We start from the raw sequence: 576,716 nt of genomic DNA, 5'->3' as shown, positions 1-576,716 counted from the left end.
TCTCTGTTTTCACAAGGGCATTCAGAGAGATTTAAAAACTATGGTGCTACTGCAACACCTTCATCAACAGTTTTTAGGAAGGTGAACCTGATCTCTTTAGTTATAGCATAGAACTCCAGTGGTCCCTTTCAAATGTATGGTTCCTGCACAGAGATTCAGACGCATACATAAAACTGCCTGCTCAACATGCTATTTGGATATACCACAAGCCCCTCAAAATCACCATCAGTCTCTCACAGCATGCTTTATTCTGTTTTCCCTACTCAGGGAATTGGAAATGAAACATTCTTTGCCTCGATTATTCAAACCAGAAATTTCAAGATTATCTTCGCAACCTCTTCCTATCTTACTGTAACATTAACCCACTCACCAAGTCCTGTTGTTTCTATTAAATATATCCACTTCTCTCCATCCTCACTGCTGCTTTTCTAGTCCTTATCTCACTTGTACTATGAAAAAAGCTGTTCCTAGTACACAAACATTTGCTGAATGAAAGAATAAATGAACTGTAGAAAACCATTATCTGCAACTCATGACTCCCTTATTATCATTGTTACCAAATGACTACCCAGGCAGTCAACAACAGAAGCAAGTCAAGAGGTACTTGTTATGAAAACCGACTTTCTGAGGGTAAAGCTTTCACATATTTTCTCTTGCTTGGTGCTTTTTATTTTTTGTTATTATTATGATTTTCCTTTATTACACTCATGACATTTAGAGTTATTTGTTCAATATCTGTGTTTGGCCTAGACTTCAAGATACAAGAGATTTCTTTCAAGAGGAACTGTGTCTGTCTTTTTTGGGGGGGCAAGTGGTTTTTATAGTTAAAATAACAATGTATTTTTAACTATATGTATAATTACTGTAAATAAGAGAAATTATTAGTCCAGTCACCCCCCAAAATATTTTTTCTCTAGATTTGTTTCTCCAGCTATTATAGCTATGATCACATTATGTTGTTTTTCAAAATACTATTCATAAACAACATTTTAATGGATGCACCATATTCTATATTTGCCATGGAATCAAGAGTTAAAGTCATTCGACTTTTGATTCAACTACTTAAACTAACTCCAATAACATAAAATCTTAACTACAATTAATATGAGCTTGAATTTCCAAAGAAAGCTATTCTGCAATATATTGTTCTCAACTGAGACATATACCAAATGGATAGAGTATCCCAATATTGCTGATCAAAGAGTTTCTTGGCACTTCTTAAAAAATCAGTCTCAGGTCACACCTACCTCTCTCTATTGCTTACAGAGTCCCCAAGAGAGATGTAGAACCTGTAGTGGCTTTACTTATCTCATAAGATGCTAGCCCAGTAGAAAGAACACTAGACTAGGAGTCCCAGAGACACAAAGTCTAGCCCTCACTAAATCTTCCCTAATTCTGAGATCATAGGAAAATTGCTTAACATCCCTAGGCCTTAACTTTTTATGTCACAAAATGCTGGTTCTATTTCCTATACTATCTCCTTCATAGGAATGTTGACCAAATCCAATATAAAAATAAATACATACACTGTTTTCAAATTTACATAGCCATACACAGGCATGGTTAAAATCAACTGAAGGTCACAAATGTATCATTTTTATTTGTATGGTTTAATCAATATCATTGCACTGTTGGTCCCTTTTCCATTGCGAAGGTAAACCAGTTCTAAATGCTTTTGAGTGAAATTTTAAATCAAGCAGTGGCAACAACTCACAATCAGGGCAAGCTTCTATTTAGATGACATTTCAATTTTTCTCTCTCTTCTGAAAATAACATTCTGACTAATCACTGGAATCTGCAGAAGACTGATACCTACAAAGGCAGAGAGACTAGAAGTTGGTCAGAGCAGCTGGTCAGTACAGAGCTGGTCTGTACACAGTCAGAACATTCTGTACTTATCGGCTCTGATCTCCAAGTCCATGCAAACTTTTCCAGTTTTCTGAAAGGTGAACCATTTGAACTTGAAGACAACCTTTAAAAGTACTAAACATATTTAATGGTTTGAGTAGTGCTTACAATTTTTTTTGTACCTTTTATTTAATGCACCAACACAGACTAGTAAATAGAGCCAGTCTTCTATCTCTGTCTTACTCATTGCCGTTTCTCAAGTTCTTACACATACTTGCTATGGTATCGCAAAGCTTAACTGGTTCAATGTTTATTCATAGTTTTCCATAAGTAATACACAAAATCATAAATAGTCACATTATATTACATATACATTCAATATATAACATACATAATGCATGAAGACTCTGTTCTATGACCCCAAATGCAGTTCTCATGGAGGCAATGGTTCATAATGGCAAAAACCTAAGATTAAGATGTAGAGTTAGAGAGGGTATTGAAACTTGAATTCTGCCATTGCTAACTGCAGTGATTTCAGGCAAGTATTCTAGGTCCATAGCTATCAGTTTTCTCATCTGTAAAATAGGAATGCTAGTGCCATGTTGGCAGAGTTAGGAAAGAGGACGAAGGCACAAAATAGGTGTTCAGTTTGCTCCTCCTGTCACCAGAGTTGATGTTTCATATCTTTCATTTACCCTGTGACTTCTACCTGTCACTATATGGCAACTTCTATTCAATTTTGCTGATGTCCTGACAAGATAGATTTTTTTTTTCCTCTTTCACATTTCAAGTTTCTGTTTGGTATGCCAGCCTGTTGTTCAGCTGTGATACTTCCTTTCTGTTTATGGGAGAGGAAAGAAAAGGAATTATCAAGCAGATTAAAGGATCAAAAATAATAATAAAAGTGCCTTTGATGTGGGCAAAAAGCACATATTGATTAATGCTGCCCAGTAGAAGTGAAAGTGTGCGCTGGAGCTGAGAACTCCATTCACTCGCTTCACCTGCAACATTGCATTTGTGGGGAGTCTGCTATGTGTGTGATACCATTCCAGATGTTTTCGGCATTGGTCATTGTTTTTAATGCTACTTTTCCTCCATCCTCAACATAGCTGCCCTTCTACTTTTGCTTAGAACTCTTTGTATCTTGCGCTGTTTCCTTGGCCCAGACGCCCGCCTTCCCTCCCCTCGTCCTTCTCCACCTGTCTGAATCCCACTCATCCTAACAATTTCCCTCTGTGACGTCTCCCCACCTGCTCCAAACCCACGTAGCCAGGCCTTCCTTTGCATGTCACAGTTTCCAAATTTGTGAAATGGAGTTGATAATAGTGTTTGCCGCATGGTGAATATTCAATACTATGATGGAAACACTTAGCTAAGTGCTCTGTGTTTTAAAAATGTGGCATCATATTATTCATGTTTTATCGTTTTCCCTATCATCACTGTCTTTGGAATTACTTCTGGGTGTCTATAGTATTTCACTTGTGCCTTTATTTGGTATTCGTTTTAGTCTGTCTGTACTAGCAGAAACTACATGTGTGCTTCCCGTATGAAGATATGCACTGCTGGCAGTCTGAGAGCAAAGCTCTTTCCTTACAGTATAGCCACTGCCTTGCCCAGTGCCTGGTGAAGAGTGGACACTTATTAGATGTTTACTCAAATAAATGGATAAATCTTTTTGTTTCCATAAATAAAATTTTTAAGACATCCTTGTCTGTGGTTTAAATTTAGCAGTTCTCACCAAGAGAAGCATCTTAAGCATGCGATGTGCTTAAAAGGGGATTTTCTTTGTTGTCTTTTCTTTATTAAATGTTTTATGGAAAATTAGCTTTTCCTTTTACAAGGTAGTCCCTGGAGATCAAGAATTTGAGAAAAAAAGACGTGTGATTTTGCAGACTTGGACTAACTGAGCTGTCTTTCCCCGGGCCTGAGTCTCACTTTGGGAGTTGGCAAGGTACGTTGGGAGGCTCACTCAGGCGTTGAGATCCCTAGAGAATTGTGCAATTCAGGGCTGCTAAACTCAGAGAGTGTTGCTGGGCTGAATATTTTTTGAAAAAAACTACTTGCCTGGACTAATTTCAGTAAATTCTCTTAGTCTTTGGAGTTTAAGTTATTTCTAAGGAGCTGGTGTTACAGTTAGAAAACTATTTCATGCAGATAGTATTCCCCTATGCAAGCCTGATTTGTAGGATTAGCGATTACAGTTTTAGTACATTTAGCAGGGAGGGTCTGGGTCACTGTGTGCTGGCTCCTTCCCTTAAGTTTGAAGATTGAGGGAGCCAGAAGGATCTTACTGGAAGGAATATTACTTCTGTTAGGGCTCCAGTGGAAGGCTCTGTCCCCTGGAGTTGGCTGTGGATGGTGCAGACTAATCTACAGCCAGTGTCGTAGAGCTCAACATTCTTACACTTGGGAATCTTCTCCCTTACAGAAATCACTAAAATGAAGGGCATTTTGAAATTGTATCCTAAAAGCGAATTGGGGTTTTAAGACACTAATGGAAAAAATCATAATCTCAAATTTTCAAGCATTATGAGAAGTTGGGAACTTGGATCTGCTCTTTGGAACAAATAGTCCTTTATAAAAAGCCCATTTCTATAAATGTTTGGTGGTAAAAAGGAAAAGCAAAAAAAAGACAAAAAAATGCAAAGAGTCTAAGTAATTTTATTAAAATATCAAATTTATATTTTTTTGTGGTGAAGCTTAATCTCTAGATAGTACTTCCTTTAGGATTTTTTTCACAAATGTGGATTAAGATTACACTACACTTGAAATTGGTTTTGAAAGATGTGTGTGTTTCTCATTCAAGCAGTTACCCACAGATAATTGGGATTGGAAACCAAAAAAATGACAGGAATTATTCAGGGAAACAGTATCATCTTAACGCTGGTAGAAGCATAAAGACACAAGCTTTTGATTCCTGATACCCAACAAGAACCACATATTAAAGTTGCATGCCTCAGAAATGTTATTCCACGCCAAATTTTGTAGATATTGATGAAAGTACCGACACTGGATATTTGTGATGTGATACATAATCCTGAAGAGGGCTCTCTGGCAAGGCCCAGGATAGAATAAGACTAAGAAGAGTTAGGGTTTTGGGGGGGTTATTTTGTGTGTGTGTGTGTGTGTGTGTGTGTGTGTTAATGAAAACAGTAAGCATCCAAAAAGCCAATCGACTCAGAAGGGGAAGGATCTTGAATGCAAACTGAGAATTCAGAAGGCAGAGCTGAAGCAGGTGATTATGATCTGGAACACCAGAGGGATGGGAGCTGGTGCTCTCTCTCTCTCTCAATCTCTCTCTTTCTTTCACTCCCTCTTTCGTTCTTTCTTCCAGAGAGGAAGGCAGGATGGCCTAGGCAAAGAATTTATGAAGAAGACCCCCAAAGCAATCACAGCATCAACAAAAATAAATAAATGGGACATGGTCAAATTAAAAGCTTCTGCACAGCCAAGGAAACTATCGCTATAGCAAATAGACAACCTAGAGAATGGGGGAAATGTTTGCATGCTCTACATCTGATAAAGGGCTAATAACTAGAATCTATATAAACTTAGGAAAATCAGCAAGAAAAAGTCAAACAACCCCATTAAAAGTAGGCAAAGGACATGAATAGAAACTTTTCAAAAGAATATAAACTAATGGCCAAGAAACATATGAAAAGATGCTCAACATTTCTAACCATCAGGGAAATGGAAATCAAAAGCACAATGAGATATCACTTAACTCCAGTGAGAATGGCTTTCATCAAAAAGTCCCAAAACAACAAGTGTTGGCATGGATACAGAGAGATAGGAACACTAATACGCTGCTGGTGAGACTGCAAACTTCTATGGAAAGTTGTATGAAGACACCTCAAAGAACTAAAAGTAGAAAAGTCATTTGATCTAGCAATCCCACTACTGAGTATCTACCCAGGGGGAAAAAAGATATTCTATAAAAAAGACATCTACACCCAAATGTTTATAGCAGCACAATTCACAATTGCAAAGTTGTGGAAACAACCCAAGTGCCCATCAATACCTGAGTGGATTAACAAATGTAGTATATATATACCATGGAGTTCTACTCAGCCATAAAAAAGATGAACTACCTATGATATTATACCTATTATTGTATTATACCTATTGTTTTATCCTGTGAAGTTGAAGCCTATTTTCTAAGTGAAGTATCACAAGAATGGAAAAGCAAACACCACATGTGCTCATCATTAAACTGGTACTAGTCAATCAAGACTAATATACACATATGGGAAGTAACATTCATAGGATGTCATGCAGGTGGAAGCGGGGAGAAGGGGATGGGTAAATCCACACCTAACAGATGTGGTGCACACAGTCTGGGGGATGGGCATGCTTGTTGGGAGATGCAAAGATAATTTATGTAACCGAAGTATTTGCACCCTCCATAGTACTCAGAAATTTTAAAAAAAAAACCTCTCAAAAACCAAAAAATAAAAAGCAGAAGACCCCACTTTACTTTAAAAAAAAAAAAAGTAAGAAAAACTGCAGATCCGAAAGAAGTTAAATTTATGGAACCTCTAAAAATCATCTTGAAAAAATAAAAATTTGTATTCATGGCTTGATAAGATATTAGGAGACAATAAAGCTTTAAAGTGTTCTGGATAAAAATATAGAGAACTCTAACAACTCAATAATAAAAAGACATATAACCCAATTTAAAATATAAAAGAATTTGAACAGACATTTCTTTAAAGAATATAAACAAATGGGCAATAGCACATGAAAAGATGCTCAACACCATTAGTCAGTAAAATGTAAATCAAAACCACAATGAGATATCACTTCATACCTACTAGGATGTATATAATGAAAAAGACAAATAGTAACTATTAGCAAGGATGTAAAGAAATTGGAACTTTTATACACTGCTGGTGTGAATGTAAAATGGTACAGCCACTTTGGAAATTAAAAAAGAAAATTTATTTTTTTTAACTTCTTTTGGAGCTGCAGTTTTTCTTACTTGTTTTTTTTTTTTTTAAAGCAAAGGGGGGTCTTCTGCTTTTTATTTTTTGGCTTTTGAGAGTTTTTAAAAATTTCAGAGTATTACTGTGGGCACAAACGCTTTGGTTACATAAATTACCTTTGCACCACCCAACAATCATGCCCATCCCCCAGACGAATCATTCATCAAAATTTAAAGAGTGAGTAACCATAAGACCTAGCAATTCTACTCCTGGGTACATACCAAGATAACTGAGAATATATGTCCACAAGAAACCTTTACACAAATGTTAATGGCAGTGTATTCTTAACAGCCAAAAAGTGGAAACAACCCATATGTCCATCAATTGACAAACAGATAAATAAAATGTGATGTATTCATACAATGAAATATTACTTAATGATTAAAAAAAATCAATTACTGATACATATCAGAACATGGAGGAAGCTTGAATACATATGTTAAGTGAAAGAAGCCAGCTAAAAAAGACTACATATGGTATGATTCCATTTATACGAAATGTCCTGCGAGACATAAAGACATAAAGTAGATTACCAGTTGCCTAGGGCTGGGGGTTTGGGTGAAAATTGGGTGTAACTGCTTTCAGGCCCAGAGTTATCTTGGGGGTGACAATAAATTTTAGAACAACCAATGAATTTCACACTTTATGTGGGTGAATTGTATAACATTGAATTATGTCTGAATGAAGCTATTATTTTTTTTAAAAAAAAAGGCTATTAGCCTTTGGGGAGAACAGTTTCTCCAAGTGTTGATGACGTTGTCTCTTGAATTGAAAAGTCTAAAATAATTACTCCCCATCTCTTCACAGAAAAAGTTTTCCCACCCCACTGTAGATTTCCATCTCATGGGAAAGTAATATGGTTTATATAAATTAAGAATATGAGTTAAGATATTATTTTAGAGTTTAGCTGATTTGAAAGCAAGAAATTATGAAAAAAATTGATAGCTAAAATTATTAGAGCAGTTTTTGCAGACGGTGTTGGACTCGAGATGGACTTCTAAAGATAAATATATTAAAAGAAAAAATAAAATTACATTTTACTCTCCTGGGTAATTTCCTTATTCCTTAAAGCAACTCTAAATGAGTATGTTCATGTTTTTATGAGATTTTATATGAGTCTTAATTATTTTAGTCATTGAGATTTGCAGAAGAATATACAAGAAGAATAAAGGTCACTAATGAAGCATTTAGAAGAAAATCATTTAGGATATTTTTTGTTTCAAGGAAGACAGAGTGGGGGCCGGGCACAGTGGCTCAAGCCTGTAATTCTAGCACTCTGGGAGGCTGAGGAAGGAGGATTGCTCAAGGTCTTGAGTTTGAAACCAGCCTGAGCAAGAGCAAGACCCTGTCTCTACTAAAAAAAAAATAGAAAGAAATTTGCTGGACAACTAAAAATATATAGAAAAAATTAGCCGGGCATGGTGGCACATGCCTGTAGTCCCAGCTACTCGGGAGGCTGAGGCAGGAAGATCGCTTGAGCCCAGGAGTTTGAGGTTGCTGTGAGCTAGGCTGACGCCATAGCACTCTAGCATGGGCAAAAAGAGTGAGACACTATCTCAAAAAAAAAAAAAAAAACAAACCAAACCAATAATAATAATAATAAGGAAGACAGAGTGTGTTAGAGAGGTGCAATGGCTGGTCTTGAGTGAAAGGTGAAGTTAACCACCTATTGTCTTTTAGTACACAGAATATGTCCTATTAATTTGAATATAGTTATCCCTCTTTTTTAATGTCTCTTTGGATATCATCACATGAAAGTGCTGTTCATTTTTCAGTAAAGAGGATGAAGTAAGTGCTTTATTTTGCATTTCTCTAGCTTTCAGTTACACGTGACTCTGAGTAACAGGGCAGTTCCTGGGACCCACCTGAATCTGCCATCTACTAATAGTTTCATGACAGCTATACTTCTAGGTGTAGAGCTGGGGTGGGGACATAGGGACAAGCAAAGGGAGGAATTGAGACCATGTCACCAAGTCCAAAATTGGAAGGCCTCTATGGTCAACACCAAATGCTGGATCATAAGCAGGAGGTGGGCACTTGATTTGAAACTGAAATCTCAAATTTCTAAAAAGCATAATATCAGAGTAGCACCTAAGTGGACACATAGGTGCTACAGTAATAGGGTATTGGGCAGGGGGGAGGAGGGAGGGGGGCGGGTATATACATACATAATGAGTGAGATGTGCACCATCTGGGGGATGGTCATGATGGAGACTCAGACTTTTGGGGGTTGGGGGGGAAATGGGCATTTATTGAAACCTTAAAATCTGTACCCCCATAATATGCCAAAGTAAAAAAAAAATTAAAAAAAAAACATTGAAAAAAAAAAGCATAATATCAAAGAGAAGAGAAACATGAAGGCAATAGCAACAATTATATTTTCAAGGTCATGCTGGCAGCCAAATGAAGAATTGGAAATGGATTTCAGACATCTGCCCAACTAGACTGATTATAATATCCTTTTTATTTACCTTGAAAAAAAACCCTGCTGTGATGAATGGAGAGTGATAGAAACATGGAAAGAAGCCTCGGAGGTTAAAAAGAAAAGGAACATGCAATGTAAAAAAAAAAAAAAAAACCCTTTTGCAGCTGTGACAAAAGACATCACTACAAGTCAATCTATAAAGTGGCTGTGATAATTCACAGAAATTATTTAGCACTCAGGAAAGCATTGCCACCAAATGATGGAGGGGTCTGGCAGGCGAAATTGTCAAAAGATTGGCATCAATCACAGCTAAGTGTGGCGTCTCCATCGATTACGTGTACCCTGCAGTGAGCCTGCCAAAACAGAGCTCTGATACCGCAATGACATGCTGATGGGTGACTGTGAGAGTGATTGATGGGGTGGCCTGCCTACATCTGGGACGAGAAGGAACGAGCTGCCATTGCTGAGTGTTTGAATGCAGAGTAATGCTTTGTGATCCAGGCACTAGTTCCTTGAAGCGAAATGTACACAAGGAGAAAGAGGAGATGCCCCATGGCCTGGCTTTCTGTGTGTGTGTGAGCTTATCTTCATTATTTGCCAGGGAAACCAAAGATTTGGAATGACTCAAGATTTTTCTAAAGTATCTCAAGAATCTAAAAAAAAAAAAAAGTTTTTTTTCTGGTCAAAACTCAGAAAATGTTTATTGTGTTTTTCTTTATACTTTTTAATGAACTCAAGAATGAGAGCACTACAACTTTTGACAGTCATTTGTATGCTTTGTGTATTATTCCAAACCTAAAAGCCTACCAGGTAGACATTAATAAGCTCACTGCATAGCGTGGAAAATAAAGTCCAGAGGGATTATGTCATTGGGCTGAGGCCACCCAGCCTGTAAGTAACAGCCTCTCTACCGGAATTCAGGAATGTCTGACTCCAGTGACAGTTCTCTGCCCACTTTGTCACACCACCTTCTCCCAAAAAGCTGCTTATAATATTCTCTCCACTGGTTCTGTTACGAGATTACGTAACCACTAGATGAGCAATGATGGCTTAGTTTTGAACTCATCATTTTGAACAATTAGGCCTCCTGTGGATGTGAAAACTCAGAAATAATAGTTGTCTTGTTTGCTACCAACGCCAGTCTCTTCAGTCTTCCCTTTGTAGGGCTAATCCTAATCAGGCCCTGTCTAAATTCTATACCAGCCAGAAAAGCAAATAAACAATAGTTTGCATACCTATCAACTGTTTATCAGATTTACCATGGTCTAGATAAGTGTCATCTAATACAAATAGAATGCAAGTCACAAGTGTTACTCATGTTATTTTAATTGTTTTAGTATTTTTAAAAATAAAAAGGAACAAGTGGAAATTAGTTTAATTATATATTTAATTTAGCTCAGTATATCCAAAGGTTATCATTTCAACATGTAATCAATATAAAGCAGTGTTATTCATTTTTGTATTATGTCTTTGAAAGCTGATATACAGCACATCTCCATTTGTACTGGCCACATTTCATCTGAATAGCCTCATGTGGCTAACGGCTATCAAATTGGCCAGCATTGTTCGTGATAGCTTAACTGACCCAACTGCCTGTGTTCAAACCATACCTCTGTACTTTATCTAGTGATCCAACTGTCCGTCTTGCAACTGATTTATTTATTTATACATTTTCTCAAAGGATTTGAGAAAAGCTGATACTTCTCTAAATATCATCCATCTCATCTGTTTGTTCTTAGGCTCTGCAGCCTCAAACTCCTCAAACCCTGACTGCGACCTGAAGTCAGGACCCCTTCCTCTTCTTCTGGCTCTAGCTCTCTGTTACTCTGGTTACTACCCTGAAGATTCTGCCTGGCCCTGAGAAAACTGGTAGCTTTCTTTTTCACTTAATTATACATTTTGTGATTCACACACGTCATAAAAGTGGGAAGCTTAGTGAATTCTTACAAAGCAAGTTGACTTAAGTATTAATACCTAGCACCCAGATCAAGAAATCTCACCAGCACCCCAAAAACCCTCATACACTCTCTTCCCATCGTTGCCTCCTGCAAGGAAACCATTATCCTGACTTTTAAAACTACAGAGTCATTTGCCTGTTTTAATGTTAGGAAAGTGGACTCTTTTAGGGCTTGCTCTTTTGTAGCTGCTTGCTTTCAGTCACATTCTATGTGTGAGATTCATCCATGATGTTGCATCTAGTTTCAGGGCTTCCATTCTCACTGCTGCAAAATACTCCTTTGTGTGACCAGATCCCAGCTGGTTCAGCCACTGTACTGTTGATGGATATTTGGATTGTTCCAGTTTCTGACTATGACAAGTCATGCTGTTATGAACATTTTTAAACATGCATTTTGGTAGGAAAAAAAAATATGTGTGTGTGTACACAATTGCTGGATCATAGTAGATGGTGCCAGTGCTGAGCAGAATAATGGTCCTTCAAAGACATCTGGTCCTAATCCCTAGAACCTGTACATTTTATCTGTAAGGTGAAATGAACTTTGCTGATGTGATTACGTTAAGGATCTTGAGATGGAGAGATTACCCTGCAGGTGCTAAATGTAACTGCGTGTATCCTTACAAAAGAGAAGCAGAGGGAGACTTTACACACACAGAGGAGAAGGAAGAAGTGAAGACAGAGGCAGGGATTGGCGTGATGTGGCCACAAGACAAAGAATGCCAGCATTCCCCACATGCTGGGAGAGGCAAGAAACGGAATCTCCCCTAAAGCCTCGGGAGAGAGCATGGCCCTGCCAACACCTTGATTTCAGCCCAGTGGTACTCATTCCTGGCTTCTGGCCTTCAGAGCTGTGAGAGAATAAATTTCTGTTATTATAAACCACCTAGTTATGCTAATTTGTTACAGGACACTAATACAGTGCTAAGTAGTTTTCCCAATCGACAATTATCTGCTTAAAAGAAAAAAAATCTTAGTTCTCCAATTGCCAACTATATTAAAATGCAAAATACAAGCTCTAAAGAGCAGGGTTTAAAAGGAAACTGACTACAAAGCAAAATGATTTACCTTGATCACTATACTTGGCTCTTTTCAACTACTATTTGACCAAACTGTTTTTATCTCCAGGGTTCACAGTGATATTGCCCAGAAACACACCATCTCCTTAAAATTTGGGAGAATAGAAGCACTAGGTGGCTGGTAAATTGCCCCCAAACCTCCTATTCTATATTAGACTATCTTTTGTGGGGGGGAAGGGTTGGATTTTTCTATTATGGTAAAATATATATAATATCAATTTACCATTTTAACCATTTTAAGTGTATAATTTAGTGGTATTAAGTACATTTATAACTTTTTATACTCATTACCACTATTCATTTCCATAATTTTGTCAGCATTCCAAACAGAAACCCATACCTCTTAAACAATAAGTCCCCATTTCTGTCTTCCACCAACCCCTGGTAACCTCTATTATATTTTCTGTCTCTACAAATTTGCCTCTTCTGGGAATCTCATATAAGCAGAATCATGCAGTAACTGTCATTTATGTTGTAAGATACTGGGATATTAGGCTAACCACCGCCTTTCAGCTTCTGTTTACTGCTTGCTTGCTAACCGCAGGGCATTATGGGTGCATTATGGGATGCAGAGAAAAAAAATGCTGAAACCGGAGCCTCTTGGCTAGGACCCGGAGCAGGTTAGAGCCTATCAGGGGCAGGATGAAGTAAGAGGCTGGGCAGATGCGTGTTCAGTGCGGGCCCACCAATCACTGTAAAGTTGCAGACGCGTGATCAGCATGTAACCAGCTTAGGTATAAAGGCTCACTTGCACATGGGGGGGGGGCCCTGCCTGAACAAGAGGCCACAGCCCAGCTTGGACCCTAGCTCAAGCTAGACAATAAAACTCCTTTTGATAATTACAGCCTCAATGACTCAGTCTCTCTGTCCCATGGCCCTGCGAATTCCAGCTGTAACAATGTCTGGCTTATTTTACTTACCATAATGTTTTCAATCCATGTTGTAGCATATACCCAAATTCCCTTCCTTTTCAAGGCTAAATAACATTTCATTATATGTTTATAACACTTTTTTAAATCTACTCATATGTAGTGTACATTTGGATTCTTTCCACTTTTTGGCTATTGTGAATAAATGCTTCTATAACATTGATCTACAAATATCTGTTCAAGTCCTTGCTTTCAATTCTTTGGGGTAGATACCTAGAAGTGGAATTACTGGGTCATTTGGGAATTGTATGTTTAACATTTTGGGGAACCTCCATATTATTTCCCTCAGTGCCGGAACCATTTTATATCCCCAGGAGCAATGCATGAGTGTTGCAATTTCTCCACATCCTCACCAATACTTGTTATTTTCCAATTTTTTAATAATAACTGTCTTAATGGGTGTGCAGTAGCTTCTCCTTGTGTGATTTGCAGTTCCCTAATGATTAGTGGTGTGTAGAGCATTTTTTCATGTGCTTATTAGCCATTTGTATATATTCTTTGGAAAAAATATCTATTTCACTCCTTTGCCCATTCTTTAATTAGGTTGTTTGTTTTAATTCTTGTTTTTGAGCAGACTATTTTTTTAAGTAGAAAATAAATTAAACAGAATACAAAAATAACCATGTATGATACTGTCAATGATTATCATTCACCGCCTTTTTATTTTACATGTGAAAGAACCTCAAAGGGAGGCTAAAGGAGGTGAAAGACGAAAGGACAGCACCAAGAGACTCCAAATAGCATGGACACAGAATATTGACTAAACCTTTAAAACAGCATGGCCTTTATGTTCAAGAACCCAGGGAAGGAGAGCAGCAGTTCCTCATGCATCCTCTCCCAACTTCTTAGTAAATGTTTAAGTTATTATAAAAATACCACATGAAGAACAAAGACAAATATTCTCAACAACACTGTGTACCAGGACTGAAAGACCACCTAATGCCAGAACTAGAGACAAATATACACAAATGATAGAACTTCCATTCACAAAATACCCCAGCTTCATACCCCTCCCTCTGGTTCTGAATCAGTAAAAAAATTAAGCCAACATCTATTGCCATCATCCAAATTCTGCAAAGTACTCTTTCCCCAACCTTTTCCTATCCTTGTGGTCTAATAACAAGACAGAGCATGGAAATTTCAGAAAACAAATGATCAGAAACCAGATGGAAATGAGTCACAATACAGATGTTCTAAGAAATACTGTTTTAATAGTTTTTCTATAGCAGCTCAGAGTTAAAGAAAAAAAGAGAGAGAGAGAGAGAGAGAAACAACCTGGAATAGAATAAGATAGGAGATGCACTCGAGAAAACAACATGAAGCCCAGAAATTGGAAACTGTTGTAGAAATTAAGTAATAAAGCTGTCCTGACAGTGTGCTTTGGGAAATTTGCAAGACCAGGAGATAATCCATTCTGGAGACAAATGTCAAACCTGAATAGATCAAATCAGAGATGAGTAATGAAGAAAATAAATAAACAAACAAACAAACATGAGGTTTGTGACAGGCTGACTTATGTCCCCAAAAAGCATATGTTGAAGTACTAACTTCCAGTACCTGTGAATGTCAAAGAATAGGGTTATTGCAGATGTAATCAGTTAATTTGAAATGAGGTCATACTGGAGTAGGGTGGGCCCTTAATCTAATACGACTGGTGTCCATATAAGAAGAGGGAAATTTGGACACAAACACAGAGAGAAGAATATGCCATGTGAAGACAGACACAGAAAGAAGATGGAGGCAGAGACTGGAGTGATGCTGCCACAAGCCAAGGAACATCTGGGCTGTCAGAAGCTGGAAGAAACATGAAGGATCCTCTCCTAAAGGCTTCAGAGGAAGCATGTACATCCCCTATGACCACCTTGACTTTGGACTTCTAGCCTCCAGAACTGTAAGAGAATAAGTTTCTGCTGTTTTTAGCCACCTAGTTGGTTCTACTTTGTTACTGCAGCCCTAGAAAACTAATACAAGACCTATTAAAAAGTTCTGCCTGAATAAAGGGAAAAATCACCATCAAGAGGGCTCAAAAGAAAAACATACGTGGAAAAAAAACTGAAGGACACACATGAAAATTTCAGTAAACTGTCTAGCATTCTCTATAAAATGTGAGCAGATATGGACTCTATTGTAGGGGGAAAAAAAGACTAGATAAAAATGGAATGGATTAGATTCTGAAGAATTGAAAAATAATCCAAATTATAGTGTAAAATAACAAAGATAGCAAAGGCTGTATGGTAACTCTCAATACTATCTCTAAAACTCTTAATAAAATAAAAGGTTTATTTTTCCAAAAAACTCAGGGGAATATTAAACCTAAAGTTTAAGATCATAAAATTTCTGATAAAAAGTACAGAGCATAGGGTTGGTGATGAACACACCTTCAAAAGTGTTGGTAGTGTTCAGCTCTTCGGATGGACAGTAAGTTATGAATATTCATTTTATTATGCTCTATATATATACATATTAAATATATCATTTTATGTGTTAAATATTACATTTAAAAACTTTAAAAGAGTGTAAAAATAAAAACACACAACTGATTCAGTAAAGATGAGGTCTAACCCTGTAGAAGCAAAATTTTAATACTTTTCTGTGGAGGAATGGAAATAAGAGGAAAAGATATGAAAGACTCTACATACAGAAAATGAAGAGCTAGAACCTAGAATGAAAGCAATAGTGGAAAGATAAATTTTTCCTATGTTGAGAGAAGAGCTATGTATTGAACAAGCTCACCCCAGGCAAAACTAATTAAGAGGCTTATTTTTAGATATAGGCTGGAAAAAATTTTTGAACTATAAAGATAAAGACAAAATACTTTACTGGTATACAGGCGGAATTTAAAAGGCATTTCTAACAAAGAAGTAATATTCAATTTACCACAAATTCCTTTTCTGTAACATTAACAGAAAATAATGGAACAACATCTGGAGTTCTAGAAGAAATGCTATGACCCAATAATTTTATAATAAAAAATATCATTCTTATAAGAAGGCAACAAATAGACATTCCCAGATATGAAAGAGCCCAGAATATAGACTACTGCTCATCTCAGGAAAAAAAAATATTTAATTGATTTTCCAGTCAACTAAGATGAAGCTTGCAAGACCAAGTGTTTTAAACATTGGGAAGCCAGAATGCAAAAGGGTTGGCTGGGCAAGATTCATATTTTAAAATGTCTGAATAGTGTTACAAAGCTGTTTAGAAAGCCAAAGGCAAAAACAAAAGATAATTATTTCAAGAAAAGATACACAACGTATAAAAATAATTTTACAACTGTTTTCTGAATTTTAAAACCAAAATATAAGATCTGGATATTAAATATAGATATAGATACAGATAGAAAGATATATATTGATATTAATCTATTTAGATATTTTGATGTAGATATTTCTATATAATATCAGATATAATCTACGTAATTATTATCTATGTTGATTTTATCTGTTTGTTATCTATTAATGTATAGATATCTATATTGATCTACAGATAAATAAATCTATATCTATATTTATTTCTATTAAAAATACATAGTATTACTAAGATTTCCTTCTGATATCCCTGATAACCATTACTTATGAGAATCCAGCTCATGTCTCCCTACCAGCACTCACAACCTGACCTAAGAGACCATTGTAAATAACCTTACTATGTTCCATTCCTTATATAAGTCACTATAAGAAGCCCAAGACTTTGAGGTCATCTTTCTTCATTTGGAATCTTATCTTGTATATTTCTTACACTGATCTAATTTACTCTCCTCAACTCCACAGAAACTTCCATGGTACCCTATAGACCTCACCTCCTCTTATCTACAAATTCCTATATATTCAGTCTTTTTCTGAATGTTTTTTTCACAAATTTAATATAACTAAAATCTGATTCTTTCCTGATGGTACCCTGTTCCCTGTCAGCCTTCCCAAAGAGTGGCTGCTTTCTCTCCCACACTTGTCAGAGCCATTGGGCATGAAGTTAGGGGCAGATAACCTCTTTGGTACTCATTCTTTTAAGATTTTACCAGCTGGCTCATTGACCTTCTCCAAAGTTACTCTTGTCATAATTGTTGACAATGTCAATATTCATGAAGATCAATCCAATAGACTTTCTCCAATAATGGAAATGTTCTGTCTCTGCACTACCTAATATGGTAACCACTAGACACATGTGGCTATTAAGCACTTGAAATGTGACTAGTGCAGCTAAGGAACTACAGTTTTGTTTAATTTTAGTTCATTTAAATAACTAAATATATGCTAGCGCTTACCATTTTGGACAGCACAGATATTACTGATAATTTAAATAAAGTATGCTCTCAGTTTTTTGGCTTTCATTTTTGCAATGAACTTGTTCTCCATGCTACCTCAGGCATCTCCTTCCCAAATCCTGGAATGTATCATTACCAATAACTGTACTTTCTCCAAAAATTCAATTTCAAGCATCCCACTCAACAACCACCACATTTCTTTGAATGGTTCATTTCCTCTCATATACTTAACTCCAACAATTGCACAAACTTACCTGGATATATATCTCTAGTACCCTTGCCCCTCTTTCTCCATTTTACTAATCTGATGAAATACTAATCCTTATTACATCCAATTATCAGTCCATTCCCACCAGCACTTAGTGACTAAATGTGACTAATGAAAACACATAGCCATGCTGACCTGTCTCATTTTAAGTTCACGTCCACCAACCTCAAGAGGGCCTTTAGCACTCTTGCAATCTTACTACATTTCTCTAATCCATTCATTCACCCACTCTCTTAGACAATTATTTTACACTCTCTCTCAGTTCTTTTAAATTTCAACACCTCCTCTCACTGTCTGATTCTCACTGTTGATTTGATTCTTATTTCACTGAGAAAATAGAAGTAATGAAAACAGACTTCTTTATGCTTTTGCCATCTCCCAGCCCACCTGCAGCTGTCCCCAAATATTCTGTTTCTGTTTCTATGTTTGAATGTGTTTGAATATGCTATAGTGAATTTTGAAGCCCTCTAGCAACTATCTCTCATATCTCTTGCATCATCAATTTCTGTCTGTCTTCTGAATGCTCTCATCAGTATGCAAACATCCTATAATACCTCTCACATTTAAAAAATTTACAGCTTTCTTCGATTCATTTGACTCATATTCCCCTCAGCCACAATTCCATTTCTCTGCTCTTCTTTATAGCAAACTCCATGAAATCATCGGTTTCAATTGCTGTCTTTGTGTCCTCTTTCCAATTCTCTCTTGAACTCGTATTTGTCAGGTTTTTGTCCCCACTACATTCACTTACATAGCTCACGTATATAGTGGCTCCCATGTGGCAAAATTTGACTCACTGCTTCCTACTGCACAGTTTTCACTTGGCTACCAGGATTTCTCTCTTTCTTACTTCTTCTGCTAAAGCACGGACTTCTTCTTTGTCTCCTTGCTGGTCCCTTTGATCTCCCCAGTCTTTAAACATTGAATTGCTGCAAAGTTTACTCTTCTGACTTCTTACCTTCTCTTTTCTATTTGCACTCACTCCTGGTAGCACATGAATCTGAGCTCATGACTCTAAATATAACCTAGGTGTTGTCAAATATCTAAATTTATTTTTCCAATGCAGAACCCTCCCTTGAAGTCTAGACGACTCACATGTCCACAGTCTGCATATCCAACTGTCAGCTCAACATCCCTGGTAGGATATCTAATAGGCAATTCATGTGCAATACACCCAAAATTATCCCACAGTTTGTATCATCTCAGTTAAAGCAAACACTATCCTCTCAGTCATTCAGGTTAAAACCCTTGGTGCAAGTCTTGAATCCTCTCTTTCTCTCTCTTCCCCTTTCTCCATCCTATTTCAAAAGCATCAGCAAATCCTATTTGTTGCATTGCTTTCAAATGTATCTTGAATTCAAACACTTTTTACCACTTTCTCCATCATCCTCCTTCATCTAGGTCACTGCAGCAGTGCCTTGCTTTCAATCTTACGTTCTGAAGTCCACTAGTAGACATAATATAGTTTTAAACATATGTCAGATCCAATCACTCCTCAAATCCCTCAATAGCTCCCATATTGCTCAGACTGAAGGTCTTTGAAAAGATCTAAAAGGCCTTATATAATGTGGTCCCACCCCTGGCATCATCTCTGTGACCTCATATCCTACCAGTAACCCCCTGCCCCAGCTTAATCCTTTCTGGCTACCCTGCATCCTTGCTGTTCTTTAACAAAAAAAGTTCTAACCTCAGGATGTTGGCACTTAAGGTTTGTTCTGCCTAGAATGCTGTTCTTCAAGATACCCAAATGATCTTCTCCCTTCCATCAACTCTCTGCTTAAATAATGCTTTATCATAGAGCTTCTGACAACCTGTAAATAATTTCAGCAACTCCTGCCCCTTTTACGTCACATCCCTTTTGCCTTATCCTATCCCCCTCCACAAAACATATATCCAACTGAGCTAACTCTGTATCTACATCTTATGTGTGTCTACATCTATGTCTATGTCTATATCTATATCTATATCATCTATGCGAGAGAGAGGGAAAGAAAGACTTATTTCTGAAGGCAGTAACATCTTTTTTCATGCTCCATCTCTATTTCCTGGCATTTATTGGCAATCAACAAATATTGAATGTATGAAGAAAATGAAGCAATTAAGAGAAAAAGAAAAAAGGAAAGAGAGAGAGAGAGAGGAATGACTATATTCTAAATATTTTAAAGATATATAATATTTTAAAATTATATATATTTATAAAATATTTAGAGACAAAGGAAGAAATAGAAACTTCAGGGTAAATTTTTTTTTACAAATATAATTTCTAGAAATGAGAACCATACTCATTGAAAATGAAAAAAAAAACAGCACAATATATGGATTGAACAGTAGACATCTGAAGAGAATAGTGATGAAAGATTGACAATTAGAAATCAATAGTTCAAAAGACATAAAGAGATTAAAATTATGAAAGTGAATAGAGTAAATAATAAGAAACTTCAAAATATATCTAAGAAAACTTCCAAAAAGAAAAATAATTAAGAAGCACTACCAAAGAGATAACATATAATTTAAAGAAAACTAACTCAAAGAAACACATACTTTTTTAAATGGAAACCTACACCAGATTCGAGTATGTTAAAGGAAAAACCAAAGTTAAATCATAACAAAAACTATAAGAGATCAAAGATTAAGAGAAGAATCATAATAGCTATCAAAAATAAGGGGCCTGTTATCTGAGTAGGTGAGATAATCAGATGGACAGCAGACTTTTCATCAGCAACAATGGAAGCCACAAGAAAAAACAACATTTTCACAGCGATGAGTGGAAGATAACTCAACTATTACATTCCCCCTAGCAATGGAGGGTTCTAGTTTTTCCACATCCTTACACTTATCAACATCTATATTCTTTTTTTTAATTATAGCTATTCTACCAAGTGTGATGTGGTATCACATGTGGTTTAATTCACATTTTCCTAATGATTCATGATGCTCAGAATCTTTACATGTGCTTATTGGCCATTTATGTATCTTCTTTGAAGAAATGTCTATTCTAATTATTGCTCATTTTTAAACTGGATTATTTATCTTATTTGTCTTGAACTAAGAGAGTAGTTTTTAGATTTTGTATACAAGTCCCTTATCAAATAAATTTTCTACCATTCTGTGGAGTTTTCTTTTCATTTTCTTCATGAAAAGAAGCACAAAACTGTCGGGGGCAGTGGCTCATCCCTATAATCCCAGTACTTTTGTCTCAATATAAATAAATAAATACTAATAAAAAAGAAACATAAAATTTTAAAATTCTGATTAGGTACAATTTATCTATTTTTGTGTGTTTTTAGTGTTTTAGTTTTTGTGTTTTAGTTTTCTGTGCATTAGTGTTGTATCTACAAAACCATACCTAACTCAAAGTCACAAAGATTTACTTCTATCTTTTGTTCTAAGAGTTTTATAGTTTAAGCTTCCACATTTAGATCTTTGATACACTTTGAGTTAAATTTTGTGTATGGTATGAGGTAAGAGTTCAGCTTAATTCTTTTGCATGTGGATATCTAGTAGTCCCAGCATCATTTGTTGAAAAGAATATTCTTTCCCCATGGAATTGTCTTAGCACCCTTGTCAAAAATCAATTAACAGGCCGGGCGCGGTGGCTCACGCCTGTAATCCTAGCACTCTGGGAGGCCGAGGCGGGCGGATTGCTCAAGGTCAGGAGTTCAAAACCACCCTGAGCAAGAGCAAGACCCCGTCTCTACTATAAATAGAAACAAATTAATTGGCCAACTAATATATATACAAAAAAAAAAAATTAGCCGGGCATGGTGGCGCATGCCTGTAGTCCCAGCTACTCGGGAGGCGGAGGCAGGAGGATTGCTTGAGCCCAGGAGTTTGAGGTTGATGTGAGCTAGGCTGACGCCATGGCACTCACTCTAGCCTGGGCAACAAAGCGAGACTCTGTCGCAAAAAAAAAAAAAAAAAAATCAATTAACAATAAAGTGAGGGTTTATTTCTGGACTCTCAATTGTATTCCATTGATCTACATATCTGTCCTTATGCCAGTACCACATCACCTTGATTACTGTTGTAATAAGCGGAAAGTAAGTGAATACTAAACTTTGTAGTAAGTTTTTGAAATTGGGAAGTGTTAGCCTTCCAATTTTGTTCTTTAAGATTGTTTTGATTATTCTGATTCCCTAACATTTCCCTGTGAATTTTAGGATCAGATTTTCTTTTTTTTTTTTAATTTCAGGATATTGTAAGGGTACAAACATTTTGGTTACATTTTATATCATTGCCTCTCCCAAGTGGAGGTTAGAGGCCTGCCCTCTCCCCCCCAAACAATGCACACCATGTCCTACTGTTGGGAGTTTATTTCCCCAACCCCCTATCCCTGGAGAACTTTACTACCATGTGAGCAGCAATGTGCTAATCAGTCAGTACCAATTTGATAGCGAGTACATGTGGAGCCTATTCTTCTGATCTTGTGTTACCTCACTTCAGATAATGGGCTCAAGCTCAATCCAGGAAAGTATAAGAGGTGCTAGATCACTGTCACTTCTTAAAATTGAGTAATATTCCATTGTATACAATACCAAATTTTAATAATCCACTCATGAATTGATGGGCACTTAGGTTGTTTCCACATCTTTGCAATAATGAATTGTGCTGCCATAAACATTCAGGTGCAGATGTCTTTATTATAGAATGACTTTTGCTCTTTTGGGTTGATGTCTAATAGTGCTATTGCAGGATCAAATGGTGTTTCTATTTTTAGCTCTTTGAGATATCTCCAAATTCTTTTCCACAGAGGTTGCACTAATTAACTGTCCCACCAACAGTGCTAGAGTTTTCCTGTCTCTCTGCATCCTCGCCAGCATTTGTTGTTTTGAGATTTTTTGATAGAGGCCAATCTTACTGGGGTTGGGTGATGTCTCTTTGTGGTTTTGATTTGTATTTATGTAATGATTAGAGATGTTGAGCATTTTTTATATGTTTGCTGGCCATTATTCTGTCTTCTTTTGAGAAATTTCTGTTCATTTCCATTGCCCATTTATCTATGGGGTTGTTTGACTTTTTCTTGCTGATTTTTTTTTAAGTTCTAGATAGATTCTTGTTATCAGCCCTTTATCAGATGTGTAGAGAGCAAATATTTTCTCCCATTCTGTAGGCTATTTGCTCTAATGATAGTTTCCTTGGCTGTGCAAAAGCTTTTTAATTTGTTCAGATCCCATTTATTTATTTTTGTTGCTGCAGTGATTGCTTTGACGGTCTTCTTCAAAAATTCTTTGCCTAGGCCGATGTTTGAAAGAGTGTTCCCAACAACTTCTTCTAGAATTCTTAAAGTTTCATGCCTTACATTTAATTCTGTTATTTTTGCAAAAATCCAGCCAGGAGTTTAACATGGATTGAACTGAATCTGCAGGTCAGTTTAAGATTATTGTCATTATAAATATTAAATGTCTCAATTCATGAACATGAGGTATCTTTCCATTCATGGAGGCTTTCCTTAAGATTTCAATGTATAAGTCTTGCACTGTTTTGTTAAATTTATTTCTAAATATTTTTCATTCATTATAATGATATTTAAATAGAATTGCTTTGTTAATTTAATTTTCAGATTTTTTTTACTGCTTTTGTATAGAACTACAATTGATTTTTCTATATTACTTCTGTATCTTGGAATCTTGCTTAATTTGATTACTGATTCTAGTAGTTTCTAATAGATTCCTTCTAAATGAAAAGAAAGATTGTGTCACCTGAAAATAGAGATAGTTTTACTTCTTTCTTTCCAATCTGGAAGCTTTTTTACTTTACTTGTCTAATTGTTCTGGCTAGAACCTCCAATACAATATTGAATAAAAGTGACAAGGATGGATGCCCTTGTCTTGCTCCCGGTCTTAGAGGGAAATACACTGCATAATCTTCTGTCAGGAGTAGACGACCATAACTGAGTTTTAAGATTGTTTGATGCCTAAGATCACAGACTACATCTAAAGATTCTATTAAATATTTTGCAGTACTAAATTCGTATTGGTTAATTTTCAAAATGGCACACACAAAAGCCAGAAATGATGAACTCTTAGAACAAAGAGACAAAAGAGGCAAGCAAATGTAGTTTGTATACTTTTATGTATTGCCCTTGAGCCCCATGAAAAGACAGCTAACTTCTATAGATGGAAATAAAAACACAGGGTGAATCAGACCTTGGAAAAAATGATCACTCCATGAAGCTAAATGTAAGATATGGTTAAGCCAAGTGACAACATCATAAAGAGATTCTCCTCTGTTCATATTTTTTGAGCAATCTGGAAATAAAATTTCTGTGGGCTTATATCCTAAGAGTCAAATCATGTGCCCACTTTCTTGTGTTTTTTCTACAAATGAATAACTTGGAAGAAAAAATTCTGTAGTAAGAGAATTTGGTACATTGTAAATTATACATGTTATAAATCTTTTGCAAACTCTATTCTAAGACTTCACTATAGTCTTTCTTTTCTCCCTTTTTTCTTTCCTAACTGCAAGGGTACCCACCCAGATGTTTGATCCCCGAACAAGTGTGATGTACTCAAGAGGTACACTTCATTAAATGAGGATTTAAGAGGAGCACTGGTGTGTGACTTTTCCTTTTGAACTACATAGAAAAAAAGAAAGCAGAAACCCAAAATAATGTAACATTTAAGTTACACATTCATACTGAAAAAGAAATTAGGAAATGCAGAAGTTATGGCTGTCATAGTAATTCTAGGTAAACCGCAGTATGCATAGTGTACTCCTGAGTTCATTTACATTATACAGTCTTTTATATTATATATTATGTTGTATATTTTAATGTTACATGGTACATGATTCCTACTAACATATGCATTTATATGAATACATAATTAACTTTTTGTTTACGTGTTTTGCTATATTTCACATACTAAAAGCTGAATCTAAAGAATTTTCCTAAATTCATGCTAAAGTTGTAAATTCTGGGTACAGTTTATTCACTGTGTCTTCCTTTCCCTATGCCAGAGCATGGTGTTTGGAGTAATGCATTCAAAGAGACATGCGATGATCTCACTTGACTTCATCAGTATTCAAATCAAAGCCCACTGACTTGAAAATGGAATATAAAAAAATAAGTACATAATACTGAATTTTGAATTTTTTATCATTTCTATGTACCACATTACACATAGTACGTGTTTTAAGGCCCCTTCCAGCCTGGAAATTCTATGATTCTATGATTCTCCCAAGTTACAGACTTTTTTCTCAAAAAAACACCCATCACTTCTCCAATAGTTATTCCACTATCTCCCTGATGAACACTTTTGAAATCTCATTTATTTTTGTAAGACAAGACAAAATTGAAACATCCCTCAGGCAACAAATAATAGCATACACATGATATCTTTTTTTCCTCCACTAAAAGTTATGTGTTTCTTAGGGCAACACTTGATAGAAAAACCAAGATTTTTATGAATAACTTGAAGGCAAATTATTATAGCTCACACATTCATAGCTTCGAAGCATCTCAAAAAAGTATATAACCCTAAATATACTATTTTTGGTACATTCTATCAAACAAATTTAAGTGAGGGAAAGGAGCTTTCAACGTCCCTGTTACTTTTAAACATCATTCTAATTAAATGTTCCCCTCTTGTAAAGGGAGATAGCATTGCCAAGTTCTCTTAGCTTAAACCAAACCCAGCCAGCCTTTAGTTGACCTTGGCGTCTGTTCATTCATATCACTTATCTCTGTGTATTGTAGTCCTGTGTTTACTTATCTCTCTCCCATGGAGAACTCAGGGTTCAGACCTTATCCTGTTGCTTTATTTTGCGCACCATTGCATCCTAGTCACTTGACAAAGTGAACCACCACACAGGAAAGCCAGAGACGTATTGTGGAATGAGTTAATTAGTGAATTATGACTTACTAAACCTCTGTCTCCCCGGCATGCATGCTATTGTTGAGTTCACAGTAGGCACTTAATAAATTTTTGGTGAAGAAAGGGGGAAAGGATGATGGAAAGAAAGCCTGTAGCAACATTTTGATTTTAGTAGGCAAATTCTTTTAAGACATCCAAGAAGGAATACTGCTCCAAAGGAAATCACACATATCAGCGACCACCAGAGTTTTTGCTATTTCAAGAATGTAATATATTTGGCACTGGTGTCTGAGATGCTAGTGCCTTATACCAAAATATTCATGGAAAGGACTAAAATAAATTGTTTGCTTATGCAGTACTTTGTAAGTCCCAGCTCATATTTGGCAGTCAAACCTGCTCCCATGTTGGGAACTGCCATTTGTGGCATCCAGGTGTTTGGCTGCATCAGGGCCGTGTTCCTTGAATCTGTCCCGTATTTTCTCCTAGTGACACATTCCACAGGCTGAAAGAGCACGCCAGGCAGAAACAATAATGAGTTATCATTGTCCAAAAGAGCCTCGGGCCAAAAATCAGCATTTCATAAAATGAGAAGTCTTCAAATAATTGAAAATCAGGAGGCAGTTTCCACTTGGTGTAGAGCCAGGAAGTCAAGGTAGGACATGGAAATAAGTGGAGAATTTATTTTTCTTCCTTTCAAAGACATCCATATACAGTTGCTCCTTCTTTCTAAGCTTGTTGTAAACACTCACTAATAATCACTGGATACTTCTTAAATTCCAGCGTGGGGTTCTTAGCTCTTTACAAGGACTAACTCACTTGATCCCTGCAACATTATTACAAGTGTGGATACTGCTGTTTGCTTAGCCAATATCCACACACATAAGGCTGTGATTTTGTGTGGGTGGCAATTCAGCAACCTAAATTAGTGAAATCCCCAGTCTCCCTTTCAAGGTCATGTGAGGCAGTTCAGTTCAATGAGATAAAGGCAGAAATTTTGGGAAAAGGCTTGCATTACCAATAAGGCAGAACATTCCAAGGAGAAGACATTTTTATACTTCACCTCTTTCCCTTTCCACCTCATTTTGCCTGGAATATAAATATCTGTAGGTGCAGACGCCATCTTGAGACCATGAGAATAAAAGTTACATATTTGTTCTACACGTTAAGGATGGTAACACAAAACTATAGAAAAAGTCTGGAACACTGATGAACTCTTGGGGCCATTGCTGCACCCTTGGACTGCCTAATCCTGACTTTTTTTTTTTTTATATACTAGGAAAAGTAAACATTATTTGGACAAGCCACTGAACTTACATTTGTTACAAGCAGCTAAACCCAAATCCTCACTGATAGAGGTAGATCTATTTAAATCCCTGTTTCTAGTGAGAAAATAAGGTACAGTGATATTTAGTACATTGGCCAAGATCTCTCAGACACGATGTGGAGGAACTAGAATGTGAGTCCAAGCCAGTGGCTCTTGGACCCTTGCTTCCAGCATCCTGGCCCGAGCTCTCTCTCAGCTTGACTCTTACAGATCCTCAGGACTTTGAGTCATTCTTTCAAGCCCTGCTCCAGTCATCCCAGTTTCCTGGTTCTAACATTAAAAAAAAAAAAGACAAAAAAGGTCAACATCCACAACAGACTTCACAGTATTCAAAATCTTAAGATAGAGAAAACTATTCCAGAAAGAAATTATCCATGATATTTCTCTCTAGGAAACACGTGGAAGTTTTTATCAAAGTCTTAAACTAGTAGGCTTCAGCTCTACCTTGCAATGAACTTGGGAGGATTAAGCTGCAAACGAGTGAAAACATCTTTCATTTCCAAGGGCTAAATCCCTGTTTCTCATTAAGATAATGTAGTTCCAAGGCGATGCCTGGAGGGCTGTGGCTTCCTTGTCAATCTTCAATCACCATTGTGCTCTCAATCTTTCCTCTCCTAGCAAAGTTTTAAGTGGAGATGCATATATCCTACCCCTTGATAGAAATTATTTTAATTGCTTATTAAGGTTGAAAATGTATAACCGTGAAAAGCAAGAAGAATGCAGATTTTCTGTTACCATTTTTTCCTTCCGGGAAAGCCTCCAGCAAGTTAGTTTAGCACCCACAGACATTTAACTTTATTGATTATAATTTAGGAGGGAGGAGAACAGATAATATATGTAAGAACTGGAAATTGGCTAAATCCACCACTGATACTGAGAAGCATTTTCAGAGAATGGTCATTTGGCTATTTTAATGACAGCATTTACAATGCAAATGATTCTTCCATTAAAATAGAAAATTTCTGAGCACTAGGACTGAAAGCATGGAATTCATCACTATAAGATTTATCCATATAACAAAAAAAAACATTTGTAACCCCTATATCTATTGAACTAAATAAATTAATTTATAAAATTTTCAGGTGATCATATTAGAGTAGCATTTCTAAAGGGTCTAATGGTCAAATTTAGGAAATACTATATTTTGAAGGAATTCATAATGTAGTAATACATTAGCATATTAAAGGCTTAAGATTTCTGCAATTCAGAGACAAGTTTGGCATTGTGCAATACTTTTTTTTAAATTTCAAAGTATTGCAGGGGTACAAATGTTTTTGGTTATAAGGATCATTTTTGAAATGCTTGAGACTGGGTTATAAATGTACCCAGATAGTGTTCAAGTACCCATTAGGTTGGTTTTGTTTGTTTTTTGTTTGTTTGTTTGTTCGTTTGTTTTGAGACAGAGTCTCCAGCTCTCCAGCTCTGTTGCCTGTCTAAAGTGCAGTGGCATCATCACAGCTTCCTCAAACTCCTGGGCTCAAGTGATCCTCCTGCCTCAGCCTCCCAAGTAGCTGGGACTACAGACATGTGCCACTATGCCCAGATAATTTTCGTATTTTTTGTAGAGATGGGGGTCTCACTCTTGCTCAGGCTGGTCTTGAATTCCTGACCTCCAGCAGTCCTCCCACCTCAGCCTCCCAGAGTGCTAGGATTACAGGTGTGCACCACCATGCCTGGCCAAAATAAGGTGTCTTTAAACATAAATACATATAAAACAAGGCTATGTGTTTAATGGTTAACAAAAAAAGTGAGCAGAGGCTCACAGGAACCTAATCTTATATTTTGCCTAGGAGCAGAGTTCAGAATTGGCTATTTCAGTGTTGATGACAACTTTATAGAATATAACTACTATAAATAATGAGAATCAACCATTATACATTAATAGTTAAGTCAATTTTTAAAAATTTCTTAAACATATAAGACCAAGGACTTAATAGGACAACTTTACATGTGATATTCCTCTTCTGTAAAACATTGTAATGTAAGAATAGCAGTGATGGAAACAAAACTATGACAACATTTTATGAGTACTCACTGTGTGCCAGGCATGGCTTTACATGCTTCACATGTTACCTCATTGAATCATTTGAACAACTTTTAAAGTAGGAACACTTTATTATAACACATTTTACCTAAGAGAACTGAGATATAGAGAAGTTAAGCAATTTGATCATACTCACACATAGTCCTCTTTTTAAAAAAAAAATAATTTAGAAACATCTCATGAGTATTAGTGTCAGAGCATCTACTTTGAAGAAAACTGTAAACTATTTTCTACCAATTTTCTGATCTCCAGACAACTACTAAGGGTGCCTCCCACAGACCCTTCCACTTTGGCCTCCTTATTCCCCCACCCCCTTAACACCTGAGTTAATTAGTTAATTAGGTCATTAACTGATCAACTCTCCTAAGTTTCTAAGACCTGCAGGATGAAGACCTAGCTCTGGAAACTTACATTTAATCTGATCATATTAAACTCAACAACTCCTAGTGGCCATGAAGGATAGAGAGGTAGTCTTGGAGAGAACAACTTGGACATCCTGATAGGACCATATGAGCTAGCTTAGTGCGTGTCTATGCCATTTCTCGGTAGGTCTTGTCACAAGCAGTTTGAGTGTTGGGACTGTACCTCACCCTTTTGCATAGTACTGCTCCCTCCTCTCATCTCTCTAGTAAAGTCAAAGCACTATCTTACACACAGCAGGTGCCTAAGAAGTGACTGTGTATTAGTCGATACAATTTAATTACAGAAAGAAGTAAATAAATTAGTATCTGTACATTTGAAAACATTATGGTACATGTATATTTATAAGTGTATCTTATTCGATAAAATAGGTAAGTTCTGGGAGGGGGGAGGTGTATGTGGATTGAATTTTTATAAATTTTAAATCCCTGCAAATAGCTTAAAAGATAAAGGAATTGTCATTATTGAGCAATGTATAATATTTTTATGGTGGTAAAATTTGCCCCACACCCCAGATCTGCTTTCTGTATGTAATTTAACTTTTATGTACATCTGGAACTCCAAGCTTTAAGACTGAAAAGAAGTGAACAGCACCTCTGTGGCCTGTGGGACAGCATCAAGCAGCCTAATACACACTTATATTTTGAGTCCCAGAAGGAGAGGAGGCAGAAGAGTTTATTTCAGAAAATAATAGTTGGTAATTTCCCAAATTGGATGAAAACTAAACCCTCAAACTCAAGAATATCAATTAGTCCTAGGTGGAATAAGCACAAAGGAAAACACACTAGAACTTGTTACACTCAAATTCCTGAAAACCCATGATAAAGAGTCTTGAATATGTCACTTTTAATTGCCGATCTTCAGGGGTTTTTTCATCTGTAAAATGGGTAAATTATCCACCTCGTTGGGGGTTCTTTAATTAATTGGAGGCAAGGTATGTAAAGTAAGCAATGCGTACTTAGGAAAGCTGCCATAGCATAGTGGTTATTTTGTTTATTTTTAAGTTTTTTATTTTTAATTATTATGGGTACATAATAAGGTAATATTTTTAATTATTATGAGTACGTAATAAGGTGTATATTTATAAGGTACATGAGATGTTTTGATACAGGCATACACTGTGTATTAATCAAATCAGGGTAATTGAGGTATCCATCCTCTCAAGAATTTATCATTTCTTTGTGCTAGGAACATTCCAATTGCACTCTTTTAGTTATTGTAAAGTATACCCTAAATTACTGTTGACTATAGTCACTGTTATGTTATCAAATATTGTTCATTGTATCTAACTATATAACTATATATTTGCACCTATTAACCATCCTGACTTTATCTCCCACTGCCTGCTACCCTTCCCAGCCTCTGGTAACCATCATTCTACTTACTCTCTGTCATCGTGATATCAATTCTCTTATTTCTTAAATTTGTTTCTTTAGAATTATTTTATTAAATCATAAATGTACAACAGCTTCTTAACTCTACACACACATTTACATTTTTTAAAAGAAAAACGTTATGTCTTATTACACCACGATCCTGGCTAATAGCTTTTCAAAACTGAGAAAAATCTTTAAAAAATGTTTCACATGTCACCTGAAACTTAGCAACTTAACATCATCAAAGAAGGAATGGTTCTACACTCTTACAAAGACCACTAGAAAGAAACAACAATTTAAAAGCTAAGAAACTGTCTCAAAGGCATTTTTTTTTTTTTTTTTTTTTGCAATCCTTCCTCCACGGTAAGGTAATGTTATTAAATAATCCAATCCATTCACAAAATGGCTGTCTGCATCTGCTCTGGTGTCTTCTCTCATATCACTGCATATTTATGCATGACTGAGATAAGAGTTTCCTTAACATTGTTATTTCGATAACCTGAAGCTGTTCTGTTACCTCTGGTCTCTCATCTTCTCCTATTTGTACAGTGAAGCCCATGGCAAATTGGAAGAAGCTCGATATTGGCTTCTCCCACGGTAACCCCCACTTCTTCCACTGCCTCCAGGACCACAGTTTTCTCCACCATATGGTCCCCCCATGTTCCTGCTACCACCAAAGTTCTCACTCTTCATTGGACCATAGTTAGAAGGTTGCTGGTTATAATTTCCAAAATCATTGTAATTTCCACTTCCATAATTTCCTCCTCCATAGTTGTCATAACCACCTCTGTAGCCCCCACCTGGTTGCCATATCCAGGTCCTTCACCACCATATCCTTCTTTTCCTCCTCCATAACCAAGGCTACCTCCGAAATTGCCACCTCCAGGTCCTCCTCCATACCCATTATAGCCATCCCCAAATCCACATCCACTTTCATATCCATCAGATCCTCCTCTAAAGTTATTTTCTGGTCCTGGTCCAAAATTTCCATCACTGCCATGAGAATCTCCAAAAGCAAAGTTGCCTCCTCTTCCACTCCTAGAACTTTGAACTTCCTGCATTTCTTGTCTGAACAAAGCCTTTCTTACTTCTGCATTATGAACATTGATGATATAGTATTTCTGCAATACAATTTTATCCACAGGATCATGGTCCTCAAAAGTAACAAAGCCAAAGCCTCTTTTCTTTCCTGACTGCCTATCAATAATTATCTCAATAATATCGATTTTTCCGTACTCCTCAAAGTTTCCATACTTCTCACCTTTAAGGTGATGCTCCTCAGTATCTTCCTTAATTCCACCAACAAACAGCTTCTTCACAGTTACATGAGCCCCTGGTTTTCCAGACTCCTCTCTTGCTAGAGCACATTTGGGCTCAACCACTCTCCCATCAGTTGAATGAGGTCTTGCAGCCATGGCAGTATCAACCTCAGCCATGGATGGAAAGGTTACAAAACCAAATCCTCTTGATCTTTTGCTTGCAGGATCTCTAATTGCCATCCAGTCCATAAGTTTTCCCCATTGCTCATAGTAGTTTCTCAAACTTTCTTCTTCAAAGCTTCAAACCTTAAGCCACCAATAAAGAGTTTATGGAACTCTTCCTTTTCTCTCTTTTTCCTCTCCAAAGGAATAGTTTCTAAAGTTTTCTCCATCTCAGACTCAGTCGCTTCTGATATCAATTGTTTTAATACTTAGCTTCCATGTATGAGAGAAAACATGCAAGATTTTTCTTTCCATGCTTTACTTATTTCACTTAACATAATGTTCTCCAGTTCCATTCATATTGTTACAAATGACAGAATTTTATTCTCTTTTATGGCTGAGTAATATTCCATTTTTCTTTATCCATTCATCTGTCGATAGACACATAGGTTGATTTCAAATCTTGACTATTGTAAATAGTGTGGCAATAAACATAGTAGTGCAGATATCTTTTTGGTATACTAATTTCCTTTCTTTTATATATATACCTAGCAGTGAAATTGTTGGGTCATATCGTAGTTCTATCTTCAGTTTTATGAGGAAACTTCATACTGTTCTCTATAGTGGTTCCACTAATTTACATTCCCACCAACAGTGTACAAGGGTTCCCCTTTCTCCACATCCTCACCAGCATTCATTATTGCCTTTTTGATAAAAGCCATTTTTACCGAGTTAAGATATTTCATTGTAGTTTTGATTTGCATTTCTATGATGCTTAATGATAGTGAGCATTTTTTCACATACCTGGTGGCCATTTGTATGTCTGATTTTGAAAAATGTCTATTCAGATCTTTTGCCAATTTTTAAATTGCATTATTTGATTTTTTTCTTATTAAGTTGTTTGAGCTCCTTCTATATTTTAGTATTAATCCCTTGTCATATGGGTGGTTTGTAAATATTTTCTCCCATTATGTGGATTTTCTCTTTACTTTGTTGGTTGTTTCATTTTCTATGCAGAAGCTTTTTAGCTTGATGTGATCCCATTTGTCCAATTTTTTCTGGGTTGCCTATGTTTTGAGGGTATTACTCAAGAAATCATTGCCCAGGCTAATGTCCTAAAACATTTCCCTGATGTTTTCTTTTATCAGTTTCATAGTTTCAGGGCTTGCATTTAACACTTTAATCCATTTTGATTTGATTTTTGTATATGGGAAGAGATAAGAGTCTAGTTTCATTCTTCTTCATTCCATGAAGAGACTATCCTATACCTGATGTATATTTTTGGCAACTTTGTCAAAAATAAGTTCACTATAGATGTGTAGATTTATTTCTGGCCTCTTTATTCTGTTCCATTGGTCTATGTGTCTGTTTTTATGCCAGTACAATACTGTTTTGGTTACTATAGCTGTGCAATGTAACTTGAAGTCAGGTAATGAGTTTCCTCCAGTTTTGTTGTTTTTGCTCAGGATGGCTTTGGCTATTCTGGGTCTTAATCCTAAAATCTATATTTTAGAATTAGTTTTTCTATTTCTGTGAAAAATATCATTGGTATTTTGATAGAGATTGCATTAAATCTGAGCATAGATAGTGATTCTTAACAAAGACTTAGGAATCCAACAGCCTGCGTCTAAAGCTCAGCTCTACCACTGAGGGATCATTGGCAGATTACATAAACTCTCTGTGCCTCAGTTTTCTCACTTGTAAATGGGATTATAACAATCCTACCCATTGTGAGAGTTAAATGAGATGATGCCTCTAAGGTATAATAATACCTAAAAATAGCTATTATTCAATAAATGTCAGCCACTGTATCATTGAATAAGAAGCAAACAACCACATTCTAACATGAGTAAAGAAAGTGCTATTTCGGTGAAGAAGGGAATCAAGCATCTCCTTAGGAAGCAAACTTGCAAAACCAGGCAGAATTTGGTTTCCCTTAGGATCTCCTGAAAGACCATCTATTTCTGCAACCAGCAATTTCTTTAATAGACTAGTGTTTTAATAAAAACTTTCCCTCTCAAAGAGTGAAGAAGCAATCTAAAAACTATAAAGTTATATTAATACTGAAATAAAGGAGAAAACACTGCCCCCTCGAACTTATGACAATCAATTTTGTCCCTGCCAGCTCTTGTGAGCTTCAGAATTATAGGTCTGGTTTGAGTTCTCAGTCTGTTCATCCATTGGGATAAAATGCTCCCATGTGAACAAACATACAGATGAAAAAACATCTCTCTTTGCACAAGAAAAAAATGACTAACAATTCACATAAAGAGAGATCTGTCCATCATTCTGTCACCAAGTTCCATCTTGCTTTGTTGGACTTGGCACCTTAATAAAACACTTTTATCTTAAAAAGACTAAGGTCTAATTCAGTAATGCCCTGTTTGGGGTGTCATTTTGAATTGACATCATTTCATATCATCATAGGGCAAAGGGGTTTGAATCAACTTCCCACTTCCCGCTGACTTTACTGACAACATTGAGAATCTCTTCTCAGAGGAATGGATGTAAGGGCATTTATTGACAATATATAAATAAGAAAAGATTAGTGGTTTTGCTGGTGAAATAAAAACGACTTGACTTTCAAAAAGCCTGTTTGAAACTGACGGTTCATGACTGTGTACAATTGACACTTGGAGTTATTCCATCTTCCTCTGAAGTATAGACAAACTGTCTTAGTCAAGATTCTTTTGGTTACAAGTAATTGATAGCAACTCAAGTTTACTCAAGGGGAAAAATAAAATTGCCTTTAGTAGAAAGTTACTGAGTTTCTCTTGTAGAAGGTGGGAGAAACCAAACTTATCAAATAACTGCAGCCAGAGCTAGAAATTCAACAGGAATCAAGCCATCTCTCTGTTTCTCTCCTCTGCATCAGTGTGTCTCAGTGTGTCTTCTTTGTGCTTTCCTTACTGACCTTCTCCTTGCACATGGCAAGTTACCGACATTCACTGTTATGTCCACAAGTAGAAACTAAGGGGCTACCTCTGAATCCCAGCTTGAAGCTACTAGGGGTGAAACCTCACTGCTCAGCTCAGGTCAGATGTCCTATGGGGGTCTAATAAACATGATCAATGTGTGGACATAGTTTGGGGCAGAATCATGACTCTATATCTGACCTCCATTTCTGTGGAGAATTAGGGGGCCATTCTCAGAGAAGGTAGATATTTATTAATAACAGATATCCCCACAAACATTAAAAAATGTATATTTTGCATATTAACAACAGCTATAAAAGAAGATAACGTCTATTCTCTGCAAAGAATTCAACTCTTGTGCTCCCCCAAAATCACTATATGTGAGGAAGGTGTTCCCAAGGTCAACAATGGCCCAGCCTGGGAAAGCTCTTTGTACAGACAGGTGACCTGAAAGAGGCCAGAGTTGTGATCATTAGGAAAACAAAACTTGAGTCTCTGGGTCTCCTGAATCTCTTTTTCAATGGCCAAACAACAATGTTTTTATAAAATTATTTCTACATTTAGTGGGAATTTGAGCTCAACCCTAAATATCAGCAAAGATAAAATTTTATCTAGAACTTTGTACTGTTTATTTTTAAAGCATTAAAATTTATAGCTAAGCTGAAGTAGGTTTAAAGTGTAATAAAACATGGGTTATTCTTTTGAGATAATACCTTGGGAATATGCAAAGGAGTTGTAAAAGCCTGAAGGCATTTTCTCTCTTGATGTGTTGACCTGATGGTGAATATAAACCTTAACCACACTGTTGGTTAGAATGGTATATATTTCTCATAATTTTTTTTGTTTCATCTGCCCTCCCTCCTCAGATTTTTATCCTGAACTCATTCAGAATGGCCTGGCTTTTCACTTTCCTTGTAACTTCTCATATTCCATCGCACCTATAATAGACTCCCAGTCTCTCCAATAAAGTAGCATTTACAAATCATTTGTGTAAAAAAATACATTTAAGTAGTTTAATATTTTATTAATAAAAAATACAGTCATCTAGTACAGCCATTCTGATGTTGGAAACCATCCATCATGCCCCTGGTCTTGTGTTGTTGTGCTTCTGCTTGAAAATTGCCAGTTCAGGGAATTAATTCCTAATCTTCTTAAGTGGCCCATTCCATTTTTGGACAACTGTGACTGTTTTACACTGTGCTAAAATTTATTTATCTCAAGCATCTATAACATTTATCCCTTTTCTATCCAGCAGCCATTCAAATATTTATTGGAAGCAATGGTATAAAAATTATTGGTAGTTTTCTTAGATGAAATAATAAAATGATTGTCAAGTGTGTTTCTTTAATGTCTTCATTTTGAGAAACATTTTTAATGTTCTTCTTATTTAGAGTATTTAGATGTAAAAGGATATCTGGGCCTGGCATGGTGGCTTGTGCCGATAATCGCAGCACTTTGGGAGGCTGAGGCAGGAGGGTCATTTGAGCCCAAGAGTTCAAGGTTACAATGAGCTATGATGACACCACTGCATTCTAGCCCAGGCAACAGAGCGAGACCCTATCTCAAAAAAAGAAAAAAAAAGGGGGGGATATGATATCTGGGATTTGTTTATAATAATTCAGAGATAAAAAGTAGTTTGAGGGGAAGATAGAGGTTGATAATTGTTAAAATGGGATAAAGGTGTACTGGGATTTATTATAGTGGTCTCTTAACTTTTATGTATGTTTTAAAGTTTCTCTGATAAAATTTATTTTTAAAGACTATTATATATATTAATGTTTTACACATTTTTGCAAAGCTTACATGATCCATATTAGGTGTTTATAAAAATATGTTCTATTCATTCTTGTTTTATGTTTATTTTTTTAAATGAACATATGATAATATTTTACTTCATTTAGGTTAACACTTGCAGTAACCATGTGCTCCCTTATTATTTATTTCCCCATGGTTTCTGAAGTACCTCTGAGACTCTGACTCCTTTTGGGATATAGTGGTTCTATTCTGTCCTCAACCTAACCCCTCAGCTACCTCATTGTATGAGATCGTAATTGTGCTCCAATGTTCCAATCATCAGACAAAAGCTATTAAACAGAAAGTATTGAAGTGAAATCAGTAGGAATACTGATTTCACTCTGAAATACTCTGAAAAAGTATTTCAAAAAAATACTCTGAAAATCCTCTCCTCTGTAAAAACAAAGCAAATACTGGCAAAATATCATCAAAATCAATTTTTTCAGAACTCTATACATTAACCAATGAGTTGCAACAATCTGGAGAGAGTTTTGTAAAGAAAAACAACCAAATATCAGTAAAAACTATGAGCTTTGTGGCATTTTAACTTATGCTATTTCCATTCCCCCTTGCACATTTTTATAGGAGCCTTGAAAACCGACAGTCCCACAACCCTGGTGAAAACCAGCAGCCTAGAAGTTACTGGAGGCAATAGAAAAGGTTTGAAGCTCCTCCAAAACCGTATTTCCAAAGAATTGTCATTATTTAACCTGTCTGGCAGTTTCCTGGCAAACTTCACTTTCATGACTTGTCTGAATCAGAGCTCTGCCAGTTGGATAATAAAACAGACTTTTGCCCAGGGGTTTTTCTTAAAAACAATAGGTGGCCTAGTGCTTCTGCTTGAAGCAGTGATAGCAGTTGGGGAAAAAAGCAAGTTGACTAAAAAAGTAAAACCAAATGCTGGAGAATGAGATTTCTACAAAGAGCTGCAATAAGCCTATAATCCCAGCACTTTGGGAGGCTGAGGTGAGAAAATCTCTTGAGACCAAGAGTTCAAGACCAGCCTGGGAAACATAACAAGACCCTGTCTCTACAAAAAGAAAAAAAAGAGAGAGAGAGAAGAGACAGAGAAAAAGAGCATCCTTAGAAAACAAAACAAATAAGAACAGGAAAGAAATTCAGGACTGAGGTGATCAGAATAAATGGAGATTTAAAAAGGAAACTGGCAAAGATAAGGAAATAATTAGAAATGATAGAAAAAATCAATAAATGCATATTAAATTAGGAAAAAAATTGCATATATTAAATTTTAATTAAGAAAATAATATAACAGGTAATGACTTAAAATAAATGGAAGTTGAGGAAGAGATAAATTGTTTAAAATAGAAAATAAATTAAGAAATTAAAAATAAGGGCCAGGCACAGTGGCTCATGCCTGTAATCCTAGCACTCTGGGCGGCTCAGATGGGAGGATTGCTTGAGGTCAGGAATTCAAGACCAGCTGAACAAGAGCAAGATCCTGTCTCCACTAAAAATAGAAAAAAATTACCAGAGCATCATGGCACATGTCTATAGTTCTAGCTACTCAGGAGGCTGAGGCAGGAGGATTGTTGAGCCCAGAAGTTTGAGGTTGCAATGGGCTATGATGCCACCACTACACTCTAGCTGGGATGACAGAGCAAGGTTCTGTCTCAAAAAAAAATTTTTTTTTAAGTATTAACAAGAAAGCAATAGATAGAGAAGATAGGAAGAGAAGATCCAACTTAACTATAATAGCAACTTCAAAAGAAGATGCTTTGGAAATGAGATGGGAAATGGGACAGAATAAGTGCTTAAAATCATAAATCAAGAAAACTTTCTTGAAATAAAAGATGCCTTGAAACTGCTTGTTAAATGTCCACACTGCATGCCAGAGTACACCAACACAAAATGGCAAGCACGAGTACATATTCTAATAAAATTACGAGACTTTAAAGAAAACAAGCAAATCCTCTGGACACCAAGCAAAAGACAAAGTATCATTTATAATGGAAAGAAAATCATGTTGTCATCAGACTTCTTAGACCCTTTGCATCAGAAAATTAAAGAGTAATACATTTAAGATACTCAAGGAAAAATATTTAAGCCTTAGCTTCTTACGTAGTCAAACTGACTTTAAGATATAAAGACACAGACCAGCTGCTATGAAAATGCAGAAATTTGGGTAATATTGTCTCATGCGGTCCTTCTGAGGAATCTTCTAGAGAACAAGCTTCAGCCTAAACGACTGTCAACCACAACATTCCCTGCTTTCTGTGTAGGAAGTAAGCTGATCCATAAATCAGGACTACGCATTAGGAAGGGAAGGATACTACTACTTGGATTGAAGTTTTTCCAGTGTTTTCCAAACAATTAGAAACGTTCAGTGAACCTCTCTCTCATTTTCCCTCACCACTCTCTATTGTTGCAATGAGTTGGAAAGGAGCTGGGATTGGCTCCCTATCTTGGTCTGTTCAGGCTTCTATAACAAAATACCCTAACCTGGGTAGCTTATAAATAGTAAAAATGTATTTCTCACAGATCTGGCAGCTAGGGAGTACAAGATCAAGGTGCCAGCAGATTCAGTGTCCGCGTAGGGCCCACTTTCTCATAGAAGATACCATCTTTCCGTGTCCTTATATGGTAGAAGGGACTAAGGGTGCTAATCCCACCTATGAGAGCTCCAACCTCATGATCTCATCATCTCTCAAAGGCCCCATCTCCCAGTACTATTACACTGGTGATTAGGTTTTAACATATAAATTTGGGGAAAATATTTTTAAAAATACAAAAATTCAGATCATAGCTCTTACAAAGTCATATTCCCCCCTTATTCTTTGTTCATCTGAATAAATTTAATACTAAAATTTAAAAAGTAATATGGGGCTTTCAAAATAACCATGTGCAGGCACCTGTATGTTAAATTGTGTTCTTTTTTTTGTTTTTAGTTTTTTGTTTCTTTAGGCATATTATGGGGGTACAGATTTTAAGGTTTCAATAAATGCCCATTCCCCCCTCCCCCCACAAGTCTGAGTCTCCAGCATGACCATCCCGCAGATGGTGCACATCTCACTCATTATGTATGTATATACCTTCCGCCCTCCCCCTCCCACCTGTCCAATACCCTATTACTGTAGTACCTATGTGTCCACTTAGGTGCTGTTCAGTTAATACCAATTTGCTAGTGAGTATATGTGGTGCTTGTTTTTTCTATTCTTGGGAAACTTCACTTAATAGTATGGGTTCCAGCTCTACCAGGAAAATATAAGATGTGCTATATCACCGTTGTTTCTTAGAGCTGAATAGTACTCCATGGTATACATATACCACATTTTATTAATCCATTCTTGGATTGATGGGCACTTGGGCTGTTTCCACAGCCTTGCTATTATGAATTGTGCTGCTATAAACATTCGAGTGCAGGTGTCTTTTTTGTAGAGTGTCATTGGATCTTTTGGGTAGATGCCCAGCAATGGGATTGCTGGATCAAATGGAAGATTCACTTGTATCGCTTTAAGGTATCTCCATATTGCTTTCCACAGAGGTTGAACTAGTTTGCAGTCCCACCAGCAGTGTAGGAGTGTTCCTCTCTATCCACATCCACGCCAGCATTTATTGTTTGGAGACTTTTTGATAAAGGCCATTCTCACTGGAGTTAAGTGATATCTCATTGTGGTTTTGATTTGCATTTCCCTGATGATTAGAAATGTTGAGCATTTTTTCATGTTTGTTGGCCATTCTTCTGTCTTCCTTAGAAAAGTTTCTGTTCAAGTCCTTTGCCCACTTTTTAATAGGGTTATTTGATTTTTTCTTGCTGATTTTCGTGAGTTCTAAGTATATTCTAGTTATCAGCCCCTTATCAGATGTGTAGGATGCAAATATTTTCTCCCATTCTGTAGGTTGTCTGTTTACTTTCATGACTATTTCTTTGGCTGTGCAGAAGCTTTGTAGTTTGATCATGTCCCATTTATTTATTTTTGTTGCTGCTGTGATTGCCTTTGGGGACTTCTTCATAAACTCTTTGCCTAGGCCGATGTCTAGGAGAGTGTTTCCAACTTTTTCCTCTAGAATTCTAATAGTTTCATATCTTAGGTTTAAGTCTGTTATCCAGCATGAGTTGATTTTTGTGAGAGGTGAAAGGTATGGGTCCTGTTTTAGCCTTCTACAGGTGGCTATCCAGTTTTCCCAGCACCATTTATTGAAAAGGGATTCTTTTCCCCCGCGTATGTTTTTGTCTGCTTTGTCAAAGATTAGATGGCTATATGAGGATGGTTTTATATCAGGATTCTCAGATCTGTTCCACTGGTCAATATTTCTATTTTTGTGCCAATACCAGATTGATTTAATTACTACAGCTTTGTAGTATAGTTTGATATCTGGCATATTAATGCCTCCCATTTTGTTTTTGTTGCCTAGAATTGCTTTTGATATTCGGGGTCTTCTTTGGTTCCATACGAAGTGTAAAATTATTTTTTCTATATCTGTGAAGAATGCTGATGGGATTTTAATAGGTATTGCATTGAATCTGTAGATCAGTTTGGGTAGTATAGACATTATAATGATGTTGAGTCTGCCAATCCACGAGCATGGTATGGATTTCCATCTGTTTACGTCTTCTGCTATTTCCTTCCTCAGTGTTTCATAGTTCTCCCTGTAGAGGTCTTTTATGTCCTTGGTTAAGTATATTCCTAGGTACTTTAATTTCTTTGTTGCTATAGTGAAGGGAATTGAGTCTTTGATTTGGTTCTCAATTAGATTGTTGTTGGCATATATGAACGCCTCTGATTTCTGTGTATTGATTTTGTATCCTGAGACTTTACTAAATTCATTGATCAGTTCCAGGAGTTTCTTGGTTGAATCTTTGGGGTTTTCTAGATATAATATCATATCATCAGCAAAGAGTGAAAGTTTGATCTCTTCTGCCCCATTTGGATCCTGTCTGATTACTGTAGCCAGGACTTCCAGCACTATGTTGAATAGAAGTGGAGATAGTGGGCAGCCTTGTCTGGTTCCAGTTCTAAGTGGGAATGATTTCAATTTTTCCCCATTCAATATGATGTTGGCTATGGGTCTGTCATATATGGCTTGTATCATTTTTAGGTATGTCCCTTCTATGCCTATTTTTTAAGTGTTCATATCATCAAAGGGTGTTGGATTTTGTCAAAAGCTTTTTCTGCATCTATTGAAAGAATCATATGGTCTTTGTTTTTACTTCTGTTTATGTGGTGAATTGCATTTATAGATTTACGTATGTTGAACCACCCCTGCATCTCTGGCAGCCTACTTGGTCGTGATGGATTATTTTTTTGATAAGCGTCTGGATTCGGTTAGCTAAGATTTTGTTGAAAGTTTTTGCATCTACATTCATTAGGGATATGGGTCTGTAGTTTTCTCTTTTTGTTGCATCCTTTCCTGGTTTTGGTATCAGAGTAATACTCGCTTCATAAAAGGTGTCGGGGAGGTTTCTGTTCTTCTCGATGTTGTGGAATAGTTTCTGCAAGATAGATACTAGTTCTTCTTTGTAAGTGTGGTAAAATTCGGGTGTGAAGCCATCCGGACTGGGACTTTTCTTTTAGGGAGATTTTTAATTACTGTTTCTATTTCAGCTCTTGAGATTGGTCTGTTCAGGAAATCTATTTCTTCCTGGTTGAGCCTAGGGAGGCTGTGTGTTTCTAGAAATTTGTCCATTTCCTCCACATATTTCAGTTTGTGTGCATAAAAGTTTTTGTAGTATTCATAAATTATATCTTGTATCTCTTTGAGATCAGTTGTGATATCTCCTTTTTTGTTCCTGATGGAGCTTATTAGAGATTTCTCTTTTCTGCTTTTCGTTAGCTTAGCCAATGGCATGTCAATTTTGTTTATTTTGTCAAAGAACCAACTTTTTGTTTTGTTAATCTCCTGAATAGCTTCCCTGTTTTCAATTTCGTTTAGTTCTGATTTGATCTTGTTGATTTCACTTCTTCTGCTGGGTTTGGGGTTGGTCTGTTCTTCTTTTTCCAGCTCCTTGAGATTGTCATTAGGTTGTCTATTTGTGATCTTTTTGACTTTTGGTTATAGGCATTTATGGAGATAAACTTTCCTCTCAGAACTGCTTTAGCAGTGTCCCAGAGGATTTGAAAACTTGTCTCTCCATTGTGATTTTCTTCATAGAATTTTTTTATTTCCATCTTGATTTCTTCATTTATGAAGTAATCATTTAGTAGGAGGTTGTTTCATTTCCACGTTTTTGTGTAGAAATGTGAGTTTCTGTTAGGGTTGATTTCTAGTTTTATTCCACTATGATCTGAGAAGGTACATGGTATGATTTCTATTTTTTTAAATTTCTTCAGATTTCCTTTGTGTCCTAGGATATGGTCAATCTTAGAGAATGTCCCATGAGCTGATGAGAAGAATGTATATTCAATGGATTTTGGGTAGAATGTCCTAGAAATGTCAGTCAGACCCAATTGTTCTAGAATTTTGTTTAAGTCCATTATTTCTTTATTAATTTTCTGTTTGGAGGATCTGTCTTGTGCCGTCAGTGGGGTGTTGAAATCCCCGGTCATTATGGAGTTGCTATTTATCAATTTGCTTAGATCCAGTAAGGTTTGCTTTATGAAACTGGGTCCACCTAAGTTGGGTGCATATATATTTAAAATTGTTATCTCTTCTTGTTGAAGTGTGCCCTTCACCATTATATAATGACCCTCTTTGTCATTCACTACTTTTGTTGGTTTAAAAACTACATCGTCTGAAATTAGAACTGCCACGCCAGCCTTCTTTTGGCTTCCACTTGCCTGGATTACTGATCTCCACCCTTTTACTTTTAGTGTATATGCATCCTTGCAGATTAGATGTGTTTCCTGAAGACAACATATACTTGGCCTGTATTTCCTTATCCATTCAGCCAGCCTATGTCTCTTGAGTGGAGAGTTTAAGCCGTTCACATTTATTGAGAGAACTGATAGGTAAGGTAGATTATTGTTCATTCTGTTGGGTTGGATGTTGTTGCTTTGATTTCTCTTTTGAGCCATTGTATTATCTGGCCTTTAATCTTTGGGTTTTGGTTGTTTTTATATTCATGAGTTTTTATTATGGTGTTCCATGTGGGAACACTGTTTTGAGTACTTCTTGTAGGGCTGGTCTTGTCTTGGTGAATTCTCTGAGACTTTTCTTGTCTGAGAATGTCTTTATTTCTCCTTCATATATAAAGCTTAGTTTTGTAGGGAATAAGATTCTAGGCTGGGCATTGTTTTGTTTCAGAAGAGTGAGAATGGGGCCTCAGTCTCTCCTTGCTTGTAAAGTCTCATTAGAGAAGTCTGGTGTTATTCGAATTGGCTTTCCCTTGTATGTTACTTGCTTCTTTCGTCTTACAGCTCTTAGAAGGGCCTCTTTAGTTGATATTTTGGTCAGTCCGATGACTACATATCGTGACGTCTTCCTGTTTCCATTGATTCTCCCAGGGGTCCTCTGAGCTTCTTGAACTTGTATATCGAGATTTTGAGCAAGGCCTAGGAAATTTTCCTCTATTATATCTTCAAATAGCTTGTCCAACCCTTGAGTGCTGTCTTCTTCCCCTTCTGGTAACCCTATGACCCTCACATTAGGTTTCTTCACATAATCCCACATCTCTTGTAGGCTTTGCTCCTTTCTCTTGTTTCTCTGCTCTATCTCTGTGACTGTTTTATTTAGTTGGAGCATGTTATCTTCAATCTCTGAGAGTCTTTCTTCTGTTTGATCTACCCTGTTCTTGAGACTTTCCACTGTATTTTGTAGTTCCTTGAATTGATTCTTCATTTCCAGGAGTTCGGTTAAACTTTTCTTCATTGTGTCTATTTCTTTAGTGAACTTTTCTTCTAGGTCCTGGAGTCTTTTTGTGGTTTCTTTGTGTTGCTTATTCAGTTGTTCTTGCAGGTCGGTGAGTGTTCTTATGATCCACATGTGAAATTCCTCTTCTGTCATTTTAGTTGCCTGATTTTGGTTGGTGTCCATTTCTAGGGGGCTGGGGCTCCTCTTTGGGAGTGTGTTTTCCGTTTGGTGCTTTATATTTCCTGATTTCCTTCGCTGATTTCTTCCCATGTCGATCAGTTGTTTCTTTCCTTTAGGTTTTCGTTTGGGTATTCACACACCTTGTTTAGTTTCTGAGGCGTTAGGTGGTGTCTGTGGGTAAGATTCGACCACTCCCTGTATTATGAGTCAGTAGGTGCCATGAAAAGGCTGTACAGGATGTCCTCCCTGTCAATAGATGGCGCTTGCTTGGAGGAACAGGCTACGCTATTGTTTTTGTGTCCTGTTATCAGCTCTTATTTCTGTAGAGAGGCACTCTAGTGCCTCAGGTGCTCGGTGGGGCCCTGGGACTTCCAGGTGTGTCCTTTTCTCCCCCTCAGTGAGGGCTGGTCTAGGAGAGAGTCTGGGCAGAGCTGGGTTGGGTAAGCCTGCCCTCAGGCACCACCAATGCCATTAGCAGGGGTCAAAGTTCTGTTCTCTGCTTCCAGGGAAAGCTGTCAGGGAGGGGCTGGAATGGCCCCGCTCAATCAGAATATCCTTCCCGCTGTTCTCCGGGTTGCTCTGGCAGTCTCAGCTTCCAGTTCTCCTCTGCAACCTCCTCCCGTGGAGTCTCCCGGGGTCTCAGGTACCCCTCCTTCTGGCCCTCATCTGCTGTATGCTTGTCTTCTTGCTTGTTTTTTCTAATTTATGCTAGAATCTGTCTTTTCTGCAGAGACCCTCTGTCTGGCGGTGTTTCTCGTCCGCCATCTTGATCCCAGCCTTAAATTGTGTTCTGCCATAGTAAATGAAATAATTCTGAAATAAATTTAAGCTATAACATGTGAAAAGTTGCCAGATTTAAGAGGATAAATGTGAATTATTTACCATTCAATAAATTCTAAAAATTGTCTCTCTACTAGGCATATCATCCTTCTGCCCAAGAAGCAACTTTGCAGTTTAGACTTCCTATTTCAGTTTTGGAAAGTTTGAGAGTTTCAGGTCTGAATTTGCCCTTTAAGGAAAAAAAAAAAAATCCATGTCTGGTAGATGGGGAAAAAAAGACACTTGGAAAGTATATTTATACAAAGATTAAGAAATTTTCCCCATCTTGCAAAGTCTGTGGGAATTATTACTGAACTAACTTCTGAAGAAATATGTTAAGGCTCAGGGTGCCCTTTGTGCTGATACAGACAGGAGTCATTCATATTCCTGGAGAATTCTCATTTCCATATACAGCAAGCCAGGGAAATGAACACAGTGTTGGTTGATTGTTCCATGAAAAGAATGTGCAGTATGGCGTAAGCACATTGTGTGTGTGTGTATGTGTGTGCGTGTTTCTTTTCCTGAACAGAGTGATTCTGAGAAAGCCACAATGAGCTAGAGACAATTCTGAGATTTGCATTTTAGCTTCCTCTATGGGAGCCTCAGGAGGCTCCATTAGAATGGAAGATAGCCTTGCAGATTCCTACCTCTGTTCTTTGAGTTCTAAGCCATTTCTTTCAGTTTCTCCAATAATCACTTTTTCCACTAAAAATTTAACAGATAAGCCTTCTCCAGTGAGTTGCCATGTAGCTCACGGAGATCAAAATTGAAAACAGTATTGCATCTTGAACTTAATATGTCCAGAACAGAATTATTGATTTCTAACCCTCCCAAACCTGCTTGGAAATAGGTTTTCTCCATTTCAGTAAATGGCACCACAAACCATCTAATTGCTTAAGCTAAAACCCAGGAGACATTCTTATTCCTCCCTTCTTCTTACTCTCAACATCCAACCCATCAAGTCTTACCGGCTTTAACTGCAAAACATCTCCAGTTTAATGCATCCACTTCTCTCCGTAACCACTGTTGCCATCTGAGTCCAAGCCAAGTCCAAGTCTCACATGGACCACTGTACTAGCCTCCAAACTAGTCTCTGTGATTCTACTTTTGTCCCTCTGCAGTGCACTCTCTTGTGAGCACCTAGATTGGTCTCAGCAAGCAGTATCACTTCTCTACACAAACGCATCTCCCCAAAGTGTCCCTTTCCACATAAAATAAAAAATCCAAACTACTTACAAAACCCCATTCTATCATGCCCTGCCACCCCCTCTAACCTCCTGTCCTCCAGTCCCTTCACTCACTCTACAGAAGCCTTCTTATTTTTCCACTAGAGCAAGATCATTCCCATGTTAGATCTGTGTGTACCTTAAACATTCTGGTCATTTCAAGTCTCAGCCTAAAAATAACCCCTCACAGTACCTTTAGTGATGATTGCTCAATCTCATATCCCTCCCACCACCTTATTGTGTTTTAATCATAGTATTTATCATTATTTAAAATTATCTTGTTTAGATTTTAATCACTCATGAAAATTAAATCTCTACAGAAACAGCTTTGTTTTATTTCTCACTTGATCCCCGGATAGTGGGAGAGTGCCTGGCACCTAGTAGGAACTCAATAAATATGTATTGAATGATTGAATATATTTCAGGACTGCATTTACTGAGCAGTACATGAGTTCCTTTTTTTCCATGAGCATTTTTCAGTGCCTTAAAAAGTGATAAGCATGATGCCAGGGTTTAGAGGCATAAAGCCCAAAATCTTACATTTACATACCTTGTTCTCAACTGGGGACCTTCAGTACATTATGACTGATATTGAAATGATCAATTAATTATGCCCAGATAAGATTACTAAAGAGGATATCTAACATCTTGACAGTTACCATGGGAACAGAGGCTATTAATACATTTAAAGCATAGATTTGCAATGAATAGAAAATGTTGGGTCAGTAATAATAATATACAGGTATATTATTATAGTTGATATAATTATTTTAAAAATAGGCTTAGCAAGACGTCCTTAAACTGATGGTCACATGGCAGCCCACTGTGACAGGAAGGCCGCTGATGGCTGAGAGAAAGTCCAACTCACCAGGATGCCACTCCATAGTGGCACTGATGCACATGCAGAGCTTGAGCCCAGGATGAGCAACCTGCTGTCTACGACTCGGCATCTCAAAGAACCTGCCAAAATGGGCTACTTCAGGCAAGTGTCTGTACAGGTTGCAGGACATGATCTGGACTCAAGGCCATTCATCAGTATTTACTGAGCAGCTACAGTGTGCCAGGCACTCTGCTGGCTGGAGAGATACAGAGATAACTGAGACATAAGTGTGATAAAGATGAATTGTGGTTTATTTATTGAAGCTCAAGCCTCAGTCCTCTGAATTTTCCTTCTTCGAAGAACTAAGTACAAATCACATTAAAATAATGATAAGACCCTTACAAATACTAATTCATTGAATCTTTATAAAATCTCTGTGAAGTGGAATTATTATCATCAGCCCCATTTTAAGAGTTTAGGAAACTGTGATAGAGTGATGAAGTAACCAGCTCAAAGTGAAGCATCTGGTAAGTGAAGAGTCCTTGCTCAATGCCACCAGCATCTCCATCGAACTCAATCTCTCGTCTCTGCTCTGCAAACCCCAATCCTGCGTCTCACCCTGCATCTACTCTTCCTCAACTTGAAGTTGACCTCTTAGATCCGGTATCCTTCTTACTTCTTCCTTTGCTTATTGCTTTTGATAACATCTCAACCCTCCCTGGCCAAGAGCCTGAGCTCTCTGTCCTCTGTGTGCACAATACATTTGCCCTCCCAACTCCAAGTTTCATTGACAGCAACTGTCTATGGGCTGTGATGACTATCAAAAGAAGCTGGCCATTTTGCACTCATCCACTCAACAAAAAATTGAGACACTGTTACCCACACAGACATCTTGGAAAATGCATTCACATAGGAAATGAAAGCAGCTCAACAACCATAGACAAGTATTTCAAATCCCTACAAATAAGTTGCAATATAAATGCAAGACTATTATCTTTTACAATAACTTAATTTGCCAAAGGGACACTATTCCCAGAACAACGAAGATGAAAGTAGCACTGCAAACAGACCGCATACTCAAAAATATGGGCCACTTGGGGGAAAATTGTAATTGTCATTTTCAATTTTCTAACACTCTTCTCTTTCTACCCTGTTACCCTCCAGTCTTTTTAATGAGGCATTTCTGTGTATGTGTATGTGTTTTCTTTTCACGTTGGAAGGAAATGGCTATGTACAATTGAATTTGTTATAAATAGGAAAGTCAGTTGGCAAGTGATTAAGAGCTCCACAATGAGTCATAAATATTAAATTTCTCTTAAAGCATTTGGCACTCTGTAATGTTGTTTCCCAGATAACGTGCACATAACCCCGGGTCTTATCGGCATACGAAGCTTAGGTTAAGACTACAGCACTGGTTTATCCCTAGGTCCTCCTGGAATATAACCTAATTCCCAAGGGGCAAGCACGCAGGATGCCCCCCAACCCCTTTATTGTGTTTAGCTGAGAGTCCCACAGGAGGCGGGTGTGAGTTTCCATGTAATGTTCCTACTGCTTCTATTTGTGCTGTCCTTATGTTCAGCTCAGCTCTTGCCATCCTTCTGATTTGTTTTCTAATCATTTGGCTTGGAGAGCTTCCTGGGACTCTCCTTGGGCTATGTATTGGGAAACAGTGACCTTAGCTTTACTTCCAGCTCCCTTGAACTGTCTACCCGCACTGCTGTTGCCATCTGGGGCTCTGTAACTGCCTGGCTGTGAATCTCCATCACCAAATGTCACCTGCAATGGTCTGTGCTGCCAAAACTCTTGTCAGGCTGCCCATGTGTTGTCCCTGCTCTGCTTTTGACCTCTGTAGCTCACATCTCCAGCTGATGGGGAAAAATACTTCCTGCCTCACATCCCACGGTTGTAAAGTAAGAGGGAGATCTCTCAGCACAGTCCCTTGAGCAGCCTAGTGTTGAAGTTTTAGTGGTTTGGTGTTTCGGGGGATTTTTTTTTCAAACAACCTTCTCCTACTCCAGGCAATTAGGCAACCCCTCAACTGGGTGAGGGTTATTCAAATACATCATTCCATGCATTGAACCAGTGCCTCAGTTCGCACCCCATTGCTGAGTCTGGTGTAGTCTGTAGTCTGGCCCCCATCTACCTTATCCAAGGCATCTGACATACCCATCTATGTCTCAACTTCAACTGCAAGGAATATTCAAGCATTTACCGGTGCCCCCAGGAGGTGCCACAGCATTGAGCACTACATCACTCCCCTTTGCCAACTTTTGACTGGGTGAATTGAGAAACAGAGGACAAGAAATGGGTTTGGTCACAAGGGAGAGTAAGACTGGATGTGGAGTAGGGGTAGTCAGTGCCGAGAGTCAGACTGGACAAAAAAGGATCTCAGTGCTTATTCCAATGGACCAATAAAGATAGTAGAAGAAACACCTAAACTGGAAACTAAAGCAAACGTAAAACAGAAGGGCCAGTAGGTCAAAGTCTAGGAATGCCACAAGAAAATATGACTCACCTACAGAGCCATGTAGATGTCCAAAGCCAGTTCATGTGGTTGACATGGTGGATACATCATGAAAGGCAAGAAAATTCATAGATAACAAAAGCAACAACAGGATGAGCTGAATAGCACTGGCATGAGCAGCAAGAGAGGGGCCTAGAGGCCAAGGCAGCCAGCATCCTCAGACCAAACTGACTCTTACTGATTTGAGAGCTAATCCCAGGTAAGCTTGGCCCAAACACCTAAGGGGAAAGATACCAGAAAACAGCATAGCTGCAGACAGCAAAGAGCAGAAAAGAAGGCACAGAGTTATTTAAGAGGTGTTTCCTCTAGAATAACCATGTCTTCAAGGAAGATGGAGAATTCTGTGCACACACATTTTACAGAAACTCCACAGCTCAAGAACAGGTTAGGTTCTGGAAGTTCCTAAACCTGGGGACTTCCTAAGCTGTTCCTAACTCTGCTTGTCTGTAAGTTCAAAGGGATACCATACATGTGACCACTGTCACCAGCTACTGTCGGGAGACAAAGGAGACATGATTTTTTCTCTGGCTTCACTCCTCATTTGCCTCCATAAAATTCAAAAGTTGAAAAACCCTAAATAGACAAGCCTTCTTTATAAGCAAAATGTGGGATGGACAAAAAACACGTGTGGAAAGTGGGTGATTTGGGCATCTCCATCTCCTTTCAAAGCTCTCCTCTCCCTAAGCCATCACTGTCCAGATGTCTACCCACTAATTGCAGTCAACAGACACTTAATGTGAACTCACTTTGGGCCAACTCAGCACCTGGAGAAACAAAGAAAAACAAAGAACTCAATCCCTGCTTTCAAGGGCTTCCAATCTAGTAGGGGAGTCAGTCAAAGAATTCCAGGTGCTTATGTCTTCCATACTGCAGACTCCCCAATAAGATGCAGGAGTCTTGAAGGATGATTTGGTTTGCCAATTTGAGAGAAGGTTGGAGGACTCTTTCTTAAGCATTTGAGAAATGCCTGGAGCAGAGTCTTTGAGGTAAAGATTGAGTACATGCATTTAATTTCACTCCCTCCTCAAGCCTCCAAAAATTACACAAAGAAGATTTTTAAGATATACACCCACAAAAACAAAAGAGAATTGGAGAGGAGACAACAATCAGAAAATCTGGGAATCTGGAGCAGATTAAGCAAAGCTGAGAAAGCTGAATGCTAAGCTGGTGGTGGAGAAGCCAAAAAGGAAAATCGATCTATTCCATGGAAGGTACCAAAAGCTCGGGAAGTGACTGTCCCAGGTATTTCTGAAGTTAGGTGTGATGGTGATGCTAAAAGCCAGAGAAGAGCCTGTTTAAGAAGAAGGTCCAGCCCTGATCCCTTCTCTACTCTGATTAGTGATTAGTCAAGTATTGCCCTTCTCCTCTCTCTCCCTGAGGAGCATAAGCCAGAGAGTGTCTGAAATGCAGGATTCCAGGCACAGTTAAGGGAGAAGTATAATATGGACACAGGAGGAATAGATGAATATTGACATACTGAGTGTTGAAAAGCCTGGTCTTCTCTCAGGTGGTTTCCAGAACACTGTCAGACAGATTGGGTCCTGCATGCTACTAGAGAACTTTTCTATGAAACCTGTCCAGCCCAAAGGGAAAACCTGGGGATAATAACATAGTGCTTCTCTTGTCACCTCCCTACTCAGGGAGGCCCATGCTCCACAAGCCTCACACCCATGCTCAAAAAGTCTGGCCAGCTTATCAGTGCCTAAGAGAAGTGAAAACATGTTCTCACAGAAACTTGTATACGAATGTTGACAGCAGCATTATTCATAATAGCCAAAAAGTGGAAACAACTCAAGGGTCCACCAAGGAATGAATGGATAAATAAAATGTGGTATATCCATGCACTGGAATATTATTCAGCAATGAAAAGGAATGATGTGCTGATACATGCTACAGTGTGGGTGAACCTTGAAAACATTCTGCAAGGTGATAGAAGTTCATTACAAAAGGCCACATATTGCGTAATTCCAGTTATATGAAAAGGCTGAAATAAGTAAATCCATAGAAACAGAAAGTAGATTAGTGGTTGCCAGGACTGCAGGGAGGTGGGAATGGGGAATGACTGCTAATTAGTATAGAGTTTCTTTTTGGAATGATGAAAATGTTTGATAGTGACCATAATTGTACAACACTTTGAATACACTACAAGCTACTGAATTGTACCCTTTACAGGGTGTATTTTATGGTATATGAATTATGTTTCAATAAACCCATTATACACACTCATACATAAAATTAAAATTCACCAGACATCTAAGGTAAGGGTCTAACACAGAATCACCCATTTGAAATATAGCATGAGTCAAATATATAGTCTTAAATTTTTTAGTAGCCCAATTAAAATGAGTAAAGAGGTTAAATTCTAAATATATCCTTAATTTTATCATCTCAACATGTAAACAATATGAAAATATTAATGAGCTATTTTACACTTTTTTCATTCTAAGTTCTCAAAAATCTAGAGTATATTTTATACTTATAGTATATCTCAGTTCAGAGTAACCAAATTTCAATTATTTGATAGGCCATGTTTCTAGTGACTACTGTATCAAAAGGCATGGTCTAACAGGAATGATATAGGCCAAAGTAAACAAAAACAAAGCAAAACAAATACAAAACAAAAATCCTAGAGAAAGTACAAAAGAAAACTTTTAGAAATAAGTCATTATTTAATAAGCTCAGGAAAGTAAGAGAAGATTTGCACTCAGGAAAAAAAGAACAGACTATTATTTTAAAAGGAAAGAACAGAGAATCAAAAAAGAAATGATTGAAAATTAAAAATATTGATGGCAGAAATTAAAAAATAAATAGAGGCATTTAAAGATAAAATTAAGGAAATATCCCTTATAGTAGAACAAAAAGACAATGAGATGGAAAATTAGAGAGGAAAAAAAAGGAAATTTAAAAACTAGCAATGAAGAAGGGAGAAAATAATCACAGGAATGATAGAGGAATATTTCCCTAAACTGAACAACTAGGGGTTCTTGATTGAAATGGTCCAATGAATAGATAAAAAAAATTCAACAGTAAAAATACCAGTTTTGAAATATTTGAACACTTGAGACAAGGAGGAGTCTTCCAAAAAGGTAAACTATATGGCCTGGCATGGTGGCTCACACCTGTATTCAGGATTGCTCAAAGGTCAGGAATTTGAGACCAGCCTGAGCAAGAGTGAGACCTTGTCTCTACAAAACATAGGAAAATTAGCCAGCTGTCACAGCACACATCGTAGTCCCAGCTACTCAGGAGGCTGAGGCAGCAGAATCACTTGAGCCCAGGAGTTTGAGGTTGCAGTGAGCTATGATCATGACACGGCACTCTAGTCCAGGTAACAAAGCAAGAATCTGTCACAAAAAAAAAAAAAAAAAAAAAAAAAAAACAGGGTAAACTATAAGTCATGCTTCCAAAAAGGTAAACTATAGGTCAGACACAAAGGATCAGGAATCAAAATGCCTTTGAGACTTCTCAATAGCAACACTGAAGCTAGGAGACAGTAGACAAATACCTTAGAAATACAGAGGAATAACAACTTCCAGCCTGGAATTCTATGCATAACCACACTATTAATTGAGTGTGAGGATAAAATGAAGAATTTTCAGACCTGTGATGTCATCCCCCTCTCCCCTTTTTCTTTGCTTCTGGAAGGATCTCTGACAGTGGCTGCTGTCCTCCACGGCCCCAGCCTTCACATTATGGAGTCTAAATCAGTAATAATTCAATACCACAGTCATCCTTTTAAAAAAAATACATGAATAAGCTTTACTTTACCAGTCAGAGATTGTAATCATTCTTTTATATCTTGTTTGGGTTGTTCAAATTTTCATTCTACTTCCTTCACATAATTTCATGTAAATATAGTAATGAAAGTCTTTCATTAATCATCCTGTTAAACAACTATGTAACAAAATATGTACACAAAATTTTTAATTGGTTTAATTTCCTGTGACCATAAGTCTTAATGTGGTCAAATTTCTTCTGGAATGAGATGTCATTATAGTTATGAGTTGTAAACACTGATCTAAATTATATTACAAATTTGGATATGTAATTAAAAAATAAGGAGTAAAATTGTAATGTAAGTGCTCTCTGATGGGATAAATTGTTTTTTTTTTCTCAATTAGTGCATGTATCTATAGTGAAAATGGCTTGTTGCCAATTAAGACAAGGGTCAGCATTGATTCTGTTTCCATTTTTTGCCTCTATAAATGTAAGCACTGAGAAACTATGTTCACATAAATAAGTACATGCGATGGAAATTATTGTTTCTTTTAAAAGGCAATATCAGTTGATTCTTTGAACTTTTACTTGGTTATAAGCCAAAATTCAAACAATACTCTATCATCAAAGGGTTTTTATTTTTATATTAATATATCATCTGACAGTGTCACTGGATCCTTCTTTGATTTTATGGAATGTAAAAAAAAATGGAAACTATCAAAATATTTTTAAATTGCAAAAAATAAAAATTATGACTTATATATATGAGTCACTTTCTATATTTCAGAAAATATATTCTTTATGCAAACTTAGAAAATTGTTAATTATACTCATTATTCTGCAATTTAAAGCCATCTTTTTTAACTTCAGAAGGAATTGAGAAAAATCAAGATATTGTTAAATTTAATACACCTTTGTAATTGTAATTTTTTGATAAAATATTAATACTTTTATTTAACTACAAGCTTTACATATACATTCATAAAAACCCTGGAGCTACAGATTTAGCTTATTCAGGTTATGAGAATTCTCTGCCATATAATTTAGTTAGGAAGGCTGAGTCTCATTTTTACCCATCAGTCATATAAGATCTATTCTCTGTCAGAAAAAGGCTGATGCTATGTTTTGATTGCAATAAAAATACTTTTATGCATTTCAAGGAATATGTTTTGTAAAAGTCACAGAAAAGATAATAGGGCACAATAAAATACAGTACTAAAATTATTCAGGATTAAATTATAGATCTAATTAATTAATGTAATTTATACATCTATTCCATAATGTGTTTTTAAGATAATAAATCAACATCCTATTACTCATTTTCTACCTAATGAGAACATGACATACATGTTGTTAAAACTGTGTTATTTATGAATCAAGAAGTATGATAAAAAAGTCATGGAATTTAGTAACTATATTCTGATGCTTGACTTTTAGGAGTAATTAAATAAGAATCAAATTTTAAAGATCAGAAAAAGCTCCATTTATTCCTTAGGCATTACAATCAAACTTTACTTCCATACTTTATGAAAGGGCATATACTGCTAAAAATTAATTAGATGATTGGCTAGCATAGTTATAATTTTTGTTAATAGGAAATGGAAATGCTAAATATTTTATGGGATACAATAAAATAAAGATTTACTGTGTTTGAAATAAACATTTCAAAATACATTTTGATAAAATAGCTATTACTATTAAGTAACACATCTCAAGTCTTAAAAAAAAAAAAAATCACATTGAAGTTTTAACCATGGCTTTTACTCACTGTATCTTGAAAATTTTGGTAGTACTGAGAAATATTCAAGCTATATTTAAAAGAATGAATAACAGTGGTCTATACTGCTCTGGCTGTTGGAAAATGCTTTTTGTTCTCTGCTAATTATATGGCATAAGGATAAGAATGGAGAATAGCTGAAATGAACTTGTATTTTAATATTTTTTAAAGTTGTCTCAGTCTTCAATATTTTCTACCACTTTGCTTTGTTCTTATGGGAACTTCCCTCAGAGCTATGCAGTCTTAATAGGTATGGGATTGAAGAAATTTATCACCACTACTAACTACCACCCTATTCTATCATATGTATGAATTCTAAATATGCCAACAAGGATAAAAATACCAATTTTCCAAGAACAAGCTTCACCTTTCACAGCAATATATATGACAGATAGTCTTACCAGGTTATGGTAGCTTGATTGATTGTTAAGGAAGCCTCTTTTATTTGGCACTCTTGAAATTTATGTATACCGGAAAGATTTGGGGGTGAATGAGAAGAAATGACTTTGTTTTGTTAAGTGGGAGAAGAGCTATTGTGAACTCAGACTCGAATCTTAGCTACTGCAATTTTAGGAATATATACAGAAGTTGAAGACCTAACATTGAATATCTTTTTTGTAAAAAAGATGAAGTGTTGCTCTGTGGCCCAAGATAGAGTAGAGTTGTATGATCATAGCTCACCGTAACCTCGAACTCCTGGATTCAGAAGGACTCAGACATTCACCTGCCTCAGATTCCTAAGTAACTATGACTACAGATGTGCACTACCAAACCTAGCTAATTATTTCTTTTCTTTTTTTTTTTTTTTTGTAGAAATAAGGTCTCACAATGTTGACCAGGATGGTCTCTAACTCCTGGCCTCAATCGATCCTTCTACCTTAGCCTCCCAAAGTGCTGGGATTACAGGTGTGAGCCACCATGTCCAGCGTAAAATTGAACGTCTCAATATATGCCTACACAACCCTTAGAAAAATCTTGATGTGGCCCAAGTTGAGGGCCACTGGGCTAGTCCACTTTATGTTTACAGCGTTTGGGTTCAGCTAATGGTCTTCCATGCAGCTTTTGCTGTTTGTATAGCATGTGACATACAGGATACTCCTCACTTATAACTTGTCCAAGGCCTCCTCTAAGAAATCGCTGTAGCAGAGGAGTTCTTGAAGGTTCGACCACAGAATAACAGTGAACCACTGTGGCTTTCAGACTTGCTCTAATACCAGTCTTCAAAGACCTGTTCCAGTTGTGTCTACCGTGGCGTGGGGAAGGGAGGGGCCTTTTAAACTCTTTGGTCACAATCACTTCCTGATTTGGGTGAAAGCCAAAAAACTGCCCATTGTGAAGTGCCAGGGCACTTCCTGTGTAACACAATTAACAACCCCTCCAAGAGCTCCTTGCCATGTCTTGACACATCACGCTCACTATTCCGTGGGCTTCGTTTATACCCTCAGGAACATTATTTTTTAAATGTTAGTATAAGTGATTTTAATTATTTTACAACCTGATCACAATTTTCAACCAACCAATCAGAATTTTGGTAATGAATATAAGAGATTCCATTTTTTAAATGTTCCTTTAAAAAAAGAACGTTTAAAATCATTTCCATCCATTCATTCAGCAAATAGTTATTAAATACTTGTGTGCCAGGTTCTCATGGTAAATGATATGGACACAAAAATGAAAAAAAAAAAAAAAAACGGGTTGTAAACAATAGACACAAAGAATAGATTAGTGGTTGCCAAGGGACAGGGATGGGTGGGGGTGAGGAGTGCCTCTATAAAGGGGTAGCACAGGGGAATTCCTTTGTGGTAATAGAATAGTTCTGAGAAAAATCTAAAGTACTTTTACAGCTATAGACTGAACCTCTAGATCTGAATCTACCCTTCTAGGGTGGAACTGGGGCTCTAATTGAACAAAGGAGTGCAAAGTTTGTGGGGAACGTAGGAAGAAGGAAGAGGAGGAAACCAGAAAGAGGTGTGGTCTCCTGCATCTTGGGCTGACACAATAGGAAAAAAAAAACAATTTATATTAGAGTTTGCAACCTATGGCCCATGGAGCAAATCTGGCCCGCTCTTTGCTTTTATAAATAAAGTTTTATTGAAGGACAGCCACATCCATTCATTTATGTATTATCAATGCTTGTATTAGCACTACAATAGCAGAGTTAAGTAGTTGTAACTGAGACCATGTCCCACAAAGTCTACAATATTTCCTATCTGTCCCTTTATGAAAAAGTTTGCCGACTCCTATTTTACATTGACTTTGGACTCTGTGACTTTGTTTTTGTCATTGTGTTTATATGTACTCTCAGATGTCATAAACATAACATAGGAGTTACATTAATGCACCAGAGTTCTCTGTAGCTGTTAATAAAATTTTACATAAATTCTTTATGAAATAGGGAATGTAAAAACTAATCAATATGATAAAATTGGAAAAAGTAAGTTACAGAAGAGTAAATGTGGCCTAAAGCCATTATATAAAATATGTTAATACAAATGCTTTTGTATACTTACAAAATAAAATATACATTTTTATAAACTTACAGAATAGTAGCCATTGATACAGGGTGAAGTTATAAGTTGGCTGGGGATGGGGGTGGGCATACTCCCGGAAAGCTGTGTATTTTGGAGTGGGGCAGGGAGGGAGAAGGGAGAGAAGACTGTTAAAAATCAAAGCTGAGGAAAGAGGGGAATTACTAGGTATTAATAATTTCATAGACCCAGGGAAAAGTAATGAAAAATAAATTTCAAGACATCGGATATGAGATTTAAAAATATTTTGAAGCATCAGATAATTGGCCTACAATATTGAACATGAGTAAAACTTGAAAACATTATTTAATCTTTAATTTCTGAAATAAACAATGGCAGCTTTTTCATTTATGTTTTATTTTGTTTAATGAACTGAGTTGGCTTCCAAGACAGTGTGCAAAACATTTAAGTGGTGACTTATTCTCTTGACTAAATTGTTCTCCTCAAGCAGTTCGTTGGAATGCCCTTAACAGATTACAGCTAAAGTCAAGAGAATTGTTTCTTAAACCACTATTGACTTTTGTGTGTGTTGCATTCATTTTCATTACCAATCTTAGCATCTTTCTTTCTATGAGAACACCTTCTTCTACTTTTTTGTTGACCTGTAATGTTGGCATTAAGCTCAAAATTAGTTACTAAATTAGTGCCATATCAAAATTTCAGTTGGTTACATCAATTGCAGGTCTTATCAATGGGGAGCTCACTCTGCAACAGCTATAGATTTGGTTGTACAGCTTACAATCTTGCTTATGCTTCCATGGCAATAAATTAACAGAACAAAAGTACGGAACTGATTAGCAACATGTGTAGAAACCAGTGATTCTTTAAGAAAAAATTTTACATCTAAGTAAATTTCTTGATATTAGATAATAATGATTTGTCAAATGTATTGCCAGCCGTATTCCAGTACAACTTTAAGATTGGTAAGCTGTGAGCTTCAGAAATATATACAGTCAAGTTTATACATAGCAGTCATTTAGAATTTCTCATACTTCAAAGAGAGACTGCCTAAAATTTAATATTAGATCATATGAAGAAACATAGTAAAGAGAAAGAAAATGTAATGGCCAAGAAACCAGAATATCTCTTCTACTTACATAACCTTAAGCAAAACACTTAATTTCCTGAATTTCAAATTTCCTTATTTGAAAGATAAGTTCTTCATTCTTCTACATACATGTGAAGGCCAAGATAATAGTATTTGTGGAAGCATTATGCAAATGTCAAGCTTTACATAGAGCTATCTTCATTGATGGTCCTGAAGGAAATTCAAAATAGAACCATACAATAGAAAAATTCATACTATTTCTAAAATACAGAATCATAGAATTTCAGAGCCACAAGCTCTTTGATGTCTTTGACATCATATAGTCTTTTCTCTTAATTGTCTGAAAATATTTCTCCAGTCTTTGCTTCCAAGACACCATTCTGTTCTGATTTTCCTCCTCGCTCTGACAACTTCTTCTCAGGCTCCCTTGTGGCACATCCTCCAAGGGCAGGCTTTATAATTAATTAGAGTTTCTCCAGGCTCAGCCCTGGCCCCTCTGTTCTTACATTAATCCCTTTCCCCAAACCATCTCATCTGCTTCCATAACTTCCATGTCCATTTGCATGCAAATATCTTCTAAGATTTTATCTCACATCCACACCTCTCCCTAGCCCCAACCCAACTAGCCAATGGCTTATTTAACAGTTCTATCGGATGTTTCAAATGCAGTTCACGTAAAATCATTCCAAAGGTTTCATATTTTGCTGTCTCCTTTGTCCACCAAACCTAGTCCTCTTCCACTGTGCTTATTTCAGTACATTTTAAGCCCGTGTAACCTGTTGCACAAATCAGACCCTTGGGTGTCATCCTTGTCATTCCTCTCTCCATTACTTCCCAGATTCAGGAACACTCTTTAGTTTTATGTGTTTTGCATTTAAAAAATTATCTTCTTCCCATCTCTACTCAAGCCTACATTAGTCTCGTCTTTCAGCTGAACTATATTAAGAGTCCTCTAACTCTTCTGTTGCTCCACTCTTGCTCTGTCTTTCCACGGCATCCGAATTGATACTTGTAATCTGTAAGGATTCTCATGGCAACTTCCTCATTAAAATCCTCCAATGGCCCCTTAGGCCCCTTAATCTAACCCACTAGGTCCTACACAATCTACCCCTTCCATTTTTCTAAACCTATATTATTTCCTTTTCTCCCTAGCATTTTGCACTTCATCCAACTGGGCTTCTTTCTGTTCCTCTAAAATGCCACGTTCTTTCCTGCCTGTGGGCTTTTGAACAGACTCTCTTTTTGCCTGGTATCATCATCCCCCCACCAATTTATCCAGAAAACTCTCATTTGTCCAGCAGATTCAGACCCAATTTTGTCACAGATGTCTTCCTGAAGCTGCTCTTTTATGTGCTCTGTTTTTCCTGCGGAGTACTTATCGCAGGTTGTATTGTCTTTTTAGCATGTGTGTGTATGCATAATATTACAGTGTTGAAGATCTGCCTGTACTTACTAAACTGTAAACATTTTCCAGAACCATGTCTGTTTTGCGGGTCCAGTATAAGAGTCATGCTGGTCCTTTAAAAGCGTTTCTTAAATGAATGAAAGAACAGTTCGTTCATACTGGAGCTAAACTTCACAGACCATCCTCCTGGTAGAGGACTATTCCGCCTCTGCTTGAACTATATCAGCATGGCCGGACATTTCACTTTAGAGCAGCTCTAATAATTAGAGTGTTTTTAAAGTACTCAAACTTATCTTCCCAATTTTTATAGTTTTAATTTTTCCCAGCAGAATAGGAATAAACAAGCTTCTACTCTCTTCCTTACCACTCTCCCTGAGATATTTGAGAATCTTTACTGTGAATTATTTTTTAGATTAGAGACCCCCATTATTTTTCAGTCACTCATTATCTGACAGGATTCCCGGGCCTTCTGTTACTCTGACTGGCCTCATTCTCATAGTGGTTAAGAGAAGAGACTCTAAAACCAGAATTTGTAGTTGAATCCTGGGGCTGCATTCGCTGACTTGAGAAACTTTGGCAAATTTCACAACCTCTCTTTGTTTCCATTTCCTCATTTGTAAAATGAAAATAATAATAGCATTTACCTCATAAGACTGCTATGAGAAATAAATGAGTTATACGCAAATGTCTTAGAATGGTGCCTGGCACTACGTAAGCACTTTTCAGAAACAGAACGATGATAGCATCTAAGCACTTGTTATGATTATTGTTATAGAACTGATTCCGTCAGGGGTCAACTGGGGAAGCAGATATGGGTGACCGGAATGAGGATATTAACATTAGAATTACATAATTATAGGAGAAGCCTGCAGGTGAAGGTCTGAAAGGAGCAGTTGTGAAATTAGAGGAGTCACCAAGTCCATCTGAGAAGCCAAAATAATCCAACCGCCAAAAGGGGAGTTCCAAGTTAGGGGAGCTGGTGGATATACCTGTCTGAAAAGTGGTGGGTCAGTGCTCTAGCATCTGGTGAGGAGCCGGAGGCCACCACTTGTCCCCAGTCAGGAAGAAGAGCTGATGCGGAGTAGAGAACAAGGACACCTGCCATCACTAAATCTGTCCCTGCATCTACCCACCTCCACCTTCAGAGAGCAATGGTCGCTGCTTGACTTCTACCACCCAAATCTTAAGACCTCTTTTTGCCAACTAAAAAACTCAGATCCATACATTGAAGGGGATTCAAGAAAAGCGGTTCCATCTTAATCAATCTGACTGTAAACGATGCAGCACAGTATGTGGAATTGCTTCAGGTTTACAACTTCCCTCATAAAATCTGTCCCCAGTGATAGGATCTGACAGGACACAACAGCATAGCACAGTGGGACATTCCCACACTCCGCAGGTGGAACTTCTTCCAACTTATTGAGAAGCTGCTTCTTCAAAGTTTGCACGATTTTTTTGGTCATTCGTGGTACAGTTGTTTTATATTGAACTTTCTGGCTTTAAAAACCCCTGGCCGCCTTCACACGTACTGCTGTTGAAACAGATCTCTAAGACCCATTTGTATTAACATATCTTATTTGGGTTTGTTTTCTTTTCTTTTCTTTTTTTTTTTGTAATTCACTCTCATTCAAATTTCAGCATATAAATTGGCAGTTATGATTCTACCTGTTCCAGCTGAAGTCATTTCATATCTTGATTCCGAGATGCAAATATCAGCTAGCCCTCGTACATTTGTTTCATATGCATATGTATTGTGGGATGAGGGAGGAGAGGCCTTGAACAGGACAGATCTCTATAGCATTTCTCGAATGCTCTATAGAACATTAATTCACAAGGTGTTCAGAACAAATGTATACAATATTTCCCTCTTCGTATCTCACTAAATAACTTTGGGAAATACTGGGTTCAACAAAAGCTATAGATTGCTTTGCTGATGAATATCTCAGAGACTCTATTCAGTATATTATTCAGTGTAAACATGCATGTATATGTATATATACACAAACATATATATATATTATATTATGAAGCTCTGCACTCAGCTGTTTTTCCTTGTTCTGGGGAAGTGAGACTCTGGGCAAGGGTATTGTGACCTTGACATTTCTGTTAATAACTAGGCACAATGTTGAAACTTTTCTCCCTCACTTGAACCAAACACATAGACATTGATCTCTGGCCCAGCTCACCAGCCAGAGGGTCTTGGTTGGAGCCCCGCAGTCTGTCCCAATTAACCTCCATAATTCTAAATCTCAGAGAGAAGATACAGGAAGTGGGGATTGGGGACAGCACTAGTGTTTGCTCTTTTCCCCTCAGAAGAACCTTGAACTTCTTATGTAAATTGGGCCATCTCTCCCTAGAACCAGCTTTGCATACCAAGGACCTAGAGGAGTGGCATTATTAGTCAAGTCAAAAAAAAAAAAAAAAGGCTCTTAATACTGTCATTTATAAAACTGAAAGGCCACGTAAGTGGCTTTATTCTGAATAAGAAGGTCTGTTCCTGTGGCCTGCTATCTCCACACTTAGACAAAGGAAAGGCTGGGATTCTCATCATCTCCTTAAATCCTATTTAATCTCTGTTTTGACAGGTGCCCGGTTAGTTACTTCCAAGATTTTGAGGAGCCTTGAGTGAAATAACCTATATTAAGTGTTTAGCATAGTTTGTGGAATGGAATAGTGCTCCCTGAAAAGGAGCTATTGTTATGACTGATTGTTTTAATCTCCCTAATTACCTTTAACGACCATAAGGACAGCGACCACATCTTATGTTTCTTTCTATCCTCCTAGCAATTAGCACAATGTCTGGCTCATAGTTGGCTTGATAAATATTTATTGAAGAAATGAAGTTGCTTATTGCACATTTTTCTTTTTCCTATGCCTCATATGTTCCTGAACCCCATTTGACTAAAGCAATAATTTGGCTATGCCATTTGAAACAAACATTTTCTATCCTCAATCCAAATTCCTCTGAAAACCCAACCCAAAGAATGCAGGGGAAGCAGAGTTTGAAAATCTCTCCTAGTTGTGTCTACTGTCTTGGAAGACCAGTTCTAAGACTCAATCAGACAGCAGCTTAGAGAACATTCTTTTTTGTCTATATTATCACAAGGCAAGTTGGTGCCTTGACAATGTTCTAATGACTCCTAGAAATCTCAAGTTCAACTTTATCATCCTTCAAACAGGACTGGTTCTGCTCCAAGCTTCCTCTGCTTACTCGTGGTGACACTGACAACGAAAGATTCATCTGAAATGTTACTTGACAGCAGCAAATACATAGCAATCCAACCCTGAGTCAGCACGCTATGGCCATCCAGCTTCTTTCTCATGAAGAAAGTGTAGAAACGGGACTGTCAGGGAGAAGCTCAGGCATTCAAAGAGCAGAAGAGAAGTTCAATGTTTGTTGGAGGTCAGGAACAGGAAACACTTTCTTTTTTAACCTTCACAGCCAGTGCTATCCAATAGAGATTTTTACCATGATAGAAATTCTTTGTTTGTCTGCACTACCCAATATGTAGTCACACCATCCACATGTGACTATTGAGCACTTGAAATATGACTGTTATTACTGAGAAACTGAACTTTTTGTTTAGTAGTAATGAACTTTAATTTAAATTTGAATAACCACATGAGGCTAGTGGCCACCATATTGGATAATGCGGATGTAAGCCATGGTGTAGAATCCTTGAAGGAAAAACTAAACAAATATGGCCCATTGCTCCCACGCAATGATTTCAGTTTCTTAATCTGAAAAATGCAAATAATAAAACTAATCTGGGGGCAGGGTACAGTGGCTCACGCTTATAATCCTAGCACTCTGGGAGGCTGAGGCAGGAGGATTGCTTGAGCTCAAGAGTTCGAGACCAGCCTGAGCAAGAGCGAGACCCTGTCTCTACTAAAAACAGAAAAATTAGTCTTCCTTGTCTGGTCTCATCTCCTTTTCCTCGTCCAGTCTTGTCTCCTCTTCCTCCTCTGATATCATCTCCTCTTTCTTGTCTGGTCTGGTCTCCTCTTCCTCATCCTGTCTCGTCTTCAGCACCTAAAGAGTGTAGGATAATTTATATGTGAGCCAAGCCAAATAAGTGAGAGATCTGTCTATGAGCAGATAAGTAATAAATTTCTGAAAACATCAAGAAATAATTTGATGTTTAAAATACTGTTTTCTTTGCTTGAGGATTCAGATTAAAGCAATATTAAGTACAAAAAAAATAGAAAAATTAGTCAGGCATCATGGTGTGCACTGTAGTCCCAGCTACTCAGGAGGCTGAGGTAGGAGGATCGCTTGAGCCCAGGAGTTTGAGGTTGCTGTGAGCTAGGCTGATGCCACAGCACTCGACTCAGGACAACGGAGTGAGACTCTGTCTCTAAATAAATAAATAAAACGAATCTGTTATGTCACAAGATTTTGATGAGGATCAAATGAGATAACAAATGTGAACATACACAGTGTTGAAAAAAACAAAATCCTGGCCAGTGACTCACACCTGTAATCCTAGCATGTTAGGAGGCTGAGGCAGGACTATTGCTTGAGGCCAGGAGTTCGAGACCAGCCTGAGCAACATAGCAAGACCTCATCTCTAAAAAAATAGAAAAATTAGTCAGGCATGGTGGTACATGCCTATAGTCCCAGCTACTTGAGAAGTTGAGGGGGGAGAAATGCTTGAGCCCAGGAGTTTGAGGTTGCGGTAAGTTCTGGTCATGCCACTGCACTGTAGCCTGGACAACAGAGCAAGCTTCTGTCTCTTAAAAAAAAATCCTCTATCATTGCAAGGCATTATAAAACAAGCTATATTTCAAATATGTGTGTGTATGCACATGTTATATATTCAAACATATATAAGAAGAAAGGGCAAAAAAATGGCTACGATCCTACAAATGTGTCTATCCTCTTGGTTCCCCACAAACCTTCTTTTATATTGACCCTGGACTGGGGGAAGAGAGAGAGTTTTAAGCGCAGGTTCTTCTGAAGCAGTGCCTCCCAACACATCCTGAGGGAAGGGAGCTGGCCCCACATCTGGAAGTTCTCTGAAATTAGAATGAGAGGCAGTTAATGTCCTATCATCAGATGTAGGATCAGATTCCCAAATTCTGAGAAAAAAGGAATACCCCTTTCAAAACCTCATGCCACCATGTTACATAGGAAAGTGTTATGGACTGAATATTTTTATGCCCCCCCCCCCAATTTATATGTTGAAGCTGTAACATCCAGTGTGATGGTATTTGAGATGGGTCCTTTGGGAGGTAATTAGGGTTACATGAGGATGGGGCTCTCAGGATGGCATTAGTGCCCTTATAAGAAGAGACATCAGTGAGCGGTCTCACTCTTGCTCTCGCGCTCTCTCTCTCTTTCTCTTTCTCTCTCTCTCTTTGCACACAAAGAAGTCATGTGAGCACACAGCAAGATAAGATGGTGGCTGCCTGGAAGCCAGGAAGAGACTCCTCACAGGGACCCACATTGGCCAGAACCTTGATCTTGGACTTCCCAGCCTCCAGAACTGTGAAACAAATAATAAACAAACTTACACAATAAGTTTCTATTGTGTAAACCCCCCAGTCTATGGTATTTCTTTATGACAACCTGAATTGACTAAGGCACCTTCACGTCCCCAACCCCTACTATTCTTGTTTCCAGGAATTGGTAACCATCACCAGCATCTCCTGTACTGTGTCAGAAATAGGTTGCCATTACAAAGCTTATCAACCACAGGAGTTCCAAGAATGTTCAACCAAACAGCGGCTTATAGCCCTAAAGATGCTTGACACCCTTTCTCCTGAAATCAAACTATTAATTAAACACTAAGCCTTAAAAATCATATGATTAATTTACTATTTTGGCCATAATGAATTACCACAAATTTAGCACCTTAAAGCAACACAAATTTATTCTCTTACAGATCAGAAGTCTGAATTCAGTCTGATAGGACTAAAATCAGAGTTGGTTCTTTCTGGAGGCTCAAGGGGAGAATTCAATCCTTGACTCTTCCAGCTTTTACAGGCTGCTGGCATTTTCTAACTTTACTTGTCATTCCTGGACTTGTGGATCATCTAGGATAATCTCCACATCGCAAGATCCTTAACTTATTCACACCTGCAAAATCCCTTTTGCCATATAAGGCAATGTTCACAGATCCTAGGTATGAGGTCCTGAATATTTGGGGGGCTATTATTTAGCCTGCCAAAAATAAATGTGACCACAAATACATCACCTATTTTATTGGTGTTATGCATAATTTCTAACTTCCCATTTGGTGTTAGAATTGTGGATCCATTTCTCTATATGCATTTGAGATAGTCTTGATTTGATAGAATTTGAAACTAGTGAATAGTTTTCAGAGCAAATGATATTTTTCTGGGAGCAACTTAATTTCTTCATGTACTATAGGTTTAATTTTTCAACAGCAGGGCAAGATGGCAGAAGCTGTCTTTCTTTCCCTTGTGCAGTGCATCTAATTATCCTCATTTGTGGGTGAAATGACTTTCTGTTAATAAAAAGGTGCAAATTATTTTAATAAATTGGGTAATTTTGCAAGTTGAAAAATGTCATGCCATTTGAGATGCTTTAGATATTCATATGAGAAAAAAAAGTAACATTGATTCAAGGCAAACTTTAGCAGGTGATTAAAAAGAAGCCTGAGATTGAATACATATAATATATGCACATAGATTTGAACACAGCAGGTGAGCAATAAATATTTGTTTCATATAGAAACAGGGGGTGGGTGATTTAGAAGATTTCCAATGTGCCTGACCTTCTCTTTTTATAAATGAAGAAACTAGAGCCCAAAGGGTAATCTTAGATCATGAAAATGTAAAGACTCCTAAACTATTTTTGAACCTTTAGAGATATAAAAGACGGTATGTGGAACTTAAAGAAGTGAGCAGATTGTTTTGTTGTTTAGATTGGAGATTTGTGCCCCTCCTTGTGGTGATTGCTTATCTATGTGTGGTCACACACACACTGCTGAGTCACACCCTGGTCTCCCTGAGATGCTCCCTCAGTCCCTATGGAGGAAGAGTGGGGCAGGCTGCAGACATACCAAGGGTGGTGGAGGGAAGCTCAGCCTTGACAAGTCCCAGCCATCGCCCTCAATCAAAAGGAGATTTCATGCATCAGCCTCCTCCTTTTAAAGACAAGACCAGAGAAGCCTTTCTATGTGATGGGCCAGGTCATGAGCTAATCTTAGCAGTGCCAACAAGAGCAGAGCCACAGACTGCTTCCTAAGCCAATGCCTTGCAGAGGGTATGTCCATTTCTTGAGGCTCATGGCTTACTAACAAATGAAGATATCCAAAAGCGCATCATAAAAATTGTGGGATATTCTACAGGTTGGCATTCAAGTAATGGTTCAGGCCTGGCACAGTGGCTCATGCCTATAATCCTTGCACTTTGGGAGGCAGAGGCAGGAGGACCACTTGAGGCCAGGAGTTTGAGACCAGCCTGAGCAACACAGCAAGACCCCGTCTCTACCAAAATTTAAAAAATTAGTCAGGCTCGGGACGTGTACCTGTGGTCCTAGCTACTTGGGAGGCAGAAGCAGGAGGATACTGAGCCCAGCAATTCAAGGCTGAAGTGAGCTGTGGTCATGCCACTGCACTCCAACCTGGGCAGCAGAGCGAGAACCTGTCTCAAAAAATAAATAAAATTTAAAAATAACGGTTTAACATTTTTTAAATGAGTAATACAGTTCTTCTGGACTCAAGATAATTATAGGATTTATAAGATGTATATCATATATATAAACTAATAGTTTACTGATCAGGGAAAGAGATTGGAAATGGATGCAGTGAGCATAGTCTGGGGGATGGGCACACTTGTTGGGTGTTGCAAAGGCAATTTATGTAACCAAAGCATTTGTACCCCTGCAACACTCTGAAATAAAAAAAAAAATAAATAAATAAATAAATAAATAAAATTATTTGATGAGCATCTTCTAACAATATGGTCACTGTGTCTTTTTGACAATGTGCATATTCTTGGGTGTTAAAACCCCACTATGTGCTAAGAGAGACCACAGTTAAAACCATGGAGTCAAAAGATTTTTGAAAAAAATCTACTTACATAATACACAGAAAAGAGTCTTCAAGAGAAGTACATCGAGCTGGTACCAAGGGTGACCTCTAAAAAGAGAAATGGGATCAGGGAGGGAGGGGTGTACATGTTGGCTTCCCTTTTCAAATTTCTTGAATTTCTTTCTTACAATGAGTATGAGCCTAGATTGCTTGTATAAATTCTCGTTAATGTAAGTTTCCTCACCAGAAAGCATCTTATCCAATGTGTAGTCAAAAGTATGACAAAATTTAAGTCTCCCTAGGACAGAGATCATTCAGGAGATTGATGCATCTAACACATCAAGGAAGGAAATAGGAGGTCATCATTGGAACATACATAATAAAAAGCGATTCATGAAACATACTCCATTGTGGTACAAATTCAATACCAAAAAAAAAAAAAAAATTAAGAGGACCAAGTCCATTTCTACCTTCTTACTAAATCCTGCCTCTCAAATAAATAAGCGAAAAGATTCAAGAACATAACAATTTACTAAAAGCACAGCTTAGTAGGGGCTAGGAGAGGATTTGGAAGTCTTGAACTCCAGTGCTAGTGCTCCTGTTTACTAGCTACAAGGGCTAGAATGAGTTGCTCTGCTCAGCAGACTCATTAGTGAATGGCAGAATCATAGTCCAATGGTGAGCCATACTAATTTACCTTCTAAAAGTCACCGCAGTCAGATCGGCGTCAGATCGGACAGTTTCCAGATCATAAACATCCTAATGTACAATAGTAGGAAAAGCATTTGGCAAGGATGTCAGAAAGCCGGGGAAATAGACAGGCTCTCCTGAGCTCGATGAATTTAGGCAGAACCATGTCACCTCCCCTGCCTTCTTTGCAAGTCTGCTAAAGGAGAATGAATAGGATTGCATGAATAAGGCACACCACAAATTCTGAAGCATTCTGAAAATCTGTTAAAAATTAATGTTAACCTCGTTTCCTACTTGCTGTTGCTACGATTGTTTTAAATTGTGTTATTGTCTCTATAGAGCTTTGTAACTTATTGGAATGCTTTTTTGAGAAGAAGATATGGTAAAATTAAAAATTTTTTGAAGACATTATTTTTATCCCAAACCCTGTCACCGACTATTACAGGCTGTTATCTGGTGCAGTGGGAGAAGAGTATAACAAGATAAAAAGTATAATGTCAGAGCCAAAAGCCCTGGGTTCAAACCCTGGTTTTGTCAGGTTAGGTGTCTTTAGGCAACTTATCTTGGATGACAGCACCCAGGCTATTGTGATACTGTAAATATTAAGTGGGGCAAGAAGTGTAAAATGCAGTAAGTACCTGGATGTTTGTACACATGTACAGTGATGTTCATTTTCTTCCTGCTTAAGAATTTGATCTCACACATGCACACACACACCCAATAAACGACTTAGAAAGCTTCATGAACAGTCACTAAAAAACAAAGCGTGCGTCCTGGCAGTGACTCAGCTCCGTATTCCCAAGCAGCATGTGATGTGCTGAATCCAAGGGTCAAGCACGACAAATAACACAAGCTATTATGGAACACAGCATTTACAGCTTCCAAAAAGGCTTTTTTTTTTTTTTTTTTTTTTTTTTTTTGCTTTTGGACAAAGCACTCTTATCTTCTCGTGTTTAATTATGCACAATTGGGACTCTCCTCTAAAATACAATAAACAAATACTGGCTTTATTCTTTTAGAAGAACAAAGCTATACATCTCCAATGCAGGAACTAAGAAAGATTTTAAAAGAAGTAGAAATTAAAAAGTGTTTAAATAGGAGTTGGGAACTTGTCCCTCTTCCTACCCCAAACCACATTAGACAAAGTTTGGTAAATAAGGAGTGAATGAGCCCAGCAGGCATGGCCAGCCAGTACACTCCCTCCCAAATCTCTTAGCACCTTGCAGAAGGAACAGATGGTTCAACGTGGTCTAGACAGTGTGAAAAAGCCCAGAAAGTAGGGTCAGGAGACCTGGGCTCCGGGCATTGATATATTATGTGACCCTGGGCCACCATTTTCTTATTTAACCATGACAGTTAATGGGTCTCCAGTTTGTAGATTGAGAAATATGCAGGTCCTCTTTCTCGCTACCAACTTAAAAAATTCTCTCTTTGGCAGTTCTTTCTCATATCTTGCCTTGCTTACACCCAAAGCAGTCTTATGCTGGGTTTTAAGGTTTGACTTGGGAAGGATTTACCATCTGGAGACCTTGGAAAATTATATAATCCCTTCTAGCTTCAGTTTTATCACTTGTAAAATAGCCCAAATAATCTTACAGCATTCACAGAGGTAATGTAAGGTTTAATAAGAAGACTAACATGAAGCCCTATACAGTACATGGCAAATAGTAAATTAATATTACTTATTATTTACCATTAATATTATTTCTCCAAAACATTCCTTGCAATTTTTCTTGTCTTATGACTTTATTCCAACTTTTATAGCCTGACCTAAGTGTTTAGGAATACAAACAAACTTTTTCTTGTTTCTAAATGAAAAATGAAATATTGCTAAGTATATATTTATTAGGTTGGGTTTCAGGAAATGAGTCTGTACATAAGTCACCTTTGCCAGTTGGTTGAATTTTGACAAGGTAGAACAGTGTATTATGAGCTATAGATCATTCTATTACCAATTCTTTAGTATTTTAATTCTTTACTATTTCAAGATTCTAATTCTAACCTTGGTTTTTATCAACAGCATTATAAGTATTTTATGAAAGGATATTGTTTTTCTTCTACTAAGTACAGTGGCCTGGCATAACCTGTCAGTGATTTTGGATTTAAGCTGGAAGAAATCTGGCCATACTACTGCTATAATAGACCAGATGTGCAGGTTCTCCAGACCCTAAGCCATGGGAAGTGGGCTTTGTGCTGGGACTCAAATTGTTAAGAAAGGTCTTCTATTTCTGCAAAAGAAACAGCCAAACAAGAAAGTAGACAATGGTTTTTAAATTCCAAATTTTCAGGGTGAAAGGTAGTGTTTGTTATATCTTTTTTTGTGAGAATTGGTAGAAGATGAAAGAGGAGGTACATAATTTCCCTCTCCTTGTTTAACCAAAGACTCAGATCCCAAATAGAGAAGAGTGTGCTCGAAGATCCATTCTCCCCCTAAAACAGCCAACTTTTGTAAGAGAGTCTAACTGAGCCTTTTTCAGATCCTCCAGCTAGGTCTCTACCTCCTCCATGAAGCCTTCCCTATAGTAACAGCAATCAAGTCCCACATCAAGTCGGTCCTTATACATCGTCTTTAACATTTGGTCTGCGTTGCTTTATCAATTCCAGTAGAGAGCAAGCTCCTTGGGTGGGAATACTGTGTATCTTTCTATTGTGACCAGCACAGTTCAAAATATACAGTAAGTGCTCAAAACTGACCTACAATAATATGTTGCTTAATGACACGGAAGTGTTGAGAGAAATGCATCCTTGGGTGATTCCATCATTGTGAGCATATCGTAGAGTGTAGCTGCACATACCAAGATGGTATAGCCTACTACATACCTGGGCCATATGGTATAGCATTGCTCCTAGGCTTAAAAACCCACACAATACGTTATTGTATTGAATACTGTAGGCAGTTGTAATGCACAATCAGTATTTGTGTAGCTGAACATAGAAAAGGTTCAATAAAACTATGATTAAAGAGATAAAAACACAGTAAACATGTATAAGGCATTTACCATGAATGTAGCTTGCAAGACTAGAAGTTTCTCTTGGTGAGTCAGGGAGTGACAGGTGAGTGAATGTGAAGGTCTAGGACATTACTGTAGACTTCATACACACTGTACACTTAGGCTACACTAAATGTATTAAATAATTTCTCTCTTCAATAATAAATTAACCTTAGCTTACTGTAACTTTTTAACTTTATTGACTTTTTTTAGCTTTTTGACTCTTTTGTAGCAACAGTAGCTTAAAATACAAACACATTATACATCTTACAAATTTGTTTCCTCTATATTCTTATTCTATTAGTTTTTATCTATTTTTTTTTATCTTTTTTGGCTTTTAAAACTGTTTTTGTTGAAAACAAAGACACAAACACACATTAACCTAAGCCTACACAGGGTCAGGATTGTCAATATCACTGTCTTCCACCTCCACATCTTGTCCCACTGAAATGTCTTTAGAGGCAAGAACACACAAGGAGCTGTCATCTCCTGTGATAACAATGCCTTCTTCTAGAATCCCTCCTGAGGGACCTGCCTGAGGCTGTTCTACGGTTAACTTTTTTTTATAAGCAGAAGGATTACACTTTAAATAACAATAAAAAGTATAGTATAGTAAATATATAAATCGGTAACATAGTCACTTATTATCAAGATTATATACTGTACATAATTCTAGGTGCTAGGCCAGGCTCGGTGGCTCACGCCTGTAATCCTAGCACTCTGGGAGGCCGAGGCAGGCAGATTGCTCAAGGTCAGGAGTTCGAAACCAGCCTGAGCAAGAGCGAGACCCCATCTCTACTTTAAATAAAAACAAATTAATTGGCCAACTAATATATATAGAAAAAATTAGCCAAGCATGGTGGCACATGCCTGTAGTCCCAGCTACTTGGGAGGCTGAGGCAGGAGGATTGCTTGAGCCCAGGAGTTTGAGGTTGCTGTGACCTAGGCTGATGCCACGGCACTCACTCTAGCCTGGGCAACAAAACAAGACTCTGTCTCAAAGAAAAAAAAAATTCTAGGTGCTAGATTTTATATGACTGGCAGTGCAGTAGGTTTGTTTCCACTAGCATCACCACAAGCATGTGAGTAAAGCATATGCACTATGACGTTAAGAGAGCTATGACGTCACTGGGCCATAAGAATTTTTTCAGTTTCGTTATAATTTTGCGGGACCACTGTGGTATAACTGAAACATCATTATGCAAAGCATGGCTGTATTTTGTCGTCACAGCTTATTGTCCAAAACGATGCCCTTTCTCATCCCAATCCAAATATTTCCAGCAGTGGTGTCTCAACTGTCGTGTAGATTACAAAGACCATGAGGGTAGGGACTGCCTTATTCAATATTATACCCTCAGGGCTCCACGCAGTGCTTGACTCACAGTAGACAGGCAATAAGTTGCTTGCTTCAATAGAATTCTCAAGAATACCTATGCTAAAAGCTTTCCTTCCCTCTTGCCAAACACCACATTAAGAAATATCTCTACTTCGTCTCTCATTTATTTCTGGACTCCTAAGTACTGCAAGGCTTATCAGATGGTTAAGAACTAAACAATACTGTAGGTCAGGAGTGGACAAACTAAAGGGTCAAATTCCACCTGCTGCCAGTTTTTATATTCATAAATAAAGTTTTACAGAAACACAACCATGCCAATTTGTTTGTGTAGTGTTGATAGTTGCTTTCTGGCTTCAATAACAGAGTTGAGTGGTTGCGACCGCAAGACCCACAAAGCCAAAAAATGTTTACTATCTGGCATTTTACAGAAAGAGCTCGCTGACCTCTGCTCAAGTTTAAACTGCAAAACCACAGCACCCCTTAGTTGCTAAAAGGAAAAGAAGCCCTGAAAATTCCCAGGCACAGAAAGTAATAATATTTAATGCTAATTTTATAATAATAGTGACTTAATTGGTATATTTTACATATATGTGTATGTAACAATGTATTTACAAAGTTCTTTTAAACTTGATTCCATCCACATCTAGATGACGTAGGAGAGTGATTATATCCCTATTTCACAAAGGATAAAGAAATTAAGTGAGAGATAAAATACTATTTAAAAATTTGATGTCTGGTTGAATCTTTTCATAACACTCATTTATAGAACAACAACAAAAAAACAGAAACCAACTCTGCCTTACACCCTTTATTTCTTCTTTACCACTGAGCGGGTTAGTATGTGAAGGTCTCCAACGTTGAGCTTTGAAGAGTTCTGGTTTATCAAATTTCCATGCTGGAGGCACTGTCATCCTATCACATAGGTAGAGTTTATCTCATCTAAATCTTTGTGGGCCCCATTGTCTGGAACCGCTCTGCCCATGCTCCAAAAAATATTTACAAAACGAATAAAGTTGTGAAGGTCCTTGTTTCCCTTTGTAACCCCTCAGTCTCCATATTTTCCTACTGGAGAGTGGCTACTTGTATATTCTTTCACGTGCCTCTGTAAATGCACCCCAATTCCATATTTTATTGCAGAAGGTGTAAGACTTTTGGTCTCTTCATAGGCTCCTGACACATATAAAAAAAAGGTCCCACGTATTCATTTCTGTATATGAAAATGGGACCAGGGCCAGAACAAACTGATGACAAATCTCATCAAAATCTTCTTCTTGGTAAATTATGAAAGTTTGAATGATCCCATTTTAGGCACTGTTTTCTCCCTAACTAGCCAATGGCTCCTAGTGGTGCATTACCAAGAAATTGGTGGCTTATCAGGCATATATATATATATATATATATATATATATATATATATATATATATAAAATTTTTGTATATAATTAAGTTAGCAAATAGAAGCCAAGCCATATAAGTAGGTCTTCTGTAAACCATTCAGCCAGGCAGAAGGGAGGAAGGGAGAAGACAACATCTGAGATAGAAAATAATTCAGAGCAAGTTTGGCCGAAACAGTCACCAGAGACATAGAACTCAGGGCAACAAATCTGCAAATTTTATATAGCAAACTTGCATTAGGATCACTTGGAGGGCCTATAATAAACAGATTGCTGGACCCCCCTCAGAGTTTCTGATATGGTTGGTTGGTCCAGGTGGAGCCTGACAATTTTCATCTCTAACAAGATCTCAGGTGATGCTAAGGCTACTGGTCCAGTGGCCACACTTTGAGAACCAGGCTATAGCCTAAAATCTAGACTCTAGATCAGCGCTTCTATTATGCCAATGAATCTCCTTTTATCTTATAAAATGCAGACTCTGATTCAACAGTTCTGGAAAAATCAGGGCTGAAATGTTAACATTTCTGACAAGTTCCCAGGTGTTGCTGACTCAGTATACCTGGCCCCAACAGATTTAATATTGTCTATAGCATGAAATTCCAGACTGTTCCCTAGAACACGAGATCTACTTTGCAACTGGAGTTAGGTTTGTGAAGTTCCTGTGAAGTTATAGTATGCTCCCAGACTTTAAGTTTGCATCAAGTACTTTTTTCCCTAAAACCAATGTCTTTTTTTTTCTTTTCTTCCTTTCTTCCTTTCCTCTTGTCTTTACTCTCTCTTCTTCACCTCTCAGCTGTGAAGCTGTTACAAAGTTGAAGAGAGCTCAATACAGTGAACACAAGTCTAAGAATCAGGTAACTTGGATTCCAGTTAGGGCTGTGGTTCTAAAAAGGTGAAAAATACTGGGTTGATCACAGAATCTTTCCTGGCCTCAGATTAAGTTCTTTAAGATCTTTAAGTTCCCTCGAAGCTTTCAAAGAAAGCTATATTAAATATAGTCAAAAGTGCACCCAATACGTGTGCTGCCACCTTTGGGTGGAAAACATAACTTTAGCTGGACCAGACACAACTTGGAAACAAGACATTTTACTGCAACTCTCATAGCCTGCAGCTCAACACCAATTCAATATTTCTTCTATATGATTACAACTCATACTGGCCTCCCTTTAACATGAAATTTCAGACACAAACCAACATAAACTTGATTTTGATGTCATTTGCCTTTACATATGTTAAAATATCAGCATCCTGATTAATATTCTGTGGATGTTTTTCCCAGCTTAGAAAATTTCTATGGTTTCAGAAAGTTTGAAGCACACCGGTTTATAATGCATTCCAATTAAATTATTGGCTAGTGAGTAATTTGCTGACCTCAAGAATGCACTGCAGAGAAACAGAACAAAAATATTGGCATTGGAATAAGATTAACCTGGATTTGAATTTTTGACCATTCTACTTTCTAACAATGCTCTTTAGCAAGTTATTTAACTTCACTGTGTCACATTTTCTCACCTGTGGAATGAGTGTAAAATACTTCGTTTCATTGTTAAGGAGTTTTAAAAAAATAATGTTGTAAAGTTCTTGACAAAGCTGCTAAGACTTTGCAAGTGATTAATATGTAGGAGATATGGCCACTGCAAGGCCACCAGTGAAGTTGAAAACAAAATGGGCTTTGAAGCCAGGAATCAGTTTCAATCTCTGGCTGTTCCATTTTATGACCTTGCACGGCTCACTGAACATCTCTAAGCTAGTTGCTTCATCTGTATAATGGAGATCAAGATTTTCTGGAGTTGATTGAGAATTAAATTCTATTGCTATGAACTGAATTGTGTCTCCCCTCCACCATATCTAGGAAAAGAAGCAAACATATTTGGGTTTGCAATCCACTAAAATTCATTTCAATTTTTCACAATCACACTCTCATCCAATGGAAGGTGGTCATGACTGGAATATTGTGTCTTATCAAGAAGAGAACAGTCTCAAATCCTATGAAACTGTTTCCTGTCGCAAAGGAGGAAGCAAGTTTTTTTTCCTAAAGTGAGAGGTATCTTTGGAAGGATTTCCTGCTCAGTGAACTGCAGCCTGGGCCACCCAATAAAAGGGTGAACCCTTTGGCATTACTGGCAGAAGGATGGGAGCAAAAGAAAAAGTCTTCAAAATTTTTTTTCTCCCAAGTGCTTAAAGATCATCTTTGTCTGCCCTCAAATATTTTTTGATACCTTCTTTTCTTAAACCCTTTCCTCAACTTCCTGCTACTTGCCATATATGCCCCATACTTCCCTTCTTCTGCTCTTTGGTCATATTGGTCTTTCCCCCAGGAATTGTTATATCCCAATCTATTACTGGGAAATATTTCTCCATGGGTTTCTCATGCTTCTGCATGAGCAGCATCACTGAGTACTCTTTGTTCTGGATGGTGTTGTGTTTTGTTTTATTGAGATATGGTTTCACTCTGTCACTCAAGCTGGTATACAGTGGCATGATTATAGCTCACTGCAGCCTTAAACTCCTGGCCTCAAGCAATCCTCCCACCTTGGCCTTCCAAATTCCTGGAATTATAGGCATGAGCCAACACACCCGGCCTACTGAACTGTCTTTTAAAAGATATTTGTATAGCAAGCAGTCTTAGAAGATAGAGGTTATGTCTCCCTCAAGACCCAAGTTACCTCCTGCCCATTATAAAAGATGTGGTTTCCCTAAACTGAGGGTTTCTCCCCTCTAACATGACACATTGAGTGTGCAGGTATCATCTGGCCCTCTCTAAATTGCCCCATTGGAATTAGGACTTAGGGAATGAGCATTTTAAAATGCTGATACCCTAGCTACTGCTTTTATAGCGAATAATAAACTGTGCTCTGTTTTTAGGAGTCTTATGTCTTCTACGAGCGTTCAAGAAACAGGAAAAGGCTGACTTGTTAGCTGTCACACAGGTATAACCTCAGAGTCTTCACAGTTCTTGACACTTATTTCATTCCAAACGCCCAAATCCAACTTACATTTTAAAGTTTAGTTCAAATGGTTCATCTTCATAAAGATACCCTGGTTCCTTTTTGTTCCTGTCTGTAAAATAGGGATAATAATAGTATCCACCTATTTGGGCAGTTATGCAGGTTAAATGAGTTGATATATATAAACCATAAGTGCTATAAGCATGAGCTGATAATAGTGATAATAATATATTCTTTTATTCCAAAGAAGTTTATGAAAGGTAACATAGTATCTTTGGCAAATGACAGAGTCGATTCAAATCCTGTTTCTACCTCTGTAAAGCTCTATGAGAGGCCAAATACTTGGCCTATACAGGCCTCAGTATTCTCACTATGAAAATCAGGATGATTTAATTCATGTCAGTTTTGGAAGGTTCTAGTAATACATAAACTGTATATAAACTACATAACACATAATCGATGTTCAAATAAGCATGAGGCTAAGTTATTATGACACTTTATACTTTGCATGCTACTCATTTATTTATACAGGTATTTTATATTTTCTATCAACCTATAGCTTCATTTTGTAATAAGAACTCTAGTGGATTCATCCTTATGGCTCTCAAATGCCTAGCGCAAAGAAGGAGCCAATGTTTTAAGTAAGTCACTTTTATTCATTCAAACACATATATTGATCACTTACTACTTGCCAGGAATGGTTCTATGCATTGGGGATACATCAGGAACTATTAATTATACATAGGAGCAGAAAAAAAAATACTAACCCTTGAATTTATTTTTTTCCCTGGGGATATAAAAAGCAGGATTTGGAAATTAGAATTGTAGTGGAAAACTTGCTTGTATAATTTGAGCCAAAATGGGAAAGTGCTGTGTCAGGTAAAGCTTATGATTATTGCATTTAATCCTTAACCTCTTTAAAACAATCTTATTTTCCCCACTGTTGGGTATTGGTTCATAGAACTTTTTAAGTTTTTTTTTTTTTCTATTGGCACACAATTGGGTTGCTTTAGGTGACCCCTTAGATTCTCATTTCTTCAAAAATTCTATACATTTGCAATTTTTCTTCTCTGAGCCAGTACCCCACATGCTATCTTCAGCTTTGTGCACATGGAAAGCAACTTTCTCAAGACAAGCCTCCTGGTTCAAAGGTGGTTGGTGGACTCCGCCCTGGCCGGGTTTTGGCTGGTATGAAAGGTCTCAGCATTGTAAGCGTAGGAAGGGCGGAGGCTTCCCACTGACCTCACCCTTTCATCACATGAATAAGCCTCTCCCAGAAAACAACCACCCTGAAACCTGCCAGCCGGAAGGGAAGGGCCAATTTCAGAAAATCAGCAGCCCCACTACCCATTCATTCAGCCGTGGGCCTCCGTGCCCTGAGAAAGTCATTTTGCTAAACTGTGGCTTCAGCTACTCTAACATTATGTAAAATACATTGTCATCACCCCGGGAGGTGTCTGGAAGGACAGAAATGGAGCCATAATTATAATCATATTTGCAACAATGAAAAGGAGCCTAGATATGTGTCAGAAGAGATTTTTTTTCTTCTCGTTTGACACTGCTATTGTATTAAAGGGACAACAGCAAACCTCGGATATTGCCTTTACTTCTTCTTACTGGAATCCTATGGAAAATTTAATTTCTTCTCTGTGTTTATCTAGTTTATTGACTCAATCAGCACAAAAACACTAGGAACAGTAAACATAAACTTTATTTTATAAGTGCGAGGTAGTGATAACAGCTATCTAGGGAGCCGCCCTGCTAATATCGTGTCACCCAAAGAAAGGTAAAGGTGGTGGTTTCAGTGTCAGGACCTTCCATTGGGCAAATAGTCCTCAGAAAAATTTCCTCGATTATATCCCAAACAAAGCCAAATTTTCCAGCAAGCTTGGCGTGTATGAAAACCCAAAACTATCTGAATCAAATTGAAATGTATTTATATGTATTTAATAAATGTATTTATTAAGTTTGAAGGAAGTTTAGCATTCCAGTGTCATAGCACATCTGGTTCTGGACTTCAGACAGACCTTGCATGGTGGCTCATTTCTATAATCCCAGCACTTCGGGAGGCTAAGGAGGGAGGACCACTTGAGGTCGGGAGTTTGAGGCCAGCCTGGGCAACATAGCAAGATCCTGTCTCTAAAAAAAAAAAAATTTAAAAATTAGCTAGATATGGTGACATACACCTGTAGTCCCAGCTACTCTGCAGGCTGAGGCAGGAGGATCACTTGAGCCCAAGTGTTAGAGGCTGCAGTGAGCTATGATAGGGCCACTGCACTGGATGACTGAGTGAGACCCTGTCTCTTAAAAAAGAAGAAAAGGTTGTCAGCTTTAATTTCAATAGCCATTTGCTCTACCTTTAAACCAACTGAGTAAGATGGGCCCTCAAGGCTCCAAAGCCAGCATGTTATAGGAGTTGCATTATTTATCTCAATTAACAGTTGCATACATATGATTAATCAGTACCAGGAGGCTCCTGCAATCACCAAGCTCTATTTGTTTTCCAAAAATAAAGGAATACCTTTTTATTAACAAAGAGGATATGCTCTAGTGAAACACCATTTTATTAACAGAAATATTGCAAATAAATGCAGAAATAATATATGCAGCATAGGAATAATATAGGCAGTGTAGGGATGAATTCAATGTAAAATGATTATTATATTATTAAACTCATTCATTTGTCTAGCTGGTCAATGAATATTCATTTACCCTTTCAGGTACTAGCAATTAGGAGCTGAAGAAGCTGATGGTGACGGAATTCAGGCTTTTCCAAATCTAAAAGTTCCTGGAATCAAAACAGCAGCTCTCTTAGGGGGTCTTCCCAGACTAGTGAGGGAACTTGGGAATACAGAGTGAGAAGACCATCCCTTGGTCTTTTGGGCCCCTCCCCCCCACTCCAGAGGATTTGCTTAGAAATGTCCCTCCAAGCTCACAAGAGGAGACCAAGTTTGAGTTCAACACCTTTCCACCCCTAAGGGTCCTCCTTTTACCTATTCCTTATTCCTGCAATTCCTTTCCCTGTGAACTTTATCCTTTTTATTAATTTAAGTAAAATAACTACAAGTCATTGCTTGGATGTTGTCTGGGTTTTACTTGAAATGCAATCAACTTATCAATCCACAAGTGATCAATCCACAACTTCTTTATCTCTTTATGGGATCCTTCTTAGGGCACTAGTGTTTCTGTTGCCAAAACCTTGTGCTTAACCACCAGACCACTTGTCTGCATGATGTTGCAGCCTAAGCTTGATTTCTCTGAACTTCCATTTTCCTTTCTACAAAATATCTGTCCATCCTATGATGTGACAAACAAATGAAACAAGGAATAAGAAAGGGCCTTGGAAGTCGTGGGTGTGGTACGAACATGGGAATGACTACAATGATGGTGGTTACCTACATAGTGCTCAGCACTCCAACAAGGTGTATATGTCTCTTCAACTTCTTACATCCTCAGAACTTGAGCTCCAGGAAAGGAAGTTCTTTATTTTGCTGTTCTATCACCAGCCACTGTGTATGTTTAATAAACAAAAGAGTGAATTAATATCTCATGTATGTTGTCAAGGGGTTTTTTTCCTGCTTCTTTATTATTTAATAATAACAACATAAGTTTTATTTTCCAAAATCCTTAACCAAAATTCAGTTGAAAACTTGGTTAACTCTTAACTTCGAGAGTGTTCTTTTTAAAAAATGACTATTTATCATACTCTGTTATTATTGGGGCAGAGATATCACATAATATCTCAGTAACTTTATAAAGCTGGCAATGTTGAACAAAGATGAATATTGTATTCCCATTCTATGGGTGAGAAAACCGAGCCCAGAAATGTGAAGTTTCTGGTGTGATAATCTGTAGCATCTACGGGCTGGCAATTGCAGCTTTTCCTCAGGGTGACACTATCTCCCTCTTCTCTGTGGGGCATGTTGAGTGCCTGAGTATGCCCTGCTATTCTGACTTTTGTGAAATAAGAATCCATTGAGTCAATTAAGTGAACTGTCACATCACTTTAAATGGCTTCTGTCAAACCTCCAAAAACAAGGAAGAGGAGAAAATAAATGGGTATAGGGTTCATAAAGATGGAAAGGCCACCAGCAAGGGAGAAAAGATTAAGATAGGAAGAATTTTCAATGACACAGGAAGCTAACAGAGCAGTCACGTATTCATTTGGGAAATAATGAACTCCTCCACTACAGTCATACTCTGGGGGAAGAAAAGATGATTACCACCACTTTGTTGTTTTGTTGGAAAGATACTATTGTCAAAGGAACAGAATGAATCGAAAGATGAGGACTCACTTCTACTTGACTGTTTCTCAAACCACTTTGCAGTCCTCACCAGGTGCTTAAATGTGTAAACTATAACAAGTTTTAATATTGTATCACTAATATCAGTGCAAGATATGCAATTACCGACTGGGTACGATTACCAACGAAACTGAATGGATTGAAAGATGAGAACTTATATTAGCTTGATTACTGCACCTCAAACCAGTTTGCAGGTGTCCCCAGGTACTTAAAGGTACAAATGATGGTGAATTAGCAATCTTTTATCACTGATATTAGCCTTAGATATAATTGTCAACTGGATATCTTCACCTTAGTTTAAGATGTTCAAAAGTTAATTTCCCCTCCAATCTCTCTTTTATCTGACTCCATTAATGCCACCCGGTGGTCAGATCCAGGAACCTAAAAGCCAGCCCAGACTTTTGATCTTGCACAGCCCTCCCTCCTAGCCCCTATCACTGCACTGAATTCTGTGGCTGCTGCCTCCTCTCTTTCCCTCTGCCTCTGGCCTTATCCTTCTCCTCCCTTCCTACTCTGCCTAGGATGGAACGAGGACTCCTAACTTCCAATTCTCTGCTTTAGATTTCTTTCTCAATGCATCCCCCAGAATGCTGTCAGAGCAATCATTCTAAAATGCAAATGTAATAATATTACTTCTCTTCTCGAAGCCCACCAACAGCTATCCCTTTATTCTAGGTTAACGTTCCAAGGTAGTAGTTTAGCAAAGCAGGCCTTCTCTGATATGCACACTTCACCCCCTTGACTGCCTGGGATGGTTAATTTTAGTTGTCAACTTGGCTGGGCTAGTGGATGCCCAGATAGCTGGTAAAGCATTATTTCTGGGTATGTCTGTGAGGGTGTTGCAGAAGAGACTGGCATTTGAACCAGTGGAGTGAGTAAGGAAGATCTGCCTTCACCCAGTGTGGTTAGGCACCATCCAACGTGTTGAGGGCACAGATGGAACAAAAAGGCAGAGGAGAGGAGAATTTTCTCTCTCTTCTGGAGCTGGGACATCATTCTTCTTCTGCTCTGGGACATCAGAACTCCAGGTTCTCCAGCCTTTGGACTCCTAACTTACACCAATGGCCTCAGAATGAGAGTTACACCATATGCTCCCCTGGTTTCCAGGCTGATGTAATTGGATGTTTGTCCCCTCCACATCTCATGCTGAAATTTGATCTCCAGTGTTGGAACTGGGGCTGAGTACAAGGTACTTAGGTCATTGGAGCAGATCTTTTATGAATGGCTTGGTCCCCTCCCTGACGTAATGAGTGAGTTTTTGGTCTATTAGTTCACATGAGGGCTGGTTGTTTCAAGGAACACAGACGGGTAACCCCTCCTCTCTCTGTTGCTCCTTCTCTCTCCTTTTGAAATGCCTGCTCCCCTTTTGTCTTCCACCTTGATTGGAAACTCCATGAAGCCCTCACCAGAAGCAGATACTGGCACCATGCTGCTTGTACAGTCTGCAGAACCATGAACCAAACAAACCTCTTTTCTTTTAAATGACCCAGCCTCAGGTATTCCTTTATAGCAATGCAAACAGACTAACACATTGGCCTCGTGGTTCTCACTCACTCATTACCATGAAGTGGGCACCAAAATATTCATGAGGGATCTGCACCCATAACCCAAACACCTCTCCCTACTCAGCCCCACCTTCAACACTGGAGATCGAATTTCAACATGAAGTTCAGAGGAGGCAAACATTCAAACCATATCACCAAATAAACCTCTTTTCTTAATTCCCCAGCCTCGAGTATTCCTTTATAGCAAAGCAAATGGACTAACATACAGGCCTTTGGACTTGACCTGAGCTACACCACCCACCTCCCCAGTTCTCCTGGGTGCAGACAGCATATTGTGAGACTTCTAGACCCCATGATGGCATAAGCCAATTTCCATAAGGAATCTCCTCTCAGGTACCTTTCTACATATGACCTATGAGCTCTGTTTCTCTGGAGAACCCTGACTAATACACTACCTTTCTAGAGTTTTCTGCTGTCCCTTCCTTGCCTTCCCCACATCCACCCGCCCAAAGCACATACATGCTCTTTGATCCATCCGAATTGATTTCCTTTCTGTCTGTAAATGAATCCTGCTATTTTATATTGCTGGGGCTTAGCACAGGCAGTTCCTCTGCCTCAAACATTCTCTGATCCCTTGGGGGTAATTAAAGATTATTTATCCCTTACAATTTCAATCAGGCTTGTCTTTGAGGAGCCTTCCTGGGCAAACAATCTGATAGAGATGCCTCTCCTCTAATCTGTAAATAGTACATGTTTCTGTGTCCTAGGACTTTTCACACTGTCCTAGTTGATTTCCCTCACTGGATTATGAGTTCCTTAAGGGAATGAACCACTTTTTAATTAACTTACAATCACTAGGGCCTGGCACAGTGCTTAGAATAGAATGAATCCTCATTAAATATTTGTAGAGTTAATAAATTTTAAAAAAGAACAAATGTATAATAAATAAAATTTCTCTATTTTGGAAAGTGAACACATTAAAATCTAAGGAAAATTGGTTTTAGCAATGTACTGTGGTTATGTAAATGTTATCATTGAGGGAAGCTAAGTGAATGGTATACAAGGACACTTTGTACTACTTTCGCAATTTCTTGTGAATCTTCCTTTCAATATAAAGGTATTTTTGGGGGGCTGGGCATGGTGGCTAAGGCCTGTAATCCTGGAACTTTGGGAGGCTGAGCCAGGTGGATCGTTTGAGCTCAGGAGTTTGAGACAAGCCTGAGCAGGAGTGAGACCCCGTCTCTGCTGAAAAAATAGAAATAAATTAGCTGGACAACTAAAAAAAAAAATATATATATATATATATATGTATATGTATATTAAAAAAATTAGCTGGGCATGGTGGTGCATGCCTGTAGTCCCAGCTACTCAGGAGGCTGAGGCAGGAAGATCGCTTGAGCCCAGGAGTTTGAGGTTGCTGTGAGCTAGGCTGACTCCATGGCACTCCAGCCTGGGCAAGAGTGACACTCTGTGTCAAAACAAAACAAACAGTATTTTTTAAATAAACCTTATCATAGAGTCAAGCCCCATTTGGGCCACCAAATAAATAAATAAATAAATCTAAGGAAAATAACAACTCCATGTGGCATTTAATTTCCTTATAAATTATTCAATAATCAGCAAGCTTTTAAAAAATTAAAATCAGCTGTCCTGTTTTCTTCTAAAAGAGAATGGATAGCATCTTCTGAGAGTCTCTTAGGAAAACTCAGAAGTCCTTTTAGTCGCTGTCACTTGCCCTTCCCCTCTGCCTGCCTGCCAGCCAGAGACATGTGATTTTTTTTTTTTGTCCAAAGACAACCTATGATTTAAATAAAAAAAAAAAAAAGGCTTCTTTTTTTTTATCATCTGAGGACAAGAACCAGGTTTTAAAAATATGTGCACTCTAAAAACTGAACATCACTATGCAGGCCATAGACACACCATTTGCTTTTACACTGTCTAAAGAGGTGGGGCATTTGCAGGTTTTCCTCTTATCATCCAGACACCCAGCCCTAAGGCCACCCCAGGGTCCTGGCTAAACCTCACTTTTGGTTTACAAATGCTTTTATTGGAATAGCAGAGGAGGTACAATTACCCTCTTAGCCTGGAAGCAGCTTGTCAGATGACATTCTCAGGTGGTGGCGGGCTGGAGTCTGTGGCCACCTTCTCTTCCAAGTGTAAAGATATATGAAGATTGTACAGAGAGAAACAGACAGCATAGCAAATCAGAAGTCATCCCTGGGAATGGAAAAATGATGAGACCTGTGTAATAGAAGCATGTTCTTCCCTCTCGGTAGACATTTTGCTAATTTTTGCCTAAGTCCTACAAGGACTTAGTAACTTTAGGTTAGTAACCTCTTCTCAGAAGAGCTCTCTGGCCCTCCTACCTCCACCTCCCACAAAGACTAGGTTACTCTTGTCCCCCGTACCTGCGCCACTAGCAACATGCACCCCCTTCTCTTACAGGGCCCATGACACATATGAATTGTAGCTACTGGCTCACCCGTCTGTCTTCCCCATTTGCCTGCAATTACACTCGGAGCATAGGGAATACACATTGTATTCCCAGTGCTTCCTACCACATAAATACCTGCTAAAAAAATGAAGTGTTGTGGCTACAGGTGAAACTCAAGGGACCAGTCTCTTCTAAAGCAACAATTCTATCTGTAATCCTGAATGATCCTGTTGATTTTACATTTTCCACTGAAGTAAAGTGAAAACTGTTTTTGTGGGTGACATGATATCCAAAGTGTGCATTAAACCAATTGAATGCTTAGTTAAAACAAAACCAAAACTCACAATAACCTCAGGAGGCCTTGAAAACCCTGTGTTATTTCCCTAGGAGAAAAATTACCTGTTGGCCATGCACAATGAGTTGTCAAACCATCTACTTTCTTAAGCACCCTGAGCAATTATTAGGCATTTTTCCAGCTGGGATGGTTCCACTGCTCAACAGAGAGTAGATAACCTCTGGCACTCTTTAAAATCTGTGATTTCCCAAGCTGAGCATAACTTCCACCACTGGTATGCCCTTTATCTCCCTCTTTAAGATAAAAGCTGCTTCTGTGATGTGCACCTACACAGAACAGATGTTCCAGTTGGCTTTACATAAACAAGCGATTGCCCCAAATCAAGACGCGTTCCCACCAGTGCCGTTAATTAATCTGTCTGCTAATCAACAAACGTTTATTGAAGAGCAGGCACTATTGCAAGCTTGAAAATACAGCAGTGAAGAAAACAGATGAGACCCCTGCCTTCCTGGAGCTCACATAATTCAAGGAGTATGACTGTACTCATCAATGACAAACATACAAATAAAGTTATAAGGAATATCCGACGTAGTAGAAAAAGGATTTCCTGACTAAAGGAAATAACAGTTAGGCCTCTGCTTTATTGAGTAACTGGCTCAGGGCCAGAGAAAGCACTAGTTGTAAGGATTATTATTGGAAAGAATTTGTTGTAATTAGGTAAACCAAGTACTATTAACTCTAAGCTACAGGGATATGGAAATAGAGAACCTCTTTGAAATGGCATTGGCAGCTATGTCATTTTGCCTGTGGGCCACAATGGGATCTAACATAGAACTATATTGTTTGGCCCAAAAGGAATTTTCCCCCCTTTCCCTGTTTGTCTCTAAGGAGCAATATGAGTTATTTAATAAATGTAATGTAGCAAAAACTTGACTAGTTGAAAGGAAATTAGGCCATATCTGTTTTTCTATGTCACCCTGACTAAAGCAGCTCTTTAGTGATCAATCCCCATCATAGAACCAGATACACAACATGAGAAAAGAACTTATCATGGAGTCAGAAGATAGAGCTATGTGCTTATTGTCAATCACTTTACCTGCTGGTACCATCTGCACATTTTGTGACTTATCAGTGTACCATCTGTACTATTGCTTACACATTTTTCTTTGAGTCAATTCCCTTTTTCACTTAAAAAGCAAATTTGATGTTACTATGAATGGAAAACCAATATCATTGTTATAAATAGCACATAGCCATGAAAATCAATATAACAAATCAAATACTACCATTATACTCTAGCTAGATAGTGTTGCCTGGTGAAAGCTCTGATTTTTTGAATACTGCTCCTTTTTGTGTCAAAAAAGAGAAATTGACAACTGTTATAGGGATTTAGAGACATTTCAGGGTAAGAATGAGGCATCTTCCTTGAGGCCATTAGGAGAGATGAGAAGAAATTAGAAAGAGTATCTTTCTTTCTGTGATTCAGCGTTGCTCCTATATCCATGCATGAGCTGACATAATAACCTATTCTATGAAGAGAAGACTCTCCACTTTGGGAAATATTGGACAAGATGGACTTGAGAAGACCTTTTAGGTCTTCAATGGCACAATTCTCTGAGGCACACTCTGTAGTCAGGGGCAGGGAGGAGAGATGCCATTTGAAGCCGACTGCTACATTGCCAACCAAAAGTCTCCAGTACTTCCTCTTCTCCAAGACCTAGCTCATATTTCGCATCCTATTTTCTGTCCTCTACCTCTCTGAGGCAGGCCAGCCCCCTTTGAGCCTGGAAAACTCCTTTTAACAACATAGAAAGAGAGAGAAAGAATGAAGGTGAGATCAGTTACAGTAGGAGAGGTCTGGGTGATCCAGGACAAATGGAGAAAGACCTTAGCTCCTCAGCTCAGTGTTGCACTTACATGACACCTAGCAATTTTTGCAAAACATCTGGAAGAGACAATATGTTGAAACTTGATGGAATGTTTTGCTTTCCATGCAGATGTTTGGATCTATTAACAGTGCCTCCCACCACCTTATGTACCAGTTTATTCTCTGCCAGAATTATTTGCTGTCAGTTAGACACACCTTGAGTCCCATATTTATTCTCAGACATAGAAAACTCTACTACATGGCCGGGTCACCCCCAGGATTTGAAAAGAAGGAAAGAAGCACTGAACAGGTGTAGAATTCCTAATGAAGGTGAAGCAGAAAGTTAGGACTCTCCTTTGATATATTTACAGACTCTCTATGTTTTTGTTGTCTGCTCTATCTGTCTTTCTTAATAGTCTCCTTCCTTGCTTTGTTCAAGCAAAGCATTAGTCACAATTTAATCTAAGTTAAAAAATATTAATAAGCCTTTTGATCTGTTTTATTTATTTATGAAAGACTATATATTAATAGTTCTGGGTGCTCAAATGTTATTCTTTGCCTACATCCTTTCATGAAGACTATGTAGTGTTTCTATGATTTCAGAAAGAGAACTCCCTCTTGTGGCAAGAGCAGTTTTTGCAGCCAATTCTAGGGCATCTGAGTTCTTAGCTACTAAGAATTACTAGAGATCTCAGAAAACCTGTCACTTTACAGAAGAGGTAAACCCATAGAGGACAATTAACTTATCAGTATTTATATCTGGTTGGTGACTGAGAGATACCTAGTGTTCAGGTCTCCTGTCTCTCAGGCAATGTCTTTCCCCCATATTTTCAAAATTTAAGGAATGTCTTTACTGATGCAATTTTCTCTAAGGCTATTCTTTCTGCTGCCTCTGGACAGAGCTGGTGGAGATGCCATTCTGTGTCTGGGCAATATTCTCCTCCTTGTGAAAGCTGCTACTTGGTGAGCTTTCTCCGTGAGGTAATTAGCCATTTCCCAGAGCTGGGCTCTAAGCTACATCCCTTACATGTGACCATAGTTCCACCCCTAAGACAAGGACACTAATTCTTTGGGAACAGCCACCATCTATCATCCCTTGGATGCTGCTTTTGTCTTATTCTCTTTCGTTTGGCTTGTCGTGACAATGGATGGTGCCTTAAACTCGGCACTGAGGGACATAGTAGGACACACCCATGACTTGGCTTCCTGTAAGGGTAAAAACTGTAACTGAAGATATGGTAGGACTCTCCATAGCCTTGCTACCAAAAATGTGTTCTGTGGACCAGCGGCATCAATTTTACCCAGAGGGCCTTCTAGAAGTACAGAATTATCTCATTAAAAAGCACATTTCAGTTAGTTAACCCTTAACCTGGGTTAAGGCTGGGGGCCAAATTTGTACGTTTCTGACAAGCTCTCAGGAGATGTCCATGATCCTGTTTCATAAATCACACATTGACTAGCAAGGGTCTAGAGAAAATTAAGTTACCTACCCAAATTGTAAAACACAAGTCACAGCTCTGTTTCCTCTGTGACTGGGTACATATTGGAAGTCATTCACTGAAGTAAAGAAAATGACAAGCTTTTGGGTTTTATAAACTTGTGAAGAGAACCACCACCAAGCCAACCAAGCCAACTGTGCTTTGCTCCATGTAGATTTTAGTCACCAGAGAGCAGGGAGAAAGACATTAATTCTTGGATTCCTGAATACACTTCTCACCCTGCCCATGTACCTTACCTCCAAGCTTATTATATTAATATAACCTCTAACCCATAAGTCAGGAGTTTCTGACTTATACATTGATAGATATTATAAAGTCAAAGTCTAGCAGATTGACACATGTAGCCTCTACACACTTCTGTGGCTAACTCTTTAGGTTGCCATGAACCAAAAGACCTACTCCCAACAAGCCTTCTAGTAAACGTTTCTGTCAGTCTTTGCCCACATCAACCATGAGGCAAAGAGAATTCAGGAAGTGAGGCAGTCTGGAAAAAGAACAAAGCAACATCAGGGAGCCTTAAGGGGTACCCACTGGAGAAAAAGGAAGTCGAACAGTCCAAAGAATACCCAGGTATCACACAGTGACTCTGGTGACATCTGAGAAAAATAACATTCATGATTAATTAAAATTGCTTTAACTGATTTGGAATATGAGGATAAATTATTTCTCATACTTAAAATGTTTTTGATACATTAATTAATTATGGGTGAGAGCCTCCAGTATTCCATCTTTTACCACTAGTAGAAATGACGACATTTGGGGGAAAGCATCTCTAGTCTAGTTCTGAGTTGACTGTAAATAATCGCTCTTAGCAAAGCAAACACTGAGGCTTCTTGTCCCCACTTGAGAAATGCCGGTGGGCAAGCACTAAAGCTAAGCAGCATCCCTTCAAAGGCTCTGTGGTTATCTTAGGTGAGGTTCCCTAGGAAACAACCCCTGAGATAGAGATTTCCAGGCAGCTGGTTTACTGGGAACGCCATGGAGAATCACACCTGTGAGTAAGTTGGAAAGAGTTGGAAAGCAGAGCCCCTTCCAAGAAGCACTGGGCAGAGGGAGAACTGACTGTGATGCAGTGGCAAAAGATGTTTAGCTGATCCCATGGGAAACTCTGAAACAGGGGTGGCCCTTTACAGGTGTTCCAAGTTGAGGCAAGGAGGCTGGGCACTTTTACCTGTGCAGTCATTGGATGTGGACTGCACTTGGGTGAGTGGTGCACAACCCTGAGTGAGGCAGCTTTCTTGGGCTGTGGCAATTCCCAGAAGGGATTCGGGTGTGAAGTAGCCTACAGTGGCCAATGGTCTCGGAAAGGAAACTCAGGGAATGCTTGCCATGGTCCTGAAAGGGTGGAGGGGGACTATGTGGCCAGCACACCACAACACCCACCACAGTGACCCATTGCGAGATGTCCTCTTTTCATTTCTCAATGCTCACGACATCTTTCTGTAGTTGGAGCTGCTGTCTTACAACTTTTAAGGCATTTGTTTAGCAAAGTAGAATCATCTAAGGAAACATTTTTTTAAAAAAATGTCTACACCCAGTTCCTGCTTTCTGATTGAATTGATTTTAATGTGCAGTGAGGAATGAGAACTCTGGGCCTATTCAAGCAGTTATTCTGAAATCTGAAGGGCAATAGTGTCCCTTAACATGTAGGTGCGGTGTCTTAGGATTACACTTGGCTGGCATGGGACAAGACTGTAAGCTGTGAGTTCCAGCCACCACTGCTCCAAGGGGATTAATTAGAGATGTCTAAGGTGTGTTAAGAGAATGAAACAGCCAACATAAACATATACACTCCCACCTCAGTCCTGCTGCCACCTCCCAGGACTTGCAGATGAGTTTTATTGGCTAGATTTTAAACCTTTGAAGCTTATAGCTTGTTTCTTTTTCTTTCTGAGGCCCATAGTTTGTTTCTCTTTCTTCTTATTTTTGTTTCAATGTCTGCCTTTGGGTCCTTGTATAAAGGAGACTTTTATCCACCTAGCTCTTGTAATCCCACCAGTTTTGGCTGAAGTACACTAGTAGTTAGCCTTTCATAGCAGAACAAACTATACATGGAGCCTGTTTCAAATCGTATTCCCCCAAACATAACAGGCATGCTGTAAAAATAAAAAATCTATCAATGTACACCCTTCTCTAGGATACTAACATTATAAAGTCAGTGTTCTTAGGTTGTGCTTTTTTGTTTTATGTTTTGTGATTGTGAATGTACTTTGTATTATGAAAATTTTCAAATATACAGAAATGTGATGAGAATAGTATATTTAACTCCTCCTTATTCATTACCTATCTTCAACAAGTATCAATACGTGGTCAGGTTTTTTTTTCATTGATAACTACAATTTCTGCTATTCCTCAGCAAAGAAACTGGATTATATTGAGGCATATCTTAGATATATCATTTCATTCATAAATACTTCACAGGAGTACTGCTTTTTAATCCCTGTCAATATTACTAATTTATAAGCACATCTCCTGGAATTGAAGTGATACGAACTATCCCATCCGTCTATTCCAGAAATAGAAGGCTACAGAATTAGCCATTCAATAGGCAGATGTTAAGTACCTAAGGCATATTTGTTACTTATGATTATAAATCGATTGGACATGGTATTTGTCTTTGGAAGTTTTAAGTTTGGTGTCTGTGTGTGAGTGTGGGAGGGAGGGCAAGAGAGAGAGACAGAGAGAGAGAGAGAGACAGAGTATGTGTGTAGGTAAATAAAGGAGGAAGCAGACAAGAAAAGCATACAGTTGACTACAGTGCAGTTTGAGAGCACTGTGGGCAAGGGAGGTATAAGCTTTGGGAAATGCTTTTTGTCAGAGCAGAGATCTTGAGCTGAATTTTGAAGATCCATCACCAAATGATGATGTGGAGGTCAAAGTAAGTTTCAGGCAATGGGAAGAACCCTATGAAACTCCTAACTTCTGCAGTATGTTAAATGCCCAAATGCACAATTATTAAAATCGCTCTAACCAGTTAGCTTTCCTAAAGAAGCCATTTAGTATCACTCTGATGCTTGGCCACAGTCAGCCACCCAGATTCCGCAAAGAACTTCCAAAATTAATCAAGTCACAAAGACAGAGCAGGACTACTCATCTATATAACTTCTTTGAACAGCCTGAACAAACTCTTATGTCTTGGATCCATAGCCCACCTAGGAAAATTTTTAGTATATACCACAAGAAAAGGATATATGCATGTAAATATGGGCAAATCAAAAGGCATGATCTATAGAGGGTGACTCAGTACCATTGTCTCTGCATATATTGTGCAACAGATCTATTGAATTGAGTATTTGTGGTGCAACATTAAAAAGTAGATAAATGATAGAGATAGCACATTAGCACAATCATTAAATAGATTACTTGAATATTGAGTTGTTTTTTTTTTTTGACACATAATCCAATTTAAAAATCTTTAAAATATTTGCAGGAAGAAAGTAAAATAACACTTACCACTTAATGATATTCATAGGTATTTTGGTGTATAATATTTCATAGACTAAGATATTGATAAAACTAACATTCATTTACTGTTAATTTATTACAAAATTATTATATAAAGTAACATGCTAAATCCCATTCCATAATTTTTATCACAATAGATTTATGAAGTAGATTCTAGAATTATACTCATTTTACAAATAAAGACACAGATGAAAAAATTAAGGAATTTATCCAAGATCACATAATAAGCAGTAAATCTGGAATTGGAACCTAGGCAGTGTTATTTCAGGGTCCATGGTGTTAATACTATGCAATACACTTTCATTATCAATTTTTTAACATTAATATGATTTTCATATAGATTCGGATTATCTCAAAAGCCATACAAGGAAATTTTAGAAAACCTATTAGGTCGTTTTGGGACTTTGTGATGCTTGCTCTATGAAAACAATTTAATTCTGTTACCTTATGACTAAAAAGGTATGCCTCTATATAGATGTTGATCAGCATTATCTGTAGTATACCCCCCAAATTGGAAACTGCTTATATTGTTAATACCGGAATGATGGTTTTATAGTCATGCACTATATAACAATGTTTCGGTCAGCAACAGAACACATATACAACAGTGGTCCCAGAAGATTATAATGGAGGTGAAAAATTCCTATTGCCTAGATATTGTAGCCTGGGGAACATGGTAGTTCAATGCATTACCTTTTCAATGTTTAGATGTGTTTACGTACATAAATACTTACCATTGTGTTACAATTGCCTATAGTATTCAGTACAATACCATGCCATAAAGGTTTGTAGTTTAGGAGCAATAGGCTATGGTGTGTAGCAGGCTATATCATCTATGTTTGTGTAAGTACACTTGATATTCACACAATAAAACCACCAAAATGCATCCACATTTCTCAGAATATATCTGATGTTAAGTGATGTGTGTCTGTGTGTGTATATATGTGTGCATAAATATATATATAAAACATGTGCAAATGTGTATATAGTACATTCATATGATAGACTTTTTTTGCAGCCATGAAAAGACATATTTAAAAATAAATAGGGAAATAGAAATAATATATTTGAAATATGTAAGTGAACACAACTAAAATATTAAAATAGGATAAAAACTACATGAGTATAAATGTGTATGTATTTACATATGTACATTTGTAAATGCATATATTTGACATTTACATATGTACATTTGTAAATACATACGTACATTTACATATGTATATATGTATGTATGCATGTGGATGTATATATTTTATATTTTATATTTTTTATTTGTATATTTTTATTTTTATATATATATTTTTATAACATATATATATATAAAACATTTGTCTAATACAGACAGAGAGAGAAAAAGAATTTTAAAAATGTGCCAGGATGGTGATTAAAGGTTAGAAGTGTTTGGGGAGATTATAGAATACTTTTATTCACATTACTATTTTTTACAATAAACGTATACTGATCCAATCAGAAAAAAAGCTTTTTATTTTTAAGTACATTTATCTCTACCTTTGAGGTAATTAAAATTTTGGCTGCAGAATGTGTCACGAGTGTAAGAGAATTGTGCATTTTTATTGTAGCTGTGTTCCACTTCTACTGCTATTCCATTTTATTTTTATGCTAGTAGGAAGATCCAAAGAAAATTCTGTATTTAAATGCTGTGATAAGCATTTCTAGTCTTGTCTTTTCTTTGACCCATTTCTAAATGCTTTTAAGAAAAAATTATATTCCTTCACATATATTGCCTTTCTTCAAGCTCCTGAAGATCTTTTCTTCATTGATATTTATCAGACATAGTTAAACAAAATGGTCATTTAGTCCATATTTGCAGAGGCTATATTAAGATAAAAGAGGAATAGAGATTGCAAAACATCTTCCACTAAATTATCCGCTGCTGTGCAGTGTTACACAGTTTTCTTCAATTTTGCATGGAGTCATACTTACTTCATACATACTGCAGCCTCAAAGCTGTCTTTTTCTTTAAATAATGCAATGAAGAAATTAAATAATTAAAGTTGCAGGCAAGTATCAAAGGCTTTAAGCAGAAGAAACGGTGGAATAGTGAAAGAAAAGACATTAACATTTTTAGAGAAAATACTCTGAAACCTTGGAATGTATCTCCTATTTACTTTTAAAAAGTAAAACTCTATGAATGAGACCTGAAGGAGTGGGGGAAGTAGCCGTTCTTTGTTAGAAGGGAAATTGGTGATCTTTGTTGAATGTCTCACTTGAGTAAGGCCTTTGGCATTATTCATTAGATTACAGTGTTTCAAGTAATTTTAAATTACTTTATACAACCTTTGTTCTAATGCTTGAATTTATTGGAAACATGCTCCTGTTCTCTGGTTATTGTAGAAGCTTAAAGCTGCATTTTAGAGAACCTGTTAGTGGACTGAGTCTCAAAGATCTTTATAGGGAAAGTTCATAGTAATACCATTTTCCTGCCCAAGCCTGATTTTCTCCATATATTGAAGACCAGGAGATTATTTTGAATGGATTTTAAATGTCTCAAGGAACAGAGTACTTCTGTATTCCTTTCCGACTCTCCCCTAATCAAAAACCCAGATCCTTACACTTTGCTCAGAGTTGATTTTTAATCTGAAAGGAAGACACAAAAGCATAATGATTCTCATTGGTTGAAGAGACCTTGGTACATTTGAACCCAGATGGCCAGAGAATTACGGGGTTTGTTAAATTATGCTTAGCCTAAAGCTGCCTCCTGACATATTTAAGTTTCTTCGTAGCGAATTGTAACCTAACTGAATGTGTAAACAAACAGACTGTAATCTACTCTTGTAACAAGTAGCCAAGTCTCAGCCAATCACAACAGCCGAGTTTTGGCCAATCACAGGCTGCCAACTGTTTAAACCGTGTTCAATCAAACTCCACGCTGTACCCAATCCAGCTGGTTCTGTATCTCACTTCCGTTTCCTGTATGCCACTTTCCTTTTTCTGTCCATAAATGTTGTCTGACCATGTGGCAGCCCTGGAGTCGCCCTGAACCTATGCTGGCTTTGGGGACTGCCCAATTGTGAATCATTCTTTGCTCAAACTCTATTACATTTAATTTGTCAAAAGTGTTTCTTTTAACAGGTTAAAGGTATAAAAAAAATGTCTAAAATCTCAAGATCTGTAATAAAGGGCAGTGGGAAGTGTACCAAATATTAGTACCAGGTGATATTTTTGCTCTATTTAAACCCAATCCCCAGCCCATTCTTTAAAATTTATCATAATCTCTATTTTCTCCATGAAATTGCCTAGACCACTCCAGCAGCAACTTCATCCCTTCACTTCTCTCTCTTGATGTCAGCACTTGGCATTGACTGTTATACAAATTAAATACAATCATGTGCTGCTTAATAATGATGGGGATAAGTTTTAAGATGCCTGGCTGGACAATTTTGTCTTTGTACAAACATCATAGAGTGTACTTACACAAACCTAGGCAGTATAGACTGCTATATATCTAGACTATATGGTATAGCATATATTTATGCCTGTGTATACACAAATGCATACATATACACATACATATGTGTGTGTGTACAGTAATATGTTGCTTAATGACAGGCATACTTTCTGAGAAATGCATCATTAGGTGACTTTTTTTTTTGGTAGAACATTGTAGAGTGTACTTACACGAACCTAGATGGTGTAGCCCACTATACACCTAGGCTATATGGTGTAGCCTATTGCTTCTAGGCTACAAACCTCTACAGCATGCTACTGTACTGAATACTCTAGGCAATTGCAACACAATGGTAAGTCTTTATGTAGCCAAACATATCTAAACATAGAAAAGGTACAGTAAAAATATGGTAGTATAGCCTTATGGGACCACTGTTGTATACGTAGTCCATCATTGACATAAACGTCATTATGTGATGCATGACTATAATAACAATTCAAGGGTTTCACTAAATGGTATAACACTTTGTGAAAATGTGAATTCTTTATTAGTCATTGATCACAGTACCCAGCTAGGATTGGCTGACCAATAGACAGATGTATGGACAGATGGAGGCAGCAAGATTGGTAGCCAGGGCTGTAGATTTGAGGAATGTTGTCAGGGCTGAGATAAGAGCTGCTTCAATTCACCATATTTATTGGCCCACTTCACTTGTTTAAATTACCTGTCTCGTCCCTCTGGAGTTTGAGGCAGCAAACTGCTCTCTAATTTTTGGAACCTGAGAGATCCGAAGGTTGTGAATTCATCCTAACGAAAAAATCTAAAACACACAGAGCCTTTATTCATGAAGATATTCTCTGTAGTGTTATTTACAACAATAAAAAATTGGAAACAATTTAGATGCTTTACAATGGAGTTTAGTAAGTTATGATACATACAATGGAGTATGGTCATTAAAATGATAATTACAAAGACCAAGAAGACATGTTTATAGTACATATTATGAGAAAAATGCAGAATATAAAAGTGTATGTGTGGTAGGCTTATAACTTAACAAAGATATGGCTGTTTTTAGACCAATGCTAGGAAAAAGTCCATAAACATAAAAATAGTTATGTTTCAGCAGTGGAAGGAAATTTCACTATATTTCTTCTCTTTTCAACTTGTTCTAAATATTTTTTGCATTATTTATTCCAGTGAAGATCAAAGTGGTAAAAGACAGCATGTGAAGAATAGACAGATGGATAGAAACCTTGGGGCAAGGGTGATGTTGGAAGAAAAATGGGGATAATGTGGCGTCTAGAAATTAAATTTGCCATAAAGAGAAATAAGAGATTTAGTTAAAGCTGCCTCATCCATGATGAATTTTATTTGCAGCACCTGCCACCTGAACCCATCCGTTTGCTTCTGCATGAATCTTTTTCTCAAAGATCTACTCATAATCATGTGTGTTGGGGACGTGCAAGTGTGTGTGTGTGTTGTGGGGAGGATCTAATTTTAAAAATGCACCTCTGGCCATCACGAAAGAACATTTCTGATAATAGGAACCGCTTATAAAATAAACATGTTCTGGGGAATCTTAGGAGAATCCTTTATATGAGTGTCTATTGTAATGAATAACAACAGACCCTACAATTGTTTCTCATAAAGCTAGTGGAATTTCATCACAATGAACATATTGCAGTTAATCACATCCATAGTTTGTAGGACCTGGATAATTAGCAAGTGAAAAGAAAACCTCTGAATTCAGTCAGGTCAGGAGAAAAGCATTTTAGACACAAATGAATCTCACATTAGGGCGCTTGAGTCCTAGAAACTTCTGTCCAGTGTGGATTTGGATAATCATCTGGAGATAAAGCTGAGAAATGATTGGACTTTGAGGTGAAGGGGGTGGGGAGTGTGAGAAGTAATTGCTACTGAATAACAGGCCTAGGAAGCCCTGAAGGAAGGCCCTTAGCTTTGAATTCTCCAGTGCCTTCTCTTCTGCTGACAATGCAAGAACTTTCCACAGTGAATGACTGGTAAATGCATGGGGACAAGACAGAAGTATATATTTTTCAGGGGCTTATTTTTTTTTTTTTTTTTTTTTTTGAGACAGAGCCTCATCCTCTTGTCTAGGCTAGAGTGCCGGTGGCTTCAGCCTACCTCACAGCAACCTCAAACTCTTGTGCTCAAGCAATCCTGCCTCAGCTTCCTGAGTAGCCGGGACTACAGGCACACACCACGATGCCCAGCTAGTTTTTTTCTATTTTTTTTTTAGTTGTTTGGCTAATTTCTTTCTATTTATAGTAGAGACAGGGTCTCACTCTTGCTCAGGCTGGTCTCGAACTCCTGCACTCTAGCAGTCTTCCCACCTCGGCCTCCCAGAGTGCTAGGATTACAAGTGTGAGCCACTATACCAGGCCAGGGGCTTATCTTTGTAGAGACTTTGTTGTAACTCTGGGATAGTGGAATTAGTGCAAATATAAGATGCAGAAAACTTGAGTTCAGTTCAGGCCCCATCCCTCACTGCCTATGTGTACCTGGACAGATCATTTCACTATCCACTACCCATATCCATAAAGCAACATTGATAGCCAGGACAGTGTTAAAATAATGACAGTGCCTCCACTTATTTGGCATGTTACTATGAGAAATAAACATAATAATAACCTGAAAGTACTTTGTAAAGTCTACATAAATACTCTATCAGTGTTCTATCAATATTAGCCATCAAGATCACCGTGGGTCATTGTTTATCCAATCAAAGTGACAAGGTTTATTTTCACCCTTACTCTACAGATTCATCAATTTCCTCTTTTCCTTTGATCCAGATGTTATCAGGGATTTTTACTTTGAATTTGTAGAAAGGAAAAAGGTCTGTCCTGCCTGGACTCCACTTGGCAGAGAATTTATCATTAAATACAGAAGACATGACTAACGCAGGAGAAATTGTTACATTCTAGGCCCAATGTAAGTAAAAGGGCTATTGGATAATAGAATATTGATTAGATAATTTGCTTCAAAGTCATTAATTTCCATACATAACTGAACTACTTCTGGAACCTCACGTCTCTCAAATCAAGAGAATCAATCTGTTAAATCCAGAGCTGTCTCCATACACATGTGGGCAGAAAAAAAGTGTTTTCTAAAATGTCCAGGGCATTAAATATAAAATCAATTCCATTTAGATCCAATTCTTTCATTTAGCCAATGCTATGGCCTTGAGTGTTTCACTGACCTTTAGGTGGTCAGCTTTTTGCCTGCAAGTATAACTTTTATCTTCTGGCCAGTATCTAACATCCAACAACTCTGAGCCTAAAAGTCTCTACTTCCACCATTCTTTAAAATACTTTTTTTCTAATCATGCTTGGCCCAGTTTTATAGAATGTCACCAAGTTTTGCATTGCTGACATTTACTACAAAATTCTTTTCATTTTTCATTTTGCTGACAAAATGTCAACATGCAAATATCCTAAGAATTTGCCAACTTGTATCTGTATGGGCACACAAAAAATATATGACAAAGACTAGAATAAGAAATGATAAATGATACTGAATATATTGCCTGCTCTTTCTCCATAGGATTCAATCTATGCTCACCTTTCACAATTCAATATGCTGCCAGAGCTCAAAACAACTCTCTAATTATGTTTAAACAAATAAACACCAGTACTAGACAAAGATATTTTCCTCACCTAAACCCTAACTATGATATATAGTATATTCATGGAACTTGGTCTCATCTTCACACACAGAAGGCAATATTAAGCATTAATACAATCAATTTACATTATAGTCTTATTTAGCATGCCTGCAAAATAGGTTTTTACTGTTCATACGTGGGGAAAATTGAAGAGAATTCTGCCTTAGAGTCTCCAGTGATTTAGTAGACTGTTAGTCGTTGAATTTCTGGGGAAACTAACTAAGTCACAGGGCTTAAAAGGGCAGCATTTGCCAGAGTTCGAATTGGGGTCTGCTTTTTTCTTTATGCAGTATCTGTTTTTGAGTCATCACAGGGACCTTGTAAACACAGAGCCAGGGAAATGTTACACCTTTTAAAATTTGAAAGCCATGAGAAGCTTTCTGCTAAAGGGTATTCCACTAGTCTTTAGAAAAATGAAATTTTATCAATGAGTTATTTCTAAGTGTAGGGTAACCTATTTGAAAATAGAACTTTGCTGCTACTCTAGGTGCATAATGGGAAAGAACGGTTGCTGCTCATTGGCATAAGTTTAAAGTGAATGCCTTCACTTCCAGGCAAACTATTGCAGCCAGGTTTGGCTCTGAAATATCTGACCGATAAGCACCTTTACCAAGAATCTGAGGGTTAAGTGCAACAAAAAGTTCTGCTTTTCTTAGATACAGACCATCCCTGACTTACGATGGCTTGACTTACTATTGTTTGACTTTACAATGGTGTGAAACTATCACAATTTTCATGTAATGTACAATATTCAATAGATTACACCAGATATTCCACAATTTATTATAAAATAGGCTTTGCTCAACTATAGGCTAATCTAAGTATTCTGAGCATGTTTAAAGTAGGCTAGGCTAAGCTATGATATTTGGCAGGTTAGGAGTATTAAATGCATTTTTGATTTATGGTATTTTCAACTTATGGTGGGTTTATTGAGATGTAATCCCATCATAAATTGAAAAGCATCTATATTACTAAAATCTGAAGTGGGAGTAGGGAAAATTGGTAGAGAGATGATTAAACAATAGCTACAATGGCTGTGTAAGAGCTACATTCTGGAAATGATGGAATGTAATAAATGTAAAGGATGTATTCACACAAGGTATTTGTGGAAGAATTTTGTCATAATTTATCTTGCTTCAGATTAACAAGTAAAAGTCATACTGATATACTTCGAGTTAGAATGTCTCATATGGAATCAATGAATTAGAGCTACACTCTGGACTCAATGTTTTAATTACTATGTGTTAATTACTAGAGCCCTTTAAATGTCTTCCTAGGCAAGAGCAAGTTGTTGAGTCTGTAGTTATTAATCCCCTGATTCTTTGAGGGGCTCTTAAGAATACTAGAGCCAATAAAATATTTTAGAGAAAAGGGTCCAGAGGCACTAAAAAAAGAACAAGTCTTGACTCTTGGGGCAAGGCCACTGCCATTGACAATAGGACTCTTTATTTTTGGTGGATGAAGCTCCAAGACTCAAGCCTATTCCTTTGGTTTCTCCCACCCTTTCCCTACTTGCTTTCTTCCTGACTTAGAGTCCAAGGTAGGGTGGGTGGCATCACGTCCATTCATATCTATCCTGAAGAGGACAGTGCTCTGGGACCAAGGGTAGAAGCTAGATGTTGACAGACAGTTGTCATCACTTCCTTCATATATACCTAAAGGAAATTACCTACAACCTTCACACTTCAGTCCTAACTGGAAAACTTTCTAGGAACCGGTTTGTCATTGTAGGATTTAAATGTCCACAGAAGAAGGTCAACTATACCAATCTATGTTAACTTCAAACAGGTCAAAGAAGGAGCTAGAGCTTCTTGCAATTTGTAGAATGTCAGTCACTTGCTAGTGTTCCATTATATAAATATGATGCAATGCTATAAATGTAATATCAAACACTGAATTAACACTGTCCTAGGCTCCTATGTGTCATAGATCATATTTTTAAGTGGTGGAGGTTAAACACCTAAAGACCTTGAAATGCTAAGTTTTCATTTTCCTGACTGAATTTATTTTATTAACCCACATATGCAAATTAGATTAATGTTAATCATTGGTTCATAGCACACTATAATCTTTGCTCCATGCAGCCTTTCCTTTGTTTTATTTACATTATTCATCTATTTGTTAACTTATTTTTCCCTGATAGAATTACTATCCTGAAAATTGATTTTCTATTGGCCTTAGTATTTTTATCCATTAAATAAAGAAGTTAAATTATGTGATATCTTCAGTCTCTTTCAGCTCTGTTGTTCCATGAATGAGATTAAGACCTGAAATGTGTTCGGTCCACTGCCTAGCATATAATTAGTGCTTAATAAATGGTAGTCATTATTATACAGTTGATCCTTGAACAACATGGAAGTTAGGGGCCCTGACCCCCAATCCCTGTGCAGCCAAAAATCTGAATATAATTAATAACCTACTGTTGACTGGAAGCCTTACTGATAACATAAACAGTGACTAACACATATTTCTATGTTATATATATTATATACTGTAAAACATAAGCTGCTTCTCCAGTTATCTTGACATTTTTTAAGCCAAAACTCTTTCTAAAATTATCAAACCATCCTTTGCTGGCATTAAATTCTCAAGCTTTGGATTCTTCAGCTTCCTTTTGCTTTAAGTTGTCATATAATAACTTCACTTTTTCTCTAATCATATTAGACTCTATAGGTATGCCTTTCTTATAGCAATCCTGCACCCACATAAAAGCTCCATTTTCAATACGAAATAAAAAGATATTTCACAAAAAGGGCAAGATTTTTGTGACTGCTGGAGTAGCTGCAGTGATGGCCTCACAAGTTTTCTTTTCTTTTTTTTACAATGATCCTATGATGAATTCATTTATTTGGAAATGGTGGGCAACCGTAGCTGTGGATCTCAATCTATGGTATGTATCAAGCAATTCAACTTTTTCTTGTAATGTCAGGACTTTTCTCTACCTCTTTAGAGCACTTCCAGCATCATTAATGGCACTTCATATGGATCCCATGGTATTATTTAATGTTTACAGCATTGCACTAAACATGATGAAAAATATGGAAGAACCATGAGAGATCACTTTTTACTGCAATACATAATTTACTGGAGAGACTAATTCTTCACATGAAGATGATTAGCATCATGTGACATTTTAAGCAGATATTTGCAACACTTGAGCTCACCACAATGTATATTACACATTGTACAACGTGTATTATAAATTAATTTTATACAGTTAAGATTTAATACTACAACTTTGTTTACATTTCTCTGGACTATGAATGGTACCATGTATGATCTGCAAGCATTTCCATGCATTAAGTATTGATGAATTTTAACTTTTTATAACATATTTGTGTATATTTTATTGTAGAAAATAATAAAATAGACCAATATCTTCACATATTTTAGGCATTCAGACATATCTAACATTCTCTTAATTTTTTCAATATTTCTAAGCTACAAGGGTCATCTGAGAGTTACTTTAAATTGTCACAAATCTCCAAAAAACTTCCAATATATAAGACAGCATGACTTAACAAAAAAAAAACTTTATTGAAGAAAACCCATGTGTAAGCAGACCTGTACCATTTAGATCCATGGTGTTCAAGGTCAATTGGTAATTTATTATTATTATCATTTTTAAATTTGATGAACTTTCACTGCCAATTCTAAATTTGACATAGTGGAAAACTGTTTAGGATCCAGTAGACTTGGTAGTTCTTCTAATGGGCAGTGAAATGTTCAGTGATGTTTCCTCCCATTGGTCAGCTCTGAACTGCCCATTTCTAATTTACCACTGTTTAACAGAATCTCAGGTTAGAAGAGATCTTAAAGATTAATTTCTAGCAATTGATGTAGCAGAGGAAGAAATCGAATGTCTCATCAGGCAAACTCTTCCAAGAGTAATCTTCTCCAGTTTGTAGAGTTTCAAGATGGGTCTTTATAGAGTTCTTGCTCATTCTCCTTCTACTGTTCTTTCTCTTTATTGAATTTCAGTGAAATTTTCTTTTAGAGCTGTAAGTGACCTTGGCAGAGAGGCCAAACACTAGTGGGGCCTCATTATCAAATAATATGTTACTAAGTATAAAGCAGACTAAAACTTAAAACTGCTAGGTTTCCTGCCTTATGCCATATTACAGAGGAAGAATCGAGGGTCAAATTTTGTGGTGCTATTCTTTGCATACAAAAAGAGAACATTGGTGCAAGACTTGGATTTCAGCTTCTTTTCCAAAGTCAATGATGATTTTGCACTAACCACTACTATTCTATCAGTTTTTCCTTTCTTTGGCAACTGAAGCATTCGTAATAAGACTAATCATATCCAATAGAGCCTAAGGACAAGCTCTTTGCTGTAGCCACTGGTCTTTGTCTGGAAGCTTCATTCTTGGCAAACAGGGTTCTAACCAAGGAATCTAATAGCTCATGAGTTCATTAAGGTAAATCCCAAAGCAGAAAGCAGAGTGTGCTCGTTCATCAATGGAAGAGAGAGACTTTGATATACTTTAGGTTTAGGAATCATGCTTTTTGAGAATGTACTTATGATGGAACTGGAAGATAACTGTAAAAGTTAAGGACAATAAGAGGGATGAATCCACATTCATATGTTTGATTTAGCAAATGAATGAGGGTTTCAAGTCTTTTTTGAAAAACAACAGAGCTAGGGTTTTCCCTTTTAGATACATATACATCCAAATGAAAGAATATGCCCTTTGAGTAAGCTAAACGCTGGCCCAGGGATTGGCTTTCAAAGTAGAAAAGTGGTTTACCCACTTCCTACCTCATTTTCCAATTCTCTCTCATGTTCAATGCAGTGAATGTTATGTTTGTGTGTGCCAACCAGGGCATGCTTGCAGAAGGCAAGAGTGTTAGTGGAAAGAAAAAGAAAGACATAATGGAGAAAAAAATATTAATGACTAATTTTGTCACCCCCAAGAAAACAACCTGCAGGCCTCAGGAGACCAGATGGAGTGATACCTTCTCATTTCATTCATAATCTGAAGCCCAGAGGCAACATGGTGTTGAAAGAGAAGCTTTGTGCTGCCTTTGTAGTCCTAAACAATAGCAGTCCCAGAGTCTCAGAGAAACCCACAGGCATACCTTAAACTTGTCTCATGAAGTACGTTGTGCAGTGGCCACCCTCCTGTGGATCATGGTCAGACAGGCTCTCTCCCCAACCTGACAGCAAATGCTCACAATTCTGAAAGAATGGGAGACTGCTCTTCTCATCCCATCTGAAACACATCAGCTTCTGGAGGTATAATCCAATGTCCCTATGCAAAGATGCAGATTGTCAGAGAGGCAGTTAACAGTGATGTAACAGACTGGGAACTTTCTAGACTCCATGGTTGGGGAAGGAGGAAGAAGTGTGTCCAAAGGTCTTGGCCAATAGTGAGACTCTGAAGCCTGGCCATAGTGCTTAAGCTTTTCCACTTATAAATGATAATAAATAATAATAATAAACCACATTTACTCTAGCATATTCAGAGAGTCTGAATTTCACCAATCTTTTGTGCCTCCCCTGCTTCTCCCCCTCCCTTTTCTCCAGTGTTCAGGGCAATGCATGGCACATGCTGGGTGCTCATAACAGATGCATTGAGCCAGTCCAATAAATAAATGAACAAAATACATGCACTTCTGCAAACGATTTAGTTCTTCTGATCTACTTCTTCATCACTAATATGGGAATATGTTATTTTTGTGGGGTTGTTTTCAAGATTAAATAATATAGCATACCTTACACAATGCATGAAATGTCATAAAGTGTTCTGCTCCAAGATGCCAGTGGAATTTTAAGTTTGCAGGTATGTTTCTGCTAAAAGAATCATTACCCAGAGCTATAGGTGTGATGGGCTAATTAATCTCAAACACACTTAACGAACAGTTAAAAAGATAACAGTTGGAAGGTGGAGACAAAAGGGGGGGGCAGTTAGGGATACAGTGAATAGTTTTAAGGCTGGTTGAATTATTTCATAAGGGGTCATTTTGCTTTTCCCCTTAAGTCGCCCCCTTCTCCACCTCTGCTCCAAAAAGGCGGGGAGACTGTAAAGCAGAAGGCAGAAGAGGGTTAATCCTAGCTACCTCCTGCCTTTCGCAGTAGTGACAGTGTACGTACGATACAGTAAAGAAAGTGACACGGCCACATATTTCATCTGAACGTCCTCCGTGGTCCTTTTTATATTAAAGCCTTTCACTGCTACAGGGCTGTGCTGGGAAAAGTTGGACAACTTCCCCCTTGGTGGAGGAAAAGAAGCCCTCATCAGACGCAATCCAACAAATGCATGAAGTTATTCCGTTGGCCCAACGTCTCCATCCACTTGCATACCAAGTATTCATAGAAACATCTTTCCTCAGTCCCATGGCTGGAGTTTCACTCTCCCGTGGCGTCGCCTGGTATTGGATGCGCGGGTTTCGAAAGTCAGCAGGCAGCAGACTTGGCTCGGGAGCCGCGGTGGTTGGCTTTTGTAAGAGTGGATGCGATTTACCGTCCTGTGTGGTAGCTTCTCCCGGGAGCAGAATGTGTAAAATAAACAGTTGCTGAAAAGCATGAAGAATTAACGAAGTGAAAATCTCGGGTTATTTGCTCGGCATTTGACACGCAAGTGACCTCCTCGAATGCTTAGTTGTGTAAGGACGTTTAGAGCGAGGATGAATGAATCTTCAGGGCGATTAACTCGCGCCAGCGTACACGTCTCTGTAAATCTTTTTCGGGAAGTGGTGGCAAATTCATACACATCCAGCAGGGAGAGGAGAAGACGGGGTAACACCAAGACCTCCGAGCTCTCCTCTCAGCCTTTTGGAAGGGCTGGACTTTGCTGCCCGGGACCCTGGAGGCTACAGCTGGGGGAACCCGGAGGCGCTAGGACCTGGTTGGCGCCTGGCTGCGGCCGCTTTCGGGAGGGCGGAGGAGGGAGGGGAGGAGGGAGAGGAGGAGGGGGATGTGGGAAAGGAGGGGTGTTAAGGGGTGGGGGAGTCATTTATGCAGAGCAGGCGCTGCTGCCATTGCCACTCAGAGTCCCCGCGCGCTGCTCCGAGCCGGAGGGAGCGCAGGGAGCGAGCAGGCGAGCGCTCAGAGCCCGGGCCGGCAGAGGGGGCGCCCGGCCGCTGCCCGCACCGCCCCCGCCGGCCATCTCCGTCGCGCTCGGGGGCCCCGGGAGGAGCGAGAGCTAGTCGGAGAGTCCGGGAGCCGAGCCGGACGAGACCCAACTGCGGAGGGCGCCCGCCCCACTCAGCCTTCTCCCGCGCCCGAGCCAGGGAGCACCGCCGACCGCCCCGCGGCCCGGAGAGCAGGGAGCACAGGTCCCCGCAGCCCCAGGAATGGTCTAGGAGCCGGTGCGGGGCTCGCTGCTCTGCTCCCTGCCCGGGCTCGCCGCCTCCTGCGGATCGCCCGGGGCTGCGCGCCGCGACGGCCCGGGGCTGTGCGCCGGGGCGGCCCAGGCCGGAGAAGTTAGTTGTGCGCGCCGCTTAGTGCGCGGAGCCAGCCAGCGAGCGGGGGAGCAGCGAGGCGCCGGGACCATGGGCTGGGGCAGCCGCTGCTGCTGCCCGGGACGGCTGGACCTGCTGTGCGTGCTGGCGCTGCTCGGGGGCTGCCTGCTCCCCGTGTGCCGGACGCGCGTCTACACCAACCACTGGGCAGTCAAAATCACCGGCGGCTTCCCGGAGGCCGACCGCATAGCCAGCAAGTACGGATTCATCAACATAGGACAGGTAACGAACGACAGGCTGGCCGGGCCCTCAGCGCTGAAGCTGCTGGGGGCTTCTTGGCCCCTCCGCGTCCGCCCCCTCCCCCCTTCCAGATGTGCTCTAGCAGCTGTTGCCCCAACTCTTGGGCGATGCTCTGTCTCGCGCGCGCGCTCTCTCTCACACAGACACACACACCCCAAAGTTGCCGGGATTTGTGTTTTGTTTACTTGTCTTTTGCAAGCCACGCGGGACTGGTAGGGTCTCTGGAAAGATCCGGAGTGCCCCCTTGGTAATTTCAGACCCGGCTGGACCTTTTGACCTGGAAATTCTAAATAGCACTAGTAGCCTGAGGAAACGGCTCAGAGGGTGGGCGTGGGGAGAAGGGGAAATGAGGTCTTTGGGGGGTTAGGAGGTGAGCGCGCCCCTGGTGCCGGCGGGGAAGGGAAACCCTTTCCTGCTCGGACCTGAATTTAGCCCAGAAAGAAGTTTCCTCTTCTTGAGCGAGAGAACTGCTGGCGCTGGAGGCGCTGGGGTCTGGAGCTGGAGGGGAGGGAGAAGGAGAGGGAGGGAAGAGAGGGGCGGGACGCGGTGTGAGCGCAGATTTGGGGGACACCTTCCCGCTTCCTCGCCTTGAGCCGGATCCGCGTGGGGGCTCTCAGGAAGGGGGGAAACTTCTGAGACCCTCTGACCGGGTTCTGGTTCGGGAAGACGGGGAGTCTGAGCTGAGGGCTAGAGTTGGGCGGGCAGCGGGGGCGCGGGGTTTTCGTGGGGTGCTGCTCGCGGGCTTCTGGCCGAGCTGCCTGTGGGAGGGAAATGCCAATAAATTGAGGTGATGTTAAGGGGGTGATTGGAAGAGCCACAGATTTGCAGGTACTCTGGGCTAAATGGTCTTGGCTTCCTCGTTCTGTTCTCCCCACCCCGCTGAGAGAAATGGGGGTGCAGAGGGCTGCGTTAGTGGGTCCCCCAAAATGCTCCCCTACTGTAAGCTTCTCTGGGGCTGACCCGAGGAGGGGGCCTTGGCCGGGCTCAGGGGAGACTCCGCTGGGATGGGAGACCAGGGTGATGGGTGGCGCCCTTCCAGCGGGCGCGCTTTGGGGACTGCTTGGGGTGCGCGCGCCCTGCGTGCTGTGCCAGGGGGCAGGGAGAGAAGGTGCCGGCTGTGCCGGTGGAGCAAGAACACACAGATGGTTTCTCAGGCCATTGAGTTCCCAACGGAGGAACGCGGGGACCCCCCCGCCCCCGGCTGCATGGGGGACGTGATTTCAGCAGAGCTGGGAGCGCGGGAGGGTTCAGAGGAGCTGGAGCGCGAGGTCCTGCTCTTTGCCCGCCCAGGGGGAGGATATATTCCAGAGAAGCCAGCCCAGTGTAGGACTGTGACTAGGGCAAGGGGCACGGTTTGTATCTTCCCTCCCCCTAAGGAAGTAAGGAAAGCCAGCCAGATTTTGTTGCCTGAGTGCCTGTCATCTGCAGAAGCGTTCCATTCTAATGGCTTGTTAGGATTCTACTGTCTTCTTTTTCTCTGGAAGAAAACATAACGTCCGTTCAGGTCTTTTTATATGAACTTAAAGTTGGGCGCTGTGTATACCCCAGGAATGTAAGTGGGAAGACTAGCACTGAAAGTAGTCACGTTAATCTTTCCAGAAGACTTATCTATCAGGTTCGGCTAACACTGAGCATCTCCCATATGCCAGGCATATTTGGAAGAGTAAGTTCTTAAACATAGCCTTCTTTCTTACTCTCAAAACGACCTTGTTTGGTGAATATTACTTCTCATACAGCAGATGAGGAAACTAAGACTCTTGAGAGGTTGACACCCACAGGGTTGACACCCACCTAGACAATGGCAAAGCCACAATTCAGACCTAAGACTTTCTCAGATTCAGGCCCAGTCTCCCCACGGATCGGATCCAGCCTTTTAGGGAACAGCTCCATTCTATGAGGGGGAAGGAGGAAAAAAGTAAAATCCCCATTTCCCTGAATTCTGATTTAATGGCTCAGTAGACTGGAAGCAAATATCCATTCTTAATTCACAGATACTTAGTTCAAACAAACCTGAATTTATAAGAAACGTCATGACTTGAAAGGGCAGAAACACCTGTATCTTTCTGAACTAATTAAGTAGAACTTAGATATTGCAGAATCTGGCCTAGTGAGAGGGGAGAAATTGTCACCCAACCCACAAGCAAACATTACAATGGCCTGCAGCCTCTGCTTGACTGAGGGCCTTATAATGAAGATTCATGGCTTTTCATTTAAAAAGTAATACTAAGAAAGTTTATGTACAAGTAACACCAAGTACTATTTATTGTGGTCTTTACAACACTGGTGAGGAAATTTAGTGCTTATAGAGGTTACAGAGGACCCCTTGAACCAGTGTAAAAAGATCAGCTATTCTACAGTGTAAAGCATTTCCTCTGTAGATCAAAGGAACTTAAGCCTATGCTAAGTCTTTGGGGTAGTAAATTGAGTTCACACGTGCAATATCATTGCACTGTAAGGGCCAAATGTATTTCTTATTCATTCTTTACTGCTCTGACCTTTTAACACTTGAGACATCCTTTTGTTATTTCTTTCCTTCAATAAACCAGCTGTGGATCAGTTGAGGGCAGTAACTAATTAGCAAATGTCTCTGGAATGTTCTCCTGTTTGTACCCTTTTGGGCTTGGGGTCTGTCTCATTGTCTGTGTAGCAGGTTGGAACTGAAATCTGTCATTATTCCTAAAGTCATTTACTATACTAGTCGTGTTTTTGATATATTCAGTATGATATTCTAGGTGAGTCAGGTAGTGAATTTTTACCACTATAAAGGTACAGTTTTGACCATCTATTCAGAATATCAATGGAATGTCTTGTGTAGCATCTTAGCATTTAAAAGCCACTAGAGATAAAATTTCTGGCCTGGAGATTTCTATGGAAAATAATAGGCATGCCTCTTCAGTTTGTAAAAGATAGGATGTGCAGAGTAACACAAAAAGGAAGCAAACAAACAAGCAAAAAGGATGTGCTTGACTTCTGGAAGGGAACAAAAATGAGGGTTTCCTTGGCTTCAGTTATAGAGAGAACATTATGTTTTGGTAGATTTTCACAAAGTATTTATATTTTATGAATGGTTATGCCTTGAAATTCTGAACTGATACTTAATCACAATCATTGTTAGCAATTGTCATGTCACCATGTATCATATTTTGGTTGGTGTTGGAGTCAGCTATAGAATGACCTGCCTTTCTTCTCCTGCAAGCTCTAACTACAAGCCTTCCGAGTACCTAGGCTGATCAGCACCTGCTGGGCTGGCTAAGGGTAGCAGGTGTGCATATCTGTTGGCCCGCACAGGGGATGGAAGAAGAGGCCTTTGTCCTCTCTCTCTAATAGTGTGCTCTGACCTTTTGAGCTAACAATCTACTGGTTAGAGAATTGAAATAATGTAAAGGAATAAGACCTGACATATTGTTAATTGTGGGCTTCCTTTGGTGTAGATCTATGAAGAGGAATTAATGTCTGGTTATTTGAATCCAGGGAGAAAGGCCCCCTGTGAACAGATTGCTTGCAATGTGCAATAGCTGTATTTATCCTTCTGTGAGTTGCTTATAATCCTCGATTTTAGGCTTGAGAATACCAGTAGCAAAACCCTCTCTCCAAACTATATAACCTATCTTGAAGAAGACCTCAGAAGGATAAAACCAGATGCAAGCCATACTGGGGAAATATTTTACCTGGAACCCCCACTGACAGAATGTGGGCTTGGAAACTCTGGAGAGGCCACTTTCCAGGCTGTGAAAGCAGGAAAGTCACTGAACTTAATGGAGTCCCTGTTCCTTCATCTGTAAAATGATAAATCGCTAGATAATAGAGTGAGTTAACTATGCATTGCTCAGCACATAGTTAGGCTTGCAGTGAAAGGTTTGTTGAATCTGAATCTGAGGAGAAAGGTTGAAATGAATGAGATCCAAACTTTTCGGATACGGAGAAAGGAAGACATTTTTAAAATGGAAGATGCAAAATGTGAAGGTGACGAAAATAAATTTTTGATGGCTGAGTTAGAACAGCTAAATCATAGCTTGTAGACAGAGAAAATGATTTTCCATTTCAACTCACAATTTAAAATAGTTTAAAAATAGTTTTATGTTGGATTCTAGACAATTATGGCTGATTTCCCATAGCTGTGCTCTCTTCCCTCATTGATTCTTGTTATATCCCATTAAATATTATAGGATATATTATAAGAGATGGAAGAAAGGGAAGAAAAATATCTAAAGAATTATGTTAAATCATACTTGAATTTATATCTTACTTGATTCTGAATGGGTTTGTATGAGTAAAGTTGGAGGAAGTATTTTTTGAGAGGTTAGGAAGAGATACTTTAGAAAGAGGAACCCTGTTCAGAGATGTCCTGTAGGCCTCCTACCCTGCTGGTTTATTTTGACCTGTGAATAATATGGGTGCTTGAAATGTTGATTTGCAATAGAGAGTGAGTTCTGGGTGCTCATGGATGGCACTGGAAGTAGGGGATACAGCTAGTTGGATGGGTTGTAAGGGAGTGGACTGTGCCCCTCCAGTCTATTCTTAGGCATTTTGTAAACAGAAGAGTAAGTTGATGTTGTAGTCCCACATTGATCCGGGTGATGTATCTGGCTTTGCACAAGGCAGCTCTTCTCACCCAAAAACCTCAGCTCTGACCTTTGCTTGCCACTCTTCACATGCATATTTCTTACGATGAGATGAGGTAAATATAGGGTAGAAGAACCTTTCCTGGAAAAAGCAATTCAGAGTGCATGGGCCCGATGATGGTGGGTCTGTTGCATTAACTTTATAACAAAGAGTGGCTTATATATGCTCATTTGGGAATTTGGGGGGACTGTTTGAAATGAAAAACTGCATTTTTGTGAGCCCAGAGGCGGCTGAATTTGCCTTATCACTGTCTTTCATAAGTTTATAGCCAGAGGTCCTAACCTTAAAGGTCAGCCAGAGAAACAGGGTAGTATGCTGGGAAATTTTTCAGCAATGCCTGACTCTTTGGCTGAAAGAGGGAGTCCTGACCCAGAAATATCCCCTGGGCAGGGAGCGGTATTTGTGTTGTGGTCAGTTCAAGTTATGGAAGGCAGTGTCTGGGTTTTCCCCAAGGCTGAACTATCTCCAGGCATTGCTCTGTCTTGGAAGTTTTATTCTTCAGTTAATTCAGGTTGGATTCAATGACAAGAAAGCTGACTTTGGCTTCCTGGCTGGTAAAAATAAATGCTTTTAGACATTCATATATGCCAGAATATATACATATTTATCTATATATGTATAGATAGATAGATATCTCAGTTTTATATATATATATATATATCAGTTAATTTTTATTTTTTTCAAAATAAAATTTGCATATAGTTTCGAGCAAAATTACTCATGCACTGTTCTCACTAGTTTTAACAGATTATACATCTCTACATTTAAGGGTACCAAGGAAGAATAATCAATGCCAATAAACTCTTCAGTTTGAGTTAATCCTGGGAATAAAGTGAGATCGGAAAGAAAACATGACTAAGGGTCAAGTTTGCATGAAACTCCAGGGTCTTTCATTTTATTAACTGACCTGACCCTCACTTCCTCGTTTTTCAAATAAGGGACTATAATTACCTGCTCCATCCACCTCACAGGATTGCTGTGAAAATCAGTTTCCATATATAACTAAAATAAGGCATAGGGAGCATTACATGATCTATAAGGACACCAAGGAGATGCAAAGGCTGCTCAAAGGAAAACAGGAGAATATTATGGTTAATGGGGGTTTCTGTAGTGGAGCGATTTGTGATTTTCCAGAGTCTTGCGATTGCCCCTGAGGATATAAGGGGGTGCTGAAAGGGAGAGGAGTCCATGTTGTTCCTGATTTTCCCCTAAGAGGGTGCAGCAGCTACACCTTTTCCCTAAGAGCCGTGGAGATAGGTCTGGGGCTGGAGCAACTGGCAAGAATATCAAGCAAGCAGAGCTCCTCATCTCCTGGTTAGACAGCCCTGGTTTATAAGATATATACAATGTGAAGCTTGCAAGATTTTTTTATTCAAAGAATCAAAATATGTGTATAAGAATAGTGGGAAATAAAACTGACACAAAGATTGGCCCAGGAGAAATATAGGTGGGGACTCTTTCAGGTACAAATGTCGAAAATCCAACCTCATATTGCTTAAATAAAACTAACAAGCAGATGAGGAAAGAGGGAATTTCTTGGTTTAAACAGATCCACATGCCTTCATGTACAGTTCTGAAAAACAGAAGCTGAACCTTTTTTGTAACCAGACCTTACCTGATCTGCACCTTCTTTATAGCAAAACCCATCTGGACCTAAACTGACATTAATTAGGGCATTTATTTCTTTTGTTGCAGAAATATTAATGAGTTTGATTAATGAGGATGTTGTTCTTGATCCAGATAGAGGTGTATATAGTATACTATGGTATGTGCCCCATTGTACTTGCCTTACCTGAAGAATTCTAAATTCTGAAACACACTAAATCCAAGAGTTTCCAAAAAAAAAGTGATTGTGGGTTGTCTAGCTGAAAAGCCAGAGGCAGTGCTAATGTTGGCTGTTTGTCCATTTCCTTATATTAGCTTCATTCCCACAAAGCAGCCAAGTTCATGATTCTTGGTATCTCTTTTATCCAGAATTGACATTAACCCCTGAAAAAGACTCCAGTTGGTCCTGATCACTGAGTAGGGTCATATCCCCACATTTGGGCTGATCACGTTGTCCAGGGGATAGCAGTATTTGAACAGGTCAGCTTGGGTCACATATCCACTCTTGAAGTAAGGGATATGTTGACCTTTGATGGCAGTCTACCAGCTTGGGAGGGACATTTCCCCAAAGGAAAATGGGATGCTGTTACTAGAATAAGGGAAAACAGATATGGGACAAGGAAAAACCCCACTACAGATCAGATTACATAGGCCCTAAATGCCGAGGCTAGGGAGTTTTTCAACATTATCATGTAGGACAAGAAGCTATATCGAAGATCTTGTATGTGCCCTGTTGTATTTTCCTCACCTGAAGAATTCTGAGTCCCGAAACACATCTAAATCCAGAAGGGTGTGGATTAGGTAATAAGGATGTCTCCAGTGCTCTTAGCACCAATGCTTGGTTGAATAGTGCAGTGGAAGCTGAGTTGTGGGGCAGTAGAGAAAGTAACTACAAAAGTGTTTCATTGCACGTCTGCTTCTACCTCCCTACCTGCCTACATTCCCTCCCTTCATCTCTTTCTTGTCAATGCACTGGAGTAGTTAGGATCATAGGTGTAGAATTAAGAGTTTGAATCCTAATGCTGCCACTCCCCACCTGGGGGACCCTAGGCAAGCATCTCAAGCTCTCTGTATCTGTTTCTTCATGTGTGAAAAGGATATAATAAGAGTAATTCCCTCATAAGATTGTTGTGAAGATTATGTTAAAAGTAGCTAGAATAGTACCTGGCACATACTACATATTCAGTAAATGTCAGTTATTTCTTGTTTAAAAAAATTTTTTAACTTACAGTAAATCAGTTGACCCTATTAATTATTTTTCATATCCCCTTTCACTCTCAAACATATCTGAGTTTGGAAGAGAAATGATATAGTGACCCTAATTATATGAATATCTGTGTGTATGTGTGTGCATACATGTGCACAGATTACATACCTGTCCTTTTAGCTGGTGGGTGCCTAGAGAACTGGGTGGTGCTTCATTTGTGGTTGTATCCCTTGCACAGTGTGTGGCACAGGAGAAGCACAGTGGGCATGTGAGACAGGAGGTATGAAGGGCTTTGGAGAGAGGAATAAAGAATAGGTTTGGAAAGGAAGAGGAACACTGGTGCCTCTGAGACTAAAGAAGAATGAGAGATGAGCGGAGAGGCAAAGTTCATGCTGGGGAGGAAAGGAAGTGAGCATGTCTGTAGAGTGGCCTTGATCTCATTAGCCACTTAAAAGATGAAGTCCACCTGCAGAGAGGTGGGGGAAACTGGGTGAAATTGATGTTCGGATGCTCCAGTATTTCGGAGCATCTTTAGGAAATGCTGATAATAATCAATGATTGATGACTATAAACAGAATTGCCAAATACCAGTGAGGTTATTTGCTGCTTGTACTTAGTCATTGCTCAGTAAGTGGTGTTTAAATGAATGAGTAAAGCAATGAAACAGTCTGTATTGTTTTGTGCCTTTCTCTCTAATGCTCAGGAGCCTGACATTAGAAAAGGACAAAGCAGGGAGTTAGAATTCACCAGGATAGGAAAGAAAGTAAAAAGAGAGACTCTGAGGAACTAGGGAGTGAACAGTTCTAGAGTACAGAGGGGCCATCTCTGAGATGGTTGGCCACAGTGTACAGGCTGTGACCAGCGGGGTGAGGCCAAACTAGGACTGTCAGACCAAGGAATAAGGCTGGCGTAGGGGTTTTAAGATCCAAATAAAAATGGACAGCCAGTGTGATAAGAGTGGTAGAAGCATAAAGATGAGAGCCATCCCAGAGGATGTTTTTTGGCTTGTTTTGTAAGCTACTAGAGTTGTTCTGCTTGATGATAAGGTCCCAGGTGTGAAGATGTAGGTGGGCTGACCAGCTAGAGAACAGGTAAAGGCTAGTGGGTTGGAAAGAGTCAAGAAATTGAATCTGGGATGTTGGAAGTGTTATCAGTATAGACAAGATGAGGATGCCAAGTAATTTGTGCTGGCATATCCACTGGGTAGATAAACATGAAGTTAACCCACATTTCAATTCTCCTTGGATAAATGTAGGTATTATCTCTGCTTTGCACATTGGTGTGCTGTTATATATGCTGCAGGTCCTGTACCAACTTAAGGGCTAAAGACAGACACATGGGTGACTGCTTTCAACTCCCAAATGTGCCTTCCCATATTTGATTTAAAAACTGAAGATTTGGTTGAACACTGAATATAGAGGGAATGGTGGAAACAGAGAATGTAAAACCAGACATAATATTTAAGGATGATTTTAAAATGGTATATACTATGTGACATGATAGGTTGACTTCCAGCTTAGGTTGTCACATATCTCCTTTCTACCTCTGTATTATAATAGGTACAGCTAGAATTTATTTACATGTCGTGTATTTTGCCCTGTATATACATATATAGCACAACAAAGCTGTGTTTTTGAACATGTTGTTCTTAGCCTAACCTTCTTAGCCTAAACCTGACTGCCTTTATAAGAATGTAGATATATTTTAAAATATTAGTCTTTAAAATTATTTATAGATAACTCTTTCTTAGAATATATAACATTTTTAGATTGTTCTATATAATATTAGGTTAATATTTTTTACATTTTTATGTTAATGTGATTGTTAATTTAGGGTTAGCATCACAAAATAAGCATTTAAGTTTCTATTTTAATCTTCTGTACATTATTGAAGAGGTTAATTCTATCCTGGGAAAATTATATTTTGGCTACCATACCAGCATTGTACCTAGTTAAGATTTATTAAAAGCAAGTCTTTCCTTGATGTCTTTCCCATTATGACAAACTGTGTGTGTGTGTGTGTGTGTGTATATATATGTAAAGTACTTAAAGGGCTGATATTTTTGTAGTAAGTACTTACGATCTTGTATTTTTCTATACTGAGAAGCTCTTACAGCTGTAAAAATATACCAGATCTCTCCATATCGATGTTCCCAGGCTTGTACCTTGTTTTCTCTGGTGGAAGTTTCTCAACCAAAATAAAGCTGGGTAGTCTGAATACCATGCAGGGAGGGGAGATTATCCCAGGGCCTTTAATTTTGTAAGTAAATATCTGTAACTATACATTTAGAAGAATACTGCTTACTCATCTTGTGCCTATTCTAGTTGTGCTTAACTAATATGTTTGTGTATGTGTGTGGGGAACCCCATTCATCAATTTCAGAGTCTCTCAAGAGAAAACTAAATTGTAGGCCACTTAGGATTTATTACAGGCTAGCTTCCAGCAAAACCTTTTTTCTTTATATTTTTTTTTAACTCTGGGGTATGCTTCTATTTGGTTAGTCCTCACGAAGTCATTTGCCAAATGCTGCATTCTTTGACTCATCACAGGATGATGTCATTGCTTCAGGACTGGTTGGACAATGATGCTTGAGAGCCAGTGAAAGAAATGCAAAGCCTAAAACAGATGAATTGAGTCACCCTTCTGGGTCCTGCCTTGCCACTAATTTGTCACATATTCATGAGCTGGTAAAAGGTTTTCTTTGTTATAAAGGATTAGTTCTATTCATTGATTTATTTACAAAATAGTTATTGAAGGACACCATCAAGAAGTAAAAAAGGCAACACACAGAATGAGAGAAAGTATTTGCAAATCATATCTGATGGAGGACTTGTATCTAAAATATATAAAGAACTCTTGGTCCGGCACCGAGGCTCATGCCTGTAATCCCAGCACTGTGGGAGGCCAGGGTGGCAGGACAATAGCTTGAGGCCAGGAGTTTAAGATCAGCCTGGGCAACATAGTAAGACCCCATCTCTACAAAAAATTTAGAAAAAAAACCCCAAAACTTAACCAGACATGGTGGTGCTTGCCTGTAATCCTAATTACTCTGGAGGCAGGAGGATCACTTGAGCCCAGGAGTTCAAGGCTGCAGTGAACTATGATTGCATCACTGTACTCCAGCCTGGACAACAGAGTGAGTCTCTGTCTCAAAAAAGAAAAAAAAAAGATAATTATAAGCATTGATGAAGATGTGGAGAAATTGATTGGAACCCTCATACACTGCTGATGGGAATATAAACTTGTGTGACTACTTTGTAATACTGGCAGTTCCTCAAAATGTTAAACAAAGCTACCATATGACCCAGAAATTACACTCCTAAGTGTATACCCAAGAGAAATGACAACATTTGTCCACACAAAAACTTGTAGACAAATGTTCATGGCAGCATTGTTCATAATAGCCAAGAAGTAGAAAAAAACCAACAGTTTATCAACTGATGAATGCATAAATAAATATTGTATATCCCTGCAATGGAATATTATTCCACAATAAAAATGAATGAAGTTCTGATACATGCTGCAATGTAGATGAACCTTGAAAATACTATGCTAAGTAAAAGAAACCAGTCACAAAAGGCCACATATTATATCATTCTGTTTATATGAAATGTCCAGAATTGGCAATCATTGGTTGCCTTGGGCTGGAAGTGTTGGTGGGGAATGGGGAGTGACTGCTAATGGGCATGGAATTTCTTTTGGGGGTGGTGAAATACTCTAAAATTGATTGTGGTGGTTTTTTGCACAGCTCTATGAATACACTAAAAAACATTAAATAGTAGACTTTAACTGGGTAAATTGTACAGTGTGTGAATTATATCTCAATAAAGCTGTTAAAAATAGCTGTTGAGTACCTGTTGTTCATCAGCCATTCTAATAGGCACAATGCTACTGCGTTTGTCTGCTCACAGGGTGCCAGTATCATAGTGGGAGGAGACAAGCCATAAGCCACTAACTGCAATGAGTAAAATAATTTCAAATTATGATGAGTGCTGCTGGAAAGCAAATTGTTAGCAGACTAAATTGCAACCAAGGGTGAGAGAACTCCTTTAGTTGATCAGGGATACTCATTGAGGAGGAAACACTCGAGCAGATGCCTGAATGTGAAGAAATCACAAACACGTGGTGAGGCATGAGACCCATGCAGAGATCACTAATGCAAAGCCCACCCCCCCCCCCCAGGAAGAGAAGGCCAGCCCATGTAAATGGAGGCTGGTTAATAGGGAAGAGGTACTCAAGCTTGAGGTTGGAGAGCAAGAACCTAAAGCTTAATTTTGATGATGTTATTTCCTTGCTCAGGAGCCACCAGCAGCTCCCATTTGCTTAGTACATTAAAATGAACTCCTTCTCTGGGCTTTTAAATGCCTGTATCTATTAATGTTTGTCCTGCACATGTACTTGCCATCAAATTGGTACTAACTGATCAACACTAAGGTGCTCACATGGTAGTAATACTCACTGGGAGCCAGTCAGGTGGCGGGGTGGGGGTGGGTAAACTCACAACTAGTGGAGGCAGAGCACACTGTCTGGGAGAAGGGCATGCTTGTAGCCCTGGCTTGGGCGAGGCAAATGCATCATTACATGTAACCAACATGTTTGTAGCCGTATAATATTCTGAAATAATAAAAAAAAAAATTTTTTTCCTGAAGTCTTTCCATCATCTCTCCTGCTGTATCCCTTACTTAATAAAGCCAGACTGACCTTCCCATTGTTTTCCAGATATGCTCAATGCTTTTCTATTTCTGTGCCAGTCTTTCCACCTGGAATATTCACTGACCTGTTGCTCTTCTGGAAATTCTGTCTGTTCTTAAAGGCATATCTCAATGTCATCTCTATGCCCTGCTCTGTCGTTATAGGTAAGATTGCTCTGATTTTTCACTTCATTGACTGCCACCGTAGTTTGCCTAGAATTCTCTTAGGGAATTTAATATTGTTAAGTTTTTCTTCCCTCCCCTCCATGGGGGACTTAATTATTACTCTGTAGCATGTAGCGTGGTATCTTGCTCTGTATAAGTAATCATTAAATACTGGTTGAATCCTAAGGTATTTTACAAACATGCTATGTATATAACACGCGAAATAAATCTGAATACTGGAGAAAAATTATAAAAAACTCTGCTACCTGGTCACTAAGGAAGGCTGACAGTATTCTGTAAAAGGCTATGGTGAAAGCAGTAATCTAGGATTGATGAGTCATTTGGCTGTGGACTCCAAAGTCCAGGCTTCCTGGGAAATAGCCTAACCCTTATCTTTTAGTGTTTCAGACCTTGGCATCATCAGCAGGGTCATTCTTTCTGATTTTGACTTCCACGAGCATTCTTGGTGTGAGAGTCAGACTAGACAGTGTGACAGCATCCACCCCGAGAGCCAAGCCCCAGATCATCCTAGGACTAGGATTGCTTCTCTCTGGATCCCAGTGAACCCCAAGGCCCCCACTGGCTGTGATAATCTTCCTGGGGTTGGCAATGCAAGTCTTTTGTCTATTGGAGCAGTGGGAAGAATAGCACAGAGTCCCCCTCCCCATGGAGAGACAGGTCTGGAGTAAGAAACGGTTTCAGATCACAGGCAGATTTCACTGTGTAGAAGTAGTGGGAGTAACGAACATAAGCAGGTTTGGTGCATTTGAAGGGTCCTATAAAACAGGCAGTAGTAGATGCTTGCAACGGTCAGAGGCTCATGACAGGGTCTACTGGGATTGGCCATTGTGAAGGGCCAAAACATTGACGTTAAATCTGGAGTTGGGGAGGGATTGCAGACTCTCAAACAAACAGACATAAATTAAGCCCTGCAGCTTCAGACCTTAAGGAGTGGCTTCAGAAACATCCTTGGAGATAGGAAACAAACTCAGGACAAAGAGAACAAATATTTATTGGGAGTTAACGCTCTTTAATGATAGAATGTTCTCTTGGTTGGGCGACATGGCCAAAAGCCAGTCTCACAGTAGAGATAGTTCTCCCCATTTGACCTCTTTTACTTTTATCAGATCCAAGCCTCAAATGGCCAGGCCTGCAGGCTTGGGCAGATGGATGGAAAGGTGAGTTGTATCTTCTGGGTCAGATAAAAGAGACATGGGAAAGTTGAGTTTTCTCCTGGGATATATGGTTTGAGAGTAGAACCATTCCCTCCTCTCAATTGTGATGGACCCACTATAGCTAAGGCTTTTGCCACTCCTTGTTTGTACTACTGCACAAGTCTTACCCTCCTTGTTCCCTCTGTCTCTTCCTTTCCTCTAGTCAAGAAGACTTTTTAGTACTTCCTCTTCCTCTTCTTTTTCTTTCTCTTCTTCTTCTTTTCCTTCTCCTCCTCCTTTTTTACCCTCTAAACATCATTCAGCCTAACCGTTTTGCCATTCTCTGCACATGAACTGTCATATCCTGCTTTTCTGCCTCTACTTATGCCCTTCTCACTGCATGGACATCCATCCACATGTCCACATCTTACTTGCTCTGCAGAGCCCTCCTCAGATGTCAGTTCCTCAAAGGAAATGCGTTTGTTTAAACTCTCACTGAAACTCATGTGCTTCTTTTTATTGGCATTTGACATTTTCTTTTTTTCATGCAATTTCTATATGTATAGATAGCTAGTGATTATCTATCTCTCTACCCATCCATGTGTTATCTGTTTTATCTCCTCTGCTAGATAGTCATCCTCTTAAAGACAGGATTTCTGTCTGATTCATCTTTGTATCCCAGATGGCACCTAGAAAAGTGCTCTGCAGTTAAAATGCCCTCAGAAACATGTTCTGAAATGGATACATGGCTGTATGGAAAAGGAGGCAGGGAGTAAATAGAGGCTGCAGCAGTCCTTAGTACTTTCCACTGGATAGTTCTCGTTTTCCTCCCGGCCGTGTGATAAGATTTAATTTCCGTATCTTTGGTGTTAGGTGTGGCCAACTGACTTCTGTTGGCCAGTGAAATGCGAGCAGAAGTGACACATGTCCCATCATTAACAGAGAGTGATTTGTGGTGATCTGTGTCTGCCCGATGATTGGCAAAGCCCCAGGTGATAGACGCCTCATTCATCTGGATTCTTGAGGGTACAGTGAACATCACTCCTAGCCAATACGCAATGGACATCATAACATGAGCTAGAAATAAACTTTTGTTGTTTCAAGTCATTGAGATTCATGGGGTCATTTGTTACCACAGTGGACCCTTGCCCATACTGACTAATATTATACAAAAGTCCAATCTCAATAGTTTTCTCCTTCTCTTTGCACACAGTATAGACTAAAATATGTGATGAAAGGAGAAAAAAAAAAGTAATATGTGATACTCTGGATAAGAACCCTGTGATTTAATAGGAGGACCTCAGTGATTTCCATTATACATTTTGCTGATTATTTAATTGGTAATTATGTATGTTCAAAAAAAAAAAATCAGAAGCCAGATAGTAGGTATTTGCAAATGTGAGTATGTGATTGTGTTGTTTGGATTTCCTGAAAGAAACCCTGAAGATCTTAGAGCCTAATTGCTCTGAGCTGCTTCTTTGTCGTCACATGACGTATATTGGCCTTGCCAGTTCTTTCGATGAGACTTCTTCTGTGAGTTCAGACAATCCTATTAATGACTGGTAATCCTCTTTAGAAAATTCAGGGTTTTTTTCTCTTTCCAGGAAGACAGAAACATAGTGTGTTGCAGATTGTCTTTTATTTTTTCCCATCACATGAAAACAGCATATTAATTTTGTGTTTCAAAAAATTGTTTAATAGAGAACTCTCTTTTTGCTTGTCAGTGGAACTTGCCTGTGCCTTCTCTGAGGGCCAACTGTGCTTCTAGAATTATGAAACCCACTGCTGAAGAATCCACTTAAATTTGTCTCCCCATGCCAAAGGATGTCATGCTTTAGCTGTTAGAGAACTGGCTTCACAAACATGTGGGTATCTGTGCACTCACTGATTTATGTGATGTGGACACAGTGGGGAACATCTGAGATTTAAAATGTGATGGCCTGAATTTCCAACTGTTGAAATGAATCCAAAGCAACAGATTTTTCTTCTTTGGCAAGACAGAATTGAAGCAACATGCAGTGATTTGGTTCGCCGATTTTGCGATCTGTTAAAAATCGGAACAACTTAAAACGTGGAGAGTAAATGCTGCATAATGTGAAAAATATTCTGAAGGTCACATGGTTGTACAGAATTAGGCAAGTTAAGCATCATGAAACTAGAGCTATTTTGAATAAATTTGATACACTGTATGTGAACATGTAAAATTTTTTTTGCAAAAATATTCTATTACCAAAGTAATCAACATCTTATTTTGTTCAACCTAATTCTGAAAAAGCAATGGTTCTGGTGAACCCAGGAAGTCTTTCTCCCACTTTCTAGTCCCTCAGCTGTGGAGGCCCATCTCTGGCCTTTATTAATTTCTTTTACTTGTGAGTTTTCCTTTTGCTATCGTTCTGTCCTTCAACATTCATTGCAAATATTTTAGAATCCCCACCCTCTGCTGAACACTGTACTAAGCCCTGGAGTTTCAGCAGTGCACACAAATCCCTACCTTCTTGGGACTTCTATACTTTTAGGAGAAAGGTATCTGCTTGCTTCAAAATAAATCACCCAGAAATCTGGCATAACCACCAAGATCATTATCACTTGTGAGGCTGTAAGTTGGCTGGTAGGTTCTTCAGTCCACTGCTGGGTCATCAGGGCCCGACTGGTCTAGAATGGCTTTGCTCACATACCTGGTGGTTGGTGCTGGCTGCTGGCTTGGACTATGGGGGATGGGAGGATGCCTGGCCAGTGTCTCACCACCTAGCAGGTGAACTTAGGCTTCTTCCCATAGTGGCAGGAGGTATCCCAGCAGCTAGAGAGAGACACCTTCCATGTGTGTAGGTCTTCTTCAAATTTCTGCTTGTGTCTTAATATCCTCATAGGTCAAAACAAGTTACAGGGCCAAGCCCAGCTTCAAGAAGTGGAAATATATATTTTACCTCTCAATAGAAGTAAATACAAAGAATTTGTGGTCATATTTTGTAGTCTACCACAGGAAGACTGCTAATAATCAAATGAATAAGAAACAAAAAATATATCAGATGATGGTAAGTGCTATGGACAAAGAACAGCAAAGAGGGGAAAAAAAAAGAAAAAACAACAACAGAGCAGGGAAGAGGGAATATCTGGAAAAATTCTTTTCATTTGTAAACAGGATGATAAAGGAAGTTTTCACGGAGAAGGTGGTATAAGCAAAGATCTGAAGGAGGTGAGCGAAAGATATGAGCCTTATAGATATGTGGAGGAAGAACATTCTAGTAGAGGAAACAGCAAATGCAAAGGCCCTGGGCAGGAGAACCTGGTATGTTGGAGGAATAGCAGAAAGACTAGCAATGCTGAGTGAGCAAGAGTATGATAGAAGACAGACCAGAGAGGTGCTAGGAGTGGGTTGGAGAGGTGGGTTAGATCCCCAAGGTGGTACACCTGGGGATCTATGAAAGTGTAGATTCTGACTTAGTAGTTCCGAGGTGGGGCTGGAGATTCAGCGTTTCTAGCAAGTGCTCAGGTTGTACCACCGCCACTGCTGCTGGTCCTAGGGCAGCACTTTGAGGAGCAGGACTGTAGGTTTTGCAGACCATGTGCAGTAAGGACTTTGGATTTTTTCTGAGTGAAGTAGGAGGCCATTTGACAGCTTTGAGCAGAGCTGTGACCTCTTCTACTACATAAGAGGAGGTGATTGTTGAGAATGTTTAAATCTGTACATATAGTACCGTGTTTCCCTGAAAATAAGATAGAGTCTTGTATTTATTTTTCCTCAAGAAGACACCCTAGGGCTTATTTTCAGGGGATGTGTTATTTTTTTTAAGTATGGTACAACAATCTACATTTATTCAAATACAGTTAAGTCGTCTTCTTCTGGAACATCATCATAACTCTCCAAACCTGGAATTCCATCTTGAATTTCTTGTGACTCTATTTCCTTTAGAACCATTGGCCCCAATCTCTCATGTTGAGCAATAGAGCTGTCATGGGGCAGATGAGAAGGGCTGCTCGTCTTTTTTACCACTCTGAGACGAAATGCATGGGTTGTGCAGATACGCTGCATAGCCACGCCCATCACTAGGTCCTATTTTCGGGGTAGGGCTTATATTACTCAAATGCTTAGAAATCCTACTAGGGCTTATTTTATGGGTAGGTCCTGTTTTCAGGAAAACACTGTATAAGGGAAGGCTACATCAGTGCAGTCTAATGTGGAGAAGAATGTTGTCTGAGTTTAGCTTGCCATTGCTTCAATCATCTGAATGTCCTTTCCTCTGTAGAGAGCTATGTTCCTCTACTTATCAGGCAAAGAACAAAGGGATCTAGCTCTGAGTACCTCCCTACCCCATTCCCACACCAGATTCTAGAACCAACCTGCTCTGGCTCCTTGCAGTCCCCCAATTCCTGAGTGTTGGAGTTCATCTTACTTAACCTTTTCTTTCCCTGATCCTCAGCTCCCTTGACTCAAGTGGCTCTCAGCCCTGGCTGCACATTTCATACATCTGAGAGCCTTTACACACACCTTCAGAGAGCCTGGTTAATTCGGGCTTGGGTGGGGTCTTAAATGGGCACCTAGGGTTCAGAAGAGTAACTGAGCCCTGGGATGCTGGCTGTGCCCACAGAGCTCAGAGCTTCTCGTTCCTGGAAGAATCCACTCTCCTTCCGCTCTGGTCTCAGCCTTCTCCCTTTCCATTGCCATCAAAACATATGAATCATTAGCTCATTTCCAACCGTATTCCATTTTGATGCCTTGATGGTCAGATTTTGCCTAATTACAATCCATTTGCACTTGTGGTAGAAGATGATCTTTGCATAGCTACACATATGAGTATCTAAGTATTTGTTGATGTTTAGTGTCACATTATTTGTGCTTTTATGTATAATTGATACTGAGAGGCCCTGTCCACTTCACAAATCTCTAAATAAACTTCAGAGGACCCAGGGGATAAGGTACTGGGCATATGGGCTGGAGGATCGTTTGGCTCAAGGTATATTTATGAGATATCTTCCAGTAAGCTTATAGTCACAGTTTCGTGTCCTGACTGGAATGAAAAACAATGTCCATTTGAAAACTTTCATGTCATGTCTCATTACCACAGCTCACTAAGACACTAGGAGCTGGTATACATTGTGCATTCTGAAACGATCTGGTGAGTAGCACAGTTGTATTTCGAGGTTACACGTAAATATTTAAATAAATAAGCTACATATTTTGGCATTTCCTTATTTTGTAATACACCAGGAACCTCAAAATACAGAAGTGGCCTGGGTCTATCTCAATTCCTGAGAGGTCCCTCCGAAACCGTATGTGTTTCCTTGGGAGGATGCTTCTCCCCAGCCCCCCTTAATCCAGCTTGTATGTATATACATCTGAGGGTTCTGTTTGTTCTGAAATGACTTGTAGTTTTCTAATCAGCATAGGAAATCAGGAAAAATGAAGGGCAGTGCAAAATATTATCTACAAATTGTGTCACATTCTCTGTATCATCATGTGCCCAGAGTGACTTGGCCATGCATCATTAACCTGTAACAGATTTAAACTAATTATTAACTCAACCAAATGGATTGACTTGACTGTTATCATAAAGGGCTCTCCGATGTGAGAGTATGACGAAGTTCCATAAAATTTATTGCTCAAATCTTGCTGGTTCCAGCATTCCACTAAGGCACTGCCTTTTGCCCCCACATCGAATTTGGTTGCTACTTACTATTGGGAAGAAAGTGTGTGTATGTGTGTGTGTGTGTGTGTGTGTGTGTGTATGTGTGTGTGTTTTAATTAATGGGTAATTTATTTGTGTTGAATGAAATGGCCCTTCCAACAATCCATGGCTTTGGAGGAGCCTTAGTATTTATTTCCTAAAATATAAATGCTTCTTAGGTGGTTAGACCCATTGGGTTTTAGTGTTGGGAGCAACAATGTCACCTAGGCACCTCATTATAGAAATTAAGAAACTGAGGCCCCCAAAGAGGTATGGATAGAGCACTAAGCTGGTATTTAGGAGACCTGAGTTCCAGCATCTTCAAGCTCTGATTGTGAAAGTGACTTCTGAGAGTTATTTTATTAATAATGTAGAGAAGCTTTTCTATTCATCATGATCCTCTGTAGGATGTGTGTGTGTGTGTGTGTATATATATATATATATATATATCTTTAATAATTCCTGCCAATACTTTTTGTATTTATCAGGGCCTGTGTTTCTGTAGGAGATATGTGTGTGGGAAAAATTGGTTAAGGGAGTTTGCATGTATAGGTATGTGGCACATGAGCAAATAACTCAATTTTGGGCTCAGTATTTTTTCCCTAGTTTTATGAAAATCTGACATTTATACCCTTTTCATTATATTGCCTTGATAAGAAAAATGATAGTTTTTTTTTTTTCTGATTTTGATACGGTAAAAGGTTTGAGGAATAGTTCATGGTTCTACCATGATGACTGTTTAGTAATAAGGTAAATGATTGATCAAATGGCTAAAGCATGACCATCTTGTTCTGTCCTTTGGAACCAGAGAACTCTTTCAGAAGGCTCCTTCAGAAAGTCAGAGGGTTCATTTTGGGGGAGGTGGGTATAGTAATCACTTTGGCAAGTGGGAATCTGTCTGTGTTATAATGGGGCTGCCTTTATCCACAGCTTTGGTGCTCAGGGCTAGCAAGCTTAACTTGGCCTTCCTTGGCTGATCCTGACCGTATCAGGTGGTTTGGTTGGTGAAACTGTGTGATGAGGGGTAAGTTGCTGCCTCCATGACAATGAGCAACATAAGTTCTGTTTATAGGTCTGTGAAAGTTAGGCAGTAATGCAACAACAGAATAGAGACGTATCAGCATATCTAATGCAGTCACTGTAATAACTGAAATTAGCACGATACATATGAAATGGGAGTAAGTGCTTGTGGCTGCCAGAACCATTCCCTACCCTGGTTCTTTATCACTTTAGTCTCAGGGCTTTAAACCTATTTCGAAAGTCAGCTACAGAATGTTGGCATTTAGCTAGAACAAAGAGGGAGGAAAACTTGTGGAGTGCTGTTCTTCCACTAAATTACCTGCATCTATTTGAGCAATGCAAATGTAGCTATCTGACAATATGCAGTGTTTGGAATATTAAAATAATTCATGGATTAATTTTCAGTCTTGTGGAAGTTTCAACTAGAAGCTTAATATATATTAAATGCACTTACTTTTTCTTCATTTATCCAGATATGAGGTATTGTCCAGATAAATAAATGTGTTTAGTTACTGCAAAAATCTGTAAACATTGCAATGATTCTTTTGGTAAAACACTATATTGGGTTTATCTTTTACGTCAACAGTAAGTACTTAGGAATGATGGAAGAGAGATACTTAAAACTTAATCTAGCCTGTGAAGTACATTTTCTTAAACATCACTTCCAACTTTCTATTTTATGGACACAAACATTTACTTGGTAGGCATAATGGTTATTTAAACTATCTTTTTTGGGTTTATTTGACATGTATTTAAGACCAAGCCAGCTGCTGAGATAAAAAGGTCAGTGGACTTTTTATATTAAGAAAAAAATTAAAAGTTTGGCACTTCAGACAGGCTCAGCAATTATTGTGATAAAAATATTAATCTTAAAGTTAATCGGATTGGGGTTAAAACTTTAACAACAATTAAAAATATGACTCCAAGAATAAATTATGATATATTTTAGCCTATTTAGGTTTAATGAAGTATAGTGAAAATAGCATTGGGCTTAGTGTCAGAAAAATCTTGTTTCTCTCATTTGCTACTAGTATAAAGGTGGGTAAATCACTGAATTTAGCTGGGCCTCACTTTTGTTGCATGGAAAATGGAGATAACAATCCTTTACTTATTTCACAGTATTCTTTCACTCACTTATCCATTCTATACATGTTTATTGGGCAATAGCTGTATACCAGGCACTGTGATGGGTGGTGGCAATACAGCAGTATTTTAAAGTTAGTAAGGAAATAAACAGATCAGGGAGATAGAGGGTAACTGGGGAAGGCAACTTAGCAGGGAGGTCAACGAAGACTTTGACTTCCGAGGAAGTGATATTTGAGGTAAGGTCTAAAAAAAGAGAAGGAATTAGAGAATGGAAGTTTTTTTTGTTTTGTTTTGTTTTGTTTTGTTTTTAAGGACATTCCTGGCAGATGGAACAGCAAGTACAAAAGTCCAGAGGCTAGAGTGTAGTGAATGAGGGCTAGGGTGAGAGGGGTGGAAATGATACTGAAAAGGTAAATGGGAGGTAGATCTGGTAGCCCCTCCTGGGTCAGTTAAAGAAGTTTCTGATCTTATCATAAAAGTAACAGGAAGTAATTGACAAGTTTTATAAAGGGGTGCAATATTATTTTATATAAAACAATGTATGGGAAAACACTTTAAAGATGGGAAAAGCGTGTGAATATAAGCACTTAATATTGCTGTTACATAGGATAAGATAATAAAGCAAAAATATGTGTCCTGAGGCCTGATGAGTTATTTATCCTGTTTCCAAGGTTATGAAATTCTTAAAGTGGGCAGTCGCAAATGGTGCTGAAACACAGTGGTAATCCAAAACACTTGGCATTATTTTTATGTGTTTTGGGAGCAAGTGTCTGTGGAGGTGAGTGGCAACAGATCTATCTTGGTAATATTTTACTTAAGCTAATGAACAAATTTTGTTGCTTTGAGCGTACATCTATTGAAGAACCACATGCCAACTGGGAGCTAGCATCAGATACAATGTCTGCCTCTAGATAGATGATTCAAAAAGTAGATAGTCCATTTATGCAGAATCAGGAATTTATATTAATAGTTCGTGGATATCATGGATAGGTAGTATCAATGAAGCAGAACCTCATGGCCTGGTGTGGTGGCTCATGCCTGTAATCCTAGCACTTTGGGAGGCCGAAGCACATGGATACTTTGAGGCCAAGAGTTTGAGAGCAGTCTGAGCAAGAACAAGACCCCCATCTCTACAAAAATAGAAAAGTTAGCCATTTGTGGTGGTGCATGCCTGTAGTCCCAGCTACTTTAGAGATTGAAGCAGGAGAATCTCTGGAGCCCAAGAGTTTGGATTGCAGTGAACTGTGATGATGCCACTGAACTCTAGCCTGGGAAACAGAGCAAGACCCATTCTCAAGTATAAAACAAAACAAAAACAAAAACCAACAACAACAATAAAAAATGAAGCAGGACCTCAAGAGGAGATATCGATAATTTAATGCAAATAAAGCCTTGTTTTCTAAATTGACCATACCTACTGATAAATTATGATGATATTTGGGACTACTTTATTCATCTTTCCTGTACTTGATGAACTCTCATTAAGCCTGATAAAAAATAATATTTTTCTACTAAGATATCTGTTGAGATACCTAAACATTTTACTTGGAAAGAGGAAGTAGGTTCTGATCTTTATGATTTGAGATATTTATTAAAAATTTAGAAATCATTATTGGTTCTTCTATATGGAAAATAGAAGCTAAGAAGATATCATCCACACAAAAATAAAATATGGTAGGACCTAATGGTGATGAGAAGACAAACTTTTAATTTTTAGTAGTCACAATTTTAGTATGCATATCACCTGTGAATTTTTAGTTCTGAAACTTTACTGTCTTGGATGTGAAGTGAACTGAGCTTTCGTCAAGATAGTCTATTGTATATAATGACGCTTCTGTTAGTATCATGAACATTATTAATGTTTTTAATTATCTCCTAGAGTTGAGCTTGGATAAAACTCTTCTTCAAATCTAATTTTTATTTTAAACATAGATTGGGCTCATAGCATTATAAAAGGGTAAAACCTAGAAATTAATATCTATTGAGTGGATATATGCAGGGGTACATTTGTTCTTCATGTTGACTGCACAGGTCAGGGTAGACAACAATGTGCTTGCATCCTTTTTTGAATGTTGCTTCATGGGTTCCTCTTGTGTACCCACTTCGTCACCTGTTGACCTGGGTTGGCTGAGCAGAATTCTAATGTAGGTTGGGGTGGGGCTCATTAATGTGCATTTCTACCAACCTCATAGGCCACGCCAGTATTGCTGGCCCCTTGCTTCTGGTGTCAGGGCCATGCTTTTGAGAATCACTGATTTATCGATTTTTACTTATTTCAAGATAGTTATATTAGGTGTATGGCTAATGGCACTTAGGAGACTCTGAGCCATTTATAGCTTCTCATCTTTGCTTCAAAATTACCAGCCATTTTTTCAGCATTTACAATAGTTCCAAATGCACAAACATTTGTATTTTTTTGTGATTAAGATGGTCATGTTAGTGGAAAGCAGTACTGTACTAAGAAATGTGGAAATATTTCATATACGTCATAAAAGGAAAGCTTTACATGTTGTAAATGATTTTCAGGGTTGCTGTTTGCAATGTGGAATTCCAAATGTTGATGTGGTTGCTATGGCTTTAGGGAAGTTCTTCAATTGAATAATGCCAATTTGATAATATATTTTAATCTAAACAAATACATTCTTAACTTTATGCTTTCCATTTGCATTACCTTTCCAACTAGTTACCTTGGTGACTGGGCTTTTCCCTATGAGCTTTCTTTTTTTTAAAATCAGGTTTATTGAGGTATCATTTGCATACAGTAAAATTCACTGTATAGTTCTATACATTTTGACAAATGCATATAGCTGTATAATCACCACCCTAATAAAGGTATGCAAAAATTCCATTGACTCAAAAAATTCCCTAGTGCTGCTTTGTAAGCAGCCCCTGCCCCGTCCTCCACGCCCCCACTCTTGGCAACTGCCAATCTATTTTCTGTCTATCTTGCCTCTTCCAGAATGTTGTATGAAATGGAATAAGACAGTATGCAGCCCTTTGAGTCTGCCTTCTTTCCTTTGTTATAATGCATTTGAGATCACCCCTGATTAATCAATCAGTCATTTGTTCCTTTTTACTGATGAGTAGTCTTCCATTGTATGGATGTACCAGTTTGTTTCTCTATTCGCAATTGTAGGCTATTGAGTTGTCTCCAGTTTTTGGTGATCATGACTAACACCGCTGTAACATTCATGTACAAGTTTTTGAGTGAACATAAATCTTTATTATAGTTTGTGAAGGGAAAATACTTAGTGGGATTTCCGGGTCTTATAATAAGTGAATATTTATTGATAATGTTATAAGAAACTGCCAAACTGTTTTCCAGGTATTCCCAACAACGATGTGTGAGTGTTCCACTTACCCCACATCCTCACCATCATTTGATATCACCATCTGAAATTTTTTTTTATCTATTCTAATAGATGTGTGTCTGTGCTATCTTCAATATTGCAGGCCAGGAGCTGCCCATAGTGGCTGAGCCTCAGGAGCTATAAAAATAGGACCCAACCTCACACCTGCCTAGATGCAGAAGTTCACATCTGTCTCATCCACTTTCCCTCTGCCATTACCACAGCTGCTGCTGCCATTTTCCTGCTCTGGGCTCAGTTTTGTGGCCATTACCAGGCAAGAACAATTTGCTAGTACCCAGAAGGAGCAAGATGGGGACAGATGAACAAGGCATCTCTGAGTAGCCATTAGCAAAGACATGGAGGGAGCTTCTTCTCCTACTAGGGTTTTTAAACTGAGAGTGTCAAGGCCATCAGGTGCCCTGAGTCTTAAGCTGCTCCTTTGAGCACACGTGGTCTCTACAACATGTCTTTAATGCTCACAGCTTCTGTTCTCTGAATCTTCCTCTTTAAGAATCAAATGAATTTTTTAAAATGCTGTAGAGCTCAAAATTGCCTCTGTTGACTAGTATGATAAAATATTAGAAATTCTGAATCTGGTTATACTAAATACATTTTTTCTAAATTGTTTTGGGGTAAGAGGACTTTTAAAATCATTAAAGGAAGGAACAAAAGAACAAAAGATGCCAGTTACATTAATTTTAAAATCAAATTAATTAGAGCTTTTTCCCATTAAGTAGATGGGAATATTTGAATGGAGATGAGATCACAGAATTCAGGGAAAATGGTTCTACTTCTACAGAATGAGTTGGATAGATTAGAATAGTGGTTCTTCACCTAGGCTAGACGGTTTTTTTGTTTGTTTGTTTTTGAAACAGAGTCTCACTCTGTTGCCTGGGCTAGAGTGCCGTGGCATCAGCCTAGCTCACAGCAACCTCAAATTCCTGGGCTCAAGCAATCCTCCTGCCTAAGCCTCCTGAGTAGCTGGGACTGCAGGCATGTGCCACCATGCCCAGCTAATTGTCTCTATATATTTTTAGTTGGCCAATTAATTTATTTCTATTTTTAGTAGAGACAAGGTCTTGCTCAGGCTGGTTTCGAACACCTAACCTTAAGCAATCTGCCCACCTAGGCCTCCCAGAGTGCTAGGATTATAGGCCCAAGCCACCACTCCCGGTCTTTAAAAAGAAAATACCATGCCCTGGCCTTAACTCTGACCCTTACATCAGAGTCTCTGGGGAAGGTGTTGGGGGCATCCCAGGCATTAATATTTTTTTAAATCTCCCATATAATTATAATATATAGCAAGGTTGAGAATCACTGGGCCTAAATAGAAAATATACTGTTATAGGGTGTAATTCTAGCACTGTTTCCATAGATGAAAATGTTTAATATTTTCTGTTTGTTTTCATATATCTGGAAATGCTTCAAGTTGCTAAGATGATCAGTAAATGAAGAGTACAGATCTCCGTGTAGTCTATGTGGGTGCTCTCTCAGTCTCTCTTGGGTTCTGTTTTATTTGTTTGTGTGTATGTTTGTGTGATGTGTGTCTTATCAGCTGGTGGAACAGCTTAGAAATTAAACAATAATTTCTTTTAGTTTCTCCAAAAATTACTTACAGATGAGTTTCTAAAAACTGTTTAGAAGAATAGCTGACTATAAATAACAGTAATAAATGCTCTTATCTGAGGAATATAGTACAAGGATTATTTTGCATTAAGGACACAATTGTTCATTTTGGACAAAAATGAAGAAAACAGAAACCTAATGTCATTTCCAGGTCATTCTTAAATCACTGCTACAAACATATTGTAAGCTCAGTGTTGAATCCAATCCTTATCTGTAGTGTATCAATATGAAAATTTATTTGAGTACTCTTGGGAAAAGTATTCTGATTCAGTAGAGAAGAAATAAATTTGAGACTTGCAATTGGCACAGTGAGGTTGACGGAATCAAGTAAGAACATCATCTTCATGTCAGCAGGGACTTTGTCTTGTTCACTCTGTCTGCAGTGTGTTGGAATCATTGCTTGGGACATAGTACACAGTAAATAAATGAATGTCTAGACAGGCTGTAAATGCACTGAGTAGAAGATAGAAAATGAAATTCAATATTCAACAGAAATGTAAATTTCTATCATTTGCATTTGAGAAGTTAGAATACAGACTGGAGGAGAACCAAGTTAAAAAGGGTTTCTGAGGATTATTGAGTTCATTCCACTAAAAATATTCCAATTTTAAGCTACTTTATTAGAAGTACATTGCCAAGAGAGGCCGTGGTTATCATGGACTCTATCCTGGCTTTACCATACCTGGAGTTGAGATGTGTTATGTTCTGGCCTCCAGGTCTTCTGGAGAGATGTTACAGATGGCCTGTCTGGGGGAAGCAACCTGAGAGGGCTTGTTACATGAGGGAAAAAAAAAAAATGGAAAAACTTGGTTGTTCAGCCAGAAACAAGGAAGACCCAGTAGGGACATATTGGCTGTCTGGCATGTAGAAGAGGGATGACACTATTGAGTTGTTGCCACAGGCTTGAACCAGGAATAGTAAGTGGATTTAAGCTAATTATTGGGGAGAACTTTCTAACAAATGGGCTGCCCCAGAAAATTCCAGTTAGAAGAATGGATTTCTGCATCCAACGGGAATGGTAGACTAAAATCCTATTAAGGTCTTTTCCAACTCTGGTATTCTATGATTTGCTTTGGGGCAAATCTCATGTCCCTTGTGAATAGTGGGGCAGACTATAGGTTTTTCACTCAAACCTGGGAAAATCTATTTGCTATGTCTTAGGTTTCCTTAGTGAAATTGTTGTATCTGTTTTTGGTTGCTTGAGATGCATAACCAAGATGTTTTTCATTACCTGCTTTTTAAGATGAACATAGGATACAGATTCTCCTATAGTATGCTTGGGTGGCTTTCGAATAAAATAATAAGGCCTTATATTGGTGAGGGTAAGAAGGTGAGATGGGGTGGGGATAATATTTCAACGTGCCCATAGAATCACATTTGGCTCTGTAAAACCCTTTGAATAAATTTTAAATAAAATCCAAGTGCTGTGATAGAGTTTTGGAGTCAGACTGACCTGGTTTCAAATCCTAGCTGGGACACTTCCTCAGTTGGTCATGTTATTTAACCTCTCTAGGGTTTATACTCAGTTTCCTCGTCCATAAGATTAGAATAATTCTCCCTCCTTTGCAGGGTTATTGGGAAGATTAGGTGCAATGTAGGAAAGCATGCAGTAAGTGGGAGCTTTTATTAGTGTTAATTACTCAGTGGCTTTGTGTAGGCAAGACATTTACTAGTTCTGTTTTTCTGTGCAAATTGCTTCATTTTGGACTTCGGTTTGTTTTGAGGATTAACAAGATCATGCTAACAAAGTGCTTAGCACAGTACCTGACCAGTATTAAACACTAATTAGTATATTGGTACGGCTATTTGGAAATGGATAATAGAATGCCCAGAGAGTCCTGAAAATTATGAAGAATAAAAGGGCTCCAAATACAAGTAATCTATCTAGTTTAATTTCCTTTTCTTCTCATGGGTGTCCATTGAGGTATTAGCTCTACTTTGCATTAGTTTCCTATTGGTGCTGTAACAAATTGCCACCAACTTAGTGGCTTTCTTACCTTACAGTTCTGGAGGCCGGAAGTCTGAACCTAAAATCTAGGTGCCAGCAGGGCTGTATTCCTACTGGAGAGTCTGGAGGAGACTTCATTTCCTTGCCTTTTCCAGCTTCTAGAGGGTGTCTGGATTCTTTGGTTTTGGGCCCTTTCTACTGTTGTCAGAGCCAGCAGCATAGCATTTTCAAATCACTCTCTGATCGCTGCTTCTGCAGTCTCCTGCTCTGACTTTGCTGCCTACTCTTTCTTTTATAAGGACCCTTGTGATGATAGTAAGCCCCCAGATAGTCCAGGATAATCTCCCCATCTCAAGATGCTTAACTTAGTCACATCTGATTAAGTCCCTTTTGCTATATAAGGTAACATAGTCACAGGTTCTGGGGATTAGGACATAGACATATTTGGGGGGGCCATTTAATCGGCCTACCACATACCTGCATTTCTTAAGAGATTATGTACCTGAAATCATAGCGATTATTTATCTTTCCTTGAGCATCCTGATATTTAAAAAAAAAAAAAATTAGTGTAGTGATTTTGCTCTAAATTCATGCCCTCTACTGGCATTCTTGGAAGAGCTCAAATGCTGCGGCTGAACCTGAAGGAATTTAGGAAAAAATCACAAGGATTCTCTGAATGATGGACTTGGAACTTTTAGTGTCATTGTGTGGCATTCCATGGCCCCCTTGCAATAGCATCTATGAGTCTTAGCAACAGGGGATTGTGCTTGTTTAACTTTATCCCTTGAGCCTGGTAGTGCAAGTGTGTCTTAAACATAATTTCTCACCAACGTGAAAACACCAAAGGTTAAGTTTGGTGACCAGGAGACCAGGTTTCTTGTCCCCACAGAGTAGAGGAATGAGCTCTCTCCTACTCTTGAAGATACGTGGCAACACTTTCTTTTTGCATCTGCTCAAAGTAGATGGAAATATCCCTAGAAAACATCCTCTCTTTATACTGCTCTTTGGAAGATAGTTTTCTGGATAATAATTGAGATCTCTGGGTAGCTATCATTATAAGTTCATCCTTAGAAACTTTTTCATTTTAAACATCTTTTAGAGCAGTTAAGAGCACATGCTCTGGAGTTAGGCTGCCCAACATCAACCTTTGCTTCATCCTTTAACTATGACCATAGACAGGTTCTTAAACTTTGTGAGATTCTGCTCTCTTGTGTGTAAAATAGGAATAATGATACTATGTGAGGCTGCAGTGAAGTGATGCTTGCTGCTAGGTTTGTATTCCATCAGTATTACCAGTTCATCAGATCTCTGCATTTCCTTGCCTTCTGATTCAATATTTTAAATTAATTCAATAGCCTTGTTATAAATATCATTTTTGCTAAATGATTTGAAGAAGTCGTTACTCTGATGGGATGAGGGAAGGGACTAAGAAATAGAAAGACAGACTTTGGTGGTTATGTGGTTGTTGCTGATAAATTCTTAATTTCAGATATATTTACATGTGATGTTTCATGTGTTCATTCATCAATTATTAAGCATAAGGCATGAGTTACATTGTATGTTAATGTTCTACACAAAAAGGGCCACAAAAGGATGAGCAAGAAACCTTCCCTAAGGTTTAGGGAGACAGGCCCACTGTTGTTTGGGGTTCTGCAAGGGCAGGGGCGATTCATTCATTCCTTCATTCACACATTGATTGGTTGTGCCTGGCACTGTTAACAGGAGCTTAAGGCTAATCCAGCAGTGAATAAAACAAAAATCCTTGCGCTGGTGGAGTTATATTCTAGTGGGGGAAGACGAACAATAAATGGGACAAATAGGCAGAATACATACTATGTTAGGTGATGATAAGTGTTATGGAGAAAAATAAACCTGGGACCTGGGCATGGGGTATGCCAGAGAGGGTGACTGTAATTTTAAATAGAGTGGTCAGGAAAAGGCTCCCTGAGAAGGCAGCATTCGAGCAAAGACCCGGAAGCAGTGAGTCATGGTGATCTCTGGAGGAGAACTCCAGGCAGAGGAAAGTGGGTGCAGGTTGGGGTGCTCTTGGTGGCTGAGGAAGGCAATGATGGCCTCCTTCTCTGTGGTTCTCCTTTGAATGTTATGGAGTCTGGAACATAGGAGGCAAATAGTTACAATTATTTTAACATTCTCACATTTGGGGAAGTTCTAAGGAAGCATCACACTGTACATTTTAATAAAGGGAAAACGGTATATACAAGTGCTGCCTCCGTAACTTTCTGTTTAAATTGGAAATGAGTTTAGTGGAAGTTTCCTACTATTCAGTTCTGGGCATTGGAACGAGGTTGGTGACTTGGTTCTTCCCCATCCCACCTGAGCAGGTAGAAAGAGGTGTGAGCTGGAGGACAGATTCCAGCTCTAGGTAACTGGGTTCTTCCATTTCTCAATCTCCAAGTCATTCTATAGATTGCAGAAAGATAACCAGAAGTCAGAATAGAGGAATTTATAACTTTTTTTTTAAATCACTGGTTATCGAGGTATAATTTAAGTATCCCAAATGCAGCCATTTCTGTATAAAGTTGGATGAGTGTTGACAAAAGTATGTACCTTGTGGTATGCTGATAAATACTTAACCACAGACTCTTCAGGGAGAAAAGGAAGCCCTGATTTGCAGCCTTTGACAAGTTTTTTGTGATGTAAATACTTCCATCATTGTTGAAGTCAAGTTATCAAACTGATATTATTGAATGTGGTGCTAGGAAAAGATGCAGTTGGAGTTTGAAAGCCTAGGAAGAAGAGCGAGCTGGTTCTAGCACACACCCGTGCACTGATGGGATCGCCATTCTAATCAAGATACAAAACGTTCCCCACACAATTTTCCAGGCCTCTCCCAGCCACTTCCCACTCCGCACTCAGGGCTAGCACCGATCTGTTTGCTGCCGCTATAGATTAGGTTTATCTGTTCTGGAATTTCATACTAATGGAATCCTATAGTCTGCACTTTTTTGTGTCAGCATGATATTTTGAAATTCATTCACGTTGGTGCATACATCAATAGTCTGTTCCTTTTAATTGCTTTTTATTGCTGGATAGCATTCTATTATATAGATATACCATAATCTATTTGTTCATTCACCTATTGATGGACAATTGCATTGTTTTCAGCTTGGGGCTATTATTAAGAAAATTCTATGAACAATTTGAGTGTGAGTTTTTTTTTGGAAATAATGTTTTCATTTCTTTTGAGTAAACACCTGGAAGTGAAATGTGTAGATCATGAGGAGGGTGTATGTTTTAGCAGAAATTACCAAACGGTTTTCCAAAGACGTTGAACCATAGCAATGTATGAGAGTTCCAGTGCTTTTCAATCTCATTAAAACTTGATATTGTCAGTCTTGTTAATTTTAGCCATTCTAATGTGTGTGCATTGCTATTATGATTTTAATTTGCATTGCATTTGAGCATCTTTTTATGTGCTTATTGGCTATTTGTATATCTTCTTTTGTGAAATGTCCTTTCCTATTTTTCCCTTTGTCTTTGGGTTAACATTTTTGTAGAATAGAAGTAAATAACTTTTCAAAACAAGTGAGGAATTTGGAGAATCTATAAACTGGAGAGAGCAGTAGGGAAAACATGGCAGACAAACAGCCTGAGAGAACTGACAGGTTCATCAAGGTGACTGTAGTGCTTGTGACCTTGGCACTCCATAACTAGGTGGCTAACTGTCCTAATTTGCCTAGGACTATCCCAGGTTCAGCACTGAAAAATCTTATATCTCAGGAAATGCCTCAGTCCTGGCCAAACCCTCTGTAGGGTGTAGGTTGGTCAAAATAGAGAAGTGTATGTGTAAGGAAGCTACAGACTATATTCAGAGAGTCACCAGACTGGTGAGGGTTTTAGTGGTAAGCTCAGGTGAAACTGTTAGTGGTGAATAAATTCTGAAATAAATTCTGATGCTCCTCCTTAGGGGCAAAGCCAATGTAAAGTGTAGACCCCAGCCTTCTGCTCGAAAGTCAATAGCTCACTTGTGATGTGAGAATTTAGAGGCATTGGGAAGGTTCCCTCCTGACACTAGGAAAAAAATAAACTCCAAAGATTGTTTTCCAAAATTACAAGCACTATGGACACATTTATAGCTCAAATGTTAATTTTCTGATCAAATGCGGTTATCCCTGAAAGAACTGAAACATAGAGTCATACCAGTCATTTACACCTTAGTATAAAATACTTTACAAAAGCCTTTCTTAAGAATAAATTTTGGTTTGAGAAGGGGTAGTGATAGGAAAATTCTGGGTGCAAGGGTGAGGAGCTACCAGTAAGGAAGAAAAAGCACAAAAATCTTGACAGAATCATGAACACAAGATGACATTCATTGACGTAGTGTTGTACATAGAATTGTGTTGCTAGGCAGGGAAGAGTGCTTTTGTGTGATTGCATAGAAGAAGAGCTTATGAGGGCCAAGAGGGAGGAAATTATCCTCTTTCCTTTATGTAGTGTTAAGGAGAAGGCTGGGCTTTGAACTATTTGCTATCGATTTTATACTTCATATACTCCTATTGTTCCTGATTTATTTATAAGATGTCCCTATGTTAGTTGTATATTGTTCCTTGTTTCAGCCCTTGTTGCCATTGCATAACATAAACACAGTCATTTTTTGTTTTACATTACCCCAGAGAAGCTAGGTGGAATGTCTGCTTATAGATAATATTACTGCTCTGTTTTCTTACACTGTCTTTCTTTTGAATAACTCCCAACATGTTGTGACATTTTTCTTCTTAATGTTTATTAAATGCCCTCAGCATGCTTGGTGTTGTTGAAAGAATATAAAAGACACAATTCTTGCCAATAAGGGATATGCATATTAATACATAAGACACTTAAACATGCTTTTAAATATATATATATATATATATATATATATATATATATATATATACATTTTTTCCCTTAGAAGGTGATAGATTATTTTGTTTGGATGAAGCAGAACAATTGAGCTAATGCACACTACTTCTTAGCCGTTGTCTTGCAACCAAAACAAAAAAAAGTGTAGAGATGTCTTAACCCATACCCTTCAGAACCATAACCTTGGCAGAGTAGGTACTTAAGGTAGAATTAAACTATTTTTGCTGAAATTAGCCTTCATTTGATAGTTCTTTGATAGTTACAACTAGAAAATTTTAACCACATATAGCTCTACTGTATGTGACTTGAGTATTCAAGAATTCTGATTTTTAGATCACTCGTTCAGCAATCTTTTCTGAGACCTTATTCTGTGTCGTGCCATGCGCTAGGAGCTGGGAAATACAATGGTGAGCAGAATGGATGTCTTCCTGCTTCCGTGGAACAGCAGGCAGGTGGGGACACAGACATTAAACCAGTCATTGTACTAATCAAGGTGTAACTCCAGGTACATACTCTTATGATTCTATGAGATGATATAATTAATGAAGCTGACCTCATCCGGGTAGTTTCAGAAGACTTCCTCCATGCGACGAGAGAAAGAATGAGGAAGAGGAATCCAGGTGGAGGCGGAGGAGGGTGCTGTAGGTAGAAGGAGCAGTGAGTATGACACAGTCAAGGAACTGAAGGAGCCGGCATGGCCGGAGTCTAGAGAATGAGGGCGAGTGTGATTTGAGGCGGGGTCAGAGCAGGTGGCCGGGCCGGGTCATCCAGGCCGGTAGGTCAGAGCAGGATAATTAATGTCTTCAGTCCCTGAGGTAGGTCAGGCTTACAGAATAGTTCCTGGCATAGTGTAGATGTTTAATACATTATTCTGAGGTACTTTTCAAAACTATAGTATGAAATAGTATTATTAAATGTTTACTAATACTATTCATTTTAAGAGCAAAGAGAAAACCACTGAAGGGTTTTGGACAGGGGTGTGACACACAACAGCCAGAGTTACATTTTGGAAGCATCACTCAAGCCACTGTGTAGAAAACAGAGGGGGTAAGGGAGTGGGCAGTGCAGATGCCTGTGAGAAGCCCAGAAGTAACTGTGTTAGTCATTCCATGAGGTTCTTCCTCGGAGATTCTGCATTCCTCTCCATGAGAACTACTATATATTTACCAAGAAACACTCTTGACAAAAATTACATGAGAAGAAAACCCTAAGCTTCTTGGGATTTTAAGATTTTCTTTGTAAAGGATTACGCAGCCACTCCTGAATTCTACCCTTAGTCCTCTGGAATCTTAAAATCCTTCTGTAAATCTCTCCTTGAAACACTGATGGAAGCTGGGGCTGGCACCTGTATCCTCTTCCCCATTGTTTGCTGCTGCTTCAGAGACCCGGGTCACTGAGATGAGAGGCGGCTTCAGCAGGGATGTCCCCGCCCTCGTCCCTTCTTGTTTTCAGAGTCCAGGATCTTTTCAGTGTAGGTCAGGGCAGTTTACACTTGAATCAGAAATGCAAGACTTCAGAATTCTTCCAGATTCGTAATGATGAGACATTCAATGACAGCATAAAGCCCCCGTGAGGAGATGATTTCTAATGGGCACAGAAATTGAGTGGGTTGATGGTTAAGAATGTGATGAAAAGAAGAGAATGAAAATTAAACCTTTTATCTGGAAATATTAACCTGGGCCAATGACTTTTTTCTTTCTTTTTTATTTTTTTAATTAGGAAAGCCCAATGTTTGTATTGTCCCAATTGGAAAACACCTGGATGATGGTCATTCTTGTTTAGGGTAGAGCCATGGGTGTTTTGGAGAAATAGCCACTTCATGTGCTTGCCCAAAGCAAAGTGTCAATGTCAAAGAATGGAATTTGAGCCCCTAGGTGGTCTTAGAAATTAACTAGCCCCAAGTCCAATTTAACCACTTTGGTACCAGCGTAGTCCATAGCCACAGATGAACGCCCACAGCGACTTTAGCCAACAGCCATCATATGACTTTTCTAATTTTTCATTTATCAAAATAAAATTGCGAACATTTAAAAATAACGTAAATGAAAACATATATGTATATGTTACCGATTCTGATTTACATTACAAGTAAAGCTACCTGTAAAGTACAACAGTCTTTCAGTGCTTTAAAGCTTTCCTCATCACACAAGTGCAAAACGGATTTGTCGTCAATGCACAGCACGAACTATCGTGGGGACTGTGAGTGCCGGCTGTGGGCAAGGTTTTGTGGCCAGTGAGTGCCGAAGTGGTTAATAGAAAAGGAAAGGGAGCCTTAGGAAGTATATGCTATTTAGTTCTGTGAGTGTCCTTTGCAATTAGAACCAAGCTCTCCTGTGTTCATTGTATAGTTCAATTTCCATTCTGTGATCCACATTCTATAATTGGCTGAAAAAATATGGTTGTTTGGGATTTTGTTAGTTTTTTTTCTCAACGCGGACAGGGACTTATTTTCAAAGCCATACTTAAACTGACCTGTTTTTAACTAAGGTAAGGGATACATAAACAAGAAGAATAAAATGTTAAAGAAATGGCTAAGATAAAGTGCATTGAACTATTTTTACACAGGAAGCTTAGTTGATAGGTAGGATGTGTGATTTTTTTTTTTTTAGAAATTGCCATTTCATTTTCAGTTTTGTAATAAATGAATATGAGCTATGTATTTATACTGTCTATGGAAGTCAGGGCACAAACTAAGTGGTGTTATCTTTGTGAATGATCAACTGCTGAAGACGTTTCAAATTAACTATATAAATAATCTAACAAGGTCCTTCATTGTACATTTCTAGGAGCAAACAAAAATGCAATGTGTTTTTATAACTAGATAGCTGTTTGATTTTTCCCCCTCTTTCCCACATTTGGATATAGATTGATATAGAATTACTTAAAATGCTGCATATAAATTAAACATTAAAAGGGAGATATGGAGAGGCTAAGCTGCCCCATTATAATCTTTAGTTCCGCAGTCACTGCCTCAAGGACACTCTGTTTCATATCACATGTCCCTCTTTTGAAAAGTGATCACCAGGGTTCAGGTAACATTTAAGCCCAGCCAACAACTGCATAATTTATGGACCTTTTTTGTTTTGTGTTCTTATTTTAATGAAAAACAGGAAAACAGAAGACCATTTCCTACATTAATGCCTTTCTTTTGTTCTTTCCCTCCCACCCTGCCCTTGCAGATAGGGGCCCTGAAGGACTACTACCACTTCTACCATAGCAGGACAATTAAAAGGTCAGTTCTCTCCAGTAGAGGAACCCACAGTTTCATTTCAATGGAACCAAAGGTAAGAAGAACCAGTTGGGTGGGGACCAAGAGGCAAAGCTTTTGCATTTTTCATTGGTGATAATATACTGGCAGTTGATGACCGGCATGATGGCTTAAATTTCCAGAGCTGTAATAATATACTTTGGTCCAGTGTCTGTGCTTCCTCTTTAGATTTTTACTGATGTGCTAACATCATTCCAGTTGTGGAGCAATCCAGGGGTATCCCTAGGTATGCTTTCTCAGGGAGAAATGAGAAGGCATGGGGGTGGGCAAGCTAGACATAGAGAATGATTGAAGTGTTAAGAAATACCATGCTATCTACCTATTTGCATGTAGACTGATGGTCTGTGAGCCTCACAGAAGGAGGGGTTTCTTCTGAAACCCTTAGGTCAGGCCTCAGGTTACCATGAATTCTCCAGATTTTACCTGGTATTGAGAGAGCCACATCTCTAACAGCCCAAGGACTAGATTGGGTCTGGGATAGGAGGAACACTGAACACACAAGGGGTAAAACCTGGCTCCTGCCCTTGGGGCCTGGTCAGATATCATTCTTCCATCGAGTCCTTGGGTTGTACAGATAACATACCCCTGGGAAAGCCTATAAGGAAGTATGGTATGCCTAGGTTCTCCTGATATGGCTAGGTGGGGCAGCTTTGAAATGGGATATGGGAAGGAGAGGGGTGTTAGGGACAAACTCCTAGCAGACAACTAAGATTCTGAGGTCAAGGTAAATATCTGCCCTTATTAATTAAGTTGGAGGAAGGAACACAAGTCTGGCAGAGAACTAATTGGCCTCTCTTGTATGTGCCAAGTAAAGAGGAAGAGAGGGCAGCTGTATCAACTTGCCCAAGTTCCTCCGTAGGCTCACTGTGTATTACTGATTGATTAGGGCGTTTTGCTTTATTTCCCTATTATGATTTGGGTTTGCCATAAGAACTCATTTTTAAATAAATTGGTAAACAAGTCCCTACCAGTGAGCATAACAATCTCAGTTAGAGATACCTTGAAAATTGTATTCCTATTTATAAAGCAAAAAGGCTCCTATTTGAATTAATATGCAAATGAGGTTTGCAGTTTGGAGTCTTGACCTCTGTTATGTGCTGCGGTTTACCTTGTTTATTTTTTTTCTGGAATATTATGACATAGTGTTCATTAGAAGTTGTATCTCGGTGGTTAGAACAAGTACATTTCTTCTAGGTCCCAATTTTCTGTGGGTTATAGGAACAGCTAATACTTCAGTGGCCTGTGGATTGCATTTTTTTCCCTTTGTCTCTATTCTGAATTGAATTTTCTGGAAAAGCACTCTGTTGGGACATTCCTGAATTACCTGCATTTTTCAAAGAAAAGTCACATGTTTCATCTGTTAACACATTGACTGCCACACTAGGAAAAAAACATTTTTCCGTGGGCCCACAGTGTTTTATTATGAAAATAGAATAAAAACTTTGAAAACAAAACGATCCTTTCTAATTTAATGAAAAATGTGTTGTTTTTAATTGTTTTCTGGGCATGAGTTATATGCAACTTGAAAAACAGTTCATGCAGTTCCCAAGGTAAAGAGATGTGTGAGTTACATATGCTCCACAAGGCCCCAGGCTCAAAACTAGTGTGAGTTAAATACAACTCATGAGGCAGTTAATGTGTTAAATAATTTTTTGGAATTTTTTTTGAACTTTGGTAATTAAATCTAATTTTAGAGCTAATGTGCAAAGTCAATGTGAATTGGACAAGACAAGCATTAGTTGGTTTGGGAAGTAATAGCTGAATGTAACGAGGCATTGTTTTCATGATGAAGGATTTACTGACTATGGAGCTGTTTCTATCCTTACTGTTATCTTGGGGCATCTTGATCTTCATTCTTCTTATCTTAGTGAATCAAATGGCTTATGCTTGATCCAACAGAGACCTTGGATGCTGGGATACTCAGTACCTGGAATCACACCCAGTTCAGAAGAGCAGGGCCATGTCAGGCCATCCCAAGGCTACATGCCCCATCTCCTTCCTCCTCAGTAAACAGAATCCCTTGGAGTAGGGCCATACCTCACTCGCCATTCCAGTGCCTTCTGCCAGTTATTCCCATCCAGCATTTACACAAGAGGTCTACAATTCTACCAGCTTTGCAAGAAGGAGCACCACCAACTAGGTTTGCCCATGGTTTCTTTCAGATATTCCTTATAGTTCATTCATTCATGGCCATTTCTTGAGCCCCTGTCTTCTGCCAGGCCCTGTGTTAGGCTCTGGGCTTTGGAGATACAGTGGTGCCTGAGAGATCTGACTGGCGGGGTCTCTCGCAGTAACTTTCAGGGAAGCCGCAGACATTGCAATGCTTCTCACAGTCAGGAACAGGGGAGGCAAAAGACTTGGGAGTCTGCTCCAGTCTTCCTTCTTTTCCATCTTCCTCCTCAAAAAGCTTAGGCTTACCTAGGTTGTTTTTTCTTTTTAATTTCAAAAAACTACACACACACACACACACACACATACACTTATGTGTATGTATAAGTATGTTTGTATATAAGTTTTTTTCTGAACCTTTGGACCAAACAACAGACATGATGCTCCTTCAACTTTAAATTCTTCACTGCGTATTTATTAAAAATAAGTGCCTGACAAAGAAGATGGTAAAAGAAAGAATAGAAAAAAAAAGCCCCAAAATATTTATTAACAATAAGTTCATAACCATAGGTAAAATAATAAAAATTTAGATATTAACATTGATTCAATATTATTATCTAGTCTGCAGATTTAATCCAGATTTTTCAATCGTCTCTTTCTGGGGCCCCTGGATGACTTGTAGCTGTCATGTTTCCTAAGCCCTCGTTTCTCTGTCATATTCCTTCAGCTTTCTTTTCTCTTTCTTCTTTCATGAGCTAGAAATATTTTAAAGAGTACAGGCCAATTATTTTGTAGAATATTTCTCAAGTTTGGTTTATTTCTTTCCTCATGACTAGGTTCAGGTTTGGCAAGACCAGTTTTGGCAAAAATACCAGAGAAACGATGTGTTCTTCTCAGTGCATCAGATTGGGAGGTACATGGTATTGGTTTTTCATTACTCATGGTGTTAACTTTGATCACATAGTTAAGATGGTGTCTGCCAGGTTTATCTGCTTTAAAAATACTATGGGTATACTTCAGAGATCCTGTGGGTTCACTTCTAGAGCACTGCAATAACACATATAGCAATAAGTGAGTCACACAATTACTTTGGTTTCCCAATGCACATAAAAGTTATATTTACATTGTACTGTAGTTTATTAAGTGTGCAATAGCATTATGTCTTAAAAATAACATACTTACCATAGTTAAAAAATACTTTATTGCTAAAAAATGCTAATGATCACACGAACCTTCAGCGAGTCACAATCTTTTTGCAGGTAGAGGGTCGTGGTTCAATGTTGATGGTTGCTGACTTATCAGGGTAGTGGTTACTGAAGGTTAGTAGTACTGTGGCAGTTTCTTAAATATAACAATAAAGTTTTGCCACATCAGTTGACCCTTCTTTTCATGAAAGATTTCTCTGTAACTTGCGATGCTATTTGATAGCATTTTACCCACAGTAGAGTTTCTTTCAAAATTCTCTCAATTCTCTCACACCCTGCCGCTGCTTTATCAACTAAGTTAATGCAATATTCTAAAATCCATTGTCGTCATTGCAGCAGTGTTCACAGCATCTTCACCAGCAGTGGAGAAATTCCATCTCAAGAAACCACTTTCTTCAGACATAAGAAGCAACTCTTAATCTGTTCAAGTATTATCATGATATTGCAGTAATTTAGTCACATCTTTAGGCTTCACTTCTAATTCTATTTCTCTTGCTATTTCCAACACATCTTCAGTTGCCTCCTTCACTGAAATATTGAACCCCTTAAAGTCATCCAAGAGGGTTGAAATCAAGTTCTTCCAAACTCCTGTTAAAGTTGTGAGTTTGACCTCCTCCTATCAGTCACAAGTTTTCTTTTCTTTTCTTCTCTTCTCTTCTCTTTTCTTTCTTCCTTCCTTCCTTCCTTCCTTCCTTCCTTCCTTCCTTCCTTCCTTCCTTCCTTCCTTCCTTCCTTCCTTCCTTCCTTCCTTCCTTCCTTCCTTCCCTCTCTCTCTCTTTCTCTCCCTCTCTCTCTCTTTCTCTCCCTCTCTCTCTCTCTCTCTCTCTCTCTTTTTCTCTCTCTCTCTCTCCCTCTCTCTTTCTCTCTTTCTTTCTTTCCTTTCTTTCCTTTTTCTTGTCTCACTCTGTTACCCAGCTAGAGTGCCATGGCGTCAGCCTAGCTCACGGCAACCTCAAACTCCTAGGCTCAAGCAATCCTTCTGCCTCAGTCTCCTGAGTAGCTAGGACTACAGGCATGAACCACCATGCCCGGCAAATTTTTATGTATTTTTTTTAAGTTGTATGGCTAATTTCTTTCTATTTTTAGTAGAGACAGGAGTCTTGCTCTTGCTCCTGACCTCAAGCAGCAATCCTCCCGCCTCAGGCCTCCCAGAGTGCTAGGATTAGAGGCGTGAGCCACTGTGCCCTGCCAGTCACAAGTTTTCTTAATGGCATCTCGAAAGGTGATTCCTTTCCAGAAGGTTTTCTATTTACTTTGCTCAGATCCGTCAGAAGACTTACTATGGCAGCTGTAGCCTTACAAAATGTATTTCTTAAATAATATGACTTGAAAATCAAAATTACTCCTTGATCCATGGTCTGTAGAATGATGTTGTGTTAGGCATGAAAACAATCTCCTTATATATTTCCATCAGAGCTCTTGGGTGATGAGGTGTATTGTCAATGAGCAGTAATATTTTGAAAGGAATCTTTTCTTTTTTTTTTTTTTTTTTTTGAGGATTAGGTCTCTACAATGGGCTTAATCAGTAAACCATGCTGTAAACAGATGTGCTATCATTCAGGCTTTGGCTTTGTTGTTTTATTAATAGAGCACAGGCAGAGTAGACTCAGCATAATTCTTAAAGGTCCTAGACTTTCTGAATGGTAAATTACAATAGCATTGGCGTCAACTTGAAGGGCCTAGCTACATTAGTCCCCAACGGAGAGTCAGCTTGCCCTTTTACACTTTGAAGCCAGGCATTGACTTCTCCTCTCTAGCTTTGAAAGTCCTAGATGGCATCTTCTTCCAGCGGAAGTCGGTTTCGTGTACATTGAAAATATGTTGTTTGGTGTGGCCACCTCCATTAATGATCTTATCTTAGCTAGACCTTCTGGATAATTTGCTGCAGCTTCTGCATCAGCTCTTGCTGCTTCAACTTACATTTTTATGTTCTGGGGATGGCTTCTTCCCTTAAACTTCAGGGACCAACCTCTGCTAGCTTCGAAGTTTTCTTCTGCAGCTTCCTCACCTCACTCAGCTTTCATACCATGGAAGAGAGTGAGGGCCTTGCTCTGGATTAGACTTTGATTTAAGGCAGGCGTCCTCAAACTACGGCCTGCGGGCCACATGCAGGTGTTTTTGCCCATTTGTTTTTTTATTTCAAAACAAGATATGTGCAGTGTGCATAGGAATTTGTTCATGGTTTTCTCTAAACTATAGTCCAGCCTTCTAATGGTCTGAGAGACAGCGAACTGGTCCCCTGTTTAAAAGTTTGGGGACCCCTGATTTAAAGGCATGTTGTGGCTGGTTGGATCTTCTATCTAGACCACTAAAACTTTCTTCCTATCAGCAATAAGGCTGCTTCTCTTTCCTATCATTCGTGTGTTCATTGGAGTAGCACTTTTAATTTTCTCAAGAACTTTTCCTTTGCAGTCACAACTCGGCTAATTATTTGGCACAAGATGTCTAGCTTTTGGCTTATCTCGGCTTTCAACATGCCTTCCTCACAAGCTTAATCATTTCTAGCTTTTGATTTAAAGTGAGAGACGTGCGACTCTTCCTTTCATTTGAACACTTAGAGGTCATTGTAGGGTTACGAATTTGGCCTGATTTCAATATCGTTGTGTCTTAGGGAATAGGGAGGCCTGAGGGAGAGGGAGAAAGACAAGGAAACAGCCGGTTGGTGGAGCAGTCAGATCACACACATTTACTGATCAAGTTTGCTGTCTAATGGGGACGTGGTTTCTTGTACCCCCAAAACAATTACAATTATAACATCAGAGATCACTGATCACAGATCACCATAACAGATATAATAATAATGAAAAAGTTTGAAATATTGTGAGAATTAACAAAATGTGACACAGAGACACAAAGTGGGGCACCTGCTGTTGGAAAAATGGCACTGGCAGGAAAAATGGCACTGGCAGGCCTGTTTGATACCGGGTGGCCATAAACCTTCAATTTGTAAAAAGCACAAGATCTGCAAAGTACATAAATTGAAGCATGATAAAACAAGTTATGCCTGAATTTTCACCTTCATAATTAATAAGTGTTTTGTGGGGAGATACTTAGAGATTATTTAAATTTCTGTGAGCTCATTTTATATTTTTCACTCCTAGCTGACCCCATTGGGAGTATAAGGCAAGTGTTGGTGTTACTTGCTTTCTTAAGCAGGTCCCCTTTGCTTTGATCTTGGATGTGTGTAGGGTGGATGATTTGTGTGCCAGAGTGGAGGCACAGAGGTGGATTTGGACCATGTGAAATGGCTTTGTGAAAAACATTTGTGATGCAAATTTAAAATTATTTTTGGTCACTACCTTCTCAAGAAAGGGAAAATACATGAGTGGATTGCAGGGAAAACTCATATGAATGAGATCTTAGCTTTTACTTGCTATAGTAAATTGCAAGGCTCGTTTTCCCCCCTCCTCTTGTTTTTACTTAGAGGGTTCCAAAAAAGGAAATACAAAAGTAGCAACATTGTAAGAACGGCCTTCTTGGTGCTAAGAAAATGCTGAGGTCCGTTGGGACGCAAGAGCCTGGAGAACAAGAATAGCCTTGACTCCCATATGTTAACATTATGTTATGATTAACTTTTTAAATGACAGGGATTCACAGACTTCTAATATAGCCACACTGGTACAATAATAACACAGTTTTGCAGAAAATGCTAGTACATTTTATCGCAGTCTGGCCAATAAGTCTTCCATCCTTCTTGTTTATATATTTCTTTTTGACTGACTAACCTTCCTCCAAGAGACCTAGGCTCAATTTCAGGAACAGTAGTCTGAGTTCACTGTCTCAAGGTGTTTTATTAATTTGTTTAGAAATCTTTGCCAGGCACAGATGTTTTGGTCAAGGAGGGTGTTATCTGTAGAGAGCATTGGACGGAAGCTCTTATATGGTCTGTAGCTGCTCATGCAAACAGGGGGCTGGAGGTGTGTGTGGGGGGGTGTGCAAGAAAGATCATTTTCTTTCATTTTTGTTTTCCCTACCCAGAAACAGAAAACTAAAATGCCAAATTTCCTATTAGAGTAGAGCATATTTGACTTTTTAAAAACAAAAAATATAAATACATGCCATACCCATGCGTTACTTACGTCAGCATAGTGTCCTCTTTTTCCTATTGGATTTTATCTGGAGAGTCTGGCCTATCAGTTTTTTATCTTTTCCAATCCTTTTTCTATTTTCAAATCTATCAGAAGTCAGTTTTTATCCAAATCCAGGAAAGAGTCACCCCCTGGTGTGGGTCACGGATGGGCACCTCGCCCATCTTGTTTCTTCCTAAGTCATCCTCAGTTGGTCTGTCTCATTGCATGGGTGTGTTTGGATGTGTTTTTTGCTTATGGAAAGACCTTTCATTAATATTATCTATTGTGAAATCACAGATTCCTTAGAATTAGAGTTAATTTAGTCTTATCACCTTGCTTCCCAATGCTGCATACCCTCCGTAATACTCCTAGAAGGAATTTTGTCAGACCCGTTTGAATGTGTCTAGTGACGGGAATTCACTACTTGACAAGGCAAACATTTCTCTATTTAAAGGGACTTGTTAGTTACATAATCTGCTTGCCTGTAACTTCTACCCATTGAGTCTACTTTTGCCTTCCGGAATTACATACAACTTCTCCATAATATGTAAATCGACTTCTACATAACAGCTCTTTAAATATTAGAAGCCCTTTGCTCATTCTCCCTTTATAAACGTCCCTTTATAAACGTGGTGAAGCAATTGTCCCTTTATAAACGCGGCCCACAATTAAGTTCAAGGCTTCAGCTTCCAGAGATATTGCCCACTTGTTACATTTATCCATAAGCCTTTTGCTCTGAAGAGAACTGAAAACAGAGCATTCGAGCATTGTCCAGTGACAAAGGGGTGTAGGAAAAGGACGGGAAGGGAGAGATGAAGTGATTGGAGGTGGTTAGCAGAATCAGGTGAAATCAGACCTGTGAAAGAAAAGCAAGTTCAAGTTTCTTACTGATTCAGGCTGGGGCCTGTTGTGCCCAGAATTTGATTTTCAGGTGCTGGAGTTTTCTCTTTCTGCCGCAAGAGTGAAATAGGTGTGATGAGAAACTGGAGTACAAGAGCACTTCGACCACGTGATGGAAAAGTTATGCGTATCCACTTCTTGTCAGGCAAATCCCATTTCCCCATGGATTTGCTTTATAGTTTAAATATTATTTTATCTTCACTGCTAATTGATCTGTAATTGATCTATGAGGCAACCAGCATGTTAGCCATCTCTTCTAAACTTGGAGACTATATAAGCTGTTTATATACAGCTGATCTCCTAGGGGAACTTTGGAGGTAAAGAAACCTTATTTTATCAGAAATAAAGACTCAGAAGTGTCTGAGGTCAATCTTATCTGACTCTCATGCATATGTTACACAGCCATGCCTTTTCCCAAATAGTATTTCATTCCGTCTGGTGCAGCTTTAAAATTGGTTTCACCCAGAGTTCACATGCTTCCTGTGCAGGCCACTGCTGCGTTGCCCCCCTCCCAGGCTGCCCCCCTTCCAGCTGGAGCTCCTGTGTGTTTTCTTGGGCAGGTTAATGTTCTGCTCTTCAGTTTTAAGTGTGATAGTGACTTCATGGTTTGACTTTGTTTCGTGAAGTGCAGTTTTATAAGCGTAACATAACCCTCCTGGGTGTGTGCTCATCCAGGTGCATAGGATGATCCCAGGTGTGTTGTGGCTTTGGCCTTGTGCTTCTGCACAATGACAGCATCTGTGTCCTCTAGGACAGGTGCCTAAGGCTTCGTGTTGTTGCTTAGGATATGTCCCGACCGTGGCCATTTCACATTAGCCTCTCCTCATCTCACCAGTGAATGAGAGTGGTGAGCAGACACATCTTGAGAGTGCCGTGTATCTTTCTGGAAGCAGTGTGGGCTTGGATCCCATGGCAAGCAGAGACCATACGGACGTGGTGCTCAGGAGGGACTTTGGGAAGCTCTCTTGTTCCAGGCTACCTTCTTTACCGCGTTTTCACCAGCTATGAGATGCAGCCTCTATAGCAGATCCCTGTCTTTGGCATTTAATAGCATTTCTGAGTCTTTGAAAATCCCACTAGTGTTGCAGCAGTGTGTACAGCTAGTGTTACAGCCCTGGTTACAGCTCTTATTCGTTTGACCGGGGAAAGAACCGAGTAGCACACGAAGAGTCGGAGAACAGCCTTTATTCTTCTACAGCAGACTCAGCACGCCTAGTGTTACAGCTCCCTCCATGTCTTCCCATGTTTCCTTGATGTTCTCCCCCTTCCTGCCCTTCTGCCCCTGCTTTTATACCCTTGGTAGGGCTCAAGAAGCGTCCAATCAAATACAAGCTTTAACATCCAATCAGCAACAAGCTTTAACATCCAATCAACAACAAGCTTTAACATCCAATCAAAAACAGTGGGATTCAAGAATTACCCAATCAGGATCACGCAAGCAGCGTGGCTGGAAACAGGCTGCTGCACGAGGGCCTGGGACATTCCAGCACGCGGGTCCCGCAGGGGTCTGGGGCGGCTGGGTGCCACGGGGCCCAGCCCCAGCGGTGTGCCTCTAACCCGCCTGGCGCAGCACTGGCCCCTGGAGATGCGGAACTACGGGGAGGCGGGAATCAGCCACGTCCCGGCACCCGACATTTTCCGCATCACTAGAATACACCTACTCCCAGTAGAAGCATTTCAGCCATAGATTTGCAACATTTGGCACATTTATGATGAATGGATGATGAGAAGTGTGGGAGAGAGGAGGGATGTGGGTGCTGGGTCCAGTGTGTGCCCCACCTCCCTGTCCTTCTTTCTCGTTTCCAGGTCTCCTAGGTGTTTGGACAATCAGGAGCCAGAGCGGCAGATTGTGCACCACTAGGGTATCTGATGGGAAAGTTTAGGTCAAAGCCCAAATCCCTTGTAGACAGGAGTAAAGAAAAAAAAATGTTTCTCAGCTACTTTGGCAAGGCTGCCAAATCCTTATTAGAGAGCACTTGGCAGTACTTCACTGGGAAAGGTCATAAACTCACATGCCTATAGTGGAAGTGCAGGTACCAAGAATGAGTGAGATGGGCCAGATATAAAGTCACAAGGTGTAGCACCCTCGCTGGGTGTGAGCGGCAGCCACCACTCAGCTGCAGCTGGTGGCCCTCAGGTTGGCGAACTGGCTCACTATTGCTAATTCAAAAGAACCTACAAGTCTCAATTTTTACATACCATTTCTCGATCTTAAATGTTGGCAACTAATTCAAAAATTTAGAAATAGTTGTGTGATCTAAAGGAGACACATTCAGGAGGGCATCCCAGTTTGTACACCTCTCAGGTTGGCTGTGTTGGGAGAAGGTGAGGAAGGCATGAAAGGCGAATCTCAGCACTGTCATGATTTTGCTGTGGTCTGGCCCTCACGTGGATGCACATTTTGGCATATACATGGTCGGTTCTTTCACATTGTGAAGCAGAGGCTGCCGGAGGTGGAGGCAGAAAGTGGAGAGCCCATTCTAGGTCTTTAGTGCTAGCCTCAGTTTTCCACTGACACCTATGACTGTCCTGGAAGAAAGTCTTAACAGATGTGTTCGAGGAAGCAGGGTAAGTCAAAGAAAAGAACAAATGGGAGATAAAAGTGATGGCCATAAAAATTGGAAGTGAGTATGATGAGGGGAGGCAGGTTATGGATTTTGCATAATATCTTTAGCGCCTTGAAGGAAAGGTACTAACTGTAAAATCTTTGTTATTTTCTTAGTTGATGTATTTCTAAGGTGTCAGATTCTAAAAAAGTAGGTGTTGGATTTAGAAAACGCAGAGTAATGACAACATTCTGGATTTCTAGATTGTTGTTAAGAAGAGAATTTTGAACCCACAGTTTCTGTTGAAATCTTGAGCAAGTTAGGATAAAATAAGTAGGCAAACCTAAAGAATAAGTGGAAACAGCAAACAAACAAAAATCAGCATCAACAACAGCAACAAAAAACCCAAAGCCAATTTAATTGTCTGGTTTTGAAGAGAAATCATACTGACTCATGTATTTATTTTAATGAATGCGAGTCAATAAGAAATCCAATTAAAACATCACCATTGAAAAGATGTTATTTGTTAATTAAGTGCTTGCAAATTTTGTTTCTGTGCTGAGTTCTCCCAAATGTCAGTCACTTCTTACAGTACAAAAGAAGGCAATATGATGCAGTAGAAAAACACCTTTGGATTTTAGTTTCCACTTCCATCCTTGTAGGGTGAGCTCTATTTGTCATTTCTGCCCCAATTGAAGACTCGTTGTTCATGCATAGGCTTAGAGAAGTACATGGTATAATGCAGTATCGTGAATTGTGCATGTAAGAAGAGATCAAAAGTGTAAGTTAAATCCTTATAACAAAATAGTAAATGTTATAAATGTATAAATATAGGTAAGGAAAGATCTCCAAAATAATGCATAAAGTTTAAAAAAGCAATATGAAGAGAGTATATTATGGGAACAAAAAAGACCTATGTGTATGTGAGTGTAATTATACGCAGGATAGGTTTGGAGGATACACAAACACATAAAAATAACTCTTAACCTTTCCACACTGTATGTTTTTTTTTTATATATACTGTAGTAAAATTGCTTTTGTTGACACCAACCATATTGTGATATCTCAAAGCCAGTGGACACATTTCTGTTCTCATCCAACTCTTACCTTTCACTTAACATCATGGTCAATCATTTGTTCCTTCTTGAAAAACCCGACTTTCTTTCTTTCTTTCTTTCTTTCTTTCTTTCTTTCTTTCTTTCTTTCTTTCTTTCTTTCTTTCTTTCTTTCTTTCTTTCATTCATTCATTGAGACAGGGTCTTACTCTCTCACCCAGGCTAGAGTGTAGTTGCTTGATCATAGCTCACTGCAACCTCAAAATCCCGTGCATCAGCCTCCCTCGAGTAGCTGGGACTACAGGCACATGCCACCATGCCCTCTTGGCTGCTTTTTAAATTTTTCATAGAGATGGGGTCTTGCTGCATTGCCCAGGCTGGTCTCAAACTCCTGGCCTCAAGCAGTCTTCTGGTCTCAGTCTCCTGAGTAGCTTGGATTATAGCTGCGAGCCACCGCACCCAGATAAAATTTATCTTGAAGCTGTAAATCTGTGGACTTTCCTCTCCTGCACTGCCAGTATCCTGGTAAATGCCACCACCATCTAGGTGAACTACTTCATAGCAATTGTTTCTGCTTTTACAGTTGTTCTTTTATTAATACAATCATTCTCCATAAAAAGTAAGTTTCCAAAGTTATAAAAAGATCTTTGAATGACTTTCCATTGACCTTGGAATAAAATCTAACTTTCTCTTAGTGATCTTCAAGGGCCATCATGATCTGGCCTCTTTTTACCTCCCTGAGCTAGTCCTTTTTGGTCATCACACTCAGGCACATCTTTCTCACTATCTCTCAAACACACTCTTTGCCTTATTCCCTTTGCCTAGAATATGCTTTTTTTGGTCTTTGCATGATGGATGTCCTCTCATCCTTCATGTCTCAAAGTAAATGTCACTTCCTTTGAAAGACCTTCCCCAGTGACCCTTACTAAAGTAGATCCTTCATCTCATCTGCCTAGCTCCTGTCTGGCTTCAACATGTTAATTTCCTCTTTGCTACCTGTCTGAATTCGAAACCGTACTTCTTTATTTGGTTGTTGGTTTTCTCTTCCCCGGATGTAAACTCAATTGGAACAGGAGCTCTGTGCATCTTGTTAACTGTGAATGACCTGAAATAATGCGTAGCACAGGGGTGAGGAAACTTTTCATGCTGTAAGTCCACATTAATTTAGCTGTAATCAAATTTCAGCATTCAAGAAATTTCAGTTAGATATACTTAAAAATGTACATTATTTTGTAAAAAATCTAAGTACTATGTACTTAACAATTTCAAAAAATGAAAACTCTTTGTTAATTTTAAAGTTAACTAACCTTTTAATGACTTTATTGTGTCTGCTTTTTGTTGGAAAGCATTTAAATATTTGGTTGCAGCATGAAGGTCTGTAGTTTCAGTTGATCCTCTAGATGGGTATCAGTCATTTGTGACCTTAAGGGCATCTTGATTTGGCTTAGGTAGGAGAATGTACATTCACAGCAATAAGTGGTTGAAAAGCACTAAAGCATTTTTCGGGCATGTTGCTGAAGGCGTGGGTATTCTACTGCATTTTTCCATATTTCAATTAGATCTTTCTTAGCATCAAACAATGACTTTAAAATGTCATCTACTGAGAGCTCAATCAATTTATCTGTAGTTCTTTAGGTGCCTTGGTGATATCAACTAGATGAGGCTGAAATGCTAATTTGTCATGATTCTCAATGTCAGTGAATCTTTCATTGTATTCTCCAAGTAATAGGTCTATAACAGCTTCACATTCTTCAAATGATTTGCATATATCATCCTGCTTATCAATGACCTTTGCTAACTAGAGAAAATGTTCATCTGAAATTCCTTTTGAAAAAGTGTTTTGGAAAAAGGTAGCTTTTTTTTTTGAAATGCTTAGATTTTTTTTTTTTTTTGCCACATATCATATCATATATAGACTTAGTTTTACCCTGCAAAGAAATATTCAGGTTGTTTTGATTTGATGTGATATCACACAGAAATGCTACTTTCCTATAGAAATCTTCTTTCAGTTATTCACATTGCTGATTCTGTTCTTCATAAAATTTAACTATCTGTTCTCACAGAGATAAAATTTTGACTAACACCTGTCCCTGTGACAGGCAATGCACTTTAGAATGATAGAGCAAATCAACACTGAATACCTCATGGTTCAACTTTAGCATGTTACGAAACTGATGATGATGTGATGCATTTGCATGAATATAGTTAACAATACTTACAATTTGTTCCAAAGTGTCACTTAAAATAGTATCTTTAGCACAGAGATTTTGCTGATGCAAGATACAGTGAAAAGAAGTAAGAGCATCTGGGTCTTTAATACTTTTTTTTAAATCTATGCAATAAATGTTTCATGTTTTCCTGTCAGGGAAGGTGCATCATCTGTACATACACTTACTGAATTTACCAAATTCAGTCCAACTACACAACGTTTAACTTGAAAGTTGTTGAAGATATCTATTCCCCATGTTATGTTCTCAAGAGTATCCAAATCAAGTAACTCTTCATAGCAAAGAAATCTTCTGTTATGACCCAAATGAAGTATTAATATAAAATCTGTGCCAAATCAGTAGTATCAGCTGATTCATCCAAAGTGATTGAATAATGTGTATTTTCCTTTTGAAGTATTTAATAAAGTTGTTCTGTTAGGTTGAAGGCTAATTCACACTGTGGATCAGTTATGGTTCTCCTTGAAAGAGGCAGTTGTTTGTACTTTGAAACGTTATCAGAATCTAAGCATCCTACAACTTCGACAATGCATTCTTTCATGATTTCTACATCACTGAAAGGCTTCCCTTTTTCCCAAGTATATAAGCTACTTTATAAGTTGCTTCCGTGGCATTATTTCCAGGTCTTAGTGCTGCTTGAATGAATTGTCTTTACTTTTGCTTTTCATCTTTTAATTTCTGCAATACTACCTTCACACCTCTCCCTCTAATTTAAAATATTTGTGGTCCTTATCAGTGTTATAATGCTGATGAACATTGAATTTCTTTAATGTTAATATTGCAGTATCACAAAGCAAGCAAATCATCTTATCTTTAGCAGAAACAAGATAATATTGCCAGTTCCCAATCCTCATTAAAAAATCTGTTTTCCTCTTTCATCAGTTCTCTCATTCTTCTCTGACATGAGGGGCTGTTAAGCAGGCAGAATTAAAAAATACTCTTGAGCTGTGCAACTATTCACAAATTCCACTTCAAACAGAAAAACAGAAACATGGTGTACTGTTGTCAAAAGCTGATAATAGACTGGCATACTCGACCCCCATAAACTCTTGCCAGCCAGCCTCATGCAGTAGTGGTGCCAGTCAGGCAGGGAAAGTTAGAACTAAATCATGAGTGTAGCCGTTGTCAATTTAGTCCTTATGGTTTACTAATGTTCTAATTATTCCAGTCAATCTGGGAGGATTATTTTGTTGAAACTTATTTTTATTCTTTGGTATTTTAAATACATTCATTTAAAAAATAAAATAAAAAGATAAAAGATAAACAAGAATACATTAATAACAATGAAAGGATCTGTTCTGTAAAATTGGGATTCAGTCAAAAGGCCATACTTGAGGACCCAGAAGACCCCATGTGGCTTTAAGGCCTCAGGTTCCCCACCCCAAGGTCTAGCACATATAAAACCTTTAGTAGAAGAATAAATGATATTTTTAAATTAATTTTTTAAAGGAAGATAAGTGGTGGAGGCAACAATAAAGCTAGGGGCTGTAATTTTCTCTTAATTCCCCTAGAACTCACATCATTTTATGGTGACCTACACAGTACCATCTCATTTTAAGTGTAGACATCAGAGTAGCCAGTTGGAAAGACACTGTTATAAAATGAAAGAAGCATTGACTGGATTTAAGATATTTGGATTCTGATTTCAGCTTTACTACTAGCTCAGAGTGGCTATTAGCATGTCACCCTTCATTGGGCTTATTTCGCTTGTAAAATCATGGAACAGATGAGCTATTTTCTAATGTTCATTCTGATCCATTAATTACCATCTTGAATCAATGTCATTTGTGATTTTATTGTTGGCCCACATTGCCATCAGATAAGCATTTTTCATATTCTCTGTTCTAGTTTCTTTTCAAACGTTCTCTATCTACCTTTCTCCTCAATATTTAGAATATTTCTTAGCACATTCAGCTCTCCCTCTAGACACTGTTTTGCCTAAAAGAGCTGATTTTGCAATTAGACTTGTGATAAACTTGGTTAGTCTTGAGACAGATACAGACATTACCTATTCAGCTATGCATATAATAAATGAGGAACAAGTAACATTGTTTCTCTGTTGTTGCAGTACTTGTTTCTCCCTGATACCAGAGTATGATAATAAGAACAGTAATTAAGTGTGATTGCTGATGTTCATGAATTTCCAGAAGAAGGCAGTTCTTTAAATAGTGAAACATTGTACATAAAAAGGAGTTCTTCTAAGGAGTTAGATACTTTATGTGGTTTTGGAGGACCTTCTAAAATAACAGCAATAGAACAAATTTTAAGAAGCCTGGCTGTGGAAATTAGATATTAGAAATTTATTAGGAGGGAGGTAGTGGTAGAGTCAGGATAGAAAACAGAAAAGGCCAAAAATATAATCAGATAGAAACAAGGGTGGAACACAGTTAATGAAAATTGTTAGTGACTATGTAGATTCTTTTTTTAAATCCAATAACAAAGCTAAGCAAGCATTTTCATACACGAGTTGTCCAGCCCAGGCAGGCTGTTATTCAAAAACAAAGAAAAAACAAAGCAAAAACCACAGGAGTACAAAAACCCATCACAGTAAGCAGGTGACAAACAGGGCTATGTCCTTGTGTCCTTAGGACAAATTTGCCAGGCCCTGGCTCAAAGGCAGCTTTTGCTTTAGATGGAATGTTCCAGTACTGTCCCTTAGGATGTGGACGCGCTTTTCATACCTACTTCTTAGACCAGTGGGACGCCCTTCTTTAATTCATCGATGCACAGAAAGAAAAGATGATGGAAACTTCTTAGAGGATTGGGAACAATGAAGTCATTCCTTAACATCAGGAGAACTGAAGTCTCCCAGGAATGAGGTAGCCTGAGACAGATACCCATAGTTCCAGCAGTCATCATTCATTTGCTTTCTCCATGGATATTTTCTGAGAGCTTATTGTGTGCAAGACACTGAGCTAGACATTAGAGATAAAACTAAGAAAGCAAACCTAGTCACTACCCTTGCAGAGCTTCCTACCTTTTCAACCCCAAAGTTCAGGCTTGAGGCCAAGAAAGAAAAACGAGTTTTGAAAGCACCGATTAGTATATTTTTAAAAAGCTCTTTCACTAGCATATTTCAAGTTTATATTTATACCTAGGGTGACAGATAAAATAACAGTTTTTTAGTATGATTATGTCCCAAATATGGCATGGGACATCCTTATACTAAAATAGTTATTTGTTGTTTATCTGAACTTTAACTCACCATCCTATATTGTTATTTGATAAATCTGGCAACCCTAATTTATCCCTACATCATTTTGAGATTAGAATGAGGAATTCCAATACTGAGACATTGATACGAGTGTTGAGACACATCTAAAGGTGTAAGGACTGACCAGAATCCCAGTATCCCATGACATCAGTAAATCGGGAGGTTTCACATATTCTCCAAGTCAGGAAGAATTCCTTAAAAACATCATCATTCTAAAGGAACATGCATAGAGCAGCCATCATTTATTTTATCACATATTTATGTTGAGACACTTAGATTGGTTTCCCAGCTCATAATAGTGTTTGTTATCCAGCAAGTTAAGTCCCCCACCCCTGATGATTGTTTCCTTGTTCTTGAGTAAAAAGACAACTCATTTATCACTTTGTCAGATATTTCACAAACTGTCCTGTACACCTGACCCTGACCTTTAAACCTCTATAGTAGAGGTGTGTCTGTGTGTGTCCGGGGGTGAGGGACTGCTACAGCTAACCTGGGAGCCGCCACAACAAGGGCATTTTAAATGAAAGATCTGTTTGGCAACCTTCTGATCAGCTGTCATCTTCCAGATTGTGTAATTACAGTCCAAACAACCATTTGGAGATTCGTAGATTTTGGAAATTTTATAAGCAGTATAGTTGTAGCATAGTCCTTCTCGGGAGAAAGTTCCAGCTCCATAGGCATAAGTCCTAATGAATGATTAGTATTAACTGATAGAAACTGGGTTGAAAGTCCAGCCTGGCATTGAATCTGAGACTGCTGAATTACCCCTAGAGAGCAAAGGCTTCCTGTGTAGACCTAAATGAAGATAACAAGATGAATCACCAGTACATAAAGTTGGCCTTTTCAAATTTCATGACTGTACAGCTCAGACTTTGGGGAACATTGGGATTAAATCACTGGGAATAAAACTTAGAGACAGTTTTCCCCAGTGGACCAGTTTCAGCTCCTGCACTGTGAGTTAATACAGTGGCGGGGAATTATGAAGGCATTCTGAGCCAGTTTTCTCTTAAAATCAATGGATAAGTAGAGCCCGTGTTCAGCCTCATTTGTCTAATTCAAGTTTTTAGTTGAGTAAATCCTATACAGAGGCACTGTTCTGCATTTGTGGCATAACTTATAAGTTTTGAATCTGAATATGTTAGATAACTAGAAAAGAATAGCCAAAGAAAAATGACACCCTACATTTTTTAAGAGTTAATGGCTTATATTTTTATTAAATCCTTTTAAATCCTTTCCTTTACGTATATACACTTAGCTCTCTGTATCTGTAGATTCCTACAGAAGCAACCAAGTGTGGATGGAAAATATTCAGAAAAAAACAATGAAAAGTAATACAATTTTTAAAATGCAGTATAACAACTATTTATATAGCATTTACATTGTATTAGTATTATAAGTCACATAGAGATGTTTAAAGTGTGTAAGTTATATGCAAATGCCATACTATTTTACATAAGGGAATTGGGCACCTGTGAATTTTGGTATCTGCAGGGTGTTCTGGAACCAATATTTTAATTCTTTGGAACTGATTTTTCCCAATCTCCAACATTTTATTACAACAATTTTCAGATAAACAACAAAGTTTTGAAAGACTTTAATGTGAGTACCACTGTATTTACCACCTAGATTCTACCATTAGCACTCTGTATACTTCCATTATCACATATCTGTGTGATAATGCACCTGTCCATCTCTCTTCATCCATTAATCGATGTAATTTTTTGATGAATTTCAAAGTAAATTGCAAACATTAGTCCACCCCCCTCCAAGTACATCAGCAGGCATGTCATTAACTACAATTCAATGTTTGTTTATACTTTTTCTTTTCTTGATGTAAAATATACATACTTAAGTATATATAGTGTTTGAGTTTGGACAAAAGTCCTATCACGATACAGACAGTTTCCATCACCCCACAAGTTTCCCTCAAGCCCCTTTCCAGTCATTTGTGTCTACATGGAAGCAATTCCTGCTTTTATTTTTTTCACAATAAATCAGTGTGAAAAATAAATTAATTTTGAATGGCATATTTTTAAGAAATTTAAATTAGGTCAATTTATATACAGTAAAATTTATCCTGTTTAATGTACTCTTCTGTTGGATTTTAACAAATGTGTACACTTGCATAACCAACATCACGGTCAAGATAGAGAATGGTCCCCCCTCCCCACCCCCCACCAAAAATTCACCTGGGCTCCTTTATAGTCAGTTCCTTTCCTCACCCCTAGCCTCTTGCAACCATTGCTCTGTTTTCTGTCCCTATAGTTTTACTTTTTCTAGAATGGCATATGAATGGATAATACAGTATATAGTCTTTTGAGTCTAGATTCTTTCACTTAGCATAATGCATTTGAGATTTCATCCATGAGGTAGTGTGTGTCAAGGTTTTTTTCATTTTTTATTGCTGAGTAGTATTCTGTTATATGAATGCACCACAGCTTGTTTATCCCTTCTTCAGTTGAAGGACAATGGGGTTGTTTTCCCATCATTGGTGATTATGATTATGGCTGCTAAAAAGTGAATGGCATTTGTTTTTAAGTCTGCTATGAGGTGGTTTTGCACTATCCACCTTTTAGTGTTTATTTGTAAATTCTCAAATATATTACCAGATACAAGGCAAATGCACAATCCAGTGTTGCTAGGGGTATGAATTATATGATTTAGAGAAAATTTTCCAGCTATTTCACTCCTATGAAATATGCAGCTTGTAAAACCAGGTTGACAAATATGTATTACATTGCATTTTGCAATTTGACTTTAGGAACCTGAAAAAAAATCATTAATTACTAGAATTTTGTAGTCTAAAATGTCTGACTCATGGGTGATTTCTTTTCAAGTGAGCTTGGAGCATTTTTCTTTCCTGGGCAGGACAAATGTTTTAATTTTCCAGCCTCATCTCAGAAGCCAGTATGTATAATCCACCCCTGAACTCTGAGCACCAAAGGTAAAGAGTGTGAGGAACAAAAGAAGTAAGATTGGGGATAAAGAATAGAGGGGAAGGGAGGGCTCCAAGAAATAGTAGCAACCACCAATAAATATTTCATTGTGTTGCTATGGGGCAGTGGTTACCTCAGGTCAGGTTGCTTAACAGTAAATCAGGTTGATGCAGGGCTTAGTTCACCGAGAGACTGATGAGGGGATGAATTTCACCATGAGATTATGGTTTTGTTTTGGCCACAGATCCAGTGCCAATTGTGAGAAGCTGCTGCCAGGTGCCTACTGGAAAGAAACACACTTGTCTCTTCTTGCTTCTTGCCTTTTCTGTGAAAGCAGAAACAATTTGGTAGTTTCATTTACATGCATGCATGTGTGTGTGTGTGTATATGTGTGCACATTTATAATGGAGTTGAAGTCAGCAGAAAAAGTATTTGCTTTATTCATTTACTCAATTATTTAACATTTGATAGATGCTTAATACATTTGTGCACTTTTGAAACTCTAAGAATAATTAGACCTTAGTAAAAGAAATCAAGATGAGTGTGTTGTTCTGTCAGTATTTATAAGAGTTAACAGTAGAGATGGCATGTTTCTTAGGAACCTCAGTTGAGTCCTATGAGATAAGCTTCCCTTCCTCTTTATACCTTAAAGCAATAATTTGGACTTAGAGCTAGGAACCTAGATGAAAAGGTCTCATAGAAACCTTTGCCTTTAGCACGGGGGCTGGAAGGTGTTAAACTGATAAACTTTAAACAGGAATAAAAGGATACTGTAAGCTATCTGGATAGGTTAATAGTTGCTACTTGTGTAGCTAAACAGTACGTGGAGGCATGGAAAACCAAGTGATTTTGCAAACAAGCCAGGCATTTCATTTGTAGAAGCAGGCCTATTTTTTTTTCCTCTGAGTAGAGTTTGTACGTGGCTTCTGAGACTGCCATCAGGGAAGTGTTTGTCTTGATAGGTACCCTATTGTTCAGATTAGGCTCATCAGTAACTTTAATACTCAAATCACATCAGTCATCTGGCTTTGTGTTTGTGAACCTTCATGGTGCTAATGAATTTACAAGCACATAAATTGGTTGATGAAGACCCTCAGTGGGAAGGGAAATGCATCCTTGAGTATCTGCCTTTCCCCCTCCTAGAATTAGAGGAAATCGATGGAATGCCCTGGAAAACACTGTGGTCATTTATCCTTATTGTGAGGATAGCTTTGTTACGAAGTTACTGAGTTACAGCACCTTGGCTTCTTTCAAGATCAAATTTACTCATAATTGCAGCTGTTAAAAATGGTAATTTGTTAGACTTAACATGCTTGGCTCTCTGGAACCTCACTATTCATGAGAGTGAAGTGGGAGTTTGGCTGCATGGATCAAGTGGATTGAGACCTCAGGAAAATTGAAGAGAGATACACAAATCCCCACTGGACGCCTCCAGTAGCCAAACCAAGCCAGCACACTGGGAGTGTGGCCTGAATATCTGCCCTGCTCTTTTGCTCAGGGGCCTTCTCAACAGGACACCAGGCTTGTGCAGTGCTTGCCAGAAAGGAAGGAGAATTGTGAGAAAGCACACACTAAAATTTTATTTTCTATGGTTCCCTACATATATCTGAAATGCTATTTGCACATTGTATCTGAACCATGAAACATTATTTCTTTTTTTTTTAAATAGACATCTTCCTTTAAAAATGATTTAGAAATGTTTTAGGTTCCACACTAAATATTGACTGCATCCTGATGAAAAACTCTATGGTTCATAGTAATTCAAACTACAGAATTTGACGGGAAAACTGGTATTTATCAAGTACCTACTGTATGTTGGGCACAGTGATGCACATTCATAAACATTCTTTAATTTGATGCTTTTGACAAACTTTTGGGGAAGGTGCCCTTCATTCTAGGAAACTGAGACTCAAAGAGGCTAGATGTAGCTTAGCCAAAAAACTTGATGTTTTCAGTGCACTATGATTTCTCCTGCATTTGTGTTTCTTCTTTCTGACAAAGATATAAAGTAGGAGGGGGGAAAGTAGCAATTAAGAAAGATGAACATTATTGTTATTTTTTTTATTTTTTATTTTTTATTTTTTTTGAGACAGAATCTCACTTTGTTGCCCAGGCTAGAGTGAGTGCTGTGGCATCAGCCTAGCTCACAGCAACCTCAAACTCCTGGGCTCAAGTGATCCTACTGCCTCGGCCTCCTGAGTAGCTGTGACTACAGGCATGCGACACCATGCCCGGCTAATTTCTTTTCTATATATTTTTAGTTGGTCAATTAATTTCTTTCTATTTTTAGTAGAGACGGGGTCTCGCTCAGGCTGGTTTTGAACTCCTGACCTGGAGCAATCCGCCAGCCTCGGCCTCCTAGAGTGCTAGGATTATAGGCGTAAGCCACCATGCCTGGCCAAGATGAACATTATTTAAGCTGGAATTCTCCGGCATGGTTGAAAAATCAGCCTCCCTTCTCCTACTCTTTAAAATCCCATATATATATAGTCATGTTTAATGATTTAAGTAATTTTAAATGGTTTGAAACATTTAAACTTTAGTTTTAAACCCTAGCCTCAAATTAATTCAATTATAACATACTTAATTGGGGCTAGGATACTGCCACCATTACTAAAAATAGGAAGAAAAGTCATCATGATAAATACTTCTTGGATGTTTATTATGTGTCAGGCCCTATTATTGGGGCTTTATATACAATAACTCAGTGTTTCTCAGTCTTCTCCCACCCCCGTTATTGTCTCCTTAAGTAGAAAAATTAAATTAAAGTTTAATTTAAATTAACTGAGTTAATTTGAATTTGAATTAAATTTTATTTCTCTATAATGAGAGAAATTAAATACTAAGAAATAAGTTTTTGTCAGGCTGTGTTGAGCTTTAGAGGGCCATAAATGGCCATAAACCATTCTAATGTCTAAGATTTTTTTTTTACACTCCAAGGTAAGAAAGCACCCCTGTTGAGAATGCTTGTGCTAACTCAAATCACTTAATGCTCTTGACAACCGATAGAGATAGGTGCTATTGGTACTCATTGTGCAGATGACAAACAAACCTGAGAGGTTAAGTAACTTGCTCAAGGCATAATTAATAAATAGCTAAAGCTTCCAGGCTATAACCACTACACTATATTGCCTCTAACTCTTCAGTGGTTCATGATTGGATGCTGCCTGTTTGCAAACACATTTTATATCCAAAATAACAATCTTTAATAGCAATATGATCAAGTCTGTTAGAGTTGCACTATTTGTTACCTCCTGGTTAGCATATGTTTGAATTCTGGCCTTGGCATACTTTGTAATTCTCAGCATGAGCACATACCTGTCTCGGCTTTACCAAAAACTCATCACTGTATTATCTAGTTTAATCCTTTTAATAACCTGTAGAGTGAGTAGGTGTTATTACTCTCATTTTACAGATAAATTGAGAAGGTGCTGGGAGGTTAGGAAACCTGCCCAGGGCCACAGGCCAGGTAGACTACTGAACTAGGCAAGCAATCTTGACTAATCATTTTCCAAAGCCCATGCATGCCCTTGGTCACTTCCTAGAGAGTCACCCATGACAACCTTCGGGTAGATTTTCAACATTCCGTCACATATTTGAAAATATATTATTAGTATTCAAAATTTTCTTTGAAATAATCCTAGATTCATGGACGAAAACAGAGTGATTCAAAATTACCCTCTGTGAAATCTAAGTGATTTGTAGAAAGAGTTGCATATAATTTAAGATACAAACTGCAGAGAAATATTGGAACGCTAGCTAAAAGGCACTACTGCCTGCACATCAATTAGAAAGGAGGATAAAATATCTTGGAACTTGGGCAAAAATTACAAAGCTGATCCAGTTTTTTTCTTGGTGGTCTATCTCTCATTGAAGTCTTTTCTTGTTCTCATTATCTTCCTGTTCTCTTTCTTAGCACTTCTCAGACTGACTCCCAAAGGCTTAATTCACAAGTTATGAAAGACCAACACTAGATTAAAGTATTATTTCTCCCCAGAGGATTTGCAATTTGGCAGAAATCGAAGCTTAGGGGACAAAATATTAAGAATGACATTTTAGGCCTGGGGTGAGGCAATTCATAGGAGGACCTCACCGAGCCCCTGGCATTGCACACAGAGGGCTGGCTGCCTGTGAACTCACCCATAGGTTTGTTCCTCAAGTTATAAGTCCAATTTAAGAGTGGTGATGCCGTGGGATTTGCTGTATTCTCATGCTTATGGAGAAATGAGCTTCTGTGCTAAGGGAAGCCCACCTTCTTGTTATTGTGTCTTGTTATTAAACTGAATCTTGACTCAGTTCTGGCAGAAGGATTTGGGCCAAGTGATCAGTAAGATGGCTTCTGCTCTTGGCTCCTCAGGGTAACTATGTGGGTGGTCTCGCGTGCCTTAGTTTCTCCATCTGTTTTAGTGGAAAGGATTGTAACATTCTTGGAGATCACAGAACGGAATGTGCTGTATAAACACCAGGCACTGTTGTTACAATAAATAGCAAATTAGTGACTCTAGCTTAAATTTCCTACACTTGATGACTTGTGGGTGTACCGAAGAATCAGAAATTGTCACTAGGAAAAAAAAAAAAATCCCTCCTCCTATTTTCTGACAAAAACAGAATTTTAGGATTTTGGCTACCATCTGTTTAGAAACACAATCCTGCCTCTCTGTGGAAGGATGAAATGGTGACTACAGTATAATCTGGCTTTCTCCTAATTATATCTAATAGCTGGCTTGTTAATATCTGCCTCAAGGGTTCTAACCTCTGACTAGCTTTTTTGTTTTCTAATCCGATTTTTACAAATCTCATTTTTTAAATTTAAAATATTCTGTGGGAATACATTGCAGTGTTAACATTTCTCGTAAGGCAAGAAGAGAAGATGAGAATGCTTCAGTTTTAAAAGCCTGGCCACTTATTGATAATAGGAAAAATCCAGTAGGTACAGAGAGCAGTTGCTTTCTGGTGGTTAAATGGCATGCCCGTTTTCTTTTAGGTAATTCTGTGTTGGGAGGTTCTGTTCTCATAGAGTGTACCACCAAGGATCCAGGAGTGGGCAGACAGAGCCTCCTTTCTTACCTGAGAGTGGCAGCTTATGACACAGAGGAAAGATCAGTGATTTTGAGCCCTGAGTCTCAGATCTCAGATTGATCCCATGCTGTGTATGGTCATTCATTAGGAACAATATCTACCCTACGTATCTAGTGGGCTTGTGAAGCCCAAATGAGATTTAAAGTCACTTTGTCAATGCGGAAAGATTATGCAAAAAGTAACACCTTAACAATTACTAGATTTAATGTCTAAATTGAGGCAAGCCTACTTAGCTTTAAATGATGCCTAGGTGAGAACAACTCCCGGAAGCAGGCCTAGAACAAACTCAGCCTATAACCCAATCCAGGCTCCACAGTGTTTGGAACCTGACCTTCTTGTAGCTTCTGTCCCGGCTGAAATGGAGTGGAGTTCAGGGCAGGAGAATGAAGGAAGTTTAGTAGGACATTTTGCTCTGTATATTTAACAGTGATTTACCCAACCTGATTGTAAACAACAGATGGAAGAATTTCTGTTTTCTGAGTGCCCGTGAGCATGCATGGATTGTGCAGCTTGGAGGCCACTACCCGTGTGAGATTCGTGAGCTTGAGACTGTCTGGCCTCTGTTTCTTACGTCTTGCGGTGTTATTTGGGAGATTAGGCAAAGTAGTATATACGGATTTGTTTTTTCCCATAGAGGACTCTGGGGTCTTGATTTGGAGTCAGAAGAACTAACTCTGTCGCTGTCTTTCATTGATGGTGAACTCTGGGCAAATGATTTAGCTCTAGGAACAAAACGTTCCCTCTGTATAAAATGAAAATGAAGATAATAACAACTCAGAGTAGCATGAAGGTTGCAGAGGTTAATTTATGCCAAAGGCACATTGTAAACTTGAAAGCAGTATATTCATCCATTCAATCAACTCTACACGTCTACTCTGGATTCTAACAAGGAGTTGGTAATCAAGGGGGCAGGTAGATGTGGTGTTGCAGCAAGCGTGTACAGCTAGTGTTACAGCTCTTGACTGGGGAAAGAACCCAGTGGCACACGAAGAGTCGCAGAATAGTCTTTATTCTTCCACAGCAGGCTCAGCACACCTAGTGTTACAGCTCTGCTTCACATTTTCCCATCTTCTGACCCTTCTGCCCCCTTCCTTGTTCTTCTCCTGCTTTTATACCCTTGGTAGGGCTCAGAAAGCATCCAATCAACTACAAGCTTTAACATCCAATCAACATCAAGCTTTAACATCCAATCAACAACAAGCTTTAACACCCAGTCAACAACAAGCTTTAACATCCAATCAGCAACAAGCTTTAACATCCAATCAACAAAAGTGGGATTAGCATGGCCGGAAACAGGCAATGGCCCACGGGCCCGGGCAACTCTCTGCCATGGCCGGCCCCAGCAGCGCGCCCTCCAACTGGCCACGCACAGCGCTGGCTCATGGAGATGCGGAGCGACCGGGAGGTGGCAAGCGGCCGCATCCAGGCACCCGATATTTTCCGTATCAGTGGAACCTGACTATTCTGGCGTTCTGTGGTGAGACTGCTGAAGGAAGTGAGCCTGTGGCATGGAGAGAACATTGAGGAGAGAATATACGTAATTACTTGAAGGATTGGCAATGTCTTTCCAAAAAGGGCAAGACCTGTGAGCCTACCCTTAAGGAGTAGAAGTTTGCTGGTAGACAAGAAAATTAAAGTGGCACAAGGACATTCTAAGAAAGAAGACTGATAAAGCTTCAGACATATGACAGAGAATGACGTTGTTTAAGCCACATTTCATTTTTGCTGGAGCTCACGTGTGTGCATGTGGAGCAAGTGGGATGGAGAGGGACAGGCCAATAAGGTGGACACCTGTCAGAGCGGCGCTTACTCCATGCTAAGGGGTTTGGACTTCATCTGGCATGGGTGGGGCTGTCATGGATATGTGAAACTATAGAATATCACGCCACCAAACCCCATATTGGAGAAAGACTTGTACTCACACAGCTAACTCCTTGCTTAGTGCCCATGTCTAGCAGGGCAGTAAGTCAGTGTGGCTGGCTTCAGGCTGACTCTGTGGCTGTGGCACAAACTCAGATATTTGACAGGTGATGCTTAAGGATCCTTATGGGAGGGAACTCCCGTTGGTCTCATTTGCAGCAATAATTCAACTTAAGAGACCATTTCCTGGGCACTCACCTGTGTTGGGCTCAGGGCTCTGCTAAGCACAGGGCAAAAATAAGAACGAGTAAAGTCACAGTAAGGACCACAGCTGCCTGTTGAGTGCACTCTCTGCGTCAGTGGTGGATCTGTTTAACTGTTCCAAAGGTCTCTGAGGGACTCGTTGGCATCTCTATTCTGTATAGGACAGAATAAGCAATTTTGCACACACAGCTAGTTTGTGGAGGACCCAGGATTCAGACTCGTGTGCTCAACGCCGCAGGCCGTGCTCACAGACCTACCCTTGGTCTGTGATGGAGTCCGATGTGTGACTAACCCTGTGTAAGTTGAAGAACTGGAGAGGGAAGGAGATTGAGGAGATAACAGCAGACTTAGTGTCTTTTCCCCACTGTAAAATAAAAATAAAACAGACAAATCTTTCTTCTTCTACCTACATTTCTTAAATCAGAGGTCGGAAGAATCAATCAGAGCAATTGTCACATTCTTACAAGCTGGAGAATTGAAGGGGAAATGAAAGCCTGGGAAGGAATAGGATTAGTTTGAAACAACTGGAGGTCAGGGTAGCTCCACGGCGTGGACTTCTGAGGGAGTGAGACACCCAGAGCTCTGTGGGAGTTAATCTGCTAAAGGAAATTGGGGTGGGTGGGAGGGGGGAGCAAGAAAATAAAGGGAAACTATCAGAGAAAAAAAAACCTAATTTTAATATTCAAGGAAAACAGGGGAATGTGATCCTGGGAAAAAGGCATAAATAAGAATAAACAAAAGAGTTAAAAGGAAACTTAAAATGCCAAAGAGTGCTGGTCTAAAGGCTAGTTTGCACTTTTTCTGTATCACAAGGTTGTGTTTGTTTATTATTCCCTAAATTTATATTCACGGACGAGAAGGCTAGAGATGAGCCGGGCTCTGGGCCCCGCCATGCTCTGCTCATCAACATTCAACAGCTGTTTCCAGAGTGCCTGCCAGAGCTCAGTTCCTGAGGGGCTCTGCCGAAAATTGTAATCTTCCAGAATTTTTAAGAGTGTAAAGGGGTACAGATGATACCAGGACAACAAGCTTGAACTACAGTTGTCCTGGTCAAATGGGGACATCTGGTCGCTCTGTTCAGTGATGAAGACGGCACTCTCCAGGAACCTGGTTGTCGACTGTCCTATAAGAGAAACTGAAATAATGTACCAAATCAATTAGAATGAGGAGTGGAAAGTGCTAAATTGCCAAAGAACTGGCATCAGGCAACACCTGCCTGGAAGAACAAAGGCTTCTTGCTAATGAAAAAAAAGAGCTGTGTGGCTTAGTCTTGTCCCTGGTTCTACCAGTCACTGTTGCTACTGAACTGAGTCCCTGTGACCTAGCTGAGCCTGAAGGCCAGGCCTCACTGCAGTTGGTGCCTCTGTGTGGCCCTATCTCCCTTGGCACAGGTTGTGGAGCCAGGGTACCCTACCCCCCACAGAAATGACACAAGATTGCACTGACTTGCTACCATGTGATTTAAGCTCCACAAAATTTAAGTCCTTCAATTCATTGGTCTAAGCAACATTTTCCTTACACTTAAACTATTAAATAATTAATACTTTAAAATTTATTCTAAATTATTAAGTCTACTCTGTTATTTCCTCAATCTCCTTCACTCTCATTTAGTTATTCCAATCTAACCCTTGAATACGGCAGTTGCTAGCAACATGTGGCCATTCTGCACATGGCATGTGGCTAGCATATCTGAGGAACCAGATTTTTATTAATAATTTTACTTAGGCCGGGCGCAGTGGCTCATGCCTCTAATCCTAGCACTCTGGGAGGCTGAGGCGGGTGGATTGCTCGAGGTCATGAGGTCGAAACCAGCCTAAGGAAGAGCGAGACCCCCGTCTCTACTATAAATAGAAAGAAATTAATTGGCCAACTAGTATTTATAGAAAAAAAAAATTAGCCGGGCATGGTGGCACATGCCTGTAGTCCCAGCTACTTGGGAGGCTGAGGCAGAAGGATCACTTGAGCCCAGGAGTTTGAGGTTGCTGTGAGCTAGGCTGATGCCACAGCACTCACTCTAGCCTGGGCAACAAAGTGAGACTCTGTCTCAAAAAAATAAATAAATAAATAATTTTACTTAATTAGGCTTATTTACTTTAAATTCAAATTTTAAAACTGACATTTGACTCAGTGATTACAAAATGTTTAAGTATGTTTGATACAATTTGGGTATGTGAATCGGCTATTTCAACTGTCAAGTTTATGGAATCTAAATGTAGATCAAGCATTTCTAGTGAAAACTTGGCATCCAAACTGAGATGTGCTGTTAGTATAAAATACACACCTGGTTTTGAAGACTTAGTACCAAGAAAAGGAACTATGAGATATGAGATAAGTTAAAACTATGAGATATATGTTAAAACATCTCATTAGTAATTTTTATATTGCTTACACGATGAAATGATAATATTTTGGATGTCATGTCTTAAACAAAACATATTATTAATATTAAAAGTCATCTCACCTATTTCTTTTTGCTCCTTTAATGCAGCCACTAGCAAATTTAAAATGGCACATGTGTCTTGCATTCTCTTTCTGTTGCGCAGCACCGATTCAGGTATTGATTATCCGCAGTGCCCCGGCGCTGCTCGCCATGGGCAGTTGGCATGGAGGCTGTGAGGTCGCTGCCTGCTGGAGCACGTGGTTCCTTGTGGGGGGTTGGGAAATAAACAGATAACATAAATAGCCAGTGTGAGTTCAGATTGTGGTAAGTACCAGGAAGCCAAAGCACAGGGTGATGGGGGACAGAGGCCCCGTCTGTAGAGTGTGTGGAGTGGAGTTGAGCTGCCCCCCTTGAAGGATGAGGGGCAGCCAGGAGGGAGCATGGACGGTTTCTCAGAAGAGGAGGCCTTGAATCTGGGCCATGAAGGGTGAGTAGGCTGGGCTTTCTTTAGCTCATTCACAAAGACTTCAGCTCCTGGGTCACAAGGAGGATGTGGAGAAAGCGCTTGGCTTGAGACCAGGCCTGGCATCTCGAGAGGAGCCGATCCAGCTGGGCCGGGGGCCAGGCAATCAGCAGCACATGGGGCGAGAGTCCGTTGGCAGATCCATCCTGGAGCCAGCGGGACATTGAGGGCTAGGAATGTGACAGAGTGGCTCTTTCATCAGAATCAAAACACTCGAGAACTGGGTATTCACAGCAAAATGTATTTGTAGTCATGGCGCTGGTGCAGGAGCCTGCCTCCACCGTGCTGCCCGACCTTGAAAGACGATAGAGGGCTCTGGGATTGACCCTCTTTGTCGTCTGCTCGTGGAGGTCTCAGTGGAGATTTGGAAGTGGATCAAGAACGGCATTTGCGATGGGCTCACATAATTTGGCCCATCTGTAGAGAGTGGCTGCATCAGTGAGTGTCAGGGAGCTGGGAAGACGTCACACCTGAGTGGCTGTCATAAACAGAAGTGGGAACGACAAAAGTAATGAGTGGCAGTGAAGTCCTGAATGGGCCTCGTCACACGTGCAGAACTGGACCTTGCTGCTTCATAAGAAACTGCGTGGGTAACAGCTAATCGCATGGGTTTGGGAGTCAGATCTTGTCTGAATTCTGCTTTGCCAGTTACTAGCTGTGGGAACACGGGCAAAGAACTAAACCTTTCTGAATCCCAGTTTCCTCATCCATAATGATGTAATTTATGATGCCGACCAACCTTCTGGGACTGTTAAGAGGATTAAAGTGCTTGATAAATTACAGCTATTGTTATTATTGGCATTATTTTTGTGATTCCCTCTTTTCTTTCTCTCTTTTTATTACCATATAAAAGCAAAGCTACTACAAGATCAGATTGGGCCACGGCTCACAGGTTAGCATTTAGGGGTATTTTATCTGACACATGAGAGATGGCTCTACTAACATAGCACCCTGGGGAAAAATAACATAATCTTGGCCCTTATGGGCTGCAGACTTTGGCAAACCCATGAAAATCACAGCCTTCCTCTAAAATTATTCTCGCATTTCCAATTCTAACAATTTACAGTGAAAATTTTAGGAGGTTTTGTGTTTAAAATAAGAAACTTGGAAGAAAAAGAATTATAGAGGCATCTTCACCTGAATCATTTGTTGACAATGTCTACCACATAGAGCATCTTGACATTTAGTTCTGCTGTGGTTTGTAGCCAACTTAAAGAGGTGTAAACTTAATGCCAGGAGAGGGCTGAGGGTAGCGTAAGAGCATTTGTTTGAGTTCAATTTTATTTTTGGTTAAAGAATGATTTAATTATTGTGTATATAGCTGGGTGAGGTGGCTCACACCTGGAATCCCAGCACCTTGGGAGGCTGAGGCAGGAGGACTGCTTGAAGCCAGGAGTTTGCGACCAGCTCGAGCAAGAGCGAGGCCTCTTTCTCTATAAAAAATAGAAAAATTTGCCGGGCATGGTGGCCCGCACTGGCAATCCCAGCTATTTGGGAGGCTGAGGCAGAAGGATCACTTGAGCTCGTGAGTTTGAGGCTGCATTGAGTTATGACAATGCCACTGCACTCCAGCCTGAGTGACAGAGCAAGACCTTATCTCAAAACAACAACAAAAACAAAAAAAACTTGTATATAACGTAGTAGAAAAAGCACATGCTTAGGAATGAGTTTACATTCAAGCTCTGCACTTTCTTATAGGTAGCCTTGGGCATTTTGCTTATTAGCCTTTTTGTATCTTAGTTTCTTTATCAGAAGAATGGAAATAAAATCCAAACTGTTCTTTTGTTGAGAGGACTAGAGGCTATGTATGTGGAGTACTTAGGACCGATGTTATGGTTCTTGATGAGCACATTTCATGACACTGGCTGCTGCATTGCTCTCCTGTCTCAAGAGAGAATGTTTAGTTGTGTATATGGGGTTGGGATGGCACATGTTGAGATACCAGGAAAATCTAAATTCTATACTTGAGTAAGTCATACCATAACTGGGTAACAGTCCTTTCTTTTAAGTCAGGGTTCAAAAAATTCTTTGTATATATTACACTGCTTTTCTTTTTCCTGATTTTTTAAAACTTAAGATAGTAATTATTTACATTGGTTTAACTAATGTGTTTAAGAACTTTGAAAGTGTTCTAGAACCCTTTTCATGAAAATATCTAAATGTTCTCAAGTATTTAAACACACCCTGAGATAAAAGCAATGAAATAAAACTTGTGTTTAGGACACTGTTGAAAAAAACATGCCAACAATGCAATGAGTTATGGGACAGCTAGCACAACCCCACCAAAGACTGCCTGCCTTTAATAAGCCCTGTATCTGTGCTTTGCACCTGAAATGTTTGTCCTTGATACTTGATGGTTACTAGGTGTGTGCATGTTTATGTATGGCTGAGGGAATAAAGCCCACAAATGCCAATGCATGACTAATAGCAGTAGAATTTCAGTTTGATGAAATTACGTTATTAATTCATGGTTCATTTCAACGTCATGTATTAATCAAGTTCTCATTGCATATCTACTGTATATGTGTAACAAGGCTATTCTCTTGTATGCCCATATTCCAAATTGACAGTTTGCTGTTGCATTTTGGGAAGCCAAAAGTTTGTTATAAATAGTACCATCTGCCTTCTTGCCCATGTTGGGGGTCATTAATCCATACTGGCTCAATTGCCTCTAGAAGTCAAGCATCAAGTATTAGACTGAAAGGGTGGTGGAATAGTGGTCCAAAGGCAGGCCTGAGAGGCAATAGACCTTTCCTATCACGATAAATTGTAATCCCACTTGTTTTCAAGTTCCTTATTTATAAAAAGAAGGGTTTGAACTAGAGGATCTCTAATGTCAATAAGAGATGTCCTATTGGTATCTTATATATGTGTGTGTGTCTGTGTATATATATGTATATGTAGAGATATTGATTATGAGGAGTTGGCTCGCTTGACTGTGGAAGCTGAGAAGCTTCCACAGCCTGCCCCCTGGAAGTTGGAGACCGAGGAAAGCCACTGGTGTAAATTCCAGCCCAAGGGCAGAAGACCAGTGTGCCAGCTCTTACAGGCCAGCAGGAAGGGGCTGATTCTTCCTTTCCTCTGCCTTTTATTTGATCCAGGCCATCAATGGATTGAATGATGCCCACCCACATTGAGGAGGGCAGTCTACTGAGTCCACCAATTCAAATGCTAATCTCATCCGGAAACACCCTCACAGTTATACCCAAAGATAATATTTAATCTGGGCACCCTGTGACCTAGTCAAGTTGACACATAAAATTAGCCATCCTATAAGCTTATTGGTAACTTTTTTTAGTAAGGCTGGTTCCCTCATTCTTAGGTTTATGAAGCAAAGACTAATGAATACAGAAAGCTAACTATTTGCTTTTTCAGTCACATGCCAAAATAAGAGGGAATTCTTGGGAAGAACAATACCCTGAACTCCACAGCTGCCACCCGAGGGCTCCAGGTTACTAGCAGTGATGTGGTTTGTAACTAGGAATGTAGATCAAACTAACCACATGCGAGCTATCAAGGACACATTAGAGACAGATGGCAGAGGGCAGAGGAAAGGTATTGTAAGGCAGGCAATTATAGAAACAAGGATCAGGTCCCTGCCCTCAGAGCATGTTGCCCTGTGATGCTATGTTGGCCTCTCTTGGTCCTAAGCCATGTATCATTCAGCTGGGAGTCACTCCATGGTTAACACTTTGGGTACATCTCAGACTGTGTTGAAGCCAGGCTGGAAAGGGTAGTCATTTCTTCCCCCTGGAGGCATGTCAGAAAAAGGAACAATCTCTCCAGCAGTCCTTACAGAAGTCAGTCTCCACAGATTGTTCACTGGCAGGAACTGGCTGAAATGCCTATCAGAGATTTCCTACGGTGGTGAATGTGCACCAAAAACTCTGATAATTTAATCACATTCTGAAAAGTGTACAGTAGCTCAAAAGTGAAAAACGACATCATGGTTGTCAACTACAGTGTTTCCCCTCAATAATGATTTTTAAAGATCTACTTAAAAATGGATTATTTGTTGGGTATATTGCCCAGAAAGAGAGCAGCTCGGCATCCCAATCTCCTGGTAATGGGCTCTCTTCTTGCTGTAAAGGTAGACATCTTTTTAGTGGTTTTACAGATTTCAATACAATTTAATTAGTTGCAGTTGAACCTACCCATATTTTAACTCCAAGCATGTCTCCTTTACCTGTCATTAAACATATGTGACAATTTTGCAGCAAGAGTGGTGGTGGGATTGGAAAAGGAACTATTTTCTGCTACCTCTTATGTGTCCTGAGCTTTGGCTCACAACAAAATGAGGAAACAAATAATTAGATAAGTTCAATCACTTGGGCAGGGTCACATAGTATGTGTTGCTTCCTAGAATTAAATCTTGAACCATTTAGGTTTGTCTATCTGATTTCTACCATAACATATATTGTAAAAACAATTCATCACTGTACGTTTTATCTTTACTATAAAGGAAAACTATTTAATAGTTCTGCCTCTGTATAGCTTTTGTTTCTCTCCGTCTGGGCCACAGGTAGCCTTCATAAATAGAATCTCCGAGGGGAAGGAGGTAATCCATTTTTCTCTTGAGTATTACTGCGAATACAAGGTAACATGTTCTATGCAAAGCCCAGAAAGAGCTATGATGTGCTTCAAATGTACAGCTTTCACAAACAGCCCTTTGAGGATTAGGGTTAGGTTCCTATTTTCTGCATTGTTGACCCATTTTACACAATACAGCCTAGTGCTAGAAGCATGCTAAAGCTTAGGTTTCCTGATAGAACATTTTAGAATAACAAGTGGCCATGGGGAATCCTCTCCTACTAAGACATGTCCTTTGGTTTTATAATAAATCCCTTCCTGGGCAGTGGGCACCTCCAGGGCAGGGACCAGCCTTTTAATTAACTGCTAACAATTAACTAAATTGTCTTCCCTGATCCAGGAAGTCAGAGGCCTGTTGCTGGGTTCACTGGTACAACACCAGGGCCTGGTACCTGATTGGTGCTCAATAAATGAGTGTTGAATCAAGTTGATTTGAAAGCTTAGCAAGGAACAACTGTATCAAACAAGTGTTGAGAGCTCAGTCTCAGGAACTAGGCCAGCGGATGCAAGGCCTTGAATGCCAGTCTAAGTCTGTCACAGCTATGCCCACCAAGGAGTTTGCTTTTTTTTATTAGCCCAAGAGCTGCAAGCTTGATTTGAGTCTCAGTTGACGGGTATGACACTGGAGTTAGAAGTTTTATAAATAACTAGAAATCAGGAGACTTGTGCTCTTGTATTGCTGTACTGTTGTATTGTTCATGCATTAATAGGTAAATGAATTCATTCAGCGAACACTATCACATTTCTGTTATCAGCCAGGTAATCTGCCAAAGGCCAGGGACACAGATATGGAAAATGTAGCCTCTTTTTTTTTCAGGTGTATATGTTTCATAACCAGCCTGAGAAACAGTTGAAATGCTTTTAGTAGTTGTGGTAGAGATAAGCTCTGAAAGTACCCTAGAAGGAAAGGCACCCTCACCAAGAAGGTGCTACGATAAAAGAATTTACCTACTGAGCTCCTCTGGCAAAAGCTTGCAAGGTAAAATACATGAAGGCAAACTTTATAGAAATCCAGCCAGGAGATTGTTAGGGATTTCAGTGAGCAAGATATGAGAAAATAAGGGTCTAAGGGTTATGGCTGTAGGAGTGCTCAAAAATGGCCAGATCTGATCCATTGCATGGAGACTTATCAATCCTCCACAGTCAGTGGTAGGGACCATTGGATAAGGTTTGTAGAATGTTTTTGTAACTTTCCTTACTGTAAACCTAATTATTTATATTATCGTAGACATCATTATGTACATTACCTAGTTGCTTTTCTAAACATGACTTCGGTAAAGATATTTGTGTTCGCTGGGATTGCTCTACAAGAAGGTCTGGGAGTCCACTCCAAGAGGGAAATATGGCGGCCAGGCCCGCGGGGGATTCTGGCACCCACACAGCTTGGCGCTTGCTTCTACTTGTCATCTTAAGGCTACTGCTAATTACTCCAGAGGAAAAATTAGTCGGAAAATTTGTTAAAAACAATGAACAAACTTAACATAACTGTAACTATTTTTAATGATCTGGATGGCAATTATAGAGATTAATGCAAATTGTCCTAGTGCTAGACAAAAAAGTAGGTCTAAATGTTTCAGAGACTCAATAGAATTTTACTAACTACATGGGGCTCTCAGAACCTTTGCAATTGTTTTTTCTAGTTTGAAGCAGAACACATTCAAGAGATGGCCTACTTTGGAGAGTAGAAAAGCGCAGGCCCAGAACGTTCATTGGCCTTACTGCTTAACTTTGCCCCCTGGGTCTTGGAGGCACCTCTCTGGACCCCTGGGGTCAAATCGAAGACCTGGCTCGGCCCCTTAAGCTTGTACCCAGGGAAACTGAAATCAGAAAAGTAACAGGGCTACGTAGTACAAGTCTCCTGGTTTCTAGTTATTTATAAAACTTCTAACTCCAGTGTCCTACTGGTCAATTGAGACTCAAATCAAGCTTGCAGCTCTTGGGCTAATAAAAAAAGCAAACTCTTTGGTGGGCATAGCTTGGCACATCAGTACATCACCATGGTTGCATGGTGGCTATTCCTGTGCCAGGACTGTGCTAAGTGTTTAATGGGAATCAGCTCATTTACTCTTTAGATTCAGTTATCTTACCCATTTTACGTGCAGAAGTTAACTTGCCTGAGGTCACCCTGCCATCCACTGGGTGAGCAAGAACTTTCGAACACAGGTTCCTTGGACTTCAGAAACCCAACTCTTAATCTGTAACCATCATGTCTTCCTTTGCTTCATTTTGTTAATTCAATCTGATTCAGAGCAGCTGGGCACCTAAGGATTTCAGTTACAAGGTTTTTTTTTTTTTTCTTTTTCCTTTTTTTAAATTTGGGAAATTTTCAAGCTTTGAACTTTATATGCTCTTAAATTACAAGTCAGAAAGTGCCCTTGAGGGGAAAAAGGATTTCTGTCATCATTGCCAAGGCTGTGCCTAAGGTTTCTTTTGCCTGTTTCAGATTTTTATTCTCCACTCATCAGACAGTTCTCCTGTTATCTGCAGACTAAATAAGTCTCTTAACCCATTTAACAATGCTTTCAGTTGAGTAATTGGGGCCTCCCAAATTCCTTGCATGGACCGTAAGAGCTCCAATGTCATGCCATTCTCTGTCCTATTTTCTTTCCTCTTTTCCTCACCTTTCACCCATACAACTTTTAGTAAAGTGACCAGCTTTTACTAATCTCTAGGCATAGAAATGTCGTGAGGAAGACCCAAGGGAGAGAAAAGAGATGAGCTCCCTAAACCCCCTCCATCAGGTGAGAGGATGTTTCAGAAAGGAGCTACTGTGCACTATGGAAAGAAACATGGGCATGGATTTTTGTTATCCGAGTTCTTGTTTCAGGTGCCTTACTATCAGGTGACCAGAGCAAGTCACTTTACCCCACTGTGCCTCAGTCTCCCCACTGGTAAAAGGATGATCTGGTTATAGGACAGTTTGGTGGTGTTAAGGAAACAATAGGTGGAAAGATTTTATTTTGCACAAACATGAGAAAAAAAAATCAAATAATTATATTTCTAAAATCATAACAGCCAGTGATTACCCATTGGAAATCAAAGTACCCGAAAAACAACCACCACCACATGCATTCTTTATTTATACCTTGGCTCTGTGACAAAAACTTCATTGGTCTGATACGAACCTAAATCCAGAGGCTCCTGATTGCAAACAACAGACGATTGTTTTCTCCCACTTTCCAGAGGCTGAGAGCGCTGCTTTCCTGTTTTCCTGCTTTCCCAACATACGGGGGGTGCTTACCCTGGGCAAGGAGCAGACTCTCTCGAGCCAGTAATTTCAACTTTCATCTTGTGCTTCCTCCTCTGATTCCGAGCTGCTAAATATTGACTATACTGAAGGAAGTCTTTAAAGAGTAATGATTGGCAGGTGCTAGAATTTTTTTCCCCAAGAGATGGGGGGGGGTGTCTCATCATGTTGCCCAGGCTGTCCTCGAACTCATGGACTCAAGCGATCCTACTGCCTCAGCCTCTCGAGTAGGTGGGACTACAGGCATGCGCCACTGAGCCAGAATTTTGACCACCATTTCTCAGGCCTCCAAGGCCTGGTAAGGTTGTGGGTCAGGCCAGCGCTCACTCCAGTGCCAAGGGCCCAAATATGCCAGGGAGGAACTCTTTGGGGATGGGGCGAGGGGAGGGAGAGAGAGGACTGGGGGCAGCCCCTTCCCCCACGCAGAAAACTCATCACATTTCCATGAACATTGACACAAACAGACTCCAGGGTGAGCCGTCCAAAACACACAGCGTGAAAGAAGGAAGCGTGATGGGGAGGTATGCTGCTTCGGGGCCTTCAAACTGAGAAAGTGTCAGGTTCGATGACAGTGATGAAAATGTGTTTTCTCTCTGCTTCTCAGATCCTCGGCTCTGGGGCTCCTATAATTGACTGTGGTGGGTATGGATTACGTGTTCAGGGAGAGGGAGGCCCAGGGAAGTGACTTGGCACTCCTGTCTGCGACACACATGGAGACTGCCAGGAAGCTGGGAGCCAGGCGCTGCTCGCCTTCCCATAGGGCCGGCGGAGGGCTGGCTGGCGGCAGCTCCAGCCGGTGCACTCATTCATCGGGCCGGCTTCCAGATTTTTATGTGCTATGACCTGCAGGTTTTGTCAACTACCACCTTGCTGGAACCCCCCCCCCCCCCCACAGTGGTTTCTCAGCACTCAAATTGAGAAAACATTTGGTTTGCCTCAGGCAACTGGATTTAGGGGAGAAAATGCCAATCCCTTTCCTGGTAGCTCAGGGATTTTGGACAGTTTTTTTTCCCTGAGGCTTTTAAAGGCACGCTTTCCCCCCACCCTGACCAAAGTAGCTGTTTGCTAAATATTTCAGAGGGTGATGATGGTGTTTAAGAGCTGCCACAATTCCAGTGTTTTTGGTTGCAAAACACCCCTGCCCTCCCTGCCAAGTATAAGGGTAGAGTTCAGGAAAAAGAGAAATATAACGAAAGCCTAAGTCAGAGACCTTCCTCCAAGGCTGACCTTTCCCCGTTTCTCTCTGCTGCTTGGGGGTCCCTCCTGGGGGTCTTTGTCCAGACTGCTCCTCACCAATGACTTCATACTACTTATTTATGGGTTTTGAACTCATTTTAGAGTTTAAAAATGTAGATTAACCTCAAGGGAACAGAGAACACTTGTGCAAACTTCATCCATTTCCCTAAAAGTTGCATATTTATAACAGCAGGAAGAAAAGACTGATTTTTACCCAACCCAATTTGGTTCATAAAGCTAGAGCTTGCCAATGTAACCATTGGTACTTCCTTGATTTCCAAGATTTTAAATTCTGACAATGAAGAGAATTAAAGATGCCAGAAAGATTAAAAAACTGAAGTTCCCAGAGTATTGAGAATGCCTCTCATTGAGGAAGGAAAAAAATGGATGAAATTAAAATTTCTGTTACCCAATTGTGAATTTACATGCTCAAACCATTCTCCCCACCCCAACCCCAGTTTTCCCACTGTGATCAAAATCATAGCAGTAGGGTCCATGGAAATTTAGAAACAAAAAGCCATTGCCATTTATATTTAAATAGGAGAAGATAACAATATGTGCAATGGAGCTGAATTAGTCACAAGGGAAGAGTGTTTCTCTCTATGGGAATATAACTTTCATGATCATTGCTTATGAGCCATGGAATTAAGTGTTATGTTATATTGAAAAGCAAGATGCTGACATGCTTTTTGATATTTAGCAGATCACCCCTGTCCTCTGCTTGCAGAAATAAAGAGAATGACTGCCCTTTCCTTTGCCAGCATTTGCCTCTTTTTATAATAATCTCAGCTGAATTGAGCAATTTCTCTACTCTGTACAAAATAATGCTCCTCTTTCTCTATTCACTTGATACACAACTTGAGGGCATCCAATTTTTGCAAATACAGATCTGGGAATATCTTGAATGATTTATGCACAGACTTGCCGGATTGGTCAAAGAACAAAAAATCCATTAAGTGATTAACATTTTGTTTTAAGGTACAATCGTCATTCTTGCAGATATCTAAAACTTCAACTATACTAAGAGCAGCGTGAAATGTAACATATTTACTTTCAATGTTGAATGGATTTTATTAATTACATTGCCTTGGCTTTCAAATTGCTTAGAGGTTGATTATTCAAAAAAACAAATAAATGTAGAATGAAGTCATGTCTCTGTGTTTTTAATGTAGTGATAATCTTGATCCTAGAGTGAAGCTGGAGGGAATTATGTGTTGTCCCAATTCGACCCCTTTGTTAAGATTGCATTTAATCAAACGTGTGACTTTAACCCCAGGTAGCATTCAGACGGTAGAATTAGTTTTAGGTACTTTAGAATTTCATTTCCTTTTAACACTTGGGCAATCAAAACTCTTTTCCAATTTCCTCTCATTACTTAAATTAGTTGTCCTAAGATTTAAAATACTAGAACCCAAAACACCAATTAGAAAATAGAAGACTCTTTGGATGTAATCTTGCCATTCAATAGATATTTTTTTGGCTGGGCATGGTGGCTCACGCCTGTAATAGCACTCTGGGAGCCGAAGGAGGGGGATTACTCGAGGTCAGGAGTTCGAAACCAGCTTGAGCAAAATTGAGACCCCATCTCTACTATAAATAGAAAGAAATTAATTGGCCAACTAATATATATAGAAAAAATTAGCTGGGCATGATGATGCATGCCTGTAGTCCCAGCTACTCGGGAAGCTGAGGCAGCAGGATCGCTTGAGCCCAGGAGTTTGAGGTTGCTGTGAGCTAGGTTGATGCCATGGCACTCACTCTAGCCTGGGCAAGAAAGTGAGACTCTGTCTCAAAAAAAAAAAAAAAGATATTTTTTTAAATTTTTAATATTTAATTTTTTAAAATATCCCAAACCTATTCTGTGTTCTGGATGTGTCTTTTTTGGTCTTCCTTCCTTCCTTTCTTTTTTCTTTTGTTTTCTTTTCTTCCTCTTCCTCTTCCTCCCCCTCCCCCTCCCCTCCCCTCCCCTCTCCTCCCCTCCCCTCCCCTCTCCTCCCCTCCCCTCCCCCTCCCCCTCCCCCTCCCCCTCCCCTCCCCTCCCCTCCCCTCCCCTCCCCTCCCCTCCCCTCCCCTCCCCTCCCCTTCCCTTCCCTTCCCTTTCTAATTCTTTTTACCTGCTGGAAAGCATTTGACATGACTACAAATAGAGGAGCTATTCTTTTTTTTCCCCGGAGGAAAAATAAAACTTGTCTCAACAAATTTACTAGTTTTGAGAGTGACAACATCAATGGGAAAATGTGCCTAAGTCTTCTGAGATTTTCTTTCCTAGAAAGATAAAGTAAAGCAGAACAAAATATTGTCCTCACAAGTTGTGGAAAATCTATTGCTTTTAGGTTATTACTAGTAGCCAGATGGACAAAGTCTTAAATTTAAATGTTTAAAATATTTTGTTAAATATTTATGCCATATTATAATTAAATAATTATATATAATTATTACTATTTAATAGTAATATTATAAATATTTAATATTATAAATAATATTATAAGTAATATAATATGTTAAACATAAATATTTATTATAAATACTATTTAATATTAAATAGAAATAGTATCATTAAATATTACTATTTAATAATAAAATATTAAAATTCAAATGTTTAAAAAATTTAAAGGTTAAAGAAATATCTTCTATTTTTCTTTTTTTAAATTATCAGTTGGCACCTTTTCCAGTTAGCTGTAAGAGTTGGTTTTTAGTCATTTCCTTGCTTTTTATATTTCCACCTCCATGCTGTTTTTAAATTTGTATTTCTTTTGCTGTGTGTTTTGATTATGGACTAATCATTAACCATCAAAATGTTGGTGATCCCTTTTATTAGTCTGGGAGAATGCATCACTTAGCACTATAGAATTTACTGATTTTATTCAACTCTAAGCCTCTGCAGTTTATAAAACAACTGCTCGTATCCACAGTAATATTCCAGGTTCTAAACCTGTGTTATCAACCACTTTTGTGTTTATCCATTTTAATTGTAGACACTGTCCCTTTTTTGCATCTGAGACCAGATTGGTAAGGTAGAGGACATGGCTCTATATCAAGAGATAAAAATCTGTATAGGAGTGGGTGGATTTGAAGTAAGTGTCAAACAGAAGAGGCCAATGATACTTTAGAAACAGAATTATATATAGGAAGAACATATCCTTCATTAATATTGTTCAATGCTGTTCATTCCTAGTAACGTAATCATCTTTGTGCTACCCTTTATCTGTTACTGAAATACAAATATTTTATTATAATGTGGTAGGATTAAATAAAGGTTTCTGGCTCCTTTTTTCACCCCCTCATATTTAAAATTTCCTGCTATTTTTCCTTTAATAAGCAAAAAACTTAGACATGCCTACCAAAAAAATGTATTAATACAACATAAAAAGATCCATCCATCTACACCCTTTTATTGAGGGCCTATTGCTAAGCATTGCCTTTGGTTACTAGGGCTACGAAAATCTAATTCCCCCCCAAAGCCAGTGGAGGAAACATACAATTAAAACACAGGAGCCTGAATTTGTGCACGTTACAATTTGACCCCTTAACAATACAGGTAATGCCATTTTACAAATGAGAAGATAGAATACCAAGAATTTGTGTGATTTGCCCAAAGTGGCCAGACTGTGATCAGTAGCACTCTACCAAGAACTTGAGTAGAGTGATTTCACATTTTGTTCATCTGCACTGCCCATCTGTGGCATGGTCTAGCTCAGCCCCAACCCTCTGGGGACAGAGGGCATGGTGCTGCTATGGCATGTTTGAAGAGCACACACAAGATATTTTTAGCTCCAGCTCCAGAAATAACCACTTTGCTTTTATAAAACCTAATTTAATGTTAAATTGTTTTTGTAAGATTCATCTAACGACCGGTATTATTTCCTTTTTTCACAGAGTTGCAAGAGGTGGTTATGTCTCAGATCAAAGGATTAAGTAACTGTGTGTCTTCTGATTCCTAGTACCGTGTTCTACGTCTGCTGCTAAAACTAAGTTGCATTTTACGCCTTACGTTTGAATGTTTCATGCTTGGGACCCATTCTATCCTAGAGATCATTTTATAATTTCTTTGCTGTTTAGATGACAGCATTGATTGAATCTGTGATTTTTAGTGCACAGTTGAAAGGACAGAATGTGCATCAAAGCCCTCTTAATAAACCAGTTCATACTGGCTAGCATCACCAGGGTACAAACCCTAGATCTGGGCAAGAGGGGCCCTTGCGTAGGGACTCATGCTTCAGAGGGCCTTGCTTGGTTCCTCTTTTAGCCAAGTTTGTCCCCACCAACTGAAGAATCTGGAGGGGTTGTACCCCTTGTAGGTCATATTCTATGTACTCAGGAGCCCAGAATTGGTTGACCCCAGAATTGGCTGGGGATCAGCTTTCATGACGTGTGTGAGCCTCTTTCTTTGTCTCTCCACTGGAGGGCGAAATGCAGTGCTGGTAGGCCTGAGGGATGGATGGCCACAGGCATCTGTGGCCCATACATGAAAACACACAGATACACGTTCATTACAGGGTTTTTTACATTAGCTAGTCACATTGCCTGTAATATCTTCTTTGAGACTGTTATGCATCTAGTTCCGTATTCAAAATTCTATTAATATATCCCATCTTTCAGAGAGGCCTTGCTGGACCACCTTACCTAAAATAAAATACCCTCTTCCTCCATAATCATTCTCTACCTCGTTACGTGATTCACTTTTTGCATCATTTAACACTAGGAAAGTCTGTTATATAATCTTATGTTTATTTACGTGTTTGCTGTCTGACTCCTGCTAGCATGGAGGGTGCCTGAGGGCAGGAAGTTGGCAGTTTTGGTCGCTGCCGTTCTGTAACAGGCAGACCGTGCCTGCCACATAGGAGCCGCTCCGTAAATATTTTTTTTTTTTTTGAGACAGAGTCTCACTTTGTTGTCCAGGCTAGAGTGAGTGCCGTGGCGTCAGCCTAGCTCACAGCAACCTCAAACTCCTGGGCTCAAGCGATCCTCCTGCCTCAGCCTCCCGAGTAGCTGGGACTACAGGCATGCGCCACCATGCCCGGCTAATTTTTTATATATATATCAGTTGGCCAATTAATTTCTTTCTATTTATAGTAGAGACGGGGTCTCGCTCTTGCTCAGGCTGGTTTTGAACTCCTGACCTTGAGCAATCCGCCCGCCTCGGCCTCCCAAGAGCTAGGATTACAGGCGTGAGCCACAGCGCCCGGCCCGTAAATATTTTTAGAGTGAACAAAGATTAAATGAAAGGACCTAGAGAGTGGGGAACACATTTTATATTTTATCAGAAGTGGGGAGAAAAAAACAGGTGACAAATTAGGAAATTACATTTTTATAAGTGTATACATAATAATAGTGGAATAGTTTTTTTATTTTTTTGAGACAGAGTCTCACTCTGTTGCCCCGGCTAGAGTGCCGTGGCGTCAGCCTAGCTCACAGCAACCTCAAACTCCTGGGCTCAAGTAATCTTGCTGCCTCGGCCTCCCGAGTAGCTGGGACTACAGGCATGCGCCACCATGCCCGGCTAATTTCTTTTCTATATATTTTTAGTTGGCCAATTAATTTCTTTCTATTTTTTAGTAGAGACAGAGTCTCGCTCTTGCTCAGGCTGGTTTCGAACTGCTGACCTTGAGCCATCCTCCCGCCTCGGCCTCCCAGAGAGCTAGGATTACAGGCGTGAGCCACCGCACCCAGTTGATAGTGGAATAGTTTAAGGGGAGGATATATGCCATTAATTCTCTAAAAGTAAGTAATGTGGTTAGAATGGTAATGCTAACAGTTCTTCTATTAAACAAAATATGGCAAGATTAGATTGTTAACACGTTTCTAAAACTTTGGCTTTCTTAGAGAAAGCTAGCTAAATATAAAATTTTATGGCATGGTCCAGTTTTCCAGTTTGAGGCCTGTATTGCCTTCTATAACACTGTTCCAAATGTACAGGCTGTTTATTTCACAACTCCCTTCTAAATGACCCTTCAAAAATTATATGATTCCTCGTATTCCTGACCAGATGTATTCTCTGATATAAGCCTCTGATGTTTGCAGTCATTAAACAAGATTCAAAATGCCTGTTTCAAGCAAATAAGTAAAAATTCTCCATCAAATAAAAAGTAATGCTTTATTGTGTCCACAAGTAGCTATCTGACATAAACAGAATTTAAGCAATTATGGTCCATAATCTTTTTTCTTTAAAAAAGTGACAAAATAACAATGTCAATATTTAATTACTCATTAGTTACAAGTTACTAGATGGAACACATTTTAAAGAGTAGAATACCCTTCTCTAAATAAATGCTTTTACTAGATTCTCTGATTTTTTTTTTTTTTCCCAAGGGTTAATTCTGATTTTTTTAGCTAGCATTTTAGAAAATTTCTGGCATATGTTACCTTTGGATTTTAGGGCTTGGGAGCAGTGTGTCCGCACTACAATGTTTCATTCCTTCTCTTCCATAGCAAAAAAGTATATGTCCACTATGCACTTAACTCATATATTTTTTTTAAATCAAGGCCACTATATATTTTTTTCAAAGTCAGAGAAGAAAACAGAGAGGGAAAATATTTTCATGTTCTTTTCCTCAATTTTGTCAAAAAAAGATAGAAAATATGATACAAAATAAGTTACAAAAAATATAAAATATAGAATCCCACCCATTTTATTTCCTTAATGAGTAACCTGATTACTACACTCCTTTTCAAATAATAATCTTGCGTTTTCACAGAATCACTTAAAATCACTTACCTAAACATCTACCTCAGGTGTCTCTATTGCTTTTGACAAACTTTTTATTCCCAGTCATTTCAGAGAATTGGATTATGGGGGAAAAAATGCACAGCTAGAAGAAAGAGACTAGAGGACATACTTAGTCAACCTGCAGGTAAAAAGAGGCCCACAAAGATTTTTGCAAGATCACATTGGTGACTGGTAACAAAGCTAAGAAAATAACCAAGCTCCCCCAATTCCAGCCACTTCTTTTGGTTACCTTACCCAACTTTTCTCAATATAGAAGTCATGTTAGAACATAATATTAAAAAAATTTAATTGCATAGGTAGCATATTGCTATGGTTCAGAAGTAACAAGGCATAAAAGGACAAGCAAAGATTTTCCTCCTGTCCCTATATCCCAGTTGCCCTGTTTTCCCTCCAGAAATCAGTGTTATCAGGTTTGTTTGTGTGTAATCACTTCAGAGAAATGCAAAATTCTAGTCTTCTCCATAAACTGTTTGTACCTTACTTTTTTATTATTTTAAACTCTATCATGAAGATGATTCTTTGTCAGTACATAAAGTCCATTTCATTCTCTTTTATGGTTATATTGTACTGTATTCCATTGTACTGGTATGCCATTTTTAATTTAATTAGCCCCAATTAATATATATTTAGATTGTTTATAATTTTTAGTTCTTATTAGCAGTACTTTAATAAATAACCTTGTATATTCATGTGTGTAAATAAATAGGTAGGGTAAACTCCTAAAAGTAGAATTACATCTTTTGTCATTTTTTGAAGGTATTGTCCAATTATCATCCACAAAGTTGGACACATTTATATTCTCCTCACCATTATGTGAGGATCATTATTTTCTCATGCTCTTACTAACAGTATGTTACCAACCTTTAGATTGTTTATATCTGAAAGGCAAAAAATGGTATCTTAGTTTTAATTTGCTTTTGTCTTAATATGCATCAGGCTAGGTATATTTTTACATGTTTAAGAGACTTGATTTACCTTTCCAGAGGTTTTTGTGCACCTAATCTTTGCCCATTTTCATATTGTTCTTTTATTGATTGTAGAAACTCTTTATATATTAGTGAGATAGTCTTTTGTTCATGGTTGGAGCTGTAAACTTTTCCCAGTTTGTCTTTTACCTTGCTTTTGATATTCCTTTTGCTGTCTCAAAGTTACATCAGTTTATCAGTTTTCTAAATCATCTTTTCATTTGTATTATGCTTAGCTAGGCATCTTCTACTCTAAGATTATTTTCAAAAGTCTTTCTTATTTCTTATGGTACTTTTATGGTACCATATTTGTTGACTTTTACATTTAAGTATTTGATTCATTTGAAATTGATCTTGTTGTAAGATGTGAGAGTGGCTTCAGCTTTATTTTTTTCCCCATTTGGTTGTTGTTCCAGCACGATTTATGAAGTAATTTGTTTTTCCTTATGAATTTAGGATAACATCATTATCACACACTGTATTCTTACATGTTTCAGGTCAGTTTCTTGAATTTCTATTCTGTACCATTCATATATCTATAGATATGTGCTAACAGTATATGTGTTAACCATGAGTATTAATATTTCTTAATATCTAAAGGACTGATTCCCTCTCACTGCAAGGTACATTTTAAAAATAACACCATAATTTGTTTCCCATTTATATTTATGTAATAACTTATATATATTCATATGATAACATCCTTTTTTTTTTCCTCCTGTTGCCTTCCTGTTGCGTAGTATCAAAAGCTGGTAAATTTTAAAATAGTGAGATATATGTTCAGGTGAGATTATGAGGGCAAATTTCCCACAATTGTCAACTGATGTGTTTTGGATTCAGACATCTTTAGATGAAATTTCTTAAGAAGCAAATGCACATTGTTCACCTGGACCACAGTCCTAGGAATGAGAGTGCTGTGAGTAGATGAAGGGAGTGACCTTAAAACCATGTGGCATGTGTGTGTTGAAAATAATGGAAAATAGACTGATGGTTTCAAAGGTCTTGTAGTTCCTTAATGTATAGGAAACATTAATAGAACTTTCAGAAGTTAAATCAATGAGGGAATGCACATGATTATTCTTTTCTCCTGGACTGACCATAGCTTTATGAAAATTAATTTTTAAGTATCTTTTCTTTGCATTTGGCTTCTTGGTAAGAAATAAAAATCTGCACAATACATTACCTCTGACTTTTTCTCTGAAGAGCTCAAGGACAGACATATGGATAATAGTTTAAACATATAAATATGGTCTTTCCAGTCATAGAAACCTTCCGATCCAAGATGTGCTTTTCCCGCTTTCTAAAAAATAAAGGGCTATATACTTATCCCCATAAAGCACCAAGGCAAAATACATGATACATGACACTAAAAAAAAAATCCCCACTGACCTTTTCTTGAGTATTGCAGCCCTGTGATCGGAGTGACTTGCAGTCAAAGCTAGATGCCAAGTTGCTGTGCCACCTTCTAGCCACCAAGTCCTGTAATTAAGCATTTTTGTTTGGTAAAATTACAGAAGAGGTGCTGTTTGGTAGGATATTTTGTTCTATTTTAGTACCTATAGTTCATCTAGGAAAATGGCTGTCACTTGGTTTTCTCACATACTTATCCCATTTGTCTATTGGAACGTGTGCATAGGAGGAAGGGCATACTTACGGTATCATTGTAGGAATGATTATCCACTCCCACCCACCCCAGTATAGACTGTCCTGATCTCTAGAAGTCTCTTTATTGCATCCACACTGGGGGAGATTTGACACTTTGTGATTTGTGCACCCATATACGTTGGCAGTTTGGAATTTATGAAGGCTCTGTTAGGAAAAGCCACTGCCAATATAGGATTAGTTTTGAAAAGAGTTCTGTCTAAACAGATCTGCAGCCTTCTTTTACCAAGCGTGCAACCGTGAACTAGTTCAACCTTATTGGGATAAGACTTATAGACAGTCATATAAGATATAGATTGTAAATACAAGTTTTGTAGTGAAAATCATCATGGGTGGTCTAAGTAATTGTCAATTAAATGGGACAGAGCCTGTGTCAGATGTCATTCATGGAGATCATTGTTTTATGAGGCGCAGAATTGTAAAATACTTGCTAAATTTCCCTGGTAAAATATTAAGTCTTTTAAAGATAAAGACAAATCTTACTCATCTTTATATTCTCACCACAGTGCCTGGCGCTTAATGCTTGTTGAATGAATTAGTGAGTGAATGAAACTCATTCCTGAGTATTTGAAAGGAAGAGGTTAAAATGCTTCCTGGAAATAAAAACTGTACACGTGTGCCCATACTTGCTGCTCCTCTCTGATCGAGGAGGATACCTTAGGAGCCCTTCTCCGGTAATTGAGTAGGCAAGAGAAATTTTAACATCTTCACTGAATGGGCGGATATGGAATTATAGCAGTGAACTACGAAGTCTCCTTCCTCCTCAACTCATTTTTTAATTCCTCTGTGGAGAGTAGAGATAAATGGTAGAACAAAACATTTCAGAGCATTGTGACGAAATTAGCTGTCACCAGAAGAATCAAACAAAGAAGCATTTAGGAACAAATTTGAGGAATGCCACCAGGGTTGATACTGCATTTGAGATACTCCATTGAAGCTGTAGAACATGCTTATTTTTCTGTTGCCATAATGATACCCTTTTAAAAGAAAATGTTGCCATACATGCCCGTCCTATTAGGTTACTGATCCTGTATTAAACTCAGGGTTTCTGATTATTTTGTTTAAACAAAGGTTATGACTAAATATTGAGATTCGCATGTAGCGAGTGTGTTTGAATTACTGAGCTGGCGAGGAGCCTACGGCTGAGGAAATTGAGTGGCTTCTCCAGTTTTGTGCCATGAATAGGACTAGGGCTTTGGCTTTTCTGATTCTCCAAATAGTGCTTTTCCATCACACCGTGTTGTAGAAATTTTTTAAAATTTGTGATCCTAGAGCATTTGATCCCAGAATTTTTTTTTTTTTTTTTTTTTTTTGAGGCAGCGTCTCGCTTTGTTGCCCAGGCTAGAGTGAGTGCCGTGGCGTCAGCCTAGCTCACAGCAACCTCAAACTCCTGGGCTCAAGCAATCCTCCTGCCTCAGCCTCCCGAGTAGCTGGGACTACAGGCATGTGCCACCATGCCCAGCTAATTTTTTACATATATATATCAGTTGGCCAATTAATTTCTTTCTATTTATAGTAGAGACGGGGTCTCGCTCTTGCTCAGGCTGGTTTTGAACTCCTGACCTTGAGCAATCCGCCCGCCTCGGCCTCCCAAGAGCTAGGATTACAGGCATGAGCCACCGCGCCCGGCCATGATCCCAGAATATTTTTTAAAAATTGGTGCATTATGTAAGTCAGGGATTGTAAACTGTGGCCCATGGGTCAAATCCAGACTGTTTTTGTACATAAAGTTTCACTAGAGCACAGTCACGCCCATTCATTTATGTATTATCTATGGTGCTTGCACTGATAGAATGAGGAATTGCATTAGGACCAAGTGACCTGCAAAGCCTAAAATATTTATTATCTGGACCTTTATAGAAAAAGTTTATAAACTCTTAGCATAAAGTAAGGATGAAAAATTACCTTAAAAATTAACTATCCATTTGTAACAAATTGTGAGTAAAATATGCTTTCTGAAAAAGCCAAAAGGTTAGCTCGCTGTTGAGAGATATAAATGATCTATCTATAAAAAAACTAAAACACCTGCCTGCATTAAAAATTAAAAACAAAAAACTGGGTTTCTAGGGAATCTTTGAGCTCCTGGACTCAGACTTAAATAGCATTGACTCAAGATGGGAAATGCCTTGTTTATGTTGTGCTAACTCTAATGGTACTTGAACACTCACCAAATGTCTTCCTTCTTGGCAGGTGGAGTGGATCCAACAGCAAGTGGTGAAAAAACGGACAAAGAGGGATTATGACCTCAGTCGTACTCAGTCTACCTACTTCAATGATCCCAAGTGGCCAAGCATGTGGTATATGGTAAGTTCGCTAAGGAAGCCTGGCCCGGGGCCATGTCATCCAGTTTCTCATTGTATGGGGAAGATTTGCTGGACTGGGAGGACTCAGAAATAATGACCAGGGACTTTTTCCTGTTTCAGGACCCACCATTTGAAATTGGTTAATGGTCTGTGATGCTTTCTGGATCTTTTTGAACTTAGATCTTTGGTTCTAAAATAAGGGGAAAGAAAAGGGAGCTCTGATTCACAGAATTTCTGTTTGAGAGCTTACCTTGTGCAAGATGTAGACACCCTTAGACCTATCAATGATCATGTTTACCTCTGATACACATTTACTGCACCCTGAAACCAGTGTAGTTAATCGATATTGGTTCTTAGAAATCATTGCAATGACTGCTGGTAGGTAACAGACTTATGCCATCTAAGTGTGCCCTGTCACTTCAGGTAATAGTTTTAAAAAGTAGACCAGGGGAAAAATAGTTGGAAAGTGTGTGACTTGATAGTTCAGTGGTTCAATCAAAAGGTTTTTCAGTGAATAAAACTTACTTAACATGTTGGGAAGAGTAATCCACCAGTTCAGTTGACATTGCCTCTTTAGAAAATATACATCTCTAGCCTTAGGGTTTTTAGGTTCATGATCACTGAGAAGTGAATTAGAGCATGTTAGTCATAAAATCCACAAGTCACTGATTTGCTCTACAATGGGTAAAACACCCTTTACGTTTCTCTTTCTCGAAAATTTTTATTGCTGAACACTGCCAGCATATTTTCCACTATACTACTTTATTTTTTGTAATCCCTGTTCCTGCTTCTCTACATAATGTCTCCAAACTGAAGAAAGGACAGGAATCCATAGCTTTCCCCACACCTGCCTCACATTCCTTCTAGCTGGAGCCTTTTCTCTGCCCTTCCCCACCTCCTCAGGTCAGGATCCTCCCATCCCTCACTGCTCCAGGGGCCTCCCCTGCATCCTCATTTGCTGTCCTGATCCCTCCCCCTGGTCTCCTGTCCCTCTATCCCTGCTGAGGGCCAGCTCTGTGTCCAAGTCCCTCTCTGTACGTCCACCTGAGAAGCCAACCCCGCACTTTGCATTGCTAGGAATCTGTGCTTCTTTGGAGATGGGTGAATGTGGCTGGTGTTTCTCCCAGCTTCCTTTTGCTTAGTCATACCCAGAAGTGGAAGGTTATGGAAATGTTTTAGAGCCCAGGTAGAACTTTACACAGAAAGCTTTCTTGTGTTTAAGGGGGAAAGAAAGGGGGGGGACCATAAAGCTAAGTTCAAGGGGAGGTGGGAATGTAACCATTTTTTAAGTAGGGAGTCATGTGAGGGGACAGTAAACACCTGGTGGCTTATTAGCCCTAAGACCAAAAAAGAACGAACCACAAGGGAAGGTACCAGAATAAGTGCTGGCAGGGGCTAAGGAGCTTTGTCTGAATTGACAAAATGATAAGAATGTTTTGGGATTAAGAGATCAGATGGAGACAAACTGCCTCTACACTCCTGTTTATGTAAGACCAGGGTGAGGCAGAGCCTCCTGCCGTCTGTCACTTCTTGTAGGGAAGAGCCAAATCGGTCTGTGTGTGTCTCACTAGACGACAGACGTGCACAGCAGCTCTTCCTGTTCCTCTCGTCAAGCCAGCAGCAGGCTGGACTCTCGTAGGAGCCATGGCCAAGTCTCTAGCCACATGGCTAGGCCGGTGACTACGGGTTTCAGTGCCTGCGTAGTGAGAGGGCGTCATTTCGAAGAACCACTGCTATGTAATATTTCAGTGGAACTTCTTTTTCTGACATGAGGAGAGGTTGGGAGAAGAGCTTTTGTTTGGCCATTTAAAATGTTGGATGCTTTTCAGCACATATTTGATAATAATAATCCAAATAGGTAACATTTGGCCAGGCAGGTGGCTCACACCTGCAATCCTAGCACTCTGGGAGGCCGAGGCGGGCGGATTGCTCGAGGTCAAGAGTTTGAAACCAGCCTGAGCAAGAGCGAGACCCCCGTCTCTACTATAAATAAAAAGAAATTAATTTTCCAACTAATATATATAGAAAAAAATCAGCCGGCATGGTGGCGCATGCCTGTAGTCCCAGCTACTCAGGAGACTGAGGCAGCAGGATTGCTTGAGCCCAGGAGTTTGAGGTTGCTGTGAGCTAGGCTGACGCCACGGCACTCACTCTAGCCTGGGCAACAAAGTGAGACTCTGTCTCAAAAAAAAAAAAAAGAAAACAAAACAAAAAAATCCAAATAGGTAACATTTATTGAACACTTACGATGTGCCAGGCAATGTGTTAAGGACTTTCTGAGTATTTTTCTAATGCAGTCTGTACAAACACGTTTGTTAATACCGTCCGTGTTATAAGAGCAAGGAATCTGCAGTTCATGAAATTTAGGTAGCTTGCCTAAGATCACCAGGCCTGAAAGCTGAGGACATGCCAAAGCAGGCAAGTTGAAGCGGCGTCCACAGGATTAGCACAACAGCCTGTCTTTACCTTTCTACTCTTTGCAAGCATTGCGAGGGAGTTTCTAATGTATTCGTAGAGAAATGACTAAAATACAAAGCAGAATGGTGGGTGCCGTGTAAGATGAACAGAGTATCTTGGGGACAACCAAAGCCTGTCACAGATTCCTATTAAATGATTACTTTTCCCTTAACAAAAAGGATGGGAAATAGGGGATGTACCTTATGTTTATCTGTCAGGAGTGTTAGGACAGAGTGGGACGTGGGACCCTCAAATCTGCAATCCCGGATTTGAATCCCCACTATTTCACTTAGTCTAGGCGAGATCGAATCAGTTAAACTCTCCTCAGCTGTAGCATAAAGGTGTCTCACTCTTGTGTTTGAGTTGTGTATCCTGCATCACAAAATACCACAAGATCTTAGTTTTTGAAACAACAGTTAGTTCATGGGTTCTGCAGGTCAGGAATTCAGAGGCCGGTGATGATGGCTTCCCTCTGTCTGTCGTGTCTGGGGCTTCAGACAAGGTGGCCCAGTCGTGTGGCTGGCAAACTGGTTCTTCTCCACGTGTGCCTTGCCACAGAGCTGCTTGTGTGTCTACTTAACATGACACTGGCTTCCCCCAGGCAGGTGACCCGAGAGGTCTTGTTGCACATGGTGATGTCTTTTATGATCTAACCTCGGAAGTTGGTTAGTACTGACTCAGCAACCTCAGACGGTTACTGCTGTCATTTTCTATTGGTCGCATGAGGCAGTGCTGATTCAGAGTGCAAGGGGGCTAGCCAGGGCGTGTGTGTTAGCAGGGCAGGATCGCTGGGGGCCATGTGGAGGCCCTCCCCCACAATCAAATGAAATTTTTCATGCGAAGCCTTTAGCACAGCGCCTGATGCTAGAAAACCCTCAATAAATCATAATTATTATTATTATTATTCTCTGACTTCTTAATTGCAATCATACTGGTTCCTTTTTATCTGTTGTTTAAATTGCTATTAGTCAGAGAAGGGTGAGAGCTCATGTCCAGTGGGCATTCTTCGGAGCACTGTTTGGTGGCACCTTAATGACACAGCCAAGGCAAGGTGTGATTTCCTTCTTCTTCTTTCTGAGGCTTGGGCCCCCCAGCAGTGCTTCTGACCCCCATAGGGGCCTGCCTCCAACTCGTTAGCCTGGGCCTGTTTCTGTCATTCAGTATTTATCACAGGAGAATGGAGATTAAAGAATGGCATGAAGTGTGCCCGAGTGTCTCTTTTAATTAATTTAAAAGCTTTTCCCATGTCACTCCTCCCCTGGAAATGGGTGTGTGAAACCATTATGTGTAGCCTTGAGGCTTGGGCAATACCTTCAGGCAAATGTGCATTTATGAGAGTTTGTTATGGAGATAATGACCTTATAATTACTGCTGTGTCCTGACGAACTGTGCCCGGGTTTCCAGGAGTTGGAGGTCCCAATCCTAGAAATCCAAGTCACTGTTTGTTGCCTCGACAAACTTCACCTGCACGTCTTCTTTGTCAGGCATGTTGCCAAGCAATGAGAGTTTAGAAAAACATGATTTGTGCCTCCTACGAAGGGCAGTAAAGCCGGAGGGAACATATAGGCACCAAAGAAAGTTTGCTGAGCAAGTGACTCCTCCCTAAAAGTTTCCCTGGGATGATGGGTATACATCCAGCCACTGCTGTTTGGACATTGGGCTGTAATTTTTGCTTGCAGATTTGCTTCTTCCATTAGAAGCTCCCGGGGAGCTTTAACCTGTGCAAGGTTGGGCCCCACTGTCAGAGAGTCTATGTTCTAATATGGAGAGGGGCACAGGCAGTGGGATTTCACCAGAACTCCCTGGGTGATTCTCATGTGCAGTAGGTGGTAAATGCTCAATAAATTCTAACTGAATAAATGGATGAGCAATTTGGAATAAAAGCAAATCTGTGATTACCTCCCTAGTAGAAAATGCTTGGTAAGAGTCAAGCATTTTGCCATGCTTTCACGTGTATCATCTTACTGCCAGTTTTCCAGTGAGTTAGGAGCTACGGTATTAACATCTTCATTTTGTAGATGAGGAAATTAAAGCACGGAAAAGTTAAGTAACCATTTATAAGGGGCAGACTCTGGTGTTCAAATGCAGTTGCTCACTTCTTCTAACTTCCTTCTACACCTCTGGTTCTCAATGGAGCAGGCAGCAACATCACCTTCTTAAAGGCTTCTGAAAATAGATTGCTGCCCCTCCCACCTCCTTCCCCTCCCCAGGGTCTGGGAGTTTGTATGTCCAGCATGTTCCCATTTGGCGCTGGATGCTGGGGTCTCAGAACCCATTTGAGAACCCACTGCCCTACCATACTATAAACCCAAGTTTAGGTGAGCGCAGCCTGCTTCTGTCTCCCGATTATCAGGTGGGAAAGGAAGGGCTTTTAAACTTACGGGGCATTTTGAAGTACACTGGGTCAATTTAACTCTCTTGGTCTTATGCCTTTTCCTTACTGACACAATTTTCTCTTTGGGAAACTGGAAGCTTTAATATAAGAAGATATTTTCACTTTATCTGCACTGATTGAAAATACCCTTGGCTTATATATTCTTTCAAGCTGCTCCTGAGACAAAGCGTATCTGATAGGAAAGGTCGTGAGGATTTGGCCAAGTCATTGGGAACTCAGGATAATAGAATTGGTTTTAAAGGACCTAGCTGATACAAGGGACCATTTTTACACTCCTAAAGAAAATGCAGTTTGACTCCACAGACAGCAAGGTGAAACAAAACTCTTCCTCAAGGATCTGGAACTGCCAAGAGCAAGTTCAGGGAGCTAAATATTTTAAAAACTGTTATAAAATATTTAAGACGGACAAAAAATGTCTAACTAATACCTACCCCAAACTAGAGAATAGAACATTATCTATATAATGGAACTCCCCTGTTTTGCCTATTGTAATAGTGTCCCTTCATCCTCTACAGAGCCACCACTGGTGCTGAATTTGAAACACATTTTGGGAGCTCCTCCTCGTTGCTTGGATGCTTCTCTTTGTAGGAGGGGTTATTCAGTTTATAGTAGATTTACATTTTTTGAAACCCTCATAAAACACACATTCATACATGGAAATTCAGCACTTGGACTATGGATGAACAGTCTCTCAAGAAGACAACTTGGGAATGATACTTGGGGAGAAATGTGAGTTTAATAGAAAAGCTTTTTTATTCCTTCAGTCACAGAAATATTGCTTAAGGAAATTGATCGTGTAGTATTTCAAGTCTAACTGTTAAATACTCGTAATGATTTTGGAGAAACCCATACTAAATAACTTTAAAAATGTGTATATGTATACGCCTATTTATAATTTTTGCCACATGAAAAGCAAGCTCAGTTGAAAAGAAAAAGGTAAAGAAGGACTTAGAAGTTTTGGGTTGACTCTCTTGTAGTTAGTATGACTGGTCCTCTTGACTCATCGTCTTAGCACAGTAGAACTTTTTGTGAGGAATATTGGGTGGCCTGTTTAATATGCATTATTTAAAGGAAGACCGTAACAAATGGGCTCATTTTTTTGATGTACTACCTCAGATTTTATGAAAGCTCTCTGGGTGGTTTTTCTGAAAGGAAAAAAAAAATCATATTTGTCGATCAGCAGAGTGAAAATTAGCTAAGTTCCGTTGTGCATGTGGGGCATATCTGCCAAAAACTATGAACTAGCTAGGATAGTAATTGTGAAAAATGATTTGAAGCCACATGTTTTTTTCTCAGCCAACTGGATGATGTTCAGTACTCTAAGAGTTTGAGGCATTGCTGTGTCTGTGGTTGGCACACATTTTTCTAATGATTTATACTGTCATTTGACTCATAAAATCTGGTGGGGTTTGTGGCATTATTGTCCTGGCAGCTTGGAAATCATCTTTATAAGACACCGCAGTTAGCTGTTTTAATTGCAAATGCAACATGGTAGAAATCCACAACCATGTGGTACATTCTCATGCAAGCAGGAGGCCTTCTGAGAAAGGACACGTTCCAGCAAGGCAGTAAATGATGTACTGATAGCACTGCCGGGGGTTGAGACATGGTTTGGTTGCACTCATATTTGCTGCTAACTAGCTCTGTGACCTCTAGAAAGGTATTTTCTCTCTCTAAACCTTGGTTCATCTGAAAAAATGAGGAACCTGGATTAGATACTTTCTCAAGATCATTCCTGCTTTAACTTGTAGTTCCATGTGGAAAGTTGTACTGGGTATTGAGTCTATGGCGATCACACCTTCAGTGGGCCCATGTCTGATCTCCAGCCAAGAATACCCCACGAGCTCCTGACTGCTCTATACTTGATCCATACCCTGTGTTGGAGGGCCCTAAGACCACCCGCGAGTTTGGTGAATCACTGGGACTCATGACTCATCATGTAGTCATACTAATGGCTATTATTTATTTCCGCAAAAGGACACAAAGCAAAATCAGCAAAAAGAAAAGGCACATGGGGCAAAATCCACAGGGAACCAGGCTCAAGCTTCCAAGAGACTTCTCTCAGTGGAGTCACACGCAGAGTGCTTTTCCCTCCAGCACTCACTTGTGGCCGTACACGAGAAGCATTGTCTATGGGGGAAGCTCATTGGAGACCCAGTGCCCATGGTGGTTATGGGGGGGATGGTCACATAGGCACTCCTTGCCTACTGTTTACCAAAATTCCACACTCACAGAAGGAAAGCAGGTGTTCAGCATACTCCATATTGTTTGCATAAACACTCAAGGTGCAGTGAGCCATTGTTATGAGGGAATGGTGGGAATTCTCTCAAAATCCGCATTCCCGGATGCCAGTCAACGGCCAGCCTTGCAAGAAGGACTTTCAAAGGATACCAGTCTCAGGCCTGCTGTGCTGACTCTTCTCTCCACTTCCCCAAACCAAATTTATAATCTTACCCCCCAGATGTGCCTGTTTCACCGTTCCTTCTCTTAGTGCATGGGTGGAAATCTGGATGTCATACCTGACTTCACCCTTAACGCCAATCCACCATCAAGTCAGCGCTGCTTTACCTCTTGAGGCAGTTGTCATCTCTCCTCCCTGCCCCACCACCTTAGTCTGAGCCACTGTTATCTCTCAACTAGACTATTGCAGTAGCTATTTACCTGCCTCCTAGTTTCTACTTTTGACTTCTTCCAGTCTCTTCTCCATATAGTAGCCAGAGTGATTATTAAAACCCCCAACCAACCAAGCAACCAAGCAAGCAAAGAAAACACCTTTTCATTTAGTTACTGTCCTTTGCTTAATACTTCCGAAAGACTATTTATGCATTTATGCAAACAACACCGTGTTTTAAGAATAAAGACCCAAATGGCATCGCCTTTAAGGCTGCACATGGCTTGCCCCCTGCCCATCTCTTCAAACATATTGCAGCATTTTCCACGTCACTTGCTGCTTCCAGCCTGCAAACTGCATTTTCTTCCTACAACACACCAGGTTCATTCCCTCCATAGATCCTTTGCACATCCTATCCCTGTGCCTGGGTTCCCCTCCATGCCCCTTTGCCTGGTTAATTCTGACACTCCCTTGAGATTGCCATAAGTTTTTTCTCAGCCTTCCTTGAGTAGCCAGGTCCCTCATTGCATTTGCTGTATCACCAGGCACTTCGCTTTTTTGTACTTAATGCAATTGTAATTTTCCATCTCTGTGTGATCATGTGATGACTACCCTTCCCATTGGATAGATTCCATGGAGACAGGAACCATGACAAACAGCATGGAATCCTCAGTGCCTCCCACAGTTCCTGATATATAATAGGCCCCTATTGATATTTATTAAATGAATGAATGGATCAATGAAGCATGAATAAGTAAAAGATTATTCGTGCTAATGTTTATACTGTGCTGTATTTTTGTTTGTGTTAACTTCAAACATTCTTTAACCATTAGTAAAGAAGAAATGGGTATTTTATGATTTTTTAAGTGTGTTTTAGAAGAAATTATGTCTTTGTGATTTATCTGGGAGTACTTTTTCTTACATATTGAATTTGCAGTTGTGTTCCTGAGGTGCATTTACAGCTGTCCTGCTCTGCCTCTAGTTACATAGGACTATTTCTCTGACTTAGATGGAAATCCGATGTGGTAATAGCTAGACATGTGGGCAGCACTGTAACAGATTCATGCTCCTGCACTCACGCACACATGCAGCCCTCTTTCATCTTGTTACCTTCCCAATGATGGTGACTTCCCTAGATAGAAAAAGTGTAATATTTTCATAGTATTTTTTAACATTTGTTTTCCACTCATTATTTCTTTCATCATAGGTAGTAATCTTAATTTTCCATGACTTGTGAAGATCTACTCCCCTTACGGCATTTTGAAAATCTCGGCCGGGCACGGTGGCTCACACCTGTAACTCTGGGAGGCCGAGGCGGCCGGATTGCTCGAGGTCAGGAGTTCGAAACCTGCCTGAGCAAGAGTGAGACCCCGTCTCTACTATAAATAGAAAGAAATTAATTGGTCAACTAATATATATAGAAAAAATTAGGCGGGCATGGTGGTGCAATGCCTGTAGTCCCAGCTACTTGGGAGGCTGAGGCAGAACGATTGCTTGAGCCCAGGAGTTAGAGGTTGCTGTGAGCTAGGCTGATGCCACGGCACTCACTCTAGCCTGGGCAACAAAGCGAGACTCTGTCTCAAAAGAAAAAAGAAAATCTCCATCGCCTTCTTGAGTTTAAACCTAGCCCAAGGGCATTTAGGGGGCCAAACACATCAGTGACTGAGCTAGAATAATAGTACCTCCTTTTTAAAAACTTTCGGTTCACTAAATCAATAAATTAACATAAAAGAAAAATACTCATCATTGATAATTCCAAGAAAAAGGAAACTTGTATCTCAGGTGTGGTCCATATTTGTTCTACAGCCTGGGAAATCCCAACTGAATGGAAGTTCTTGGGAGGCAGACCTTTATTAATGCATTTATTCATTTGTTCATTCATTCGTTAATATTTGGTAAAGATTAATTTTTTTCTAAGCACCTACACTGTTCCTGACACGAAGGATAAAATAGTATTAATGAATGAGATGGCCATGTTGCCTTCTTTAGTGAGCTTAAGAGGAACATTTTATGGGTAGGGGTTTGGGTAATTTTAATCAGTTTGCCTAATCATTTGATGCTGGTCCACTGAGGGTACATAGCAGAACTTTATTTAATTGGTACTTGCCAATTAACTTACATTGATTATGATCATTATGATTTCATTGTCGCACGTGATGATTGTGATGAAAGTGGCTATATTAAAGTGTTGTTAACCTATAAGTAACTAGTTGACATGCTCCCAAAAGAGGCCAATAACTAATGATCCACTTGGAAAAATCACTTTTGATAACATCTGTTCCTGCCAGTGCAAATTGTTACAACTTTTTATGAAACTCCTTGAGCAAGATATAACTTATTTCATACTGGTAATTTATCTTTTCAGCTTTACTTTCAAAGAGTAAAAAAATAACATGCATAGTTTGGCCCTTTGGGCTACACTCTACCATGATGAGTGGGTCTATTAACAGAAGCAGTGTTGTTTTTATCAAGATTTTAGCTAAGATTTTTCTTTAATCAGTAACTCATTTTCTGCAGGAGAGCAGATAGTATTGACCCTTGAACTCACTTAATCTGTGGTTGTCTTCTTGAACATGTTGATTCACGTTCTTTTATCAAACAGCCTCTCTGAATTTCTCATTTTTAATTTACTTTTCACTCAGTATTGGAATCAGTTCTAGCGATCAAGGCACTTTTTTTGGCTTATGCTAGCCTATCTATCCGACAATAGGTAGGGTTTTTTTTCAATAAATGTCTGTTGATATAACGTGAGAGAGAGTCTCGCTCATTTAGATTTTATCATTTTCCCAAATCACAGAACGTGAGTTTGGCCATTTTCTAAAGGTGATGGTGCTTTCAGATGTTCTGTGTTGAGAATTCAGATTCTAAAATTATCTGAGACAGGCATCTGGAATACATCTTTTCCTTAATTTTGATTGGCAGTGAACTTGGCCAGGAAATTAATGGAGTAAAAGGAATGATACTTAGCGAACCAGGGATGAGAAGAATCAGAAAGAAGAAAACTCTAAATTGCCTGGGGAGTAGAAAGTATTGATCTTCTTCAAATAGAATGCACATCCACATCAATATGATTTTTCCCGGTTTTTCCAATATAAGAAGATCCTTGGGAGGCTGACTGAGCCTAGGAGTGGCATTCCAGGCTAGTGATGTATAGTCCAATATGCAAACAATTCGAACTCAAAGAGCTGCTTCACACCAGAGGAAGTCAAATTACAGCAAGACAAGTGGAAGAAAACCATTAATTACAGAAATGGGATTTGATTACTTAATTGCATAGATCAGGATCAAAATTGGGTTCAGAATGCAGAGGTGTTATTTTTTTTGATGGTGGATGATGTGGTCAAAGTGAAAAATGCATTCACTGATTATTCTTTCCTTGATTAAAAAGAGGGAGAACCTGATGAGAAACTTAATTTCTTCCTTTCTGCTAAGAAAGAAATTAGTCAGTTTGTCTGGATAGTGTCTATTCAAATATTTGTACAAGATTTACAGAATAATCTTAAAAAGACTACTTGGGAGAAGTGTAGCTTTTGTTTTCTTTCTTTTCTCTTTTAGTTTCCTGGTGAGTTGAATTTGACCCTTGTAAAAAGCCTGCTGGTATAGAAATTCTGATCTAGACATAGAAAATTAGCATGTCTGAAGCAAAGCAAAACAAATTATGCCTAGGTGGCATAGAGCTGTGTTCTCTAATGATCTCTTTGCATCATTTCCCCAAGCTTAGTTAAATTAGTGCCTTAAAAACTTGGTGTTTGGGTTAGTTACTTGATGATAGGGAAATCATTTTCATCTTTTAGCAAACTAAAGAAATTCAGCAGTGCTCTCAGCAGTAGTAAGCTAAGCATAGCAGGTCCACATTTTTTTTTTAGCTCATTAATGTTTGCTGAGATGTTTCATATGCGCATTCCCATTTTTCTTCTGTGTCCATGTTCTGTATTCCAGGCCCTTCCACTGCACATCCATGCATACCACACAAGCACACAGAAACAGATGCTGTGCATGTTTTTGCAATTAGCGCTTACTCTGAATTAGGTGGTCTTTAAGAAGATACTGAAGAACAGCTCATAGACCACCAAATTAGAATGGGCCCGAAATGTAACTCAATTTAAGCCTCATACGTTTTCAGTCGCTAAAAATATGCTCCACTCAGATGGTTCTTTCTGTAATGAGTAATTCTGTTCAAAAACACTTCCTTGTACTTTATCAGAAACTTATGTCGCTTGGTCTAAATTCCAGGTTGGCATCACATCTGATCCTTATTTCATCTGCTTACACAGCAAATATTATTGAACCTTTTTGGAAAATTTAAAGCAAAAGTTCAGAGACTAATATATGGTGAACGCCCATGTCCCTGTTACCAACTTCAATAATTATCAACTCAAAGCTAATATTCTTTCATTTATTGCACCCTCCACTCTGATTATGTTAAAGCAAATAGCACACTTCTTTTCATTTCATCACTGAATAGTCTAGTATGTATCTCTTTAAGATGACCATTTTTATAATAAAACCATAATATCAATATCACATGTCAAATTAGTTTTTATATTATAAAATATTATATTATAATATTTATATTATCAAATCTCCAGTCAATTTTCAAATTTCCCCTACTGCGGGGAATTTTCTTTGTGATTTGAGTCAGGCTCCAAATAAGGTTCATACATTGTGAGTGATTGATATATTTCTTAAATCTCCCTTATTCTATAGATTTCTCTCCATTCTTTTTCCTTTGAAAATTTTTGCTTGAAGAATCTGTGTTATTTCAAGCTTCATGTGATCTTGATTTTGCTGGCTACATTCTCAGGGGTTAATTTAGCAAGTTCTAGCTCTGATATTATCAGTAGACTGGTAAAGGCTCAAGTTCAAGTTCAATTTTATTTTTGAAAGAATGAGGAAAGATTACTGCCTACTTGATGGTGTGTACTTCCATCTGGAGGTCTGCTTGTCTTTGTTCGTAATATTAGCAGCTGCCATTGCCTAGAGATCATTTAAGTATTCATTAAGGTTTGCCAAATAGTGATACTCTCTTTCTATTATTTCTTCTTCATCTACTTGCATAGAATACTTTTATAAAGAGACATTTCTCATTTGTCATTTGGTACAGTGAGATACAGTTCTTACAGGAAAGGCAAGATTAATACTCAATTATTTTGTTTTATTCATTAGGGGCTAATTCCCTAGCATTCATTCACCAAAGGACATCAATGAAGTTTTTTTTCTAGTTTCATTATCAATTCATGGACTTCACCATATTTGATGTGTTTTATTTCATTGAAGTTAAAAACATTATTCTTGCTTAAATTGTCCCATCTTTGGCTAGTAGGAAAGAAACCATTCAAATTGGCTTCCTAGGTCCTTTTCTAATTTTTAATTTTTTTTTTCTTAGAGATAGAGTGTTTAAGTCTCTCTGCCACCCCCAGGCTGGAGTACCGTGGCTCACTGCATCATAGCTTACTGCAGCTTCCATATGCTGAGCTCAAAGGGTCCACCTGCCTCAGCCTCCCAAGTAGCTAGGACTATAGGTGTGCACCACAATGCCTGGCTGATTTTTGTTTTTTAATTTTTATTTTTGTAGAGATAGGGTCTTGCTACGTTGCCTACGCTAGTCTGAAACTCCAGGCCTTGAACAAACCTCCTGCCTCAATTTCCCAAAGTACTGGGACTATAAGTGTGAGCCACTGCACCTAGCCTAGGTCCTTTTGATGTGACCTCAGTATTTTTACTTCTGGCATGACAAACTCTCATACTTATTTTGTAAATTTCCTGTTCCACATCTGAAATAAACCATTTCTCCAAAAAACCCTTGTTCCTTTTTTTTTTTTTTTTTTTTAAATCGATATATAGAGATCACAACGTGAGTGCTAAGATTCTCATTGCTATCAGGTTGGTCTTTAGAACTTTTCAGTGAACAGAGTTGGGCATGTGCATTTTTTAATATATAAAATAACTCATGAGTTTATGCAGATATTTTCAATATAAAATCAATTTTGCAGTGCTTGTAAGATTTACCCTCACCAGTTTTACATCTGCATATTTTTCCTATGCTGAAAATTCTGTTCTCAGTGTCACCAACACAATTACTCTTTGGTTTTTATCTCACACTATATACAACATTATCTCAGAGTAACAGTACTACTACCAGCACTGTGATAGCTACCAATAATTCAAATTTCATATAGTTCTTTTTGTCCTTAAAAACACGTATGTCATGTGGTCAGATTATTTGTTCTAAATTACTGGGAATATTTCTCTTTCTGCAAGCATTTTGAAATGGCTCTCATGCATCTGAGAAATCCCAGAATCTGTTTAAGATCAACCATCTTGAGTCCTTTGAAAACCATCTTTGTTACCTATTACATGATTTTAAGTCTACTCTACTATTAATAATGTAAGTTTTTTCTTTTTTTTTTTTTTTAACGTGTTTTAGTTTATGTTCTCTGTCCTGTAAATGGAAGGTTAGGAAATATTACAAAGGTATGCATTGCTGCAGCTTATATAGGCAATAGTAGATGGAAGGTGGCACAACCATCTGTTCCAAAAACCTGATGCCCTGGAAATGAATACTCTATCTTGAAGGGATGACATTAACTCCACTAGGTCTGTGCACAATAGTGGATAATTATGTCTCCTAATGCACCTATTTTAGGAAAGAGTGTGTTAAACTTGCCATTCTTTATTAGATTGAAAGATGAGGTAAAACAGGACTGGAAACATTTCTAATTGTAGAATTTTGTCCAAGAAAATGAAAGATTAAAGAGCTCCATAATGATCCAAGCTGATTCATCTTGGACAAGTGAAAGGGAATGTGCAGTGAGCAAATCATTTAAACTAGTTGTACACACTAATGAGCATTGAATTTGTTCTATCCTCCTAGGACTTGAGAACTAGGAGTTACTACAGACTGCTCAATAAAGGCATTAATTTAATGTGTAACAGAAGAGAAAATGAAGGAAAGAAACAAGAAATGTAATTTCCACAGAAACAAGTAAATTGGTAATGATTTTATTCATTCAACAACATTTACTGAGCTCCTCCTACGTGTCAGGCATAATTCAACTTGCTGAGGATAGCGGAGATGAAAGGGTTATGCACTCTTCTCACTAGCAGGTTGTGGTCACACTGTGAAATTGCTAACTTTATGTAATATCCAACAGTATAATGCATGCATACACAAAATACCGTAAGACCCTTGCAGGTATATTTTGATGTTGTTAGGATCTTTGATTACATGAGCCTCAATTCCTGACATCTTATATATACACATGCTAGATATTGAAATTAAGCAATGATACTGGGGAGGATTTCTTTGCAGGTAAATGAACAATTTTCACACAATTATTGCAAAAATTGCTTCCCATGGAACACTACTTCTAAGGATTTTTAATAGGCAAAGTCAAGTTGTTTGGGACATAGTGGTTTGAACAAACTTAACGAAGATTTCTTTACTGCAGGACTTCTCCTGGACTTCATTATCATAATATGCTTTGTGAATTGAAAAGAGAGGGATGCAAATAGGCAATATTTATTTCCCTAACATAGTTACCTGTTTTTCCAGAGGATACACTCTACGCAACACATAGTTTCAATTGAGGTTGAATTGTAAATCATCAGGAAATTCAATCCAAGCTGGGAGAAGGGGAAAAAAGATGAAAGAGGGAGGGAGTGTACGGGCTTCTGTAACTCCTGACTGGTACACCTCACTTGATCTGGGAGGTAAAGCAGGTCTCTAGGAACTCGGTTCTTTCTGCCACTCAGTGTAGCTCCGATCTCTCCAGTTGCTGGGTTCGTTCTTAAACAAGCTTTCTGCTCGTGGTTGTAAGCTAGCTGTCTGTAGTTCCTAGTTCGAGTCTAATGGGAAAAAAAGAGTGCCTTTGCCTTGGTATGCAGAGAAAAATTCTTGGGAGTACATATTTTCTTTTCCATCTCTCCTCAGCTGTTTCTGTATTGTCATTGTTTTCTGACCAGTGACCCTTAGCTGCCTTGTTGGATACCTTTGGGACAAGGTGGTTTAGAAGGAGAATTCTATGTAAGAAGTAGCAAGAGCCCACAGAGGGACATGAGGCTTGAGGAAGGAGGTCATCCCATCCCAACAGAAATCTCGGGGCATGGATGGACATCCTTGTCACATGCTGTGATGAAAAGCTCTAGCCAGACAGCTGTCAGGAAGAGAGAGCCGGCAGGCTGCCTCGCAAGGGCGAGCTCAGCATTGGTCAAAAGGACAGTGGGTGGTGGGTAGGCCCTGGCCTAGCTTCCAGGTGACTCCTATTGCTGCTGCTGGAAGCGACTGCCTCTCCCCAGATCATCTTGCAGTGGATCATCGCGGCCTGAGCTCTGTGCTCTGTACTCTTGGGGCCTGATCTTTACATAACTTTTAAAAACTTGTGCCTGTGATGGGTTCCCCCCCACAAGAGTTTGTTTTGATAGCTTTGAAATCTACAGACAAGTTGAAAGAATAGTAAAATGAACACATACATTCCATTCCCCTGGATTTACCAAAAGGTAATGTTTTCTCTCTTCATACACCCTCCCAACACATACTTCTCTCCACCCTGAAAATAAGTTGCAGACATTGTGCAAGTGCACTCGTAACTATTTCAGAATTCATCTCCTAAGAATGATATTCTTCTATATAACCAAAGTACAGTCCTCACTTCTAAGAAAATTAATGATGATTTTATTAAAATTACTGTCTATATTCACATTTCTCTAGTTGTCACAATGATTTTTTTTTTAATAGATCTATCACTTTTGATCTAGAACTCAAGGTGGGTTAGGGAGGGTCCTACATTGTCATTATTCGTTCCATTTCTAAACTGCTTTAGTCTAGAGGAGCTCACCTCCCTTACTGGAGTGTATGTGACGGGGTGAAGATGAGGAAGGGAATGAGTGGTCTTTCATGTTGATGATTTTGATGAGGCAAGGCTTGTGGTTTGTGGAATACATCTCACTTTGGATTTGTATGATGGTTTTGTTCAGGGCTAAATGAGCGGTTAAACATTTTTGGCATGAAAACTCCCCAGGTGAGATCATATCTTTGTCAGTGGTTCACATCAAATGGTATAATGTCAGAAAGCACATTTTTTTGATGATGTTAGCTTCTGTTCACTTGGTTGGTTGAGGTGATATCTGCTAGATTTCACCTGTATTGTGAAAGTACACTTTGTCTTTATAATTAATACGATATCTGAGGGGTGATACTTTTGAGGTATGTGCATATTCCTATTTCCTGTCAAACTCTTCCTGAGAGTTTAGCATGTATTGATGATTCCTCCCCAAATTAATCATTATGTCAGTGGTTGCAAGACGTTGATTTTCTAATTCTGTAATCCCTTATTCACTCTGCTTTTAAAAAAAAATGTTATTAGGAACTCATGGATTCTTTTCAACTGTAGTAATTCATTTATAGGCATTACTGACTTTCTTTTTTCGTTCTTAAATTGTCCCAAGTTTGATGAGTGGGAGACCTTTCAAGTTGGCTCCTGTGTCCTTTTGAGACATCCCTGACAATTTCTTAGCATTTCTTCTTTTATAGCACAACAAAATGTTCACCTTCTATTTTCTCTTCCCAGACCTAGAAATAACCATTTCTCCACTAGATGGTTTCTTTTGTTGAGGAATGATATTTAAAAATCAAGGGATTGGTGATAAGGATGTCATTGGCTCTGATGTCCTTTTTCAGTGGACAGAACTAAGAATAGATATCTGGAGTTCATAGTGGTACCTCCAATTGCAATCCAGTACCACAGGTTTCTTCTTCCTTACCCATTTCATATTTTTCTCCCTTTTTCCCACAGTGAGAATCATGATTCTTAACCACATCTGTAAATTTACCACCAGACATACAAAATAGTGCTGGAATTACCACACCAATACCACTACCAACAACAGGCCTGTTTAAGTAAAATTTAAGATTTCTTTTTGTCCTTAGAATATATTCCATTGAGGCAATACAGTAAGACTACTTGTTTCAAAAGTTTCTTGAATAAATCCTTTTTCTCTATGATTATATCATTAATTTCATACATAGGTTAATTTGGTTTTGTTCTGTTCAGTTTTATAGCTCTCTCCCCCATCTTTCTATATTTAATTTTATTAATTTACTTAATTTTATGTCAGAATATGTAAAACATATGGTTCAAAGTAAAATATGTAGAATACTATATGCATTTTTTTCCATTTTGCTTTTATCACTTAATCTATTCCTGGAAATCACCCTATAGTAGTTAGAAATTTTTATTCTTTTTCACAGCTACATTGTGGTAGAGTTACCATAATTTATTTAATTAGACACCAATTATGGGGCATTTAGGTTATTTTCCAATATTTTGTTTTTAGAAATAAATCCAGATTGAATAACCTCGTACACATTTTTTGTTGTTGTTATTGGAGTTATATTTTCATGGTAAATGCCTAGCAGTAGAATTGCTTAGTCAAAAGGTAGAAGCAAATATAGTTTATTAGATATTGCCAAATCCTCCTCAATAGGGCTAGAATAGCTGACGTTCCCATTGACCATGTTTGAGAGCTCCTTCTCCCCCTTACCTGCCTGTGTTTGTTGTCAGTTTTTGGATTTTGGCTAGATTCATAGGTGGGAAATGGTATCTTGGTGTATCTTATTTGATATCAGAATCACAGCACTGCTTTGCCCCAACCCCTTGTTCTTGGAAATTTGAATTACTCTATTTTAGGAGTCAGATTTTGCTTTGTGGGATAATTTTAATGTGTTTTTCATCTAATAGAGACTTTTAAGCTCATTGACATTTATAGATATGGCCAATAAATTTAATCTCAACTGTCGTATTATTTTATGTTTATTATCTGGTTGATATTGCATTATTTTTATTGTTTGACTATGTGATCTGTTCCTTGCTTTTTTTAAATAGGTTTTTTTTTTTTTTGGTGGAGAAGAGGGTGGAAAGTTTATGGAAAAAATAATTTGCTTATTCTAGTTTTACCATTTCTAGCTTTTTTCTCCTTCTATTTTAAGTTTATTATTCCTACTTTGTCGGAACACATAACAAATACTCTTCTTCCACCCTGGTTCCCACCTTTGCTTTAATCTTGGATTTATAATTACATATATTTCCTGCTCACCATCAGTTCTTTTGCCAGGTAATTCTTGGTTAGTTAAAGCACATCCTCTACTAGATTACCTAGAAGGGGCTTGTAAGTGCAGTATACCTGAGTTCTTAATTGTATAAAATTTTTCTATAACTTTGGTACTTGAAGGATGGCTTGGCTGAATTTTTTTTTACCTTCCAAATGATCTTTTATTTATTTATTTATTTATTTGTTTATTTTTGGTCTGGAGGCCTAAGAGACATTTTTCCTGAAAGTGTGCTGTTAAAAATTAGAACAGGTACAAGCATATTAAATCTTCTTTGACCATTTTCTTTATTAGTTACTTTCTCTTGGGTACTTTCTACCTCTATGTTATTTGCTTTTTATTTGTCTTTTCTTATATTTATGCCTTTCCTCAATGCTCCTGATTGTATTTTCAGTTGAATCAGTCATCTCTTGGACACGTTACACTTTCATTTTTATTTGTAATATAATTTAGTCTTCAGTTTATTTCCAGAGTTAGTCAACTCTGCTTTTGCATTTTTCTGTTTTTTCTGTGCATATATGTTTTCAAAATTTTAATTTGAGCTGTATTTCCATATCTTCAGATTATGTTAGCATATTTCTTTTAGGTTCAGGTATTGTGTTACACTTTTGTTCTATTGCAGAATTTTGAGCAGAATTTTATCAGCTGTAATATTTTGATTCTCTTTTTATATTTTGTACTTATAGGAACATTGACTACATAGTTATCTACTGGTCTCTATTCATCTTGAAACATTTTCTTTTCTTAGGCCATGAGTAGCAGTTGTGTGTAGAAAGGTGAAAGTGTGGATGACTTATTGAGTCCCACGGTTTAAGAGAACATTTGTGTTTTAGTCCGGTTAGGGTCATTTGTTTTGACCAGTGTTTTCGAAGGGAGTTAGGGGAAGGTGGATAGTCTTCTGATTTTGTGATTCCCTTTTGTTTTTATAGGAATTCTACTTTTCATCTCTGTCTTGTCTCTTCCACCAAGTCTTCAAGGGGTGCCCCTTCGAGGTTACTCCCTCACTCCCAGAACTGGTGCCTTCCTGTAACTGCCATCTCTGCCGCTTTGCACAGTGAGCTCAGGGCTCAGGTCTGCTCAGTGTTTCCCCACTGCGGGGTGGGGGATGGCTTTCTCTGGATGAAGTTATTTTATCCATGTCCCACTATCACTGGGCTTCTGCTTCCTCCTTACTTTTCTGCTCAGTCTCCACCTGACTTTCTGCTCCACAGTGGTCTCAAGATTTAAGTATTTTTCTCCTACTTAGGTGTAATTTGAGGATCATATTTCCTTTCTCCTAGTTATGATGTAGATACATGCTAAAAAACATTTTTATAGTTGCTCCTTGTTGGACCTGGATGTGTGTTTTTGGAGGGTGCTTGGAGAGATTAAGATTTAGGTGGCTTTTATTATCCTATTGAAACCAAGATTAGATTCTCCAGCACCTATTCTGGATATGAGGGAAATGGAAGGCTACATATTTCCTCCTCTTTGCATTTTTACTATAGCCATCCTAATTCTTCCTTAAGAAATATAGATACGACTATTTAAAGTGGGAGACATAGGATAGATTATTATACTCTTGCAAAGTTACCTACTCTTTCTTAGACTAGTGGTATTAAGGGTTGCCAGACTTAGCAAATGAAAATAGAGCAGACCCTGCTTAATTTGAATTTCAGATAAACAATGAATAACTTTTTAGTGTGACTATCCCACTATATGGAATATATTTAAAAGGCGAAAGATTTATACAATCTGAAGAGACACCAGAGTATGGAATATATTTATACTAAAAATAGTTTTTTTTGTTTATCTGAAATTCAAATTTAACTGTGCATCTTGTATTTTATCTAGCAACTCTACTTTAGGGAAAGAAATGTTTGTTGCTATTCCTCACATTCCATTTGATACCTAATATAATACTTGGGATGGAGCTGAACATGAAGTATTTGTTGAATTACAGATACTAATTTAATTTAGTAGCAAACTTAATGATCATAATATGTGTTATTTCCTAATGAAATGCACAGATACACTAAAAAAAAAATTATTCTAGTTCTATTCAATCTCAGTTCAAGTTGAACTAAAACATTTATCTTTCCCATTATATGAACTGATGTTCTACTTAGTAATGTTGTTCTTTATGTTTGATTTTTCAAATCACCTTTAAAAATCCAGCTACCTTAAACTTTCTGTCACAATGTGAATTAGATATGTAAAAGAAAGACAGATCTTTTTTTTTTTTTTTTTTGAGACAGAGTCTCGCTTTGTTGCCCAGGCTAGAGTGAGTGCCGTGGCGTCAGCCTAGCTCACAGCAACCTCAAACTCCTGGGCTCAAGCAATCCTCCTGCCTCAGCCTCCCAAGTAGCTGGGACTACAGGCATTGCGCCACCATGCCCGGCTAATTTTTTCTATATATATTAGTTGGCCAATTCATTTCTTTCTATTTATAGTAGAGACAGGATCTTGCTCTTGCTCAGGCTGGTTTTGAACTCCTGACCTCGAGTAATCCGTCCGCCTCAGCCTCCCAGAGTGCTAGGATTACAGGCGTGAACCACCTCGCCCGGCTGAAAGACAGATCTTATATAGCTACCGGCTGAAAGACAGATCTTATATAGCTAGATAAGTACCGGCTGAAAGACAGATCTTATATAGCTAGATAAGTATATCAAAAGCTAGACAGATAGATACATGGAACAATTTCACAAAAGCTAATGAGTAACCCTATTTCAGACTATCTTTTTTCTCCTCTATCACTATACCATATTATTTTTTGCTTAATAGCCCTGACTTTATTTTTATGTAGCTGTGGCGATCATCTAATCTCAGGGAAGGTAAACTCTTCCTTAACCTTCGGGAATACATCGTGGGAGGTCAAAGCCAGCCATGGGATGCATATGCTCTTCACCAGGGATGGAGGAAGGGGTGCACCATTTCCCCACTTTTAGCCAAGCAACCACTACTGATGGGGCTGTCACTGAGGGACTTCTTTTCTCTCGTGAGGGAAAAGCCTTTGGTGACTTCTTCCTTTCTGCTTGGGATACTGGTGAGGGATGTAATACGAGGAGCTAAGGCGGTTACCTTGCGACCAGGAGCACTTGCAGAGGACAAAGAGCCAAAGACTAAGCACGGTGGCTGAGAATATAGAGTCTGGTTCCTTAGGGATGTCATGAACTTGAAATCACCTACTTACAGATCAGTTGAGTGATAATGCCTTTTTGGACTATGATTAGTTAGGTTTTCTTTTCCTTGTGGGTGAAAACATTCTAAACGAATATAAACTTCTCACGAGAAAGTAACTTCAGGAATGTATAGTTAAACCCATCCATTTAAAATAAAATCCATTTTATTTTTAGTTTTAGTTATAATCTTTGGGGTATTGTGATCTATCTCTTTAGTGTTCACTGTGCTCTCTCTTCCCTTCTACTGAAAAATAAGGTGTTGCAGAATAAAATGGAAAGGGCCACATTTGTCTGCTGTGTTGACTGAATAACTCTTTGGATCTCTGCAAACAATTCAACATTTTTCAGTGTCCTTCTCCACTTTTTCAACTTTGGAAATCCCTATTCTAAATCGATAGTGAAAACATTGCACTGTCAGACATGACAGTGTTTTGGAATACAGTTGTCTGTGAAATATTTATGTTAGTTACTGATGAAGAACTTGCTAATTTGATGGGTAGAAAAGAAAACTTGCTTGGAAAACTGTGTCCCAAAATATGTGTGTGAGATTGGTGAGTGTGCTATGGATAGCTATTACCCTAGTATTGAATTTAATTGTGTTAACATTATTTCTTTCATTAGTGAATGGGGAAAAATGGGGCTCAGGTTACAAGAGCAGTATTCTAGTTTACTCTGAATGTGCCACTGTGAGAGTTAGGAGTTATTGTAGAGAAAGTTCAATGTCCTTACCTATAAATGGAGATACGCCACTATGTTTGGATAGTGACTTCTCTAGAATTATCATTTTTCTCTAACATAAGAAATTCTGTTGGATGCTATTAAAGCAAGTTTCTTGGTTAGACTCTTAAAAGGATTTGACATTTTTTATTAATAAGAAAAACATTTGCAATTACATTTTCTAGTGTAGGATAAAAATGACTTTGTTTTCTTGCTCATTACACTCTAGGGTCTGGAGAGAAATCTCACCAGGTCGAAGAGGCAATCTTCTCTGTAGGTTCCTTTATTGAGTGGCTAATCAAATGCATTTTGGAATGCTTCATCTTTTTGTGAAACCTCTACTGCATACCCTAGACATATTATTGGCCTGTCCAAGCAAAATATGTCATTATCCTTGCAAGAACTTTGTAGATTTGATGCTAGTTTACATCTTCAGGCAGACAATGAAAGCGAAGATGTCAGGTAGATTCAGACAATTATTTTTATTCAACCTAGAAGGAATAATATTAAAGCAGTCTTTTTAGTAGCTATCTGAATTGATTTTGCTGACTATCAGAGGTGAGATTGTTTTTGCTTTGCCCTGTAAATAGATTTATTTATAGCTCTCCAAATCCTATCATATTTCAATTGCTCATAGCTTTTTACTGAAGGCTGCACCTCTTTGTAGGACTTCGCAGAACTTCTGAACAGTAAAAGCCACTTCAGATTCCTTAAGTCAACCCCTCAAACTCCTGTAGATTAGACAATCTCAAGCAAGGGACATTTACAACCAAAGACAAGTCACAGAGGTGGCATATATAAGAAGAGGATGCAGAGGGATGGAAGAGGAGGAAAGGATCAAATGCACATAACGGAGAAGTCATGCACTTTCAAGTGATGATTAGATAGTCTTGGCTCCTTCAAGACTAAGAACCACTTAAACTGTCTTAATAGATGGATATGTCATAGCAATAGTGTATATCACTCTTTATTGCTGTAAGTTTTGCCATAGAAATTCTTTTTGTTTTAAAATTTATTTGAAATTTGAAAATATATTTCGTTTTGTCTTTTTAATCTTAAATGGCAATAGGTCTGGAACTTCAATTTTGCTCTAACTTGCTCTTCCATGGCTGGAGTTTATTACCCAATATTTATAAGAGCCTCTTTTTAAAATGAAGTTTTGGTGTTCATTGAATAAATGTCAACTCAATAACAGCAAAATTGTAAAGAACCCAGAGTATAAATTTAATAACATATTCCCCTTAATGCTATCCAAGGTCTCTTTTTTAATTTCCTTCATTACTATGACCATGATCTCTAATTAGGTTGTTTGTCTTATTTGTCTACTTATTTATTATCCTTCTACCCCAATTTGAATATAAACTCTGTGAAGGTCAGATTATGTGTTTGGTCATTCCCTGAGAAAGACTCAGCATCTAGAAGACTTTTAATAAATACTGCTTGGAAATTTTAAAAAATAAACACATGTAAGTAAATGAATAAATAAATGTTTGGCATTTTACAGATGTAGAGTAACTGTAATGTAACTGCCATTCCTCTGGCTATTATGGGATAAAACAATTATACAATAGACATATATGCTTCAGGAGGACTTGCAGATAACTCAACTGTGACAAACACACGTTAATAACTAAATCCTACACATAAGCTTGAAAATTCTTTAACTGTTCATGGGAATGAAAACGCCGTATTAACTTCTGTGTCAGTGAAACCTTCCAATGCCTCTTGTCCCAGTAGACACCTGATAGCAACTGTATGGGAGTCCCAAGCAAGAACCACATAGCTGATCCTACACAACCCATAGAACTGGTGGTAATAATTGATTATTGTTTCCAGCCATTAAGTTTTTGAGGTAGCTGGTTTGTACAAGATAAGAAGAACAAAAAGTTGACAATGTAAACTTTAACTATTGATACTAAGGATTTTTTTCTCCCTTTCTAAGCAACACACTTTTATTTGAGGCCATTAAGTATGGTAGACCTATTCTTTGATTGTATAAAAACATACAGAGTAGTTATACCTGAAGAATTCATGTTTCTAGGAAGAAGAAAAGACTTATGGGTGTCAAAGTGAGCTAGTGTATTCATAAGAAAGCAAAGTGGAATTGAGATTTTGTCTGCAACTAGCTACAATTCATGTGGGTCTTGCCTACCCTACCTCTTCTGATATGACTGCTTGATTTTCAGAATAAGAATGTTGGCATTCCGATAAGATTACACGCTTTTTTTCATAGCTTCTATGCCATGGTTGCTACAGATTTCTTGAAGAAATAAATGTATTTGGGGTAATAACTTATTAGAGGGCATTGAAAAACCCTTCAGAACCTTGAACCTTCAGAATATTTGGAAAGTTGAGTCAGTAATCTCATAGATCTAGAGAGAAAAAAAGTCCAAAAATCTGATAACTAGAATATACTTAGAACTCACGAAAATTAGGAAGAAAAAATCAAATAACCCCATTAAAAAGTGGGCAAAGGACTTGAACAGAAATTTTTCTAAAGAAGACAGAAGAATGGCCAACAAACATATGAAAAAATGCTCAACATCTCTAATCATTAGGGAAATGCAAATCAAAACCACAATGAGATATCACTTAACCCCAGTGAGAATGGCCTTTATCAAAAAATCTCCAAACAATAAATGCTGGCGTGGTTGCGGAGAGAGAGGAACACTCCTACACTGCTGGTGGGACTGCAAACTAGTTCAACCTCTGTGGAAAGCAATATGGAGATACCTTAAAGCGATACAAGTGAATCTACCATTTGATCCAGCAATCCCATTGCTGGGCATCTACCCAAATGATCCAGTGACACTCTACAAAAAAGACACCTGCACTCGAATGTTTATAGCAGCACAATTCATAATTACAAGGCTGTGGAAACAGCCCAAGTGCCCATCAATCCAAGAATGGATTAATAAAATGTGGTATATGTATACCATGGAGTACTATTCAGCTCTAAGAAACAATGGTGATATAGCACATCTTATATTTTCCTGGTTAGAGCTGGAACCCATACTACTGAGTGAAGTATCCCAAGAATGGAAAAACAAGCACCAGATATATTCTCCAGCAAACTGATATTAACTGAGTAGCACCTAAGTGGACACATAGGTACTACAGTAATAGGGTATTGGGCAGGTGGGAGGGGGGAGGGGGCGGGTATATACATACATAATGAGTGAGATGTGCACCATCTGGGGGATGGTCATGATGGAGACTCAGACTTTTGGGGGAAGGGGGGGAAATGGGCATTTATTGAAACCTTAAAATCTGTACCCCCATAATATGCCGAAATAAAAAAAAAAGTCCAAAAATCTGAAGAGACTTATTTGAAATCCCATATCCCTTTTATTTTTATATATAATTACAACAAACTAATAAATCTTTCTCTCCTTAGTGCCTCATTTAGAGACTCTGCTGCTTTACATGTTGAGTTTAAACCAGTTCAGCTGTGTTCTATTAAGACAGTTTAAGTGGTTCTTAGTCTTGAAGGGGCCAAGACTACCTAATCATCACTTAAAAGTGCATGACTTCTCTGTTTTGTGCATTTGATCCTCTCCTCCTCTTCCATCCCTCTGCATCCTCTTCTTATATATGCCACCTCTGTGACTTGTCTTTGGTTGTAAATGTCCCTTGCTTGAGATTGTCTAATCTACAGGAGTTTGAGGGGTTGACTTAAGGGATTTGAAGTGGCTTTTACTGTTCAGAAGTTCTGCAAAGTCCTAGAAAGAGGTGCAGCCTTCAGCAAAAAGCTATGAGCAACTGAAATGTGATAGGATTTGGAGAGTAAACCTGCATATGCTATTTTACTGTTTATTTGTCTGTCTTTCTGTCCATCTGTTCGTTTGTGCATTCATTCATTTAAGAGACAATGATTATGTTGTCAAACCCTGATTGCAGAATGAATGAAGGTTTGGAAGGATGTTATTTAATTATTTAAGTATATCCCCGTGCTTCATTATTTGCTCAACTGAAAAATGGATTGTTTTCTCACCTGAAAAATAGCTGCTCTGCTGTTATGTTTCATAACAATATTGTCATTTGTGAAGTAATATAAATGAAGAAGGATGACATAGTAATAAAATTGCATTCCAGTATTTTCAAATGATGTTCACATTTCCTCTCCTCAACCTTAACTGTCTTCAACACTACAAAAATTATTTCCCATCATTTTTTCTCCAAAAAAAATTTTTTTGTGACTTTGAAGAAGTAAAAGTAGTGAGAGCTGAAGCCAGTTGGTTGTGCTTATCCAAACCATACTGCATTCTACTCATTTTAAAGAAGGGAAAAAGTACTCCATTCTGATAACACCATTTCCTGAGACCTCAGTGAATAAAAAGGAGGCAGAGGTTTCTGAGCAGATTTATGCATAGAGGGAACCCAGAGGGTGAAGAGTTCTTTGCAAGCAGAATTTAACATGTTTTGCAAACAATGTAAACAAAAAAATTACATTTTAGAAAAAAAAATGAGGGTTGCTTCCTGCTAATGTTCCCATAATTATTAAATAATGCAGCTCAGTTGCTTCCAAAATTCATTTTTATGACCTCCAGCATAGAGATAGTTTCTTGGCTTGTAGGCACTTAAAGAAAACATTTTAATTGAAATCATCCCTAAGCAAACACAATTTACTAATTTACTAATCGCCCAATTTGGGGGAGAGAGTATATATTAAGAAATAGTTGGGTTTTGATTCATAGTCAACCAGGAAGAAAGTCATCTGGCAAAACTGAGTTTCCCCTGAACTTGTGGAAAAATTGCTGAATGACCTAAAAGGCCAGACAGTATTCAAATTGAGCCATATACCAAAAACCAGAGATGAGCTGAGACATGTTCGCTTTTTTTCATGCCCTGTGTTTTCCAAAGGAAACAGACTTCTGCACCCCTGAGCTCCTCCCCTGAGAGAAGAAATTTTCTACCAGGCCTGTGGGGGGATAATATCTCACCTGTCACTATGTTAAATCTCTTCTGACTTCTGCCAGGAGGATGGAAGATTGTTAAGTGGCACATGAGTACAATCAACACCCCCAAATTCCCTATGAAAGCTTCAGTCCCTGCACATTTCCTATGCTCTTTCTTGGACCTTTTCATTGACAAAGTTGAATCATTGGGTGCCCTCTTGTGAGTCCATGTGCAGAAGACAAAGATCTAGATCATATTTGTACTTTTTTTATTACCTGTATTATATGTCTTGACTATATCAATGATCCTCTTCTACATTTAATTGTAGAATTTACTTGTGCCTTCTCTCTTAATATTCTCTTTATATTTATTCATCAGGGTTCACCAAAGAAACAGAACCATTAGGATATATATATATATATATATATATATATATGTACATTTGGAAAGAGATTTATCATGAGGGATTAGCTCACGCGCTTTCGGAGGCTGAGAAGTCCCGTGCGTGATCTGCTATCTGCAAGCTCAAAGTGCAGGAAAGCCGGTAGTGTGGTTCCAATACGAGCCCCAAAGGCCTGAGAACCAGGGGAGCCAACGGTGTTAAGTCCCAGTCTAAGTGGAAAGGCCCAAGAACCTGTAGCACCAATGTCTAAGGGAAGAGAAGACAGACACCCCAGCTCTCAAGCAGATGGCAAATTCACCCTTCCTCTAACTTTTTGTTCTGCCTGGGCTCTCAACAGATTGGGTGATGCCCACCCACGTTAGTGATAGCCGTCTTATTTGTGTTTTTTTTTTATTTCAGCATATTATGGGGGTACAAATTTTTAGGTTTCAAATAATGCCCTTGCCCCTCCTCCCCCCACAATTCTGAGCTTTAAGTGTGACCATCTCCCAGATGGTGCACGTCTCACTCATTATGTATGTTTATACCCCCCACCCCCTCCCGCCCACCAATACCCAATTACTGTAGTGCCTATGTGTCCACTTAGGTGCTGCTCAGTTAACACCAGTTTGCTGGTGAGTATATGTGGTGCTTGTTTTTCCATTCTTGGGATACTTCACTTAGTAGTATGGGTTCCAGCTCTATCCAGGAAAATACAAGATATGCTATATCACCGTTGTTTCTTAGAGCTGAATAGTACTCATGGTACTATTATGTGTTATATGTGTGGTACACATATACCACATTTTATTATTCCACTCATGAATTGATGGGCACTTCTATTCAACATAGTGCTGGAAGTCCTGGCTATAGCAATCAGACATGAAAGTGGAATTAAAGGTATCCAAATTGGGGCAGAAGAGATGACCGTCTTCTTTAACTCAGTCTGTCTAGTCAAATGCTAACCTCTTCGGGAAACACCCTCACAAACATCCCTTAAGATAATATTTACCAGCTTTCTGGGCATCCCTTAACCCAGTCAAGTTGACACACACAGAATTAAACATCACACCCTTTAAATAAGTATCAGCTCACAAATTATTTTATTATAAACACTAAAGATTATAAAGATACAATAAGAATAATAATGCAAGTTCCATTACCACGAGTGGCTTGTCATTTCACTGGGAGTATAAAACACATATATTAACCAGAGATTACTGACATGAAGAGTGTTGGATGGGTGAGCAGAAAAACACTGGCCTTCCTGTGACAGGGATGTTTGACTGAACATCCCGGGATCTTAGCATTTACTTAGAATCATGCATTTGACACATTTAGGTGTTCCGTCTGCCCTTCCCTTTCCCAGTTTTACGGCCAGCTCTCTTCTCTTTTAGGCAAGCTACTTCATCATGATCCACTGATTTTTCTCCCGCCTTTCTGGTTTGGCTGACTTTTCTCAGGCTGATGACCTTGTATGTTAGAAGAATAAGCTTGTGCTGTGCAACAAACCACCTCCTGCTCACCTCTTCCGCCTTATCTCTTGCCATTTTTCTCATCTCCCACCTCACCTCTCGCAACATGTATCCTCCACGGGACTGAATTTTTTTGTTAGTTCCTGTAACACTCCAGTCTCTGATTCTTCTATACCTTAACCAAGATCACATCCTCTTCATCCTCACTTGCCCTATGGCTTGTCAGCTCATATGTAGGGGCTCAATTTAAATGCTGTTTTCTCTAGAAGTGCTTTCAGCCTTCCCATGGGTCCCCCTGAGTGGGTTCCATGTTCCCACAGTACGCTGGCAACCCCTGTGGTAACATCGAAACATGTGTTTTCGTAATTGCTTGTTTATCGCACGGACTAGCCTTCAAGTACTTGACAATAGGGGCAGTGTCACGGCCAGTGTAGCAAACGCAGTGTGGTAAGTGAGAAGGGGAAATGACAATAGAGATGGAGGCAGTGGTTTCAGACCTAGGTTTCTGAAACCTGACTTAGCTTTTGGACCTGATGTGTTAGAGATCGGCGTGAGTCCTGGCGGGTGCAAGGGCTGTACATATAAAAGGTAAGCTTGTTCTTAGTGCCACAGAAATACCCACTACGTTTTAGAATTGTTGGTTACCTGTGAGCACCAAGGCCAGGTAATATAGCTGAAGCCAGTTCTCCAAGCACTAATATAAGACATGTAAAGACTCTTTAAAGGAGACAGAAGATGTGTTTATTGGTTTATCAGTTTTTGTTTTGTTAAGTCTTCTTAAGACTGAAAGTTTTGAATTCATGATGGGTCAAGTTTAGAAAGATTCAAAGAAGATCACAAAATGTGCAAATGAGGAATGTTGTCCACTTAACTGAGGCTAAAGACCGCCCAGTTATCCTTGCCTGCCCTGCTTCGATTTCCTGATCCTCCACTATGAGTAGAATTTTGGAACTGGATTCACTGTTTTCCTCTATATAAGCATACTTTGTACACCACACCTTCTTCCATCTCTGATGTTTCCATTTTCTGATGTTTCCTTGGCATTTTGTGGGACACCCTTAAAAGTCTGTAGCTAAGAAATAATCTTATGTCAGAACTAAATTACAGTAAATGGGAACCATGGTTCTAGCAGAGTTAGAATACTGGCACACATGTGTGAAGTAAAACAGGATGATTAGCAGGAGAGCAAAACATTTGACCAATGTACCAAAAGCCAGTAGGACACCGTTTTCTTTTTCTCTTTGTACAGCCCATCCCCCCAGTCTTCCAGGCCCACGACCCCAAATGTAAAATATTGAGGTCATCTCAGCTATCCTTACAATCAATTGCCCTTTCAAGTTTGCCTGATCCCCCCCCCCCCTTCAAACAATGAAAAAACCCATCATCTTATTATTTTAAGATAATCTCTCTTCTTTTTCCTTTAAAAACTAAAGTATCCTTCCCCAAACTATTGGGAACACTGATGCTTCCTATCAATGTGCTATCATCAACAACATGATTATAACAACAGTAGCCAGTTGTTACCTACTTTATTTTCTTTAATCTTTATAGCAGTTCTCTGTGTTCAAACTACAGATAAGGCTTTAAGAATTTAGGTGACTTGACAAAATCATACAGCTGGAAAGTAGTGGAGGTGGAATTCAAACTCTGTTCTGCCTGATTCCTCTCAGCTCCTGTCCTTAGCTGCTATGCTGAGATTGCTGTTGTTGAAACTTACTGGGCTTCTGTGGAATTTCTGGATCATTTACAGATTGAATAATCATCGTCTGAAAAATTGGACAGTGGATCTGTTTTGGCCAGGGGCATTTTTTTGTGTGTATATGATAACCAAGGATTTGAAGTCCATCAAATTGACCCATAAATATAGCAGTAAACACTTAGAACTTAATGTAGCGTAATTTAGATTTTCCAGAATCAATAAAGGTACCTTCATTTTTGGAGGCACAGAATCTGTACTTCATGTACCCCAAAAAGAGTCCAAGAGTCAGCTTATGGACTTCCTCACAAAGGTCCAAAGTCTAGGTTTTTTTTTGTTTTGTTTTTTTTTTTTCTTTTTCAGTAGCATTGAGAAAGAAAAGTTAAAGAAAGTCTTCTCTAAATAAATGTAAGAGGGAATGAAACTACTGTCTGAAACTGCAAAGGGGAGAACTAAGCCTAGGGTAGTTTCTGAGTACTGAGAAGCAGATGTCGGACCCATTGGCTCCCATGACTTCCTCAGAAACGGAGCACGACTAACAATGGTGGGCTGTTTCCAATGGTGGGCTGGATCTGCCTTCTCAGAGCTAATGAAAGCTTATCATTAGATGGTCAGGAATTTTGTTGATTGTGGTAGTTTAAAATTGACCATAATGTGAGTATTTACATCATAGAATTTGTAAACCCTACAAATAAGGGCTATTTTTTTTTAAAGAACTAATTTACTAGCACATCATTGGCTATTTAATAAAGACGTGAGCTCCCTGTTATTGAAAGTATTCAATGAAATAAGGAAAAATTAGAAGGTCTTTCAGGTCTTAGACAGCTGTATTCCACTTGATCCCTTCAATGCACTGACCATAGTTCTAAGGCCAGTGCGATTTCTGTTATTTGAGTTTCTTTACTGGAACTGTTCTCCAATATCCACTCTTATCTACCCCTTATCTACCCTTATCTGAATTTGCTTGTGCTTGGCACTGCTTTAAGCCCTTTCTGTTTTAGTTTTTAACACCAGAGTTTCATATCCCTATGCTCTGATATCAGAGTGCTTGGGTTTGAGTTCTGGTTCTATTATTGACCAGCTATTTGAGGTCTGGAAGGTTACTGAGGCTGATTTTCTTTATCTGTTAAAAGCAAATGATAAAAGTACCTCTCAAAAATGGTTGTTCTAAGTCTTAAATGATGCTAATTCACATAAAATGTTTAGCATAATGCTTGCCTGTGGTAAGGATCTGATGTTAGTTATATTTGCACGTAAGGGAATATCAGTTATTTTTATTTCAATTTCTGACAACTCCTAAACTCCAAATTTTATGAAGAATTTCAAGTATATGTACACTTTGGTTGACTAGATGTGTTTCTTTGTCTCTAAACTGATTTTTGTGTATTTAATTCTATTTTCTTCACATCGTAGAGTCAGAGATGCAGTCTTTCGAGCCACTGTATGAGTAATAACGAACAACCGATAGTTTCAATGTTAACTGATTATCAACAGCATGTAAAATGGCAGTTCATTGGAAACCCTCAGAACTTAGAGAAGTTTAAAAAGAATGACACTGAGGCACCCCCACCCCAAGCCCTGTAGTCTGAAGAAAATGATAGCGAGAACATAACAAAGGTGTTTATTGAGCAACCACTGAGTTTAGGAAGACAAAAAGTGGACACATTAGAGTGGTTTATAACCCAAATAGCTCATAATTCTGGTTCGGAAAAGACCATTACTTAAACTCACAGAACAATTTCTTTAAACTTTCATTCTTAAAGAGAATAAAAGCTTTTATGGATAAGAAAGTGGAGACCTTTGTGGTAACCATTGTTTCTGCAGGCTATTTTGTAGTTTGTGTGTCCAGTGTTGTTCTTAAATACTTAATCATCTGTGCATAGAATATCATTGAAATAAAGAGCATTATGCAGAACTAAAGCTACATACATTTACTATACTATTTATCTTGAATATACTGTGCATGTGTATAGTTTTCAACAGCTTCAAATATGCTGGAAATTTCTGACTGGACCCTTTTTTGAACACCAGACTGTGGGCTGCACATATGGTAACATAATTCCAGACACTTGCCTTTAGTTCCAGTTCTGGCAGAGATCTTTTCACCATGGTTGACCACGTATGAGGGGGTCATGGCTACTACCTGTTCCCTTTGCCTTTGCATGCTGCTGTAACATAGATTCCTGGAAATTAAATAAAGCCTAGTTTAAAGATTATTTCAATCAGACAGTTAAGGAAATAATGAACTCATTTTTATCCTCGGTCAGTGTTGAGTGCCATCAGTATTTTCCATAGTTTTTGCGCTCTGGATACCTTGGGTTTAGGAAACAACCACATTAGAAATGCTTTTGGAAGTCTGGACCACTTGAAATGTATTTTTAAAAAATCCCCAAAACCTAGCACTCTCATTCAGTATTTAGGGTTCTGATTTAAGTGTCCTTTGACCTTATCATTCATTTGCAAGAAACACACCAGGCTTTGATGATGACGATGATGATGATTTTGCCTTTGACATTTTGACTACTTGATACACCAGATTATCCAAATGAAAACTCGTCAATTGAATATTTCCTCTCCTTCACCACCTACCATGGTGGCAGATACAAAGGAAAAAGAAAAAAGGTGGTTCAAGAATATTTAATGGCAAAATCAGACTCAACAGAAGCAGAGGTGGAAGAAAGAAACCTAATTGCTTCGTTGGTAACACACATGTTTTCCATAGACAGCTGGTTTTCTTCAATCTTCATAATTACAATTTCAGGCAGCATCCCTCTACTCTGGGACGGTGATCCCATTTGTGGTTACCCATTTCCTGTGCGCTTCCTTCCTCCGGCCCACCTCTTGGCCACATTAACATTACTTCATGTCACAATCGATACCGCAGGTGGCCACAGCGGGTTTTGAAAAGAAAATGAAATAAAAACCTGTCAAGGTTGCTTTGTGTTAAATTAAAATGTTTGCCGAGGAGAGGCCCAAACTCTTGGCCAGAAGGAGACTTGTGAAAAACGAAGGCATTTTGGAAATCGGCACTATTTCTTGCATTATCATCATCTCCGTTAACCAAGCATTAGCTGGCCTGAGTATTGCTGAAGAAGGCAGAGCAGTAAGCATTATGGAAATAAAGTTGAGGATATGCCTTCATTTCTGGCCAATATTTCTGAAATCCTAGGTTAGATTAGTTTAATGCATGATATCATAGGGGCTTATGATCAGGGGACAAAACTCACACCCAGGATTCAATAGTCAACAGCTCAGCAAAATTCGCTGAGTAGGGGTTGGATGGTGTAGGACAGAGTGTGTGTGTGTGTGTGTGTGTGTGTGTGTGTGTGCCATGCGTGTGTGTGAGTATGTGTGTGTGTGTTTCTGAGTTCAGGGAAGGGGAAAAAGGTGAATAGGCTGGAAAAGGCCAGATGGGAGAAGGTCCAGAGCTATGCCCTGAAAACTGGAGGAAGGAGGAGGGAGAGTGGATTTGGATCAGCAGAGAGTGGGTGCAGGGCCTCAAGTACCAGGAAGAAGTCAGGAAGGTGGGAAAAAATTGGAAATGTTCATAAAAATATGTAAGTCCCTATTCTTTATGCAATTGACATTGTCTATTATGAAAAAATGGGTTTATTCTTTCTTAGAAGGAATCCTTGAAACTATTCAAATGTATTTATAACATTTAACAAAAGGCAATCTCATGGGAGGTATAAAGTAGTTAAGAAATTCATATCAGGGGGCGTTGGAGGTATCTGTCGCTAGTTCACATCTAATTTTGAGATATCGGGTTTGGAAAAAAAGGAGCTTCTATGTAGGACAGACCTAGAATATTACCCGGGTCGTGGCCCACAAAGCCTCAATGATCTGACCTTGCCTTCTCTTCTAATTTGATGGCTCTTGCGCCATTCTCTCCCTCGTTCACTAAGCTTTAGCAATACCCATCTTCTTTCTCTTTCTCTGACACAGTAAGCTCTTCTCCACCTTACAGTCTTTGCATTTGCTTTGTTGCCTCCCAGGGCAGTTGTTCCTAGGCTTGTGGGCAGACCAGCTCTTTCTCCTCAGTCATGTCTCAGCTCTCATTTCACTTTTTCAGAGACTGGAGTCCTTCTTCTGACCAGTCCACCTACAGTAGTGTTCTCAGATCCCACAGCATGGGCCATAGCACTCTCCTCAACTTCTTTAAAACACAAGGAGCATTCTGAAGGGCCTTATTTGTTTCTTTATTTTCTGTCTCCCCATTAAGACAAGGACCTCATCTTCCTTGTTTACTGCCATACTTCAGCATGTAGTAGGCACTCAGTAAAATGTGTGTTAAATGAATCAATGGAGCGGGATCTCCATTTATGCTTAGAGCCCATAAAGCTTGACATTCTCATCTACTCCCCAAATGCTGAACTATATTACAAAGCAGGAAGAAAGTAGTGAATAGGGAAAGACCTGGGTGGCTTGTGTTTCTGTGGTATTATGTAGCAGTACGTCTCTTTTGCTTTGTTCCTCTAATGCTTCTGTCCCCAAAACCCAGGTGGCGGACCAGTACCAGTCAGTGGCCTGTTAGAAACTGGGCTATACAGCAGGAGGTGAGGAGTGATGGGACAAAAGCTTCATATGCATTTATAACCACTCCCCATCGCTAGCATCACTGCATAAGCTCCGCCTCCTGTCAGATCAGCAGTGGCATTAGATTCTCATAGGAGCATGAACCCTACCATAGGCTGTGCATGCCGGGGATCTAGGGTGTGTGCTTCTTATGAGAATTTAATGCCCGATGATCTGAGGTGGAGCTGAGGTGGTGATGCTAGCACTGAGGAGTGGCTGCAAATACAGATTATCATTAACAGAGAGGTTAGAGAGGTTTGACCACACAATAAATGTAATGCACTTGGATCATTCTGAAACTATCCCTCTGTGCCTCCCAGCCATGGAAAACTTTCTTGCATGAAACTGGTCCCTGGTGCCAAAAAGGCTGGGGACCACTGCTCTAAGAAGTCTTAAGAACCTAGAAAACAATGTCACTCAGAGATATTTCAAAGAGATGGACTTTAAAGGAACAGTTGTGTGGGTTGGACAAATGCTAGCAAATTATATCAGGAAAAGCTGCTGGCTTAATTCATTTTTCAGTATGTTTGTATGTTGTAGCCATTGCAGAATGAAATTACTACACATAATGAGCTAGAATTCTATGTTTTACAGCCAGCCCTTTGAAGCCCCCACACACATTTTCCTTTGTGGGGTACCTTTCTGGACTTCGCACTATTATTCTTTCCCTTCTCAAAGTAGTGCAGAGTGAGTCTGTCTACTGCCTATAAGTTATGGTACAATAGCCCTTGTTAATTTAGTGAAAGAGTTTGGAGAACCTGTTATTATTTCTTGTTTGTAGTACACTTTATTTTATGCCTTTCTGAGGGATTTATATGTATCAGAACTGGTGGCAGAGATTTCTGTTTCACTTGCTTTTTTACATCTTTCCTTCCTATTATCATGGTGGAAATCCGTGCTTCTACTTTACTGGGCAATCCACAAACTTGCTATCGATTTAAGGCATTATTTTAAGAAGTAGGTAATTCTCCCATCTCCTCACTATTTAGTAATCTTGCAATGTGTTCTTCCTTCTTCAGCACTGCAGTGACAATACACATCCCTGCCAATCAGACATGAATATTGAAGGAGCCTGGAAGAGAGGCTACACGGGAAAGAACATTGTGGTCACCATCCTGGACGATGGCATTGAGAGAACCCATCCGGATCTGATGCAAAACTACGTGAGTGTTTGCTGTGGTCGGAATGTCTTTCCTCCTGGGAAGCAGAGGAACTCATGTTAGGATTATGGATAAGGTGGATAGCTACTGAAAAATGCAGCAACATACGATAGGCTCTGTGTTTTTCTCCTTTCTTATAAAAGATGAGCTCTTAGAACACAGGAAGCATGAGATAACACTTTCAACTCTTGAGTGCCTTTGATGTTCTGACCTACCAAAAGAAAGCAGTAAGGTAGCAGAAACCCTACCGTCAACACCATCTGCTACCAGCAATATCTGCTTTTCTCAACAATCCGTCCAACCAGCCAGGCAACACTCTTTATTTCTTTTAGGGAGAGAAACACACTTAGAACTTTTCTCAAGTTATTCTGCTCATCTCTTTCTCTTTTGGCCTGTTTTTTTTTTTTTTTAAAGGACAGTAATGATCAGCTTCACAGTCGTCTGTAGGTACCAGTCAACTCCCTTTCTTAAGAAGGAACCACAAATTCATTTTGTTTTTATGTGAGCGAAACAGTCGAGTGGCTGTGTCAAAGTGCACTCAGATAAACTTGTCTCTTCACGGCGTAGAGTTTTAAAGCTAAAAAGGAACTCCAGTTTAGTCTTCTTCTTTGGCAGGAGAAGAAACTGAAGCCTGAAGACTGAAGTGAGTTATGCAGGGTCAGATATAAAAAGAGAAACTATGGCTGCTTATCCCGCAGTAGAGATGTCTTTCTTGTCACCTGCAGAGAGGTGTTTTTAGTGCGTGCTAACTGCTTGCCACTGCATACGAATGTATTTGATTAAATACGAATAGCTTTTGTGTAATTGTGATTGCATTCTTTTCCTTTATCATTTTCTCCCCCTGGAAAAAATTTCTGCAGAATTACCTGTGCAATTAGCAATACTGGTGCCCTCTCGGTTCTCCTTGCGTTGGAGCCAGTGGGGAGAGGAACAGGCGCATTGGCTGAGGTATTAGAAGACCTGGGTCCCAGCCTTGGTTTCTTTTATGCCAAAGCAGGTTAGAAATTAACCTGTTTGGGGTCTGAGCTTCCTTATAAAGAAAATCAGTAAGTTACATTGGGGTACTATCCGAAGCTTTTGTGCCCTCGTGGCCCCTAAGAATGGCTGTGGAGCCCCCATTGTGCAGTGAGCAGGAACTTCCCACCTTTATGTGCATGTGTATTTTGCTCAATTCTTCCAAACATTTCAGGGTCTATGTACAAAAAATTATTTTCAGAAACAAGAGCCTTTGATAAATACAGAAAACCAAGATAATGTTTATTTTCAATGACATTGAAATTAGGAATAATCATAAAGCCTAAGAAAATTCAAAGCACCCTAAATTAGGCTACCTACAATGGTCTAAATTTGAATGATGGCAATAACCCAGTACATTTTTCTTTAGTAATTTAGAGATTTTTCACAATCGTTTTAAAAAGCAAACAAACAAATCCAACTTTGGTTTGGGAGATAGTTTCCTCATTTTGAAACCTTAGCATCAGAAAACCTTGTTCATCATTTTGGCTGGTCCCCGAAGCATTGGATATTAGTAAAACATCTGAATTCTAGACTCTTTTATAGTAGATACAGTATCTGAAACCAGGCAAGTATTGTCTAATATAGGTCCTGAGATGCCTCACAAAATCAATATCTAATATTGATTTTTAATTGTCTTGCCAGTGATATGTGAATGATTTTTGTCTTCTAAAATATTTATATTGTGATAAGGAAGTTGCAAATTCAAGAAATCATTTCATGAACTGGGTCATTCTAAGTATGAGTGGAAAAAGTGCTGGCAAGCATGGACAGGGCACTGCGTAGAGTACTTCTTCACCTTAAGGGGGAAAATACAGCACTAATTATTACCCAACAAGCGGTCTCTCCCTAAGGCATCCTGACACCACCGAACCATGAGCGTATTAGTTAACCTAATTACTTTCTTGCAGAAATGTGTTTAAAAATGCATGAGCCTGTGGGTCAATGGCTAATTAATGAATGCCCGTTTCCTCTCTCTGGTTCTCTCCTCTGTGGCCATAGGATGCTCTAGCGAGTTGCGATGTGAATGGGAATGACTTGGACCCAATGCCTCGTTACGATGCAAGCAACGAGAACAAGTAAGGCCCAAGTGAGGGGTGGCTGGCGTGTGGCTGGCAAGGAGCTTTGTTTTCTGCTCGTGCTGAGGGAAGTATTTTCTTCAAAATCCTTGGTAACAAATGATCCCGAATTTGCTCCAAGATAAACAAGTGTTTTCTGCTGAAGCTTCTGAGTAAGAAAAAGGATGGTCCACATAGTGAGAATAGTTGCAGGGAAAGCCTGGGGAAAGGCTTCAGATTTTCAGGTCTTGAGGATGGAAGTGGAAGCTATGGCCCTTTGTGTGATAATTGGTCTGTGGCCCATTCGTTTAGGGATAGGGGTGCTATAGGGGGAGACAAAACAAAGCACCTCCTAAAAGAGTGATTCTGTTAAATTCAACAAATCTGATTGAATACTGCCAGGGGCTTTCTTATTTTACTTCTTCTTTGCTCTTCTCTACTCTGTAGTGATTTTGTTTCCCACTAATATACCTGAAATACCTAGAAGAATTATTGCTCTTGCAGAACATGTTACCTTTCTTATCCCCCCACCAGCTCCCTGCCCCAAACCAGGAGGTACAGAAACCCATTTAACCACAATCACACTTTCCAGTTAGTATGGTACTGTGGTTTTAGTGAACACAAATGAAAACGCACATCCATTGATAACATAGAATATTTTAACCTTTCTCAGCAAGTAAGTGGGAATGGGGATATGATTTTTCTTGCTTACAATGACCCAGATTCCTTAAAAGATTAGTAGATATTTCCAATCTCTGCATCACATTACTTAACTTTTTTCCTCTGTACTATGAAGCTCCCTGGGACAATGCTGTGATTTAGTTATTTTCATTTGAAATTTTATTTACATGTTTTAGGTTAAGATCACAGAAGTTGCAAAGGAGAACTGTTTAGCCCACTCATTATGTCCTATTTCCAGGCTGCTGTTCTCTTTAGGGAAAAATTTCTCAGCTAGTATTATTTGATTAATAAGTCAATAAGTTTAGATAAAACCATATGACCTAGAAAATTGTGGCTGTACATGTGTGTTTTCTTTTTACCATCTACAAAGAAGGCTTAACAAAGTAGCTTTAGAAATATGCTGCTTGTTAATATTAGCAGCCAAGTAAATCGATCAGATTCAGTGGTGAAATCATTAATAAACAAATTGCTATAGATAGAATTTCCCACAACTTCCAAACAAAAAGAGAAAATGACCTAAGTTAAACTGGATAGTTTTCTTTGAGACCTGGCTGTTGTTGTCTAGATTATAATGTCTGTGTGGACAATTATTTGAGTATTGGCTTTGATGCTTTTTATAGACTACTCTTTTAAAACTGAATTCTTTGTGAGGATTCCTTTTAAACTCGGTGGTTTCCCAAGACCTTTGTTTAAGAAGAATCACTGTGGTCATGCTCTCTCTGGGGTATTCTAGTGTGTCCTGTTTTGACCCATTCTAAGCAGTGCCATGGTCCACTGAGTGCAGTGGGGGTTTAATTGTTGGAGGATGCAGACATTATTCTTTTCCAGATGTGCACTTAGGTTTGTAGTCTTGACAGTGAACATTGGCATTTTCCTAGGTACAACCCCAGCACTCCTACCTCTGTTTTGTGGAAGGCAGAAATGCCTTGCGTTATAGATGTACCTGTAGTGCCTCTCAGTAGTTCTGCCTGATTTTTTTTTTTTTTTTTTATCTTGGCTGACCAACAGCATGTATTCAAACATTTAGGATTAAAATATCCTCTCTGCTTACTAGACCCTAGTGCTAGATAGGATGGTTGGATATGTCTTTAAGCATGGATCCATAAATAGATAATTCTGTTTGGATAGAGGTCACCTAGCATTAGAAAACGAATGGATTTATAGTTTAGAAGAGTTGACTTTTAGTCTTGGCTGTTCTTGATTAGCTTTATGGAATGAGCCGTAGTATTTTTTTTTTTAAATCTCTAAAATGGGCATAATACTTACCTCTAAGGATTAGCAACAAAATGTGTAAAACATCAAGCTGACTACATTATAGGTACTAGATAATTATAGCTGTTATTATTATAATTATGTGTTCTATTCATATGTCTAATTCTTGATAAATAATCAGTTAAAAATGAATTATCTCAATATATATATGCATATGAACATTTCAAATCTAAATTAAAACTTGGAAGTCTATTTCCAGGATTAGGGGTTGAGACAGGCTTTTTGCTTCTTTGGTGGCTGGGAACTGTGACTCATTCAGTACACAGTGTGTCTACTTTTCTTGAATTTCATTTCCCCATCTCCCTTGGTGGAGCATGAGTCTTTAAATTTGATATAAGATAGTGAAGGAGAAAAATTTCTAATCATTGTCAGAATAAGGAAATTGAGGCATATGTTACACAAATGCCTCCTCATTGTGCCATCTGACCAGTAGGCTTCAGAGCAGGTTTGGAATTATTTCTTACTTGGCTGTGTTTATTCATTCATTCACCAAAGTATCCACTGAGACTCTGGCTTTGCAAACAGCTCTGTGCTAAATGCTTGGGGGACACAGTGATGAAATAATATAGATTACTAATGGGCTGAATTGGGAAATGACTTAGTAAGAAACTAGTTCTTGGAGGGCTTTTAGTACTCATAGAGAATGTACCCTCAAAACTTCATGCAAATCATCTCTCTTAGACTCACATGATTCCATTTCTAGTGCCAGAGCTTTGGAATGAAGGAAATCACCTCTGAAGTACAAAAGTTATAAAAACCGCTTTCTTGTCACTTTTTCCAGTTCCCAAATGGTGGTATGTGAGACATAAATAACTGATGCAAAAGTAATAGCATTGTTAGAGGCGACCATAAAAGCCTGTCCTTTGATTCAGCTTTGCCTCCATTCATATTAGCTTGCCAAATGAAGCTGACTGCATTGTCCTAGGCTTGGAACAGAAAATGCCTCCCTACAAATGAAACAGTCTGCTGGCATTTAATATCACTACTCCTATTTCTGATAAATGAATTATTGATGCCTTGGTTAGCTCATCCCTTCCCTAGGTTACTTCCCGTTAAACGTTCTTGCTGCTGAAAAGTCATAGCAACAGTTAGTTGCTATGTGTGGTATTCTGAACGTGTGGTATACGGGCCCAGCATCTGATTCCTTTCCAAAATAAGCAAACCCCTGGGTTAAAAACTCATTTTCTAAGAAGAATGGATTTTTTATTTTGTTTCTTATCTCTATTTCGAGGAAGATTTAACCAGCGTGGATGGAAGCACATTTCTTCTGGTTCTTTAGTCTCCTTTCACGTGTCATTTCTGGTTTGAAGAATGTTTCCATGAGGCAGAAACCAAAATGTGTGTGGCCTTCTCCTCCTCATTCCTGTAGATGAGAACTGTTGTTATAAAATAGTGTTCCACAGCAAAGCCAGTGAATATATGCAGTCTTTTTCTGATTATAAGGGGAATACATTAACTCAGTACTAGAGAACAAACCACATTTTTTCTTCACATCAAGGATTTAGCCAAATATGTTAAGATAAAGTTATCCTATAGCTTAGTAAGTCAGATAAACCTACCAAAGAAAATTAGAGTTGCTATTAGAGGCTGATTTGTTTTTTTAAATATTTTCGAATTTTTTTTCCTCTAATACTTTAGCAAAATAACATCTACAGTATACTACATAGTAGTTACTTGATCAATGATTAGCAAATGAATTTGTGTTATGTTGACTGCAAATGTACATTACCAGAGGCTTACTATATATACAAAAGAGGCAGTTGGGAAAAATATCTGACACTTTTCATATATAGCTGTCTTAGTCAGTTCAGGCTACCATAACAAAATACCATAGACTGGGTAATTTATAAATAATAGAAATTTAATGCTCACAGTTCTGAAGGCTGGGAAGTCCAAGATCAAGGCACCCGCGGATTTGTTGTATGGCAAGGGCTCTTTCCTCATAGATGGCACCTTCTTGCTGTGTCCTCACGTGGTGGAAGGGCACACTCGTCCCCCTCCAAGGCCTCTTTTATAAGGGCACTAATCCCAATGGTGAGGGCTCCACCTTCATGACCTAGTCACCATCCACAGCTGGACCTCTTAATATCAACATATGGGGAGTTAGATTTCAGCGCATGAATTTTAGAGGGACACAAACATTCAGATCCTAGTAATAGCCACAGATTTTATGTTCATGAAAGAATCTGCAATATATATTTTAGAAAATTCATTTCTATACAGGTGAGTTCGTGAGCAATACACTGAAGGAAGTAGCATTTTGATCATCTTCTGGTTTCTGGGAAGTGGCCCCACATGAAAAGTTGCAGTATAATAGGAAAAGGCTTCTGTCCCACCAGAAGCCAGCCATCCCTTCCCCTTTGCCTCCACAGCACCAGTCCACCCTCAAGTCATGACAGTTCTCGCCACTTAATTCCTCCTCGTTAAGAGCCCTCAAAAGCCTTACACACAGACCCCCAGCCACCCACACTAGCCATTACGTTAGTGTATTCCCCTTGTCTCACCTATATAGTCTAAATGGTTTCCTTATCTCTGGTGTCACCCCCATCCCACCACTGCCTGAGGATTATTTCTGAATCAAAATAACATTCTTAAAGTCCTCTGATGTCTTGACGTGTGTTAAAAATACAAGATTCTCCATGACCCAACTCCTCCCTCATAATGAAGTCTGTTCTGCTTTATGCATCCTCTACTCCGCCTACCACTTCACTCATAGGCCCTACAGGACTTGTGGAATTTTCTGAATGTACCTCAACTGTTTGGAGGAGGAGAATCCCTCCTCTTCCTCCAACGCATGTCACTCTCGGGCTGATGCCTTCTCTCACCTTCCCTGCTCTGAGCTGCATACCCCTCCCATCAGTTTCCACAGCACTTATGGACTTAGCATTCCTTTCACACAAATTTTCCTATTGTAGCTGGGGTCAGATTTACCAAGGTAGGAATAGAAAGGCAAGAGTGGACACTGTGAAGTTGATTTTCAGTTTAGTGTTGGATAGAAAATGTCCATTTAACCTTTCTTAGAATAATTAATTACAAGAGTACTGACCTTGACTGGTTCAGATGAATGAGCAAAATGTGTCCCAATTGAAGTAGCTGACCTATTAAATAGTGTTATATGTAGTGAGCCTTTGTGCTGGACTTTTTTTGTTTGTTTTTTGACCTTCTGCTCTGCTCTATCCCCCCAAAAAAGCTGACTTTTAGGGAGCACATTAGTGGGCTCCCTAGACCTCTGGCTTCTCATTGGGGTTGGCCTAGGAAGACTCAGGTAAGGAGGTCAGCAGGATTCAGGAGAGTGACAGGGTGTTTCTTCTCTGCTCCTTCTTTGCTCTGATCTTCAGAGGTTAGTTGCGTCCCTAAAGATCTTAAGTCCTTTGGCCCCAAGGGTGACCTCCTAAGAGGTGCCCTTTCCGGATGCCAGTAACCACATCCTTCCCAAGTCTCCTTAGATGTAAGTTTCCCAGTATTTCTAGGCTGGAATTCTACACTATTCCCTGTTGTTTCCCCCCAGACTCCGCCTGCCTCTTTATATGAGTCCCTTGAATAAATTCTTCTCATGTTACCCCAATATAAAAGAGTCCCAGTGTTTCCTCCTAGGCCTTTGGTTGACACAGGTATGTTTGTCCTTTAACCTGGTATCTTTGGTGGAGTAAAAGGGAAAATGTTCAGATACCTCTGAGAATGAAAATAGCTAAATTCATGGGAGTTGTGTAAATGGCTGTTTATTCTTTAATGAAAGCTGAATAAATATAGAAAATAGTAAATATTCATCTTTATAAAACAATGCACTAATTATTCCAGGGATCATAATCATGATAAATCAACCTCAAGACTTTTTATTTCTCCATTTGTCAATTTTAGTGCGTTCTTCTTCAGGATTTGGGGACTTTGTCTCTTGGCTTTTAGTAACAGTTTGGATAGAGGGTCTGGTTGATGCTATAGGTTAAAATGAGATGTGGGTATAATTTATGCTAGCTCAGTGTATTATTGACATGAATAATTGATAGTTTTTTAAATTTAAATTTCTTATTTAAAAAACAAACTCACAAATTCCGGGGCCTCTAAAGCAGATGGAAATTGCAGTAAGGGAAGAGATAAGTATCCTTTTTAAATAATGGATTAAGTATTTAAGCAGGTTTTCCAGACAGGTTTATTTATTTATCTTTCTCTTTTAATCTTCTCCTCTAACCTCCTCTTGGATCTTTGTGTCTTTTTCTTGTTTCTTTCTATCCAGAAATATGTAAAATTTAGAGGCTGAATACCTTGAGAGGTCAGTGGTAGCAGTGTTGTTTTTTGTGTTATTACCAAGCACTGGAGAAAGCATCCAAAAAGTTTCAAACCTGATGAGCCAGTGGACACTCATGTTAGATGCTGAACAAGGAGAAAAAGAGTCCTTGTTTTATTTATTTCACTGGCTATACAGCCATCAGAGGAAGAGCATGCTGAACACATAATAAAGCCTCAAGCTTACAGATATTATTGAGATAGGGTTACCCTCCTGTTCATATCAAATGTCTTCTAAGTTAGAATTTTGTTTTTATCAGCTAAAAGAGAGGTCATCATTTAGTAACTCAGTTAATTGCAATAGAAGCTTCTTGTTCCAGTATACCTGGGATAAGCATTTCTGTGTGTGCGTGCATGTGTTTAATATCAGTGGTAGGTGTGCATTTTAATTACAATCCTTAATAAAAGTTGGATAACACTGGCCTATAGCATATTAACAAAAAGGTGCAAAGGTAGAAAATAGGTCAATTAAGACATATTTGATTAGTTATCATAAAATAGGTTACCAGGAAGGCAAGATGACATGGTAAAAAATGTTCTGCTTTTAGGGAAGCCAGGTACCAGCCCAGCTTTTTTGTTTAGTATGTTTGTGACCTCGGAGAAGCATGCTCAGAACCTTTCTTACCGTGTCAGTATCACCATGTTCCTGTTTAAATTAAATATCAAAAAAAAAAACCCCAAAACAAATCTATACATCTAAGGGATTGCTGTTTGACTATATTTGAATGCACTGTAAGCCACTGCCAATCAAATTAGCACATCTGCCTGTTGTCTCATTTACTGCTCACAAAAACCCACATTCAAAGAGACAGTCTCCAGAGGTTAAGTAACATGCCTGATGTCACTGAATGGCAGAGTCAGAATTAGAGTCCCTTTGTTCCCACGCCGTTTAATTACCTATATAGCTAAATTAACCCGTGGTCAAGCAGATGAGAAATTAATTCCCGTGTGAGCACAGCCTTCAGTAAGTTTACTATCATCAGAGAACTGTGATCACCAGAATGCTACAGCACTGTGTTCAGTAAGCACCTAGTAGCCTGATTCTTCCAAGTGCCAGCACCCAGGGCCCTGTTTCCCCAGAGAGAGGGGCTTGCTCTGCAAAGATTGTAACTTTGAACAAGTAACAAAGATTATTTATTACAGTAAGTGGTTATATAAATCTGACTCCACAGTGGTATTTGTTCTGTGGACATAAATGAAAGCCACCCAAATGAGACCAGAAACTGTTTATCCAGAGCTCACTGTATATAGCAAAGGATCAGCTGCCATCACTTGCAGAGCCTCAAAGCCAGACAGACATAGGACTGGGAAAGCTTTATAATGAAACGAACAAACAAAATATAGGAAAGGGAAGGCTTCAGGTTTGAGCTGATTGGAAATTGTCACGGGAAAGCTGGAGCTTAAATCTGTTTTCAAACCATTCTACTGGGTTTTTTTTGTTTTGTTTTGTTTTGTTTTGTTTTGTTTTGTTTTAATTAAACATGAACGAGTACCAGCTGGTCATAATGTAACAAAGGGTTTTTGGAAACTAAAGTGTCACAGGTATGGATGGATGTTATTAATATTATTATTAAAGGTGATAATTATTAAGTAAAAGATAAAGTTTTAGTCTGATTCTCAGAGGTGGTTAGTTTTCACATTTCTCTCTTTGGAGGTATGGGCTCTTTGAGGTTGGAATCACATAAAATAAGACACACTTTTCCAGTGTTTTTGCACTTAAGTGACAACCTTTGTGAGTGCTCCGGAAATGTGGGCTGTGAAAGAAAGATTCTTCGTAGGAGGGAAAGACTGAGCCCAAGCACAGACTGTGGGAATCAAAAACTTCCTCTCACCCTAACAAGGGGATAGGATCTTGACGATGACTCCTACTTTGGGAAATTGTGGCAAATTCTCTTGCTTATAAAATGCCTAACGTGGCTGCAAGGAATTGAGAAGAGCAGTAGACTACTTGTGATTTTCCTGCAGATTCTCCTGAATTCCCTCTTTCTCTGCGCTCATCGTGCAAGCTACCATCTCATGAATTTTAGAAAAGAGTGACCTTTATTAGAAGAGTTACCTCTTCTTTCTATTTTTAGATATCCACACACCATCTGCATATAATTTACATATGCTAGTAAATGCATTTGAATTTGCATGAATTGCAGATACAATACCTTGTGGTAACATCCTAGGCTGAGATAGCTGACTGCAAAAAATTTTGTATGACCTTTTTGCTCTTGGTTGGTATTCTCGCCTTCTGAATTTCATCCTGATAGGATCATATCCCCTCCCGTGCCTGTCCCAATTACCAATTATAGACTCTTATTTTGTCTCCAACCTTCCAGCCCCCCATGTATCAGGTTGTCCCATATCCCTTTCCTTTTCCACCATCCCGATACCCTGATCTTCCCATAGGCTCTCGTATTATGTTGTCATCTGCAGAGAAGGAAGCACACATTTGTCTCTAGCAACTGCGACCTCAGTTTGGCACCAGTTCATTACAGTTCATGTGAAGTGATCTGATCTGAATTCACGCTGGTCAGCAGTTTTGTGACCTGTGGTTGTTAATTTTATTGGACGTCAGACTCTTTCATAAAATCTATTTTATTATTTTTTTATTTCTAAAAGACTGAAAAGTCCTTTTGATACTTTGCAAAGGAGTGGGAAATATTTGATCCTATATTTGAAATGAAAACACCTTTTTATGGTTTTCTATCTCTTACCTACCTGTCTCTCGCATCACATATGGAGTAATGGGGTTATTGAGCAGTGGAGCATCTGAAGGAAATGCAGTTCGAATTGAAGAGATCAAAGAATTAAGGGGGTTTGTTGCAATTTAATCCAAAAAGAGGCAAAAGGGGGTCCTCAAAGTGAGGAACAAACTCAGATGCAGTGCCACTAACCATCATGCGTTTGCCTTATCATCCACATGTTGAAGCATACCATTCATGGCACAATAGAAGGCCCTGTCATTGTGACTGTAGTTTTTCCCATTACAGAGATGTCACAGCAACTGTGGCTTAATTCTTCCATAAGCAGATTTTTTTTTAAATTTTTTTTATTTTGAGACAGGGTCTGTCACCTGCGCTGGAGTGCAATGGCATGATCAGATGTCACTGCAGCCTCAAACTCCCGGGCTCCAGTGATCCTCCTGCCTCAGCCTCCCAAGAACCTGGGACTACAAGCATGTACCACTGTGCCTGGCTATTTTTTCTTTTTCTTTTTTGTAAAGATGAAGCTCACTGTGTTTCCCAGGCTAGTTTTGAACTCTTGGCCTCAAGCAATCCTCCCTCCTTGGCCTCCCAAATTACTGGGATAACAGGCATGAGTGCCTTACCCCATAGATTGATTTTATATTAAACTGCTCAGCCCTCTGCAGGTAGAAATACTAGTGGCTTTGTTATGGTGGAACCACATTCCACAACGTGGATGTATAAGAACAATAACAATTTCACTGATGCGTTTGTAGGTGTGTTCATATTTGTTAAAATCTTTGTTGCCCAAGTACAAGTATGAAGAAGGTATTCAGGGAAACCATTGCAAATTATATTTATGTTTTTTCTTTCATATTTTATATTCCTAGGTGCTGTTTTGACATCAGTTAATTCCATTTATTTTCATCCAGTTTTCTCATTGTATTTATGAGCTTCTGTTAGAATCCCCACTGTAAAACTTATTTCAATTATGAGGGATTCTAACTCATGTTTAATTCATCCTGGCTGAAACAACATACCCATAACTTCCTCATATCTGTTATGTCATGTTTTTTTCCTTATCTTTGGTTAGAGAGATGCTATGTTAAGAAAGTACTTTTTTAAGGATGGTACCCATATTTTAAATTCACATAATGTTTTTCTTAAAAGATTTATAAGTTTCTAAAGTCTATATGGGTAGTGCACACTCATTGATTTCTAAGATATATATTTGGAGAGAAGCTGGAAAATGTGTATGGGGGAGGGAGGCCCAAGTAACTGTTAGATAAGTTGTTTAATAAAATTGAATAATTCTTTTATAGACTGGGGGAATGTGTTGAGCAATGCACTGTAAAAGCATGCCTATGCTGATACATGGGCAAACACTATGTGTTTGTTCTTGAAAGTTGTTATGTTGTTATAATAATTTTTAAAAACTCAATATGCATGAGCTGCCTATTTGGTTTGCCTGTGAGCAGTTCTGTAGCACTGAGAAGCTTGGTGTATGATGTGAGTGGGAAAGCAAAGAATAACTGTCCCCAAGAAGATACCTTGGCTGGTTTTGCCTTGGGCTATAAACTTAGCAAAGTCTAAATAGAGTTCAGCAGGGTCCGTATGTGTTTTTCATGAGAGAATGAGAATAAAAGAGCAACTCTCAGGTTCCATTGAATGGCATTACTCCTTCCAAGCCTTCTGGGATCTCAACTTCTCACATGAGGAAGGAGATGCCACCTGTTAAGAATAATAATTAATATAATAATAATAATCTGGAACTTTACATTTCACAAAGTAGTTTGCACATATTCCCATATAATTTGTAAAAATTCCTGTCAGATAAGTAGGACAGATTATTGTTTTGGTTTCCTGGTATTTGAATTCATTTTTATGTATAAGGAATTTTCCTTCTCATGAGTCTTGGTGGAGAGCAAAGGCTGCTCTCCAGAGTGGTGGCTGCAAATGCCAGGCACCACTCACTTCGTCAGCCTCCCTTGCTCTAGTCTAGGACACAGGCCATGTGATCTAGATTGTAAACATCAGCAGCACCTGCCATTGCAGCATGAGAGGCCAAGCAAGCTCTCACTCAAACGCGTGTTCTCTCTTTTCTCTTAAGAGGTCTTCCCCTGTAGATCAGCCATGTGTTTTTCTTGATCCTTAGCCCCCACCTTGGCTAACCAGTGCTCCCAACATTCTAAGCTACCCAATATTCTTTTAATAAACTCCTTTTCTGCTTAACTCATTCAGTAATAGCAAAGAACCTGGAAATTAAATGTCATTGTCAGTGCCCTCTCTTTTAAGAAGAATAAAGTAAAATTGGAAGCAGGTTCACATAACTTATGAAATTGAATCTGGCTTCCAAACTCATGATCTTTTTCTTTTTTTTTTTTGAGACAGAGTCTCACTCTGTTGCCCAGGCTAGAGTGCCATAGCGTCAGCCTTGCTCATAGCAACCTCAAACTCCTGGGCTCAAGCAATCCTTCTGCCTCGGCCTCCCAAGTAACTGGGACTACAGCCATGTGCCACCATGCCCAGCTAATTTTTTCTATATATTTTTAGTTGTACAGCTAATTTCTTTCTATTTTTAGTAGAGAGGGGGCGGTCTCGCTCTTGACCAGGCTGGTCTCGAACTCCTGAGCTCAAGCAGTCCACCGCCTCAGCCTCCCAGAGTGCTAGGATTACAGGCGTGAGCCACCATGCCCAGCCCAAACTCATGATCCTTGTATCACATAATAAACTCTAATTTGGAGCAGGATACTAGCTGCTTTTTTCTGAATATACTGGTTATAAGCAATAGACAATGTTTAATTCACAGACACAATTGTAGTTAATTTATGAGAATTTAGTGCTTATTTTTTGGCATGTTGTTTCATTCGAAAAAGACTATTGAATACCTAGTAGGAACATAGCACTGTGTTTTGGTTATGCTTTACAAATCAACTAGTGATATATTTACAGTATGTAGAAAGTTAAATTTGATCCACCACTTAACTAATTCAGTGCAGTTAAACAAACGATTGAGCAGGATGTGATTTGGAGACCATTGGTTTTCTAGAGGAGTTTCATGGAACTCTAGAGTCTATTAATGGATCTCATAGGCCATCCAACTGTAGTTCTGGAGGCTGTGTAAATGGGTTCAGCTCCTTCTTCCTCAACCAAACCACTTTCTTCTAAGAAGTTTATTTTAAAATCTTTTTTATATGATGGAATTCTTCTTAGAATTATATTTGCTATAAAAAGTTATTTTTATACAAAACAAACAATTGTAAACCAGTGCTACAGCCATAGGAAGAGGGTTTAGAGGAATTATTGCTGTAGCTTAAATTGAGAGAAGACTTCTGGAGGTAGTAGCATTTGACCCAAGTCTTGGACAATGACTGATCAAAGGGAACAATCATTATTGAGATAGTGTCTTTAATGACTGACAGTGCCTTGTTATTAGTGAGCTCCTTCTAAGCTTTGGAGTGAAAGGAATCTTCTCATTTACACATTTTGGTTTTTTCTTTTTTGTAAAAACAAAAAGCCAGAAATTTTTTATTGTCACTAGAGTTCCTGCTTTATCTAAAACCCAAATCTGAATGTGTTTTACCTCTATCTTGAAAACCCTTATGACCAAGTCTAAATTCTTTAGGTGTATGCAAAGAATTTGTATTATAGTCACTATCTTTTTAGCCATACCACTTAATCCTTGCTATAGTACACTCTAGTTTTAACTAATTTTTTTTTAACAGACAGTTGTCTGATAATAGTATGTATGCTTCATTCATGCTGAAAACTGGTAAATAGTAAGCACTCAATAAATGGTTTATTGTTATCCTACCACACTTTGGAGATTCTAAAATATACAGTGTTATCACGATATGCATTATGATAATACTAATTGAACCTACTTGGATGCTGAGTATTGCTACATCTCTTCTCTGTGGCAGGACCATTGCCCCCTTTTCAGTTTGTGAGCAAACAAGAGAAAAAAGAAAGATCATAAAATGCAAGATATTTAAGTTTTATGGATAAAGAACTTAAACCGGTGGCAGAAATAAGCTTGAAATGAATTTTTGTGTGTGTCTGTGGAGTAGGAATGAGTATTTTAATTATTTTGCCAACAAAGTAGGAGGATGGAGACTCCTGTCTGAAATGCCATCCTCCTAATAATAGGCAGAAATACAGAGCTTTTAAAGGATGGGTTCTCAGTTTCAGGCACTTGCTGTTCAACTACAGTTGATGGTTCTAATTGCCCCATCTCTGCTGAAGACAATCTCATGACCTCCGCCCAGGACCCTTCCTTGACCAGGTCTGGCTGGGCCTTCTCCTTTAGCACAAATAACAAAAGACTTACCCTGCCCCTCCCAACCACTGGGCTGACGCATTGATACAAATTTTAATTCTCAAAAAGAAGTGGAGGGCCGGGCGCGGTGGCACATGCCTGTAATCCTAGCACTCTGGGAGGCCAATGCAGGTGGATTGGTCAAGGTCAGGAGTTCCAAATCAGCCTGAGCAAGAGCGAGACCCCGTTTCTACTATAAATAGAAAGAAAATAATTGGTCAACTAACATATATATAGGAAAAATTAGCCGGGTGTGGTGGCGCATGCCTGTAGTCTGAGCTCCTCGGGAGGCTGAGGCAGCAGGATTGCTTAAGCCCAGGAGTTTGAGGTTGCTGTGAGCTAGGCTGACACCACAGCACTCACTCCAGCCTGGGCAACAAAGCAAGACTCTGTCTCAAAAAAAAAAAAGGAGTGGAGGATGTCTTAAAAAGACAGAAAATGTTTTTGCCATTTTTTTCCAGATCATTCCCTTTGTTACATATTCCCCACTCTCAATATTTCCCTTCCATATCTATGGGAGGAGGGGCGACGGAGTTATCGAGCTAATTCCTGCTGAAATGGAGGTGTTGTGCATGCCATTACAAAGCTTTGGCAATGTATTTATAACAGCAGATTGCCAGGCAGGAAAAAGTCATAAGCAACAACTACAACGGTGAGGTCTGACAAGGTAAAATGGACCGTCATCTTGTACACAGTGTCTGATATAGGGCTAGGCTAGAAAGAGATGTGGGAGCTCCGAGTGCAGAGCTATGAGTTGCACTCTGTAGGTGATCTGAGATACCAGCTTCTGTAAGTTCAGCAGAATTATACACAGCACCGAACAAAATTTAGGGTGACAAATACAAATACAGATCAACAGAAGGGGCAATAGCCTGGGGAAATCCTCACTAAGGAGTTGTCTCTCCATCCTATGGATAAAACAAATAATCAAAGAGAGATTAGCAAAAAATATCAACATACTCATTTTTCCCTTTCCTTAAACAGTTACTTTATATCACCTAAAGGGTAGCCCCTCCACTGGGAGCTTCGTTCTCTTTTTCTACGGGCTACGTCTCTTTACTTTGGTTTGATGGACCCAAGGTCTTCATTTCTGACACTTTCAATGAGGCTTCAGCTGTTAGGAGGCATTTCGTAGGATCCTTTTCACTTATTTGTTTCCAAGTGGGGCGAAGAACTGAAGAGGCAAACTCATACATAGTGGTTAGTACCAGACCCACTCATTTGCCATATGGCTTTCCCTGCTTTTTTTTACTCATGCTTATATCACCATACTTACCTTGGGGTGCTAAGAAGGATCCCTTATAAACTGTGTCTTAGGAGCTTAATTTAAGCCTGCTTCTGAGAAATATCCTTATTCAGAAGGGGGCAAACAGCAGTACCCTATTCTACTTTTCTGCAGCGATTTTAGAATGTATGCAATTTTTATTCTACATGCAGGACGTTGCTTACTTGCTGGGTTATCTCTGATTCAAAAGCATGCCCATTATGGCTTTGTATGGAGGGGGAGCCCATGCACGTCTTGAAGACCTGTGGGATCATTGAGTCCACTGTGTCCAGCTCCTTGGAGAAAAGTCCCACCAGGTTCCCACTGAGGCTCCACTTGAAGTTCATGGGTGACCACAGGACATTGTGCTGTAGACCCTAGATGCAGGTAGACCCTGTGGTGCAGGCCACAGGAAGCAGCACTGTGAAATGCCCAGGCCTCTCTGAGCTCCAGGGTCCTGTCCACAGTGGGGCTGTCTGAGCCTTGTATGCCTCCCTCGGTTTCCAGGTCCCTTCCTTCTGCTCCTCAGATTTCTGCAGCTCAGCCATGCTGCTGTGGAGCTTCTGACATCCTTGCTATAGGAGGAGGAGCTGTTGATCTGTCTCTGCAGCTGTCTTTCCATGCCTGTCTATCACCAGCTTGCCATTTTCCAACTGCTCGGGCTCAGCCACGGCCTGTATCGAGGCCATTATTTCAGTGGCTTGCTTAATATTCTTATCTCCTGCTGTCAGGAGACACCTTTCAAACGGCACTATGAGCATGTACAATCATAAAAGCATATTTAGATGTTTACCTTTTTCCTCTTGATAACTGCAACTGAGCCTCCTGGGCTGAAGTCCCAGGTGGCAGTGCCACTGCTGTGATCACTGCACATCCAGTCCCTCGTTGTCCATAAAGCTGGTCTACCAGTGAGAAAATCCCAATCTTGATAAATTATTACTAAAAAACTGTGTCCATTCTCAATCCCGCCACCCGTTTGCCTTTACAATTTGACTGTTTAGAGGTGCTGGAGACTATATTCTAGCAGGATGGATCTGTCAGATCAGCTGATGCCAGAACAGGATTGGGCTCAGACATCAAGAACATGTGCTGGCCTTGCTTGAAGGAGATAAATCAGTGCTATAAGCTTTAAAAAATGTTTTCCCTGAGTAATTTTAGCATGGAAAGGTGAACATGAGCCAGCCATGCACATATAATTACTGATTAGTAAAACTTTTGAAATAATTCCTTGAGATATTTATTTGAATTGTAGCCAAAATCTCTCTCTCTCTCTGTCTCATCATGCACACATACGCGCGCACACACACACACACACACACACACACAACCCTAACTAAATATAATTAGGGATCGTTTTTTAAAAATGAAAGAAAGTGCTTTGACTAATTCTTATATCTTTATCAACTTTCTCATTATTATATTCTTATTTTATACTATTAATGTTAATAAATATAAATGTTGATGTTAAAGTTAAGGTTAAGCCTCTTAAATAGCAAAAGTAGAAAAGAGGAAACTAATTAGATATCACTGGACCAAATTCCAGAACAACTTCGGATTTAGAATTTAGCTGTTACTTTAGCAACCTGAGAATTAAAAAATTAGAAATAAGAATTCTAAGTGAGTGGCACATACTCATAGTATACAAGGTCATACATTTCCACATTGGTTTATCTTTCGCCAATATGAGGAGATTAGAATTAATGAGATGGGGAATAATGAGTTGTGAGATTTTTCAGTTGGGATTGGAAGGTAGAAACAGGGAAGTGTGTTTGAGTAGGACAACTGTGAATGTTTGGTATAAGGAAAGAAGCTCAAAGCTTGTAGGAATAACTTTGGACATCTTGTTGCCACTGGAGACTTAATTATCTCCTGTATATAAAACAGTTAAAAAAAATTGCTACTTGCAGTTTTCTGTGAGCCTTATAGATAATGCATTCTGAATGTTTGACTCTATATAATAACTCACGGTATTAGAGCTAGCTTAGAGGTATTGTCATCAGCAAAGTCTAATAACAGAGCTCCAAGTTCAATGAATTATTGACATTTTTCATCCTGTTACTTCTTTGGGGGGAATTATTTCTGCCCAGTTTAGAATATTTGTATTTTAAATGCGCAAACAGTAGGAGTGATAACTGTTTTTGTTTGTTTGTTTTTAAGTGGGGGCGGAGGGGCAATTCAGATTCTCTTAGGAAGGCTGAATGGATCTAAGAGCTATGTCGCCGCTTTGTAATAATTGATCTTTATAAAGTCTGATATTCATAATACAGTTTCAAAAAATGGAATACTCCTTCCAGACCTCTTCAGAAAAACTGATTGATCACAGTCTGCCCTTTCTCTGGAAATCACCACTTTTCTTTCCCATGCATTTGCTAAGAGGATGTAGACAATGAACATGATCATAAATTTTGAAAGGAGTTCCTGGGTTTGAAATTTTCCATTTTATTAGAGAATGTATTTATTGGATTTATAGCAATTTATTCTTCAAAGAAGGTTCAAAAAAACTCAGGAGAATACAATAATTATTGCGATTCTGAAGAAGAGTTGTGACAATAAGGCAGTGGTGGATTGTTTATCCAAATAGACATCTCTGTGTGTTCCTGAGATTAGGCTACACTCTCCATCCTGATGCAAGAGAAAAGTTTTGAAACAGTGATTATTTCAACATTCTTATTCAAAAAATTTGATCTACCTTGTTTTTACCAGTTGGTGACTGGTTTCCATGGAAATGGAAATGGAATAAGCATTCCTCGTTTTAGATTCTCAGCTACCCCATGCCAACTGAGAGCTGTAAATGCCATTTGGTTAACAGCAAGGATCCAGAATTCTTCCATTTTAAAGTGGCAGAGAGGAAAAGAAAAGGTTTGCCAAGTCATTTCACTTCTCTGTCTTTGAAAAGGACAGTGTTTTATGATTGTCTGAGCTATTGACAGATGATTATCGGACACATGCAAAGTCCAACAGCGTCTCTCCTGGCTAATCAATTTAAATCTCTTTTCCACCCTTCACAAAGTTCCTTACCTCATTGCTATTAACTGGCCTGTGATGGTTTTCCTGGTTCTCCACCTGCTGTCCCTTTGGTGGGCATTGAAGTGCTTTAGATCTTAAAAAGACTATTTGGTAGTCTCAGTAATCTGTGATTTGAGGGGAAAAAATAATCTTTTGATAAAGGAAGCGTGTGAGTGGTGTGTGGAGGAGCAAGGGGAGCTGGAAAAATTCTCACTTCTAAGGGAACATTAATTAATTTGCCATAAGGATTTTTCATTTCTGAGGTTGTTCGTAACTGCTACATTTTCTGAAACTATTCCATAGGAAGGAGAATGAAGACTACTATAAATAAATGCTTTAACGTAAAATGGTTAAGCATTGATACAGTTGTTTTCTTTTGTTCTGTTTTATGACTCTGGATAGTTGAATCAATATGAATGCTCAAATAAAACTTCAGTGGCATTAAGACAAAATGTTTTCTTTTATATCTTATGATGGTTAGATACTAGATCAAGAAGGAAGTTAGTTCTTGAGTATCACCCAGCACGGTTCTGTGAACACACTTTTCCTCTTGGGGGATAAAAAGGAGTTTCCCCATGTCCCAGTGTGTAACTTAACTGAAGAAAACCAGACATAGTGGCTTCCAGCCATGGACTGCCCCTGTGTCTCTAAGTGTGATCTCACACCCAGCCAGAGCAAGTAGTGTGTCAACCAAGGAAATAAGATCTGTATTTCTAGATTTAGGAAACCGCACAAGTACTTCAAAGGAGCTCTTACTGGAATTCAGCTCCTGACATTTTCTATTATCACACTGTATTCATGGGGGCCTATCACTTTGATAACTATTTTGGTATAAACAGCTCGTGCCTTCCAGTGACTTAAGAAAGAGGCATTTAGGATATGGAAAGGGACTTGCTTGGAATATACACTGGAGGTCAAGGTAGCAAGCCAATTCTGGACATGGCAGTGACTCAGTCCCTGTCACCATTTCTGCCCTCTCATGAGAGGGAAGCAAATTCCTTGTTCTCTTACTTAGTCCACAACCTGCCTGATTTGGAGAGGTTAGTGCGGGAGGGACACGTTAATGGCATAAATGAGTGTTGGGGGGAGAAAACATTCAAAAAGGAATCTATATAAATTGAGGCTAGAATCTTGTAATAAATGTTGCAAATGGTGTTTTATTTGGAACAATAAAACTTAAACTATGAAAATACATGTAGTTTATAATCTAACAGAGCATGTAGCTATAGTCATTCTTACATCAAACAAAAATGAATCATGTTTCAACTTGTAGTTTTTCTGTAATATTATGAAATTTGAATTTTAGTAGGGTCATAAACAGACTCAGTTTATAAAAACCTTTATCGGTTTTTCCAAGGGCCATTTGGAATCATTTTATTGACAAATCATTTTCATTTAAAGCCACTGTCACGCTGCCATCCTTCTTGATTTTCTCTCTTCCATTTTTACTGATCTCACACTCCTGAATCCTCTTTCCACACGGCTTTTAGTGGGGTTGAAGCTGTTCGCAAATATTATTTTCTTTCATTGTATGAAATGTGTCTTTTGAAAGTTCATTAGGCAATTGATTTGCTTTATTTGCTTTGTATTATTTGTTTGCATTTTATGTTTGCACAGAGTTATAAAATCCTGGCACTGAAAAGGAGGGGTGCTCAAGTCAGCATTAATTTTATTAACAGTAACATCATTCTTGAGTTTTGTTTTTTTTTTTTACTTTATCACTTAGGAAACCTAATAATCATGGCATTCTGTTAAAAACCACCTGTAGACAGTGATCCAACCAGCTTGAAAGGTGCAACTTCTGAGTATTTGTCTCAGGAAAGGATCTCATATCACTGGTACTTTGTTCTGGCACCGATAGGTGTGTGTGTGCCTAACTAAGGATTATGCATGTTCCTCTTAAATATAATGTGCATTAACTATTGTGGAAGCTCGAGGACTTGGTGTCAGGAGATCTGGTTTTAGGTTCTTTCAGAGTAAGATGGCAGTATTACCTTGGCAAAGTCACTTAAACCATAAGAATCTCAGTTTTCTTACCTATGAAGCAGGAAAAAAAGTACGCATAGTGCTAGATTATTAGAGAGATCAAATAAAATTAAATATGAGAACCTAGATGAAACTATGTGGCAAATAATACATAAGTGATCCTTACTACCTTCATTGATTTGATGTCTAAATTGCACATTGTGTTAAGTATTCTTTCAAATGAAATTATCATTTCAGTGGATATGACACATTATACTTATTGGACTGATTAATTTACATAAAACAGCATTCCGTATCAATATCAAATCACAGCAAGTAGAGGCAGAAAAGGTAGAAGCGTATGTTTTTTGGTTCTCGAGAAGACATAAATGACTATGACCATGTTTAACCTTCATGCCTAGAAATCAGAGACAGACAGCCTATAATCTCTAGGTCAGATTTGCCCAGTGACTCTCTAGCTGAGAATGGTTTTTATGCTTTCAGAGGGTTTAAAAAAAGGAAAAAGAATATGTGTTAGAGACTGTATGTATTCCCATAGAGTCTAAAATATTTACTACTTGGCCCATTACAGAAAACATTTGCAAATTCCTGTTCAAAAACTCACTCACATTCTATCATAATAAAAACCCATCCCATAAATTATTTCTAAGTAAAATACGATGTATCAATATATGCTAAAATGTTGAATTGATAATTAGAGATTATAATAAATTCCATGTTTTGAAAGGAGGCATTCCTTAATTGTTGGTTTAGTACTTTCATAATATAGATAATCTCCCAATGTATACAGAAATGGCTGTGATGAACTCTGTAAAGAGAACCAGAAATAGCTGTCCAGTAAACAGAAGGGCTAGCAGTTGCTTGGCATAGCTAAGTTGAAATGGTAATGTGGTGGTTCACTGAACATAAAATGGTTTTGGGGAGCTTCTTATCTGTACTTTAGGATCTCCAACTCAGAGTGCAAAGCAACCCTGGGACCAGGCACCGCCCAACTTCTTAAACCCGGAAGCATATTGCAGAAAGAACTTGGTAACACCAAGAGAGCCCTCGGATCAGAATTCTGTGGCCTCTGTTCACTTGTATTTCAGACAAATAGGATTATGTAATAGTCGCCTGTTTTTGACCCTCCTTTCACGTCTTCAGAAGTGTTTTGACAGTTTGCTCGTAATCTGGAAGCAGTCTCGAGCAGAGCAAAGTCAAACATTTATAGTATCATCTTTCTCCATCAGTCAATCATTAACAGATTTTGAGCAAAACAGCAAGTATTTTTATCCCATGTTACAGTCTATAGATATTGAATGGTATCTTTACCTAGTGTTTTAACAAAAACAAGTAGAAACAGATCCATTAAATACTTTTACTGTTAAATGAACATAGACTTGTGAATTATTGTCTATTATTCAGGATTTCTTGACCAATAGAATTTATTGAAAGTATATCATAACATGTCTGTTTTTCTCACTAGTAAATCCTTAGTGACTAGTATATTGTTAAGCACATGATTGGTACTCAATTGATAATTGTTGAATGAGTGATTCAAAAAAGTAAATTAATTATGACTCAGGTCATGGGAGTAGTCTCATTAGGTATAATTAAGTCATAATAATAATCATCATAAGATTGAAGTTTACCTAAATACAAGAATATAGGTAAAGTTGAAATACTGTCTGTTTAGGATACAATCTAGCATCCTGGTCTCTTGCTCTGCTACTTCAGAAATATTTATATGAGGCAGTTTCCAGTGTACATTTGGAGAAGAGAAATATATGTGGAAAGAATTAGATCACAAAAATCAAAATTATAATTTGATACAGGTCATTATTTCTTTCATTATCTTTATAGATCTTTCCCAGTCTCTTAGCATATAGCATATAGACTCAGTGAACACTTCATATTTCATGCTTTACTGAGTTCTAATTATGAAATTTTCTTTTAATTATGATGATGTGAAATTATAGCAAAATCAGTTCAGGTGTAAGGAGGAGGAAGTTGTTTAGATTGCATACCAAGCATTTTCACAAGCACCAACCCCAAATCAGAACAACTGGAGCAGAAATTCTTATAACACCTTGTACATAAACCTTGATTAGCACGTAGCATAATACTTGGTAATTTTTTGCATAAGTCTCGCAATACCCCTGTCAGTGATCTTGGGTTCAATTAGTCAGTGAGAGCCATAGAACTCAGTAGGACACCAGAGGTAATTCTTCTGTTTTTCTAGGATACAGCAGTATCAGTTGTATTTCTTCAGCAAGTGTGATCCACAGTCCCAAGACTATTTTCTGTTTCTCCTCTGTCCTAACATTGCCTCCCAAGTGACACCTCGATTGTGAGGAATGAGCTATGTGAGTGAGTGTGAGAGTCACTTTGCCTTAGAAACCCCATGCTCATAAGGACAATATTTCTTGCAATGGCCTATGAATATAGCTTCCAGGGCTGTGCAAGGAATGCCACACTCCATTTCTAGGGACTAATCTCCGAAGCTCAGTGCTAAGACCTCCCAACACACATTTGTAGTTCTGGTCACCGATCTCCCAGTTCATGGTAATTCACCAGCCAGGGTTCATTTTTACCATAAGCAGTGTCGCCTGGTAGCTGACATCCTACCTTTATCAGATAACAAGGAGAACAAAGCTAGAAAGTTAAACCAAAGTAATTTTTCCATAGTTAAGGTGAAAAGATTTTCTTAATCTTTTACTCAGATCTTTCCCACCAAGATTGTGAGCACCACAGCCTTGGATTATTCAACTTTGTATGCCCCATGCTTCTAAAATACCTAGGACATAGTATATGAATTATTTGGACTTGAGGAAGGATGGCAGGAGGGAGGCAAAAAGAGAGAGAGATTAATAGTGTTAGCTAAAATATTTCATGGGAGGTACTTTGGTAATTTTCAAGAAAATAAAAACAGCATTCCTGACAGGTTATTGCTTACTTAGAATGATTGATTCGTATTTCTATTTTCTGGGATTGTAGGTAGTACTTAGCAGAGCTGATAGATGTCTGATGGAAAAGAAGGGCATCATGTTGACCCCTCCAATTCCAGGGAAGAACTGGATCCTCCAGATCCACATTTGTGAATTTTTAAGAGAAAGCACTTGACTCCCAGCTCACTGAGAACAGGCCCAAGATGAATCAACAAGAATGGCTAATTTCTGTCCATTCATACTCAAGGGTTAGAGGAGACAATTTCTCCGTCCTTCATTTGTGGTAGAAAATAGCTCAGGCTGTTTGCAAAGATCTGACTCCATGGAGTAAAAAGTAGTGGAATTAAATATCAGAGGATCAACAAAACCCCCCAAAAGAGGTTAGAGAGCTTCAGGAGCAGGACGTTAGAGCCATGATAGACCCAGTGTGGAAGAAATAGCATCATGGAATCACCTGGGAATACAGACAGACGTGGGCAATCTTTTTTTCATAGAAACAAGCTCAAATACAGCATGGAAAACTAATCATTTAAAGCAAAAGGAAAAGCCAAAAAGGACGGCAGGGGTAAATTTGGAGTATGAACCCAGGAACCAAGAAAGGGGGGTCCTGTTTGAGCATCGTGATTAGCATATTTCCTCAACAGGGATCTCTCATACCTGCTGCCTTGTTGCTGTTGATCCATAAGATTCGGGTGGGAAGAAAGGTAGATGAATAAGGAGGTGGTTCCTGTCTTGATCAGGATATAGGCATGCGGACATACATACCTGCCTGTCTTGGGTTTTTCCTGTTCTTCCTTGTTCCTTACAACATTATATTTGAGAGAGCAACTGAAGCGAGTGGAAGAAATGGGTTTTCTGAAAAACCAAGCTACTTATTCATTCATTTAGACATGTGCTAGCATAATTTGTTATGTTCTTTCAGTTAGCAATGAATAATAAGTTATTCTTTTAGGCTGGGGCAGGTAGAAGGAGAAAAAGAGATGTCAGAGGTCTATCCTGGGGAGGACAAGAAAGAAGCCAAGTGGCAGGGGTGAGAGAACACATTTAAAGCACCTTATTGACCACTTGAGTTTTGTTTATTTTGGCATTATTTTATTGCCAGTGTTATTTGTGTTCTGACTGAAATATTCTTTGTGAATCACAACTGATCTTATAAATAACTGCCAATTCTTCAGATCTACAATGATTTTTTAAATACACTTTTTGGAGAAATCATTATAAACTCACTGGAAGTTCCAAAAATAGTACAGAGGACCCCTGTACCCTCCACCTACTTTTCCCCAATGGTAACAATGTAGATAATTACAGTACAATATCAAAACCAAGATATTGCAATTAGTGCAATCTTCAGATTTTATTCAGATTTCACTAGTTTTTACCTGCGCTTGCATGTATGTCAGACTGACAATACTTTTAACCTACCAAAAGAAATATTCTTCTTTTTTTAAACTTACTAGTCATTTACATTTGACATATCTGATACTAATTAACAATAGCGACCAATTATTACTTAATACTATAAAATACACTTTTCATTATTTTCCTTGTCTACAACATGATATCTGTCAGATGGTGGAGCAGTTAATGAATGCTAACTTTTATTAATTTCTTAAAAATATGAACATTTATTCCTGAAGACCAAAAGAAGAATTCACAATGTCTATTGCTAAGTATAAAAATTGTCATAATTTGAGAGTTTATGCCTAAGATTCTTTCAGTATTAGGCTATCAAAAGCTCTCTGAACCTAATCTTGTATTATTCTATGTATCTATTTATTTTTATTTTGAACAAGTTTTCCCAATTCTCTTCCCACTATAATAAAAAAATTAACATTTTTGAGACCTTGTGGACTTTGTGTACTTGCAGTTACTTCAGAAGATATTACTGTAATTGAGTCACAAAAACTAATCACCACAAAATACACTATGTGATTTTTTTTTTTTTTTTGCTTCTTAAAATTTTTAATTTAATTTTTTTGCTGAATATGTTTCTTGAGTTTTGGTAAGCTTTTCACTGAAGACAGAGTGGTAATCCATTTTCAGCTATTTTCCATGCTTACTGATCTTTCATTTTTAAGAAGATTCTTGGTATTTTTTTCTTTTAACTCAAATTCTATATCATGGAGGTTCTCTAAAATATACTATCCAATGTCCTGCCATCAGTTCTAACACAGGAATAAAGTCACTTCTTCCTTACACAGCATCAATAGGAGGCAAAAAGTAGGGTATCAGCAAAGAAGTCATGAGATCTTGGCAATCATTTGAAGAGTCAGAAACATGGACCCCTATGAGTCTTGCTGGAATAGGTAGAAAGTCATTATACAAGGACCCAGGAGACCCTGGTCTAGACCTTGCCTTGCTACATTTTGTACCTTCCAATTACCATCTTACCAGATTTTCTCTATTGTAAAATAAGAGAAATAATAACTGTTTTGCCTGCTTCACAGGGTTGATGTGAGAATAAAATGAGGTTAAAATACTACGAGAATTGGAGTGTGCAATAGGAACACAAGGTGGTAATGTTATCATGCACGATATGGGCAGACAGGAACTTCAATTTTGAATGATATGTTGCAGAGCATTTCCCTATTTCTGGCTCTCCACTCCACTTCAAAGAGGGCTTTTAAAATAAACTGTTAAATGATTTTCACTCAGGTTCATACAAACGCAAAATCTGCAAGAAAGAACAGGCACACCAGATGTCAGAAGGGAATAGCAATGGTGAGAGTAGACAGAAGCCATGAACACCTGAAGATGTTTTTCCATAAAAAGGAATGAAAGAGAAAGTCATCTTTTTTCCACTTGCCAATGCTTGATTCCCTATGGGTGTATTTTGACGTTCGAGCAAAGCAATGGCAAGTGTAAAAGCAGACCTCATGTATGTGTCCTGAAGTCTCCAATCCATTGCTGAGCTGACTCACATCTTGTCTTCAGATCTGTGGTGAAAGCTCAAATAAGTTAATATTTCCACCCTCACTAACTCATATGGAAGAACAAAGTTCACAGAGCGATGTGATGAGAGGAAAACGCAAAAGTAGGAGGGAAGGCAGTGTCTTACCACTTAGCAAAATACAGCACACCCCATGAATTCATGTTCCACACTCACTTCACCTAATGTGTGTGTGTTCATGATATGTAGCAATTAATTCACAGCCACTCTCTTGTCAGATCTTCTATCTTTTCAATAAGATAATCCAAGTAAAACTTTGGTAAACCTTTAATAACAATGGTTTATTGTTAAGAACAGGTAATGGAGTAGATGATAAAACTTGGTAAGAAAAAGCAATAGAACAAAAACTGGCATGATTTTAAGTCAGAATGCCCTTCAAGAGCTAAAATGATTTTTTCAGGTAAAAATTACATAATAAAATTTCACATTTACTACGGATTTGACAGCAATGACAGTGTCCTTAGGAGAATCAGAGAAGTGATGCAATATGAAGCATTTTTTCATTCTCAGCTTGTATAAGTTCATTTTATTTTAGATCATGTCCCATTTCTTTTAAGTCATTGATCTATAAATCCATTATAATTTACATAATTGAGTTATCTTTTGGAAGTCTCAGAAATTATGTGTCTTTGTAATATTGTGAGCATATGCAAGAAAGCTTAACTGATGACTAATTTTCCAACGAGTATTTATTATATGAGAATTAGCTAGTAAAGTTTACACTTAGGTGCATGTGGGTTAGAGTACAATATAATGCATATATCACTTTCTGGACTAAAATCCACTAAACTTTTCTCCCTGTGCTGGAAATATTTCAAATGGTCATACTCTATGGCCTCTGAACAAAAATACATCAAAAATTCAGGCTTTTGTTTTTGTGACTTTTATGTTTAACTGATATCATAACCATGCTTCTTGCTGACCACCCTTGTTCTTTGGGACTAGGAAAAAATAGAATCTTGTTCACACACTTGAACTTCAAAGAGGTCATGATGATATCTGTTGTTCTATGATCTGTTCTATATCCATGTCAAAACACTGATTCCGACCAAGATATGAAAATAAAAAAGATGACTGGTACTTTTCTGGGATAATGATTATGGTCATCTGAAGTGAGTGGGCTATTTAAATGTAGTTGAGCTAGCCAGTTGGACCCTCAATTACAGTGAGCTGCAATGTGTTATTTGACTGATATATAATGCATATGCATCAGCAGGAGAGTAAGCGTTCAGCTCAGGTAATTTCACTCTCTCCCAAAAATGGTTCATATATTATGAAGTAGAGTAATGTACAGAAATCTTTACAAGAAGCCTTTTTATGAGGAGATAGTCACTCTGTTATTCACTCAGGAGCATTCACTATGTATTAATGATGCATGTAATCTGTGCAGAGCTTTGTACATTTTAGGAATACAGAACCAAGTTAGTTCTTCCATTTTTTAAGTAATATGGTAGAATAAATATTCCATTATATCTCTCCTAGTATAACACATCTAAAACTCCAAAGAAAGTATTAAGGAACTTTTTAGTGCATGGTTTAGCCAGTGGGACACCAAGAGAATTTCTTTGAGAAAGCTCAGATCTGTAAGACTAGGTGGGCACATGCATGTTTGGAATGAGCAACTAATCCCAGGCAGCGTGGATCTGTATTTTAACAAGCCAGGGATAGCAGGACACAAGGCGTTGGTCCAATGGGGTGAGAGAGGATTCTGCACAAAACAAAACCTCTGAGACACTATCTTCAGTACTTTAACTATATGAAGAAGAAAACAAAACAGAACAAGAAACCTACACACAAGGAGACAAAGGACATATTTGACTTTCTTAGCTTGGGTAGTAGGTGGTACAAGAGGATAAATAACTACTACTCTTTAAGAATTAGTGACAGGGTCAGACACAGTGGCTTGTGCCTATAATCCTAGCACACTGAAAAAGATTGCTTGAGGTCAGGAGTTTGAGACCAGCTTGAGCAAGAGTGAGACCTCATATCTAAAAAAAAAAGAATCCCTAACAGCATTCATAGGATTTATAACTGTAACTCATCCTACATAGCCCAAATTTTAAATTTTGTTGAACAGTTCCTCCAAATGTGTTGATTTATCTCCAAATATGTGGCAGAAGCAAACTTAAATCTTTTGGCAGCAATGAGCTTCCTACCCCACTCTTAAAGAATTCACAAAGATAAAAGCCCAAACAACATGACTCTCCTAAATGGATATTTCATCAACTAAAATGGGAAAACATTAACATTGAAACAAGAGAGTGGCAAACACAATAATGGAATTAGATTCACATATTTTAAAACTATTATATACAGTATAATTTATATGTATAAAGAAATGAATATTGAAAAAAGTATCTTGAGGGAAAAAAAAGACTATCAAAATTAACCAGACAGATTCGAAAAGGAACTTCAAAAAATGAAACATATAATCTAGGTGTGGTGATGTGCACCTATAGTCCCAGCTACTCTGGAGGCTGAGGTGGGAGGATTGCTTGAGCCAAGGATTCAAGGCCAGCCTGGACAACATAGCAAGACTCCGTGTCATAAATGAAAGAAGGAAGGAGGGATAGAGGAAGGAAGGGAGGACAGAAGGAAGGAAGGAGAGAGAGAAAAGAAAGGAAAGAAAGAGAAAGAAAGAAAGAAAGAAAGAAAGAAAGAAAGAAAGAAAGAAAGAAAGAAAGAAAGAAAGAAAGAAAGAAAGAAAGAAAGAAAGAAAGGAGGGAGGGAGGGAGGGAGGGAGGGAGGGAGGGAGGGAGGGAGGGAGGGAGGGAGGGAGGGAGGGAGGGAGGGAGGGAGGGAGGGAGGGAGGGAGGGAGGGAAGGAAGGAAGGAAGGAAGGAAGGAAGGAAGAAGGGATGGAGGGAGGGAGGCAGAAAAGAAAGAAAGAGAGAAACATGTGAATGTTGCAGAGAATGGATTAAATAGCAGATTATTCATGGCTGAAGTTAGAGGGTAAGTGAAATATAGAACTGAACAAGTTACACAGAATGCAGCCCAGAGAAGAGGTTCTAGGAAGTCCAAAGGAGAGATGAACCCTGAGGTCCGTGTGAAAATGTCTGATACGTGCTTCATTGTGAATCTGAATAGAGGGACTCGAGAATGATGGAAAGGCAGTTTTCAGAGATAACAGATAAGAATTCTGAGGAATTAAACTTTAAACTACAGGTTTAAGAATTAAATCAAACAGAAGATATGAAAAGGATCCAGAGAAAACTAGATCGCCCAGATGGCTGATTTCTTCTCAGAAATAATGGAAGCTAGAAGTCAGTGAAATGACATCTTTGAAGTAGTGTTAGTCTAGAATTCTATATCCAGTGAAATGATTTTTCAGTGACAGTAAAATAAAGTCATTTTCTGAACCTTCCAAAAATGTTTTGACTACCAAAAGACTGTGAAGAGTACATTTTACAGAATGTTCTTTAGAAATAAATCAATGATACCAAAGGAAAGTATGAGTTGCAAAAAGAAGTAAAACAAAGAATGTGCACTTGACCCTTGAACAACTCAGTAGTTAGGCACACTGACCCCTCTTGCAGTTGAAAACTCACATATAACTTCTGACTTCCTCAGAACTTAACAACTAATAGCCTACTGTTGACTGGAAGGTTTACCAATAACTTCAACAGTTGACTAATACATATTTTGTATGTTATATGTATCATATACTATATTCTTATAATACAGTAAGCTATAGAAAGAAACTTATTAAGAAAATCATAAGGAAGAGATTATTATTTTATTGTTCATTATGTGGAAGTGGATCATCATAAATGTCTTCATGGTCATCTTCACATTGACTAGGCTGAGTCATAGGAGGAGGAAGAAAAGAGGTTGGTCTTCCCATCTCAGGGCTTTCTTCTTATATGTAGAAGAAGATCTACATATAAGTAGACACAACCAGTTCAAACCCTTGTTTAAGGGTCAACTTTATTTGTAAATCTATATATACATTGATTATTTAAAGTAGTAACAGTAATGAGTAATTTCTAGGGTTAAAAAATTCAAGATATCATTATAATCACGGGAAGCTCATACATGGGCACAAGAGCTAGATGGGTAATTAGTTAAAACATTCTAAATTCCATATTGTCTAGAAAAAGAGGATGACTTTAGATTTTGTGTTGTTAGGTACCTGTGATCAAATACCTAGGATTACCACTAAATAATAGAATTATAACAACCAAACTGTTATAGGGAAATAATTATGGAAACAAACATAAATGTATCAATAAACACAGTTACAATAAATGGACTTAGTCTCTAGTTAGAGACAGATAGTCTAGCTTCAAAAAACAACATTATGTTCTATTGATAAGAAACATAACTAATATGAACATAGAATGTTTGAAAGTAAAAAGAATAAAATAATATATAAGTTAAATATTAGCTAGATATATTTATTTCTTTTTACTGAAGAGCTGTAGTGTTACTACATATTCATAAATGATTTGTTTCATTAGGAAGATTAATGATTCCATTCTAAATAAAACAAAATTGATAGAACTGCAAAGCACATTAACAAATCTACACTGTAATAAATGCGCTTGATATAATGGATGTATAAAGAACAATTGGAGGATATATATCATTTTTAAGCACATGGAATATTTGTTAACATTGATCATGAACTCGGCCATTAAGTCTCACAAAATTCAAAAGATTGATTCGTAGAAATTATATTCTTTTACCATGAGGCAATCAAGTTACTTGTTATCAAAAGATAATTAAATATCTATATACATTTGAAAATATCAAAACATACTTATAAGTAACCTGTAAGCCAAAGAATAAACCAGAGCTGAATTTAAAAATAGAGGCCCGTATAGTCCAGTAGCACTTGGCATTAATTAATAATAGATACGATGAAGTATAAGAACAGTATTCTCACTAAGAGAACTAGAGACTGGAATAAAAATAACTTACACCATGAAGTAATATGCAAGAAGAGCTTAATGAAGAATGATAGTTATTAATTACTAGGTTCAGGGGAAAATTAAGAGTTGAGCTTGAGCTTCCAAAGAAATAGTTTTTCTTTTAAAAATTGAACATTTTGGTCAGGCATGGTGGTTTGGTGGGAGGATGGTTTGAGGCCAGGAGTTTGGGACCAGCCTGGGCAACATAGCAAGACCCTGTCACAACAAAAAGTAGAAATAAAAAAAAAAAAAATTATCCAGGCATGCTATAGGCATGCACCACCACACCCAGCTAATTTTTTTCATTTTTTGTAGAGACGGGGTCTCCCTATTGCCCAGGCTGGTCTCAAACTCCTGGCCTCAAGTGATCTTCCTGACTCAGCCTACCAAGGTGCTGGGATTACAGGCATGAGCCACCATGCCCAGCTCTGTACCACATTTTCTTTGTCCATTCATTTGTGAGGGACACTTAAGGTTTCATCTATATCTTGGCTATTGTGGATAGTGCTGCAATAAACATGAGAGTGCTGATATCTCTTTGATGTACTTGTTTCCTTTATTTTGGATGTACACTCAGCAATGGGATTGCTGGGTCATATGGAAGTTCTATTTGTAGGTTTTTGAGGAAACTCCATACTATTTTCCATAGTGGCTGTACTAATTCATATCCCCACCAAAAGTATACTAGCATTCCCCTTTCTCCACATCCTCACCAACATTTATTATTTTTTGTCTTTTTGATAATAGCATTTTGATTGGGGTGAGATAATATCTCACTGTAGTTTTTTTTTTTTTTTTTTTTTGAGACAGAGTCTCGCTTTGTTGCCCAGGCTAGAGTGAGTGCCGTGGCGTCAGCCTAGCTCACAGCAACCTCAAACTCCTGGGCACGAGTGATCCTCCTGCCTCAGCCTCCCGAGTAGCTGGGACTACAGGCATGCGCCACCATGCCCAGCTAATTTTTTATATATATATCAGTTGGCCAATTAATTTCTTTCTATTTATAGTAGAGACGGGGTCTCGCTCTTGCTCAGGCTGGTTTTGAACTCCCGACCTTGAGCAATCCGCCCGCCTCGGCCTCCCAAGAGCTAGGATTACAGGCGTGAGCCACAGCGCCCGGCCTCTCACTGTAGTTTTGATTTGCATTTCTCCAGGGATTAGTGATGAGTAGCAGTTTTTCATATACTTATTTGGCCATTTGTATGTTTTCTTTTGAGAAACGTCTATTCAGATAATTTGCCCATTTTTAAATTGAATTATTTTTCTATTAATGAGTTTAGTTCTTTATACATTCTTGTTATTAATCTCTTGTCAGACGGATAGTTTGTAAATATTTTCTTCTATTCTATAAGTTGTCTTTTCATTCTGTTGATAGGATTTTTTTTTTTATTGGCTGTGCAGAAGCTTTTTAGCTTGTTGTAATTCCATTTGTCTATTTTTGTTTTTGTTGCCAGTACTTTTGATGCCTTACCCCAAAAAAAATCTTTGCCCGGACCAAGGTCCTGAAGCATTTCTCCAATGTTTTCTTCTGGTAGTTTCATAGTGTGAGGTCTTACATTATTTCAATCTTTAGTCCATTTTGGTTTAGTTTTTGTATATGGTGAGAGAGAGGAGTCTAGTTTCATTTTTCTGTATATAGATATCTAATTTTCCCAGCACCATTTGTTGAAAACGCTGCCCTTTCCCCTTGTCAAAAATGAGTTGGATATATATGAATGAATTTTATTTCTGCATTCTCTATTCTATTTCACTGGTCTTTGTTTTTATGCCAGTACAATGCTGTTTTGGTTACAATAGCTTTGTGATATATTTTAGTCTGGTAGTGTGATGCCTCCAGCTTTGTTCTTTTTGCTTAGGATTGCTTTGGCTATTTGGGGTCTTTTGTGGTTCCATATAAATTTTAAGATTTTTTTTCCTACTTCTGTGAAGAATGTCATTGGTGTTTTGATAGGGATTGCATTGAATCTATAGGTCGTTTTGAGTAATATGAAAATTATTATTAATTCTTCCAATCCATGAGCATAGAATATCTTTCCATTTATTTGTGCCCTCTTTAATTTCTTTCACTGGTATTTTGTCACTTTTATTTTATTGTAATATTTTCAGTCTTGCAGTTTTTATGAGGTTTGGTTATATTACTTCATGCATTGTTAATAATTTGACAAAATATTCTATAATCTTTGATCCAGTAATTCTACTTCTAGGAGTTTGTCTCAAGGTATAAAATGATATACATACTGAAGGTTGTTCTTAATATCTTTTTCAACATTATTGAACAACTGGGTAAAGTTCCAGAAATAAAAGACTTATTAAAGAGCTTATAGTGTGTGTATATACTTACAGACATATATACACACACACACCACACACATATTTGTATATATACCATTTAAAGAATTACACAATATATTAGTAACCCTTAAAATAACATATAGGTTAATATTTATATAGAAATATAAGCATGACATTACTAAGAAACAGAAAGCAGTATGTAATATCTCATTGATGTAAACTTGCATGTGTGCCTATCAGTTGTAAGCAGTAACTTGTTTACAGTTGCACAGATGGCAGAAAAACCCCACGACAAATGTAGTCTGAGCCAGCTATGCTGTAAAATACACTGTAATAACTGTCACATCCCTCTTCTGCAACCATGGCACTCATTAGTCATCAATCCTAGTGTTTTTTCTCTGGGCTCCAATATGCCTTAGAATTCTTCTCAACATACAGTTTTAGGTCACCATTTCTAAGCAAAGATTCTTCTAATACTGTTTTAGGCCTCCATTTCTCAGCAAATTGTACTTTATACTTGGAACTTCTTTGCCATCCTTATAACAAGATGATCTTAGAAATCCTTTCACCTAAAAGACTTTTCTGATCAAGGAACAAAGTTATTGTGGCAAGAAATAACAGGGAATCTCTTTCAGAAAATAATTTTTAATTTACTAGTATCCACGTTTTAAAAAAAACAGTAAAAAGGTGAAAACAAACTGGTGATACAGATGTTGATAAAATATTGCAGCATGTAATGATATAAAACAATGATTGAGATATTTTACCCTCTCATTTTTTCATACAAAATTTTTGAAATCCAGTGTGTGTTTACAGCACATGTTGTTTTAGATAATGCATTTTCTTTGGACATACTTGATCTGTATTTAAATTTGCAGTTTACAAAGCAGATTCTCATACCCATCTCAAATTTTCTAATAATGGAATTGTGTTTTCGTTTTTAAAATTTAATTAAAATTAAATAAAATTCAACATTGAGATGGAGTTGCACCGGCCACATTTCAAGTGCCTGATAGCCACATGTGGCTGGTGGCCCCCAGATGGCTCAGTAGAAGTTTGGAGTATACAAAACATACCAATTGGTTTTAGCCTTCAAGGAGATTTTCTGATAGGGAAAGCAAGATATCAAGAATAAACATATTCAGAATATAAAGCCAAAACAGTATAATTAAGTGCTGAAAGTTTGCCATGGCTAAAGTGCTACTTGGGAAGGAAGTTCCAGAAAGGCCACAGCTGGATGCCTTCTTCACCACTTTGAAGCCTGGGTGGTGGCAGTGACCTGTGGGTTTGTGAGAATGGAGCGTCTTGCTTTAGAAAGTGTGTGTGTTCTGCCTGCAGGCATGGGACCCGCTGTGCTGGAGAAGTGGCAGCCGCTGCAAACAACTCTCACTGCACGGTCGGCATTGCTTTCAACGCCAAGATCGGAGGTACGGGAAACAAAGGGAAACAAACTTACGTGGGTATAGAAACGAGCCAGTTAGCTCTTTCGCTACCTGGCTTTCAGAACCCTTGTTAAATGAAAGATGAACCATTAGGCGTATCTTTCCATAATAGTGTTCAACTATTGGTGACAGCAAAATGTTCATATTAACATGTGTGTTAAATATAGTTCCAGACTTCAAATAAAAATAGTTAAAGACTTCCAAAGCAGTACCCCTAAAGTGTTGCAAACATTGTTTTAAAAAAACAGCCTTGAAAAAAGGTTATCCAGTAGTGAAGATGAGCATTGCCATTTGTACCAACACTATATAATTGGTGCCAGGGTCAGAAAGAACTAGTAATATAAACATCAGGCCGTATCTCTGGGGAAAGAAGAATTTTGAAATTTCCTCAAAGCAGAAATTCTTTTTATTTCTTTTGCTTAGGCCTGACAAAAAGTTCCTTTTAATTGTAATTAAAATAGTAAATGGTAAAATTTTCTCTTGTAGTCCCATATTGTAGTGATACAGTTTTCATGAATGATTCAGATATCTGTACATGTGCACACCTTTGTACAAACTCAACTATGCATATGCTTACTGCAAGAACCCAGCCAAACCAGTATAAAAATCCAACCATTTATAGAAGCAAACTCTAACTTTCCCATTTGTAATCATCTTTGTAAGCAACAGCCTGGTGCCACAGGCCACACACAATGAGAAGAAACCGTTATAGTAGATTTGATAGAGGCTGGTGACTTTATTATGCCTGGCCTGAAGGTGTTCCCTAGGGGTCTCCTAAAAGGTATCATAAGGTGAATGAAGCTTCTGGAACCAGACTGATCTCCTTGTTTCCCATGCACTATTTATTTCCAAGTGGTAAGCAGAGTTGGAACTAAAAAATAAAAATGACAGTTCTTTCTAGGATTAGAATATAAATATAGAGGTCCTATATCATGAACTATTTAGAGTATATAACAGAGCTTAGAAAAGGTTTTCTGAAACTACCTTCAGTGTCGGTTGACATTACATTTGACCTCTTTGTTTCCTTTATTTCACCCTGAATTCTTAGGGTGAATGAGCAGTAATTAGCTGTGCTCAGGGAGCATCTTCTGTGTGTCAAAGTGATTGCAGGTGGAGGAGCTGAGGAAAGGAGATGAAGATGACATTCCTTGAAGAATGATGAGGGTTCTGGAAGCCTCTGCTCTTCCCAGGAGAATCTGATCAGGGGCTGCCCAGTTGAGCCTCTGCTGGTCCAAGGACACAGTCTCTCACATCCGCAGACACACAGACCAGAGCCTCAGCATCATTCTGAACACAAACCCAGCATTCCTACTGACCTTGGAGGAATGAGGGGATGAACTTGTGAACTCACAGAAAAAAAGCTGACCTAGCTTAACAGCACCTTAGGAAAAAAAAAAAAAGAAAGAAAACCCCCCAAAAATGAATGTATAGCAATGACTCAAAAATGTTCTAAAACAAGAACATTCTGAATTATAAATTTAACCCCAAGACTCAAGGCATGAAGGCTTGGAGTTAAAATGAGGAAAAAGAAGCCGACTTTTATCTTTAAATGTGACTAAATGAAAATCTTTTCTGTGAATTTTTGAACAGAAAATTAATAGTACCCTCTAGGTATGATTTAGCAAGCATTTTTTTTCCATGGATTTCACATAAATTGCATGACATAGAAACTAAATTCAGGTGTTGTGTCTTAGTCTCATGTTGGCATTTAGACACACTGGTGAGATTATTTTGGGCAATTATAGTGTTTATTTCAGACCTCATTGTACCAATAAAGTAGTTTCATGTTATGCTTTTATAAGAAGCATATAGAAGCATATATATAGAAGCATATTTTCATATAGAAAATAAGAAGATATGGTAGTTCATCTTCCTTTGCTAAAAAACATGCAGGTGAAATTTGAATGTTCCTATTAAGTTATAATAAACCAGGTACTCAGGACCTGGTACATGCAGAACATTATACTGGATTTTCTACTCCCATAAAACAAACCACTGGCACACTTTCTAAGTACAATTTCCATTCCACAATTTTTAATGGTACTTGCTCACAGCCTTGGTTCTTCACATCACCTGTTAAAATGCATCTCCTTTAAATATCCAAGTCTAGAGGAAAAGCTAATCAAGAAACATAACAACCAAATGCAATGTCTTTAGAGATACTTGAAAAAAGTGTAATGTTGACTGGGTGTTAGGTGACACTAGGGATGCATTTTCATATTTTTTGTAAAAAAAATAAAGGATGAAGGGTCATATCTATCATGGGATTTAAAGTGATTCAACCTAATATTTATAGTTTTGGATTAAGAAAATGTGACAAAATGTTAACAGTTGTTGAGTACTGGTTATATAGGGGTTTTTTTTGTTCGATATTTCTATTTTTCTTTGAAGTTCTGTAGTTAATGGTTAAACTATTTTTTAAAGCACAAAGAAGGCAGTTTTTTCAAGAATATTTTGGTTTTATACCAGTATTCCCACCTCAATCCAAATGGTATTTAAAGCTGCCTGATTTTCAGTTTTATTAGTTAATCTCCATGTATTGATAACTAATAAAATCTTGAAATCTTACTGAATAACAAGGTTTTCCTAAGGACAGTATTTGGCCTGTGAAGATATAATTTTAAAATAATACAATGTCTCACAGATGGCATTTGGTTTAAGCTGGAGGAAAGATATGTTTACTTAACGATTAGATGTTTTGTTGTCGTTTTTGCTAGTCTCCAAAATAAAAGTAAAAAAGGAAAGCCTGGCGTTTGGCATATAATTGATTTCTGAATATCTTAGTGTCTAATTTTGTAAGATAAGGTTAATAATAAATTCCTATCTTTCTGATGGGAATATACTTAAATGAAGATTAATGACTAAACATTGCTGAACCCTTTGAGAACTATTTGAAGTGTTGCATGCACAGAGAGCATGTGCTCATTTGTTATTTGACTTATAAATAACTTAGCAAAAAAGAAATATATTAAGTTCACATCAATCTTACAGATTAGTGTATAATATTAAATATGGAAGAAATGAGACCAACCTAACTTGGCAGCTTTCCAAATTTTATAAGATGTTAGAATGTTTTGTAACCAATTATGAACACAAGTTATTCAATGAAAAGAAATTTAAGAAAGATAGATTGCTTGAGGGTCTCCCTGTCAAGTACTCAACACAGAGAGAGTCGAGAAGGGAGTTTGCGAAGGCTATTATGCGAATTGGAACCTTGGAAAAAGAAAATAATAGATATACAAGGTTTTAAGAAAGTTTTGCTTTTGCTTTTTTACATGCAGTGTAATTTCCTTTCTCCCCAAGATAGAGTCCACAAAGTGTGTGTTATCCTTTTGCTGGGGGAAATATGCTCACTTGAGTGTTGATTCATAATTTATTCTTTCCCCCCAAAAATCCTGCAGCTGGTTTATTTGGGCATCACACAGAGAAGCCTCTGTAACGAGCCAGTTCTCCTTTCTGTTCTGAAGGGGTGCGGATGCTGGACGGAGACGTCACGGACATGGTGGAAGCGAAATCGGTCAGCTTCAATCCCCAGCACGTGCACATATACAGCGCCAGCTGGGGCCCGGATGACGACGGCAAAACTGTGGATGGACCAGCCCCCCTCACCCGGCAAGCCTTTGAAAACGGTGTTAGAATGGTAGGTTTGAATAAGACCTAGGCTCACACTGTGTTGATGGGTGACGATTCTTATATGTAAGAAAGAATGTGTGCGTTTCCTTCTCTTGCCCTTCAATCTAGAGGGGTTGGATGGAGCTCTTAGGCTGAGCGAGCAGAATGGCTCATGGGAAGAGGTGTTGTTGACATGTGGGATCCTGAGTTGTTTCTCTTCTGTGAGTGCACTAAGAGCTAGAGAGCTTCCTCTGAAGAGAACAGAGGTATATTTAGATGATTAGATTAGTTCAAGGGAAATATGTTGACTAGTATGTGAATCTTGCATTCAGAGTAGTCCATTCTTGGGACTCAGAGATTGGAAATATTGACACTGTATAGGTGGTGTTGATGGATCATCCAGTAGTGCTCTTCCGGGCCTCTCCCTTTTATAAGTCCCTGCCCAGTCTCACCTCGGTCCCAGGACAGTATTTTCATACTGGCACCCAATCTCTCTAACCAGATAGCTTAACCCATCAATATTTTCCTTGATTTCACTAAAAAAACCATTGACCACTATTCCCCCCAAAACTGACCACATAATCTAATGTAATAAAATGTCTGTTTCACGTTATAGATCTTAAGAAATCCTGCCTTATTCAAGTTAAATAAAAAACAAGGGTGGTAATTTTTATAGTCACAAAAGGTGGAGACCTCCACGGGAAGCAATATCTTCCTCTTCTTTACTTGTGAATGGACTTCGGGGTGATTTAAAGCATACATTTAATCATGTTCATTTAAGGCCATCATTGATCTGGCCCCAACTTCACTTTCTTTCCTCATCTCTTTTTACTCCTTGTAATGTATATGAGCTCCTTCTTACTGTCCATCAGCACATACTGCTTTCCTTCCAAATTGCACCATGCCCCATCGCAAGTCCTCGCATTATTGGCCAGGTGCTATTTGACCTTTAAACCTCAGCTAAAAGTTTACTTCTTCCCAGAAGCTTTCTCCCTGCCCAAACTAAAATTAGGTGTAAGCAGTCCCTACCTATGCTGTATATTCTTACTGGTGTTACATAGCGTCCTTATTATATTGTGCTTTATATCAGAGTTAGTTCTGGGTGTATGTTTCTCACTAAATTGTAAGTTGCTGGAGAGCTGAAATTATGCTCTACACATCTTTATGGGCTTTGCAAAACCTAGACAGTGCATTGAATTCTAGGGAATAGTTAATAAAAGTTTGTTGAATCAAATTTAATTTACTACAAATGATGCTAACCACAGGGGCTGTTATATATTCAGCCCAAATTTGAAACAGTAGAATGCATTCATTTGGTTAATGTAACATTATAATTGGAGTAAAAAGTAATAATCATTCTCCCATATTTTTGTGGGATTGGTGTTAGGGTTTTAATGGAAAAATGATCTAAGCCATCTACTGGTTATTCTGAAGTTGACTGGAGAGAAAATTATATACATGTTCTGTAGCCCTTCCTAACTAAATGATAGTTCAGATTTGATTAAGACATTCACTTTTCTAACTCGGTCCAATTTTCAGCTACATTACAGCCCATTTAAACGATAGGATAATGTTTTAACTCATTGCCTGCAAGTTTCCTTTCAAGGTACCTTAACACCAAATGAATGTACTGCATATAATCTGGTGATTTCATTACCAAAACCATGGACTACAAATTACTATTCTATCTCTCCATGCCATCAATAGAACAATCATTCAAATTAAGTAAACCAAGCTTAGTTCATATTTAATCTCAAATTCTATATGTATGGTTGTTATAGTAAAAAGCAATCTGAAACTTCTCACTAATATGAAAATACTTAGATTAGTAATGCACATGGTGTCATGAATGTGCATATACAGTTATAAAAAACCTAATAGCCAATAGTTGGTTTTACCAACGGACTAACAGTCCTGTCACTGAATCAGATGACATGAACCAATGATTTTCAAACTTATTTTTGCTGAAGAATCTTTTTCTCAGTGAAAATCTTAACTGGAAGCTTAGTGTATAAAACAAATAAGAAAATATGGTACTTTGGTTGAAAGAAGAAAGGGTCAAGATTAGAAAAAAATCATCTGAGAAAGCTACTTAAACATATAGGAAGATTATATTTAGAAATAAGTAATTTGGAAAATATTTACATTGTAATCATTATTAATTACAAAAATAACCTATGCTTATTGTGACAGATGTATAAAGATGAAATTAACAGTAGATTTCTCCACCCATCCAGGTAACCATTGTTAAGAATATAGAACACATCTTTCCATAGTCCTGTACACATTAACATGCCAAACATAATCATCTACCCCTCCACATTGCTCCATTCACCTGTCTACCACGGGGGTCCTTCTAGAACAACCCATGAAACAGAACTCATCAGTTTTATTTGTTTCAAAATGTTTGAAGTATAGAGATACCATGTTTTTTCATTGAAGATCTTTCAAGGTTTTAACCTGTAAAAAAAGGAGCTCAGTTTTAAAACAAACCATCCAGAGTTGAGGTAGTAACAAAAGAAATAACTTCTAAAAAGGGCAAATTATTTTATGGCTCCTCACATTGCACATCTAAATATGGAAAAACAGTGGTGACGCATTTAGATGTGATAAGGTCAACAGGATAGTATTTTCACTTGTTTAATAGGCTTTTGGGCTGGGCTAGGGTTGAGTCCAATATCCATCATTTACTTCTCTCTGACCATATATAGATCAAGGTACCACTCTGTTTCCATTTTCTTATCTAAGGTAGGATGAAAAGAGTATGCACAGAGATGTTATCAGTGTTAAATGAGATGAAAATGCATATAAAGTAATTATCACAATGCCTAAATTATAATAAATGCACTTAATTTTTTTCAGAGTAAAGGTCATGTTCTTCTAAAAAATGGTTTATATTTTTCCTTAATACCTCATCCTTCTCTCCTATCCTATTTCCACACTGCAGAGTTCTAAATGATTCCATTGAGTTCCCTGTTGGGGCAGATTAAAAATAATATGGTTCAAGTGAACATAGACTTTCTGAGCTCTGTAATTTATTTTGTTCTTCCTATGTCTGTACATGCCTTCAATTTCATTTGGCCCTAAAAGCACATCTTTAATTTCAGTGAGATAACCTCTGGATATATAAATTCATTCCAGTTGTCTATGTTTGTAATCTTGAATTTGGTTTATATTTTCCCAAAGGATATTTCTCTAAATATCTATGAATATATAATTTAATATTTTTAAGCAGTACATTAGATAGTCTTTTAGGAAAAAAGAAACCTTTTGCTGCTTTCTGTGTTCTTAGAATCCAATGAGACAGTAAATTTGATAATCTTTGAGATTATTCTAATTTATGTTTTTATATAATACGTATTGTCATATATAGAGAAAATAATTGGATAAAAACTTTATGCAAAGTTAGATTATAGAGTAAAATAAAGAAATACATAATTTTTTAGCTCAGTGATTTAAGGAATGAAAAATAAATGACTGATGAAATAACTCCGTCAGTTAGCTAACTGAAAACCTATGCACCAGCCTAATGTCACCCTGACCTTTTGGCATTTTAACTACATCATCTACAAAAATGCAGGGATTTGAATTTATTCATTCATCTTATTAAATTTAGTGAGTTCCCACGTTCTTTACACTGTAGATAAAGAGGTGAAAAAGACATCTAAGTTGTTTATGTAATACATAAAAGTCCCTACATTCTAGCAACAAGACAGAAGACAAACAAGCAAAGAAATATTCAAGACTGTTTCAGCAGAGGATAAAAGTAATGAATGAAATTAAACTGATGGCTGAGAGAAGGCAGAACTGCTTTAGTCAGGGAGGGCAGGGTATCCTCTCCGAGCAGGTGATATTTGAATGGAGACATAAATGATAACAAGCCAGGTATGTGAAGAATTTGGAGGGAGGTGAATGTTCTATGCAGAAGGATCCCCGAGTAGGGAAAGATTTTGGTGTATTCTCAGAACAGAGTGCTAATTTGGGTTTTGGAAGCAACAGGATTAGAAAGGGCAGAGGGAGATGGTTTGGAGGGGTAAGCAGGAGCCAGCTCAGCAAGACTTTTTAAACCATGGAGCGTGTTTGCTTTATTCTGTTATAGGAAGCTATTGGAGGTTTTCAAACATGGTACACAATTTTAAAAGATCACTGCTAAGAAAATTAATTAATTAATTAAAAGATCACTGCTGTGTAAACAGTGGGCTGGCCGTGGGGTGAGGGATGGGCAAGGGTGGAAGATTGAAGTAGTCCAGGGGTACACTGGACCAGGGTGGCAGCAGCTTCAAAACCACCAAACAGAGACAAGCCTAAGTATCAAGCAAGATTTGCAAGGAGAAAATAAATAAATTTTGCTCAGGGAGTCCAAGTATTGATTGCATCCATTCCTTCTGCTTGCTAATCAAAAAATGTAGCAAATATTGGATTTCAAAATGCTCCCTGTTTGTTTACTATAAGATAAGCATTTGGCTCAATAGAATGTAACACTGTTTCCAAAGACTTTAACAAAATCAGAATTAATTCAATTTATAGCCCCGTTAGAATTAATGTGCCAAAATTGCATTAAAGAAACTGTGTTAAACAAACCATGTCACAGGTGACAACTTGCTCTTTCTCCTAAGGAATGCATTTTATTTTATTTTAAGGAGCTATAAAATTAAGTGCAAGAATTAGAATTATAAAATGTAGGCTGCCTACAATTAGTAATAATAATAATAATAGCAGCATGAACAACATTTAAGATTTTGTCTAGTCTATTATAGTATAGTCACTCTTCTAAGCCCTAAAATAGATAATTTTTAATCTTCATAATGATGTCATAAGATAGGTAATGATTATAAAGAGGAAAAACAGAAAGTCAGCACAGCTAAAGAAGTCAGAATATGGGCCATAATGAAATCTAGTAAACTGTGTTACTTGTCATTTCTATTTTACTTAGCATACCTAACCTTCCACTTTTATCTGTGACTACACACTCTCAACTTTTCTCCTGTTACTACTGTAATTAATTTTTTGTCTCCTACTTCCTCCATTTGTTCACTGGACCCCATCCCTTCTTCCCCCATTGAAGACCTGTCTCAAGCCATTCTTTTTTCTTTAATTATCAGAATTTTTTCTCTCAACTCTATTATTTCCATCAGTATATATTCAAACTGTTAATCTTCCTGTCTTACGGGAATGAAAGGAAACAGGGTCTCTTGTCTTATCTCCTTCCTAATACTGCCTCATTTTTCTTTTTTCCCTTTAGAATGAAATTCCTGGAAACCACTGTTCATCCTTGCCCTCTACCAACTCTTTATTTTCCATTGTCTCTTGAAGCCACTGCTTCAGGACTCCACCTTAGCAATCCATTAAAGCTGCTCTCATCAAAGTCACAGAGATCTCCCTGTGCAAAACCCAGGGCTTCTCTCTGAGCTCTCATCTAACAAGAAGCCCTGCCTTGGCCAGACGCGGTGGCTCACGCCTGTAATCCTAGCACTCTGGGAGGCCGAGGCAGGCGGATCACTCAAGGTCAGGAGTTCGAGACCAGCCTGAGCAAGAGCGAGACCCCATCTCTACTAAAAATAGAAAGAAATTAATTGGCCAACTAAAAATGTACAGAAAAAATTAGCCCACCATGGTGGCACATGCCTATAGTCCCAGCTACTCAGGAGACTGAGGCAGGAAGATCGGAGTCCGATTGCTTGAGCCCAGGAGTTTGAGGTTGCTGTGAGCTGGGCTGATGCCACAGCACTCTAACCTGGGCGGCAGAGCAAGACTCTGTCTCAAAAAAAAAAAGAAACCCTGCCTTGTTCTTCCTATGCTCAATATAACACACGCACACTATAACCCTTTAGAACCCCTTCTTTGCAATTATCGTCCTCCTTCTACGTATTTTATCGATTTATCTTATTGGTTATCTCCTCCCTAAAGACCCAGAGTTTACTGCTTGTTCTACTGTATCCCAAGTACCCAGAACAGTATCTGGTACTTAGCAGGTGTTTAGCGAAGAAAGAATGACTGAATATATGAATGACTTCCATGCCAACTTGCTGCACATTGCATTGTTCTGCTTAATATTCTAGAAATAAGTCATAAACATACAGTTTATAGTATGGTGGTTAAAATGCCCACATTCTGAATTCAGGCTCTCTGGTTGAAAATGTGGGTCCTAGTACTTTTCAAGTTAATTAGCCTCTCTGAGGATTAGTTTCTTTCTCTATAAAATGGAGCTAAATGCTAGTAATTACTTTATAGGAGTGTTGTAAGGATTATGTGATTAATGCCTGTAAAATATTCAGTAAAGTTCCTAAAACAATGTAAAGTCTCTAATTATGTTATGAATCTTAATCATTATCACCACTGAAAATGGGCAAAGGTAATAAAAACAAAATTCTGATTAATCATGTAAAATACATAAAAGTCTTGATTGTTCTAAATCTCTGGGTTTAATCAGTTTCATATTGCTGAATGATTTTATGGAAGGTAATTATATAATCTTGAGATTATTATTAAGGAATGGCTTTTATAAGTGGCAGAAACTATCCACGAGAATATTTTCTAAAGCATATTCCATAAATCACAAACTTAATGAAATACTAAACAAAAGGGGTTGGCGGTAGAAGGAGTTTGCTGTCAAGGACAGTTGAGAAACACCACTTACTTGCTTGCTTTGAAGTTCTTAAAGCACATTAAAGGCCCTGAGAAGTCCTGTGACAAACAGATGCATTTAACTTAATCAAGGTTCACAACTTTAGTCATGCAGAAGCTTTTCTTTTTATGAATTTTTGAATTTCTTTTAAATGTAATTTCATTTCAAAATCCGGAAGTATTTTATGAAAATTCAGCTAAACTCATTAGACCTTTGGAGTCAGGATATTCGAATGTTAGTGGTTAAGTCAATTTTTACCACCATTCATGCATATCTTTTCTTGTCGATGGCACTACCATTCATCCAATCTCCCTTTCTAAAACCTGTGACTTCTTTCTTTCCTCATCCCAGTCATCTAATAAGTCTTGCCAGTACTATTTCCTAGAAGTCTATGGAATCCGCCCTGTTGTCCTCACAATTAGAACCAACATCTCTCATACAGACGTCTGCCATAATGAGAGCATACTTCCAAAATTTCCCAGCTGAAGCTCCAACTTTCAATTCTGCATGAACCCTGCAGTCAAAGAAATATTTTTATGTGCAAATCTTGCCATTTTTTTTTTCTCTTTAAAACTCCTGACTGCTCCCCCTGAGTGACAAAAAAAAAAAAACATTCTAAGTTTCTTAGCGGAGCATATGATTTTGTCAGGGGTCTCAGAATTGAAATTTTACATGTCATCTTAGGAAAGGACAGTTTAAAAGTTTCTCCCATTCACACTGACATGGCTCCATTTGCCATGGTGAGCCTTTGCTCTGGCTTCCTGGTGTGACCAGCAGAGAGCTCCCTCCAGAACATTCTTGGCTTATCTTCACAGTCTGTCCTAGATAGGAAAACGATTTTATAAAACAAGTGAGTCAGGTGACAATGATTCCGATATAGGTGACCCCAGGTTTGTTGTCAAAATAAGAAGCTAGGAGCCTGACGTTTTCGTTGATAGATTCTTTATTCCATCATCTATTCCTGATTACATTCAGAGGACATTCACTGGGTGGTTATAATATTCCAGGCACTTTGCTAAGTGGGAGGGAAACGTGAATAACACCCAGCCTTTGTCTTGGGGGAACTCGCTGTATAGTGATGAATTCATGTTCTAAGTAAAGTGCAAGCAAACTCCCAAAGTCCCTTCAGTTTACAGACTCGGGTAAGCGAGGGCAGAAAAAGCAGCACACAATAACAAAACTTCAGTGCAGCCTAGTTGCCTTGGAATCATCTTCTTTGCCCCATTTGGATTATTAAACTTTAATAAGACTGGGTGAAATTGATATTCATCAGCAGGTGTCTAACGCATTGACAGCATTTCACAATTTCCTGACAAGTGTGTTTAGTAACATTCTTTAAAAAAAAGAGCAAAAACCTTGAAATTGAATATTTTCTGTAGTCAGAAAGGCTTATGTTAAGGTTACCAGTACTTCTTTTATTATTTTACTCAAGAAATGTTTCTTAAGTACCCACGATGTGCCAAGCACTGATTTGGCATTGACCTTAGATCTTACCTTAGTCTGGAGAAATTGTGCAGTTCATTGTAGATATGTTAAGGGCACAGCTCATGAAGTTTGCTTTGTCGTTTTATCCACAAGTGTACTTTCAAGTCCAGGTCTTTTTTTTTTTTTTTTCCCTTTGGAGCTTTTTTAGCTTTTGAAATACCAATTAAAGCATGAATTTACAACAGAACAGAGCCACTATCAAGGATGGGCAAGAAAAGTCAATGAAATCAGAATCATTGGCCCTTAATCTCACTGTTAGAACAGTGGGCCCCATCCCACTTTCATTCTATTATATTCAGGGGTCCAGATGGAAACCAAGACATTTGATGAACATTTATGTATTGGCATATGTCTGACTGTTCAATCTCTTATGAGGACTATGATTATTATTTTGCCTTCCCATCATCAACTGCCTTTTCAATTCACCAGGTTTTGAAACTGGATACTTGAAGTATTTCCTGAAAGCAGGAGGTTGCTGTACAGTCATACGTTGCTCTTACATGCACACGTGTGCACACACACACATTCTCCACTCTTAAATTAAAGGCATATGTTCACCAGGAAGGGAGAGAAGAGGTATAATGAGCTTATATAATAAAAGCAGTAATAATAATCATGATAAAATTAACTGATTCCACCCAGGAGGGATATGTTTTTATCTGATATGCACCCAGCTGTAACAGGATTGGTACCAGTTTGCATTTTAATAAATGACAGATTGCTGTTAAATTAGTTGGCAAACGTTGTAAAACTTTGGAATGATATATGGTTAGGCAAAGATAGAGAAGGGAGCTTATTTAAAAATTGGTTCCACTTAATGAAAATTGACTTTAACTGGGATTTACTTTTAAAATCCTCCCTCAGGATTTAACTATATCCTGGTGAAACTCTGTGTAATTTAGAACAGTAACGAAGCTAAGAAGTGGCTTGCCAAGTGTACCCAATATAATATGATATATTTTGGAAACAAAAAAATGTGTATCTTTTGTAAACACATGTGGTTTCACATTATATAATTGTCCCAAAGTTATCTGACACCCAAGTATCAAATTTAGATGACTGTGTTAATGTGAATTGTGGTACATTTTTGTGGGAAAGAGCACAAATCTGTTCTAGCCTTGTGTAGGTGCAAATTTCAAAGATTTATTGTCACCTTGTTTTCAGTTTTAGTTTACAGATTCCTTAGTAACTCTGTGAATAATTTAAATTAACTTTTGCGGATCCCATTCTAAATCCTTCTGTAAGACTCTTCTATTAATACTCCTGGATTAACCAGATATCAGTAACAGTCTTTTTTTCTTTGGGTTTGTTTTGTTGTCTTTATAGTGGCTGCTGGGCTACCTGGGGGGTAAGTGAGTTCCTTCTCACAGGAGTGTTCTAGAATAGGCTGGGTGGTCCCTGTTAAGGGAAGATTCAAAATCATACAGGGATTGAATTGGGTCAAGTAAAGGTCCATTCCATTCCTGAGTTGCTGTGATTCGAACCATAGTTTTGAGGGAAAACTGATGGGGGAGAACAGACAGATCAATTTCCTTCAACATAACATGGCAGTAATTGGGGAAAAAAAATGGCCACTATGTAATCAATAAGGATCAGTTGAGCTGGGTTGATAATATCAAATGATTTGAAAGTATGTATGGCTTCTACAGCAGATGTTTTTCTCACTTAACCTGAGCCTACATTCCTCATTGGCTAACTCTGATAGCCAATTGAGTTGGGCATTGGGGTGTTCCTCACAGATTCACCCACTTTATTGATTTGTAAGCTAAGTCTTGGCAAAGTTAGGTGACATGGCCAGTAAGAAGCATGACTGTGGTGCTCTCCACCACCATGCTGGGTGCGACATCTGCTCTCATCCAGTGAGTCGTGTACCCATCTGTGCACACTCCGCTGAGAAGTCAACAGTAGCTGAGCTGTGGTCACAAAAGCATACACTACAGCAAAGATCTCCCTCTTCTCTGAATTCCCAGAAAACTTATTACCCAGGCAACTGATTTGGCATCATCCTGAACTTCACTATATCGTTTGTTCTCTTTCTGTTCATCCTTGGATGAGCCCCGGGATGGTGCAGAGAGTGCTGCTGGCCTTGCTCCATTTAGTTACTCTCTAGCTATTCGACCCGAGACAAGTTATTAGACTTCCATTTCCCAGAGAAAAGGCGGTGATAAAATTGGCTTTATGTTGCCATTATGAAGGCTGAATGAGATCGCCCACGTGCAGTGCCCAGCCCCAGGGGCCAGGCTCCTTCTCGGAGGAAGGGCCACATTGGCTGCATCTGTGAGGACCCTGGAATAGTCACCACAGAGTCGTGTAAATAGTATGAGCCTAATCGTAATTTTTTTCTGAAGTAGAATTTGTTTTAAGACAGGATTGTATTTATGGATAGAAAATGTAGAGGGCTGGTTTTCTCTGTTTCAGGAATGTTAGGAGCTTCTCCTTGTAAAGTCAAGGCTACCGCTTCATGGAGTAGAGGCCTGATACCCTTCAAGCCGCATGCTGGACTTCAGAGAGGGACAGCTTGCTTAACCCTTCAGAGTTGAGCTGGCAGTTGGAACCAGTTCACAGTGAGGAATTTTGTGTTCTAGAGCTAACTTTAAGAAAAGTATGAACTTTTCTTTATTGCAGGAATATCCCTCTATCCTGCCTTCCAAATGCCTTTCCAAACATTTACAGTGAATTCCTCTCATGCCCCTGTTGATAATAAATGTTTTTATTCTCTGCGAAAAGAGTTTTTCAAATGTTACCTCTTCAATATACATATCAAGGTGATGGTATATTTCTGAGCATTTTCAACAGCAGTAATTAACGTGAATACTGGAAATGTCTGTCTCAGTTTCATTATCCTGGCTCTCCTGAAAGTCTGAGCATAGTTTTGCCTTTGCTCTGCCATGATCCAAGATGTAGGAACTTTTGGCAGGTGTGAGAATGACTTTTCTTCTCCAGAATATGAGTATGCTGGAATGGCTGGTGCACCCAGAACAGCTGTGTTGGTGCTATTCATCATTGATTGTGATTATTTCAGAGAGCATATGAGATACGTGTTTACTTCTTCAGCTGCTTGGAATGAGGAATTGGGGCACCTAGTCTGCATGCTCCTCCTTCCTTCCAGCCAGCGTTAGCAGTTCCCATGCCCAGGGAAAACAGCCTGCATGGGGCTCAAAGCATGGAGGACTATGGAAGTGACCAGAAGTAACTATTAACCTGAGTCTTGCTGAGGCTTCTGTGAGTCAGATGAAGAAAATGAGGTCTAAAGAAAAATCAGGGGATTGAGGGATATCACTTGACCATAGGGAGAATGTTAAAACAAACAATTATTTGGGAATTGTTGATTTAGCAAATGAGATAAGGGGAGGTTGTTTTTGTTATTTAAATTTTTCTCTAATCCACTATTGTTAAGTATATTTTCCTAAACTGTGTTGTTCAGTATTTTTAGGAGCATCCAGTGTCAATACTGGTCAATGATATGTGCATTGGACAGGGCAAGACTGGGCACATTTCAGTCCCAGCCCTGCCTCTAATTGGCTCTGCTAACTTAATTTCCTTAGGTTCCTTATGTAGAAATTTAACATTTCAGTGAATGAACTTCTGATGTGTCCAGCTTTACATAACATCTGTAGTACATTATTCAGCTCCAAATTTTTGTTATTTGAATTTCCTGAATATACAGAATAGCTAAAGGTTAATCGAAATAAAATTCTTTGCTTGAAAGCATATTTATTTCCATTTGTAAACACACCCAGTTTTTATTTCTTCATAGGTATTCTACTACCCTTTCTCCACGAAAGACTGATTTTCTTCTGGTTATGCTATAAAGAGAAACAAAGTCAAAAGGAAACTCTACAGTGTTGTGATAGCTGCTGTCAGGAGCCAAGGGTCACACTTGTGCACTTTTGTGATAAGTTAAGGAGCTTTGTTAAATGGGTGAGCCCTCAGTGTCAAACCCTTCTGAAGAAAGGGCATCTCTGATAATGAGATTGATTCTATTAAGCCCTTAGTGACTTGATGCTCTACTGAATTTATATTCCAGCAGATATGATAGATAAGCAACTCAATTTTTTTTCTTTCTATTCACACAATAAATATAAAATTTGTGGATTATCGGGAACCTGAGTGTAGGGGAGTTCTGTATTTGCAGCACTGATTAATTATTCTTTACACTAGTCTTTGACTAATTTACTCACCATCTTCAAGTGTTTAGAAAACTGACCTACAGTCACCTTTATGTTCCCTGGATTCGGTGAACCATGCTGTCCATTCATGGACTAGAACATGAACAATATTGTGAAAAGACCCTGATGTGGGTTATCAATGGCATTCATTTCAAATTGTGTCATTTTACCAAAATGCTCACAACTGTTGTCACCAGCAGCCATTCCTATAATCATTACTGGGCTCTCTATTCTTTTAAAAGTGAAGTCGACTGCATTTGGTGTGCTCAGGAAGCATATAAAATGGATTTTCATTTGTGAATGGTAAAATTAATATGGTTGCTAATAACAGTATCTAATATTTTCAGTGTGTTATTAAAAAGTCAAATGAACATAAAAAAAATGACTTCATATACTTGGCCCTAGTGGCCTGTTGTGTATAGGAAATTAGAATATAGAGTACCTGGTGTGGAGCTGAGAAGATGGATGAAATTGAGATGAGGAAGATGAGGCAGGAATGAAGTCATATCACATGAGAAATGGCAGGAAGATAGAAAGGAGGAGAAATAGGTTACTATCATAAAAAAGAAAACCCTCTTTGCTCCATTTTTCCCTCTAAAGAAGTAGAAAATAACTGTATTAGTATTTTCCATCTTTCTTATCAGCCATTCTTTAGCAGGCTAAGTAGTATAGAATGAGAGTGGTGGAGACACTCCCATAGAGTGGTTTTTGGAAGTCAGTCTGTGGACAGTTACACACTCCTTCCTCCCGGTCTAACTTAGGGCTGCATGGGCAGCTCTAGCAGCTAACACTCTAAAGCAGATGAGTAAAGATTGAGCCCACTAGTAGGGGCAGGAACGGGGCTGAGGCAGGCCCTGGCCAGTAGGTGTGCGTGTGGAGGACACTTGGGTTGTTGGCTAGCTGTTGAAATCATCTTTGGGGAGCTGTTGCTTTCCATTCGTAAGCATTTTCAATTCAGTAATTTTTGTTTGGAAACAAATGGAATTACTGAACTGTTCGCTACACTCAGATCACCAAGTAAATAAACCATAATGAATGACGGTTTGTTTTCAAAATATAGAAAGTAGTTCCTCCATTTATCTTAGTTATTCTGAGAGCACAACAGTGAAATATTCTGAAAGTAGAAGCGGAATCAAGTGAAATCTGTATATTCTTTACATTGGACGAAACATCTCATATCTGTCTCATTTGAGTCCCTTGGATTGTTTTTTAGGGGGGAGGGGGAATGGCACACTTTATTCCTTGGGTCTACTTCAGTTTTGTATAATTAATTTCCCTACCCTCAGCCCCCATCTTACTCAAATGAACTGATTGAAGAAGCAAGTCTCAGGTGTTAGTAAGCTCATCCCAAAGATGTCTTACTGCATCTGTACCATGGCTACATTCTCTGTGGCATCCCAAAGAAAGCTTTCTCCCTCCAGACTATACCAGTTTAGTCTCCAAGGCCCTGGGACTGGAGTGCCCATCTGCTCCTGATTTGTTTTCAGCTATCGACTGTATTTCTTTTCTGGTTGCTTTTCAGGTCACCTTTCTGGTTCATGTGAGTCATTTATCCTGTTGATGATAATGATTCAAAAAGTTATTAAAATTGCTTCAAGAAGCAATACATTTTAGCATTCTAAAACAACTGGTTTGTATGAGTGCTACAAAAAAATAATAATTTAAAAATAATAGTTTTTTATAGGGTTTTGTTTTGTTCTTGTTTTTGAGATGTTCTTTCTTTTCTGTTTTTGCCTTTGCATTATGTTTCTACACCAGATCTGTTTCTTTCAATGAATGCTGATCTGTGAAGGAACGAGATTCATTTTGGAAACACTAGTCAGAATGTCCTTGAGCTTTAAAAAGATGAACAGTTCTGTCTTTGTATCTCAGCTACTGAGTCATTAGGGGTGGGATTCCCATCTTTCTCCATCATTCTTCCATAGCCCTAAAAGCCCCTTATCCATGGACTATGGACTATGGAGTGACCATGGTACATGGAAGAGCTTACTGAGAGGATGGTGGTCTCTTCTCACTGAGAGGAGGAATCTCAAAAAAGGTTGGGAGAGGAATGGGAAGGGGCTTTGGTAAGTTGGGTATTGAAAGAGGCCGTGCTTGGAAAACATTACAGAGAAATGAAAGTTCCTCATTCTAAAGTAGTTTTCTTGTGCCTCTGCATGTTGACATATAGAGATACGTAGGTTCTGGTCAGATCTAAGGTGTCTACCGCTTGTCTCCACCACATTCTATTAATATGATACTGGGCATATTAATGTTTCTCAGTTTTCTAATCTGTACAAATCCATATACTATAATATAATATCTTGCTGGTGTTGCTGTAAATTGACTAATAATATATGAAAGTGTCCAGCATGGTATCTAGCCACATATTAATATATGTAATTATCTTTCTTCCTCCTTTTTATATCACAAGATACCTCCTGTTTATTCATGGCCCTTTAAGAATATTTTCTAAGCAATACAGAAGAACAAAGTAATATTAAAATACCAAATAAAACCTAACTGCACTGGCTAAAAAATAATCACACTGTTTTAAAGAAAGAAATTTAGTTTCGTCATACTCTACAGCTCTCAAAAGCTAGCTCGGGGTGTGTGATTTAATTGGTAATCCAGCATAAAGTGGCCTTTTCTGACCTCCTGAGCTATAAGAAAGTCTACTCCCTTTCTATCCTTTAATAATAATGCTTATGGGGTAATATAAATTGATTTTTGTAGGGCATATGTGAGGAAAAACACATGCACATTTAATGCACAAAGGAAATATTTACAGTTTGGTCAAATGGATCCTGCATAGATTTCATAATATATTTTACCTTAAGTTTATTAACTTTTAACTTAGCACTCAATTAAGCTGAAGGGATTTATTTGTGTGTGTGTGTGTGTGTGTGTGTGTGTGTGTGTGTGCCATACAAAGCCATATTTAAATAACCAATTGTAGTCACAATATTCACCAAGCTAAAAAATGACATTATTTCCTATGCTTAGGGAAAATATTTGCCTCAAGATTCTTTTCTCTTTTTAGTACTCTGCCCACCCTCCCTGCTGCCTTCACCCCACATTAACGTTCAATTCTTTTTTTTTTTTTAATTTTTTTTTATTTTGGCATATTATGGGGGTACAGATTTTAAGGTTTCAATAAATGCCCATTTCCCCCCCTCCCCCCAAAAGTCTGAGTCTCCATCATGACCATCCCCCATAACGTTCAATTCTTAAATTACTCTGTATATTGGATGTTTTTTTCACATGTGCTTTGGTTTCCGGATGTTTCACACTATGAAAACCCCCTATGCATCTGTAGTAAATAAATGTGTGAATTGTTAATTGTTTCCCATTAACCCCATAGATCTTCAGCAGCTGTCTATATGGCATTGTTAGCCCACAAATTCAGTCTGTTTATTCCTGGAACTTTAATCATAAACCACACGCATGAGCATAGAGGTCGGATTGCCTCGTGGGTAACAGGGCAGCAGCTTCTGTGTACCCTACATCAGAACTGCGGAATCCAGTGGGGGCAGGCCGTGTTTATCTCCTCCTGTCTCTTTATGTTAGTTAGCTCCGGCTGCCGCAACAGAACACCACAGACTGGGCGGCTTAAACAACAGAATTTATTTTCCTGAAGTTCTAGAGATTGGAAGACTGAAAGTTTAAGATCAAGGTGGCAGCAGAGCTGGAGCCTGGGGTAGCCTCTCTCCACAGCTTGCAGACAGCCCCTTCTTTCGCTATGCCCTCACGTGGACTATTCCCTGTGCCCACACTGAGAGAGAGAGAGAGAGAGAGAGAGAGAGAGAGAGAGAGAGAGGGAGGGAGGGAGGGAGGGAGGGGGAGAAAGAGAGAGAGAGAGCTCTTCTCTTCCTCTTTTCATATGGACACCAGTCCTATCGGATTGAGCCCTGCATTTATGACCTCATTTAACCTTAATTGCCTCGTTAAAAACCCTGTCTCCAAATATAGTCACATTGGGTTTTGAGGCTTCAACATATGAACTGGGGGGAACACAACTCAGTCCTTCATGCACTTTAAGGACTATTGTGAATGTCTCCTCTTTAACCCTTAAGGTCTCTCTCCATGGGCTCTGTGTATAGTGACACTGCTCTCTATGGCCTCTGCCTGTGGACTCCCAGGTTCATGGGCTTCTTGTGGGGTTTGACCAATAGGGTTTACTGGCAAGACACAAGATTGTCGCCAGAGGAGATTGAGGGCTCAGTATGTGTTCACCTGTCCCCCTCCCTGCATGGTCACAGTGAGTTAGTGTGTCCCCTGACCAACTCCTGTTCGCCTGTCTGTCTCAGCTCCAATGACTCTCATCTCCCCGTGCAGCTCAGGCCTGGGAGTGTTGTTGACCCCACACTGTCCTTTAGGATTTCCCTTCACCATGCTTGGTTATAAAAGAATTCCCTCAAACTGTGAGTATAATACAAGGACATCGCCTCTGTCTTGAAGGGACATTTTTAGGCCAGTAGTAATGATCTGCTATCCTCTTAACCCAAGGCTCTCCCAACCCAGTGGAGCCCCAGAGGACCCCTAGGCAATGTCATTGTCCTCCTTAATAGTGTCAGCTGTGGGTGCTGCCAGAATAGAACGACTTGTGTTCATACTTCTAGGGGGAGCCCGTCTGTGGTTCTGATTCGGTATCAGTTCTAATTCTCCTACCAAGTCTGGAAAGAACTCAGTCTGCTCCTAGATCCTAATACCAAGTTTCAACAAAAGCACAGGAGATTTAGCTGAAAGCAATGCAATATCCGCGAGCCCTCTTTTTGTCCAAAAGAAGCTGTTGTCGTAAGGGCTAATAGCTCAAGCTTTGGCACTTAGAGATTTCAGTCTGGCTCTGGCATTAGTGAGCATTTCTGAGACCCAGTTTGCTCATCTGTAAAAGGATGAGGATATGGGCTCGGATTGTGCAGAATAATGTTTGCCTAGTGCTTGGCATGCAGCAAGTTTCTAGAAATGTTAGGCTGTGTTGTTTTTAGAACACAGTGGACCTTCTATGGGCAAAAACCTCTTTTGATCATAACATAAAAAATTATCTCTTAAGAATTGGCCTTGTATTTTCCCTCTTAATAGAGGAATTAATTTGTTTGTTTCTACTTTTATAAGTAGTACATGGTCAGAGAAGGTTGATATAAAAAAGAAAATAAAAATCTTTCCTAAACTTAACCAAACAGGATGTCTATTATGTTGTCACTTTATGGTGGCTTTACATGTCTAACTTTATACCCATAGACTTCTTTATATACACACACACATAACACGCACACTCTTTTCCTAAGCTGATATCATACTTTATCACTTCACATCCTGCATTTGTAACTACATCATGAACACAAAAGAACTTCCTGCTTTTATTTTATTAAATATTCTCTAAAATCAAATTGCTTTTTAAAGATCTTTTAACTGAATTTATACATAGGCACACAGTCCATAACTTTGCATAGATTTACACATGTGATTGTACCGTTTGTGCTTTTTCATTGCTTTGCGGTTCTTTATCATCTGTTACGATGCTGTTTAAACCAGGTGGGTGTGCCATCTCTCGTGTTCTGTTCACCTGTCAGGTAAGGCCCAATGTGATCGTGACCATGCTTTTCACCCAAAACATAACCTCTCAGTGTCCATTTAGGGGATGTATGGAGGGATGTATTTTATGATAGACTGGAACATTCTCGTTCTCTGGCTATGTCATTTTGTCTCTGAGGCCTAGATATGAGTCAGTCACCAAGGTTTCTCAGTCCGACCACCCATACCACAGTGAGGCATAATTCTTCCTAGAGATTGACAAAGAATTAAACAAGATTCTTAGTTTGTGATGGCTTCATAATTTTTGTGTCCTTTGTGTTTCATGAATATTCTGATGGAAAGATGAAGGGGGGATGGTAAACCAGGCCCAGCTATTTATGGCCACAGCAACTGGAAGGTCATACTTGTCTCTCTCCATGAATTTTTCCTGTTCCTATGTAATCATATTGCATTTTTCCAAGTTGAAGGACAAAAGGAAAGCTATGTTCACATCTATCAAATCATGTCATAAATATTCATTCTGTTTCTTCAAGATTCAAGGCCAGGGAGAGTTTATCATGGATACCCTAGATTCTTTGTTGTCTCTTTTTCTTTGTCTCTTTTTCTAGAAATTCTAAGACAACATCCCAAACACTTTTCCTTCCACCTATGACCAGAAAGTTAGGGCCTGGAGGGAAGAAAGAGGCTCAGCAATCACCAACTATATGGCTTTGGTTTTTACTTCCTAATTACTAAATGATAAGATTTGGCCTAGACATCCTACAACATGCATTCTAGCTTTAAAGTGGTAAAATTTCTTAGAGATTCATCTATAACTATTCCCAGAAATACTCTTCACTTTGGCTTATTTCTCTGTTTTCTTCTGAAGACCTCCTCTTAGAGAACTAGTCACTATATTTCATAAGTCTGTATTCTACTTTGCTTCTATCCCTTGATTATTTAGGACCATAGGAAAGTATTTTAACTGTTTGACTTTTAGCTACTAAGTTTTAGCATAAAGAATATGACTTCATCTCCCAGCATTGTAAAAAAAAGTTAATGGATCTGATTGAAGAAGGTATCTGTGATCAAATATGTTTGGAAATTGCTTTAGACTCTATCCTGCTCTTAGAATTTTGCAGTGATCACTCACTTACTAAAGGGTCATAGAGGTTTTACAATAAGGAAGCTTATTTAATTTTGTATAACTAAGGGGTTTCCAAACATATGTGATCTTGAAAACCTTTATTTATGGTGGCATCCATTAACATCCCTTCATACTGAGTGTCCACACCATGCATAGGGGAGGTAGGTTCCAGAAGTAAATACCTGGTCAGTACCTGCTTCTGCTGCCCACTGACTATGTGATGCAACACAGATGCTTAGCCTCTCTACACTTACGTTCCTCAATTTCTCATCTGCATAATGGGGACAAAAATGGCACCAGTCTCACAGGGCTGTTGGAAGATTCAGTCCATTTCATGTCAAGCATTTAGAATTGCGCTCAGTCCATAGATATTAGCCATTATCATTGTCATCATTGGTGTGCTTGTTACTTGGGTGACTGTTTTAGTTTATAAAAATAACTCTTCAAAAGCATCGTAAGCCCAGCTTATTAAAATAACACTGCATCCCTTCTGCAGGTATTCAACTCTGTCCTGTTATCCTGATCTCCTCTTTATTTAGTGCCTGTGATCCTCATCTTTTCAGACCATCATTTAGCTTTCTCTGTTTGCAAACAGGGGCGGAGAGGCCTTGGCTCTGTGTTTGTCTGGGCGTCCGGAAATGGCGGAAGGAGCAAAGACCACTGCTCCTGTGATGGCTACACCAACAGCATCTACACCATCTCCATCAGCAGCACAGCGGAAAGCGGAAAGAAACCTTGGTACCTGGAAGAATGTTCATCCACACTGGCCACCACCTACAGCAGTGGAGAGTCTTACGATAAGAAAATCGTACGTGGCATTTGCATGCATGCCTGTCGTGACCTATTTTTTTAATGTTCACTTTGAAATCCAAAGGGCAAGCCATAAATATATATGCACAGGTCATATGCAAAAATAGAAAGTCAGATTAGCTGATGATGCAAGTAATTGTAAATGTTACTAATTCATTGAAAATGCTTGTCCAGGTCATCACATTGCAGGATTTAATATGGCCTTAGACATGATTAAGCTTCAGTTTTCCTGAGGACAAAGGATTTAGCCCACATTCACATGGTGAGTTAGTGGCAGAGAAGAGACTATAATCTAAACCTGACTCTCTCAGCCAGTGCCCTGTCGCTGTATCTCCACGCTGACTTTTAACCTTAGCATCATGCTTTGGTTTCTAAGTACAGCCAGTTCAGTGTGAAAAAGAAAAGTGTGTAAGGAAATTAAGAATTCCATGGAGACTATACTTAGTAACATGGACTAAACCTGTATAAAAGGTTCTTTTCTGATATTCAGCACAAAGTTTGCCAGATGCCAAAGCACACAGGTCATATGGGATCCCCTCTTTACCAATATCTCCTGCCCTCTAGGCATAGAGCCAACTGGTTAAGAGTTCAGGTTGCAGGCCCAGCCTGCATAGTTTCTTGCACTTGCACTCTTGAGCTATCTACTAGCTGGGTGACTTTGGATAAATTACTTAATCTTTCTGTCTCAATGTCCTTATCTATGAAAAGGGAACATTTAATAGTATGTAGTACATGGGGTTATTACAAAGGCAATGAGGAAGTCAATAAAAAGTGCTTATTAGCAGAGTGCCTGGCCCATCGAGGTTTATAAAAGCTCTGACTTTTGGGGTGCCCAATACTCTACCACTGATTATAAACTTTGAACACCTTTACACTTGGCTCTTTTCCTGCTCATGGTTTTTTAAACTATCTCAGAGTTTGTCTTTCTAAACTGGAGCTGAGCTGCTGTACTGGACGCTTTTTAGAATTTAGCCAAGACCCTGCTTTCAGGTCTTACAAATCCGAAAGGCTTGGCTCACTCTATTGGTGCTATATCTGCCTTCTTCACAGCGGTGAAAATACAGGGAAAGGACACTACCTTCTTCAACAATTCTTGATCCACATCCATTGGATTCTGCTTGATTCCTGGATTCCTGGCTATTATGTGATTTTTATGTCTGATTTCTCAGCTACTTTTTACTACTTTTTTAAGGTACATTTTGTAGATTGATTTAAGTAAAAATTGCCTACTGGTACATATACACCCATCTTTGGCTAATTTTTTCACAATAACTGGGTGTATATATATATGTGTGTATGTGTGTGTGTATATATATATATGCACATGGGTATATATACAGATATGCACATATATATATATATGAGTCCACCTATCAGTACCTCCATCATTCATCAATAAGCATAACTTGGAAACACAAAGTAAAATATAAAAGGAGAAAATGCAGGGATGATTAAGTTTTGAAGTTTCAGGCTTTCTTAATTGGAAAATGATGCTCCATAAAATTTTGCCTTCATTATAGAGATGTTACAATCTAGAAATATTCCTTGGCTTTCAAGTAGGAAAACCTTATGTCTTCTACCTCATGGTCAATGTCCCCTAGTACCGAGTGACATCCATCAGTTCTGCATCATGAAATTCCTGATGAAAACTCTCTGGAATAAGAGTTCTCTTGTTTTGCCTCTAGAGTCTGAAGTCATCTTAAGTCAGACTCACCAATGCTCCAAAGTAATTATGCCCATCTAGTCAGTCCTGCTCTTCCCTGTGGAGCAACTGCTGTTGGGAGAGTATTGTCAAGTTTTATAAATGCCTTCTCTAAAAGAAGCCTGTAGTCTGATGGGCAAAACATCCAAGAAGGAAGGGTTGCCTGTGTCCCTGATGGGAGCACACAGTATGGAGATGGGTACGTCAGAATCACTACTGCAAGATTTACCCACTAGACTTAACATCCGTGTGCTCTTTGTCACTGTTTGCTGTGATTGCTTGTTAACTGCTATGACTCCCATTCCAGGTGGGTAGTGGGGGGGTCATTTAGGATTCTCCCACAGGTAGACAATTCCTATCCTAACTTGCAAGGGAAATTGGACACCAGGACTAAATGTTAATATCCTCTCATGGGGTCATACACTTTGCTTTTTCCTAGTTGATGTTTCTTATATCAAAACTTTCACTAATTCACTTTACATATTTAGCTTTTACTTGTTTTTATCCTTTATTTAATCTCTTCCTCCTATTTTCATAGCAGCAACTTACTAGGAATTTTTCTCTATCTAGTTCTTTTTTTTTTTTTTTTTTTTTTTTGAGACAGAGTCTCGCTTTGTTGCCCAGGCTAGAGTGAGTGCCGTGGTGTCAGCCTAGCTCACAGCAACCTCAAACTACTGGGCTCAAGCGATCCTCCTGCCTCAGCCTCCGGAGTAGCTGGGACTACAGGCATGCGCCACCATGCCCGGCTAATTTTTTCTATATATTTTTAGTCGGCCAATTAATTTCTTTCTATTTATGGTAGAGACAGGGTCTCACTCTTGCTCAGGCTGGTTTCGAACTCCTGACCTTGAGCAATCCGCCCACCTCGGCCTCCTGGGGTGCCATCGCGCCTAATTCCTTAGATCTTGCCTAAATCCATAGATTACCCCTAATTAGACAGGAAAGTTGGAAGCCATTCGAGATTACAGTCTCTGGCCTTAGACAGGCTGCTCAGTGGCTAAGTGACCCTCATGGTCTTGATTACATCATCTGTGAAATGGAGATGATGCCAGCATGGACCTCAGGGTTTCCATGACGATGATAACGTACTGAGCACAACGTACCCGCACGGTGCCTGTCACACCAGGGCAGCTCAATCTCTGTTACCTAAGCCTGTGTGGCTTTCTTCATTCTGGGAGGTTAGGTCTGTCGTTTTTCCACCTGTTGTTAACAGAGGTGCTTCTTGCACCTGCATTGTTCCCACCTATGAAATACTGCGATCTGTTCCACCCACCCCATAAAGAAAGACCACTGTGATCGTGAACATGTTAACAGATTGAACATGAGTGGAGTTGGCAACAACATCGGCCTGTTATGGTCTGGCTGACCCCTTTTCCTTCTAGATGTCATAATGACGAATCATCCTGTGTTACGCCTGGGACCTTTACTTCCCCAGGCTTTGAACCCAGACGCCTGGGGTCCCCCGGTGATGCCCGCATCCTGCTAGTGGCATCTGTGATTGAGTGTTACAGGAATGGCAGTGTCTCCCTTTGTACCGGGCTTCCTTCCCTGAGCCATTCATTTCCTTTTGTCATTTGCAGCCTCTACAGAAGAGCACAGTTGTGATTCTTCATGCATAGAGCACCTTTGTGGTTTGAACCGAGGCAATTGCCGAGGATCTGAGGAGAGAGGAAAACACTCCTCTCTGCTCCTGGGAAAGGACATTTGTTAAATAAATTTTACTTTTCCTGGACAAAATGCCCTTTCATGGATCACAAGCAGGAATATCTTTCCATGGGTTTCAACATACAGGGAAGTCTCTGTCCCTTGGTTTTCTGCCATTACTACTGGCACAGGTGTGGACCTTGGTATTACATTCATGTTTTGATAGATTTGGATCAGTGCTAGCCTTATATCTTATTACAGCAAACAAAGCATTCAAAGTATCGAGATTACAATGATAAGGAGCTCTTTTATAAGCTAAATAGAAGTCATTTGAAATGACTAGTTATCTTAAAGCCATGTTATGAAATGATGTTTTCATTAGCCTAATTGCTTATATCTTATTACATGTCTGCCATATAATACATTTATGGTTATATTAACATGTTATAAATGTCACATTTTTGCCCTTCTCATATGTGCCTTGCATTATACTATGCACATCAAATGTGTCGTCTCATTATATTCTTAAAACCCCTATGTGGGAGGATCATTGTGTCCCCCCTAAAGATGAGAAAAGTAAAGTTTGAAAGGTTAGAAAAAAATACAGCTAGTAACTAGAGACCACGAAGGAGAAGGGGAGACAGAGGATGAAGGGAAGAAAGAATCCACATGGACTTATTACCACGGAACTATACATTTACAATGGTAAAGATGGTAAATTAAATATGTATATTTCACCTCAAACAAAAAACAAATGGAAAATGGCTGGGGGTGGGGGAACACAGCTAGTGAGTGGTAGAACTTGTAGAACTTGGGTTCCAATCAAGTTACGATGAGCATCCAAACCCGTCTTGTAACAAGTGTGCTCTCACGCCCTGATACTTTCTGTGGACATCAGTATGGGGGGAGCTATATTAAAGAATGGCACTTACCTCTTTTGTGTTCTTTTCACAATGATAAAAAAGCATTTAGAATATATAGGTTTCTATTATTTTTCACTATGTAGTCCACTTACTTTGAATTTCCTACTTTCCCTCTTTTCACGCCCCCTTAAGACAGTTGGATTCCTCGAAAAAATTAAAGCTGAGATGCTACTTACTGCGGCAGCAGAGTTAGCCCCAAGCTCCCAAAGTCAGGTGTTTTATGTGATGTTGAAACCAGGGCACTATTCCACCAGATACCACTTCATTTGTGTCTATTCTCAAATTTCACCTGAGAGAGGGTTTCCTTTACACCTTCCTTAAAATAGGGACACTCTCCTCCACCATTCTCTGCTCCTTTACCTGTTCTTTTTTTTTCTAATGCACTTAGAGCTACTTACCATGATAGTGTGTGTTTTCTTATTTACTAGCTGCTTTTCATGCTACGATGAAATGTACTTGAGGATGAAGTCTTTGTTTTGTTCCTTTCCAGAGCCTGAGCTTAATAAATATTTGTGCATAAATGACTATCAAACATGTGGAGGGTTGGAGGCTTCACACCTTGTGTATATAGCCACAGGAAGACAGGGAGGTGCTCTATTTCTGTCCAAGAAACTCTTTCTATTGGCAGGTTGGTGAAAGTCAAACAGTATTTGACAGGATATTTAGCATAGAAAATTGCCAGCAGGAATCCTGCTACATGATAAAGCTGTACCTATAACCTTTCTTAGTGCTAAAGAGCCTAAAAGATCCCATCTTTAACCCCTCACTACCTCCCAGAATTTCTCTGTAGTTGTGTTTTATAGATAAAGCTCCCCTCTTATCCCAATCACCCCCATCATTAAATTATCTCTTTCTTTTGGGACTTGTTCAGCCTTTGACTTTTTCCCCTCCTAGTAGTTTGGCTTAGTGATTAGGATACAGAGTCCATCGTATTCCTCCTGGGAGGGGTTCTGTGAGCCAAAGTTTGGAGAATATCTGCCTGCTTAGTCCTCTCCAGATTGCATTTTATTTATTTGCGTTCAAAACAAACTCGCTGCCTGGGGTATCTCAGGGTTGGCCTGAACGACCAGTTCCCTGTGGAGGAATTATCTTATTGCTTCTAATGCTTCTGAGCAGCTCCACGTTTGCTTTTGCAGAAACATGCTGCTCCCTACCCTCTCCCCACCCCCACTGCCCAATTCATTTTCCAAATGCGGTCACCGTTTGCACTGCATTACTCTCTAGCATCTCTCCTTTTGATTTAGCAAATGTCATTATTTTTCACGAGTAAAAGACTCACGAATCCAAATGTGCTTAGTTTATTTGGAAGTTCGGTTCATATTCTCTGGGGAAGGTTAATCAGTAGAGAAGAAAGTTTGTTCCTGAAAAGTTTTGATTTTAACTGTGGCCTGAAGGAGAATCGCCATACCCACTTTCTGACTTAGGCTGGACCTCAAGGCCAGTTCTCCGTTGTTGCTGCCGTGGTCTGGCACTGTTGTCTTTGCACTCCCGGATGAGAGTTACAGAGTCACTGCACTCTGTAACTCTGCTTCGTCTTTTGCTGCTATTTTAGGATTTGATATCTGCACCACATAGCTGCCTGTTAGTAGCTGCGTGCCCTTCGGCAAGTTACTTAGCCCCTTTGAGTCTCCATTTCCTTAGCTAATAAATAATACAGTGTCATCCTCACAGAGTTCCTGTGGGTTTATATTTCATTTTATACAAACGCACGCACACACACACACACACACACTCACACCTCTTGCAAATTGCCTCACTGCCAGTGGCTCATGGTGGTTCATTTAGGAGAAGCTGTGAAACTGGTGGTGGCTGATAACAGGTTGAGCAGCCCCAATTCGACAATCTAAGATACTCCAGTAAGCACTTCCTTGGACTGTCATTTTTGACACCCCAAAAGTTTCAGATTTTAGAGCACTTCAGATTTGGGGTTTTTAAATTAGAGCTGTTGAACCAGTGTAACGCAAATATTTCAAAATTGGAAAAAAATCTGAAATCTGAAAATGTCTGAGTCACAAGCATTTCAGATAAGAGATGTTCAACCTGGAATAGTTGTGAGAGTAATAGCTGTACTTTGTTTTAACTCCTGGATTGTATATGTACACATACACACATATGACTGATTATGAATTTCTGTGAGTTTTGTTTGGATAGTCAAAAAAGAAGTGACCTTGAAGTGTTTTCCAATGAGTGGGAGAGTTTAATGTATAGAACAAAATAAGTATAAAGGAGCTTGATTTTAGCAACTCAACTTAGCAAATAAATATTGTGCCTGTGTTGGTACATGGAACTGAGCTGAACATTATGGAGATTTAAAAATGATATAAGATGGGCTCCTTCTTAGTGATAGCAACCTCACATTTGTAAGCAAAATCTTACATTTGCACTTCACATTTACAGATTGTTTTACCAACACAGGAGTGGGATTTCGTATGAACTTGTCATGATTGAATTTTACACCAATCTTTGTGACTTCTATGGACAGAAAAAGCATTCATTGGTTATCAGTTCCTTTTTTTATGTTACTGTGCTTAATAAATCAGCTTCTTCTATTTTATTCATTGACACATTTAACATTTGGTTTCTGCCCTTATCCCCCATAGCTGTGTCTGAAACAGCTTTCTTGGCACATTTCTAATCCAAATCAAAATCAACACCAGAAACAGACAGTGGAATCATTTCATGTTGTAAAAATATCTGTTCAGTTGCTCTTTTAACAAATGGCACCTTCAAAATAAAACAGATCACAAGGTATCTGGGAGAGTGAAGCTCTTAACTGTGGGATTGCTATACAGGCTTGTCACTTAAGGCCAAAGTCAGTCTGAACTGAGATTCCTTGGAGAATTACATCGACAGGCTAAAATCAAAGGTCCAATCAGCTGAAATAATGAAATGTGAAATATTAGGAAATAAGAGCTTAGAATGAGTAAAAGTGATGGCTCTTCTCAGAGGAGCCTAACGCGACCCAAACAATACCTGCCATTTCTCACCAAAGAAAGATGACATCCCTGACGTTGTGGAATCCAAAAAACCATCTGCTACTGATCCGGAGAAAGGCTGAAAATCTCATTTGGTGATCAGGACAGCTTTGATCTGGCTCAGGGCCTGGTGTCCTTTCCAGTTTCATCACTCTGATGGGCACAAATGATATTTTCTTGAGCAATCTGAGAAGTTCTTTGGAGAAAAATTCTGTTTCTGATTTGGGTAGTGAATTGTGGGAATTTGGAGCATGCAAGATGTACCACCAGGATTGAGACCAAATTCTGAGACTTAAAAAAAAAAAAAAAAAAAAATGTAATCTAAAGTTAAAGTGCTTTATTTTTCTGGCTTCGCATATAGAATCTCTGTACTGTCTGCCCCGTGTTGTGGACCCACCGTTGAATGCAACTTTCCTTTGAATTATACTGTCAGATCCACAATGCATGCATTGTGATTAATGGGGTTACCTCATGTGGTTCTAGTTTTCAGAACATCATTTTTCTTCAAGATTGCATGCTCCTTGGTGGTCTTTGCCTTTTCTCTCTAAAGATAGACATAAAAACTCTCTGGTACTGTGGCTTCTGTTAATGATGAAAACCCTGCCTTAGATGTTTCTAGTAATTTACACCTAAATATCACCACCACTGACAGTAACTTCCTCTTGAAATGACCCAGCTGGAATTTCCACTTAAAGCAGGAAGAAAAGCGAGTGAGGATGTTTTTGTTTCTTTTCTCTCCATTCCTTTTAACCTTCCCCCTTTCCATCACCTTCCTCCTCCACCCCCTGTCCACCCCTACTCACTGCTCTCAAATTTCATTTAGTTAAAGTGGTTGAAAAAAATTATAGCACAATGATGATTTGGAATTCCACAAGCTTGCCTACATTAATGGCTTTTAACACTTCACTGGGGTTTATGTATAAAAGTACTAAGTAGCTTTTTATTTAAGCATATATTCTATGCATATATGCCTGGTGACTGTATATGGATAGAACATATTTCTTTTGCAAACCCTACATCATAAAATTTTGATTGTTCACATTTGAGGTTGGCTGGAGGTGGTTATTTATTGCACTTAGCAATGCTGCACACACTTGGAGTGTTTATCCTGGATTTGTTTCTGTGCATCGAATGTGTCTGGTGCAGCTGAAGAATAAGCAAGGAGAGCCAAGTGGGAAAACATCCTGAACAATCTTGAATCCAGGCACAAAGTCATTGAAAAAAATAAAACTTGGACAAAGGAATGTGACCGTGGGGTGAGGTAAAATGGGAAGAATGCAGGCACAGCCATCTCTCCACAACAGCGGATCTGGAGACTTGAAAACACGCTGCTCTGGTGTGTTCACGCATTGACTTAGGGACAAGCGCTTTGGAGACGAAGGCTGCAGATTCAACCCACAGTTTCAAGTGAGGCAGAACTACCATTTCAATGATCCAGCAATCCCGTTTCTGGCTATAGATTTGAAAGAATTGAAAACAGGATCTCAAAGAGGTTTTTGCACACGCATGCACATTTGCAGTATTATTCACGATAGCCAAGATGTGGAAGCAACTCACACATCCATCCACAGGCAAATGGATAAAGAAAATGTTACATAATGGAATATTATTCAGCCTTTAAAAGGAAGGGAATTCTGTCATGTGCTACAGTATGGATAAATCATGAGGACATTATGCTAAGTGAAATGATCCAATTACAAAAAGATAAATACCATATGATTCCACTTATATAAAATACCTAGAGTGATCATACACATAGAAACAGAAAGTAGAATGGTGGTTGCCAGGAGATGAGGGGAGGGATAATGAGGAATTGTTGTTCAGTGGGTACAGAGTTTCAGTCCTGCAAGAGGAAAAAACTCTAGCAATATTGTACAGCAGTGTGCATATAACAATAGATATATATATGAACTGTACTATACACATAAAAATTATTTGAGGGTAAATTTATGTTATATATGTTTTTTAAAACAATAAAAGAATACCTTTTAAAAGTCAACAATTGGAAGTCCAGAAAGTTTCTCAGTGTAGAAATGAGCAAGACTCTATTCGACCAGACATCCTGCAAGTATCAGATGTGGCAAAGTCTGTTAACCAAGAAACAATTTCCCGTGCTTGTCAAACACACCCACTCTGTCAGGGCTTTTGCACACTAATCAATCAGTCAGGAAAACAGTGCAAGGATCAACCCCTTCCCACGGCACCGTATCTATGTGGTTCTATATATTTTTTGTTCATTCTCCTACTTCTTTTGTATCAGTACGCATACCTACCTGGCACAGATGATAATCTGGAATCATTAGAGGTGGCAAAAGAAACAAAGAAAAGAAAAGAACTGATGGTGTCCCGTGAAACTAAATCGCTGCAGGATGTCAGTCTAGATCTGTAAGCGGTAATAAAAGAGACATCCACTCAGACATCCTCATGGGATATAGAAGAAAATATCTAAGTGAGGGTCCCTTTCTAAGTAGTTATGCAGCGCTTCCTTCCTGTGAAGATCAAATTTATATTCAAACCAAATTCAACCAATGTCCACACTCTTCTGGAAGGAAGCCCTTAGAAGGACACAGCTTTGTTTTCCATAGCCCGGATCTCTCTTCACCTTTCTGCTGACCGTTCACATCAGTTTTCTTATCTGTAACATGTGGTAATATCCTTGTCTTGATGCTGAACAAAGGTTTTCTGATGTCTTCCAGCAGCGATAATGACACCACTAACTCATCTCATAGGCTTGTGCATTCTCCGTGGAGAAGGTATTAGCCCCAAAGGGACAAAAATGGATCATAGTCAGGGAGGGAGGATTTTAAAAATCTTAGAGGTATTACAATGGTTTCCAGAATCTTAGTCCATAGTATTTAATTTTTCCTGTTAAGGAGTAAATTTGAATTTAGTATTTTTTTGTTAATGAAACAAAAGTTGAGAGACATCACCCTTGGTAGATAGTAATGTTATTTAGCCACAGCTGAAGTGAACTGGATTTAAGCCAGGAGGATAAAAATGATCTAGTTCTCACATTTTGATTAAAAAACAAAAATGGAGAAATAAATAATCTTCTATAATATACAAGCATATACTTAGGGCTGTTATTGCATATTAAATACACTGGGTTCAGCCTAATTTTTAGCATCTATGTTTAATCTTTGAGGAAGTCTTGGTTCGTCCAGGAAACATTTCTATGAATTCTAGAAACAGGTCCACAGTCAAAGGTTTCTCCCATGGAAGAGCATACTTTGGACTTGAAGTCTGTGGCTCTCTTAAGATAACAATTCTGGGCTGGACGTGGTGGGTCACGCCTGTAATCCTAGCACTCTGGGAGGTCGAGGCGGGCGGATAGCTCGAGGTCAGGAGTTCGAAACCAGCCTGAGCAAGAGCGAGACCCTGTCTCTACTAAAAAAATAGAAAGAAATTAATTGGCCAACTAATATATATAGAAAAAAATCAGCCGGGCATGGTGGCGCATGCCTGTAGTCCCAGCTACTTAGGAGGCTGAGGCAGAAGGATTGCTTGAGCCCAGGAGTTTGAGGTTGCTGTGAGCTAGGCTGACGCCATAGCACTCACTCTAGCCTGGGCAACAAAGCGAGACTCTGTCTCAAAAAAAAAAAAAGATAACAATTCCGGGAGGGCAGGGATTGTGGACTTTTATTCCTTAGGCTACCAATGCCTGGCTCAGGGTGTGGATGTTGATTCAACATGTTTGATTATTTAAAAATGTTGGGCCAATGAAAGAACTTTAGTTTTAATCAGAACTGGCTCTAGGGTGAGGCAAGTAGGGTGCCTACAGTGCAAAATTGGAGGAGGTATTTGCATGACCTTTATGTTTCAAGCCATGGGCTCAACTTCGTCCTGATTCTGGTTTTAACAGAAGTGGAGTTCAATTTCCAAACCCTTCCCTTTTCGTAGTTGATCTACACAGGCAATTCTCTGGAAGTGATATGGTTATAAGAGTGTAGGAACAAGAAATTTAAAATAAATATTTCAACACCCTCCATTACACTTTTATGAGCAAATTTCTTTCTCATGTGACTCACGCTGACCCCAGAGATCTAAATTTTTCACTTCTGTCTTCTGTCTAGATCACTACGGACCTGAGGCAGCGCTGCACGGACAACCACACTGGGACATCAGCCTCAGCCCCCATGGCTGCAGGCATCATTGCGCTGGCCCTGGAAGCCAAGTAAGCCTTGATCTCTATATGTCTTCACTGGTGACAACCCTTGATCTCAGGGAAAGTTTACTCTTTCCCTTGTAAATAGTCCCTAGCATGACAACCTAGAATATAATCTTCCCAACCCCACCTTTAAAACTTCAAAGATTTGGGCTTTAAAAAAAAAATTCCCCCATATTAAGAAGATATGTTTTTGGATTTTATATGCTTAGAAAAATCAAACTGCGTAATTACTTTATTATGGAGTCATAGAATAAGCATGCCAGTTGGCTCTGACACTCTTGCCTTGTTGAGGTTAAACTAGTCTGGGAATGTTCTTGAGAGTCCCAGGGAAGCTAGGTCTGCCCACTTCTTGTCCCTTTCTCAGCAGCTCAGCGAGGCAGCTCAGATTCCAGGACAATAGCACTGTCACAGACTGGCTCTGGAAGACAGAATATGTCAAGGTCATATGGCAGGAGCCAGGGACAAGAACAATTCATTTATCTCATATCCTGTGCAGTATAGTCAAATTTTTTTGTCTAAATGATCAATATGAAAAGCCCCGTGGGCTATTTGTAATATATCCCCTTCTCTTCTTTCTCTAACAACAAATAGATTAATGTGTCTTAACTTGTTAAGAACCTAATACAGATCTAAATCTCTTGTCCTCAGTTTCAAAATCCAAAATGCCTGGAAAACTGACCGTTCTTTTGCAAATTTAACACTCAAATTCATTTGATGGCAAAGTTTGCCCTGACTCATTTGAGGCTATTTACAGTCTTTATTTATTCCATTTATTGTGAAAAATTTCTAACATTTCACTGCAGAAATATTTATGTCTCGTATTATGAGGTGCTGGCTCAGACTCCGCTGGAAGTTTTGTGTAATATATGTTATGAACACCATGTCTGAAAACATGTTGAATTCCAAACACATCTGGTCCATGGATTTTAGAAAAGGGACTGAGGGCCTGTTCTGCGAGGCTCTCCCTTAAGGAGGATCATAAGAAAAAAAGAACTGAAAGAGTAACCTAAGCGTTTTTCCAAAAATAGCCTTGCACCCTTGCCCTAGGGAGGAAGGGAAGGACTTGTTCATCTAGTTGCCCCCTGAAGTAGAGCCATACCAGCAGGCTTCAGGCAAGGAATGCAAGGACAACCGAGAGGCTCAGCATTCCAATGAGAATGGTGTCAATTCATTCTCAGGACACAGGTGGCTGCCCAACTTTGACAGCTGTCCCTCTGCAAGGCAGAGAGCCTGTGTTAGGGCAGTTAGGCCTTGCTAGAATGTGGACACAGTAAGTTGCTAAGTCATGTAAAGCCTTGGACTGAAACAGTGAGAAGAATGTAGGCCCTGGTCATGGTGCCATATCTTTGGGTGGCCTCCTTGCCTAAGCCTTGACATTGAGAGATATCCCAGCCCCCGCGAACATTTGGGTTTCTTTCTTTTTGACAAGGTTAAATATGAAGTCATTTCAACATATTATATCTTTTAAGGTGTGAAAATTTGGGGTTTAGTAAGGAACTGGCACTTGTTCTATTAACTTCTCACTTAACAACTTTTCACTGGGAGTGTTTTGGCAGAAGTCTCAATTAAGCGTGTTTTTAATTTGGTGAACTCTAAGTAGGATTTTTGAAAAATATATTATTTTTATTCTGAAATTCTAGGTTGTTTCTCTGGAATATTTTCCTGTCCACAAAATATTGAAGGGAAAAAATCAGAAATTCCTCCACTGTCCCTCCCCCTCCTACAAAAAGGTTGTGACCTCAAACTCAAACTTGGCAACCTGATATTGTGACTGTTGCTAAACAGACTTTGGTGATAATCAGTTCTTTTATTACTGTAACTCTATTATTTTCAACGACAATCCTTTTAATCACTATTTAAGCTGAAATGCAAAATCCTTCCTTTATGCCTCGAACAGTTCCCTCTGTAGATAAGGTCACTTGGGTCCTGGGGAACAAACACATTGACAGACTGCAACTGTTTTATTTTCTTTTGCATTCTGAGCATTTTTTAAGATTTATTTTTGTCAAAACTGTGATGGGTGGAAGGAAGTTTTCAAAATACAGACTACCTGGAAAATCCACTGTTATTTTAAGATTTTAGCAGCTCAGTTGAATCCTGGGGCCAAAATAGATGGTAAACTATCTGATAAAATGAGAAACAGTAAACCTTTCCTTGTCACTCCATTGGTTTGTTCTACAAGCCAATCTTTGCCTGTAAGTGAAGCTGAAAAATTACAGGAAAGAAGTCCAGGTTCTAAAAGAATGGGTCAAGCATTGCTGTCAAACTAGCATCAGCAAGCAGTGGGCCTCCAGCATGGACAAAGTGTCTCTAAAACTAAGCAGTTGTAGAGAGGAGCAAATATAATAGTGACTAAGGCTGCAGTTGCTCTGAAGCTAAGCCTAACTCTTGCAAACGTGCCTCACCGGTTTACTCAACCTCACGCCTTGCCATCTCCTCTTATGCTATTAATTCTCAACAGCATTTCAACCTTGGTATTTTGAGATTTAGCCTTTACCAGGAGTCCTCAAACTACAGCCCGCAGGCCACATGCAGGTGTTTTTGCCCATTTGTTTTTTTTACTTCAAAATGAGATATGTGCAGTGTGCATGGGAATTTGTTCATAGTTTTTTTTAAACTATAATCCGGCCCTCCAAGGGTCTGAGGGACAGTGAACTGGCCCCCTGTTTTAAAAGTTTGAGGACCCCTGGCCTTTACTATCATGATTTGAAGAACCAGATCAACAAGATACTCCTTCGCAAGAAGAGAAAGCCACAGGTAGACAGAATTACGACTCAGGACACTACCCTGCTTTCCAGATATGCACGGCTGCCCCCGTGCACCAGGGTTCTTTGAGTAACTGGATGGGCTGAGCCTTCAGGTGAAAAGTTACAAGCAGAATCTTCCAGTCCCTATCTAACTGCATGTCCCAGCTAGCCCTCCCTGCACTATAAGGAGAAATTTATTGTTCCTCTGAATGTCACTACATTACAGTATTTACTCAGTTACAGGAGCATCAGAGAACTGTAACTCCCACATCCTAAGCTTCCCAGCCTGCTTCCTGTATGTCCCCCAGGCACTTGCCAGCATCAGTAGCACAATGGCTCCTACTATGGAAGCTACTTTCACCACTGGCCTCTCTGCCATTTGAAAACCTTCTCTGGGAAACAAAGGGAAAAGAAAGCAAGTACAAAGAACAGAAACATGTATGCTTAAAGTATCCAGATCTCTTATCCAAACTTAATAAAAGTTTGCTCATGAAGGAATTTTGCTGTGACAGGCTAATAGGACTCCCAGGCCATCCTTTTCATACAGGATCTATAAGAACACGTGTTGGGACAAACCCCACTCTGGTTTGCCCCCAGATACTTGAATAAAAGTACTGCACACCCAAGTCTGGACACATTCTCAGTTCCTCTGAAAATCTGCCTCCTTTATCTTTCTTTCCTGGGTTTGAGCCCCTTTGGATTGGGTTGTGTAAGCTCTTACAGTGCTTCAGACAGGCTCATCATGATTCTTGCCTTTCTGGTTAATTAGGCAATTTCCTCCCTGTTCTCAAAGATGAGTCTAAACATCACAGTTTTGGAATAAGAGAAAATAATGTTATCTTAAAGGAGAGGGAGGAAAAACTCTTTTTATGTGGGGGTACCTCAGCACATATTTATTCATTCAGAGGTTTTTAATATTTTGGATTTTGTGGATTTGGGGGATAACTTTCTGATTTTTCAGCTGAGTGAATAAGGAACATGTAATCAGTGATTATAAGGGAATTAGTTACCATTTGGGCCATTGGGCCATGCTGCTTAAATTAATGTCTTTTTATAGGGAATTAGTTACCATTTGGGCTATGCTGCTTAAAATTAGGTCTTTTTATATAGCATAACTCCAAAAGTTCAAATAAAGTGAGTGTGCTAGGAAGCAGGTTTCTTAAATGAAGAAAGTAATGAAAGATGACCATACTAATTTTAGCTGAGCAACTTGGAAGAACATCTTACATTTGTAAGGTGTTAAATTGCACCAGGATGCCAGTGCTTGTTACTAGTTCTCTAGACCTGTGGGAAAGAACAAAAAAAAGTTTGCTATCAAATGATGTTTCATATCAAATGATTTATAAAGTAAAGTTGAAATAACTAACATTCATAAAAGTACAGAGTGCTCAGAATAATAAACTATGTTCTACTGACAGTTTTCCTGACCTGAGTCTGTAATTATTAGCAAAGAAAAGTTATTTTAGTGGAGTATTTCATACATTAAAATATCAACATAATCCCTACTTGTTCCCAGAGCTAAAAAAAAAAAAAAAAAAAATCAACATTAACTCAGGAAATCCAAAATTTTTAAGTTCACCAAAGAATCCTTTTTGCCTTAAATTGCAAAGAGTCTTTTATCGGAAAATTGAAGAATATATGTTTAACAATCAAGAAATGTCACTCAGTGTAGTGAATGGCAAATAAAAGTGACTGAGGTTGAAATTTCTGAAATTATTTAGGACTTATAAAACAGATATTGATGTAAGGAATTTCCCACAAGTCATTGGTTTAGATGACCCAAAAGCCTTTTTCTCAAATTTCATATCTCAGGGCCAATGGAATGCCTTACTTACAGAAAACCCAGTATATCTATATCCAAATTAAGAAAATAAACAAATTGAAATGACAGCTGTTCTTTTATATAGAAATATACCTGGTGCATATTAAACATTAGCTACCTCTAGTATACTGTATATACACACTCACATGTTTTAGGTAGGCATATCCTGAACTTTCTCCTTATTACCTGTCTCTTCCCTCCTTTTACAATTGTTCTGTTACCACTAGTTTACAAAATATACCATATGGATACATATAGAACATAGGATATATATTAATATAATATAGAATATAACTCTAGGTCTTTTAGATAATCTTTATTATTCTACTACAAATATTTTTATATATAATGTCTTCCAAGCAAGACTTAAATTCCTTGAGAATAAGGGTTGTATTTTATAAAATTTCTGTTTATATATACAAATATATTGAACACTACAAAAAATTAAAGCATCATACTAGACACTAAGTTAGATAAGACATAATTCAAATATTTATAAAATATATCACTTGCCTTCGGGGGGGGGGCGTTATAATCTCATTAGGGAAGCAAATGTTCACTAACAGATACACACAAATTATTTGAGAAAACCAATGGAATAGCATCAGGGGAAAGGTTGCAGAGGGTGGAGGATTTGGCCAAAAATAGAAATAGTCAGCTTTGGTGATTCAAATTGAAATGTTGGTTCCACAGAACTTTTGTATTCTCTACGACACCTAAGCAAAATGTATTCAACAAGGTCAATTTTTAGCAAATATTAAATTAATCCATCTAGTTCAGCCTTCTTTTTTGTGCAGTGGTGCTGAGTCCAAAGGAAGTTAACAGAATTGTTCAATTTTATACATTAATTATTTTTACCTTGCAGGTCCTTTAGTTGATACTGATTAGTGTCTTCTACTCCCCACGTGCCTCAACCCATCTCTCACACTGTTGACTTACTCTCTAGACTTGGACTTCACCAGGCTAACGTACAAACATGATGTTATTCCCTCTCTTGGCTTTCAAGGGAAGTCCCTCTACCTTTCATCTTTGGTGGAGGGATCCTGTGAGATGTGGAAAGGTCAAAATGTGAAAAGTTAAGGAAGAATGGAGCCAAGAAATGATCCACACCATATGCTGTTGATTTCACAAAACCATCCTGAAAATTCATTTCTCAGGAAATTAAACTGACCATCTGCATTTCTTTTAAACCTATAAAGCCTATCTATATAAATTGTATGCAGTTCTGGTCAATCAGCCATTCTTAAGCCTTTGCTTCACCTTTCATTGTAATCTGTCTCATCTATGTATATTTCCAATGCAGGAAAAATATAAGGAAATGACCGAAATATTTGGGATACAGTTGTTGTGACATGTGATTATGTGGAATAGTTAAGGAGTCTGAATTCTTGCACAAGGTGAATTAAAGGGATTCATTGGGCGGCTTTGGGTTTCTAGAATGGAGCATGATCAAGGGAGGCCACATGAGAAAGATTTTTTTTTTTTTTTTTTGAGACAGAGTCTCACTTCTGTTGCCTGGGCTAGTGTGCCGTGGGGTCAGCCTAGCTCACAGCAACCTCAAACTCCTGGGCTCAAGTGATCCTACTGCCCTAGCCTCCCAAGTAGCTGGGACTACAGGCATGCGCCACCATGCCCGGCAAATATATATATATATATATATATATATATATATATATATATATATTTTAGTTGGCCAATTAATTTCTTTCTATTTTCAGTAGAGACAGGGTCTTGCTCTTGCTCAGGCTGGTCTCGAACTCCTGACCTTGAGCAATCCACCCACCTCGGCCTCCCAGAGTGCTAGGATTACAGGCGTGAGCCACCGCGCCTGGAAAGATTTTTTTAGACATAAACATTCCTAAATATTGGGGTTAGCATCTTAGTACTGATTTCCGGTAAACTAGTCTTATCGTCTTTGTTTTTTGTTTTTAATTAAAAACTCATTTCAGTTTTAAATGTTCCATTAAAAACATTCCCTGCAACATCCTGAAATGTCACAGTGGGCGCGGAGCACAAATGTGTCTGGTCATGGAGGTAAAACTGCAGAGTAGATACCAACCCTTTCCTTTGAGGAGAGCTTTATTTCTTTCCATTACAACTTGGCACTTGCATGAACAGTGAGAAATACAGGCAAACGTGCCCAGGTTGCATACAGTCACAAGGGTAAAGAAGCAGGTATATAACCCACGCCCCTCCTTTCCCATACTGTTGGAGTTTCTTGTGTATTGTAATGTCTTCTGGGTTTAGAATTTTGCCAAGATTTTTGGCATGAGTGGCTGGGGTGTACTGCCTGAGGAGGATGAGGAGAATTTAAAGGAAATCAGGAAGGAGGGCAGAAAAGGTTTGTGAGGTAAAAACAGCATGCGTTCAGACTTGAGGCCGAGCGGACAGAGAAAGGGATGTACTGTCCTGAATGATTCCCTATAGTGAAATAATTGTAACCAGACCCACGGAGCAGTTACCACAGGCCTTCTGCCAGGACTGTGCATGAAAATAGCTTTGTTATGTCTACGCACACGCAGACAATACACTCTGTCCTCTAGCACTTCTCAAGTTCAGATTAAATAGAAGCCAATTTTTCCTGGACTCAAGTTTGTACCTTAACTCATGGTTTCAAACAGCACAGCTTCCAAAGGTATCCATTAGAACTGGAAAAGCCCTGGTCAACAGGCTGATTTCACCTTGTATTATCTGGGGATGTAGCTCGTGTGTTCCATCTGCTTCCCTAGACTAGGAAACTAGGAAACATGTCGGATAGTTGAGTAGCTCAGAGACTGAACTGAGGACAGAAACGTTTTTAGGGGATTGTTACCCGCCTCTCTTTGCTTAGCAGTATTTTTAAAAATGTATTATTCATTGAAAGCATTTTATTCTTACTACTATAATAATAAAGATTGTTTTTTAAGAAGAATAATTGTCAATCCTGTTGGAATCACCAGACTTTTTTCCTTGTGTAGCTGGTCAAATATCATTTTCAAGTGTCACGTATTAGAAGTGTCTCACGTTGTAAATATCCAGTTTGTGTGGGAGCAAGGCAGGTAAACCACTTGAGTAGCTAGTGCAGTAGTACAGGAGAGATTAGGGTGGCCTGGGCAAGGTGATGGTTGTGGGGATAGAGAGATACGGGTAGATTTGATGTATATTTTGCAGGTACAGCCAACAGGCAATGAATTAGACATATGCGTTGGAGAAAAGGAAAAAATCCAAGGCTGAGGTCTAGTTTCTTTGCTAAACTTGGGTGGATTGTGGTACCGTCTATAGAAATAGATACCTTTTATTCTTCCCTTGGGATTCTGGGATTTAGAAGGAGCATAAAAACCTGACAGGAAAAGATTGCTAGGCCTACAAGTCTTGCAACAAGACCTATAGCAAATTTCTACTGCATTTATGGACTGTGCTTTGGTACACCAGCCTTCTCATCATTTAATTAGTCAGTCCTAGGAAAATGCCTGTGACTGAGATCATGATTGCTATAAATGACTGAGACGGTTTACATTTTAAAAAAGTAAAAGAAAATAAAGAATACGGAGGCATTTACATTGTAAATTACTCATCTGCTTCTGTGTCCTTTAATTTAAATAGGATGTTAACAGCAAATTAACCTTTGTGCAATTACCCAATTCAATTGCTTCAGAACATCTACTAATGTATTAGTGAGTTTACAAGAAATATGTGAAATTTGGAACTTAAATTTAGTCTCTTGAGGGTTTGTTTGTGGATTTTACTCATTGCCAGGAAATTTTTGTTCTTGATAGTGCCTATGGTAACACCCAAAATACTATCAAATACAATTTTTCTTGCTAAGAAAACAAGAAGTTGACTTTTTTTCCAAGGTCCATTAATTTCACATCATAGCTTGCTACTTAATCACTCTAGTCAAAGCATATTAAAAGACTCATTGCATAATGACTCAATGGATGGCTTCATCAAATATCGCTGTCTTCATTTGTGAAGATTATCAGATTATATTCCTAAACTCTATATTGAAACTCAGTTAAAGCTCATCTGTCGATATGCCAAGTGTTCTTGGTCTGAGTTTTTAATCAATCTGGCCTATGGCTACATTGTCTTGATTTATAACTTTTTACTTCCAGAACATTTTTTTATCATATAAAAATTAGGATTTTTTGTGTCATTTGCTCAGAAGAGCATAATTGTTTCTAGTGACATAAGAATCTAGTTTTTGTTTTTAGCTGATTCCAGCATTCTTTCTCTTTATCTTTTTAAAAAATTTTAATCATAATGCATTTTGCCATCAGTATGGGAGAAAAGTAAATAAGGGAAAGACAAATGACAGATTGAAAAGCATGCAATTTCACTAATATATATGATTTATTTATCCTGACATCAAGTCAATTGTGGCATTTGATGTGTTGAAAGCTCCAAATAATACATTCGCAGTGAAATAAGCTGTGATACCTGGAATAGAACATGCAACATAAAAAAAAAAAGACATTGTGTGTTTATAAGATTGCATTATTTCTTATCATTTTTGATTAAATTTTCATTTCTCGATTCATGATGATTTGAATCTTATTGAGTAACCAACCGCCATATGTGTGACTAAGATGAAGTAAAGGTTTACGTTCTTTGCATATCCCAGAAAAACAGTCTGTGAAGCCTGGTAGCATCATCCCAGACCAATAAAGTTCATAGTACATCAGACTGTGACATCCTGTATATGAAACAAAAGATTCTTCTTGCCATCGGTGTGGCAAGAAGTTGAGTGTGGAGATGTTGCATAGTGCAGAAAGATAAAATTGAAAGGTAAAATGATGGGAAAATAGCAAATGGCCTTCTTTGAAATGCTTCCTTCATGCCAGATCCCAAGCTGAGTGCTAACATCAGTAATCTCATTTAATCCTCAAAGCAGCTCTCTCAGGTGGGCATTATCACCCTATTTCACATGTGGAAAATGAGGCTTAGAAATTCAGACAGGCAGTTAAGTGATGGGTCTGGAAGTTGACACCAGAACCCACCATCCCATGACATCACCCTTCTGTTTTAAGAGCTGTAAAAAGACATGGTTAATTGCAAATGAGCGCTATGAACTATAAAGGCCTTGAGTTTGGAGAAGGGAGCTAAAATTTTTGAATAGGGCTGATTTAGGAAGACCTTACAGAACAAGAGGAATTTGAGCTATACTTTAAAAATTCTTTTTTCAACTTTAGTGTGCATATGACTTATTATGGGACCTTGTTTTAAAAATGCAGGTTTTGAATTCCTCAAAATAATTGAGGTGATTCAATTTTAAGTGGTCCATAGATCACAATAAAAAACCCCTCTAGACTGTCAGGTGTCTTGACAGTCGGTATGCTGCAGTAGTGCCAGCACCAAGAACAATGTTTGGTATATCATAAGCAATCAAATATGTGTAGAATGAATGAATAAATGGATGAGTGAATGAATGAATGAAGGGAAGGAACTCTCTCTGTAGTTATTCAAAAGTATGGATTGGTTTCTGTAGTCAGTGAGGTATATAGCACCAACAAATTTAGTTTTAACTCTAAATGTTGATTGATTCATTCAAGAAATATGTGTTGAGTCGTGCTTGTTGCCATAATTTCTTTATTTTGAAACAGACTTTTTTTCACGTCTCTGAACCTTTAATACATCTTACAAGTCATAGTTACAATTATTTAGCTAGTTCGGCATGTGCCTGGCACTGTGCTAAGAACCAGAGCCCATCTGCTGTGAGCAGAACATGCATGGCCCTTGCCAGAGCTGCCAGGAGTGGAGAGAAGGTGATTAGGTTGAACCCAAATATATGTGAGGCCTTGAACTTTGTTCCAGTGGAGCCTACATTCCAGTTAAGTGGGGCATGGATTAAAGACAATCATGCCTGACATGAAGGAAAAAATAAAACAAAGCCCTGTATTGAGATCAAGGGCAATGGTGGGGTAAGCGTAGGAAAGGATAAATAATGGCAAATAAGGACAGGTTAAGGCAAGGCCACCAATGAGACGATAGCATTTCTGCTGCCACTGGCACCATAAAAGGAATCCATATTACACTTGGTTTTGTTTTTACTGAGTCATTGCTTTCTGGCAGCATTAACCACATTTCACCTTTTTCATCCAATAGCGCTTGTCATCATGACCAAGCCTTAGAATAGAAGGCCAAATGATAAGGAGGAAAGCCTGAATGATCCATATTTTTTTTTTTTTTGAGACAGAGTCTTGCTCTGTTGCTAGAGTGCAGTGGCATCATCATAGCTCACTGCAACTTCAAACTCCTAAGCTTAAGTGATCCTCCTTCAACCTCCCGAGTACCTGGGACTACAGGCATGCACCCCCATGCCTGGTTAATTTTTCTAATTTTTGTAGAGACAGGGTCTCATGCTTGCTCAGGCTGGTCTCAAACTCCTGACCTCAAGCAGTCCTCCCGGCTCAGCCTCCAAAGTGCTAGGATTACAGGTGTGAGCCACCGCCCCCAGCCCATATTTTTTTTTTAATATTTCTACAATGAATTTGGAAACATGCCTGTATATGATTGAAAACAGGTTGAAAACTGGCATCACTCCAAAGATTAAAATTGTTCTTCTGGGCAGCAAGAAAAACAGTAAAAAAAAAAAAAAAAAAAAAAAAGACCTTATTTTTCTCTCTTCAGTGGGCACTCTAGTTTATCTGATAAATTTGGTACACAACCAGGGAATGTTGGGACAAAGGAAGAGAATTTGAATGAAGTGTAAGATTGGGAGATGTGTTCCCTTAATGGCTCTCAGAGGAGTCTGCTTGTTATTTTGCTATTGGAAACCTTTACAAACAACTTGAAAGAATGTTGTAGAGAGCTTCCTGGAGAGAGTATGATACAGAAGTGATCTTGTTAGTCATGCTGAATTCTTATTCGCTGCTCTCGGTGTGGTTGCCATTGGAGTTGACATCTAATAGCCTCACTTTTCATAGCAGATATATTCAATTGTATAATTTTCATTGTGCTAAAATTCTCAATTATGTGGGATCCCATACCTGGAATACAAAAAAATTGTTGTCAGTTTGTCTGCAGAATCAGAACCCTGGAAGGTGGCCCAGAGACCATGTGGTCTGTAGAAATGCTATTCAGTGACAGTGCTTGAGGATCCCCAGGCAAAGGACAATAACAACAGTCGTGTAATGTAGATTATTTTTTAAATAAAGGTATATTTTTTTAGTTTTTCTAAAGTGACTTATTTTGAAATTATAGACTTTTGATATAAACTTTTGTTTACTTGTATAAATTCATGCTGTCCTTGTTTAGCAAAATTAAAAGTGTCCAGTCTCACAGTGATTCCCAAAATGAAAAACAATGTGGCAGTCTTTGAAATTCAAAAAATTGAGAGCCTTTTTCATCATAGTGGTGCTTGCAAACATTCCACTGATTTTATTTGGTAGTAACATCTTAGAAGCAAATAAATTTATTTTAATTCTGAGAGATCCCAGAAACAGTGACTGTGGCCACCAGTATTATTTGTAATAGAAAAATTTTTTTTAAATTAGATTATCATCAAAATAATATAAACTTTTTGTAAATATATATACAAATCATGCTGGTATATGTAAATCAAAAGTCTGCCTACACATTCAACTTTAATAAGCAGCTGTTTCAAGCTTGAAAAGTGCAACAACTCCTAATACTATGATGCTATTTTTAAATGTTAATATATACAACATATTTATTATAAAAATATTGTATGTTTTGTCTTTAATCTGCATGTTGCATTCCCTTCAGATCCCATTGTTCATTTTGTTTTCCCCCTCATTAGTTCTTTTTATCAACCTTTTTAACCAAATAATGTTTTATCTAACCTGCAGTCAAGCAAGTTTGGATGAAAGATTTCAGTTTTTTGTGGGTGCTTTCTCCATTCGGTTGTTGGAAATTGAGTGTTAAGGAATTTCTGAATTGTAAGAACTAACATTCAAATTGAATTTCAAAAGTGTATTTCAAAGTCAAAAAGGTAATAAAGTTTTGAATCCTCTACAAATTACCTAATATTCTTTCATATTGCTGATTATTTTTCTTACCTATATATACTCAATATATTACCCTTGGCCATACTCATAGCAAATATTTTATCAATTTTACATTTGCCTTCAAGTTTTCTTCATATTATTTTGAAATAGAGAACTTTTTTCTTTATTTTTAAATTATTAGTCAAATATATGTGTCCTTTGTGAATTCTTCAGTTAAATAGTCATACTTGATCTTTGGGTACCTCCTGATCTTTTGGTACCTGGAGAATCTTATGGGTGCTGATTTGATGAAAGCTATGTATGTTTTACCCTAAAATAAGCCCAGATCTACATGTAGCAGTTAATGTTATACTTTGGGGTAATCCATGGGCCTCTGGTTAAGATCTCTTAGGTTAGAAAGTCCTGTCCCATCTCAAAATCTATTAATTAACAACTTACATTTCATCTTGAATTTTCTTGTTTTACTTTTCATTGTCAATGTTTAACCAACTAGAATTTATTTTGTTGTGCAATATGAGGGTCTTAATTGAATGTTTATAGGGATCCCATTTGCCCAATGTCTTCTGTTAATCCATCTCCTCCAAAAACAATTTGTTTTGCATTCTTTAAGTTGTTGCATTTATGAAGATCTCTTTTAGTGTTTCCTGTTCTATTATTCTGTCAAGTCTTTAGACATTACAGAACCACTTCTCGTTTTAAACCGTTCCTTAAACATTCTTTTTACCTGTTCCTTTTTCTAGATAAAATTTAGAACCAGTCTTGTATGTTCCACAAACAATCCCAGTGACAATTTATAACAATTGTATAAATCTTGCTTCTTTATAATAGTTGGTTTTCTCATTCAGGAAAATGTGTCTCTAAATTATTCAGCTTTTCTTTTTATTGGCATAATAAAGTTTCAGGCTTGTCTTTAGTTTCATACTTTTTGGGTTAGACTTATTTTTTGAATAGCAAATATTTGTTTGTTTTCCTATTACCACTATGTCTTTAACTGGATTTTGCTTCTCTATAACGGAGCTTCTCTATAACGGAGCTACAAACTGTTTTTGTATGTTTTTCTTATCTCTAGACCCTTTAATTCACATTATGTTATGACTGATTATCTTGTTTGGTTTTTGCCAGAATGTATGCGTGGCATCTAATGATAGAACTTGTGTCTGTTCATTTGGGTTGAGAACTTTTCATATTTGTCCTTATTGGAAGGTAGTACAAATTAGTCATTATAAGTTCAGTGAAGCTAACTTAAGTTCCAATCCTGCCTCTACCATCACTACCTGAGCAAATGAAAATTATATTTCTTAACCATGTTGAGTTTCAGTTTCTTCATCTGCAATTTGGGTGAATAACTCAGAATCACAGGACTACTGTTAGGATTGAATGAACTTATATATGTGGACGGTACTCAAAATATGGAAGCTGATATAATCATAGTATTATTTCTATTACATTGGCTAACCATTCAAACAATGTTAAATATCAAAAATAATAGTAAGCTTTCATGTCTAGGTCCTAATTTTCTTTTTTTTTTTTTTTCAGTTTTGCTTTTTGTTGATGTTTATTTTTCTATTAGATGTTATTCATCATGCCTATGCAGCATTTTTAGTTGTATAAAGATTTCACTAGGAATAGGATTTGGGTGTTTTCTCAGTATCTGTTGAGATTAAGATATAGTTTCTCATACTAGATTTGTTGATATGATTTGTTAAAATAATAGATTTTTAAATTTTATTCTCTTTATATTTGTGAATTATATTTAGTTTAATATGCTATTGGTTTAGCATATATTATTTATGCCTTTGCATTTATTTTCCTGAGATTAATTTTCTTTGACCAAATAATATGTGTATATGTGTGTGTTCTGTCTTACTAAAGCAACTAGCTAACATTAATTGCGTACTTATAGCACATAAATGGCATCTTTTAAATTATACTTTATGGTTTATTTTATTTATTCCTCATATATAAGATAGCACAGGAGAGTTGGGCTTTTAACCCAGGTTGGTTTGACCTTGAAACTGGCCTGTGTCTCTGTAAGTTTCAGGTGGCAGGTTGATATTCGATTCACAAAATAAATTGCAGAGTTTTGCATTTTGTCTTTTTTCTGGAGACCCTTGGGATCGGTGTTCTTTTAAGTTTGAAGGAAATCATCTAGCCCCAAAGCCTTCTTAGAGGTAATTCTTTGATAAATTATTTGAATTTTAATTTTTTTTCACTTACGTTTTCTAAAACCATGCCCACTTCATAAGATTTTCAGAGTTATTAGCCAGTTATTATATATAGTATTTTCTAATACTACAAATATCTTTTATATTAGTTTTTATGACTGTCTTAATATTTAGATTTATTTCATTAGTATTTCCTTTTTATTTTCTTGATTAGTTTTTTTTTAATTAATGCTTTCCAAAGAACCAGTGCTTAGATTTCTTGATCAGTAATTTTTTTTTACATTGTCCTTTTTTTATTTTGTTAATTTCTTTCCTGTTTTCTTCAAGATTACTCTTCGTGCTTTTATGAATTTTATTGGTTGATCATAGTTCATTTATCTTTTCTTTTACATTAATAAAACTTTTTAAAAGTGTGAGTTTACTTCTGAGCACACTTTTGGTTGAATGTTATTTATTTTCTAATAATGTTTTGGCTTCCCCTTTGTTATTAATAGAATGACAATTAAGAAGAGTATTTTTTTATTTTTAATTATTTAAAAAAAAGATTCCAGATCCTGAGAGAAAAGTACATTTAAGTGTTTAATACTTTGTCACTACTGAGATTTATTATTGACCTTCCTCCCACCTCTGCATTGTGATCAGATAATAATGTTAGATAATCAGCAACACTGGTGGTTTGTGAGGGATTGTTTTTCCTTAGGGCAGTTGTTGAAATTTCCCTTTGGCCTAATGTATCTTCAACTTTTCTTTAAAAAGTCTTTAAAAAGATGACTCTTTGTAGGATATATTTCAATATTATTAAATGATCTCTATTATGTAAACAAATCCTCCATATTCTTTCTCCTAAAATAAATGAGTTAAATTATCTGAACACTACTGTCCCTCCAGTGACTTCTTTTTTCTTAAAGTCTTTGATTCACCCATTTTGGTGCACACCCGTCACAATGTTGGATATTTATTTTAGATAGCACTTTGTCTTTTAAGTAAATTTAATTTCTTTGTCCTTTTAAGTGTTTTTTGTCTAAAATGTTATATTGTTTGCAACTAATTTTGGCATCCATATATTTCTCTGTGTGTTTTGTGAAAAAATCTATTCATATTCTTTAATTGTCAGTTTCCTTATATTTTATTATAGTTGTAAAGAAAGCTGATATTTTAAAATAAATATATCTTAGAACAGAGGAGATAGCTCATTTGACTCCTTGGTATATAAAGTTGGCTCACATTTACCATGTTGCCCTCACCTACTTATTCTCATCTTTAATACCATAATCTGGATTTATGCAATAGAGTATTTTAGTTAATTGATTTGTTACCATTATTTTTCTTTAATTATCCAAAGAATTCTTTTTGAAAAAAATTATTAAATCTTTTTTTCCCTTTTATTTCCTCATATTATGGGGATACAAATATTGTTAGGGTTACATATATTGCCCCTGCCACCCCTCCCCCACCCCGCTATGCCAGAGCTTCAAGCGTGCAAACCCCCAGGTGGTGCGCACCACACCCGTTATGTAAGTACATACCCTTCCCCTCCTCCCCCCCTCCACCTGCCCATCTCCCGATAACAGTTTTTGTTTTTAGACATTTTGGTTACAATGTATATCTTTGCCTTTCCCTAGAAAGGGTTAGAGGTAATCCCTTCCCCCCAACAATGCTCGCCACATCCCTAAGATGTGGGTCTCCCCCCACATATCCCTGGTGAACGTTACCATTTTTGAGCACCATAGTTTTAATCAGTCAGTACCAATTTGATGGTGAGTAGATGTGTAGCCCTTTTTCCAGATCTTGTGTCTTCTCGCTTTGTATAACGGGCTTAAGCTTCATCCAGGATAGCATAAATGATGCTAGCCCACCGTCGTTTCTTAGAATTGAGTAGTATTCCATTGTGAGCATATACCACATTTTAGTTATCCACTCATGAATTGATGGGCACTTGGGGTGTTTCCATGACCATGCAAGAGTCATCATTAGGTCTTTTCTAATAATAACTACACATTCACGGGTTTTTAATTTTGGCTTATTTATTCATAAGCTATAATAAATCTTTAAATTATTTACTTATTTTATTTTGGTTTCCAGAATATGTGTTTATAGACAGGTAGTTTAGTGTATTTTCTGACTCCTGCAAATATGTGTCTTCTGCTTTCACTCATGATGTACAACAAGCTTAGCATAAAACTCTTGGGTTCATTTCCTCTCAATATCTTTGTCTGTTCTTTTATTGTCTCTTAAAATTAGCTTTGCAGTATCTTAAGCCAGAAATTCTGTTTTGTTTAGTTTTTTTTTTTTAAAAAATCCCTGAAGAGAAGGTTTGGTTTTCATTTGTATTTGTAATGAAAATATATATATTTTACAACTGGTCTAGGGGATGCAACTCTTTTTATTAATATTTTCTGGAACATATTGAGTCTTTTTGACTTACCTTGAGCATTTTTAGTCTACTGTGACTTTGATTACTGACTACGTTTACCACAAGGCTTCAGGAGCGTGGGCTGTGGGGTATGAGAGGCCTGGCTTCAAATTCCTGTTCTGGTTCTTACTACTTATGTGGCCTTGGGAAAGATATTTAACCTTCCTAAGCCTTAGTCTCAACATCTGTAAAAGGGGAATGATAATGCTGGCTATCTCACGGGGTTGTTTGTGTGCACTAAGTGAAGGAATGTACGTAAAGCACCCGGTAGAACATCTGGTAAATAATGACTCAATGATTGTTAGTCTTCAGAGGAAGACAAAGCTAAATATTCTGAAACTGAATTTCTGTTTCCTGTCTTCCAAATCCATCATCTTGTCTTTCCTTTTCATCTCTTTCCTTAAAAGTAAGCAAGAAATTCTCACATTTGGATGTCACATCATTAACTCAGTTTTCCACAATACCCATATCTGTATGAATTCACTCCTCCCAGTGCAAACTTTGCTTTTGCTAATGCCACTTTATACTGCCTGTAGTCTCCTCACTGTCTCTCAGCTTGCTTTGCTGCTCAGTGGTTCCTTTTCTGCAGCTTTCCATAAGCTCCATATTAACGTTTTCTTCCCCGCACTCTTCTTTCTCTTTCTTGCTACTTCTTTTTCCCGTCCCTTGTACCTCTCCTTATGTTTCTCTTCCTTTCTTTTCTTTGCTTTAAAAAAAAAAAAAGTATTCTTTCTCTATAAAAAGTGCGATGCTATCCTTGCTGTGCTTAGTGTCCAAACACAGACTTACTCAAATCTACCATTGAAGGGTGGGATGAGGGGCAAAACTCCTACTCTAATTCTGAGATTCTGGCAGAAATCCATCTGAAGTGAATATGCTAGGTGAGGAGAGGGTCATTCCCTTACCCCTTCTGTCAAATGTAGAGGCTTAGTAGCCAGTCTCTACAGGCATTGTTAGCCTGCCTCTGCATCATGGGTCACCTTCCGCTACAAGAAAATGCTGAGAGTCTGGCATCGGACTGCCAGGGCCAATTTCAGCTGTTGTTATTATTGGTCTTTTTTCAATGGCTGCTGCAGCTCCAGCCATCACATCCTCATTCCAGGTAGGAGGAAGAGTGATGCAGGGTTAGCAATGCCTATAGCAAGAAAGCAAATGCTTTCTCAGAAATGCACAGTAGACTTATGCTTTAGTAGTCAGAACTGTGTCTCATGTGAACTCCTCACAATCAGGGAGTCTGGAAAGACACAGTGTTGGCATCCCAGCACATATATTAGAGAAAAGCAATGAAAAAGAAAGTTAAAAATTATTTTCCTTATTCCAGTCACATCAGCCATAAGGTTCTTTGAAATACCTCCAAAATTTTTGTGATTGATTTCTATTAGTCTTTGTTGATCTTTTCCTATAGGTATGTGTGTGGAGGGGGTTGTAGTTTTTAAAATACTTTTTGTAACTATTGGTGTCTAATAATTAGAAAGCCTGCTAGGAATTGATATAATAAACTATGAGTTTCTGAAATAGTCATAACATTTCCTTCAAATTTTAGAATCTAAAACGTTTAGTGACATTTGTCAATGTCTAAAATTAAAGCTGAACATTGGAAAACCTTGTTTAAAAATGCACTTCTTCAATAAGTATCTAGAAAAAGCATCATTTTAATTCTATATATTTAACAGAAAAAATAATGGGAGAAAAAAGTTGTAAAGTAATTTAGAACAATAGTAATAGCAGAGAAGCGACAGATTTTTCTTGCCTGTCCAACAGTTTAACTGCTGGCTTTTGAGGTGAGAAGCCTGTAATCTGGCAATTTGGTTAAAGTAAATAAGTGTGCTTGCAGTCCTCATTCTAACATCTGATATTATAAGGTATTCTGATATGAAACCAAAGAACATTTCACCGTCTTCCTCAATATCACATCCCTGGTTAATCATCAAGAGGGAAGATTTCCCACAAAAGGGAGAGAACTTGCTATAATCACAGTGGGTACTAAATGTTCATTCCCTGGCCAGGCAGATTGCCACCTACACCATGGGCCTGTTAAAACCAGATCTTTTTGACAGTCCTTAGTCATGTTATTCCTTCACTAAGCAGAAATACACCAAGGTGTTGCAATTGCTATGCTGTTAATAAGTTAGTAAAACTAACAAAAATATGTTATTAAAATTTAGAAACATTGAAGAAAATTTAGCTTAATTGGAGATTCATCAAATGCAGTGTAACTTCAGAAAATAGCCTTTCTGAATTGTTATGGGAAAGTAGGCTGTTAATCTCAATAAATCGTAATGACTGTTGTCTTTGGCAGCCTACCCAGTACCAGGCTGTTTATTATCGCAAGTTCTTGCGATTACCTTGTGGAGTAAATGTTATGGTCTCCACATTACAGCTGGGGAAACCGAGTCATAGAGAGTACAGTAAATTGTCTAGTGTTACAGGACTATTAAGTAGCACATCATGATTTACCCCTAGGCCTTCCTAACTCTAAAGCATAATTTAAGTCGTTCTCATGTAATTCGAGGCTGTATTGATTGTTATTTTGAGAACAAATTTAGAAATAATGAGGTAATGATGTCTTCCTGCAGGATTGAGCCTAGAATTAGATATTCATCCATGCCACATCCCAGGACAGCCTATAAAAGTGAGCAGAAAAGGGAAAGTGAACAAGAGTTTCTCCCAGGTTGACAGGGATAAGTTTAGAGAGGAAGCACTTATACTGTCACATTTTGTTTACTTCAATAGGTTTTTTTTTTATCTGAAATTTTCTTTATTTCATTCTCTCTCTCTCTTTTTTTTTATTTGAAGAAAATATGAGAGTTTTTACAAACATTTTGGTTGCATTTCATATCTTTGCCTCTCCCTAGCAAGGGTTAGAGGTATGCCCCTCCCCTCCACAATGCTCACTGCATCCCTCAGATGTGGGTCTACCCCTCAATCCCTGAATCCCTGGTGAACACCACCACCATTTGAGCACCATAGTGTTAATCAGTCAGTACCAATTTGACAGTGAGTACATGTAGAGCCCATTCTTCCGATCTTGTGTCACCTCACTTTGGATAATGAGCTTAAGCTCAATCCAGGATAATATAAGCGGTGCTAGATCACTGTCGTTTCTTAGAATTGAGTGATATTCCATTGTAAATATATACCAAATTATTGAATCATGAATTGACGGGCACTTGGGTTGTTTCCACGTCCCTGCAATAATGAATTGTGCTGCCATAAACATTTGGGTGCAGATGTCTTTATTATAGAATGTCTTATGCTCTTTTGGGTAGATGCCTATTAATGCTATTGCTGGATCAAATGGTATTTCTATTTTTAGCTCTTTGCGGTATCTCCAAATTCTTTTCCCCAAAGGTTACTCCAATAGGTTTTAAAGCTTGGTACAAAAATGAGGGCCAGACCTAGATTCCAGATGGCGGGTTTAAGTAAAGAGAGGCCTCAGGTGTAATATTCAGGGTACTATTGTTGCACAGAGTGGGGTGTGTAGGGAGAAGTCATAGAAAGCTTCATAAATGTAACTTGATTTCAATACGTGTGATCTCAAGTTAGCTTACCTCTATCTGACCATTCTTCAAGTTTAATTCTGTAAGAGTTTATGTAGCAAAGTATTTCAAGGAAATGATTATTGAGCTTGCAAACAAAATATCATTGGTTTGTAGAGGCTACAGAAAATGCAATTTTGGTATTTTAGATGTAATAACAAGTATTTGCAGTGATGAGCCAGGATTTATAAGGAAAAGAAAGCACATCAGTTTAAATGACAAAATTTTTCATTGTAAATAAGGGGCTATCTTTTCTTAAGTATGTTTAGACTCCAAATTTCTTTAACTTTGGTTTAGGCTAAATCTAGGGAATCAGAGAATGGTTTTGCAGGAGAATGAAATAAAAATTTGACTTGCATAGTTCTAAACCACTTTTCCTTTTTCTTTCATCTTTTCCACTTTGGTTCAGGTGTGGATGAATCATAAGTGGGTATCCAGGTAATATCAATACAACTCAAATTTCTAAATCTTGAGATATTATTAACTGTGTTTTCCAATATTACACCTCAACTTCCGGCCTGGAACTTTTGATTAATATAGAACAACAAAACAAAACAAAATGAAACAAATGCACCCCAAGTAGTGGATACTCCTCAAGGTGGGACTGACAATCTGATGATCCTTTCAGGTTCTTCATTACCTGACAAAAGACGACTGGTTTCCTTTGTTGGATGGTCGGTATTTTATTCTAGAATTATCATCATTTTCATGCACTGGCTGCAATTCCGAGTAATGTTTTTACCAATCTCAGCAGGATTTAAACGCTTTCTGCCTCATCTTTGTTGCTTCAGCTCACAAAGAATCTTTTGCCATAATTGTTGATTTCTTGTAGCACTGGTACAATGACATTGATTTTCAGCTACTGGTTCCCATTTGTATTTTACATAATCTTAAGAAACACACAAGGAGACTGGTTTTATCTTGGATTGTTGTTGGATATTTAGAAAGTTTGATTTTGGGTGATTGTTGATGAGTCATGCTGTTTTCCCATTGATCTGGTCCACATAATATCTTGTCACTTCATTAGGCAGAATCACTTTTATTTTAAGAAGATTGCCCCGTTAGGAAACAGTTTCATTATCTGGATTTGCTGTTGCTCCTCTTATTGATAAATTCTCTGTTTGTAATAAGATGTATATCTGTTGTTGTCCCTTTTATCGGTTGCCCCTAAATTACCATGATAGACCTGTTTTGGGGGGTAGATTGAAAGGAAGATTATTTTTTCTCTTCCTTAAGTACAGGAGAGTTAGTCAACCAAGATTTCAAATAGGTCTTTTTTTTAAGGGCCACCAAGTACAGATTTATTTCAAGCACTCACACATCTGCAGAATTATCTGAGAAAATTCTCGGTGGAGTTTTTTTTCTTTTTTAATTTAAGTGCTAGCAGTCGCTCTTAGAAGCCCAACAAGAAGCACTACACAAAATGTCTCTCTTGGGATATGGCCTACTTCTTCTAAAGCTAGTGCTGGGTCCATGAAATACTTTGAACTGCTCAGAACAAAAATGTAATACAAACACCAGGTAGCGATAGTGTCATTAATTATCCTGTTTTTGCAGCTGAAAACTAGAAGTGTTTGAGGTGAGGTTCGCTGAGTGAAGAAGAGTTACCTAATCCGGCTGTAAACCACATCAAAGTGTGACAGTGGCAGGCAAGATGACAAATTCATAACAATAATGATATAAAATAATACCACAATGTTAGGACATATATAGCATACACATAAAATATTATGTTATAAAAATAATATGATTTTCCTGGTGTGATAGCTTTCTTTTTATTGTAGCTAGACTGTGCAAAAGTTAGGCCTTTAGAACCTACCAATTAAATTAAGACTCAAGAATCTTCTAAATATTACGGTAAACAAAAATCAGCCAAGTTGAGAGAGAGATTACATGTACAAAGATGGCATGACTCTCATTAACATGACATACCATACTTAGCTTTTTGATCCAATTTTCAAATCAATGTGTGTATGTCTCTGTTTCACCTTTGCAGATCCATCTGCAAACAGTGTTACATAGTGATTGATAGAAAAGATCTGGAGCCAAGTTTAACTGGTTTGAATTCTAGCTCTGCCACTTACTACGTGTGTATTTGAGTTGCTGTTTGTAGCTCAAAGCCTCAGTTTTGTCCTCTGTGAAATAGGAATAACAATATTACCTACATCATATGATTGTCAAGATTACATAACAATAATACATGTAAAACATACGGTGTCTGGCCTTGGCCAACTGCTCAGTCAATGTTGGTTATTATTATGAGGTCAGTAAAGGAGGCAAAACTTCTTAACTGGAAAAGATTTCATATACAGAACTCCCCAGAAAGTTATGTTCATTTCATTGCTATGAAAGGTCATGGATTGCTACCCAGATCTTGCAGGCATTTATAAATGTTACTCTTTTCATGTATATTGTTGTTTAGGGTAATTGTTAGTAATTCCAGGAACAAATTTGAGGGGTGGGTAGCTTGACTACACGTGGGTTATTATCGGGCAGTGGCCACCAGGCTCAGGGTTGAGAGATAGTGCTCTTTTTCTCTAGGGGGGTTAGACTTTCAGCCTCTCGACTGTGCCTTGATCCAAAGCTCTTGGTGCTCAGTCTGTATGTTCTTTGAAGACAGAGGGGTCTTGGTTTTCAGAGGCCAGTGTAGTGTGAGTCCAAGGTGTTTGGCAGAGAGGGATAAGTTTTAGGGTTCCTACATTACTCTTGTGGACTATGGAGTTCTCTGCAAAGGACTCTCAGCCTTCCTTCTCTGTTTTTGTTGTATGTATGGTTTACCAAATCTTTCATAGTTTGACTTAAGCTTCACTTCTCTGTCATCCCTATGAGCATAAATACAAAAAAGAAGTAAGATGCCAATGGGACTTGCCCATAAATAAGAGTCCTCTCTGGATACTAACAATAACTAAACCATAATGTCTACCAAAATTCACTTACAGCTATTTCGTAAGCTAATTAGTTACCTTCCCATAGGTAGAAACACACTGAGTCTAAACCCATTGCTTTCCCATATTGTCTCCCGCACTTTATTTTGGTGAAATTCAGGAACTTTGCAAATTAGATAATTTCTGAAGTTGTTCATTTTCAAATGTCAGAGGGAAATTGTCCAAACACCTCCTCTTGCCATGTGTAGTTCCAATTTCCTGAAGCTAATTTCTTCCTTCTAATTACAAGCACTCCAAGAACTAGTTTTTGCAACTCAGCATGAGAACAAGTAACTCATTTCTTCAGGCTGAGTTGAATGCAGGAGGCTTCCTGAATCTGCCAGAATACACCTGCTTCAGGTACAAGATAAATGTAAATGTTCCCTGTTCTATTATCATTATTGTTATTATTATTATATTTTTAGTGCTAAACTTCACTAGGAAAAACGTTTATCTGCCAATGGTCAGAACCCCATGTTTGGTATTTCAGTAGGAGGCTTGCCCTGGTCATAGGTAACATGGGAAACTTCTTTCCTTTTCTTTTTTTCCCTAAAGCGTAAGATGTAAAACATAAAAGTTTTAACTGTGTGTGAAATGCTATTTTTAAATTACTAAGTTGATTTAGATACATTCATCAAATCCAAGTGTCCTTTTTGGTGTCTTGTTGTTTACTCATGAAAAAAGAAAAAGCATGTATGTTCATATGCAAGGATTCTGCTTCACCATAAAATAAGTGGCTGGAATGTCTTTCCGGACTGCGCTTTCTTGCTGTTGCTTTTGCCCTTCACTCTGATATCTAGGATGTCACATCTTAGGCAGAACTAGAACATCTGATGTTGAGACTGGAATCAACATAATAATCAAAAGTATCCTTTGACCCCATTTCTTATTTTCCCTGACAGAAGTGCATTGAGTCTACTGGATGATCATGTGAATCCAGTGGCAGACAGCAAAGGGTCAAACCATGCTGTTTGTTTTAAAAGCAAAACTTCCCTGTCTTCTGGGATCCATCAGACAACCTCCCTCCCTTTCTTAATAGTTGCTTCCTTTATCAGGTTCTAAAGTTGGTTCTGAACAAGTGCTCTATCCAAACAAAACAAAAATAATTCTGTTTCCATAGTTCTCATATTTTTAAAGTTCATATAATTGGGTTTTAATTTTCTTAATATAAGTTCTTTTGTTAATGCAACCTTACCAATAGTCTAGATCCAATCTTACCCTATTTGAGAACTTTAAAAGTGGCAGTACTCGCACTCCTTTTATTTTTAATCTGAGAGCATAACAGAAAACTATTAGAACTCAATAGTACTTCTTTTTCAAGCCACCAAATAAGAGCTGTGTTTGGTAATTTAGCAAAGTCCTGTACCATCTACCACTTCTCAATAGCTTATTATGTGCCAGGCACTAGGTTAAGTACTTGACATTATTTTAATTGATTCAAACAGTACAATGAAATAAAGAAGATATGAGTATCAACGTCCTAAGTGGGGAAACTGAGACTTTGAGAGGTTAATTTCATACAGATAGGAAATGACAGAGCCAGAATCTGATCTCTGGGCCCCTTCTTACCAGGAAGCCACCCTGGCCACCTTCAAAAACATACACATGGTGAGTATGATGGAAAAAAATGTAGTATAAAGTGAAGCAATTTACAGGCTCCGTCATTAAAAATTGGCTACAATTAAGATATTAAGTTCTCCCTCTGCCTGAAAAACCCCATTGTCCGTATACATGCAAAAGAAGGTGCCCAGAGACTATGCCAACCTCCATCATATACCTCGGGTAGAGAGTAATTTTCTCCTCTTCCCTAACTGTTCTGACCCATCCTTTGCAAATATTGCTTCTAAAATGAAGGTGGCTGAAAAGAAATAAAGAAAATGGCTGCACAAGCTGCATGAAAACTACCACATTTCTTAGATAAGAGATCATCACACTTCAGAATTTGAGACTGAATTGAATAAGTATCCTGGTTAGAATTACACACATGCACTCAATCAAATGTTTTGTCGTATCTACAGAGTCCTTGAAAGGGAATAAAAGTCTGTGTATCTGTGCTTGGATTTGTTTTCTTTGTGTTTATGATTAGCACTGCAGTTCTCCAAGGGAAGTGCCTCCTTTTCAATAGTTTCTTTGTGCTCTTCAGTGGTAATAGCCCTAAGAAGAACTAGGTGTCTGGTAACTTAACGTAACAACTGCTATTGCACATTAGGGATACTCCCTTAGGTGTTGGTGCCTTGGAGCCCAGCTGGGGGTCTGTACCATATTCTCTTCCTCAGAGAATGCTGAAAGTGGAGACTCAATTTCAGTTGAGATCTTTCCATATCCCACATACATATGCGCAGAAGGTTAAACATTGCTAAGTCCTTTGGTAAATTGCAAATCAATTGCCTAGCTATACAATTGAGCAAGAGGCCTTCCATTCTGACTTTAGCTTACTGTAATTTTCTGTTGATATGCAAGATTTGACACAAAGGACGATGAGCACCGTAGTGGGCGGCCATTTTGTTGAGGAAACTGGAAATGCTCACCCTTTTATTAGTAAAAACTAAGTCCCAGTGGCCACGATCTTATTGTTTCTTCAGTTTAAGGTTACGTTTTCTGCCTCCCACAGACTAATGTCACTTTTCCATGTTGAAACCAAGAGCGGCATTTGGCATTTGGTTATCCCAAACCCAAATCTCTTACCCTTTGTTTTTAGTACTTTGCCATTTTGATTTTGCTTTTTTAATTTGCTTGTGACTCTCTGCTTCCCCCATCTTTTTTTTTTTTTTGGTACAATGATTCTTACCTTGTCTTTCCCCAGTCCGTTTCTGACCTGGAGAGACGTACAGCATGTTATTGTCAGGACTTCCCGTGCGGGACATTTGAACGCTAATGACTGGAAAACCAATGCTGCTGGTTTTAAGGGTGAGAACTTCTTTCATATTCTGTCACAGGCAAAATATTTTTATTTTTCCCCCATTTTAAATGGAGAGCAGGAAATGGAGCCCCTCAAACGAAACTTTAAATTTCGTGCTGACACACAAAGAGCTTGATCTTTTAATAAATAAAAGGCAGATTGATTTTTTAAAATTAAAACTACACATATAAGACAAATTTCCTTGGCTTCCCACGTAATAGGTCAGTTTTTTTCAAAGACAGACCAACTCCCCAGTATAGACGACCTATGGGACTCCTAATTAGTTTACTATTTGCTGTCATTGATTATCTGAGTGGTATTTATAACAATGTATTTTAAAATTCCTCTCTTTCTATAATGATTATTTCCACCTAAATAATAACTGATATATATTGTTCACTTTAGCGTAGTGCTGTTAGTTGCTAGGCCATAAATTTTCCATAAATTTTATTTTGTGTTTGTTTTAAAACTTCCACAAACAGAAAAACAGGCATATTTCTAAGAAATGTTATTTTATATAAGTTAAAAGCTCTTAGAAAGCTTTAAAATGTCCAGTCTTTATGCAGTTGTGCACAATATATGTATATAACAAGTACTGAATAGTTTTCCCATGACTGATGTAGGTTATACTTCCCTCAAACTATCTGATTATTAACAGAGCCATTTTGTTTATTGTCATAGATAATGTTATATAAAAAGAAAATAATTATATAAATCATATATCCTAAAGTTTAATATGCTTACTCAAGTTGCAAATGACCTACATTTTAATCCATTAACTTAAGTTATAACAAAGATTACTTTTCATATATCTATTCTTAAACTTATTCCCAAATAATGTTAGTGACATTATATATCCCTGTGTTTATATCCCTGTGTTACTGTCATTATATATCCCAGTGTTTGATAGCATAGGGAATATCTACTTAAAAATTGAGGTTCTGGTCCTCAGACCATCAGTAACATGCTGAATAATCCTGGGCAAGTCATTTAATTTTTAAGGACCTTAACTGCCTGCATTTAAACATTTTGGAAGCTAATCATGCTATCTGCATCTCCCGTCTTACATATGACCTTCATATATCATCATATGCCCAGTGTGTGCAAATATTCATGCCAGAATGTACATTTTTAAAATTATTTACAAATACCTTATTATAGATGCCTGCTAAGCCAAAACTTATAAATACCCCGGGTAACCAGCACCACACAAATAGTTCTTTGATTAACATCTTCACTGCAGGATTCACTCCATTTTTAGAAGGAGACTATCCCTCATGTTTGGAGTGATATCAAATACCTTTCCATGCATGTAAAACAACATGATGCAGCAGTGTTCAATGAGTTTTAACCTAAAGAGTTATAAATACCTGGCCGGGTGCAGTGGATCACACTTGTAAGCTTAGCACTCTGGGAAGCTGAGGCGGGAGGATCATTTGAGTTCAGGAGTTCGAGACCAGCCTGAGCAAGAGTGAGACCCCGTCTCTACCAAAAATAGAAAGAAATTAGATGGACAACTAAAAATATATACAAAAATTTAGCCTGGCATAGTGGTGCATGCCTGTAGTCCAAGCTACTAGGGAGGCTGAGGCAGAAGGATTGCTTGAGCCCAGGAGTTTGAGGTTGCTGTGAGCTAGGCTGACACCAGGGCACTCACTCTAGCTGGGGCAACAGAGTGAGACTCTGTCTCAAAAAAAAAAAAAAAAAAAAGGAGTTATAAATTCCTGCTGGGATCCAGTTTTCTAAAGCCCAAATCAAGACACTTGATCCCCAAATTGCAATTGTATGGGTGGCATCAAAATTATTTGAAATTTCAGTTATTCCAGAAAATCCAGGATGTAATTTGCCATGTGCATGTTTCATTTTGATTAGCGTCCCCACGCTCCCGACCCATACTGTATAAATCCATGAGGCTTGAAGGAAAGAAGGGGCCTGCACATAACCGTAGCTGGTTCAAAGCTGGAATGAACTTCTTAGCAGAAGGATCACAGACTAAGTACCTTGACCTCCATGAAGCTCAGGAATCAACTTTAACCCAAATAAATGTCTTAGTTTTACTCATTCCTCTTTGGCAACTTAAAAAGAGCAAATGGTTCTAATAAAAACGCAGCTCTTTTGAAAACCTCTGTTGGTTTTGGAGAGGGGGAAACAGAGGATTTAGGCTAAATCACCAGACCCAAACCTGATTCTGAAGGGGGCTGCACACTGCTTCTGGCAAGGAGGAAAGAGTGTTTTACTATTGCACGTGGCAATATTTAGTATAATATTTCACTCCTCTCTTAGATGGCTGCCAAGAGTAACAATTAAAGTTCGCTTTTTCATAGATGAATTACTCTGAAAGGGCTGGGCTCCCAGTGGGATTGTTTTGTAATTTTGTTGATGGCAAGCCCCATATTTCATCTAAACAGGATCATAATAAGATGCTTTAAAAAAAAAAGAGTTATTCTCTTCCCTACTCTAAACATTACCATCCCCTCCCTAGTGTCCCACAAATAAAAGTGAGTATGGCAGAGGCTAGCAGAAGCAATGTACTTTGGGGAGATAGAGAATGCAGGTCAGTAGGACTGCAGGAAAATGGTATGACTTTTTATGAAATAAGAACTGAAAGAACAAAACAGAGCTAATGCTTGGAAAACGTGCATGCAAGGAGAGCTCAACAAGGGCCGTCCTTTAAATTAGGTCAGCTGGCTTTTGCAGGCCTTGCTTCGAAGGAATCCCTGGCCTCACATTTCTTCTTAGACTGGAGAAAAGGGAAATTTCCTGCCAACAGAAGCGAGTGGCCTTGTATGTGCCCTTGTCCCACCCAACTCAGTCCTAACACTGAGTGAGATAAATGCATGAGATGGATCTGAAAACACCTGTGCTTCCCTGGGCTTGCTTTTATGTCCTAACGTTGAGCAATATAACTTTTGAAGAATGTTTAAAAAATATATATATATATGAGAGCAGTTTCACAAGTTGCCCTGTGCGTATCTGTTGGTAATGGGGACCTCAGTATCCCTATCAGAATTTCTTTCTCATCAGGGAAAGCAGAAGCCACTCAGTGTAGCAACCAACTAGGTTTTGGGGTTTGGACATCAACAGACCTGTTGTAGTCCATTATCACTGGTAACTTCAGAAAAGCCAACACCCTAAAGAATAGTCTTCGTCCCAAACGCTGCCAAATCCGTTTTACACACCCTCCTTATGTTTCTTCACACGTGCCCACACGTTGTAAGTCCTAGGCAGACAGCACAGCTAGGTGGCGTATGAACTAGACTGGTGTGGGTTCTCCTGAAGGCACACACTGATCCACTCAGCCACATGTGTGATGGACAGGAGTGGGGGAGGGGGCCCTTCTCCCGAAGCAGCTGCGGCTCAGACAGGCTCTCATTCAGGCAAGGAGGTTGACCTTGGAAAACTAAATAATGTAGGTCTCTGATGACTCATCCCTATGTTCTTCTGAGAGTGGGACTTGCACACTGATGGGTTAGGTACAGAGAACTTTCTTCTCCTTTTTCTGTGCTCTTCTTATAGAAGCACTCTATAAATGATTGCAATAGTAAGATTAGCTCACAGAGAGGGAAGCCCCAAAGATGGAAGCCACTCGTGAATGTTCTTATGCTAGTGGTACCGTCATGTTTAACCATTCTAATTAAACTAAGATTATTCTGTCCTGCTGCTTCTTAAATAATAGTAATAATCTTTTATAGTATAATTAGAATGTCATTGATAGCAGATTAGTTTTTCAAAATAAACGTAGTCCCATGAATACATGCATATGGAGACTGACTGAACATTGTTTTGCCTTGTTCATCTTGTAAATGATCCTAGCTAAATTTCATATAATGCCTTTTGACTGTAAACCTCCTCCAGAGTATTTTTAAATAAATAGAATAAATATCATATACCTATCAAAGAATCTACTTGAGATTGTACATGAGAATAGGACATTATTTGTCTTAGACTAGATGAACAGGTGTTATATTCTGCCACTATAGAACTGAGATCCAAATTCCGGTATTTTGCTATTGACCAACATTTGCAATGCCAGGAGGTGACTTTGGCATTAAGCTATTTAGGTTTTTTTCAGTATTACTGTTTTCTCCCTTAATCCCTTTCCTTTCTGCTTATGAAAAGTCTTTTCCAGTTTTGTTGTTTGTTTTCTATTCTTTTTAATCCTCCCTCTTGTTCCTTAAAATGTACAAATCAGCTATAAAAGTGAAGGCTTTTGCCATCCGAGTGCTTTTCTTCATGGAATTTAATTTATATTGTCTCTTCATTTACTGATTTGCAGATATTTCCTGAGTAGGCTTCATCATGGCAGCTCAACACGTGTTGAATTGTACCCAGAAAATGGGAGTGGGAGAAAATGTCAGGGACACCATGGTATTGCCTAATTGGATCTGCTGTGGTGTAATTTACATACAGAAACAGAAATTTACACTGCACCTTTTCATCCCTTCAGTCAAGCCCCAACAGTGTGCCAGGTCATGTGAGACAGAAGTGTCAATGATCCGTCTCTCATCATCTAAAATTCGGCCTAACCTCAGCAGCAGAAGGCATCTAATATAGAGAATATCTATTGTGGTGTCCAGTTTATATTTTGACCAGCTTTGTTTGTGCATACACGATATGGAGGCCCATAGAGCCAGGTTAAAGACTTTAATTCAGGCATTCTTTTATAATCTGTGGCTCATATTATTTTAAGAAGTTATCTCTTTCTTGTGATCAGCTCCTTTTTACTGCTTTAATCTGAGGAAACTGCAAATCCACCATCCCTCCCACCCCCTGCACGGTCTGGGCTGTGCAGGCTGATTCTGTCCCCAGAATCCTTATCTCTGGTTTGAGTATGCAGTTACGACTATAATTGAATGCATGCAACATCAGTGCTTTAGTTTTTTTTTTTTTTCAAAGTGTTTGTTTTTGGATTATATGACTGTATACAGTTAAACTCTCTTAAATCTAGGAACAGGAATAGATGTCAGATAATAAATTAGGACCTTCTGTCATCTTTACTAGGCGAAAGAATGAAAAAATGTCATTGAAAATCAAAAAATGACAACTAAGTGAGCGAGGTTACCACGCCTTCCATTTCACTGCCCTCCCAGACTATGTAAGTCTCTTGTTTTCTACCAGCATGTTGCTGAAACCTCCCCCATCCCCACTGACTCTTTCTTTGACCACAACTAAACTACTAGATTTTTTTTTTTTTAATTTCTAACTGATTACCCACCATGGGGAAAACAATTGATAGTCTAACATGACTTCTTAGCCTACAAGGCCTTAACTTTTAATAACCTTTATTACTTTTAATTGCCATCATTTTATTTCCACTGGTAGGGCTGGTAATTTTAAGATGTTCCAATATATTTTTAATACCTACCTATCTTGCTTTCGGTTTGTAACACTTATTAAAAAGAATTAGAAGTGCTGAAACCATGAAGCATGCTGTGTGTTCAATCAAAACGAAAGGTTTTCAAATGCTTTTTTGAGTGTATAAAATGATTTATGATGTGTTACTGTTTGAAAGGATACAGTTTCATTTGATTTTATTATTTCACTGTACAAATAATATTCTATCTTTGTCACCTAGTCTGCTGATACACTGTTGGTAGCTATGATTAAAGCTGCATAATGCACCTTAACTGGTAATAGTACATCATGTTTTTAAGAAAGGTTAAATGAAATGTTATTCATCTGGTCTATGTCAGAGGTGGTATTAGAATCAGATGCTTGACTCCAGTCTTGATCCCATTTGCAGAAATAAGGCATTTATTACTTGAAAAGATAGAGGAAGGTAAATACATTTGATTCTACCTAATAAAATTTGTTCACTAGAAATGCCACCTGATTTTTTTTTCATAATTCTATGTTTTTTACCATTATGCTGTGAACTCATATTCATTGACTTAAAACCTTTCATTTTGGTATTTATGATATTGACCATTGAATATATGGGCTTATCTTCTAGCTCTTACAAAAAAGATATGAATCATACATAACTTAGGAATTTTACCTTTATTCTCTTGTCTGATGGATAATTTACCTAAACCTATATGAGCCTATAGAACCCCTGATAGCAAACTCTGCTTAATCATTGCTTAATCTAGAGTTTTGTATCCAAAACGTCCACTTGTCCCATCAGAATGTTCGATTCATGCCTACTAAATATGTGAGGTTTAAAAATATTTTCTACAAATGAAAAGTGATGTTTTCTCCATGCTGATCTTTGACTGAATGGTGGCATTAGGTTTGTTAGAATCTTGGGGGTTTTGTTTTGTTTTGTTTTTTCATTCCTGCAAGATTTAAGTGCATGTGGTTTCACACTTGAAATCCATCCTCAAAATAAAATTAAAATGATGATTGCACTATTTGCTTATTATCTCTCTACCGAATATAATTAGTTAATGAAGAGAATTATGTTTAGAATGGTTTTATGGTTTTTCTACATTCTTTGTGAACCTTTAAATTCAAGTAGAAAGTCTGTTAGTGATATTTTTCTGTGGCCATTGAGGAAGCCAATTAAGGTTTTTTTACCTTCGTTTTTGCCAAATGTGGATAGCTAAGACTAAACATAATGAGAAGGCTGAGTTGAATGAAAAGTCCTTTGAAAATAGAAAATACTAAACACAAAAAGAGTCTTAAAAGCATATTTTCATATGTCGAAGCTTTGTACTCCCTGATGTGAGGATAAAGATATGGAACTGTGTTGTGAATTAGAATGTTGTTTTGGGGTTGGAAACTCAATTGCCTTAAATGTAAGTAAGCTAGAGAAAATATATTAAGGACTTTATTATAAAATTATCATTAATATGTCGTCAAGGTTTTTATTCCATAATTGTATATCCATGATAACGCAACTATACTTAAATTCTGTTTTGCAAATTAGTTTAAATGTCACTGGAAATTCAACATACTAAGTCTTTTAAGGTCTAATTAATTGCTTCAACATAGGAACTACATGATAGAAATCTGAACTGATTGTAGTCTATCCTATCAACTCTTTAGTAATTAATATACAGTTTAAGAACTATGAGTATAAAATATGATTTTTAACAATGTGCAAAAGCTTCTACATTTCAGAGAAAGTAGATGTCTGTTTTTGTGTAATCACCTGAAAAAACCCAAGTCACTAATTCTAATAAGGCTGGACTTTCCTTAGGTTTGTTAAGACTCTTTGTTCAGCACAAGTTTGCTGTCCTTGGTAATAGCAAATCTTACTATTTTTGTGGTTACAATTGATATTTTAGGCAAAGATAAAAGTCATCTAGCCATAATCTCATCCTTATAGAGGGTGATCAACCAGAGCCAATTCTGTTTTCCAGTCCAAAACTATGTTATGACTATAAAGTAATGAGATGGATTTCTTTGAACCCCTTATAATTTGGTTCTGAATCCAGTTCCAAAATAGGGTGTTCAAAAAGGATATAAGCCAAGACAATCTTACTGGAACACACACACACACACACACAACCCCGTCTATACATTGTTTTACAGGGAATATTTTTAAATTCAGCAATTATTTTCTTATTTGAGATTTTGTGTTTATTTAAGACAAAAAAAAATTCACTCAGCTCCAAACTCAGTAGTTCAGAGCATGGACTGCAAAGTCAAACTGAGATTGAATCCACCTTTGTAAACAAATAAACAGTATATTTGGTAATCTTCTAACATTTTTAATCAATTTTATTAGGGATAAATTTACATACAATAAAAAGTACCATTTTAATTGTACCGTACAATGAGTTTTGACAAATTCATACATGCATGTAATCATGACCGGGTATAGAACATCTCTGTCACCCTAAAGCCCTTTGAACCCCTTCCCTACCGCTTACCCTCCCCCCAGCCTGGGCAACCACTGATCTCCTTTCTGACACTGTAGATTAGATTATCTTTTAGACTTCCATGTAAAGACTTTCATATAAATAGAATTATTTGAAAGTGGCTTCTTTCTCTCCATATAATATTTTTCAGGTTCATCAATGTCATTAAGTACAGTTCATTCTTCTTTATTGCTATGTATTATCCCACCATATGAATATACTATAATTTGTCTGCTCATTCCCTTTTTTATGGATAATTGTATTGTTTCTAGTTTGGAGTTGTTATGAGTAAAACTACTGTAAATGGTCATGTGCCAGCCTTTATATGGAAAAATTATAATATTTAAAAGATTAGTCAGAAAAGTCCTCTCTAATTTGAACAGAGACCCTGAAAAATAAGAGAACAGCAATCTAAATGGCTAACCATTCATTGCAACAAAACCATCATTAGTTTCTAAAAAAATTAAAAAATAAAAAAAAATAAAAAAAAAAACAAAATTCATTGCAACAAAACCATCATTAGTTTGTAAAAAAATTTAAAAATAAAAAAAAATAAATAAATAAATAAATAAATGGCTAACCAGATGCAGAGAATTTCAGGCAAGGTGAATAACATGTACAAGGTTTGTTCAAAGGAAAGCAAGGAGCCATCACAGGCGGAGTGAGGAAGGAATGAGGAAAATAGCATATAAAGAAATTAGTACCACTCTTCTTTCATAGTATGCACTCAGGTAAAATGATTTATTATCTGTATGTCATACATTCTAATATAACATATTCAGTTAATATTCTGTCCATATTTTGATATAATTGAAATTGAACATATGCTATATTTAAATATAGATGTCGATATGTATAGAACTATGTCCATTAAAATGGTCTGTGTAGCTTAGAAATGAAACATACTCCACCAACACTTGGAAACATTAGACTCACTGTGTTACAGTCACATATCTCTTGTAACACTTCTCATCTTTGCAGTGTTTTCTCTAATTTGGGTTATCGCTTTCATTTCATATTGTCAGCGATTTTAGTTGATTGTGGATAAATGATTAACCTCCTTATTTGTGTTTTTTTAAAAGATTACTTGGATTTTAATAAGCAAATGTATTCAAAGTGTTAAAGCACAATTTGCTGATGATTATGAACTAAATGTTAAATTATAATCTAGATCAGAAGCACAAAAAATGAGAAGGTGGAAAATGTTTGAAAACTTTAGGGTTACCAAAAGTTTGGGAACCAAAGCTTATCTGAAGTACTGTAGTTTCTGGGGTTGCTAGTCGGTTTAAACAGATGCATTCTTTTGCTTGTTTGTGTTTCCCGAGGACTGGGAATTGTAACTGGAGGAGACAGCTGTGCCCTAGACACAGCTAAGGGTAGGGGAGGAGAGAGAGCGCCCAGTGTGCAAAAAGGGCAGGAGTGGTGTGATGAGGAATTTGATCCAAAAGAAACCGAGTACAAAGCTACTTGGACCTTAGAAGTTCTCATTTGATTTGAAAAATATTTTGGAGCCATTGCAATGATTGGAGGAAGTGAGCTAGATAATAGTATTGACTTTCAAGCAAGTTAATTCTAGTTGCTAGTGTGATGTCAGAAAGAGTTCCCTACATATTTCTTACTCTGATAATGTGAACCCATTGTTCCTATGATATGTCTTACAAAATGGCATGTATATAACAAATTAACTGGTTGCAATGGATGAAAGTCCTCTGGCAGTGATCATTTTATATTATCTTAGTATGCAGTTGTATACTCATGACCTTAAAAACTGTGACATTCAGCTAAAATTTTTTTTTATCATCTCTTGGCCTCCTTGTAAATGAGGAAAGTTATAGAGTTGGGATCTATAATCATCTTTGCTACATTCCTTCTTTTTTTATTTTAAGAGAAAGAAATGCTTTTTGAAATGCCTCTTTAATAAACCAAGGGCAAAGGGTGTGGTGACAAGATTGCCTCTTGAAAAATGTCAGGTCAGAAATTGTGCTGGAGAAGCCTTTACAAGTTTCCTTTGACCAAAGTCTTTTCACTGGTCATTACTGTTCACCGTGACCTTCAGAAAGCCACTTAACTTCTGATATTTGAATTTCTTTTTAACATACAGTCATAGTCTTTGTATTTTCCATGTGACTTTTGCAAAGATTTAAAGAGAGCAAGTAACATAATTGTAGTTAGCATCTTGAGTTGCTATAAGACTATTATGCAGGCAGAATGACAGAAGCATTTAGAGTTTATAAATGACTTTTTATTCTTCCAAAGTTTCACATTAATATTCTTTTTCCTGGCCATGAAGCCAACTTAGAATTGTCAGTAGCTTTAGGGAGCTGCATTGCTTTTCTGAACCCACCAGAGGTCACGATGTATATGCATTCTTAATATACTGTGTTGGGTGATTTTGTCTAGAAATCATTTGCTTCTTTTCATGTTTTACCCTCAGAAGTATTTTCAGAGCCAAGACAGAAGGTATGTGTCCAGCTTTGTTCCAAAGCTTAATATTGTGCATCTTAGAAGCCAACCCCCCCCCCACTGAATACCAGCTACAGATTATTAAAAAATCAGAGAAGATAGCTAAAAAATGCAAGAAATGTCTATGATAGTTTGGCAGAAATACCATAGTTGGTTGCACAGGCTGTTAACTGCACAGAGGAGCCAGACTGAAGGGTTGAGAGGGTGGGAACTGAAATCCGGCCTGGCATCCACTCACCAAAGTGTGTGCCCTGGAGTGAGATAATGTTCCCCTTAAGGGAAGAGGTACCTTCTCTAACTGACAGGCCCCACAGGCACAACCCTGTTGCATACAATTGTGTTGCGATTCCTCCCAAAGCTGGCAAAGGCACAGGCCTCTTTTAACAGATATCCATCCGGAGATGGTCCTGTTCATTTTAACCATCAGCCATTGCTTCTATCTTAACATTCACAGAACCCATTTCTTCAGTAGCAAATTTACTCAGTGTTACTAGAGCCAAACAGAGTTTTGTAATATCTGTGATAGTTTCCTCACTAGCTTTATCACCAGCTCTCTAGGCAAAGTTTAAGTAAAAATCTCAGAATTTTCAGTAAGTCTGAGTGCTAAGCACAAATTTAGTTTTCTTTTCATAACCTTTTTTGTGACCACAAATAATGATTGAAGCTTAATGAATTTAAATGTATAATTATTTCATTTGGGGCCCCGTAGAGGAAAATTCATATTTGTGGTGAAGAGTCCTTGTAAATATTGACATCTGTAGGGTAAATGAGCCCAGAGCAGTGGTGAAAAGGCTATATTTGAAATCTTCCATGGTTATCACCAAGCTGTCTTGGAAGGTATTCCCTGCAGAGCATCTTTTCTACCAAGGAACAGAGCTTCCAGTGTGAAAGGAAAAACTGTGATTGAGGCAAAATAGGATTAACTCTTTTATTGAAATTAATATCATATGCATATCATATGCATATGCATAATGCATATCAGTTTGGACTCTGGCCTCAGATATTCCTAACATAGACTGCGGCACCAATTGTATGTTCCCCTTCAGGGACAGAGAGCTCTAACTTGCTGTGGCCACACTGAGACAGTGGGAAGTGGGCCTGGTGGAAACTGATTCAGGATCAGTAACATGGCCCAAATGAACAAGAGGAAAAGGGCCTTATGATTACATCTTTTCAAAATATAATTTTAGTAAAGGTGGCTTAGTCTTTCCTATCCTCTTTTGTTATCCAGACATATCTTTACATTGGTGCCAGTGTCTATAATATAAACCAACAAAGGTTGAAAAAAAAAAAAATCCTGAAAATTCACCCTGGTTCTATACATGACTTCCTAAGGCCACCGCATTTAGCAGGGTACAGTGACACACCAGGCAGTTGCTTTGCAGAATCCATCCGGGATTCTGCAAAGATTCTACATCTTCTGGGAAATAAATAGAGCTAGACTTTTTCTTAGAATCTCCATTCAGCCTTACATATGTTCCCATCTTGCTGGCCTTTGGCATTTCAAAGCAATCAGACTTCTATCACGCATCCCAATAATGGTTTCGACAGACTTCACTTTACGGTGTTATACCGGAAGACACGGTACACCCTGAAATTTCCGGAGTCATCCTTGAAGGAGCCAAAAAGAAAGGTATTGTGATCCCTGCTAGAAGTTAACAAATGGGAAGTTGCTCTTCGGTAGTCAGTGTCATTCTTCCAACTATGCATGCTTGGTCAGCTCTAATTAAAAATAAAAATACAAAGGGCCTAAGCATGAATATAAAGTAAAGTATCTTTTCCATATTAATATCTTCACACTCAGGGAAAATTCCTGATAGAAATGACTGAAGAAGGTTATTTCTCAGCAAGAATAGGGGAAAGTGTTATGGGCCAGATGTTAAACTTTCCTGCTAAGCCCAACATATTTTTTTCTACACATGATGTTTTAATGAGTTCCAAAGAAGTTTTGAAGACAAGAGCCGTTTTTATGCAGTTGATTTGCAAAAGGCAAAGGAAGTTATGTAGATCACTTCCCCAAATGTTTTTTCCACTTTGTTACCTTGCAAGGTTATTTTGAGGATTGTGATGAATTTGAATACCTTAGTTGAAAGAAATACTGTATGTCTTATAGACAACAGTAAGCAATGGATAAATATATAGTAGAAAGAGATTCTGAAGACTTGAGCTCAAATCCCATGACCTTTCAGGAGTTCTTCTCATGTTCATGAGATGTAGTTTCTTTAGCTATAAAATGTGAGTAATAATACTATCTTGCTGATAGGATTGTTGTGAAGATTTCATTAGCTTATGTGTAATAAAGTACATATGTAAGATATTATTTTTACCTCCCATATAAAATTTCCTCTGAGCATCCTATTTTGAGAAGCATGGTTGGTGCATTAAATGTGCTTCAATTATAGAGACAATAGGATTCACAAATAGACACTTCAGCGCATTTCCTATTTGCACCTTTGTACACCAAGTATGATTTTTTAAATCTCAACTCAATCAACCCCTGATTTTGTCCTAGCAATGCATAGAATTTAAGGCTATCGTAAGTAATGTGCATCCAAAGAAGAAAGTATCTAGACCAACCTGTGCTTGGAGTGTGAAATATCTACAGATTAATTACAAGAACATGATCTCCTTAAAATGTTTTTGTAAAAGAAGCAAAAATATTTCGGATAACCCATATAAAAAGATATTGGCATCATATACTGTGTAGCCAACTGTAATCTCTTCTGCCCCTGGCATGAGGAAGGGGGTATTTGGGAATCCTGCCTGCAGATTTTCAGGCCCTATGTTGCAGATGTTAGCTTAATTAACCAGACTTTTCCAGGAGAGACACCAGCCCTAATACCCTAAGCAAGTGGTTCTCGAAGTGTGGTCCCTGGACCAGCAATATCAGCATCACCTGAGAACTTGTTAGAAATGCAAATTCTGGGCCTTGCCTGAAAACTACTGAATCACTGGGACTGAGCAGTCTGTGCTTTAACAAGTCCTGAGTGGATCGAGAACCACTGACATAAGTCACCCACTGTATGTAATGAAGTAACTTTTCTGCTGTGCATTTGAATGGCACTAATGAAACACCATCCCCATAAGAATTGAAAAAATAGTCTCTTGAGTCATGTTTTTCTGCAGTTTCAATAAGGAATTTGTGAACAGTGCACCCCAAACATTTCATCCTTGTCACTTGCTGAACCATTTGCTCCCAGTTGCATTCGTTCTCCTGCCTATCAATTAGACTATGACCCTCTCTTTTCAAACTAGGTATCACCCTTCTTAAGAGGTGGGAAAAATGTTTCCATGATCCCACTGCCTAAGTCCTGTCCTTCCTTTCACAACTAGAAATTCCCAACAAGTAGTCTGAATTAGCTGCCTCAGTTTCCTTACCGTTCAGTCCTTTAATTTCCTTTAGTCTTGTTTCCACTTCCACCTGTGAGTTGAAATTGCTCTGTGACCTTGACCCAGCTCCTGCTTGCCAGGTTGGAAGGCTTGAGTTTTATGTTGTTGACCTACCCAGTCCTGATCTCATTTTCCTTCTTTTGGCAATACAAAGATATAGTCCCTATTCTTCTGTGGGTCTTTACTGATTTCTTTCTCCCTTTCCTTAACCACAGTCCTTTCTCTTTCTTAGAGAGCCCTGGAGAGAGGGGCCTCTCTCTCTCCCTGTCTTCTACCCCCTTTCCTCTGACATCCTCTTAGTTCCACTGCTTTTCTTTCGCATTTCTGCCTTCCTTTCAGTTACAGATATCACCTCTTTACTAACGATTTTCAGTTCCATAGCTTCAGCATTGTCTTCATCCAGTACCAACCTAGAGTCTCTGCACAAGGCTCTCTCTATGTCATTTAAAACTCGGAACCTCCAAAACACAATCCATCAGTCATCTTTCACAAAACAACTTCTCCCCGAAACTGACCTCCATGGTCAGGGGACACCCTTCTGCCCATGACTCTGCTCACCTTCACTCCTCCATCTCCTGGGCGGTCTACCTTGTGTGGGGTGTGCAATCCCATTGCTCCTCTCTCACCTGATCTCTTATTCATTCACCCTTTCCATCACCTGGTTTATGCTCTTCTATGCCTGTACCACGGCAGCAACTAGTTCTCTGCTTCAGCCCTTCTGCCCTTTGATATCCTGTATAACTGATGCCAGACCAATCTTTCTAGAGCATCAGTTCAATTATGTCATTTCCTTGATCTTCTTTGGCTACTCATTGCCTCCAGATGAAATCCAGCCATGCATTTCAGGCCCACACAGCTTCTTTGAGAAAGCCACTATCCAACTATCTTGGTCTCGTTACTTTCCCTCCATGAATCCAAATTTTACTCAAGGATTTAAGGGCCATCTCAAGTGTTCTTTCTTCTAAGAGAATATTTAGCTCTCATTAATGACATTTCTGAAATTTTACAAAACATTTTCTATTATTGTTCATTAAGCCTAAAAGTTATTTGAGTTTTATATAAATGAAAGGGAATATTTGTGAGAAGCCTAACATAGTGCTTCGAACCTAGAAGGTTAAGTGGTAACTTTCTTCCCAGTGAGATAATGACATTCCCAGTTGCAAAGAGTATTTTTTTCCACCTCCAAGGGTGGGTGAAGACTTCATGTCAGGTGAACCAGTGGATGAAATACCCAAATCTTTATGATTACTATTAACTACTGAGTAAGCATGCACTCACTTGAAATAAATATCAACTAGATTTTCCATGCCTTTCTTTTATGAGAATTTAAGGAAAAAGCAAATCATAAGGAAAATCAAATGAAGAGTTCTCTGAAAATAATATGTAAATAATCCACAAAGAGGAATTTTGCTGGCTTAAACTTCAAGATCCCATTCAGTTAATTGTTTGCTCAAGTTTTACACCGAGAAAATCTAGGCTGGGAAGCTGACATATGGTCAGTCTAATCTTCGATTAGCCTTTACCAAAGGCCCTCATTGTACATGTTCTATCTTGTTCTCATCTCTGTCCAGACAATCTTAGTTTCCTAAAAACAAGCAAAAATGGGATATAGATATGCCCTGAGCTCCGTGGCTGGGTCTCCCTCCCCAAGCTGGTAAATTAGTTTTCTTGCCTCTGTTCAAGAAATACCAATTAACTTAAGCAAATTACTTGCTTATTATAACCATGTTAGGAGTAAATAAATGAAGACTAGCCAGAGAAAAGAAGAAAATCATTTGACATTTTTTTTCTTTCCTTAACATAGAAAGAGGCCCTTGCAAGAAGGCAGAGCTGTCTCCCTCTTGTCATCACTCTGCAAATTAAGCAAATAATAATAAATATATATTTTATACATGCATATACAAATATTATACTTATATATAATTGATGTGTATATAAATATATATATTCCCATATGCGTATAATGAAGCTCATTGAACTTGGAGATAGAGGAACTTGCCATGTTTCCCTGAGCTCCTATGACTTCGTCTCGATGCTGATGAGAGTGACTACGCACAGCTGCTAACCAAACCCACCCCCATAAGGAGCTTTGAAGTACAGACCCAGGAGACAGCCGAGTATCTGGAAACTTTCCACATGCAAGTCCTCAGTAGCTCTGGGGACGGCTGACATGTTTGGATCTGGCTGGAGCTGTTACTAGAGCCTGAGATTTTAGGAAGAGCAGGGGAAAAATAAAAACAAACCAGGCAGTGGAATGCAGGTGCCAGCTGCTCCACTTTCCTACCCCAAGGGAGTCTGCATTTTGCACTAGGAGGCAGAAGAAAGCATTGCAACTAGAGTTCTGATTCTCTCCCTGAGAAGCTTATGTGCCTTTCGCCCTGAAACCTAAAAGGATACGAAATGAGGAGATGTCGGAGAAAGGGAGTACAGCAAAGGAAGAAGTGGGTGATTCTGCAAGCATTCAGCTTTCACCTGTCCAAGATGTTCAGGTATAGAATTGCCAACGTGAGACTGAAAAGCATCATCTCCCACTTTTTCATTCTTAGAAAGCTTATGTTGTATATTTTCATAGATAGCTGGTTATTTTTACCTTAGAAATGCCGTACTTAAGTGTTTACATTATGCACGCGGGACCTGGTGACTTAGGAAAGTGTCCCAGACCCTCTCAGTCGCATGCCTCCTCCTGTCCCGCCTATTTGGCCTGGTTTGATTAATAGGTGCGTGGAAGTCACAGGGTCCCTGGTGGGAGCAGTTGCTTCAGTGCAGGTGGTTTGGCACATTGAGGATCAAAGGATGCAAAGGTGCTGGGACTCCAACAGCTGCAGACAGCTCTTTGATCTCTAGTTTGGAGTTTCTACTGAGCCCACAGATCAAGCAGCCTCCCCCCGCCAGCCCCAAGACAGAAATTTAGGTAACCACCTTTTAGTCTTGTGGTTTACTTATAGGTAGATGAGAATAGCAACAACTTGATCGATGGCAGACGACACCCAGCAATCATGGTTGGCTTTCAGTTCTCCCGCAGTCTGATCTTACCCTCTGTTACATGCGATATTTACCACTCCCCTCATCCCTGCTCACCACTCACCCCAGGCACCATCCACTCCAGGGGTGCTGGTTTCCTCAGCGCCTCAGTGAACCGCACAAAGACTTGACTGATATTAAACCAGGAAGCTCATAGAATGTGCTACCTGCATCTCCACCTGACCAAACCCTACACATGCAGCAAAGTACAGTCCAAATGCAGATCACTGCACCTCGGGTTGTCTTACTGTAAACCTTGGCTAACATGGATCAGGTACTGACTGTGCACCTGGATCTATCGGCGTCCTTCATGTCCATTGTCTTTTTGCGTAATTTCTTACTCTTTTGAAGTCCTTTTATACTTACAGAAATTATGTAGTTTGGTGCTTTTAATTGGTTCTCAGTAGAATAGTAAAGTTATCCTTGTCTTACTCCTTGCTTGACAGAGAACACAAATCATTTTGTTTCTTTTGGACCCTCCCTGTTTGGCATGGTGTTGAGTCCAGAGTAGGTGCTTTACAACTGAATGGATGATAGAATTGTTAATTGGATCAATTATTAGCTTACACTGGTGAAGTATATTGATTTTTTTTTTTTTTTTGAGACAGAGTCTTGCTTTGTTGCCCAGGCTAGAGTGAGTGCCATGGCATCAGCCTAGTTCACAGCAACCTCAAAATCCTGGGCTCAAGCAATCCTCCTGCCTCAGCCTCCCGAGTAGCTGTGACTACAGCATGCGCCACCATGCCCGGCTGATTTTTTCTATATATATTAGTTGGCCAATTAGTTTCTTTCCATTTATAGTAGAGACGGGGTCTCGCTCTTGTTCAGGCTGGTTTCAAACTCCTGACCTCAAGCAATCCGCCCGCCTCGGCCTCCCAGAGTGCTAGGGTTACAGGCGTGAGCCACCATGCCCGGCCATGGTGAAGTATATTGAAATGGACACTTTTGAATAATCCAATAATTGAACCTAATTTTTTGGCCATGTTTCCTATTTTGGTGATTGTGTGCATCTCAACGAATACAAATATAAGTGCAGGCGGCCTCGTCTACCTTTGGTGACTAGACTATTGAAATTAAAAGTCGGGAGAGCTCTGTGCTACTCCATAGCAGCATCACACAGTACTATCTCAGTTCCCTGTACTGTGACAAATCTCCTGGTTTGCCCAGGAAAGAGGGGATTCCCAGGACACAAGAATTTCAGTACTAAAATTGAATGGTCCTGAGCAAACCTGAACATTTAGTCACCCTGGTTGTACAGAATGATTTCCTCAATGGGAGACACTGTCTGGGCTTTTATATTAAATACTCAGGGATGAATAGCTATCACTAAGTTGCCTTTTTTCAGTTATAGGCAAAATTCTGTTCTCATAGGCTACTTGTAGAGAGTTTTGTTGTTTTTTGTTTTGGTTTGTTTTTTTGCCCTGTTTTGCAGTAGATGTGATAGCACAAAAGTCCTTCTTCAGCTCAGGAAGCTCAAAACCTTTTTAACTGATCGACTCCTTTATTATACATGGAGTGCTTTACTCATAGTCATTTTAAAATCATCATGAAATATCCATTTGGTATAATTAAAAAAAAAAAGATTGGAAATACCTGACTCTAGTAAGGATCGTCCACTAAAAGAAATAAACGTATAGCCAATTTCCCTGGTTATAGCTTCTGCTCAGAAACTTACAATTTTTTTTTCCTGCTGAGCTTTCTAGCTTATCTTTAGAATTGAGTTTTTTAGGCCTCCTAGTCAAAGCTGCTGCTTAAATTAACTGAATCTGCTTTCAAACTCTGCAATTACCTACTTGTGTGGTAATTGTGTGGTATCTTCTCACAGTACTTCTGGTCTCATCTGAATACGAGAATATACCTCCCAGAGAATATTATCTATTTTTCTGAGCTCTGTTGTCCATCTGACTATTCGAAACAGGGAAGCCTTTGGATAACTTTGAATAAAAGCTAGTTGTACATCTGGTGCAGGATGAAAAAACTTTCCTGAGCTTATCTGCATACATAAAGGAGACTGTTTATTAGGTCTTGATTGCTATCTTATACATATCCAAATGTAAATAGCCCCGAAGCCTAAAGGAACAGATATAATGTTATGCAAGTTTTTCAAATCCCCTTTATTGAAACAGAGCTTGTCCTATCTCACTCTACTAAAAAATAAATTTACTTTCTGAGATCTACTCCGCTTCAAGATCTTTAATTATTCTATATACATGCCTTGTTCCCTCAATATCTTTTTAATATTTGATTTTTGAATTTTAACTAAGGTTAAAACTGAATGTAATGTTTGCTGCCCCACTGGAAGGAATGAAAAATTCTATTTGAACTGGTCAGGATTCCTGTTCCCGCCAATGTTAATAGTACTCTGATTTCATAGGCTTTTGCATTTGCCACAGTGCTTGCATAGACTGGCTTCCACCTGATCATCATAAAATTGTTTTCAAGCCCAGGGTTTTGCTCTGAGCTTGGGATAAGAAATGTGCATAAATAAGACCACTTTAGTTATGGAATGGCCATAATCACAACTAGTTGTTGGCGTGGTATAGTTGCTCTCATTGTAAATTTGTAAAATGTGAATATTGGCTCTATACTTGAATAAATTGCAAGTGTGAAGGATAACTTTACAGAAGTCAGTAGTAAGAAGAACAGACCTCTTATTTCTCCTTACAATTCTTTAGCAAACACTTCATGGCACTTGGGGAATAAAGTCAACTCATTTATTTAACAAATATTTATGAAAGCCCTCCTCTAAGCCAGACGCTCGGCAGCCTCTGGAGAGAGGCACAGCTTGAGTACTGGGCCCATCGTGGTAAGACAAGGATGAGCAAGACAGACTTGACTCACATGGTCACCAAAAAGATCAGTGTTTCTCTATTTGTAGGTCATTTGAGAGTGTGAAAATTTTGTGTTATATAAGAAAATTATTAATGCTTCCAAACCATTGAATGCCTATTTCTCCTATTGACACCACATTTTGAGGGAGTTTATCTGCCCAACACATTTATTGTGTAATTATTTTCTTACTAGTATTTACCAAAAAAAAAAAAACCCAAAATAACTGCAAATCAGACTACATGGAGTTGATGTATTGCCAGCCCAAAAAGGGGTGGGGGGAAGGGAAAATAAAGAAACATATTCCATGTTTTTCTTAGACTGTGTATCATCACTGTGGACAAATACAGATTTCCAGTATTTTAAAATATTAAAAATCTCTGTTACTGACTCAATAACTTTGGTTGATTTAATCCAATCCCATTGTTTATTAATATTAGTATAAATTTTTTTCTTTGACCTGCCAGACTGTAGTTTAACTGTAGCTAGTCAACCTCTTTTATGAACATCTTTTTGGAGTGTTTCATGAAGAGACATTGTCTCTGGAGGTTAGGAATTTGAATTGGAAAAGGAAACAAATTTATAGCCTTCATAAAGACTCAAGGTGCTTTTCTACTTAACTCCAGTGGTTATTTAACAGGTATGAAATGTTTGTTGTATCTGATGATTCTTTATGTTCCTTTATGTCCTAATAGTTGTTAGGTGGACAGTTACTAGGGAGGGAGGGGGTGCAGGAGCAAGAGCAGCTGAGCCCAAACCTGGGGGCTGTCCTGGTATTGCAGTGGCAGTTCCAGACCCTTGCCCACCCCACCTCCCCACTCCCCTTCCCCACATCCCATGTACCAATCAAACCTTGAATTCCATTTCCCAAAACTGAGAGAAAATGGTAAGCTATGCTAGTCTTAAACCACTTAACACTAGCACAGTAGAGGTTTGAGTACCCATCAGAAGTAAAGAGTCTGGTATAATTTGGTAAAAATTCAATTTCCCCAGGGGAAAAAAATACCTTAGAATGTTCGTTATGAAATGGTGTAGGCTATGGTTAGATGATGGGTGAGAACGTATGATTGACATGAACTGTAACAAAAGATCTCCACAATTTGGTCTCCTTAAGCCTAAACTTGACATTTCATCTCTATAATGTGGGTCCCTCTGTCTCTTTGTAATTACCTCTTATAATCTTAGGTAACTAAAAGTAAATATTCAGAATTGTTCATGGCAGTTAGCAATTTGCGATGAGGTTTTTGATGACTTTTATTTTCTTTATTCTTTTCTGGATATATCCTTTCTGGATAAGATTTTTTACAATGAACATGCATTACTCTCTAAGCAGAAAAATTATTAATAATAAAAGTTGCAGAAGTACATGTATAAACATCCTACATATATTCTTGCCATAACAAAGTAGGTTTTTACTATTATTATTATTACTTAGTACTCTGTCTGGCTAAGTACCTGATAGTAAAGTAATAAGCCCTACAGTGGTATGGTTCTTTACACAGATTTTCTCACATGGGACACATAATAATACCTAATGAACTTAATCATTGTGATGGGCTAGGTCATCATATCCCAAAACAAAGAAATTGTGGATTTTTTTTTTTTTTTTTTTGCTGAGAATTGTGTGATTACCAAATAGCATAAATAAAGCAGCACTTTTTTTTTTTTTTTTTTTTTTTTTTTTTTTTTTTTTTTTGAGACAGAGTCTCACTTTGTTGCCCGGGCTAGAGTGAGTGCCGTGGCGTCAGCCTAGCTCACAGCAACCTCAAACTCCTGGGCTCGAGTGATCCTTCTGCCTCAGCCTCCCGGGTAGCTGGGACTACAGGCATGCGCCACCATGCCTGGCTAATTTTTTATATATATATATCAGTTGGCCAATTAATTTCTTTCTATTTATAGTAGAGACGGGGTCTCGCTCAGGCTGGTTTTGAACTCCTGACCTTGAGCAATCCGCCCGCCTCAGCCTCCCAAGAGCTAGGATTACAGGCGTGAGCCACAGCGCCCGGCTACAGCACTTTTTAATCCTAGCACAATTTTCCTTTTTTATTAGCTATAATTTTCTCTTATTCTTTCATGTGCATAAACTGCTACTTAATCTCATGGAACATATAAAGAAATATAAGACCCAGTTCCTATCATCAGTTTATATAATACACTTAGAGAAAAAGGACATGTGCTGACAGAGGTCATTAGCAGTGCAATTGATGGCATAGATAAAAAGAGCACTGCCTATTATAAAGTCTGGCACATTGAAGGGACTCAAGAAATGATGGTTGGATAGATGGGTGGGTGGATGGATGGAAGGAGGGATGGATGGACAGAAGCACAGATGGATTGACAAATTAATTAGTTATCAGAGAAAAGAGGAGAAAAGTTCACTGGTCACAGATGGCTGAATTTCAGTAAATATCTTTTGACTTTTTCTATTGATCAGAAAATACAGGAAATGATAGGCTATCCAGGCCTTCAGAAACTTGTACAAGTAGGGTTTGACCCTGCAGAGAGGAGGAATGAGGAAATGTCAGGCCAAGAGCTCAGCAGAAGCACAGGCAGTGAGGCAGAAAGAACAAGGTCTGACTGGGGACTTTAAGAGTTTCCTAAAGCAAAAGTTTTGGGGAGGAAGGTTGTTTTGAAAGTAGAATGGGACTATGTCCTAGAACATTGTGAATTTCCAGATGGTATGTTTAAATAATCCATAAGCATGGGCAGCTATAGAAATTTTGTATAAAGTAATTAATAATATGATAATGAAAAATGTTTTAGACAAAAACTGATACAAATATGACTTCGTGTTGAATATAAAGAAATAAGAGACAGTTCAGTACAAAGTGGAGATTGTAAGTATCCAACCAGAATTTTAAAGTATTTTCAGAAAGAACTGCACATGTACATCTTGCTGTATCATCATCAAAATATTCCTGTATGTAATTGAGGTTTGTGAGACAGTTGTGTCAAATTCAGCTTTAGATCAATAGGTATGGTATGCTAATTGAGAGCTAAAAGATTTGAAGACAAGAAGCTGGCATAAAATTCTAGAGGCCTCCAAATATTTCATGCATAAAGTTTAATAAATTTCGTATATGCTAGAAGAAAGGTAATAATTTATGTCTCCTGCGGTATTCAACCTAATTATTCGATATGTCAGAAAATTGGTATTTCTTGCATGTAAGTTCTTCTTGCACTAGGAGAAGTTGTATACGTTGTCACTTCTCTTTAAAACTATTAATAATTTGATCTTACAAAAGCAATGATGTCATCACTTTTGAATGCAAGTGATTAACAGTGGGGCCCTGGAGCGGAACTGTATACTAGCAACCAGCTGGACCACTGACTTGCTGGCAGTCTTGGCCAAGTCTCTCTGTGTTCCTCAGTTTTCTCATCCATGGGTGATGATAATAATAGCACTAACATCTTAAGATTGTTGGGAGGATTAAATGTAAAAATGTAGAAGAGTGCTCAGCATGTAGTAACAATTCATAAATGATAGTCGTGCTGCTGGTAATAATATATAATCAAGGAAAATGTATATGCATCTTCTTTCCTTGTCAGAGTTGTTTATTTGTTTTTCAAATCATTGCTGGAAAGATAGGTAGTATCCCATAGGGATGTGTCTGAGATCTCCGCTGAGTGACATTATAACTCAACGTATGTAGCGTAGGCTGCACCTAACCACAGTGAAGTTGACCAGCCTCTTGCCTTCCACAGTGAGCCACCTCTATGGATTTGGACTGATGGACGCAGAAGCCATGGTGATGGAGGCAGAGAAGTGGACCACGGTTCCCCGGCAGCATGTGTGTGTGGAGAGCACAGACCGACAAATCAAGTAATGCTTGCTGCCAGCAGACAGCATGAGAGTGCCCCCAAAGAGAGCGAGCCTGCACGGGTCCTCGAGACAGCCCCTTGTTGCACATGGAAGCTAAAAGCTTCTGTAGTGTCTTTTCAATGTAATTATGACATTGTAATAGAATGTCTAGAATTCTAAGCCGTTCAATCCACACTACTATAACCCAAGCTTCCTTAAAAGAAAAGCATCTCTTAGAAAGGGCCTTGGGGACATGCCTACAGAGAGGCTTTCTGAAGTTTTCTATTCTGTCAGTATTTCTGTTTGATAGTGCAAGTATTCTCCAGAAGTCAGTGTACTTCAAACCACTGAAGCAACTGTCTACCATGGAGTTATCCAATGAGTGGTGCAAAGTGTACAGTAACTGCAATTGCAGTTTACTCCGAGATTTTAGAGTCTGTTCCCCAGTTTTACCTGCACAGATCCGGAGGCTGTGCTGACAAGTTCACTAAACAATGGTCTCTCCTAGGTGCTAAATCCCCGAAACAGGAATCTACCTTAGTGGCTTTATTAGTGTTTTCCTCTTTGTTTTCAGAGTTTCTTTTTTCTGAAAAGAGAGAGAAAAGTTTCTTTTCTTCTGAAGTTTCTTTCTTCTCTCTCACTCTGAAAATTATTTTTGATCTTTGGTTAGTGATGAAACTAGAGCCATTATAATTCTTAAGGAAAGTTGTTAGGAAGCAGAAATAAATGGACTAAAGTTGTTGGGATTTTTTTTTTTTCTATTCTCTTTTGTGGCAAAGAATGAGCGAAAAAAATCCAAGGAGTGGAAAGTTAACCTGTATTTATTGAGCACTTATTTATGGGCTAAGCCAAGTGCTAGAAACTTCTATGTATATTTTCTTCTTAAAACTTTATAACAACTTGAGTATTATTCCCATTTGACAATTGAGGAAATGGGATCAAAGGAGTTGGTTATTTGATTATTTGATTCATTCACAAATTCATTCACCAATTGAGGAACTATTTTTTTCCCACACTTAGTGGGCATCAAGCACTGAGCTAGATATTAGGAACAAAAAGGGGAGGAAGAAATGTTCCCTGCCCTTGTGGATCTTAATCTTTGACCTTCAAGGAAGAAGAATCAGCCACAGGGACATCATCAGGCAGAGTAGTGTGTGCAAAGTCCCCAACGTGGGAAACTTGAATTATCCCAGAAGTGTGACGCCAGTGTGGCTAGAGCCCAGTGTTCAAGGGAGCCATGGGACAGGAGGAAGACAGGAACCTGGAGGCAAGAGTGAAGAATGTACCAGTGGCTTATAGGGCAAGAAATTGGTAGAGCAGGGATTTGAACCATGGGCATGCTAATCCCCAAGCCTTCACTGTGCCACAATACAGTGGTGCTCAGAGGGTATTCTGTAGATCCGCAGCATCACTATTACCTGGGAACGTGTTAGAGATGCAAATTCTTGGGACCTACCCAATCAGACACCCTGGGGCTTGGGCCCAACGATCTGTGTTTTAACAAGGTGACAGCAATGCATACTCAAGTTGATGTCCCTTCATCCCCCTTGTCCTCCCACATCTTTCCCACTGCCCCATCAAGAGTCCCTTTAGCGGCCCAGCCATTCGGGTGCTAGCACTGTTGTAAATATCCAGTGGCCAGCTGCTTGCCTGACATCGTGTATTCACCCCAAGCCTCCGGGTTCACACTCAGCTGAGCTCCGCCATGTAGTTTGCTCAAACTCTCTCTCTCCGTTGCAGGACGATTCGTCCCAACAGTGCGGTGCGCTCCATCTACAAAGCCTCGGGCTGCTCTGATAACCCCAACCGCCACGTCAACTACCTGGAGCACGTCGTCGTGCGCATCACCATCACCCACCCCAGGAGGGGAGACCTGGCCATCTACCTGACCTCGCCCTCGGGAACCAGGTCCCAGCTTTTGGCCAACAGGTACAGTGGTGGCTTCTCCCCACCAGGGTAGGGGTCACACTGACATTCAGCTGTTTCATAGGGGGTACAAAGGGGCAGCTGCTCCTTACTCCTGCCCTGGGAACCACCTGCCTGGGACCTTAGATGACATAATCTCATTGCTCACGGTAGAGAATAAGAAGCTGCCTGGCACCTGTAGGCGTGCAAAAGTATGGCATTTAATAGTTAGTCAAAGGATGACTAAAGAAAAATCGAAGGCCATTTATCCTCTATCCTGAAAAAGAATTGTAGAGCACAAACTTCTAAGGCCTGTGAGATCCAACTCTCATGCTACCCACTTCATTGTATCTGCTGACATTTGCTACAGATTAACTGGTTTCTCTTGCCCAAGTACTTACTTTCAAAAGTTAAAGGAAATTCTAATTTTTTAAAAGCAAGTACTGGCAGGTTTTTTTTCTGTAAAGAGCCAGATAGTAAATATTTTGAGCTTTGTGGGCCATGTCTCTATCCTAACTACCCAATTCCGTAGTTATGAGAGCCGCCGCCGTAGACAATATAAATGAATAAACCCCTCCTTACAGACAGGCAGGGGGCATTGAGAGGCTGCCTGATGGAAACCTGCACAACCAAAAGTGAGACTGAACTTGCCAGTTGCTTTTCAAAAATCCCCAAATTTCATCTACCATAGGACAGCGAGAAAAAGAAAGAGTAACAGTGTGTATAGGCAACAGTGACTAGGAATACGGAACCTGAAATCTTCAAGTGCATTTTATTTCTGTGCTTAGACTTGCCGTGTTCCTTTTTTCAAACCTAACATCTCCCATTACTGCAAGAGGAACCTGGGTTTACGTAATATCTTAAACATGAAGCGTGCCTTTGCCAGAATCAGTGGGTGCAGGTGCAAGGACTGTAAGGATTCCTCCGCATCAGGTCCCTGGGTCCTTCCCCATGCCCTCCTCCCGCTATAGACAAAGAAGTCTCAGCTGCTCCTGCCAGGTAATTGCAGCTACCTGCCCGGAGTTGCTTGCCGGCAAGCAAAACCTTCGGACGCACAATTACATGATTAATGGAGGTCTCCCCAGCTGTTGTTACCGAAACTGGGAGAAGGGTTTTATTTCCTGCTGTTTTTTTTTTCTTTTCTTTTTTTTTACCATATTTATCTCGGTTTAACTGGAAAGAGCACTCTGGCAAAATATTCTGAAGTGCAAAGTTTTGCTTCACCTATGTGTGGATCTTATCCCCTGAACTCCCTCCCTTGTAGAAAAACAATCCCTCCGCTGTTGCTGTTTGCTTGGAAAACTCAGCCGCTTTAGCCTGTCTGGGCTCTTCCTGCATATTTCGCTATTTATTTTTGGCTTCCCCTGAAATGACGTCAGTGAGGAAACTTGTGAGCAGAGGAGCTATGGATTCCATCACGGGCATTTGGTGGATTGCAGTGTTGCTGGCTGCAGGCTCGCAGGCATTCTTCAACAGCCGACATCTGCTTTGCTCTTTGCAAAGTGCTGAACGCAAGAGTGCTGCGTGACTTGTGTCAGAGAAAAAGAGACAGGCATTTCAGACGCGCGGTGACCAAAACTAGCTAACAAGGTTCACCTCGGTCTCGCCCATCTAGACCACCTGGGAATAAGGTTTGCTCCCAGAGTGTATCTTCTTGGTCGGAAGCGTTTTCTTGAAGTGTCACTTTTTGGTAGATTGTTCATCTTAGTCCTGAAAATAAGGAGCCACCAAAAAAGGAGTAGAGAGATTGGAGATTGGAGAGGGCTAGAGGCATGGAGAGATGCAAAGAATGTTATGAAATCATTTATCTACAGCTCCCCGAAAGTATTGCTCTGAGCAGCTGACCCTTTAAATGTGAAACAGCTGCACCTGGTCCCACAACCACGAGTGGCCACCTGCCAGGGCCTCCCTGCCGCCACCCATCTTTGTTGTGCTTGACGCTAGTAGTGTCCCTCCTATCAAGGCGGCTAAGAAAGACGGTTTCTATTGGCATTCTTTCCATCTGGCGTATTCTGAAGCTTCATTTTATTAGAGGAAACCTCTGTCTCTGACCTAGTGGCAAGGAGTCCTCCCGTCCTCCCCCCTTGGCCCTGTCTGGAAGCACATTCCCAGGCTGGAGAGCTGAGACCGGGGGCACAGACGAGGGTGGGGAGGGGGTGCAGCAGAGGCCTGCTTCGCTCCTGGTGTCCTGCCCGTAGGTCTGCAAGGCAGCACGTTTCCTCAAGGAAAAGGTGACTAGGTCAGGTTTGAGAAGCAATTTGTGTGCCAGAGATTATTCATAAGAGCAACAAATAGTTCCCCTACTGGACTCTTATCTTTTTTAAAAAAAAAGAAGCCAAGATTTCTCAGGAGGACCATGTAAAGCAAAGAAAGCAGTTAAAAAAAAACATAAATAGGAATTCTGAAAAGTTTAAAACAAAGTTTTCCTAGCGGAGGTGGTTAGGGATGAAGATGTAGGCTTCTTGTGGCAGAGTCCTCCCGTTTCATCTGTCCCACTCCTCCGGGTGGTGTGACCCTTTTCTCCCGGAGTTAGAATTTGCAATACTGCACGCTTACGAGGAGGCTGGCGGCCGCCGTGGAAGCTCCCTGAGGCCTTCCGAGCAGCCCCTGTGGCCGCAGTGGCTCTCAGCAGACCCCACGCTGGCCGGGTGAGAAGGAAGGGTGCGCAGGGCCAGCTCACACCTAGAAGCGGAGGGTCACGTGGCGTCACCTCCTCCTGTGATGCAGGGAGGAGAGCCCAGAGGACAGCGGCCTTATTTACATCTGTGCATCATCTCCTTTCCAGTGCTGACAACACATGCATCCTACTTTGGGGACCTTCACGGTCGGCTTTCCGGAATTCCTTATTTTCCTAGACATTTCAGTGAGGAGTTTCTTCAGAATTGTTTATTCCCCCACCACAGGGATTCCTTGAGAGTCTCTCTTCTGCAAAGCGCAGAACTCGTTCACCAAGTCCGCGTGGGCCGTCTGGAGCCCCCCAGTGGCTCCCTGTCCTGGCTGTCGGGCAAGTGCCCGGGCTCCCGCGGAGAACAGCTGCTGGAGGAAGAACAGTTTACCCAAGCGTCGCAGGTGCAGGTGCCGAGCGCTGGAAGGCACTCAGCGGCATTCAGAACAACGCCAGTCCAGCATGCCCGCCCCCCTGGCCAGCCCCGCTGATAATTCAGTGGGTGGACACCATGGGTCAGCAGGGCAGCCCGGAGTGGACTTCCCTTTGTTCTTTCCCCTGCCCTCCCCTTGGCCTGGATACCCTGCCTAACAAAAAGCTGAACTGAATATTCAGAGCAAATGGTTCGCTTCTACGCAGAATCTGGAGGTGGAGCGTGTGGGAGAAGCTGGGTGCACTTGGGCCCTTTGAAAATGTTTTTAGATAACAGCAGCTTTCGATGGAAGCCTATATACTGTGGCACATTCAAATCCTACCTGTGTCGGTGCTTTTCAAACAAAAGCTAATCCCAGCAGATTCTTCTTCAACTGCATTTGGTAGAATTATGAAAAGCTGTCTTCTTTTTTCTTCTTCTTCTTTTTTCCCCTAAATCTCCCCCCACCCCCATCTCATTGAGTTTTAGACTGTTCCAAATTTTGGAACGAGCTCCCTGACTGAAAGCTGAAACTTTGCCTCCCTTTCTAAATTTGATTACAGATGAATACCTCTGCTTCTAATTATGGCCTTCACTAGAAAGAAGGTACACTTGCCGGTCTGCAAAACCTATAGTGTTCTCTAATTAACTATGTTTAAAATGTAATGTTTATACTTTAATCTTTTTTGTCACTGCCCTACCCAAATGTCCAGTGACAACTATTGATACGTATAAAGTGTCATGGTATATAAATGCGTCTGTGGCTCGCAGTTAAAATTATATTTTGGCAGTGAAAGTTTTACATTCCAGGAAGGCATCACAAGAACCCTCTTCATTCAAAAGAAGGTTCCAGACTTTGGAGTTAGAGCTGGGTTTGTCTTGACTTGACCAATTTCTGTGTTTGAATTTGGAAAAGTGAATGTCCTCATCTATAAAATAGATGTAATAGTGTTTACCTCACAAGGTTGTTCAGTACCCATATTAAGTTAATATAACATACAGCGAGTACTGACAGCATCTCCTAGCATAGAGCAGTTAATAAATGGTAGCTCTTATTTACAAAGTTTTTCTCAAAGCACCTGGTAAATGACTCTGGGCCCCTCTCCTAAAGATTCTGATTCTGTAGGTCTGAGGTGAGGGCCAAGGATTTGCATTTCTAATAAGTTCCCAGTGGTGCTGAAGCTACCTGTTCACAAACCACACTTTAAATAGCATGAATTCAAAAGATCATCCAACTTTTTCATACACATTCTTGTTATTTTCATGCCATCAAACGCTGTGTAAGTAATTTACAAAGGAGTTTATAATATAAAACAGATACTTCAATAAAAGCCATCTACTATAACATGGAATAAATCTTCAAGAAGATTAAGTACTTGTGTCATATACCCACAAGAAGGAATGCATTTGGGGGGTTGGTGAGTGAGATGATAACAGTATGCATGTTAAAAGTTTTAAAAAAAACTTATTTTAGATATTACAAGCCTCTAGAACCAGTACCTTTCTCACTCTCCAACTTTAAGGAAGCAATTTAGATTAGGAAAAAAAGAAAAACCTAATAGTACATTTTTAAATACCCTATATCAGAAGCAAATTGTTTAAAACTTATAAAAACTAAACATCTAAAGAAAACCAAAAACTCCATGACAATTGAGCTAAATGCATTCTTCAGGCATTTTATTAGATCTACTTTAAATTGTGATGACGCACTTAAGTAAATAAATAAATAAGAGGGGGAAAAAGAAAACTTTTAAGAATTGATCTAGTGTCTAATTCTGTGTACATAAACATAATAATACTATTTGAGTACTGGTGGATGCTTCTGAAATTAACATCCATTTGCAATTTTAGAAATAATTATATAATAACACACAGCTGCCAGTACTTATTTAATAAAATATCTTATTATTTAGTTGCCACAACATTATAGAAGAATCTTGTAGCCTTGATATATTGGGTAGACTTTTTAAGTGGAAGGGGTGGGGGGAAGCTTATAGCAATTATATGAGTTATTTCCTGAGTTAATCCCTCAAAAGGATGTACTGCAGTTGATGGGCAGTCTTTTCTACCAGGATTCATCAGAAGTAATTCGTTTGAAAACCGCTCACAGGGATAGGGCTGTGAGGCACCCTTTTAATAAGTGGGTGCATAATTTGTGCCACTGTATGCCTATATCATTTCATCGAGCACATGATTATGAAGTCAACTTTGACGGAACAGAATTTCACTGCAACAGAAGTGGATACAGGCATGGAGTTAATCTACTCCGGCTTTCTGCACACTGGCTGTTTTATTCACATTTTACCAACACTAATCATGTTGGCATGTATCTGATTTGTTCACCGTCCAGCACAGCATAGACATTCACACTGGGCATTAAACATTTTAGCTGATCAGAGGAGATCCCACAGTTAGAATGTCCTTCGCAGGTGTCCATGGTTTGACACTTGATTGTCTTGAGCAAGTATGTTTTTTGCAACGCAAAGCTAATCTACAAGTTAAATTGCCTTTTGTTATATGCAGATGATGTAGTTTTTTAAAAATGTTACAATGCTGAAAATAGAAAGCAGTTGAAGTTTTGAATCAGAATTAAAGTATAGAATGATACATCCCTCTTTTAACTATCCGTGCTTATAAAAGACAAGGTGAGACTAGAATTGTGCATTGCCCGGTTAGTTGATACAACAGCCATCCGTGTCTGTTTCTTTTCCCATCGACTCTTTCAGCAAAAGATAATGATGGTATTTGGCTACATTTTCATTCCTCTCCTCAACTTTTACGTTCACATGAAATTAATGAACATTCCAACTCTGAGTACAGTGAAGAGACCGGGGCTGGGAAACTGCTGAGCTACATAGACAAAGCCCATTTATATTCAGGCTTTGAAACACTTATCTGAATTCTGATTTCCAGATATTTCTTCTTGGTACCCAGTTTGTATTTCATTTTTGTTCCAAATGTGATTTGAAAAGTGATTGGTAGCAACGGAATGCTTTTCGAAGGTGGACAGGAAAGGGTAGAAGGGAAGGGTCTGCTAATCCAGCCCTCAGATCCTTGACCCGCGAGTAATTCAGACTTGGCTGAGGTTGTGGAAACAAGACTGCCCCTCATGTGATGGCAGCCTCAAGTCCCCTTTGTAGTTTTTGGATGTGAGGCAACGAGCCAAATGTTCTGTCCAAACTGTTTGGGAAATGCTTTTAAGTTCGCAACTCTTGGAGAGGTATTAGGTGACAAGTTACTGCTTCGGTGCCCTAAATGGCACGGTGGCCTCAGTGAATGAGAGCTTCAGTTAGAGCTGCGGAACTTAAGGAAGAAAGTGGTTCTGAACTGGTTTTCGCCTCCATTCATTTCTGTAGCGACGTGTTCCCTTTAACAATTATGTGTCTGTCAGGAGGGGCAATTTGAAAAAGCTCCTCTTCCCCTGTCTCTTTGCTGCCTTTTTGCCCAACATGCACACGTTCTGGCTTTTAAGTGAAGGACTTGATGGATACAAGTCACTTTTATAATGACACAGCAGTTTCTTCTTGGCCAAGTCCAGTTTTAAGCCATAAACTTGGGAAACAACCCCAGTTTTTGGTTGTGCAGTGTATTGTAGGATCTCCATAAAGTGTACCACCCCTGCTCTGTTGAGGGTCAATACAGTGGAAAACATGCGTGTGAAGAGCCACCATTTTCATCCCTGCCATTGTGGGAGGAAGTCACCAGATCCAACGTGGTCCTCATCGAAGTGCCACACTCCTCTGTTCAAAGAGGTAACCTTTGTAGATAATACACAGATGTTCTAAAAGAGTGAGAGAGAGAACAGGCTTCATGTCCAACAAGGTTTGAAAATCACTGCCTCCCATTTAACACCATTATGGAGATTAACATAACACATTTGCATATTCCAAAGAGCTGAGATGTCTTCAAGTAAAAGGATTTATTCAATTTTGTTTAATTCGACTTTTCCTGAATTTTTTGACAATGGGACACCTTGACAATACTGCTTAATAATTTCATATTTCCTTTCTTTCAAGGGCTCGGGAACAGGTAGCAGGTGATTTTCCTGTTTATTGCTTTTCTCTGTGGAATAATGGCGAGTGTCAGCCATTTACCTAATGCAGTCCAAAACTGTGCCTCTGAACCCTTCAGCTTTAGAATCCAGCTGGCATTTTAGAAGGAGCCTCAAACACATCGATAGACTGATTTTCAAAAATCAGGATTCTGATATATAAAGTTATAAGGAGATTAAGTGGGTTATTTTTGCTTTTAGAAAGACACATTTTTCTCTCAATGGGAAGATCTACAAAGAAGGTCAAATTATAATGACCAACGTACTTGGTGAACATGAAGTTAAAACAAGGAGCGTTCACTCTGGGAGGCCGAGGCCGGCGGATTGCTCAAGGTCAGGAGTTCGAAACCAGCCTAAGCAAGAGCAAGACCCTGTCTCTACTATAAATAGAAAGAAATTAATTGGCCAACTAATATATATAGAAAAATTTAGCCGAGCATGGTGGCGCATGCCTGTAGTCCCAGCTACTCGGGAGGCTGAGACAGGAGGATCGCTTGAGCCCAGGAGTTTGAGGTTGCTGTGAGCTAGGCTGATGCCACGGCACTCACTCTAGCCTGGGCAACAAAGTGAGACTCTGTCTTAAAAAAAAAAACAAAAACAAGGAGCGTTGATTGCATGTTCTGAACAGGCATCGGCCTCCAGTGACTGTGACCTCTGCATTTGTCTCTACTGGAGGAAAGAAATATGCCAGTAACTGGACATGGTTGCTCCTAAGACAATGCCAGAGATGCTTTCCTTCTCTGCGAGCCTCTCTCACTCTCAATTGCTTATTCTTATTTTATTATATTTCAATAAAATAATAGATACTCATAATTTTCGAAAGAAAAGTACTAAAAAAATTCTATTGCCCTGTCTTGCACGCTCCACCATGTAGGTTCCATCTTTATAGAAAATGTCTCCAATATCTTTTGGATTTTTGTGGAGTAGTCAAATCTATGTTATATGCCTACTTCTCTAATATGCTAATTATACATTATCTATTAGCATCTCTTTATTTTGGATAAAGATTCCGTTTATTTTTCTTCCTTTTTTGTATCCTTCAGGATTCCATCACAGGAAACAGAATAATTCTAGATTTTTTAAGTGGAGAGATTTCAGATAGAGAATTAGGAGCTTAGGAAATCCTTGGAAGGGTAGAAGAGCAAGATCTAGGCTGGAACCTAATGCAATATAAATGCTATATGAATAGTTGTTATAATATTAATATATTGTTTAGGGAAGAATGACAAGGAAAAAAGCTTGTACCTATTCAGTACAGACATAATTTTTTTCCTAATATTTTCACTCCGTGGTTGGTTGAATCCATGGATGCAAAATCGACAGATACAGAGGACCATAATTTGTTTACCGCTTTAGCAGTTGAGAGATTTTTGAGCTGTATATAGTTTTTGGTGATTATGAACATTCCTGTGAAGTTCTTTGTGCAAACACATGTCTTCATTTCTCTTGAGTAAATACATAGGAGAGGGATTGTTGAGTTTCATTGTGTGTGTTTAACTTTGTCAAAACCGTCGAACTATTTCCCAGAGCCCCTGTACCATTTTACATTCCCATCACTGTAAGAGAGTTCTAGTTGCTCCACATCTTCAATACTCCGCTGTCAGTCATGTGGATAGAGTCTGAGCCTCATTTCCCTGATCCCCAGTGGGTCATCCCTTCCAGATTTGCTGTTACACGGCCAGCCCCAGTCCTGTTTCCCTGTGGCAGAACAATGATATATGTATGGATCTGCTAACTAGCGACATTCAGGATAAAGGCGATCTCCAGTGTCTAGCTAAACATGCTGATGGAAGATGAGGACCAGAGTCTTGACTTCACCCTCACTGGATTTTAAATAACAAACAAAGCAATGTTATATGGTTCTCTTTCAGGCTATTCGACCATTCCATGGAAGGATTTAAAAACTGGGAGTTTATGACCATTCATTGCTGGGGAGAACGAGCCGCTGGTGACTGGATCCTTGAAGTTTATGACACTCCCTCTCAACTGAGGAACTTTAAGACTCCAGGTAAGAACTCCCTCTCTTTATTTTTTTATTTTTTTTTATTTTTGGGTCATCCTTTAGCTTGTATCCCTCTCTTTAAATTGGTCAACTATGTAGAAGAAAATGATGGGGTGTATTGTGGCCAAAGAGTGTTTCCCAGTCTTGTGTCAGTATTATCTTTTTTCATGTGATTCATTTCATGTGTGCTTTGAAATGTCTGCATACTTCCAGTTCTTAAGATTACCATGCGAGAGGTAATAATTTAAAGATAAGAAATAAAGAATAAATATTTAGACATAAGCATAGAATAAAACGTGACAGCTCTTGATTGATGTTTCAGAATACATGATCCACATCTCTAACCAGCTTCCTGTACTTTCTTTGTCTGTAAATAAGCCAGCCTTGTCCTGTAATGTGTTAAATTGCATGGTCATAATTTCTTCACAAGAGGAAACAGGTTTCCTTAGTTGTCTTTTTCTTTTAGTTTTCCCTAAATTTAATTTACAGTTCAGGCAAGACATTGAGTTTGGCCTGTGCCAGCTAATCTGAATGATGGTATTCTGCCCTGCATGAGCCCAAGAGCCAAGAAAAAAGAAAACCTTCTTAATATGTAAAACATGGAAATTGCAATGTTAACAAAGATCTTTTCAGGTAGTCTCAGACTCTGATGCTGCACACAGCCTATTTCCCTTTTCATGCTAACATAGGAAGCTTGTTTGGAATTTAAAATAAGGGAAAATACAAAGTCAACAAGAGGTGAGATATTGTGTTGCCCGTGTTGCCCATGACAGAGCCCTGCAGAGTGCTTGGCCCAGCAATAACTGATCTGTTTGATAACTGTCTTGCTTCTCACCTACCCATGGACACCTCTTTAGTCATCAGATAAAGTCCTCCTTCTCAGTGCTCTGTTCACGGCATCTGCAGTGAACCAGACTGATGGGGACTTTTAGGACTGACATTCAATTCTAACCCTTTACTGATTACAGAGTAAATTAACATAGACATTTCTGTAGTTGTAAAAGTGTGTGTATAATTCAGATACAGCCGGTTGCACAGGGCAAAGGAGACACAGAGTAGAACACAGGGGTATAACAGGCTTTTGCCTGCCAATCTAGGAAAGTTACTCATTCTGAGAGATCCATTTTTGATTGTACATTCTGGTTATCTCTTTTCCCCAACTCTGTGATGCAGTTCATATGTGTTCTCACAATAGTCCCACAGTCAGGGACGTCAAAACTCCCTGGCACAAAGGGAAGTGGTCAGTTTTGAGACAGCACTCTCCAAATGGTGGCCCATCCACAATGAATCAGAGTTAACGTCTTGTCAAAGAATGTCTGTGACCAGCTCACCTTCAGCATACAGCTTGAGTATAATGGTTGCCTCTGTCTTATGCAGAAAGCAAATGTTTGCCAACAAGGCAGGATCCATAGACAAGCCATTCAGATTATAGACCGTGGTTTGTAGATACTTTCACTTCTTCATAATCTACTTAGAGCCTAAGACCTTCCTCTCTGCTTGCCTCCTCTTTTCAGGGCATGCTTATTGTCCCTGCCATGAAGACACGTGGGATCGTGGCACATAAGGGCAATGGCAGCATGATGATGCTTTTGTGCTGCCCTGACCACAGGCCAGCTCCCAGTTGACCCATCAGTGGGTCTCACTGAAGGGATCTTATATTTCAAGAGACCCCAGAGAAATAAACACTGCCGAAGCGTGGCATTTGGGTACCAAGGGGCACAACTTGCAGATCTAAAGGGTAGATTATCTGTTAAGAATTTTAAACAGTTACAAAACTAACTAAAAGTGACTCTACTCTTTGTTACCTCCAGACACCAGCAATTCTACTCCCTTGCAACAAGAGCAGGCCAGTCCTTTGGGGCATGCTACTTGTCACCCAGGCATTGCATACGAGGGTTGGGGCTATGAGTATAAATCCCTTTGCCCTCAAGGAATTCAGAGTCTGTACAGAGCTTACTATGATTTTCTGGGTTAAAAGCTCTCTGCAGCAGCTCCGATAATCCAAAGTTATCTATTTCATAACATTGGCTTCTGCTTTTAACCTCAGTTACTGCCAATCATTTTAGAGATACCAGAAGAGACATACCCTACTGCTACTACTGGCTTTAAAAACATATCATATTTGTGTTTCTTTTCTTCAACCAACCTTTCATTTCAGCATTAGCCATACTTTTGGTAAGGGACTTTCAGTTTCTTGTTTACAGGTGTGTTTGTGTATGTATGTGTACACATGCTTGGGTTTCTATCATTGTTTGTGTGGCATACAGTCCTGTGATACGTTTTTCTCTCTCTGATTAATAAGGAATTTCTTTAGAAGGCCAGTAGATATTCAGTTGAAGATGTAGGGGTTTTCTAGCCATTTAAATGGTAGAATCATCCCCAAATATAGAAGTTCCTGGCTCCACACTGAGTTTAAATTTGCTTATTGTTTCTTCCCATTTGTTTATTATTAAGAATGTTTGGGGGGATGTTACTGTTTTTGGTTTTTGCAAACCAATATATACAGATTGCATTTGTGTTAGCCAGTAAGATGGATTTTTTTGATTCTGTATTTACACAACTATTTCTTAGCAGCATGTTTCATTATCAGTTACAGAATCTTCTATGGAAATTAACAAATAGAAAAAATGGTAGAGGAGAAAAAAATGGTGGCCCAAATATGAGAGTATTTGATGTGAATCATGGCAGAGGTTCAAAGGAAATAAAATTACATAATAAGTGAAATATAAAAAGACGAATTGCCCAGCAAGGATATCACTAGCGGACTTATAATGTACTTTAGAAATGGCAAAAAGGGAAATAATCAGTTTTGAGACAGCGCTCTCCAAAGCACTTACGAGGGTTAATTTTTAGATCCAAAATGATCTTATGTAAAATCAACCAGGTTTTAAGGTGATTGATAGGTGGGATGACCTGCAGTGTCCTTGTATTAAGGCTCCATTTGTACACTTGAGAGATGCCGTAAGGAAAATGGGTTCTCTTTTTCATCGCTACCCAGAGGCGATTAGATAGGTCATCAATTTCCGACAGTCATTTACTTCCTGCCACTACTTAATGCATGCCACTTAGAATTCTGAGCCTGAGTAACACCCTGACCGTAAGAAGCAGGGTCATTAACAAATGAGTACAAAGAAAAGCTGGCAGAGGGCAAACCATATATGATCGAACTGTACTGGCCCAATACAGATGGCAGAGAAAACAAATGTATCACAGAATAAGTTAATTTTTAAATGTCAGGCTACTAAACTAGAAATGAACAGGAAACGGTACTGTACAATTGTTTAAGAACACAAGACTTGGATTCAGAGTGAGTTTTAACATCAGTCTGTCCTCTTTTTGCCCTTGAGGAAGTTAGCAACCTGTGTGCCTCTGTTTGCCTGTCCGTATACCGAGAATACTAGTACCGACCTTAGGGTTGTTGTGAAGTTTGAATGGAGTAAAACTTACAAAGCATTTAGGCCTGTGCTTAGCATTTACTTAGCACTTAAAAATGTCAGGCATCGGTTGGATGGTGAATGTAGATGCTAACGGGATGAAGTTCAGCCCTCTCTGAGCTAGTCCCAGACCCTCGCCCCAGACCTCGCCTGGATTCTGTGTGTTAAGCCCAGGCGGGAGGGAAACTGAGAGAGGGATCATGTCTTCTACCAGTCATCACTCCTACTTATGGTTAATTCCTTTTGATGTGTGAAGCTTATTAAACTTAATGGCCTGGAGGCACATTTCCTTTTTTTTAATGTTCAACTTTTTGCATTGAACACTTTAATTTTATGAAGCTAGCTTTGCGCAGTGGCAGTATCGTAGCCAATGAGGTTTATCCGAGGCGCGATTATTGCTAATTGAAAACTTTTCCCAATACCCCGCCATGACGACTTGAAATATAGTCGGCATTGGCAATTTTTGACAGTCTCTACGGAGACTGAACTAAAAAAATAAATAAATAAATAAATAAAAAAAAAATTTTATGAAGCTAAGAAATAAATGCATAAATAAGAGCTAAACTAAAGCAAAGTGTTCCTTGTGAGTGATCCAGACTCACAGGAGGCAAAACACTTGCCTCAGGTCTCAAGGCGGCCCTGACCATAACATGCTCTTTTGCAACATTGTCCAGTAGAACATTCTGCAGTGATGGAAATGTTCTATATCTGTGCTGTGCAGTATAGTGACCACAATAGCCACATATGGCTGTTGAGCACTTGAAATATGTTCACTGCATCTCTAAGGACCTAAATTTTTAAATTATAATTAATTTACTTCATTTAAATTTAAATAGCCAAATGTGTCTAGTGACTATCATTAGACAGAATAGGTCCATAGAATAGTATAAATAGTGATGTATTCTTTGTTTTGAGACAGAGTCTCTCTTTGTTGCCCAGGCTACAGTGAATGCCGTGGCATCAGCCTAGCTCACAGCAACCTCAAACTCCTGGGCTCAAGTGATCCTACTGCCTCAGCCTCCCGAGTAGCTGGGACCATAGGCATGTAGCCACCATGCCCGGCTAATTTTTTCTATATGTATTAGTTGGCCAATTAATTTCTTTCTACTTATAGTAGAGATGGGGTCTCGCTCTTGCTCAGGCTGGTTTCGAACTCCTGGCCTTGAGCAATCCGCCCGCCTCGACCTCGCAGAGTGCTAGGATTACAGGCGTGAGCCACCGCGCCCAGCCAAATATTCTTAATATTGAATGACTCTATTCAGAAATTAGGTAGAACAAAGAGTTGTTTTTGTCTATTTATTAACAAGTCATATAATGCCAAAATTTTTTTAAATGATCAAATAAGACTTTTATACCTAGAAAAACAAAGCCTTCTATATGATTCTGTGCTTCTCTTAAATATTCATGATTTGAAATTCAGCCGCTGATCCAGCAATCCAAGGTGTGTCTGTTTCCCAGTCTTCCTATAAATGCTGATTAAATCAAGGCCTATCCTACAGTAGGTGCTCAGTAAATATGTGGTATGTGAACTATTAAATAGTTAATTCTGCACATGGTAGAAAATATGCATTTCTAGTCCCGTGTCTGACACAGCGATTCATACCAGTCTGCTTCCCACAGTTCTTCTGTTGCTTCTTCTTGAGTGAGAAGGACTTAAAGTATGTTTGCTGACAACATATTCTCAGTAACAAAGCTAAAGAATGAATATTTGGTCATGCTGTGGTTTCATTATTATTTCTCAAGGTAAATTGAAAGAATGGTCTTTGGTCCTCTATGGCACCTCGGTGCAGCCATATTCACCAACCAACGAGTTTCCTAAAATAGAACGTTTCCGCTATAGCCGAGTTGAAGACCCCACAGACGACTATGGTACAGAGGACTATGCAGGTGAGCTGGCTTCCGGTGGGACACAGGGTAAGGAAAGGAAGCTCATGGATCAACCCCACAAGTGGGATTATATCATAATGGTATTACAGTACACTACCCATGTTCTGAAATATTTTCTTCCATCTTATTTTCTAATCCCTCCAAATATTTGTGTTTCTGTGTATTGGTAATATTCACATATTTAAACATCCATACTAAAATTTATTTAACCCATAATCAGAGATGCATAGTTTGCTTAAGAGTCTTATACTATTTTAAATAAGGTTTCAGTGAATATCAATATTTATCAGTCTTTGTCTACATCCTTAATTAGTTCTGTAGAATAGAGTTCTGTTTTAAGATTTACTACATCAAAGGGGATAATCAGTTTTAGGGCTTGGAAATATTTTGTCACATTGCTATCCAGACAAGATGTACCAGTCTACACTGTGACCAGCTGTGTGAGTGTTTATTGTACTCATTCCTGCCAGCATTGACCAGAAAAGAAAAAGAAAAGTAAAAAAAAGGAAAAAGAAATGCACGTTTTAAAGTTTTTATAGCATTGATTGCTAGTAAATCTGAACATTTTTTCCTCTGTAGATCTCTGAATTAAATACAACTATCTTTTATCTGTTTTTCTATTCAAGGTGGCAGTAATTCTCATCTATTTATGAGAAGTCTTTGTATATTATTGTTTTTCACATTGTCTCATATTTGTTGAAAACATTCTCAATTATCAGTTGCTTCCCAAGAGTAATTTTTGTATTGTTTTGTATTGTTTTGACAGGGGAAAAAAAAAACTATTAAGAGAGTAGGGTTTATAGTTTCAGATACAACATTTGTGATTTTTTTGCAGAAGTTTTATCCTCTAAGATCAGCTAAATAGTCACATGCTTTTTTGGTAATCTCTTATTTTTTACATTTGGCCATTAATTCATCTGGAACTTATTTTGGTTTATAATATATAGTGTGAATTAAAGCTCCGTCTTTAGTTATTTTCCAAACAGGCTAACATCATGGGCTGAATAACTGTCCTTTCTTTTTTATTAGCGTAGGATGCTTCCTACATGGTAATATAGTAAGTTCTTATACCAGGATCTCCTCTGGTACCACCTTTTCTGATTCATCAGTCTAATAATTCTCAAACCAATACCACCCACACTGTTTTACTTATTTTCATTTCATGATGTATTTTAATATCTGCAGAACATCTGCTTTTCATTTTCATAGCAATTATTGCCCTATTGTTCTTCCAGATGAATTTTAGAATGATTTTTTTAAGTCCTCCTTTAAAAGTCCCATGGGATTTTAAGTTGAATTTATGTGCAATCTCATGGGAAGAATTGTTTTTACAATATACAAGCTTTCCATCTAAAACATAGACTATGTCTCATTTTACTGAAATCTTTTTATTTTAGATTGTTTTCTCCTTGTTAGTGTTACACTAAGTATTTTGGGTCTTTTTGCTCTTGCAGTGTAAACTATGCCATGCTTTCTAACTAGTATATGCTTGTATATAGGAAATCTATTGGCTGTTGCACATGTATAACATATATACAGTCATATATATGTCTACTTTGCTTAACTTATTTAATTTATATGTTTTAGAGTTGATTTTCCAGGATGTTTTAGGTACATATCGCCTGCAAATTTTTTTTTTTTTGTCCTTCTCATTACATTTCTGATTACTGTCTTGATGCATTGGCTAGCACTTCTAGGAATATTCAGTCCTTTTGAGATATGATATATAACACATAATGGACAAAACTTCTCCTAATGGAGAACTGTTTATAATGCACCTTTAGATGAGAAATGTTTTTTTCTGCAGTTCTGAGATTTTTCTTTAGATACTGAAGATAAAACTACTTCATCAATCACCTGAACAGACTATCTCAAATATCCATATAGTTCCTTTTATTCTAAATAGGTAGTATCCTAGAGTTAATAACATGCTTGGATAATTAAGACCAATTGAACTAAACAGAGCTACATTGTGTTAGATTTTGTCTTGTTTTGATTTGAGCTTGTAACATTACTATTTATAAATAGAAAACCATTTTGTCTCCTCTAATAGGAGAAAGTGTATCCAAAAACATAAATGAGCATAATATTACTCTTTACCTTACTCAAATTCTGATAATACTTCCCACTCAAATTTTGGTAATGTTAAGATTCTGAACAGTTATATATCTTTTTGATTTTTCTGATTACATCTCTAAAACATTGACATTGGCCCTTGTGAGGGAACAAGGACAATTATTTCATTATTATTCTGCAACCTACAATGCTAAACTGCATCTGGGACAGTTTAAGATTATAAAAGAAACAGCATAGCACGGGACCTTTGCCATACAGAGCCCTTTGGGCATATCTCAAGAATAAATGTTTTGTATTTTTTTTTTTAATTCTAGAAATCATCTGGTGAAAATTTAGGGCCACCCATGACTCCTCTTATGTGGAGCTGTGATTTTCACCTTCATTTAGAAGTAAGCCCGATTAGAGGCACAGATGGCATTATCAGAACCAGATCCCTGTACTGTTTCATTGAATCCCAGGAACTGTGAGACCACAGCTGGGTGAACTTGAACCTTCATGCAGCAGTGACACCACTACCTTGGTGTGCAACGGTAGACAGCTAAAATATCCTAAGTTGTACTAGCTCTGGAATTTAATTTAGAGATCCATTTAAAGCTTTGGGGGAAATAGAAATAAACGATGTTGTCAAATGATTCTTGCAATTAATCAGAGGGATATTTCAAGTCTGCAGCATTTTGAAATGACATATTTCCATTCAGATCAAGAGGTCATCTCTAGTATATGATTTGCTACCTCTAAGCAGGAAACCATAAATAGGTATCAGGACCTATGTGTATCCCAATTCTCCTGGCCATAGGATATCTGTGCCTGAAGTACTGCTTTGCAATCCAAGACTGGATGCTAATAAGTTTGCGCCAGGTGCCATTTGATGTCTTTCCGGCCACAGTATTTCAGATGTATTCAGTGGCATTTAATGACCATAGTGTAACGCTTGGAAAATCAGATTTTTCATCAGTAAGATAATGATATTTGAAAAATCTCAGACTTTTCTCTAAGTCAGTTCACCCCAGTTCTAACATTTTATATCTCTGTGATTTAGTAATTATAAAACATGGTCACATAATGACTAGAGGAATCCCAAGTTCTACTGTAAATCCTTTTGATTAAAATAAGTAGGATTCAAAATATTCCTGGTATCCTTGACTTACTGTTTGCACATTTCATGCAATATATTTATGGCTAGTTAAAATCATATGAGTTTTCAGTGGGAAAGATTTTGAAGATTATGAATCCAAATGTCCCAAAATACAGAGAACAAAAAAAAAAGAGAATTAAAAACTTCTATAAGGAGCCCATGTCATTAGACAGCTTTGCATCAGTCATAAAATAACTCCATCTTTCTGGCTTTTTTTTTTTTTTTCGTACTGTGCATTCCCTCAAGTTCTATACCAAAGAATATGTAGCAAGAGAGATGCAACTTTCATTCCAGGTCTGGAATTCTTTAAGCTTGCTCAAATTTTTTTAATTTATATGTCATTTTCTTTTGTTGAGCTGCCCATTGGCCCTCGGAAGGATGTAATTTTAAATCTATTATCTGTGCCTGAAGTACCTGCATTGTAATCCAAGACTAGATGCTGATAAGCTTGTGCCAGATGTCATAATGATGTTTCTTGCTGGCCACAGTATTTCAGAGGTATTCAATGGCTTTAATGACCATGGATGAGACAGGCAATTTGGTCCAGGCATTGAATAATCACCATTTTTTTTCTTTTTTGTCAACAACTTTTCATTTTTCTATGCATCCAACATTTTATTGTTATGCATATTTAATTGCAGTTGTTTTTTTTCCCAGTTGCTACAGTTCATTTGAATGCTGAAATATTTGTTATTTCCCACAAGGCAGCCATACGTGCTTTGAAGACCAGACCATGACTAGCATTTACATTCTTGATAGTCAGTTGAGGTTACCTAAGAGTCAAAAGTCAAAAACATCAAGGGTTCATCTCTGGACTTAGAGCCACATTGACCATTATTCCTCCATCTTTACCTCTCTTTGCATAAGAAAAAAAGGTCTTATTTTATATTAAATCCAAGGTAAAGCGGACCTGACTTTATAATCTATAATTTATCATTTATCATCTATAATCACTTTTTCCAAGTGTTGTTCTATTCTCTTTTGGAAAGGTCCCTGTGACCCTGAGTGCAGTGAGGTTGGTTGTGATGGGCCGGGACCAGACCACTGCAATGACTGTTTGCACTACTACTATAAGCTGAAAAACAATACCAGGTAAGAGAGAGAGGCCACATCAGATCCCTGCAGCATGTCCCAGGTGTCCCCATGGGGCCAGTGCCACAGAGTTCTCCCTCCAGGACCTAAGCACAGAAAAGAGGCCACTGTGCTTGTCCACTGCCTCCTGTATAATTCAAAATGATGAAAATTATACTGAATCACAGCATGTAATATGTGCATGCATGCTATGAAACTGCCAAGGTCTTCTCCCACATTTGGAGGGTTGATGGGGAAGGAGAAGCTAAGCACGTGCCCCTCTAGACTTTCCTTTGTCTTTATTTGTGTCAATTGACAGGTAAAAATTGTATATAATTGTGCTGCACAACATGTTTATACATATACATGCACACACACACATATCTTGGAATGACTAAATCAAGCTATTTAACATACGCATTACCTCCATTACCTCACATTCTTATCTTTATCGTGGTGATTCACCACCATGGCCTTCCTCTGAGACTCAATTCTAGCCATCATTCCTTTTAAAGAGCCAGATGCAAACTAGGACCTAGTTTGCAACACGAGATGCCTTCCTGGGTGGACATGACATTGGGTCACTGCATTGCTACTTCGACAGCCTGCACAGAAGGAAACTTTTTTTTATTTTTTGAGATAAAGTCTCACTTTGTTGCCCAGACTAGAGTGAGTGCCATGTTGTCAGCCTAGCTCACAGTAACCTCAAACTCCTGGGCTCAAGCAATCCTGCTGCCTCAGCCTCCCAAGTAGCTGGGACTACAGGCATGCGCCACCATGCCCGGCTAATTTTTTCTATATATATTAGTTGGCCAATTAATTTCTTTCTATTTATAGTAGAGATGGGGTCTTGCTCTTGCTCAGGCTGGTTTCAAACTCCTGACCTCGAGCAATCCGCCCGCCTCGGCCTCCCAGAGTGCTAGGATTACAGGCGTGAGCCAACGCGCCCAGCCCACAGGAGGAAGCTTTTTAACATACAGAATTAGGCCCTCTGGATGTAGTGTTGGCATCCCGGCTTGAAACTGAGTTTGAGGCTGAGTTCAGCTGTTTGCTTAGCACCTCCAGGAGAAGGCCGAGGACTGACTGAGCCACTAGTGACGCTGCCTTCCTCCTTCTCGTTCCGCAACGCAGGATCTGTGTCTCCAGCTGCCCCCCTGGCCACTACCACGCGGACAAGAAGCGCTGCAGGAAGTGTGCCCCCAACTGTGAAGCCTGCTTCGGCAGCCACGGCGACCAGTGCCTGTCCTGTAAATACGGATACTTCCTGAACGAAGAATCCAACAGCTGCGTTACTCACTGCCCTGATGGGTCATATCAGGACACCAGTGAGTTGACTTCAAATATTTGGGTTTTAGAGAAGAAAATGTGGGGATTTCGTTCAAGTGACCTTGGGAGGGTTAGTCCTCCTTGTTGAAATCTGGGCTTTGCTTCATGTCAGACAGGATCTAGCCAATTTATTTTAAGAGGACAGTTTAGAAGCTTTGTGTACAAATTCCTGTAAGTAACTTCGTCACGGGACCTTCAAGACCACTGCCTTAGTCAGTGATTTGCTAGGAGTACTCACAGTACTCCCGTTACAGTCATACCCGTGTACTCACAGGGGTGATTTGTCACAGCAAAACGTACAAAGTAAAATCAGCAAAGGGAAAAGGCGTATGGGACAAAGTCCAGAGGAAACCAGACACAAGCTTCCAAGGGTCCCCTCACAGGGAAGTCACAAGAGGACATGTTTAACACATCGACTGCCACACTAGGGAAAAAATTTTTTTTTCCTTAGGGCCGCGGTGTTTTATTACGAAAATAGAATAACAACTTCAAAAACAAAATAGTCCTTTCGAATGTAACGAAAATTTTTTTTTATTTTTTATTGTTTTCTGTACTTGAGTTATCTGCAACTTGAAAAATAGTTCACAGGGCTGCCAAGGTGAAGAGACGTGTGAGTTACATATGCTTCGTGAGGCCCCCGGCTGAAAACCAGAGTGAGTTAAATACAACTCACGTGGCAGTTAATGTGTTCGTTGCCCCAGCAAGTTTGTGACAACATGCAACCCCATGTTGAGGGAACCTCATTAGAGACCCAGAGCCCAGGGTTGATACTGGGGGCTGGTCTGGCCTAGCATGGACCACAATTCCAGACTCCCAGAAGGAAATGAGGTTTTTTTCATCATAAACCGTATTGTTTGTACAAATGGTTTTAGACAATATGAGCCACGCTTGTGAGGGTGATGGGGACCCTCCCAAAATGGAAGTTGCCAAATGCCAGCCAAGGGCCGGCCTTATAAGCTGACTTGCAGCAAGGCCTGCAGTCTTCTGCATGCTCACCACATGGGCACCAGGCCTGTCTGGTATCAAAATGTACTTTTTGAAAAGTTCAAAAAGCATGACATTTTTATAAATGTAGAATGAACATGTGTCAAAGACTTATTTATCCCGTTAATGATGGAACATGTAAGATGATAAATGGGTTCGAAGACGATCAGGTACGACAGTCTACCAGGAAAAGCAAAGTGAAATCCTTTTGCTGAGTTAGAAACAAAATGGAATAATTTTCCACAGGGCAGTCCAATTAGAATGTTGGCCGGGTATTTCTTCTAATGGATAGAAATCATTTGCAACTTTACTGTGCATTAACATGTAACTTCACAGAGTTTGGGCCCTAATCAGCTGTCATTAGCAAACAGACAGTGGCACATTGCCCTTTGGGCAGATGTGTTAGTGCTCCAATGTGGCCCTGGAAAGGGCTACAGGTAACTTTTACTTTATTTCTGAGTTCTGGATAATTTGTCTTAACAAGGATGTCACATCATGATATATGATGGCATAAGATTTCATGTTTTTGTACAGTCTAAGAAAAAGAAAACTCAAATTTAAAGGAACAAGAATTGTTTTTTAAAAAAGAAGTAAAATTCTCTCTTGATTCCAAGGCTGGTATTTATTTCTCTACGATGAAGGTAGAGTTTCCTAACATGCCCTGTAGAGCAATGAGTATGGACTTCCCTGTAGTTCTTATTTGCCCCCAAATTTGGAACATGAGCTTCAACTTGATGGAGAAAGGAGAAACTGGGAGAGAGGAAAGGGAATAAGGGATTTGCAGAAATATGCCATATTCCTTGGGGTGGGGAGGAGTCCAATTTCTATCAAGAAGTCCGAGCCTCAGAAAAGAAATTTGGTTCTAGAATATCGTATGACAGGATCAAGATAATTGAGAGAGTCAGTTAGTTCTGTTTTCAGAGCCTGGGAGGTGGATAATTAAGAAAGGCTATTAATTTCAGCTACCACACAGTGTTGATACAAGTGATCTGTGTATCTCTCACCTTCTACATAATTGCCTTTGTTATAGTTTCCTCTTCTAATGAGTCCATTTATATACAATATAGTGACCACATATGATCATGACTAGTAATAATTACAATGCTTAATAGTTCATATGGTTCCCTTGAATAATTTCATTAACTTCTTAAGACAAGCTGAGAGGCAAGTATCATTGCAATCTCCATTTAACAACTGAGAGAAGAGAGACCCTGGATTTGCCCACCAAAGGTGCTCAAAAGCAGAATATGAACCCAGGTCATCTGAGTTCAGATTCTATGCCATGTCTAGTATTCTCAATGACACAGTGACTCAATGACACAGAGACCATCTGATAACTACCCTATTTGTAAAGGGCTTCGTATTTCGTGCTGAGAGCTCAGTCTAGATCTAGCATGTCCTTGCAGACATCCATTAAAGCAGTGTTCTGTGTGGAATGCTGAAGAACACTGACATTTAAAAAGCAGATAGAGGAAGAGAAACCCATGAACAAAGCTCCATCAGGTTCTACACGTATATGTGGATAGAATCCACTTGCACATCAGAGCAGGTACCAAGTCTCCAGCAAAATTTTGTCTAAGGTAAAAGGCCTTCCTTAATATACCAACTCACACCTGTATTCCCAGCTACTTGGAAGGCTGAGGTGCGAGGATTGCTTGAGGCCAGGAGTTTGAATCCACCCTGAGCAACGTAGCAAGACCCCATCTCTAAAGATATATATATTTTTACATATATGCCAAATCATTATTTTCCACTATAAAACAACTGTGAATTTGTCATTTTTTTAAAATAATATGGACCTGGTATTAAACAGGAAAGCCAGCCTTCACAGTATATTTGTTCAAACCAATATATTTCTATTCTCCAGAATATAGATATTATCTGAAATATAATGACATTTATATTATTTCCATGGCAGCTATAAAGTGCAAAATACTAGTTTAGACAATGCACGAAATAAGGAATTACCTCGTAGGGTGTTTTTTGTGTTTTTGCTTTTTTGGGTTTTTTTGAGACAGAGTCTTACTCTGTTGCTCGGGCTAGAGTACCAGGGCATCAGACTAGCTCACAGCAACCTCAAACTCCTGGGCTCAAGCAATCCTTCTGCCTCAGCCTCCAGAGTAGTCGGGACTACAGGCATGTGCCACCATGCCCAGCTAATATTTTCTATATATTTTTAGTTGGCCAATTAATTTCTTTCTATTTTTAGTAGAGACGGGGTCTTGCTCTTGCTCAGGCTGGTTTTGAATTCCTGACCTTGAGCCACCCTCTCCCCTCGGCCTCCCAGAGTGTTAGGATTACAGGCGTGAGCCACCGCGCCCGGCCTCTTACTGTGTTTTTAAATGTGGGTTCCCTTTCCTAGTACAGCTCATCAGAACAGTCCTGAAAGCTATAAGCATGGGCATCTACCGCCCCATTCAGCAGCCTCCAGCATTGCTTCTCAGTCCACACATAGCGGCATTGGCACAGCTTCATGAGTGGAATTTTCATTATTGGAAGCTAGGGAACCCTACTTGGGAGAGAGAATGGGAAGAAGAGGGGGAAAGCCTATAAACTATTCAACTAAGAGTAAACTGGGCTGTAGTTCTCTCGTCTGCAGAATGGCAGGGAAGTCTAAGGTGTTTCCCAGTATTTCAGTTCCTGCCTGGTTTGCTGAGAAGTGGTAACAAATGGTGATTTGGGTGCTTTTGCTGTAATTTTCTACTCAAGGCCATGGGTACTGTAGCATACATTAACTAACATTAAAACATCTCCACAGGCTTTTATGGAATCCAGTTTACCTACTGATTTATAACTTTTTTTTTTTTTTTTTTTTTAAACAGAGAAAAATCTTTGCCGGAAATGCAGCGAAAACTGCAAGACGTGTACTGAATTCCACAACTGTACAGAATGTAGGGATGGGTTAAGGTAAGAGAGTGAAGGATTTCATCAAGCCACACAGCCCAGGGAGCTTCTCAATGTAGATAAACTGAAAAAGAAATAATAATAAATAAATAACGCTCTCCCTATCTACCCTTGGTTTGACTCCCATTCGAGCTCTTGGTTGCTATTTGCATTATCTCCACCATTATAGGTGAGAAATTGGATGCCATCTTGGCTAAAGAAGGGTTATAAGCCAAATAAATTCTCTTTAGAAAAGATGGCTCCGATACGAGTCAGTAAAAATGACCCTTTGAGAGGCATTCTTCGTGCCTGTGCGCCTACATTGTGCCAGTCAACGATTACTATGCGGGTAGTGCCAATGAGTTATACTGAATCCTTTGATTCATTCCTCGGATGGTCGGAAATTATTCCCTTATCTTTATTATTTCTCTCCACATAGCCAATCATTCTCTTATCTTAAGTACCTCAGGCTTGTTTCCATTATGCTGCGGTGTGCGCACAGATTTAACACCGGGAGATGAGTTCCTTGAGTGGATGGCTAGCTCCTCGCTAAAGCTGGGAGAGTTGGTCCACGCTGGGAGAGAGCAACACGCAGCTCAAATGAACTATGTAGCCTCTTAGCTGAGAAAGTCACACCATTTTATGTTGAGTGAGAAGTTGGACTTCTGGCTTTAGATAGACTTAGAATTCTGCAGGGCTGCAGGGCTGCACTAGCCCTCTTTTAAATATTGATTACACCTTTATTTTCACCTTTGATCAGAGGTAAAATGGGCAGAGTCTAGGCAGTTTCCAGGAAGGTCATTCTTTCTAGTACTCAGTATGGGTTGGTTGATAAAGCAGTGGCAGAAAAGAGAGAAAGGGAGTGAGAAGAAAAATTTAAAAAGAAAAAAAAAAGCGATCACTATGAGAACATCCTTTTCATTTAGATTTCCGATTACCTGTGGCTTTATTTCTTTTTTGCCTTATGAATGCATTCCGTGTTAATTTGCTTAGCACCTTTCATCGCAAGACTTCAACCTTGATAAATAACAGTTTATCTAGCTTCCTAATTACTTCTTGGAAAAGGAGCAGATGTGAGCTCAAATCATCCTTTGCTGTTTATTAGCTGTGTGATCCTGGGCAAGTCACTTAACCACTCTGAGTCTCCGTTTTCTTATCTATAAAATGGTGATAATAACCCCTACTTTGCTGGATTATAAGGTTTAACTGTGATAACATTTATAAGGTACTTATTCCATCACCTGTCACAAAATTGGTCCTTGAGAACTAAAGGATTATTTAAATTATTTTAGTTCTTAGGGAACATTTTACAGAGTGAGTTAAACCACTTCACACCAGTAGAAATATGAGAGCCATAAATGTAATTTTAAATATGCCAGTAGTCATATTAAAAGAAATAAAAAGATACAGGGGAAATTGATTTTAATAAAATATTTTATTTCACTTAGTATATCTAAAATATTATCATTTCAACAATATCAAAAAGTATTAATGAGCTGTTATATATTCTTTTCATTGTTGTATTAAGTCTTCAAAATCTGGTGTGCATTTTGCCCTCAAAGCACATCTCAATTCGGACAAAAATTTTTTATGAGAAATACTTGATCTGTATTTAGCTTTTATAAAATCTAGTGGAAAAAGAAAATTTTACATCGCCAAGTTATTCCAGACTTACTCAAAATGTTGCCAGTAATGGAATCAAGTGCCAACTTTTCACATTAGACTTAATTAAAATTAAATAAAATGTAAAAGCCCATTCCTTGGCCACACTAGCTACCTTTCAAGGGCTCGGTAGCCCCGTGTGCCTGGGCATGTTGGACAGGACAGGTGTCACCTGCTCTGTTTATCACAGACACAGTGGAGGCGGTCACAGCACCACGCATGCTGGCCTCGCTGCCGTACCTGTGTTTGGAAGCAGCAGAAAGCTTCAGGGCTCGGTGACTGCTGCCTGTTTTCCGTCCCCCTGAGTTCCTTCCTTCCCCACACAGTGCTCCCTCTGTCTCCTGCTGAACGGATGCCAACCTCACAGGAAAGTGCTGTCCTGCATTAGAAAAACTAGGCAGTTTTTTAAAACTTGCATAAGCTTTTTGGTGGTCCTATTTCTTTCCACAAAAGGATCCATTTGAGGCAATGTCATTTTTTTCCTAGCGCTACAGAAAGGGAATGGGATTTTCTTTCGCTGGCTTTTTAAATGACAGCTCTCTGGCCAGTGAGAAGATGTATGAATGGAGTACACTTTCATTTATGCTGCCCTCAGTCCCCTTGTGGCCCTTTACATTTTTCTAGGGGCTTCTAGGGTTGACAGTTTTGCCTCGAGAGACTTGTACATTTTTAAATAGTGGCTAAAAACAAACAGGGGAAAATGTCTGTGCATAAAATCCAGGAAGGAAATGAATTAAAATGCTAACAGGGACTCTTTGGGATTCTTTTCTTCATCTACTTTGTTCTTGTACTTTCCAAATGTCTTTAACGGACATAAAGAAAAATAAATGTTAATTTATTGGGTTTAAGACTAGCCAAGTGCAGTAGTGAGAAGGAAATTGTAGTTTCTCAAATTAGTATGATCCATATATGAAGAAGTCAAACAAGATGCCAATTGGTACAATAGAAAGAGTTTAAGAAAATAGAAACCCTTTGACCTCGTTGCTTAGATACACATCTTCTAGTGTCATTGATTTGGTGACATAGGTTTATGTTTCTGATGATATTAGTTATTTAATGGATAATATTTTATATTAAATATTGTAAATTTTATGTATTTGTTTTGAATTTTAAGAATCAACCTGTAGACTATGAAAAATGTCATAGCTGACAGAAATTCGGATGGAGAGAAAAATATGCATTCCTCATTTGACATTCCGACAACTCATTGGATACTGTCTCATAGTGCTAGATAGAGAAATAGAAATTTAAATAAATTATTTAATATGGTGTAGATAACTCCCAGAAGCACTAAATAATAGTAAAACTAAGAAAAGTTGAGTTTGGGGAAGCAACAATATAGATAGATAATTTTGCTAAATTTATTAATATCATTTAGAGTGTTTAAAATGAACAAATTAAGGAACAGGCAAAAGTATATTAGAATTTTGTTTTTATGGGAACCAACATAACACTAACATCAGCAGCACTTAAAAACAAAAATGTCTACTCTGAGGAGTTTGGGCTGGGGGTTGGGCAGGGGTAGTTGTATACTTTTATTCAAGCATAATTCATTTTAACCATGTGTTCCCAGTGCATTTACAATTATAAAATAACTTTAAGATTTATTATATAGTAAGTCTGGATATTAGGGAATTGGTAGACATATTGTCAGGCAATGTGATTGTTTTATCAAACGCTTTACAAAACCTCTGGGCTGTAAGATGTTGGGCAGAGTTGGAATGTGTCCATCAGTCTAACAAATTAAGGAGAATGTCCCCAAAGCTTAACAGCACATGTACAGGCTGCAGGCATCATTAGAGGCACAGAGAAGCATTATAGGCATCAGGAGGGGGAAAAAAGAGGGTACAGGGGCTATTTCCCCTGCTTTGAAGCTTTGCCAAATCCACTGGTCTGTGCAGGGAACTGTATTTGTTACATATGGAGCTTGGGGAGTCGTTACTGCTCTGCCTGGATCGCAGCAGTCTGTTTAAAGCTCCGTTTATATTTCTCCTAGCCTGCAGGGATCCCGGTGTTCAGTGTCCTGCGAGGATGGGCAGTACTTCAACGGCCAGGACTGCCAGTCCTGCCACCGCTTCTGCGCCACTTGTGCCGGTACCTTCCACGGTTCTTTTGTTCCTTCTCCTGGCTCTGGACTTGCTCTGGTTTTAGCTATCACTCCTGCAACCCATTTGATACTTTTAAAGTAAATTCTAGAGAAACAGATCTCTTTTTCAGTAATCGTGCATGTATTCTCGCTCAAAGTCAAAGAGCCCTAAGCATCCCGTCCTCGTTGAGAAACTGAAATAACCCAGTGATATCTTCTCTTCTTTCCAAGGAGAGTGGATATTTTTTGGCAAATAGGTTCCATCTAAACAGGGGTGGGGGGGATGGGGAGGGTCCCCAAGGAAATTAAGAAAAAGCACAAATATTAAATTATTGCTCTTAAAATGGTTGCAGATGAATGTCATTTTTGCAAGCCATTAAAGAAGAAGCCCCATTATGCAACCGCCACTGAGGTTCCATTTCTGTTCCCTGCCTTTGTCTTCCTTTCAAGGGGCGGGAGCTGATGGGTGCATTAACTGCACGGAGGGTTACTTCATGGAGGATGGGAGATGCGTGCAGAGCTGCAGTATCAGCTATTACTTTGACCACTCTTTGGAGAATGGATACAAATCCTGCAAAAAGTAAGTGAATCTGCCCCCTGGGCCCTAGCATTTGGGACCTGGGCTCTTTATAAGACTACTTTCATAAATAATAAGGAAACTTAGAATTTTTAATGATAAAATTGGCTTTAAACATTTACCTATGGACACTGCCCTGCACCTTTAACTCAACTTATCTTTGATATTTTTAATTTTTTTTTTTAATGCAGGAGCACTTTAAAACCTCTAAAGTAGTATTTCTATGTCAAGTACCTTCTACATCCCCTTTAAAAATCACAGTGTCAGGCCGGGCACAGTGGTTCACGCCTGTAATCCTAGCACTCTGGGAAGCCGAGGCAGGTGGAGTGTTTGAGCTCAGGAGTTCGAGACCAGCCTAAGTAAGAGCGAGACCCCGTCTCTACCAAAAATAGAAAGAAGTTCATTGGACAGCTAAAAATAGACAGAAGAAATTAGCCGGGCGTGGTGGCACATGCCTGTAGTCCCAGCTCCTCAAGAGACTGAGGCAGGAGGATCGCTTGAGCCCAGGAGTTTGAGGTTGCTGTGAGCGAGGCTGACACCACGGCACTCTAGCCCAGGCAACAAAGTAAGATTCTGTCTCAAAAAAAAAAAAAAAGAAAAATCACAGCGTCTACCTGCTAGGATTTCTTTAATGTTATCAAACCTAGAAATTATTGTAAGGAAAAAATTTTTAAAGATTTTTAAGACATTATGTTAAGAATTATGTTTAAGACAAAAAGGTAAATATACCTTTCCCTGTGCATGACATGTGAATGGATAAAAAACTTGCACATTTTTCCATAGATGTGATACCAGTTGTTTGACGTGCAGTGGCCCAGGATTCAAGAACTGTACAAGCTGCCCCAGTGGGTATCTCTTAGACTTAGGAATGTGTCAAATGGGAGCCATCTGCAAGGATGGTGAGTACAATTGCTCATTTTCATCTTCTGAGCAAAGTGTGATCTTTCTACTTTAAGGTCTAATCTTTTTCCACTTAAAATAAAACAACCATGTGTCAGATAGGACACACTCAACATCTTGTTGGCATTCATTCATCTTGAACTTACACCTTTAATGGATTGTTTGTTTACTGTTGGTTTGAATTGCAAGAAGAAATAAATCACCAACAATCTTACTAGCCAGATGGCTCCAGTTAATTTTATTTTTCATTGATAAACTTTATTTTTTAGAGCAGTTTTAGATTGATAGCAAAATTGAATATGAAGTTCAGAGGTTTCCCATATACTCCCTACCCCCACGCATGCACAGCCTCCACGACTATCAATCTGACACCAGAGTGGTAAATTTGTTATAATTGATGAACCTACATTGTCACATCATTATCACCCAAAGTCCACAGTTTATATTAGGGTTCATTCTTGGTGTTGTACCTTCTATGAGTTTGGTCAAATATATAATGACACATATCTACCATTATATATCAGACAGAGCAGTTTCACTACCCTAAAAATCCTCTGTGCTCTGCCTACTCATCCCTCACTCCCCAATCCCTGACAACCACTGATTTTTTTTTTTACTATCTCCATAGATTTGCCTTTTTCAGAATGTTATATAGTTGGAATTATACAGTATGTAGCCATTTTTAGTTAATTGTTGATATATTTCTTTCCAGTCTTTTGCCTTGTGTACTTTTTGCCAGATGTTTTTAATAGCATGGACATGAGAGTCTTCTATCCTGCTTTTCACACTAAGCATTAGGCATAAACATCATCCTATGTTTTTATGAAGTCTTAGGAAACTTTATTTTTAATGACAGCATAAAACTCAATCATATGAAGATGCTGTAGGTTTTTTTGCCACTCTCCTATTCTTTAGGCTATTTATAATTTTGATATGTAAATAATAATCAAATGGTATTTGAATCTTTGTTAAATCTGTGAGTCTAGAAATTAATATTCCAATCTTACAAAAGGGAAAATTCAAGGTGTAAAGCTAGAAAGTGTTAGAACCAAGTATAGAACTTAATACTTACAAATATTGGTCCGATTATTTTTTATTTCTTACACCAATGGTTCACAACCAAGATGCTGGGACCCCACACCTTCCCCAGAGATTCTGATTGAATTATTGACCTGGGGTGAAGCCTAAGCATGTATTTGAGCTTCTCCTGACCTTCTCTTAGAAATGATGTTTCTACTGTGCAGGCAGGTTTGAGGACCACTGCACTGTCCCCTTCTCCCTGACAATTTGGCAAATGCCAAGTCCCCTCACGTCTCTAGCCTCAGTTTCCCTATCTGTGAAATGTATGAATTTAAATTATTCCAACTCCCAGCATTTTGTGAACTTAGACTTTCAATATAATTTATGCGGAGGGAGCCCTAAAATGTGTGCCTGAATTTTACGCAGAAATTGTTTGGAACTCTTGTTGCTCACAACCTCTTTGGATCATTATAAAAATAGAAAAAGGGAAAAAAGTATGCATTTGGAACATGCTAATTGCCCTAGGTTTATTCTTTCCCTCCTCTTGAATATTTTCCCTTGTGAAAATGTCACCAGAGACAGAGCAGTACTATGACTGGGAGAATGTGGACTTGGGAGTCAGAATGCTGTAGTTCATATCTGGGCTTCAGGCCTCAGGCAGGTTATAAACTTACCTGGGACTCATTTCTCTTATCTGTAAAAAAATAAAAATGATAATACTATTGACCTCGAATGATTATTCTACAGTTCCCTATTAAGAATCTCAAAAAGGCATCAAAAAGAACTGGGCACATGATGGCACTGATAGAACATCGTGTGCGATCTCATTTCCTTGGAGCACCACAGGTGACTGCATCTTCATGGCTTTTCTGATGTGTGATTGGCCTGGCAAGGTGCACCTGACCCACTCAGGCTGTGTTCCAAGGGCTTCTTGCCAGGGCTGATTCTAACTGCACCACACCGGGGCGAGAGGCCCAGGGTGGAGTTACCCAGGGACCATGTAAGTATCATCACACTTTAGTTACCAGCAAGTGCCTCCTTACCTTTTAGTTCAGAAGCTTGATGCCCCTCTATCTGCATATGACCAGAACTTTTTGTTAGTACCAGAAAACTGAGGAAGATATTTTTAAGTGATCAATGCAGGAAATCCACTATATAACTTGAAGTTTTCACCAATAGCAGTTGGTGCCAGGCACTTCAAAATTTGTGATGCTTTAACTGCTTTCCCTAAACCATGGTGAGCATGGGATAGGTTAAATGGCACTTTGCTAAAAGTGGAATGTCAAGATCATGGGCAAAATAGGTCAAAAAAATGAAATCTTTGATGGCTCACCTGGCTTTTCAGATCACATTGCAACTGCATTTTGAGGTGTGCTATGTATTCTTTTCCAACTGCCATATTTCCGTGATTCTAAGGCATACAGGTTTTTTTTTTTTTTACATTTTAAAGCATTAAATCAGATGCATCTTCTAATTTGTGGTAGTTTACAGCTTCTTTGGATCAGAAGGTTAATATGACAAGTATCACTGCCCAGATAAGAGACTTGGGCACAGAGATGTCTGTTCCACTGAGTTAGGTGCTTAGTCACTACTCCTTGTGTTAAATTTATTAATAATTGCGGTTCCAAAGTGCTTCAGAAAATTAAACTCCTGTTCAATATCCAAAGGAAGGGTTCTTGCCTAAGCACGGAAGCACAACAGAATGTTATATAAGAATAACAAATACTTTTAATAAGTATAAAATTAAAATTCTAATTGATAAGAGAATATTGTGCCACAGTTTAATAAGAACCATTTTTTTTCTTTCTGTTACTTCAAATGATGGTGCATCTTAAGTCCTGTGTCTTAGATTCAATGAAATATAGTACAAATGATTGTATACTCTCTGCTCTAGGTCATTCTAAGAAGAAAAATTCCTTGCTTTTGTTATTGATTTCTAATTTATTCTTTTTCTAATCTTTTTTTTTTTTCCTTTCACCAATGGATACCAATCACATTTACCGTTGGACTGCAATATCTCTCCTTGAAAAACAATGCTGTTGACTGAAATCACTGTGGGTGAACCAAATTTCCTCCTTGTTGACTGCTCCTGAATGATCTCTTCCAATCCCCCAATCTGCCTCTCTGGCCAATCACAACCTTCTTCCGTGTGTGCTCATCATGCCGCTCTCGTCCTCAACTCCCCCTCTCTATTGCTGACTTCCCGGAAAAGCAACGGAAGAGTCCTGGGCTGAAGGAGGCTTCTGTATGCTTGTGAAAAAGAACAATCTGTGCCAACGGAAGGTTCTTCAACAACTTTGCTGCAAAACATGTACATTCCAAGGCTGAGCAGCCATCTTAGATTTCTTTGTTCCTGTAGACTTATAGATTATTCCATATTATTAAAAAGAAAAAAAAAAAAAAAACAAGCCAAAAAAAAAAAAAAAAAGCAAGCCACCTCTCTCTTTCTTGCTTTCTTTTTCTCTCTCTCTCTCAAGTTTGTGCAGGGAGATGGTGAACTGTTTTGTCAGAACTTAAATGGAAAAAAAAAAAAAAAAGAAAAATAAACCTACAACAAGCCTACCTTTTATAACTGGGTGTTTAGTGCTAAACAGCCAGAACCACAGAGACAGTATTGTATGACCAAAGCATTTGATGCCAAAATTTGACTTTAAAGTAATGATTTGATTTCCTGCCCTGGTTTTGAAGGTCCATTTTTTTTTTCCCTTTTGCATTTACTTGCCTGTTTCCCCTTTGAGACGCCTAAAAATACCTTTCCAAAACATCGCAAGAGCATACATAGATCAAAATGAAACAGAAAGCTCTTGCATAAGTCATTTTTCATGCTTGAGTCCACCATGGGGGGAAATGGCAGAAAACTGGACCTGAGGGCATTAGGAACATCCTACACAGTCGTGTTCAGTGTCATTTGTGTTAGTATGTCACAGTTGGACATTGATGCTTTCCACACATAATTGACTTCATGCATTATGTACTGGTTTTTACGTTTTACTCACTTGATAAGTCTGCTCCACTGGTTTCATCATCAGATAGACTTGCTGCTACTGGCTTTTCCATTGTAGGTTGGGTTATTTTACACAAAGTTCATCAAATGGGATTGCTCTGTATAGTCAAATTAGTGATGGACAGATGGGCAGAATGAAGAGATACATGAAAGAGCTGAGACTGATCCAGCTTCCCTGAAATCCAGAATGTTAACTCTGTAGACCCTGCACAATCTCTTGGTGCTATCTAGCCATTATCCCCATAGCATTTTTTTAAAGGCCATCAGAAATTCCATTTATCATGGTGGGAATACATTTTGGGGTATGATACAGGAAATTTCTTCCTGGAGTCAAAAGTTTCTAAGCAGTCCTGTATTTTTTAAGAAATGGAATTTATTTAAATAATATTTAAGCTCGTGCCCATGTTGGCCAGGCAACGTTTTTCAATGGTGCTTATTAGAAGTTTTTTCATCTTGTCATTTTAAGAAAATAAAACTGGAAATTGAATATGGGTGGCATGATTGTACCCTCCTGATTCTCTTATTTTCCGACTCTTCTGTCCCTCTGTAACTGTGCCATGCCGTTACACACCTGTCCACTGAATGTCATTGAAACCATCTGTTTTTGTTTGTTTGTTTTAGGAATATTTTCACTGGTTTTCTATGACTCCCTAAACATTTCATGAAAACTAGCAGGTTGAATTATGAGAAAACTGTTTTGGATCAGTAGTCAGAAACAATGTAACCTTATCGATCTTTTCACAGTTTCTCTCTTGAGGGGAGGGTAGACTGATGGCAGATTTCTTCGTTTTTCATATCAAAGCTCCATTGGTGACCTCATTTACTTAGGGAGTGACCAGCATCTTGTAGGCTTTACACTTCTGAGAGCCTCACTTCCAAGGTGCCACTGGCTTCATAGCTATGAGGAGGAATGGTGTCAATACAGGCTATCCCAGGAAAAAGACAGCAAGTGGGTGCCAAGATCCCCATCCAAGCAGCAAGGTAGTAAAAAGCCTGCCTTGAAAATATCTCTAGACATCAGTGTTAACTTACAACCCAAGACCCAAGGTGGAGAGTAAGTAAATAGTTTCTTAATAGCATTGTAGTAATACTGAGTCACATAACGATTCATAAGTAACTAGGGAACCAACTGATTTTGCTGAGCAATTTTCCTCTTTATAACACTGCAGGCCCTTCTGACACAAAAAAAATGAAAGTTAATCCTGGGTTTGGCATGTAGTTTTACATTTAAAGGCACAGTCTTGAAATGGACAGATGTAAGCACAAGCCTAAAGCCAGGTCAAGCAGATGGTAAAACCAGATTTGCCTGCAAAAAAAAATAATTCATTTAATTGAACTGGTCCATAATATTTGAGGCACAAGGTTACTATGATAGGAAAGATATAAAAATAATACCTGTATTCTTAGATAAATAACCATTAACCTGGCAGCCAAATCCATTGGGGTCTACCAGTTTGCATTCCATTTCCCACTGGCCATGCAGGTGCACATCGTGGAAATACTGGTTTAACTACTAGTGTGTTACTGCCTCATTTATCTCCATAACATTATTAACTAGAACATAATGCTTTCAAAGTTTAAGTTAATGTTATATATTATGTATAAATATATATATTCATAATGAGATATATGTAATAGATAGTACAAAATTTGGAGACTTAACAAATGCTCTAACCTTCTAGAGACAAAAGTCCTATCTTCTGTTTTCTTTTGTCTTTTTATTTTTAATTAGTGACCCATTGTTAAATCGAAATCCACTTTTACTGAAAAATACTGTACATGTGTAAAATGTTCAGTTGTTTTTTTGTAAAATATAGTAGAACGGTTGTAATTGATACTGGCCAAAATCAATGTTATTCCATATTTTATTTTTTCTATTAAATTAACCTAAGTTCCTGTTTATTTGATCTGTTCATACCCATGTACAAACATCTCCGAAAGGGTGAGGTCATGAGAAACTTCTCTGTTTCCGCGGTAGAGGCCGAATATGAAGGAAACGGTAGAGATGAATGAAGCATTTCAATAAAGTTGGAAAAGAGAAGGTGAACAGAGGTGGGAATTGAAATGGAGGGAGAAAGAAACAGCAGTGTAATAAAGGAACAGGTTATATTTGGGTATGAATGTATGGTAAATCTGTGTTAGACGGGAGACAAAAAAACTCTATAAAAGCTTAGTGTAATTTCTGCCATATGGTATAGATGCTGGGCCCAAGTACAGGGTGCTCTGGGCCCACTTCTTCTGGAGTTCTGCACACACACCAGTGTGTGTGTTTGTAAGGGTGGAGGCCAGGGGCTGAGGGCAAGGAAGTGAGCAATGCAAAAGCTGTTAAAGGAGATGATGGCTGTGTTCAGTGTGCTGACGTCTTGTGTTGAGTCGACGGGGCCTACATCTCTGGGCACCTAGAAGATAACTTTGTTTCAAATAAACCTCCAGTGCATACCATGGGCTGGAACAGAACAGTTAGCCAGAAACAGTGGTGAAGTACAGATCTTCTTGAACCCTGCTTGAGATGCAGTCCTTAGTCTTTTCCTTGCCTTGTGAGAAAAGAAATCAGAAAGCAGAAAAAGCAGCAAACAAACTGAGCTCTAACTAGGTTTAAAGACCTGGGGATACAAAAAGGTATTAAAGACGAAGCCTCTACTGTCATGAAGTCCCATTGTGGAGAGGAGGGAAATTAATTTTATTCACCACTTACTGTATGCTACACGATATGAGAATGTAGAATGTGTGTATATATACATACGGATGTAAACATATCCTCTGTTAATTCTCAGAAAAACTCTAGAGCAGAGGTAAATATATTATATCCTATTTACAGGTAAGAAAACTGAACCACATAGACTTGAAACAAATTGACTGGCATTATCTACCCAGACTCATAATAATAAATTGAACAGTAAAAATAGTAAGTAGCGAATTCTAAATCTGAAGTGAGGGGGACACATGAGTTGTTAATTTCAGAACAGGCAGAGTGTCCTTTTAATTGGACTGACAGGGGCAAGTTTCCTAGAGCAGGTAAAACTGGAATTGATCCTTGAAGCATGTCTGAGACTCACCTAGGCAGACGGGAAAGGAGCAGGAGGAATGTTACCAGTGAACTGGCTGCATATGTGATGTTCAGGGAAGCAAGATGTTTTAATGGTTTTAATCGAATTAGTCCGTTGCTACATAGGGCAGTGATTCAGCATTTGATGGATTAGTCAAGAAAAATCCACATTTTTACACTTTGCATAAGAAGGACATGTGCCCACATGCATGGAAGACCTTGCTAATCATCTGTATCTATCTACAGATCAATCACAATTTTATTACTCACTTTCAACCCCAGGATCAGAGGCTTCTCCTCACACTATTGACCTCTTCTGTCAGATTTCCTGATTTCCTATTCAACAATCTACTCTTCACTTTGAGGGACTTACTGAGTACTTGGTAGAGAAGAGGGGTGATTGCGGTAGTAACTACTAAACTGAAGTTTCTCAGCCCAAGGGATCAACACTTCCGGCACATCTTGAGTATGGAAATAGATAGCATCTTGCCCCCTTCACATACAAAGAATGTCGTGCAGCTAAATAGACATTCATTCTTAACAACTTCCATGTTATCATTCAGCCTCACACAGAAAGAGCAATGGCAGACAGCAGCATGGTGAATAGAAATAGCATCTTGGAGGCAATTTTAAACTATGCCCCAGCCAACTCGATCCTCCTCCTCTAGCACAAAATGGCAGAGGGGGAGTAAAAAGGGCAGCTGCAGCTCGACCTCACCCGGCCCGAGCTGGGCCCTGGGCCCTAAACCCAATATGTGTAGATGACAGAAAGCATAGACCTGCTTCTCTTCTCTGGTCAGCATCCATTTCCAAATGTTATTAATATCTTGGTTGCAAACCCATAAAAGCCGAAGTTCTCGGCAGAATACTTTAGAGCCTTTGACATATTCAGCAGGGCAGAGCCAAAGTGGACTTAGTTTCACTGTGGCTCATTGGAGCTGCTTGGCACCTAGAAATGGGGCTGTAATTCATATAATCATGTCTCCTCTTCATCCCAGGAGGTGAAGACCAGACCCGGATTCAGTTCTTGAGCAAGAAGGATGCAATTATATAGCATCACTAAGTCTCAGCGGGCCAGAATATGACCTGGCGCAGCCAGCAGTTCGTTCTCACGCTCTGCCTCCAAGGGACTTGGAAGCATGGTTTGACCGGGTTATTACCGAAGGATTTTCTTACCAGGTCTCCTCTCTAATCAGCTGTTGTCTGGATGTAATTGTGGCTTTTTCAGGGCCAACTGTCAGGCAACAAAAGATATTTTGCATCCCACTTCCTAGAAAAGTCCAGAAACATTCCCTAAAGTCTGAGTAGTAAGAGCTTTAGCTTTTTTTTTCTTTTTTCACTTTAGCAATGAATACATTATTTTAAGGACACAGTGTTTTAAGGTTCACAGGGCTTTATTAACATGGCTTTATTTAATTTGGCCCACACAAAAATCAGGCCTATAGAGATTAATTTTCTGATGCAAGATTCACAGGGGTGTGGCTGAGACAAGCCCACACCCCTTGTGCACAACACTGCTTCCTTTTTAAGGGTGCCAGAGAAAAACCAGTCCCCATCACACATGTTGCAAGGCAGGGGGTAAGAGCCTTTTCCCAAGTGAAGACAGAAAGCACACTGGATCCCTGGGCTTGGCTTTTTCTTATGAGCTCAAATTAATTACGTCCATAAGTAAACATTACTGAGTCCCTGCCATGTACCAAGTTCTGAGGTTTTTCTTACCCTCTTTAGGTGTACAGTCTAATATGGGAAACAGGCATAAAAACACATGGTTGTAATAGGAAGCTATTTAAGTGCCTTAAAAGGGGGATTTTGGGGGAGTCCAGAGGAGCAAGCTCACTTTACCAATTAAGTGCTAAGGTCCTTGCACTAAGCTTTCCAAAGGCATCCAAAATAGCATAAAACATTAAAAGTAGCGTTGGCTCTAAAATGTAAAAATAAAACTGCAAAGGTCAAAATCGAATTATATCTTAATTATCTACAAAATACAACATGTCAAGCTAGTCAATTGCAACTCAACTGTATGTAGTCATGTATATGACTTATCAGCAGGGATATGTCAGAAATGCATTGTGAGGCGATTCTACGGTTGTGAGAACATCATAGGGTGTACTTGCACAAACCTGGATGGTACAGCCTACTGCATACCTGCACCTACATGGTATAGCCTACTGCTCCTAAGCCACAAACCTGTACAGCATGTTACTGTACTTAATGCTGCAGGCCATCATAACACGATGGTAAATGTGTATGTAAACATAGAAAAAGTTCAGTAAAGATACAGTATTATAATCTTATGGACCCACCATTGTATGTGCACTCCATCACTGACCAAAATGTCATTATGCAACACATGACTGTAATTAAATTTAGTGTAGGATGAAGGTGATTTTCATATGTTTGGTATGATGCAGAGGTTGGAGAATCTAGGATCTGTGGAGATCTCAATACAGCCCTGCAAAGATGGGAGAAATTCACTATTCACTCCAAGGGGGAAGTGGTCAGGGAGGTCACTGGGGTGGGGGCTGGGAGTCCTGCCTGGGGCGACAATGTTTGGATGTCTTCCTGGCTGCTGTCCTCTGCTCTCTGCCTTCCACTCTCTCTCCAGGAGGTCGTATTCAGTCCTGTGGCTTTAAATGCCATCTCTATGCTGATGACAATCAAGATGTATATATTCTTGATCTCTTCCCTCAAGATTGATACCCGCGCATTCAATTAACTACATGACATTTCCCTTGAAACATCTACTAGGCTTCTCAAAATTAACACGTCCAAAATAGACGTCAGACAGCCCAAGCCCTGGCCATCTTTGCCACCACATCTCTCCCATCACAGTAAATGGCATTGCAGTCCATCCACTCAGCTGCTCAGGGTTCCTCTTTTTTTTTTTTTTTTTTTTTGTTTCCTCCCCCAAATCCAATCTATCAGCAAAGTCCCGTTAACTGTATTTCCAAAATCTATCTCTACATGGTCTACTTCTGCCCATTTCATAGCTGTAACCCTGGGCCAAACCAACATCATCACCGTCCTGGACTATCATATCAGCCTCTGCATCATATAACCAGAGCTAGCACCCTGCATTCTCCTCTCCTCTCCTCTTGTCTCTTTTTTTCTCCTACCACCCCCAATTCATTCTCTACACAGCATAGTACCATTACAACTATGAAATTAGATTTTGTCTTTCTATTTACACAGAATAAAGTCTGAACTCCTGGTGGTAGCTCACATCTGTAATCCCAGCACTTTGGGAGGCTGAGGAGGGAGGACTGATCAAGGTCAGGAGTTCAAGACTAGCCTGAGCAACATAGGGAGACCTCATCTATATTAAAAAAAAAAAAAAAAAACTGAATCCTTACCTGAGATCTTTCTGAACTTATCTCATGCCACCTTCCCCCATGGCTCCCATCTTATAGTCATACCAACTTTCTTTTTGTCTTTCAAAGAAAAGCAGCTTGTTTGTGCTCAAGAGCCCTGCCCTTCATATGGCTGGCTTCTTCTCATCCCACAGGCCTTACTTAGTCCAAAAATAACTTTTCCTTTTAGAGCAGATCACTGCTCACCCCACACCTGCCCACTGTTTTTTTTTCAATTTTTATTTTGTTTTTATTTTTGAGGTAAAGTCTCGCTCTGTTGATCAGGCTAGAGTGCTGTGGCATCAGCCTAGCTCACAGCAACCTCAAACTCCTGGGCTCAAGCGATCCTCCTGCATCAGCTCCTGAGTAGCTGGGACTACAGGTGCACACCACTGTGCCCAGCTAATTTTTTTCTATTTTTTGTAGAGATGGAGTCTCATTCTTGCTCAGGCTGGTCTCAAGCAACCCTCCCACTTTGGCCTCCCAGAGTGCTAGGATTACAAGTGCGAGCCACCGGGCCCAGCCTGCCCACATTTTTTGGTCTTTCCATAGCACTTGCCACCGTGTGACATTCTGTGGTCCAGTTACTTATTTATTGTCAGTCAGCTCCATGAGGGCTGGGGCTGTGCCTGTCTTGTCCCCAGCTGTGCCTTATGCATCCAGCACAGTGCCTTGCTTAGTAAATATTTGTGGAATGCATGAATAAAAAGACATGAGAGGAAAGTGGCGTTTGGCCTGAGTCTTAAAGGATGAGCAAGGACTGGTAAATCAGAGGTTAGGATAGCTAAGAAGGAATCTTGAGAGAAAGAGAGAGCACCTGTAGAAAGGCACAAAGCCGTGTGAAGGGCTCGTGGACAGAGGTGGCAGGAGCCCCCGCAGGGAGTGGGCAGCTGTGCTGAGGGGCTGGGGAGACCCATGGGGCCAACTTGCAAAGGACCTTCGCTGGATTGTTGTCCTTCCTCCAGCTTCTTGTCATCAGAGTCATCAACGTCTTTCAGAGAGGCTAACTGACTTGCCCACGGACTCCATTGAGTCAACCCTTGGGGTCCTGCCAACACACTGGGGACGCATTCATTCAGACAGAATGCTGAGGAGGCCACATTTGCTTCCATCCCTGGGGACTGATGGCTGCGCTGGGCCGGCTACATGAAAGGACAGGGTGCTGGGCTGTCAGAGGAGCTCACATGAGGGGGACCGCCCGCAGCTTCTGTTCCCTGTGATGACCGTGGTCAGAGCAGCACATTTGGCGGGGCCCAGTTTTTTAAGCCTGGACTTAGGGCCACAGGCATGCTCAGTACTTCCTTTTCCTCCTAAGAGAAGGGCTCCCTCGCCCTCCAAACTGTCATCACCAGAGAAGAGTGAAAGGAAAGAAAGTGATGTGCTAGCATCCCTGACAGTGAAAACAGTCATAATAGCTCCCATATGTGGAGCACTTCCTGTGTGCTGAGCTGGAGGCTTTCCGCGGGGTGTTTCATTCAATACTTCCAACAGCCTGGCTTTATCCCCTTTTTATCTCTCCAGTGGTGGGTAGAAAGTCTGGGATTGATTTGATCTGATATCAGAGCGTTCAGAAGGAGAAATGCAAGAGCCAAGGAGAATGCCCGTCAAAACAAGCTTCAGGCCATGACGGTGGCGTATGCATCAGGTTTGCATGCCATTGTCAGGCCCCGGGTGTATGTTTTCTGTTGTTAACAGAGCAATAGCCACCCAGGAATACACACTGTGGCCACACAGTTCTTTGTGTGAACAGGCAGGAGTCAGCCACGTGTGGTGCCTCACGCCTGTAATCCTAGCACTTTTGAGAGGCTGAGGCGGGAGGATCGCTTGAGGCCAGGAATTCAAGACCAGCCTGAGCAACAGAGTGAGAATCCAGCTCTACAAAAAAAAAAAAAAAAAATGTTTTTAATTTAAAAAAAATTGGCTGGGTGTGGCAGTGTATGTCTATAGTCCTAGCTACTCAGGAGGCCGAGCCAGGAAGATTGTTTGAGCCCAGGAGTTCGAGGCTACAGTGAGCTGTGATTGTGCCACTGCACTTCACCCTGGGCACTTGAGAGATCAAGACCCCATCTCTGAAAAAAAAAATTTTTTAAATAAAAAAAGAGACTTGAGGCTAGGAGTTCAAGAACAAGGTAGGAGTCAATATCATTAAAATTAGCGGGGACCAGTGGCCACATGGGTAAAATCAGGATAGACCCATAGCAAATAAGGGAATGGCTGCTCAGAAGGAATGAGGACATGATGCCTCTTTGCTTAATGATTTTGCTTTGTTGAGAGGCCATTATTTGCATCCTTTACCCCTAGTTGAAATGATGAAGACAAAAATGGAGATATTGGGAACATTAGAAGAAACATTAGAATGCTGGAAGTTACCACATTCTGTAAGCTCCTTTGACAAATCTGCTAAAACATCAATTCCTTCCAGATGGTTATTAAACAGAATTTCTTGCCACCTGAATCATAAGGGTTACAATATAATAAAAGCTAAACTATCAAGGAAATGTAAGGGTTTTTTATTATATATAGGGATGTGATGTTTAATTGATTTATGTTATTTGAAGAGCCACAGTTAAGGCAGAAACCAAAAGTCACTTGACCCATCTTCTCCCTTCCTCTCAAGTCCTATCCATCTCCAGGTCAAGACAATCCCACCTCCAAATTCTGTCTCAGAATTCCCTGCCGCTGCCCCTATTGTAGTCCACAGAACCCTAGATCAAGCTGCTTCTCACCTGAGCTGTTGCAATATCTCCTAATTAGCCTCACTGAATGCCCCAGGGCATTGCTGTGTCCACAGCCCTGCATCTTCTCCTTCTTCCCCCACTCACTGGCCACACCAGCCACATGCTTTTTAAAAAAAAATCCAAAGCTCAGCATGAGACTCCACCCTCCTGTGGCTTCCCATTTCCCTAAATAAAGTTGAAATTCCTTTCCATGACCTTGAAGGCCATGGTCAACCTGAGCCACCCTACCTTTCTAAACTCATCTCATGGTGCTCTTTGCTTCCCCAAGTATTTTCTATCTTACTGACTTTCCCTGATTCTTCTATTCTGCCCTGCACCCCAGAAGGTTCCCACATGCCATTCCCCTCCCGCTTAACACTCTCCTGCCCTAATTATCTATCCCAGGCTAACATTTAGCATCTGGGCCTCAATTTCAATGCCATTTCTTCATTTCTTGATCCTTACAGGTAAGGTTAGATCTCATTACAAGCTTTCATGGAAGCCTCTACTTCGCTTTTCTATCAATTATATGACAAGTATCTAGTTACTTGTAAGAGTATTTGTTTGTAATTCTCACCACAAAGTTCGTTGCATGGGGCCAAAGTCTGTAAATACCTTGTATCTCACGAACCTAGTGAAATGTCTCCTAGAGTAGGTGTTGAGAACTCTGTGATCCAAAGATTAAAAAAAATCAATGAGTGAATAGTTAAGTGAATAACTGAGTAAATGACAGAAAAGAAATAGCCCTGATTCAGACACTGGGACAACTAAGTTCTAGTTTTGGTTCTGTGTGACTTCAGTATGGCCCTCTATGTGTCTATGCCTCAGTTTCCCTTCTTCAGTGTCATTCCTGAGAGCCCTTCCAGCCCACTTCTAGGCAATGTAAAGGGAAAATGGCAGGAGACTTCATGGAGTTTCTGTCGCCGATCCTAAAACACATGCAAATCCATTGGCACAAACTCAATAAAGTTGATGCTTTAGGACTTCGCCACTCAGAGTGTGGACCGGTGGCAGCGGCAGCAGCAGCAGCAGTAGCTAGGCACCGGTTAGCGGGGCAGCAGAATTCTAAACATGCCTCCCACCCCGCCAGGATTCCCAGTCCCTGGGCACTCACCGCTGTGAAGGGACTTTGCAGAAGAAATTAAAGGTTTTTATCAACTGACCTTAAAAGAGGGAGATCAGCTTGAATTTCGCAGGTGAGCCCAAGGTAGAGTTAGACAGAGAGATGTGATGGAAGAGGGAGGCAGGAGGGGCATGCGGCAGAGAGGGGTCAGAGAGATTCGAGGCCTGAGAAGGATTTGACCCACAGCGGAGGAATGTGGAGCAGACTCATGCCCAGAGCCTCTGGAAAGAACACGGCCTGCCAACACCTCCACATCAACCTCGTAAAACCCAGAGCAGAGAACTAGTTGAGCCCCACTGTGCCCGAACGTCTGACCTACAGAGACCGCGAGTTACTAGATGGGTGTTTTTTTAAGTCACAAAGTTTATGGTAACTTGTGACGGCAGCAATAGAAAACTAATACAATGAGAACAGACCTACTCAATCAGAATGTGTCCTTTTGCCAGATCCCAAGATGATCTTTTCCAAGAGAAGGTTTTTAATGTCATAGTTACCATCACAAAATCTGGAAGGGGGCTCCCTGGGGTCAAATCCTGTCTCCGTCACTTACTGGCTGTGTGACCCTAGAAAATACACTAAACCTTTCTGTGCCCCATTTGGATGATGATAACCTACCTCTCTCCCAGGCACATTGTGAGGATTAAAGGACTTAGTGCATATACAACACTTAAAACAGTGCCTGCGTGCATTAGGCACATTATGTGTTCGTTATTACTATTACCTAAACCTGTAATTTTGGATTCATTCTTTTTCCTTCCTCTCTACTCAGATCCAATCTATTGCCCCATCTAGTTAATTTACCTCCTATATATATTTTTTAATCTGTTCTCTTCCCTCTATCCCCACCACTCCCACACTGGGTCAGCTACCATCGTCACTGGCCAGGAGCAATCTGTGAACCATTCTCCTCCCCCCTCTATGTTAGGAGAAGAGCCACAGATAAGACAGAAACCAGAAGTCACCTGGCCCATCTTCTCCCTTCCTCTCAAGTCCGATCCATCACCAGGTCAAGACAATCCCATCTCCAAATTCAGTCTCAGAACCATTTTCTGTTCTTCCCTGGTTTTCAAAATGCAAATCTAATCACAACAGTCTCCTGCTGAAACCTGTGGATTTTGGGGTAAATACAGGACCCATTAACAAGACTTCTGCTAAGTCTGACACCCCCTCATCTCAACTTCAATTCTCTCTGTCTCTCTCTCTCTCTCTGTCTCTCTCTCTCTCTCTCTCTGTCTCTCTCTCTCTCTCTCTCTCTCTTTCTCTATCTCTCTCTCCTTCCTTTCCTTGAGTCCTTCACATCAGCCAAGCCACCCACTGGACCCTCTGCAGACATGGCACCTGGTGAATTCCTCGTTCACACTGCAGAGCCACAAGTTCACATTAGTTTTTGTGATTACTTGAGGCCTTCTCCCACTCCAGACTGTAAGGGCAGGAATTGCATTTGCTTTTTCTCATCTTTGTATCCCCCATATTTAGCAGTTCCTGGCATAAATATTGGCTCGGTAAACAATTTTTGAATGAATGAATGAAAATACTGTTTCATTTGCAGAGGTAGGACAAGTAAGATGTTGATGCTTCTGTTGGTTTGACTCCAGCCTGGGGACAGGGACGGTGAGGATTAAACTACGTCAGATCAAAAATATCAACTCACTGGCTGGATAACTGTTGAGTCGATGCAACCTTTGTGGGCATGTTGCAAACTATGTTGGAAGGAGCCGAGCACAGGAAAAGAAACCAGCAGTTGGTTCAGTAAAGGTGTCATCTCAAAATCCACTACAAGTCTAAGGGGTTATATAAAAACCAAAAGATGAAAATTTATCTTTCCATGCTCTCACCACTCAATACCTATTATTTCTTCAGGACTGCTACCTAGAAAGATTTATCTTCAGATTTTTCTCTACCAAAATATATAAGTCTTAGTTTGCAATTATTCCACTACTAGGTTGGCCCATACTGTCCTTTTCCCTTAATCAATCCACCACCTCCGCCTTCCAGCTCTGTGGGAGTAAAACACAATGACCCAGAGCTGGGGAATGAAGAACCGCCTATGCTGTTCCCACGGAAGACGGTGTGAGGAGGTGGCGAGACAGTCGCAGACCATAGAGGGCCCCTTGGGGCTGGACTAGGGCGATTTGACCTCTGATGCCTGTGCCAGAGAAGAAACTGATTAATAGATATATCATCCAGGAATGTTCTAGCTTGCAAATCCTTCATGAGGCCAGCAGAATATGGAAGCCAGCAGAATATGGAAAACCTCCTCCAGCACCTAACTCTGGCCCTGCCCCATCCTGTGATATGTGGTCAATGGGCTTCTGATCATTAAAGTTTGGTCTCCCCATCTGGTAAGCTCCAAGAACATGGGGACCATACCCAGGACTGAGAACTCCAGATACAGGCAGGTGCAGTCAACCTATAGCTTAATCTAATGGTTGTCAACAAAGACATCAGTCTCTTGATGTTGTCTCAGTCTAATTACCAGACAACTCTAAAATAGAATAAAGATGAAGCTTATCCTAGCACTCTGGGAGGCCGAGGAGGGTGGATTGCTCGAGGTCAGGAGTTCAAAACCAGCCTGAGCAAGAGTGAGACCCAGTCTCTACTATAAATAGAAAGAAATTATTTGGCCAACTAATATATATAGAAAAAATTAGCCGGGCATGGTGGCACATGCCTGTAGTCCCAGCTACTCAGGAGGCTGAGGCAGAAGGATTGCTTGAGCCCAGGAGTTTGAGGTTGCTGTGAGCTAGGCTGACGCCTCGGCACTCACTCTAGCCTGGGCAACAAAGCGAGACTCTGTCTCAAAAAAAAAGATGATGTTTACCCATATCTTACGAACTGTTCCATATCAAACTCACTCTCCAGGCAGTCAGCAGGATCTCTAACTCTGTTCTGGGTCCCTCCTCTACCTCTTTCCTAAACCCTATCAAAAGTCTGTACATATCACTCACCCTTTTGGTTGGCAAATCTGGGAATATCCCTGCACTGTGCACATTGGCCACTTGCTTCTGCTGGTGCAAGATCTCAGCAGCCTGAGCCTGGCTGAGATGGTGAGTGTCCTTCCAAAGGAGTCCAAGAAGACTCGCGGAAGCAGTTGTTCTCAAACTTGAGTGGGCAGTGGAATCATCTGGACAGCCTGTGCAAACACAGCTTCCTGTCTGCCTCCCCCAACTCGGACTTACTGATTCAGTAGGTACAAGGTGGAACCTGAGAATTTATGTTTCTAGTGAATTCCCAGTTGGTGCTGATGCTGCTAGTCCCATGTTGAGAATCACTGACACTGATATTATGCACACAGATCTAGGAATTAGACCAGAGAGACCTGAGTTCGAGTCCCAGCTCAGCCACTTACCATTATAACCTTGGATAAATTATTTAATCTCTCTAATTCTCACTTTCCTCGTCTACAAAAGGAAATAATAACAGCTCCAATGCTGAGGAGTAAACCAGATGAGGCATGTGGGTGCAGATGAAGTACCCCTTCTCTTGGAAGATGGAGCTCCTCTCCCTGCTCCTCACCCAGCCCCTCATTCTCCCCAGCTGCAGGCTCCACTCTCCCTGCCAGGGCTGCTGTAGGAGCATTTGGGGGGTGAGCAAGGCACAGCCAGTTGAGTCTCTGGATGCCTCTCTCCACAAGCATCTTGTCTATACTAGCAGTGCTCAGATGAGTGTAAGCATGACTCCTCCACCATCTCACAGAGAGTAAACAAGGCTGCTGCCTGACTCTTCTGCAAGAATGGTGTCCCACATAGCTTTTTGCCCTGAGACTAAGAGATTAAGTAACTCATCCAAAACCGATAATAATGGCAGAGCTCTGGAGTCAGGACAATGCATCTGCTGACTCTCCTATGCTGACTTGCATTTGTAATCTTGCTGTGTTAGTTTTCTACGTCTACTCTAACAGTTGACTACAATTTGGCACCTTAAAACAACACACATTTATTCTCTTACAGTTCTAGATGTCAGTAGTCAGACACCGGTCTCACCGGGTCAAAGTCAAGGTTAAAATAGGGCCGCCTTCCCAGAGGATCCAGGGGAGAACCCATTTACTTGTCTTCCACAGGCTCTGGAGCTGCATTCGTGGCATCCCTTGGCTCATGGCACCTTCCTCATCTTCAAAATCAGTGATAGCATCTTTAAATCTCTCGCTCTGTTGAGACCATTGTATCAGCTTGTCCTGTAGTAAACTTTGCTTCTATTTCCCTCTTAGAAGAACATCTGTGATTACATTGCCACCTCCCAACCCCTGGTAATCTAGGATGATCTCCCCATCTCAAGGTCTTTAACATTATCACATCTGCAAAATCCCTTTTGCCATATAAGGTAATAGTTGCAAATTCCAGGGATAAAGATCTGGATATCTTTAGGGACTATTATTCTCCCTACCACACTTGGCTAGATAGTCTAACTCTCTGAACAACCATTTTTTCACCAGTGAAATATAAATAATAATATACCCGTATGAGAATGTTGCTGCATGTCACACACCAATTCACTAAAGAAATGTCCACTAGATTGTTACATGCTTCCTGCTGTACTCTTTCATGTTTATCTTACATTAATGCATTAACTCTATTTGCTCTCCTAACTTTTATTAAACACTCACCATGTGCTAAGTACTGTGCTAGGCACAGGGAATATAATATGGTGAAAAAATAGAATATAGTTGCTCCCTTTTTGGATTTGATACTATAATAAATACAGATAGAGGGAAAAATTCCGTGATGTGTTATGAAAAGAATTGGAGCGGAAATACTCTACAAAGCCTCTCAGGGGTATAAGGCAGCAGGGTGTCGGTCTCCTGGGCAGGAGCCGAGAGTGGAAGGATAGAGCTAGAGACAGAGGCTGGACAGGGACAGGAAGGTGTGAGCATCTGTAACGTGTCAGGAGTTTCTCCCTGTTGGAGCCTTGGGTGCTAGCTTAGTCCGTTTTCTGGTGCTATAACAGAGCACCACAGACTGGGTGATTTATGAACAATAGAAGTTTATTTGGCTCACAGTTCTGGAAGCTGAGAAGTCCAAGACTGAGGGCTGCATGTGGTGAGGGCCTTCTTGCTGCGTCCTAACATGGCAGGAGGCATCGCGTGGTGAGAAAGTGTGTGTGCATGAGAGAAAAACGGGAGGTGAGCTTCATCCTTTTATTAGGAGCCCACGCCCACAATACCTAACCCACTCCCACAATCATGGCATTAACCCATTCATAGGGCAGAGCCCTCATGACTTAATCACTTCTTAAAGGGCCCACCTCTTCATCGCAATTCAATTTCAATATAAGTTTTGGAGGGGACATTCAAACCATAGCAGGTGTCAAGGGCTGGGGCACAGAGTGAGAGAGATGAGCTAACAATACCAACAGGGGTCTGATTACGATGGCCCTGGTGGCAGGTAAAGAAGTCTCAATCATGTCATGTGCTCCCGGAGCCACTGGAAAGTGCGAAGAGGCCCTTTTCAATATCCCATCCCCTGCAGGGATCCAGGGCTCCTGGCAGGAAACCCTGAAAGCTCTGTCCTCCTTATAAATATTTAAATACCAAATTCACAGAGAGTTCTCTGTGAAGTGGCACTAGTTTCTTTAAGTGCCTCTTGCCTTGCTTCCTCATTGAGACCCTTTGTGATTTATATTTTCAGAATTTTATTTTTAGAGCTTTCCATTATAGTGAGCCATCATCTCCCTCAGAATCTCCGTCAATCTCATTTTTAAATCATTTGTCCTTAAAAATATTCTTATACCCCTGGATCCCATTTAACCCCCCAATCTTTGCAGTTCTTTTTACATGAGAATGTTCAAAAGGAAATTCTCTGCATTAACTATGAGTGCATTAGGCAGAGCACAACAATTCTGATTGCTCTTGCAGTATCTTTTTTTCCAACCTGGGTGGTTGTGATGAAAAATGGATTGATGGTAACCATGGTATGAATTCAGCTGACAATGTTTGCTTTCCTAGATGCCTAGTCCCTGGTCTGTTTCACCCCTCTACTTTTCTTCATGAAACTTAGCACCCCTCTCTAATACACTTTTGTCAACTGATATCATTCTCTCCATGAACTTCAATAAATTGGCAGTGAACTTCTGTGCTGGAAAGACATTTTACATTAAGAACTGGATTCGCAGTAGGCAAGCTGCCTGGGGACCACATGCCTAGGAAAGCAGTCATTTTTAACTAAGAATATTTCAAGCCTGGATAGAATAGGGCTGGTGTGCTCTGAAGCCACAAATGTCCAGCCTACTGGAAGCAGAATTACTGTACTGCATCTTGGTAATTAGCTTGTTAACTAACTTTCAGAACAACTCCAGCATAGTACACACACCCTCATCTTGGGTTCTTTTGCTGTGATTTCTGGATCCCATTATATCCTACTTGCAACCTGCATTCCCATCACTACCCCCTGCCAGCACTCCCTGGTTTGCTTGCCCTATTCGATTTTTTTGTCCATAGCATTTACTTACTTTTAACCATACTAAAATTTACTAGGTTATTGTGTTTATGGTTCGCTATGTATCTCCCGTGTTACAATGCAAGCTCTACCAGGGAAGAGATCTGTGTTTTGTCTGCTGACATATCCCATACACCTGGAATCGTGCCTGGCATGCAGTAGATGTTTAATAACTATGCATTGGATAAATTAATGAATGCCTTTTCATGGAGCTTTCAGCTATCAAGAAACTGGGTTTTGCATCCCTAAATACCAGCAGATCAACTTACCTATCTACCAAAATGTTCAGATCACTTTTTCATGTGGCAAGTAGTTGTCTAGATCATGGGAAATTATTCCTGACCTTAAAGAACAGCTAGTCCCATGGGGAAGACACATAAGTGCAGAATCACCTGTTGATATGTAGGATAGACTAAAATAAGTACCAAGTACTACAGAGCACAGAAAAAAAAAATCAATTCAGCTGCATAATGATGTCGCAGGAAAGATTCAAGGACTGCTTCACAGGGCAGGCTGCTTGGAGTTGTAAGGAATGAGTAGAAGTTTGTTGGGAGAAGACAGAAGGGAGTGGGCACGAGCCGAATGGATATTCTAAGTGGGAGAGGGCACGATGGGCTTGGGACCTGGAAGTCTCTTGGAAAAGGCAGAGCATGAGGATATGTCTTGTTGGTCTCTCCAGAAACTAGATTCAGGTACAAGAGGTTTTGGGGGGAGATGAAAGAAATTGCCAGTGGAGCAGGAGAGTGAGATAGGGAGGGAAGGCCGCCAATGAAGAAAGGAATGAAGGCTTATGCTATCAAGCCAGCTACTGGAAGCCGCTGGGGGGAACTAGAGTTCTGTTTTGGGGAAACTCTGACAATGGTATAGAACAGAGGCCTCAGAGCTGGCCCACTGGTAGGACAACGGAGCTGCACCCTCCATGTGCTAAATCCCCACCACTGGTTGAAGTTAACTCCTGGGGCTCAGTTCCCTCATTCTTCCCGCCTCCCACGTGTGCCTGATAGAGCATCCTTCCCAGGTTGGAGAAAGCCTCAGGCTACACAAGCAGATACTCCCTCCAGACACAGGTTTTGGCACACCATGAGGCCACGCGATGTGTACAGAGCACCAAAAGAATCTGCTAGAGTTTGTAAAGAGAATAGCAGGGGATGAGGCTAGAATTTGCAGCAAGGGCCAGATTTTGAAGGCCTTTGTGTGTCATTCTTAGAACTTTATTCTGCATCGAGGAAGCAGCATTGGATGAATTTAGTTAGGAGAGTGATCTGATAAAATTTGAATGTGAGAGAGACCATTCTGGCTGCAGAGTGAAGGATGGAATTGGGAGGATGGAGGAGGGGCAGAGAGTAAGTCCAGGAGACCAATTAGGAAGATAAATCCACCATGTGGGATAGGAATGATGGGGCTAAAAGCCATGTGGTGGTGCTACTAGAGATGGGGATGGGAAGCTGGAACTGGGAGATGTTTAGGAGATAGAATCGCCAGGAATTGTGAGGGTCAGGTGTAAGGAGAGATAGAGGATGACTGCCCTATGCTGGCTTCCCTGATTGGATGGTGAGGTCACTCACTTAGACGGCAAGTCCAAGAGGGATGACAGAATTGGGCTAAGGTGATACGCCTTATTGAACATGGCGAGTTGGAGATACCTGTAAAGTACCCAGGTGGAGAATCCAGTGGGCGTAGGATTGGCTATTGAACTCAGAAGAAAGATCTGGACTGAGAAAAACTGTTCAGGAACCACCACTTTCTAGAAAATACTGAGGCCAGAGAAGTGGAAGATATCCCAGGATACATAACTAGATGGTTGTCATGTGGGATGAGTTAGTTGAATGTTACTGTCAACGTCCCCCAGGTATCAAGTCCTTTGCCAACCTACAGATGACATGGCCTCATTGTCCCTGGGCTATGCTTTGCCTTTTTTCTCTCTACATCCTCCCAAAATGATTATTTGTCTCCCTCAGCCCAGCTAGATGTGGAGAGGGAGCAAGATGAATTGTGTGATGTGGGGCAAGCTGTATAAACGCTAATTACCTGCTTCTTTGTCTGTAAAATGGAGACCCTGTACGTGGAGATCAGCTTGTATGATAGACCATAGAAGGAACTTTCTTGGGAGACATTCCAAAGCTCAGTCTCTCTCTCTCTCCTGACCACAAAACACATCAAACTCGTGCTCTTACCCTAAAGGCACTGAGGTGGGTTGGTACCGGATGCTGCTTACTGCAGCCCCCAAGAGCATGCACTCCACTAGCTCCATGCCTTTTACCTGCTCGTGCTGGTCCGCCTTTTGCCCAAGACTGGGTCACCAGCTGAAAAGCAGCTTCTCAGCTTTCAGAATAGTCACAAAATCCCAACCACTGTGATAAGAGCCCTTTGTAACAACTCACCTTCCTCCTGCGTGGGTTTTATGCTGAGTGTCTACAGATGCGTGGCTCTTCTGCCAAACAGCTCTGCTGGCCAAGGACAGGCCGGCCCCTCTGCAGGAATGTGTAGGTGATGACATTTCTTTTACCATTTTGGCATCTAAACGTGACACTCTATCTGGTCACAGTGACTCGAGCTCGCGATTGTTTATCGCATGGCTCTAGGCAGAATGGGCTGCGAACGCCTGCACTGTATTTTACTCCATCAACTCTTATTATATGCGTGTCAGAGAGAGAACACAGCCGCCCGACACTGAGCAGGCCCAAAATACAGCCACTGTCAAAGTACGGCATGTGGATGAACGTGCAGAGCTGTGCCAAGAGTTGCAGGGTTTCAAAACATCCGTCTGATTGTCCCAACCGGCTTCCCTGACATTCCTGCGCTCTTGCAATGCTACTGTCACTTCTTTTTTTTTTTTTTTTTTGAGACAGAGTCTTGCTTTATTGCCCAGGCTAGAGTGAGTGATGTGGCATCAGCCTAGCTCACAGCAACCTCAAACTCCTGGGCTCAAGCAATCCTCCTTCCTCAGCCTCCCGAGTAGCTGGGACTATAGGCATGCGCCACCATGCCCGGCTAATTCTTTTTCTATATGTATTAGTTGGCCAATTAATTTCTTTCTATTTATAGTAGAGACGGGATCTTGCTCTTGCTCAGGCTGGTTTCGAACTCCTGACCTCGAGCAATCCGCCCGCCTCTGCCTCCCAGAGTGCTAGGATTACAGGCGTGAGCCACCGCACCCGGCCTACCGTCACTTCTCTACTCACTCAGGTCCAACTCCATTAGTTCGACACCTCTCTCCACTCAGCTGTGTGCAGACAGCACTCCTTTCCCAATGATAACAGTGATAGTATTTATTCATCATTTTATTAGATTCCAGACAAACTCTGTGCTGAGGGCTTTAAAATACTTTATCAAATTTAGTCACTACTACTGATTCTAGCTTCCATCCTTTGCTGTCCTTGTTTCTCTCTCCCGAAATATTCTCCACTTTCCCTTTTTCCCACCTAAGTACTTCAACTTTCTGAGGTAGGGATATTTTTAGCCTATTTTGCAGCTATGGAGATGAGGGTTAGACATGGTAAGTAGCTAATCCAAAAAATCACACAGCGAGAAGGCAGTAGAACTGGAATATAGATTTGGCTTTTTCTGCCACCAGCCTATACTGTATTCCTTCTCACGGCGTATTAATAATCCCATCTGCCCCTCTTTTATGTGGCACTCTGAAGCTTCCAGAGCACTGTCACCCCAAAGAAGATCATTTGACCATCCAAGAAGACCAGGGAATTAAGCAGGCTGTGCCACCCACCCCCATTTCCACAGAGAAGAGTAAGACTCGCAGGCAGGGTCACACTGTTTGCTCAGAGCCACCCATCCAAACCTTGGACTCAGGTTTTCCGACTTCTTTCACTATTCCCACAAACACTGTGCTCTTTCCCCAGAGCAGCTGCTTCTTCTGTTGAAGTGACCAATGTATGAAATCTCCTAGGAGGCCACTTTGGGCCTACCACAAAGACATTTCTGACAGAGTTTTCCAAAAATGGAGAAGGAGGTGACCAGTTCTCCCTCCCTTTCATCGATCATTCAAACCCTGGGGCGGTCGCTGGGCTAGAAAACCTTCAGGGGAATTCAGCTAGCCCCTGGGGGAGGGGACAGGGAGGCAGCTGCAGGAGATGAGCTCTAAGGCCCTGCTCTCCCTGAGATCCACCACTCTGTCTCCTGGGGACTGCCCAGAAATTGTCTTCCCAGTTTTGGTTGCCATAGTTCCGTCCCCTCATGCCTGGCCTCCTGCAGCCATCTCCTGGTTGACTTTCTGTCTAGCAACTCATCTAGTCTCCCTTGACCAGGGTGACCTTCCTCCAAAGTCCTGCCCTTCATAGACTGTATCTCTTCCTAAATCTTCAACAGTTCCCTTTGGCCAACCACACCCATCTGACACACCTCTGTCTAACGTCCCATTCTGTCTACATCCTCCATCCAAACCCATTCACTTCCCCCAAACCCAGGTTCTACTTCAGCCAACGCAATCACGTGCCTGATTCCAGAGACGTCGTACTCATTCTGGCTTCCATCCTTTGCTGTCCTCGTTTCTCTCTCCCGAAATGTTCTCCACTTTCCCACCTAAGTACATCCATCATTTCAGGCCCAAGTCATTCTTATCTTAGTTCGACTGACAAAAGACTTTAATGAATTCCTTCTAAAGAATACAAAACAAGTCTAGGAACAATCTTCCACTCATGTAGGGAGGCCATGGGGACCCAAAAAAAAAAACAAGAAAAGGCCCTGTCCTTGGGGAGGAGTATAATTAGAACCAGCTTCTCTGGGAAACCCCTGTATTTTGAACACTTGATTCTGCATTGGCTTATGTTCTTGGTGCGTTATGTGAACTGATTCTGTCTGTCCCACAAATGGAAGACACTAAACTTCTTCCATCACGCCTGCAGAAAATGGTAGGCAAGCCAATAGTTACAGGTTACAAGACTGAGTAGCCTAGGATGGCGTGTTCTTACTTTATCCTCACGTTTACTCACACACACCCACACACATGCACGCGTGCACTCAGCCCACCAATTATTTGAATTTCTAGCATATTGGAAGGGGAATGGCATTTGAAGATAAAATCCCATCTGTACCACTTTCTGGGAAAATAGGTGCTGCAACACCCTGGTTAAAGGAGAAGAATTTAGAGTCTGACCTCTTTAGTTTAAGTCACAGCCTTTTCAACAGCTGAGTGACTTTGTAAGTCACTTCATGTCTTGTTGGCTCATCTTTCTAAACAAAAAATGAGGATGATAAAAAAAAAAAAAAAACAGGCAGGGTGCGGTGGCTCATGCTTGTAATCCTAGTACTTTGGGAGGCTGAGGTGGGAGGATATCTCAAGGTCAGGAGTTCAAAACTAGCCTGAGCAAGAGTGAGACACTGTCTCTACTAAAAATAGAAATTAGCTGGACAACTAAAAATATATAGAAAAAATTAGCTGGGCATAGTGGTGCATGCCTGTAGTCCCAGCTACTCGGGAGACTGAGGCAAGAGGATGGCTTGAGCCCAGGAGATTGAGGTTGCTGTGAGCTAGGCTGATGCCGCGGCACTCTAGCCCAGGCAACAGAGTGAGACTTTGTCTCGAAAAAAAAAAAAAAAAAAAAAAACCAGCAGCACACAGCACCTTATTCCAACAGGGTTACTATTACAAGGACCAAGTGAACTAGTATGTGCAGGGCACTCAGTACAGGCTCAAGCACATGGTAATCACCAAATAACTGTCAGATATTCTTGTTATTACAAATTCAATGACTTTGCACGGACTGCTAAAATTTCCTGAGCCTCAGTTTCTTCATCTGTAAAATGAGAGCCATGCTGACCTCCAGAAGAGGGCTCTGCAAGTTACATGCGAAAACATCGAGAAAGCTTCTTCAAGAAAAAGTTCTTTTATCTTTGACCCCAGGCCTGGATTTATAATCCCCCAACAACACAACTGCATCTTTCTCCTATCTCTGCTGTTTCAGCTGTTTTACAGGTTGATCGCTGATGCTACTGTAGTAAGCCAGTTGTTTTTATTCCATAGAAAATGTTGGCCACTTACAAATGCATCTTTAGAAAATTACAACCTAAATTACACCAGATAATTGCATAAGCCAAAGAACGTTCAAGTTCCCCGAGCCCACAGGCGGCTTTTCCACGGCCTGCCCCTAACCATCATGGCAAACTGAGACAAGCAAGGGGGAACTGGCCTTCCCTGGAAGACCTGGGGCCCCGGGCACATTGCACCGTGTAAAATCTGGTTAAGATAAATATCAAGAGCAGCCTTGAAAGCAAAAAGGAGTCAAAGCAGGTCAGACAGCAGCCGGAGGGAGTTTAGGGAAGGGAGGAGGACTTGAGTCACCAGCCCTGCCTGGGACTGAGTTTCCAGGCAGCAGCAGGCTTCCTGAACTCTGACTCGCGCTGCCTGGTGGCGACGGACCTAAGTTACCAGGGACTGTGCTCTGAAGGGCCAGGACCCCCTGAAAAGGGGACCGGACTTATTGGCCTGGTTGCCTGTTCCCCTACAAATGATGCTGAAGCGGCCCCCAAAGGAACAGCAGTGTAACTAGTTTAGGAAGGGGAGTGGCCCGCAGGGGAGATGCTGAGGGTCTGCTCAGCAGGGAGGGCTTGGTGATAGCAGAGAGTGTGTCAGTCCCCAGGGAGCGGAGTTGGAATGCACCTCACATGGGCTCTTCCACCAGAAGGACTGAACCGTTTTAGAGGTTCATGTAGACTTTCTAGCCCTATGATGTTTGTTTCTGATGAAGTCAGGTTGTTTTTTTTTTTTGCAATTTCCCCCTCTGTGCTCTGCATGTCTCTACAGGACTTCTCTGTACGACAAGGCTGGGAAAGCAGGTTCTCGGGTCCTCATGTTGGAGGGACCCAGAGGCTGCAGTCTTACTGATGGAAGCAGGTTCTCTGCAGCACAGATGGGGTAGGGGCATGTGTAACAGAGAATCCAAAGGAAATATCAAAGCATTAAGGGAAAGAGAAGGGAGCAAGAGCACTTGAGCCACACATCCCACTCTGAAATGTTTTGATGAATCGAGCATCCTCTCATGCCATAATTAATGTCTGAGAAACAATTCCTGGGGTTTCTTATTGAGGTTGTACAAATTAGCTCATACCCACTTCTTGACCACTGTGCTAAGAGTTGGGTGAAGATCAATTAAAGTCACAGACGATGTTTTGTTATTCCTAAGAGCTTTCTCCGTAAGGCAACAAGAGGGGTAATATTGGGCAGTAAGAGAAATAGCTGGCCTGCCTTCCTGTCAAATGTCGCTGTGGGGTGCCCAGAATTTTTTTAGCAAGTTAATAGTTTTAGAACTGTGGATTTGGGGTATGGGGTGCCATTTTCCTGAATGGAATTTTGGGCTCAAGCAGAACCATACCTGTTGAGTTGTTAAAAGTTAATAAAATAGTTAATAAAATTGGAGTCCATTCCCTTAAGTGGTCCCTGAATAGTTGTGGAGAAAGGAAATCTTCTAGAGATATTTTATTTATGCTGACCATGCATTCATAAATCAACCACAGAAGGAACATTACCTGATATTAAGCAAGAAACAAACAGGGAACTACAAAGTTTGGAGCAATTGATCTTATTTTATGAAGCTGAAGAGGGGTTAAGTAAATTATTCAAAGCCAGCAGACAATAAGAAGTGAGTTGAGCTTTGAATGTTTCTAAAGGTCTCTTCCCTTTCTGGTATTGCTTATCCCAGGGACCTGGTTGTGCTAGTTGGAGTAGCAATGGCCCACTATTATGGAGAACTTACTATAATAGTATGCTAGTACCTTTCAAAGCACAGTTCATATGTTAACAGATTTAACCCATCTGACCATTTTATGGCTTAGCTGTGGTTATTTCCATTTTACAGATAAGCTGACTGAGGCTCAGAGAGGTTGCTTCATAACTTGTCCACCCTGCTAGCCAACGCAGGGCTGGGCTTCACATCTAGGACATCTGGCTCCAGACACAGGCACCTCTCCTGCCTCCTGCCTCTCAAGGGAAGGCATGACTCTCTGAGTGGCCAAAGGATAGCTCGTGGTCATCTGAGCACACGGGGAATGAGAGAAATCTCAAAAAGGGGAAAGGGGCATTTTCTCTATGTGGACCCAGGTGAGGTTTCCATCCTCTGGACAGTGTAAAGCTCTGATAGGATGCAAACCATGGGAAGGATGTTGGTAGGCAGGGAAACGCTGAGATTCTTTGAGATGTCCTGCCTTTACGACATCGCCTTTTCTACCCACACCCCCTCCCACAACACACACACCCCTGCCCTCACCTTATGTGCCCCACCCCTACTGGGGGGAGAGGAACTGTACAATTTGTCCTACCAAGGAAGGAAGCAAAGTCCACCCTGCCCATCCAACAAAGAGGCAGGGATAGATAGTCCAAGAGCAATGACCACTCACCAATTCCAGGTTCTGAATTTCACTGGTGAAACTCTGCTGGGAAGAAGCCCCCTCTGACAGAGACTCGCACATTTTTGACAGATTTTGACCTCAGCAGCCTGACAAGAGCACAGCCATGGCTCTGGAATTTTCCACAGCAAAATTCAGAAAGAAAGCTGGTGTTGCCCTGGTACGGGGAGGCTGTCTCCAAGGGGTTGCTAATAATAAAATATAACTTGTGTAGGTTGCATCTTGCAGCCTGATTGCTTTGAAAGGTCATTGTTCTCAGTCCACAGGGCCATTAATTTTAGTTGCCTCATTGCCACCCACATATGCAGCCAAGACATTCTTCAAGCACCCTGAGAGGTGGTAGGAAAAGCGCAGTTTGGGAGCTAGTCTGACCAGAGTTTGAATGACATTCACAGAGCTGGCGTTCCAGTGCTTGGATTCCTTATTTGGTCAAATGAGGCTGATACCCCTATCTCCCCCATGCTAGAACTGGAGATTTAATGAGATAGCGTAATTAAAATGCCTGATAATTATAACTAACCTCTGCCATCCATTGTGCTGGTGCTGTAGGTCTGTGTTTTCATTTGATCCCCACCACATCCCCTCAGAGAGAGATTATTATCTACATTTTACAGAAGAGGAATGTCCGGGAAATATGTGATTTGATTAATTTCCTACAGCTGGAGAAGGAAGTGTGCCAAAAATCAAACCCAGGCCATGGGTTTTTGTGTTTTTGTTTTTGTTTTTGTTTTTGTTTTTGTTTTGAGACAGAGTCTCACTCTGTTGCCCTAGCTAGAGTGCCATGGTGTCAGCCTGGCTCACAGCAACCTCAAACTCCTGGGCTCAAGCAATCCTGCCGCCTCAGCCTCCCGACTAGCTGGGACTACAGGCATGTGCCACCATGCCTGGCTAATTTTTTCTATATATTTTTAGTTGGCCAATTAATTTCTTTCTATTTTTAGTAGAGACGGAGTCTCACTCTTGCTCAGGCTAGTTTCGAATTCTCGACCTTGTGCGATCAGCCGACCTTGGCCTCCCAGAATGTTGGAATGACAGGCGTGAGCCACCACGCCCGGCCTGTACGTGGGTCTTGATGACTCCAAAATGTGTGCATTTTCCCAGCACAGTGCCTCCCGCTATGCCGACACACAGTAGGCACAGAGCAAGCTTTGATTTCCCTTCTTTATTTCCACACTATATAGGCTTTTCGAAAAGCACAATGTGGTCACTCCCAGTAAAACACTGGGCGGCCTACTAAACACAGCCTCCTGCAGTCGCCACGGGGCTGAGGCATTCTGGATGCCGCACTCCGTACAGACCTGTCTCTAGACAAACCAGGAGATCTCTTAGATAGTGTTAACGAGGACCTGAAGGAAGACTAAAATGTCAAGTACTGAAGCTGGGACTAGCTACAGAGCCGCTGCGGGAGCCCTAGGCCTTGGAATGCAACGCCTCCTCTTTCCAGGAGCTTCTCTTTTCTCTTAGTTAGAGGCTAGGCTGAAATGTTTGAGCACAGAAAGCAGGCATGAGGCAGGACGACAGCATGGCGAGGAAAGGTGAGTCAGCGCTTTCTACGTGCTGACACAGGGGAAGAGAAAGAGGGCGATTTCAGGATGCTTGTTCCCGTGGGCCGGGGAGTGAAGTGAGGGCAGTGGAACTTTCAAGCGTTGTTTAAGAGCGAGCTATAAGGGAGCGAGGCTGCTCGGGCCTCTGTAGGAGTGAAAGTGGGCGCTAGCAAGTGTCATCCGGGTGTCCGCGTTTCAGAACTTGACACAGCAACAGGGAACAATTCGATCATACTTAATCTCCACAAGAAGGACTAAGGCCTTTAACCATCTGCACACGCTCGCCCTCTTTGCTTAGTTCGGATGTACAAGGAAGGCTCTGTGAGCCACACTCCTGAAAATGTCACCTGCCACCTCCATCACTCCAAAGAGAAAGGCAATGACACCTCCCTAAAGGCCGGACAGCGCCCTGCTCACTCGTGGCTTTATGAGGCGGTGCTACCTACTAACGGCGCTCCTCCCCTTCTTCCTGGTCCTCAGCCCTTCCGAGTCAGTCACTTTCTCAGTCTGTCTACCCAGGGTGACCTCTGTCAGGTAGGTGGTGATGCTTTCCAAAAAGTAAATGAGTTATTCTCTCAAATAATGGTCACTTATTTCTGTCACTGTGTATTGAAACCCAGATATCCCCTCACTGGGAACCCATCAGATACTGTACCTTTTTCCCAGGAGACTGGGCCTTCTGTAGCCACATAGAGGGGACATTTGGGGATAAACTCATAACTCTGATATACAGACAACGGATCGAGTGCACCAGCAGACCTGTAGAAATTCTAGGCTCCCTTACAAAAATAGCAAAGACAGCCCACTAAATAGACAGTCAAGAAATTTCACGTACTTAAGATGAGCTATAAATGGATTTACGACTAGCGTACTCTGCTTTTGAAACATTTTCATGATTTTCCTCATTCACAGATTCAATGAGAGGCTTTGTAAATTTATTTTGTTTAATTGCACATAATAATCACACTCAGGCCTTTTTCCTTTCTTAGGTCTGGTCCTGCTACCAGCTGTTCAGTCCTTTCTTTGTTGTTTTTAATTGGCAAATAAAAATTGTATGCATTTAAGTTGTACAACATGGTGTTTTGAAATATATGCACATTGTGGAATGGCTAGATTGAGCTAATTACCATATGCATTACCTCACATATTTCTTTCGTGGTGAGAACACTTAACATCCAGTCTCTTAGGGATTTCCAAGTATATAATATATTGGTATTAACTGTAGTCACCATGTTGTACAATAGATCTCTCGAATTTATTCCTCCTGTGTAACTGAAATTTTGTATCAACCACCATTCTATTAATACTCTCTACTTTTATTAGTTTAAGTTTTCTGTTGAAAAATCTTATGGATACACAATAGTACATTTTTATAGAGTACATGTGATATTTGGATACAATCACACAATGTGTAATGATCAAATCGTGGTAACTGGGACATCCATCACCTCAAACATTTATCCTTTCTTTGTGTTGGGAACATTCCAAATCCACTCCTCTATTTATTTTGAATTTATAATAAATTATTATTAACTGTAGTCAAGTTCAACTTTTTTTAGATTCCCCATATAAGTGAGATCATATGGTATTTGTCTTTCTGTGACTTTTCAATTCCAGCATCCTCATGCTAGGACTTTTAGTGATTTTGCACTCACTTGGGAGTAATGCAAAGTTCTCTTGATTGAGCAAAAGATATTTAAGAACCAATCCATGTATACTAGATTTTCATATAAATTGAGGGTCAGAGAGCGATCGTCATAATTCTGGTTATAAAATACTTTTGAGAAGCTAGTTTGTTTTTGGACAGAATTAAGCAGCATAGAAAATCCCTATCCAGAGCCCCAACCAATTTATTTTATTCATTCAAAAAATATTTTTTGCATTCCTCTTAGGAGCTTATAGCCTGATGGGCAGAAAAAACTGCTTGTAAAATCTCAGTTTACTTGACACATGGAATTACCTTATAATGAATGGTGGCCATTTTATCACAGAAAATAAATTTGGAAGATATATTTCATCATTGAGTAAATCCATTTTATGCAACATGCTTGCTCAAAGTTCATTTGTTTTCATGGTAAATTCCTTTTTGATACCTTACCTAACACATGGTCTACATGAGGCATGTACTCAGTTCTTTCTTTTTATAAGTAGCAAAGCTACTTGGAACACTAAAAGGACAAATGAATCCATATCAGGAAATATCATAGAAAGAACACGAACTCAGTCTCACACACCTGAGTCACAGCCCAACTCTGCCACTTACCTAGTTGAATTAATTTATGCAAGATTTTTTAATTTTCCTGAGCCTCAGTTTCTTGTTTATAAAAGAGGTTGTTGTCTGGATTAAATATTACATAGAACAGCACTTGTAAAACAGTAGGTGTCCATGAATGGGAGCTTGTGTGACTGCTACATCACCACTCTATTCAGGTGTGTTGGCCAAGACTTCCCTTTGGATACATTTTCTTTAACCACCTGACTGCAGTCAGAGGCCAAACAACGGTACAAACTAGGAAGGTCAACTTTTAATTCTGCCCTTTGAACAACATGTAGGCTGAAGGAAACTAAATATTTGCATGTGTGTTAGATCCACAATTTATGATCTATCCATTTTTGCGGGACTGCCAGCCCATGAGGTTGCCAGGGTAGCGTTTCAAAGCCTCTGCACAAACCACACAGATCAATGCCAATGCCTAAGAGTGAAAAAGCACTGGGACCATTAAGGATAAGTCTTGTCAATCAAAAAAGCCTATGTGGGGAAGACAAGGTCAAATTGTCCTTGAGAGGACAGGACAGAGAATTGGTATCCAGACATCCCCAAAAGGCAGGCAATACTGACTTTTTTGGTTAAAATTAAGTTGGCCTACTAAGTTACAAAGTCACTGTGTAGACTTTTTTCTTTTTTTTTTTTTTGAGACAGAGTTTCACTCTGTTGTCCAGGCTAGCGTGCCATAGCATCAGCCCAGCTCACAGCAACCTCAAACTCCCGGGCTCGAGCAATCCTCCTGCCTCAGCCTCCCGAGTAGCTGACACTACAGGCATGCACCACCATGCCCGGATAATTTTTTTTCTATGTATTTCTTTTAGTTGGCCAATTAATTTCTTTCTATTTTTAGTAGAGACGGGGTCTTGCTTTTGCTCAGGCTGGTTTCGAACTCCTGACCTTGAGCAATCCACCCACCTTGGCCTCCCAGAGTGCATTACAGGCATAAGCCATTGGGCCCGGCCTAGACATTTTTTTTTTATTAATTAATTTCTTTCTTATTTTTTTTTCTTTGCCTCAATAAATTGGGATAGACATTTTTTTAATTGAGGCAAAGTGTATGTTACATAAAATTTACTGTTTTAACAATTTTTAGTGTACAGTTTTGTGGCATTAAGTACATTCACATTGTTGTACAGCCATTACCACTATCCATCTACAGAGCTTTTTCATCTTCCTCCACTGAAACTCTATACCATTACACAATGACTCTCTAGTTCCCCCTTCACCAGTCCCTGGAAACCATCACTTCATCATCCCACTTCATCTCTATTACTCTTACTACTCTAGATACCTCGTGTAAGTGGAATCATACAATATTTGTCCTTTTGCAACTGGCATAGTTCACTTAGCATAGTGTCTTCAAGGTTCATTCATGTTGTAGCATTTGTCAGAATTTCCTTCCTTTTTAAGGCTGAAGGATTGCGTAGACTTTAAAGTAAAGACACTGCAGTCTCAGTTGATGGCCTCATAGCTTGAGCCTTGCTATAAAACTTCATGCTTAACGAGGCTTTAAAAACAGTCTTACTTCATTAGCATATAATTAGTTGAGAGTGTTGCTGAGTATTTATTGTAGTTGGTGGAAAGAAATAAGCAGATAGTTGTTTTTTTTTTAAATGAAGATTGTCTTCACACAGTGGTATCTTAAGTTGGAAACTATGTATTGTCATCCCTGCAAAAAAGATAGTATAGTATTATTTGATTAGCACTTGTGATGGTAGAGTCATTCAGTCAAGTCACACTCCATGATTCCTGGCATCTGAGTGATGAGGCAGATAAATAAGCCTCACACAGAGGTCTACAGATAATTTAATACCCCAGGGTTGCTCACTGAATTAAGCAGATCAAAACCTGAGCAGCTGAATTCTCATCAAATGTTCCTTCTACCTTCTCTTCCTAATCACCTTGCTAAAAAGTTGTTTAAATTCATGTCATTCTAAGAAAGGGGGAGAGTAGAAAGAGAGCAAGGAATAAAAATCTACCTATTTGGTACAATGCTCACTATTCTGGTGTTGGGTGTGCCAAAATCCCTGACTTCTGCATTATACAATTCATCCATGTTACAAAAAACACTTGTTCCCCCTAAATCTATTGAAATTAAAAAAATTTAAAAATAAACTCACATCATAACCTATCTACTTATGTATTTATTAATTTATTTAGTGTACATATTTACTTGCTTGAATTCTATAGTAAATTAGGCTCTAATCAATAAAGAAATACTGTGAGGTATAAAAGAAAGCATAGCATTTCTTCAGGGAAAAAGAGGCTCTTATAGCCATGTAAACCCCAAAAATATTGTTATGTTTCAATGATATTTTGTAACTTTGGATGATGTGATACATGTTCTCCTATTCTGAATGATGTTGTAAATTTTATTTATAACCTAGACTTGTTGGTAACATTTTGTAATGTTATCAAGAGATGGAGCAAGTAGAGTAAGCCACTTACTTGTAATTTTTTTTTAATTTACAAATATTCATTTTTAAGCTGTCTTTTTAACTTTTGAAGTATCATTTCTCTCCGTGTGACTCTACTTCCTCAATGTCCTTTGAACCATTGCAGGATAAGATAGGAAAGGAACTAAAGGGGAATGGAAAATTTTTGATCACAGGAGAAAGATAATTTGGACACAATAATAATGGTTGAAGATGCCAGAAAGAAGAGTTTGTAGGATGAGGTGGAGAACATAATATTGGCCCCTGAAGTCTCTGCTAAAAGTGACTTTTTCTAAAAATTTTGTATATAACGGCTGTCATAAACAGTCAGCTTTGTTGTGCAATGAAGACAGATGACAAGAATTTGCTGCTCCAACAACCAAAAAAAAAAGGAACTTCCCTATGTCCTTGGAATCTGACTTCTTTAGTTCCAAATGTGTGCTGGAAAACTTGGCCTGTAGGGCTGGGGGCAGTTGTTTATGTAACTAATTAGACATCAACATAAATATGGGAATGGGGGAAGCTCCCTCCATTTTCATCTGTTCTAAAGCCAGAGCTTGCTCTATAAAGTGCAGAGATGTGCAGACTCGCAAGATTTGCACAGTGTAGCTGTCCTGCCCTGACTCTCTTACATAAGCTTCAGAGTCAATGAAGTTTTCTCCATTTTGTTTCCAAATGGTAGGAGGGAAAAACAAGTTTTAAGAGTCACTTATCAGGGAGGCAAAAGGCTTGGGAAGGTTTTGGGTTAGGGGAGAACTATTGTAGATCAGTCAATGATGGGAGACTTGAAGAAGAGATTGAAGACAGAGAAAGCAGGTGGAGAAATATTTCGAGGAGAGAAGATTAATAACATCAGATGGAGAGTTGACTGACAATGGCCAGAAGGAGAGACATGCCTTCCTCAGACACAGAAGATAAGTGAGCAGTCAGGAGAAGATGGAGAGGAATTTTGATATTGAGAAAAAGGAAGCTGAGGGAACTCAGATATCTCATCAGCAAATTAGGAGGTAATGTCTCCTTTTGAGAAAGACTAGGGTGGAACTTGGGCTTTGGTATGGGTTGGCCCAGCCCAAGTGGGGATGCAAGGTGGAGATATAGAGAAAGGTGAATGAAGGGATGGCCATGCAGTGGTAGAGAGCCAGTGGGAGTGATGTAGACTCATAGTAGGGCATAAGAAGGTGTGTTTGGAAGACATATTTGAAATCTTGGAGGCCGTGAACCCTGACTCACACCTGTAATCCCAGCATTTTAGGAGGCTTAGGCAGGAGAACCATTTGAGCCCAGGAGTTTGAGACCAAACTGGGCAACATAGTGAGACCCCATCTCTACAAAAAATAGAAAAACTAGCCAAGTGTGGTGATGTGCATCTGTAGTCTAGCTACGCAGGAGGCTGGGGCCTGAGCATGGCTTGGACCTGGGAGCTGGAGGTTGCATTGAGCTATAATGATGCCACTACACTGAAGCCTAGGTGGCAGAGCAAGACCCTGTCTCAAAAAAATGAGATAAAAAAAAAAAACCTGAAATCTTGGAGATTGAGTAATCCCTATGGTTAATTATATCTAAGGTGGCACTTTGTGTGTGCCAATAGAGGTCATTATAGTGGAGCAGATCAAGGAAATGCGAAGCCGAGATATGAATGCCACCTGCTGGCATATGGAAGCCAATGAGAAGGCAAGCGGGAGATACAGAAGAGAATTAACATCTTCACAGTTATATCCTGTTAACCTTTGCCTAACCTAGTGATGCATCATCTGTAATTGCAAAGAAGATTCTGGGTATGGATATGGGATAACGCTGAGAACCATCTAAATAACATTTGGTTTAGCAGATTAAGATGTTTTTATTTAAAATCCTATCCTTTGTATGTCTCTAAATCTCTCCTACTGCCTGGCATGTGTGTAGATTTTTTTTTTTTAAATCTGTGGAATGAATGAATGAATGGATAAGCTGTGCTCTCTATGAGATCACATTTCTCTAGAATACACTGTCTTTGGGTTTTGAAGCTTCTGTGACTCTCCTCCATTCCTGTTCCACTCAACATATATTTGTTGAAGATACATTGGTCTCATCCAGCTCTGTAAAAACAAATTATTTGCATTGACCTCTGTAAGCAAGATATACTTCTTCCTACCAGGTCTGCCCTGGATCCTCTGTTCTTAATTTTGCTGGTGCCTGGACTGACCATCACGCTTCTCAGCTGGTTATGCATCCTACAACAGCAGTGGAAGCGCCTGTAGCAAGGGCAATACACAAGAGGTGGAGTGGGGGGAGCCTAAATAAATAAAAAGAAGGCTGCATAAATATAATGTGATGCCTTATTGAGAGTCTCAACTCGATATCAATCACTCCTGCTAAACAGAGCGCCCAGCTTTTTTCTCCCTTGGGACTACCAATTTCCAAGAACGTGCAACCAATCCATTCAGCACCTTCATGTGAGTTCATGAGTGGTGCTCCCTACCGGGGCAGAGGCAGCCAATGCCACAGTGCATGGCATGGTGAAACAAACATGGCCTGGATTTCAGCCTCCACTTGACCATTTGGGCAGGCAGGAGCCTTGTGCAGTGAACAACCTGCTTATCTGTACTCTTTTGTTTCTGCTGCTCAAACCCTCTTTGGGGCCTAGCTGTCCTGGAGCTCTCCTACTCACTTTTGAGCCAAGAATCACAGTACCACCCTAAAAATTATATATGAGATTCCTGGTCCAAGGTGTACCTTAGTAATGCTGAGAAGACTAGAAGACAGATTGCAGGGTGTGCAGGGTATGCCGCTCTTAGATGCCTGCACCACTTGGAACACGTGCTTTCTCTCTCAGTTAACAAAACAAATAGAACAACATTACATGAAAGGCTTTTTCTGCTGTAGGGACACAAACTCTAGCAGTCTCATCATTTTCATCTTTGTGGTTTGGTGCTAGCAAGGGGAGCAGGTAGGTATGTAAGGTCCACTTACATTCTAACTGTATCAATTCAGTAACGCAGCGGGGGATGGATTTCCCTCCATCCGTCACCAGTCAAATCGAGGTTTCCAGGACTTTTTTCCATGCAGCTACAATACATCAAGCAGGGAATCTTAGAGTTTCAGCGAGACAACTTGATTAAACGCTGGGCGGGTCCTGCTACCCCACCACCACACCAGCTGGATCTCAGATTGACGAGGTTCAGACACGCTTAGAGGGCTGTCGGCGCTGGGGAGGTGGGGACCAGGGAAGGTTTTGACTCTGCCAAAATCTGAAAGCCTATTTTCTGAGCACGATCAGTTTCCAAACTAGAAAAAGTGGCTCTTCAGAGCTGACTGAAGAAGTCTATTGATTTTTAAAGAGACAATGGCAGGGACGATGCGTGTGGGGTGGGTAGGAGGGTCGGATTCGATGAGTGGAAGCCCATCTTTGGGTTTTCACCTTCAGTGAGGTTGGCCTCTCTCCACCACTTTTGCCGTGGGATTAATTTCTTAAATGCTCACAGGAAATGTGTGAGGTTGGACTTGCTTCTGTGGCGAGACCCTGTTTGTGTTTTTCCTTGGGAAAGATAAACTTTCCAATCAAAGGAGAATTCTCTGGCTGTCTCTCCAGTGCTACTCTTTCAGGGTGAGATGTAGCCCACACCTGCCAAATGGCAGCCAGGACAAAACTCCCATTTCTGATCGGTAACCAAAGTCCCCCACCGCTGGCCCCGAGAGGTGGTAAGACAAGATCTGGGTGGGTCCTGCTCAGGGCTTGACTCAAACTAAGACTGTAACTGGGGCTTCCACGAGCCAGAAGGCCTCAGCTTTTCATGGGAAGGAAAGTCAGCAGGAGCTTGGTAAAGGGGTCCAGCAGGAAGCCCCCCTTGGCCTCCTGTATTTATGAAATGTGTAACACATGTTGACTACATTCAGAATTATGTCATTGCCTCGTAACTTTTCAAAGTTCTAACTCCGGGGAGAGGAGCAGTTGCTATGAGGTCAGGATTCAGGGCTGGCCGCTGAGGCCAAGCAGGGCCTCTGCTCTCTGCTCTCGGCCTTGCTGCTCTCAGACTGACAGCCCAGGCGGCATCGCCATATGGAAATGAAGTCAACAACTAGGTTTTGCTCCCCAGGAGAATACATTGACCAGCACGGCCACTGCCACACCTGTGAAGCCTCGTGTGCCCGGTGCCGGGGGCCAACCCAGGAAGACTGCACTGGCTGCCCTGTCACAAGGTGAGTGGCCGCTCGGTGTCTCCCGGTGGGGGGAGCTCGTACGTCGCAGGGCGGAGGGAGGGGGCGCTCACCACCTTAGAGCCACCCCGAGGGGCTGCAGGAAAAGGAACCACACTCCTGTCTGTGACACAGGTATTTTCCTTGGTCTGACCACAGACCCCCACTGTAGCATCCTCTCTCCGAGACGGGCAGTACCTACTGCAAGGACCCGGTCCCTGGACACCGAACAGGTTTTCTCATCAATGAATATGGTGCCTTTGATGCCACTTTTGATGCCTGGAATCTCATCCGTTTCTGCACGTCCATCCCTTAACCAGCACTTCCATCTGCTGGTCGAATATCTACTCATTTCTAGAGTCAGTTCAAGAGTGAACTGTTCTATGAAGGCATTTCTAACCTCTTCCCGGTGGAATTAAACTTTCCTTTTTATGCCCCTTTGCTCTACATAAGCTTCCCTCAGAGTAACTTGTAGCCTTTGAAGACATTCATTTTCCAATCCATCTCTTCATTGGACTGTAAGCCCCTCGAGATACTTGTCTTTGTATCTCTTTGTATCTCTAGTGCCGGCCACAGTGCTACTGCCATAACAGTAGGTGTTCAATAAATGTTTGGTAACCTAGTGAGGGAATAGCAAGTATGAGCATAGGATGAGCACCTCTGCTAAGACGCTGGGAATTTCTGATGAGAAGAGGTGGAGGCCTGTTGCATTTTCAGTCAATGCTCCTCTGATCCTAGCGCTTAATATTTGTTGCCTGGTGAGCGTTTGAAGGAATGGCCTCCTCGCCGCCCTGCTACATGCGCGAGAAGCAGGATCTCTCCCCAGACCAGGACAAAGAGGCTGCTCCGGGGGCAGGTGCGCTGCATCTCTAGGATGGAAATTACCTCTGCATTGCACAGTGGTCATTTTGTCCTAATTCTTCCTCAGGACTGTGATACCCTTGCAAGCAGGGTCTGCGGTTTATTCGTCCCTTTATTTCCCACAGTGATCAACACATAATAATTCACTAAATGTGTTTTATCGAACTAGATAAAATGCATAATCCGTTTCATAGGTTCAGCTCTCAGAATGAGGAAGGAAGGAAAAGAGGATAGATAGAAGGAGGAAGGAAGGAAGAAGACACAAAAGAATAGTCTTAAGAATTTTTCATGCTAACCGTGAGAACACTTTCCAAGTGTCTCTTTGAGATATCTATCCCTCTAAATATTGAATTTGCTTTAAAGCAGCTTCAGGGCCCACCATAAGATATAGACAACATTCCCCAAATGAGGTCGTCTTTCTCCTCCAACTTCCCACCATGCCCAACAGTGAAATCCCATTGCATGTTTGGACATCTTTTGAACTAGGGGATGCTTTAGCCTTTGTTTCATAAGGCAGCTACCATGATTCCTTTACACTTCTGTAAACCCTTGTTTTTAGCTCCTTAAAGACAATTGACCAAGCTCCCTTTGCCCCTCTGTGTAACATGCGAAGTTCTGCGATTCTGTGGTTCTCACAGCCCAAGCTAATTTCCCAGCCCCGTCCTAAAGGAGTTACAGAATCAATGAACCAATTAAAAGCATTTAATAGTTACCTTTGTTCTGACCCACCCTCAAATGTTTTTATTTGATATTTTTAATGAATTTCAAGGAAAAATAACCTTTTTTTTTGTTTTTTACCAGATTTCATTCTGTTAGAACATTAAAGCACCAAGAAATTATATGAAGTACTCTGCGATGGCTTTAATCAGGCCAACAATCAGCACAAAGGACCAGCTAATTCTGACTTGCCCTCTCTTCCATGACAGGCCATGTCTCTCTCTCTCTCACACACACACACACACATACACACCCTGGAGGCTTCTGGAATATTCAGTGCCAATGTTGAGATCATCTCTGCCCAGTTCTTTAGCCCTTGTTTCTTTTGCCTTCTCCCCTTCTGTCAGCCGTGTCCGACCTAGAAGGGTTCACTGCCTGGAGGGTCAGGAGCAGGCATGAAACTCTTCGCCTATAGAGATGAGCTTGTCTGGGTGTCTCAGGAATCCGTGAGTTGGGTGACCGGTGATCCCAGAGATGCATGGAGTTGACTTTAAAAAAAGTTATCATCAGTTTCATTTTCTGCTTTCATAAAATATCTCTTCTCCTCCACTTGGGAGAATGTGTTGGTGTCTGTTGAAAACTATGGCCATTTTCTTCAAGTTTCTTAGCAATTTTTAGCAGTGGGACTTTTCTTCAAGTTTCTTAGCAATTTTTCTTGAGGAGGATGGAGAGCTCAGGGAGTGGTGTACTTCAGTGCCTTCGCTTAAGCTTAACTGTCGTCCCTACCACTCTACCTTTAGGAAGAATCACACTCTTACAAAAATTGGGTATGTCACCTAAGCTTTCCTTAGGGTGGAGATGGAGCAGGTGGTTTAAAGCACTTGATACTTTCTTAAAATAAAATTAGAAAGGCAGCTTTGTTTCCTACATAAGCACAGAAGTGTTGTACGGTCTACTTCCTTCTCTGTTGCTGGGTGGTTTCAAATGGTTCCCATTGAGAGCATTAGATCACCTCTCTCAAGAGAAATGATTTCCCCCCCAAACCACTCTGCCATCTCTTCCTGTAAAGGACAAGATGATGATGTACTTTACATGCCTTCCTCACCTGAATTGAGCAAGAAAATGAACCCCTATTGCCCCATTCTCCTTTTTGGCAGAACATCAAGTAGCTTCCTTGATTAAAATCCTCAGAAAGCTCTTATGGGATTTTTTCTTATAGGAAATTTTTTGGTTTTGCATTTGTTTTTAATCTAGCCACATCCAAATTATTTCTCTAAAAACCTTCTAGCTCTGAAACCAGAGCCAGGGGAGGACCAGGATACTCCTGCTGGCATTAGTGCCATCAGCTACAGATCTGGACTGGGAGAACAGGCTTCAAGCTCTATGTCATGGTGCTGGGGATCTGTTTTGATGTGGACAGCCAGATGTGCATGAGTGTCTGTTTAGATCTGGGACTCCACACTCTGCAGTGGGCCAAAAGGATTGTTTACTCCAGTGGTGCTGGGTGTGGTGACCAGAATCTGAGGGGCCAGGAATCCTAGAGCGAGGTGGCCTTCTGTGGCAGGTTGCTGGCTTGAATCCCATTCTGCTTCCAAACGGATGCAAAGGACACCAACTTACAGGGTGTGGGAATGAACAAACTGGAAAGCTACAAGTGACGTACTATTCAGGATGCCTTGCCCCCCTCCCCAGTTTCTTCCAAATCTGGGATACAAATGGCCCACCCTCCAGTTAAGAGTTGACTCTAGCTCTGAAAACAGCGGGGTTTAGACAAGCTGATGACACTCCAGGTACAAGTTACTGGAGGCCTCTACCTGGCCTTTCTTTTGTGTGGTGTCCAGTCTGAGTGGAGAGAAGTGGAGAGAGAAGGAAGCCCTTCCCTTTCTTTGCAGGTCCACTCAGCTCTCCCGGGCTTGGACAGCTCATTATGCCCCCAAGGGCATGTGCTAGGTGCTCAGTTAAACTACACAATTGATACAATAACTACTGTTCTAAGGAAGCTCTCCAAGATGCCAATTTGGCATCACCTATACTACCTGGGAACCATTTAGCAAATTCCAAAGTAATCCAGACTATCACTGGGCAGTGGGTCTCAGGGTGCCCTCCAGACCAGCAAATTAGCATCACCCAGGAACTTGTCATAAATGCAAATTTTCAGCTCCCTTCCCTTAAGATCTGCTAAATTAGAAATGCTGGAGGGTGGAGCCAGTTCTTTTCCTCTATTCAAATTACCTATCTGACTCCTGCACCTGATAAACATGTTGTATTTTTGTGAGCAGAATTCATAGATACAACTTACTTAATCACATTTGCCCTTGTGATTATTCTGCAAAGAAAAACGAAGCAAAACTATAAAAGTATTAACAAAGACATTGTGATATATATTGTACATGTATGAAACCAAAGATTTTAGAAGCCCACATACTAACTCATCTGCAGTGCCCTTGTAGGTATTCACAAGCATAGGCAGAAAATAGAGACTGCAATACCCCATAAATCAGGAAATTCTTGCAAAAAATGACACTCAAAATCAGAGTTCATTGATTACTTGCAATAGGCACAGGCCAAGTTTATAAGTAGCACCTAAGCAGCAGAGTAGTGCTTTGTTCTACCCTTCAAGAGCCCTTGGGGCTGACATTTCCCTTGCAGAGCATGAGCATGCTGATTGATAAGGAAAAATATTTTTTCCAAAGTCTCTGGAATCAGAGGCCCATTTAGTGCATGGAAAGTTTACAGACCTCCATCTGACTATTGGCGAGACTTGGCTGGGGCCTACCATTTGGGTCCAATCCCTGTGGGCACCAGTTAGCTTGTTTGGAGCCAGAATCAGGATTGCTTTCCATCCTGTTTCTGGCATGCCCGCTGTTGGGTCCAAATCTTGGGCCAAGGATGGGTATGTGACTCATATCTTACATATTCTAAAGTGATCAGTCCCAGGCATCCCCCTTGTTTCTGGAACAATGAAGTCAAATCCGTACAGTGAAACATGAATACCACATGTCCTGATACGTAGGGGCCATTCGGGAAAGTCACTGCTAAATTCTAACAGTCTGCTTTTCCTCTAGCATCTTTGATGATGGTCGCTGTGTTTTGAACTGTCCCTCATGGAAATTTGAATTTCAAGACCAGTGTCATCCATGCCACCACACCTGCCAGGGCTGCCAGGGAAGTGGGCCTTCCAACTGCACCTCCTGTGGAACAGGTGAGGGGGCTGCTGCTCCTTGTTCTTCCTGCCCTCAAGCTTGTTCTCCTCCTGCTAGCCAGTGTTTGGTTTGCCTCAGAAGCCCCATCTCTGGGGTTGAAGGTTGAGATCAGACAGCTGTTCGCTAGAGAACCTGTGCAACCTTGAAGTTCCTGCGTGTTGTCAGGACACGGAAATCTTGCTCACCTTGTTGCAGAGGCAGACTCACTGCTCTTGAAAAGATAAGAGAGAAGCTAAGAGATGTCTTCCCAGAGAAGGAGAAAGAAAGGCCTAGAAACATGAGGTCGGACATGAGATAGACAGTGAAGCTAAGATTTGTTGAGATAAAGTGAAAAGCTAGCAAACTAAGGAAGACACAAGACGTGTTTGAGAGAAGTATCACGTTAGAGGCTGTGTCAGGGTCTTCTCGAAGCTGAGCTATGCCATTTAGAAGTTGTCAGAGCCCCGCAGGAACAGGATCATCATTTCAAATGATTACAGATGTGACCTTTCATGTTCCCGCTTTACCTCCTCTGCAAGTTTTCTGCTGTCATTGGATTGGAGTCCATGGTCTCAAAGGTACTCTGCGGCCTGACCCATGACTCCTCTTGCGGCCTCCTTTTATATGCCTGTCCCCTGCTTTGATCTCATGTGGGCCAGATTCATATTTTATTTGGCCTACATGACACTTTTTCAGTTGGAACCAAATTTTAAAATTTGGGAATTTTAAATAAAATTTTGAGTTTCTTGTTTCTCTTAAAAACTCAGAAAATTTGGCAGTACCAGGCCTGCATTTCCCAAATCATTGTCCGGAGTCCAAGACAGGCTCCTCTCCATCTCCCACAGCCTGAGCCATTCCTAGGTGCTCACTTATCCTGGAGCTGGCGGCTACCATCATCATCATCACACTGAAATCATTTTTTCTGGTAGAAGAGCTTTATTTGTGTTTATTCTTGCTTGCAATAAAACCAAGAAAAATGAAGAACAAATTGAGAGTATTATGCATTTCCAAGACAACGGGAGATAACACATTTCTTTGTATAAATTAAAGTTATTGCATTGTGTTTCATCTATAAAAGAGTATACCTGTGTCATTTTATCTCTAGATGCCTCATTTTGTTTTCTCCCTCATTTATAAGATGGTGATAACGGTTACCTCTTTTAGAGTCACTACGAAAATTAAATGAGGTGGAATGAGATAAAACAATAAACCATTTAGAGCAGGGCTGGACGTATAGTAAGCACTCAATGAATAATAACTATGCTTATTTTTATTTCTGCTTTTATTTCTTTATTATTACTGTAATTGTTTGGAGCTGCTTACTCCTCTGGTCATTTGAGTTTCTCTAGCCCCAGAGACTTCACTTGAGATGTTTCCACTCCTTGTCTGGCTGATGTCATCCCTTTCCATCTAGATTCCAAATTCATGTCCTCCATCAGGGCTGCCCCAACCTTGTCTAGGTTAGGTCCCCTTCACATGATCACCCTTGGATCCCTGCACTTCCCCCCCTCACAAGCCTCAGCACATTTGATGCTTAATTTGCCCATAAGACTCTATGCCCTGGTTTCTACCTTGTGTTCTACTGTACTTTGAGCACTAGCACATCATCTGCCATATAGAAGTTGCGCAGTAAATGACTGAAGGAATGAATGGTTCCATAGAAAGAACATCAAGACCAGCAGTCAGAAAACTTGGCTAAACCAGTCACTTCACCTGTTGAAGCCTCTTTTTATTTGTGAAAAAGAGGAGAAAAGACAAGATGGGGCCAGGCGCAGTGGCTCACACCTGTAATCCTAGCACTCTGGGAGGCCGAGGCGGGCAAATTGCTTCAGGTCAGGAGTTCGAAACCAGCCTGAGCAAGAGCAAGACCCTGTCTCTACTATACATAGAGAGAAATTAATTGGCCAGCTAATATATATAGAAAAAATTAGCCAGGCATGGTGGCGAATGCCTGTAGTACCAGCTACTTGGGAGGCTGAGGCAGAAGGATTGCTTGAGCCCAGGAGTTTGAGGTTGCTGTGAGCTAGGCTGATGCCACAACACTCACTCTAGCCTGGGCAACAAAGCAAGACTCTGTCTCAAAAAAAAAAAAAAGACAAGATGGCATCTAAAGTCACTTTTTATATCTCTATACATAGCACAAAATTTCTATTTTGAGTAGAGACAGGGTTTTGCTCTTGTTCAGGCTAAAGGTCAATGGTGTTGGATCTACGCGTGGTAGGTCACATGATAAGTGAACACTAGACCCCACTTATGCTGCAAAACACAGATCACCTGCTCTTCCAAGGCAGAGACATATAGTAAATCTAACCCAGAGAAGATGGATACCTGAGCACACTCCCCACAAAAACTCCAGGAGGGTGGGAGTAGGAGACCTCTAGGTGCATCTCTATTAACCTTATTGTTGTTTTATATTTGTAACTAATTATAATTCTTTGTAACTAATAGTGATGCTTTGTAGTTGATTAGAATTTTCCAGTCCCTCCAGGAACAAATTCCCATAGTCTGTCAGGTGGGAGGTACTGCTGATTCTTTCCTTACAGAGTTCAATGTCGACAGAAGTCAGGAGCCCTCAGGAATGCATGCAAAGGAGTCAAAGAGGTGTGCTGGGTCTGGGGCTTCCTTCGCTAAGGCTGTCCCTGTGGGACTTGGCAGCTGTGCAAAAATTCAGGACTTAGGTGGTTAGCACAAGCGTATGATTTTGATAATTCAAAATCATTTTAAAAGATTGCACTTTCATAAAATGTGTCTGTCATTAAGCATCTGTTTATTCTCATGGGTTCTCTATAGTCCCCAAGTCTGAGAGCTTTCCCAGATACTAAAAGGAGCCCTTAGGAGATTTAAACACATTTTGGATTGTAGTTATTCACAGAGCATGGCTTGTGGTTTTGCAATGTTATCCCAGATAGTAGTTGCTGTTCACTCAAATATATACAATATTAGAAAATGATTCCCTGCAAGGAAAACTTTTCAACTACAAAGATAATAGATATTGGACTTTTCATTAAATCCATTCCTGTACTCCTGATCCCCCAGGAGCAAAAGCACTCACTGGTATCTTTTTTCAATAAAATATTTTATGATATATTAACTTTAGGGCTAATTTTGCACATTTTCTCTCTTTCTGTTACCCCTCTAACTGATCAGACAAGCATGGCCAAGAACGCTTCCTGTACCAGGGAGAGTGTCGAGAGAGCTGCCCAGCAGGCCACTACCCTGCCGAGGGGCACACCTGCCTGCCCTGCCCGGACAACTGCGAGCTTTGCCACAGCCCACATGTCTGCATGAGATGCATGAGTGGCTACTTCATAGTGCCCACCAACCACACCTGCCGGAAGTTACAGTGTGGACAAGGTACTCTGCTCTGGGGCCCCTGCCCAGCCCCAGGAGGTGGGAGGAAGAGGTGTACCCTACAGATTTGAATTACTTTCCTGGCTTTAGTGTAGGCACTTGGGATGACTTTGTGTGACTCCATATATCAAGTGGGGACAGTAGTAGCTGCCCCTCTCTCTTTCCCTACACACCCTTTCTTGAGGTTTCTCCAGACACAATCCAAGGTCATAGGAATGCGGCTGATCAGATAGAAAGTCATCTTGAACTGGGGAGGGTGGAATTGTGGAAAGGACATAGTGGAGAAAAAAACTAGATTAGAGACCCAAAGTCCTGGTCAACAATTTTCTCCTTCCCAACGACTAGATATGAGACCCTGGGCAAAACTAGTCTAATTTGCCCATGTCTTGGCATCTTTGTTTGTGGAAGTACCACAGGACCAAAGCAGAGCTGCTGTGAGAAGCAAGTAGGAATCAGGCTACCCTAAAACTACTTGAATATATGAAAGTGGCCTGTGAATCGTATGTGTTATTGTTATTGCCCAATTTCTTATCTCATATTGGAAGAGGGAACTTTAAAAACAGCACATAATTTTGGCTCTGCTCTATGTAAGAATGCCACAGACCACTTCTCCGCTCAGTCTCAGAATTATGCCTGGTCTGGTGCTGAAGAGAGCTCCAAGACCTCTTTAGAATTATTAAGACACTCATTTCTGTCTCTCCTTAATGTTTATTAATACAGTAAAAGATTTAAAACATTTTTTTAAAGTGCTTAGAAGGACAGATAAAAAGAGAGACGGAACCTGATCATTCACATACCCAATTCCATTTTCCCAAAAGCACAGTAGATTTTTTAAATAAATAATATCTACCATCTTGAGAGCTTGTTTGGAGGTTCTAGCAGGGGAGCACAGCTACTTGTATACCCTTGACCGAAGCCTGGTCCTCCTCTATTGGGGAAGGTCATCCTCTTCGCCGGAGCTCACAGCTTATGGAGGGGCACACGTGGAGCCGTGAGGGAGGGGACACACACCAAGCCAGCCAGATCATCCAAATCAACCCTGGTGATGGAGGGGGTGACAGATATCACAGCCAGATCACCCTCACACCCAAAATCTATCATCTTTACTTCAAAACTAGTTGCATGGCATACAGTCCAACTTGGTTTTATTTGTCCCCAATTAAGCTGATCCAATCTATTAAATTAATAGAAAGAGATTTTTTTTTTTTAACCACTTCGGTACAGCGCTCACCGGCCGCGAAACCTTGCCCACAGCCGGCACTCATGGTCCACACGACAGTGTGTGCTGTGCATTGACGACGAGTCCGTTTTGCTCTTGTGTGATGAGGAAAGGTTTAAAGCACTGAAAGCTTGTTTTTTTTTTTGTTTTTTTTTTTTTTTTTTTTTAAAGCTAGTCAAGCGTGGTTGTGGGGGGAGACAATGTTAAATCAGCTTTGAAAGCTTGTTTTAATTGACAGGCAGCTTTACTTGTAATGTAAATCAGAATAGGTAACATGTACATATATGTTTTCATTACGTTATTTTTAAATGTTCACAATTTTATTTTGATAAATGAAAAATTAGAAAAGTCATATCCTGGCTGTCGGCTAAAGTCGCTGTGCTTGTTCATCTGTGGCTATTGACTATAGTCGATGCTCGTACCGAAGTGGTTAAAAGTGGATGATATATATATATCCATATCCTTACGGATGGTTTGGGGCTTCATAATTGCTTAATGATTTACTTTAAAATAAGCCACACACCAACATATTGTTATAGCAATTAATGTGTCTGCCCTCAGTGGAACTGAGTTCTGTTTTTCACTCCTCTCACTGTGCAGGTGAAGTGCAAGACCCAGACTATGAAGGATGTGTGCCTTGTGAAGAAGGGTGTCTAGGATGCAGCTTGGGTACGTCCTCTTCCTTTTTACTTACAGAGTTAACATACCTAGGTCCTTATTCACACATTCTCACCCTGTTGTTGCTTCAGCGGGGACTCTTGTCATTGCTGTCACCATCAATATCCACTAAGCAGGCTCACTCCAATAAAAAGAGGGTCATGGTGAGGAGACACTTGCTTTTGAGGCCAAGGATAAGTCTCTTGTCTTTATGAAACTCAACTTTAGGAAAGGAGACGGTGGCACTTTTCCCTCTGGTTGTCAGCTAGTTGGCTGGGATATCTACCAGTGACCATGTGCCGGAGACTCAGCTTTTCCTTAGCTTCTCAAGGTGACAAATTTCGAAGATGAACAAAGAATAAACTCGAGCCAAGAAATGCCTCACGTGGTGTGCGAAACACAAGGGCTGGTGGGTAGAGAGATTGGGTCATAAAAATGACTCTGTTGCTTGGAGCCTAAGACAGTTCATAGAGAATAAAGCATGGTGGGGACAGTCAGGTTTAAATCCTCATTATGCAATGAAAAGGACTTTCAGTCTTCCAGACAATGTTCTAATTCAAATCAGTGCCTCTTCCTTTCTCCCCTCTCATGCACCTGATTCGCTGGTGGAGCAGGGGATGGGGAGAATTTGTAACATACAGCATCATCAGATTGGCTGGAAAATGAAAAATAGAGAGGCCACCAAATTCCAGGATTGTATCTTAATGTAAGTTTAGGTAAAATAGAGAAAATAATTAGCACGTGGGATCTTTGAAAGGAAACTCAAAATTAGTAAAGGTTCATGGAATAATTTCACTTCGTGGAGTTTCCTTGAACCCTGTGATTGGTTAATAGTGTTGCTGTAACTTCAGCGTGCATGCAACTCATGTGGGGATTTGTTAAAATGCAGATTCTTGTTCACCGGCCTAAGGCAGGCCTGAGAATTAGTGTCTCTAACAAGCTGCCTGCTGCTGTTGCTGTTCTTCTATAGACCACACCTGAAGTTGCAAGGGCTTAGATTGTGCTAGAATGAAGTAGACTTTTTATTGTCCTCACTTAAATGGATTTTGTTAACTCTTTTTTATTCATATATAATAGTTGTACATATTTATGGGGGACATGGGATGTTTTGATATATGCAGATAATGTGTAATGATTAGGGTAATTGGGACATCCATCATTGAACATTTATCATTTCTTTATGTTGGGACCATTCCAAGTCTTCTCTTCTAGAATATATTTTTGAAATAAGATCTTAAATATTACCAATGAATTATAATTTATCTGATGGCTATTACTGCCTCTCCTTGCATTAAATGAAAAAGTTGTATTTCCTATAATATATGTGACTACAAAATACAGTTTCTAGAAACTGAAATAGCATTCCCCCATTATATTCCACTATAAAATGGCGCATATATTACTATTATAGATAATAAAATATAATAATAACATTAATAAACACTCAAGAAGAGGATAGCATTTAGAATCAGAGTTTTAATGGTAAAATATTAATTATCTGGGAAGCAAAGAATAAACCTAGTCATAAATAATAAAAGTTACTAAACTAAAAAATATAGGCAGATTCCAGTGTCTCCTGTGAGATGATAGGAGGTGATTTTGCAGAGAATAATGATGTATGTGTTTTTTTGGCTCTGTGATCATGCTTACTGACGACTATCTTGATTTCACTTCTTGCCCATTTCAGACCATTATTTTTCCATTAGTTTTCACACGCCAGCTAACTTCTGTGGTCTCCTTTTGCACTCTTGCTATTGTATGTTGTGTTCCCATGCTAGTAGCATCTTTGTGCATGGTGGAGGGGTGTGTGTGTGTGTGTGTGTGTGAGTGAGATCTTAAACCTGTGATTTGGGCTCTCTTGGCTCTCCTCAATGGTGGCAGTGGTACAAATCCACCCAGCATGTTAAAACTAGAGAAGATATCCCTTCTGTATCTTCAAGACATCTTGAAAGGAATGTATGAATGTGTGTGAACTCATTCAGGATGAGTGAGGGTCTTAGCATGGAGGTGGAAACTGTGACAAGACAACCGTGATTGCTAGAGATCTGCACTGTGTCCCCTCCCCTTAGCTGACCCAGCCAAAGGTGAGACCAGGGTGAAGCCACTGGAAAATGAATCCCATAGCAGACACTGGCCACCTGGGCATTCAAAATCCAAAAGAATCTACTTGAAAATACAGATGAATTAGAAAGTTTGATTGACTTTGCAAAGTGCTATTAAAATATTCAGTCCATTCACTCCTTTAAGAAACTTTGTCTACTGTGTACCGAGTGCTTGGCATTGGGAATCCAAAGGTGACATGGCTCTGACTCTGTTGCACATTCCTCTGTGTCACAAGTGACACACCGGGTGTGAAAACTTTGGCAATGCTTGCCAGAGTAGAAACACATACAAAGTGCAGTGGGGTCTCTGAAGATGGTGACAAGAGCATTTTAAATGCTGCTAATTTCTCTTTTTAAATTCTAGGATTTCTCTTAATTTATAAAATCTGTGTGTATTGGGCCTTCTGTAATCTTGGATTGACCTGGCTCAACTCAATTATCACCTTATTACAGAACCCTTTGTTCATCTCTCCAATAGAATAAATTCTCCCTTTTATTTCCATTTGTTTATAAACCAATGATAATAGCTTTTCTAGGTGACTAGTATAAAATTTGTATGTACCCATCTTTCTGCCTAGATACTAAACGACTTAAGGACAAGCTCTGTGACTTACATGCTCTGCTCCCACCAGAACTAGCAACATGCCCAGGACATAATAAATGCACAATTAATGTATAAATGCACAATTAATGTATAAATGTTTGTGCATAATAAATGCACAATTAATGCATAAATGTTAATTAATGTATAATGTATAAATGTTGAATTGGAGAATTGCCCAAATTTAAAGCAAAGATACATGGCTCAGGGTACCCAGGATTTGATGCTTTCTCTAATCAAACTTTGTCTACGGGCCAAGAAGAGGAGAAAATAAATCATAGGATACAAAAATAAATAATTTTTTGTGAAATGTTAGAACTACAAGGAAGATTTGAACAGGACATGGTTTATTAAATTTTACAATTTTAATAAGGTGAACGCAAACTTTAAAAGATATGAATAATTTACTGTAGATTTTCCTGAGGTTCTTCTTGTGAGAAAGGACATCATTCTTTAGAGAGAACTTAGCTTTATTCCATTTTAATACTGTAGATTCATCTTTGGACCAAGTCTAGATGATCTCTAGGGGACTTAGAGAAAAATGAAATCAATCATTTCTATTATTTGTTGGAAACAAAAGCAATTTTTTGTTGGAAAAAACAAAAAACAACTAAAAAAGTATTTGTTGAAAATCCTGGGGATTTCTTTTTTGAGTTTTGTATTTCTTTCCAGATGTTTAGAGTGCTATTGATTAATATCTATCTTTCACACATAATAAGAAAAACTCAAATTCCAGATTGACTGGGATCTCCTCTAGTTCCTAGGTGGAGCTAGCTATTTGTCATTCCAAGGAAGGATTACCAGAAAGGGGACAGAAAACTAAACATATGATTCTTTTGTCTAGAGGAAAATAATTGAATTTGATACTCTGGGATGGAACAAGGGTGTTTTCATTACTATGGGGTTAGAGTTCTCTTTTTTATCAGACTGTAAACAAACAGATAACATTTTATATAATACCATTTTGCTCCATGAATATTTGATGTCAAATTCTTTGTCTTTCTAACCAGTATCTTGATTGGAAATTTTAATTAAGGCAAGTCTAAGTATTCTAAATTATATTTCTTCCCTAATTGAAGGGAGATGTAAATAGAGTAATGTTTTGAGGCATCGGTTTGTTTTGTTGTGGTTGTTTGCTTGTTTTAATCTAAGGAATGTAGTAATAGATATGACACTTAACTCTAACACAGGATTTGGAGCCCATACCTACTACACCACCAAATCGACTTGATTAATTTTAATTGCATAAGATCTCTTTACTTCCTTATCTCATCAATAAAAATAGCGCTTAATGTGCCTCTATTTTAACTCAGAAAAATGGTAATGAGAATCTATTAATATTTGCCCACTGAAATGGTTATAGTTCCTACTCTTGGGAAAAAAACATATACAAGCTTTTAAAATTTAAGTAACTGCAAAAAAAGGAAAAAAGACTGTATATATTAAGTGCCAAGTAAGGGGACAAATATATGCACCAACAGAACTTCAGAAAAGGGGGAGCCCTGTGGGCACTGAGGTGGTCAAAGGTTTCCAAGATGGGACTTGAAATGAGCCTTAGAGCTTGTGTGGAAGTTAGGCAGAGAAGAGGGGAAAGCGACACTGTGGGGGGTCTTTCAGCCTAGACGATGGCATGAGAAACAAGATGGAGGGAAGAATTTTAGGACTCTGGGTGTACTAACTTTGCAGAAGAAATAAGTAAATTATAAGAGAATAGGCAAAGAGAAGTTTGGAGAAGTGGTTGAAAACCAAATCTTGAATTCCAGACTAATGAATTCAAAAGTATTCTGTGGTTAAAAGGGGATAATTGAAGTTTTTTTAAAGAGAGAGATTAAACCTAAGGCATGAAACTATAAGAAGTCTAGAACAAAATGTTGGAAAAACTCTTATAGACTAGGCAAAGAATTTATAAAGAAGACCCCAAAGGCAAACACAGCAACAGCAAAATAAATAAATGGGACCTAATCAAATTAAAAAAGCTTCCACACAGCCAAGGAAACTATCACGAGGGCAAACAGACAACCTACAGAATGGGAGAAAATATTCACGGTACAAATCCGATAAAGGACCGATAACTAGAATCTATATGGAACTCAGGAAAATTAGCAAGAAAAAAATCAAACAACCCTATGAAAAAGTGGGCAAAGGACATGAACAGAAACTTTTCAAAAGAAGATAGACTAATGACTAACAAACATGAAAAAATGCTTAGCATCTCTAATCATCAGGGAAATGCAAATCAAAACCACAATGAGATTTCGCTTATCTTCAGTGACTGTGGTCTTTATCAAAAAGTCCCAAAACAAGAAATGTTGGCATGTTTGCAGAGAGATAGGAACACTATCCTACATTGCTGGTGGGACTGCAAATTAGTACAACCTCTGTGGAAAGTAATATGGAGATACCTCAAAAAGCTACAAGTAGAACTACCATTTGATCTAGCAATCCCATTACTGGGCATCTACCCAAAGGAAAAAAAGACATTCTATAAAAAAGACATCTGCACTAGAATGTTTATAGTAGCACAATTCACAATTGCAAAAATGTGGAAACAACGCAAGTGCCCATCAATACATCAGTGGATTAATAAAATATGGTATATGTATACCATGCAGTACTATTCAGTTATAAGAAACAATGGTGATATAGCACCTCTTGTATTTTCTTGAATGGTGATATAGCACTCTTGTCGTAGAGTTGGAACCCATTCTACTAAGTGAAGTATCCCAAGACTGGAAAAACAAGCACCACATGTACTCACCATCAAATTGGTTTTAACTGATCAACACTTAAGTGCACATATAGTAAGAACGTTCATCCGGTGTCAGGCAGATGGGAGGGGGAGGAGGGGATGGGTATACACACACCTAATGGGTACAGTACGCACCATCTGGGGGATTGGACACGCTTGAAGCTCTGACTCGGGTGGGGCAAGGGCAATATATGTAACTTAAACATTTGTACTCCCATAATATGCTGAAATTTTTAAAAAGTTTAAAGAGAGAGAGTTTTGAAGAGGTGTTTTATGATTAATTTGGTTACTATGTTAACTGTGTTCAGGGTAATTGGAAGGGAGGGAGGTTATAGGAGAGAAACCAGCTAGAAGACTGTTTCAGAAATCCAGATATAAAGTAAAAACAGCCTCATCTAAGGTGATAGCCAGGAAATTAGGAAGAAAGAGTTGGATTTTTAAAAATCACATGAAACAAATGGCCCTAAAGCATAAGAAAAGATGCCTGTTCATTACATGGGAAGTACAAATTAAAACAACTGTGAGGTACTCTTTCTCACCTATCAGATTGGCAGACATTCAAAAGCTTACACGCAAGGCTGTAGAAAAGCAAACACTCTTATTTCCTGCTAGTGGGAAGACAGAAAGGTACCATGACTATTGAAGGAAATCTGACAGTATGTAACACAACTACGTGTGTGTTTGCCCTTTAACCCCACAGCACTTCCGGGGATTTACCCTGAGAACACACATCCACAAATTCAACACAGCACATTCACGGTGTTATTCACTGTGGTATTGTTTCTGGCCATAAACTATCGAAAACAATCAAATGCCTGTTCATAGAAGACGACTCGAACAAACTAAGGCACATATACTCAATGGAGTAGTACTCTGCAGCCACCAAAAGAGAAAAGATCTATATGAACTGACAGTGATTCCAGGAAATACTGTTAAATAGAAGGCAAAGCGTAAAACATATATATAGTATGCTACTTTTGGGGTAAAAAAATGGTGAAATAAAATGTGTATGTGTGTATCTACATTTTGTACTTATTTTTGTAAGAAGAAACACAGAAAAGATAAATAAGAAACTAATAAAAAACAGTTATCTATAGAGAAAGGAGTAGAGGGGAAGGGAGCAAGACTTCTCTAGGTATATCTTTTTACATAGTTTTGATTTGAACCAGGTAAGTATTTTATATATTCATAACAAGTGAAACAATGACTAGTGTGAATGGGCTTCAACTTGCCAAATTTGGGACAATTTGAGCATTTAAAGAAATTAATAATAAAGAATTATAATTTAATTCATTTTTTATAAAAAAAAATCCATGCATCAATGGAGATATTTAAAGAAGAAAATGTAAGAGGGAGGGAAACAGAATAAAAGGAAAGGCTCTTATTTCCAGAAAAATATCAGCTGGCATGTATGCAAGGGAAGAATTAGGAAAGAGTATCGTTTTGCTTCCCTTAGTATATTGTCTCAAGGGACAATCATCAAATCATCAGTGGATGTTAAATTCATTAGGTGGAAAATTGTTTGGGAACAGGATGATCACACAGACTCAAAGTGCTGCCACAATTAATGGTTAATTACAATGGAGAGGTTTGCTGATTACCAACTTAAACAAGCTATTGCACTCAGCATCACTGTTAATAGTTCCGTGCAACCTGACTTTATGTGTCTCCTGATGTGACACATTAACAAGTACATAATATGACCTAGTATCCTTGACAGAAGTGTCTAGATCAATGATTTTTAACTAAAAGCAATTATGTCCCCATGGGACATTTGTCAATGTTTTGAAACATTTTTGATTGTCACCGCTGGGAGGTTTTATTTGCATCCAGTGGATAGAGGTCAAAGATGCTGCCACACATTCTACCATGCACAGGATGGCCCCTCACGACAAAGAATTACCTGGTCCAAAATGTTAATAATGCTGAGGTTGAGAAAACTTTATTTAGCCTGAAGAGAATCACGAGATAAATCCATAATGTGGACTCTCTGTAAGACAGCTGACCTGCACTCTTAAAGAAAAGTCAGTATTATGGGGAAAAGCCCAAATGAAAATAAGAGAATTAAATAAAAGAGAATAAGGAGATAAAACAACCAAGAATACACATAAATACTGATTAGAGCCGAGAGTTTTTCTTTTTCCCCTCAACTTTATTGAGCTATAATTGATAAATAAAATTGTGTTATATTTAAGATGTACAATGTGATTTTTAAATTTATTTTTTAATTGGCAAGCAAAAATGTATATATCTCTGATGGACAGCATGATTCTTTGAAATATGTATACATTGTGGAGTGACTAAATGGAACTAATTAACATATGCAACATCTCACATATTTATCATTTTTTTGTGGTGAGAACACTTAAAATCTACTCTCTTAGTGACTTTCAAGTATACAGTATATTTTTATTAACTATAGTCTGTACAATATGTTTTCATATATATATATATACACACATTGTGAAATGATTACTACAATCAAGCTAATAACATATCCATTACCTCACATTATTATCTTTTTCATCTGTGTGTGCTGAAAACATTTAAGATCTGTCCTTCTTAGCAAATTTCAAGTATAAAATATAATATTATTAACTGTAGTCACCACGCTGTACGTTAGATCTTCAGAATTTATTCATTGTGCATAATTAAAACTTTGTACCTTTTGACCAACATCATTCCATTTACCCTAACCCCTGGAAACTACCATTCCACTTTCTGCTTCTGTGAGCTCAAGTTTTTAGATTCTACATATAATTGAGATCATGTAATACTTATGTTTCTGTACCTGGTTTATTTCATTAGCATAATGTCCTACACATTAATCCATATTGTCACATGGCAGGATTTCATTCTTTCTTAATGCCAAATAATATTTTCCATTGTATACATACTTATATGTAACACACTTTTTTGTTCATTCATGCATCTATGGACAGTTAGGTTGATTCCATATCTTGACTATTGTGAATAATGCTGCAATAAACGTGACAGTGCAGATATATCTCCAAATACTGATTTCATTTCCTTTGGTTATACCCAGAAGCGGGATCGCTGGATCACATGATAGTTCTATTTTTAGCTTTTTTTTTTTTGAGGAAATTCCATACTGTTTCTCATTATGGCCATACCAATTTACATTCCCATCTATAGTGTACAAGGGTTCCTTTTTCTCTACATCCTTGCCCACACTTGTTATCTTTGGTCTTTTTAATAATAACTATTCCAGCAGGTATGAGTTGATATCTCCTGTGGTTTTGATTTGTATTTCCCTGATGATTAGTGATGTTAAACATTTTTTTGTACACTTATTGGCCATTTGTATGTATTCTTTAGAAAAATGTCTATTTAAGTCCTTTGCTCATTTTTAAATCAAGTTATTTGTTTTCTTACTATGGAGGTGTTTGAGTTTCTTTATTTTGAATATTAACCATTTAGCTGATGTATGGTTTGCAAATATCTCTTCACATCGTGGATTATTTTCCTTGCTATACAGTAGCTTTTTAGTTTGATGCAATCGCATTTATCTATTTTGCCTTTGTTGCCTGTGCTTTTGGGATCATGTCAAAAAAATTGTTGCCCAGACTAGTGCCAAGAAACTTTTTGCCTATGTTTTCTTCCAATAGCTTTATAGTTTCAGGTCTTAGGTTTAAGACTTTAATCCACTTTGAATAGATATTTGTATGTTGTTTGAGATAAGGATCCAATTATATTCTTCTGTATGTGGATATCAAGTTTTTTCAACATCATTTATTGAAGAGACTATCCTTTCCCCATTGTGTCTTCTTGGTACCTTTGTTGCAGGTCAATTGACCATATATGCATGAATTTATTTCTGGGCTCTCTGTTCTTTTCCATTGGTCTGTAAGTATGTCTTTCTGCCAGTACAAAGTACAAGCCCATACCACCACTCTTTTGATTATTATAGTTTTGTGGTATATTTAGAAATCAAGCATTGTTATGCCTCCAGCTTTGTTTTTCTTGCTTCAGATTGTTTCGGCTATTTGGGGTCTTTTGTGGTTTTGTATCAATTTTAGAATTGTTTTTTCTACTTCTGTGAAACTCACATTGGAATTTTCATAAAATTGCATTGAATCTGTAGATTGCTTTGGGTAGTATGGAGATTCTAACAATATTAATTCTTCCAATCCACAAACGAGGGATGTCTTTCCATTTATCTATGCCTTCTTCAGTTTCTTTCTTGAATGTTTTATAGTTTTCAGTGCACAGATCTTCCAAATTCTTGGCTAAATTTATTTCTAGGTATCTTATTCTTTTCTTTTTCTTTCTTTCTTTCTTTCTTTCTTTCTTTTTTTTTTTTTTTTTTTTTTTTTTTTTGAGATGGGATCTTGCTAAGTTGCCAAGGCTGGTTTCAAACTCCTGGGCTCAAGCAATCCTCCTGCCTCAGCTTCCTGAGTAGCTGGAATTACAGACATGCACCACCATGCTCAGCTTATTCATTTTTTGATGCTATTGTAAATGGAATTGTTTTCTTAATTTTTTTCTCAGATTTTTCATTTTTAGTGTGTAGAAATGTACCTGCTTTTTGTATGTAGATGTTTTTGTATCTTAAAACTTCACTGAATTTATTTATTAATTCTAAAAGTATTTTTTTCTATGGGATCTTTAGGGTTTTCTATATATAAGAATATGTCAACTGCAAACAGAGGCAATTTTACTTCCTTCTTTCTGATTTGGATGCCTTTTATTTCTGTTTCTTGCTTAATTATCCTGGCTAGAACTTCCAGTACTATATTGAATAGAAGTAGAACAAGCAGGCATCTTTGTCTTGTTATTAACTTAGAGGAAAGGCTTTTAGTTTTTCATTGTGGAATATTATATTAGCTTTTGGCTTGTTATATATTTATTGCCTGTATTATGTTGAGGTACATTCCTTCTGTATCTAATCTGTTGAGAGTTTTTATAATGAAAAGGTGTTGAATTTTGACAAATGCCTTTTCTGCAGCTATTAAGATAATCATATGATTTTATCTTTCATTTTGTTACTGTGCTGTATCACATTTATTGACATGCACATGTTGAACCATCCTTGTAGTTCCAGGGATAAATCTCATTTGATCCTGGTGTATAATCCTTTTAATGTGCTAATGAATTCAATTTTCTAGTATTTTGTTGAAGATGTTTGCATCTATGTTCATTAGGGATATTGACCTATAATTTTCTATTCTTATAGTGCCCTTGTCTGGCTTTGGTGTCAGGGTAATGCTAGCTTCATAAAATGACACTGTAGAACAACTTATCTGTACTCTTAAAGAAAATGTGATATTATAAAAAAAATAAAAGTAAGAAAACTAAAAGAGAACAAAGAGATAAAATAACCAGGAAAACACATAAATATTAATTTAATCCTGGATTTTTAAAGTTTTAAAACATATTTTGGGGACAATTAGAAATATTTTAATATAATTGGATAATATTGCTGAATTAATGTTTTCTCAAATGTGACAGTTGTGTTGTAGTTGGGTAGGAGCAGGTTCTTTGCTTAGGAGCTGCATGAGGTAGTACTTAGGGGTGAAATGTCATGATGTCTACAACTTCTTTTCAAATGGTTCAGAAAAAATAGATCTAGGTGAACCATACAGGTTGTTTATTATACTACTATCTCAATCTTTCTATAGATTTGAAAATGAGTTTTTAGGCCGGACGCGGTGGCTCATGCCTGTAATTATAGCATTCTGGGAGGCTGAGGTGGGAGGATTCCTTGAGCTCAGGAGTTTGAGATCAGCCTAAGCAAGAATGAGACCCCCATCTCTACTAAAAATAGAAAAAATTACCCAGGTGTGGTGGCATACGCCTGTTGTCCCAGCTACTCGGGGCTGGGACAGGAGAATCACTTGAGCCCAGGAGTTTCAAGTTGCTGTAAGCTAGGCTGATGCTACAGCAGCACTCTAGCCTGGGCAATAGTACTGTACTGTATTGAATAGAAGTAGAACAAGCAGGCATCTTTGTCTCGTTATTAACTTAGAGGAAAGGCTTTTAGTTTTTCATTGTTGAATATTATATTAACTTTGGGCTTGTTATATATTTATTGCCTGTATTATGTTGAGGTACACTCCTTCTATATCTAATTTGTTGAGAGTTCTGACTCAAAAAAAAATAGGCCTGGCACGGTAGCTCATGCTTAGCACTCTGGGAGGCCAAGGCAAGTGGATCATTTGAGCTCAGGAGTTCAAGACCAGCCTGAGCAAGAACGAGACCTCATCTCTACTAGAAAAATAGAAAGAAATTAGCTGTACAACTAAAAATATACAGAAAAAATTATCCTGGCATGGTGGCACATGCCTGTAGTCCCAGCTAGTTGGGAGGCTGAGGCAAAAGGATTGCTTGAGCCCAGGAGTTTGAGGTTGCTGTGAACTGGGCTGATGCCACAGCACTCTAGCCCGGGCAACAGAGTGAGATTCTGTCTCAAAAAAAAAAAAAAAAGAAGAAGAAGAAGAAGAAAGAAAAAGAAAATGAGTTTTCAAAAAGTACTTTGTGGGCCAGGCAAGATGGCTCACACTTATAATCCCAGCACTTTGGGAGATCAAGACCGGAGGATCACTTGAGCTCAGGAGTGCAAGTCTGCAGTGAGCTATAATCATATCACTACATTGTAGCCTGGAGGACAAAGCAAGACACTGTCTCTAATAAAAGAAGGAAAAGAAGAAGGAGAAAGTAAGGAAAGTGTGCTTAAGGAAAGAAACTCAGCAATGATGGGGGTGTGTCAAAGAGGCAATGGGACTCAAAAGCCAACAGAATGAGTTCCCAATGGCAAAAGCTGGAACAATTTGAGCAATAACATAAATAAAATTGTATTAGGTTATAATCCAAAGCATAAAATAAATATCCAGAAGTTCATACAGATTTAAATAAATAAATATTTTAAATAAGGAAGAGGAGACAAATATTTCATGCAGAAGAATTCCAAATAATTTATTTAAATACTTCTCTTTTAAGAAAGTGGAGCATTATTGTCTACTCCTTAAGTGTGGGCTGCACATAGTGATGTTCTCCTAAGAGTCTAGTATGGAAATGGTAAGCGGAGAACTTTCCAGTGGAGAAACCTGACGAACGCTACCTTATCCAGGTGATCAAGGTCAACATCAACAGTAATAAATCACGTCCAGTGAATGTATTCTTGATATAATGTATGAGAATGGCACTTTACCTTGTGGCCTTTCCCTCAAAAAACCATGACCCCAGTCTTACCATGAGAAAAATATCCAAATAGAGGGACATTTTATAAAATATCTGATTAGTACTCCTCAAAACTGTCAAGTTCATCAAACAAATGAAGTCTGAAAAACTGTCCCAGCCAAGAGGAGCCTAGGGAGACATGATGAGTAAGTATAACATGGTATCTGGAATGGGATCCTGAACCAGAGAAAAAGACATTAGGCAAAAGCTAAGGAAATCTAAATTAATGGTGGACTCCAATAATAATCACATTATCATAAAAATGAAGGGCATGAGGGAACTATTTGGGGTGCTGCAAATGTCCTGTATCTTGATGTTTGGGGAGATTGCGTTGTTGTATGCATTTTTCAAAGTTCATAGAACTGTACACATAAAAAGGGCAAATTTTACACTATGAAAAGTATATTTCGTTAAATCAAACTTAAGAAGAAAAGTGCTTCTATGCTAGAATGGACCCATTAATGTTCTTTCCTATTTCTGCACAGTGTAACTATAACATTAACCTAATTGCTAGCATTTTGAATACCTACTAATGTACCAGGTGCTGTGCTGAGTTCTTAAAGTGTATTACTTCACCTATCTCTAAGGAATAGGTTATAATTATTGTTCTCATTTTTCACAAATTAAGCTCATAATGGCTAAGCAACATGAAGAAACTCACTAGGCTGCTAACTGCTAGAACCAAGATTTGACCCTGGATAGCCCAAGACCAGAACTCACGTGTTTTTACGACACGCTAACCATACTACCTAATGGTCTTCCTTTCAGATTCTAGAGCAGAATATTATGTTTTTTGCAATAATAAAAAGATAAAAGAAAGCCTTCTTTTCTGCCCTTTCCCTCAGTTCCACACACTACAGCCATTGTACTTAGTTTTGGCCACCGCTTTAGGCCCTGTAGCATAACTGAATTCACCCAACAGTGAAACTGTTCATCTTAGCCATGCAAATTGACCTGGTGTCACTGCTCGCCCAGAGCAGTCAGCCTCCAGGGCCTGCATCTGGAAGGTTCTAAGATGGGCAGAGCAGGTGGGGGATGGTCCCACAGCAGCAAGACTGAGAGAGCAGGTGAGCACATTTGCAGTTAGCCCTGGTTTCCACCCTGCCACTTTCCCTCCCTTCAGTTTCATTCACCTCCACGAGGCACTCTTTTGCTCTCTAGGAAAGTGGGTTCTATTTTAAGAGTGTGATTGGCAGTAGACACCCCTCTCTCCTCCACCCTAACCCACATTAAATTCAAGCTTCAGATCCAGAAATTAGAGAACTAACCTCATTTACTCTTGCTACTCTATCTTTCTAGAAGGAGTGAGGCCCTAGTTCATAAACAAAGAAGTATTAGAGACATCTGAGACACGAAGTTCACATTTTAGTTTTCTGATGGAGCAGATATGAAGGTTTTTCAAATGAAATACTGTGGGAACAGATCACTATCTCACATCTACCTAGGTCACCCTTGGGCCCTTTCCACATAATTTCAGGGGAGCAAGGACAGCGTCAAATAATTTTGGTACCTTCCAAACCAACGGTACAGCAGAATAAAATCTGTACTAGCATGATGTCTCCTTTAAATTGGGAGGAAGTTGCTGATTTTGAAATTGAAACTCAGCACTCATGAAGAACCTTCTTTCCAGGGACCCAGTACATTTCCCACTGTCTAGCTATCCATAGTGCATGACCCAGGCGGTGACCGATTATCATCTCCAGGGACAGATGGGGGAGGGACATGCAAGAGTGACGTCCTTTCTTTCAAGGGCCAAACACTGAGCCAGCTTCTGAGGGAGGATTAGAATATAAATTTCACTATCAAGAGTTTGTTGAAGAAAAGAGAAACAAGTAAGCTCTATTAAAACAGTACTTTAAAAATCATAAACTGATTTTATTTTTTATTCATTGGAGCCTACCTGTTTCCTCCTTGTCTAAATGATACCTCATTTCACACATGGAGGTGAAGAAGATATAAAATTGTTAAAAAACAGAGATCACAAAGTTGGAAGAATTTGCAGATGTTAAGCAGTTTCATTGTCCCCTATTCATACTGGCTTTCTTCATTAAATCATTTAGCAATTATTTATTGCATGCCTTTGTGCTTTCTGTTTTCCCATTATTTGTTCAGTTTATTCCACAAATAATAGGACTAAATAACCTAATATTTATGTGTTTTCACATCCACAACACAATGATTTTTGCAGATTGGGAAACAGGATTAGAGAATCATTGAAATTTGAACTTTATGCATATGGGACATGACAGAGTAGTTCAGAAACAGTCAGTTTTAGGTAACTTTTGCATAACTTTGTTAACTCTGTCTTGTTTGTTTGTTTGTTTGTTTGTTTGTTTGTGACAGAGTCTCACTCTGTTGCCTAAGCTAGAGTGCTGGGACGTAAGCCTAGCTCACAGCAACCTCAAACTCCTGGGCTCAAGCCATCCTTCTGCCTCAGCCTCCCAAGTAGCTGGGACTACAGGCATGCACCACCATGCCCGGCTAATTTTTCCTATATATTTTTAGTTGGCCAATTAATTTCTTTCTATTTTTAGTGGAGATGGGGTCTCACTTTTGCTCAGGCTGGTTTTGAACTCCTAACCTTGAAGCGATCCACCCACCTCGGCCTCCCAGAGTGCTAGGATTACAGGCGTGAGCCACCGCGCCCAGCCGTTAACTCTGTCTTTACAGAGGAAGTAGTTGGCTTAGAAGCTCTTTGTTGTAAACATACACTACGATAGGCAGGGTTGTGCTATGATAACACACAACCCCCAAATCCTGATGACTTCAAACAACACAGGTTTCTTCCTTTCTCCTGCTACCTCTTCATCATGGGTCAGCTGAGAACTCTGCTCTGCATGGCTCTCATCACAAGACCTATCTTGTCATGGCAGAGGCAAAGCATGTATTGGCTCTTAAAGGTTTCACCATGATGTGATACTTGTATTCACATACATGGCACTTCTATTCACATATTTTTGGGCAAAATAAGTCACATGATCATACCTGAGATCACAGAGTGGGGAGATGCAATCTTACCATGTGCCTGCAAAAGAGAGAGAAATTAATGATTGTGAAAAATGGTGACAATCTCACCATGGTAATGACTGGGACTGTTACTGGTATAGTCTGACCTTTCACATCATACATTTGTACACGAAATAGTTCTAAATGTGTGCCCACTCAGTTTCACTAAATGATTTCTCTCTTCTGCACCTCTGACCTTGTCTATTATCTTACATTGACAGTGTCTAACTTTTGTTTTTAATAGTGACAAGGTCTCACTCTGTGGCCCAGGCTGGAGAGCAGTGGCACCATCATTGCTCACTGCAACCTCAAACTCCTAAGCTCAAGCAATCCCTCTGGCTCAGCCTCTTGAATAGCTGGGGCTACAGATGTGTGCCACCAAACTTGGCTAATTATTTTCAAAAATTATTTGTATAGACAGGGTCTCACTGTGTTGCCCAGGCTGCTCTGGAACTCCTGGCCTCAAGTGATCCTCCCTTCTTGGCCTCTCAAAGTGCTGGGGTTACAGATATGAGCTGCCATACCTAGTGGCAATGCTTAATTTTTTCCTTGTCTCAAAGAAACTCTTTTGAAGAAGTCATAAATTTTTTAAAAATGTATGGAATTTCCCCAAGTATCCTGCTATCTCAGTTGTTTGATTTCTGGCAACTGATGAGTCAAGAAGAGGAACAGTGATCAATGACATGCAGTTGATGGGTGGGCTGTCAGCTAAAAGGACTTTGACCCTTCTTGCTCCAGTCTTCCAAATCCCCACTGTGAGAATAACAATGTGCTGCTGTCTTTTGCCTTTGTCTGCTGCCCAAGAAATGTATTAACCCATATGAAACAAGTCTTGGGAATCTGGACAATGTTCTCTCAGTTTTTGAGTTAGCTTTGAGAAATATTTAGTGAGCACCTACATCGGTCTAGCTAGGTATGGGGTTATAAAAATGAATAAAACATTATTTGCTCACATGTTTGTGAGCCAAATATTATTTGGGCTCACATATAAATGAGATAAACCAGTGGTTCTTAGCCCTGCGTGCACATTTGAATCGCCCAAAGAGATGTAAAATGCAGTCCTAACACCCACTCCCAATGTTCTGGATTTAATTGGTCTGGAGTGAAGCACAGGCATCAATACTTTTTTAAAAAATTCTCTGACTGATTCTAATGGGCAATCAGAGTTGAAAACTGCTGATCAGGATGGATACATAAACAGATCACTCCAACATCATATTTAAAACATTTTGTTGGAGATGGAAGCTGAAACAGAGGCAGACACATTATATTATCAAAGCCCAGGGGTCATATGTCATTTGCCCAAAGTTACATAGCTAGCAAGTATTATAGCCAAGTTCAAACTTCGGACTGTCTGGCTCCAAACCCACAGACCATCCAAATACTTGCTCTTTTTCCATAGTAGACTGCACCCATATACTATTTTCCTAGAGAATGTAAATGAAAATTATGGAAAGGTTGACCTGCTGTACTCGTTTCATTCCTGATTTCATTCTTATGTTCCCTAGCTGTGTGTCTCCTGACCTTTCCCTTGCTCCATCAAGTTCACATTCTTTTGATCACAGGGGAGAAGAACATAATGGCGAGGTAGCCTAAGTTCAATTCTAGAGCAATTAGCTCATCATCTTGGCTCTTCACGTTATTACGCTCTTTCTCCCCAGAGCTGGGTATACTCAAAGTTCCTCCTACTTGTTGTGTAACTGACCTGCGTAGTCGGGCCGTGTGAGCCAAGTCTGTCTGGATCACGTATGCTTGCAGAAAGAGAACTGAGCCAAGTACTTCCAAAACAAGCCTCGTTAAACAAAAGCACAGAGTGTGGGAGAGCCAAACACACAGGGCGGAGGGGTTCAGAAGGCTGCCAGTCCCCAAAACAATGTGAGGTCTGGGACATTCAACTTCTGGTGACTAGGGGCATGGGGCCAGTTGGAGTGGAGGGATGAAGTTCACCTTTACAGAAGAATCTAGAAACCAACAAGAATGCTTTTGCATGATTAAGAATAATAAGCTGGGAAACCATTGTCAAATTACTTCCTTTTAGTGAAATATCTTTGGTTTTTCTGAAACCTTAGGCGACCAAGAGCCCAGCTCATGTCTGTCTATCAGGCTTGAACAAAAATTAAAAAGTGAGGTCAGCAGTAGTGACTAGAACTTCAGAGGGTTAGGTCTTATTTGGTTTTGCAGGAGTGTGGAAATGGAGCCAGAAATCTTAGTCTCTGTTCATCTCCATCCTTCTCTTGCCACAGTGAAAATCGTGGGCAAGTCCCATGCACCTTTTCTTTTTTAACCCTACCCTGTTTTATAAAGAAAACATCACATAAGTTGCCTTCCTTGTACCTCCTAATAGGGCCCTAGAGATTACAGTGAAAACTGTAAAGTTGATCCTATCTTGAGCTCTTCAAGAAAAAGAGACCAAGAAGATCTATGATTAATATCAAAATAAAGTTTAATTTGCTTTCTTTCCATGCCCACCCTTTTTCCTTCCTATCATATCTGCCATCGTCGAGAAGCCCGTTGGTGTGTCCCAGGCCACAGGTCTGACCTGGCCACCACTGTGTCACAGCGGTTAGCACAGTGCCTGTCACCAGGAGCACGCAGTAAATGTCTGTGGCCTCCACGCCTGTTATTATTAGCTGTCCTCATCTCACTCCCCAACCCTGCATCTCCCTGTGCCACCACCAAACTGCCATTTCATAGTCCTTTACCAGATGGGAGGAAGCGCTTCAAGTTCCACTGGTTGAGGAGAAAACAATTGATTCAAGTCACAGGGCAGACACCAGCACAGAGAAGAGCTGAGGGTGGCTGAGGTGGTGACACCCGGGTGCTCTGCACAGTGACACCCGGCTGCTCAACAGGCTGCCTCCAGCCGACAGCTGGGCCAACGAAGAGTGTCGGGAAATTGCCTCTGCACCTCTGGAGCCTGAACTTGTAGCTTTCCAAAAGTCAACAGGAGGGTGATTTGGTAGGAGTCCAGTCTCATCCTTTCCACAAAGTCTCCCTGCAAGTCCCATCAGGGAAACCTTGGCTGCAGCCCTCCCGACAGCCTTCGGCTGAGCTTCCAGCACAATGGGCCAGCCCAGGGCATCAGGAGCAGAACGGGGACCACAAGGCACAGCAAGCTGGAGACGGCAGTGGGCTCGGTGACAGGACCTGGGCAGGGCTATGCCTCCTGCTGGCCAAGTGCCCAAAGCTGAAACATTTTAAGGTAAAGGATATTGTGCTGACATCTCCCACCCCTGGTCATGTTCTCACTGATGATGTTACTAAGAATATCGAAATTTTTTTCCTCCCAGCTGTGCCTATAGCCACCTGCAACAGCCAACTTTACTTTGTTTTTTGTCATGTATTTTCCATAAAGACGGTGTGTTCTGACTAGCTATAAACTACCCAGCAGTAGATGAAACAAATGAAAAATGTTTTGTATGAACCAGGCAGGTGTTCCAGGGATGTTTACATCTCAGTTCCTTGTTCCCCAGCCGCAAGGGACAGAGAGTCCCTGGAAACACTGAGAGAGCAATCCCCACGCAGTCAGATCCCCAGGACAAGAGCAAATCCAAGAAGAGACGTGGCGTTACCACCAGAGGGGTAACAAGAATAATCTGGAGATGCAAATGGTGGAATATTAGAGTAGAAAATTTCTCAATCTCTCCAACCTCTGATTTGGACCAGAAAGAGCTGACAGCTTGATTTATCATCAAGATGGAATTTTATGCCCTCAAATAATTGCTAGAAACCAGGATGTTCCACCAGAAAAATAAATCAACCTCAAACTGCAGACTGCAGATTACCATGACCCCAACATTTGAATGATGACATTGAGCCTTTGGGTCAGGTTTGGAGGTGAGACTTGAAAGAGAAAGGAAGTTGTTTCGAAGGGGTGCTTATTGGAAAGCCAAGTGCAATCATGCTAGCTGCCCAAGTCAATTGTAAAATTGCAGATTTATTGTGTTTAGCAGAAATGCAGCCTGTACATTTGAAATATCATCCAAATGACCTGGCTTCAACTTGGAAATCTTACACGAATTGAAACAAGTGAATTAGGGAGGCCTCTTGCCTTCAGCACTAAAGGGTCTGTGGGAGGTGAGTCAAGAGCCATTTATAGTAGTGATAAAATACTATATTTAAGGCTGTAAAAATTTGGCATACGAGGTCTCAGTTCAGAAGTAAATTCGTTTTATGGGCTCGGCAAAGGAGCAACTGGAAAGTTTTGCAAATGGGAAGTCTGACCTACTGAGATTTTAAAGATAAAATATGTCAATTATTCCTTGGGACTGAGTATGGTAATTACCCCCCTTGAATATTGAAATGCAAATCAGAACTATAAAGTCGGTAACAGCTTAACTTTACCATGGTACACATGGCTAATGACAGTTACCCAAAGCCATTGTCCAACTGTCACATTAAATGCCAAATGTGCATTAATGGGATGGGCCACTTGGGAACTTAGCAAGTAACTGGGAAAAGCATCGGAGCCCTGCCCAATTAACAAACACCTCATCTGATGGGGCATTATGCTTCTGCTCTGCCAAGAAGCCGGTGATCCTTTACTTGGGAATTCTATGTCTGGCTCAAGCTAGGACTGGTAGATAATGTTTGACAACTGACAGCTGTGTGCTTTAATCAAAAGAGCTTTATTAACTTTGGTCTCCTGCACGTCTCTGGCACATCCTCTCCCTCCCCTCACCCGCACTCTCCACTACTCTGGAGGGTCCTGGTCTTGATTGCTTCCAGCCCCTTCTTACCCTGGGGCCCTGCACTAGCTGTTCTCTCCACCTGGAACGTTCTTCCCCAGATATTAATGTGACTGGCTCCTTCCTGTCATCACAACTCCGTTTAAATGTCACCTCCCAAGAGGTGTATTCTCAGAACCCAATTTACCCTCCTCTCTCTCTCTCTCTGTTTATACACTCACATGAATGTACACACATCCATCACCCTGTTTTAGTTCTAGCAGATCATATGTAATTATATGATATTTTAATTTTTTATGGACTTTTTTATATTTGTGTGCTGTATTTCTTCCCTCACTTAAAATGTAACTTCCAGGCAGGCAGAGACTTCATCTGTTCTATTTACTGTTGCGTCTTTGGTACCATGAACCGTGCTGACCACACGTAAGTGCTCAGTCCCTGATGTTTGAACAAATACATGGCAGCGTGCTAACAAGCAGGTCTATGGTGAATGATTTGAAAGGGTCCCCGTGGAGAGTGGACGAGCCAGGCTTCAGTCGAGGAGCTCACACCAGGCAAGTCGCTCCTCACTGGTCTCCGGACCTCACGCCCTCATCTGCAGGCAGACGGGGCTGGATCAGATCAGTGTTTGCCACCTCTGTTCCATGAAGCCCTTTCCCTCCCCCACAGCTTTGATTGCATCTTTTTTGTGTATTTGATTTTTTAATAAGTTTTCTTTTTTGAGGCAGAGTCTCACTCTGTTGCCCCTGCTAGAGTGCCGTGGCGTCAGCCTAGCTCACAGCAACCTCAAACTCCTGGGCTCGAGTGATCCTTCTGCCTCAGCCTCCCAAGTAGCTGGGACTACAGGCATGCGCCACCACGCCCGGCTAATTTTTTCTATGTATTTTTAGTTGGCCAATTAATTTCTTTCTATTTTTAGTAGAGACAGGATCTCATTCTTACTCAGGCTGGTTTCGAACTCCTGACCTTGAGCGATCCACCCACCTCGGCCTCCCGGAGTGCTAGGATACAGACATGAGTCACCATGCCTGGCCTTTAATAAGTTTTCATTTGGTAAAGGATTCTGATGCTCAAGTAAAATTTTAAATCTCCCAGGTTAGATAAACCCCTCGGCTGGAAGTTAATCCTGGCCCAGCTGTAAAAGGCCAGTTGTGTCTATCTTGGAAATTGACTCAAGCTTCAGTCTCCTCTTGTAAATGGGGATGATTGCAGGACCTACCTCAAAGCATCGGTAGGGGCATTAAATGAGATAATCCACAGATGGTAGGTGGAATAATGTCCCCACCCCAGGACGTCCATGCCCCAGAACCTGTGACTATGTTGCCTTACATGGCAAAAGGGACTTTGAAAGTGTGATTAAGGTTAAAGATTCTGCGATGAGGAGATTATTCTGGATTATTCAAGTGGACCAAATCGGAGCACCCTAGTCTTTACAAGTGGAAACTCTTTCCAGCTGCAGTCAGGGAGAGAGATGAGACAAAAAAGAAGGGAGATCTACCATAGCTAGCTTTGAAGCTGGCAGAAGGGACGCTCCCACCCCCCCAAGCCAAGGAATGCAGGCAGCGTCTAAAAACTGGATACAAGCCTCGGATGGTAGCCAGCAAAGAAATAGGTATCACAGGCCTACAACTGCAAGGAATTGAATTCTGCCAACTACTTGGATAAGCAAGGAAATGGATCAGACCCTCCCAGAGCCTCCAGAAAGGAAGCCAGCCCTGTTGCCATTCTGACTTTAGCCCAGTGAGACCCATACCAGACTTCTAGCCAACGGAACTGTAAAATAATAAATTTTTTATGTTTTAAGCTGCTAAGTTCATGGTAATTTGTTCCTGCAGCAATAGATACTAATAATACACTGGCCAGGTGCAGTGGCTCACACCTGTAATCCTAGCACTCTGGGAGGCCAAGGCGGGAGGATTGCTTGAGCTCAGGAGTTCAAGACCAGCCTGAGCAAGAGTGAAACCCCCATATCTACCCCAAAATAGAAAAATTAGCCAAGCATGGTGGTGTGCTCCTGTAGTCCCAGCCACTCAGGAGGCTGAGGCGGGAGGATCACTTGAGCCCAGGAGTTTGAGGTTGGTGTGAGCTAGGCTGACACCACGATACTCACACTAGCCCAGGCAACAGAGCGAGACTCTGCCTCAAAAAAAAAAAGGAAAGAAAACTAATACACTGTTTAAAGTATCTAATGAAGTAGGAAAGAAAACTAATACACTGTTTAAAGTATCTAATGAAGTGCTCGGCACATCGGAAGGGCTCAATAAATATATTTCTTATAAATATTTTTTTTTTTTTTTTTTTTTTTTTTTTTTTTTTTTTGAGACAGAGTCTCACTTTGTTGCCCAGGCTAGAGTGAGTGCCATGGCGTCAGCCTGGCTCACAGCAACCTCAATCTCCGGGGCTCAGCGATCCTACTGCCTCAGCCTCCCGAGTAGCTGGGACTACAGGCATGCGCCACCATGCCCGGCTAATTTTTTGTATATATATTTTTAGTTGGTCAATTAATTTATTTCTATTTTTGGTAGAGACGGGGTCTCGCTCAGGCTGGTTTTGAACTCCTGACCTTGAGCAATCCGCCCGCCTCGGCCTCCCAAAGTGCTAGGATTACAGGCGTGTGCCACCGCGCCCGGCCTTATAAATATTTTTAATGGCAATTTATTAATACTATTTTATTATCTCAAAAACCTCTTCCTGCCTTGATACTCAGCTCTGAATTCAGAAATTCCACTTCCTGCCTCCCCTGGCGCTTCTTCTTAGTTGTCTGAAAGGAATTATCACTGGCTTCAGGAGCCAGGTGTTGTGCTGGATTGGAGTGAGAGGAAATTTCCTAAGATGCAAAACCAAGGATACAGATTAATAACGCTAAAGAGGAACAGATGGCCACTGGGTGTTTCCCGAGGTGTTAAGAGGGGCACAACACGAGCTATGCAGTACTTTGGCTGAGGGCACTTGACCTGCATCTAACCACCAGGAAATATCAGGCAAATCCCAAGTGAGAAACATTCTATTAAAAAAGAAACTGTTGGCCGGGCGCGGTGGCTCACGCCTGTAATCCTAGCACTCTAGGAGGCCGAGGCAGGCGGATTGCTCGAGGTCAGGAGTTCAAGACCAGCCTGAGCAAGAGCGAGACCCCATCTCTACTAAAAATAAGAAAAAGTTAATTGGCCAACTAAAAATAGGAAATAAAACAAACTGTTGCCTTTTTAAAACATCAGCGTCACCAAAGTCAAAGAAGAGTGGAAGAACTGTTCCAGATGAGAGGAAACTAAAGAGACAATCTAAATACGATACATGATCTATTGAACAGTATTGGGTCAATTGAAAAAATTGGAATATAGATGATAGAGTAGATAAATGCATTTATTAACATTAAATTTCCTCAAATTGAAATTTTCTGAAGTATGAGTCTACTGTGGTTATATAAGAGACTGTACTTATTCTTAGGAAATGCCCCCTGAAATATTTAAGGGTAAAAGTATGCAAGTATGCATCTTGCTTTCAAAGGACTCAGGACAATATAAATATATGTATATAATATATATAGGTTCATGGAGAGTGAGAGCAAGCAAGCAAATTATAAAGCAAATGTGGCAGAATATTAACAATGGATAACTCTTGAGTAAACTATAAATGTTTTATTCTTGCAACTGTTCTGTAATTTTGAAGTTTTTTTCTAAAGTTTTTAAAAATAGCCAAATTCGCAATCCTGTGAAGAGAAGTAATTGTTAGCTCTTAGTGCCCATTTAAAGCACATGTTTTTCTTCTGATTTATAATTCCATCTGATACCTACCTTATCATGTCTGCCCATCTTTCAGACTTTCAGAATGCATAGCTTTCAAAATTAGTATAAAGACAGATAATCTCTTCAAACTTCCCTTTAGGTGCATTAAATGTAAACCCTGGTCAAAAAAAGTACAATTTTCAAGTAATCCACTAGTTTTAGATGCTGTGGTTCTTGGACACTGCATTGCTAGCATAGATCTAGTAGGCTAAATAAATATATTTTCCTCAAAAGGCGACAAAGCTGTCAGCAACACTGTTTGATGAATGCAATAAATGGTCCATTTTAAAAAACAATTACATGTATTTGCTACATGCAGACATACTAATAATTGGCAATAATAGGCCTAACCGAGAAATCACGGTGGTTTGGGTTAATCACAGGTGTCTCCAAATGTTTCTAAATGTGTGCCTACTTAATTCCCATTGCAAAATAAGCCCTTTCATCTTTCATAGCATTGGTAGAGAACACTGGTGTTCGTGGTGGTGTTTTTATGGACACTGAATCCTGTTCCCTTTTATGCCTATGCCAAAATATATGTACCTTCTGTGGTCAAGCTCGTCCTTCTTCTATCGGTGCCAAGCTTCTTAGAAATACTTGAGATTTTCTAAAATGGATCAGCACTTTGGAAAATTGCCTCCTCACCAAGCACGAACACTCGTGCACTTGGGCAGCCAGCCACACGTGCATCTGCCATTCAGTAGCGTCTCAAGATCCAGGAATGAACGTAACAATGGCTCTCCTACAAGGCGAGTGGCTTTTTCTCAAAGCAAAGAAAGAAAAGCTGAGCGTTATCATCCATGTAATTGGTGACCATTAGAAAGATTGGTAGATGTTCTTTCATCAAATCCCTTTGGACTAACAACACAGCTCATCTGGAGCACAAAAGCTCTAAACATAGGGGGGAAAAAAAGAGCAGTTTCAGTGCACCTTCCCCATTCAGAGGTGCTAATAAGGAAAAATGCTAAATTACTATGATTGCTCAAGACTTGAAAATAGCTTATCACCTGCCAATATGACTGAAGGCTCCTGGAGGGCTGTGAAATGCCAGGAAGAACAATAGACTTGGAGGCAGAATCTGTGTAGTGTCTGAGAGAGGCATCTGAGCAGACTGCCAAATGGCCAGCCTTATAAAACGGAGCTCTTATTCTAAGTGAACCCTGCAAACTGGTTCTGGGGTGTTCTCATGCCATAAAGAAGGAAAATAGAAGAGCTTTCACGAAACAATCAGGCCCGTAAAACTTGAAGGGGAGAGGTAGCCAGCAATTATCCAAAAGAATCATATAATACTTGGATAAGCAGCCAATTAAAGGTATTTCATGGCAGGGCAAAGCTCTCCCCAAATTCAGCAGATAATTGTAAGCCTGAATTCTGCTTTATGTGTTATTGTGTAGATTTAATCACACTGTGAAATCCCTCTTGTCTTCAGACCTAAGTGCCACTGGAATGCTCTTAGAATGGTCACATGAGGTTCATTAGGAAGAAGAGCTTGGCTTTGTAGAGATTGGGTATTTGGCTGTTCTCTGGAATCTTTTCTCTGTTATCACAAAGCTGTGTGTTAAGGCCATTGTGGGGACCACAACAGAGCGACTCCCAGCCCAGCAAGACATAATATCTCAGTGGTGGCCTGCCTCATTGGCAAGTGCTAAGATTTTATTTGTGTTGCTATAATGGGTTTGTTTCCCCAGGAATCATTTAGATTAAGTATTACCACAGCCTGAGTCCTTGTTTATGGCCAACTTTTTCTCTTTGTTTACTGTGGCATCAAAACAACCAAGATTTATTTATGAATTTGTGTCCTCTTTGGGAATGGAGACAAGAAGAAAGGGCTCTCAAAAACTGAAGAGTATTGCCTTTTTTGGTTCGGTGATGCATTGCCCACCTTCAGAAAACCCACACATGTGCTGTGAGCGCACACACACGTACACACACGCACATGCTTGAGGGCCTGCCTTCCCCTAAACTGTTCTAATGTGGGACTGGACGCATGGCTAGACTAATCTGTGCTGGAGACCAGGACACCTACCATTAATTGATAGGGGAGCAAATGACATAAAAATATTTCCAATCTGTCACTACCTTCTCTGGATAAATCAGCTCTGTGCTATACTGCTGCTTCTGACTTTCTTTCATCTTGTTCATAATTCCTAGCTCTCGGGTGAACATATCGCTGTTGAAAAATCTTGAAAAGCTGCCAGTTTGGGAGGGGAATGTGCTAATAGGGTCTTTCCCCTTTTCTGCCCCATCTCACCCCACACATATACACGTACAAGGCTTATCACCTGCTGCTGATGTGTGTCTCTATACCTGAGTCATCATTCCCGTCTTATTCTAAATTATACAGCATGTTTTTTCAAAAGCCCACAGTGAGAAGAGTTGCTGTGTTGTTGCCTGGTGGTCACCTGCATAGATTTGTGCAGTTCTCAGTCAAGGTCAATCTAAAACAGATTTCCTGATTACCTGGTGTGTCTCCCATTCTGTAGGGTTAAGAGACACAAGAAGACATAGTTCTGATCTTCAAGGAATGAGAAGCCCTGGGCTAGTGGTTGGTAAAATTGGATTTGGTTTTCAAGCTGCCACTAATCAGCTGTTTGGTTTTGGTCAAGCCCCTAAAAATTTCTCAGTTTCTTTATCTGAAAAAGGTCTCAGTTTCTTTATCTGAAAAATTTGGGAATGGGATACAAACCAAACAAGATCAAGAGTTCCAAATGCAAATATCTAAGGGTGCCAGGCAGATACCATGATCACATGGGCCAGGTGGGGATGGTGGGCTCCAGGGGCATCCTCATCTAGAAAAATCCTCTGCTAGTCAACCCCAACCAGCCACTGCATGCAAAACTTGAGGTAGTCCAGACTTTTGTGAAAAAAAAAATTTTTATTTATTTGAACATAGTTTGAACACTGTTTGTGCTGGCCAAACAAATCATTTCGACCTACTAGATCCCAGGCAGCCACTTCTGCACTCCTGGCACTCACAAATCTGTCCTTTTCTATTTCGTATGATGTTTAGTGCCATCCAGCAATTGATGTCCAAACCAAGCATTCAGAGGCGTGTGCGTACGTGTACGTACCCCAGGAAAGATGGTCGAGGAGGCCCACAGGCTACCAAATGATTAAAATGTGCTGATCACTCCTCCCAGTTTCAGCAGGTCCGAGAGTTACTGATGAAAATTGAAAGGGGATTGCTGACTTTTGAAAAGGAGGAGAAGCTTTAAAAGAACATTAAAGGAAACAAAACTCCATTTTCATCTACACAGCGTTTCCGGCCGGTGGTTATACATAAGGGAGACCAAGTAAAGGGTTTCTGTATAATTCACCACACAACTCTGGAGATTTAGCACAACCTTCCAGAGCCGTAAGCAATAAAAGTACAGAAGTACAGAGAAAGGAGCGATCAAAACGTACTGGTATTGCACAGAAGCTGTCAAATAACACAGAGGAGAAAACTATGTGTAGAAATAAATAATACACCGAACACAGCAAAACCCTCAGATCAAGAGAAACGTTTTTGAGGAAAACTATTTCCAAAATCTTGTGAAGCTTTAAAAAGGTAGAGCACGAGGCAAAAGCTCCAAACCTAGGGAGCAAGGATAGATTCCCTGGCTGGCGCCTCCTGATTTATGAATAGAAAGCGATCCGGTTGCTATAGCGACTGGAAGATACACAAAAGAAAACATCACTTCTTTAAAATATGTCTGATGATGAATAGGCAGAGTCTTTCAAAATATCTTTTTAAAAATATGAGCAACTCTTTTTTTTTTTTTTCTTTTAAAGCAAATCACACAAGATAGCGCTTAGATTTTTTTCTTTCTTTCGGATAGCAGGACTTGTTTACACCAGCCCTAGTTTATTCACACAAACTACCAATTTGGGCAAAAAGTAAGGATGAGAAAATATGTCTGTTGGAGAATAAGTTTTGTTTTTCAGCAGTTTTGTTTCTGTTTCGGCAGCAAGGGAGATAAATGTATGCTGTCTTGGTTTTCCTTTTTGCCAACAGTATATTTAGATGGAGAGTTCTCTTGGATGCTGAGAATGTGAAACGCACCTAAGCATTGTGGTAGCCTTCCCTGATCTGTCTGAATGGATAGATAATGAAAAATATGGTTTTGGTAGGACTACACACCCAGGCTCCTTGGCTTCTCCAGCCTGGCTCCTGCAGCGCCCGACACTTATTTCGGAATCCAAAGGATTGTTCTGCTCTGCTCCAGGCAGTTCAACTCTGGCACAGTATCCAGAGTAGATGCAATATTCAAAGCAAGATCTTGAAATAAAAACTGCAATGATTAAAAATCCTGGGGACCCCTTATGTGGGGGATGGAGGGTTCTTAATTGAATGATTTGGATAAACCGTTGGCACAAGTCTTAGCCAAAGCGTCTAAGGCCTGTGGCCCAGACAGACATTCTTTAGTTGAAAACGTGATGTGGGCTTTTGCTAACCAGTGGAGGGGTCAACGGTCTTGAATAACATACTAAGCCTGCAGAATATGGTCTTTTAAAGTGGGTGTGTGAATATTTTTATTAAGCAAAGGTATGTGATTTTAAATAGAGGCAGTGCAGAGAAAAGAGAGAGAAATGGCATGGAATTCGAAGGAACAGAAGTTCCCACATCTGCATTTGCTCTGTGTGACCTTGGACAAGTAACTGAGGTTTCTTGGGGCTCAGTTTACTCATCCTTAAAATGAGAAACCCAGACCACCTTAAATTCAGCAAACATGAAGCTCCGCCTGGGTGCTGTCATCTTCCACTATATCCGCAACGTCTCCTATTCCCTGGGCTTTGTTAGAAATCAAGAGGTAAAAAACATACCTCTCTGCACAATTCAGAACCAAATGAATTCTGAAGGCAAGGAGAGATTATACAGAAAAAGATCAAAGTATCCGCTTTATTACTTACAAGGCTAAAATGGAGGCTATGAATTGGCTCTGTGAACCTCGAGCTTCCCAACACTCCTCCCCTCTGCGTTAAGCTCCCCACCTCACTCCGCTGGGCTTGATGAGTTTCTTCTCCCAAACTCACCAATCACGTACAATAAAGCACCCCTTTTTCCACTAAAAAGGTGAATTGGAAAGACGGACTGGCAGCTCTCTTTCCAAAATTCTAAAGATGGAGGAGGGAATACAGGGAGAAATGATGTCCCCTAAACACTAGTAAGTTACACTGTTAGTTTCCTTCGGGCTACTGTATCAAAGTACCATGAAATGAGTGGCTAAAAACAACAGAAACTTATCCTCTCATGGTTCTGGAGGCTGGAAGGCAAAAATCAAGGAGTGGTCAGGGTTGACTCCTTCCGGAGGCTCTGAGGGAGAATTCTTTATTGTCTCTTTTTAGCTCCTGTTGGTGGCTGGCAATCCTTGGCATTCTATGGTTTGCAGTTGCATAACTAATCTTTGCCTCTGTGGTCTCATGTCCTCTCCCTTCTATGTCTGTGTGACTCTGTCTTCACATGGCGTTCTTATTTGGAAATGAGTCACTACATATACTTTAGAGCCCACCTTAATCCAGTATGACCTCATTTTAACTTCATCACATGTGCAAAGACCCTATTTCCAAGTATATACAGTAAGGTCACATTCATAGGTACTAGGCATTAATATTTAAACACATCATTTTGAAGGACATAATTCAACACACAACAGTCAACAAGTCATTTCTATTTCCTAAATATTTTTCATTCTGCTTACTTCTACCCATCTCAACTACCACATTTGCAGTCGTAGTTGAGGCCAGCAACACAGTTCACCTGGGTGTCATGATAGTGTTCTAACTGGTCTCTGTAATTCCACTCTTTCTCTCACTCTCCCACTCTCAAAATTCCATTCTCTACCCTGCAATAGTGGCTTTCTTTCTAAAATTTAAACCTGATGGTGACAACTGCCTACAAATCTCAAGTGTTTTCCCATGACCCTGGATAAAGTCTGTGCACCCAAGCATGGCATAAAAGCTTCTTCCTGACCTCTGATCTTCGGCCACTGGGCTCTCCAGCCATCCTTCTCCTGTCTCTTCCTCAAGGCCCAGCATCCACTGTCTTCTCTAGCAACCCCAAACTCTTCGCAATCCACTCTGGAACATTCCCTGTCCTTTTATTTTAAAACCTGTGTGTGGGCCAGGTGTGGTGGCTCACGCCTGTAATCCTAGCACTCTCGGAGGCTGAGGTGGGCGGATTGCTCGAGGTCAGGAGTTCGAAACCAGCCTGAGCAAGAGTGAGACCCCGTCTCTACTATAAAATAGAAAGAAATTAATTGGCCAACTAATATGTATATAGAAATAATTAGCCGGGCATGGTGGCACATGCCTGTAGTCCCAGCTACTCGGGAGGCTGAGGCAGTTGGATTGCTTGAGCCCAGGAGTTTGAGGTTGCTGTGAGCTAGGTTGACGCCAAGGCACTCTAGCCTGGGCAACAAAGCGAGACTCTGTCTCAAAAAAACCCAACCAACCAAACAAACAAACAAACAAACAAACCTGTGTGTGTTTAAGGGAGGGGCAATTGGACTGTATTTGGCCAAGGTCTTGTCACTCACTGTACAGCTTCTCCAGGGGAATCCAATGAACACTTTCACTAAAGAAATTCTCTCCATAGATTTAGCTCTCTCTACCTTCAGGCGTTTCCACGTGAAATGTCTTTCTTTCCTTTTCCACCCTCTCTCTGTTCCTCTCCCTCTAATTCACCTTTCGGGGTCACCGAAGCCTTCATTTCCTCAAGAAACCATTCTTTGATGGCACCTCCCACACACACGTACACACGTGCACCCTAGGTTACTTATCACTCTATTTTCATCTCCATGAATTGTTCAGAATCCTGTTAGTAACCCCAATCACACAGCAATATCTTTTAACTTGCTTCACTCCCTCCAGACCCTGAGCTAAATATCATACTAGGAATTAGTCACCTTCGTATCCATAGCATATAGTAGGACTCAAAATATATTTGTGGAAGGAATGAATGCTGAGCACGACACTAGGCACTATGGTTGCAGAGGTAAGTAAGATATATTTTCTAACTAGGACAGATCACTAACAATTCACTCTATCCCAGCCAGATAATAGCTGCCGTATCTTTACAAAGTTTATTGGAAGCTCAGAAGAAAAGAAAAAAAAAAAAAAAAGACTCATTCTGTCACAAGAACTAGAGGACTCAAAACAAACAAAAATGCTTCATATATTAATGTTTGTAACAGTTGAGCTGGTCGTTGAGCCTAAATTCCTTTCTGGCTCTCAAATTCTATGATTACAGATCTTTCATCCACAGTTCAAAGAACTTTCTGCCGCTGTTTTAGTGTCTGGATGCTCTTTCATCCACAAATTTTCAAGCCCTCTTCTAAAGATATTTCTTCTTACATACTACGTCTCTTTATCCTTCTCCGCAGGCTAACAGCTGGTTTCTTTCTTGGTTGTTCTGTAATTTCACTGCGATGCATCTTCTTATAGATTAACACAATGATAATATGTGTGTTTGTGCTGCTTCTTAGAATTAATGATTGGTGTCTTTTAACAATTTTGGAAAATTCTCAGGCATTCTATTATTATTAAATATCATCTCTTTCCTATTCTCTCAATTATCTCTTTTTAGAACTTTGACATTTGTTAGCCCTCCTCATTTTAACCTCCATGTCTCTTAACTACTTTTTACTATTTTCTATCTTTTTTGTCTCTATGGGCTAGAGTTTATATCTTTTCTTTGTATCTATCTTTGAGTGTACTAATCCTCTTTCTACTATGCCTATTCTATTGTTTAATCTATCCATTGAGTCTAGATTCTAATTTTTATGTCTTTCACTTATAGAAGTTATATTTGATTCTTTTCCAACCTGCTTGGTTACTTTTATCCTTTTAAGATGCTCTTTTATTTCATTGGATATGTGTTATTTTTATATTTTGTGCCAAATAATTTCAAGATCTGCAGTCTCTATGGGTCTAATTCTGCTGTCTGTTTTTTCTGCTGACTTTTCTCTCACAGTAACTGATTTCCCTTGTGGTTTATGTTTTTAAACTGTGACTATTTTTCTTGAAAACGTACCTATGACAATACTTTGAGGTCTGGGTTAAGATTGCATTTCTCTAGAGAGGATTTGCATTTGCTTCTATTGATTGCCTTGGGACACTATTTACCTGGGTCTACTTTAAGTTGAATTTTCCCTTTGAGATATTCTAGAATACACAAGTAACATGAATTCTGCCTATAAACCTATATGAGATCCAGCTTATGGTTACAAATTCTCAGAGGAGTTTTTCATTGTTGTTTTGTTTTATTTTAATCTACCCAGCACTAAGGCTAAGACCAAGATAATTTTTTGCTGTCTCTTCCTCCTGACGAGTTTATTTTTCATTCATCCTTACACTAAAACTTCAGTCCTTGGCTTCCTATTTCAGTCCTGCATTTTATCTGGCAACTCTAATTATAATAAGAATACTCTGAATTTTTTCATTAAGAGAGATGAAAGCTCAATCAAGTGAGAGGAGAGAAGAGGGAGAATGATAACTTAGTTTCTTTGAGCCTGAACAAATATTTCTGTGGTGTATTAGATTAGAAGTTTGTTTTTCCATTCCATCATTTGCCATACTGTGGTAATCTCTCTGATTACCTTTGTTTATTACTCTCCCCTCACCAGATTGCAAATTCTTTGAGGGTAGGAATTGCCTTTATCATTTGCATACCTCATAGTATCCAAAGCAGTGTATGGACTATAGTACATGATCAGTTAAGTATTTGTCTATTACTCCTAAGTCCACTTCACTGCTGAGTGCATCTCTTCTCCCAGCCATCCAGCTGTTCCTGCTGGGCCAGAGAGTCATGCCTCTTCCTCACCCCCCACGTCTTGTCATTTAATCTTGATTTTACCTCGTTAGTGTCTCTCAAATCTGAGTTTTCTCATTACTGAAGCCACAGTCTTAGTTTATCACCAATCATTTCTCCTCCAGTATATTCCTTTTAAAAGTGTTTCTCAAGTATACTACATGGAATCCTTACTTAGCAAGATTTAATAGATGTATTTGTTTCTGCAGTTAAATAAGCCATTTTCCACACAGCACTCTCAGTGATCTTTTTAAGTAAATCAGACCACATCAGGTCTTTTTAAAATAAAGCTTCTCTACCCTAAAATCAAGGTCTGGGGTGAGGAAAAAAAGAAAACAAAACAAAACAGGCCGGGCGCGGTGGCTCACGCCTGTAATCCTAGCACTCTGGGAGGCCGAGGTGGGTGGATTGCTCAAGGTCAGGAGTTCAAAACCAGCCTGAGCAAGAGCGAGACCCCGTCTCTCCTATAAATAGAAAGAAATTAATTGGCCAACTAATATATATAGAAAAAAACTTAGCCGGGCATGGTGGCACATGCCTGTAGTCCCAGCTACTCGGGAGGCTGAGGCAGCAGGATTGCTTGAGCCCAGGAGTTTGAGATTGCTGTGAGCTAGGCTGACGCCATGGCACTCACTCTAGCCTGGGCAACAAAGCCAGACTCTGTCTCAAAAAAAAAAAAAAAAAACAAAGCTTCTCATACCTCCCATTAATTACTTTTAAATTAGAATGCAAACCTCTTGTCCTGGCCCATAAGATCCTATTTGATCTGGTTCTGCCCACGACCCTGGCCTCATCCCCTGACTCTCTCCCTTTCTCTCCTTCTCCTCCAGGCTCACTGCCCTTCTTGGTGTTCCTTGAATGGGTCAAGCTTTCCCTGGCCTCTGTCTGGAACACCTTACCCTCAGAATTGCATTTGGCTAGCTCCTTGTTATAATTCAGTACTCATTGGTCTTTAACCCTATATCTGACTTTATGTACTTATTTACACAAATAAGTAAGTGTAAATAAGTGTCTTTCTTCTTCACATGCACATTTCTGGAGCATCTGCTATGCCCCAGGCAATGCTCTTTGGTACCAGAAACACAGGAAAATAAAACAGAACAACCTGTCCTTTAGGTGTCTTGTGCCATGCATTTATTGAAGAAATATTTATATTTTATTTTTGCATTCTAATACTTATCTAATTTTCCTTTTTTATTGTGTCTTCCTCCCTAAAATGAAAGCTCCTAAATAAATGAATACGTGAATGAACATACAGCTGCTGTGAGCGATCCTTCTAGGAATCAGCTGCATGTATTCATTCATCGCTTCCCCCTGCTGGTGGGCTTGGAGAAGGGTGGAAATCCACAGACAGCTTGCCTATTATAACGTCCTGTTGTTGGAATCAGAGGACTTGGTAAAGACTGGAGTCCAGAGGAGGACTGAGCCCTCTTTTAGCCAACATTTGTAGACAATGATTTCGATTATTTATTTCAGTCTCTTCTACTACTGTGTCCCTCCAGGGGTTCTGCCCCATTGTCAGCTGCACCCTTTGCATTCCTGCCAATTCAAATATTTATTCATTATCCTTGGACACCAGTGCAGAGAAAATGATTGAAAATCATCAACAGACCCCCTAACCAAATACTTTGTATCCCGGCACCGTTGAACCTTCCAGAAAAATCTTCTGCTTTGGCAAAACCGTCAGAGGATTCATTTTCTAGTTGAGTGTTCATTATTTGAGGCAATTCTAAGTGCAAGGCCTATTTTGAATTATGTGCTTTTCAGTGCTATTTGGGGCTTATAATTAGTTGCACTCGTTGGGCATATAAATCTGTTACCTAGTTCCTCCTCCTCTGGTAGACTGGAGCATGTCAGTGATTCTCCTGCAAATGTGTGCAGTGTTGTCCAATAACTAAGTGCGTATTTACTCTGGGACAGTATGCATTCTTGAGAATTCACTTAATTACCTCTCAAAGCAATTCAAGCACTGGCTGCTTACAATGCCGAGTCTGCCCTCAGAAGGAGCATTAGGGCATCTGAGCGGGGGTGGACGTTCTGCCAAGGCTCCTCCAAGGATGCAGGTGCTCCCGTGGAGGACTGTGTGAGAACGCTTGGCCCAGATGACAGCCCCTAGCCTGGTTAGTGAGTCTGAGGCAGAGCCAAGAAGAAGCCCATTTCCTATTCATCTGCCTCCGTTGCAGAATTAGATCAGAAAAACAATTTATTTTAAAAGTGAATCTTTTTCAAGGAGCTCATGCAAACATCTGTCACTGTTTTAACCACACCCCATGGAAGAACGTCATTCTTGTCCTGGGGGTGTAGAATTAGGAAGTGCAGAGAGACAAAATGGAAAGATGAGAAAATGGGAGTGGGCAGGAAAGGAACAGAAAAATAAAGAACATAACCAAATGGCAAGCTCCCACAGGGGAGAACTGTGGGAGGACACTGTTTCCAAACACGTGACTCAGATGGTGCCTGGAACTCAGAGCCTGAGCATGTTCTTTCTTTTATTAATAACATTTCTAGGCCGCACTCTTTGGTGGCTCACGCCTGTAATCCTAGCACTCTGGGAGGCTGAGGCGGGCGGATTGTTGGAGCTCAGGAGTTCGAGACCAACCTGAGCAAGAGCAAGACCCCATCTCTACTAAAAATAGAAAGAAATTCATTGGCCAACTAAAAATATATAGAAAAAATTAGCCAGGCATGGTAGCGCATGCCTGTAGTCCCAGCTAGTTGGGAGGCTGAGGCAGAAGGATTGCTTGAACCCAGGAGTTTGAGATTGCTGTGAGCTAGGCTGACGCCACGGCACTCTAATCCGGGCAACAGAGCGAGACTCTGTCTCAAAATAAATAAATAAATAAAAATTAAAAAATAATTTTTTCTGTTTTAATCAATTCTGTAACACACATTTATTTTTAAAACTTTAAAAACATATGTATGATACGTAAATAAAATCAGAGATTACTATTAACATTTTAACTTTTTTCTTCTGATTTTTGATAAAGCCATATATATATATTATATATATACACATATCATATACATAGATATGGATTATCACCCTTTTTTTCGTTCAGTCTATCATGAAAATATTTCTATGTTATTAAACACTCTTCAGAAACGCAGTTTTAGTGACTGTCTACTATCCCATCTTGTATAAATGTACAGGCATACTTCATTTTACCGTGGTTTGCCTTAGTGTGCATTGCAGATATTGCATTGTTTGCCAATTGAAGGTTTGCGGCAGCCCCTCAGTGAGCAAGGCTGGCAGCTCCGCTTCCCCGCAGCACATGCTCCCTTCATGTCTCTGTGCTGCATTTTGGCAAGTCTCACAATATTTCAAACTTCTTCACTATTACGCTATCTGTTTTGGTGGTCTGTGATCGGTGATCACAGGGATCAGCTATCTATTGTAATTGTTTTGGGACAACATGAATCCCACTCATATATGACGACGGCAAACTTAATTGATAAATGTTATCTGTGCTCTGATTGCTCCACCCACTGGCCATTCTCCCATTTCTCTTCTTCTCCTAGGGCCTCTCTTTTCTCTGAAATATAACAATGTTGAAATTAGGCCAATTAATAAACCTACAATGGCCCCTAATGGTTCAAGGGTAAGGAAGAGTCACACATTTCTCACTTTCAATCAAAAGCTAGGAACAATTAAGCTTAGTGAGGAAGACATGTTGAAAGCCAAGATAGACCAAAGACTAGGCCTCTTGTTTCATTTTTTTTTTTTTTTGAGACAGAGTCTCACTTTGTTGCCCAGGTTAGAGTGAGTGCCGTGGCATCAGCCTAGCTCACAGCAACCTCTAACTCCTGGGCTCAAGCAATTCTGCTGCCTCAGCCTCCCGAGTAGCTGGGACTACAGGCATGTGCCACCATGTATTAGTTGGCCAATTAATTTCTTTCTATTTATAGTAGAGACGGGGACTCGCTCTTGCTCAGGCTGGTTTCAAACTCCTGACCTCGAGCAATCTGCCTGCCTCGGCCTCCCAGAGGGCTAGGATTACAGGCGTCAGCCCAAGACTAGGCCTCTTGCACCAAACAGTAAACCAAGTTGTGAATGCAAATGAAAAAAGTTCTTGAAGCAAATTAAAAGTGCTACTTCAGTATACATAAGAATGATGAGAAAGCAAAACAGATTTATTGCCAATATGAAGAAAGCTTTAGTGGTCTGGACAGAAGATTGAACCAGCCACAACATTCTCTTAACCCAAAGCCTAATGCAGAGCAAGTCCCTCTCTTCAATTCCGTGAAGGCTGAGAGAGGCAAGGAAGATGCAGAAGAGAAATTGAAAGCTACCAGAGGTTGGTTCATGAAGTTTAAGGAAAGAAGTTTCTCCATAATATAAAGTGCAAGTGCCAATGTATGTAGAAGTTGCAACAGGTTATCCAGAAGATCTAGCTAAGACAATTGATGGTTTCTACACTAAACAATGGATTTGTGGCCGGGTGCGGTGGCTCACGCCTGTAATCCTAGCACTCTGGGAGACCGAGGCGGGCAGATTGGTCAAGGTCAGGAGTTCGTAACCAGCCTGAGCAAGAATGAGACCCCGTCTCTACTATAAATAGAAAGAAATTAATTGGCCAACTAATATATATAGAAAAAATGAGCCGAGCATGGTGGTGCATGCCTGTAGTCCCAGCTACTTGGGAGGCTGAGGCAGGAGGATTGCTTGAGCCCAGGAGTTTGAGGTTGCTGTGAGCTAGGCTGATGCCACGCAATCATAAAGTGAGACTCTGTCTCAAAAAAAAACCGAAAAAAAACCAACAATGGATTTGTGGTTTTGTAAATGAAAAAGCTATTAAAAGAAGATGCCATCTAGGACTTGAATAACTAGTAAGGAGAAGTCAATGCCCGGCTTCAAAGCTTCAAAGGCAAGCTGACTCTTGTTAGAGGTTTACGCAGCTGGTGACTTTAAGTTGAAGCCAATGCTCATTTACCATCCCAAAAATCCTAGGGCCCTTAAGGATTATGCTAAATCTACTCTGCCTGAACTCTATAAATGGAACTAAAAGCCTAGATGACAGTACATCTGTTTACAGCATGGCTTACTGAATATTTTAAGCCCACTGTTAAGATCTACTCAAAAAAAAAAAAAAGATTTTCAAAATATTCACTGCTCATTGACAATGCACCTAGTCAAGCAAGAACTCTGATGAAGATATATAAGGCGAGTAATGGTGTTTTCATGTCTGCTAATGCAACATCCATTCTGAAGCCCATGGATCAAGGAGTAATTTCTACTTTCAAGTCCTATTATTTAAGGCCATTTTGTAAGGCCATAGCTGCCATAGACAGTGATTCCTCTAATGTATCTTTACAAAGTAAACTGAAAAGCTTCTGAAAAGGATTCACCATTCTAGGTGCCATTAAGACTACTTATAATTCATGGGAAGAGGTCGGAATAGCAACATTAACAGAAGTTTGAAAGAAGTTGATTCCAACCCTCATGGAAGACTTTGAGGGCTTCAAGACTTCAGTGGATGGCTGGGTGTGGTTGCTTATGTCTGTAATCCTCACACCCTAGGAAGCCAAGGTGGGAGGATTGCTTGAGCTCAGGAGTTAGAGACCAGCCTGAGCAAGAGTGAGATCCCATCTTTATTAAAAATAAATAAATAAATAAATTAGCCAGGTCTGTACCCCCATAATATCCTGAATCTAAAAATATTTAAAAATTTCAAGGATAGGCCAGGCACGGTGGCTCACGCCTGTAATCCTAGCACTCTGGGAGGCTGAGGCAGGAGGATTGCTCAAGGTCAGGAGTTTGAAACCAGCCTGAGCAAGAGCAAGACCCCCGTCTCTACTATAAATAGAAACAAATTAATTGGACAACTAATATATATATAGAAAAAATTAGCCAGGCATGGTGGTGCATGCCTGTAGTTCCAGCTACTTCGGAGGCTGAGGCAGTAGGATTGCTTGAGCCCAGGAGTTTGAGGTTGCTGTGAGCTAGGCTGACGCCATGGCACTCACTCTAGCCTAGGCAACAAAGCGAGACTCTGTCTCAAAAAAAAAAAAAAAAAAAATCAAGGATAAACAAAAGAAAAAGAAAAATTAGCCTGGCAACTAAAAATAGAAACAAAAATTAGCCGGGCATGGTGACACATGCCTATAGTCCCAGCTACTCGGAAGGCTGAGGCAGGAGGATCGCCTGAGTCCAGGAGTTTGAGGTTGCTGTGAATTAGGCTGATGCTACGGCACTCACCTGGGCAACAGAATGAGGCTCTGTTTCAAAAAAAAGAGAGAGAGAGAAAGAGACCGTGTCTCATTCTATTGCTTGATTACAGTGGTGTCATCATACCTCACTGCAACCTCAAACACCTGGCCTCAAGTGAACATCCTGCCTGAGCCTCTAGAGAGCTGGGACTACAGGCATGCATCATCATACCTGGCAAATTTTTCTTTTTTAATTTTTGTAGAAATTGGATCTTGCTATTTCTTGGCCTCTAAAGTGCCCGGATTACAGGTGTGAACCACCACTCCCAGCCATATCTTTATTTCCACTTATCTCCTAACTCAAAATACCAGGTGAACAAGTTAATTAGAATCATACATAGAAGGAAAAAGTTCTAATGTGTGATAGAGTATGGCAAGTATAGTTAGCACAATATATCGTATATTTTAAAGTATAACAGTTAAAAGTTAGTTACCAAGACATAAAAATGATAAATACTCAAGGTGATGGATACCCCAAATACCCTGACTTGATCATAACACATTCTGCACATGCGTACACAACGTCTTCATATCCATGCAGATGAGTGACCCCATCAGAGAGCCATTCTTTTCCATTATAATCTTAAGTAACAAAGTGTAAAACATGTTTTTGCAAGGTTAAATATGAATTAATTAGCTCAGATGTGGCATTTGGTCAGGTGTGGCCTGGGTCACTGGTCTCCAAAGAGAATATAAAAAACAATCCATTGGGCTACAAAAAAAAAAAAAATAGAACTTATGTTCACATTTATTTTAAGTTATTCTCTTAAATTTTCTACTTTAGCACATCTTTTTAATACATACAAAATATTCATGTACTAGTATATAATAAATAGCAATAACTAATAAATAATTTATAGACACACATGCATTGTGGGTACATGCTAATTTTTAAGCCAACAGGGTGATCAATCAAAAGAGTATGTAGCTTATTTACTACTTCAGATTTCTGTTGTTGATGAAACTTGGAGAGTAGTTAGGACTGTAAGTCTATGAATATCTAATCTGTGGCTAATTCTGGCATATTTAGATATTCTATGGTAAAAGGCTATCTTTAAGGCACAGAGTTTCTTCTGTCTCCCCCAAATGAAAATCAACATGCAAGATGAACAATACAATTAGAAAAAGCAAATTAGAGGCTTTTTAGCTTAATTATGGGACACAAAATTTATGTAAACCATAAAAATAAATTCTTCGTCTCTGGACATTTGAAAATGTTCTGTTTCATCTTAAGTTTAAATTATCCCCTTTCCCACACATTTCATAGGTAAGATGCGCTACCTCCTCCTGTGGCCTTTGTCCATCCATATTCAATGGTGAAGGCTGTAGGTACGAGTGGGAACAAAGTGAAATGTAAGCTGGCCACGAAGGTGGGGATGACAGCAGGGGTGTCCCCATGGGACAGTGAATTGGTGAGCAGTTCCAATGCAGATGATCCTGAGGACACAGTGAGAAGATGACACAGGATCATGGAGAGCCCGCAAGACACAGGAGACATAGTAGCCCTGCCCAGCCCGCCCCATAAAAATGAGACACTAACAATGAGTTTTCCCAGTACAGGAAGGCTGTAGCCCCGTCTTGACAAGGCATCTGCTCGCACCTTCTCCTTAGCAGGGATGTGAGCAGCTGGAAGCCAACAACTGTTTCTGAAGGCTTTATTCCAAATGTGAGGCTCCCTCTGAATTCTGACTGAACTTGCCCCGTCTCCCCTCAGAATATGCTCTCTCAGCTCAAAAGTTTGACAAGACCAAATAACCAAAGCTATTTAAACATCCGACTTTGGATAACACCTTCCAAGACAGTTAACAACTGTAGCTTGTTTAGACTCCCCGCCCTACCACCTCCCACGGCACATGCACCAGAAGCCAGGAAATGTCATCTGTCTCCTTACGTCACCCCTTCTCACCATCTACACGCCACGTTGACTTAGGGTCAACTTCTAGGTTTGGGATTGTTACCCTCTTCCTTAATCCCATAACTGCAGCCTCTCAGTGGTCAAGCTAAATCCATTTAGCTTATGTCTGACTTGTGGATCTTCTGGGGTGGAAACTTTTTTTTAAAAAATAATTCTCATCCTTTCGAACTGGTAATAATGAGAAAAACTAATGGGCATTCATAAGCTGTTTTAAGACACAGTTCCTATTCTATGCATTATTCATTTATGCAAACTGTTGTGAAGGTACCAGGTTCACTGTGCAAATGGGCTGGAAAAGCCCCTGATCTCAAGATGACGTTGGTATGCACATTTCTACTTAACATTTTCATCAGTGACCTGCTTAAAGGAGCAGAGAGCAAGCTCATTAAGTTCCTAGATGGGAGGGATGACCAGAACATTAGAGAACAGGATTAGAATTTCCCCAGCCTCTTGCCAAATTAGCAAAATTGTTAGCATCAGATATGTTCATCAGGGACAGGCAGAGAAAAGTAAGCTGCCCAAATGCAAGCAAAGTAATAGGAGGTTTTTTTAGCAGAAGAACTGAAAAGAATATAGATGCAAAATTAGACTCATAGTGAGAAACAAACTAGCCCAGTGGAACCACTGGTGTTCACTGGGGTCCCTGCAACCCCTTGCAATGGATTCAGATCCTCAATCTGTGGGTTATGGAAGTACAAATCCCTCTCCAAGATTTCTAAGAATTCCAGGGATGTTTTCTTTCTCATGGGCACCTCTGGCTTCAGATTCCTAGTTCCACTTAATTAGCCTGGCTTTTTGGTTCATTTTGCTGTCCTGTTTTAGTCACCTTATTACAAACCATGTTGACCCAGACATGAAAAACCATTTCCTTCCCATGAGCGAATCACAGCCTCCTGTAAAAAGGCCTTTCTATCTCTTTGGTTGTCTTGGCTCTCTTTCAACTCTTCCAATTAAACTTCTACCCCAAGCAGCTTAACAAGGTATTTTCCTAAATATAGACGGTTCTCGCCCTAAGAGAAACTCTGGAAGCAGCTGTAAAGACAATTACATTTACACCTGTGTGACCTAACCAAAGCGAGCATGACAAAGTCATGAGCTGACGGTGCTATAGTCAGGCGTCGGCAAACTTTTTCTGTGCAGTGGCAGATAGTAAGTATTTTCAGATTCTTTTGCAATTACTCAACTCTGGTGCTGTAGCGTGAAGGCATTCATGCACAATACATGCACCTGAATGGGCAAGGCTGGAGTTGGCCCCAGGGTTGGCCATAGTTTGCCAACTCCTGCTAGACTCAACTTCAGAATCTTTGACTTCTGGGAAGTCTTAACAGCTATGTTGTCCAACCAGCTCATTTTAGCCCTGCAGAAACCAGGACCCAGAAAGTAGAGTGACATTTGTGCAAGTTCACAAGACAGTTAAGCCTGAGTTTAAACTTCAAACTAGGGACAGGTAGCCAAATTCCCAGGCCAGCTCCCATTCCATGGCATTGTCACCAGGCTATTTCCAGAAGGTTCTGAGGATCTCTGTTTAATTGGCAGAGACTCTTCTAGAAATTTACCTGCTGTCATTTTGGGTGCAATGCATTAATCATACTATGTGTAGTACACTATCATCTTCCAAAATCCCTGGGAGGACCCAAGATAAATGTGTGACTAAAGATTTGAGTGGGGTTGTCTCTACCCCCCAAGAGGTAGTCATTAAGAAAGCCAGAATAGAGCCCAGACCAGATTAGAAAAGAAAGTAATGAATAAAGTTTAGGGGACATAGTTTTGTTTAGATAAAGTTAAAGGTGAAATAAAATCCTCATGTACCAAGAGGAATGCTTTAAGGAGGAGCAGTTGTTTTCTATCTCTTATTAAAATAAAAAGACAGGACTAGGGTGTATGTAGATTAGAACACCGGAAGAACCTGCCGGAGGTAACTGTTACTTGCAAGAACTGCAGGCCAGAGGAAGTCATGAAATTCTCTTAATCATCAGATCTGAAGGTTGCTTCTTCTGGGAAGTGTTAGGAGGGAGAGAAACAGACTGTGATGGTAACTCTCAAAATCCTTTCTCTCTAAGTCCCCTGAAAGCCGCAGGAAAAGACCCTTCTCTGAGCCAATAGAAACACATTGAATCATTACTCTTGATGAGATCAGGACAGTTTGTGGCTGGGCACGGTGGCTCGTACCTATAATCCTAGCACTCTGAGGGGCCGAGGCAGGAGGATCGCTTGAGCTCAGGAGTTCCAGACCAGCCTGAGCAAGAGTCAGATCCCATCTCTACCAAAAATAGAAAAATTAGCTGGGCATGGTGGTCTGCACCTGTAGTCCCAGCTATTGGGGAGGCTGAGGCAGGAGGATCGCTTGAGCCCAGGAGTTTGAGGTTGCTGTGAGCTAGGCTTATGCCACAACACTCTCGCCTGAGCAGCAGAGCCAGACTCTGTCTCAAAAAACAGAGAGAGAACAGGACAGTTTCTTCAAGAGGGTTGCAAAGTGCAGAATATGAAGTGGATACTTGGGAAAAATAATAGTACAGATTTCAAAGGAGCCTCCCAAATGATGCTTCCATCAGCAAGCGTTTGGGATAACTCATGGAAATTGAGTCAGGAGCTCATAGTCCCTTCCAGATGTTTGTGTGTGAGCATGAGGACATGCCTGATGTGTTTATCTCAGTAGAGATCAGGAGGTTTCTAACGTAGATGGTTGTTGATGTGTAATTTGAAGAGCCAGTAGCTTGGGCTTATTCCTTCCTGAAAGTCAGGGCCAAGCATTTATGAGAAATTTTATTTTACTACCTTTGATAAAGATAAATCCTAGTGTACATCTTGTTACTAATTAAAAATGGTACAATCTGATCAAATATCATTTCTGGACAGTACATCCCATGAAGCTATGCCAGAGTATTTTTTGTCTCAAGCCACGACTTTTCCAAAGTCTATTTTTCCAAATGACAAATTCTTGGTGATTATCATTGTTCATCATTATAATTTTTTTTCCAGATGATCCGGGAACCTGTACATCGTGTGCTATGGGGTATTACATGTAAGTCTGGCCTTTTTTTTTTTTTCATGGCACTAACTTTTCTGCAGTTTAAGCATTACTGACTTAATCCTCAACCCAGTGATTAAAGCAAAAAGAGCCCCTGCAGCCCGAAGCAACTCTGTCCCGTCAGGCTATTAATGAGCAATTGTTGGGTTTAGCAATAAGAGCCCAGCTTCTTTCTTACCTCGAAAGGAAGGCTTCTCTTTCTTGATTCTGGAAGTCATCCAGCCTGACACGGGTGTCTAGGAATCTTGCCATGAGTTACCAAGATTCAGATCTTGCTGTTTATCGACAGACCTTAGTAATATACCTGGCCCCAAGTAAGCTGTGTTTAAAAGTCTGCATGGAGACCTTGTTCTTAACCAGAGTCTGATGCTCCAGCATGAAGCAGGTGCTACATTAGCTCTTACTCATCTCCTGGGCCATGAGAGACACAAACCACTAGGTTAAATGAAACAGAGATGAAGAAATGAAACCATCACCCCCACCATTCTGTGATAAAAAAATCTGCACAATCAAAGATGGCGTGTTTCAACACCACCTCGCCGTCCTATTCTAGTCTCCCTTCTAGCATACAGTGTTGCCTACCCTGGAAGAAAAACTAAGAAAAGAAGGGAGACGAAAAGGAAAGGAAGGCCCTGGGTAAATGCAAAGGCTACATAAGCCCTCCCTGTCATGCTAAGAGCTCAGGAGTTTGGGGATATGCAAACTCTCACGTCCGTTTCTTCTTTTCGTCTTTCCATTGCGATGGTCGGGATCGCAGGTTTGACGCTGATCGCCAGAACCGACGCTCAGAGAGCTGCTGGGTTCTGCTTGTGTTGCACCACAAGCTAGTGGCAGGTCTAAACCTGGGACACCTCAGCTATGGCGGGCCACCTCCTCCCGTCACCACAGTCCTTTTCCCCTCCATCCAACTCCAGGGGCTTGAAATGTGGTAGTAAGTGAGCAGATGGTAAAAGCAGTGAGGAGGATGGGAAGGAGAGGGAAGCCCAACAAGCTGAAACATATTAAAAAATGATCAGTTACCCCTATCATTACTTAGCCTCATAGATTTAATTATTCTCTACATTGACTGCGTCTCACATCCTTGCACTCCTGACCCACTGATTTAAATTATTGTTCCATTTAGGGCCAGACTCGGAGGTTTGTGCCTCTAATCCTAGCAACTTGGGAAGCCGAGTAGGGAGGACTGTGTGAGACCAGGAGTTATAGACCAGCCTGAGCAACACAGTGAGATCCAGTCTCTATAAAAAATGTAAAGATTAGCTGGGTGCGATGGTGCATGCCTGTAGTCCCAGCTACTCGAGATGCTGAGACAGGAGGATCACTTGAGCCTCAGAGTTTGAGGCTGCAGTCAGCTGTGACTGTACCACTGCCTTCCAGCCTGGGTGACAGAGAGAGACCCTGCCTCTTAAAAAAAAAGAGAGAGAGAATGTTCTATTTAAATAGGGGAGGAGGGGTGGCAAAAATGCTCCCAGGTTTGATTATTACAATGTAGACCAGATGACATTTAATGAGCAGAAAGTAATTTGTCAGTGTATTCGTAGTTGACATTTACCCAGCATATGGCCTGCCCCAGGATCCCCAAGCAGAAATGAACAGTGGAAATGTAAGCATTCCTTGGTGAGGTCACATGGTGGCGGGTGCAAAACATTCCTCAAAAAACCGAGGAAGGAGAGTAGACTCAAATGTAAAAGTCGTGACTATGCAGAAGTGGATGAGGGATTCTCCTCTTTGTCCCTCATACAGCTCTGCAACTCTGCAGCCTAACTCCATGCTAGCCCCCTTCTTCATTTTTTTTTTTTTTTTTTTTGAGTCACAGTGTCACTTTGTTGCCCAGGCTGGGGCGCTGTGGCATCAGCCTAGCTCACAGCAACCTCAAACTCCTGGCCTCAAGCAATCCTCCTGCCTCAGCCTCCTGAGTAGCTGGGACTACAGGCATGCACCACCACGCCCAGCTAATTTTTTCTATATATTTTTTAGTTGGCCAATTAATTTCTTTCTATTTTTAGTAGAGACGGGGTCTTGCTCTTGCTCAAGCTGGTTTCGAACTCCTGACCTTGAGCGATCCACCCGCCTCGGCCTCCCAGAGTGCTAGGACGCCTTCTTCATTTTGACACCTGAATATACCCTCTCACCTGCAACTTCTCCCTTGTGACTTGAAAGCATCCTCTGTTAAGCTTTGGGGCCAACCCTGTGGGCCTCCCCAGCTCCCTGAGACTCACTCATGAGCCTGTTTCATAAAACTCCTTGAGAAACAAATACACTGACAGATACGTCCCACTATCACTGGGGGTAAAATGTATGATATTTGGTTCAGCAATCACACATTTATGATCTCTTAGGATATTTAGTAACTTCGAAAGGCTTCAAAAAAAAAAAAAAAAAAGGCTTCCCCTGACATCCTGTTGATGTTTGAGATTCATCAAAGGGCCAGTGGACGGCCGGGCGCGGTGGCTCACGCCTGTAATCCTAGCACTCTGGGAGGCCGAGGCGGGCGGATTGCTCGAGGTCAGGAGTTCGAAACCAGCCTGAGCAAGAGCGAGACCCCGTCTCTACTATAAATAGAAAGAAATTAATTGGCCAACTGATATATATAGAAAAAATTAGCCGGGCATGGTGGCGCATGCCTATAGTCCCAGCTACTTGGGAGGCTGAGGCAGCAAGATCGCTTGAGCCCAGGAGTTTGAGGTTGCTGTGAGCTAGGCTGACGCCATGGCACTCACTCTAGCCTGGGCAACAAAGCGAACCTCTGTTTCAAAAAAAAAAAAAAAAAAGGGCCGGTGGTCGACTTCGTTCCCCTCCACCTTCAAGCGAGCCTGCAATTCAGTGGAGTCTGAATGACAACATTTTACTGTAGAATGAGAATAACAGAGTATATATGTGAGAATATTTTCAAGTGAAAGGCACTGGGCCATCATTGTTAATAATCTGTGTGCACACGTTTTGGTAAGCTGCAACACTGCGCTGCTTAGGCCTAAGTGCCAGCTGCCGTGTGGCAAATCGCACAAGCAATCTGTTCACGCAGACTTTGGTTAAAATCCCAGTCCCACCTTTAACTAGCCATGTGATTTTGAGCACTTAACCTTGAGCTTCAGTTCCCTTGTCTAGAAATTAAAGATAAGTAATACCTACCGTACGGTATGTGTGCAAAGATGTAAATGAGCCAATACTTGGCACATGCTCAGTCCTCCATGTGAGTGTCATCACCCCTTTCCTTGTCCCCGGCCCTCCCCCAGCTGCCCTGATGAAGTCTCCTGAGGTCCAGAAGGAGGTGGTTAATGATTTGGTTGGAGGAGGGCAAGGCTACAATAGACCAAGAAGACGTTTTCCACCTTGAAATCCAGTTATCTATTCCTGCTAAAAAAAAAAAAAAAAAAAAAAAGCGCCGCATAGGCTGGGCATGGTGGCTCATGCCTGTAATCCTAACACTCTGGGAGGCTGAGGCAGGAGGATTGCTTGAGCTCAGAAGTTCGAGACAAACCTCAGCAAGAGTGAAACCCCATCTCTACTAAAAATAGAAAGGAACTAGCCAGTGGCTCATGCCTGTCATGCCAGCTACTCAGGAGGCTGAGGCAGGAGGATGGCTTGAGCCCAGGAGTTTGAGGTTGCTGTGAGCTAGGCTGATGCCATGGCACTCCAACCTGGGCGACAGTGTGAGACTCCATCTCAAAAACAAAACAAAACAATGCTGCATAGCACACTGTCTGGGGAATGGACACACTTGAAGCTCTGACTCTGGTGGGGCAAAGGCAATATACATAACCTAGAAATAAAAAAAATAAACGAACAAACAAAAAACAATGCTGCATAGACATATATATGGAGATTAAAAATTATGGGGGTTGGAGGTTGCAGTGGGCTATGGTCCAGCCTGGGCAAGAGAGTAAGACCCTAAATTTAAAATAAAAAACCATTATGGTGGTCAAGAGAAATACAATGTATCTCATGGAAGAAACGACATCTTCTTCCTCTAGGTTTGAACACCGCTGTTACAAAACCTGCCCTGACAAGACTTACCCGGAGGAATCAGAATGCAGAGCATGCGACATGAACTGCGGCAACTGCGACCAGAACGAGTGTTACTGGTGTGAAGAGGGCTTCTTTCTCTCGGGTGAGCCAGAAAGTGGTACCGTGCAAAGCAAGAACAGAGCCCCGGAGCCCCGCCTGGTCCACGCGATGGGGGGCTCATACGGTTGCATTTGGAGTCTTCCTGCACTGGCACCTCTGGTCCCAGCAGGAATTTAAATTGGGTTTGAAAATAGACGTTAGCCAGGACTACTTCCTTCTGCTTTTATTACTGAAGCATAGTTCCTATTTCACTAATTAATCTCAAATATCTCCAAGCCGATGGAAACAAGAGTGAACCGGATGAAGAAGGGGGCAGGAAGAGGGGAGGGGAGCTGAAGATAAATGTTTTGCAATTGAAGTCACCTGGAATATTCAGAACGCTGACCTTTTTCTTGAGACTTCATCCACGTTGCATGTTCCTGCGCAATGTAAGAGTTGAACAAGATCCTTTGTCTGAGGTTTCTGTCAACTCGTTGTGTTCGATGGAAATGGATAGTTAAGAAAGAAATACACTGTGAGTTTTCCAGTCGAAGAACTAATAGGCCAGTGCTCTCTGCTGTTTGCGGGAGAAAGAGTGAGGCAGACAGCTCACAACGATCTTCAGTGGCTCTCTATACAGAGATTTATTTTAAGGCCTCAAGGATGTAAAGTTATTTATTTGGTGCTCTTAACCCTTTAAGCCGATGGCCAACTTAAATAAATTCTCTGTTGAAAGAGGACTTAGATAAAGTGTTGGATTTATGAAAACATACTCATGGGTTGATGGAAGCTAAAGCGATCTTGGTTTCTTTAAAAACAAATGCTAACAAAATATGTTCCTAAAACTTTCTTCAACCTCTTTATTTTATTTTATCTTTAATTTCAGAATATTACAGAGGTACAAATGTTTTGGTTGCATGAATTACTTTTGTACAGTTTGAGTCAGTTACAAACATGTCTATCAACCACGTAGTGTGCATTGTACCTCTTCAGCCTCTTTAGAACTCAGCCTTGGCTGGGTGTGGCAGCTCATGCCCGTAATCCCAGTGCGTTGCAAGGCTTAGATGGGAGTATCACTTGAGACCAGGAGTTCAAGACCAGCCTGGGCAACATAGCAAGACCCTGTCTCTACAAAAATTGTTCAAATAAAAAAAAAAACTTGGCCTTGCAGATTGTACCAAGCTAGGCTGGCCAGATTTCAGCCTTCATGCTTTCTCTCTGTTTTCTCATGTAGATGGCAGCTGTGTGAGCAAATGTGGCTCTGGCTTCTATGGTGACCAAGAAATGGGAGAATGTGAGCCCTGCCACCGGGCCTGCGAAACCTGTACCGGCCTTGGCTACGACGAGTGCAGCAGCTGCGGAAAAGGACTGCAGCTCCTGCATGGGACATGTGTGCACCGCGCCCCGACCCAGGTGGAAGGCCAGTTCTGGAATGGTATGTGCTACCCCAAAGAGAGATCGCACGGGTCTAGCCGCCTGTGCTGCCTCCCTCCTTCTTTAGCCTGATTTTTTGAGTTACCCAGAAGAGAAGGGCTGTGCAGAGAAACAAGAATGTGGAGTGAGAGTCACCTGGGGCGTTGCCAGGTCTCCCAGGTGCTGGCCGCAGGAGAGGGTAGGAAGCTGGGGGTGGAATCTGGCCAGCAGGGGGAGCCCAAGGGCAATTTCCGGTTGGTCTGGCTGCTGGGGCTCTACCTGGGTGATGATAAGCTATAAAGAGAGCCAGACAGGGACAGGCCCAACAACTATTTTCTGAAAAAATTCAGAATAGCTTCCATCACATACATGTATCTCTTTATTACGGTAAAGGAAACTTTTGCCCATAGGGTAGGCTTTTCCAGTTAGCCAAGGAAGAACTGCTCTACTGTATTAGAATTTATGCTAAAGCAGGTGATCTTTATTTGAACTCGCCAGCTTGCAAGCTTGCCTTTTAAAAGTTGCCCTCCCCAGTTGCAGATGGGGAAAGTGTAGGGTGGGGGAGGCTTCCGAGGGAGCAAGCAGGAAAGGGAAAGCACATGGGAGCCAGGAATGTAGCAGAAAAGACATGCAAGTCTTCGTTTCTCTTTAGAATTTAGAAGTCTTTAGAATCAGGCCTCCTCACATTTGAGGCTTCCTTGCAAGGTAATTACAAACTTTCAGTGACCTCTCCATGTCTGAGGTGGTTGCAAAACAAAACCCTCTTGCTGCTGGAAAACTCTGACTCACATTCTACTCAGAGACACTCATGAAAACGAGAGGTGCTCTCCACCTGATTCCGAGGCTAGGATTTGTTAAAAGGGTCACTTCAGTGCGGAGGCAGTGGCGGCTGGAAGACGGGCCTGAGGGAGAGACAGCTCTGAGGCTCTTCTGGCCTTGAGAAGAAGGACGTCTGTGGCTGCTGTCTACTGCGACAGCTTTGCACATGTGACTCAAAGGAAGAGCGGCTCGGAGACCGCCACAGGCCCAGCAGCCAAAGGCCACGGAGAACACGGGACCCGTTTCAGAGGCATAGCTGGGAAGAAAAACCATTCGATCCAGATTGGGATACCTTCCGTGAATTACAGCTGAACCAAGACGCTGGAAACGAGTTTGTCTGGCATTCAGGCATTCAAGAGACAGCGCAAGCCAAGAGGAAAATGGTCTGGTGCTGTGTTTGTAGCTAAGAACATCTGTCTTGTATCTGGCGTCCAGATGAGGAGATGGCCCAGGGAGCCAAGAGCCAGAGCCGGCCTCATTCCCCAGATGGTTCCACGTCCCTTCAACCGGACTACGCGATTTGCAAGCAGAAATCAGGCTTTGATCGTTCCCCTTTGTCGAAGCACCCTACCCACCCCTCTGTGTTTTCTACTAGCACCATGTAATGTTTTCGAAGAGAGGAAGGAATTAGTCCATTTGGGGATTTCACCCTAATAAGGGATTTGGGAAGCAGATGAGAATGTTTCTCGTGGCTGGACAAAAGCAATCAAGTCCGTGACAGAGCTGTACTTCTCAAAATCTTTCTCTGATCTATGGAATAGGACATGCAGACCATTAACAAAGAGGAAAAACCATTTATTCACTAAGCAAGGTGAGGCCATAGCTCAGCTCCCCAGCGTAGTAGGCGCTGAAGTGGACCCCTAGATGGGAAACGCATTCCATAAAGCCCTGGAGTGTGCAGGCCAGTGCCTACGTCTCTCTCCTGACTTCACTTCCTTAAAAAAAAAAAACAAGGTGGAGAGTGTAATAGGAGAGTAGAGGGTTCCAGGGAACAAACGCTAATTAGCCACACCTTTAAGATGATGGGAAGCAGATTGCCGTCGTCCTGGGTCAATTTAGAAGAAACCCAGACAAATTACAGAGTGTTTATGAGCGAATGTAACTCCCTAGGTGGTACCAGCGAGGGATTTTAGTCTTTGGTTTTTGTTCTGTTTTGGTTTGGTTTCGTTTTGTTTAAACACAGATTCAGATACAGGTAGGGAAAGGAAGATGACACAAACTGCAATTTATTCCTTCTCCCATAGAAACAGTAAGGTCATGTTTGTATCCATACATGACAACCGACCCCATGAGAATATAGCAGCACAGGCTGGGAGAATGCCCTTGAAATAAAAGTCCCACTAGAGTTCCCTGTAGTCCTCTTTAATAAGGTGGCTAATCAGGATGAGAGTGGCAACCATGGAAGAGCCATCAGTCTTTGTCAACTACCAAGAGAGCAGAAATACCTCCTACCTAGTCCAAGGATGGAGATTCTTCCACGTGCCAGACCATGCCTGACCAGTCATCCAGCCAAGACTAAGTCATCTCCAAAGATGGCACTCCACTCTCTGTTCTAGCCACCAAAAAGCCGCTGCACACACGTGTAGATCGTCCCAGACCCTCTGTCCCAGTCACTGATACACTGTATTGTGGTGATTACTTAGTCCCGTGTCCCTAATTGGGAGGAATAAAACCCATATTAAACAGGTCACAGATGGCTTTGGCAGTGACTCAGGCATCACACAAAGCCACCACTGGTTCAGGTACGGCAGGCCGGGGGCTTTTTAACAGGATGATGGCTCCAGCTGATTTCCTAAAGCCATTGCTGGGAACGGAAACAGTTTCCTCTGTTACTGTAAAATCATTTGGAGTTTCTTAAGTGGTTTCCCCCCTGGTCGTGCTGGAAAGCCCTCGGAGTAATTCCTGCCCATATCTCCGGCCCACCTATTTCCATCATTGATTGAAACCATGTTGCAGCGGCTCTAATTACATATTCTGGTGACAGTCTAATCTGCAGAGCACAGACACGGTGAATTAACTTTTTGTCTTTAACCACATCCTAACGATTTATCACTAGCCCATCTTTTGATCTTAATTCCTATGCTTGGGGAAAGACTGGAATCCCAGAGTTAGTCACAAACACTGCAAGCTACTTACATATGAAAAAAAAAAAAAAATCTGCTTCAATAGAGGGGAGATGGGTTGCCTAACAGTAAGTGAACTTTAGAAAACTTCAAAGATGCCATGGAAATCTGATTTTTAGAAGGACTTGCAGATGTTTACAGCTGCTTCACTTAATTTGGAAATGAGAACACCATTTTTAGTTAGTTGACCAACCAGAGTGCAGATTTCGCTCGGTAAATAAGGAATTAAACTTTTGCAATTAAGCCTTACTACTCTATTCTAAATTAAATAAATAAAAAATGATGCAAAAAATAAATAAATAAATAAAATTAAAAAAAATAAGTAATTAAACGTTTGGTCCAGTACTATAAAGGAGCCACTTATATCAGCTTGTACTGCCTGTTAAGTATCCAGGAACTTTTAGGTGGATTATTAAACTATGGACAGTTTCAAATCAGTTATGGTGGGAGTATTTACGCCATGGGAATTAGAAATACTACAAATCAAGGTTGCTTTGTTTTCCTAGAGAGCTGTTTTACTAGGGCACCATTGCTTTGGCCACTATCAAACTACTTTAAAATTCAAATTAGTGACTGAAAAATCTAGTGGATGTGGGCTTTAGGGTTAGGCACGCCTGAATTCAAATCCCGGCTGTGTTGTTTACTAGCTGTGTGACCTCGAGCGAGTTACTCATCCTTTCTGAGCCTCAATTTCCTCGTCTATAAAATGAAAACATGAAACTACCTCACACAAAATCATTTTGAGAGTTAAGTGAGCGAATACATATGAAGCTTCCAGCACAGGTATGTCACAAAGTTAGTTTACTCCCTAACCCTTTAACCTGATCCAGTTTTAACACCCGAGACACTAGTTCACTTTCAAAGCGACATTCCCTAGTTCATGAAAGAAAGCAATTTGGGGGGCCTAGAAAGAAATACAGGTCTGGGAGAAATAACCCCAGAAAGAAGGCGGCAAAGAATGACCTCGCAGGCAGAGTCCTGCCTTAGCCAAGAATGTGTACTCACAAAGATGTTCATAGCAGCTTTATTTATAACAAAAAAAAAAAAAAGAAGAAGAAGAAGAAAGAAAGAAAAGGAACAAGCTAAAAAAATGTAACAAAAAAATTAAGTGGGCTCACACCTGTAATCCTAGCATTCTGGGAGGCTGAGGCGGGCGGATTGCTCAAAGTCAGGAGTTCGAAACTAGCCTGAGAATGAGCAAAACCCTGTCTCTACTATAAATAGAAAGAAATTAATTGGCCAACTAAAAATATATATAGAAAAAATTAGCCGAGCATGGTGTCACATGCCTGTAGTCTCAGCTACTTGGGAGGCTGAGGCAGCAGGACTGCTTGACCCTGGGAGTTTGAGGTTGCTGTGAGCAAAGCTGACACCAGGGCACTCACTCTAGCCTGGGCAACAAAGTGAGACTCTGTCTCAAAAAAAAAAAAAAAAAAAATTAAGTGAATTATGGTTCATTCAAATAAATACACAAACCATTAAAATATCTACAGATAATTTTAATGACAAGAGTAAATGCCTATAAGATTTAAAATGTTAAATGTAGTGTGCAGGGTCAGTATTATATCTGCAGAGGATGTAAATGATCACATACCTATACATATACATAATTATATTCACACATTTGATATAAAGATGAAAAACCTTTGTGGCAAAGTATACACTGCAGACATTTCTGGGTGGTGGGATTATAGGTGAAGCTCATCTTCTTTTATATCCTTTGCATTAAAAAATCCTTTATTTTTTTTAATAAAAAAAGAAGCTGTGCCTACTGCAAACCCATCTTTGGTGAAGAGCCTGCTGCAGGAGCAACGAAGGTGGATGGTTCAAATCAAAAGAGGTAACAGGGAAATAGGGAAGTGACAATGACAGCAGCAGAGACCATTCCCCCAAACAGCTGGGAGGCCAGGAGCAAACGGGGTGCAGAAATGATGAGAGAGAAATGGAGAGGGGAGGGGGCTGTGAGCATAGCACCCCAGCAGGGGCTCAGAGGGAGAACTGTGAGGAAGTTCAGCGGTGGAGATGTCTGTCAAGTGGGAGGACCTTTCTGACATGCCACGTGATCATGCCAAAGAGGCTATCAAAAAAGCCTTTGTCTCTGCAGAGCTTTCATAGGCTCAAGAAGCACCTCTTGCCTTCCCAGTCACTGTGGCGTTTTTGAAATGACAAAGACTGGGAAAAACTAAATGGTTACCAGTAGGAGGCAAGAGATATGAAGTTACTATACCTCCAGACAATGGAATACTATGGAGCGGTGGATAAGAATGAGAAGGTTCTTTATGTACCGATAAAGAATGACCTCAAAAATATATTGCTTATGTTTGCTTGAAAGGCAAGGTGACAAACAGCGTGGATAGATACAGTTCATATTAAAAAGAGTGGAAAAGCTGGGAGGCCGAGGCGGGCGGATTGCTCAAGGTCAGGAGTTCGAAACCAGCCTGAGCAAGAGCAAGACCCCGTCTCTACTATAAATAGAAACAAATTAATTGGCCAACTAAAAATATATAGAAAAAATTAGCCGGGCATGGTGGCGCATGCTTGTAGTCCCAGCTACTTGGGAGGCTGAGGCAGGAGAATCACTTGAGCCCAGGACTTTGAGGTTGCTGTGAGCTAGGCTGACACTACGGCACTCTAGCCGGTGCAACAAAGTGAAATTGTCTCAAAAAAAAAAAAAAAAAAAAAAAGAGTGGAAAAGGGATTGAGAGGGAGACTTCCCAGGATATGTCTTGTCTCCATTTTGAACCATGTGAGTATTACTTATTTAATAAAAAAAAATAAATAGAACACACTTAAATATATTTTATATAGTTTAGCTAAAGTCATTTCTGAAGAATGGACACTATACTTTCTTGATCAAAGTTTCTTTCTTTCTTTCCTTCTTTTCTTTCCTTCCTTCCTTCCTTTCTTTTTTTCTTTCTTTCTTTCTTTTCTTGTCCTATCAAATCCAGAATTTCTGGAGTGAGAATAAAGAGAAACTGTGATCACAGTCAAAATTTACTTGTGGAGATTAAGTCACTAATCTTTTGTGATAAAGAACTCTAGCTGGAGATGACTTTCCCAGCCTGGACCTAATTGCTAAATTAACTGCTTGTACAGAGCCCCCTCTGGTGGAGACCTTGGGACATTACAGAATTTTATACCAAATGTATGCAGTAGAATATCAAATTGCCAGAATGTGAGATATATGTAATTATAAATACACATGTATGTGTAGACATATATATTAAATCATATATAAATATGAGAAGATTTAAATCATATCTTTGTTGATACGTTTTAGTTCATACATTTAAAAAATCAGCCTGTACCTGGACACATAACATTAAAGATTTTCAAGGTGCTCACTGATGAATATTACTGCGTTATTCTTGAACACCTGCTCCTAGCCATCAGTTAGAATCTTGACTGTTATTAGCAACAGAATTGTTCCTTGTGCTTTTGCTGCCTTTTCGTTTGGGTTAAGTGATATTTTCAGGTTGAAAAGTCCTTCAGGGATAGAATTGCAGACCACTTTTGTGACAATCCTGTTGGCTGATGTAGCTCTGTACATGGCTAAATTGAGCCTTAACAGGTCCCCCAGGGAGAACAGATCAGTCTTCATCAGGTTTAATTAGTACATTGGAAAAGCAGGGCACATTTTTCTCTCCAACCTAGGGGGAAAAAAAAAACCACCACCTATGGCAGCATAGGTAACCATTTATATCTATAATATACCTATATCTGTATCTGTACCTATCTATGACCTCTATTTGAATCTCATGTCCTCTGTGAAAGGCTCGGCCGTTTTTACCTGCGACAGCCACCACGGAAACCCAGCGGTGCCTCCTGGTGCCCCTCCAGAGCTGAACCAGACGAGAGAGGGAGGGAAATGAAAGGAGCCTCAGAAACGGGCGGGACGCGACAGTCAGGAGAGGGGTGACCATTTCCTGAGCCACTGTGCTAAGTCCTTGACACACATTTTCTCTTTCAGTCTTCACAACAATCCTATAAAGAAGGAATTGTTTTCTCCCCTTTTAAAGGCGGGGAAAGCAGGACTCTGAGAGTTTAATTATCGTATCCATGGTTACCTCCCCTTACTCAGCACAGCTGGGATCTGAAGGCAGGTGTGACTAGAAAGCCATCTACACCAGGCCGACTCGGGAAGAGAGGGAAGAAAAGGAAAGCCAGGAAAGGAAGGAAGGAAGAAATGGAAGGAGGGAAGGAGAAGACGATAGAGGGAAATGGTCAATGCCAACAACAGACTGAGGGTCAGGGCTGTTGAAAGCACACGCTCTTGAGCTAGAACTTCTTTTTCTAATCCCCCCCCCCATGTGAGTTATGCTGATTGCTGAACAATTTCTGAGTTTTAGTCAAGATCTCAATAAGTATTGACTGAGCGACGTCATCGAGGCTGTTCTGTATGGCTTTGCAATTGTCCCATGGAGTTGCTGCGGTGGCTTCCTGGAGAAACCTGCCCACTGGGCACTGCTGGGGGGAAGGGGAGAAGGGGACTCTTCTAATGTTTCCCGGGTTAATGGGATTTCAAACCTGGGACGGCCTGCTTCAGACCTGACCCACCAGAAAGCTCGTGAGTGGGCTGATTATTTTGACGTTTAATGATGATTTGGGGCAAATTTAAGATGAGATAAATTGAGGTTGCATACCACAGTGGCTACTCTGAAGAACACAGAGACCCAAACAATGACCAATAATGAAATCTGGTTTTCAAAGAACAAAACACAAGAAGAAACAAAAGAGAAAAAGAAACTATGTTTCTCCACAGGAGGCATAATGAATTCTCAGTTATCTCCATAAGGTGACAGTCACTCTGGCCACTTTTGTGACAATCCCATTGCAGTGCTTATCCAAGAATCTTGCAGAAAGAAGCGATTACCTTTGACTTTCACAAGTGCATAAACACAAACACACACTCACTCCCACACATTTTTAACACATGAAAGAAGTAATCATTTGTTAGTTCAAATATCCCCATAGTACTTAAGGCTTATGTCTTACAAGATAGGACATTCTTGTAAGATAGGACATTCCTTGTCACTGGAAGTTTTCAAAGAAAGTCTTGATAATCGATTGTCAATGAAAGAGTAAGAGAAAAAAGTAAATAAACTCTATGCAATGGCAATGGGCAGGTGCCAATGGTTAGCTAATGTAAAATCAAAGGGATTCTCTTTTGGGTGGAAAGAGAGACTAGGTTACCCAGGAGATCTTTTTTAACATTGTAATACTATGCGCCTGACTTGTTTCTTTCCCATACAGACATTTTGAGAGAATACCAGCCTTGTGATTCTTCTTGTAAAACCTGCAATGGATCTGCAACTCTGTGCACTTCCTGTCCAAAAGGTTAGTTTGGAGCAAAGGTCCTCAAACTTTTTAAACAGTGCCCAGTTCACTGTCCCTCAGACCGTTGGAGGGCTGGAATATAGTTTTTAAAAAAACTATGAACAAATCACTATGCACACTGCACATATCTTATTTTTAAGTAAAAAAACAAACCAGCAAAAACACCCACACGTGGCCCTCGGGCCGTAGTTTGAGGACGCCTGGTATGGAGTGTCACAAGAGGTGGCAAGGGCCAAGCCAATTCATTTAAACTCAGGAATATGGGTGTCCTTATGTGAGGAGGTTTGTAGGTCTTTGATCTATTAATAGTTCCACCACATGTTCCCGTCACAGTGGCTACTCTGGAGATATCCAGGGACCCAAACATTGACCAATAATAAAAACCGGCTTTCAAATGACAAAAAAAAAAAGTTTCTCATCCCAAAAGCATGAGGAAGTAAATTACCAGTTGACTTGGCTGCAGAATCAGTTGCCGCAGGCTAGGGTCTATGACTACCTGACATTTTTTAAAGGTTCTCTTACTCTTTGAAAATGCTCTATCCAGAACGAGAACTTAAGGTGGAGAATGTAAGTGGAGAGAAAGCCACGTGTTGTCTCCTTCGTCACAACCAATACTGATTTTAATGGTGGAGGGAGGAGGAACAAGGGCAGCAACATATCTGCTTGGTAAATTACCAAGTGCTTCATCATCTGTAAAAACAAAACATCACGAACAACATAACTTCCCTGAATGAGGGGAATATTCTATTTACATGGTGCATTAACATAAAGAATTGCTTTTTTCAGATTTTATAATCCTTTGTCCACAGTTTCTTTTTCATAAAGAATGTTTTTCTGAGCCTGTTTCATCGGGGGGAAAAAAAATATTTAAGTGATCATTATGAAGGCCAGTTTAAAATGTACGATGTTAATAGTGGAATCTGATGCAAAAGGAGAATTTAAAATAATATATGAGCCATGATTATAAAAATGTAAAAACTTATACCCAAAAGTAACAGAATTTTCTTGGAATTTGGGGGTTGTGGATGATTTTATTTTATGTATTTAGTTTTTATGTTTAAAAAATTATTTGAATCCTGAGAGCATAGATTCAAGTTGCCCTGAATATACACTCCCAAGGGTGATTTTAAAATTGGTTTTCTTAATAATGATTTCTGACTTTTTCAATTAAGCATAAATAGATGGACCATCTGCTAAAGGGCGAGTTGGGTGGAAGAGTTGCAATAATCTCAGAGTCCTAACATAACAGGTCCGGCTCTGGGGAAGCAGAGAATAGATTCCTTCGAGCTGTGTGTGTGTGGCTGCCTTACACCAGGAGGACATACATAGACAAGGGTGTCAGTAAGACCGATCAGCCTGGCAAAGGGAAGCGCCGTAATGACCCTGGCCTAGTATCAGTAGGAAAATAAAGAAAACAGGCAGGCCGGGTGTGGTGGCTCATACCTGTAATCCTAGCACTCTGGGAGGCTGAGGCAAGAGGATCGCTCAAGGTCAGGAGTTCGAAACCAGCCTGAGAAAGAGTGAGACCCCATCTCTATTAAAAAATAGAAAGAAATTAATTGGCCAACTAATACATATAGAAAAAATTAGCTGGGCATCGCATGCCTGTTGTAGTCCCAGCTACTCAGAAGGCTGAGGCAGCAGGATTGCTTGAGCCCAGGAGTTTGAGGTTGCTGTGAGCTAGGTTGCTGTGACCCAGGCAAGAAAGTGAGACTCTTTCTCAAAAAAAGAAGAAGAAAAATGCATTCTAGGAGTTGTTTGTAAAAGAAAAGAAAGTAATAATTTAATTTAAATTTTATTTTAAAAAATTTAAAATATTAAAAAAAAGAAAACAGGGCAAAAACCTCTCGTTGTCAATTTCCTTTCTAGAGATTCAACTTTTGGAGGACTTAGCCTCTTATTAGTGATTATTTATCACTAATAAATATTTTCGTAAGGCTAAAATAAGTGTCCCAGATACTTTGGTTTTTGGAAAGGTTAAAAAAGCCATTGAGGGTGTCTCTGCGTGGACAAACACATGATGACTGTTCTCATCCGTCCTCTCCCCTGGTTTCTAGGTGCATATCTGTTGGCGCAGGCCTGTGTTTCCTCCTGTCCCCAAGGCACGTGGCCCTCCACACAGAGTGAGAGCTGCGAGAACTGTACGGAGGACTGTGCCTCTTGCTCTGAAGCCGATCTTTGTGAGAAGTGCCAGGATCAGCCGGGACACCCTCTCGTCCTCCATGAAGGCAGGTGCTACTCCAAGTGCCCCGAGTAAGTTTCCGTCTTCCTTTTGCTTCCTGCTCGTGTTCATTCTCCTGCGGTACTTTGGGGGCAGATCCAGCCTATTCACCAAATTCCTCTCTTCTGTGGTTAGAGCACCCACGTCACTGTCCTCTGTTGACTGTCTGACGCTGCTGTTGGCCACAGCAGCCAAAACTCACGTGAGGCCAGATGCTACTTCTTCTTTGTGACTACTCTATGCATAGATTTCTACTTTTGTGAAAATATGTGTTTTTTTCCCCACCTTGTGTTAATGATCAAGTGTCGAGCTTTCTTTTCCTCCATCACCAAGGGCTGTGATATGAACCTCTTCTAAAGGTTTAAATAGGGGAGGTACGAATTACAAATAATAACACCTGGTTAATTATGCTGACTCCTCGTGGTTTCCTCGGACCTCTGGTTTGTGATCCCTTTACTCTTCCTATCAGTGAGCCACCTCCAGGATTTACCTAAAAGGTAAGTGGGATATAGCAAATGGAAAAGTACATCAGGAAACTACAAGCTGTAAGCAGCAGAAAGGCCAGGAACAATGGCTGAGACAATAATAGGGCTTGCTATCTCACAAAACAAGAAAGTTGGAAATCCACTCTTGGTTACTTCAGTGGCCAACAAGGTTATCAAAATCCCAGTTTTTCCATTTTGCTCTTGTGCGTTCCTTAGCTTGTTCTCCCCAGCTGCTCCTCTGCTGAGCCCACGTTGTCTGCCCCGGCTCCAAACGTTGTCACCCATGTAGCCACGACTAGAGTGAAAAGGGACATTTTCTCCTTGTTTATCTCTCTGTCTCTTTCTTTTTCTTTTAAGAGACATCATCTCACTCTGTCGCTAGAGTACAGTGGCAAGATTATAGCTCACTGCAGCCTCAAATTCCTGGGCTTAAGTGATTCTCCCACCTCAGCCTCTCAAGTAGCTAGGACCACAGGCATGCGCCACCACACCTGGCTAATTTTTTAATTTTTATTTTTTGCAGAGATGAGGTCTCGCTATGTTGCCCAGGCTGGTCCCAAACTCCTGGCCTCAAGCCATCCTCCCACCTCTGCTTCCCAAAGTGCTGGGATTACAGGAGTGAGCCCCAGCATCTGGCCTGTGTATCACTTTTTTAAGAGAAAAGAAAATTTCCTCAGACTTCCCTTCCAATCTCACTCATCAACCAGAATGCTTCACGTACACTGTCCTAAACCAATCTCTAGCAAAAAAAAAAAAAAAAAATGGAAATATAAGGATTGGTTTAGGCTGCCCAAGATTCATCCCTGAATACCCAAAGCTGATCATAAATAATACTAACAGCCAGGAAGGATGGAGAGAGGGAGTCAGGAAATAAGTTTGGGGAAGCAAATGACAGAGCCCATTTTAAAGAAGTGGGATGTTCATTTGCCCTCTGAGTAAAAGGATTTGATAATAAAGACATGTTTCCTAATGGCCTGTTTGTATCCCTTACTAAGATCAACCCTGCAGAGTGCAGACATAAGTCATGATACTTACCCTCAAAAAGTGTCCCGTCTGGTGTAGAAGCACACTCAGTTCAACTACACAGGTACACATTTGGCACCAACTAGGTGTAGGAATTGATATTGATACAGTATCAATGCATCGTATTGTACATGCACAACTCAATAGCATTGATATTGGTATTGGTGGGGGAAGCTAAGTTAAGATCCACTGAAGGAAGTCTGAGCCTGCAAAGGGCTTACCCTCCAGTACGGGAGGTTTACACCAGGCAATATCCTACTTGTCAGGGCCTTAATACGCAAGGGTTAAGAGATTCCAAGGCAAAGAAAACATTTGAAAAGAGCTGTTTTTTTGAGTGCCTGCAGTGTTTAGGCATTGTGCGAAGGGCTTTTAATGTGCGATCCCATGAATTCTCACAAGAATGTTCTTATGTACGCATTATTATTTTCCCCCATTTTATAGATGAGGAAGAGAATTGCATGCTCGATTTTACACAGCTAATACATGCTTTGGCCAGAATTTGAACTCAGATCTCTCTGGCACTAAAGTCATGTGCTTAACCATCACTGCCTTCCTGTCCAGTTTTTTTTTTTTGTTGTTACTGCAGCTTTATTGAGACATAACTCACGTACCACACAATTTACCCATAAAAATGTACAATTCAATGCAGTTTTTTTTAGCATATTCAGAGAATTAGGCAACCATCACCACAATAAAGTTGAACATTTTCATCATTCCAAAAAGAAATCCTGTGCCCTTTTAGCAGTTTTTCCCATTTTGCCCCATTTCCCCCTGTTCTAGGCAACTATTAATCTACTTTCTGTCTCTATGGATTTGTCTATTCTTGGACATTGCGTATCAGTGGAATCATGCAAAATTTGGTCTTTGAGCCAGACTTGGTGGTGTATTCCTTTAATCTCAGCTGTTTGGAAAGCCAAAGTGGGAAGATCACTTGATCCCAGGTGTTTGAGGTTAGCCTGGGCAGCATAGTGAGACCCTATCTCTAGAAACAAACAAACAAGAAGACCACAACAATGAAAAACAAAACAAAATGTGATTATTTTTTGTGACTGGCTTCTTTTACTTAGCATAATGTTTTCAAGATTCACACCCAGCTGGGTATTTGAGAAGAGGCTTAATGGTGACTGGCTCTTGAAGGATTTTGTCAAGCAGATTGGAGGGAGGGGAGGACAGGAACAAAATAAGAGAACCCAGAGGGAGAAGGCAGTCTGAGGCATGGGCCAGAAAACTCCCAGCCCTGCTTTCCTATCAACCACGCCCCAGTCCCAGCAAGGTCAGCAAAGAGTTAAAATAAAACAAAGGCAAAGGTTAGAAATCTACTTACCAAAGTCAATCTGTTGCTTCCTTATTAACCTTCGCCTGGTGGGATTGAACTGGTGGTCGTTATTTCCTTACTTGTTTAATCATCACCACCCTTTCCCAACTGTCTCTGGGATTCTCCAAATGTTCCAGGAATTGGCAATGCATTAAAACAAGGAAGAAAGAGATGCATTTTGCCTTCCTCCAGTTAGTTGACCCCTCGCATTTCTTTCTTCCAGATCTGGGTTGAACCACCAGGCAAATATCCAGCAGTCAAGACATTTTGTCTTTTTTGAGCGATAGGAAAGCTACTAGCATTACCTAAGAATTCTGCAGACTATAGAATTACAGGCGTGTGCTCTCCTGTTATAGGTAGGGTCATCTGATTACTGCGGGGGTCCCTCATCTTTGTGTTTACAAAAAAAAAAAAACCAGAGGAGACAGAGTCTGAAGAACATATAATATCCAAGTTATCTTGGAAGGTTTTGTTGCTATTTCTGAGAAATCATCCTTTTGGGTGTGATCCATCCTAGAACGGCAGTAAGATTTGTAACAGGAATGTAACCTGCAGTGAAACAGCATCCGGGTATTCAGAGGTATTTACAAGTTAGCTTTAGCGGCCCCTGCTTTTTCGAATATAATATATGCTTATGAAAGAAAAAAGTTTGAACAGTAACATATATCATAATAGTGGATGCTTAAAAGGCAACAAAAAACTTAAGGTGTACTCAAACCCGCCAACTCTGCACAGCTTGGACGCTCTGGCGGAAGAGCAGCAGTCTTCCTTTAAGCGCTGCCTGTCACCATCTGGGGTGTCTGTGAAATGTAGGTGAAACTCCAGGACCACACTGTGTTTGCATGACGTGTATTTATCTGGGCCCAAAGGCTTCAGCATAAAGTACTTTGAATTTAACAATTTAATACATGTGGCATTTCTTTTCAAAAGTAACATTGGTCTTTTTAAATAAAAATAATTATGAAATAAAGCATTAACAAAATTGTTGTAAATGCAGAGAGGGGACAGGAGGACAAACAACGGGGCACATCTGTGTGGAGACAGAAGGCTGCTTTTAACAAAGTGGATCTTTAAAAATCACCTTCTCGTGTTGTTTTCTGACTGTCACCCGACAGTTTCTCATATTCGCTTGATTTTGAGTTAGCCATAGCCTTCAATCGTTTTTTTTTTTTTTTTTTTTTCTTTTTGCTTGCATCTATTCTTTTCGTTTCAGCATCTTATCCATCTACTGGCTCTCTTACGAGAAGAATCTGAACAGGTTTCTTCCTGTTGCATCTCTTCAAGCTCTGTACTAAAATTCGTTGTCTCCAGTGTTCACAAACTATTCTCTAGAGGCCTTGGCCAGGCCCAGCCCTGAAAATTCCCTGGGGGTCGGGCTGATTTCACAAAGCTCCGTCCCTTAGTCACAGGGTGGGTCTCGCTGGCGTGGCCCACCCCACCCTGAGTCCTCACATCACCAGCCATCAGGTGTGGTGAGAAGGGCCCATCATGAATGACAAAGACACTCCTGTCACTAGGGAATTCCAAGGGTTTAGGGGCTGGCTGGGGAGAAAGGCCAGAACTCTCTTTGAGTGGAGCCAAATTCTTTACTATTAATACACACACAGGAACAATGAATCCATCAAATTTTCATTCAGTTAGAAGATGTAGTCTGTTTGAAAATGCACTAAATTTTCTTAATTTCAAATTTTTCAAATCCAATCAAACTCCTGGTGAGCACATAACACATTTCTATCCACTGTCTTGTCAAATTCGGGTTTTGTTTTTTTTTAAGAGAGACTCTTGCTCTGTCACCCAGCCTGTGAAATGCAGTTGAGTGATCATAGCTCACTGCAATCTTGAACTCCTGGGCTCAAGCCATCCTCCTGCTTAGGCTCCAAGTCACTGGGATTACAGGTGTGCACCACCATGCCTGGCTCAAACTCATTTCTTTTTTTAATTTTGTTTTATTGCAGCATATTATGGGGGTACAGATGTTTAGGTTTTGTATATTGCCTTTGCTCCACCTGAGTCAGAGCTTCAAGCATGTCCATCCCCCAGACGGTGCACACCACACCCATTAAATTCATTCTAAAGAGATAGATTTAGTTTGGAGAAAGTAGCTGAGTCTTAATTCTTCAAATGTTCTCCATCCTGGTCAAAAAAAAATCTAGGGATACTCATGTGTGAGGAAGCCTGGTCTTAGCTTTCATCTAGATACTGTTTACTTCTACCTAAGCTGCTTTTTCTCCAATTTTTCTTTCTAAAACCACATTAGAAATATGAATTTTATTCACTCCATCTTATTTCTTCCTGGCATACTCAATACATTTCTGTTCACTGAATGAATACATTAAATAAATGACTGAAAGAATGATTAAATGTATGAGTTAATAAATACACAAAATAAAAATGTCGTATAGGAGAAGATCCCTCATTGGCATCAAGATTTAAAGAAGACTCTGGTGGATTGAGTTACTCGCTGCAATTCTTCACCCCTCCTCGTGTCCGCCCCCTCTGCCTGTAACTTTGAGGAGTGCCCACCAGAGGCAAAATGGACTTCCCTGTCCCTTGACTTTGGCTGGGTTATTCAACTCTCTTTGACCAATGAGATGTTAGCAGAAGAGAGGCAGGGGACTAAAAAAATGTGCCCAGTTGAACTTGCCCTCTTGTGCTTCTGTCATGGCTATGAAAAGAATATGCCTTGGTTGCTGCTGTGCCAGGAACAGATGTGAAGACCTGGCCCCGGGGTGCAGCTTAGCATCAAGATCACCAAGCTCTGCCTACACCTGCTTACCCACACGCACAAGTCATTGTGTTTCAAGCCACTGAGTTTTGGGTTGGGGTGGTTTGTTACACAGCACTACTATGGCAATCACTGACTAACAGAAGCGTCATTACAGAAACAACTGGACATCAGTTTTACCTGTGACACCAGAAGTCCATTTTCTCTTAGCTGGTTTATGATTTTCCTGCTTCTGCTAGTTCCAGCTCTTCCTTTCACCTTTTCCCTTCAAAGAAACATTATCTATACTTCTTCATCTCCCAAATATATTTGGAAGGATTGGGATTTCATATTTACTGTGTTCACACAGCGAGTGATTTCTGTAATGGGACAGTCTAATCACTGAGAGATACTATATATGCAGACATCAGATTCCACTAGGAAGACAGTCAATCACACAAACATACCGGTACTCAATGTGCATTTGCTGCTGTGTGCAAATGTGCCTATGTGTGTGTTTGAAAGAAGCCATCAGAGCTTGATGGACAGCAAAAGTGGTTCTAATCTCATAGGGCATTAACCCTCTTGAGGTTTTTGAAAATAATTTTTAATTTATTGTTTTAAAATTGTATTAATCAGAAAGTATTCTGTACTCTAAAGTAAAGCTCTGACAAAAAGAAAGAGAAAATAACGAAAATCAGGGAGTCACATGGAAAAGAGAAGATGACTAAACTATATACAAATTCATGACAGTTGTTTTCAAACTGGTCACACTCACAAGGATAATGCCTATCCTTTTCATTCTATTTTTCTAGACATTCCTTTTCACTGGGCTTCCTCGGGGAATCCTGAGGATTCCTTTTGGTTGGCAATAGCAGCAGCCCTTTTGGTTTTGGTTCTAATTCCTTCACCCCCAGGTATGGATGGTTTCTCTAGCGGGTCAGCTTCTCCAGTTGTGCTGTCTCTTCCTTCTGCAGCGGCTTCTATGCAGAAGACGGCATATGTGAACGCTGCAGCTCTTCTTGCAGAACATGCAAAGGAAATGCCACCAACTGCCACTCCTGTGAAGGAGACCTTGTCCTGCAGCAGGGAGTGTGCCAGAAAACCTGTTCCGAGAGGCACGTGGCTGTGCAGGGCGTGTGCCAGCCTTGCCCAGAGATGTGCCAGGAGTGCATCCACGAGAAAACATGCAAAGGTACAAGGCAGCATCCCAAGGGAGGGCGGGGCTCTGCTGAGCCACCCTGGCTGGAGGCCAGCTATCCCGGGGTGGGGTGTCCCAAGAGAACTGTGGGTACCGGTCTCTCTCCTTTTACCGAAATTTCTCTCCTCACCCTTACTGTCATTGAAGAAATTGAGGGTGAGATCCGTCCTTCTCATCATGGATTCTGCAAGCTAAGACAAACAAGAGCTCCCTTTTGCATGATTTCTTACACACACACACACACACACACACACACAAACATACACACACAGGTGTGCCAAGCACTATCCTCCTAGGTTCTAGAGATACAGATAAGAGCCCAAGGTTCCTGTGTTTTTGAGCGTAAAATCTTACAGATATTAAACAATAAAACAAAGAAGTAGCTAGAAAATTACAATTGTTATAAAGAATAAGAAAGAAAAGCTCAGACAACTGAGCTTAGACTCAGACTGAGATTAGCACTCTGACTTTGAACAGTTCCCCCCTTCCCGAGCCCTAGAATTATCTCCCAGGAAAAGGTGTCCACCTTCCCCTCTGAAATAAGACAGATGCATCTAACTGGTGTTGTCCTATCCAAGGTGTTCTCCTGGTGTGATCTAAGTGTTTTCCAGGATTCCCCCAAACAAGGAAAACGAGCACAAAATAAACTCAATATATTCTTCATACTGATTAGCCATTTATTCATTGTTCTACCCTATCAATCAATGAAAAAATCAACTAAGCCAACAATTCCTAGACTGCTTTCTATATTGAATAGGGTGTGAGGTGCTCAATCCAATTTTTAAAACTATTAATGCTCTCTGGGTTTTCCTAAGAATCCCTCCAGAATCTCAACCATCCCTGTCTGGCATAGCACTGCAATTTTTTCCACCTCCAAAGGGCAGGCCATTTCAGCACATAAATCCAGGACCATCTGATCAGGCCACCATGTGTGGCCATCTCCTCTCAAGGCAGGGCTTGTTAGACATCGAGGCTATGGCCTGGCGGCGTGGGAATGGGACAAGTGTACCCTGAGGTCAAACAAACCGAAGTGGTGAGGGCCAGGCTAGCCCGCTGCAAAAGCAATGAATTCCTTTCTCCTATGCCCCTGGGGATAACTTGCTGCTTCCTCCTGCCCCCAGAGTGCCTGCCTGAGTTCTTCCTGCACAACGACATGTGCCAGCAGTCCTGTCCCCAACGCTTCTATGAGGACTCACGCCGCTGTCTCCCCTGTCATGAAGACTGTCTGAAGTGCCATGGCCCCAAAGCTGATGACTGTCAGCTCTGTGCTAGTGATTCCTTGGTCCTCTACAACGGGCTGTGCTTGAACGAGTGTCCAGCAGGAACTTATTATGAAAAACAGACTAATGATTGCAAAGGTAAAGACTTTCAGGGTATGTGGCCGGGCATGGCATCCCAGGGAGCCTAATGAGATGGGTTTCTGCCCAGACAAAACAGGCTTTGGGGTTTTCACAGCTCCAGCCTCACAGCTGTCATCTCACCTTTTACCCTCCCACTCAAGGAAGCGTGTTTTGAATTGGTTCTAATTAATTTTTTAAATGAATCACTCATAAGCTTTGATCATGCAAGCTTTATTAGTAAGACATCATGTGGAGCTGTAACCATATCAGGTTCCTTGCCTGATGATGTGCAGGAAGCCAATACATCGATATAACGAGCTGCAGCAGAGAAAGAGGGTTAATCATAAGGCAGCCAAGCAAGGAGACAGGAAGACATCTCCAATCTGCCTCCCAGAGGAGTTTGGGACTAGGAATTTTAAGGGGTCAGGATGAGCAGGGGGCCAAGGCGTGGGGATCATTGATTGGGGGAAATCATGGGATGGGGAGGTGAATGACTATATGCTCGTGCTGATTTGGTTCTCCTGTGGGGGTCTGCAAACTAGTTGGAATTCAGGATCTGAAAAATGTCTTAAGCAATTATTAAACAGAATCCTTACAATTCTAACATCAGAGATCCTATCTATAGGAACGATGGGGTTGCAAAGGTCAGTATTTAGTGCTACATGACTTTCGGTTAGTAAGCAGCTATGAGGTAGTGGGCCAAAGTGCAGTCAGATAAGTGCTTGATTATAACTGGTAGGGAGGGTGGAAAAAAATTATTATAACTATGTTTCTATCCAGAGCCTGGCAAGTAATTCTTTTTAACCCTGTAAGGACAATTTCAGACCATCCTCACACCAGTGGCTAAGAACTACTGGTCAAAAGGAATTCTCAGGTTGATGCTGTGGCTCACACCTGTAATCTCAGCAATTTGGGAAGCTGAGGCTGGAGGACTACTTAAGGCCAGGAGTTCGAGATCAGCCTGGACAACAGAGCTAAGCTCTGTCTCTAGAAAAAATAAAAAAGAATTCTCATGTGAAGATTTACAACAGAGATGATGAGCCTTCAAAAGTCACCCCAAGTGGGAGATTTTTCTTAAAATGTCAAGCCATTATAAGTTTATAGCGCAAGAAAACTGTGCCAAGGAGGACTTGCTGGGTCTCCTCTGTCTCCCTCCATTGTCTGCCCTACCCCCGCCCCAAAGCTCTGCTCCTTCCTCCTCCTCATCTCCTGTTCGGAGGCCCCCAGTCCGTCTCCCACTAGGCACTTCAGTCCCAACACATTGGAGAAAGGCTCTGCTGTTATCCACGCCTCCTTGTATTTTAACTGGGTGTAAATTGTTTGCCTCTTATTATTTACCAGAGAATAGAAAGATGAAATAAATTGTGCATGACTAGAGGAATTCTCAAGCAAATGAACGAAGAGTTCTGGGGGAGAGGGGTTTTGCCAGAGCCCCAGGATCCGTGGCAATGGGGCAGCCAGAGATACTTCAGCCCCTGCGTTTCCACCCAGCAGGCGTGAGGGGGAGACCCCGAGGCAGTCCCCCTAACAGCCTTTCATGGAGAAGCCTTGGGCCACCCACACCCTGGGACACAGGGGGGTGGTTTTGGTAGAAGAGGAGGACTCGCCTCCCTCCTGGAGGCTTTCTGCTCAGCCTTGGGATCTGGATATGCCACTTTCTGTGCTTTATGTAGAGCACTATTTAGTGTCAGTGCCCACCTGCCTGCTTGTGACAGAGCGCGGACGTCAAGGTGGGCGGCTGTGCCTGCCTGCAGAGGAGGCGGGAGTCAGCACGTGGGGCAGCTATGGAACCCGGGGCCGGCTGCAAGGAGACGTTGAAGACGCAGCCAAGGCCCGCGGCGCCATCTTGACCCTGCCGTACTAGGGCAGGCACGGAGGCTCCTCTTCTGGCCTTTCTCGGCTGTTCAGTAATCGAAGTAATTTACGACACAGAGAGCTTTATGGGTCTCAAAGTGCGTTTTATCTGATTTACTTATCCCTTTGAGAAAGGCCCCTGGTCATCCATTAGAATCACCTGAGCACATGTACTCTTCCAGGCCTGGGCAACATCAGGGAGTGATACAGGCAGAATCTCGCCTTTGCGGAGCTCACATTCTTTCAGGGAAGTCAGACGCTGCAGTTGTTAAGTCAAGAGAAGGGAACCAGGAAGATGGGCAAGATGGAGTTGAAACTTGAGAGATGTCCCAAAAGATATTGCTGAGAGAGGGAGGAAGCAGACCACGTATATATGTCTGGGAGAAGAGAATTCTAGGCAGAGAGAATGGCAACTGCTAAAACCCAGAGATGGGAGTGAGTTGTTATTTTATTTGTCTAACAAACATATTTATTGAGTGCCTATGATATGCCAGGCCCTCTCATTGGCACCGTGCATTCAAAAATAAATACAAAATTGGCCTTGTCTGTCAATGGGCAACTATAATACATTGCAACAGCTGCAGTATTAGCGAGAAGCCCAGGGCATTTAGGAGGTGAGTGGAGGACCATAGCAACAGGCACTGTGACGGCTGGAAAGCCACTTTCCAGCACGTGGAACTGTGCTGCTGCTGCATTGCTTGTTCTTATCTTGTTGCAGCTTGGGGCATCATAGTGAGCCTTTCTGATATTTCTGAGGTGGCTGCTGCAGAAGGCACTTTCTGGGTATTACAGAGAAAGTAAACAGCCATTTTCTCTCATTTCGCAACAAGAATGTTCGACCCCAGAGCCCAAGGGCTGTCCCCAAATCATGGCCCCACACCCTTGGATAGAAATCTCTGGAAGACATGTGGAAGGAACGTGAACACCCTTTCTAGGGGCGCCCTGGCCCTCCCTGTCTCACTCTCTGTTTGCTCCCCCACCACGCCCACAGATTGCCCAGAGTCCTGCTCCACCTGCTCCTCGGCTGGGACCTGCACCGCCTGTCGGGAAGGCCTGAGGCTGAACGGCCTCGGGGACTGCGTGGCTAAGGGGGACTGCACCCGCTCCGAGTACTGGGATGAAAAGGCTCGTGCCTGCAAGCCCTGCCACACTCGGTGCTTCCGCTGCACGGGGCCTGCCAAGGACCAGTGTCACACTTGCCAGAGGAAGACCCTTCTTCTCAGTGAGTTGCCTCTGTGAGGAGGGCTTTGTATTTCCCTCGCTCGGGGAAACCACCTTGCACAGGGCCTAGTGTCTCGTAGATACGGGCTTTTTCTTTTTTAATTTTTGCTTTGTGTTTGGGAAATTGTTAAGCCTACAGAAAAGATACAAGTGTGAGAATGGTATGAAGAACAGCACACATAGGCCCTCTACTCATTTCACCTACTGCTAATCTTTGACCCCATTTCTTTCTTTTTTTCTGAGACAGAGTATCATTTTGTTGCCCAGGCTAGAATGCCATGGCGTCAGCCTAGCTCACAGCAACCTCAAACTCCTGGGCTCAAGCAATCCTTCTGCCTCAGCCTCCCAAGAAGCTAGGACTACAGGCATGCACACCATGCCCAGCTAATTTTTTTCTACGTATTTTTAGTTGGCCAATTAATTTCTTTCTATTTTTTAGTAGAGATGGGGTCTCACTCTTGCTCAGGCTGGTTTTGAACTCCTGACCTTGAGCGATCCGCTCACCTCTGCCTCCCAGAGTGCTAGGATTACAGGCGTGAGCCACCGCGCCCGCCCGGCCCTGTTGATGAATTAATCTTCTTGAACAACATGTGGTACATGTTGGCCATGTGCCACAAGTTTGTCCACCTCCCGCAGATCAGGACTGAAGGTTCTTGCTCTTATGAGGTGACACCCTCAGGTTCTGAGGGATACCATGATTAGGGCTGGAAACAAGTGTGGGAAAAAGAAAACGAAACAAAACTCAACTAAACTGAAAGATAAAGCTGTAGGAGAGAAAAGAAAGAGATGGACATGGTGAAGACCAGGAACATTGGCACTTTTCTCTCTGGCCAGTAGAACAGACTTGGGATGCCAGACACTCTAAGTAGAAATGCATAGCAAGCTTTCCCTCCTCTTGTTGAGCAAGGACACCAGTGCCCTGCTGAGACACAGGGATGCCTACCCTCATGCCACTCCTGATCACGCCGCCATAGAACTACCCTCATGCCACTCCCGATCACGCCACCATAGAACTACCCTCATGCCACTCCTGATCACGCCACCATAGAACTACCCTCATGCCACTCCTGATCACGCCACCATAGAACTACCCTCATGCCACTCCTGATCACGCCACCATAGAACTACCCTCATGCCACTCCTGATCACGCCACCATAGAACTACCCTCATGCCACTCCTGATCACGCCACCATAGAACTACCCTCATGCCACTCCTGATCACGCCACCATAGAACTACCCTCATGCCACTCCTGATCGCGCCACCATAGAACTACCCTCATGCCACTCCTGATCGCGCCACCATAGAACTACCCTCATGCCACTCCCGATCACGCCACCATAGAACTACCCTCATGCCACTCCCGATCACGCCACCATAGAACTACCCTCATGCCACTCCTGATCGCGCCACCATAGAACTACCCTCATGCCACTCCTGATCACGCCACCATAGAACTACCCTCATGCCACTCCTGATCACGCCGCCATAGAACTACCCTCATGCCACTCCTGATCACGCCGCCATAGAACTACCCTCATGCCACTCCTGATCACGCCGCCATAGAACTACCCTCATGCCACTCCTGATCACGCCGCCATAGAACTACCCTCATGCCACTCCTGATCACGCCGCCATAGAACTACCCTCATGCCACTCCTGATCACGCCACCATAGAAAACACTCAAGGATACCCATCTTCTCCATCCATCCATCTTCACTCCTGGTACACAGGTCTCAGTGACTCTCCTTCCCAGCAGTTGTTCCTTCATGAAAACCTTTCCTCCAACCACATGGATATAATCCCACCCCCACCCCTCTCCCACCCCACCTCCCCACCTTCCCCCCAACACCAGGACTTTTGTCCTAATTGTCTCCAATCTAGAGTGCCACCAGTGGTCACCTCAGATGCCTTCATAGAGAGAGGAAGACATCTCGTCACTGCAAAGTGGGCTTCCCTTACACTGGGCATGCAAGTTAGGCGAGAAGTGAGACTTCGGCGCTGGCGTGTGACACGACGCAGAGCTGTAGTTCCCAAGGGCTGGGCACAGGATTTGCTCAGGCCTGGTCTTCTCACATTCTCCCCACCCTGCCAACCCCACCACAGCACCAGGGTCAGGCTAATTACAAACTAGATAATTTTTTGGAGGTTGTGGTAGACTGAATAAAGGCTCCCCCTGGAGATGTCCTATCCTAATTCATGGATCCTACAAATATATTACCTTACATAGTAAAAGGGACTTTGCAGTTGTGCTTTAATTAAGGATCTTGGCAGGGGGAGAGCATCATGGATTATGCAGGTGGGCCCAGTGTAATTAATCACTGGGGGGACTGATAAGAGAGCAGCAAGCGGAGCAGCAATAGTAGTAGAAGGTGACGTGACCAGCCGCAGAGAGACAGAGAGAGATGGTGTGCTGCTCCTTTGAAGATGAAGGGGTAGGGGTGGCATGAGCCAAGGAATGCAGGTGGAAAAGGCCAGGAGACAGATTGTCCCCTGGAGCCTCTAGAAAGAACAGAAAGCCTTGTGGATCCATTTTGGACTTCCGACCTCCAGAACAGTAAAATAATAAATGTGTGTTGTTTCAAGCCACCAAGTTGGTGGTAATTTGTTAAGGCAGCTATAGGCAAATACTACAGAGGGAGGTGTCTTTCCTTTAGGGGGTGGGCTTCCCTCTAGTGAACCAGCTCCATTGGCTGCACAACGACCCGGACTGTAGTTTCTGTTCTACCCACCACGGCGAGTCCGCCCTGACTTCTGTTTCCTTTGAACTCCTGATGGCCTTAGGACTTTCATCTTAGTTCCCAAGCATATCCACCAGCCCAAGGGGACGTTGTCCCCTTCCTCCCGCACCCCCCTCGCCCCGCCATGGTACAAAGTGGGGAGAACACAGCGGGGGGTTTGGAAGGCCTGCGTCACGGCTGATGTCCAGACAGACTCTTTTCCTCCCGTGACAGACACCACCTGCGTGGAGGACTGCCCAGAGGGCTACTACGCCGACGAGGACAGCCACCGCTGTGGCCCCTGCCACAGCTCTTGCAGGACGTGTGAAGGGAGACACAGCAGGCAGTGCGGCTCCTGCCGACCGGGCTGGCTCCAGCTGGGAAAAGAGTGCCTGCTCCAGTGCAGAGACGGGTAAAGCGCTCGGCACATGCTCCCCCTTCGAGTTCCACAGCCACTCCTAACGGCAACCCATTTTGCAGATGAGGAAACTAAGGCTAAGAATACTTAGGTTCTTTTTCTTTTGGCTTTAGGATTTGTTCTGATTCAGATTTAACATTTCAGGTCTCACTGGGTGTGTATGAGGAGAGCCGTGCATGTGGAACGTTGATTTACAAAGGGAAGAACTTCAGTGAACATCTCCATTTATATCCGTTAATTCTCCAACCTGTCATGTCCCCACATATCCACAAATTACAGAGTTTGTTATCATAACCAATCTAGACACACTTGATATATCCTAAAAGCATTTCGCAGATAAGGACTCTGTTATTTTTCTGCTAGGAAGAACTATTAGAGTGTCTATTAGAAGGTCTGGTTACCAGCATATTTGGAAGAGGATTTAACTGGGTCATCTCTTTTTCCCCCTGGGCATCCCCAATAAAGAGACAGGTTGATTGTAAGCCTGTTGTGGACCCCTCCTTCCCGGTCAGTAACCTAGACCACGGAGAGCTTCCAGAGATTCCAGACCTGAATCAAAGAGCTATAACCTTCGACCTTCCCTAAATGCTTTTGCCAAAATTGACATGTCTCTTCAGTCCTATTGCAATTACTGCTTGTTTCATTCATTTTATTTTATTATATGTTTTAAAGTTCTATTTATTTTAGAGACAGGATCTTGCTCTGTGGCCAAGGTCAGAGTACAGTGGCGTCATCATAGCTCACTGCAACTTCGAACACCTGGGCTCAAGTGATCCTCCTGTCTCAGCCTCCCGAGTACCTGGAACTACAGGTGCTCACCAGGAAGTTTGGCTAATTTTTTTTTCCTCTTTTTTTTTGCTAGGGACAAGGTCTTCCATGTTGTTTCATTCATTTTAGTGCTATATATTGCCTTCCACCTTGATTTAACTCATCGATTCATTCACTCATTTATTTAATACATTTAATGGCAAGTGCCTTGTATATATGAATAAGATGAGTAAGACAAAGACTTTGATCTTTAGGAGCCTATTCATATTCTTTTTTTATTTTTTTCTTTGATGCCATGGGCTAGAGTGCCGTGGCATCAGCCTAGCTCACAGTAACCTAAAACTCCTGGGCTCAAGTCATCCTACTGCCTCAGTCTCCCCAGTACTGGGGCTACAGGCATGTGCCACCATGCCCAGCTAATTTTTTTCTATGTATTTTTAGTTGGCCAATTATTTTCTTTCTATTTATAGTAGAGACGGGGTCTCCCTCTTGCAGAAGCTGGTTTCGAACTCCTGACCTTGAGCGATCCGCCCGCCTCAGCCTCCCAGAGTGCTAGGATTATAGGTGTGAGCCACCATGCCTACTGGCCACTATTCTTTTTTTTTTTTTTTTTTTTAGGACAGAGTCTCACTCTGTTGCCCAGGCTAGAGTGCCATGGCATCAGCCTAGCTCATAGCAACCTCAAACTCCTGGGCTCAAGTGATCCTCCTGCCTCAGCCTCCCGAGTAGCTGGGACTACAGGCATGCGCCATCATGCCCGGATAATTTTTTTCTATGTATTTTTAGTTGTCCAATTAATTTATTTCTATTTTTAGTAGAGACGGGGTCTTACTCTTGCTCAGGCTGGTTTCGAACTCCTAACCTTGAGCCATCCAGAGAGCTAGGATTACAGGCATGAGCCACTGCGCCTGGCCACTATTCTTATTCTTATATGTCTCCTCCCAAGAAAATTATAAACTTCTGGAGGAAAAACACCTCTCACTTTTCACATATGCCATTGTAACACTCAGCACAGAGCCACACACATTAGCAGCTCTTGGAAAACACCAGCCACATCAATGAATAAAGAAAAGCTCTGCCAGACAAGAGTGGGGACGGGGACAGCAGGCTTAGCCTTTCAGCTTCACCCTAATAAGTGTCTGGAATGATCTGGATCCCATCATCTTCAAATCGAGTAGTTAAATACCAGCAAGCACACACAAAAAAGGAGATAATCCTGTGGTCTAAATAGAATGCAGGCGATGGAATTCAAAACACAATCATTCCACAGTGTGTGAAGTTGCCCATAAGAGGCTGAGGAGACACACAGGTTGCCATCCCTCTCTCTAATGGGGAAGAAATGGAGTATTAATAATATATAAGTGGAGAATTATTTCTTTTATAAAATCAGTGTTCCACATGCATTGCACAAGCCTTGTATGCTTTTGCCTTGGAAAAGCAAGTGTGTGGTTCTCTGCACGCTGTCCCAACACACCTAATTATTTTGATGTTCAACCTCAGAGAAGGTTCTTCAAACCCCAAGTTATCGTTTGTACTTATACACAAGATCCTCTTTAAGGATGTGGGGCTCAAAAGGTTTCACAGTCCCCTCATGCAAAAGAGTCATCAAAGTAAGCAGCGGTGTTATGTTCCTCTGATCCAGAACACTCTCCATTGTCTTTCTGTTAGCATTGCTTCTTGATCATTTTTAAAGCCTCCTTGGAATTAATAAGCTTTCTTTCCCAAGGTTCCTATTGATGCTTTTCATATTTATAATTACCTGTAATAACAATAATTTTTAAAAAACTTTTGTATGCTGCTTTAGAGTTACAAAGAATTTCCCTCACAATTTATCTTTTGTGTTTTTTTTTTCTTTTTTGAGACAGAGTCTCACTTTGTTGCCCAGGCTAGAGTGAGTGCCTTGGCATCAGCCTAGCTCACAGCAACCTCCAACTCCTGGGCTCAAGTGATCCTGCTGCTTCAGCCTCCTGAGTAGCTGAGACTGCAGGCATGCGCCACCATGCCCGGCTAATTTTTTCTATATATATTAGTTGGCCAATTAATTTCTTTCTATTTATAGTAGAGACGGGGTCTCGCTCTTGCTCAGGCTGGTTTCGAACTCCTGACCTTGAGCATTCCGCCCACCTGGGCCTCCCAGAGAGCTAGGATTACAGGCGTGAGCCACCGCACCCAGCCCTCACAATGTATCTTTACATTATGATTTCATTCTACAACAGTCTCATGAGGCTGATATTAATCTCTCCATTTTAGAGATAAGGAAACTGAGGCTCAGAGAGGCTAAGTGACATTCCCAAAGTCACAAAGCTACTTACACATAGTGGAGGTAGGATGAAAAATCCAATCTCATGATTCCAATCCTGTGTATTCTCTCTGTTCTATATAGATTTTCGCTTTTCTCTGTTTTTCTTTATTTTTTTTTTTTAGTTCTATGTGGTCTTTGCTAACTATTCAGTTCATGATCAGTGCTTTTTGTTGTTGTCGTTCTCTTTTCCTCACCTTATCTCTCAAATACCTCAAAATCTTACAGATTAACATATCATAGTAGTTGCTCTTCACCTAACTGCAGAAAACCAAGCAGGGCTTAATTTGCCATGGCTGGGCCACTGAGGTACAAGTGTACACAGGTGGCTAAATACAGACAGGTTCAGCATTAGTTGGGCATGGTGGTAGTTTTCAACAAGTTCGTGGAGCTGAACTGGACTACAAAAAAGCCCAGTAGTTTTGCACCACAGAAACCAAGTATGAACCTTCAGGTTTCTAGGACAGCTCCAGTGCACTGATGTCCAGAGATACAGGCAGGAGTCAAAATGACCTTTAGCATTTCATCCTTATTGATATTTTCTTTATCCTTTTTTATCTTATTTGCATGATCTATGTTTACCTTTAACCAATGCACCATTTTGTAATAGTGGTGTTTAACAGATAAGCTCAGATCACATTGTCCCATTCCATTAGCTGTTTGACCTTATAAGCAAGTTGTTCAGATTTTCTCAGCCTCAGTTTCTGCTTCTGTAAAATAGGGACAATAATATCTAAACCATAAGGCTAGCTATGAGGATCAATCATAAAATTTATAATTATCACTAATACACATTAATTGTTTAAAATATACCAGGCACTGTCCTCATTACTTTCTCAGTAACCACATGTTTAGTTTTAGGCACTACCCTTAGCCCCATATTACAGATGAGGAAGCTGAGGCACAGAGATGTTGAGTGACTGGCCCAAGGTCACACAGTTCATAAGTGGTACCGCTGAGATTTGAAACCACATGATTTTCCTTCAATGGCCAAGCTCCTAACTACCATGCTCTAGTGACTCATTTGCAAGTTCAGTAAGGTGAAATAATGTTTTGGAAGTCCCTGGGGTACCACAAGGCATATTAATAAAAGTTTAATAAATGGTGATTATTGTTACCATATTTAACCTCCAAAAATCTTTTCAAAGTTCAACATATTTTGTAAAGGCCAACATCACTCATGTCACCTCCTATTTCAACATTTTTTTTTAAATTGAGAAATTACATTAATAAGAACCACTCAATGGTACATTTAAAATGTCTTCCATTCCCTGATCCCATTTGACACAAAGCTTGAATTTACAGGATACAGAAGAAAAAAGGAAATAGTAACTAACAATTATTAAGGTGCTACTATGTGAGGTCAATACTAGGTCTTTTCATATGTGTTGTCCAATTTAGTTTTCACAAATAACAGAGGAGGGATTGCAATACTCAATTTACAGAAAAGAAAACTGAGAATCATTAGATTCATTAGCATCATTAGTAATTAATGCATAAAAAGGCTAAAGTCCCCAGCTTGGAAATGAACCCTGTCTGACTAACCATGTTTTTATCACCACACCCAGTTTAGGAGCAAAGCTTAGCATTCCATCTTTGCTTCTTCGCTCGGTTTCAGATATTACCCAGACAACGCCACCGGCCGGTGTGAGAGGTGCGACAAGAGCTGCAAGACGTGCAGGGGCCCGCAGCCCACAGACTGCCTGTCTTGTGATACGTTTTTCTTTCTGCTCCGCTCCAAGGGAGAGTGCCATCGCACCTGCCCCCATCACTACTATGCTGAGCAGAGCACGCAGACCTGTGAGAGATGCCACCCGACCTGTGACAAGTGCAAAGGTGAGGGGCCATCTGTCGTTACACACGTGCCAATGGAAACATGAAATGGTTCTCCGCTTTGCCCTTCCTCCCTTCTCACCCCCTTTGGTGGTTCCTGTCACTTCCCAGCCCCATCCCAGCCCTCTGCAGCATGGCCACCTTCCGTTTGCTCTTAGCTTCTGCCTCTACCCTCTGACCTGGGCTGCTCCTGCCACCCCCTGCCGCCCCGTGAGGCCCCCATCCTTTGAGAACCAACACAGGCATTGTCTCCTGGAAGAAGTCTCATGCACCTACTCCATTTCCCTTCTCCACCTGTTGGATCTGCCTAGGGAAATTCATTTATTTTTATTACTTCAACAACTCCTTAAAATTTCTGCCTCAACTCTCCCAAGCTCCATTGCTATTTTCTAGATACCTAGTTGTCTGTCCCAGGGAGCCTTAAAATCAATGGTGAAGGGCCCACCATACAGCCCTGGGCCCAGGACGGCACCTTACAGTTACCCTTGATTCATCTCTTTCCCTCTCCTCCTGCCCAACCCACCTACCTCCAACGAAGCTAAACTTCAAGGCCCGTTGATCTTCTTTCCTAAGTATTTTTCTAACTAGACCGTTCTCCATTCTCACTATCCTCATTTTCCGTTCTCCGAATTTATTATCACATCTTTTGAAGGAGCCAGTAGGTCACCCCAACTATGGTCCCCTACCCTCCCAGATTATCACTTACCCTAATGCCAAAGTGATTGTCTTAAAATGCAAATTCACTCATCTTATTGCAAATCTTGCCATAAAAGTTGATCACAATGAATTCTTCTCAACATTTAAGACAGAAATACTCTTATAATGTTTTAATTGTTAAAATTTACTAGAGAAACATAAATGGCTGGTAGGATGCATTCCCATTCTTTTCAAAATCATCATGGCTATTTTTAGTCCTTCTTTTATACAAATTTTATAATCAATCAAGTTTCATTTTTAAAAATTCCTTTGGATATTGATTAGCATTGCATTGAATTTATTTTGGAGGAGACTCCACCTTTATGATCCTGAATCACCCCATTTATGAATATGGTATATCTCTTCATTCTATGCATTTACTTACTGCCCTTAGCAAACTTTCAGTAAATGTTTTCCATATTCAAAAGGGGATTAAAATCTTTCCTCAGTCAGTCCCTTTAACTTTTATCTTAAAGACTTTCTTTCCATGTATTCTAGAACCTAGAACCACCTAGAACTATCCAGAACCACTTGGCAGCCATCAAATATACCCTGACCTTTGTTTCTTCTTCCTGAAGAATGACACTCTAGGGAACTCTCACCTTAAAGACCCAGCTTGAATGTCACCTCCTCTGTGAAGCTTTTTTTCAGTCTTCCCAAGAGTGTTATTTCTCCTTCTTGATTCTTTAATCCACTATTTTATCACAGAAGTTGTTTTTTTTTTTTTTTGAGACAGAGTCTCGCTTTGTTGCCCACACTAGAGTGAGTGCCGTGGCATCAGCCTAGCTCACAGCAACCTCAATCTCCTGGGCTCAAGCAATCCTACTGCCTCAGCCTCCTGAGTAGCTGGGACTACAGGCATGTGCCACCATGCCCAGCTAATTTTTTCTATATATACATTAGTTGGCCAATTAATTTCTTTCTATTTATAGTAGAGACGGGGTCTTGCTCTTGCTCTTGCTCAGGCTGGTTTCGAACTCTTGACCTGGAGCAATCCGCCTGCCTCGGCCTCCCAGAGTGCTAGGATTACAGGCATGAGCCACTGCGCCCGGCCTATCACAAAGCTTTTTACATTACTTTTTTTTTTTTTTTTTTTTTTGAGACAGAGTCTCACTCTGTTGCCCAGGCTATAGTGAGTGCCATGGCATCAGCCTAGCTCACAGCAACCTCCAACTCCTGGGCTCAAACGATCCTACCACCTCAGCCTCCTGAGTAGCTGGGACTACAGGCATGTGCCAGCATGCCTGGCTAATTTTTCTATATATATTAGTTGGCCAATTAATTTCTTTCTATTTATAGTAGATACGGGGTTTTGCTCTTGCTCAGGCTGGTTTTGAACTCCGGACCTTGAGCAATCTGTCCGCCTTGGCCTCCCAGAGTGCTAGAATTACAGGCATAAACACTAGGATTACAGGCATGAGCCACTGTGCCCAGCTTACATTATATTTTGATTAAAGAAGTCCACCTCTCTCCCCAACTGCGCACCCCTTGAGCAAGGGAAAAGATTGTACTACATTCAATTTGTATCCCGTTCTCAGTCCAGAATGTAACATATAAGTATTCATTAAGTGTTTGTTGCATGAATGAATGAATGTATAGAAAACAAAGAAATCTTAAATGCCTTTTTGCAAATTGGAAAATGTTCAGCTACTAAATCTTCAAATATTGCTTCTCCTCTCTTCCCTCTAATCTCCTTTTTTGGAATTCCTATTCAATGTGATATAGAGTTTCTTGATCTGTCCTCTGTGCCTCTTATCTACTCTTTTATATTTGTACCTCTTTGACTCTCTATTATTTATGTTAGATTAATTTTTCAGCACTCTCCCATTTCCCTAATTTTTCCTCTGATTGTGTTTAAAGTTCAGCCCATCTGTTCCTTTTAAGTGACTACATTTTTTTATTTTTAGGATTTCTAATTGTTTCTTTTATAATCCATCTATTTTTATTTCATATTTTCATGTTTGTGTTTCATAATTTAGTATTTTTATGGATATTGTCATTTATTTGTGAGCATCCTAATTTAAAGACTTGGTCAAATTTTCTATGCAATTAATATTATCTGAAGTAAATTTATGTCCTAATTGTTGATTGTTTTGCCATCTTTCTTAGCATTTGTTTTATTTATATAGTTTGGAATATTGGTCTGAAGCTCATTGTGAATGGGAGATTTTGTTTCTGGTTCTTTACTCCCTCTCTCTTCCTTTATCCTTACTTCTCACAGTCTAGAAGTTTTTCAATTAACTCTACACCTGCAACCTGCAACTCAGTCCAGAAACAAAATGGTCCAGTGTCCCAAGAGGTGGTATCTATGGCAACACAGATCCATCAGCAATTCAGTCAGCAGCTCAGGGGTCCCTGGTCAGGAGGTGATGCCTGTGAAGGTAGCGTCCCAGCCTGACTCCTGTTTCAAGGTGTAAGCCAGGATTTGGGCCCTGGTCTCATATGAAACACTCTTAGTTCCCATTATGGTAGAAAAGGTGAACTCACAGCCACCATTGCGTACTTCTAGTCCTAGAACAGAGCAGGTGGGTGGCTAGAACCTGACTCCCATTTTGCATGTTTATCCCTTTTCTGGTCCAAAGAGATTTCCTCTTATTTTTGAGCCCACTTATCTCTTTTTTTCCTCTCTCTGCTTATATTTATTCTACCATTTCAGCATGTTTGGAGTGAGTGGGGTTATGTCAGAACCTGAATTTATGTATGATTTTTTTTTAATGTTTATATATGCTACTAATGGAAAATCAGTTTCTTAGAAGAAGATGATGACCAGGTGAGGTGGCTCCCACCTATAATCCTAGCACTCTGGGAGGCTGAGGCAGGTGGATTACTTGAGGCCAGGAGTTCTCGAGACCAGCCTGGGAAACATAGCAAGACCCTGACTCTACAAAAAATAGAAAAATTAGCCTGGCATGGTGGCGCACCTGTAATCCCACCTACCCAGGTGGCTCAGGCAGGAGGAACACCCAGGAGTTTGAGGCTGCAGTGAGCTATGATGACACCACTGCACTCCAGCCCAGGCAACAGAGCAAGACCCTGTCTCAAAAAGAAGAAGAAGAGGATTATGCCCTAAATTATAGCCCAGCCTCATTCTGCTAATCCAAACACCTAGAGGAAGGTATATTTAAGACTTTTTTGGGCCGGGCACGGTGGCCCACGCCTGTAATCCTAGCACTCTGGGAGGCCGAGGCAGGAGGATTGCTCGAGGATTGCTCAGGAGTTCGAAACCAGCCTGAGCAAGAGCGAGACCCCGTCTCTACTATAAATAGAAAGAAATTAATTGGCCAACTAATATATATAGAAAAAATTAGCCAGGCATGGTGGTGCTTGCCTGTAGTCCCAGCTACTAGGGAGGCTGAGGCAGGAAGATTGCTTGAGCCCAGGAGTTTGAGGTTGCTGTGAGCTAGGCTGATGCCACAGCACTCACTCTAGCCTGGGCAACAAAGCGAGACTCCGTCTCAAAAAAAAAAAGACTTTTTTGGAGGGGGATACACTTAAGACTTGTGGATGAAACAAGCAAAGGCCTACTTGTTAGAGCCCGCTCTTAATCTTGTTTCCTTTTTCTTCCAAAATAATTCATATTGAGGTAGTAGGTTGACTACATAAAAATGCCAAGTACTAGGGAAAATAAGATGAGAAATCGGGTCCCTCCCCACCCTTGCTGTCTAGCCACTCTCAGGGTTGCAGGTGACCCCCATTATCACCTAGGTCTCGGTGCCTCTGAGTCAACTTTCTCTTTCCCAGCTGGTTTTCCTGAGCTCCTGTTCCACACATCCAACTGCTGACTGAACGTCTCTAATTGGGCGCTCAACAGACACCTCAAACACCTGGCCCCATCCCCAAACCACACTTTCCAGTGTCCCTATCTTTTTTTTCTTATAAGGAAGGACTTTATTTATTTATTTTTTTTTTTAAAAAAGGCCTTTTGAGAACTACAAATTAAAAGCAGATCACTATATAGAAATGTAATGAATACATTTTGCCTGTGCATCAAAACTTTATCAAAGTTATTCATTTAACAAATTCACCCTGTTCACAGTGTTATCAGTTATAATTCTCTTTTAAAGGTTAATATATCTTTATTTTAAATTATATCACATGTTATTCCCTGAAGATGAACTTTTAAACACCAAACTCTTGGCTCATAAGGATGGCACCTTCAAAAGAGACAATTTCCTCTCAGTTTCTGGCAGCATTATTCCAGGCTAGTTTCTCTCACTAATTAAAAAACCTTCAAAATGTTAAATTTTAACACAAAGTCTTTCCATCAAAAAATGTGACTAATTTTTTTTCTCTGTCTACATACATAGATGGGTAGTAGCAAGAAAAGGAAGATGAAAATTGAAAGGCAGCCATTAAAATGAATGGATCAATTGTATAGAAGAAATATTTGGCCCATGGCAATTAAAAAATGGCAACTAGGGTATATATTAATAGCCAGATGCTTGAGTATTTTAAGAGAATGAAGCCAGTCTAGTATGACCAAGTAGGAATATGTAATTATCATTGCACTTCATTCTTTACAAATTCTCTAAGCCAATAGGAAATCTAAGTTATAGCTAGATTCCAAATTAGAACATGCTGACTGACTCTTAACACTTTCAATAATTTTTACTGGCTTTATACATCTGTCATTTCCTTTACTTCAATTTCTTTCTTTCTTTTTTTTTTGAGGCAGAGTCTCACTCCGTTGCCTGGGCTAGAGTGCCGTGGTGTCAGCCTAGCTCACAGCAACCTCAAACTCCTGGGCTCAAGTGATCCTCTTGCCTCAGCCCCCAGGGTAGCTGGGACTATGGCAATACGCCACCATGCCTGGCTAATTTTTTCTATTTTTAGTTACCCAGCTAATTTCTTTCTAATTTTAGTAGAGACAGGGTCTCACTCTTGCTCAAACTCCTGAGCTCAAGCAATCCTCCCGCCTCAGCCTCCCAGAGCACTAGGATTGCAGGCATGAGCCACCCCGCCCGACATACTCCAATTTCTTTATGAGTTCTTTTCCTATCAATCTAAGTGTATTCTGAACATAAAATATTTTAAATGGTACGACTTTTCTAAGGCAGATTTGAAAATGGTTGTATTAAAAAAAGACACAAATTGAATACAGAAGTTTCTCCATGGGAAAAAGCTCAATGTTCTTCCCACCACCTCTGCCACATTTGATTTCTCCAACTTTTTAAGTTTGTTCCCCATGGCTTCCCTAAGAATGAAAACCATAGCAAACAAATGAGCTTAAGGACATCTGGGGTTAAAAATGCAAATAAATAAATAAATTGAAATGTTAACATGCAATGGTCTTAATACTCAAGATTCATGTTAATGCATTCAATTATTGTATATGAGATTTTCATTGATGAGTAGGGCTCTGGGCATAGCAAATTATCACACAAAGCATTGCCTTTTGAGACTTTGGAAACTTTTACAGTTTAATTTGCAAACGGACTTTTCATAACAAATTACTTTTAATAAAATCATATCTTGAAAACCGTTTATAAAAAACCCAGGGAATAAAGTGAACAGTTGTTCATTGTGGAAGGCCTTAAATTACATAATCACACTAGAAAATACAGGAGGTAGAAGATAACTAAAAAGACTAATGCAACATCAGATTCAAATCTGTAGCTCCTGTAGCTACTTAAAACATGGTTTTAGAAACTAAACCCAACATTTCCAGTAACCATAGCAATAGTTAAAATAAAATTTGCCATGAAAGCCCTTATATCATGCTTGATATAGGAAGGTAGGAAGATGTAAGACCCAGGACACATGAGACATGACATCTTGTCTGCAGCTCCTGTTTGCTTTGCTGAGAGTATAGTTTCAAAATTCAGTCACCTTCTTTACCTTCAGACTCAAATACTTCTTCAACATTTATGAGCCACTCTACAAACTTCTTCATTTGCTCAAGGAAGACATTTGACATTTTTTCCCTTTGTAACATGTGCATCATTGTTCCACTTGAGAATGGGCTCTTCACTCAGGACTTCAGCTTTATTGAAAGACACCACTATTTTCTGGAAGGCTTTCATGAAATGAATGTTTGTCATGGCAATATTCCTGCACCTTCAATAACAGAGTCAGCTCAGACTGACCTTGGGTGGTAAAGACAGCAAGTAGAGTGCTGCATTGCTTCAAGTGCTTGATGGCTTGCTCTCCTAAAAGCTCCTCTCTTTGTTCCATCCCACGGTGCTCATTACACTTGACCAGACTATCCCAGTGACAACCGGTTCTGGGATGTTTTTTTTCAACTCCTCCTTGACATGTAAAATTATATGCTTAAATGGACCACCAGGAGACACCTGTTCTTGAAGTTTCTTCTGGAGCCCCCTCCAAGCTCCTATGGTTTGCTGATTCCGAACATGCTCTGAAAGCTCTTTCAAGCCTGCTGCAGTAAAATACTTTGCAAAGTGTTCAACGCTTTGCTTATTGTCAGGCAAGAGTTCTATCAGTCTGTTATCCATGCTGACTTTCCGAAGTCTTGCAGCTACTGCATTGATATCTTTTTTGTTTATCCATGATTTAAAGAGCTTTACAGCAAAAGCTACTGAGACCCCTTCTTTAACCAGATTCTCATTATAAAGGCTATTGAGAATGGATGCATTAAGTATTCCAGTAGCCAGAAGAACACCAGTTAACATAGCTAGCTTGCTCCTCTCCAACTCTGAAAAACCCTTTAAGAACAGCACATTTATAATCTAGAGCAGTGATTTCAAATGATACTGTGGCAGTGGCCACCTTCCTCACATGGAATCTCAGACTGAACCCCACTATGTAAACCACCCAGGCAGAGCTGCCCAGGAGGGAGCAGAGGAGCAATCTTAGAGCCCCACCCGATGCACTCGCTTTGCCTCTCCCTGCCATTTCCAGCAGCCCTACAAGCAACTCCATGAAAACTCTACCCCACGGTGGTTCCCAGCCTTCATCCATCCACACCGCACTCCACCCTGTGAAACAGCCTTCCAAACAAACTGCATTAAGTAATCAGTAATATGTGTCCTCTTTTTCTCATTCTATAGATACATATGGTTGCCGCTCAAAACTTCTAATCAGAATTAGATAACAATTGAGAAAACATTGAATTGAGGGTGGGGTGGGTATAGCAAAAGTTGATACTGTCATTGGCCATATGGTGGAAAATACTGGCTTTTGATAAGGTTTTTTTCTTAAGTTAAAGGTATCTCTGATACCACCAATGCTGGGTGTGTGGGACCTTTATTCCAACTAAGGTTGCCAGATAAAATACTGTATTTTGATTTGCTAAATCAGACCCCCTAATTCCAATCCACTCATCTTGTGCAGTGGGCTAGCGGTGGGGCACTTGGTTGAAATTAAGACCAGGCAATCATCATTAGATAAGTTAATGACCCCTAACATCAGCCAATCAAAACAAGACAACATCAGATTTTTGTGGAGGATGGGCATGGTGATTCACACCCATAATCCTAGGACTCTGGGAGGCTGAGGCAGGAGGATTGCTTGAGCTCAGGAGTTTGAGACCAGCCTGAGCAAGAGACCCTGTCTCTACTAACAATAGAAAAGTTAGCCGGGCATGGTGGCATGCACCTGTAGTCCCAGCTACTTGGGATACTGAAGCAGGAGGATCCTTTGAGTCCTGGAGTTTGAGGTTGCCGTGAGCTAGGCTGATGTTGCTGTATTCTACCTGAGGCAGCAGAGACTCTGTTTCAAAGAGGAAAAAAAAAAAGATATTCGTGGGGAATTGGAGAAATGATTTGATGTTGTAAGAACAGTTTGAAAAACTACATATTTCTTTAACTAGATTTGAGATTCCCTGGGTGAATTAAGAATGATGGTTTTGAACATTCCCAGTCTTGAAATTTCATCCACACAGTATCCCTGAGATTGTATTCAAGGGATGACTGGGAGTATTTGGTGAATCATGAAGATGTCCTGAGTTTTTATGCCTCCTTCTGTATATATATATTTTTTTTTTTTATACCCACTGGGAACAAGAATCCTCCTGTATTCCACTTAAGCCTGGCAACTTGCCCAGGTGCAGTTTCCTGTCTTTGCTGCTCATTTCCACTTCCCCTGCTGTCCTTTCTTCACCATACTACACATGTCCTTTGCTGGTTAGTGAATCTCGGTGCTGTCTTCTGGCTTTGCAACACATAGATTGCAAAATTTGGGGACAGGTTTTCTCTTGAGATATAAACTGGGTAGAAAAAAAGGGTGAATAAGCTAATGTCCTTAAAACATTAGCTATCATAGTAAGCAATGAGGATGCATGGAAGACCAGGAAAAGTTTAGCAACCTCAATGAGAATTTACCAACTAAATTACATTTTATTCATTTTTGACTGCCCAATAATTTTAGGATGTTAAAAATAGAAACAGTTAAAAGCACTGAGGGTGGAGCAGGCTGGGGTGTGTTCAACTTTCAAACAAGAGAAAGCATTCTGGAAATTAATAAACTGCCTTTTGCAGAAGATTCTGGGTACCCTAACTGTGTAGGTTTTGCAATAAATCAAGGTAGGAGATATACATGGTGTCATTAATTTGTCGCCCAAAGCTGACAGGTAGTGGCTTTAGATATTGCCCAGGATCCGGGCCTCAGGCAAATTGTTGCTGGTCTTCTAAAAAATGTAACCAACCTTAAGGTATGAATTTTGTGATGTAACTTTGTTACTACTTTTTACTTTTTTCTACCCTTAATTTATTTTATTTAATTATAAAATGGCAAATTATAATTGTATATATTTATGGGGTACAAAGTGATGTTATATGTATATAATGTAGAATGATTGAATCAAGCTAATTAACATGTCCATCACCTCAAATATTTACATTTGAAATTTACTGTCTTAGCTATTTTGAAATGTACAACACATTAACTGTAGTTACTGTGCAATGCAATTGATCTCAGAAAACTTATTCCTCCTATCCAACTGAAACTTCGTACCCTTTGACCAACAACTCCCCATTCTCCCAGCCCCAGGTAACCGCCATTCTACTCTCTACTTCTATGAGTTCAATTGTTTTAGATTGCACGTATAAGTGAGATCATGTGTCTACACTTAATTTCTCTTCATTAAAAAATAAAAACTTCTTCAGTTTGCATAGTGACTTTCAGGTAAAAAAAAAAAAAAGAAAAACTTCTTGTATTTTAAACATTGTAGGAAGACATCTAAGCTGTATTTTAGAAAAATGTAGGCTGGGAAGAGGAAAAAAGGGAGTAGGAGAATATTTATTCTTCCATCAGAGACCACAATTATGTTCCAGAACATGTAGGAAATTCTGTATGAAGCTAGAGCTAAGAAAAAAATTAAGTGGGTTTGAATTTATATCACTACAGGCAGCCCCAACCTAAGAAGCAGTTGTGTAATAAAAGTTTATTCTCTAAGGTGTTGTTCAGAGCTCAGAATTTATTTTTCCACCGAAACAACATTATAAATGATTGAGCTCACAGATCAGCCATGAGAAGTCAATTTAACTACATTGTGAATGTAAAGGATAGGGCCTATGCTTTTGTTTCAAGTTCAACTAACCACCCTTTCCAGTATGGTTCTGATCAGAAGACCTAGGTCAAGTTCCAACTCACAATACCAGGCACATTTTTATGCCCATTTCTCTTATGCTCCTGCTTTAAAATTCCCAGCAAGAAATGCCAGAACCTTCCTAACAGAATAAACTAGATTCAGAACCAAGATCTACAGGGGAAAAAAAAAAAAAGAAATAAAAGAAAAAAGTAATAATGTAAATTTAAAAAGAAAAAGAAAAAAAGGAACAGAACGAACTAGAGTTCAGGTCTCCTGTCTCCAAACTCTTTCCAGAATCTGTCTGTTGATACCTACATGGAAAGAAATGTCTGGGTCATTCTTTGGGTGTCTAGAGTAGGAGAAAGGAATATTGCCTCCACAGGAAACAGAGACTGTAGACGCCTCTATTTGGTGGTTCATGTGTTAAGGTAGATAGAGCGGTAGAAAGAGCACTAGATTATGTGAGTCAGCAAATCTGAATTTGAATTTTGATTCAACCATTACCTATGTAACGTTGGATGAGTGACATCGCATATCTGGGTCTTAGTTTTCATTTATTTAAAAAATAATAAATAGGATATCAAGTTTCTGAGAAGACAACTCATAGATTTCAAGAGAATTTCAAAGGAACCTGTCAACACCACCATCCCAAAATTAAGAACTACTGAACAAAATGATCTGCCAAGTCCTTTGAGCCCTGGCATTTTAACTTCCAACTCTAGTGCTATTTCTCAATTAGAGATTGTGGATTTATGATTTATTCACCAACTAAGTATTAGAACCCTCCAAATCAGCTGGTATTAGCCTTCACACTAGTTAAACAATAATCAGGACCAGGGGCGATGGCTCACACCTGTAACCCTAGCACTCTGGGAGGCCGAGGTGGGAGGATAGCTTGAGTTCAGGAGTTCAAGACCAGCCTGAGCAAGAGCGAGACCCTGTTTCTACTAAACATAGAAAAAAATTAGCCGGGTGTGGTGGCAAGCACCTGTGGTCCCAGCTACTTGGGAGGCTGAGACAAGAGAATAGCTTTAGCCCCTGAGTTTGAGGTTGCTATGAGCTAGGCTGACACCACAGTACTCTAGCCCGGGCAACAGAGCAGGACTCTGTCTCAAATAAAATAAAATAAAAACCACAATAAACAGAATGATAAACAAAGGTTTTATAAACTTTGTAAATGATTTCTCGTTCTCTGAAAATCTTCTCTCTTGCCGTAATAAAAGATCTGTCATCTCCAAATTCTCAATTTCCAGACTGAGAGTCTACATAGATTGGACTAATTGGATAATTTCTAGGTCTTCATTTTGTCTCATAGACTTATTTCTTTCCATATCCTCAATCAATTCACCCTTCTGCTTCAATTTGCTTGACATATTCTTTGCTCCTAAGTGTTCCGGAATCTAGACAGAGGTTGAAATCGAAGGTCAGTCTCATAACTTAGAATCATTTTTTTCTCTTTCAGGAAAAGGCCCACTGAGTTGCTTGTCCTGTGTGTGGAGTTATCACCTCATGGGAGGAATCTGTGACTCGGACTGTGTCCCAGGGGAATACAGAGTGGGAGAGGTACTAAGAGCTGGGAGGAGCAGGCCTATCACCCTCTCTAGAAAGAAACATGAGCTCAGTTCCTGCCTGTTGTTCTGGGCAGTCAGAAAGTCCTGAAATTCTTACACTCACTATAGTTTAGGCTTAATATTTTAAAATCTTCTCCCTTTGCATCATGGAATAATGGCACTATACACTATAGTCTTAACTTTAATCAAAGGGACTGAGCAGATCTAAAATAAATAACGGGGAAGTTAGGTACTGAGGGACCCATAATGAGGAGGCCCTACATTTGTTGTTCACGACTATAGAAGTTTCAGTCTACATAGGAATATTATGTCAGAAATCGACTGTCTTCTCTTATCCCTCTGCATCTAAACGAAACGTGAGTAATGTAGAAACCACACAGCTGATGGTGATCTTTCATTTCGTCTATCCCTTCACAGTGTGTGAAGAAGGATTCAGGCCAGGCATGGTGGCTCACAACTATAATCCCAGCACTTTGGGAGGCCAAGGTGGGAGGGTTGCTGGAGGCTTGAAATTCGAGACCAGCCTGGGCAACATAGTGAGACACCCCATCTCTACAAAAAATTTAAAAATTAGCCAGGCCTAGGTGTGTGCATCTGTAGTCCCAGCTACTTGGGAGGCTGAGGCAAGAGGATCACGTAAGCCCAGGAGTTAAAAGTTGCAGTGAGCTATGATCAGTTCACTGCACTCCAGCCTGGGTGACAGAGTGAGACCCTGTCTCAAAAAAGAAAAAAGAAAGAAAGAAAGATTCATTAGCTTGCGTAGAAGTCATGGATTTTCTGAGTCTGCTAATTTCTTGATTGTATTTTCAAACTTTAAAAAATAAATCTCTTGGCCGGGGGCGGTGGCTCACGCCTGTAATTCTAGCTCTCTGGGAGGCTGAGGCAGGCGGATTGCTCAAGGTCAGGAGTTCGAAACCAGCCTGAGCAAGAGCGAGACCCGGTCTCTGCTATAAATAGAAAGAAATTAATTGGCCAACTAATATATATAGAAAAAATCAGCTGGGCATGGTGGCACATGGCTGTAGTCCCAGCTACTCGGGAGGCTGAGGCAGGAGGATTGCTTGAGCCCAGGAGTTTGAGGTTGCTGTGAGCTAGGCTGACGCCACGGCGCTCACTCTAGCCTGGGCAACAAAGCGAGACTCTGTCTCAAAAATAAATAAATAAATAAAATAAAATAAAATAAATCTCTCCATGATGAAATTAACATAAACCAGCATAGTCTCATATAAGCTCTCTTTAAATCCTGACAACAGTCCTCATTATAGTTTGAAGAAACTGAGGCTCCAAGAGGTTAAATAATTTGCTAAAGATCATATGATTATTTCCTTATGTCTCAATGGGAAAAAACAGATCACATGAATAGTAACAAAGCTGGGACTGAACCTGGGGGAGTGGGTGAGATAACAACAGAGATGCAGGATTGGATGAGACAGTAACAGCTGAGAAAGCACCTTAACAGCACCTGAAACACACCAAGGTGCTCAGCAATGGAGATTTCCATTCCCTGTCGTTTTCTATTATGCCATTCTTCCAAAGTGACAGAAATAAAACAGGAAAGTCTCTTCCCTAACCCACGTTTCCAGCACCAGTCAAGGAGCAACTTGTCAGGAGGAAGCCACTTTCTTCTCCTCCCTTGACTCTTGCCCCAATGAGATTTAACTGGTTTAGATACAAAGTCACAACTTGCTCTGGGGCTGGGCTGCAGGAATCTAGTACTAACCACAGAGGCCAAGCAGGTAACTCGCATGACTGAGAGAAGATCGCTGGGTCAAAGAAAACCATACCTCAAGTTTGAAGAAAAGGGGAAACTGATCACCTACATGTTGATGACGTAACATCAAGTGCTGGGGACCATATCACATAGGAGAGCAAAAAAGAGGGGGGGGGGCTGCTGCCACTCTGCTCTATGACGTTGCCATGTGGGAGTGATGAATCCAGTGTTGACAGGTCTTCTGGTTTTGAAAGAGAAATTAGGAACTGATTTAAATGGGAAATATCCCACTTTTGAAGTGTGGGAAATGAATGCAAAATGTATTAACACATTGACTACCACACTAGAAAAAAGAAATTTTTCCCTGGGGCCATGGTGTTTTATTAAAACAAAATGATTATTTCTAATTTGTCATTTTTTATTGTTTTCTGTGCATGAGTTATATGCAACACAATCCACTTTTTTCTTTTTTTTTGAGACAGAGTCTCACTCTGTTGCCCTGAGTAGAGTGCCATGGCGTTTTTGGTTTTTTCTTGAGACAGAGTCTCACTCTGTTGCCCAGGCTAGAGTGCTGTGGCATCAACCTAGCTCACAGCAACCTCAAACTCCTGGGCTCAAGCAATCCTTCTGCCTCAGCCTCCCGAGTAGCTGGGACTACAGGCATGTGCCACCATGCCTGGCTAATTTTTCTATTTTTGATAGAGACAGGGTCTCACTCTTACTCAAGCTGGTCTCGAACTCCTGAGCTCAAGCAATCCTCCCCCTCGGCCTCCCAGAGTGCTAGGAGCCACCGTGCCCAGCCCCACGTTTTTAGAATTAAATTGGCAGTATTAATTGTAAAAGTGGGAACACCAACAAGTAAGATTTTCATGAACCAACTGCAGGGTTTTGCTTCACGAGGCCCCAGCTCAAAACTAGCATGAATTAAATACAACTCACATGGCAGTCAATACGTTAAACTGTCAATGAAAATCAACGTAGTATGGGCCAGACAAAACTAGTCCTTGACCTGAACTGTACTTGAGCACATGAGCTGTCAGTTTGTAACCCAAAATATTCTAGAAGCCTGTTCTCCCGCTGTGGGTACCAGCAGATCTCAGAGGTCAGGGTTGTTTCCATCCAATCACAGACAGCTAGTTCTGTCTTTCACCACATGCCTCCCTCCTTACTGACACAAGATGGAATGCCCATCTGGGAACTTCAGTGCCTTGTTAAACCCTCTACACTCAAAACCAACTTCCTGATTGTTCTAAACAGGGAGAGAAATTTAACTGCGAAAAATGCCACGAGAGCTGCATGAACTGCAAGGGACCTGGCGCCGAGAACTGCACCGTCTGCCCCGCCAACCTGCTGCTGCTCATGGATGAGAGCCGCTGCCTCCGCTGTTGCAACACCTCGGATCCCGCCCACGCCCAGGAGTGCTGCGACTGCCAGGACACCACGGGTGAGGGGAGAGCAGGGGCAGCCTGCAAAGGAAGGGCGTGTCCTCAGGAAGCTGATGGGAGCAGAGGGAGAGGAGGAAAGTTCAGGAATATCAATACAGCTACCTTTCACTGAGTGCCTGCTGTGTGTCTTCTGTGCTTGAGCCTTCATGGCCACTGTCTCACTTCACAAGTGGATATTATCAATCCCATTTTACAGATGAGGAGACTGAGGCTCCACGGGTTTGATTAGCATGCTCACGTTCACACCAATATCAAAAGGCTCATTTAGGAATTCGATCCTCTGTTGCCTCCAACATCAGAGCTCAAGCAGAGCTAGATTTTTATCTTTATAAATTTACTTTGTTCTTTTTTTCCCCCATCCTTTCTTCCTGTAAATAAAAGGAAAAGAATCAACCATCAAGGAAGCTGATGCCAATATTATCTTGATTCTGTTGAGAGTCATTCTATGGAAGTCAGCTCAAATCTAGGCCTCCCAGTAGAGACTTACAGCATTTTAGAAACAAGCTTCTATTGAAGGACAAAAAGAAATAAACCTTTTACCAAGTCCCAGTCCCACAATTGACTTCCATATCCAACCCCTTCCATGTAGATACTTGGTTCTCATCAGCCAGAAACTTGAATAGATCCTGAATGGAGTGATTCCTTCTGAAAACAAAACATATATCCTAAAAATGTACTCTCTAGGTCAGAAACAGATCATTTTCTTGGGGTCCCGCCATACCATTGCCTGACAAAAAGAGAAGTCATATTTATGGGAATCTGTCCATTTGTAAGTAAAGAAAATCCCAGACGCATAACTGCTACCAGCCATTTCTCTTTCATTTTTGATCAGCCTTTCCAATTAGGTTCTAAGCACCGTCTTTCCACATACTAATTATTTCCTTCTTTCATTTTCTCACCACATTAGCAGCTGGTTTTTCCAGCTCTTCATACACAACCACCCTCAGGGTCTGATTGTCTTAATATCCATGCTGTGTCAGCTAAGGATAATAACTGCACCAATTGCCTTTAAACGAAACCAGAAGTGTGTTCGTGTGGGATGCAAAGTTTCTGAAAGCCTGTATCAACTAAGAACTAGCTAGCTTTCCTGGTCCCTTTGTGACTCCTGAGGAGCCAACTGGGGTGACTCTGCAAAAATCTAAACACTTTTGATTACCTGATCTTCCTTTCCTGAGATCTGTGCAAGGAAACCAGGTCTCAAAGGCTGGACCCTGACTCTGCAGACCTAATATGGAGAATAGTAAGTAAGGAGTAATTGCATATGGCACCCTAGTAACTGAAACATCCAAAAGGTCTTTTATTGATTCTATAGCTCCAGAAGAGTATTTATCTCAAAGTACCACTCACAGATTGCTTATCAATTTCTCCAGTGCTCTAGTATCTCCTCCAGGGAAAAATTCTGTGCTGATATTGCTAATGATGAATGCAATAATGATAGTGCTATTACTTTAGAAGAGACAATTCAGTCCGATGGGTAAAATCCCGTGAGAATGAAAGTGATGATAAAATAGAAAAATTGTCTAGCATTAGCAAACTCGAGAAAGAAATAGTGGCGATGAACATCAGATCTAGTCGATCATTATTTAATAAGCAAAAATCATTACACCTGGCTGCAGTATTATATTTATTAACCTAGTATACAGAATGTACCTAGAATCTCTCATATAAGTATCCTTTGAACAAGGCAGATCCAAGTGGTTCAAAAAATATTTATAGAAAACCTACTGTGCATTTCAACTCGTGCATCCAACATGGCCTGATAGGTTTTTTTCTCTAGTTCTTTCATACTCTCTTTCACACTCACATGTAGTGAGTTAGAGAAAAGAAAAAAATATATATATATTAAAAATATATATATATTACCCAATATATATATTACCATACTACCTGGAAAAAAATGAGAGAAAGGTAAGAAAAATGAGCAAAAAGTGAGAAAAATGAGCTTATTGCTAAAGTTATGGTTGAATCCTTCCTTCTCTGACATCGTTTTGATTATTCCATGTTTCCAATCAAGGCATCAAAACAGAGTTTGATGGACGACAGGAGCCAGAGCTCCTGACTTTAGAAACCTTGATTAGGATATGAAATCTTCCGTCACTCAAGTTGTTTTTTTGTTTTTGTTTCTTTTTGAGACAGAGTCTCACTCTCTTGCCCTGGTTAGAGTGCCATGGCGTCAGCCTAGCTCACAGCAACCTCCAATTCCTGGGCTCAGGGGATCCTCCTGCCTCAGCCTCTCAGGTAGCTGGGACTACAAGCACACACCACCGTGCCCAGCTAATTTTTTTCTATTTTTTTTTTAGTTGTTTGGCTAATTTCTATTTTATGGTAGAGAAGGGGTCTCGCTCTTGCTCAGGACGATCTCGAACTCCTGAGCTCAAGCAATCCTCTGGCCTCCGCCTCCCAGAGTGCTAGGATTACAGGTGTGAGCCACTGCGCCTGGCCTGCTCAAGTTGTTAGTCAGGATTTAAAGATAGTTATTGTTTTTCTGCTAGGCTGAGGCTACAAAACTTCAAGAAGCCGAAAAACAGTTGTCAGAACATTTTATCCTAGTGTCTCGAATCTGCAGCATGGAGCTAGAATTCCTAGATTTGAATTCTGATTGTTCCACAAACAAGGTCTTGTCTCTGACAGTGTGACAATTCACTTCCTCTCCATGGGCTTTAGTTTCCTCAACTGCCAAAAACAAATTTACCTGAGTAGTTTCTAAGGCCCTACATGGTTATAAGAGTCAGTGGTTTTTAAAAATTCTCTGCTTCTGCCTTTGAACGGTGGGACAGTCATGTTGGACCAGCCTGGGGAAAGGACTTAATCTTAGAAAAAAATTGGAGTTGGGAGAGAAAATAGAGCATTTAGCAATAACTAAAAACTTGGCCCAGGCCAGGCATGGTGGCTCACGCCTGTAATCCTAGCACTCTGGGAAGCCGAGGTGAGCGGATCACTAAAGGTCAGGAGTTCAAAACCAGCCTGAGCAAGAAAGAGAGACCCTGTCTCTACCAAAAATAGAATGATATTAATTGACCAGCTAAAATATATATAAAACATTAGCCAGGCCGGCGTGGTGGCTCGCACCTGTAATCCTAGCACTTTGGGAGGACGAGGCAGGTGGATCGCTCAAGGTCAGGAGTTCGAAACCAGCCTGAGCAAGAGCTAGACCCCGTGTCTAGCAAAAATAGAAAGAAATTAATTGACCAACTAAAAATATATAGAGAAAAAATTAGCCAGGCATGGTGGCATATGCCTGTAGTCTCAGCTACTCAGGAGGCTGAGGCAGAAGGATCGCTTGAGCCCAGGAGTTTGAGGTTGCTGTGAGCTAGGCTGACGCCACGGCACTCACTCTAGCCTGGGCAACAGAGTGAGACTCTGTCTCAAAAAAAAAAAAAAATTAGCCAGTTTCTTCTTTAACCTGATGAAGAAAAATAAAATTAGCTGGGCATGGTGGTGCATGCCTGTAGTCCCAGCTACTCGGGAGGCTGAGGCAGTAGGATCGCTTAAGCCCAGGAGTTTGAGGTTGCTGTGAGCTAGGCTGACACCATAGCATTCTAGCCGGGGCAATAGAGTGAGACTCTGTCTCAAAAAAAACAAAAAACAACCTTGGCCCAAGATGAAATATTTTCTCGAGAGAAAAATAGAAGAATCAATTACTAAGGTTGGGCACTTAGAGACTGACCCATGAGATATGGGAATAAGGGGACTCTTTGGACCTCAGGCTGACCTTCTGTGTAGAAGGATTTGTTGGTTTCATCAGATATAGGCTAGGACTCTCGTGGGGTGCACGCTGCAGTCTGTAGAGCGGTGTGCCCTCTGAGAACGCCGGAGACGGTGATTCTACCATTTGAGACTGGAAAAGTAAAGGGGGAGTTCTTTACTGCAGAAACCAATTTTCCCTGTGGCATTTCTTGTCTCCTACTCTTTCTCTCCCTTCTTCCAACAGACGAGTGTATCCTTCGAACAAGTGGGGTTGGTCCTGCAGCCGATCGCACCAAGACAGGTCTGCTCATCACCTCCTCCATCATGCTGGTGCTCCTGCTTGGGGCGGCCGTGCTCGTCTGGAGGAAATCTCGGGGCAGAGTCCAGCCAGCAGAAAAGTCCGGCTATGAAAAGCTGACTGACCCCAACAAGTCTTACTCCTATAAGAGCAGCTATCGAGAGAGCACCAGCTTTGAAGAGGACCAGGTGATCGAGTACAGGGACCGGGACTACGATGAGGATGATGATGATGACATCGTCTACATGGGCCAAGATGGCACCGTCTACCGGAAATTTAAGTATGGGCTGCTGAATGATGATGAAGAAGATGAGCTGGAATATGATGATGAGAGTTACTCCTACCAGTAAATGGACGCCCCCCACCCCATTGCACTGGCAGGCCTACCTGTGTGCATTACACACCAGGCTGAGGCCTGAGTGTCAGTATTTGTCTTCTTAAGCATGAGTCCAAATGGAATATGTAAGGAATATTTTGTTCTTCTTTTGAGTGGCTAGACTCAATGAACAGCTCCCATTCAACCATAATTAAGCAGCAAGGATAAAATTCAGAGGCATTTTCCTCAAAACAATATGTCAAGACACAAAATGCAAGAAGTGAAAACAAGTGAGATTTGCACAAACTCTTTTATGTGATTAAAAACAAAAACGGCACAGTGCATCTATAGAAATTCTGTTTCCAAACTGTATTGTACAGACGTCTACTGCCTTCTGGTATTCTGATTTTTCTTTAATTAATTATGGGGGTAATCGGGGTGTGAAAGAGTTGTTGGGCTTGGGGGGATTTTTTCTACCCCTTTAGTTGTTTGTAGGTAGAGATTTGTTTTGTAAGAGCCAAGAAAAGAGAGTTCTTCTCAACTGAGTCCAGACCGCTCCAGGTGAGCAGAAGAAACCAACCCTGCTGAAATTGCTCAGGATGTATTTAGAGTTGAGGAAAGAAAAGAGAAGTAGCATCATCGCTGAGGAACCATGAGTTCCCCGGGGCTCTGGTTCCCCTGCAGTAATCCAGAGTCATCGTGATTCTAAGGGCAGGGAAAATTCAGGCAGGGGACAGGCCACAGCAAGCCCAGGGAGAAAGAAATCACCAAGTTTTCAAGAATTGTACCCTCATGATTTTCTGAGACCTTTTCTTGTAGGAAACATCATCTAAGACAACAAGTAATAATAATTAAAAAAAAATAAAATGGCAGGTTAACCTAACATAAAATGGGATAAAATGACAAAAGCTTCATCTACTCTGAAAGAAGACTTAACTAATAAATTAGAAGAGCTTTCTTTCATCAACAACCTGTCACAAAACCGTGAACTCTCCATAGAAAGAGCTAGAGTAAAGTCTAATATGGAAAAAATCCCAATGTGCTGCTCACAAGCTGCTGGCAGCAGCCCACCCTTCCAGCACTGCTCATCACTGTGGTTTTTGTTTCTAGACTTCCTAGACCACCCTTTTTCCACTCCCCTGTCAAGTGCTCAGTGGGACTCATGCACCTGGGGACAGTTTTTCTGCAGATAGTAATAACCGAGAAAAGAGCTGTTGCTATGCAAAATTATGCAAGCAAGCCCTCACTTTGTCAAAGCAGAAGTTACAGGTAGTACTTAGGAGTGGAACACCAGAAAGTGAAAGTGACATTTTTTGGATGATGATGGTGATAATCATAATAAAATTTATTACACACCCACTGTGTACCGGGTACTGAGTTAAATAATTCCTTTTAAAAAAAATCACTCCACTTACTTAATATTTACCATCACTCTATGAGGTTGCTATCTTTATTTCCCTGCTTTTGTAGGAAAGCTGAGGCTTCCAAGAGGTTAGGTAACTAGCCCAAGGTCATGAAAAGCTAATCAAGATTCAAGGAACAAGAACAACCCTAAAAAATAAAAGAAAAAAAGAATGACACTAAAGCAGATCTTCTTATGTCTTTGCTATGCTGACATAAGGTGGGAAAAAAGGTATCCTAAACGTGACAAAGCCATGTCTGTTATTTTATTCTGTAATATCAACATTCCATCTGGCAGTTCTATGATCTTTATTCATGCATTTTCTTTTTAGTTTAAACATAACGTAACACTGACATAGGATATCTTCATGAGGAAGTCTTCGGTTTACTGAAGGCTTGTGTTTCTTTAGAAAAAAGTTCCTAAAACTAGAATCAGCAAACAGTCTCTGGAAAAAGCCAGGCAGTAAATACCTTAGGCTTTGTGGGCCAAAAGGTCTCTGTCATAAATACTCAGCTCTGTTTTCTTTTCTTTTTTTTTTTCTTTTATTTCAAAATATTAGGAGGGTGTAAATGTTTTTTGATTACATGGATCACTTTTGCAATGCTTGAGTCATGACTGTAAGTGTGCCTGTCACTCAGATAGTGTACATTGTACTGGTTAGGTAGGTTTTTGCCCATCTCCTCTGACCCCTCCCTCAGCTCTCCTTTCATAGCATGAATGTAGCTAGAACATAATGCATGGGTGAATTGTGTTCCAATAAAACTTTATTTATGGACACTGAAATTTGAATTTCAGATAATTTCCACAAATCATAAAATTGTCTTCTCCTTTTGATTTTTTTTCAACCATTTAAAAATGTAAAAACTATTCTTAGCTCATGGCAGTCCAAAAACAGGTGATGGGCCAGATTTGGCCAACAGGCTGTAGTTTGCTGACTTTGTCTTAAACAATTTCTCCAGAGATCATGTATATCACATACACATATGATATACTTCCAGAAATTTTCATCACTTAAAAATTTTTTTAGAAAATATGTCCAAATGAGCTGCCCACAGAGAGCACTTTTTTTTTTAATTGAGGTTTTATTTTTGTGGAGACGGGGGTCTCACTATGTTGCCCAGATTGGTCTCAAACTCCTAACTTCAAGCAATTCTCTCACCTCAGCCTCTCAAAGTGCTGGGATTACAAGCCTGAGACACCAAGCCTGACCTGATCATTTAAAATTATCTCTTCAAAATCTATTTGAAGCCCTGATAGTTCTCTTTTCAATTCTTAGAAACATATAAAAATACATATAAGATAGCTATCATATCAATGGAAGAATTTCTTATCCCTGAAATTACAGAGTTAGCTTACAGAAAACAAGTAATTTTGTTTATACTGTGTTGTTCATCTTCCTTGATAATTTTAAAGCTCTGACAGACTGAATTTGACATTTCTTTCTGTAGCCTGGAAATCGTTTTCCAAGAAAAGAAAAACCTGTTTTTATGATACACAGTTAAAGGTTGAATGAGGTCAAGATGACCTTGAATACTAAGAAAAATTGTGCCGTTACTCTATGTGACCTGCAATGAAAAGAAGGCTCATGCTTGTGTATTGGCGAGATTTGACATCTTTCCTTCTTTGTCCTTAGTCATGCGACATTATTGTCAGACTGCTTTTGAATACTATGGGAACAACAATGTCTAAATGGATAAATACATGGTTGGAAAACAAAGTCACCTTTGGTTTTCTGTTTGCAAATAAATTGGAAATATTAAGAGAATCCTTATAGACTGGAGATACACCCAGAGACTGGGTTAAAGCTGAGTAGGTTCTGGTTCATAGAAAGTAATTTTAAAATTGGAAATAAAATTAAATCAAGACCAGACAATGCTGTGGAGACTTGCTTATTAAAGAACCGTTTCTGGGCATATTTTACGTGCTTTATTTATGCTTTACCAGGTAAAAGACACAAAACAATAAAAGAGTGCTGTTTTTCTTTTTATCTGTCTACATCCAATGACTAAGCTAGTCTTATCAATTACAAATTTTCTCTCCTAAACATCAATTCAATCTGTCTTCCAGCCTTAGCACCGCTGCCTCAGTCAGGCCCTCAGTCTTTCTCATCTGCGTTGATCCTTCCGCCCGAACTATTGCTGAATTTCAGTCTCTTTTTCTCCCAATGTATCCTCTACCCCAGGGGTCCCCAAGCTACGGTGAATTGTATAATTATTTCATTATATATTACAATGTAATAATAGTAGAAATAAAGTGCACAATAAATGTCATGTGCTTGAATCATCCCAAAACCATCCCCACCCCCCTCACTCCCTGGTCCATAGAAAAAATGTCTTCCATGAAAACAGTCCCTGGTGCCAAAAAAGGTTGGGGACCACTGCTCTATCCTGCTATCCAAGGCATTTCTAAGGTTTATCACACTGTCCCATTCCAGGCTCCCCCTCGCCTTACCCTGATTATGACATTCAAAACTTTGCAACATATGGCTACTGCCTCTGTCTGCGGATGTATCACCCCCCAATTTCCTGGCCCTGCATTATTTGCTAGCTTCCCAATATACTCCAAGAGGACTGAATTGCTTCTGGGTTCCCCAGGATAATACCCTGCTATCTCATGTTCTTGGGCACATGTTGTTTACTCTCCCTGGAAAATTCTCCCACCTTGACCAGATGGAAAATTCCTGACCTTCCTTTAAAATCATGTTCCCTTATAGCATCTCCTGGGAGGGCTCCCCTGACTTTCTTGGAGAAGATAATCACTTTCTCACATCTTTGCTCCCTAGACACTGTATGCATATGGTTTTTCACATCACCTTGTAATGTGATTATTTGATTAAATGTCTGTGTCCACTAAAAGACTGGGTACTCCTTGAGGCAGCTGTTTCCTTTCTAGAACCCAGCACAGTGCCTAGCGCTTGGTAAACAATCAAGAAATATTGATAGAATTGAATTTTAAAAAGACAAGACTCACATATATGAAACAATTAGACATGGTATAGGCCATATATTGTATATGCAGCACATTTCTGTTTGGTCCTGAGTGAGATAACTCAAATTAACACATGTAGGAATAACTGCAAATTAGTGCATGTCGGGATGGTTTCATAGGAAGATTTCTGCTTGAACTTGATTTGAAAAAGTTAAGAGGATGACAAGGGTATACTTTGAAGAAGGCACTGGAGTTGGTAAGTCATTGACCTGACATTTATGATAATAATTATAATAATAATAATAAATCACCAAATATTTGTTAAGAGTCTACCATGTGCCAGGCACCATTCAAGTTACTGGGAAAACAGCAAGTGGGATCCCTGAGACCTTGGACCTCAGAGAACTTGCAATCTAACTGAGGAGGAAAAAGCACTATAAATAACAACCACCATTTTTGAAGCTTTCTATGGTCCAGACATGGTCTTAGGCACTTCACTTGCATGATCTTATTTCCTCCTCACAACGCTGAGGCTCTAAGGTAGGCAACGTGATCCCTCTTCACAAATGAGGAAAGGAGACTTAGTGATGAGACTCAGCTTGCTCTAAGTCAAAGTGTTTGCAAATGGTCAAACTGGGATTTGAATCTAGACTTCCTAGCCCATATTCTTTCTGCTCTACCATTGTGCTGTTAAGCAAGGAATAAACCTAACCTTTGTTAGTAATCCCTGGACTTTGTTTTGGGATTACTTGTGGCTGTGTGGACTTTGCCATGTGTAACAGAGAAAACGGCCTGGAAAAGGGTAAAAATGTTTGCTTTGTTTTTTTTTTTTGTTTTGTTTTGTTTTTTTTTTTGAGACAGAGTCTCACTTTGTTGCCCAGGCTAGAGTGAGTGCCGTGGTGTCAGCCTGGCTCACAGCAACCTCAATCTCCGGGGCTCAGCGATCCTTCTGCCTCAGCCTTCCGAGTAGCTGGGACTATAGGCATGCGCCACCATGCCCGGCTAATTTTTTTTTTTTGTATATATATTTTTAGTTGGTCAATTAATTTATTTCTATTTTTGGTAGAGACGGGGTCTTGCTCAGGCTGGTTTCGAACTCCTGACCTTGAGCAATCCGCCCGCCTCGGCCTCCCAAAGTGCTAGGATTACAGGCGTGAGCCACCGCGCTCGGCCCTAAAAATGTTTTCTGTCTCTTCAAAACCCCCTCACCCTTTTTGAGAACTAAAACCTATATTCCTGCCTCAGGCCAGCAGCTGGGAGGGGCAGGAGAGTGTCCTTTGTTCTTTGTGTCTCAGGAAATGACTCAGGAGAATTGTCCGGGCAGAGGTTACACAGACTGTTTTTTTTTTTTTGAGATAGTCTCGCTTTGTTGTCCAGGCTAGAGTGAGTGCCGTGGCGTCAGCCTAGCTCACAGCAACCTCAAACTCCTGGGCTCAAGCGATCCTGCCGCCTCAGCCTCCCAAGTAGCTGGGCTACTAATTTTTTCTATATATATATTAGTTGGCCAATTAATTTCTTTGCATTTATATAGAGACGGGGGTCTCTCTCTCGTTCAGGCTGGTTTCTAACTCCTGACCTCCAGTAATCCGCCCGTCTCCGCCTCCCAGAGTGCTGTAATAGGCGTGAGCCACCTCATGCCCCGCCCATGCAGACTGTGTTAGCCAAAAATGGGATTATGAGATTAACCAAAACCTTTAAAAGCTCTGTACATCTGCTCTGAGGCAGGACATTGGTACTCTACGACGGGACTCCGCCAACTTCCTCATTGGCTGGCAATTTAATAAACTCCTCTTTCTTTCTCTTCAAACCACTTGTCCTCGAACTTTTTTTTTTTTTTGAGACAGAGGCTCACTTTGTTGCCCAGGCTAGAGTGAGTGCCGTGGTGTCAGCCTAGCTCACAGCAACCTCAAACTCCTGGGCTCAAGCAATCTTCCTGCCTCAGCCTCCCGAGTAGCTGGGACTATAGGCATGCACCACCATGCCCGGCTAATTTTTTCTATATATGTCAGTTGGCCAATTAATTTTCTTTCTATTTATGGTAGAGATGGGGTCTCACTCTTGCTCAGGCTGGTTTCGAACTCCTGACCTCGAGCAATCCACCCGCCTCGGCCTCCCAGAGAGCTAGGATTACAAAGGCATGAGCCACCGCGCCCGGCAGAAAAAAATAATTTTAGTTCCTTCAGAGTAGAGGAGAGGGAAAAAAAAAGTAAGAAAAAAATAATTTTAGGGGACTGTGAACATTAACTATATATAACTATATTTCAATCCATTAAAAAGTATTCATGAGAGGTTCTACCCTATAAAAGAAAAAGAAATCTGTAGAATTAAGATTAGATGCCATAGGCCAGGCACAGTGGCTCACCCCTGTAATCCTAGCACTCTGGGAGGTCTAGGCGGGAGGATTGCTCGAGGTCAGGAGTTCAAAACCAGCCTGAGCAAGAGGGAGACCCTGTCTCTACTAAAAATAGAAAGAAATTAATTGGCCAACTAATATATATAGAGAAAACTAGCCGAGCATGGTGGCGCATGCCTATAGTCCCAGCTACTCGGGAGGCTGAGGCAGGAGGATTGCTTGAGCCCAGGAGTTTGAGGTTGCTGTGAGCTAGGCTGATGCCATGGCACTCACTCTAGCCTGGACAACAAAGCGAAACTCTGTCTCAAAAAAAAAAAAAAAAAAAAAAAAAAGATTAGATGCCATCAATTGAAAAACATAGTAGTCTTTATTTCACACTGACATGTAAGAAGCATAAATTGAATATGTTTCAAAAAGAAATAAAATAATTCTATCAGTGCATGCTCGGCACAGACTTTAACTCTTTCACCCCCTACACCAGCTATCAGCAGGATGTGATAATTTGGCCAGGCACTCTGAGAATGAATACACAAGATTAAAATTTGAGGATGTAATTGGGGTTTCCCTTTTTTTTTTTTTTTTTTTTTGAGACAGAGTTTCGCTTTGTTGTCCAGGCTAGAGTGAGTGCCGTGGCGTCAGCCTAGCTCACAGCAACCTCAAACTTCTGGGCTCAAGCGATCCTCCTGCCTCAGCCTCCCAAGTAGCTGGGACTACAGGCATGTGCCACCATGCCCGGCTAATTTTTTATATATATATCAGTTGGCCAATTAATTTCTTTCTATTTATAGTAGAGACGGGGTCTCACTCTTGCTCAGGCTGGTTTTGAACTCCTGACCTTGAGCAATCCGCCCGCCTCGGCCTCCCAAGAGCTAGGATTACAGGCGTGAGCCACAGCGCCCGGCCGGGTTTCCCTTTTAAAACCACTGATATCTACCTTGCGTGGTTCTCAAACATTGGCCAAAAACAAAACAAAACAAAGCAATGAAGGCGAAGAAAGATAAGACAGGGATCAGAGCTGTTGTTTATCCCTGTGGCCCTGGGCCCAGCACACTACATGGTACGTAGGCGAATATTTGTTGAGTCATTACAGAAATGAAAACGACTGCATACGTGTGCCTTCCGGGCTAAGAGCGGAAGCCAGAACTAGGTCCCAGGGCCACAGGTAGCTGTTAAGGAAAGCTGGGAAGCAAATACCCGGTGAAGGGCAATGAGATCGCTATAATAAGCTTAGAACAGCCATACCTCATCTTACCACGTGAATACAATTATTTTTTATCAAGGAAGAGGAGAACAGGGCAGGGTAGCTGCTAGGTGGCCTGAGAAGAACTTCTGTCACTCTAACAGAAGTGTTTACCAGGAAGAACGAATGCCAGCTTGCAAGGAAAATGATATAAGGCTCATAAAATGAGGCAAACATAATGTTTGTAAAAGAGAGAATTATGAATAATACAAGACCAGGCTAGAGTGAGGCAGGAGGATCACCAGCCCTCTGACTAAGTTACTGTTATCAGGGAAGCCTCCGTGGTGGCTAGCAGCGTGACTCTAGACCTGACACAAATTCTGCTGTATCATTTAGGCTGATTTTAACACAAATGACAGAAACTCAACCCAAACTGACTTAAATATAAAAGGAACTTATTGACTCATTGAGTGAAAAAGTCTAGGGCTGGGGTGGGATCCGATGTTGCAGAGATGAACAAATTGCAATGCCAGGGACTAAGTTTATCTCCATCTCTCCCTCCTGCCTTTTGCCACGCTGGCTCCATTCTCACCCGATATCTCTCCGAACACGGGCAAGTGCTGGACTTTGCATTCTCTTAAGAGAGGAAAAGGCCCTACCTCTGATCCAAGCCTCAGAAAAACTTATGACATCTCATTGGCTCGGAAAAGGCATTTGCCTCTTTCCATGGTGTAAATACTCCCAGCATGGCCAATTTTAAGCTTCAAACGTGATATCGCTCAGTGCAGAGTTGGGAAGAAATGTAAAGAACAAAAGCGTTCTATAGTATTTCTGCCATCCAGACGCATTAGATGTACATAACCTCAAGAGCATAGATATTAGTAAAATGTAAAATAATTAGGAAATGATGAGTTTGGGAGGCATTTGTTAAACAAATGTAACATATTTGAAAACATGTAATCAATAATGATGTCTTAGCAAATACTTACATTTTTAAATATAACTTCTTTAATTGAAAGTTTTGATAACTTAATTTTTGTTCTTTTTTTTTTGAGACAGAGTCTCACTCTCTTGCCCAGGCTAGAGTGCCATGGCGTCAGCCTAGCTCACAGCAACCTCAAACTCCTGGGCTCAAGTGATCCTCCTGCCTCAGCCTCCCAAGTAGCTGAGGCTACAGGCATGTGCTACCATGCCCAGCTAATTTTTTCTATATATTTTTAGTTACCTAATTAATTTCTTTCTATTTTTAGTAGAGATGGGGTCTTGCTGTTGCTCGGGCTGGTCTCGAATTCCTGAGCTCAAAGGATCCACCCACCTTGGCCTCCCAGAGTGCTAGGATTACAGGCATGAGCCACCATGCCCAGCCTGATAACTTAATTTTTAATGATAATGTCACCAAACTCACAACAGGGTTCTGGCTTAGGTTGGATTGCTCTACCACACAGAAAGCCAATTACTGAGACCACGAGGATTGCAGGGAAGAAAGGTAATTTACTACAGATGACCACCTAGGAGACAGAGAGCTGCCTCAAACTGTCTCCTCGACCAGCTGAGGATAGGGGTTTTTATAAAGGTTCGGGAAGGTAGCTACATGTATTGGGGCAGGTTGTGTTGAAAGGAACCCGTGCAGGAGGCCTAGCCCAGAAGTCAGGTTGGTGATGAATAGGAGTCTTGGCGCTGTTATCCTACGAAGAGTCTACCTTTTCTGGCAGACAACTCAAGAGGTAAAAGGCCAGTGGGCTAGTTGGATGGTAGTGGGTTATCAGAACTTATTAACATTAATGTCACTAAAGTTGGGATACAACCCCCCACTGCTAAATTTGACTGGCTTAAAAAAATAAAAAAGGGTCAGCTAAACAGCTTATAATATTCTGATCATTGAGACCTACTGGCCTGGGAATCCAAGCATAAGAAAGCTCCAGGAAAATCATATCATGGCGTGGGAGGTGTCATGTTGTTTTTGTTCATGGAGCCAATTACAACAACTATATTTAAGAACTGACTTGTGAGATTCCTAAGAATTTAACAAGTGGCTTTTGTAAGTTAAGACAAGCCAGCCCCAACACAATACTCTTTTAGGTAGAACTTTTCCTCTGTGGTTTTCTTTCTTTCCATATCAAATCTCTTCTCCAGAATTTCCCGTATTTTTTTTCCTCATTGGTTCCCCCACTCCAGTGCTATGAGAAGGCAATACAATTATTATTATTATTTGCTTACTTCCACCTGCAGTGAGAAAAAACAAACAAACAAATGTAATCAATAATGATGTCTTAACAAAGACTGTTTTTTTGTTTTGTTTTGTTTTTTTTATTGAGACAGAGTCTTGCTTCCTTGCCCAGGCTAGAGTGAGTGCCATGGCGTCAGCCTAGCTCACAGCAACCTCAAACTCCTGGGCTCAAGCAATCCTACTGCCTCAGCCTCCCAAGCTGGGACTACAGGCATGCGCCACCATGCCCAGCTAATTTTTTCTATATATATTAGTTGGCCAATTAATTTCTATTTATAGTAGAGACGGGGTCTCACTCTTGCTCCGGCTGGTTTCGAACTCCTGACCTCGAGCAATCCTCCCGCCTCGCCCTCCCAGAATGCTAGGATTACAGGGGTGACCCACCACGCCCGACCAAAGACTGTTTTAATACTAGCACAGAATTCTGGAGCTCTGTCCACGGCTACCTGCAGCGACATGGACAATTCCATGTGTTACTCAGTAACAGCGTAAGCCAATGCATTCATTTTCCATTGCTCCATAACAAACAACCACACATTGAGGTGCTTAAAACAGCATTCATTTATTATCTCACAAGTTTGTAGGTCAGAAGACCAGGTGGGCTCCCCGGATTCTCTGCTTAAGGCCTCACCAGGGCAAAATCAAAGTGCGAGCCAGGCTGGCCTCTTCTCTGGAGGAGCACTGCTTTCCAAGGTATCCAGGTGACTGGCTGATGCAGTTTCTTGTCGCTATAGGACTGAGGTTTCTTTCCTGGCTGCCGGCCAGGGGTCACTATCTGGTCTTGTGCATAGCCCCCTCCTCTTCAAAGCCAGCAAATGTGCATTGAATTCTTGCCACACTCTGAATCTTTCCTTCCTTCCTTCCTTCCACCACCAGCTGGAGAAAGCTCTTTGCTCTTAAAGGGCTTGTGTGATTAGATAAGGCCCACGTGGATACTCTCCTTTTGGCTATAATATAGCCACAGAGGTGACATTTCATCATAGTCAGCCCTGGGGTTTAAGGTGGGAAATCTTGGGGGGCTATTTTCGGATTCTGTCTACTATAGCCAATAAAATTCTTGAAAATCGAGTTGGTAAAATGTGTCAAGAGTCTTTTACATGTTTGTTCTCTTTGAATTCGCTATTTCCACATTGGGAAATATTATAAGCAGAGTCAAAGCTTTCACACACAAAAATGTTCATTTTTGTTTATAATTTAAAACTCCTTTATAACACTCTAGAAGTAAGTGTATAAGGATTATACAAAATGTGCTGTAATAGTCATATGTAATAATAAGCAAGATATAAAAGTTTATGCACACTACCATTTCGAGTATATTTCTGAAATAAAAAATAAAAACCCATGTGGATTATGCAAGCTAGACTGTAGAAAGCAAAGATAAAGAAGACATTGCCCCCAAAGAGCTTAGCAATTAGGTGGAAAAAACAGACATGTGTACAAATAACCATAATATGAGGGAGAATGCAAGCATTGCAGTCATTTGGGGGAAAACAATTAAACCATTGGAACACAAAGAAAGACAAGACTGTTAGGAATAGCAAATGGATTCATAGACATGCTTTTTTGGAGGAAAAGTTGAGGGAAGTTGTTGGAGACTAAGACCCTCCACATTCCAACGACTTGTCCTGACTTGTCCTGACTTGTCCTACGCACGGAAAATAGCCTAAGATGAAAATAGCACCCAGCCCTCCAGCTATAGTTCCAAGAAGAATGCATTCCATGCCATGCTTGCTCCAGGGCATGCTACCTGCAATTGTTCCCAACCCCCTGCCAGGTTGGGATTGAGTGATCCATCACAAACAGCTTTCGGTGCCATTGAGATGCTGATTGGGGCTAATTAGCCCACACCCAAGCCTCATCATCCCCCCCACTCTATTTTTCTGTTTCTACTTCCTTGTTTTCTGTATATAAAACCTACTAAAAATCCAAGTAAAGTAGACCTTGACAACCCTTTGCTTGGTCTCCTTTCTTTCTCTCATCGCCCATCTCTTTCAGGCACGGTCCCCCTCGCCCCCCAGAGTAACAGAAGGTCCCGCAGGTGGAGACAGGAAGTGTTTAAGATCTTCAGAGCCCAGTAACTGGAAGGCAAGTCTCTAGCTCAGCTTTCCTGTGGTCTATGAAATGACAGGCACTCTTCACATAAACTTAAAATCACAGGTCAATTTTCACTAACCATGATAAAGGATATCAGTCCCTGGGCCAACCTGGGCCCCTTGAAGCTAGCAGAGGCAAGCAAAAGTACCAAGTAATGTCTTTGGTGAGCCCTATTTTCTCCTTGAACAGAATTTCCTCCCTGTGATAATTTTCCAAAACATCAACAATTCTAAGAAATGAGAAAGTGTTCAAACCCATTGGCCTAGTGCCAGCTTGATAAATTATGCCCCCCCTTCAGTTTCAATAATTACATCTCATTCTGTTCATTTATAAACTATTCCTAAGTATGAAGTACCTCTCTTTATAAAACCTCAGTGGGTGATGCCATTATTGGATTCACCATTCCTACCCAGTATTTATTTTTACAAAGATGGGCATAACAGAAACATCATGAGTTTCGTAACAGAGGGAATGGCCTGGAAAAAAATGGCAAAAATATTTTCTGTCTCTAAAGCTTGCATCCCTGCCTCAGGCCAGTGGGTGAGAGTGGCAGGGTGAGTCTTTTATTTGTGCAGCTGGAGATGGCCCAGCCAGACCTGGTAAAGGGAGATCTTGGGCGAGGTCACAAGATTGTCTTCAGCAGAGATGGGATGGTCAGAATTATCCACAGTAGTTGGACAGTAATTACCTGAAGCTGAGAACCCATCCTTTAAAAGCTCTGTATTTCTACGAATGTGTAGGAAAAATTTGGATTTTGAGACCAGAAGGTCTACCATCTCTCCTCCTTTGCTGACAAAGTAAACTCTCTTTCCTTCCTCCTCAAATTGCTTGTCCTCATTCTTCTTCAGCTCAGACAAGTGCCAAGTTTTCGGTTACAGATTAGGCGTTGAAGGTTCCTGGGATGGAATTCCAGTTCTGACCCTTTCTAGTGAAATCTTGGGCAAGTTACCAAGCTCATGTTGGCCAAAAGACCACCAGGATGGCTAAATAGTAGAGAGGAGAGCTTTACTGGCAGTACCAGTTTACAAACTGGGAAGAGACAGTCTCCAGCATGGACCAAAGGTGCTCGCTTCAAAGAAGGAAAGAAGGCAGGTTGTGTTTTATGACTCACGGTGTCTGTGTCACACAATGGAGTCATACATATTCAGCAGGTCTGGGGGAAAGGTATACATATTTATGAGGAGAGCCTAACACATGTACAATTGGTAAACACATATTAACATACATCCCATGTTCTCCTTGGGGTAGGGATTTTAGCATGAAATGCAGGTGGAATTTGGCTCTTTACTCAAAAGGTGAACTACAGGACACAAAGCTTACGAGCTGCCTCTGGAAGCTGGCTGAAACTGGTTTAAGGTCTGTAGTTGCCTTTCAGAAAAAAAATGTTTGTAAGGCCCACCCTCTGTCCAAGCAGAATTGTAGTGGTCTCTGTGGCAAATCAGAATTAGGAGGGGTCTGATAATTTGCCTGATATCTCCGGTTGTTAGGGAGTTTAGCAAGAGTGGTTTTGCTCATAGCCATAGGAATTTAGAAATTTGCCATGCTAGGCAGGTCCTGAACCTTTGACCCATAGGTAATTTTGTTTCCTTAATCTTAGGGTTTATCTTAGTTGATAAAAGGGCATCTATTTTGGCCTCTTAGATCACCCTTCTCTCTCTGCTGCATGTGGAAAACTCGTACTTTAGACCTCCCAAGGTTGCTATGAGGAATGAATGAGATGATTTATGCAACACTCCTGGTACACACTAGAGGTTTAAGAATTGCCAACTTCCCCTCACCTCTCCCATATCGTCTTAGTAGCAGTGTCGGCTTGTTAATAATCTTCCTCCCATGAACCTATTATTTTGACAGGATTAGTGAAGCAGGATTATAAGAGAGAAAAGTAGATTTGACCTTCTCTATAAACTTAATCTGGGGAAAGAAAGGGCATTTATTGAAACCTTAAAATCTGTACCCCCATAATATGCCGAAATAAAAAAAAAATAAATAAACTTAATCTGGAACCAAAGACACACCCACTCATCTCTTTTTTAACAAGACCTTCTGAAAAGCAAATACACTCTAATGAATGGTTTTAAGTAACCAGATTAGTAACTGGATTTTCTTACTTGATTTCTCAGCAGATAGAGAAACAAGAGACTGCCCTTACAGAAACCTGACAGTGATTTGCTCCCAATCCAGGAGAAAATAAAATTCATTCTTTACTGAAGTAATAAAAAGTTTTGGTTAAAGAGCCATAAGTCCAATAAATATGTTGGCCAAGTGTTGACTCCTAATAAAATCTGTTTATCTCTCCCACAAATCTGTTTATCTCTCCCCCCTGCTTTCACTCTCCATAAAGCAACCATAGCTCTAGCTCAGCAACAGAATAGTTTCTTTTTTTTTTTTTCTTTAGAGTCAAGGTGTTGTTCTGTTACCTAGGCTGGAGTGCAGTGGCCTGATCATAGTTCACTGTAACCTTGAATTCATGGTCTAAAGTGATCCTCCTTCCTCTACCTTATAAGTAGCTAGCACTACAGGTATTTGCCACCATGCCCAGTTAATTTTTAAAATTTTTTGCTATGTTTCTCATGTTGGTCTTGAACTCCTGGCCTCAATCAATCCTCCTGCTTCAGCCTCCCTAAATCCTGGGATTACAGGCATGAGCCAACACAGCTGGCTCCAGCAGAATACTTTCTTAATAGAAATTCTATTTATACTTTGATCATCCAAGAGTAACCATGCTACTACAATAAGCCCCTCCTGTCTCCCCAAGTCATGAAAAACTCAAACGTTAAAATTTGGTTGCAATGTGCACAGGCAATCTTTAGAGTGCGCTGAATAACATTGGAAAAGGAATGTGAGCAATGATCCAGTCTTTCTCTAAGTCACTTCTGCTTTGAATCCATGTCAAAAAACCATTAGGATACAGGATTTGAAAAGTGCCCTGAGAACAAACTTGGAAAAGCAAGTCTATCTGTACTATGGAAGTAAAAACTCACAAAGCCATCCTCCTTCACCTCTTTCTGCCCCCGAATGGCTGTGAGATGGGGACAAAGTTTCAGCTCACACCACTCCTCCAGGGGAATCCAGCCAGCCAGCACCTTGCCAGAAACAGCAGTGGCTTGGACTTTAGACTTCAGAGTGCAACTGTAGTTGTATAAATGCGTCAGGCAAAGGCAGGTGATCAGAAGGTCAGACAACTATGGTAGGTGGAAACAGGCAAAGACCAGAATCTGAGTGTTGTAAGGTTGTCAAAAGGTTGTATTTGGTCTGGATTCTAGAGTCTAGGTCTCAGGCCAGCAAGCATGTAAAGGTGGCTTAAGCAGTGTTTTCAGTATTGATCTGTTGCTAAAACAAATGGGCACAGAAGCCAAATCAAATTACTAATCAAGAGGTGACTAAGCAAAGATAAAATCCTTGACAATGGAGTTCTCAGCTGGGCTTTGCAATGTGTACCCCTGGACTGCGAGGGGTCATGAGAGAACCGAGTGACTGACACTCTAGGATGTTCCAAAAACAGTGTCTCTCCTTCTTGGCCTGGGATTGGAATTTTCATTCCCTGTAATCCCTTTGGCCAAACTCCATCTGAGTCCTCTATTGACTTTGTAACTTCCTTTGCAGCACAGCTGTATAACATCTGGATAATTTCTCCGTCCTGTTTTTCTGTGGATTTTCACTTTTAAAGAGCTGTTTGCTGTTTGCCCTCCAAATCGATTTCATCCCCATAGGTGGATTTCCTTCTGACATTTGCTCATGAGGATTACAGGAGATACCACATGTGCATGTCTGTTGTAAAGCTGCAAATTGCTAATACCAATGTTACTATTTCCTTGTTCACCTGTTGTTCATCCTAGGCAGGCATGCCACTTATACTATGGAAATCGAGAGAAATCAAACAATATTCTCAGGCCGAACATCTGGATTTGGTTTCTCAGAAAACTAACCAGGTCAACTGAGAGAGGCTACATCATTTGTGGGGCCCAGGGTAAAATTATTAAGGATGTAAAGATGGCGGCAGCAGCTCATGGGGCCCTTCTGGGCATGAGGCCCAGTGCAGTGCCCTGTCCATGTGGCACACCCACGGAGCTGACCCTGATGTCCCTATGTTCAGAGCACCGAGCGGCTTGCAAAATGCATCAGCTAGTGCATCTACCATCGTCCCCAATTGGGTCAAAGAATTTAGATGCCACAGGTAGTAGCTTTGAGAGAAGAACTCTTTCAAGATGAAACAAAACATGAATTGAAGGAAAATGCTGGGGAAAATGGCTTGATAGAGTTGAAGAAGAATTCCTTTTCAGACATGAAAAGTGTAATTAAAAGAGAGCTGGTCTTCAAGTCCAGCATACCTCCATTTCCATCTTCGCTCCCTGTGACACTGGACAAGTCATTTGAGATAATGTACCTGGCTGTGCTTTCTGTGCTATTAACCCACAAATGTGCATAACAATTGAAGTGTGAACTTTTACCATAGCCCTTTTCTAAATGCAGTTCTTTGGCCTTTTATCTGGTTTTTTTTGTTTTTTTGGGTTTTTTTTTTTTGAGACAAAGTCTCAGCTTTGTTGCCCAGGCTAGAGTGAGTGCCATGGCATCAGCCTAGCTCACAGCAACCTCAGACTCCTGGGCTCAAGCGATCCTTCTGCCTCAGCCTCCCAAGTAGCTGGGACTACAGGCATGTGCCACCATGCCCGGCTAATTTTTTCTATATATATCAGTTGGCCAATTAATTTCTTTCTATTTTTAGTAGAGATGGGGTCTTGCTCTTGCTCAGGCTGGTTTCGAACTCCTGACCTTGAGCAATCCACCTGCCTTGGCCTCCCAGAGAACTTTCTTCAATAAACAATATGAAAAAGACACCACAGGATACCCACAAGAGCAAATTCATCTTTCCTCAAATGTAGACTTTGGGAAACCTTTGGCATTTATAGAAAAGTCTCCTATGTTGCTGTTCTTTCCTCCACGTCTCGAAGGTACTAGAAAAGATTCGGGAATAAGATCCTTCTTATTTATTGCATCTGGCTGAGGTAGACAGAGTTCATGATTCCTTCCAATGAAATACACTCAACACATATTTCCTAGAGACCGAAAATGTGCCAGGTACCACGTAGGAGTGATAGAGATAAAACCAAATAAACTAAGATTTCTCTGGGAGACTGTATGTTCCTCAAGGTCATGGGTATTATCTTCTTCCCCTCTGTATCTCTGAGCACAGAGCGGAGTGCCCGTGCACAATAGCTATTCCATAAATATTTGTGGAGAAATCATATTTGAGGCCGGGCGCAGTGGCTCACGCCTGTAATCCTAGCTCTTGGGAGGCCGAGGCGGGCGGATTGCTCAAGGTCAGGAGTTCAAAACCAGCCTGAGCAAGAGCGAGACCCCGTCTCTAAAAAAAAAAAAAAAAAAAAAAAAAAGAAATCATATTTGCTCACAGAAATCATTGTCTTGAACTGAACAAAAGTGGACTCTGCACATAATCCAGGGAAGAATTTGCTGTGTCTTTCAAGTTACAATGTTATCTTTGGCCTTGAGAAGAAACAACCACCACAAAAACAACAATCAGCATTTGTTAAGCATGTACCATTTTTTTTTCAGGTACCATTAGAAGTACTTTGCATGGATCAAATCGTTTCATCCTTTTAATCTTCCTAAACTGTATGAGGTAGGCACTACTGTCATCTGTGTTTTGTGGATAAGACACTAAGCCACAGAGAGGTAAAATAAATTGCCTGGTTTTGCATGGCACCGAACTCGCTCCAACGGGCCTTGTTCCTAATCTCCCACGTTGCAGTTACCTGATCCCTCCAGAGCTAAGCACAAGGAGAGCAAATTAAAACAGAGACTCTCAAACTTTTTAAAACTGCATTCACAGAACAAAACAAAATCTATACCCACACCTATTTATATTATAAAACTGAAGCAAAAGTTTCAGGAAACGATATTTATCCAAACTATATATTTTCCATCATATACTGATTTATTTTATTTATTTATTTATTTTGAAAGAGTCTAGCTTTGTTGCCCAGGCTAGGGTGAGTGCCGTGGCATCAGCCAAGCTCACAGCAACCTCAAACTCCTGTGCTCAAGAGATCCTCCTGCCTCAGCCTCCCAAGTAGCTGGGACTACAGGCATGTGCCATCATGCCCAGCTAATTTTTTCTATATATATTAGTTGGCCAACTAATTTCTTTCTATTTATAGTAGAGACAGGGTCTCGCTCTTGCTCAGGCTGGTTTCGAACTCCTGACCTGGAGCAATCTGCCCGCCTCGGCCTCCGAGAGTGCTAGGATTACAGGTGTGAGCCACTGTGCCCGGCCTGATTTATTATTATTTTTTAAAGCCAATGACAATCTACTAATTTGATTTCATGGTGCATAGCTTGAAAAACCCTACTTGGCTGACTCTGAGCTTGTTGTGAGTAAAATGGATTCTCATTCTGAATTTTCCCTTCTGGGGCAATTCAATTGCAATGTCTGTAGTGTGCCCCATACCTCCTGCTTCCAAGAGGCCCTTCAGACTGGGCTTCTGGAAATTCTTGCCCTGACCCTCTCTGGTTCACTTGACTCCTAGAGGCTGCCATCTTGAATGGAGTCTCCTTCAAATATGGTTCCATATCCAGTCCATGGGAAACACGTACCTTTGCCCACTCCCAACTCCCTACATTGAGAGTGAAGATGCCACCTTCTCTCTCTTTCTGCTCTATTGTCTGAGGCCAATCTAACCACAGCTTCCCCTACAATTCTTTTTTTTTTTTTTTTTTTTTTTTTTGAGACAGAGTCTCACTCTGTTGCCCTGGCTAGAGTGCCGTGGCATCAGCCTAGCTCACAGCAACCTCAAACTCCTGGGCTCAAGCAATCCTCCTACCTCCGCCTCCCAAGTAGCTGGGACTACAGGCATGCACCACCATGCCCAGCTAATTTTTTCTATATATTTTTAGTTGGCCAATTAAATTCTTTCTATTTTTAGTAGAGACGGGGTCTCGCTCTTGCTCAGGCTGGTTTTGAACTCCTGACCTTGAGTGATCCTCCCGCCTCGGCCTCATAAAATGGCAGGATTATACGTGTGAGCCACCGCGCCTGGCCCCCCATACATTTCTTATGCTTCACCTCTCAACCTAGAGGACACGAGTCAAGTTTTCTGATTGATACGCTTGTCAGGGATATAGTCAGAGCACACTGATATCCATGTCCAAAGGACTTCTTCCCTCCCCTCTTCAACTGCATTCCTGATAAGTTGGAGGTGGTAATGGGCAGGACAGGTTTCACAATCTCTTGGCATGACCTGCATTTTCTTGGATTTGGTCTTGGAATATGGGGGAGTTAGCATGTATTACAAAGATTTCACCCTTGGCAGGCTTCTCCAAAAGGATGAAGAAAAGAATTGTTGCATTTTCACATTGAAGGAGCTCAGGAAATTTCGCCACAAAATATGACTTCTTGGTATAAAGAGTATTTTGAATTAAAGGCCCTTAGAGATCAACAGGCCTTGGAAGGGCCCTCTTTCTTCATAAAAAAAACCAGACCCATCAGAAAAGAACAATCAACTTCCCTTTCCCTCCCTTCTATCTCAATATATTCCAGGAAAGAAGATCAAGAATGCAACCAGATCTGGCCCAAAGCATTTTAAATATTTAATATAATACCTGTCTTTTAGGTTAATTTAATTTCCAAAGAGAATCATTCATAAGTCAATGTGTTTCCCCTCATCCATTCATTCTCCCAATTATCTATTCATCTTCTCTAGTAACTACTTACTTCCACTCAACAGAATTACCTATATTCCACATCTTGCCCTAACATGAGAGGATATGAATTTCTGAACTCCGTTGCGATATTGGGTAATCACTCTGTGACTCTCCCCATGTGCACCGTAAATTAACTTCTTTCTCTTATTGCCTTATTGTGAGTTGATCTTTCAGCCCACCTTCTGGGGTGAAGGGGAAGTTTCTCTTCACCCCTACAACACCATCTTACAGATGGGTAGGCATGATAAGTGGAAGGAATGGGAAGAAATGAGCAAAGGTTTGGAGTACAGATAAGTGATCAGAGCTTGGGGATTACTAGGGAACATGAGGTTTCTGTGGAGACCACAGGGAACAAAAGATAGATATCTGAGTCAATGGAATAACAATAGGTAGCCCAAGGTGCTTGCCTGGGATTTAGGATTTAACCTTGGCCATTTTCTCCTGATGTTAGTTGACCGTGCTGATCCAGTCTGGGATCTAGATCCTCAGCAACCCCCCCCCCCCCATGTTCCCCAAACTCAGAGACCTTGTTGCTGTCCACAATGTATCAAGTTGATTAAAGCTATGGGTTTATGAAGTTTCTGCCTTTTTGCTGCCTCTTCTAAAAGTTTGATCTCCAGCTTTGCTAACTTGGTCTTAGTGCCTGAAACAATCCAGCCAATAGAGGCAAGAGCCAGGCGAAGGGTGAGCTGTCATGTCCTGCAAAAACTGGACTGGTGGGTGTGGGGATGGTAGTAATTCACCCCTCCAGCAACCCTGGCTCTCGGGAACCGGAGTCTCAGACGCACACAACTCCAGAGAGTGGCGGCTAAGTCTGATTCTACTAAGATTTCCCTCCAGAAGCAGGTTGCAGATTTGGGTTCCACCCTGAGCTCTGAAATGTACTAGCTACAGTTGATCTGAATTAACCTTTTGACTTTTAGTTTCTTCTTTGGACATGTGGTAATAATAACATCTCACTAGATGTCTCTGACATTGGAAGGAACAGGGAAGTGATATTAAAAAAAACACACTGAAGTTCCTATTGCTAAAACTGCTAAAATTTACCACTGGTTAGTAGATGAAACGGAGAGAATGTAATCACTCACATCTTGGATCTCTACAGTGAAAGATGAGGACCTCATTCTTCTCCTGAATGTTCAATGTGCATCTAGTTACCAGTGTTTAACTTTTAAAACATCATAAAGAGCATGATATCTTCAATGTAATTAAGCTGTTTCAGTAAAAAAAGATATTTCAGGCCGGGTACAGTGGCTCACACCTGTAATCCTAGCACTCTGGGAGGCCGAGGCGGGTGGATTGCTCGAGGTCAGGAGTTCGAAACCAGCCTGAGCAAGAGCAAGACCCCGTCTCTACTATAAATAGAAAGAAATTAATTGGCCAACTAATATATATAGAAAAAATTAGCCAGGCATGGTGGCGCATGCCTGTAGTTCTAACTACTTGGGAGGCTGAGGCAGTAGGATTGCTTGAGCGCAGGAGTTTGAGGTTGCTGTGAGCTAGGCTGATGCCACGGCACTCACTGTAGCCTGGGCAACAAAGCCAGACTCTGTCTCAAACAAACAAAAAAAAAGATATTTCATATTATCCATCCCTTTGCAAGACTGTTTGGAAGAACCTAAACTTTCAAAAAGGACAGAGAATCTAAGCTAACATAGCCCTTCATCTTCTAAAATTTCAAGAAAGTGCTCAAACCAAATCCACAGGAAATAGTAGAGAACCGAACATAATCAGCTGGCCACAGGAAATGTCTGGTTTTTGAAATATGCTGGGAACTTCAGAATCTTAGTATTTTATTTTGTTGGTTTCAGGAGCTAAATTTGAAAATAAAGCAAAAAACTTCATTTGACAGAGATACTGTACTAGATGAGGAGCCTTTAACCACTTCGGTACGGTGCTCACCGGCCACGAAACCTTGCCCACAGCCGGCACTCACAGTCCCCACGATAGTGTGTGCTGTGCATTGAGGACAAATCTGTTTTGCTCTTGTGTGATGAGGAAAGCTTTAAAGCACTGAACGCTTGTTGTACTTTACAGGCAGCTTTAGGAAAATAACTAGAATAACTCCTACTAAGGACTTGTTAAAAGGTCACAGATTCGTAGTAACTTAGCTGAACGTACACACTGCAACTGCAGAGATCAAAGCGAAAGCTTTCGGTTGTCAACTACAGTCGTCGCTCGGCCGTGCGCCTTCCTATCACGGCTGTCAGCTAAAGTGGACACTCGCATTCATCTGTGGCTGTCGACTATAGTCGCTGGTACCTAAGCGGTTAATAAATTTGAAATATCCTCAAATCTGTAAGCAAATCAACTTCCTGGGCAACCCTAGGAAATATTTGGAATGCTCGGAAAGACTTAAGGGGACCCTAAAATGAACTTGAAATTCCCATGAGTGACTCGTGCAACAGGCATTTGCTCACTTGGATCCAAGCAGAACCCCCTCTCCCCCCAAATCCTCTCAATGCTCTGGAGGTAGCGGCTCCTCTAGGACTGATATGAACTTGGTTCCAGGAAAGTGCTTGAGTGGCGCCCGTTGACTGTATAACATGAAATTGTTGAGATGAAAGTAGAGAAGCAGAACCTTGAAGGAGGAGGAAGAGAATAATCCAACCAAGAAGTTTAGGTATTAATATTTCTTAGCAATAGAGGCCTTTTTTATCCCACAAAGTCTTCTGTGGAAGCCATATATATATAAAATAGTTAAAAGAGGGCTCCCTAAGGACAGGAAGGGGGCAGAGACGCTCTTGCCTGCCCAGGAAGTCCCTGACCCAGGCACTTCTTTGAGGCTGCAGGGCTTTTTGTAGGAGATTGTGAAAATCGAGGTTCTAGATTACAGCTACTGTGACTGAATATTAGCCCTGAGCTTCCTGCAAATCAAAATAACAAGGAAACACTACAGATTGCATTTCTTTTTTCTTCTTTAGACAATAGTAAACTAAAGGTTTTGTCAGCATGTTAGTTATATTTTCAGGTAATATGCTCAATACATTTTCAGAAAAAGTACCTCAAATTAAAGCGATGGGCCTACTTGTTACTCTGGGGAAAAAGTACAATTTACTATGTCCCATTTCTAGACTTTATAGAGCCTATAGTTATATTATCTATAGTTATATTATCTAATACAGTGGCAAACTAGCCATGTCAGATTTAAAGTGATTACTGATAGTGAACAAATGCTCTATATAGTATATGTATGTTTTTATATTAAGTACTGGGGCTTATTAAATTTAAAGACATTTTCCCTGACAACGTGTCTGAAAAGTGAACAAAAACATATTGAGCATGAAATTTGCAAATATACGGTTTAAAAACAAGTTCATCCTGGCCGGGGGTGGTGGCTCACACCTGTATTCCTAGCTCTCTGGGAGGCTGAAGTGGGACAATCACTCAAGGTCAGGAGTTCAAAACTAGCCTGAGCAAGAGTGAGACCTCATCTCTACTAAAAATAGAAAGAAACTAATTGGCCAACTAAAAACATATAGAAAAAATTAGCTCGGCATGCTGGCACATGCCTGTAGTCCCAGCTACTCAGGAGGCTGAGGCAGAAGGATTGCTTGAGCCCAAGAGTTTGAGGTTGCTGTGAGCTATGCTGATGCCACGGCACTCTAGCTAGGGCAAGAGTGAGACTATGTCTCAAAAAATAAATAAATAAATAAGTTCATCCTAATTGCTAAGAGTACATTTTAAGTGCTCTTAATGAATGATAAGTTAAAAAAAAAAGTGTTCAGTCTTTTGCTACTAAGTAAAAGAATATTTAATACTGAACGTGTTAAAAAAAAAGGTCATCCTATGTTTCCTAACTTTCTAAATACATAATTAACTTTTTAAAAGCTAATTTTTCTTTTCATAAAGATATACCTGCATGTAATTTAAAGAATCAAGTTGTTCTACAAGTCATGTTAAGAAAAAGAAACAGGCCGGGCTCAGTGGTTCACACCTATAATCCTAGCTCTCTGGGAGGCCGAGGCAGGCAGATCGCTCCGGGTCAGGTGTTCGAAACCAGCCTGAGGAGACACCCCCCCACCCCCATCTCTACCAAAAATAGAAAGAAATTAATTGACCAACTGAAAATATATGTACAAAAAATTAGCCAGGCATGGTGGCACATGCCTGTAGTCCCAGCTACTTGGGAGGCTGAGGCAGGAGGATTGCTTGAGCCCGGGAGTTTGAGGTTGCTGTGAGCTAGGCTGATGCCACGGCACTCACTCTAGACTGGGCAGCAAAGCAAGACTCTGTCTCAAAAAAAAGAAAGAAAAGGAAAAAGAAAAAGAAACATTAGCCTATTTGCTGTCGGCACATTCCATTTCCCATTTCTTAGAAGCAATTGATTTCAACACTTTCAGATATTTAACAAATGTTTGAAAAGCTCCCAGAGTGCTAGGATTACAGGCATGAGCCACCGCACCCAGACACATTTTTGTATTTTTTTTTTTTTTTTTTTTTTTTTGAGACAGAGTCTCGCTTTGTTGTCCAGGCTAGAGTGAGTGCCGTGGCGTCAGCCTAGCTCACAGCAACCTCAAACTCCTGGGCTCGAGCGATCCTTCTGCCTCAGCCTCCCGAGTAGCTGGGACTACAGGCATGAGCCACCATGCCCAGCTAATTTTTTATATATATATATATCAGTTGGCCAATTAATTTCTTTCTATTTATAGTAGAGACGGGGTCTCGCTCTTGCTCAGGCTGGTTTTGAACTCCTTACCTTGAGCAATCCGCCCGCCTCGGCCTCCCAAGAGCTAGGATTACAGGCGTGAGCCACCGCGCCCGGCACATTTTTGTATTTTTAAACCTTACTGGTATTGATAGTGAAAAGGAAAATTCCACAAGCAAAACCCCTCCCCATGAGCAACTGCCTATGTAACTGCTAAACTGCTGCCGCTCTTGCCTCTGCAAACTGCTTGCAGCAACTTCTGCCATGGTAAGATAAGACAGGAAGAAATTCTATAGAAACTATATGCCAGGAACTGGTGTCGCTGGAGACCCTGCCCCACTAAAGATAACCACCTTGTAACTGTGCCCTACACCCTCCCTAAAACGAAATGTATAAAAGACTGCTACACTCTGTTCCGGGCTCAGAATTTGGTGGCAAGCCCCCTCTGAGCCTGCTGGCATAAATAAACCTGGTTCTCTCCACCCTTTTCATGTCATTCGGTTTGTTCTCGGTCAGCTTTGCTGTAACAATATCAGCTGGGCACAGTGGTTCGTGCCTGTGATCCCAGCACTCTGGGAGGCTGAGGTGAGAGGATTGCTTGCGGCCAAGAGTTTGAGACCAAACTGGGTAACCTTGTCTCTAAAAAAATAAAAATAAAAATAAGCCTTACTAATTTCTTTTTCCATTGTGTTGTGTTCAATACATTCTTTATACCAATCTTTAGAAATTTTCTGTGTCTTAAGCGATTCTCCCACCTCAGCATCCTGAGTAGCTGGCATTATGGGGCATGGGCATGTATCACCACACTGGCTAATCTTTTAGGATTTTTTTTTTTTTTTTTTTTTTTGAAACAGAGTCTTGCTCTGTTGCCTGTACAAGAGTGCTGTGGCATCAGCCTAGCTCACAGCAACCTCAAACTCCTGGGCTCAAGCGATCCTTCTGCCTCAGCCTCCCAAGTAGCTGGGACTACAGGCATGTGCCACCATGCCTGGCTAGTTTTTTCTATATATTTTTAGTTGTCTGGCTAATTTCTTTCCATTTTTAGTAGAGACAGGTCTCACTCTTGCTCAGGCTGGTTTCAAACTCCTGACCTCGAGCGATCCTCCCCCCTCAGCCTCCCATTATGCTAGGATTACAGTCGAGAGCCACCAAGCCCGGACCCTTTAGGATTTCTGATGGTGACTTCTGCAATTTCCCTAGAGAGGTAGCATTGTTGTGATTTACTAACCTAACTTCTACTTCGTCCTTGTAATGGTCAAGGAACCAAAGTGGGAAGTCTGACAGTAGTCAAGAATGTTTACTCCAAATATACGCTCAGGCATAGGGAAGATCCAAGGGTTTACTGAACTGCCTGTGAAACAAGCTGGGGCTTACTTCATTTACTACCGGACCAAAGTATGCCAACTGTCAAAGAAATGTAGAATCACAGCCACATCGCAGAGTATAGATGGCGAATTTGGAGCTCACAGACAATAGGTAAATGAGCACAGTTACACTGACTCTCTTGTTGTCTAATCTGTATTTAACCCATCCATTAAGTTTTTCATTGTTTTAACCACTATTCTATTTTGGACAATTCTCAAATCTGCCCAATTTTTATATAACCTTATTATTTTACCATTTTTATGTTCTCTTTTATTTCTTTACACATATCAAAATCATTTTAAATTCTTTATCTGATAATCCCTATATCCCATATTTGTAGAGCATATTCTATAATCAATTTGTTTCTGCTATCTTTTGTTGATGATGGCATCTCTTTTTTAAGAGTCGGGGTCTCACTACATTGCCCAGGCTAGCCTGGAATGCCTGGGCTTGATCGATCCTCCCATCTCAGCCTCTGGAGCACCTGGGACTACAGGCCTGATTAGGATGGCATCTTTTTCAGCAGGGAAGAGTTGTTTCTCTGATCAATTTCTAAAGGCCATGTTGAATCTCTTCTACCAGCTTCACATCCATTCTCCAGTTAAGAGGGGAACAGGAAAAGGCTAGCACTTTTACCAGGAAAGTAAACCTGCCTGCGGAAATTCCGGGCAGATTTCAGCTTATATCTTCTTGATCAGAATTGCATTACATGGTCAGCCCCCAACTGCAAGTTTATGAGCCTCCATAGTTAAGGAGGATGAGAGTTCTGGGGATGTGTTCAGAGTACAGGCATGCCAGTGAAAGGCAAATGAGTTCTTTTTTTTTTTTTATTTTTTTAATTTTTTTTTACACCAGTACTTCTCAGTTCTAAAAGCAAATGAGTTCTAAGTTATGGCTTATGGGTTGGTGTCGAAAGGCATGAAGGTTACAGAACTGTTTTGGAGCAGTAGTTATACAAAATAACCCAGACCTACTTTTATACTCCTCTAGCTCTTATAACTAATAAATATAACGGGAACCCTCAGTCTCAGAAAGCAGGACTTTGGAGTACTGATGTCTTGTAAATGCTTTCCAAACAAACCTCAGTCACTGTTCTGCAGACATAAAAAATGGGCTCATGAAGGCAAGGCACGTGGTTGTAGAACTACCACTGCATGCCAGGTTCTCCTTACGGCGCCACCTATAAACCTGCTATTCAATTTAATGCATTTAATTTTTTTTTTTTTTTTTTTTTTGTAGAGACAGGTTTCACTGTATTGCTCAGGCTGATAACTCCTGACCTCAAGTGATCTTCCTGTTGTCCTCTCAAAGTGTTAGGATTACAGGCATCAGCCACCTCACCTGGCCCTTAACCCATTTAAAGTAACAATCAGCCAACAAATTAGAAACATATAAAAGATTCAAACTGACACAGGGAAAGAAAAAACTATCACTCACGATTTATTTCAAGGCCTGAAAACAATCAGACTAATCAAAATGGTACTACTGTAACTTCTTATAATACATAATATAAAACTTTGAAAAATGCAGATACAATTAACCCCTAAAGAACACACTATCTAATTCTCAAAAGCAATGCTATTTAACAAAATGTGACAATAAAATATCAAAAAATTCATACACTTAAGAGAACATAATTAGCAGCAAGCTAGTTAGACAAAACAAACACAATTGTTTTTACATTTTCCTAGTTTATTTTCAACTTTGCTTCACAAAGCCACTGACAATTGAGGCTTCCTTCAAGTAGAGGATTTCTAACATTAAAAATTATATTTTTGAAATATTTTTAATAAAGAAATGAAAGCCACAAACTGCGTAGTTTACCATAAATTCATGCATCAAAAAGTAAAACACAATTCAACTGAATTTATATGCTTCCCTCTTCTCCAATGGCTTTATGTTTTTCTGTATACTTTATTAAAATCAAGGCCAGGCGTGGTAGCTCATGCCTGTAATCCTAGCACTCTGGGAGGCCGAGGCGGGCGGATTGCTCAAGATCAGGAGTTCGAAACCAGCCTGAGCAAGAGCGAGACCCCGTCTCTACTATAAATAGAAAGAAATTAATTGGCTAACTAATACATATATATATATAAAAATTAGCCGGGCATGGTGGCACATGCTTATAGTCCCAGCTACTCGGGAGGCTGAGGCAGGATTGCCTGAGCCCAGGAGTTTGAGGTTGCTGTGAGCTAGACTGACTCCATGGCACTCTAGCCTGGGCAACAAAGTGACACTCTGTCTCAAAAAAAAAAAAAAAATCAGTTCTAACTCATTTATGCAGATTAGGGAAAAGTGATTTATGAAGTATCTTTAAAATTACCTCCTACATATTTCTACCCTTACCCTCCTCCATCACCACCAAATCTATCACTAAAGTGAACAATGATGCAATGTGCTGAGGGGACCCAATCTGTAATCTTAAACTTCTAAATATCCAAGATTTTAACTTTCTGTCAACAAAAAGACTTATGTGACCAAAAATCACAGTAGGAATAAAAATCCATAATATTTAAGATTTAACTAAAACTTTATTTATGCCTTTCCCTCAGGCTACAAGCATTCTTTTGACTAGCATTAAATTACATTGTGCATACAAACTACGACAGCTTAGATTTGCCCTGGAACATAAAAATAGCTTTCTATTTCATAGTTTTACTGGCTTTTAGTTTTGGTAGGGAGGAAACAAGCATCTTGTGTTCAAGAAATTGGTACATCTAAACAAACAGCTACATGTTCACGTAAATCTTGAGGAAACCTAAAGATGAAGTTGGGGTTTTTTAAGAGATTGGGTCTTGCTATGTTGCCCATAGTGGTCTCAAACTCCTAGTCTCAAATGATCCTCTTGTCTCAGCCTCTCGAGTGGCTGGGATTACAAGCATGAGCCATTGTGCCTGGCTTGTTTGTTTTAAAATGCAATACACACATTTACTTAATTATTGTTCATACAGTGAAGGGACAGGATGGTATAAGCAGATGCAATCTCTTTTAAGTAGAATATTCTGGTTTTTAATTTTGAAAACTAATGTTTTTTTAGAAAGGGGTTTCAACTATGTTGCCCAGGCTGGCCTCAAGTGATCCTCCTGTCCCAGCTTCCCTTCCCGTGTCCTGCAGAGTAGGATATTCTAAATGGAATAAACTGACACTGTTAATTGTTTAAAGGGGGGGGGAGTCAAGAAAAATGTTGAGGAAGAATATCTACTCTTAAAAGAAAGAAGTGTTGGCTGAACGTGGTGGCTCACACCTGTAACCCTAGCACTCTGGAAGGCCAGGGTGGGAGGACCACTCAAAGTCATGAGTTCAAAACCAGCCTGAGAAAAAGTGAGACCCCATTTCTACTATAAATAGAAATTAATTGGACAACTAAAAATATATAGAAAAAAAAAATTAGCGGGGCATGGTGGTGCATGCCTATAGTCCCAGCTACTCAGAAGGCTGAGGCAGGATTACTTGAGCCCAGGAGTTTGAGGTTGCTGTGAGCTAGGCTGACGCCACGGCATTCACTCTAGCCTGGGCAACAAAGCGAGACTCTGTCTCAAAAAAAAAAAAAAAAAAAAAAAAAGAAGTGTTATTATCCAACAAAAAATAAGCTCTATAGATTCAAAAAACATTCATTTTACTGTCTTACTATACAAATGAAAAAGTAGACCACTTAGAATTGAGGCAGCTCTGTACAAAACTTAAGATGGTACAATGATATGATTTCAAAGGGAATGAATAAAACAAAATTTCACATTAGTAATAATATATTAATGCACAAAATATCAAAAATAGTCTGAATTTTCCCCCTTAGATTTACAATAAACTATCAAACTTTTGTTTCATGTATTTACTTTTATAAGCTTTCTCTGCTTAGTAGTATATGATATACAAGTACATACATGCTGGTATTTTACCATGAGAATTATAGTTCTAATCTCAAACTAGTGACTTACTTTTTTTACCTACATTTATAAACATTTCATTTTCATCACGAGAGACACTTAATACCTTTTTAGTGGTACATTTTAATAAACATATTTAAAAATCTTGATTTTTAAATGAATCTCTGTAGTGCTATTACATGATGGGTTTAACAGGTGAAACAATATGGTAACTACATTGTACTGTTTAATTCACAGAAGGAAAATGATTTTTTAAAATATAACCAAGATGAGACTAGACAGTTATAAACAGTGAAAAACAGTGAATGAATAAATAAGATGATTTTCCATTAATAGCCATTCAGTATTTTGCTTTTAGGAACCCGGAAGAAATTGTCTTCTTTGAGTTTCAAATGTTCTGGTAGATCTAGTCGTTTCTTAGCTTCTTCAATATCACCACGAATTGCTGAAATAAGTGACTCTGCAGAGAGAATAAATCAGGAAAACATGATAAAAAAAAGTGCTAACATACTTTTTTTTTTTTTTTTTGAGACAGAGTCTCACTTTGCTGCCCAGGCTAGAGTGAGTGCCGTGGCAGCAGCCTAGCTCACAGCAACCTCAAACTCCTGGGCTCAAGCAATCCTGCTGCCTCAGCCTCCCGAGTAGCTGGGACTATAGGCATGCGCCACCATGCCCAGCTAATTTTTCCTATATGTATTAGTTGGCCAATTAATTTCTTTCTATTTATAGTAGAGACGGGGTCTCGCTTTTGCTCAGGCTGGTTTCGAACTCCTGACCTCGAGCAATCCGCCCACCTCTGCCTCCCAGAGTGCTAGGATTACAGGGGTGAGCCACTGCACCCAGCCCTAACATACTCTTTACTACACTTTTGTTCCACCTCTCCTAAAAACTCACAGGCTGGCAATATCTCAGGCAGAGGGTAGATATCCAATTAATGTTTGTTTCATCCATTCTTCCAGGCTTAAGTAAAAGTCAACTGCACACAAAAGATGTACCCAATCTTATAATACCTTAGAGAAAGGTATAGGCAAAAATGTACACTGTAAATATTAAATGGAAGAAACAAATATTCACTATCTATTCTCTTTTTTTTGAGACAAAAAGAGTCTCATTCTGTTGCCCCTGTTAAGAGTGCCGTGGCGTCAGCTTAGCTCACAGCAACCTCAAACTCCCGGGCTCAAGCGATCCTCCTGCCTCATCATCCCCAGTAGCTGGGACTACAGGCGCACACCACCATGCCTGGCTAATTTTTTCTACTTTTAGTAAAGATAGGTTCTATGGCCAGGCGCAGTGGCTCACACCTGTAATCCTAGCATTCTGAGAGGCCAAGGCAGGATTGCCTGAGCTCAGAAGTTCAAGACCAGCCTGAGCAAGATCTACTAAAAATAGAAAGAAATTAATTGGCCAACTAAAAATTATCTAAAAAAAAAGAATTAGCTGGGCATGGTGGCATATGCCTGTAGTCCCAGCTACTCAGGAGGCCAAGGCAGAAGGATTGCTTGAGCCCTGGAATTGGAGGTTGCTGTGAGCTAGGCTGATGCCGTGGCACTCTAGTCTGGGCAAGAGAGTGAGACTCTGTCTCAAAAAAAAAAAAAAAAAAAAAGATAGGTTCTTACTTTTGCTCAGGCTGGTCTTGTTTGCCTGACCTCAAGTGATCCTCCCCCCTCGGCCTCCCACCAGAGTGCTATAATTATAGGAGTGAGCCACCATGCTGGTCCTACTTCAAACATTTTGAAGGATATCATAAATTCACACTGTTGGAGTGAGGCAGCCTGCCCACTGAGTTTGAATCTAGGCTTTGTCATTTACTATGTGACTTTGGGAAAGTTATTTAACCTCTCTGTGCCAATTTCCTCATCTGCAAAATACACAAAATAATTTCTCATATGGTTGTTGTGGGGGATAAAAGGAGTTAAATTCATGTAAGGTGGTTAAAACAGTACCTGGCATATATTAAATGCTCAAATATCATCTGTCCTGCCATCGTTATTACCACTAGTGGCAGCAGAAGTAGCTGTGGTAGCAGTAGTAAGATTTAAGAAGATCAAAATAAGAGCTTACCTAAAGAATCAAAGTTCTTTTCTGGTCTGAGGTAGCCAACGATGACCACACTGAGGATTTCCCCATAGAAATCCTCTTTGAAGGTATGCATGATATGAGTTTCCTATAGTCAAGAAATGTTAAAAAGATTACCATCACATTACCAAGTATCTGAAATTTGAAATACTATCTTCATGTCTTTGAAATATTATCTTCATGTTTATGGCAGGCTACCTTAATTCTCCCCTCAGTCCTGTTTCTACCCAATGCTACATGTAAACATAACCGACTGAGGTAATATATGTTATATCAATATCACAAATCTGGCATGGGCTGTTGCTAATGAAAAAAACCTGATGTGTTTCAAAGGCAATAGGAGTTTTACCTAGGTACAAAGACACCAAAGAGGGACGAAGAAGAGAGTATTAAAGGATGTTAATTAAACAATTAGTTCTACAGTCAGTCAGGATGCACATGTCTCTGACACATACCAAGCATGGCAACCACTTACAGTTAGGCAAAGACTGACTGATATAAGGGGCAGGAAGTAGCTTAGCTTCCCTATTGGGGGTGATGAAACAAAAGAGAACAGGGAATGTTAAAGCAAAATGGAATAGCAAAATAGAGCAGGAGGTAGAGGATGCCCCAGAATCTCTATAGCTCAGCTAAGTTAAACGGGTAGTACTGTGGTAAGAACACTGACTTAGAATCAAAAGTGTAGGGTCCCACACTTGGTAACTGTGTAACTAGCCTCTGTGGGGGCTCAGTTTTCTCATCTGTAATTCAGGGCATTGACTTTCCAGAACAATTTTAAGAACAAAACCAGAAGGCTTATACAATCAGATATCAAGACCTATTACAATGCAATGGAAATTAAGACCCTTCAGTAATGGCCCCAAGGATGGACAAACAAACCAAGTATGCATGAGTATATTTTTAGACTCACAAATAAAAGGTGACTTGATTTATGACCAAAGTGACATTGCAGTGTTGTTGGAAAAGCTAATTTTGACCCCTACCACACATCATACTCAAAAAGTCAAGTTGATGTAAAAAATTAGTCAAGTAAGCTTTTAGAACAGGCAAGTATCTTTATAACTTTGGAGTAGGCAAAGATTTAAATAGATTATAAAAAGCACTAACCATAAGAGAAAAATGATGAATTGTATTATGTTAAAATTAAGTGCCTCTGTTCTTTAAAAGACACCATTGAGTTAAAAAAAAAAAGAAGCAGCAGCAGCAATACAGTGGAAGAAACTTGTAGTACAGTACATAGTTCTAACAAAGGACTGGGAACTAGCATATACGTACTGAGAACTTCAAGTCACTAAGACAATATTTTTAAAAGGGAAAAAGAGGCCGGGCGCCGTGGCTCACGCCTGTAATCCTAGCACTCTGGGAGGCTGAGGCGGGCAGATTGCTCGAGGTCAGGAGTTCGAAACCAGCCTGAGCAAGAGCGAGACCCCGTCCCTACTATAAATAGGAAGAAATTAATTGGCCAAGTAATACATACAGAAAAATTTAGCCGGACATGGTGGCACATGCCTGTAGTCCCAGCTACTCGGGAGGCTGAGGCAGGAGGATTGCTTGAGCCCAGGAGTTTGAGGTTGCTGTGAGCTAGGCTGACGCCATGGCACTCACTCTAGCCAGGGTGACAGAGTGAGACTCTGTCTCAAAAAAAAAAATAAAAAGGGAAAAAGACTTGAATAGGCACTTCACAGATGTCTGTTACTGGCAAAGAAAAACAAAACAAAAAAACAAACTCTGAAATGTATGAGCACCTTACCAGTGGAAAACTGAGTTTTTCCTAAGTATCAAAAGACTTCTGGCCGGGCGGGGTGGCTAACGCCTGTAATCTTAGCTCTCTGGGAGGCCGAGGCGGGTGGATTACTCCAGGTCAGGAGTTCAAAACCAGCCTGAGCAAGAGCGAGACCCGTCTCTACTATAAATAGAAAGAAATTAATTGGCCAACCAATATATATAGAAAAAATTAGCCGGATGTGGTGGCGCATGCCTGTAGTCCCAGCTACTGGGGAGGCTGAGGCAGCAGGATTGCTTGAGCCAGGAGTTTGAGGTTGCTGTGAGCTAGGCTGACACCATGGCACTCACTCTAGCCTGGGCAACAAAGTGAGACTCTGTCTCAAAAAAAAAAACAAAAAAAAAAACGACTTCCAAGGCATTCGTTAACTGGCTCTATAGTAACATTTCTGATTAGCTAATAAAGACAAATTAATCATAGGACAGACAGCTTTCTCTCCCTTTCTTTTTCTCCCTTATTCAACAAAAAAGTATTTTGTAATCTTTAAAAAAAAAGTAATTTGTGAGTTCTGTATGCTACTAAAGTTAAGTTGGTACTAACTCCAATAGACTTAGAATTTCAGGATGTTAAGTGTAAATTCCCATGGTAACCACAAACAAAATATCTACAGAAAATATACAAAGGAAATGAGAAGGCAATCAAAACATTTCACTACAAAAAATCAACTAAATACATAAAGCAGTAATGAAGTAAATGAGGGACAAAGAAGTTATCAGGCACATAGAAAATAAACAGCAAAAGAGCAGAAGCCCCTCCTTATCAGTAATTACTTTAAATGTAACTGGATTATTAAATAGTCCCATCAAAAAGCAGATTGGCAGAGTGGATTAAAAATGTGATCCAATTACACATCGTTTACAAGAGACTCATTTCAGATCCAAAGACACAAATAGGTTGAAAGTGAAAGGACAGAAAAAGATACTCCATTCAAACAGTAACTAAATACTTTATTTTTAAATCCTTCAAGTATGCTCCCCAAAATTCTAGTATTTGAACTGTTGTGGTTACCGTTGTTGGTTGGTGAGTTCTATATAAATTTAATACTGCATATTAAATCATCATCCCATTGTCAGTTACAGAGCAAAACACAACACTTACCATGGACTTTTTTGTATTCTTGTAGTACGGGTTCCATCCTATGCTCACCACCATCTTGTGGACATCTCCACTTCCAACCCTGGCCCAACCATAATAAATGCCAGTGGATACGTCAGCTGGAAGATTATCTACTACTTGTTCAGGAAAATTAGCTAAATAACAGAAGTAAATATTTTGAGTATTACAAGTTTCACATTAAATATTCATAAAAGGCATATGTAAAGCTAATCTAAATCATTACACTCACAAGAATCCTAGGACTTTGCCTATAGTTATCAATTTTATCCTTCCATTTTCTGGTTCGGATTTCTTTCTCCTCTTTGTGTGAATGGGTTACAAATAAAAGTACAAGGGGAGTGCATAAAGCTTCCCCCAAAAGACCACACTTTTAGGGTAGAAGAAAAAAACAGATACAAGAACATAAATTTTTTAAGACCTGCTCTTTCCTAAGAAGGTTTCCAAATCATTTGAAAAGATTCTCACTTTCAAAATACACAAGCCTAGGCCCCAAGCTGAAAGACTGATTTAAAAGGCAAAGAGGCAGTCCTGGTATGGAGGTAAGAATGAATTAAACAGGTCTTGATTACTAAAACTAATGTACACAGAAATAGACATATCTTGGTCGGACAAGGAAGCATGAAAGGCAGGTCCTGCGACTCACCTGACTTCCTGCCCTCACCACCCCTCCACTCCACTCTCCCTTGAGCTCTGAGCCTGGGGAAGGGAGAGTTCCCTCAACCGGACCAAAGGTCTTCTGCCCAAAGCGGGGCCAAGGCGGAGAAAGGGTGTCACCTCAGCCCAAGACCTGGTCCCGAGTCCTCTGGCAGACGACTTCCCCCCGTCATGTGACCCGACCCGGAGGACTCTGGCCGCCCAGCTCTCACCTGTGGGGATGCCCAGCTGCTTGGAGCCGCGGCCGAAGCCCCGCACCACTTGGCCCCGGCAGAAGTACGGCAGGTGCCTCATGACGCCGTCCGCTTCGGATACGGGCTGCGGTCCGGTCTGCGCGTCCAGGGGAGCCGCCGTCGAGGCGGTGCCCGGACCCCCGGACCAGCCGGGAGACGGCCGTGAGGTCTGCCGGCGGGCCCGGCGCACCAGGGCCCGGGCGGCGCCGATGATACGCTGCGTGGGTTCCCTCTTGCCGCTGACCCAGCAGAAGCTTCCCAGCGACTAAGACGCTGCGTCTCCGCTGGGGCAGTGGCTGCAACAACAGAAATAATTGCGGGTGTGGGCGGGGAGCACGGCGTAGGCGGCCCGACTGCGAGGGAGGAACCAAATCCCGCCCCGGCGTTGCTGGCGTGTGCACACTTCCTCCGCCGAACGGCCCACGCCCTCTCGGCTTCCGTAGTCCCGCCCTGCTGTGGCCCCGCCCCCAGCCGCTGTCCGGACTCGGTTGTCCTTGGGTTCCCCGTTTCCTTTCGGCCCCAGGCGACGGACGTCGTAGTGGGAACCCCTTGTTCAGCCTGAGAGCCGCGAAAGCACCGTTCCTGAATAGTCCTCTAGGTTTCGTTTCTTTTCCCTTCCTCCTTTTCATAACAATCGATGACAAAGAGACACGTTTTCTGGTTCCCTGGCAACCGCTAGGTCGATCGTCAGTTGTCAATCATTCCGTTCGCTCTTTAAACGTTTATTAAAGCTCCAAAATTCCAGCTCAAAGTTCATCTCTTTATAGAGGCTTTGCCTGACCTCCCTACAGGAAGCGGTCCTCCTCCTCCCAGACCACTGACCTCGGTCTGAAGTTGTATCAGTGTAAGTCCCTGGGGAGCAGGGCCGCGTCTGCAACGCTGCGACCCCAGCGACTGGTGGAAGGTTGCCATGGGGGAACTTTTCTTTGCGGAGGAAAGCGGCTGACTGCCCACCTCCGCTCTTTAGTTGTCTTCTTGAAAACGTAATAAACCTGATAGAAGGCTTTACCTCTACTGCAATGCAAATAGAGGCCTTCTGAGTCTTAGAACTGTAAACTTAACCTCGGGAAGTAGTTCGAGGCTTGCTGGCAAGATTTGTGTGGTGCAAGGTTGTAACAAGGTGCATCCTCTTACCTCTCAAGGAGAAAGAAGTTTTAATTGTCTCTTCTGTTTTTCTCTAAAGCTGTACAAAGTTATGTCCATTCATCTTGTAATTGCCTAAAAAAAAAAAAAAAAAAAAAACAAAGTTATGTCCAGACTTTGCAGTCACTTTCTTTCTACCTTACATGTATTTAACTCTGATAATGCTCACCCAATGTTTTTTTTTTTTTTGAGACACAGTCTCGCTTTGTTGCCCAGGCTAGAGTGAGTGCCATGGCATCGACCTAGCTCACAGCAACGTGGAACTCCTGGGCTCAAGTGATCCTCCTGCCTCAGGCTCCCGAGTAGCTGGGACTACAGGCATGCGCCACCATGCCCGGCTAATTTTTTCTATATATATTAGTTGGCCAATTAATTTATTTCTATTTTTAGTAGAGGCGGGGTCTTGCTCTTCTTCGGGCTGGTTTCGAACTCCTGACCTCGAGCAATCCGCCTGCCTTGGCCTCCCAGAGAGCTAGGATTATAGGCGTGAGCCACCGCGCCTGCTCGCCCGGCCCTCACCCAATGTTAAAGTTAGGTTCTCTGTGTATTGGTATGAAGGGGTCTTTGTTGGCAAAACTGTTTTATTTCCCTAACTCTGGTATAGTGCCTGGTCCATAGGAAACGCTCCATAAATATTTGTAGAAAGAATGAATTGAAGAGCTCAGGATGTGGCTAGCACAGTGCCAGGCGGTGGGGGAATAAAGGTGGCTGAGACAAAGTGCAGGCCCTCACAGGCTTACCTAGAGGAGGAGACTCTGGTTAAGCCTGCCGACTGAGCAGACCTCCCAGAAGAAGCATTTTGTATAGTTAATGGTTAACAGCATAGGCGCTAGAGCTAAATAAAAGCAGAGTTTGAATACAGGCCTTGTCTCATTTAATAGCTGGGTGACCTTGGGCAAAGTATTTTACCTGAATCTCAGTGTCCTCAACAAAATAGGGATATTAATAGTATAGTGGAAGTTAAATGAGATGATTAGGGAAACACATAACAAATTGCTAGGCCCATAGTAAGGTTTTCTTTTGGGCTGGGTCTAAGAATTATATTGACATAAGACAGATAAATAAGAGAAAAGCATGTAAATTTACTTAATACAAGTTTTACATGGCACAGGAGCCTTCATAAAGAAATGAAGACCCCAGTCAGGTGCAGTGGCTCACACACGTAATCCCAGCACTTTTAGAAAGCTGAGGAGGAAGGATTGCTTGAGACCAGGAGTTCAAGACCCAGGCTGGGTAACATAGCAAGATCTTGTCTCTACAAAACATACAAAAGTTAGCCAGGCATGGTGGTGCACGCCTGTAGTTCCAGCTACTCCGAAGGCTGAGGCAGAAAGATCGCTTGAGCCTGAGAATTTGAGGTTGCATTATGCTGTGATGATGTCACTGTATTCTAGCCCCAGCAGCAGAGTGAGACCCTATTTCCAAACAAAAGAAAACCAAAACAACAAACAAAAAGAAATGAAGACACAAAGAAGCAGTTATGGTCAGTTACTTACACATACTGAATTGAACAAAGCATATTAAAAAATAATATTAGTAATAGTAAGAATAATAAATTTTAAAAAGCAACTCAAATATGTGAGGAGGCTTAAAAGAAGAGTTGTTCGAACAGGATCTGTTCAGGATTCTCTCACTCCTGACTTCCTGTCCTTAGTAAGAATCCTGAGTCCCTTCTAGTATAGGGAGGATACCTTTCACGTGGGAATTCCATCTCCTGCTTTTAGGAAACAGAGGGAGGTTAGAATGATTTTCTTGCACCTACTTGCTTCAGAGTGGTATGTTTTTATTTTTAACTTGTTCATCATCAGTGAAACACCAAATGAGAAAGGAGGAGGGTGTAGGCGGCGACGCGGGGGGGGGGGGGGGGGGGCCTAAGCTTGCTTGCAGAGGAGCCGCAGAATGGGGAAGCGGGACGACACAGAGGAGGAGGGGCTGTGTCCCAGGGGAGTTCGCTTGCTGGCAGCTACACCCGTGAGGGATGCTGGGATCTTGGGTAGGAACATGACTGTCAACCTGTGAAGATCGGCTTATGGTGTGAGCATTGGCCAGAATGACCAGCCGGCGTCAAGACCTGGAGTCCAGGGGGGACAGAGGTGCAGCCGTGGTCTTTGCCGCCTTGGGACCAAGCGCCAGCAGTGTCTGAGGCCCGCCAGCCCCAGGCCGCGCAGCTGTGGTCTGTATTCTGCTTTTATTCCAAGGGCGATGCTGGTCCGCCCGCCTGCCTGTGACCTCAATCCATCTGCCTGCGTGGGAGTGTACCACAGCTAGCTGGGGGCACCTGGTGGGACTGCCCCATGCAGAAAGACTTTGTATTACTTTATTTTTTTTATTTTTTCTTCTTTTCTCTTTTTTTTACAATGACATAGAAGAAACTTTGTATTACTTTAATCACCTCTTTTAAAGTCCCACCTCAAGGATTACTTGAGGAGTAATCCTTGAGGCCAGGAGTTCGAAGCCAGCCTGAGCAACATAGTGAGACCTTGACTCTACAAAAAATTTAAAAATTAGCCAGTGGTTCATGCCTGTAGTCTCAGCTATTCAGGAGGCTGAGGCAGGAGGATCACTTTAACCCATGAGTTTTAGGTTATGGTAAGCTATGATGCCGCTGTATTCCAGCCCCGGCAAGAGTGAAAAAGGAAAAAAGAAAAAAAAAAAAGGATTAGCATTAGGGATATGGACACTACAGTTGGAATTTTAAGCAAGAGGTTTTAAAGTGAATGGAAAGATTTGATATACTTTAAGGAGAGTATTTCTGTGTTGGGAAAACTTGAGAATAAATTGGTCTTGAATTTAAAAAAAGCAAGGAAAAAAAAAAAAAGCCTAGAGATGAGAGCCCAATAAATTATCCATGGGGCTTACTCCACCAAGCCCCAGGTTCCAAGGAGGTGTGAGAATTAAATTAGATAAAATAATTAAATGAATCACAAGAGAAAAATGAGAAGGGGTAGTGTTAAGAATTAAATGAGATAATGCTGAGTACTTTTCATAGGCACTGTCATTCATTCATATCTCACGTAATCCTCTCATCTTATCTGCTTTGGAGGAAAGCATTAACCTCGATTTATAAAGAATGAGACCAGGCCTGGTGGCTCACGCCTATAATACTAGCACTCTGGGAGGCAGAGGCAGAAGGACTGCACGAGATCAGGATTTCAAGACCAGCCTTAGCAAGAGTGAGACCCCATCTCTACTAAAAATAGAAAAATTAACCAGGCATGATGGTGAGCACCTGTAGTCTCAGCTACTTGGGAGGCTGAGGAAGGAGGATCACTTAAGCCCAGGAGTTTGAGGTTGCTGTGAGCTATGCTGACACTATGCTCTGGCCTGGGCAACAGAGTGAGACTCTGTCTCAAAAAAAAAAAAAAAAAAAAAAAGGAAAAAAAATGCATCTGAAGAACTCTTAAAACTCAACGATATGAAAACAAGCAACTCATCTTAAAAATGGACAAAATGTCTGAACAGACACCTTACCAAAGAAATGAAAAAGATAAGTAAGCATGTGAAAAGGTGTTCAACATCATATGTCATCAGGGAAATGTGCAAATTAAAACAATGAGATACTACTACACACCTATTAGAATGGCCAAAATCCAGAACACTGACAACACTAAGCATAGTTATGATATAGAGCAACAGGCACTATCCTTCATTGTTGGTGGGCCTGCAAACTGGTACAGCCTCTTTGGAATCCAGTTTGGCAGTTTCTTATAAAACTAAGTATACTTTTACTATATGATCCAGCAATTGTGCTCCTTGGTATTTACTCAAATGGGTTGAAAACTTATGTCCACAGAAAAACCTGCACACAGATGTTTATAGCAACTTTATCAGAATTGCCAAAATTTGGAAACTACCAAGATGTCCTTCAATATGTGAATGGGTAAATAAACAGTGGTGCACCCATACAATAGAATATTACTAAGTGCTAAAAAGAAATAAGTTCTCTTGATCCAGCAATTCCACTACTAGGCATCTACCAAAAGATTAAAAGTCACTTTATGAAAAAGACACCTGCACTTGAATGTTTATAGCAGCACAATTCACAATTGAAAAGTTGTGGAAACAACACAATTGCCCATCAATACATGAGTGGATTAATAAAATGTGGTATATGTATACCATGGAGTACTACTTAGCTTTAAGCAACAATGGTGATATAGCACCTCTTGTAGTTTCCTGGGTAGAGCTGGATCCCATTCTACTAAGTGAAGTATCTCAAGAATGGAAAAACAAGCACCACATGTACTCACCAGCAAATTGGTATTAACTGGACATATAGGAATAACATTTATCGGGTGACAGGCAGGCGTGAGGGGGGAGGAGGGGATGGGTATATACAAACATAATGAGTGAGATGTGCAACATTTGGGGGATGGTCACACTTGAAGCTCTGACATGGCATGGGCAATATATGTAACCTTAACATTTGTACCCCCATAATATGCTGAAATTAAAAAAAAGAGAGAAAAAAGAAAGAAAGAAGTTCTCATAACAGGAAGGACATGAAGAAAGCTTAAATGCATATTACTAGGTGAAAGAAGTATGTCCTCTGAAAAGGGGACATACTGCATGATTCCAATGCTAGGACATTCTGGATAAGGCAAAACTATGGTGACAGTGAAAAGCTTGGAGGTTGTCAGGGTTTGGGGAGTTGGGGAGGGGGGTAAGGGATGAATAGGTGGAACATGGGATTTTTAGGGCAGGGAAACTATTTTGTATGGTATGGTAATGATGGATGCATGGTCAAAATCCATAGAACATACAGCAGTTGCCAGCCTAAAACTGTTCTAGAAAGGTGAAGTCTATTAATTTTTTAAAAATGAATCTAAAAATTGCTGACCTTTAGTCTGACATCAAGGTCATACCCTCCACATCTAAACAGTCACAAGTCTTTCTCAATCCATTTTTCTCCCCTACTCCAACTGAATCCAAGTCATTACCTCTTACCCGCACAGATTTAGCTGACTTTCTATTCTCTCAGCCTTGGGACCCCCATCAATCCCAATCATTTTTTCATGCTGAAGAGACCTTTCAAAAGGCCAATTTGATCAAGCCACACCAAAAACCCTTCCATGCTTCCCATAGTCCTAGGATTGATCTAAACTAAACAGGCTAGGCACAGTGGCTCCTGCCGGTCATCCCAGAACTTTGTGAGGCAGAAGTGGAAGAATCACTTGAGCTCAGGAGTTCGAAACTGCAGTGAGCTATGATGGTGCCACCCTACTCCAGCTGTAACACAAAGTGGCCTGGGGGAAAAAATGGCAAAATTATTCTATGTGTCTTTAAAACATCCTCCACTCTTTTTTTTTTTTTTTTTGAGGCAGAGTCTACAGGCATGCGCTGCCATCCCCAGCTAATTTTGTCTATGTATTTTTAGTTGTCCAATTAATTTATTTCTATTTTTAGTAGAGATGGGGGTCTCACTCTTGATCAGGCTGGTTTCAAACTCCTGACCTTGAGCCATCTTCCCACCTCAGCCTACCAGAATGCTAGGATTACAGGAGTGGTCTGCCCAGCCCCTCCACTCCTTTTTGAGAACTAAAGCACCTCTTCCCTGCCTTGGGCCAATGGTTTGGAGAAGCAGGTTAAGTCTTTTGTTAAAGGAGATAGTTCAGCCATCCCAGGCCTGCCCCAGACCTCCAGGTGGGCCCAGGGCTTTGTCTGTGGCAGAGATGGGATGATTAAAATCATTAACACAGTAGCCTAGAACTGAGGGCCCTCCCTTTACAAGCTCTGTATTTCTGCTTATGTTCAGGAAATTTGGATTTTGAGATAGGAGCTACCATTTTTCCTCCTTTGACAGCAAAGGAATAAACTCTTTCTCAAAACACTTGATCTCATTCTTCTGATGTGGCCTCAAGGACAAGTGCCAAGTTTTCAGTAGCACAGCACTGGTGAAAGAGAGCCTGTCTCTTAGATAAATGAATAAGTAAATAAATAAATAAAATAAACCATTGTTTATAGATTCTCCCCTATCAGTCCCCTGGCTCTTGCCTCCACACACTCTAGCGGGGAGTCCTAGGGAATTTTCCAGTTCCTTTAACTCACTCCTGGGCCTTTAAAAATAGGTTTTATAGTGTGAGACAATTCTTGCTATAGTGGGCCAGAGAGCAAGGGAGCCCTGTGAGTCAGGTATGCTGGACAATGACTCCCAGAGAGGTGGGATTTGAGCTGGAACCCTGGGATGTGTGTTGAAGGAGCTTGGGAGATTTCAAACTAAAATATGAGTCCTTGGTATAAAGAGTATTTTTTGTGGTTGTTGTTGTTTTGAGACAGAGTCTCGCTTTACTGACCAGGCTAGAGTGAGTGCCATGGCGTCAGCCTAGCTCACAGCAACCTCAAACTCCTGGGCTCAAGCAATCCTGCTGCCTCAGCCTCCCGAGTAGCTGGGACTACAGGCATGCGCCACCATGCCCGGCTAATTTTTTCTATATATATTAGTTGGCCAATTAATTTCTTTCTATTTATAGTAGAGACAGGGGGTCTCACTCTTGCTCTGGCTGGTTTCAAACTCCTGACCTTGAGCAATCCTCCCGCCTCGGCCTCCCAGAGTGCTAGGATTACAGGCGTGAGCCACTGAGCCTGGCCTATAAAGAGTATTTTGAATTAAAGACTCTTAGAGATCAATAGGCCTTAGAAAGGGCTTTCCCTCTTTCTTCATAAAACCAGACCCACTAAAAAGAGAACAATCCAGTTCCTTTCCCCTCCCTGTTCAATGTATTACAGAAAAGAAGATCAAAAATTCAACCAGATCTACCCAGAGAATTTTAAATATAATACCTGTCTCTCAGGTTAATTTACTTTGTAAAGAGAATCATTGACAAGTTAATCTGTTCCCACCATCTATTCATTCTCCCAAGTATCTATTAGGTCATTAAATATGAAATGTCTGATTTCAAATAAAAAGTGTAGTTTATTATATCTCAGACAAGAAGCAGTACAATTAATCAAAGTATGCACCTAAACTTTTGACACAGTTTTGCCATCTTAACGGTCACTTGCTTATTCAGCAGCAAAGAAGCCTATAGAACAAGTGGCAACGAAATCACAAAAGGAGTTTTCTATAGCTTGTTGAGAAATGAATATTTTTCCTTGCAAGAAGTCGTCCAAAGCCTGGAAGATGTGGTACTCAGTTGGTGCAAGGTCTGGTGAATACGGTGGATGACAGAGAATTTCCAAGTCCAGCCTCTGTAGTTTGAGCAGCGTTGTTTGTGTGACATGTACTCGAGTGTTGTCTTGCAAGAGGATTGGCTTCTCTCTATTGACCAATCTCTGTTGCTTAATCGCAAGCATCCTCATCATTTTGTCCAATTGGTGGCGGCAGACATCTGCTGTATTCGATTAAAAAGGTTTCATGAAGCTGTAGTGGATAATACCAGTGCTGGACCACCAAACAGGCACCATTAGCTTTTTCTGATCAATATTTTATTTTGGACTGTGTTTCGGCACTTCGTCTTTATCCAATCCTTGTGCCAAATGCTTGTAGTATCAAAAAGAATCTATTTTTCATCATGTGCAACAATGAGGTGTAGAAATGCCTTGCCTTTATGTCACAACAGCAAAGAAAGGCAAGCTTCGAGCCGATTTCTCTTCTGATGCTCGTTTAATCCACGCAGTCCCATCGATCCAGTTTCTTTACCTTGCCAGTGTGTTTCAAATGGTCCAATATTGTTGGAATAGTAACCTCAAACCTTGCTGCTAATTCATGTGTAGGTTCAGAGAGATTCACTTCCACTACAGCTTTCAGTTCATCATTATCCACCTTGATCTCAGGTTGCCCATGTGGCTCATTCCTCATTCTCAAGATTAAAATCACCAGAACGGAACTTCTCAAACCATTGATGTACTGTGCGTTCATTAGCCACATCCTTCCCAAACACTTCATTTATGTTTCGAGCTGTCTGAACTACATTGGTTCCATGATGGAACATATATTCAAAAATAACACAAATTTTTGACACATTGTTTCACAAAAACTGCTCTAAAAACATTTGAAAGATAATCACATGTGAAACTGTGCATTCAAAAGAATGAAGATGGCCGGGCGCGGTGGCTCACGCCTGTAATCCTAGCTCTCTGGGAGGCCGAGGCGGGCGGATTGCTAAAGGTCAGGAGTTCAAAACCAGCCTGAGCAAGAGTGAGACCCCGTCTCTACTATAAATAGAAAGAAATTAATTGGCCAACTGATATATATATAAAAAAAAAAATTAGCCGGGCATGGTGGCACATGCCTGTAGTCCCAGCTACTCGGGAGGCTGAGGC

The 576,716-nt window shown here is 39.9% G+C and overlaps 2 protein-coding genes, 1 non-coding gene and 2 pseudogenes across 4 annotated transcripts; 2 read left to right on the top strand and 3 right to left on the bottom strand.

Annotated features, from left to right (window-relative positions):
• Positions 1-31,264: 31,264 nt before the first annotated feature.
• On the bottom strand, positions 31,265-32,378 carry LOC105868689 (heterogeneous nuclear ribonucleoproteins A2/B1 pseudogene; annotated as a pseudogene).
• A 75,073-nt stretch (positions 32,379-107,451) lies between these two features.
• PCSK5 (proprotein convertase subtilisin/kexin type 5) lies at positions 107,452-534,925 on the top strand. 2 transcript variants are annotated; one of them, XM_012759779.2, is made up of 38 exons: positions 107,452-108,166; positions 144,365-144,469; positions 195,437-195,550; positions 232,044-232,187; positions 234,201-234,277; positions 268,156-268,244; positions 271,727-271,899; positions 291,386-291,598; positions 302,918-303,018; positions 329,375-329,478; positions 352,687-352,804; positions 354,524-354,712; positions 363,688-363,824; positions 368,996-369,139; positions 373,340-373,442; positions 374,553-374,746; positions 378,554-378,638; positions 382,273-382,370; positions 382,813-382,942; positions 383,723-383,838; positions 423,204-423,306; positions 427,887-428,023; positions 431,151-431,357; positions 433,174-433,242; positions 477,251-477,293; positions 481,271-481,407; positions 482,578-482,778; positions 487,458-487,538; positions 490,952-491,035; positions 493,093-493,288; positions 499,761-499,978; positions 501,106-501,342; positions 504,170-504,400; positions 507,355-507,532; positions 512,224-512,441; positions 524,087-524,187; positions 527,164-527,350; positions 531,283-534,925. In XM_012759779.2, the coding sequence occupies exons 1-38, from the start codon at positions 107,975-107,977 to the stop codon at positions 531,684-531,686; spliced, it is 5,658 nt and encodes a 1,885-aa protein (XP_012615233.2). In that variant the 5' UTR covers positions 107,452-107,974; the 3' UTR covers positions 531,687-534,925. The 2 variants fall into 2 exon arrangements, with proteins under 2 accessions (XP_012615233.2, XP_012615236.2); XM_012759782.2 differs by lacking the exons at positions 423,204-423,306; positions 427,887-428,023; positions 431,151-431,357; ... (13 more) ...; positions 527,164-527,350; positions 531,283-534,925 and adding an exon at positions 387,072-389,764.
• On the top strand, positions 367,594-367,734 carry LOC142874620 (U4 spliceosomal RNA). Its single transcript, XR_012922284.1, has one exon. It is a non-coding gene; the product is annotated as a U4 spliceosomal RNA (small nuclear RNA).
• Positions 518,956-521,166, bottom strand: LOC105868685 (eIF5-mimic protein 2-like; annotated as a pseudogene).
• Positions 534,926-560,076: 25,151 nt separating the features above from the next.
• RFK (riboflavin kinase) lies at positions 560,077-567,740 on the bottom strand. The gene is made up of 4 exons (XM_076008621.1): positions 567,291-567,740; positions 566,407-566,558; positions 563,511-563,613; positions 560,077-561,909 (listed from the first exon to the last, which is right to left on the bottom strand). Exons 1-4 carry the CDS (start codon positions 567,370-567,372, stop codon positions 561,779-561,781), a joined length of 468 nt encoding a protein of 155 aa, XP_075864736.1. The 5' UTR covers positions 567,373-567,740; the 3' UTR covers positions 560,077-561,778.
• Between the last annotated feature and the right edge of the window lie 8,976 nt (positions 567,741-576,716).

Source organism: Microcebus murinus, chromosome 12, assembly GCF_040939455.1.
Source record: "Microcebus murinus isolate Inina chromosome 12, M.murinus_Inina_mat1.0, whole genome shotgun sequence".
Lineage (NCBI taxonomy): Eukaryota > Metazoa > Chordata > Mammalia > Primates > Cheirogaleidae > Microcebus > Microcebus murinus.
This window is presented reverse-complemented; position numbering and strand designations above follow the sequence as displayed.

Excerpts from the sequence above, each read along its gene's own strand:
- PCSK5 (XM_012759779.2), top strand. The coding sequence starts at position 107,975 with ATGGGCTGGGGCAGCCGCTGCTGCTGCCCGGGACGGCTGGACCTGCTG. Across the intron at positions 108,167-144,364 it reads GATTCATCAACATAGGACAG|ATAGGGGCCCTGAAGGACTA; the intron begins GTAACGAACGAC and ends CTGCCCTTGCAG. Across the intron at positions 477,294-481,270 it reads TGTGCTATGGGGTATTACAT|GTTTGAACACCGCTGTTACA; the intron begins GTAAGTCTGGCC and ends TTCTTCCTCTAG.
- RFK (XM_076008621.1), bottom strand. The coding sequence starts at position 567,372 with ATGAGGCACCTGCCGTACTTCTGCCGGGGCCAAGTGGTGCGGGGCTTC. Across the intron at positions 563,614-566,406 it reads AGAATACAAAAAAGTCCATG|GAAACTCATATCATGCATAC; the intron begins GTAAGTGTTGTG and ends TCTTGACTATAG. Across the intron at positions 561,910-563,510 it reads AAAGAACTTTGATTCTTTAG|AGTCACTTATTTCAGCAATT; the intron begins GTAAGCTCTTAT and ends TTCTCTCTGCAG.